The sequence below is a fragment of the Calonectris borealis genome, chromosome 1, assembly GCF_964195595.1.
Source record: "Calonectris borealis chromosome 1, bCalBor7.hap1.2, whole genome shotgun sequence".
NCBI classification, from domain to species: Eukaryota; Metazoa; Chordata; class Aves; order Procellariiformes; family Procellariidae; genus Calonectris; species Calonectris borealis.
The window spans coordinates 151,909,929-152,478,078 of NC_134312.1; the positions used below are offsets into that span (position 1 = coordinate 151,909,929).

The 568,150-nt window shown below is 43.3% G+C and overlaps 6 protein-coding genes across 8 annotated transcripts; 1 reads left to right on the top strand and 5 right to left on the bottom strand.

Moving 5' to 3' along the window:
- Positions 1–77,195: 77,195 nt before the first annotated feature.
- Positions 77,196–329,665, top strand: SH3RF3 (SH3 domain containing ring finger 3). Its single transcript, XM_075136349.1, has 10 exons — positions 77,196–77,626; positions 236,625–236,900; positions 243,883–243,978; positions 266,973–267,347; positions 280,240–280,340; positions 284,454–284,624; positions 287,959–288,209; positions 292,231–292,535; positions 315,098–315,435; positions 326,413–329,665. Exons 1-10 carry the CDS (start codon positions 77,231–77,233, stop codon positions 326,579–326,581), a joined length of 2,478 nt encoding a protein of 825 aa, XP_074992450.1. The 5' UTR covers positions 77,196–77,230; the 3' UTR covers positions 326,582–329,665.
- Positions 329,666–351,491: 21,826 nt separating this feature from the next.
- Positions 351,492–381,509, bottom strand: SEPTIN10 (septin 10). The gene is given in 15 exon segments (XM_075136452.1): positions 351,492–352,374; positions 353,599–353,789; positions 356,492–356,624; positions 364,841–365,009; positions 365,583–365,679; positions 367,240–367,401; positions 371,984–372,170; positions 373,675–373,870; positions 374,614–374,731; positions 380,996–381,052; positions 381,054–381,110; positions 381,112–381,185; positions 381,188–381,318; positions 381,320–381,350; positions 381,353–381,509. Coding segments are annotated over 15 exon segments (1,776 nt in total). The 3' UTR covers positions 351,492–352,358.
- A 52,490-nt stretch (positions 381,510–433,999) lies between these two features.
- Positions 434,000–446,294, bottom strand: CHAMP1 (chromosome alignment maintaining phosphoprotein 1). Its single transcript, XM_075136462.1, has 2 exons — positions 445,985–446,294; positions 434,000–437,716 (listed from the first exon to the last, which is right to left on the bottom strand). The coding sequence occupies exon 2, from the start codon at positions 437,653–437,655 to the stop codon at positions 434,785–434,787; it is 2,871 nt and encodes a 956-aa protein (XP_074992563.1). The 5' UTR covers positions 437,656–437,716; positions 445,985–446,294; the 3' UTR covers positions 434,000–434,784.
- Positions 446,295–464,849: 18,555 nt separating this feature from the next.
- On the bottom strand, positions 464,850–492,655 carry UPF3A (UPF3A regulator of nonsense mediated mRNA decay). Of its 2 annotated transcripts, none has more exons than XM_075136477.1 (10): positions 492,296–492,655; positions 490,129–490,235; positions 481,678–481,784; positions 479,561–479,659; positions 479,355–479,465; positions 475,788–475,843; positions 475,538–475,696; positions 473,636–473,796; positions 469,276–469,570; positions 464,850–466,335 (listed from the first exon to the last, which is right to left on the bottom strand). In XM_075136477.1, the coding sequence occupies exons 1-10, from the start codon at positions 492,647–492,649 to the stop codon at positions 466,162–466,164; spliced, it is 1,623 nt and encodes a 540-aa protein (XP_074992578.1). In that variant the 5' UTR covers positions 492,650–492,655; the 3' UTR covers positions 464,850–466,161. The 2 variants fall into 2 exon arrangements, with proteins under 2 accessions (XP_074992578.1, XP_074992570.1); XM_075136469.1 differs by having other exon boundaries at positions 481,666–481,784; positions 492,296–492,552.
- A 3,586-nt stretch (positions 492,656–496,241) lies between these two features.
- On the bottom strand, positions 496,242–520,572 carry CDC16 (cell division cycle 16). Of its 2 annotated transcripts, XM_075136491.1 has the most exons (18): positions 520,402–520,571; positions 518,158–518,212; positions 517,143–517,240; positions 516,590–516,628; positions 515,666–515,806; positions 513,586–513,745; positions 512,841–512,935; positions 512,048–512,181; positions 510,243–510,322; positions 508,602–508,651; positions 507,833–507,906; positions 505,387–505,512; positions 504,489–504,641; positions 503,817–503,880; positions 502,049–502,110; positions 499,768–499,903; positions 498,763–498,853; positions 496,242–497,642 (listed from the first exon to the last, which is right to left on the bottom strand). In XM_075136491.1, the coding sequence occupies exons 1-18, from the start codon at positions 520,447–520,449 to the stop codon at positions 497,377–497,379; spliced, it is 1,872 nt and encodes a 623-aa protein (XP_074992592.1). In that variant the 5' UTR covers positions 520,450–520,571; the 3' UTR covers positions 496,242–497,376. The 2 variants fall into 2 exon arrangements, with proteins under 2 accessions (XP_074992592.1, XP_074992600.1); XM_075136499.1 differs by lacking the exons at positions 502,049–502,110; positions 503,817–503,880; positions 504,489–504,641 and having other exon boundaries at positions 520,402–520,572.
- A 27,016-nt stretch (positions 520,573–547,588) lies between these two features.
- CFAP97D2 (CFAP97 domain containing 2) lies at positions 547,589–554,193 on the bottom strand. The gene is made up of 3 exons (XM_075138722.1): positions 554,078–554,193; positions 550,565–550,645; positions 547,589–548,132 (listed from the first exon to the last, which is right to left on the bottom strand). The coding sequence occupies exons 1-3, from the start codon at positions 554,168–554,170 to the stop codon at positions 548,010–548,012; spliced, it is 297 nt and encodes a 98-aa protein (XP_074994823.1). The 5' UTR covers positions 554,171–554,193; the 3' UTR covers positions 547,589–548,009.
- Between the last annotated feature and the right edge of the window lie 13,957 nt (positions 554,194–568,150).

Sequence of the window (568,150 nt, forward strand, 5' to 3'; positions counted from 1 at the left end):
TTAACACTTTGACCTTGCAAATACACCTTAAAAATTACCTCAGAGAGAGATGTAAAAGGTGTTAAAATGATACAACTGTCTTCCTTTTAGCTGAAACATCAAAAGGAAGTGAGAACAGCTCAAGCTACACATAAAACTTTAACTGCCCTGTGATCTGGCAACTCCGTCAGAAAAATAATTCATTGTTCGGGCACAGAAACAAGATTTTTCCCTGTGGGAGCTGCGTTGACAAGACGGTACATAAAAGAATCTTTAATTTGTTAATGGGGGCATCGCACGCTGAGGAGGTGGGGGCAATCAAGCCTAATGAAGAGCTATCTGTCTCTTACAGACTCGCTTATCTGGAAACTACATCTGGAAGTCCATATTCGAACCTGCTTTCTCACCTTACATAAAGACACGTGTTGGCTCTCGTGTAGACGGGCCATCAGCTTTCTGAAAAGGTTTTCAGGAAAAAAAAAAAAGGCTACGATGCAGGAAAAAAGCAAGAAAGAAGGAAAGGCTCTTTTCAACACGCTTTGCATGGCTGGCATGCATTCCTGCAGAAACGGGGGCTCTAACGAGGTGCGGGGAGCTGAGGGGACCATGCCCAGCCCCAGGGCACCCACAGCTGGCTGGCACCAAGCCAGCTGCCCCCCCGGCCCCCTTGCCACCGGCATGGCCCCAATTCGGCTTCCCTCTAGGCAGATGTTGGTCTTATCTGCCAGCAGCATCCCTCCAAAACCCAACCCTGCTGGGCCAGGGCTGCCGGAGGAGCACGGCGGTCCCCATCCCCACCCCAAAGTCCTCCCAGGGCACACGGCTCACGGGCAAACCTCCCTCCCTGCCAACCCATCAATCGGAGCCGCTTGGGGAAGTGAGCAGGGAGTGAGTATGGGACGGCTTTTTGGGCAGGAAAATGGTAATTCGTTGATCCCGCAACCTGCCATTGCAACGCATCCACTTCAGGGATGTTCCCGCTAGAAAGGCTGATATTTTGGTGGGGAAGTGATGCTGTAGGGAAAAGGCACTTATGACCTCCTGCCATGGAGGCTGTTGTGGTCGGTGCTGCTTTATACAAACAAGAAAATACTCATTAGGGCAAAAATGTGAGCAGGGACTTGTACCTCCCCCAGTCAAAAGGCTGCCCTGACCCTTAGGCTAAGTCACATGATCTCTTTTGTTTTCTATAATTAAAAAAAAAAATTAAAAAAAATCTGGGATTTGTTCTGACGCACAATTAAAAAAAATCAGAAACCTCCTATTTGTAATGGGGAAAAAAATCTTGAGTTTTTTGGCCGATCCCCATAAGGATTTTCCTCAGTGGGAGAGGCTTGCTTTCCATCTCTCTGAAAATAAAATTTTTCTAAGGTGATTTACATGAAGACTTCCCTGTTTTTTTCAGCCTCTCCTAATGTCTGCTGGGAAGTGCTACAACTGACATATTATTCCTTCTGGTTTGCTTGCTTACTTGTTTGTTTTAGGAGGGCTCGGGCTTTTCTTTTAAGAAACGCCGCGGTGGGAGCAGCGCGCTGGAGGCACGTCAGTGCTGCGCCCGTTCCCCCCTGGAGAGCTCCTGCTCCGCTGCCCAGGTGAGCTCGCCCCACTGCCAGCTCCCAGCTGCCGGAGGGCACCTGAGTTTTCCATGGAAATAGTTGCAAGATGGATCTTACATCACCACGAAAAATTGCAAATGAGCACGTTAGACTCCCCAGCCTAATAATTCTAAGGCGAGAATGAATGAGCAACAGTACAGTCATTCACTGGCTACCGGGTCGTCCCAGTGCCGCACCGGCTCTGTGCTTTCTCCATCACCTCTTCCTAAGAATTTTCCCCATCTGCCCCTACCTGAGGGAGAATAAACTTGGTTTTGGCATTTTGCTTCCAGGAGCGAGGTAAAATCGCTGGTAGGAAAACAACTCGTTTTAGATTCAGAAGCTCCTGAGTTCCTAAGACCAGTATTACTTTCCATTCGGAGAAGAAAATTAAAAGCTTATTAGGAAAATGCAAACCACCAAAGCAACGATGATGTTTTTCTACCATCTTTCCTTATTACTGGGCTTTATGCTTTCTAGATGACAGATAACCTAATAAGAACAGTCTGAGTCTTGGCTTGCGTTACTAAGGTCGATAAGGACTTGAGCTCACACTTTGCTTCTGTTTTGCAGGGTCTGATCCTGTGAGCTGCCAAGTACCATCAAATCTCACAGTATTTGGGAAGCGGAGGATTTTTAGCACCGTGCAGAGACTGACATCTTTTTAGCACAGTAATGGTTGATGGACAGGACAGAAGTGGAGAAATTTAGAAATACTTTACAGGAAGAAACTGAGGTGAAATCCTACAGTGACCACCAACAGAATTTACTGAAAATGTAAGTATAATAGAAATCCCATGATGACGGTTAATAAAAAATGTCTGCTCTTAGCTCTGCAGCACATTTGCATTTCTTAGCTAAAAGCCAGAAAATTATTAGAGAGGTCAACAGAGAGTTCTGTTTTTTCCACAGTTTACATGAAAACATCTGAACTACTGCATCCTACAGGCACAGTGAATAGCAGCTGGGGTGCTGCGGGAGGGGGCTGCAGCAGAGCACGGCGGTACCTTGGGAGGGTGAACCTCCCCTGAGCAGGTCGCTGTGTGGGGAGGGTGCCACTGGGAGGGTCCTGGCCACGAACTTTTACTCCTTGTACAAGTGCATTAAGCAACAGTGCAGCAGTTTCACTGTGTTTGGCAAATGTAATGAAGTCAGCATTAGGTGGTGGCCATTTATACTTTGGTACTTGATTTTAGAGACCCAGAAAAGCAAAGTCTTGTTTGTCAACAGGCCTCTGTCTTGCAGACAAAGGGATACATACGCTGCCAAAAAACATTAGTTTTTTTATTATTCTACTTTTTACATAACTCTGTTTGAAGGGGATTTATTATTTTTGTCAACTAAAGGCTGGCCGCATTTAAATTCAAAACTACATCCCAAGCTGCCCGGGCCACCATTGTTGGGAAGAGCAGGGAGAGGGAGCACGGGGAGGGGAAGCTCTCCGCTGGGAACAGGGGCCACACAGCGAGCGGGCGCCGTGCCGGGGGGTGCCCGAGGGGAGAGGCGGCTGGGGGGCACGGCACGGGGCACCCGCAGCACCAGCCAGGGCTTGCGGGCCCCTGTGCCCCGAGCAGGGGGATGCGGGGTGGTACATAGGAGCAGCCCCCCCATGTACCCTGTCCACCCTCCCATCTCATGGGCGTGGGTCCCCCCGGGGGGACAGCGAGGGGATGGGGTGTAGAGGCAGCTCCCGGTCCAATGCCAGGCGGAGGAACGTGCCCGAGCAACCAAATTCTCCATATCTGTGGGTAGTTGCGAGCTACGACCTGCTGGGGCTGTTATTTATGCCAACCACCACGGATACAGGCGAGCAGAGAAACAACCAACACCTTGGCTAATAGCAGCTGAAGTCACAGTCCACTATACGGACATGCCTATAGAAATTGCGTGTTTACAGGCACGCATGTGTACACAAACACGTCTATTTATACCCACGTGCCCTCAGAAAGGCTGACTGTCTCTCACATCTCTGTTCAGCCTGGATCTCCCGAATCTCAGACAATGTCCCGGTGGAGGGAGATCTCTGTGCTTAACGTGCCGCGTAGAGTTGCAATTAGAAAGCAGTTTGCCTCCGCTCCTAGGGAAGGAGGAAGAAATGGCTTTCTCTCTTGGAATACTTTCTCTTTCGAGTCGATAATCAGAAAATCTCTTCATAATTTCTCTGAGGCCCTCATTTTTTTTTTTAAATGAAGGTGTTTACATTCCTAATTAAGGAGCGCATTAAGCCTGGTGGTACCTTATCTGATAAACCTGTTACCAGGCTATGTCAAGCTGAGCCTTTCAAGGGAGCAAGCTAGTTTTAAAAACTGGTTATCCTCTGGGCTGGAAATGTGCAAGCCAAGAGCTCGCAATTACCTTGGATTAATTACAAAATACCAGAAATGTAATAATGTATTTAAAAATATAACACAGGTGCTAATGACCTTCTTTTTTTTCTAGCCCCCCCTCCCTTTTTCCCCCTCTGTGGGAGCTAACAGCCTGTCACTTCGCTCCCAGGTAACACCCCCCACACTCCACAGGTGTTAACCACCTTTTTCTCTCATGTGGTGGGATTGATTAGCATAGCAAGATTGATCCAAGAGTGATTGCTTCTACCTTGCAGTTAGCATGGCTTTTACTGCTGCTTTTTGAGCCTGCTGAAGGAACGAGGCCTGAGTTGCTTTTTTTTTCTAGGTCTATCAGCTAGTCTAATAAAAGACATCACTTCTCTTTCCATGCCTATTCCCTCACCACCACCACCATCGCGCACATCATGAGAACTTTGAGACATCACCACCAGCAGCGCTACACAAGATGTAAGCTTGTATGAGTGACCACTTGACCTCCTTCTCACAAAGTAGCAACCTCGCAGCTGCATCCTGGCCATTTCAACAGGGATATGGGCGTGCTCAGCCAACTCTGATTGCAACTTGCAGCCTAGGACACTTAAATAAGACTGGTTTTGAGAGACCAGGCAGGAGCCTTCAGTTCAGTAATTGCTCTTCTGACATAACCCATCTGTAGCAATCTGCTGGCTCATTTTTTACCTGTTGGACCTATCCCATGTTCCTTATATGTATTAGTGTCAAATGCTTTATTGAAGTCCAGAAAGCCCGTGGTAACTGCTCTATTTAGGAATTAAAGCTTCCTGTCAAGGATAACTTAGGAGTCTGGTATTACCTACCAAGGTCGTATTGTATTGCACATCTAAAGGAAGTCTCTATTTCTTCTACGATTTTACAGAAGACATAGGCACATTTCTTGTGCAAAAACCACTAACAAAACAACTGAAGCTATTGACCCCAAGTGTAGATGGGGAGGGGAGGATATCTTCAGGATTAGAGTATTACCAGCTGACAAAAAACAACCCCCCACTTGCAAGCCCCACGGTGGACTGCTGAAACCACACGAGGCAAGCAGCAAGGCAGGGCACGAGAAGGATGAACGGCTGTGGGTACCGCTGGCCCAAATCCTCTCTGCAGGAAGAGGTGTCTGATGGGGGAGAGGAGCTGATTTCACACGTTTGCGGAGGCTGAGTGGGAAGGGGAGCAGGTTGCTAGCACCCACCTTGAGAGAAGGGGCCAGCGGCGTCTAGGGGCTGCTCACGGTGGGTAGCTGAGCGAGTCTCCTGCCAGTTTGGCTGCCCCAGGGCTGGTGTATGGCTGCCTCCCGTGGGCGTTGCTGGTGTCTCAGCCTGGATGCTTGCAGACTGGGAACTGGGGTAACTGGAAATGATTGCACACACCGCTGGCTACCCTGCGTTGCCTGAGAGTCAGGCTTTGCCACCTGCTGACCTGACAGCAAACATCCCGGAAGGCACGGGCGAAGGGGGGAGTTCAGACTGGCAAACTAATGACCTGGAAGGCAAGCCTATAGGGTTTTCAGAAAAAAATATATATACAGAAAGGAAGCTATACTCCTTCTGCTTGTGCTATGCCAGACTCTGCTTTTCCCACGAGCACTACGAGGGTGTTCATGACTGCCTCCCCCAGTCATCTGGGGAGGGCTGCTGCCTACTTCTGACTTGAGTACCGCTAAGCCTAGCTTACATGTTCTCTTCGAATATACTGTATTTCACATTGGCTTTATATTTCTTTCCTCCCGTGCCTCCTCCATCAACTGGACATTTAGCTGATTCAGATGCCTTTTATGGTAGTACAACCCGACTATGCTGTGAGCAGAAAAAGATATTTTTATAGTCCATATGCACATCTATTGCCTCATCCCGTTCCAGTGACACAAGCACAAGAGAACGTGGAGATGTAGTTTCAGAAGCATTACCCTGTCCTGACACAGAGGTGATGTGACGGCAATGTGGCAGAGCACTGTGGCAAAAATGAAGAGGATAACACCAGAAGAGAATTGAAGCAATGGTGAACATCATGGTCTTATGGTCTTGATTTCTACCATCTAGGCGTTTAGTTGCATGCATTTTTAACGTTTATATTCATCTAAAGCTTCTTTTTGATAAAAGAGTCTTTGGACATGCCAAGAGTCTGACTGTAACTGTGAACCAAACCACAGGTTTTACAATATTCTGTGCTGCTGTAGGGAAAACTAAATGAGGATAGGAAAGGGACCTCTGGGAAGTAATAACAGTCCTAAGAAGTCTGGAAGACAAGGAGCCAGTGAGAGAAGGACATGCAGCAGTAAAAAACCATGTGATTTAAAGTTATCTCCAGAAACATTTCATATGATCAAATAAACATAATCTTTTCTGTTACAAACCAGAAGGTGACACATTTTCCTATCGGATGATGAGGGATGTTGCAATGAATAAATATAGCTCCTTCCAGCTGCTTTAATAGTTACGTGTAACATCTCATCAGCCTTGAGACATTTTGCATTTGGCTATTCTTTGAAAATGAGAACTTCCTATAGTTCCCCTTAGCAGCTCTGAAATGTGAAGTGTCATCCACAAGCAGCTGAAGACCTTCTGCTTCCTCTGACGGCAGTGCTTGCTGAGAACAGAGTTATTCTGGGACAGCGTTAGTTTGTACTGCAAATTTAAAATGGGATGTGAATTATCCTCTCCATAAAGCACCTTTGAATAGATTTAACACTGCCCCACCAATGGTTTATTTAATGTTTTGATTTAATATATGTCCCGTGAGTGTTTTCTTTACGCACCCTACAAGTGAAGGTTTGCAAAGCTCGATCTCCTAAACCAGATCCCGACTCCACTGGGGGGCAGTGCATTAGCACATATATTAATTCTGCACTCACCTTCCCCTTCTGAGAAAGCAAGTTTTCCCAGAGAAATATTTAGCTACCATGTGAGGTTCTGCTTAATGGAACAAATATGCATAGGCAGATATATACAACGAATATCTCTCCTATACGTGCTGTTAGATTACAGACTTGCTAGCTAAACAACCAACACTAACCTGAGAATGAAACCAAATCTGAGTACAAAGGTAGTTTAAAGATAAACTATTTATTGGCACCAGGATCAACAGATTCTAAATTAGCTACAAAGCTGCAGGGAATAATGACATGTGAAGTCAGTTTTTTGGTTTTGGTTTTTTTTTTGTTTTTTTTTTTTTAAATTCTTAGCCCCTCAGGAGATTTGGGATGGTTTGATGTTCATCTGGAGGTTTGTCAAAATTCTATAGAAACTTAATAGCCTGCCAACATGGGTGGTTGCTGCTTGGAGGCATTTCGACATGGCAAAGGTCCTGTCTGCACGCTGCAGACCTGTATCCGTCAAAGGCTGCTTGGAATGACATGAAAACAGGAGCCATGTGGTGTCAGAATGCCGTGTGCAGGATTGCAGGGGTAATGTATGCACATCCCTGCTCTCCCGGGGCAGCCAAGCTGTGGGAGGAATCCATTTGGCCTCTCAATTATGCTGAGCACCGCCTAAGCATTAAACCCCACAAGGTGCTACCACACCTATATACCAGGGTTTGGGTGGGACAGGGCTCACTGTTCTCTGGTTAGAAGAGAAATGAAGACCGGAGGGCAGCCGGAGAGGCGGGATGAAGCTGGGTGGAAGCAGGAACCAGGGCAAAAGTCTAGGCATGGAGCTGGAGGAGGCATGGAGGGCTAGCGTCCGGATCGGGAGCCCTGGGCTGGAGAAAGGGCACAGAGGGTGAGAACAGGAGTGGGGAACATGACATAACTGGAAGGCAGCAGAGCCAAGCACAGGCTGTGGCTGCCCTTTGGTGGGGTCCCACCTACTGGTCACTCCATGGCAAGTTGTAAGGACAGCTGCCTGGTGGGATCTGGGTTACATGACTCCAGAAAATGGCACAGGGCCTCCAGGGTTGGAGGCAATCACAATGTATGGAGCCTCCAGGGTTGGAAGCGATTGCAACACGAGGGAACGGCACGGGGGTTGCCGAGGCTTCAGGAAGCAGAACTGGAGCCATCCTGTGCCGAGTGGTGGGATGGGGAAAAGGATCAGCCTTAAACCATCCTTGTGATGAGGTTCAAGCTCCTACTTGAAGGCATGGGAGAAGACTGCTTGACAGAAAGCTGGGATGTCTGCCCCATGGCAGCACAGAGTGGGCTGCTCGCGCTTCCCCCGGCAAAGCTCTGCAGCGTCGTGCCAAGCGCCTTGGGATGGTGACAAGAATTAGAGCGAAGAATTAGTTGGTAGGACAAAACCTTGATTACACACCACCCTGAAGGAAGACATATAGGTATTCTGGCCTGAACCCAGGAGCTGGATAGCTGAGGGACACATACACACAGAGCAGCTACCGTATGTGAAACACAGGAATTGCACCACAGCAGAGAAAGGACTTGAGCAGGTTGTGCCCTCCGAAGTGAAGCCCTCACCCTGAGTGGTGCATAACTGCGTAAGTGAGAGGAGCCTGCGCTGGCAGACGGACCGGGGCTGCCCAGGACGTGTGCTTGGGGAGAGCGCTGTCTGCGTCCCATTCCCCGTGCTAGAGTAAATCCTCTCTCACCGGGGCCCTCATAGTGTTTTTGCAGATGCATGGCTGTACCCTCTGAGAGCAGACAGGTGCTTCTATGTTTCTTGTTTCAGGCTGTAGAGAAACGTAAAGTACATATTCGATACCTGTGTCAGGACTGTACCTGTGTCTGATGGCTTGAGCTAGTCCAGGTCACTGCTCTTTGCCTGTTTGAATGCATTTGAACAGGTTTCGGAGCAGAGCTGGGCAGAAGTGTTAGAGCTATTTAAGATCCCTCTAGGCTAGGAAGAGGCAGAACTTGCTGGAAGTTCATGCTGACTCATCAGTCCCTGGATTTTGGAGCTTGTGGAGGAGGAGGTTCTCACTGTGCTTTGTGGGTTTTGTTTTGTTTTGTTTTGCTTTGTTTTGGTTTTTTTCAGGGCTGGACATGTCATAGATGGCTTTGTCCGAGAGCCTTGCGGCCAAGATCACAGATTTACCTCACCACAGGTTGGTGGAGGACATCTGGACTTTATAAAGAAGAGACTTCTGAAGCAGGAGGAGGAGGCTGAGGAGGCACTCAAAGAAATGGCCTTTCTAGGTCCCACGCAGCTGATAAACTCTAGTATGGCCACAGGAGGATAAGGGGTAAAGTTGGATATGTCGGGCTTTGGACAGGGGAGATGGGCTGATGGGAAGCAGTGCAGTAGATCCCTGACAGAGGAGAGAAGGTACGTGTCTGGTTGGACGTATGTCACTCCACTCAGCTTGTGGCAGAAGAGAAGTGCAAGGCAGAAAGAAGAGCTGGCTAAAACTAAGATAATTCTAAGAAGATTAAAAATAATTTGGGGTAATTAATGGATAATTAATGTTTATCAGGATTATAAGAAAGAAGAAGAATAGCTTACAGCTGTAAATTCAAGTATCTTTTTTACTTTCTTAGCACTTAAGAACTCACTGTAATTGCAGCAATGAGAGGCTGAAGGCTCTCCTTGGATTAAACTTGCCTGCAGTTCAAATGATACTGCAAACACTTCTTCAGTTCACATGGATCTTTACTGGAAAACCTGGATCATAGATGCTTACCAGTTTGGATATTGCATCTCCATCTTACAGCCTTCATGCAGTTTATTACTAAACATGGAAAATAATTATTTCTCCCTGTATTTCATTTCTGTCGCATCTGACAGCTTTCTAGTTTGTGTCTATGTGCATGACATTTGTGGCCAAGTATTGTAACATAAAAATTCCTTTTGCAAGGCCAGCATGGATGTTTTTCCTATACTTCATCTCTTTATTTTTGAAGGAGTGATTCTGATGATGAGGTAACATTAATAGAATAAAGCTTATACTGAAACAAATCTCAGAACTACATTAAATTAGCCTAATTAAAACAAGATTCTTGCATCTTCTCAGCTGTACGTTCTTTAAAAGTCTATGTATCTTCAAGACACACCTAGTACCAAAACCACCAGACTATAAAGCCATTAGATTTTACAGAAAATTAAATAGACCTTTGCCAATTCAATCTATCAGTACAGTAAAATGCACCATCAGAAAAAAAATTGCAATTCTGAGGTCTGTGCTTATTATATACTTATCAGTTATCAAATAATTCAATCATCAAAAAAAAAAGGACTAGATGGGACCTCAAGAAGTTATCTAATCTACCCTTCTGTTTCACACTAATACAAAATCATTCTCTGCCACCCCAACAAACGTTTATCTAACTGGGTCTTGGGAACCTCCAGTGACAGAGATTACACAATTTTCCCTCATCTATTTACTCCAGTGCATTGCCCTTCTTGGTATTAGGTAGCTCCTCTTAATGTCTAATCTACATCTGTCTTCATCACTTGAAGCTGCTGCCATTTGTCTTATCCACCACGGATGTGAAGAACAGATTATTTCCTTCTGCTCGGCAGTAGTCTCCTAGGCATTTGAGTCTGACCTCATGTCTCAACCTGGTCATATTTTATGCAGAACAGTCCTAACTCATCCAGTCTTGCACCATTAAGCCACAATTTCTAGAGCACTGTCTTTTTGTGCTTCTACCTGGATTTTCTCCAGCTTGACCGCATCTTTCTTGAGGTGAATGTCTAAAACTGAACAGAACATTTTTATGAAGGCCTCGGCCATCCTGGATAGAGCATTTAATTGAAGAATTTATAAGCCCTTTTTCACATATCCCTGGATGAGGTTGTGGAGAGACTAAAGGTCCCACAGTCAGCTGGGGATCTACTAGACACCATAAAATCTCATCTATTAAGCTACTACATGTTTGAAGCTGGTAAGGTTTTTGACTTGCTCTTCTCCCTCCTTCCCCATAATCTGTGTTGGCATTTCTACCAAGATGTGAAAAAATATCTTGCATTTGTAAGACATATCTCAGTTTTGCAGTGTTGCTATTTGTGCACCAGCAAACGCATTCCTTTTGTGCCTAACAACTGCCCCGGGTTTTTCATTCAGCTGGAGTAAACTCTACCAAATTTGTTGTTTTGCCAGCGATGCCATAGCAACATATTCCCATTCTCCATGCTCCTTGCTTTTCCAGGTTGGTGAAGGGGATGTTGAGACTGCCATGGTAAGAGTGTTTTCATCTGGAGAACAAAAGCAATCTGCACCCTCAGAAAGCTGTCATCGTACCTCCTGCAGACTGCTGAGCCATGCCAGCTCAAATCTTTTCACTGTGATGCTGGATGAAAGCAATGACTCCAGCATCATGAGCTGCTATTTTGAGTTGGATGCTCAAGTTGCTGAAAAAGATTTTTCTGGCAGAACATCTTTGCAATATTTCTGCTACAAAAATCTGCTTTCATCCTCAAATTCTAACGTCTCTTTTTGAGGACTGAATGTATTACGGGCAAACACACTTGCGTGGTCAGGAGAGAAACCAGTTGTGAGGGCTGGCAAGAACAGTTCTGCTTCAAACAGAGCAAAAAAAATTCTCCCCTTTGTCCACCAACCTCTCTGAGTACCTTGTATGTCACTTGATGGCCAACCCTGAGCTCAAACTACTGGAGGATACCTTAATAGATAACACCTATTCTAATAAACCAACACAAAACTATAGACCTCAGCAAATATACATTGCAGATACTCAGTTGCTCTTTGATCAAACATGTTAAAATTCGGTTGTTAACTCCTTGGGTGGCCTGTAGAAAAACAGGACTCACTACTTGTGTATTTAACTGCTGTCCAGAAGCAGAAAAGCAAAGCAGAGCAATATGTAAAGTGTAGAGCCTAGGAGATGCTACAGTGAAGCATATGTCTTGTCTCTTTGGAGTACACCTGCAATGGCTTAGTGTTGCGTGTATTTTTTTCTGCATGGAAGACTGAAGGATGGCTTTTGCATGGAGACAGTGAACTTCTCAGAAGCTTTGTTTTGTGTAAAGCAGTGACTGCTCCTGAAGAGCCAGCTCCTCTGTACTTTGAAGACTAACAATTTAGAAGAAACATGGGAAGCTTCAATTTCATACAAACCCTAAAATTTTCCCATCATTAACACTACGTGACCCCTACTAAACAGAAAGTCAGGGCATTCAGAGAGTGAAATTTCCGCATTGCTACAGGTGGTGAAGTTTTAAAGGACCCCATCTTACAGGTTGCAGGAATATCAAGCCCCAAGGAGAAAAGAGCCCGATGATGAAAATATATGTTGTTAGCTTTTTACCTTTTTTTTTAGTCTTCTCAGAAGACAGTGCATTAAAAATAGACTGGAGTGCCTTTCAGGTGTATTACTGCTTGCTTGAGTTTGCCCTCAGACAAAGCAATTGCTGGAGTCAAGTGTCTGCTTTGAAAAGAGTCTAACAAACAGGTCAAAGCTCTACTTACACTATCACATGAGCAAGCCAGTGCTAACTGAACGCTTTTGGAGAAACAGAGGGTGGGGAAAGACTCTGTGTCTGATCTGTCAGCTATTCTCAATCCTAGCTGTCGAGATGGGACCACACCATTTTGAGTTTATCCTGAATAGAAAGCTGGTATGTACATCAAAGCCAGCTCTAGTCTGCTGGGCTCATGTGAAATGGAAGAAGCCTGCTCTTTGGATGGATCAGCTCACACAAAACTAGTTTGTACTGGTAATACCTCCTTCAGTACTTTTTGGAGAACCTTGAGATGCTGCTTAGAGTTAGTTAATGGGGTAACATCCCCCCCCGAACAGACAGATTGTGAGATCTATCTCCCAAATCAGCTTGATATATTTTAATTGGTTACGTTTTACGTTAAAAACCTGTGTGTGTTGCTTCTGCAGGGGAAACTGGAAAAAACCCTTATGTCCAGCAAAGTAATACCTCCACATCTGGTGTGTGAACTACGAAGGGACAGACCTTTACAGAAGTGGGGAGGGGAGAAGGGTGGCACAGATAGGGCGTGTGTGGCTTAGCAAGATAAACAGCCCGAATAGGACACGACACTAACGCTGGGTGCTCCAGCGCTCCCAGGCACCGTGAGGGCTGGGGAGGAGCTGGCGCTGCTGCCGGCGCACAGCACCCAGGCACCGCAGGAGGCAGGAGGCAAGGCAGGACACGCAGTAAACCCGACGCCTTAGAGCTGAGAAAGGTAAATCGAATAGCTGTTTGAAAAGCCAGAAGCAGAAACACATTGTTTACTTCTTAAAGCCTAAAATGTTATACAAATTGGAAATAGAATAGATGAGACTTTGTAGAATGACAAAGTTTGGGGTTTTTTTCCTTTTCTTTTATAAACAGCTTTGTTTGCTCCCTGGTGTCTGGCAGGACAGCCAGCCACTAACCTCTAGCCATTTCTTCTGCCTGCTGTAGAGTTGGGTGGGATGTTAGTGGTGATCTTGCCTTAAATTTTTTCTTAATCTAAATAAACATGTTTCTAGGATGCAGAACTCAGCTCCTTTTTTGCGGCAAGATCTCTTGACCATCCTGAAATCATGGCTGCTGCTTCTGGATTACTATGTCTCCTCACTTCCTTCTACCTTAACTACACTGTAGATTGCAAATCACACTGATTTTTCCCAATTGGCTATACCTAGAGGTATTGTTTTGCAGCCCTATAGGCATCTAATAATGATTGCTGCAGAGATCTTGCAAACTGGTGTGCGTGGTTTTTGGAGGCCAAAGGCATATATCGTAAGGTATTTTATGGTGCTAGAATCTACCTAGCCCAAATTTGTGGGAGGTATTATTTCTAAGCTAAAAATTTCAGGGGGGTGGGTATTCCTTATTGATCACAAATAAAATTTAAAGTAGTCTACCCATCCTCCAGGTTAAAATGTCTGCAGGTATCGATATGGAAATAACCCAGACACAGACGGTCCTGGATCACACAGGTGACTGCGGTGTTCACTGGATATAAATAACAAGGGACTATCCCCTCTTGAAGAAGCTGTTTTGGTAAATTCAAGTCTAAGCATGAAGCAAGCAAAACATAAATTTTAGGCCTTTCCTGTCAAACACGCTGTCTCGTTCCACTGGTTTGGAAAAGATCTTAGCTGTTGTTTCCCTTAGAACAATATGAAAGCCTTGGGGAAAATTAAATTGGTGAGAGATTCAGTATGTAAAATATACAGCGCAGAACACTGGAGGAATCGCAGTCTGGGCGTGAAGAATCACTCTTGTCACGAGTTGGCAGGATTTTTATCCCTCGTTTACACAAAATTGAATTTTAGGGATTGATCAGCGTGCCTCCTAGGTGAGCCGTTTACTGGCTGTGCGATGCTGTGCCAAACTGCCGATCCCCAAACTCCAGGTGTGAATGCGTTGAGAAAATCTAACGCAGAAGGATGTGTGCCTCTGTGAAGCAAGATGTTGTCAATTAGTTCATTGCTGGAAAATATCATCGAAGAATTTTTGGAAGAGGAAATGCCAAGTTTCTAGTTAAACTTGTTGAGTATCTCTGGCAAATTTGAATAAGAAACTTTCTCTGGAGAGACTATAAAAATAACTGTTCAAGCCAAGTAAACAATATATTCAATGTGACAACTTTTGTCATCATGTCAACTCTGATTTTCACAGATTATGATGAATGCAAGAGCAAGAAGCTAAAATAACACTAAAGGCTTGTAAACACGGGGGGAGTCTGGGAGAGGAACTGGAGTGGGGGAATGAACTAAAGCCATGAAGTTAAAGCACATTAAACCTGTAAGGCTTCTTCTGAACGTGGCTGCTAGAGCCTTCTCGGTCTGCTTACTTAACTAACTTAACATCCAGCATGAAAAAACCTGGAACAGCCTAAGAGTTACATCACCGTGCAGCTAAGAAAGCAGTCTGAGGGCCGCAAATGTAATTGTTCTCTCATGCTTCACATACTTGCCAATGATGTCCTGTGCTTAAGTCCTGCATGTTGGCAGCGCTTGCATCTGCAACTCTATCTGAGGTGTATGAATATGAAACTCACTGACTCTGCTGCAGCTGGAAAACAGGAGTCTCCTCTCATTGGGAAAGACAACATCTGTCCACAGATGTATTAGAAATTGCTCTACAGTGTCAGAAAGGACTAATACTACTTTTCTAACCTATAGGAGGCATAGGCAGACCTCAGATGCATATTCTTAGGTAGCTCAAACACAGCATGCCAGCCCCATTGTGCAGCGCTGCTCCTGTTCCTGTTCTTGGCCCCACATTAATGAAGGTTATCCATTAAGCCATCTTGCAGGGAAGGGAGGTTATCCCGAAGGCACGCTGCAATAACGGAGGCTGGAGCGTGGCCTGCACAGGTAAGTAGTCCAGCAGAATTTGTTTGTCATGTTGCACAGTAGGAGCATGCTTTAAAGGGAGGGGCTGAGACACAGAAGAATAATTCCCATGATAGACTGACTGCTGTAGATCGGTTTGGAAGCAGCAAATATGGGAAACATTTGCTCTTTTATGTAAACATGCTTATTTTTGTAAAGCCTTGGACCTTTCTCAGAAGGGTGAGCTCATGTGCAGCTGAGTAGACTTTAGTTATCTTCCTATGGATCAGTCTGACAAGTTGCCGAAGATGCTTCAAATAACTTAGAAAACCTATAACCATTCCTACACCCTGCCCGTGCACCTCAGTGGTCCACTGGAGACCTTATAGTCGGATAGAAGTTAAAGCAGCCCTCAGGGTACTTTAATATACGTTGGGGCTCAGCCAGGAGAGGTAAAGCCCAAGGCATATCTCAGCCTCTGTGCTGAGGCCAGCATTGCCACATGGGTGTATTTCTTCTGCTGTGCTCGCTCCATGGTGTGCCTGCAGTAGCTTCTGGTCACACCTCGCATGGTGCTTACCTGCCCTAAGTAAAACAGACTCAGTCAGCCCCGTCTTGTTTTCTAGGTAGGCTTTTTTCCCTGTCCTTTAGAGATTTTTCTGTTGTATTAGAGATCTAAAACCTGTCATCTCCCACTGTGTTTGTCGGGAGGCACTGAGGGACACGGCTGCGTCTCTGCATACAGTCCCACGCTCCCGGCGTGACGGCACCGCTTCCAGCTGGTGGGGTAGGGTGGCCACTGAGGTCCCTGCCTCCAGACCTCAGGGGGTAGAGACCACGGTCCCTAGACTAGGAGGGGCTGAGGCACCGGAGAGGACGCGGGTTGTCTGAACAACCCTGGTTCAAAGGAAGAACCTGGGATTCGGGGAAGAGCAAGACTGCTCCCTCCCCGAGGTGGAGCATCAGGCACAGCTGCGCAGGTGAAATCTCACTGAAGTCTGCGGTGAAGTTCTTAGTGATCCTGGCGGCATCTGGATTTGAGCCATGACACACAAAGAGCGCACTCAATATGGTAGTTGACAGAATTAATAAAAGAGGATCATGTAGATAAAAACAGTGTGTTTTTACTGCGCTCAAAGGAAGTAGTCGTATAATTTCCCTATCAAAACAATGCACCACAGACCTACCCTAACATAAACCCGTACTTAGCAGCCTCATCAGAAACCTTAAAATTCTCTTGAAAATAGCCAAATCCTAGCTCAGAGCCTGAAATGCAACACTCTCTATATTCCGAGTAATGGAATAGTCACTAGCACATTAACAATTAAGTAATAGTTCACGATTAGTGAAAATATGAAAACTGCTGTAGCCTTTGCTGTACCAAAGGGCTTATTTGTAGTTTGTTGCTTGCATCAAAATGACATGTTACAGAAAGATGAAGGGAGCCTGTCACAGCCCATTTGAAAAGTCACTTCTTCTAGACAAGGCTGTCTGCTTTCATCCCACTTTGCATTATCAGCTGAACTGCTGGCACCAGGTATTCAAGGAATTTCAGAGGGAAGGAGGAGAGCACAATATTTCCTTGTCACTGTGATAGATTTGACAGACCGTTTGGGCAATGCATCTAGCATCCTGTCACACAAATTGAAATCTTTGGAAAGTCAACAGACTTTAAGAACAATACTCAGCTTACTCCAGGACTGGGATATTAGGTTATGACTAGATCCTCTTTTGCTCATGAATCACTCACTTTCATCCTTTAAATGTGTTCAGAGAACTGGGGGTTGGGATAGTTCTGCAACAGTCTAGCTGGCTTGGTAATTAAAGTGCCCACATCCCGTCTTCTGTGTTGCCATATACCTGCATTTCAGGGAACAGGTTTTCTCTGCTAAAGATGGAGCTACTCCCCAGGCTGCTGTACTTCTCAGAGACAATTAATTGTGTTTGCAAAGGCTCTTGTATGTGTGGCGTGTGGTCAGCAGGCACAGCGTTAGGAGAGATCCTGGGCTTCACCAAAGGGGCAGGTTTGGCAGTTTGATGACTGGAGGCGAGACAAAGAGAAACACCGGCTGCCGTGCCAAGTGATGTGGGCACCCTTCCTTCAGGGTGCTGGCACCCAGCCAGAAACCCAGCAAGATCTTTGAAGTATCAAGCTGCTGACGATGCTATTTAAGATCGGTAAACAGGCATTTAAACTGTGGTTAGGGAAGGATCCTTGGTGCTTGGGAAAGGGAGTCTTATCAAGCTGGAGTTTGGGCAGCACAGGACCACAAAGGACCGCCTCGCTCCCTCCAGAGTGGCCATGCAACCAAAGCCCCACTGCTCCTTCTAGATTAAATACCTGAGCCACCTCCATGTTGCACAGTCCAGAGCCCATTTTTGTAACTACATTTCACCAGCTGATATTTTCCCGTAACACCTAAAACATTACCCCTCTGTTCACATGCTCCAAACTCACACGCTCCAAATGGAAATGGAAAGTATTGCTGAGCACAGTGCTATTTTCTACCCTGCGTCACGAAGCCAGTGGCATGCTGGTATGAACAAGCCTGGTCTTATGTACAATTTGTATATCCTTTTGTAAAATCCTTCCATGTGTTTTGGGATTGAAGTTATTATATGAACAAGACTGAAAATACACTCCTATCTATTGTCTTCCCTCCATTTTAATGACCTCTCACCATCCAGCTGCATGCTGTTTCTCAGTAGTACAGCACAATGTGTTGGACACGTACAGACTTTGGACTTCTGCACTTCAGTGACACCCTGAGTAAACTCATAGGACCCTCTAAACAGTACCCTGACTTTGAAAATATCCCAGGCAGACACATCCGTAAACAAGTAAAGGCACAGTCCTCAGTTCTGATGGATTAATTCTTCCTCTTTTCCACTGCCTATTCCCAAGGCAGAGCTTGCAAATGCTCCTAACCCTGTCATACTCAGCCCATTTTTATTTTCAAGTCGGAAAAGTGCGCACTCCCCAGCAAAGGCCATTTCCATGCCAACTCCAAGCTTTCAAACTTCATCCATCTTTCTGTCACTTTGCCCTAGGCAGCGATACTTTAGAGAGGGCAAAATGGCTTCTCACCTACTTGGAAACCTGAGAGCTCATTTTTCCCAATCTTTTCCTCATACAGTTTATCTTTCGGGGAGAGCTCAATTACGGACAACTTGTGGAAACCTTTTTCTTGGCCATTATTAGGATGTGTGCAAAGAGTCGTATTGCAGTATCTCACCTTAAAGTGGCTAGGTGTAGCTAACCATATTTCTAGGCTCCCATTAGGAACAAAGGAGACCTCTGACTTGTTTCAGGAACTTGTTCTCCTACACATACATGGAACAACATTATTTTCCCCTGGCTGTTTTGGAGGAGTACTGGATAGCACAGGGCTTGTTTGTTTGTTTGTTTGGCATACAGGATCAGGTTTTCTGCTGATTTCAAAGAAGGTACCCAAGCTTGCACGATTGAGCTTGCCAGGCTGTACCTGCTCAGGCCCTTTACCCTGTGCTGTGCAAAGATTCAAACCGGAGACTTTCCCAGATGTCAATGGCATTACAAGGAGGAAGCAGAAGATGAAGCACTGTGTCTAAGTGACTCCTTGATAAGAGGATTAATTTAAAACCGTACACTTTGCTCGTTTAACTTCTTTTTTTGTGAGGAAACATAAAATGCCACTGTAATTGTACTTTGGCCTGTGGGAATAATATCCCAGAAATAACATCTCTACTTAAACTCTAGTAGCTTAAGATCTCTGTGGGGCTGCTTCTTTCACTGCAAGACCTATAATTAGCCATCCATTATGGCATCGAGCAGTAATCCCGAGGAAGCCCATATTTCCCCCGAGCACTGTATCCCAAACGTGCCAGTGAGCAGGTAGGCAATACTCTGCGGTTCCCCCTCCTGCTCGACCCAGGCAGCGCAGGGGGTCGGAGACCCTCCCAGGGCACCTCGCAGAGCTCTTCGGCAGGGACACCCCGTGGGACACCTCGCCGCTCTCGGGTGTCTTGTACGGTGTCTCACACTGCGAACATCGGGATTGCTACACTCTAAGTTCTAAAGCTATGGTGGTGTGATTTGGGCCGCTTTCTGCTTTTTTTTTTGTTTTGGGGTGAGAAAAGAAAGTAGCTTTCCATTTAGGAAGGATGGGAAGCCACTAAGCCAAGCACTCCTTTCCTCTAGGAGGGGAAAATTTCCTCAGCCTTTGGAGGGAGCACGACTGCTTTGGGGATGGGGATGGCTCGCTGGTGCTGCTCCAGGTCTGGCAGCCTGTGCTAACGCTTTCCTGGCACGACCGGAGGGGATACTTCCAGGGAGCTTTACTGGTCAAACTGAAGACTGAGTTCAGATGGGGTGAAACGGCAGATAGGAAGAAGATCTGGCTAAAGGTCTTTCCCCATGGTTTTGGGAAAGATTTTAGCTTCCCTTAAAATAAATAAGCAATTCTCTCAGGTAAAGTACCATAAAGATATAAGCTGTTTCACTTAGCAAATCCTACATTTGAATTTGTATTTTCCAAAGCCTTTTCCCAGTTTTATTATCTAAAACTCTTTTCCAAATTAGAATTGAATTTATAAATGGTTTCAGTTGCTTGGAAACAGTGTTGGCAGGGTTTGCGTGTGTGTGTGAACAAATTACTGGCTGAAAACACTGCCCCTTTCTATGTGTAACCTTTATCAACATTAATGCAAACTCCTCTGCGAAAGTGGTTTGAGGACTTTGTGGTGGTGGACACGGGGCTGATGAGACTGGTCCTCATCTCGACACACTTAAGGTGGTGTACAGACGGTCCTCAAATGTGCCAGACTTCATGCCTCGTACAACTTCCTCTGAACTACTAGCCAGCCTAAAGTTATATTTAGAAAAGACATTGAATCCTTGGCGTGACAGCTCTGCTCTGCCTTCTGATGGCAATTACCAAGAACACGGGCTCTCCAAGGCTCAGTAGCATCAGGAATATTGTTTCAAGACAGCTTTTGTGTCATAGTCTCTGGCTTCGAGTGCAAGGTAAGGCAAACAATGTTTTTTGCAAACACTTCATTACAGATCAATGCCACCACACACTCAAATTTGCTTTTCCCGGATTCAGTGTAATGAGGGTTTCTATAAAGTACTAGAAATTTGGGGTCAAGGGCATGAAGGCATGCAGTAGGTGTAATTCTCTGCTAGACTTTTAAATGTGATTATTCCTCACAAGTAATATGTATGTTGATCCTCACCACCCTACTACCCTTTTAAGAGACAAATCTGTGACCTGCCTCAGACACAGATATACTTTAGCTTCACTTTGTCATGCATCTTCAATAAAGAAATGGATACAGAGAAAAGCAAGTTTTGACTAAAAGAAGAGGTCAAGTTTTTCTGAAGTTCCCAGTGATCTTCCTTTCCATGCTAGCACTGAGCTGAAGGTTTAGACAATGTTTTAGATTAAACCTCTAGTCACTGCAGTAGGCCAGGCCTGAAAAAAGCATTTTGTGTTACCGGTTAAGTGCAATTTCTTTATCTAGCAGTCGTAGTACATGTTGAAGTAAATCTCATATTACTTGTTCAGTAATGTCACAGGCCTGATCTTGTTCCAGGCTTCTTTGGAAACACAAGGGTAAGCTGCACAAGGCATAGGAAATATATAATAATAATTTAAAAAAAATGGAGTGACGTCACTTTTTGGATGTTCAATGTTTTTGGAGCTAGAACTCAAAAAAAACCCCTGCTTTGGTCTTGTCCCTCAGTAATTTTTTGACGTTCTGTTCTCACTATAATTTTCTTAAAAGTTTGTTAAGAGCTAATAATTGTTTCATATTCCTGATATTAAAGTATCTACGTAATTTTGAAACCCTGCTAGAGTGCTGTAAAGTGATCATATTTATGTTCAAGTTAGGAAACCACTATATGCAGTAGCAAGCATAAAAGTTGTGGTTACTTGGAGAGCCGGGAATCATCATGGGAAGCAAGAAAGGAGAAATTAATGATGTTCTTAGGGAAAAAGAAGTCATCTGATGACCAGCGAGCTGATCAGGAGCTTTCTGGAGTTGTTAGCTTATGGCTAAGCAATTATTCTAGTTGCTGGACTCAGCAAGGGCTCAACACAGCTGCCCACGCATAGGTGCCTGGTGTCATCTGAGATGTCCTATGGCACCCTGCCTGACTTCAGGGTGCCAGTCCAAAAGGCTGGAGGTCCTCTCCGGGCCCTGTGTCACACCTGCCAGCCCCACATTGACATCTCACTTAGCACATCTTAAATGGCAGTAGCCACACGTACGCGAGCAAATTAATACAGCTCTTCAGAAGGGTCTTTTACTCATTTAAAATCACAGGCAGGAAAAAAGCAACACTGAATGATCTCATCCTTAAGATCACATAAAAGCAAGATGCAGAGTGATTTTCTGACTTCAGGTTATGAGGGATGCCAGAGCAAGAAAGCAGATATAAATTTCCAGTGGCTGGTGCCCACACAATTATTTATTTCTACGTGAACTGAGGGTGAAAATACCATTTTTCTGACTTCATACTCTCATAGGTCACAGGAGAAAAGAATCACATCATGTGAAAAAGTGCCACACAGAGTCAAACTAGCTGTGTTTATACCTATAAACTGAACATATGTGTAGGGATTATATGGTATAATCAATAAAAGTCATCAAAGACATGCTTCCTCTGACTTTAAAGCAGGCCTGCATTTTGAGAGCAGGGTGAAAATCTGGGGCCTCACACAGTAGTTCTCTCGGGTAAAAGGGGACAGGCTGGAGAGGCAAAGACAAACCTGAAAACACCTCGTTTCCTTCCTTGAGCAAAAGGAGCCTGTTAAGTGTGAGCACGGTGACCGTGGCTTCTTAGACCTCTCCAACTCTTCCTGAAAACATCCTCATCAAAACTTTTTCATAACGATGGCTGCAATTAATGTGCAAGATGCACAGGGCAGAAAGAAGCTAAGGAGCAAAACTGCCATTGCATGGGTAACCTCAACTGTGCACTGACCAACTGGGGCTTTCTGACTGAAATCTACAGGTGGCTCCACGTTCTATCATTTCGTTTTGAATAAAAACTACAGTATGTTCACACTGTTCCTCACTCCCTTCTCAATAGTTAGAAATTAACACCCTTGACACCCTCTTAAAGCACACTGTTTGGCAACTATTTCCAGCATAGACAAACATTTGAGTTTAGTGTTAAATTTGCTGGGTGTTGTACAGTACACAAATAAAGACTGTCTCTTCCTCAAAGATCTTACAGTCTGAAAGATAAGAAGATGAAAGAGTGCTTGGGAAGATGAGTAACTGGGGGGACTGCAGGAGGGGTTCACCTCGGTTAAAATGTAGAAACCTCTCATCTCCTGGAAATCACTTAAAGAACATCCAGATTTTGATGCTGTGTATTTTTTGTGTATAACAGTTTTGCAATTAAGAAAAAACAGTGAAGCTGTTCACATTTGCTTGTGCTTGCTTGTGTTAGGACTAGGTAGCACGTTGCTGCTAATTCTCCCGACACCCCCAAGCCGGCGGCCGCTGTGGCACCCTGCTGCAGCCCGTCTCTGCGCAAAGCCAAACGCTCTCGCTCAAACCGCCCGTCCTGCTCTGAGGGAAACACTCGTGCATGAGCATCCTGACACCCCTTCCCTTCCCATAAACAACTTGTTGGGTTTTGACTTTGAGAGGCATTAGAGGGAGAGCTTTAGAGACCAGATGTCTCTTGTATATGGCAGAAAACTTTTCATTTAAATACAAGAAATTGTTAGACTTTCTTTGCTTGCATATACTTAGGAAAGTTATGAGTCACAAAGTAAACAGAAATAAATATGATGTAATCAGCATGTGCAACTTTCCATGATTCAGTTTGACAAACATTTCTCCAAACCGAACGTATCTATCTTCAGACTTCAAGCACGGGTTAAAGACAAGGACCCCCCGTCACAAGGGCACCAGACCGCTCTCTCCCTGGGAAGGAGTAGCTGGGGCGCAGGCTGCTGGGGCACAGCAGCAGGGTACTCGGCGCTGCCCTCCACCTCTTGCTCGTTTTTGCCTCCAAGTTTCTAGAAGCAGAGATAATTGTCACTGGAGACAGAGGGACTTGGCATCAGCCAGCACAAACTTTTCTAGAGTACAGACATGGTGTGGTGGACGTCCCCAGGTTGTAACTTCTTCTTTGTATGTCACCTCCCAGATGACACTTGCATCCCACAAAGAAAGGACAAAGATTAACTCCTCTTTCATTCTTAATGTGGTTTAGTACACATCAGATGGTGGCCATGTTGGTTTTGGGATCATAGCAGGATAGCTTGTTCCTCAAACAATGTTTGAGATCAGACTTATCCCAGATCACACAGATGACAGAGCTGACTTTGCCTTAGCAATGCCAGAACAGTTCTGATACTAATAAGAATGATGTAGCTGCAGCTTCTCTTTGCAAAGCGTTAGCAAAATGCCACATGTGTATGAAATGAGTGATCCCTGGCGTAATGAAGTCATGCGCCCGTTGTTTGTACGTAAAGGCAAAGCGTGCAGTCGTTTTGTGAATCCGAGTGACACACTTGGAGCCATCTGTGTTTTGATTTCAGGCCAGTGAAAACCAGAATTTCCTTTTACTAGAGTAGCTGAAAGGTTGGTGGAGAGCGAGGCAGCTAATGCCAAGGTAAAACTATGCATGTTTTTTGTCATATGTCTTCAAGTGATACATTCCAGAGTTTTTCTTTATTTAATCATCCAGAGATAAATAAGCTGCTACTTATTACAAACTAATTATTTTTTTAAGCAGCACAGCTAAAAGTTAATCTGTGCTACAGAATTCCTGGTGGCAAAGACATCCAGGATTTTTTACATGTAAAATCATGAAACTGCTGTGATGCTTTTGAAGTTTTAACACACACATGCATTTGCTTGAAAACTACTATGCAAGCAATAAACACTCTTGTTTGGGTCCGATCCTTCAAGGAGCAACACAGGTAGTTCTCCGCTTAACTTCATGGGCTCAGTCCTCGCAAGTCTGACCTAGCCGATAACATTTTTGAACAATGTGTTTATCTCTCAATGTAATTAAAAAAAAAAATCTGTGGTTTTAGTATCGATTAGTCTTCTCACCAAAAATTATGTTCACAGCTAGAGCACTAAAGAGTTGTGCGCAGGAAGAGGCTTAACAAAGACACTTTGAAGGGAAAAAACCCAACACAATGCCGCCTTCTTTTGCTTCTCTAATTGCTGCAGATGTTGCGTAGTCGCAACTATGAAAAGTTAAATATTATGTCTCTGTAACATTTTTGATCTTCATTAATTATAGCTCAGAAAAGCTTACAAAAAGCAGCCTGCCTCTTTAATACAAATAAGATTAATTGCATGGTTGTTCAGAAAATGAACCACCAGTAGTTACACAAAAAATGTTTGTCTTTAAGCAGTCCTTGGATGATTTTTTTTTAAAACTGTTACAGGAAGTGAAGAGGCTGCCAAATTACCATGCCCGTGAGCCCCACTCTCATTATCAGCCTAAACGAACGCACACACCCCGCCACTTTCATCCTCTTCCAGGTCCAAGAAAAAGAAAAAGGAGGCATAAAAAAAACCAACCCTTCCACACAAAGAGGTGTCTCTGAAGTCTGGAATGCACCCTGGCTGTTTGAAGACAAGATTTATACCTGACACCCTCCTTTAAGCTCATTGTCGAGACTCGCCTGCGTTCAAATCAACCGCAGACTGGCTGCTGCAGGTACTTCATCTTACAACGACCACATCATCTAAGATAAATGCACCAGGAATTGCTATCACTTTGAGGTGAAAAAAAAGAAAAAAATCAGAAAAAAAAAAAATCAATCCCCTGATGCAGGTAGTGGGTGGAGGGAAAAACAGACAGGCAAGGCGGCGTTCCTGGGGGTGCGCCCAGGAAAGGAGCCGGCGACGGCCAACAGTCTGCGGTACGGGGCGCAAGTATGAAATGGGTTTGGCCACCTCTGCGGGCACCTGTGTTTCGGCACAGCCTCCCCTCGCCTTCGGCAGCCAGGCTGCGGGACCAGGCGCGGGGCGGGATGCCTACGCCACCGCCTCTGCCAGGGAAGTGGTAGTATGCCGGCTGCCTGCGAAGGACTGGAAGGAGGTTTTTGACTTGACGGGAGATGACGAGAAGGACTGCGGCACCAGCTCATGCCATCCCCGTGGTTTCTGAGACAAGCCTGGTTTCCTCATTTTAGGCATACCCATCCTCTCCCCAAGCAAGCAGTGGTTAGACACTTTCGTTCAGCCTCTTAAATTCCCCTGGAAGAAAACCCTTGGTAGTAAGGACTTAATTTTACAGTGAACCCGTCTGATGGGAGGCCAAGCCATAGAGCACTGAGATATGTGAAGCGAACGATAGGAGGGAAAGAAGAGAGGGCTCAGGACAGTGTCAGGACGTAGAGAAACACAACTAAATATCCCAGAGCTCAGGCTGCTGAAAGCCTAGTATTAGCAGGTGTCGCACTAATTACCGAAGGCTTTGAAGTGACACGGGCAGAAAAGGTCTGTCATAAAGAGAGAATAACACCCGGCAATTTGCAAAGATATTTATTGTCTATATTGTCATATTGCTCAAAGGCCCAATAAAAGTTGGGGCGTAAGGATGCCATTCGTGATGCAGAACCAGTTAAGGAGCATTTTAGGGTGAAAACTGCCATGGCATTTGGAATAATGCTGTATTAATTCATGGCACTCAAAAACTTTTGTGAGGACATATTCTGAAATCACACTGATGATAGAGAAAAGAAGGCAGAAAAATGACAAATGTTATATAAAACTTAAAGTCAGAAAAACTTGCCCTTCTCAAGCATTTCATAATCCCTATCTTTGATCCCAGGACCAGAAAGCAATATGGGGTTAACAACAAAACGAAGGATGCTTAAGGGCTGTTCTAGCGTCACAGATTGGCCCTGCCAATGAGGAGGACCCATCAGCATGTTCTGGATTTAACTCAACAGAAAGCTCTAGATTTGGTTTTCTGATTCTCCTCTTTCAAGCAGTTCAGAGCCAGGCCTTTACGGGGCTTCCTCCAAAATTTCTGGGCTCTCAGGGATGTTTGGGATGTTGAGATCTGGGAAAAAGGAGCTGGTTTAATCCATTTCAGTTATGGAACACTTTCTATATTTAGGATTTTAAATTGTGTTTTATTAAGAATGCAAATTATGAGCATTTCTACGACTCCGGGTACTTGCATGTCCCAGCTAGCACATAAACCTCATGCCATTACAAACCTGAATAAAGCAGGTTAAGTTCAGAGCAGATTTAAAATAGGGCAAAACGGAGGGCGGGAAGAGAGCCTGTAAAACATGTTCAACATCTACCCACTAGGATAGGAGGAGAAACATCTACACTCAAGCTGAACTGAACTGACACCACTGCCTGTGAAGCTGCAGCATCAGTCTCAGCCTGGCCACAGGTATCCTGTTCTATTTTCACATTTGAAAGATTTACCATTTATACTTTTTTTTTCTGTGGGTTGTTTTGTGGTTTGTTTTTTTTTTTTCCTTGGGGGATGATGTCTTCTATCTGGTGCCAGCAGAAGGTTCTCAGAGAAATCACTTTCATCAACTTGTGACCAATGTATTGAAAAATGGAGCATGGCTCCACGGCAGCAATCATGCGAATCCGTTGCGGACACTTAGCCTGGAGCCTCCATAATTTCCGACACCGAGCATCTGAGGAAATAGCATTCAGTATTTCATTCTGACATTTCAGCTCTTGACAGCACGCTACAGAATGCTGCTTGAACCCAAAGTCAAATGCAATAAACAGAGCACAGCTTTAAAAAAAAAGAAGTGTAAGCAAGGCCAGTTCAGCTTGCCCTATCTCACAGGGAGCCGCAAAAGAGGGAAGCAGAAACACGTGGCTCTAGGCAGTCGCTCCATTGCTGCGTGCCTGTTAAAAATAACTCGCTTGCAATTTTCAAGAAAGTTACAGGCACTATCAGGGCCTTCCAGCCTAAGGAGAACACCAGCAATGAATTAGGCAGCAAATGCCCTGGATTCCCCAGCAATTCCTTCTCCAGCCCCCAGAGAGAAGCCACCTTCCTCCCCGTCCTCCAAACGTTTGCTATTTTTGTCCCCATTCAGTCCTTTGCCTCGTATTTATTTAGCTTCTCCCTCAACACATGCATTTTGTGGTACCGATGACCCCTTCTCTTTAACTCTGCATTTCCCCTCTCGCCGCCTTTCCTCACCCTGCTCCAGCTGGAGCAGTGCGTTGGCGGAAAGCAGCCGGTACCCCTTCACCCTGCCCGCACCCCGTGTTGTTCCTGCGGCCACTGCTCATGTCCCCGCTGCTCTTCATACACCTGGGAGCCCGAACAGGATTTGAGCATCCTTTCCTCCGACCCTCACGTGCGTTGCAATCCTGATCCTCTGCTCCACCTGCTCCCTTCCTGCAGCCGTTCTCCGTAGCCGTTCAACCCCTCCATAAACTGAAGGTGGCAAAGACACGCTGGGCATGCGCTGCCTCTCCATCAGAATAATCCCATCTGGAGCGAAATCTCACCTGCCTGGGGCCCATTGCCACCAGGGCAACGTGGCATCACACATCACCAGCCTCTGCCCACAGAGGGGTGGGTAATGTCAAGGTTGTCTTGCCAAGTGAAATGTAACAACACAGTCACGTCTATGAGTTGTGAGGGCTGTGAGAAGAGCCCCTTCCTGCCTCCTGGCATAACCACTCCTCTCCAAGAGTTGAGGACAGCCTGCCCGGTCCAGGCAGTCCCCTGGAGTCCCCCAGGCCCTGGTCTGGGGTAGCTCTTAGAAGATGGCTTAGCCCGACTAAATGTGTTGCCCTGTGTAAGCGGCGGAAAAATCACACTTGTAGCTGTAGCAATGTATTCTATAGCAAAACCCTATAACAGAAAATGATTTATTTCCATGACTGCTTGAAGTAAGTAAAGGGTTATAGAAACAGCACTTCTGGAAGATACAACTATTAAGTGCACAACAGCAACTGCGGAACTACATTTCTTTTACAGCTTGTCTAAAATGTCACACTGTGCAGAGACCTGGGGGCATGTTTTAGTGACGTGCTTTAAACAGTGAACAGTGAAAGATAATTCTTCTCCAAAGATAATTCCTTCTCCAAGCAGGAAACTTGTTTAACGGACAAAGCTTTCGATGGATAGCAAGTGCTTGTGTTCGTATGTGCGCTCAGGCTGCTTTCAGAGTCGGTTTTTGGCTGTCTTGGCTCTGCTTTCTAAGACATCTCCAACAACTCATGTATGCGCCTAAGTGCCAAATGTGTATACTGCATCTCAACTTCCACAGCAAGTGACAGTTAATTGAAGCCATGCATTACAGAGAGCTCATCCTTTCATGATAAATGATAGTATGGACAGATGAGTTATTTTTATGTTGTGCTTAATTACATCAAAGCTCAACCCACCAGCGTGCAAGGGTAGCATTTTTGTTTGTTACTAATAAGCTGTGTTTGTTACTTTTCTTCTGCACTATTGACATGTAGTGCAAAGTGACCCAAACCCACATACATTATATGTCAATTAAAACCGTTTCATTTTTGATGTCATCTCATGACATACTGGGTATACAAATCTGTTAAAAAAAAGGCGTAAGACCTCCCTGTCTCTTGGCACCTCATAGTTTAAGGCTTCAAGGAAACAATGACTGAGTTTGCCTGTTCACATGGAGCCAGTTCTGTACATTTTCCTTGCTCAGACCGTTACATATATAAAGATCCTCACCTGAATCCCTGAGGTCCTGTTTATCTCCCACACATTTATTCTTCTTGTAGGAAGAAGCCAAAGCTGGATACAGAGCTACAAAATGGCTCTCCCTAATTTATGTGCCTAATAAAACACAATTCTCCAAAAGGGAGTAACTTTAGTCTTCAAAACATAAAGCCCAGACTGTGCTGCTCCGGCTCGCGGAGCAGCATCAGCAGCTGCAATCAGTGGGCCTACTAAGAGAAAAGTGTATTAGTGCAGTTAGCAAAGTCTCCTAAATAAAAACCAAATAGTCTACGATAAAAATGGTTTTTTGAAGTCTTCCTGCAGGGTTCAGAAAACACTATAATTCCTGTAGATCATTTTTACTTCAAAGCCAGTCAAAAGCCTGGAAATGAAAACCTAAGACAACCACGTTTATACCACCTATTACCCCTTCACTGAAGTTTGCCCCTGCAACATCTTGCTCTTACATCTCAGCTGTGCTCTCTACTTGCCCTCTGAATAGCTGTTCTTGAACAAATTAAAAAGCATTGCTGCTCTTCTTAATAAGCACTAAAGGCTTGCATACAGGGTATGGTTAGCACATTTCAGAGGAGTATATGGTTTCCACAGATCAATTTATTAGTGGAGTAGTATGACACACTTTGAGTAAAACGGGACAACATCAAATACTCCCTCTGTTTAATTTGGAACAGGGAGCTGAACTTCCAACTCCTGTCTCTCAAGAGAGTGCCAAAACCACGGGGTTATTGGATATTTGCAGGAGGGCTGCCTTTTTTTTTATTTTTCACTGGGTGTATTTACCCCAATTTTAAGTGGATTCCAAAGCAAATGGTGCTTGTGTGGCCATGATGTAATTTCCCACTCACTCTCCCTGGCTTACCTGTGCACCCCCAGCCCCCCTCCCCAGCAGCCCTGCCCACTGGGCGGCGAGGGAGGAACCCAGTCCCCGGAGGTTTCATGATGCAGGTGGCCGGGCCAGGGCACCCGGTGTGCTCCAGCGCGGGAAGAGGCTGCCCTGTGAGCTGCCAACAAAAGCACATGGCAGCAAGGTCTTTGCAAACGTCCCAGTAGGGAGAGCTTCAGTAAGAGCTGGCAATCAGCCACAAGACACTGATCCATCGGAAATCAACCTTCATGCTGGTGCTCCTGGAGCTACCTGCCTCTTAGCCATGCCTCATTTAAACTATCCTGGACTAATCTCTAGCGCATTTTTCCTAAGAAAGCTCCCTGCTTTGGCAGGGAGCAGGCCAGATTCACAACAGGAGCAGTGCCATGATGGACTCAATGCCCTGTGGAAGCCACAAGAGGTGGCAGCATTCTAGCTACTCTAGCTACTGCTAGAGCCTGGGGAGAGTGAGACATCTCAGAATGGAGACCCTCAAAAGCCAGCAGATGTGCCTTGGCCAATGACCCTGGCAAGGCTTAGGAACATGGCAAGGCTTTGCTGTCCAGTCCTCCAGACTCTCCCCAAAATCCCGCCTACAGAACCCTTCCTACAGGCCACTTCTCTTTAGCAAAACACAGAGCTAGTGCTGCTCCATCTCTTTGCCCTTAATAACCCCTTCATCCATGGGGCGACGCAAGGCCAAACGCCTCCACCTGCCTGCAGAAAGCATCCTCCTTTGTTTGAACATCAGTTTGGAAATCTCCCCTCCGAGTGGCTGGGGGCAGGCTGGGCGGGCTCCACAGAGAGGGGACAGCCCCAAGCCCCCGACTGGGCAGCGCGGCTGCGGGGGCTCCCTCGCAGGGCTGTCCGGCTCCCTCCTGTTGATGCCTTTCTGCTTTGCATGAGATGTTTTTTTTCTCTTTTTCACTCAGACACATGACTCCTAAACCTAGCAATTGGGGGACCACCTGGGACAGGGTTTGGAAACTGGGTTTTAGTTCTTACTCTGACGAAAATTTAAATATCTTACATTGAGTATTCCCCAGAGCCCACATCTCCATATGCCTGGGTAAGTACCCTAGCCACCAGGCAGCAGCATTATTTTTCTCTTGCTCTCCAAATAGTCACTTATGCCTAGGAAAATGTAACAGTTAAAAAAAAGATGGATGGACAGACACCTCTTCCAGAACACACAAGAGCCCGGGCTGGGGGCACTGTGGTAGGAGAAACAGCTAAAGTCTGCCCAGGCTGAGGAGCACATCGAGTCCAGATCTCCCACCTGAGTTCCCTAAGCATGGGCTAAATGTAAGAGTGCGACCATTCTCATCGGCAGGACTTACGCGTGGCGTGTGGGTCTGTTCATCCAGCACAGCCCAGGCCAGGTAAAGCATGTCCAGAAGCACATGTTCAGGCATGCAAGGAACTCAGTGGATGCAAACGTGGGTGTTAAGGAATGTAGGTACCTCTGGGGTGAAGGGGCAGGTGAGCAAGGTTTCTTAGGATCTAGATCTGAATTTTAGACTTCAGCGTGTGAAGAGACAGGTCTGATAGGCACCCAAGTTCCTCCGTAGGATTAAGTCCATGAAGGTGATCTAACAGAAAGTATCTGCTTCTCACCTCAGAGCGCTCCTGAATCAAAGATTCTGAGAGTGTCGGCTATTCTACGCACTTTTCACACACGCATCTCTAATTGCTTTTCTGTGATTAAGGAAGTTTTTCATCTGTATATACGAAAAAAGGTGAAAACGCCAGATGAAAAATACTACAAAATTAAACAGAACTGTTTATGAATTTTCACCTGTTCTTCAAAAATGGACGTGTATATGCAGCTAAGCAAAGGTCTGTGTGCAACGCTTGTTAAATTAATCCAGCTAGCACCAGTAATGATAGGGAAAATACCACAGATCATAGCTTTGCTTACGTATGTATTTCTGGAGAATTTGAGCTGCTGGCACTGCCTTTGCACTTGGCTTTGCAAGGGGAAAAGCAGATGCCTTTCTTTTTCATTCATTTTGATTAAACTAGTACAGTTTTGGCAGCTTATGCAGCAATTGTACCATTTCTTTAAGTTTTTGTCCAGTTCATAGGCACAGGCAACAGCAAATAAAAGCATATCAGCAATTTGTTAAAAGAAATGGTGAAAACACGCACGACATCAGGACTGAGGGAGCATCTCAAGTCTTTCCAGCAAACTTGTTTTAAAAGGGATGAACAGAAAGTCCTGAAGGAACAAAACAAATCCAGACACTGCGCTTCCCTCTCATTTTCTTTGCTTCTGTGTTTTAGAATTCCAGAAGAAAAAGCCATGCATACATACAAAAAATTACTTACTTTAGGTCGTAAACACATATATCATTCCACCACTTTTTTCTTATTTTTGTCACATATTTTTTAAGAAATAACTTTACCGCTTCTTATGTGCATCTCTGAAATTCTTTAGGGATGCTTGTATAATTAGGAAGAACTTACTGAATTAATAAACCAGAGTACTTTGGAAAGGCATTAAAATAATGTAAGGGAGAGGCACACCCAAGGCTGTGCTGTGGGTGAGCAACGTGTGGAGCTGAGCTCGACTACAACGTTTTGCTGAAAGCAAGCATTCCCTTCCAAAGCAGACAGTGGCTCTACCAGCTGTAAGCCCATCACTTCGCAGTCGCAGACTCATACAGTGATGCCGTGTACAAAGCCTTTGAGCCGCTACAAACCACAAGAAGTTCAAAACCTGACTCATGTCTAGAACTTCGACTCGCTCGCTGTTACCGGCTTAGTCATTGCCAGCAGCCCTACATGCATCTGCTAATCCTGCGGTATCCTCAGCACCATTCCCTCCTGTGGGAAAGCCCTGGTTAGTCAGCCTCGCAGAAAGGTAGGGTATTGTGATATTTCTCTTACCATCGTGCTGCTTTGTTCTTCTTGCATTCCCATCTTAATGACGGCGCGAGCTGTTGGCCTTCCACACTTTCTTTGTGCCTATGTAAATTCAGTGTTTGATGCTGAAGAGGCGGAGAGATTTCTAAGTCAAGGGGCAGGTGTGAGTGAAAGGAGCAACCCAACAGCCAAACTATTTGAAAAAGAAACCTTTAATGTCTCATCAGCTCAGCACTTGAAAAAAAAGCCTTCATAACTTGCCTTGAAAACTGGAAAAACAGGGTGTCTAGCTATAATTTAAGACATTAATAACAAGAAGATATTGCCGTTCCCTGACATATTTTGACTTTTGCACAGTGAAATGCTATCTTAAAACTAGGTCTGATTATTAATACGTGAAACACTGTCGATGACAAAGAAATTACAGAAAGGTTGATTTGTTTCTCATTCGCTAGTCAAAATTTCAATATATTTGGAGAAAAGAGCCCAGGCTAAATTTTAAGAGCACACCTGAAAAAATTGTTCTTTCATTTTGTTGGACAGACATACTGATGAGTATTTTGGCATGATCGGAAATTTGAGCATACTTACAGTACTGTAACAACTTTACAGGACTGACCACGGTCTTCAGAGGTATTCGGTGGTTGCCATGAGCACCCCTAAAACCGCAGCCTTGAGATCGGACACCTCGATTAACAAGCTAAGTTTCAGCAAAAAGTGTTTTTCACCCGCAACTGATGAGTATGCACTCTTTCAGTACGGATGTCTCCTTTCCAGCACATAAAACACGACACAGCAAGATCAAATACACTTTGCCATAAGGGAACACAGGGCAATATGAGCCATCTGAATTCCCACAATTTATTTTTATTTCCCTGGTCCAGAAAAGACTTTCAAGCATGGAGTTAAAGTTTAAGAACTTGAGTATCTTACTCGACTTCTGTGGGACAACTTGCCTATTTGAAGTTGTGTGTGTGCTTATAAGCTCTGCCATGTAAGCCACGATACACAGAAAACAGTCATATACAGCCTCCCCTGCACAAGCATCTTTATATCGATCATGGAAATCTCAACAAGAAACCAAAAGTCAAAATTCCTATTGGGCTTCTTCCTTCTGCTGAAATAATCAACTTTTCTACACAGTTGCCTCATCTAGAAAAATTTTATGATGCTAGTAGATAGATGGGCAAATACAAGCATCCTGCTCCTTGCGCCTTCAAAGCTATCACGTAAAGATAACAGTGTTTTCTTTTAATCTTTTTTTCATTACTGAATATTATGCTTACAACAATCCTGCTTTGCTACAGATGGTTTCCTGTTGTTTCTGCCAAATGTGAAATAGCTATAAAACTTGAAAAGGTTTTGATGCTGTCACTGCATGAAAAATTGCATCTACGAGGGAAAATTAAATATGAGCCTTAGCCTTTAATTGCTTTAATCTTACTTAGTAAGTGAACTTTTTTACCCCCACCCCCAACTCAAAGCTTCCGATAACATAACCTGAAGGGAAAAATATAGCTATGTATTTTAGTCAGGTATAAAGCCTTCATTAACAAAAACAAAAAAGAGGAAGGGGAAGTAGGTAATGCTCATGTCCAGACCAACCAAACAGCCACCAACTCCAACTAACAAGAGCAGTGCCTTTGGCTCAGCTTCATAAAATATGTAAAGTCATTTCTGTTAGAAGACAGTGAAGTTCCTGTTTTCAGTGCTATAATAAGGAAATCTGTCATCTTAGCAGACAAATTACTAGAAAATGGCTTGCATACTCCCAAGGGGACAGAGCCTTTGCTCTTTGCGTGGGCAAACCTCGGTGAACTCAATGACAGCTTTACTTGAACGCAAACGGAGTGTTAAGAAGTACTTCAAAGAAAAGTTGAATTTTATACGTTTCTCATATGATGAGGAAAACTGCTGATGCTCTCTATAGGCATAGATTCAGTGTTGTGTGGGAGAAGGGCCAGAGAAAATGTATTTTACCAGCAAAGGCATGGGACAGGCACATGACTTACAAGTGGAGCATCAACAAACGAGTGAGCTACACAGGCTCTCAAACTTCTGTCAGTATTTGACTGGCACCACATCAACATACTCATTTTCTAGAAAAAACAGTGAGTACTTAACCACATTCTTCTACCAACAAGATAAGGCTGTGCTCACTGCCATGGATCTGCCCGTACAAACACCGAGGGTAGAGGCAAAGAGAGTAAATATTAGAAATCGCGCTGTCATTCTGAGTACATTTGTCTGTCTGTCGCCTTACATAGAAGGCCTGATATCTTAGGGCTCTGCAGCACAAGAAGCAAGTGCTCTGTATTACACTAGAGATTTGGCGAGCACCTTTTCTGCAGGAGGAAAGCATGTGATTGCAGTCTCGCCCAACCAAGACATCAGACCTCAACTTTCCAGCTACTCAGACCTCTATTGTTCATTCCTGGGGATGGAGCCAATATCCATTCGCTACAAGAAGAGACTCACTCTCAGTGGAAAGAGAAGCTGGTGGGATTTTTGTGTCTTTTAACCTGTGCTGTCTTTCCCTACTCTGGAGGCTGGAATTTAAAAGCTGAGGCAGAGGTGACATTGTGGGCACGAGTGAGTGGAAAATGTGTACACTCATCAAACTGCAACCAGATGTCTCATCTACATGTGGACGTGCCTCACCCATGTGCTGTACCCCCGAGGGCACCGTTCGCTACCTCCTCAGAGTGCTCCTGGTGTTTCCCCATGCAGAGATACTCGCACCAGAGATATCTGTTTGCTTGTTTAGTCTGACTTCCACCTAAGCTAAGTTAAAAGCAACCTTATACAAGCTGTGGGAGACCTGCACCGCATAGCTATGGACAAACCCCTGTAGTTCAGCCCAGCTGTGGCTCCTGGTTCATTGTAATAATCTCCAGGTTGGGGGGAGCAGGGCGCAGGGGCTGCTTGGGACATGTGTGGCTGACGTGCTGGACCTGCTGCCTTCTCTGAGTGACCCTGCACGGCGTCCGACTTTGACGTCTATGAAAACCAGTGGCTCCTTGCTTGGGCCAGGAAAGCATTCACGGACAAGAACCTTTTATTTCTCTTTTGTAGCATAGCCTTGTTCATCTGGACCTGGGACAAAAATCAGAAATGGGCATGCAGGTCCCATTTGAATAGCTGCTGACGTTACTGGAGAGTCTCCTGTTGACTTCACTGGGAGGTGGATCAAGCACCTGTATGTTTGTTTGTTTGTTTGTTTGTTTATTCATTTATCACCAGTTTTGTCATTTGGTCACCAGCTGAATTATTTGCACCTTTCACATCCAATTAAATACCACAAACTGCTAGCACAGGATTTTTCTCACAACCGGTTAGAAACCATGATAGAAAACACAACCCTGCCACATCAGAGACGTTCTTCATATACCGTACTGTATTTGCATCTAGGTTTCCTTGTTGCTAGCCAATGCCATCTGTTATCTGTTTTGGTCTGCTTATGAGAATTGGTAATTTTTGAAAATTGAGAGCAAGGAAAGAACAATGGTTTTTTCCTTTGTATTTTACATCCCAAAGAAACCAACTGGATCTACACATGCACACAAAAATATACCCCTCGAATTGGCAATATGTTAGCACATGCTTTTTCTGTATGGAAAATTTAAAGAGACAAGGCTCATCACGGGGAAGTATTTGCATGTAATGAAATAAATCTGCACCCCACAACGTTTGGATACTCGGTCCTGCTTTTGTCTCTCTTGGAGGGTGCTGACACTCAGACTTGGTGATGGATTAAACGGTGACAGCTGAGATAGTTACTGCCCTCAGCTGTGCACTCTGCCCCTCTCTTGGAAATTACTGCCCTCCTGCAGCCGGCTCAACTGAACGCTTCGTGAATCCAGTTTCAGACTGCCAGACTTCACGCCAGGCGTGGCTCACGCGAATCCGCCAGCCCGTAAACTCCCGCGGCTTGGAGGCGAGTCCGCGAGCCATTGAGCCATGCCTGCTGTGCAGGTGGGAAAGACTCAGAAAGGAAGGGGGTGGCCAGCTGAAGGTGGTGCTGCTTCGCTTGCCCCCCTGTCACGGGCCACTGGACGGGTGGCAGCCCACGGATCACTCTCTCCTATTTTTGGAAATACAAATGCGCCTGACTCGGGGGATACATTGTCACCAGCTACCCGCCGAGAAAAGAAATGGCAAAATCTCAAGCGACAAAAAGAGAACACATCCCCAGCCTTTTCTTGGGGTTTTTTGCAGGACTTTGTTGTTGTTGTTGTTGTTGTTGTTGATTGGATTTGTTCTTTTGCAACTGCCCTTCAGGGACAGTATCAAACTGTGCTCAGCACTGACTAAACTCTGTTCCTTTAAGGTCTACCACAAATATTTTGTTGACTCCAACAGCAGGAGAAACTTTACTTTAGGATGGTAATTTCAAACTCCTTCTTGTTACAACTGGTAAATTTAAGTCCTATGTTTGAGGATGCCGTCTGTTTCATAGTTCCTAACTATAGCAGGCTATAAACCAGCACCAGGTAGTTTAACAGATTCTGCCATTTTTAGCCTTTGATCTCGTCTGTTCCTCATATTTTTGCAGTCCCAGTTTTTCTATTGCAAGATGTGTGATCTGGATGCACAGGGCCTTTTTGTCTCCTTCTCTTCAGTAACAGAAGCCAATTTCTATAAAGCCTCAATTTATCAGCTATTAGTATATAGATCTCTTTCTCTCCCCAGTCCTTCTCCCAAGCAGTGGGGCGTGTATACAGTTGTGAGAGAAAAACGGAGCATGTCACAGGAATGCATCCTTCAAGCCTGGATAATTACAAATATCTAATCCTGAGCTATTAAAATGGTTCTTGCTTAAAAAGAAAAGAAATATCCTGACACTCAATCTGCAAATAATTGTATGCCGCTTAACTGGCACTTCAATAGTTTTTCTTTGTGATATATCCGAAGGAAGAGATGGATGCACTGTCAGAATTAAAAGCTCTCTCAGTGCTTGGCCATATGTTTCTGCTTTGGTCCCCAGCCTGTTACATTGCTGAACAGAGGATAAAGGCTGGTCTAACAGAGCTTCACATACAACACAGCCTCCAGGGGAGGTGGGGAAAAAAGTGAATCTTTCCAGGATTCCTTCTTACCAAAGAGCCGGCTTGGACTTGGATTCAGCCAAGTTTTGCAGCACCATGTCCTGGCCGTAAAGCGTAATGATCCAGAGGTGCATTAACACGATCTGCAGGGGATGTACATCCATCAGCATTTGCACAGCGGAGACAAAGACAGTGAGAAACTGGAGCTGATATATCTTTCTATGCCAGGCTCCAGTAGGGAAGCAAACATCTCACTGAAGATTGGTTGGGAAGGGTTGGATGTTGGAGATTTGCAGCTAGGTTGATCTTGGCCTTTAAGATCAAAAGGGTCTCAGGTCTATCGATATTTCAGGATGCCACAAGTGTAGTCAAGCTAAGCATTATAAACTCTTCTGTTTTTCCTCCCCACCTCCCCAGTGGCCATTGACCGTACCCAAGTAACATTCCCAAAACACAGTTTACCCCGCACATGTTTATTATCACAGCAGGCCCCTGGATAGTCGGTTCATCGAGACCCTGCTAGCCTCGTCTGCACAGCAAGTCACCAAGGGTCAGCTGAGACACCACCAACTGCCGGAGAGGTTTCTTGTGGGGCAGGGAATGAGGCCACATCAACCTCCTGAAAAAGCCTCTCTGCTATAAAACTGACACAGCTCTGGCAGGCCCTTCTGCCACATAAAATTTTACCAGCCCTCCCCTCCCAAAAAGGAAACAAGCAGAATTTAAGGCACCAAATCTGAAAAAAGCTCAGCTCTGCAGAACTGAGTCTGAAAAAGAATAAATGCCAGAAACTCTATGAAATCCACCAGGGACTTTGCTATTGATTTTGCACTGCAGATGGTCAGACATTATGGTAATGTGGTAATGTAAAACCTGTTGCTAGATTCATGGCGGGTGATTCAGCTCAAGCATTGTGGATTAACTTCACAGAATGCCACTTCTGACAGTTCAAAACCAGCACTCGCTAGTGTCGGATCAGGAGGATGTGGCCCTGACTCCGACTCCGCAGAGATTTGAAAATCCACTGGCAAAGCTTTAACTTCTTCAAAAGACAATAGCAGATAATGCTTTAAAATAGTCTTTGTTTATCTTTTATTCTTTTGTTTCTAATGGACTCCTTCTGAATTTGAAAATAACTTCCTCTCTACTTTTGTTCTGATTTCCCCGGTGGGAAGAAACTGAAAGATCTGAGCTACGTCAAGTCAGAAGAAATGCGTGCAGAGCTAACATGGTTCAGGAAGCAGTGTTTGATCACTAAATGTTGCCACAGAGCCAGCAAGAGCTGGGCACACCACCCTTGTGGGAGCTCTGCCATCGACTGCGTGGGCCCAGGATCTCAGTTTGTTTGTTATAGAATTGGATGAGTGATAAATCAAACAGAAGAACAACAAGTTACTTGGCCTCCAAATAATATTTGGATGTCCTAGTCTTCTGCTGTATGAAGCCACGTTCTTAGTTTTCTGGGGAAAGTATGGCCAAGCACTTTGTCCACACAATGACCATCGGCACAGGTCAATAATACTTGCCGAGGTGGACAGTCATAAATGTCACAATTCCATCCTTGTTCAGTAATACCTAATCCTTTACAGGGACTTACCTTTTCAGAATATACATGGCAAGAAAGTGTCTCTGCCCTAACGACGCCCTGGCCAGAACATTACTACATATTAGGAAGGAAGGGTTTTCCCCAACAAGAGCTGCTGCTCCAGGAACTGTTGGGTAAAAAGGGGCACCTGATATCTTATGGATGCATCATAAAACATATAATGGGTCTTGAGGGTCAGGAGGGCACCAGAAGGCAGCAAAGGCCTGGTTTGGAAAATAACCAGAGGGAGAAATGGGATACCTTTAACAGGAGTGAATGGAAAGGCTGATCTACCCCCAGCTCCTCACAAATGACTCACGCAGGGTATAGTCATGCTGGAACTTCTCGGGTTATTCTGCTATAGGCAGTAGCTCACGTTGCAATTTATCTACCCTTTAGCCAAGAAGAGAAGCAACATAGATACGATCTGAAACCCAGTTCCATCCTCGCATGGTTAAAGGAAACAACTCTGTTGAGGATATTAGAGGGGAATTCCTCCACTGATGACAACATGAGAAAAACATTATCTTAATATTAATCTTATCTTCAAAAGCTTATGCTGCTATTTTTTGAAAACTGAGACTTGGACTGTTTATCTAGCATGGCTATAGGGGTTCAATTAGAAACTGTAGACTCCGTCAAAATATTCCAGTCCTCCAAGAAATGTCACCCTTACATGTAAAGTTGAAATGTTTCACGTGAAGCCATTTTCAGAGTTATAAACACCTCTATGGTACAATTGCATTCAGTTCAAGATTTTCAGTGAGATGATTTCCATGGCACACAATTCAGTACGATCCCTTGAAAATGACCATCTCACGATCTGATGTGAAAAATCAAAACATCACATGTTTTCCATCTAGCTGCAATAGAGAAAAAAATGCCTATTTATGGCAGCAGTTTTCTGTAAAAGATATCTATCTACTCAAAAAAAAACCCTGCTGGCTTTTTCTGGGCACATTCTCATCTGAGCTCTTTGTTGCGGTCGGACTACATTTTCAAACAGCAACACGACTATGCTGTACCCTACCAACCAAAAGAGCTGGGCCAAGCTTTGGTAACAGTTTCACCCCTGCAGACATCTCCGGTGAAATTGGGCTCACAGGAGCTTACCTGAGGGTGAAATTGTTGCTACTGAGTGGTGTGGAGGCAAACTGGCTGCTGATGAATATATTATATCATCTCCTTCATTTGATTGTTCTTGTTTCATGTATTTCAAAATTAATTTCTTATCAGTGTTGCTCTTCGATAGAGGATGCCTAAACTTTCTTTTCTTTTCACTTTCTACATCTTAGACATTTCTGACAGAGAAGAACAAAGAACTGAGTAATCTTGATCATAGTAATGGGGTTTGACTCCATTTTGCACAATCACATCAATTTCCTTTTAAAATTTGCCCTCTCCCACAATTTTTTCTTATAGAGCTGCTAGAGATTTCCACCATCTGTCTAAAACATTTCAAGACCTCTCATTCGAAACTGCCATGTACAACATCATCTCCCGCCTCTGCTGTAGAGCAGTGGCAGCAGTAGCCATAGGCCTTGTCTATTCCAACGAACAGCAGCCATAGGTGTGAAAGCTTTCCTTGTAGCTAGAGGCATATAAGGAGGTTTTGGGTGGTACCCCAAGGAGGCGGTGATCACTAAGCTCCTTGGCACTGATGCACTAGATGAGGATCTCACCCGTCATCCCATGAGGGACAGATCCGAAGTGCTAGCCAGTGCCCCTTCACGTAATCTCTAAAGCTCCACTGGTTGCAAAAATGAAAACACTTTTTCTCTTAGGCATACAAGTGTCTAGCTGCACTTTTTCTAATCCACGGTATCAGTGCTGTAGCCATGGCAGCAGCAGCTAAAAACACCCAGCTCAGTACCAACGACGGTCTTTCATAGTTGTGCAAGGCTCACGCAGGCCACTTTACTGTTGGAGTGGGTTTTTCAGCCCTGGCTGAGCTCTCTACTCCCCCAGAGGTAGCTGAGCTAGGCATTTCAAAGCTACTCCGGAATTACATATGGCTACAGCATACCATGCTTGGAGCAGGTATGCGATGCCACTGCTGCCCAGGCGCTCCTCGGTGTGGGCGGCAGCCCGCTTTCCTCTCCGGACCTCACCCTTTTATAGCGAGATTATGGAAGCAGGGAAAATAAAAATCAGCATGCTACAAACATGTATTCACATGTATATGCAGTCAGCCACAACACTACCGATGCTGCGATATCTTACAGTGTTGGTCGTGATTTAAAAGTATAGTAACAGTCTAAAATGTACAGTTTGCAATGTTAACACAAAACCCAAAACAGCAGTTCCTCATCCTCTGGAGAAATATGTACTTCCACTCAAATAAAAAAACTCTCTGAATCCTCTAGAGTTTGTGAACTGGTCAGAACATCAGTACTTTTAATAATAAAAAAGTCTAAAACACATTCGATGTGAGGAAACTTTAGCTTTTAATCAAAGATGCTACCAGGAACTGTGGCTACTTTCTAGCATTCACAGAAAAAAGCAGTTCTTTAGCCCAATGCCAGGAGCAGAGAAACTCACTGAATGGTAGATCTGGTTCAAACGAAACCTAAAACCGACACGATTTCCAGCCACAGCCCTCAGTGACATCCCCACGACGGAGCGGCTCCCGTACCAGAGCCACGCCGGCTTTGGGGAGAGGCAGCAGACGTGCTCGACGCAAGCCTACCTTGCGCAGATGGGCTCACCACCGCCAAAGCCCGGAGAAGAGGTCCTCCGGCGGGTATAGGGCTCAGGGTAACCACTTGGCCGGGCTCTCACAGGTGCCGAGGCTCGGGCACAGCCAGCGCGCTCTCCTCTTCTCGCAGAACTTGTCATGAATGTCCCCAGCTCGGTCCCAAACGCACCAAAGCCCTCAGCTGCCGGTCCCCCGCTCCTTTTGCAGGCTCACAGGGGCTTCCCAACAACTTCTCCTTCCCCGCTTGCTCTCTGCTGGGGAAGTTTTGCAAAGCCGCGGGCGCCGGAGCGGGCTCCGCTCGCTGCGGAAACTCGCCTGCCCCACCTAGAGGTGCACCGCAGGATGAGGAGGAGCCCCGCATCCCTTTCCCGCTCCTGCCGAGTTGGGATTTTGCTGGTGAACAGGGGGAAGAGAAGGTTTTATCAGGTTTGGCTGGGAGAAGGGGAGCCAGACCCTGGGGCGCAGAGCAGGGGAACGCTTCTGGGAAGCTCCCGGGAGTAGAAGGGACGAGGGGGAAGTTTGGTGATTGAACTGGTTCAATTCAGCTAATGTTGGTATGTCAAAATCAAACTATTCTGCACAAATACCTTGATTTTGAGGGAATTTGGGGTGACTCCTCCGAAGCCCGCCTCACTTTCCTACCCTTCAGCAGCAGGTTTGGGGACCCCCCGGACTTCCCACAGGACTTCATCAGGCAGGACAGCATGGGAGACCCAAAGAATCACTGGGTCCCTGGGAGCTGTGGGCAGCCCAGGGCACACACAGCTCCCTGTTGCTTTTAGTCTCATTCCTTATTCTATTCCTTATTCTATTCCTTATTCTAAAGGAATAACTTTGATGTTTTTCAAATTGAAAATGTCATAGCTACCTTTCTGAACTACTGATTCTTTTCTTCCAAAGCAAAACAGAAGTATTCTTACCACTTTTGAGCTTTCTAAAGGTTGTAAATTCTGGCTGTCAACTAGCTCTGCTTGAGGGAATTGCCAGTATTTCTGCAAAGACAGTGCTCCTTAAAATCGGAAAATGTGAAATAACCTACTCAGATAGCATTATTTAACACTGAAGTGAAAATAACTGAAATGTGAAAAAAGCAACACACCTGCAAATGGCTTGAGTGTAACTAGAGCGGTTAACTCAGAGGTCAAAAGGAGGAACATATCAACATTACAACTATTTTTGTGAGCATCCAACATGTAGTATGAAAAGCTGACAGTGCCTGGTAGATCAGTGGAAAATATTTCTCAAAGGAGACCTTTCAGCCTTGTTGGGATACAAGATTCATAAAATCTGTATTCTGGTATATGCTGTTCTTGTAACTCCACAGCTGACCTGACAGTCACCAGACTGTTGGGCAAGTGTGAGCATTGAAAACAGGGATGCATTTGTTCTTATCTAACACATACCTAACTCCATGTTATGAATAAATATTAAATTGTAATCGGTCATTTTTTCATTTTATTACGAAGGATATTCAATTCAATCGTTCCAGTTGTCAAAGACTTACCCTGGGCTACACGGCAAGTTGCTTCCTTTCTTATCTGCAGAGAAGAAAAGGTTATGGCTGGTATCACAACAACAGAGACAAAACATGGCTAAGCCTGGCTGACCTTCCAAAGGGGCTTCTTCTCTTAGCAGCTGGTAAATCGTTCCTGAACTTAGTTCCTTGCTGAGATGAGGTTATATGAGCGACAAGGATGAAGGCGGTAATAGCTGAGCAGGGCAGGTTCACTGGTAATGCTAGAATAAACTAGGAATGAAGTTGCCTCCCTACAGCCCACAGGGTGCATCCATTCCTGAGAAGAGACAAAGGTGGCAGGACCACGAAAGACAGAAGAAAGTGTGGCGCAGAAGGCAGAAGGAGAACAATAGTTTTTTAGTCCCATTTCCTGTGGAAACAAGGCTCATGTGATGTTTGTGTTCCCTCCTAACAGCTTTTGAATCTACTGGCCAAAAAAGGCACGTCCTCAGAAGTCTCTAACGATAAGCAGCTGGCTAAAGACTGTCATCCCCAATTTGTTGCCCAGATTTGGAGAAAGCACAATGTGAACACACCTTATGAGAAAGCAACAAATCCACGCAGAGAGAGACCTCACACGTTCTCCAGCCACCCAAAAAGCATACATCTTCTTAGACCACACAAGTCAGTCAATCCACAGGACACAAATCGGTAGGAAATCAGGATTCGTTAGTTCCAGTATTTCTGGAGTGAGATGTTTTTCCAAGGATGGTTTATCATCATGGGTTGAGAGGCACTGGAGGATTTTATGTTTTATATCTTTAACCTAAATTAGGTTATTTTTCATTCTTCTGTTTCTCCCAGTCTTCTAAGCAGAAGGCAATCAAAAGCCACAACCAGAATGTGCTCTCAGCGGTTCAGCAGCCCTGCTGATCTCAGGGCATCCCAGGCCATGCCTAGGGTAAATTCGCAATGCAATACGGGTACCCAAGGTCCTGCCTCTGAGTGAACTCCTCGTGGTTTGGTCTTGAAGTCTACATCCTACCAGGGCTGACAGCTGCCCCACAGGAGCAGCTCGGCAGGGATGCTGAGTGTGTGGCCTTTGCAGTGGCAAAGAGCTGTGTGAAAAAAAGGAGCTCATCTTTTGCTGACCCAGTCACAGTGGAAAAGTAAGTATGAAAGAAAAAGAAGAGCTAACTTTGTCAAAGGGCCTCCAAAATGAGGGCCTTTTTTTAAGTTGTCACGTTGATGCCTGGCATCAGGTATCAGGCTGAAAGGATTAACTCCTCCTTTCAGCCCCTGTGACATCCACGTGTGTCCACCTACCCTCTCTGACACATCTGAAATTCCTACCCTGAGCACCCAGATGGAACAAGGGGACTCGCAAGCATCAGTGCCAAAATAAGTATATGCGGCCACAAGGAAGGAAAGGAGGGTTGCGTTATGATAACCTACGGCCTCAGCTATCTGGACTTGTGAGGCTTCTTACTGCTTACCTTTTCTATCAGGATGGAGGGCTCTGTGGCACATGGATATCTGTTGTCACGTAATCATTCTTCCACCCTACCTTCGGTCACGTCAGAAGCAGCACAAGGGCAGAGTATGTCACTGTAATATTCCTTAGGTTTATACAAAGGGACTCTCCCTTTTGCATTTTGCGTCCTCTCCCTTTTCTGCAGGGGCTGGTATTCCCTGGCCCCACGTGGTGCAGGACACTTGCATCCAGAGACGGTGACACAGGAGGAGAAGGAGAGAGGATTATGAGACACTTTGGTCCTTGGAGATCCTTTTTCCTTTTGTGGTAGAAAATCATCTGCTTCACACCTAAAGCTGAGCCATCTGAAGACCTCTTTTGTCTCCCACAAGTTCTGATGTTCATCTTCTTGCAAAACTAAGGGCTAAGAGAGAAAAATACTGTGAGAAGGAAAAGTAAAATAGTTGAACAGAACATCCTAGGAATGAAAAGGAAGCACTTCTGGGAGTATGCTTGATAAAGGGCCCCTTTCCCAGAGCTTACATTTATTTCCCAAAACACAGAATTGCAAGCACACACATGCAAAGGGCTTCCATCTTCCATCTACCTGCTTCAAAGGCTGGACTCACTGATGTTAAACTGATGACTACACGTGAGTGTGCTCATCCAGGGCCTCTAACCCTTTTCCTTTCCTTCATAATCCACTCAGTCCCCTCAGTCAGGTTTGTTGCAACACCTACCACCACCCTCAGCCCTTCTCCCCCAACACTTTCTGCCTCCATGTGGTTGGCAAATAGGTTCTGCCCTTCACTGGTTCTCTTCTGTCCATGAACCACAGTGCTCCCTTTCAGCTGCTGCATTTTTTTATTAGGTCTGAGAAAACACACATGGGTGCTGGTTTGACTAGTCTGAAAAAGGTTTCCTACAGCCAGAAAGGTTTGGTTTATTTCAAACGGTATCTCTCAGAGATTCTTCAAATTTTCCTGACTCTTCTCCAGTTGGCTCATTGCAAGCCCCCAGCATCACAGGTATCTGGGAACTGAAGCTGATTACCCTATGTAGCATTTGGAGAACTTCTTCCAAATCATTAGGCAGACTATTCCAGGCTAGCTCATTTAAATATTTTTCTAATTTTCAGAATTATTTCTTTCTACAAGGAAGGCAGCAAGCATCTGAAAATTTTGAAGCAATTAGCTTAGCTCAAACACCAACAGTAACCATGCTCTTGTGTTTGTGATAAATATTTGAAATAATTAACAACATATTTCTGTGCCTTCTAGAATGTATGTAATTAACAAATGTATTAATCATGACTCCTTTCCTAGAAGGAAGACCTCATGCCAGCTACTGTAGAAGTAGTTAAACCAAAACCAAGTGAAACCACTCTTTCCCTTGTTGCTAGAGAGAACACTTTATATGTTACATGATATTTTCTTCACAGTCTTTCAAAAACTCAGGCGGGCTTTGGAGAACACAGAAGGATGGATCCAAGGACAACCCTTTCTCAAATGTCCGAAAAGCCAAGGAGAGAGAGGAAGCTAGGAAAGAGTTAAGCTGAAGGGCCAGGAACAAATGGAGTACAGGACACTTGAGATCCACTGCTGTAGGAGCTTGTTTTAAAAGTACTCTTAAGAGGCCTCTTCCTGCATTACAAATGTCTATTGGAGTTTTGCTATTGATTTAATAAAAACATTGGATGCTAGGACAGTCAGTAGCTCAAGTTCTTTTGAGCTAGACTTCAGTTATAAGATTTTAGACCAGGGATCAATGGATATTTACTGTGTTACACTATATTTCAATCTGGATTTGTAGCTTCATTCTCCGCGGTATCTTTGTTTGCATCTATTGTTTTGCATTTTAATTTTTCACTTTTACATATGTGTTGTCCTTTTCTATGCATTGACATTCTGTACTTATTGTTGTAAAATTATTTGCTTTACCAAAGTCTTTCCATATAGTTTCATTTAGTTTTATTCCTTGATGCATATTCTCTAGACAAGACATTTGTCAAACAGTTGGTTTCTTTTTCTTACCATATTAATATTTCTAAAACTTTGTCACATTTTGTGAGGTTTTATTATTTGGGGAGGAGAGAGAATGATGGGTATTAAAGAACATTAATCTCTGATGCTTCTGGATTTGTTATTTGTTGTTCCAAACTTTCGAGTACTATGAGAGATTTCTTCCATCTTCATCTTTGATGTTCTTGCCTATCATCTTATTTAATTTCAGAATTTCTCTGCTGAAGTCATCCAACAGAGAAGATGCCAATGTCAGACAGTTTCTTTATCACCCTAAACCTTAGGGGAGCCCTTAGGATATGTATATAATCAATATAAGTTATGCATACTTACATACATGCTAATGTTCTGTCCAAAATCAAGAAGACAATGTGAACTGACCTTGTATTTTCTCCATCTTTTCAAAACAGTCCGATTTTATCACTGCATCTATTTTTGGTATCAAATTGTCAGGGACAATAACAGTTCTGAAAAATCTGACTACAAGTTCCTTAGTCACAGAAGAAAGGGAGCAATTTTGCCTATACTAATATTTAGCAAAGTCTTTCATTAGGAAACCTTAGCATAACGCAGATTTTTACTTAAGGATTTAAATTTTGGAGGAAGAAAAATTTGTAATTTGCTTTTTGCTACTATCCACACTGATCTGTCTGAGAGAGGTATGAGTCTCTGAATATTGCTATATGCATTTTCACAATGAAAATTCAATTCTCCAAACTTTCTTCCTGCAGTGAATGTGCTCCAACACTGTGGAAACTGGACAAACTTTTCTCCCTGGAATTATTTCTTGTTAGTGCTACTGGCATTGTAGTGCCGATCTGAAAGGAAGAGAAATCTTCCTCCTATGCTTTTAACGGCCTATCTCTGGTGCACAGGAAGAATACAAGAGCTAGGAAGAAACATGAATGTGAGTGGAGGGAGGAGAGAAAAGAAGGAAAGGAAGAGAGGAAGGCACGGGGCAATGGTTAGGTTGGAGGAAACAAAGAAGAGAAGGGGACAATGACAGGCTAGAAGGATGGGAGCATTAACATAAAAGGAGAAGAGAGTGATGAGAATTAGCAAGAACAACAAGATGAGGGAAAACTTGCGGAGGGAAAGAGGGAGAGAGAAAACTGGGAATGGCCGAAGGTCAATATAATATCAAAGGATGGGGGTGGGGTTTTTTTCAGTTTTTTTCTTTTGAGATTTGAAATTAAAATTTGCAAGCTTCTTCGGTCCATATTTATATCCATGGCTGGACACCTAGGTACCCACATTCATGCCTGTGAAGGGAAGGGGACACACGGTACGAGACCAGAATTAACGAGGCAAAGCCATAATTCGTGGTATGCCCACAGTGAAGGTTGCCTCTGCAACTTCCGTCCCCAGACACTGGACGTGTACCCACCCCAGCCAATGTACATTGAACAGGTAGCTCTTATAGCAGTCCTTTTTTTCTTCCTTATGCAATGTGCAAGCATGAACATTATTAATAACACAACAGCAAGCCCTGCTACACGTGTATTAACTTTCTTATGGATGTTGCCGATGTATTATGGATGTCTCTTGTAAAACACTCAGTATTCCAGAGCTTTACAAGCAATATTGATTGTATCTTCAACTTCTCTCTCAAACGGGTGGTGTTAGCCTGATTTAATAGAAAAGGGAGGGAGACAGAGGAGAAATGATGATCAAATATGCCCAATAATTTCAGATGTTTGATTTCAAATGCCTCAGAACTGATTTTTCAGGCTACATCACAGTATACAGAGGAGCTTGCAGTGACTTCAGGTGCAGCCAGCACAAGAGCTTATCGCTCTGTCAGGCCTGTATTGCGCATCTCGTGGGAAGCAGGATAATAAGGCAGGGAGCCCCTGAGACAAGGTTGTGTCAGAGGCAGAGTTTCCAGGACAGCATTCAGCTGCCTGGAGTGTGAAAATGCTCCTTCTCCTCCTGCATCCCTTTGCCTCTACTTTTGACAACTCCCACAATTAGGAGTTTCACTTGTTTAGACATTACAGCAGAGGAGGCAAAGTCTAGTAAAAAGCACAGTACAGTAGCATATAATTAAACAGAATACTTTAGTTTGCACTTGCAAAGTAATTTGAGTCACTCTTTAAAGTCAGTCCCAGATGCCTAATTCTACCTTATCTTGTGTAACCCCTGCCAGTCAGGCAAAGTTAGTCTCCAGCACTGTCACACTCCCCTGGTGACTTCCTATACTCAGCTTGCACGCAAAAAGAGTGTAAGATGCAAATTATTCGAAAACACTTTACTCCTGATTACCTCAGCAAAAGTCATAAGCTTTCCTGTCCAAACAGGTAACTGAAACCCTGCAGGACACCTGGGAGTCCAGAAGTTTCACACTTGATTGCCAGAGGACACACTTATCTGGTGTTTTTAAGTAGCACAAATCATGGATTTCTTATACCACTAGAATTTACGAGATCTGAACAGAAAGCCAAGAAGTAGTAGGCGTTGGAGGTGCCTGAATGATGAACCATCCTACCTGGCAGCCTCCACTTTCAATGGGTCAGGCTGCATCCCTCAGAAGTTGTCTGAAGCTTGATCTGACCACAGCAAGTCCTGCCACCTGGCAAGAGCAGTAGTCACCAGCATATTAAAGCATATATTTCACTGTTACACTTATGAGGAGCTACGTGAGGGAATTCTTTAGTTAACAGTTGTCCTCTTCAAATAGCTACAGGATACTGAGGTCATTTGGCCACCTAAAAAGTGAATTAACTTGCAAGAATTATTTGTAGATATTTCAAGCATGACCTGAGCCTGTAAATGCCTTGCTTTTGGCATAAACCAGGAGGATCTCAGCTTGGAGTTTGTTTTTCTCCGTTGTATGTAAGCGTTGAAGAAAACACTGGAGTAATGTGACTTGGAGGAATCGCTTAAAAGGGGTAACTGGAGCAGTGTTTTAAGCATTTGTTATCATTTTGATCGTCATAGAGTTTTTTGATATAAAATACATGATCATCACTTGCCTTTAATTTAGTAAAAATGTATAAACAGGGCTTTGACCTTATAAACATTTTAAAATGAGGTTTCTAAATTGGTGGTGATTTGAGCCATTGGTTCAAACCCAAAATCTAATTGAAATTTGGATCATAAAATTATGAGTAAAACTAACCACAATGGTGTCACAATTTGTCACTTAAATGGTGAAAAAGAATCAAAGAGGCTTAGGTCATAAGTCTGGCCAAAACAAGTTTCTAGGTCTAGTAGAATATCCCATTCCATTTACCACCCAACTGGTGTCCATGCTCTTTCTTCTGAGTGACAGGAGAGTTTAAATTCACATCCCTTAAAATCAATTACACTTTTATTACTCTTAATATATGTAATACGTCTTTAATCTAGGGAGCTTGTATTAAGAGGAAGTATTCAGGATGCTGAATAGCACATTTTTCAAAGTATTGCAATGAATTTCCATTTTGTTTATAACTTCTTCCTTGGCAGATTACTTGCCTTCATGAATGTAGATGGTTTGCAGATTTGATTAATATTTTAATAGGGTATTGTATCACCTGCAATGTATGACTGTGGTATATTACTAACCTTCAAAATACATAATAAATTCAAACTGTTAGCTGGTTAAAAAGACCAAACCCAGCCTTGCAATACTACTTCCATATGAGTGCAGATGATTTAAGGTTAGCAGGTAGTCAGGAGGCATGGGTGACACCACCATCTGCACCATCTACTACCCACTGACAGGCTGTTCTCCAAATACCCTTTTGTTTCCATTTTGAAGGCGAACTGTAAGGCCGTGTGCTTGCTCAGAAGTAGGATCCCAGTTCTGCTTATCCTGAAGCAGTTCATTACCTCTCTCAGACCAGAACCCACCTTCCCTACCTTGCCTTTAATTCCTACAACGTATCAACGGAGCTGCTTGGGATCCTCTCCCGAAAGGAATCCAAAGCTTTTTCCAAGATTATTTTAAAATGCTAATTCCTGGAAAAATATCCTCAGGATAAAAGGTGTAGGTAGGTGTGTGAGAGGCGTGTGTGTTTGTTTCCCTTTCCAGCATGGCTAACAACACAGTATTCAAAGTACTCCCTTGGTACGTAGGGCCTGAATTAAACTGGGGCCTTACACCAAGACCTCTTCCAAGCATTTTCACTGCTTGCTGGTTAAACGCTTTCATCATCTTTATTTTTTCTTTTAAACTAAAGGGTGGAGACAGAGAAAACTGGATTGAGGTGTTGGCAGCAGCCAAAGACTTTGTTTTAAACCGATGCATTTTTCTATGCTTTCTCCGGCCCATGGTCTTGATTGCTCTGGGCAGGACTCCTCAGTAACATTAGTGAGCATGTAAATAGTATCCGTGAAGTCAATGAGTTACTGTTGAAGCAACTGCTGGTCAACAACAGCAGAAAACATCTCTGTGCTGGCAGCCTGCACAGATGTCTTAAAATCTTGTGCCTGAAAAGAAAGATATGGGAGCCAGTCTGGCCCTCTGTCTGTATCTTGACTTGACTTTGAAAACACATTCACAAAATGTTAAACTTGGGAAGACAGAATGAAGGTCATGAGGTCATACCTGGTGCACATAGGCTGGGCTGATAGACCTCACTTGTGCCACTCACCTCAGCATCCACACTGACTGATTTACTTCATACCGACTTCTCACTATGTAAATACTGGCTAAACTCTTCCAAGGGTCTCCTTTGGACATTCTCTTTCTACAGCTTATGCAGGGTCTGAAATGCCTCCCTTCTTTTGATATCCTTCAAAGGTAGAAAGCGGTTCTCTTCTGTTAATGATCTGAAATTAAACTCTCTGGCTGCAATACACCCCTTTCTCTCTTTCCATCCATTCCCTTTGCAATGTTCCTGTGTCCTTTGCCTTCCCGTTACAATACTACCCAGATGTTTTACTCTGTTAATCACGAAGACCAATAGGTCAAATGAATTGTTTGCTGGCCAAATATTATGCAGGTCTACTCCAAAAGTCCACAGGATATCTGGACTTTATTTGTGGTACCTGTTGGACAAACAAAAATTAAGTTGCTTTCCTGATGTCTCTACCTATATTGCTATATTCACTTGAGGCTCAAGCCTGTATTTAAGCCCAAATTCCCCCGTTATCTTCGTGCTTTATATACTGGTCCATGTCATAATTCACATCTCGGGCAAGCCAGCTGCTCACCAGTCAGCCAAGTGCTCAGAGAAACAGGGAGGTAGAGGACATCAACAAATTGTACAGATACAAGAGGCTTAAGCCATGGCAAACCCACACCAGCACTTTGGCGTACCTAACAAAGACCTTACAGACAGCCGAAGAGGCTACGCAAAGAGCAGGGAGAGCAGCAGGAACAGAGGCAGTGGCCAGGACGTACTGCAGAGATGCCTCACCCTACACACCCACAGCAACAGCACAGCCTGGTCTGCAAAAACACAAACTTGTCTGTAAAATTATGAATAATTGAAGACTTGGTAAACTATTTGTTTCCTCCCCCCCTGCTAATACCACCGTTGCTTCTATAATGCATCCAGATGATCTTAATTTGTAATTTAGGAGAGACTTAATTACTGTAATTGTTAAGAAAAGTTAATTTAAATGCTTAGCAGAGTCAGTGACCCAACATGCTCTATGAACTGCTAAGGTTGGGCACAGAAGAATGTAATCTTAATGTACTGGATTTCTTTCCTTCAGGCAAATACAGAGCCAATTGTTCAAAGCTGCTTCTTAAATTGCACATACAACATCTGAGGAGACTTCTACCTACGTGTAAGAAATCTGATTTGCATGCACAAGTACATAATTTAATTTAAACCTATCCACGCATTATTTTCACACTAAGAGAGCATGCAAAATGATACCCAGGTAAACACTGCAGACAATTTTCTCTGCTTCTTTCACATGAATAAAAATACTAAATATTGTACCATAATTTTTCTGAGCTAGTCCTTCAGAGTACCCTGTGAAATGAGAACTCTGGGTTCTGCATCTACCTTTGCAGCTTGTGATCTGCTGGCTTGATGGAGGCTATACTTTCCTTGCAGCAGCGCTGTTAGGCTTAGTTAATGACGGGTGTATTTTGAGATTCTTGATGGAAAGCCATTCTAGGAATACTAGGAATATTACTCCTCTTTTAAATACAGTTACAAATCACTCCCAGCCTGTTCATTTTCTAAAAATCTTAGAAACATTGTTTGCTTTGGGGGTTTTGAGTCTTCCTGCACATTTTTCTACCCTCTTGCATTAGACTAAAGTAGGCATTTCCATCCCCTCCAGGGCACCACACTTCAAATTCTGTTCTCTAGGTAGGTAATAAGAATAAGAGTGCTCCGGCACTGGAAGCCCACACTCGGCAATTTCAGCAACCTTGCCAGTGATCAGGAAGCCTAGAAAATGGATGATTTGAATTCAGACTGGGCAAGGGGCAGGCATGTGAAGCAGATTAGGAAAAAAACCTGGTGAGGAAACATTGGAGACTGAGGAGGGAGAGGGAAACTGGCATTGGGAGCTGGGTAGCAAGACTGGGAATGGGAGCTGGGAAGAAAGATGGAGACTGGATGAGATTTTAGTGGAGGGGACATGGGGGGAAGACATCAGATGCAGGTACTCACTATAGTGAGAGGTGGTGGGGGACTGGGGAGGTGCATGGGTTTGGGAAGCAGTGCAGAGGGCTCTGCAGAGGTGAGGTCAAATAAATCATTCAGCTAATGACCACAGCCAGTGCCAAAAGAGGGAGAACTGAGGTGGCAATGGGAACCGAAATTCTGGCCCAGCATCACTAAATAGTTCACAGCAGAATGGGTTTTGCTGTGTAGGTTTTATCCACATAGTACTGGAGGCAAAAGTGGTATTCTGAGACATAAAAAAAAAAGAAGTCCTAGCTTATAATGCGAACGGTTTGAACTGCCCTTAACATCTCTACTTTATCAGAGTTATACTGTAGTACAACGAGCTGAAATGTAAACGGTCTGGATATAACTAGCAATGATTAATTAGTCATTTTCCTAGAAACGCCTCACCTAAGCAGCACCAGCTGTACTCCTATTAAACCCACAAAGAAATCTACACTTCATTACAAAAGCTGCCTTTTCCGTAAGGCTCCCTGAATTCCCCCCCCAAAAGCTCTAACCATCCTCCCCTCGCCTCACAGCGCAGATGCAGCAGGCACAGCTGCTCCGAGGTAATTCATGAACCGACAAGGATTGTCCAAGAAAATGCATTTGATGAAAGCAAGCCTGATCGAGACGGGCTGTCAGGGCTGCCATGGGCCTGGGTCAGGCCGCATAGCCATGCAGGTGCTCCTACACCCCGGGGCTGTGCCAAGCACTCGGAAGGGGGACAGCAGACCCTACCGTCCAGCAGTAAATCAGTTTCTGTGTGATAAGGTTTTGACTTGCAGGCATAGCCATCTTGAGCGGTAAGGAGACTTCTCCTGCCTGGGAAGTGGTTGACACCTGATGCTTCAGACATGGCTTAAAGAACTCAATATTATGGCATGAAATTTCCAAATACAAGGTATTTTCCTCAGTTTTCAGTGCATGTTTTCATTGACATCAGCTGGCCTCTTATCTTCAAACAGGCAGAAGGGACAGCTAGCATTATCCACGTTTCTCTCCGCTCACCGATGGGTCGGTCTTTTCAGCCTCTGCACATTCCTCCTCGTTCTCATCATCTCTTGGCCACTATTCCCACTACATTTTTTCAAGGTGAGGTTACCACAATCAGCAATTCTTAATTTATTCCCTTGCCACACAAAGGTATAGACTGATAAATGGACGGTCCTGGGTTAAATCCCTGACCCACATAGGCTGATGATTAAAATTGTCTCGGGACCTATCCCAGTGACCAAAACACCTGGGTCCTTCGGCAGGCGCTGGATCAAACTCTGCAGCTAAATAACCCCTCAGGAAAAAATTAACTTGCTAACACATAATGACATCTAGAGTCATTTTAGAGCTCACCATGCCCCCCTGCCTTCAGCTGCTATTTCACGAGGGAGCAGACCTCTCACAAGTCTTGTGTCTTATCTGCCAGCCCCATTCAGATGCCCCAGATATCGAGGGCATGTCAGATGGCAGTAAGAACCTGTGCTTAGACAAAATAACCCCACCACCAATCTCTCTCATTTTTTCCCTTGTGAACTTAATACGAATTTAAATATACATAAATCTTGTACACTTGCAATTTCACGGTGAGTGCTGGAGGCAAAATCTGGCCCACACATGCAATATTAAGTGACTGTGGCCCATCTGTATTTATAGAGAAGATGAAAACATCAGTCAGTGTGAACAGACTTTGTATCTAAAGGAATAGAGATATTTTACTGGTAAGTGGTTAAAAGTCAAGGTTCTGTGAAATACCTGCAAATTTGCAGTACTTTAAATTGGTCTTTTCATCATATGACATTAACTTCAGCTGTAAATGTGCTGGTCTGTTGGTAGATATGTTGCCCTTTTTTGCTTAGTGTGATTTATTTATTCACTCTCCAGAGTCTAATTATATCTTTGCTATTATATAATAGGTTTGAACTCTTTCCCTGTAGACATAACCTGCAAGATCTGGGGGCATAAAATTTAATCATCTTTGATAATTATATGATGGCACCCCTGAAAATTAAGTTAGAGCAGCTGCAAAACATGCGAAATAATGAGACTTACCCATATTATAGTCCTGATGAAATCTTGCAGAGACCTTACAATACACTTTATTGACCTTCTCTGGGGTACTATAATAATACATCCTATGTCAGATCTACATCAGTGTAATTGAATTTTAGAGAATTTCTGTGACGACTCAAAAATTGAATCTGCTCCCTAGTGCCTCTTCTTTCAATACAATCTAAATCCTTTTTTCATTTCCCCTTTTAATTAGGAAGGTGGGGAGACTAGGGAGAAGCGTTATCAGTCTTCCTTGGCTTAGAGCCCTTTGCTTATGCTAACATATTTCCCATCATAGACCAAATAGTGACGACATTTTGTGCAGGATGGGCTCAGGAAGTTTTCCACTATTTTACATAGGGGAAGCAAGAGACTGGCACCACCACACCCTTCATTTCAGCGTTCAAGCCCTAGCACTGCTCCACAGTATCCAATTGCCTGTCCTCAGTTGGACTCCTCTGTGCATTATGAACCTCATTCCAGCGTTGATGGTCATCCTCCCCACGCAATGGCCAGCTGAGTGGGGTGGGCTCACAAGACGATGGACCTGACTTCCACAGTGAGGACAACTCTTTCCTGGCATGGCTTAGCCCAGGTGCATCTTTATGTATTAACTTTAGACATACCTACTGCACTTGGAACATATCAAAGGTTTTGGGACAGCCTGTGATATACCTTCAGTTTTGGCCTCTATCCAAAGGCACGTCTCTACTTACTTCGAAAAAGGTAGTGGTGATGTTTGAACCTGGTGGCATTCTGCAAATGGTTGTTGTTGCAGCTCCCTCTCTCTTCATCCCAGGGTACTTATTCATATATTTTGTTAATGAGTACAGACACAAAAAAATCAAGAAGTAATGATACACTTTTTAGAAAGCCTGCTTCAGGAATCCAATTGACCAGAGTTACTGTACCATGAAAGATGCAGCCAAACCACTTTCTCTCTCCAAGATAATAATGGCTTTCAATAACAGCGAGCGAGAGAGTGCGCATTAAGTACATGATGTTTCCCCTGCTGGGACATCGAGTTAGATAGCTTTCTCTGGACGGTGCCGGGAGATCCCATCTTTCCTTGTGTCTCCAGCTGTGCTGGATTTCTCCTTACAACTGTACTAAAGAGAAAAAGTCTAAGTGTATTTATAAAACGTCTTTTCCTGATAGGAAGAAATTGTCTCAGTAGGGTATGGAGCAAATGTGTGTTACTCATTACCATCTCCTATGCAGCGAAATCTTTCGAAGGCACAACCTCTCCCTCCTTCTCTCTGTGTGAAATCCTCCTCAAGGGACATTGCCACCCCCAGGGATGTGGCATTTTCCAGCAGAGCACACGCTATTTACTTTCATTTTATTTACTAAGATCAATTTACTTCTGGTATCGAATACAACAGACCTATATTGAGTAAAGCACAAGGAGCGTGGTTTCTTAATGTGGTAGGGTATTAGGCCTTGACTTGCACTGTTGTGTCCTGGCGCGGTCGTTCCACAGGGTCTATTTTGTACCTACCCATGTCAAATCAATGTCCAGTGAATTCCCATACGTGCTCAGGAGCCGTCTGGCTGCAAGCGAGTCTGCTGCCTTATCTCTCCTCTCTCATGAACAGTGACAGAACTGTGTAATAAAACCTTAAAAACTGGATCTGCTTAAAATCATTCTGAACCATGCTTAGGTGAAACTAGAGAGTCCTCCTCTTGCTGCCTCTCAGAGTTTTTCCTTTCTTCTGGAACTGTCAAGACAAATAATAATACTACAATCTGTCACCTTAGGTAACTTTTTGACATGATAAAGAGCCACAATGATGATGTTGGGGGAAAAAACGATTTCTCAATACAAAAAAATCCTATCTTTGCACTCTTTTGGGCACTTCTGATCTTCTGTAGACTACTTTTGCCTCAGCCCTCCTCTTCCCTTTTTTGCCGTTAAAATGCAAAGCATAGATGCGTTTGTCACCTCTGTGTTTGAGGGAAAAGATCGTATAAACCTTCTGAGAACACAAGCTATTCTGTAGCTGAGCAAAGCACGGTTATGTCTAGGCCAGAGTGGGAAGCAGCAGCTAGCAAAGAAAACCAGAAAATTCATGGCAAGTTTATAGCAAACGCAGTAAATACAGGCCAAAAATGCACAGGGTGTGTCATTATAATTATAAACAATTTTTAAAAAAACTGTGTTTTCACTTCATTCCCATCCTGAACAGTTTGTGATATCTGTAAGTATGCTACAGATGTAGCTGTTGTAACTATAACTATATACACCATGCCAATCTGTAAGGCTTAAATAAATGTTCAGTGCATTCGATGAAATTGGGCACTTGGAGTATCTGATGGTTTTCCACACTGCAGAAGGCACATTTTTGCATGTTCCAGAAATGAAGTAAATATTTCATTTCATAAATACTTCAGTGAGTCTTACACTGAAGTTTGCCCACAGAAGAACTGGCTTTGCCTCTGGTGCTACAATGACTGATAAAGAACTTCAAATAAATAAATCGTTGATGAAGGTTGCATAATCAATCTTCAAACTAGAAATCAAATGAAATAACTATTTGTAAACCAGTTCGTTCTACCATCGTATCACAAGTAAAGCAGTAATTACAGCTCTATAATCTATTTTGATTTTCCTGGCCTTTTAACCAGGACAAATCAAGAGAAGTTAATGTGTTAGATACCAGGCTTCAGTAGTCTGACTTTTGGTTTTGGTTGGTTTGGTTTTAATCGGTCAGTTGATATTTTACAGAGGCTAAGGATTCTGGAGGTATAAAATATGCATTTTATGCACTTCAAGTATGCATTTTGTTAAGATGTAGACCTGAAAATGTAGTGGTTTTAGAAATTAAAAACTAGAGAATAAGGTGTTCATGTGGCGTAAGGCTTGTTTTAATACAAAGAAATACGACGGCAATGTTGAGTATGTGTCACGCATTGTGTTATGCCAAGCAGTGACAAATTCTGTGGCACCTGCACTGGATGACCTCTAGTAGCTCTCTGCCCTTACGCATCATGCACAAAGCTGCAGAATGGGCAGAGATGTGGGGCAGGAATAAGGGAAGACTTTTTCGTTGAACCACCTGTCCAAAACCCTGAGCTTGGTGCTTTTGGAGTTAGGAACTGATCCGGGAGGGAACGGTGTGCATACATGCCGTGGACGCTGTGCCATCCCTCCGAACCTTGTCTCCTGTCTTCTGCACTAGGGTCGAGCCAGCCGCCCTCTCCAGCATGACATGAGCTGTATGTCCCCTGCTGTCGTCAAGACACCCCCATGCACAAAAGGTGATAAGGAAGGTGAATTGTGGCTGGTGTTCAGATGCAGCTTCTTCCCCCACTGTTTAGGACATTTCCAGTGGCCCTCCAGCTGTTTTCTTTTACCAGAACACACCGTACTACTACAGCCCAGTAATGCTGTGTTGTTCCAGTTTCCTGGACTACATTTTTGTGAAAACTGGTTCTATCAGTGAGAAGATGGGCTGAAACTGCTCTACCAAATCCAATGCCCTGAGCGATGGGAAAGCTGAATCTTGGTCTAGCTCTCAATTCATAATTCAGGCCACCACCCTTATTAACCAAATAAAATAAAGAAAAAATGTATGCTGGGGGAAGGCAGCAGTTTTGTGTAACATCCTTCAATAATAAGGTGCAAGCTAGCTTCATGGCCTATCTAAACGTTTTCCATGGCCCCAAGGAGGGAATTCAGAGCTGCTATTGCAAAGTTCTGGGGTGGCAGCAGGACCGGCTGCACACATGGCCTGCCTGGGACACACCACGGTTCCGGGCCGTGCTGGAGCGCAAGATGTGGGCCCATACCACACGCCCGGTACTTGCTTGTGACCCCTTCTCAGTATGTCTTTTGAGAAGGAAATGGGTTCGTTGCCTTTTTTTTTATTTTAGTGCAAGAAATGGCCATGGAAACACACAAGTCATGTTCTTTAATAGCATTTAAGTTGTTTCTGTGACGCTTGACTAAAATACTACCTAATGACCTATTTCTGTAAATCTTGACTTTAGTAGATTCTGTGCAGGATGAAAAAATCTGTAGGATTAGGCCCTGAAAGTACATTTTCTCCAGGTTAACATTTTTTTGCTTTAATAAATAGCTGTATTACCTAGATTACTGCCTTTCAGCTCCTGCCTATGTAAAACCAGTCATAATAACGATTTTGCCTTTCATAATGATTTTCTCCCGAGCATGGTGTTATTAAAAGGCAGATGAAGTCCATTACAAGTCTCATTACATTTCCCGTAAAGCTCGCGTTATAGATCAGATACGGAGAGATAGATAGCAATACAATCTGCTAAGGGTAGCCTCAGTAAGGATTTGCTGGATCTGGCCCTCTCTGCCTGCACGGCAGCAGCCAGACACTAGAGTTGCCACTCAGAAGCACGTTCCTTCTGTGATTGGATTTTTTTTACCTTGCAATTTCTGCTCTTACAATGTTAATTGGAAAGGCATTCATTACAGGTAATAAGGTGTAATTAGTTCTCTTAATAAATCTTCATTGTCTCCCATAAATTTAGTAGATCCAAGTCTTCTGAAGCCATTAGTTTTTTAAAAAGAGATCAATGTGTTTATTAATTTGGTCTGTGTGAGCCTGTGAATGATAAAATAGGAAACTAGATGTACAAATTCTACATTCCTCAGATGACGTTGTGATTCTTCTCTTCTTGATGAATTCTGGGATTTTTAGAATAACAAGTAGGTATGAAAAGGAGAGTGGCAGGCTTTTAGGATCATATAATCATGATTTTCCTTTCCAAAAAATCCTAGAGTTTTTTTAAATAGAAAAGTACAGAAATTTCCAGAAATCTCTCATCAAGATTTTTTTTTTTTTAAACTTTATCAGTAACTTTCAATAATTAAGCTTTTTTATTACCTCATCCAACCATGGAAAGATTTCTTGTTAAATTAAATAATCTCCTGGTATGGATGTTAATTTAGTCTCCTTTACTAAATGAAATACCGAGCTATGAAAAAAAGATGGATCATAATTTGAATAGTAAAAAATGTATTAATGTCCCTAATTCTAGTTCAGGAGATACTAAAGTCAGAATGGATTACTGAAAGAAATAACTTTACAGGAAAAAAGACTTATTATAATTTAAATTGTGAAATATTCTTAATGTCACTAATTCCCCCTCAATCACTTTTTGTGTAACAAGCCATTTATCATTAGGGTCACTTTAGTCAGTTGTGGTGATAAATGGGTGCTGATTTAATGAATGGGTAAAGCAAGGTTTCTAGTATTGGGTGTAAGAACAACACTAAAACCTGTACATACACTTTCCTATTGAGTTCTGAGGAAAAAATGGTGTCCTTTTTCTTTTTTAGATGTTAGTTCCTTGAACACCTGTCAGTCTGAAGTCTCCTGACAAACACCGGTCTCTCATGCAAACTCAGGGACTCTTTTCGTCAGCAGCACACTCTCTGTCTGCACTTCTAGATGCTGTGTAATCCCACTGCAGGATATATTTTTATATATAAGGAATAATCTGAGCCCTGACTCCCACCTAAACAGAGATGGAACAGTTAATTATTTTCTATTGTTTGTGTCATATCAAGTGTGACAGGAATTTCTTTTTTTCTTTCTAAAAGCCAGGTGTGGAGAGGGCATCGCAGTTTCCGGGCTCCAGTCCCCGATGGCTGGCTGCAGGTTACCTCAGCCTAAAGCCTGTCACCCTCGTGAGGCTGCGGTCTCAGTAAGTGACAGACGCTAAACACATCTCTGAAATATGCGCGGACTGTTTCTCTTCTCTAAAAATAAAACGAAGGAGACCTGCACAAGTTCATTTCCCTGAAGTTCGGCATTTGAAGGAGCCCTCTGAGTCTGAAGGGAGAGGGGCTTGTCAAGGCTCGGTTCTTACGAGCAGTGAGAGCTTTTTTGAACTACTCAGAGCTCTCAGGTTTGTTCTTCATCAAAGAGCTCCACGTCCCTCCTAGCCACTTCTCGCAGCAAGAGCTGCAAAAAGAAAGGGAGAATTACTGGAGACAGAAGAGATCTGTGATACACCGATACCTGCAAGAGGAGCTGATGCTATTCTGCTGCTTCTTTGCACCATCCTTTCACCTAATATTATTCCCTTCTGGGTGTCCACTGATTATCTATAACTCCTTTCTATCATCTAAATGGATAATTTGTCACCAGCTGTTTCCTACACACGCACTCTTCTCTGAGGGGGTGAGACAGAGGGCACAGACAGGTGCTCTCGATGGCTTAACGCTCTCAGGTGAGTCGTTGGCAGGCGCACCTACATCAGCATTTTAACCCAGACCAGGAATGTAGTTTTGAAGTGGTGGTCCCGGTGGTCCCCACTCAACTGCAGTGTGGGTTGCGTCATGGCAAAGCCGCAGGGTGTGTGAATGGGGTTCCCTGAAGGAGACTAAATCCGATGTGTCTCAGCTGCACACCTAACATGCCCCCACGTGGTCCTGGGGATCAGACTAGCAGTTATCCCCCCTAAATTGTGTCGTGTCAATGACAGGTCCTCAGCACCAATGGTTTTGCTCTACAAATCCATGTATATTGAGTTTGTTACTTGCTAAGGCAGACATAGAGTGTCCAGTTCACACAGAGAGTTAAGGCAGTTTGTGATCTGGGGTCAGAAAGGTGTTATCCTGCTGGGCGGTTTGGCAGGGAGGGGCAGAGTGTGTCCCTCATTCACAGTACAAGCCATGATCTACCTTGAAGCTCCCATCAGATATCCTGTGACTGCGGGAACTGGAAATGTTCTCAATTTCTCCTAATTTTTCCTCTGCTGCATTAAAGGTATCATGATTGGTCTTTTCCTACAGGTCTCAAGCTTGCGGCAGGACATTTGTGTGTGGAAAGCATGGGAAATGGCCCTTTGATCGAAGCCTCTGTTGCAGTCAATGGGGACTGGATTCAGTGACCCAGCAGATCCCCTCCAGCCCTGTGCTCCTCCGCCTCCACCTGTACAAATGTCAGAGAGGAGCGGATGGAAACATCCTCGGAGTCAGGGATGTAGATCAAGAGCTAATGTCGATGCAGGGTGCTGGGCTCCCAATTCATTCGGTACCCTTTTTCACAAGCTTGTTCGTATGGTGGCCTTCAGTTACCTTAGAAAGCAGACACTGCCGACATAAACGCTTATTTGCTGGCATTGTAAGGAAGCTGGTCTTCAGGCGTAGGCTCTGTCCATCTCCCAAGTGCTCTGGGCATTGACAAGCTTGGAGCTTTGCAATTTCCAGAGCAATTTCCATGGATTTTATCTGAGAGTCTGTAAAAAATATCACTCTGACTCAGTGCTGCTGGGTTGCTACCCAAGGGAAAACGCCTGTCTTCAGCCTCACTGTTTTCACCAGCACCATATGATCTATCAGAAAGAGACTTTTTTTCCCCGGAAAAGATACTTCTAGAATTTAACTCCCCTGACTCAAAATGATGCCCAAAGCAACTAGCATTTGCTGGTGTTATGAAATGGCTTTTTCCCCCACACTTTTCAAATGTGGAAAAGAGAGTCCTGTCTCCATCAACTGTAATTACTTCATTTCTCTCTTCCTTCCACAAAAGCCTTATTTCCCCATCAAAGCACAGTTGTATTTTTACACAAAACACATCGCTGAATCTTAAGTGGCAACATAATGCAGCTAGAAACTTTCTAACATTTTCTGTAGTTACCTGACTTTGGAAAAAATGCACTAATTCACAAAAATGTATTTTTTCTATCTCTCCGAAGGATAGAAATTACAGTGCATTACAGATGTTCCTCAAACCACTTCCAGCTAGGAAGGTGCCAAACAGCTATGGGATGTCCCCATGAGCCCCTGGCAGTACCCAGCCATGCTCTGAGCACCCCCAGAGGTGCCCGGCTGGCTCAGGAGCCACCCATCCCACCCAGCTTGTCCCCATGTGCAGCCCTGCTCAGAGCCTGCTGGCTCTGGCTCTGACACCACTTGGATTGGGACATATCCAGCCTGGTAAGCTCAATCTCTCTTTGAAAACCAGTCTTGCAGCTCGGGAAACTGAGAAAGGGCCATTTCCAGCCACTTTCTGGTGACTGGCAATCCAGGGATATTTTTACACCTTCCAGGTTCTCCCACAGATTTTCCAGCGTGCATGCGTGGGTCTAGCCCTAAGATGCAGGTCTGTGGTGATGTTTTAGAAAAACTCTTGGTTTTCATCCAATAGCTGCATATTGCCTGTTCTGCAGTGGGTTACTCTCCAGTCTGACTATGAATCAGCTCCTCCCATCTAGAGCAGACCATCCCCTCCATTTACTTGTGTGGTAAACAGGTCTCTTAAATGCAGTGCAATGGCAGAACATTGTCCTCTTCTTTCTATTTGCCTTTTTTTCTAATAGTGCAAACCCACCCTTGTTTCCTTAGTATTTATCTAGGAAATATTCCTTTGTAAAACCTCCATCTATTTCCCTTGTATTCTCCACAGAGCTGAGGATATTATAAACTTTCCAAATTCTACCACTTCGTTATTTAGCTGGGTATTAACACAGAAACCACCGAAAATAAGACCAGATGAGGCCTTGGGAGGTGATCTAGTCCATCACTCTGCCTGAGGCAGGATGACCTGTACTTAGGTCGTTCCTGGCAGATATTTGTCTAACCTGTTCTTAGAGGAAACTTCTAGTCTCCCGGGGAACTTAGTCCTCACCATATGGGGGATTGCTAACAGGGATATAACCCTGCCTGTATATAGCCCTGCGGTGTGCTGGCAAATGCACTCATTTCCCTTTCCTGAGAGCAACCAGACCCTGAAACCCACGTGCACGTAAGACACCTAAGACATCACAGCTCTGTCACCTGCTGGTTTTTGCACTGGTGGTGGCATCGACATGCTGCATCTGAGCCCATTTGCCCCCCTCTTTGCACTGAGGCTTACTAATGAAAAATTGCTTTTGACAAAGTGATATCTCTAACCATGTCTCTGCCTGTTTTGTTTGGGCTGGGGAGAGAGATCCCACCTGGGCTGTGCTGTGCTCTTCTCCTCCCTGGCAGATGCTCCTCTCCTTTTGTCTGCCATTTAAAAATCTTGGCAAATTTTGCTTTGAGGATTCAAATAATAAAGCTGCTTCACTCTCTCCCTGTGATGGCAGTTCCTTTTTATGCAAGGTTTTAAAAAAACCTTCACTTCTCTTTTTGTATGGGGTGGTTTACCCTAAAACCTTGCTGATCTCTGAGAGCTCCTCTCAGCAAGTGACAGACAGCTCTTTCAAGCCTGCAAAAGCCTCCCACTTGTTTTCTGAGTCAGAATGCAGCTCATTCTGATAAAAAAAATACTGGAGTGAATATATAATGCTTTTTTCAGAATGCATTATTATCTTTACATAGATATTATGAAAACATAGAAATAAGCACTGAAAATGTGCTTTTCTCTCAACCACTGGTACACCAACCTCTTCACATGGCTCTGTAGCACTACCGAGGTGGAGGGGCCGGTGTGCACCAAACCTCCTTGCGGATGGTTTCTACAGATCAGCCTGTGGGTTGGTGCTGATGGAGCAGATGCTACCACAGGACAGCTACGATGGGTTATTTTTGGAGCACGCACTTGGGGTCTTAGTCTGGAGAGCAGTGGTAGATGACGGCAGTGGTAGATGAGGACGTGCAGGTAGTCTAAAGGGTTAAGGGTGCGTTTAGGAGGGCAATGGAGAAATAGCTGACAGCAGGCGTAAATGTGCGTGTGTTTGTGTGTGTGTTGTGGGGGAAGTCTGTCCCAGAGCCAGGCAGCTGCTTCTGCCAGTAGCAGGCAGGGTACCAGCTGCTCGCGGGGATACACAAGCACGCTGAATGATGGACCACCTCCTCCATAGCAGGGCAGTTATTCAAGTTACTGAGTACATGTTGCAAAATATCCCTCTTTTTCACTCTGTGGGGGAACTGGTTGCGTAGGTGTCCATGGCGTCTTTGGCAGGGGTATGCCTCCAAAGGAGTGTTAGACAGTGCTGCTTAAGCTGTTGATTTAGCCAAAGCAGATTGAACTGCTGCTGGCCTTAGTTCTCTTTGATTTTTCTTGGCATCCGATTCCTCTTAATATCTTTTCTCTGTTACATTTTTGCCACACAAGATGGTTTGAAAGCAGAACCGCAAATCTATGTTTCTGTGGAAGCAGAGACCAATGATTCCTCCAGATCTAAAGCTGCCAGCAATCTGAAAGGAAAACAGGTAAGAGAAAGACCCAAACTGAGCCCCAGTTGTCATAGAAAGCCCTCCCTGGAAGCGCTAGACCTCGGTCTTCCTTTGCCAGGAAGGAGTTCAGCTGTTTAGACCTCTTTTCCCAAGATAGGTGGAAGCTGCTTTGCCAGAGTCCACCAAAAGGGACAGGAGCTGACAGCACAGGTTTGTATCTCAGACACTTCCGAGGTATTGATGATAGCGTCAGATCACGCTGTTATTCAACACTTCTCCGCAGCTGAGGCTTCATGTTCAGGTGCCTGCATTGGGAAAAATGCCTCACTGGTCAACGCTTCAGAGATGTATACTGATTTCTGTGTAAACATAAAAAAGGCTGGAATAGCTGCATGCTTGAAGTGTCTCCTTTTCATCGTCCTTCTACAGGTTTGTGCCAGTAGCTCGTGAGATTTGTTTTAGCCACTGCCTACAGCCGCCAGACTCTGCAGTGGTGAAGGATGTGGTTGCCCCTTTGCGTCTTCCCTCATATGTCTGGAGACCATCAGCATCTTAATATGCATATATCTGGGCACCACATCTTGAAGAGTCGCAGTCTTTGACGGGAAACTGCCCTTCTCCTGTCTGTTAGAGAGCTGAGGGGACACCTTTATATTCCAAGCTCTGCATTTTAGCATATTATTACCATTTGTTAGCATATTGAAGTCAAAGTAAAAGCAGGAAGCAGTAAAGCTTTATCTCTTTTCCCAGCTCATTTTGTCAGAAATATTTATAGTATTTTGGCCCATAGCGTTAATATTACAGGGCTTGGCTGATCCATTTGCATAAACAGGCAGCACGAAGTGATTAAATCAGTCTCAGCCCCACTGTCACAGAGGCAAATATTACATTGCCTTTCCACTTTTTTGTTGCGTGACTTTGTAAAAAAGCATGTGATGGTGTTGCTCCTGAATAGCAACCTGACTTTTGACCAAAGCGTATAATCTTCCAGTTATATTTATTAAATGCTATTACTTGCATACCTACGGTAAACTAGTGTTTGGTTGCAAACACCCCTATTACATTCTGCATTAGCCCAGCAGAGGTGAGTTCCCAGCTAGATTTTTTTGAGAAAACAGTTTATGACACAATTTTGCTGGGGGAAAGAAGATCTTCCCTCAAATTTATTGTCTTCTTGCACCAGCATTTCCTCTGTGCGCAGATTTTTACAACACACAGTAGCACTGACAACATGCAAATGTGGTCTGGAAAGGCAATGTTGTAGAGTCTGTAATTTTATTGATTATGTTCAGTTTTAAATTATGGGGTGGAAAACCTAATGTGCAATACCCTGGACTATATAATTTATGCTTTGCAAATGAGGTATAAATGCTGCTCTGCTGGGCCACATCAACGTGTTTTGCAGAAGGGTGAATTATTGCAGAAGGGGTAAGAGAGTATGAACTGGCCTTCCAGTTATAAGCTATTATAATTTGGCTTCTCAGATGGGAAATGAAAAAGGGGAAAATTAAGACAGTAGAAAGAAACACTTTTTTTTTTTGCTAAATAGAAAGCTGGATACATAGTGAGCATTTCTGCGAATGAAAGAAAATGTGCTTTGATTATATTCAAGACCTGTTTGTGTTTTCTTTCTGTAAGTGATCTAGCAAATAAGTGCTCTGATTGTAATGCTCCTGAGGAAGGCAAATCCCAGAGAAGCGTATGAAGAGTGACTGCTGATTTGTGAAGAGGTACTCATACAGAAAACCCGTTATGAATGATCTCTCTTCTCTGTCCAGAAAACATGAATGCCTCCATATAAACATCACGTGTAAGAAAATCACCTGGAATGCTGGGCACTGAATACTTGATTAATTACTGTGTTACAGGCAATGCATTTTTTACATAATTTCTCCAGCAAATATTTCTGATTAAACAGAAACAGAATTTTTAAGGTTTTGCTATTAGTGCCTTTGTAAGCATAACGTACTGACATATAACACACACGCACACACACTTTCAAATGTATCCTGGATTGTTTAATGGTCAAAAATGTTAATATTTCAACTTGGAGAGTCACCTGAATCTTAACAGTGATATCTAAATGGGTATCAAAACTAATGGAAAGTTATAAAAATAGGCACAAGGCACATGAACAGCAGTGGAAGATTACATTGTCCGTTTTGCTGAATCCCACAAATCTCAGCGTCTTGTTGTGTTTTTTCTGTAGAAGCAAAAGCTAAAGATACAAAATCTGAAGTACTTCCTAATATAATTTCTCTATATAGAGATGGATGTGCACCCCTCCTATTTACTGAGGACAGAGATGATTTGGAGCTGCCGCCACAAAGCACCTCCTCCTCCAACAGCTTTCCATTAAGCAAGAAGCGGAGGCTGCTCCAAAACTTCACTTCAGGATTATCTTTGGCTCCTTGCCCTCTACAAAACGTGTAGGCAGCGTTTCACTACAGCTGAGGGTGATTTCCTATTCAGAGTTTAAGTGCAAATTAGGGGGGCTATTGATCCACAGGGACTTGCAATGCATCGGTCTCTACTAGGGAAAAACCTCCTCCTTTTATGTTATTGAGATGGTTCAAGGCGGCTGAATTAAGTATTTCCACGAGAGAAACTGTGCCCTTTCACCATGTGATTAATTTCCTCTTCTATTTTGACAGAGCTTCTTGACTTTTATAACCTCATATACAAAGGCAGGCAGCAACCACAACTTTCAGTTGACCTCAGCAAGAGCTGCTAAATGTTCAGCTTTTCTAAAAAAATCAGATAAGTAGAGCACAGTATGAGGAAGGTTCGTGTCTTGCCACCAAATTTTGCATGCAAAGGGAGGTATCAAGCTGGGTTATCATATTAGGCTGGCTTACCATATTTATTATTTCTGAGTAGATTGTTTACTTCTCTGCTTTAAAAAGCCAATCAGCCTGTTAAATTTTGTATATATCCAGAGAAGCTGATAATTAGTGAAATACAAGTAAATAAGTCATTTTCTACCAAGACTGCATTTAGAAAAAGTATTTCTTCAGAAAATTTGGCAAACTATAGAGAAGATTTTTTTTCTTTCTTTCCTTCTTTTCTCTCCTAGTTCCACCTGCTGTTTCTGAGTGGTATTGTTTTCCTTAGCTGCCTTCAATGTTAAATAATTCATATCTATGGTGCTAGATACTTATAGGGCTCTCCTCAAACCAGTTTTCTCCAAATATTTCAGACTGATGTTTTCAGCTCACAGTGCTAGAAAATACGAGTTAGTCTGTGGAAGTGCCTAACGCAGGGAACAAGACGTGTAAGATCAGCATGAAGAGGATCGGGGCAGCAGGTTCCTTGGGAAGGAGAATCGTGATGTGCACTGGAAACGTTGCAGCATTTCTTGAATCGGGTATTTCCAAGCCGATGGAAGACAGGATGCCATTTATGCTATTTTCTTTTATCTCTCATGCTGCATTAAATAACAAGACAGAACTCCTTCATATAGCGAATGTTGTCATTTCCACCTTTCTAATATTTGCCTATTGAAAATGCAGTGTTCATGTGCTGGAACTGTTATTACCAGGCACTTACAGAATACAAGTATTACAGAGCTTTTCTAGAGATGAGTCATTTCTGAATGTTAAAGATAAATATATATAGGAGAAAGATAAAAAGCATAGGAGGAAGCTAAATACCACATTTCCTATTCCTCTTTGCAGGCATTGGGGAAGTAATTATGCCAAATGACAGAGGGGAAGAGCTATAGCTGCGATGAGTGAAATTTTGAAAGCTCCTCTGTAGGGCATATTTCTCTATGTGCCTTTGGAGACCTGGCTGGCTCCTCCTCTTCTTCAACTTGACATTAAAGTCAAGAAACTGTTTGTGGTCACATCAAGTCAGTCATTAGAGGGGGAGAAGAAAATATTAAGTCATGCCTACTGTCCTTCCAAGAAATAAGTGCTGTACAAAACCTTTTAGCCCTGGATTGGAGGCTGGCTGATATTCTAGAAATCAAGTCCTTGCAAGGTGCCCAAATGCTGCTTATGAATGAAACGTCAAAAGATCTCTGCTATGTAACAGACCACGCTATAATCCTGGCAAGTGTGCCCTTATTAGAGCAGAACTTACCTCTTTATTTATTATTCATGAATACATAATAGTGTCTTCAGAAATATATTCTGCAGCAGGTAATCTAGCATGGGAAAGCAAAAAATGCATATGACTAATTATAAGAGACATTGTAAAGGTCCTGTAGCAGCGTACTTCCTTAGCACTGGCAAAGTACTGCATTATAGATTAAAACAACACAAACATATTACAGTTTGTATAGTGTTTCACTTTTATTGGATGTATGTTGCTAAGAAACAAAATTGAGACTTGTCTTTTGAACCTGAAGCCTCTTGGGAGCATGGTATTGCATATGTAGTAAATGTTTTTCACTTTAGGAAGGATTAAATGGTAGGCCAGGAGAAGCAGGGAGGGTTCATTAGTATTGCATGTTTTCCAATCTGCTGCCAATGAACCCAACTATTATGGTAGTAAAAGCTATGTAAGGAGCTTCAGCTTGTTCTGGGATGAAGTGTTGACAGCTGCTTGTTTGAATATTAATAAAGTCTATTGAGTTATTCCCTGCCTGTATTGTCTGTAGCTTGAAACTGTGAAGACTTCTCTGCGTATTGCATCTTTATATTTCTAAGTACATGCCTGTCTGCAAAGATGGTACCCATTTTGTTCCTAGAGATGGTAGGCCTCATTATAGAGAAAATTACAACCTTGTTCTCCATTAAACATTTATTTTGGCAGCATTGTTGGTTGCTGTTTTCCCTCTTTGGTTTAAAGAAGTCAATGCTGATTGAAAGAACACGTGTTCTCTCTTACATATGGTAATTAATCTTCATTCTTCCAAACTTTTACAAATAAAAGTCAAAGTTATTCCTGAACCGCATGCAAGAAAAGAAAAGTTAATTCTCCTTTTAAAAAAAAACCCAAACATTTTTTAAGTCAAAAGCGTCATACAGAAATGAAGAATTTTACAGTGCATAGTATTCTTTCATGTTTTAGCTGCAGATGGCTTGTTAACTTGATCATGCATCGATTAACTGATGGCGCAGCAGCAGTTTCTGCTGGCTGGGCATGCTGGTTAAAGTTTGAGGAAAACATTGATAACGCGATGGTTCAGAACAGCAGCGCCCGGCCCTGCTGGGGAGGGGAGACCTGGAGATTTCCCTTGCAGAGGTGAGAACCGGGCACCGCCACCGCCCCGGGGACGTGACCACAACTGCTGTGCCTATACAGTGCTGGGCAGATATGTGCAAGATGGGCCTCTGGAAAAAAAACAGGGCTCCAAGCAAATCAGTTTTCTTGGCTGGCTGCTGTAAGTTGAGTGATTGAGTAACCGTGACTAAAACTGGAATATTAAGCATCCCCAGCTGAACACAGTCCAGTCTCTATGAGGGCACACAAATCCAAGAAATTTGGATGTCAAGTGTAAGCTTACTGAGTCTTTAAAAACAACTGCAATGCAAGAAGATTAAACAGCTAATTTTAAACCTTTAAAAACCTCACGGTTAGAAATGTACAGATTAACCATAGCAACTCTTCTTATTCCCTGCGACAGATTTCTCTAAAACAACTGGACAGGCGTTTCATTAGTGGTAGGACAGTGATGAAATAGTTTGTCTTCTCACAGTTGTGACAAGAAAATCATAATGGAGGAATAACTACCGTGCCGTACCTGGGCCTCTGCTAGCCGGGTGGCCTTTCTGCAACCGTGCAGCTTTGCCAGCTGAGGCGTGTTCTCCCCGCTGCTGCAGTGTATCCGCAGTCTCGTCTCAGTGAAGTACCACAAGAAAAGACTTTGTCAGATATCCTCAAAGATGCTGTTAATTTTATATGTGAATTAGTGGGAAGAAATCAATGAACTGGAAAAAGTATTTTGATAAATGGGGTAAATGAATTAATCGCTAACAGAAGTATCTTTCTTTCAATTTTTAAGAAAAATATGTGTGGCCAAGTGAAGACAATGTAATCAAATTTATGATCTACAAAGAAGAGAAAAGAAATAGAATGTATTTTTATCATCTTACGGAAATGTAACTGACTCCTGGAGAGGGCAAGGAACTAATGGGTGTCACTAGGGTCATAGTCTTGACCTGAAAAAGTTCCTCAGGACTAGAATAATATTCCTCTTCAGCCTTTGATGCCATCAAGCTCATTTCCACAAAGATTAAAAGCTCCTTGCATCATTTATGCCAAATTGACTGCAAAGAAGGTAGTCTCATAAATGTTTGAAGCTATTTTTCAGCCCTTTCAAAGAAAATAAGTTATAGTAAAAATCTGGGGCTTTTTATAAAGCCCAAGATGCATCTTGAAAGCCATGCAAAAGGAATGTTGTCTAATCACACTGGAAGGGCAGTGCCTTGCCAGGAGGGCTAGACGTGTAGTGAGAGCTGCACAATAGACAACGCCTGGCTTGCCTCCATCCACATCTTTAAAAAACCCAAACTACAAGGAATGTGATAAAACTTGTCGAAAAACTGCAGTGGTTTGATAGGCTGCCGTACTGAGACTGGCAATGGATGGATGCCATGTATTCTCAGAGGAAGTGCCATTTTAATTCACAAGTTTATTGAAACAAAAGCACAATATAATGCAATCATTTTCCTAATGTATAGAGTTTTAACACTTACCTGTCATTTTTATGGTCAAAATTATTTGCATTTTTTTTTCAGGGTTATTTTTCATCTGGATGAATTTCATGCAGGCACACTGACTATCCAGGCAAGGTGCAAGGGAGGGAACAGAACAGCCCGGTGGGGCTGTTGGGGAAGATAAGGCAAGGCAGCCACAGAGCCTGCCTGAACATCTGCTGCCATTCCACCGCGCTGTTAAATACACATCTTTCTGACCTGTGGCCAACATGACCAGCATGCATGTAAGGAGATAGCAGAGGTATAAGGATGTCCTTCTTTCTTTCCTGATTTCAATGTTGTAGTTAAACACAAAGCCAGCAAAGATTTTCTTTTCAGTGTTAAAATAGTGTCAAGAGAAATTTAAGGAACATGTTCTCCTTAACCAGTCTTTTAAGTTGGCATTGAAAAAAATCCAGAGTCCACCTAAATGGATTTTTTCTGACTGTGTTGTATGGGAAATCTCGAACACACTCTCCAGACCTTGATGCAAGGGTAGGCTGTCACACAGACATTGCCAGAACAGGTATTGTAACAGCCAATGTACTTGGAGGGTGGTGGTCCTGCTGTAGCTTCCATACGGATTTTCAGCCACTGATTCTGTACAATCTGTCTTTTGACAGACAACAGAGAGGTTACCCTCTCCACATGTAAGAAAAGCCTTCCTGCAGAGCTATTGCTAGGCTTCTACAATGGAGGGGGATGTATATGTAGACAGGTAGATAGATCTTGATCAAAAAACTCACCTCCAGTCCAAGGAGCAGACAGAAGATCCCATCATCAAACTTGTCCATTTTGCAGAAGTATTACCATGGTCTGAAATCAGTTTGGTATTTTTTCCTAGCTTGCCAGATTGTTTAAGTCCAACAAAAGGAAGAAAAGACAGAGCTGACAAGTCCCCTTCCTTCCCTCTGCTTAGTATTAATATCATTCACTTCAGAAGTCCAAGAGTGCCTTAAGTTTTTGAATCTAAATGTAAATAAAGCAAGTAATGTAAGCATAACTGAATGATCATTTAAACCTATAGAGAAAATGCAATAGTAAAAATGGACTGCTGTGCATTCCACTGCAAGTTTAATTACATTGACTCATTCTAAAATAATAATGCCTACCATTCTTACAATGCTTTACAGGTTTGGGAACAATCATACAAATAAGAGCTTCTCGTTATTTAGTAGGCAAATGTTCCCTAGCTGTGCAAATTGAATAGTTATTGTGCTGTAGACCCTTACAAGCAGAGCAAGAATACAAGCAAGGATTGAGAATAGTTTCTATATAATCGAATCCCATTTGGTAGAAGACTGGAAAAGAGTTAGCCATTTTCAAGAGCAGCATGCAAATACATGAAGGCAAAGCTGAAAGTATAATGTCCATGTACAGCCCCCAGAAAATGCCTTTGAAACCGACATAGATACAGCTACAGACAGCAAAAACTGTCAGTCTCTCCCGTTCTGAACTGAATAGCAAGAAAGATCATGCAGGGAAAAGAACCGGGAAAGCAGAACAGACTTTTTTCATTTTTAATTGAGACACTAAGCAATACCTAGTACGTTCTTATAATTTAAGGACACCTACAAATGAAGTGTTGGAATGCTTCAATATCACTCCACTCTCCTGCGACAGTATTTTGCCTTTTTGAGTCCTTCTTTTTTTGTCTCCAGGTACTCTTCAAAGTTAATGCATCAAGAAGGATTTGTTTCATCCACCATGGGAGTGAAGTCGCTTCCACAGCAAACAGGAGTTGCTTATCAGCTGTCTCCTCAAACACGCTCACCAAGGGACGTGCGGCAAAATGTGCAGTTCCATCCCTGTGTGTAAAACAGCACCTCTGCTTAAGAACCATGTTAATCACATTACTTAATTAGTTCACAAATAATCACTTTATATTTATAATCTGAAGCTAGATGTTTTGGCAGCTGAGACAGGGAAATTAATAAAATCCACATTTCTTTAAAGTAAACTAAACCCTGTTACATCTTCTGTATCTCTTTCCATTCCTTTCTATGTGTTTTATCTCAGGCTTCTGAGCGTTTCATCTTTTTCCTATTTCCAAACTTAATAATCTGAGTATTTAGTTTCTTAATATTTAATGTAATATTTCCCATGGTCTCTTTGGCAAGAAGAGAAAGTATGTGTGATGATTTTTTTTTCTTTCATTTCCTTCAGGCCTGGCCTAACTCTCATTTAGGCCCAGGCACAGGGAAGCACACAAACACACGCTAAACTTTTAAGCATGAAAATGCTTCTTTGACACCAAAGGCTACTCAAACACTCAGGAGGTGTTTTTTCTAGTTGGAGCCCAACTCACAAGTCTCTCCCTCCTTTTCATAGAGGTGTGTTTTTACTTATCTCTAGTCCCTTGAGTAATTTCTTTATAAATCTTTCCCTCTTTTAATCCTTTCCTCCCTTCCTTTTTCCTCACCTCTTTTTCTTCTCCTTTTCCCTTCTCCCTATGCTTCTCAGGTTCCCCATTTCCTCCTCCCTCCCTTCTCCACAGTGGTTTGAGAGCTCCCTCCTCCCCCTTGCAGGGGTCTGCTGTAGCTTTGCCTCAGTTTTAGCTTCTGCTTCTCCTTGATGGCAACCAGCTCGTGTTCAAGAGGGTGCTTTACAGGTGGATTACAACAGACTCTGATTTTAAGTGTGTCAGTAATTTCTTCTGCTGAATAATAAATGGTTTGCACATCTGCACCTTTCTAAAGCTGTTCCAATGTCGAGGGACCCTCTCATCATCTTTGGATGCTGGTGCTCCAGAGTGTTTTTCCTGATTTGGGGATATATAACCAGGAAACTCTGGGAGACCTGGTGACAGGTTGGTTTGGCTGCAAGCCCTGGAGCAACCAGAAAGAAAGATGGATGAAAAGGGCCCTTCTAGTCACTGGAGGTACCCCGGATTTACACTGGTGTGTAACAGAGCACTTTTGGCTTATATGTTTTGACAGTGATATTTAAGTTTTCACCTTTGAAGGAAGGAATCTGAGGTGCTGAAACAATTTTGCATTTAGTTACAGATTTTTCAGTATTTCCCTCTCCCTGCTGTAGCAATGCCTTTTATCCTTAAAGGTTCTCCATTACTCCTTTTTCTTAAATTAACAGTTTTGCTCCAGAGAAAGCCCAAGTCCTTGCTACTGTATTTCACATTTCCCCAGGCACCAGTATTATTTACAGTTTAAAATTGTTGAGTTTGGAATTTCTTTCTGCAAGGACATAGGTTAGATTACTGGACATTACTCAGCAACAAATAATGACCTGAGCTCTGCAACAGGAGCTTTTCTTTAGCTTTACAGATACTCCTTCTCTTCTGGAGTAGCACAAGAGCAGCAAGAGATTCATGGCTTTTTGCACACTGAAATTTAGTAAATTTTACTATACAGCGTCTAGATTACCCTTATCATAACAGGGTCATCTTGCTATATACATCACAAGTTAACTGTAGGGTCATAAATCTGACAGAAAGATTTTGTGCAGCCTTCCTGACACAACTCTCACAAAAAGTCAATTTTAAAGGTGTCTCTTGAGAGAGGAATAGGAGGGCTTCTGCAAGCGCTTGAATTGCAATCCTAGAATCCAAAAGTGCTGTGTTACACCACAGGCACAGGTACAGAAGAAAGCTTGGGTTAGGTATTGGACGACAAATGAAAATTCTCTTTGGCAAAATTACACTGTATTTCAATAGTAGCTTCTGGCTTAAGCAGGCCCTTTAATCCTATGTTAGCTCAAATGTTAGCCAAAAAGGGATTTTTTCGAAAGAAACATTTATCTGAAGAATGGGGCTTCTCCTGCAGCTTCTCTAAGGGGAAGTGCTGTTCGTATTCCACAGGTGCAAGTGGCTGCATCTTGTTTTTTAAAATCTCCTGTGGTTAGTATACAACCTGGATCCGTAACTCCAAAATTCCGGGGTCTCGCTCCTTCCAGCTGTGCCTGAACACCGGTTCACACGGGACCCCGGGCACAGTCCTGCTGGGTACCGGGTGGAGACTGGACCGCACCGGAGCGGGCTGGAGCTCATGACACCCGGCAGGGAGAAGAGGCGCGGCGCTCGCTCTTATTTTCACCTTTCAATAACGATTGAAGTGTGATTATTTGGGGACGCACTGAAGCACCCGGGGCGGGGGGAGCGGCGATGCACCGGGCCCCCGCGCTGTGCCTCGCCGCGCCCGCCAGGGGGCGCCGTGCCGCCAGGGATGGCGGGGCGGGACGGCGGCGCGGACCCCGGCCCCGCTGCCGGCCCGCGGGGCAGGCGCCGCTCCCCCGAGGGGCAGGTTGTGCCCGCGGACCCCTTCCCGGCCGTCCGCCACCGCGACCCCCGCTCCCCTCGGGGCGCCCGGCCCGGCCCGGGCTGCAGGGGCTACCCCGTGCCCCCGCCCGGGTGTCCTCGGCTTCCCCGAGGGGGTCTCCTCCGCCTGCCCCCGGCAGCGTGCGTCCGCACGGCCCGTCCAGCAGCCTCCACCAGGAGGAGAAGGAGGAGGAGGAGGAGGAGGAGGAGGAGGGAGCCGCGGCGGAGGAAGGCGGGCGGCGAGCCCTGCTGGGTCGGGTTACAGGGAGCCATGGAGCGGCGGCGAGGCGGCGGGGCGGGCGGGGACCGCCCGAGGGGCGGCCGCCGTGCTGCGGGCGCCCCCCCGGGGCTCCCCGTCGCTCCCCGCCCCGCGCGGAGGCGCGGCGGGCGGCTCGCCGGGCCGCGCCGGGCCCCGCCGCAGCTGCTGAGCGGCGCCGCGCCGAGCCGCGCCAAGCCGCGCCGAGCCGCGCACGGGCGGCGGGAGGAGGCGCGGGGGCAGGCAGGTGCCCTCCTCCCGCACCGCTCCGCGCCGCTGGCATCGCCGCTGCGCCGCACGGCGGTGGGCAGCGCCGCCCAGGCAGCCCCCGAGGTCGCCGCGGCCCGCCGCCGGGGGCAGCCCCGCCGCCGCCTCCCCGCGCACCCCCGCCGCCCCGATGGCCCCCGCCGCCCCGCCACCGCCCCCCCCCCGCCGCCGCCGGCCGCGGCGGCCCTAGAGGCGTCGGGGCCCTGCGCTGCCCCGCGGAGGGGAGGCGGAGGCGGCGGCGGGGCGGGGGCGGAGGCGGAGGCGAGGGGGCGGCGGAGCGGCGGCGGAGCGGCGGCGGAGCGGGAGCCGGCGGCGGCGATGGACGAGTCGTCGCTGCTGGACCTGCTGGAGTGCTCCGTGTGCCTGGAGCGGCTGGACACCACGGCCAAGGTGCTGCCGTGCCAGCACACCTTCTGCCGCCGCTGCCTGGAGAGCATCGTCAGCTCCCGCCACGAGCTGCGCTGCCCCGAGTGCCGCATCCTGGTGGGCTGTGGCGTGGACGAGCTGCCCGCCAACATCCTCCTCGTCCGCCTCCTGGACGGCATCCGACAGCGGCCCCGCGCCGCCGGGGGCGCCAGCGGCAGCCCCAGCGCCGCCGCCCCCGCGTACCCCCAGCCCGCCGCCGCCCCCAGCGCCGTCGCCGCCGCCGCCGCCTCGGCCGCCGCCAGCCTGCGGGAGCTGGCGGCCGCCAGCCGCAGCGCCCTGCTGGGAAAGGTGGGTGCCGGGCCGGGGGCGGGAGGGCCGAAGGAGCGCGGTCGGGCGTGTGCGCGGCCCCGCGGGGCGCCGGGCGGTCGCGGTTTGCCGGCGGGACGTCCCGCGGGGCGGCGGAGGCTGTCTCCCGGCGTGGGCACCGCGGCGTGGGCCTCTCCCCGCGCTTGCGGCCGTCGGTTGCGGTTGCCCCCCGCGACGTAAAGATGGGAGCGAGTGGAGGGTCGGCCGGAGGTGTCCTCGAAATACTCCGGGCGGCCGCGGGCGGCGGGGGGGAGGAGGGGCCGCCCCGGGAGCCCCCGCGGGGGCTCGTACCGGCTGTCCGGCAGCTGCCGCACCGACGGGCCCCGGGGCAGCCCCCGGTGTGGCAGAGCTAGACGTGGCTCCCGGAGTTAAGAAACACACAGTGACTCGCAAGCGCTTTTATTCGGCGTGTCGGCCTCTGCCAGGTGTCTGTCAGGTGCAGGCAGGAGCCGGCTCCCCCTCCCGTGCTGCCTGCGGGGATAAGGCGCTGGAAATACTCGGCCGGTCCCGTACCCGGCGCCTTCATCTCACCCCCGAGTTTCCCCCTCCGCTCCCGGGGCGCTGCCTGGGCGGTTACAGCCACGCAGAGTCCTTCTGACAGCCAGGATTGAGCGGGGTTTGAAGCTGAAGTTTCCCCTCCCAAGGGAACGTAATTTCATTTTTATGTATAAGGTGTGTGATTTATTGAAGGAGAGTACTGCAACATATGCATTTATTTATTTTAAAACTGCAATCGAGTGCCCGATCTTGCTCCCTTTAAAATCAATGGCGAGGGCTTCATTGACTCAGAGGGGACACGATCAATTCCTCCCAGTGTTCTGTGTTATTATAGAATTCAATATGATAAAATTTACTATAGGACCTCTTTAGGAGAGTTTGGAATGGAGACGCTCTGAAGACTGTGAACTTCATCTTATTTCTAATGTCATATATATAGTGGATATATTTAATTGTCTTTGATCTTTCTGCTTGAAATCTGCTTGAGCTGTAGTTTACTGTACAGGCTTTTGATTTGGAAAGGTCAATGCAGAGATTCCTTGTGAAGTTGTATCGCTATAATAAATGTTTCAATTAATTCTTTTCTTTTTTTTTTCCCTGAGAAAAATGAATAGACCTGTACCGGTGTTTTGAAGTTTTGCCTACAGGAAATGATGGCAAATGCCATACATTGTTCCATAAAATTCAATTTTGGAGTCTGAAGTGAAATATGCTTGGCAATATTTCCGGAAGGGTAGATCCTTTATTACTGAGCTGTAGACCGCAGTGATCTTCAGGTATTTAATAATGATTTGTCAAATTTAAAGAAGAAAAAAAGGAATGGGATTCTGCCCTCTGCTTTTTTGCTTACTTGTTTTTCAACTAAACTTAGGGTGGCGGCTTTGTCATAGCAGACAACTGTCATCTTGAGTTTCAGCATTACAAAAAGGGAAGTTTGCATTCATTAGGTAGTTTAAAATAACATATCCTTACGGTTTGGTTTGATGTCCAGATAATAGTCTCTTACAGGAGGTAGGGTCTGCATAGAAGGCTTATTGCACCTGCAGGGTTCGTGTTGCGGAGGCAGGGTCTTGCACCCTGACCAAGCTTTTGTGACCATCCAGAGAGAAGACAATCTCTGGTTTTCATACCTTTACATCCTAGTCAAGCTAGGATGTTACAGGGGTGTGTGCATGTAAAGAAATGCTTGATGGGGAAGGTTACTTGAGGGTAATTTTATATCTTAATGCAAAATTTTAGAGAAGCTGAGTTTTCATTATTTTACCATAAATTGGCATTTTATAAGAAGTTACTTCCCTAGCCATTATTGCGGATATCATACAGTAAATAAAAACACATCACGTTCTATCGTTTTCTGACTTTGATTGAATAGGACTTCAGTGAGCATCTTCAGTTCTGTTGTCTGTTTCTGTGTGGGTTGTTACCCATCTGAATTTGATAGAAAGCAAAGTTACACATGACCTGAGAATCACATTTTGGCTTGTATGGTTAACAATTGCTTTTTTTTTCCCCTTGTGGGGCTGATGGGTGATTCTGGGGCAGTGGGTCTGCTGGGGCAGAGTGGGTCTGTGAAACTGTTTGCTTGGCCTTTTGACTGACCGCACAATTTTATCCTGGAAATCAATGCAATGTGCTTGATCCTTACAAGGTTCATTACAGCGAAAGAAAGTCTGAACTAATCTGCTTTTAAAAAAAAGCAGCAGGGGAGAATAATCCTCCTTGGAGCTGCTGATACAGCTGATTGCTGAGCTATCCTGGAGACAAGAGTACAGCACCTCTCTCTGTACTAAACAATAGATGGTACAAACCAGCCGAGAATTAGGCTTTTTGAGGCTGATACTGAAGTGCAGAATTGCATCCCTTTCAGTTTTACATTGGTCTTTGACAGCTTAGCTCCCTTGGAGAGAGCTGAAGTGATTCTTTATGATATATACATTTTTTTTAATTTCAGAAATTGCTGTAGATTTGCTGCCTGGGGCTTAAATGCAAATTACACTATTTTACTAATTAATACCTTTCATTTTAGGTAATGCGTTATATAAAATGGGACATACCATTATGGGCTTTTTTGGTTAGGAAGGAAAATGCTAATTGTGAAATGTAATGGCAGAGAGCCAAGGTCACTTCTATGAGGCTTCAGTCTTGCCCAGATCCTCGGACCAATATGTTAGAATCACACCAGGGATCTGTTTCTGTGAGAGTTTTAATTAACCTTAGAAGACAGAGCAGGGCCAACTTCCATGTTGCTGTTACGCCTGTGTTTTACTTCTACACCTTATACTTCGGGGAAGTCTTCTTTGCATAGACAGTATTTTCTAAAATCAACGAATGTTTTTTATCACTTTGGCAAAACTCAGGGGGGTTTGTATTTCTTTATCCGGTCTTTGGTCCTTCTTTTCCCATAGTTTATTGCAGACTCGGTCTATCCAGAGTGCTGAAACCCAGTGTGGGAGGGGCTGGGCTGGGGATGGACTAGCATTGGGGCTGCTCCTAAAGTTGTCCAAGACCATTCTTCGGAAACGCTTCTGAAATACTGTAGGTGTGTTAAGATATGTGGTATACATCTTCAGTATGAGAGGTCTGGAAGTGGTGTTTACCTACTAATATACGCTTGAAAAATATTTGGGATTCTATCGATATATAGTGGTATGTGACCTTTCGTAAGCCAGTTAGTCTCCCAATGCCTCTATTTCAGCCTGTAAAAAAACAATAGTCTGTTTCTAAATGGTATAGTGTATTTTGGGTCGTTCACATTAAAGATGCTATGTAAATGCAGAGTATGGTATTAGACATTATAAAAGGGTCCGACTGCTGAAAGAACACACTGGAAGAATGAGGGAGAGGAAATCCAGCAACTGTTAGAGTGGCCCCCCCAGGGGATAAAGCAGGAGGCTAAAAGTGGTTTATAATGGTAGGCGCATTACACACAAGGTTATAATTTATTGGCTCCTCTGTTTCCATTACCGCTGTCGAACCACTCGGGGAGTTTAGGTTCTGTCAAAGTGAATGGCTCCCTTAGATTGTTGAGGCATTATGGTAAATCTGCCTTCTTTACTGAGTGTGGGGTTTGGGGTTTGCTTCTTTTTTTTAACAATGATTGCAGTTTATCACTTAGAATTTTTTCAAGGGTTCTCAAGACCTAATAGCCAGCTAAATGCATGCAAGTCTTCAGTAATTTCCTCCCAAACCAGGCGTCTCCCACTCCAGGTGCAGGGCTTATTGCTTGCTTGCTTGCAATACAAACTGAGAACAACATTTGCATGAGAAAGAAACAACCTAGAAAAACAAAACATGTCTCTTGTTTTACCCAGAAGAGAGAACGTGGCTGAAGTGACAGATAGGCATGTGGTGCATTACCAGGCGGGGATATAGGTAACGGTAGAGAGTAAGAGATGCGCATAAGGAAAATGATGTGTCAGCGTGCTTGAGTGAAGTGACGGATGGGCTGCGCTCCCCTGTGTTGCACTGGATGCTTCTCCCATGTATCAGCTTTGCAGAGCTAATTCACTGTTTCAGGTGTAAGGCTGCCATTTGCTAGCCCAGGGGAAAGGTTACTACCCTGGGCTTCACAGGAGTTTTGTAAGCAGAGGGAGCAGCGCTAATTTGCTATCTAGGCTTTTCAGTTGCTCTGTTTATAGAAATTCTCCAGAAGAGACATTGAATCATTATTTTTTGTGAGAGTCCTGCCTCATCCTACGCTGGTTGCGGCGGATTGAACGTGGAGTAGACCTTGCAGTAATTTTCCGCTGCCGCCTTTCCTTCTTGTATACATTGTCCATCAGGTGGAGATCCCACCCTGGGTTACGCAAGAGGAAGCGGATGGAGCCTGGCGTTTATATGCATTTATATCTGTTACAAGCAGCAGTGGGTTGTGTAGGGGACACACTTTGTCTTGGGCAGAGGAGGCTCTCCAACTTGGCTTTTTAAGGGTCAGATTTGCACAGAGAGGAGTGCCATTCTTGTTAGCAGCGCACAGTATGCATAGGCCCACTATGTAAGGACTTACCTTACTTTTGTTCTTTCTCTCTGATTTGTTTGCTTCTGATGCTGTAGTTTGTATGGCCAGTGCCTGAGCTTTGTCGTAAAGCCATCCAAATAGGACTGATATTCCACGTGTCGGAGTCTCTGACCTTGTGGATTTTTTTTTTGACTGGCAGATGGCTAAAAAATGTGTTTCAATGCAGGAGATTTAACAATCATACTAAAGGGAATTGCGAAAAATATAGCCAGGAATATTTAAAAACCCAGCAATTAAAGCTGTCCTCACAGAAGTGAATGAGCATAGGAGAGGGGATTGCTGAGGGGCTGAGTCAGAAAAATGCATCATTCACTGAGCTCTTGCTTTTCAGAAAACCCATTTGCAGGTGTCATTTTCATGTCCATTATGTTTTCCAGAAATGGAGTATTTTTACCCATCTTTGGATGATGCTGTTAGCTTTTACTTGCAAGCTAGAAAAATGCATGATGGGCCTGATGCGACTAAAGGGTGCTGGTGTTGACACTGGACTTTTCCTTCTGGCCAGCAGTGGCTCAGTCACACCTGGAAGAGTCGTGGGGCCGTGGAGAGGACTTTGTGCCACTAGCCCCGGACCCTCCCTATTAGTTTGTGTCAGTGTGGCATGCGTCTATGGGACTCCTCTTGCTGTCAAATGTGAATGTTAAGTTTAGTCCCTGCACATCATCCCTCTGAATGATTCATGATGAACGCCGGTAACGCTTAGCGTGACAGCGTTCGGTGTTCGGTAGCTGGTTACTCAGAGATGGATAGACTTGCTTGACTGAGCTGTAAGATCCTGTGCACGTTTTGATTCTGGCAATTTTTGCCCACCTCCCCTAAATCTCTGCTGTTTGCTGTTTGAGAAGGTGGCACTGCTGTGTTTTTAAGGCTGAGAAGGAAGAGAGAGGATGGTTCTGTGCAGAACGCGACCATTGACCTCTGGCAAGCTTCATGAACTTTCTGAGCTTCACATTTCCCAGCTGAAAACCTGCCCCAGTAGCACTCACCCACCCTCATGTGCTTCGCAATCTTCAGAGGGAAGCGGCCCTGCAAATGCAGTGTTATTACTAGAGAGGCTGGGATTCGGGGAGATTAAAAAAGCTCCGATTCTATACACTGAGGCTACGACAGTTATTTTCTGCTGGGTTGACTGGGGTTTGGCAGAGATGCTGCACTTTGTTTGCGGGGAACGTCGGTGCAGGGATGCAGCAATGAGCGCTGTGTATGGGCTGTAAGAGTACACTGTATTCCTTGTTTCTAATCTTATCAGTTCATGTTCAGGCAGGCTCCTGGTGCTGGCCGGGCGCCCAACAGGTCAGGCCGGCGGAAGGCGCTGGCTGCTAACGCCGTGTGCCTGTACTTGCAGGTCGGGGGGAGGCTACGCGTGCTCTTTCTAGACAGGGCTGTGTCTGTGCGGTCAATAAGCTGCCACATAAAATGCTACAACAATTATTTTATTTATCCATGGAGGATTTTATGCTCTTGGAAGGTCTTTTCTTATGGTCTAGAGTTATTTTAGTTTGCTGTGTCATAATTTTAGGTTAATAATCCCATTACTGTTTCAACTTGAAAAGTTCTTCTTGAGTTTTGCACTGTTCTATTTAGAATTTCCTCTCCAATTTCACTATTTTGTTCAACATTATGTGCTGTCTCTGCTAAGAAGCACTGCTTAAATTTCAGATAAAAACCATAATTCCCTCTTGCACTTAAGTAACCCACCTGTAATATCCGTAACTATGGGATGCCACTTTCTTTTGGTCTGCTCTTCCTTAGAAGCCTTTCCTTAAGCTGCAAAAGGCCAGTTACAACTAATATTTCACTCTGATTAATGTCTTTAAGCATTGCAACATTGTAATTGCTGACCTCTACTCCACTGGATTCATTCAGTTTTCGGGGACTTGTTGACTTCGGCGGACCAAAACTGTTTGGGATGCACACGGTTTCAGCTTTCCAGCGCTCACTCATCACATATCGAGCTGAATTTTCGCAAGCATTTTCAATGCGGCCTTGTTAAAATCTGATGTTTTACAACAGGTTTTCCCAATCTGGCGTAAGCTGTCATGGGAAGAACCCAAGATTAGTTCTAATAGGACATGAGAGCCTGGACAAAGATAAACTACGGGATTTGAGAAAGCTGCATGACCTTGGCCTTGCCCCAGCTCCCACAGCAGCTGTGCTTCTGCAGCTGGGGAGGGAGCAGTGGGGAAACGCAGTGCCAGCTGAAAGCTACCTATTTATCCCTCCTCTTGCACCAAACCAAATTGCTCCTGGTTACAGAAGCTTCTTTGCGTGGAGCAGACTGGTACTTTGGCTGGAAAGTTACTGGCCTGACCATTATGCAAAAGAGAAAGTAAAAAAAAAAAGAACAAAAAAGGAGAGTGAAAAAAATCGGAAAAATTTCTTCCTAGTGCGTCGTGCAGATGGGCCTGGGAACAGGTTCTCCCCATTTACCAGCCCCAGATCCTCTTTCTTCTGCCAGTTCGGATTCCTCTGACAGCTTGAGCCGTGCCTTTTCCTGACAGTTCGGGGCGGCGGGGGGGTGCTGATGTGCTGGTTTTACTCGCTTGGCTCCGTTACCGTCTTCCTCAGCAGTAATGTTAAACTCGTTACCTCCTCTTTGCGGGAAGTTTTGCTTATGTTGCTAGAGCATTGCTGAAAAACCTTTAAAATTGTTTGAATAGCTTTAAAAAAAACCCACAGCGTGTGCCCAACGATTTAATCTAATTGTCCTTGCATGTAATTTGAACGGTTTTATTCAGTTAAAAGGAACAAACATTAATTTAACGATACATGTACATGAGATGCCTCTCAGTTCAGGGGAAGGACAGAAGGAGGGAATATTACTTTTGGTATTAAAAAGACATTTTGTTTTCAAAAGTCGAGAGAAAAATGTAAAACATCTGGAATTAAGAGCACTTTCTGCCCAGTCTTTTAAGCATAACTTCCATCGGCTCCACAGAACTTGCTGTGCGCTGGTCGCTGTTAGCCGGGGTCACCTGCGAACCCGGGCGATGGGCAGCCTAATGTCTGCCCAAAGGAGCTGACGGGGCTGCTCCCCTCCTCTGCCGGGGGTCACCGGGAGGGCCTGGTGTCTGGCGCCAGGCTCGCTCCTCCGCATCTGTAGGCCAGCTATCGAGGGGTTAAACAGTGAAAACCACGCTCGGGTTTGTCTCATAACTGGTTTCTGGCACTTTCAAAGCATGGGTTGGCCCCTGCCGAAGTTTGGCTTCTTGTCCCGTGGGAGCAGCTGGGATTTTTGGTGCGCCCGGTCTGTCTGTGTGTGGTTGACCCGAGGGCAGGGGTTTCTGAGGGGCGGGCGCCCTCGTGAAGACGGTGAAGCTGTTTCTGCAGCAGGTCTCTCTCTTGTCCCGTTTTGGAAACTGGAAGGCTTAGCAGTCAGGCTTGCGGCGCGGGGTGCCAGAGGAGGGAAGGCTGTGGGATTCGCCAAGGAAAAAAAGAGAGAGATGGAACTGTTTGCTTTCGCCATGGTAATCGCATAACATAACTTGACTCGAGGATGCTGAGGAATTTTCATCTGCTCTCAAAGAAGACGGGACAAAGGTGCAAAGCCCTTTCCTGCTCTGCGGCATTCAGCCACGTTTCGTTTTCAAGATACCTTAAGGATTTGTGGTAGTGCGGAATTTGTCCCTCGTGTTGGCTGTCAGCTAGAATATGATTTATCAGACAAGTGAAACTAATGCTGTATATGGTTAAGGAGCGCCTTTCTGTGCACAAAAATGGTGTTTATGGGAAGAGGTTGCTTCTTAGTCGATGCTTAGAGTGTCCTTCCACTGCTACAGCAGCAGGCATGAGAGTCTGATTACTCAGGCAAGTTAGCATTAATTTTTTTCCCAAGTTTTTAGCAGATCTGATCCAAACCTATATGAATCGGCCATTGCTCATTTTAGAATGGTCTGCTTGCATGAGATAACAAATCCCAGTTTTAGTTTAAAGAGAAAATATTTTAACAGAAGGCTGGCAAGATTGTTATCAAAATGCTAATGATCGTTTCTCCTACAGTCCCAGTTATTTTCAGAGGGAGGACTAGAATAGACACATCATCTGAATAATATTGATTTTAATATGTATTACTGTCTCATTAAGCTGTTAAAGTCTTTCCCCTTCTGGACAAAGGTTCATGAATTGCTGCAGTTGATGTATCATTAAAGTTGGTTTAGGTGCAGGATGGATAGAGGGAAAGAGAGATCTTAAATTTCGATGGTGCAGTTGTGTATGGACTGTGGGTAAAGATATTACGGTCCTAAGCAAAAAGAAAGGGACACTGCTGCGTTCGGTGTGCTGCTGCCTGATTGCCTTCCGAATGACAGCCAAGAAGTCAGCGAAATACAGGCCCGATCATATTTACTTTACTAAAAGATTGTTTCAGTAAATATTATTGAACATGCTTATTTGCAGATTAATTTCAGGCTAATTCCAATCAAAAACTCCTCTGTGAGTTACTATAAAAAGACATGATTTTATGAATTTACTTTTTAATTTCTAATTTCATTTTGAAACAGCTTTTAACAGGCTGCCTTCTTACGTGTTTTGAAATGCTTTTATTGCAGCTTGTATCAGGTTTGCTATATTGTCATCCCTATAAGCAAATCAATATGTTTTCATTTCCAATGATAGTAATAATTTATGAATTTTTAATTATTTTAACTCAGTAAAGTAGAAGGAAGATTTTGTTTTGATTGATTGTGTTTTGATTTACTTCAGTTAACATTTATTTATCTGTAAATATGACACACACACAGAAATACATCTATCTATGTGTGTGTGTAATAGATATATCCCTGAACGTATAGATTTTTGACAGAAAAACCTGTTCCCTGCATTCTTCTTGAGTCCGTATCCAATTCAGTAAATCGTGCAGCATTGTCACCGTGTGCTAGGCATGGGTGTATGTTGTGTCGTGGCGCAGTGGCTGGTCCTGCTGCATCCCTGGACGTGTGCCCGCGGTGACCCCCTGTGTCGGAGCATGCCTGCTCGAGGGACGATAGGTGTGCACGTACGCAGCCTCCTCTCGCACCCCGAAAATACACATCTGCGCTTGTCGTGTGAGGGAGGAGGGATGTCCAGCAAGAGGAGCAGGAGCCGGCTGGAGGGGAGGCGGGGGAATGGGTACCAGCCTGCTGCGAGGAGCCTGTCCCTTGAGGACGCTGAGGCCCCTCGTGACGGGCTCTCCTGGTCCTCGCTGCCAAGCCTCCTTGCGATTTTGTGCTAAAATGTCACAAGATAAGAGGCAGAAATAGCACAGGCTTTCCTGGGAGAAGCGTGAGCTGCAGCACATCGAGTGGGCAGGATTCATCAGCACTGGGGCTGCTGCTCCTCCCCAGCACTACGTGGGGAGGGCGCAGCGCTGTGAAGAGGCAGGCTTGGACAGCTTCGTGTTCAGTCCAGAGCATCTTGCGTTTCAGCCAAGAGTTTTCGTGTGAAGAGCCTCATTCTTTCGCATACTTCCTTTCTAAAACAAATCATAAAAAACCCCTTGGAGAATACAGTCATACATACACGTCATAAAATACAGTAAAATAATAGTTGACAACCATGAGATGAAATTTTTTTTGCTTATTCTCTTCTGCTGTGTAGGTAATCGTGGTGTTAGATTGTAGTGGAAAACATCTGTTTATTTCTATTTCACAGTCATGCAGCAACATAAAATCGAAACCAATCATACCTTTTTAATAATGAAAAATCAGTAAATTATTTTCTAAAAGGAAAGTATGGTACTTTTGATCTATATTGCAGAAAGGAAACTTTATTTTTTCCTAGCTTGAGTTTTAGCTGTTGTTTGATAAACACAGGACTTCCTTTTATATGCGGTCAGTCTCGCTTTTATCTGAGTACATATTTCCATGGTGGGGCTATGACTGTAGTCGTTACTGTTAAAAATAATTTAGCACACTTTAAAGACAGGGCTGTGTAGGGTTCAGCATCTGTAATAACATTGTTCAGCCAGGGAGAGGTCATTTTGTGCTTGTTAACAAACAAAAAATCAACAGCCAGAGTTGAATGGCCATCTCCCACTCATCCCAGGCCTCGAAAACAAGGAAGCAAGTAGCTAAGGGGAAGGTCGGTGTCTTCCTCCCTTTGTCTTGCCAGCAGCACACTGCAAGAGATGCAGAGGTGTAGAGAGCCACAGGGCTTTTGCTTTCCAGTTTCTCTGCTTCTGATGTTTGTTTTGTAAAGATTTTATACTGCTGAAATCTCTGTTGCTAAGAATTGGGTTTGCCTATTTTTTTTTTTTTAAGTACAAAATATAGCATCGAATTTGCTGCCTTCTGCAGTGTGTAGGGCTGAGAAGATGAACGCTGTCTGCCCCCAAGTGAGAGCGGGAAATGGGTTTGGTGCATCGAGTCACCGTGGTCCTCTGGGGGACGCGGGGGAGTTTGTGATGCTCTTTAATGCATCTCCTCTCCCAGATGTGTCGCCCGCCTTTAAAAAGTTACTAAAATTAAGAACTCCAGAAACAAACTGCTGTGTTAGTAGCGATAACAGAAGATCCAGGAAAGGATCTGTGTCATCGTCCCCTTCCTGCAACGCTCTGCTGCCGGTCGAAGACATCCAGCAGGCAGGAGAGGGCAGGAACAGCCCATCCAGGGGGTGGGCTATGGCTCTCCTGCCCCCCTTCCCTCTCCACGTGCATCCTCGCTCTCCAGCGGGCCAGGGCACCTGCCAGTATCGGGAGTAGAGGCACAGGCTCGGGTGGTCGTTGAATCGTTAACCTCCCAAATTAACACATTTGAATCCTTTCTAGCCTATACTGCAGAGCCTGGCTTTCAGGCTGGGCATCGTCACTCTTCTCTGTGCGGTGGGCACAGAGAGGGACCCAGAAGATGAGCTCCTTCCACAGAAGGAGCCAGAAGATGAGCTCTTCCACAGAGGGACCCAGAAGATGAGCTCCTTCCATGTGGATGATGAAATGCTTCACGAGTCACCGGTGATGCTAGTGGTCAGGGACCCTGGGAGAGGGGTGTGCTTGGCGGTAGCTAATGACGAGATGACTGTACCACATTTAGTCATACTGAAAGGCAGCACGGGGCCGTGCAGAAGACGGGAGAGGATCATTCTGGATGTTTGGTTTCCTGTGGGAGTATGGCTCGTGTGATAGCTTAATCTTAAAAATATGAGAAGGGTGTTTATGGAGAATTTGCCCTGACAGCGTTGTAGGTTGGAGTTTGTGAGTGTAGTTAAAAATAAGACTAATAAAATTTGGAGAGCACGTTGAACTCTCTTTTTTGAGTCTCTGTTCCCTCTGCTCCGAGCTCGGGAACCGCTGCCACACCAGGGGCATGGCCAACTGTTGCTGATGAGCGTCTTCCTCATTGCTACAGCTGAAATGGAGTCGGTGGGCTTGTGCCGTAGCACATTTGTCGTGGAATTAAAAATCCCTAGACTCGCCTTGCTTTGACCACTCTTCACGTAGGCCACCACCTGCTTAGGAAACAGTAGCAGCAGGAGCTGTCTCCTGCCCCTGAGCACGGGAGGAGGATTCAGGTGGTAACACTCAGGCAGTGCTGGGCAGTTTCTGCAGTAGGATGCTGCTCTGTCAGAGCCTTTCCTGTTTAATTTGGTCACTTGAGAATGAATTCCTCCGGTTATCAAAATTGTGATGAAAGTGGGGGTTTTTTAGTATCAGTCTGTTGTCTTGGATGGAAGAGAAGCGTATTTCAGTTAATCCTCCCCATAGCTATCAGAGGGAAACTTTGTGTTGGCACAGGGTTGGGGTTAAAAGAGTCTGAGCTCACATTTAAAATGAGAGATTGCGGGAAGCTGGATAGAGTGAGGTTCCTCAGCTGCTCTGATGCTTTTGATGAACATGTGCTTCCTTGACGAGTCAACTCATGACTTAAAGGTTTTGGATAGCGACGCTGACTCCCCAAACCAGTGATTCCTTTCCAATGCCGGTAAAATAAATAAAAGCCAAACACAGAGTAAAGACTATGGTCACCCTGAAGTTGTCTCATTAACCTGTAAACCCAGAGCGATCGGCAGCGAGCAGATAAAAACCAGAGTGAATCTCAAGCAAGATGGTAAAGGTTACTTTGCGTTTTTTGAAAGTAATCGTATGGGGAGATCCTGACCTTCGTAGTGTTCAGCATCCTAGTTGTTTAGTAGCTTTGTCTGAATGAAGTTCAAATAAACACTGTTTTGGTTTTTGTAGCTTTTTTCAGTAATTAATGAAGGAAAGTGAGTAATCTGCTACTTGGCAGTGCCGCTAGGCACGTTGTAAGAGAGCAAAAGTCTCTCTCTGCAGTAGAAAGGATGAATTGATTTCTTTTTTACTTCCATCTCCTCTTCCTCTTCAGTCCCGGTAGCTCCAAGAGACTGCAGATTTCGAAGCTAAGAGTGAAAGAGCTGTGATGCCCAAGCTGTTCCTAGGGGCATGTGAGAGCCTCGGGGGCCTCTTTAGGACTGTGACTCAGTTTTGGTAGGAGGTGTGAGAAATCACTACCGTAGTAAGTAGCAATATCGTAGCACCTCAGCAGAGCCATTTTTGAGAGCGTTGCTGGAAGGGAATAGTCTCCTTCCTAGGAAGAAAAACTCAAGGAACGTCATTCGAATAGCTTTGCTTCATTGACCTGGTGCAAATATTATTCAGGATAATGGTTTGCACTGATGGAGTTGCTGTATTACTTCACTTTAGGTCTGTCAGACGTTACTATTTTCTGCTCTGCATGCCATGAATAGATTTGCCTTTTCCCTCTGATTTCCTGTATTTACTTTCTTTGCATACACAAGAAGCAAAAGGAAACAATTTTGCCAGTAATGAAGGTCTCGCATGGAGGCCCTGTCCCCGCCCCCGTGCTGCCCGTGCTGCCCGGCCGTGGAGGGGTTTTGCTGGTTCTCCCTTGGGGCGTGGGGGGGACGCGTTGTGTTTTCACTCAGGCTTGATGGGAGTTGAGAGCTCAGGAAACCCCCATGGCCCATTCTGTGCCCCTGTGAGGTCCTATGCTGCCGGTCCCCCTTGCTGCTCTCAGCCACCTGGGCAGCAGCCGGTCAGCCGGCCCCATTGCCATTATCCCTGTGACCTCTTGACATTGTCTCTCTGCCCCATCGCCATCACCCCTTGGCCCCAGGAGCCCCTCCGCACGGGGTGGCAGACTGCCTGTGGTGCAGAGATGTTCCTGAGCAAACCCCAGACGCTCCCTACCCATTTTGCAAGTAAGCAGCATTGGAGCAGAGGTGGACCAAATTAATGGTCAATGTCCAGATGGAGACCAGTAACATGTGGTGTCCCTCAGGGGCCTGTATTGGGACTGGTACTGTTCAATATCTTTATTAATGACATAGGCAGTGGGATTGAGTGCACCCTCAGCACGTTTGCAGCTGACACCTCAAGCTGAGTGGTGCCGTTGATACGTTTGAGGGAAGGGATGCCATCCAGGGGGACAGGCTTGAGGAGTGGGCCCATGTGAACCTCATGAAGTTCAGCTAGGCCAAGTGCCAGGTTCGGCACCTGTATCAGTATAAACTGGGTTAAAAATGGACTGAGAGCAGCCCTGTGGAGAAGGACTTGAGGATACTGGTGGATGAAAAATTGGACATGAGCTGATAACGTGTGCTTGCAGCCCAGAAAGCCAACCGTATCTTGGGCTGCATCAAAAGAAGCATGGCCACCAGGTCAAGTGAGGTGATTCTGCCCTCTACTTTGCTCTTGTGAGACCCCACCTGGAGTATTGTGTCCAGCTCTGGGGGCCTCCATACAAGACAGATGTGGATCTGTTAGAGCAGGTCCAGAGGAGGGACATGAAATGGTCAGAGGGATGGAACACCTCTCCTATGAGGAAAGGCTGAGAGAACTGGGGTTCAGCCTGAAGAAGAGAAGGCTCCGGGGAGACCTTATTGCAGCCTTTCAGTACTTAAAGGGGGCTTATAAGAAAGGCAGAGATTTTTTTAGTGGGCTCTGTAGTGATAGGACGATGGGTAACAGTTTTAAACAGAAAGAGGGTGGATTTAGATGAGGTGTAAAGAAGAAATTCTGCCCAATGAGGGTGGTGAGACACTGGAACAGGTTGCCCAGAGAAGTTGTGGATGCCCCATCATTGGAAGTGTTCAAGGTCAGGTTGGACGGGGCTCTGAGCAACCTGATCTAGTGGAAGATGTCCCTGCTCACTACAGGAGGGTTGGACTAGATGATCTTTGAATGTCCCTTCCAACCCAAACCATTCTTGGATTCTGTGACTCTACGACCAGAGAATGGGCATAGAAAATGGGACGTGGCAGACACAGCTACAGACAGTGAAAAGTAAATATTGTAAAATGCATGTTTATGTGTTTTGGGAGGTTACAGGAATTCTGATCTCTACTGTTGATTCCTTAAACATCTTGATGCAGTGAAGATGCTATAAGGAAAATTGCATTTTCGTGCTGAAGGGTTTCTTTGGGTATAATGCTTCCAAATTGAATATAGAATTGAATAAATATGGAGTCATTCTTTTCTCTTTATTTCATCACAGCTTTGCTGGAAGAATTCTTTTGATTTGCAGAAGGGTTTATAGTGGAAAAATTGTTTGACGTCCATAGCAAGTATAGTCTCATCCTTAATGGATTGTTTAAATTTCCCAACAGGGATATTCTGTTTCGGAACAATAACAGTAAATTCTTGACCGTATGTTACAGTTTCCAGTTCTTTAATAAACAGAGGTATCTTTAGTTAATGTTTCTTAACTCCACAGAATACTTTATAGAAAACAGTAAATACCAGTGCTCCCTTTGTAGATGAGAAGTTAAAGCACGTCCAAAGTGACCCGCAACCAGCACGGCAGAGCCAGGGAGCGATCGCGTGCCTCCAGGCTCAAGCACTGTGCTGTTGCGGCACTTGATGCGCTCAAGCTCTTGTCGTCATCCTCGTGTTTGGAAGGAGCGTGACAGACATTTCACACCAGATTTTGTTGTGGTTAAAGAGCTTTGATGAGTTTCACCTCCTTTACTGTGTGCTACAGCTCCATTTGGCCTGTATCCAAGTTTAGTTACTTTAGTTACTGAAATTGTTTTCCTGTTCTATTTCCTAGTATTAAATTGCTGTAAAATTAACTGGAAAACTTCTATTATGTACCCTGTTTCTTTCTTTTGTCTTCACATTCTGGGTCTTTTTTGTTTGCATGTGTTTATTTTTCCTTTGCTTATTTTCTCTTTTATTGCATCTATGAAGCTTTTGTTCTCAATTTTCATGTCATTTGACATACGAGAGAAACCAAATAAAATATTTCACATTTCTGTTTCAAGTTAAAAACCGGTTTTTATGCTGAACAATAATTGTATTACAAGGAAGCCTGATGTGCCCTCAGTGCCATTAGAATATGTTGAATAAAAGGTAATTTAATGGAAACAGCGCAGTATTTGAAAGTTCACTGCATGAAAATTGGATTTTTGCCTTTTATTATTTACATTGCACCTTATTGATATTTAAGGCCACAGGGATTATCATCCTCCTAATGGCTTTATTTAATAAAGACTTTGCATTTCACAGCATAGGATCTAGTGTGGGCTTCAATCTGTTATCAGGATTTCAATTAGCTGGCTTTGGCTTCAGTTGCCCTATAAATCCTACAAATATATCTAAATAATTAATTGGCTTTCACTGGATGGTAGTGGCTACTTTTAAATACAGCTGCTATATACTTAGCTGCTAAATGACAAGACTGTGCTCATAACTTGCTTTTATTATTTTTTTTTTTTAAAGATGACATATGTCTATTAAGGTGCCTGGCTAGACCAGGACCAGCCTCCCAAGGTAAAAGACCTTGTAGAGGAACTTCAGTTACGGCAGCTGGGATGCAAGTGCACCTTGAATTTTAGGAGGAGAGGATAGGGACAGGTGGATGTCACGGATCAACGTATCCCCTAATTGGACTGAAGGACTTTGCGTCCTTTGATTGTGGTTATGTATATTGTGAATCAAGGGCTGGATCTAGCTGATTCCAGGGTGGAGGAGTGGTGATAAATATAGGAGACGGAATGAAATTGCTCTTACTTTTGGGTCTTCCCTTCACCTATGCAGAATCACGCACCCGTGGTAACTTTGTGGTCAAGGTTTTCTTTTGCAGTGACATTTCAATCTTCTTGCTAAGTACGCAAAACAAATAATGATGTAAACTTTTTGCTGCACCCTTTAGGGTATTGAGAGAGCCTGAGATTTTATTGTAAGCGAGCCTAATAAACAGTCAGGCTTGAAAAGATGTGCCTCAAAAATACAGACGTAGGGCCTAGCATTTTCTGTATTTCCTCTTGTAAATTCTCTCCCCTGCACACCAAAATATTGATACCCTGAAATAAGGAATCAGCCCCGCGCCAAGCTTTGGGATCAAAACCGATAACTTATGGGTACGAGCTCAGTGACAATCATGCAGTGTGAACATGCAGCCAGCCCAGGCACCCACTAAAAATGCCTCCCCTGCCCCAAAACAGAACAAAAATCAGCAGCAGCGAGCTGCAGGCAGCAGCGCAGGCAGCCGCGCAGGCATGCAGATGAACGGCCTCAGCGATTCACCTAAGAGCAGCAGGACGGCATACGACTTGGCAGCTGTGGAAAAGCGCTGTTGATCTGAGAGTCCCGGTCTTTTCCAAGTTATTCCTGCTGGCTTGCGTCCCGAGGAGGGAAGATTTGAGACCTTCAGGGACCCAGAAAGACCAGGACGCCAGTCAAATTTAAAATGCTTAAGTTGCAATACTTAGAGCTTTAAAAATATTTTTCGCCTATCAGTGCGTGATTAACTGACTGTATGAACTCGAAGGGAAACATAATATTTATTAAACATAGTTCACTTAGTCATTTTGGCATTTGATATGCAAAGATTATGCATTTTTCCCAGGAGTTATGTTAATAATTTCAGCATGATAACTTTAATTTTAAAAAGGGCTTTTCTTTGCTAAAGGGAGGGTTATCTGTGCATGTGTGCAAGGAAAACTTTAATTAAAATTTCTGTTCTCCATTGTTTCAGGAGTTTAAAATGCACTTTCTCCCCGTGAGACAAAAAGACTGCTTATATTTACAGGACTCAAAGGGTTAATGTGTGAAAGTGAACATTCAAGGTTATATTACTGACAGCTCCATTGTGTTGGCAAAGAAAAAAGATGAAGCACAGCCTTAATTTACTTCTCTTGCTAAATAGTACTCTGTTCTGTATTGTTAGAAGAAATCATTCCATATCTGGAGAAGATGGAAAACATGGAAATCATGATACTGCCTCTGCTGTCCTTAATATAATTTTTTTTTTTAACCATTTCTCCCCTGACCCTCCTGGAGGGCTTGAAAGAGAAACCAGTCTGTTTTTCTGAGGAAGGACTGAGGACTTGAAATGTGATCCTCCTTTTTGGTGCCTACTGCAGCAGATAAAATATGGGGGAGTTCTCCTTATGTTTGTCCAATATGGGAAACTGATGCTCTTAGATACATCTGCCATGGGAAGACAGGACGTGCTTAGAAAGTTCGCAAAATATTAACCATTTGGTACGTTTCATTTATCCATGGAGATTATTGCCAGTGTTAGAAAATTGATGAATAAGCTAGGGGGGAAAAAGGCAAGATAAGAGTTTGTGTCAAAGCTCCGTCTGTTTCCTGGAGGCTCCTACAAGTTTCTCTGAAAACTTGTTTATATGAAATAGAATGGAAAAGGAGAAACCCTAAAAAATATCCTTTTCTTTCCTCTAACAGATGTTGTTGTTTATAGGACAGTTTTAGTAAAAATATAACTTTGCTGTAAATCAGTACTTGTCCAGAGTAAACCCCACCCATGGCGTATGCAGTCCTTCAGAGAACCCAGAAGAAGGGACACCAAGGTAGTTTCTCTCGTTGAAACCTATGATTAAGGATGCTGTAATTATTTCTTGGGAGGTGTTCACTTGTCCCTGCACCGCCCTCTCCTGTTGAAATCTTCCCAGAAAAGTCAGGAGGGAATAAATCCCTATGCTGCTGCAGCTTTCTCAGGTTTCCTTTGGTGGTGCTCTTGATGAGTTGTCACCTATCCCTCTGAAAGGGTTGGGATTTGCCACCCAGCCACAGAAGTTCTGTGCTGGACCGGTAGCCCTTAAATATCACGTGCGTTAGCAATACAGGTCCAAAGGAGCCGCATCATCGGAAACTGCTCATCTGCTAACCACCATCTGGCAAAGCGGCTCCTGTAACAAGAAGGAAAGCAAATGAGGAAGAATGTAAATGTTTTTATTCAAGAGTTGTATTTTTCTTTGCAGATTGATAGCAAGTGGTCAGTCTGTTAAGAAGGAAATGTTGTTCTCACTTCAACTTACTGCCTCAGAGTGAAACGTTCATTTTGTTATTTTATTTCAATATAAGACATTGCTATTTTACCCTGAAAAATAACCACCGTTACTGATAGGAAATTGTTTGTCTGCTAAGACAAACAAATTCATCTGTAGCTAATATGAACGGTCTATTGCTCCTTCTGTACAAGGCACGCGAATCTCTCTCTTGGCTGCTTGTGATCAATCTGGTTTTCTAATATTTGCCAGTGGAAAGGCCCTGGCTCATTTCTTTCTTCTGAATCATATTTTGATTGTCTCATTTTCTACTGAAGTGATTAAAGCTGAGCTGGGCATACACAGACTATAACTTCAACACATAGCTTTGCTAAGCTGCAATGTATATTATTAAAATTTCTAAAATTATCTTCTACTATTGGGTTATTTAATGCCCTAAAGCCTTCAAAACAAGTTAAGAATAAATGATAGGGTAATCCACATTCAATACTTCTTATCAGGGGCATTTGTATGAAGGAACAGAAGGAGAAGGTTATGTGCCCCGGGTTTTCAGCCCAGCCAGGTTGTGTCCCGGGGGACCAGGACTCCTGGGTGCATTGAGGAACATGCACACTCGGTAGGATGGAAACAGCCAAAAGGGTCCTTGAACAGGGACCTGGAAAGAAGTACTGAAAAAGCATCAGAAAAGCGGCCAACCTGCCTCCTGGGCTGTGTAGGAGGATCTGGGTCTGAATAAGAAGAGTGCGTCCCTGTTCATTACTGGTAGATCACAGAATCACAGACTGGTTGAGGTTGGCAGGGAACTCTGGAGGACATCTGGTCCAACCCCCCTGCTCCAGCAGGGCCACCGGTTGCCCAGGAACATGAACAGAGGTATTGAACAACACATCGGTGCAACAGAGGCTGTGCCAGGTCATGGCAATGAAGACAACGGCTTCAGAAGTAAGCAATCCTTAAAACTCTTGCATTGTTAGGAGTTGCATCCCTCTTTGTTAATCTTTAAAGGATGATTTTGGCTAGTTTCTGGATTGAGTGTGCTCTTTAATGTTTATATCTGTGCTGTCGGCGACTGAAAGCAGAGCTGGGAAGTGCAACCATCGCTCCAGCCACTTAGTCTGTCTTTTCCTTCAGACTTTGGAAATTGTCACCTGTCCTGAAAATTTATAGCTTGTCTTTGCTTTGGGGCTACTGTGAGTTAATCTGAAGTATTTATGGCTATTATAGTTGTTCAACAAACAGGTTCAGCCAAATAAGAAGCCTTAACAGAGCAGATTAATAGCAGGGAGCCCTTTATTTAACTTGGCAGAGCTCATCGCGAGCCATCAAAGAAAGGAGTCGCTTTGTCAGTAGTATTGAATGGACGAATACGATAAGCAAAGAGGTCACAAAGTCTTACAGCCTAGTTTCCCTCAGATTGGGGAAGGACTTGCCAAACAGCTTTAGGACTCAAATATAGGTTTTTTATGTATTCAAAGCATATGAGGTTCTTAACTATTGTTCCCTTCGGTATTGGTGAGTTTTCGCAAAACGCAGAAAGGCAACAGGTCTTGAAGGAGCCCAGAAGTGACACGCAGCCCATCTGTTTTGCTGAACTGTTTCTCTAAATTAAATCCATTGCTTCCCAAGTAGAGTTGATAATAGGATGTTGAAAATAGAGTATTTCAGAAGCAATTTTGAAAGCAGTTCCCCGCGGCCCATTACAGATGCAGGTATTCTGATGATAATTCCCCACTCCCAAGTGAGGTACTCACTTAAGGCCCCAATTCAGCAGAGGCTTTAAATGCGTACTTGTGTTAATCTCGGTTACAGCAGTTTTGCCTGTGGTTAACTCTAGCAGCGTGTTCTCAATTAAACATGTGTCTGATGTGTCCTCTGCAGAAATAAAGGGCTGACTTGAGGTTAGAGATAATTTTCTCTGCGTAGCTACTGAACTGTGTTCGGGCTGTACCTGTCTGCATCTATTTAGCACGAGGCAACGCGGGTTGCGGTGGCTTGTGCCCTCCTACCAGGAATTGTTTAAGAACATGGCTGAAGTCTTCCACTTGACTAATTCATAAGAGAGGAGCTGAAGGAGTTGGGAAGAAGAAGGACTGTAAAATGTAATTTCAGGGTTAATGCTCTTTGTCAGCTATTGCAGGGGGATGAGCATTACAAGTGTCACAGGTGTCTTTAATTATATATGGCCTACTTCCTGAAATATTCATAAGAAATGGAGATATGAAGTGAAAGTTCTGGTTGGAAGGTATAAAGGTTATTCTTAAATATCAACACGGTGATTTCCCCTACCAGGTTCTCCATCTAGCAAAATTACTGGATTGCTGCGTTTATAGAAAAAAAAAAGCCAAAGCTGTTCTTTCACCCATGCGTCTTCTTTGCCTTGGTAAACCATCCCACAGTAACAATTGCTGTAGATGTGTCTTAAAGTCCTAAGTGCTGCAGGTGTGAAAAAACACTGGCTCCTGATGAGCAGCCGGGGAGCGGAGGCAGTGATTTATAGGACAACATAAGCGTTGCAGAATTCAGAAGCAAGTATACTCTTCAGTTTTAGGTTTGATGAGTCCTGTGAGCCCTGCAGGACCGGTAAGTCCCGTAAAGCATATGGTTAGAAAATTGTGCGAATTCCAGTCTGAAACAAATGTAAAAATAGAGGAACTGGTTTTAGCACTGTGTTTTTTACTGTCTGCACTTACGTTAGGATTGTGTTAGAAATAGGAACACTAAACTTTTACAGCTGGCAATAGGTGGAGGATGATGAACAGGAGGATTGTTCTGGACGTGCAGGGGAAAGACAAGGTGCAGACGGTGGGACTTAAATAGTCTGCTGTTTTAATAATGTAACTCATTTAGGTGCAGCCCAGCAGTAACCCCCCAAGGGCAGTCATCATTCATTTCTGCACACTTGAGGCTGTCACCGGCTCGGCGTGTGTCTTGGTCCCAACCCCTTACCCTGCTGCTATCATGTGGGGGCGGTGAAAGGGGAGGAAGGCTGGCGTTATCTTGGTGAACCAAACATCTGCAGCGTCATCCTAGTCCCCCCCTCTCTGGGGAGTGCCTTTCGCTGAATTTCATTTCTCATCTCCTGTGCAAGCAGGGAACAACCTCTCTGTGGTACAAGCCTGCACCGGACACCGGCCGTTCAGACATGTCAGCCCTTGCTTGAGCCGCTGCTGCCACGTCCCCTGCCCAGTTTGCAGGTTGCTAACGCGTCTCTCCGTGAGACTGGCTAAACCGTACACGACCCTGCGGTGCTTCCTCCCTCACTGCCCAGTTATGGCGTTCACTGCAGGTGCCCTTATTCACAGGCACGTTTAGCTGTGGTCATACATGCCTCTTGGCCTCCTCATATGGTGTTTCAAGCCAAGTCACGGTCATTTTCAGGAAAAGGTCCCAAACTTAAGTCTTGCTTTAACCAGATGACTTAGAAATTTGCTTGCGCGATGCCCAGCGCGTAGTAATCCTACCTAGTGGTTGCTGCCGTCTTGTCAGCGAGTGCTTTGGTGCACGTGGTGCGTTGGATGGTCTCACAGACTGCTCCTTCTTCCTCAGGGGAGACACTGACACCGCAACCCGTCAGGGCCCTGGTCACTTCTGGTGCCTCCTCCGAATTCACACGACCCTCTTCTCGCTCTTAAAAGTTGGGTAAGGCAGTAGAGTGCTCTCGGCCTCTGGTCCCCAACGCTGTATAGATAAATGGGACCATGTGGTCATCCCCTTCAGCCTCCTCTATGGGAGACAACTGTGCAAAAAAAAAAGGTCATTCTGGAAAGATCAACGAAGCACCTGCTTCCCCATGGCAGGATTCAGCAGAAGCTACACTTACCCGCATTTTTTTAATAAATGTAAGACCTAAACTCGAAGATAACAGAAAGAGCAGGAAGGGCCCTGCTGGTGTTTATAGATCCGTAGAATAGCACGGAAAAGTGTCGGTAAAATTCCTGGGATATCCTAGGAAATACAGTATATCCAGATATACAGGAAAGCATCTCTCCCAGCTGGGAATCCGTTTGACGTGAGCATGGGAACAAAGTACGTCAGCCCAACTTCCCAGGGTTTTTAGCGTCAGGGTGCGCTGCGCTGCACCTTGCCCGGCGCTCTCCCTCCAGCTGCGGGAATCCAGGCATTACAAAACCCATATTTTAAAATTGGCACTAGCTGGCATTTTGTGAGGAGCCTTCTTCCTTGACTTTGAAGAGCGGCCAGTTCCCAGCACTCCTCAGCACGTGACTAGGCAAATTGCTGCTTTCTTACACTTTTGCAGCCCATAGAGTTGGGTTGAGGTCAAATTGCTCAATCAGACCCCCGCTGCCCCTCTTTAGGTAGGTCTTTGCTGGCATGAAGAGCTCCAGAAGTTGCCTCGGGAGAAGAGCTATCCTGAACGCAGGTTCTGCCCGGCTGCATGGGGCGTAAACACTTGGTTGCAGCTCTTAATTAAAACCTGAACCGTGATGGGCCATGAGGAGGTTTTACTAGGCCTCTTGGGACTTTTTTTTTTTTTAATAATAAGGACAACGGAAAATAATTGCCAGTAGTCTGCATCAACAAAGCCTGGAGCTGATGATAGGGACAGGCTGTTGGATCTATAGTTTGTCCTTGATCACAGCAGTGCTCCAGGTGTCTGATAATGGAGAAGTCAACATACAAGGTGTTGTTTGACCAGCAAAACGTGAAAGAATGCTGGCAACTTATCCCAAATACCATTCCTCCGTCTACTCTGTGTGGCTGTAAGTATATATGTATGTATATATTGGGCCAATGTAGTTAAAATTTTGCAAAATATATGAACTTTCTGCCTTATCACGAAAGTGCTACCTGAAGGCTGGCTCTTTCATTTGTACAGATATATGCAGGAGGAAGGAGGCTGACTTTATTTTCAGGTAACAGGACTGCTCTGCTGCTGCTGGCACTATGTAATTTGACAGGGGACAGGGGTATTTTGGTTTTGTGACCATAGCTGTGCTTCGTAGAGCAGTTGGGATGAGTTGTGGAGCCAGAAAAGATCTGGATCCTTTTACGTGCTGGTTCGGTGATATGTGTGTAACATTATGTTGGTAAGTAAATCTCTCTTATGAAAAGCAAGCTTTAAAGGAAGAGGAAAGTCTTTCTGTTCACAGCCCCAGACCCGACAGCACTTTGGTTTTCATTATTATTTATATGCAGGCACCATTCTCTGTAAGAGATCCCAATTTCTGTCTCTCTCTTGCACCTGGCGATGCATTGCTCTGTCAGGAGGCTGTAGGATATGTGCGTTTTAAAAAAATTAAGTGATGTGTATTGAGCTCTTAAGATAAAAGCATCACAATTTATATTTTAGATGTGCCAAGCGAGGGCAAAGCACTAAAAAGAAGGAAGGAAGAAAAAATTACATCAGAGCTGAATAATTTTTATACTCGATTGTTTCATAGTAAAATGTAGTACAGCGAGTGTGCATAATTTACCTCTTCTTGTTGACTGCCTTTGCAGAACTGTATCTGAATCATTTCCTGTTAGTGAATAAAATCAAGAGGTTTTCAGGGTTGTTTAGTCTGGGCAACTGGGAGTTGGTGTAGCTAATGTGTTCCAGGAGGTTAACCACTGTGAACTCTCTTGTCTGAGCCATTTCCCCTTTTCGGGTGGTTTTCTACCCATACAGTTGCCTTTCAGGTAGCAAGTTATCAGCTGTCTCGCACGTAATGTGAAAGAGATCAATCTGTGGCAATGCGAAATCTCGAAAACACGTATCGCCTGTCTCTGCTATAGCCGGGGAGGGGGTAAAGGAGAGTGACTGTTCCACAGCAAGGATTTTTTTCTCCCAGGATAAAGACATTCATATTTTATGTGCAGGATTTTTTTAAAACCTCATTTTATATTCACATAAAATGACGTTAACAGGCAGGGTATTTATCTGTAATTCACATCTTTAACTAGGGGAAAGGTGTTTCCTCTGAGGCATTTTAATGGAAATTTTTATTTGCAGATAGAATCCAAAAACCATGAGGATTTTTAGGTGATGCTGACAACGGGGAGTAATTAATGCAGACTCCTCCTGACCTTTATGGTGCTATTGCTGTGGCAAACTGGCAGTGTGGGTTTACCCTACGGAGCCATCTGGAATGGGCGATTACACGGTTTGCAATTAGCTCCTGGTGTCAAGATCCTCAGGTCAGAGGGTTTCTTCAACATAGCGGTTTCTGTGGTACCGAGTCACTAATCGTGCATGGGTGCCTGCAGGCGATTGCTGCTGGCAGTGCTTTCTTCAGCGTTTAACCCGGGCGGTTTTGAACAGCAGTCCTTCTTGTACTTTTTTTATTAACTACATTTGTGAGCTTTTCATTGATTTCCCCCTTCCCCCCCGTTCTTTTTTTCTTTTAACAGTGGCTGATGTATTTGTAATTAATTATTTAGTGGGCATAGTATGACATAAAAGGGAATATTTTATAAACAATTATATTTTTCTCCTTTGTGTGGCTTTTCTCCCTGCTCTCTTGTGATCTCCCCACAGCTGATCTCATGCATGATGAAAGTGACCGCTAATGGGCTTCCACTTGTCTGCAGTTATAGGTGTGCTACATTTCAACCCCTGCACGGAGGATAAATTCTTAAGTTCCTTAATGGAAATTTGGAGAGTATTTTTCACATGTAACAGAAGCATGCTAATGGATGGCGAAAACCAATTCCATCCTTGGGTTTCAAATTAATCTGTATAAAAGCTCTGGGTTTAATTCAGTTCAGAATGTGCTCTTAATTCAGTAAAAGAGGAAGAATGGTGAATATGGTGAATACTGGAAATCTGATGGCCATTATATTAATTTTTAGAAAAGAAATGCATTCTTGTTTGTCATATTGTTCACATTAACAGGATGGCTACAAACCGTGGAACTCCATTGTAAATGATACTGTACGAACCATTTCGGTACACATTCCTGTTTAACTTAAAACGGTAATCAACACTGGAGACGCATTTTCAAAATGCTACATTAAAAAAAGCAGTATTTTTATGGTAGGGAGTTTCCATTAGGTTCATAGTAGACCCTGAATCTGAAGGTGAAAGTCTCTTAACAGATTTTTTTATATGTGTGTTTAACTAATACTCTACCAGGTCTTACTAGCCTGAGGGTCCAAAGAAGCACTGACTGAATAATTTTATTGCTAAATACACATTAGCAGTTTCTAAAAAGAGAGTTTCACTCTTCATGTATGTGAGTATAAGGTAGGAGTGCTCGAGGTAGCTTAACGAAAGTTAAAGAAAATATGCAGACACTGATCGGTTTGGGGTGTTTACAGAACAGATTCGGTTAGCTTCTGTACTAAGTTTTGCCCGACATAGCCAGAGAGGTCCTTGGACTCAAATAATATATTGTTTTTTAATGAGTGCTCTTTTAGAAAGTTATGAACTATTACTTTCACACGTGCACGTAGGTTTTACATGTGCCCAAGAGGCAAAAGAAACCTTGGGAAGTTGTGTGGCAAATGGCTGTCTCTCATCATTGCTCATCATTGTGGGCGATCTCAGCGGGTGGGTAGGATGTGAGCTGGCATCACGCCCTCCATCACACGGGGCTGCTGGCATACGTGTTCCTGGGACCCCAACCAGCTCTGTTTGCTTCCCCGCGACTAAGGGTGGGAATTGAAAATGGAGGCCTTCAGCTTCAAACGGAGACAGAATTTAACGTGGGAAGGGAGCAGGTTGTCCAAGGGGAAGGGAAGAGTGAGAAGAGACCTGGGGGAGCGGGGACCCCAAAGCTGCCTGGTGCAGCTGCCTTCTGTTGTTCCCCTTCTCCGAGTTCTGCTTAGGCTGGGAAAAATAAAAGATCAATAGCCTTGCTTCAGCTTTGAGAACCCTACCTGAACGTTTATTACTTATAGTTTCCTATAATACCTTCCGTTTTCTCTGGAAGATCTTCAGGCAGTAGTAAGGGAGATGCATCCTCACTCGAAATTGTGTTGTCTTCTGAGCTGTTTCTAAAAGTTGGCTTTAGCTGCCTCATTTGGGCTCTCAAAAGAAAAAACAAATAAAGAACATTTCAATTATGTGACGTATATTTCTGAGAAAAGATTAAAACTGGCCCATTTGAATGATGAAGAAATGCACCTAATGATAGTTCTCCAGAGCCATAACACAGTGTGTCTTCTGCTGGCTGTACTGCTGGCTCTGCTTACCTGCTTTCCAGCGTTTGCACCATACATGTGTACATTATCACTGCCATTTTTTCCATGTAACTTAGACCATAAACTCCTGAAAGCCAGCATCCTGGTTTTACCTGCAAAGTCCCCTGTTAGTAGGATATTCTGTAAAAAAGTGTTACTCGTAACAACGACCAGCTGTAGTGCAGTACTGAAGCTGAACAATTTTCCAGCTGTGCCAGGTCACTCACTTATCTCAGTTTCCCTGGCTGTGAAGTTAATGTTACTTTACTTTCTTCTCAAGAGGAGATTCTGTGAAGATTCCTTCATGTTTGCAGCTTTAGGCATAACACTTTTCTATGGTTTTGCTGCTCGTGGATTTGTCTATTGAGAAGTGAAGTACAGGAAAACTGGAAAAAAAGGTGGGCATAGTGTTCAAAATGAGCTTTCTCTGCAACAGTCTTTTTTTTTTTCTTTTTTCTCTAGGTAAATTTGCCTTTTAGAAATAGGCTCAAAAAGCAGGGAAACAGCAGGCATGAGGGATGTGTTTTTCCCTTTGTTTATGCTTTCCAGAAATCTGCAATAGAGTGGTTTTAGGAAGCAGTGAGGACTTCAGATCTTCACCTCTGTGGCCATGTGTATTGTCTACGGACTGCGCTGGATTCCCTGGGAATAGTTATGAATTCAGGTGTGAAGTTAGATATACCGCTGGAAATATGCAGACGGGCGTATGTACAGTCTCGAGGGGGATGGCCTGCCTGCTCTGTTTGCAGTGCACAGTGCACTTCAGCAGCCGGAGTTTGCAGCAAATTGATGACACTGTGGGTAAGGCTAATGGAATTGCCGTTGTACGAACACAACACGTGCTGCAGGTGCGCCTGGGGTTAAGGAATAAGGTGTTTTACAAGGACGCATCAACAGGATTACATTGGTAGACAGAAAACGTGATTTTTCAAATGCTAATTCTTAGGTTTTTAAGGGGAGATTTTATTCTTCCAGCGATGACATAGTGTTGAATTCCTACAGTCTGAAAAAGGATGGGAGAAGCGGGACGGTACTGAATACTAGCAAATCCTACACTTGGTTTTACAGCTTGTTCTCTAGCCCTCTTCGGTTTCTCTGATACTTTAACACAGCCCTTAATTTCTGGTACCTTTGGATCTGGGAATTGGTGGAGCTTGAATTAGAGCTTAAAAAGTGAACAATGTTTTTTTACTGTCTACTGTAACAGGCTAAACTCTCTAAACTCTCACCCCTCCAGTTAGTTATGAGTTCTCTGCGACTTGTACATGACAACGATGGGAGAATGGGAGATGACAAATGGTGAAACCCTTAGCACATATCAGTATTTATTTCTACTGAAAAGCAGAAGACAGGGCAGTTTTCTATTATTTAAATTTACTAAAATAATTGGCACTGTGACAGGTGACTGTTGGGGCATTACCTTCAGCATTTCCCAGGAGTTACACACACTCATCCACCTTGTTTGCGGGTCTTAGTACCTGGTTTTCCCAATTTAGTGATGGGAGCAGTGCTCCGTGGGGACTTGTGGGTATGCTGCAGTTATCTTACTGGAGCTAAATCCTCTTGTCGCCTAGGGAAAGCACATAATGTCGCTAACACTCAAGGAGCCCGGTGTGCTTAAATTAGCTGTGCAGGGGAGCTCAGTGCTCAGCACGTTACCAGGCTGTGGTCAGAAACAGCATGTTTCTGTGTATGTCTTCACAAACAGGTGTGCTGTTGGGTGCTGGGGCGCAGCAGTGTTTCGGGGTGCGATCTGACCGCAGCACACCTCTGCTCAGCTCCGTCATTCCCACGACCTTCTACGGTGGGAGTGGGCATGCCACGACGAGAGACACTCAGGAAAGGGGCTTCGGGTCCCTGGGACCTGGCCCTGGCGCCTCGGCACCAATGTCTGTCCCCTCCCGCCCAGGCAGTGACAGCAGCACTTGAGCCATGTATTAGAAATCACTACTTTTGACTACTTTGCAATGTTAAAAACCTTGGTTTCTGTTTGCTGTCCTACCAGATATGAAAGGACCATGGTGCGGTTTTGTCCTGCGTCATGGCCTTAGTTAATCCCGAGGTGCAGAATCAGCCCTTGTGAGGGTGTATTTCCATCTTATGTTTTCTTCAGCAGTAAGGTCCGTTGCAAAGGCTGCTGCCCTGGTTCCTTCCAGTCCCTTTGCCTCCTCTAACCACCTTTCAGCATGCTGAGGCAGCTTTGCAAGCCTCTGTAAACCGGATCAGTGACAAGGTCCTTTAAACATATTAAAAATAACTTGTAGATAATATTTGCTGCTGGAGAAAGAGTGTCCTTTGCCACCATACACTAATTTTCTGTGTCGTTCTCTTGGTTTGGCTGTGATTTTGTATGGACAATCCAATCTCTGCATTTATTCCAATGATCTGTAATGGACACTCCTTTTGCTCTTCTCAGCATGAAATGGAAGGAGAGACTGATGTTGCTGAGCCTCAATTTATGTAAATTTTTATAGCTTTAACAACAAAAAAAACATATATAAGTTGTCATTAGTCTCAATAGACATTTTAAACATAGAGGAGGTGAGGTGTATCAGCAAAGAGATGTGTGTGACCATTCTTTTTACTGACCAAGGTCAATGAAGCCATGGTTTTAATTCCAGGTCAAAGGTGCAGGAGGTTTTTTTTTTCATGTTGTCAGTGGAGATTTGTAGCCACTGTGCTGCCATATGTGAAAGTAACTCTCTGCTGTTGGCAGGTTGTATTTTATTTTGTTGACCATCTGGTCTGCTGCTGCTGCGGACCTCGCTTTGCGAAGGTTTAATTTAGTGTACATTGAGGTGCTCTCCGTTTCAAACTGTATTTTTGAAACTTGAAGGAGTAAGATATTAGATTCTTAATGAACGGTACATTCAAACCACTTCAGCAATTACGGACTGGGAATGGAGTGGCTGAGGGACGGCCGTGTTACCAGGAGCAAACACAGACAAGGTGTTAGCTTGGTCCTGGAAACTTGCATTGCTGACTTATGGAGCAGGTTGGCCAGGCTTTTGTGCGCTGCAGACTGGGTTAAATTCTAGAAGTTTACTCAAATGTTACTCATTACCTTGTAATGTTACATGAGGGTGGAAAATCCTTTGAGGGTTAGATGGAATTGTCCTGTGGTCTTGCAGGCTGCAAGAAGTATGGAAGAATGAAGTAAAGCAAATGAAATTTGATATAGTTTTTGTGTGTTTAATGTAGAAGGCATTTTTAGTGCAAGGTGAAGTATCACAGCATTCATCTTTTCAGAGGCAAAGATTTTGGTGTGGCATTCTTACAGAGAGCATAACGTTAATGCCAACAACATGTACATCTGCGAACGCATGTACCGTGATGCTCATTAAATACGCCTGAGGAATAGTGTGAAGACTTCTATTCAGAAGTAGAAGCATTTTTCCTCATGTTTTGTTTTCTCTGGAAGCCACAGTTGGGCTCAGTAGCGTAATGTGGTTATCAGTATCACTGTGCTGCCAGTACTAGAAATTAGCCTTGTGGTGTGCTTTAAATAGGACTTAATTCGAGTTTGAGGCAAGCTGTTTGTCTGTGTTTGCTTATGGTGAGAATGTTAAGGATGTTGCATGTTTTTGTTTTTAAATAAATCAAAGCAAATAAAAGGAAGAATTAAGTAAACAATTTATGTATCTTTGTGCTCAGAATTGGTATTATAAAGACTACTGTGATTTTAGAATAAAGCCAAATAGAAAGGAAATGTACGTTCAACTTTAGTTAAACTTATTTATCTTTTCCACGTAGAGTAGGCATTATTACAGAAGTACTTATCATGAAATTTAGGATACATTCAAGGCTCATTGAAATGCTTTTTCTTCAGATAGAATTAAAAAAAAAATACGCAGGAGCAGGGTCTAAATGCACTCGTCCGTCAAACAGCTCCTGTAGGCAGGCTGTTAGAAGTAATGAGAGTAGTTCTTACAAACAGCTTGGTCGTCTTCGGACTATTGAAAAAGCCTTAGCTTTTTGTACATAGTCTTTATTTCCTGATATCCCTTACGATGGGATGCATTCCTTCTCCTTGCTGCCCTTGACTTGTGTGCCCGGGGTTTGTCTCCCCAGCGCACGTCGTGCCAGCGCATTCACACTGGCCTGGCAGAGATTTCCATCGACAACCTCCCAGCTATGTCATGCCGAAGCTGCCTCGAGCAGACAGTTTATTTACCGGAAAGACATGGGGAACAGCTTGAGGTCCACGGTTGTGCCTACACCGCTGGGCGCGAGCAGCCGTGGAAAGGGGCCCGATGCCAACCTTGTCTCTCATCCGTGTTGCCGCTCCATGGGAGGGCACCGGTGGGAACAGGGCGGGTGGTGTGGGCGTAGCGTGGGGCTCCCTGCCTGGTTCAGCTGACTCCTCGTGTCTCGTCTGCCTTGAATTGGTACCGCAGGACTGAGTTTTCGCAGACAAAACAGCACGGGATCCTCCCCAGAAGGGCCCTCGTCTTTCTTGAGGCAAAGACAGATGGGATTTGTGATTATCCTGAGCACAAGCTAAATTGTGTTCAAACTGTCAGTGCAGAGAAATGTGAACCTGCGGCTCAGGTAAGTTGAGATGTTGTCATTGATACTAATGAAACAGCACAGCTCAGTGCTACATTAAACAAAACTGTCTTGAGATATTCACCAAATCCACTGATGTGGAAATGCGTGTTAAGAGAGACGTGCCTTGGAGGCTTGCGTGCTGCGGAGGCAAGGAATGCAGTAAGCAGCTTTTGAGAAATAAAATTGCCAACTCCCGTGCCGCTGTCCGAACTTTCTTATCGGGATGGTAGTACGCCGTGCTGGCACCTCAGCCATCCGCCTGTGGTGTCAACGGCAGCTCTGTCAGTGGAAACGAGGGGGAGTAAAACTGGAGTCCCGGCAAAAGCACAACAGAAATCGTGTTGTAAACTACTGCTGTCCTGGAAATAAATATGTAAAGCCATCCTTATGACAGTGCATCATATTATTTTGTCAGTGGAAGTTCACGGTACAGAATCATTTGTAGATGTTGGGTTGAGTCCCCGCTTACATAGCAAGGAGCTTCCTGTACGTACTGTACGTACATCTGCTCCTCCTGCCCTGTGTGACAGTTGTAGAGAGCTAAAATCACACCGCCATGAAACCCTCCAGGGAAGCATCCTCTGCCGTTGTATTTTGAGGCTCAGTAAATGTGGCTTTCCGTCAGCTCTGCTGGCTTAAGCCATTGTGATTCGATAATACACTTTTTGTAAGATTTCTTCAAATTTAATGGAGCATTTTCTTGCAAAAAGGAACACAGGTTGTGGTCCTGTGGTGGCTGCTTAAACTGCTGTCCACATTGAGGTGCTCCCCACCACCTTTCATGCTGCCGATCTCTTGGTGGGTTTACTTTGCCGTGATTTACAGAGACGCTGGCAGAGGGTGCCTGGAAAAACAAATTTCCAAAGGAGTTTGGCTGAGGCCTTCCTCCGGGCTGTGGGACTGCGAGCGCCAGCCTGTGAGAGTCACTGCTGTGCCGGTGACAGGAAAGAGAAAAACTTTCAGTGCCGGGGACTTCCCGCACCTCTGTTACAGGTGGTTCTGGTCTTCAGCTTTTCCATAGGCCACCCGTGAGGGGGAAAAGAAAAGAGCAAGCAGCCGTCATGTCTTCAACCAGAGGGCTATTAAAGACGCGCCGTTACGGTAACAAGCCCGACGTGATGTAGTAAAACAGGCGTCACGCTTCTCTTTCGCCTGTTACGCTTGTTCCTCAACTTCTGCTGCCTGTTCCCGTGGAGGCCGTGTCACGCTGCGTGGGAGGTGCCAAGGGGTCAGCTTTAGGCTCACCAGGTTAGAGCTCATCTTGACTCCTTTGCTATGTTATATATTTCATTCTATGGGGATCAACTTTTTTTTGTTTCATCTGCTGGCATTTTAGAGCCATTTGACAGGAATATTTGTGAGATAAATGTTCCTCTTGCAGATAAGGATAAATGTAGGTGTGTTATGGAAATAACTAATAGTGAACACTGTAAAACAGCGGGGAAGGAGTGAGGACAGATGGGTTTGTTTTTCCTCAGGGAATCTAAAATAAACTTGATTTGTCTTCTTTAAATCCTTACACTCAGTAGACAAAAAATATAGGAAGCGATGTTTACTCATGTAATAGAAATATCTTAAAAAACAGTTTACATCAGCTAAGGAAATTTGGCAGGTCAGGGATTTATTTATGTATGTATGTATGTAACTGGGTTTATGGGAGGGTTGATGCTTCACCGTACTCTCTCTGTAACATAATCTGGTTTATTTTCATAGATGAATCAAAAATCTGTATTTGGCATTCTGTGTGTTCTGCAAAGGACATTTCTCTCTCAATTTAGGTCAGAGATTTTCAAAGGCACGTACAGCAGCTAGGCATTTAATTTTCACTCACGTTAATAGAATTTGACCAGTTTCTTCTTTCTTGCTTTTTGACATCTTTCATTTCACAGTTTTTGTTTCAATTGCACCTGCCTGGTAAAAAGATGTAGGCAAAACAGGCACGTCTGCCAGCTCTACTGCTTCTTGTACTCTTGGTAGACTATTGCTTTACCCATTGATTACTGCTGTGCTTTTTTTTGGTTATCATCTGCCACATTTCTGGATGCCCAGCAAGTAGGGTGAGCAGTAGCTCGGACAGAACAGCTGGAAATCCAACAGCCCGGAGCGAACAGCCACTGGGCACTGGCTGCCGGTCTGATGGGCTCCGGTCACATCACGCTCACTGCATCTGCAGGGTGAATTGCTCCTGACCTGTGTGGTAAATCTGACATGTGCAGCGCATGGCAGAACTGCTGCGCGCATGTGGATGGGGTACACAGAATCCCAAAGACGTGGCTATGGTTTTGAATGTATGGTAGGACACAGACCAGGTATCGCCTAAATCTTCCTCTCTCTCTAGGATAATTTTTCTTATACACATGTAAGGATTCATATCTAAAATAGCCATAAAAGCCTACACTGCAGTTAAATGTTTCTTAGCCACCCTTCTCCTTAAAGTGTGCTACTTACAGAGCTACCAAGTTACTCGCTATGTTTTTCTTTTTTTTTTCGGCTATTTTAGTTTAAAAAAGAATTTCTGTAGTTGTCCAGATTTTGCTTAGCCATCATGTCTCTCAGTAGTCTGCTGTGGTGGTCAGCGCTATGCCTGACTTCGTTTGGACATGCAACATCTTCAGTTGTGGAGCACGTCCTGGGTAGGATGCGAGCGCCTAGCCCTAGGGCCACGGCAGATGTCTCAATTGCGTTTCAAACTCTTGGACTGAAATTGGTTCATTATTGCCAGTGTCCTTTTTAGACTGTTTAGAAATGAGCAGTAAAAGAGTAAATTGCTTGAAACTCCATTGCAGTGAGGGCAAGTGAATTTTTACAAACATTGATGTTAGTAATGCATTGTTTAATAATTAATAATTTTGATGCAGAAATAGACATTGCATGGCTGATTAAATACTTTTCAGGTGACGTGGCCAAGTCACACATCCTTTGGTTTGTTATGCTGCTCTGGTTTAAGACTGCCTCGCCTATTTCAAGTTTGCTGAGAACTACTGTATGGCAAAGGCCTCGACTTAATTGCTAGTTGCAAACGTGGCTTTATTAAATAACAAGGCATGCGCTTCCTTTATGTGACAAAACACTGTGAGTTACCCCAGTGATGTGTCGTTGTTATTAGCATGCTAATCATACATTAGCATATGGGAAAATACGGTGTATTTTCAGTGAGAACCAAAGCTTCCCGTCTAGCCAGATACTGTATCTGTGTATTTATGGTACAGTTTTTCAGTAGTTACTCTATAACAAGCATGTAAAAATCTCTCAGACCAAATTAGTAAATTAGTTCACTGCAAATATATCTGTGGTGCCTTCAAAAATAATACAAAGACAAGCCAAGAAGTCGACAGGAGCTGCTGTTTGCCCTTAAACACATTTAGAAAAAAGGAGAATAGATGCATTTAAAGGCTGACAAAAATTATGTTACGTATATACAGATACTTCCTGCAGTTAACATTGGGTCTTGCTACGAGCGTAAGGAGCAGCGTGCAGAGGAGCTGCACGGTTGCATCTTGCTGCCAACGGCCAAGCCCCCTCGCTGCAGGTTTGCTGCGTGGTTGGTCTCTGGCGGTTTCTGAGCTGAGCGGCACTGTCCAGCTCACAAGGGATTTGAGAGGAAATTCCTGTTCCTACCTACTGAAACCAGCTGGGTGTCTGTTAGCCTTTCTGTGAGGCCAATACGGCAGTAACCGGTCTCGCTCTGTTCTTCCGTAAGAGGGATTGGGACGACTCTTCGCCTGGGGCTGGACCTCCCGTCATCCCCACATCCTTCCCAGCATCGCCGCAAAGAGCCCGTCCCTGGAAGGCCAGCGCTTGCTTCGACTCACATCCACAAAACGGTGATACCCACCCCGGAGCCGGCCGCTGGGCATGGGCTGCCCTGCCTGCTGTCCTGCCTCGCCTGCCTGCTGTCCTGCCTGCTGCTGCGGGGACGCCCGGGCAGCTCTCCTGGTGTGGTCAAACTTGGAGAAACCTTTTTTGTTAACTCATCGCAGGGTCTGCTGGCTTCCTTTTCCTGCAGGTGAGGTGGAAATGGTACAAAAATAGCCCTGTCACATCATACCGCTATATTCCTGCTTCAAATTCAACACAAAATAAAGGGTTTGCAACGCAGAGGGCTATGGTTGCTTATGGAAATGTAGCTAACAAACAAAGCGGTAAACTGCATTTGCTTACAATATTGTTTAATATACAAAGGTTCAATTTTCTGTGTCCTTAGTCTGAAACTCGATAATAGGCTAAATCTTATTTGAACTGAACATGTTGTCTCCAGTTTATTTGTCCATTGAAGTTTACTGATAAATTGATGTTTCTGTAATGGCTTTAATGTAAGGAGTACTCTATAAATCAGTTTTAATAGAAACAAATACAATATTGATGCTAACTTTTTAAGAGCAAAACAATGGAACACAATTATCATGATTTATTAATAAACCAAAATAAACCAGGATCTTGTGTACTATCCAAGAAATTGCCTATTTTTTATTTAATCAGATGTAGTAAATATAATTTCATCATTTTTTTATAATAAGGTTTTGTATTTCTGAAATAGCTTTCCCCTTTGATATATTAATCAAACTAGCCAATTTAAGGATCGACTCTTACGTTGCATGTTTTATTTTGCTTTTCGTGCCCAAGTGTAGAAAATTACATCACTTTCCTAAGATACATTTGTGTCAGAAGTAGCAAGGTGGCTGGCTTGGAGCAGACTGTGCTGGGCAAGCGAAGGACCCGCCTGCCCATCAGGTCGGCAGGTCCCCCCTCAGTGCTGCCTCGGAGGTAAGGATTGCTCCCCAGTCGGAGCGAGCCCAGGGAAATAAAAAGGAGCAGGACTATGTAAAGGAGTGATGGAGACCCTGTAAGGCCCCATCCCTCTTCCTGACCTGGGGGGGGGGTTCAGCATCACCTTGTTTAACCACGTTTCTTATGCACATTGGAACCTCACATATATAATGTGCGTAATAGCTAAGCCCTAATAAAGGACCACATTCAGTCAATGGGTTTTATTTCTGTCACGTCAATGCTTGTTCTTCAGTTTCCAGCTCCACTATTCAGTTTTACAAATGTTCTGTAGTTACCACCTTGTTCTCTCAAAGCATCAGGAATTTTCTCATGATTCCTCATGTTACCCAAAGTGTCCTAAAAAGGCCTGTCCTCTCTCAGAAACAGGCGCGACTGTGAAAATCCCATCCACCTGCCTACGTGTGAGCACTTCCATGATAATCTTAAGTTGCTGTTTTCTGAAATAGCCCCTTTATGTTCCCATTAAAAAGCTGATAATAGCTTTTTGAGGAAGCCTGCATAACCAAAGAAAAAAATGTTTCATAATTTCCACCTCAACACAATGGCAGTTGAATAAAGCTATTTTCAACCTTTATGGAAGTTACTCGGGATTTCTATTTTGTAAATTCAAAAATCCCATTTGTCTTGACTGCATAGTTGCAACCAGCTGCTGAAGCCTGAAAGAAGAGATCACAGGGAAGACTGTGGAAGGGGAATGGGATCCTAAAGTTTCTGCCACTGTCATAAATGGATTAAGAAGGTAGTGCTTAAAAATCAGATGGCAAAACGTCCAAAGAAAGTAACCAGAGTAATCAACGGTGTCTGGAGCTGATGGCCCTTCCAGTTCCCACCAGCAGCTGTCTCAAATGGATGGTGGTGCTGTCAGGGATGCTGGAGTCGAAGTGAAGGAGGGGTGATGGATACAGCACGCTGGCATAACCCCCCTGCAAATATCCATAACCCCAGATCCTGCCGCGCACTGTCATCGCAGGTAGCTGAGCGGGGTGCAGGTTTAGGTTTCTAGGCTACTAAAATGCCTAGGAGAAACCAAAAAAAGCATAGGCAGGGATCCAATAGATATATGCATGTAGCAAGAGTGTAAATGCATTTCTGTCACTGTAAATTCCTTACAAATATTTTGTAAAGATCAATTATGGAAGATTTCACTTTTTTCAAATTGCTGCAGAAGGATACTCCTTAGTAACATTTACAGGCTTATCCACAGCTTTTTTGAAAGAGTAAAAAAAAAAACCCAAAACTAAATGTAGCAGCAAAACTTACTATTATTATTAAAAATTTTAGTTTCGACTAAAAAAAGCCAAAAAGGCCAAAACTATTTGCCAAAATTGACACAAACTCTTCTTCCTGACAATTTAGCCTAGCTGTATGTTCTAATAGTTTAAAAGACCATTTCAGGTTTGTTGCTCTTTATTTTAGATGAATGGAGAGTTTCCTAAAGCGAGAAGTCTTTTTTCCTCTGTCAACGTGCTTTTTTCATTCCTCTCAAAGCACAAAGTTACCCTGCCCCTCACATCCTCATGACTTCCACCTTGAGTGCTGCCTACGTTACTACTACTACACACTCTTGCTACTTTTTGTTTGAAGATGTGCTCTTCCGAGGATGCAGTCATCATCATCAACACAACCACACCACGTTAGTGCGTAAGGTTAGCACCATAGGTGAGCCCCTGTTGTTCTTCACAGCCTGCTTAAAGACCATCCAGTTGCAAGACAGTGCAATAGAAGTTGTTGAAAGAGCCTCACTCAGGCGTGCTTTGGTTTTTACATGTTGTACGCAGACTTCTTGGTTTTCAAGTTTCAGTCCAATGCAGACATTTTGCTGTTGTTTTTAAACAATATAATTTAATTGTAATAGTTGCCGACAGGGAGAGGAAATCTGGGCCTTTGATATTTGGGTGGTTGCAGCTTTTAATGCTGTGAGGAAAAACAAATGGTTTGTTTTCTTCAGGCACTCTGGAAGGGAGTTTGAAGATTTGGATACTGGGGAGGGGCATCTCCTTGCTTTTTTACCTCCATTTTCGGAGCAAAGTTCTTTAATTTTTTATTAGTGTAGGACTTCTCATTTCCAAACTCAGCAGCTCTTTAACAGTGCTTGGTTACCCCACGAGACCTACATTTCTGATTTACAGCTGTTTTTTCAGTGGCATTAATACATCAGCAGGGCTTAGCAAAGCTATCTGGCGAGGGCGAGACACTACCTTTGCACCTGCTGCTCTCCTATTACAAACAGTTTATGATGTCTGTTGTAGGTCCCTTGAAAACAAAAAGCTTTTGAGAAATGTTGAGATGTCTCTTCCTTTCTCTTCTGCCTCGCACACAAATCACCCATCGTAAGATAAAACTGGAGTCGGAGGAATCATAATTTAATCCCCTCTCGAGCTGGCAATCTGCTTCAGCAAGTCCTTCATACGTCTCATACAGGAGCCTACTGACCTTCTTCAAATGACACATTAAAAAACAATAGAGCCAGCAGCGATGCCTCTGGAGTTGCTGCAACTTTGAGGTCAATTAATTGTCGCTTAGGATGATGTATCTGAGCTTGCCGTTAGTTTCTCAGCCTGCAAGGGGCTCGGGGCAGGCGTGCTTGCCTTGGACAGGGCTTAAAGGCCTAGGTGTCCTTGACGCTGAAGCAAAGACGGAGGGCAGTATCACGCCATCAGCTGTATAAGCAGAGTTTCCCATTGATTTCAAGGACCTTTGTGCTTCTATCTTGACGGTGAAAGTCCTGTGCGAGAGCCTGGGCATGGAGCTGCTTGGGCAAGCAGTAGTCTGGTGCCCTGACCAGCTAGCCAGGTGACGGGCTGCCAGCCGTTAATTCAGGATCCTGTTGAAGACCAGGCAATTACCTGCTTTTTTCCTTAGCAAGTGTTCAGAAGCTCAGAAAGCAAATATCCAGGCCAGTCTGTCCAAGCTAGGTTGTTCTCAGGGATTTCATTATACTGGTGAATGCCTGAAGATGGTTGAAAAGCTCTTCTTGTAGACATAGGGTCATATATAAGTAAACTGTTTTTTTTTCCCCCCGCAAGAAAAAAAAAAGGTTTATTATCTTCCTAGAGCAAATGGGTGAACCTGCACTGTTTCATAGCTTATCTCCCTGTTTTGCCCCTGGGTCCTGTCCCCAGACAGATAGTGGCTGCCTCCTTCCGAAGGTACTGTTCTCCTTCCGAACCACCTTTCTGAGCAACCCAGCTGGCTTCCTCTGAGAAAAAAGCTAAGCGTGGCCTGGGGTCAGCCAGCCCCCAAGGCTGTTGCCTGCTGGCAGCTGAACACAGGGGGTCTGGCTCCCTCCTGCCTGCACTTGCCATCGCCTCTCCTCCCTGCGGCTCCCCGAGCCTGCCCTGCGCCTGGCTCCAGGCTGAGCCTCGCTGTCTTTCCTGGTAGATGCAGCGGGGGAAAATAGACATTACGGAGATTTCGGAGCCTTCTATGCAGGACTTGGATTTGGGACGATGGGATGCAGAATCCAGGCAGCTGTGTCTCCCAAACGTTTATCCATCTGACTACTGCTATGTAGAAGGGGCCTCCAAGAAGTTTTGGTTTTGCTTGTCTGTTTAATTTCTGGGCAATGCTGTGCCATTGATGCCCGAATAATAGCTCTGGCATAGTTTCAGTGACAACTTTGAGCTTTTCTTCAGAGGATATATTTAATTACAGCAACTTTTTAACTGCTGTATAATAATAATACTTCTAATATCTTAATAAAAATAAATACTTCTGTATAAAAATAATACTTCTAATATCTTAATATCACAGAATATATACATCAAAGATACAAGCCTAAGTTTTATGGGATACAGAAAAATGGAGAAGGATTTAGTAGCCATCTGCCTGCTGGAAGTAAATCAGTTATTTTTAACATTGTTTTGGAGTAGATGTTGAGTATGTAATACAGAAGAGGATCGCAATGGTGATTCATTGAAGTATGACTTACAGTAGACATTGCAGAAGAATTTACAGCTTGTTGTCCGCGGCTCTGCGGTGGTGGGTACTGCAGCCTGTGGCAGCCTGGGGAGGCTGTCGGGGACCAGCAGCAGCGGATCAGCCATCCCTCGGAGTTTCGTCTCCTTCTTGCTGCCTCCCCAGAGGCCAGCAGCTCAGGCAGCTCTCCCTGCCACGGAAATATGTCCAGGCTTTGCTTCAAAATGACCACTAACAGTTTGCCGTAGCGTGCTTGTCTCCCTTCTCGGCTGTGCTCTAGGAACATGTTCGGTTTCTGGGTGGATGAGGCAGCGGGTAGAGAGGGAAGGAGGAAGGAGCATTTGCAACAGCTCCTGCTGCTGCTACAGGCTTCAGCGATGGGTTAGCCTGTGGAGACCCAGAAAATGAGAGAATTTGTCTTCTGCTTCACTAGCTAGCGAGTGAGTGGCTCATGGTGGAGCTCTGCCAGATGCATCTATTTTTTTTCTGCCTCCGGAGGTGCTGGGGCTGCTCAGTTACACTCCTCGAGAAGGACTGGCTTCAAGACAACAGCCACCGGTCCCTTGTCACCACAGGGAAGGCTGCGACACCAGGGATGCTGCCCATCAGGCAGGAGGTCATGTTTGTATCCCACAGCCAACACCAGATAACAGTCTCTGGCTGTGACACTTGTTCAGGTCGCACATGGAACAAGTGATGGACGGCGATGCTGTCAATATTGATGCAAAATGATCTTTCGAGACATTTGGCAAGAGCTAAGTGCCATTCCTAAAGAGTGTATCAAAATAAAAGATGAGAAACCTTTTGTTTAAAAAAAAAAAAAGTGGTAAAGCAGAGCACTTGGAGTTCTCGGAAATACTTTGCAATGTAACACATATCAAATATTTATCAGATTATTTTCTAAATTCAAGTGGAAGTTGTGAATCCTTCTAATGATTCTGAAACTGCATATTTGTCAAATAAACACTCCATCCAAAAACTTCACTTGACCATATTGTTAGCACTGTAGTCTGTTTGCACTGCTAACAAAATCACCCCATTCACTAATCCCGACACTTGCCCGCTGCTGTTTCACAGTGTGGCAGCTCAGTTTGAGAGGGGAGCGTAAGTGCAGATAATTCAAGTTAAGTCTGCAGCAAAGACAGAGCTGCAGGAAACCAAAGCCAGGCTAGAGCTGTGCAAAAATTTACTGTCCTACTGGCTTGTTATTCTCCAGAAATACAGTTTTAGGGCATCTGAATCTGCTTGCTGAATCATTTTGGCTAAGTATAAAACAAAAGTCATAACTTTGCATTGTTTGAAATATTTCCTTTTGGCATTTTCAAAACAAAATCAAGTTAACTTCTTATTTTGAAAATGTCATTCCAAACTTCCAGTTGATTCAATAGAAGAATGTTTTAAGTGAAGCAAAGCTTTTCATCAAACCTCCAAAGAAATGGCTATAACTGGGAGACACCCATCCTTGGTCCCTGGTTGGCTTAGCCTCCTGAAGGGCGTGCGGCTCTTCACTGTACCCAGAAGACCAGGACAGACCTCTCTACATGGGGATGTGACCCAGGTGCTCAAGAGGAGGTGGTTTGAAGAGGTTCCACCACGAAAGGTGCCCTCAGGAGAAGCTGTGACTTAGAAGTGCCCTCCTTCCCCCAGAGCCAGGTCTGGCAGCCGGGAACTGTATCTGACCACGTCATCCAGCATTTTCCAGCTTTTTTTCCTGTATCGTAATGTAGCCCTGCGGCTGCTGTAGCATTCAAAGTGAGAAACAATCCAGCCCTGCCACCTGTCAGCCGCCCCAGCCCTGTCCCTGGGCACTCCTGCCTTTCCCGGGAAGCGGGATCTCTCTCTGGCTGTGATCATGTCCATTAATCACGGTTTTAGAAGCCCATCATCTTTCACTAATGTCATTCTTTCTGCAGATGCTTCTCCATGCTTTTCCACAGTGGTTTCAGCGAGGCCACAGCAAAGAGTCAGAAAACGTAGCTGTTCTCATTTGAAAATTTCCATTTTTGAGTAATAGGGCCTGCCGATCATTTTAAATGGAGCATTTAAAATTCAGATGCGAGCAGACACGATGTGGGCTTGCTTTTCTCATGCCACGCCACAGTGAAATTTTTGTAGTGTTCGCCCAAACATGATCGTAATTCAATGAAACAGATGGGAACTGTACCGAGTGCAGGAGTCTCTCCAGCTGGAGAAACTGCTGCCAGCCGGTCTCCCTTTGCCCTCAAGCTGCAAAGCAGGTACAAGTCCTCTTGCCACTACCCCTGTAGACCTTTGCATTGGAAGTAAGGGAATTTTCTAGGGAGCTTAACAATTCTTCCCCCAGTCTCTCTGTTAGGAATGATGGGAATACCATGGTAACAGCTTTCCCTTGCAAGAAGGAAGTAGTATTTTGATGGTGACTGCCATACAAGACGGAAACAAAACTGATCCAAATGCTGTGATTTCAAAATGAACTTACTAAATTACAGATTAATCTTCTCTGGGATATATTACATAGTTATCTCTCCTCCACATATTGTGTCCTTTTGTAGATTTTTATAAAAGGAATGAAAAAAACAGGATACATGGGAAAAATAAAACAGGAAAAAGAATAATAAACATAACAGTCGATAATTTGCCATCTACAGAAGGACAAGATTTAAGGATTCTGGAAAAGACACCAGAGGTTGATACAAAGAAATTAAGAACCACCCAACCTTGCTGTAATCCCTAGCTATTGTAAATCTCTTACAGTTTGAGAGAATAGATGACAAAGTCTCTTCACAGCTAAGAAAGGCTTATTTGAAAAAAAAAAAACAGACAAATCCCGGACATTGAAGGTTTTTAATTATTCTGGTACTGATTGAAAAAACAACTGAGAAAAAAATAAAAGGAGGTTTATTTTCTGTAGAAATAATACAGAACTCTTTTCTTACGTAATTTGAATAAAAATCCCGCAGAGGCTAGCGGAGACATCATTCGAGAAAGCAATATAGCTGTGGTTATTAATGGTTCCTCACCGTTCTGGCACAAACTTCTCATTCTTATTCAGGGTTACTGAGCTAGTTTACCAGCCTTAATTCTTCCCACACAGTTGTGGACGTAGGATTATCCACTTTGCACTTGGAAGTACCGAAGAGCGGAGACGCATTGACATTGGATTACGTGGTGACAGCTCTGGCAGTGTGTGAAGTCAGGCTCAGAAAGTTGTGTCATATTTTGTGACACATGAGTTCTCATCATAATGTATAAAAATGGAAGAGATACAGATGTTTTCATCCTCAAAATCTTTGCGAGTAAGGAAGTATTATTAACAGAATAGTTGTTTGGGGTTTTTTTTATTTTCACACCTAGGGAACGGAGGCACAGGCAGGCTTTCGCAAAACCTGGAAGTTGGCCTGCTGTGCTAACCAATGCATCCTCTGCGGAGAAAAGGGTTTTACAGTTGCTTTGTAGGAGTCAGTATTGTTAAAGGTTCAATGTGAGTGACAAAGGAATACTAGAAAAGGTCAAATAAGAAAGGCGATTCAGGCTGGAGTTGTTGCGGGACTCCCGATAAGCAGCAAGGAACAACCTAGAAGTACGAAAAAGGATGCTGGGAGTTACTAGCTGGAAAATGTACTTTGAAATACTACATGTCTGCCTCATTGGCAGACTACATGAAGAAGTCTTTTCTCTCCTGGACCCACTGGACTAACATAAAAGAAAGCCAGGGACCAACCCTTAGCCCTGAGGCCAAGTGCCATGGGTTGGTTTGCACCCACGTTGCTTATGGCGAGCTCCCTCCAGAGCAGACTAGTGCATCCACCCCACGTAGTACTTAACCCTGAATCTCCTCTGGGCCTCATATGGTGCTCCAGTAGCCCTGAGGTATAATTATTATTTTTAAATGTTTTTCTTTTCTATTCAGAGATTTTCACTGTCCATTGGAGGGGTCCTTTTATTTCGTGAAGCTGAAGATGCATGTTACATGACCTGGGGCATGGCATGAGGTCCGTAAGACCAAAATTGAGCATACAAAACCCATTGGGATAATGTTATAAAGCTGCATGGGGCGGAGGCAGCCATACCTGTTGTCTTCTTCATACTTTGGGGGAGTGCTCCCCAGAGTGAGTTATCCCCAGGAGGGTGCCGAGCCACTGGCTCAGGGAGAGCTGGCTGGAGCGAACCGAGCCGGAGCCAGACAGAGCAAATATTAAACGCTGTGGATGATCAAGGCTTTCATGACTGACCTCACTCTAGGTGTAGCCAGAAAAAGCGGGAATAAATAGTAATTAATTGAACATACACGATAAGGAAAGAACAGATGTCTTCATCAGTTAATTTGCTTTTGTATTCACAGAAGGGGCAAAGAAATGCTCCTCATCAGAGCAGCCATGCCAGCCCCTGCCTCGAGCCTCGGAGCGGAGCCCCAGCTAGTTCTGTAGGGGAAGAGTGGGGCTACCATCAGCCCAAGGCTTATTACAGCTCCCAGCTTGAGACTTGTGAAAACAGATGTGGGCACGTGCACCTTGGGTGCAAGGGGGCAGCATGGGGGTGCGGGTGGGAGGCACGGGTCAGCCCATACCCCCAACACGTGCCTCCACCACCCGGTCTCACCCGCAGCCCACACTTACATGTGCTTTGGGAAAGGGAACGGATAGAAAGCTGTCGTGTGCCCGACGGGAATTATCCTGGTGGGCTGCTTCCAGGCGGCATTGGAAAGCACCCCTGTGCTAGGGCAGGCGAGCGCTGGGGCCGGCACGGCCATCTTGCCTCTCTGCCCTCCCGCTTCCTCACAGCGCCCAAGTTAGTCTTTGAGGATGAAGAGGTTGAAAGATGCTAGAAATAAACTTTATGATGGAATGGCAGTTATTTGTGCACTTCTATGCAGCTCTCAAATTTATACTTGCTCCGGTTTTGTCTGGGTGCAGTGCAATGGGAAGGTACAACGTCCAATGATTTCCTTCCGTGTTATTCTCTTCACAAAGGGTGCTGTGGGCTTCATGGAAGAGCCAGCAGAAAAGCAAAAGCCAGAAGAAAAGCAAACCTACTACCTTAAGATTTTTTAAAAAATATGTTGATTTATAGGGATTAATAAATGATGATAAATGTTCTTAAAGCAGATTTCTAGTGGGCAGATGGTAGGAGACAGTTTTTGTCACTCAGAATGATACTGGTTAATTGAACACAAAAGATAAGGAAATAACAGATGCATTCATCAGTTAATTTTCTTTTCTATTCAAAGACAAGAAAAATAATAGTGACTTTAAGTAGGAGTTGTGTCTCTGGCACAATAGGAAAGGACTTACTCTGAAGACAGCAAGAATAGAAGGAGGTATTGGAGACGTCTGTAAGAGGATGACAGAAAGCAATAACCAGCTACGTCTGCTGAAGTTTTCCATTTTCGTTGTTCTATCACAGAGAATCAGATCTCTGTTGATGCAAGAGGATGAAATGTGTTTGTTAATTATGTTTGAATAAGATAACAAACTGTGATCTCAAAGCCATCTGTAAATGAAAAGCCAGGTGGCTGAGCAGCAGAATGAAGATTGCAAATAGAGGATCATAAAAATTTGGGGTGTAAGAACCACTTGTACGTCTGGTCTGTTTATGAAAAAAATGCAGTAAATGCTTTCTATATTTTTGGGCTTTACCTTAAGCATAATATCGCTGGGGATCCCCCTTCGCTCTTTGGCCCTTATTTGCATTGAGAAAAGTAAATCTTTTTGCAGGCTGTGCCATAAGTGAATTCTCCCTGAAGTGAGCCCTCTTTAGTAGAGCCAGGTATGTTATTTACCCTGATGTGATCTCTCATGCTTCACTGAAGCTGCCACTTGAGCCCCCTTTGTTTAACATTCCTGTCGTTCCCTCTGCGGCGTGGAGGCAGTTCGTGTCACATGTGCACAAGTGTGGAAGGAGATGAGACCTTCACACAATCAGTTGTGAGCTCACGAAAAAGGATGCTTCGTACTTTTCTGGTTTCTTCCTCTGACCTAGATTTTAGGCTCTATCCCCCTCCCCCTTTGGTTTTGGTTTGTTTTACTTATTCCTGGAAATGTGCTGCGATGATCTGTGTTAGAGAGGAATGCTTGTCCTTCCAAATCTGAAGTCAAAACTCATTTTCTGCACTGAGCGTGTTTTCTCAGTCTCTACCCTTCTCTCTGCTTAAAGGCAACAAAATGAACTAATTAACATGAGACTTTGCACACCGTAACTTTTCATAATACAGAATTAATTTTTTTCTGTAATGAGTGGGGGAATCACATAGAATGGGAAGAGGTACTTAAAGAAGTTAAAAAGATTTTGTTTTTCAGAAACACTTGTGTAATTTTTTTTATATGGGTATTAAGTACAGATTCACATAAAAAATCCAAAAATCTTGCCTCCAAATATTCCTAGTGGGCAGAAGTCATTTCCATATGCTTGCAGAACATGCACGCAATTGATACGTGTTTAAGGCATGAATATGTGAAGTATAAGAAAGCATCCAAAATAAGTGTGTACATGTTCCCTTTGTGAATACGATGTGCATACCTGTTAAAGAGCTCACCTTCAGTGAAGTATGTTACTGCAAACCTTTCCTCAGGGTTATTACTTTAACTGGTAAATGGGTAAAACTAAGTATAATAGGGTTGCAAGTTACTTAGAGTGGAATAAGGTAGAATTCGGTGTCATTTAATATAACTCCTTGGTTCTGTAAAACAAAAAATGTTCCTCTACAGCATTTCAACACATGCTTTGGAAAATATATCAGCCTTCATGAATGCTGAGAGGCAATGATGTCCAGACATAACTTGCAAGAATCTTGCTCTGTGTGTTGCAAGCATCTGCAAAGCTTATATTATTGCAGACTCAATGAGGAGCATTTAAGACTGTATATATATTCATGGTTATGTTAAATAAACTGTACTGGAAAGCAGCTTTTAAGAGTCAGCTCTGGAGTTTGATATGGAGAAGCTGTAGCTCTGTTGGGAACTCCAGATTGTTTCTAATAGAGCATTCACTATACTCTTAACCTCAGTAGGAGCTGGTACCACAGGATCATGTAAATAGCTTTAGCTCTGTGCCAAAAGCAAACGAAAAATTGGCGCTAATTACATCACCATGTGAAAGGGTTACAGGAAAAGTGTGAAGGTTTTTGATGGAGTAAAACCTGCAACTTTGAAGGGATTTGATTTTAGCCTCGTTTTGGAATTGTGGGCTTTCCACCATTTATCATGGTTTCTTGGAGTTATATAAGGTGTTTTTCTCTTCTGAAATGTATGAATGAATTGATCAACCTGAATTTCAGTTTAATTAAGCTTTCGCCTGTGACTTATTCTTTGATGCGTGTGAATGTATTCTGTATAACACCAGCTTTTTTTCCATGCTGATTTTGAAGTTCTTTTAAAAGTGAGATGGAGATGCTTCTAATTGAAGCATTGGCTCTGTATCTCTAAAGTATGGTGCCTCCTAATTATTTATTACTTCCCTCTAGAGAACTATCAAAGTGACACTGAAATTTCAGAATACATGCTTTATAAAAAATGTTGGAAAGCTATTTGCAAGAATTGTTAAGCAATCAGAGCCCTTTAAGATGATTTCTGAATTGGCCGTTGCAGTATATGAAGCGCACAATGAAGTTAAATTGTCATTATTAAAAATTAGCAAGTAAAAATGAGTCAGGAGCATCTATGTAGAGTGTTTCATTGCTGCAGACGCAGAATCTGAAATGCCTGTCGCATCTGCAGCTCATTATGACCTGAAATGGGAGAGCGCCTGGTACATCTGCAAGAACAATGTCTAGTGACTGCTGGGGCAAGTGGACATCGCTGGTGCAGGGTGCCACTAAGTCTTCATCATCGATGTCACGTTCCACATGGCCTCCTGACAGCTGGCACGAGAGGTCATCATCACCTTTGCAGCTCTTTGTGTTCATTTGCATTGGAAGCAGTGAGAAGCCTCATTCATTTGGAGGAGGGCATTTTCGCAGGTCGCCCACACGCTGCCTGTGGGACAAGGGTCTTGCTTTCCGTGCTTGTGGCCAGCGGCTCCGCGGCTGTCTGCTGCGGGGAGGCGCGGGCACGGGGCCACGTAGCTCCTAGCGTTGGAAGGGGTGGGTGCAGCCGGCCGGTGGGACCTCTCCCTGGGGCATCCTCCTGGTGTCGCAGCCGCGGCGGAGGTGGGAGCTTCCACCAAGATGGGTATCGCTCTTCAGCACATGCGGATGGAGGGGCTTGGGGGGATTCGAGTACTCAAACTCAGTGGAAAGTTCACAGGAGCAGAAAGAGGTACCTCTTTCTCATACAAACGTAGGTACCCCTCTCCTCCTGTTTTCAACTCTGAAACATGTAAAAATAAGGAAGATCTTGGTTTTAGTACGCACGAGTGTATTTTCCCCAGCCTTGTTTTCAGGAGTAGAAGAATCATTTTAACAAGCGCTTCCGACAAAAACCAAAGCAAACCGCTCGGTCGGTGTAAGCCGAACACCCGGCACGGGGCACTGAAGCCCCATCAGTTAAAGTTTGGCAAAGCCGTAAGCGACGGAAAGCGGGTGGGAGGCAGCTCTCCTCGGGGAGGGCTTGTGCCAGGCCCCATCCAGGCACCTCCTGCAGCCGAGGCAGTGCTTGCAAGCCACCTAGCGCTGCCGTGGAAGTTTCCACATACCCGGATCACAAAACTCAGACCTCACCTCTCTTCAGCGTGCCACGTGTGACAGGGCTGTCTACAGGACGTCGGTATTTGCTTCAACCTGTTGCTCGCCAGAGTAATTTAGGACTCAGCAGTACGGGTGGAGTCAAACTGAGCTCACCTCTGTTCATCTATGCGCATGTAAACAGGAAAATAATGGCTAAACGGAACAAAAAATTAACAACTTGGCTTAAGGGAGTTTGCCTGGGCGTGCGGAGGGGGGCGGAGGTGGAGGAGAGGAGGTGGGGGTTGTTTTGCAGGGATGGTGCCGGGCAGAAATCAGGCGGCCGTGTTTACAGCCGCTCACTTTTAGTGAGCACAATGCACGCAATTACCAAAGTAAGAGATGTCAGTGAACAAACGCATTTGGCAAACTATTTGTGCTTAATCTATGCTGATTTGTGAAATCTCCAGCGGTTTTCTTTGTCCCTTGGGAAAAAGGCGGGGGGGCAGAGGGGGGAGACTGTCCGGTTGCCATGGCGACAGAGCAGGGCTGAGGAGAGACAAGACTTATCATATTTTCATTTTTGATGCTCTATATTACCTACCTCTAAGGTAGGTAATTACATATGTAGTGATTTGCCGTGTGGCAGAGCAGCTTCTTTTCAGGATGGTGCATGTCACCCAACATTATGCCGAGCCCCTTTTAGAGCAGGGACACAAACGTATTGACATTTCGGTGCGAATATTGCTGGAGAAATTGCAGCAGCGGGAAGGAAAGAGGGCGTGACAGCAGCCCTGCTCTCCTTTAAGAAACAGAGTAAGATTCAATTAACAAGTTGCCCGTGGAAACCTGGATATAATTATAGCTCTATTATGCTGGCCGTGTTGTTTTCCCATAGAAAATAGAGTTTTTAATTAACTTGTGGATTTGGCACCGACACCTACGCACACCCTGTCAGGAACGAAGCCGGTGTTTCCCCGCTCGGGGCTGGCACTTTATAATAACTAAAGATGCCGGTAGCGCCCGCAGACATGCCCACGAGCAGGATGCTCTGGGCACGGCTCTTCCCCGGCCAGGGTGGAAGCGGGCGTAGCTCTTCCCTGTGCATGGTATTTTGCAGAAAAGAAAGCAAGATTAGACGTGTTTTCCTCTGTGGAAATGTTATTCTTCCTGGAGGGTACCTGAACGGCAGGTCAGCCGCAGGGGTGGAGGGAAGGCTGGGTGGGACAAGCCTGTGTTTCTGGGGGAGGAGTGAGGTGAAGGTGGCTCTCCTGAGGTTGTCCAGCCAGAGGCTGTCCCCTCCATGCAGTCCATGAGACACCGGGTGCATCCAACGGGAGCTGGGAGGAGTACAAAGTCTGGCCAACGTCCTGGATGGGAAAGAACTGATTCTGCATCATCGGAAGGGGGTAGTGAGGAAGGCTCTGCCAACTAGACCTTGCCAAGATACCCACATGTAAAGTCTGTTTGGGTTTTTCTTCCACCTCTTTGCCTGCCACCTTTCTCAAAGGCAACCCTGAATCCTTGAGGGAAATAATATTTCAGATGTGGCAAACATACTGCTTTTAAAATGCAAATGCGTTATAGATGCATACACCAGGCACTGCTGTTGCTTTTCTTCTGGCATCACTGCCTTGAGAGTAGTTCAGTTTTTGAGTGTAATGCAAAAACAGGAGGGGTTTTCCTACGGAAACACATTTCACTGAGTAGCTTCTTTCTAACAGTGACCTGTATGGGGTGCTCAGGGAACAAGTCTAAAATGGAGGACTTTTTACAGCAATCCTTCTCCGTGGCATGTTCTGCTAGCTGCTGGCAGCCAGCAGCTTGCGAGTTGCCCGAGCCAGGTGTCATGTGTAGTAATGGATTTCTTTCTGAGAAACTTTTTATAATCTCTTTCTGAACCCACATATATTTTTGGCCACTACCACATCCAATAGTATTCAGATTCACAATTATAATTATGTTTTCTGCAAAAAGATAATCCGTTGATTTATTTCAGGCCTGTTGACTGATAATTTTTCACTGAATGGACCCTAGTTCTTGTGCAATAAGCAACTGTGAATAGAGATTAGATAATCAACTTCTTACAACACGTGATTTTACCCAGCTCCTTCGTCATCTCTTTCTTTACACTGCCCGGTCTCAGTCTGTTCTGTGTCTTCTCGCATGGAAGGCTCTCCAAGCCCCAGCCCGTCCTCCTCCTCCTCAGCCCTTTTCGTGTTCCACCGTGCCCTGGTGCCCCCCCCCAGCTCAGTAAACTCTGAGTCGCCACATAGAAATTAATGGAACCATGCAATTATTTTGAATTTAGATTGCATTTTTAGGTCAAGTCAGAGAAAGCAGGTTTATCCACATATATGCAGTTTGAAACAGTGAGTTGAGAGTTAGTCAAAAGATAATAAATTATATTCTAAAAATAGTTGCTGAAATATTTCCTCAATTTTTTTTTGTGTGGCCGGTACACTACAAAAACGTGACAGTCATAGCAAGCCAATAGGTATAAAAACCTGATGGGTAACTTAGTATGTGTTGAATGTTTCTCTACCTGGAATGTGGTGTTTGCTTCATTTAAGATGTTCTCACCATGTTGAGTTGTTGGTGTTATCGTATCATCTCTCTGTGAAAGAGAGCTGTGACCACACAGACGGCCAGGAGGAGATCCTGTATCCTTGCAGACTCACAAACCGTTCAGGGTTTTTTTTTCCCTTTTTGTAATGATAATCAGAAAGAAAATAAATTGCAAAATTTGCACCGTGGTCGTTCTAGGCAGGCAAAATTTGTACTGAGGTTACGGGATTCCTTGAAACACTCACAAGCCTTGAGCCCTGAATGAGCAGCCAGGATGGTCTGAGGATGGAAATGGGCAGGTAGACTGGTCTAACCAACCTCCAACCTCCTGGTCTCAGAGCGAGTGGGTAATCAGCCCAGCTCAGGGATAAAATACAATAGGATGAACTAATGCAAATTTATTTTCCCTTCTTCAGAATATATCTGGCAGGAGTCTTTGCAAGGTGAACCTCAGCTGTACTGGACCATTGTGTTTGATCCCGGCAAAACTTTGAGATTTGCTATTTACAGACGAGGGTGTGCTCTTGGTGGCTCACAGATCAGCCGGAGAAGGAGCATACTGTGGAGTATTTTTACTGGGACTCCATGTGTGATCACAGGATGTCTCTGGGAGCGTGAAGTGGCAATTTCAGGTGTTACTTCTTCTGATTTCATGTTAATAGCGGGGCTGCCCTGAGAGATGCCCCACTTACACAGGAAAGCGGTCCTGGAAAAAAAAGTGGTGTGGTGTTTTTTTTTTTTTAATCTGGAAATAAAGAGGAAACTTCACGCTTTACAAGCAGCCAACAGCCTGTGGACCGCATTTTGCTGAACCACCTGGCGTGCTGAGTTTACGGTACTTTTAGCTGTGATCATTTTTGCTCTCGCAGAAGGCAGAGGTGCTGGCAGAGCCCCGAGGTGATTTGCGAGCAGTAGGGTTCGGGTGCCTGGCCTCAGCAGCTCCCCCGGTTTTTCTGAGCCTGCCAAGGTTCGCGAGAGTGATGGCAGCCTGCTGATGAAGCTCTGTTTTCTTAAGGCATGCCATAGCCCTGATGCTGTTTTGATGGGAACGGAGCATTGTGGTGAATGAAATGGCTGTGTGGCCAGGAGGAATGGGTAATTTTTTTATTCGCAGCATGCACAGAAATTTAAAAAAAACCCCAAACAACAAAAATGTTCCTGGTTCTGTTCACCACGTTGGGGTTAATGCAGTGAAACAAAGCAAAAATACAGAGCTTTTTCAGAAACTGTTTTCCACCTGATGGAAACACTCCAGTTATTTTAAGTCAAGGAAATCCTGTGTTTCCTCAGCAGCTGTTGCAGTAAAGATGACTGGTCATTTTGCATATATATTTATATTGCTGGAGGTTCTTTTTCATTTTATTACTGAATGGCCCTTTACAAATAACAGATCTTCATCTGGTTAAGTGGCTGGACATTTGACATAATGTTTCTTGAAATCTCACATGAAAAGATATTTGTGGGGGATGGACGTGACCACCATTACACGGGTAGGAAATTTCCTGAAGCACCAGAAATGATGACTAGAAATGGCAGCATATAGGCTGTAAGAGAGGTGCCTGGGATTACAGCCAGGTTTGATATTGGGCACATTTTGGTGTAAAAGACACAGAGACAATCTGAAAGTAGACCACACATCCTGACCCTAAAAGAAGGCGCTAAATGGGGCGATCACAAATACGGCAGTAATGGTACAAAACTGTATAAAGAAGAATCATAATTTTTGTCAGAATATAGAAAAGCGGGATAGGGCCTGGAAAACATAGGGGCAGTTCATATAAGGGAAATAATACGAAGGAAAAGAAAAAGTGAAGGAGGATAGGAGAAAAGAGAGTGAGAGCTGGAAGAAGTAGATAGCCTTGTGATTTTCCATTTAAAAGTTGCAAAATCCTTCCTCTCTCCTGGGTCTCTGGAGGGTGGGTGTACATGGCACCAGACCTGTCCTTGTCACACGGCAGGGGACGTTTGGCATGAGAGGCACAACACGCGTGCAATCCCATTCAGGGAGTAGAGGTGCTGCATCAAGCATCAGTGAAGAAACCGGTAGTCTGTTCTGGCTGTAAGGTCTTTTCTGTGTTTGCTCTGTAAATTCTGTTGGTTACAAAAGGAAGGGAGGAGCGGACCTTGTCTTTTGGGCGGTATCTCTTTTAAACCGGAATGGCATCGACAGAGTTTGTATACATTTTTTGCCATTAAAAAAGGCCATTAATTTTGAGCTTCCCTTGAGTTGGGACCTTTTGTTAAAGTTGAAACGCTTGATGCTCCAGTCCTTGCAGCCGGCGTGTTGTGGAGTTATGAACAAAACGTGTCCTTCCTCTGAACTTTTGTCTCTGGATAACTGAATTTCAGGACACATGTTTTATGCTTATTATTATATTTACCGTGGGCCCAATGATACCTTTTGGGCTGGCAGTGATTTTCAAAGTTTAACAGCATTATTATTATTTTGCTTTACGTATCTTGCTTGAGTAGTTTCTACCCTCCCAATTGACCCTTTTCCGAGAGCCTTGGAGACTTAGAAGGTGGCCTGCCACCTTTGTAATTCCACTTTAGGAACCAAAGAGGATCTACTAGTAAAGTACGTACTAATTATCTGAATAGCTGTGTGATTCATCCTGGCTGTCCTCATATGACATAACTACTTTTCTGTGGTTTTGGTTTTTTTATAGTGAACGACAAAAGGTCAAATTTTCCTGTGGTTCCTTGCATGAGGTTTCTGGCTCTCAGTTTGCAGTAGGCAGTGTCAGGCGTTACAACGATAAGGAGTAGGAAAGTTACTTAATTACTGTCATTTAATTTCAACTTGTCAGCTTTTTTGCTATTCATTCCCTGTTTAGCTGGTGTATTTTAATGAACCTCTATGATAGGATAAATGCCTTTTGGGTCATCGTGATACAAGGTGCATGAACCCTGCATGCAGTAAGGCATGGTATAATTATTTTTCAGTCCTGTTATGAGGTGCATTTTGTACCTTCAATTAGGATACAGAAAAAGTTGGATTACATCTGTGAGCAGGTGGAATTAGAGTTCCCAAGGCTGGTGTGTCCTCTGGGAAGCCACAGCAACAACTTACCAGGGAGAAGAGGGTTGGGGAAAAAGGGCCTTTCAGGAAACAGGAGAGATGAGCCCCAGCGAGCCTTTCTGCTGGGGGGGATTTTTCAAATGTGTAGTTTGCAATCACCATCCAGCAATTTAGACATAAAACTGAGTAAATTGGTTTGGTCCATTTTTTACCAAAAGCTGCAGCTCAAGGTAAAACAGAGCTACTGATCAGTTGGCTCAGAGTTTTCAGAACTGTTTATGTTGATATAAACTAAATAATACAAAAGATAAAAAGAAAAAAAAGGAAAGTAAATTGAATCAGTTTTTTATTCAAATGAAGCAATTCGGCACAGAATGGAAATTTTCTTTTCTTTTTTTCTTTTTGTTTTTTTTTCGGGGTGGGGGGGATGTCAGAAGAAGAAAAGTCAGTAAAGAAGTCAGTAAAGTTGTTTAGCTGTTTTTTAATTTTTTTCCCAATGTATTCCAGTCTTTCAGGAGAAGGCTACGTAATATGTCTACCTGGACACACAAATGTATACAAATATCTAGTACCTAAATATATCAGCCTAATTCCACTCTTGCATTCAGCATTTTTAAGGGAAAGGCTCATGATCTCATTCTTTCTGCCTGTCTTCCAACTTCTCTCTCTTGGTTGAAATAGCATTTCTCAAATCACACTAATGTCAAAATTGAAACGTTCTGTTGCTCATGCCTGCTACTGTCAGCTGATAAACATGAAATGCTCTTATATAAATCTAGCTTTAAGTAAATGTATATGAATTCCTGGAAAACACTGTACTGTAACAATGGAGTGCTGTAAAGTGCCATAAAAATTCTTCAGGACTGTGCAAACTAGAGTAGGGACATGGTGTTAGACTCAGGACAAAGTTGTCTGCACAGTATGTTATCAGAAGATATGGTAGTTTGCTGTGCAGAGCAGTACTTTATACGCATTTTTCTCAAAAATCTGGCTCAGTGTCAAAATAACTTCCCACTTTTTTGTAATAGGAGCTCAAACAGGTGTGGCGTAAGCCTGTGACAATCTCTCTGGGGCTTTCTCCTAGGAAAGGTTTTGCTTCCCAAAGGTTAACAGTTACACTGGGTGACTTTGGAGGTTCTTGTAATTCCTTATTTTGCTCAAGCGATGCTGGCAGTCAGGAGCCCGGCGACCTCCGGCGTGTTCTGGTTCTGAGCAACAACTGGCTGTGCTGCAGTGAGCAAGTTTTAAATATTTCATGTCGGCAATCAGCTGCTGAAAAACATGCTTCTATTTTCCATATCCCAAAAAGAAAGAGAAGTTGGTTTTCTGTCCTCGTTTTTGTTTTCCTTTCCACAGTTGTGGATTTGTGTTTTGTCCACAGGCCAAGTCTGTGTGGTTTTTGGCAGGCTGCTTGGACATTTTTCTACTGAGCTTTTATCACAGCATCTTAGTCTGGGTTATACATGAAATAATGCAGAAAGGCTCGATAAAAAGAAACCTGTACTACAGCCTTGCAGTCTTTAATTAACGCTGTGTGCGTGTGCATGTAAGTGATAGGCGATAGGCGAGCCGCAGATGCAGCGTGTTTCATTTTGATGCTGTGTTGCTTCTTTGCTCGGCGGTGACATTAATAAATTGATGCAGGCAAGCATTTTAGATTTCATTACTGCCTGAAACGCCTTTACTTTTTGGCTTGCCCCAATTCATTTATGAGGCATCATCATGCTCAAATTAGAAAGAGACTAAGCTGTACGCGGCTGCGGAGAATTATTGGATTATTCAATTACTGTGAATGGTGCTCAAGGAATATAAAATATTCAAGAAATATTCAAGGAAAAATCCCTAGGTAACCTAGCTACATAAAGATTACGTGTTCATGGATGGATATAGTCCAAATGTAAGGCCGGGGGGATGAGGGGAAGGGGCAGCTGCAGGGCTGTGAGCGTACAGTGTTGTGGCTGGCGTTACTTGGAGCCATTAACTCTCCCTTGGCCCCTCTAGTGAACTGCCAGCATGGTTTAGCAGGGAAGGGAAGGTGGTCTGTGAGGCTTTCCAGGCTGAGATGCCCCCAGCTTACAGGGGGTGCTGCCGGGTGCAGGGTGGCGTTCCCAGCCAGCCGGGGCCGGGGGCCAGGAAAAGTCTCTTCAGGCCGCACTGCCATCTTTGTCCCCTGCCAGCTCTGGGAGGGGGAAAACAAACGGCACGTGGCCGAGTCGGACACCTTCAGTGCTGCTTCTCTCTAGAAAATTAACCATTTTTTTAGTTCAATGACTTCAGGCAGGAGCTAGTCACGTTTTCCATGCCGAACCAAGCTCTAGGTTACCTGAAGCTGAATATCCAAATTATTTATATTACCAGGCCTGTATTGGCATCAAGCATGGGATTAGGCTGCTTTGTTCATGTGAAGGTTAGAGCCACTGGTTTTGAACCAAACATGGCTGTATTAGGATTATATCTCTGCTTGCACTTCCAACTTTGGCCATCTTTCTCCCAGGAAACCTGTGTTTGTTTTATTTTAACCATAGCTCCTTCACGGTGATAAACATTCCATGTTTATTTGGTGAAGAATTTTACATAACAGAGAATACTCTGGATGGTGAAAGTTTACCTTCTGTTGTCTCTGTTAGACCGTGCAGGAGGAGGTAAGTCAATCTACAACAAAATAACTATTACAGCAAACCAAAGCATGAATTCATTAATTTTAACGATAATGTTGCTGTTTTACTCCAAGCTTAAGTGAATATAAATGTAACTTATCGAAGAGACTCTGGCAAAAACCATCTGTGCAGGTTTTTCTAATCGCATCTGTCCTCAAACTAGCTGTGCATTTTAAGGAGAAGAAGAAGCAGCCGACCTACAGCTGACTCCCAGCAGCATTTCCCCTTGCAGCAGCAGCAGCAGCAGCAAGGGGCGGCCAGTAGCTCTCCCGTGGTTGTTTGAGATGGTGATAGCACGTCAGACCTTTTTCTTTTACCACGAACATGGCTTTCCATGTTTATTATCAGCGGGCGGCTTGGCAGGATGGTTAGGATTCGGTGCTTTGAGCAGAGAAATCGTAAGTGAGATGAGCTAATTCTTTACAAGGCTAGTTATCCCTTCGCTGTTATTTGCAGTACTGTCGTTAATAGGGCAACAGTACTCACTCCAAGAAGCTGAAAGAACGAAACAAAAACCCCATTGTCTCCGTAGCGATGAAGGTAATTAAAAGAGAACGGAGCTGAGAGGTTCCATATGATGTAAATCATTATCTTCAGGCTTTTCTTACACCTCAGACGTTTTTCCTCAAATGAAGTCGACAAGTATTTCTGCTCTGTAAATTTGGTTCACAACTCAGTGATGTTTTTTCGTTCATTGAGAGGCACAGAAGGTTCCTGTTACGGTCACTGATTTTCCAAGAAATCGTAATAATTTGCAGACATCTAGATTCATTTAGATGCACAGAAGGAAAAAGCCGATTTCATCTTGTTATGTTTTTGTTTAAAAAAAAAATGCACCAGATCCTTAGGGAAATCACCGGAAACAGTTGCATTTATAGATCCAAACATGTTATCCTTGGCCTTGCTTGAAATGCTCCAGTGGGATCTGTACATGAATATCTCCGAAGATAATCATATTGATGAAGCTAAAGTCATATGGAAAATTGGCTGGTGTAATTATTCATTAAAAATTGTTAAAGCTGCCGTGAGCATTGCATCCCAAGTCATTCTAGCAGCTGCAAGACAAAGCAGGAGACACTGTAGTTTTGAGAGGTACTGCCTAAATGGTGTTTATTTGACTGAGAATAACTAAGTCAAAGTTGTTGTCAGCATCTTCTGAAGGATCTTGAAGTGAGAGTACTCATATTTATTGTTACAATTATTCCTAAACTTGACCCAGATGGGCAGAGATCATTAAACACGTTTTTAATGTTGCCCCAACCCCCAGGTGCTTCAAAGCCAAGGTCAGGGGCCAGCCAGATAGCTGATTAGTTCATCTCCCGCCCTACTGCACAGCGCGGTGTATTAGAGCGGCACTAATGTTTGTGCTAAGATTAGTAGCAAGCCATTTTTAATCTTAACTTGCAGTTGGACACGTCTGACCTATAAAGGGTAAGGTGATGAGAAGTGATGTTAGATTTAGTGGCTTTCCTCTGCAAGAGTGGAGATTGTCAATTTTCTGGCATTTCAAAACTGTTTCTTCTCTACTGGGAGTGATGGCTGAAGGCAGCAACTAAAGTCTACGAAAATGCAAACTGACCTGCAAACATTTGTCAGCAACCGGGCAGTTCCCAGCCTTAGAAGCGAGCACATCAGAGGAGGTAGCCCACTGTCTCCAGGGCAAAGACGCGGCTCTCCCTGCTCGTGAGGATCAAGTCCATCAGGGTCGTTAAATCCTGATGTCAAATGTGACTTTTCAAACGTGATTTATTGAGTCTGCATGTCTGCGGAGAAACTTTCAAGAATGAGTTTTTTCTAGTTTTCTTTCATACCACTACTAATTTTTTTTTCAAATGATGACACAAAATAACATATTTGAAGCCAATGAGATCTTCTGATGAACATTTTCTTTCATCTTCTGTGTGTCCATATCTCCTGAGCTCCTGGATTTTGCATCTGAGATTCAAGCAAAAGTGCAGAAGGTGTGTTTTGACATGATTGATTAACAAAAGTCCTGCCTTTCCAAACTAATAATTATATTAGATACAATTTTTCATGTTCATTTTGCAAAACATTGCTATATAATCCTATTATCTTCCTTCTTTGCCAAAAAATCTCAACATGGAACGCATGATAAAATTTCACTATCGCTTATTTAATGGCATCACTTGAGAGTATGAGAGTGTTCCTCAGTGTGCTACTAGGACTGAGTAGTTTGTCAATAATATATATATCAACTCTTCAGCTCAGTCTCACAATAATCTTGATCTTGTAATGCTCCGATTTTGGGGTGGCTTCAAGCTTCAAGCTTGTGCAGATACACCTTCCACATCTATTCACAAGACTGCGCAAGCATCGTCAAGTGTTTGCTGCAGGAAGCCTGTCTAATTATCAGTGGCTCACACGGGGTCATCTACGAAAACGTGGTTTCCTGTCAAATATCTATTTCATTTTTGAAGCCTGTTTAGCCAGATTCCTAGCATGGCTCATACATGATACTGGTTCTCATGTGAAGATGCTGGCTGCAGGTAATCCCCTTCTGGGTAAGAAATTCCAGAGCATGCAGTGCAGGAAAGGTCAAACTCATTTGCAGGGAGTTGTGTTTAACTGTGCGATGCAGAAGTGAGCTTCATTACTTGTAATTAATCCTCAAGGTTCCTGAATGTCAGTTTACAGAGGCAGCCATGAAGGTAGTCCATGGAAGATAATTAATATTTGTTACTCCTGACTTTGAAAAGACTCTGGATAACAATGTTTTACTGGGAGAGCCTATGAGGAAATTCCCTGAATCATCAGTATTGTGGTCTCTGCCTTAAACTGTTCTGTTGTAATTACTGCCCTTCTACAACAGAAGGGTGTGGGGCGATATGGTGGAAGATGCATCCCAATATGCCGACACGTTGGCAGGTTTTCACAGTTTCGGAGAAAAAGTCCTTCAGAGAAAGGTTAATGCAGTTATCAGGCAGGTTAACGCTCGGCCATTCCCTGAGGAATGGGCTTTTCATCGACACGGGCAGGGGGGTTCCTCTATCGTATTTTTATCTCAACACTATTAGGCTGCTCAAAGAGATTGAATGAAATCTAAAAATACATACATTTTATTAACAGCACAAATTTCTCTTAGAAAATAGAGGCCAAATTCTACACAGTCATCGTTGTAAAGGTGGAACAGCTAATTGTAGCTGAAAGCAGAAGATATTCTCAATTCTCTGAATTTCACTTTGCGTTCAGATTCGGTTTTGGCTCCGTATTTGCATGGGGACCTCTGCATACAATCTTGCCATTCTTTATCTGTATTATAGTGTAGACTGGACTGAAAGTAGGTTAAAGAAAAGTGATTTTCTTGCTTTTCAGATCCAATATCAAACTGAAGACATAATCTTATTTTGTGTTTTGATGTTGATGTGAAGTGTTTTTCACTTATTTTATGTAAACACAACAGATATTGAAAATATTCACAAAAACTGCTTTTTGCGCAATTTTAGGGTCTCCGAACTGAGAGACTGTTTCATATCTCATAGAAAATTTGATCCTCCAGAGTCCAGCTCTTTCATTTCTTCCTTTCTGCTGTCTCCTGTAGGAGAAACAAATACACAAAAGGCTTCTTTGCATGCTAGAGACATTAGAAAATGTTTCTGGATTAATGCAGATACTCACTGGTTTGTAGCCAGTTCTTAAGATGCAGATTATTCTGGGTTTGAATCACAACTTTCTCTCTTTAGAGTGACTCTAAATTACTGTGGAAAAGGCTAAAAGGAGTTAGTGGGTTTTGGGAAAACACTTCTGTTAGTGAAAGGGCTTTTTGAATATGAAATAGCCTATTTGATATAATGCTGCTATTTTATATTGTATTGATTTATGAACTAGGGTCAAACTTCGTGGCTGTGAATTAGAAACTTAACTGCCTGAATTTTAGTGTGATCTTTCGGGCAAGTGTTCAGTGATCCAGTGAAAAAATTTAATCTTTTTTCTACTTCACTGGTTTGCCCATCATAAGCAATGTTATTAATTACAGACTCTAAAGTAGCAGCGCTCTGAATTTTGCGACCTAGTACTCACATTGTCTAAAGTGCTGCATTTGCCACCTTCATGGTACTAATTAGTATGTTTATAATGAGCCTCCACTCCAATGCTGTAATCCTCATCAGTCTACACACCTGACAGCAGCTTGCGTATCTCAGTGGCAAACACAAAGTCAGGGAGCTGTATTCTCTGCTATATGGAAATCGGTTATGAAAATCCACCTGTCCCTAATCTATCACTAATCTCGAGTTTATCACTACCCTTTCTTTATGGATAATACAAACATTATGGGTTACAAACATGAGAGAGTTTTTATGCAGAGGTTTTAAGAAGCAAGGAATAATAGTTTTGAGCAATCAAAGAAAGAAAGGGATAGATGTGGATTTTAGCATATGTATTCCTAAAAGCGAGCGAATGGTCTCCAGTTATTTTAAGAAGTAGCATAAATGGAAGGATTTAGTTTTCAAGGCATACTGTAGAGTTTGCTTTCAGAGTCGTACGTCAGGCATGGGTGGCAGAGGGTGCAGAGGTGTAATTTCTGCAGAGAAGTCATGCTTGTCAGCTTGCAGGAGTGTCTTGTTTGCCAAAGTGTCAATACAATTTGACACCTAAAACCTGGCAAACCGAAACATCGTGTTGTCACACAAGGGAGATGGTTGGAAAAGGTGCGTGGTGAAAAGTGACTGAAAAGCAAAGGAGAGAGAAGAAAAATGCTCGACGTGCAGTGTGCTGGGGTACTTCGTCCAGTGCTAACATTTGGGTTTTGGTGGCCCTCATTACATGATGGGTCGTCTTGCAATGAATTCAGCATCGTCCAAGCAAGGTAGAGCCGGTGTGGGCTGAGGGTTTGGGATGAAGAACCACAGCTGAACTTCTGGGGGCCCTCTCAGTGTTGCCACGTGCCGCCGGCTGTCCCCCGTGCCGTGGCAGCGTGCTGCTGGGCCCCCTGCCCCAGCCGGCCTTAGTCAGACCCACAGGGACGGCTCCTCTGGTCCCCCAGACTTCCTCCTCCCCTCCTGCCACCACTCTGGAGTTGGCTTTCACTGGTTTTGGGGCGGTGATGTAGAATATAAACTTCCCACCCAAACTTCTTCCATCTAAGGATTTAGAGGCATAGGACCTGAAACTTGTTCTGCCTCGGAGACTTAAACATTTCTATGCTCATCCTGCCAGACTGCTGCCAGGCAGGGGGTCCGGATCGCCCCGCTGCGTGTTGCCCTCGCTGCTTTTTCTCCCTTGCCTTTCCCCCTCCTGCCACCGCTGGGGTTCGCCCAGCTGCACGAGGGAGAGAAACCAAAGGGAAACGAATTGCATTTCATGTTGGGTGCGTTTTCAGCTGGGCTAGTTCCCTGCTCCAGCTCACTGCACAGCATCCAAATATTCATGCTGGCACGAGCAGGAAAGAGCAGCTGCAGGTGGCGAGGAGGGCCAGAGCATCCTCTTCAGCAGCGGCACTGGTTTACACTGGCTTTATGCACCTCCATCCCAGCATGTCAGCTCAAGCTACCGGGGGAGGTGGGTTTGTCATTAAGACGTTGCACTGAGAACTGGGGTGGCCGAGGCATGGCCACACAGCTCTGCCATGAAGGCTGCAGCTGCCCGCAGAAAGCTGGTGCCATCCTAGCTCACCTCGCTGAGCACTGCCAGAGATCACCTACCAGAGCCTTTCTTCAGAAATTTTTTGGAGCAATAGAAGGTGTAGATAAACTTTTATTCTCAAGGATTTTTCCAAGAAGCTCACTTGGGAGAAACTTCTCTGAATAAAAACCTGTCACTTTTCAAATTCTTTTTAGAATTCTCCAAATTCATAATACAAAGAAAATCTGTGATTTCCCCTAATAATAACTTCTATATATACTTAATGCTAGGTTATCATTCATGCTTTTATATTCTTATGCTGTGTGAATTACGCTTTACTATGTGTCACCTTTTATAAGAAATTCTACTTTTTCTTACATTTTTGTGAAATAATGCACAGAACTTTTTGAGTTTTATAGTTCCCTGGGGACTTCTTGAGTATTTAAAAGATGAGCTTGCTGTCAGCCTCCATACCTCTGCCTTTTTATTTGAAGAAAGCATTGGCATCTTAATGTGTACGCCCAGGTATAGGCATACATTCATACAAATTTCATACAAAGCTTATGCTAACGTATCTTGGGTATGTTACAGCAGTAACATTTTTCTAGGTAAATAATATGTAAATGGTATCGCTTGGAAAGCACAGACTTAATGGGGAGTTTCTTAATGAACAATTACGAGTTCTTAGGACTTGGTTATTATTCTTATTCCTGTCAAATGTGCGGGGTTTTTTGTTTCAGCATCGGGGATGCTATGCACATAGGTGGTGTGCCTAAAGTGTGTGCCTGGACCCAGCACTCCGAGATGCGGAGTCCCCCCTGAAGCACTTACCGGTTTTGACTAGGTGCTGGCCCCAGCGCTGATGAACGAGCTCCCTGGGCTCCCTGGGACAGTGGAGGGCTCGCTGCGATCCCACTGCCCGTTGGACCGGGGACGGGTTTACCTGGTGGCTGGTGGGGCAGGGAGCTGGGATGAGCTTGTGGAGTGATTTGGTGAACGGGGCTGGAGAGGAAGGGGGACCCCGAGGGGAAGATGCCCGCTGACCACCTCCCATTGCTTCAAATGGACGGTATCTCTTTGCAAGTCCTCCTACAATCTGTATGCGTGATATCTCCTCATGGGTTTGTGTACATACATATCTTAAGGCCAGACTAGCTTCACGGAAACTCTCTAACTTATTATTTCCTCGGGCGGCGGCGCATTAATGCGAAGTGCATGCATGGAAACGGGGAAGGCTCCCGACCTGCCTGATGCTTGGCAGTCAAGTTAAGCGAGCGTGAAGTCATTAACGCAGGACTGCGTTTGTTCGGACTCACGCTATAACTGCAAGCGCTTGCGGTGACCGTAACGTTAACGGATGTAAAGAGGTTGTTGCCTTGCAAGTGCTCGCTGGCGTGGCATTTTCGGACGCGTGCAGTGCTCCGTGCAGGCGGGGCCGGTCCAGCAGACCGGGGTGGTTGGTATCAGAAGCAGCAGAAATGGCCTCGCTCTCCCCGAGCTATTTTCCTGGAGGATCTCCTTCCCACCCACATCCACCCTGACGGTTTTTCACGAGGTCTGGCGGCTCTTTCCCGTGATCTGTTTCAGATGTATGCTGCTCTTTTTCATAGGTGAGTTTGAAGCTGACCCTTTGCTGGGAACCCACTTTTTTTATGTATTCAAAAATAATGTCACCAAAATAAAAAGTCTTCCTGAAGTTTTGTGTCGGCGCTTGCTCTAGGAGCAGCCTTGTTTGAACCAAATCGTACAAAGGGTTTTGCAAAGGTCTGAAGAATGAAAAGTACTTAGCGAATGTTTTCCTCATTTAAAAAAACTTTTTGGCTTGTCATTATTCTGTGACTTGGCCTGAAAACTCCCAATTTATTTGGCTCTGTTGGTCTTGGCTGCGGTGTGCGTCTTCTGCTAATCTTGGAGAGTTAATGGATTAAGCGCAGTTACTTATTAAAGCAGCTGTAGAGCGCTAACGTTGCAGAGAGCTCTGCAGCCACTGTGCCGGCCACAGCGCATGCCAGGGGCAAGGGGGGCCGGTGCCAGGGTTGCAGGGGCAGGTGTGGGGCATGGGGAGGCCACAGCAAGGCCAGCGAGGACCATTCCCCAGCATCCATCGCTGCTTCCGCCCCGTCACCTCCTTTTTCATTGTCGTTCCTCTGGTGACCGCCCCGCTCTGCTCCACGGCTTACCTTGCACCTGGAAAAGGGGGTTGCGTGCCCAAAAGTGTGCGTGCTTTTTTCCCAGAGGCGCTAGGAAAAAGTATTATGCCTTTCTACAAATCCTGCCTGTCCCATATCCTTAGATGGTCATAGTGCTACTACTCAAAAAAAAAAAAAAAGCACTTAATCCACCTGAAAGACTTGCGTTGAGATTTCCCAGCAGGGAGGGAGGGCTAGGGGCGGCAGGGCTCTGGGGGAGCAGCCGGGGAGTCCTCCCCACGCCTCGTTTATCCCTGCTGTACCCCTTCAAGGCCTTATTATAGGGTGCTTGTTTTTTCTTAGGAAATCGATCTTTCAGCGTGGTGGGTCAGTCAGCATTGCCTCTTCAGTGAAGCCTTGAAGAAGTTTGCTTGGGTTTTTTTTTAATTTTGAAGTCAGTTGTTTTCACATCTAACAGATACGTGCCCCCTGCATTGGTGCAGCCCCTCGTTTTTGTTCAAAACAGTAAAGCAAACAAGAAAGTCTTTTACCTGGGAAAAGGTCTTGGTATGTTAAATACGGCTTTTTAGTTGTGAATTCTGCTTTTAAGTCTGAATTTAGATTTGCCATTAGATACTTCTGTGTCTTTTCCCAGTAGGTTAAAGCACGCTTTATCACTGGGAACCTCTTTCCTCTCTAACTACATGAATGTTGCTAATGAGTCACCTCTGAGCTCTCTTGGGAAATAAGAAAGTCTTTCGGTATTGTTTCATTTCCTCAATCTCAGATAAATTTTGTAGCATTTTCTTGAATCCAGTCCTGTTTCAATCTGTCAGTATTTGCCCTTGACGGATGGGCGGCCGTCAGGACAGGGCACGGTGCTCCCACAGCAGCTTCACCTCTGCCGTAGATCCTCATCCCTTTTTTCCTTAGACTTTGCCAGTACGCCTGAGATTTTTCAGCTGGCTGCATGGGTTTAATGTCATCCAGAAGAGCCCTCCTTATCAGGCGACTCAAGACGACTTAAATAATTGACACATCCACAGTTGTGTTTATCCCCTTCCCTCCCATTTTTGCCCTTCTCCAGCTGTTACCAAAACTTGACTGGTGTTTTCTTTCACATCATTGATGAAGATACGGAGCAGTTTTGTGTCAAAAATCAGATCCCTCTAGGCCCCATTAAAAAAAGCTACCGTCGGATGATGAATCCCATTTATGATTGAGGGGTTTCATTCATGTGTGTGAACTTGCTGTCAGCTGCTTTTTAATCGATTCAGCATCGGCTGCATTGATTTTGTGTAAGTGCTTTTAAAAAAGTCAGGGTTGCTAGCTGCGCGTGTCTGGGTGCCGTACAGAGGTCTGTCCTGGGACTGTAGATGGCTTCAGCCCGTCCAACTCATGGTTCTGTCAGGAAACAGCAACAAGTTTGCTTGACCAGACCTGTTTTCTGTAAAACCATGTTGATTAGAGTTAATTATGCTATCATCTTTTCATTAAGAGTATAACTTGGACCGCTGTGCTTAGAAATTAAGGGGAATCTATTTCATTTGTTTTACATAATATTTAAGCCTGCTGTTTATAACATACAGGAAATACGATTTATTTGTTTCCCACAAGCTTCCATCCATAAATTCGGGAGTGTGTGGAATTATGAGCTGCAATTTTCTGGCCGAGTAAATTCCTGAGTGTCTGCCTTTTCTTTATTTCTCAATTCATGTCCTCCAAAAAAAAATGACATGACATATTATGGGTTTCGAAAGGGCGTTTGTGTGTGTTCTTTTCCCTTAGTTCTCTTCTGTCTTCTCTCTACTAGAGAGCTTGACAGACTGTTTTAGCATTACTGATTGCAGTAACACACCAACCAAAATTCATCCATGAAACACAACTATAGTGCTGATTTCAAAAGCTTTAACAAAAGGCGTCCCATCTGGAGCATCTAAAGCTCTCGCATGGTTTGTTTTAGAGTGTGAAAATTGAAACGCTCCATTCTGAGAACCCAGAAGTAAAATTGGTTTTGATGTATAATGTAGTCAACAGTTGTTTTCTAACACACTTGTTTTTTTCTTTTTTTTTTTTTTGTTAGCGTTATAATTCATAAACAATTGAGGATGCCATCCCATTTCTTATAAATTTCATTTTTTTTACCTTGCTTATGCTGTGTTAAACTTTGAATGAAAACAAAATTTACAGTGGTGATGATAAGCAGCTCTGGATTTGATACTGCTCCAGACTATTTTGTTTTATTGAGACATTTATTTTCCATTTCTTTGTCTAGTTACATGGTTACCAATGACATATTCTGTTTAACAGACTAGTAACGTGCATTTCTGTGGCACTTGCCATCCATTGATCTGGAAGTACTTTACTGACATTCCCTGCAGACAGAGGAGGCGTTGTTATCCTGATGCTAGCAAAGGTGAAAATTAGCTACAGAGAGGATAGGTATGTGACTTAGCAGCAGAGGAAGGTGGTTCATTACCCTTACTTTTACTTTACTGTCCAAGGCTGTGACCTAGCCAGAGCGCTACAGAAAGCCTTTGATTCGTGTGCGTAGGAGGAGAGCTGAAGAAATGAAACCGTCGCCAGCTAGCGGGTCCAGGGTTTCCAAAGACTTCAGTCTCATCAGGAAGTTGTTGTGCGTGGTCCGCTGACCTCATGGGGAGTCTTGCATGCCGAGAAGCTGCACAGTCCAGCTGTTAGATCAGACCTGAGACCCCTCCTCACTCATGCCTAGCGCTTCGGGGTTCTCCCACCAAGCAGCCCGAGGGCGTTGCTATCAGCATCTGCCGAAGATGAGAGGATGGGCGAGGAGGGTGTTGGGGAGTTGGCGAGAACAGAACCTCTTCTGTGCTATTAGACAACTTGCATCATTCTCATGTCAGCTAATTTTTTTTTATTATCTTTTTTTCGCACATCAAATATTTAAACAATTGAAATTTCTGTGGCTTTATTAAGTCCGCTGCCATGTATTTCAACCTGAAGGAGTAACTCTCTGGGCCAAAATGAATCAAGGAGATTGCTGCAGGCTGAAATGGTGCTTTAGTCGTTGTGTGGTGTGTTTTTGTGACTTGAGTTGACAGTAAAACGTGGTAAAAAGAACAATTTTGTATTTGATGTGTTCCAAGTTTGTATTCACGGAGTTTGAAGAACAGAGGATTTGACAAAGAAAGCTGTGGGCGCGTTAAGATGGCGGCTGCCCTTCTCTCCCCGAGTTTGCACGGACTGTTTTGGGAAACGGACTGCGCAGGCATGAGCACGCTGAGAGGGGCAGTCAGTGACATTTAGCAGAGAGGACTCTGACAGCTCAAATTCAGGTGACAGCAAAGAACCTGAATAATGAAGTGATTAAATATTTGCACATTTTTGTTGAACTTAGGGTAGCAAAGCGCTCCACCAGCCTGGGACATGAATGCTGTGATTTAGTCCTCTGAGAGCAGTGAAATCATAGAATCATAGAATCATAGAATCATAGAATCATACAGGTTGGAAAAGACCTCTAAGATCATCATGTCCAACCGTCAACCCAACACCACCATGCCCACTACACCATGTCCCTAAGGGCCTCATCTACACGTCTTTTAAATACGTCCAGGGATGGTGACTCCACCACTTCCCTGGGCAGCCTGTTCCAAGGCCTAACCACTCTTTCAGTAAAGAAATTTTTCCTAATGTCCAATCTAAACCGCCCTTGGCGCAACTTGAAGCCATTTCCTCTTGTCCTATCGCTAGTTACTTGGGAGAAGAGACCAACACCCACCTCGCTACAACCTCCTTTCAGGTAGTTGTAGAGCGCGATGAGGTCTCCCCTCAGCCTCCTCTTCTCCAGGCTAAACAACCCCAGTTCCCTCAGCCGCTCCTCATAAGACTTGTGCTCCAGGCCCTTCACCAGCTTCGTTGCCCTCCTCTGGACGCGCTCCAGCACCTCCATGTCTTTCTTGTAGTGAGGGGCCCAAAACTGAACACAGTATTCGAGGTGCGGCCTCACCAGTGCCGAGTACAGGGGCACGATCACCTCCCTATTCCTGCTGGCCACACTATTCCTAATACAGGCCAGGATGCCGTTGGCCTTCTTGGCCGCCTGAGCACACTGCCGGCTCATGTTCAGCCGGCTGTCAACCAGTACCCCCAGGTCCTTTTCCTCTGGGCAGCTTTCCAGCCACTCTTCCCCAAGCCTGTAGCGTTGCCTGGGGTTGTTGTGGCCGAAGTGCAGGACCCGGCACTTGGCCTTGTTGAATCTCATACAGTTGGCCTCAGCCCATCGATCCAGCCTGTCCAGGTCCCTCTGCAGAGCCTTCCTACCCTCCAGCAGATCAACACTCCCGCCCAACTTGGTGTCGTCTGCAAACTTACTGAGGGAGCACTCGATCCCCTCGTCCAGATCATTGATGAAGATATTGAACAGGACCGGCCCCAGTACTGAGCCCTGGGGAACACCGCTCGTGACCGGCCGCCAACTGGATTTAACTCCGTTGACCACAACTCTCTGGGCTCGGCCGTCCAGCCAGTTTTTTACCCAGCGAAGAGTGCACCTGTCTAGGCCGTGAGCCACCAGCTTCTCTAGGAGAATGCCATGGGAGACAGTGTCAAAGGCCTTACTGAAGTCCAAGTAGACCACATCCACTGCCTTTCCCTCATCCACTAGGCGGGTCACCTGGTCATAGAAGGAGATCAGGTTGGTCAAGCAGGACCTGCCTTCCATGAACCCGTGCTGGCTGGGCCTGATCCCCTGGTTGTCCCGGACATGACTCGTGAGCGCCCTCAAAACCAACCGCTCCATGATCTTCCCCGGCACCGAGGTCAGGCTGACCGGCCTGTAGTTCCCCGGATCCTCCTTCCGGCCCTTCTTGTAGATGGGAGTCACATTGGCGAGCCTCCAGTCGTCCGGGACCTCCCCAGTTAACCAGGACTGCTGGTAAATGATGGAGAGCGGCTCGGCAAGCTCCTCCGCCAGCTCCCTCAGAACCCTCGGGTGGATCCCATCCGGCCCCATAGACTGTGAGCCTGACGGCAATGTGATGCTTTGTGCCTGGGATGAAGCCTGGCTTTTGAGAAGTGCAAAACAACCTTACAGCTAATTTTTTGTGTGCTATACGCTTGCAATGAGTGAGTTTCCTTCAAAGCTTCTGGCTTAAGACAGGGGATTGGGGAGGATGTATTTGGGCAGCATGGCTTGTGCCAGGACTGATGAAGGTAAGCGACAGCGGGACACCGGCATTTTCCTACAGCCAGTGCTGCTGAGACTCAGTCTCTGTGCAAAGTTTTGCTTCTCTCCCTCTCATTCCTTAACATGACCCAGAAACAGAGGAATAGACCTGTGACGTGAGAAATATAGCTCTAGTATGAGTGGGAGGCACTCATTTCAGCTGTACAGAAGTATTTCTGCCAGCTCTACGTCTTTCCCCGCTGAACTCTACAGTTTTGTTTTGCTACGCACGTGGCTGTGTGCCTCGTCGCAAAGCCTTTCTGCCTGCAGAAGCCTCCTTCCTGGGGAGGCTTGCTGGAAGTGTTTTGTGGTACCTTAGGGACACCCTCGGTTTTCAACGAGGTAATACGCAGATAATGCACAGGCAATGAATGCGTAGGAAGATGGGAAGGATTTTCTCTGAGCAGGCAGTGCTGACTAGTTTTCTTGTCGAGATTCTTCTTTGCTACTGCAAATGAGGGAAACAGCAAGTGTGGTGACACTAGTTTCTGTATAGGTTATTTCCTCTTATTCTAAAATAAAGAGAACATGAGGTAGATTTGTGTCAACAGAAAATCCTCCTGAGCAGATTTCCTTTTTAAAACATTAAGAGCACAGTGAAAATATGATTCCCCTTAAAATCAAGTAACTAGTCCATTCCAGGCAGAATTTCAAGGTATTTCATCTTAGGCAATACTGATGGAGGTGTGCCCAAAGAAGAGATGAGTTGCAGTGTCATCTGCATTGCTGTTTGTCTCATGGACACCCTGAAGAGGAGATCATTTTTGTGTTAAGGATTGTTGCTCCCACTTACTAACACGGTGTTTTTCTAAGTGATTTCTGTGTTTTTCATGTTGTCTGCAAATATGGCAATGCTGTTAATACCAGCCTTGATGAAGGAAGAAGCTGATATTACTCATTTACACAGGGATGATTCTCTTCTCCTCCCCTCCCCTTCGCCAGAAGTAGAAGAGTATAAAGTACCACCTGGGAGAGTTTTAAATGCAAACTTTCACATTGTTTTAAAAGGTGGGAGATTTCAAAGTGATACCTTGTCATCTGTGGATATCAATGAATGGATAGCACTGCATATTTTCTAGCAGCTGGCATAGAAAAGAAACGGAGGGGAAGGAAGGTCAGCGATTAGAGAGGAATGCCTTGACCTCTGTTCCAGACTTAAGTGAAAAAATATGAGAAATACCCCCTAAACTGCCAAAACTACCTGTGGGTAAGTGGTGACTCTGGTAGTTAAGCTGTCATTCATGAAAACTGAGGAAAGGCAGAGGGATGGCTGTTTACTTTAAACATCTTGGGGAAAGAGAGGATTTCCATGACAACACAGAGTTCAGTGCTAGCACTGTATGATAACAAAAAAAAGTCTCTTTCAAGATACCTTGCTGAGTCTCCTGACTGAGCTCCTCTGTCACTTAAACATTTTAGTTTAGGATGTTGAGCAGGGCATGTATGGAAAGAGTTAGGAGGAAATGTTTGAACCGGTGGAAATGCACCACAGCATCAGTACCTTGCCTTTCTGGTTAACTGCTAGTACAGCAGGATCAAGAATTTTTGCCAGTGATGTACAATCTGATGTGGGCATGTCTGGTCCCAAATTTACCCCTCTGCAAAAGGCATTAAACACTTGCTTTACAGAGATGTGACATTTGCGTCCCACTATATTTAAGTTCTCAAATTACAGACACTCTGCAAAATGACCACGATTTTAAAAAGTTAGTAATTCCCAGCCATGCTTTTATAGCGGTTTTGAAGATATTACAGCCACGTATTTTGGGAAATAACGCTAAAATAGGCAAGGAAGTCAAAATCCACACAGTGCAAAGTACTCCGGTGCATATTGTCCATTCTGTGTTATCCCAGCCATCGGCTGTAAGGGAACGGTTATTTTATAGGAATAGTGGCGGTAGCCTGACCTGTGAAGTATAAATTCATTGTCCTCTGATAGAGATAATTAACAGAATGGGAAGTTTGGGGCATTTACATGTTTTGGAGGACTGGTAAGAATAAGCCAAGATATGGCTATTACTAATCAAGGCGAGAATGTTTTCCTACCAATGTTTTTGCGCGCTGTTGTTGTCAGCCCCCCGAGTGAAGGAGTTAGGGGGAGAGATCTATTATAGACCTTGATGAACATCTCTCATTCCCGCATTGATTACGGGAGAGATAGTGAGAACTGGAGATTTCAGACTTCGAAATGACTAATATGTGTGTGGGCAGACTTGCTGTACGTGCAGGGTACCTCGTTCCTTCCCAGCTATCCGAGGCTCTGTCTGTAGAAACCTTTTCCCTGCAGTTGCTCTCCCAATATTACCACTTCACATCAGTGCTAGCAAGATGGAGACATCTGGCTCAAATCCACCAGAGAGCTGCCCATTTGTAACACATTTAACCATCATCCAACCATTTCCATGTTTGGACGACTGTATAGTAAAAATGTTGTCCGTTGCCTATTTTTTGTCTGCCATTTGTTTTAGTCCCCTTTTTCTCAGGGAGAGGTTTCCTGGGGGGTGAAGGGTGATTTTACTTTCGCAGGCGCTTGCAGGGCCGTGCAGCCGCCCTCCTCCCTTTCTGCCTGTCGGGTGGCTGCTGCGTCTGACCCTGCACTCCGCTTTCTCCTCCTCCTCCTTTTTTTTCCTCCTCTTTCCTATCTGCTACTTTATTTTAATAGTCTGGTGTAACTAGCCAAGACCAGCAACGTGACTGTAATACAAAGACAAATTAGAAGCAGTGCTTTCATATTTCTGCTAGTCAAGTTTGCCAGGGCTCACTGAGACAGATAAGGCCGTATTAGCTCTCTTTAATGACATTTGCCAAATACTACTTTGCAAGAGAGAAACGTGCCCAAGGAGAAGCAGAAATTTCTTTTTTGGGCATTCTTTTTCCTTTTATGCTTTAACTTAAACGAATTTCAAAAACAACTTAAGGTCATCTACAACTCCTTATTTGTTCCCCAAAAGAAATGTAATATCCTTAAGGACCATTTGAACTGTGATATATAGATATATAGATATACGGATATATGGTTTCTCCTTTAAAAACAATGACATTAAAAGAAGATATTGAGCATTTTTTAACTTGTGCCTTTAACAGATCCTTATTATTTTATGTGACATTCATTTGTTAATGTATTAAAAGCTTTGTGTGTGTGTGTGTGCATTGCGTATTTTGTAGGAAAAAAGCAAGGAGAGCTTGATATAAAATCCCAAACTGCAATTAATAGCACACTTATTCATTCTTTAGTTCTCTGACCGAGAGCAAGCAATTCGGAAAAAAATGGTTTAAATCAACCCAAAGCAATTCTTTCTTGCCCAAAAAGAAAGGAAAAAACCCATGCATCTTGTTCCAGTGTTTTCTCTTTCTCTGTGTCACATTTCATGTTCAAGCTCTGCAATAAAAGCAAATGAGATAAAAGCCCAAGTTAGAAAACCAAAGAGGAAGGGTGAACCCATTGCCTTTTTACTCAGTTGCAGATAATTATACCACTAACCCGAGATGCGAGAAGCTCAATTCCCTCTACTGCCTGGGAGGACTTGAACCCATTTCCAGGAACAGTTCCTATAAATGTGAATGGGAGCAGCTGATCCCTGAATACCCTTTTTGCTTTGCCAACGGTGTTCCCACTTTGCACAGCTTACTTAAATATTCATTAAGTGAGGAAAAAAGCGAGCTCTCTGCAGTGGAGCCGGATGCAGAGCGGTGCCCAGGGAGCTGTGGTCCTCGGCTCATCAGCCCGCTGCTGAAGAGCCACCACTATTGCGTGAGGGCTTCAGCATCACCCAGACCCCGAACTGTCCCACTTTGGGGACCGGAGGTCATGCACTTCCCTGTGCCTGCAGACTTCTCCATTTCCTCTGAGATAGTTTGGGACCCATAATGCACGACGGCGTTATTACTGTGCAAGGATGCTGTAAGAGCGGTGGCTGCGTATTCCCCCGGCTTCCTGACCAGAGGGGCAGGTACGGGGCGGTTGCGTGCAGCAGGCTCGGCAGATGGAGGAGGCTGGCGTCGGCTCCCTGCCCAGGCTGGTGCTGCCTGGCCGTGGAGTCTTCAGCCAGGGGAATGGCAGGTCCCGACCAAGTCCCCGCTCGGGGGCACGAAGTTGGGTGTCACAGCTGAGAGACCCAGGCCTTGTACAGAAAGTGCATTTCCTTCTCTGCCCTTTTCCCACAGCATTTCAGGAATCTATACCTTTGCTTTCTTTGTTTTTATTAAATGTACCTGGACATCAAAGCATTCTGGAAACAGTGCTGTGAAAACCTGGGGGGGGGTTTGTCATTTTTCTTTAAGGCACCTTGAAACTTCATTTCCCGGTAAATTGCTACATGTGTCCCAACTCTAATTAACTGGTTAGTATTGCAACAGTGATCAAGGGCTTTAAAACACTCTGGATAGGAGAGATCTCCCCCAGCTTTATCAGCACATGATATCATCCAAGTTTAACCTTATCTTTGCACTGCTCTTAGTAACTGCTTGTCTGCTTTCCCCATAAATACCTTCCATCTATGCAGTCCCTTTTACTTGGGGGGGGAAAACCTGTGAAAGATAGCATCTCGTTACCTTATAAGTCCTGTATGGGAGTGAGCCCTGCAAATCACTGCTGCTGGCTCCTCCTTCTGGGAGGGTGGTCACTCTTGGCTCCCAGACCGCAACTCTATATAGGTACCTCGTTTCACCAGGCCATTATCCCCATCTCTCTCCATTTGCCTTCCGCTTTCCTCGACATGTTTAAATCTTGCTTCTTTCCCTGATTCTGTAGCTAAAAGGAACCCGATCCCTCCTTTGGAGTTCCAGATGTTATGCCAGTAAAAATATTTTGTAATATGTTTTCTTTAACATGTACTTAACACACCGAGTTAGTTCTTAGCTTTGCGTTTATCTGTGATTTGTAATCCTTCTGGAAAAAACAACGCTGCTAATCTCATTTATAGATAATATGAAAGTATATACAAAGTTCATAAGCATTTTACCTCATACAAATAAGCCAAAATAAAGTATTTACATGTAAATATTATGAGGATGTTTCTGTTTCTTCTAATACTATCAATTTTGTCTATACCTCCAGGTGTTTTGTACTCTGATTTGTCATCACTATCATGATGATGTTAAAAAAATAACTATCACAAAGTATTTTTAGGGAAAAAAATCAGTATTGTTTAAATACAGAACTTTTTCTTTCTGTTCCTTTGAAACTCACAGAAACAAAGACTCTGTACAAAAATTTAATTCACTGCAATCCAAACCGTATACAATCATATCTTTAAAAAAATTTGATAACAGAATCAAGCCAGATGAGTGAAAACTAAATGTATGAGTTCATAAAATAAGTTATTATCAGTTCTGTTAAGTAAATAAAAACATGTTAGTTTAACAGAGTCAGTCTTCTCTCAGTCAACTCCATTTAAAGTAAAATATATCGAAATCAGACATAAGATCTTCAGAAACTTGAAGTCAATTTATTCAAGTCAATGGAGCCACCTACAGATTTGACCCTGAATATCTGATAAGATATACAGCCCAAGTTTTCAAAAGTGTGTATAATAGATATCTGTGTGTAGTGCAAATCATGTTTTGTACTAAAATTTATTTACTGGAAGAGTGGATTTTTATAAATACAACTTTTAAGAAGATAATACCTACTCCTGTGCTGCTTCACCACTGTGCTGCTCACTTCTCAAAGCCTGCCTCTTACACAGCAGAAGACCTTTATGCTCAGTATTTGGTTTGGCAGTGAAGGGTGGCACTGAGACAAACCTGGAAGCGTCGTACCTGGAGTTTTGCTCACTAAGAAATGAGATAAGCCCTACTGCCTTCCTCACGACTTGGCTGCAGGTGGGACACGCTTTAAAAAAACCCCAAAAGTTAGTGTTTTCAGAGTTTTGTGGTCGTTCCCCCCCTCTTTGCCAGCAGTGTTGTGTCAGACCCATTTCAGAGGAGAAGTCTGATCTTGCATTTCAGTAATGGGCCGTTTTCTGAATTGAGCCCTTCGGTGATGCCTTCTGCTGGGAGCCTGGGTGCCAGGGAGCACCGCTGTGCTGGGGAGCGTCGCTGCACAGCTCGCAGAGGATGGGGAAGAGATGTTTTCTGGCCCATCTAATCACGAGGACCCTGTGCCGGGGCGTCATTGCGCTGATGTGTGCACGGATGCCAGAGCCCATGTTTGATGTAGCATCGGCAACCATGGAGAGGGTCAGGGCTTTGGTGTGGCCAGCCTGCTGGGGAGTGTTTGCTTGTAGTCAGCAAACAAAACATCCTCCGGAGAACTCGTCCCTGCCTGCCTCACCGCTTTCTTACCCACCAGCCTTGAAAATGAAGATGCCTTGGTGTAGATTTACCAGGATGAAAAGCTAGATGGTGCTTATTCACACAGCCCTGTGGGGATGAATGCACCCGTGAGAGACGGGGTGGCCTTTTTAATGATACTTAAATTGCTTCTCTTCATCTCTCGCTCGCTCTCTTTTGAATTGGAACAGGATTTAAGATTGGTGTGGGATGGAAGAGAAACAGGGCTGAAAAAACTTTGTAATAAAGCTATGTACAGCCATGTTGGTGCTGCTTTCCTGCGAGCTGCGTGCGGACGGGAAGGGAAATGTTACGGCTCAGCTGGGTTCCCAGGAGCCGTCCACTTTATGGGAAAGGGCCGCTGTAGATGTGTTACCTCTTGGTGTGCTGCCAACAGTTTAGCACTGGTCAACTGAAAACAGAGCATCTGTGAGAGAAGTGTGTTCCCCTGGCAGCTTCACTTGCCCTCACTTTTCCAATCAGATGCCTGACCTTGGTATATTTTTTCTTTTCAGCAAAGAATTACAAAGGACAAATTTTCATAGCTATTTTACCCCTAGGAACCTCATTATTTATTTATATGTATTCTATTTTTGTCCATCTAAAATCCAAACATGTTTTGTATAATTAAAAAAACCCCTCTCTATATATTTTATTTAAAAAGACAGTCCTCACTGTAGACTTCAGCATACCCACCCTCCAGCTCCCACCCAAACCTTCAGGAAAAGCTTGGGAGAACTGCTAAGTTCACAGTATAATCCAAACCTGATTCATCCCTTCTGTCTCTGGAGGAAGCCAAGCTGGAGAGTAAAATCCATAGCCCCTGACAGAAAATAGCACGTTGTATTTGTCAGCCAGCTCTAGTGCTCGAGACGATCACTTCAGTTGCAGAGGGGCAAAGTCAAGGGAGGAGCATTTGCACGGCGTGGAGATGAGCAGAGCGCAGACCCGATACTCTCCCTGGTACTATTCGCAGATGGCGTGAGTGCCGCTCCGTGCGGAGATTGCCATGATAATTCACTCTGGAGGTTAAAAAGCTGGGGACAGCTGTGGGGAGGTACATGTAGATGAAAGAAGCCTGCTTTCTGCAAATACAGATGTTAACAAATACCCTCTGAACAGTTGCTGCTCATTTTCGTGAGGAGTCTAGGGATCTGCGGAGACTCCTGCTTACCAGCAGTTGAAATCAGAGAGAAACTTACCCACCCGCCAACCCAGGCTGATCTCCTGCCCCTCGTCTCCCCAGACTGGCTCCTCTACCCTGTGCTAGAGGCAGTTTGAGCACATCGGAGCTTTGATGAATCCTAAATATGTAGTCAATACGCTAACTGTGCTCAGCAACCGGCAGTATGTTTTCATTAGAAGGAATTTTCTTAGCTGAAAGCGTGATGCTTTGACGGTACATCGCCTAATTGATTTCTCATTTTTAAAAGTAAAGCGTGCGGGCTATGTTCTTAATTCCTTCCCGCTTTGTATAAATACTGCCAGTTGTCAAAAAAAAAAAAAAAAGCATATAAAATGCTAAAATCTCGATTAGCATTTTTCACTTGCCCATCTCTAGTTGCGTAAACAGCGGAGAAGCTGAGGAGTGCAGAGCAGGGCTCGATGTGCCCAGCTCCTGGAGCACCTCGTCTCCGTTGTGCTTGCATTCCTCCCACTAAGCCCAAAGAGGGTTTCGCTCTTTAGTACAGCTTAGGCTTCTGTCCAATCAGTCCAGATTGGCAAATTTCAGTCCAGATGGTTATAATAGATATGGTCTCCTCTCTTTTAATCTTGACTAAAGAAGTTTTGACAAAGGCCTGTGAATTAAGTGGGCTACAAGTAGCAATGACTGCATGAATTTCACATTTTTGCCTAGTCCATCTGCCAGGCTGAAAAGAGGGAAGGCGGGCAAACCATTTCAGTATAAATTAGGGTGCCTGAATTGCACAAATTCAATTAGTTAACAGGCAGGACATTTCTCTGCTATTACTACTATTTAAAAAAAATTCTCTTTGGCAAAATGCACATTGCATAGTAAATCTTTTCTTTTCAGGCTTGCCATCCATTTGGAACCTTTGTCCCACATTTACATGGAAATTTTACTCCCCTTCAACACAAAGCTTTCCCTCTCAGTGTGCAGGCTGCATTAATTGTCAGTAATGTGGACAGAAATATATTCCATGGCATTATATCATCAAAATTGAATGGGATTAATCGCCTGTCCTGTTGTTATAAGAAGTTTGGCACCGTGTATTTTATCTGTCAGCAAGATGACTATTTATATTGTTTCTGGGTAACTGGCATAATAGCCTTAAGTATAATTGCTTATCTGAATGCACACAATTAAAGCTGTTTTCTGGGAGGACTTTGTGCTTGAAACCTACTTCGGTGGACACTTTCTTTGCCAGGATGGAGAGGACAGTGCAGCGTGCTTCACGTAATGCCGTAGCGCAGCTCTGCTTGCTGAATGTGACAGTTTTTCAGTGACAACAGCCTTTCATAGAATCATGGAATCATGGAATGCTTGGGGTTGGAAGGGACCTTTACAGGTCATCTAGTCCAACCCCCCTGCCGAGGCAGGGACATCTTCCACTAGATCAGGTTGCTCAGAGCTCCGTCCAACCTGACCTTGAATGTTTCCAGGGATGGGGCATCTACCACCTCTCTGGGCAACCTTCCTTGTATATATACCTGAATATACCTTCCTTTAGTTTAAAACCATTACCCCTTGTTCTGTCGCTACAGGCCCTACTAAAAAGTAGAAATAACAGGTTGTGCTTTCTTTTAAGCAGTGACAACACTGACGTGCCAGTCCTCCCTGCTTCCTCATGAGGAGCTGGCTTGCAGCCCTCTGAAGTCGGTGAAGTTCCCCCGGCTTTGAGCTGTGCCACAGGAGCCCAGATCCTTCCCTCCTTGCTGCCTCCTCTCCAGCACAAACCTCCGCAGCTGCTAGTCTCATCCCCAAACAGGTTTTTGCTCTTGGTTCCCATCAGCACTGCTGTTGACCTCCACTTTTCTCCTTATGCCATTTTATTTAACTTCTTTCATAGAGACGTAAGTGCTGATGGAAGACGAGAGCCCACAGGAGTAGATTTCACCCACGCAGGTGTCTCCTTCAGGCATGGTCTGTGTGTGGATCCTCCTCCATGGAGGCATTTTGAAGCCGAGTTTCAGCAGATGACTTCAACCTGCCTCTGCATGATGGGAAAAAAAATAGTAATACATTCTGGTATTTATGCATAGTTAAAAACATCATTAGTTCAAATGGGTATTAATAATAAGCTAGAAGTACTTCAGCTGCACGCTGATCATTAGGAGAATGAAAGTGGGGAAGCAATTTACATTCTTTATTCAGTAGTAGTATTGCAGCTGAAAGGCTGAAATGCCAAATAGATTTCACGTTGGAAGTCCATTTTCACACTTCATGAAAACTGAGGTCACACTAATAAAGACTGAAGTTGGATGTGCTGTAAATATGAAAAGTTTTCTGCAAGTCTTCAAAAAGCCATGTGTGTCCCAGTGTCCATACTGCAGCTTATTTGCCATAGTTGGGCTTTTCAACTAGAGAGTGCATTCATTGGACTGCTTAAAGGTTTTGAATCCCCTCCTATCAAGTGCTTTAAGAAAGTAACAACTTAAAAATATCTGCATCCAAAAGACTGTATTTTGACAGCCCTTTGGCTGAACTGTTGGTTTTGAATAGTTGGATCTCCTAATTTGACAAAATGTTAAGATTATCTAATAGAGATTATTTTCAGTTTTGAAGAGAAAAATATTGAGTCTTTGTTGTCTCTTTCATTCCTCAGTCACACTAAAAAATACGGAAATATCAGTATTAAATAGTCTTTTCAGATGTCACCCATTAATGTAGAGCTTTTTAAAATTAAATTGGAGATCAATAAGAAATTCAATTTTAAGGACATTTCTTGACCATATCGGTCTGTTTGAGCTAGTTGGTATCTTAATGGACTTTAATGCAGACATTTAAAAAAACTGAAACAAGAATAACTTGCTGAAGTAGTTGGTTATTTTTAACACACACATGTACTGTTTACAATTGTTTTTTATTGCTATGGGAATAGCAGACAACACTAACAACAACAAAAGATTAAAATTAAACATGTTTGTTAAGAAAGAAGGTTGTTGTGAAAATACAATTAGGAGATGGCAGGCTTTATATATTTCCTGTAGAGAAGTTCTTCTTAAGTCACTTAAAGCAGTTATTTCTCAGAATGTCATTTGTATATGATGTTATTATTTTTGTTGAATGCACACGATTATCTACCGAACCTTTTTTGAATTAAAGCTGATAAAAGTTCTAGAACATATAATTATTTGTTCTTGATACCACATGCTGCCTTTCACGCGTGATTTCTAATAGTAAGGTAGTCTTCAATATGTTTTAAAACCCGTGCTTGGAAAAGAGAGCGTGGATATGAAGGGGTGGGTTTTTGGAAGGATTTACGCACAAGCCAAGGTGTGTTCTCGGACCGTGACATCTCTGTGCTTGCAGGAGAGCCACCTCCGTTGACATAAATGCTGCCAGACGCGCGGGTTTGCAGGTCTGCCCATACACGAGTGGTCAGCCAGGCGAGGCGGCGCTGGGGCAGTGACTTGGGGATGCTCAGCTCTCTGGACCAGCGGCAACATCTGTATAAGCTAAATGCCTCCATTTTAGACAGTGCTCGCTGCCCTCCCCACCCCAAACCTGAGGGGCCCTTCAGGGGCAGACTGGCCACATCCACACCACATAGCCCTCAGACCCGAATCTCCTTTGAGCCCCATATGGTCTTTGGTGGTCCTAAGACACAGTTATTATTCCTTGTGCATCTTTTTAGTTCCAGGTCTCTGGGAGCATCGGGATGGTGTTTTGGTGAAATGGAGGACCTGTGTTTAATGCCTTGGGACTGTGGGAGGAGAGCACGTGTGGCGTTTGAAGACACTCACGACGACGTGCTGATATAACGTTAGAGGGGGAATGCTGTAAGGAGGACACAGCCAAATCTGGGGCAGTCTTCACCACGCCAGTCTTAGGGGGTGCAGCAACATATCCCAGGATCACATACAGAGATTGTCTTGAGGAGGCCAAAACAGAGCACGCAGTGGCCAAATAGCAAAGAGGGGGTGAGCCATCGGGAGCTGGCACTTGGCCCCGCTCCCTGGCCTGCTTTTATTTGAAAGTATAGCCAAGCGGTGCTGGATCACAGCAAAGTACAGAAGATCTGCTCACTGCAGAGTAGCATGAGAGTATAAGGAACAGAGGACGTTTGACATCTATATGTTCAGGTAGTGGAAAGGTTGGAGTAAATGTGTAGCAGGTTAAATTAATTTAGGTTTCTTTTATCCACATGTCTGGTCAAAATTGCTGAGCTAACTAGGCTCTGGTCAAAACGAAGCATCTCCAATCTAAGGAAGCCCATGGCTGACAGTTGGGCATCACTTTGGTCTTGTACTGCAAGTTGAATGTGTGGCTTAATGAAAAAGACTGAAAAATTTCCGTCAAAGGAATTTTTGTGAAAACATTGGGATTTTGGCCAAAACATTTATGTGGAAAGCATCTGCTTTCACAAGAAAATGATGACTTAAAAAAAATAAAGAAAACAAAGATAGAAATACCTGAAAATTGGAGCCTGTTGCTCCAAAGTGGGCCGGTGGTGCTGCAGAGCAGCAGTAGTTTGGGTGCTTCACGTCCCCAACCCCTCGGTGGGATATTCCCAGCAGGGTTGTATTTCCCAAAAGGTAGCACGGCTCTTTGCCATGATGTGCAGGATTACGCTTCTTTTAAGGATAGGCTAAGTTTCAGGATCAGGTGGTAGCAGCGGCGTGAGGTGTGTTTCGGTGCTCTCAGTCCACAAGGTCTAGTCAGCACACAAGTTTTAAAGATTTTAATTACCCGAGACGTACAGTCTGATAGCATAGCTCTCTAACGAGACTTGGCCCCAGTCTACCCTGGGACTTCTTGCCAGCATAACTTTGTTGAGCTGAGCTGTGATAAGGTATGATTTGTGGCTGGCAGGGCTTTGCCAGCCAGAGCTCCCGGCGCGGGCACGGCTACATTGCCAAACCTGCTGTTGGAGGAAGCTCGCCTGGCACGAGGGCAGCTTGGCCCCGGTGCCGACCACATCCCGGGGAGAAGCTCGTTAATTTGGTAGAGCGGTGCCTTCTGCGCCCAGCTTTCCACCCGCCACTGCGGAGAGCATGATCTGCCGTATTTAATTTATCACATCAAATCATGGGGTGCGGTTGCCTCCTTCATCATATTCCCTTCCAAGGCAGCTGTATTAGACATCACTGGCACCGGCCAGTGCAAGACCCAAAGATATCCGAGATGGAGGCAGGAACCTTAAAAACAACAACTTGGTTGCTGTAATTTGCAGTCTGATCATGCCTTTTTTGCTCAGCAGTACCCCTGACAGGTCCCATACACTGCGTACAGCTGGCCGTGTTGGTCCTGTGCCAAATGAGAATTTTCTGGTGTGAAAAGAATCCTCAGTTGTCTATTTTGAATCCTTTCTGAGCTTCCAGAATAGTACAAATCATGTTTAACTGGGCTGTAGAGCTAGCACTGAATACCTTGAAGCAAACCCATAAATCAGAAAGTGAAAACTGGGTGTTATTGTCCACAAAATACAAAATGGAATGTCTTATGTTCCCCAAATTACTCTTTTATTGAGCCATATTGCAATAATGATGACTATTTCTGAATGGGTGCTAACATATATTTTTTCCTCAGGCACATAATGGTCATGCTTCCCTATCTAATTCCCTCAGTGGAAGAGCAGAAGCAGGCGAGAGACTCTTCTCCTGCATCACTGTAAATCCAGGCAAACTTCATTTGCTGGAGCAGAATTAATCCACTCCGTACTCATGCCGGTTCAACTCTAGTCATGGTCTGGCCTCTTATCTATAATAAAGGCTGCTATGTAATAGCTTGGGAGAAGTAGAATAGAGGAACACAGATTCTTAATAATAGGGATTTTGCTTGACAGACAAAACCTCAAATCAGAAAAACATAAGGCTGACGAAAGGCTTTGCTCATGACTTTCTAAAACTGTCCCAGCACCTGTGCTGGGCAAAAAAGGGAAACTGGTTTGCAGGCACAGTTTTCCAGTGACAGAAGAAGTCCAGAGGCACTTCAACACTGCGTTTTGCTCTTCCATCATATTCTGGTAATGTCTCAGAGCAAAGGTGCCTATTTCCTAAACAGATAAAGCCGCGCTGCCAGCCACAGGGTTTGTAGCTTGGCAAGTCCCATCCTGGCTGCCAGCTGTCCTAATGAAACTAATTGGAGGTTCATCTGCAACGTGGAGAGTCCTGTGATCGGAGAGGTTTTGCCTTTGAATGTTGACTTTGAAGTGGCAAACTGCAGCAGGCTGGATTTAGATAGCTCTTAGGCTTTATTAAGTGCTTTTTGGTTGACTATATTGGGTGATCACTCCTGTCTTGTCCTTACTGTGCCATCCCGTATATGCCACCCTGGCACTGGAAGAAGTCCCTGCTTTACAAAAAGAAGGACATGCTGCCAGCCAGCCTTGCCAGAGCGGCCCCTCTCTTGCAGGCTGTATCGTCCAGGAGTCTGGGATACACCTGCTGATGGACTATAAAACGTAACAGCAGCAAGCCCAGGCATCCCTGAATTTAAATATTTTGGACACAAAATCAAAGGGCATTTACCAGTTGCTCGACGTTCGAAACTTGAGTCTCAGCCCAGCTGCACTGCAGCCCTGCCCTTGTTAAGCGCTTCACAAAGTGCTTCGTGATCCGTGTTGGAGCACCTGGACCCACGCCATCCAGGTGCTTTCTGGGATGTTCTGTAATCCATACAACCATCTGACCAAACTGGCTTAAATGTTGTATATCCCATCATTACCATTATACAGATCTGCAAGGGGAAAGCAGAACGTTTTCCTGCCGGCCCCCCAGTCTTGCATCAAACTTTTTTTAGGATTGCCTTGCAGCCAGACTGTCATGTTCTGCTTCTGAATAAAATAGAGAGGCGAGTACTGAGAGGCCCTGTTGTCCACCCTGGCCATGTCTAGAATGGCCAGTGGAGTCTTTGATTTTCCCAATTTGAAATCCCGTAGCTGGAAGAGTGTAGCCAGTCACTGGAAGACCTTACTGCAAATAGAGAGGGAGCTTCCCAGAAATGATGCTAAGGGAGCCGTCACAGAGAAAGGCAACAGTGTCTGGGCCCACCTGTTGGAAGGTGGAAAAAACATGCCACAGTCTGATGGATGAGATTAGAAAGACCTGACTTTTTGCCCTTTTTTAAGGTCTTCATTCCTTAATCTGTCTCTCCAGAGCTCCTTCAGTTGGCATCCCAGACTGTGCACTGCTAGATATTAAAACCCTTTGGGGATGTGTGGCGTGGAGTCCTGAAGGTCTCCGTCAGTGTTGGTTTGTGTGACAGGGTACAACATGCCTGCCTATAATGGCCATTGCTGGCTGATGCGGCCAGGCGGGTCCAGAGACCTGCCACTGATGTACTAGCGTGGTTAAAGGAGACAACATATTTGGCTATGCTGGGAGAATGATTAAGGGGATCGGAAGACCGCCTAGGATTATCGTGATCAGGAGATCTGTGTTGATTTGGACTCTCTCGCCCACTCCCCACGATCAACATGCTTTCCTCTTCAGGTGTCTTTCGTTGTCTCCTGCTCCAGCTCTCCCACATCTTTCCGTGGGGTATTGTATTCTCCTGGCCTGGACCATGAGCCTTGGTCTCCCAGGCTGCTGTGGGGGTCCTGTTTCCACACCGCAACGCTGGACTCACTTTGGCACAGCCAATATCACGTTTCATAGAAAACTGAACGGTTTGGACAGAACCGGTTTGGAAAATTGCCAGCAGGAGATTATGTTTGGGACCCTTCCCTCAGACCCTGGAGACCGATGCTCAGATGCCCGGGTTGAATTGGGCAAAGCAGGCAGCTATGCCTGGCTGTTCCTGTTCTGACTTAACACCCTAACTACTGAGCTGTTGTGGAAAACACCAAACCCCCCGGTTTTGCTGTAGAACAGGATGGGGGGGAAGGTAGATGCTGCCTGCTTTCACAAAGAGGCAGAGTTTTCCTAACAGCACGGCGCTGATCTTGCTGCAGGCCAGGGCAGGAACATTTGTTTCTGAGTTGGCTCCAGCACTCAGATCCCTGAAGATTTTAAACATCCCTAACTATGTCTAAACAAAATTTGCCTAAATATAATCATCCTGACTTCATCTATGCATGCAGCTTCAGTGGTGTGACTTTTCCCTTGGCTATGGCAGCAAAAACGTTACCTGCGTACTTGGACTGAGAAATGTTTGGAAATGTGTTGATCAACACGGAGTAGTTGAGACATCTGCAGTATTTTTCCCTTGTGAGTGTGTGTGTGCGCGCAGCACATTAGAGATCATGAAAATAACAAAATGAGAAAGTATCCAGAGGTGTCAAGCAATGGGTGACCATGTACATGAGCTGCTCATGACATGGATTTCCTTGCTGCAGTTCTTTCTCCCAATATATTTTCTGTGCTGAGTGGACAATGCTTCCAGCTGGTGACAGGAGGGCATTTTTTCATCAGAAACCAATATGCATTTAGTTTCAGGCCACCTTATGTTTTTACAAGATATAGTTTTTCTTTTCAGAAGACTATTTGAGAGTGAAATTGAATAAGGATGTTTTAATAGTACATGAAGTATGTGGGTGGCTTTGCTTGCTGTGTTTTAGGAGATGCTGCACCTTCAATTTAACAGACAATGCTACGCTTCAGTAGACCATTATATTACTCTGCTATTCCTAACACAGCAGTCATATCGAAATTGTATTGCTACATTATACAAGTATGGTTAATTAAACCCAGATATCAGCCCAAGCTCATACAATAGCCGTGTGTGGGTAAAGGAGAAGCAATGAGTTAGGAAAAAAAAATATTCTAGAGAAAAGGAAAACTAAAAAGAGAGGGAGGGAACAGGGACAGTTTGAGCCAGAGCACCGATGGCAGGGGAGCAATTGGATGGTGACCACCAGTGCTGCAGCCTGACCTGTGCTCTGCGCCCTGCAGCCGTGCTGAGTAATTAGGGGATCCAGTAAATTTTTGCAACATTATTACAGGAAAAGACATATCTTACCACATGGAATTAAAGAGGGGTAGTACAAATGAAGCATAACTGACAGTTTTTAAGATAGATTTTCAACAAAGGTTTACTTAATGTCTCTGAAGTGCTAGGCATAATAGGGCTGTGGGTTTAACATGTCTGGAGTAAAAAAAATGTATATCCTCTGCAACTATCCTTCCTTCCTGCTCCAGCTGGCTTTTAATGCGCTGTTGAAAACAACCAAGTACAAATAGTTGTGCTCGAAAGAAAAGTTGCTATTCAGACTGCGATTGTGTGGGACTACAAAAATTACTCGTTGGGTCTTTGATCATATTCCAGGGAGGCATAAGAAACTACAGCAATAGTATCTCTTGCTGTTGTTCACCCTCGAACATGTGAAGGACAAAGCAACGTGGGAATCCTCTGTGGACCTTTGCAGAAAACCAGAGTCCTGGTGTGTCGCTTAATGTGGAGTTGCCTGCTGTCAGTCCCTGCAATGTTATATTTGAGTTTTCTTTTTATTTGGCTCATTTAAGTCTAGTACCTGAGCTTCAGGGAATAGTTAGGGCTTTTAAGTGGTAGTTAAAAAAACCACTTTTCTTTGTACTCTTTTTATTGGTGCCTGTTGACCATAAACCTACAAGGGAGAGTTCACCCTGTCACCAGTCTGCCCTTTAATACCCCTTTCATAGCACGGCTTATTTCTATTGAAAATCAATCCAAAGAAATCCCAAAGGCACAGATGATTTCTGGGGAAAAAAGGCATTAGTATACTGAATGGCTTGATGAAAGGACTAACATTGGCTGAATTATAAAACCGAGTGAGCGTAGCTGTGATGCCAGCAGTTAGTATTAAAGTGCATTGATTCATGGCAAGCACTGCCAAATTAAACCTAGCTGTAGGTTGGTGGGCTTTCATTTACTGCAAAAGGCTTGTCATTGTTTACGTAAATATGGCATTAATCCTTGAACTTACATCTTTGGAGTATTAGTTTAACATAAGTTGAACTAATACACTGAAGAGGTGAGTTTAAGAACAAACGTGTTGATGCACAAACTGTGTGGTTGGCTCCAGAGTGGGTGCTGGGCATCGGCTGGGATCAGGTGTGGATCTGCAAGGCAGACGCTGTGGAAGTGGGAGCCGTCATGCCTAGCATGGCCTTGGCCGCGGGCCGTGCTGCTCCCTGTCCTCCCCCACGGGGCAGTGGCCTCTGTGGAGCCGAGTCCCAGCAGTCTAGGCTGAGGTCCCTCTTGGTAGGTCATGTTGTACAGGTGTGGCAAAGAAACTAGGAAGAAACTCATTTTTACGTAGGGAGGCTGTATTCTGGGACCTGGTTGCCTCAAAAGGAGACCATAAGATGGGCAGTTTTCAATGCCTGCCTTTGGGTTTTAGACAGTATTGCAAAAATGGGCAGTTAAAGAGCAGCTTCATCTGAATGGTCAAAACCTGTGCAAGACATTGCTAAGCATGTCGGGGAGACTCTCATAGGATAGTTTCACCTTTTATCAAAAACATTGCTGCCTTCAATTGACTGTTTTTTGTTTATTCATTAATTCCCTTAGAGAGAAGGACACATTAGCATACTTCTTCTCACTGGCTTTTTTCTTTTTCTTCTGTTGTGGTTCTTGGGAGTCATGTAAACCACTGGTTTAGATCTGATTTTTAATTATCTTTAAAACGTGAATATGGGACTATGTTCTTTTTCTTGTTCATGAAGTGCTCCCCACCAAATTGTTGGTGACATTAACCACTAAGAGATTAATCTCTTTTTCTTGTTAGTAATTGAAGATATTTTTACTAGGCAGAGTTTCAGAAATTCACTAGCAACACTGCTTGTTGCAAAGGCTTCTGGTTAAATTAAGAAACTTCACACACACACGATACTCCACAGTATATAAGCAAAATAAGGTTCTTCCACAATAATATTATCAACCTTTATTAAACAGAAATTCCAACCTTTACATGTACCAAATGCTGGGTTATTCAATACGTGTCTATATTTTGTCAAAGCAGGAACAATTTAAATGTAAGTTTTGTGATCAATCCTTTCTGGTTTTCTCAATTTCACCTAGAGTACGATAACCTCAGATGTAAATGTCCTGAATTCTGGGGTAAGTGCCTTATAGATAGAGCCTATAGTAACATGTCTCACACTCAGATCTCAACTTACCCAACAGTGACATTGTTCAAGTTCAGATCTGAATTTAATTTTCATTGTTTGGGGCACTCTCTAAAAATGATTTTTTTACATTGTTTATATTGGAGTAACATTTTTTATACTCTTCAGTTTCACTTTTTTCGCCCTTATTTCTTTTCTTTTCCTTTTCTCCAGGATCAAAAAAATTCAAAAGTATTTCTTTATATACCTGTCCAGTGTGCTTTTTGACTAGGCTATACTGATCGGTGAACTACTTGAAATCAAGCAGTCAGCAGTTCTGTCTTGCTCCCCACAAGTCCTGAAGTTGTTTTTATTCCCTCTGTGAAAATGGCTATGTCAGCAGAGAGTACAAAAAGAATCAAATTATATTTCATCTTATTACAAAACCACCTGGAAGTCAGTGGAAGCATCCCACTCCTCTTTGCCTTCCAGGTCTTTTGATCCACTTGAAAAGCCTCATCCACTGTCAGGAGGGCTTACCTCCCTGCTAACTCAGCACTACAAGAAAGTATATTTAAACGGAAGGTTAGTCTCGAAGATGCCCAACAGAGTTTTCCCCCCATGTTTCATGTTCTTCCCAATGCTCGATTTGGGTCTTCTAGGCACAACCCCAATATCGCCAACTCCAAGTATCGAGAATCCAAGAGGCAACCTCCTTTTCCCTTCCTCCTCTCTAGGAAAACCTGCAAGCTTTACTTTAATCACCGGGGCCAGCAAGCAACTAGTGTTTTAGGGAAAAGCTAAGATTTTCCTGTTATTTATTTCATCACTGGGTCTCAAAAAGTCCCCGCTATTGGGAGGATTGGTACCGCTGCTGTCTCTAACAGGCCACGTTGCTTGTGGGACTTAGGGGCCTGGGCTTGTTAACATCCCATCGCTGGCAGCCCATTAACTTCATCGGCAGAATGGCTGCAAGCAGCACCCGACCCAGTTCTTTCCGACTCCTTCCCGCCCAGCCTCTCTGGGACGCCTGCCTCCTGGGGCAACTGGGAATGGTGGGGGTGCAACACCGGGCGGGGGGTTTATGGGTTTATTCACGGGCCTTCAGGATCCACCCTGCTATGAAGACTCTCTTGCTCACGTAGGCAGAGGCACACAGACGCGCCCGTGCACATGAAGGCAGCCGCACTGTGACCGAACAACCCCCTTTCAGAGCTCTTGCTCGTCTCTTTAATATTTGATGGCTATTTGGCAGTCAGAAGAGAGGAGCCGAGCTTTTCGTTATGTAACTCCTATTAGAAGTTCGGGTTTGATAAAGCGTAAGTCGCTTTTCTCATTATGAGAAATAAAGTGCGTATCTCACTTCTTTGCATCCAAATGCTAGCCTTTGATGTCTGTACTTGGCCCTCACTGCAGCTAATATCTCTTGTGGCATGTACTTCATAGCCGTGTAAAATAACAGCGTGTTCTTCACCCTGCCGATTAAGGAGATGCCGAATGATGTCAAGTTGAGGTTGGAAGTGGTTTTCTGTTCTACGACCAGACACTGCAGTGCACTGGAAGCTTATTATTGCCTTTTCAGGATCTCCAAACCCAGTTGTAATGAGATTACTCCGTTCCCATTTCTTCTCCTGCCTCCATCGTAAACTTACACCTCCCTGCTTGCTTGCTCTTGCTGCAGCGCAACAGAGGGATTAAACGGAGTTCATCTTCCCTTTTTGTGCCTTGATGCTTTAGTGCGTTTCAAAATAAAATAAGATTGTGATAAATTGCACCCTGAAGAAACCAGAAGCTTAGAAGGAGGTTTTAAGTTTTAGGAAAAAATTTAAGTGTCCAAAGCAGCAGGCAAACAGAAGATAATTTGAAAGCTTGTAACTCCCTGCACTTCTGTGAAGCTGAGATTCTTTCCCGGACCCATCCGTCTCCCTCATCTGTGTTCTTAAAGAAAATCTCTGACAACTATTATGCTCTTTGTTACTACAACACTATATCCCGTACTTTAAGCTTTACAGGGTGGGAGAAATGCCTAGCGTGACCTTCAGTCTTGGGTATCCTTCTTTTTTTATCTTTTAGAAATACTTCCTCAAATACAGACTTTATTTTAGCTTTTTATTTCATGTGGTGTTGAAGCCAGTCCTGTGATTTAATGTATTTTTAAGTTGGTAGATTGAACTGCAGGTGATAAAGGCTCTACTTTATCCTGTAAACCAAACTGCCTTTATTAATCCCCCGGGCTTGTCAGGAGGCTCCAGACTTTTTTCTTCCTGCCTCCTAAAAGTGAGTTTTGTGTTTGAGAGAAGTAGCTAATTGATCGTGGAAAACGTCTGTTTGTCCGCTTGCCGGGTACAGCCCGGACGCGCCCGGGAGGAAGGGGCTCCTGGGGAGGAGAGGGCAACTCGGTCTCCCTCCCCATGCAGTGCTGGGTGGTTTCTGTGATGCGGCCGCCGGTCCTGCGTGAACTGAACTGAGACCATCCATTCATTTCCTATAGGCCACCGAGCAGCCATTATGTACGCTAATGGCTTTTAGTCATTACTGATGTGGACTGAAGTTGAACCCTTTATGGGCTCTGTGTCTGGGGATAATGGATAAGCGTGGCAACCAGTTTCCAGCGTACCCAATTTAAAGATTTTGCTATGTCAGCATGTGCTTGCTTTTTACAAATCTGCTCGGTTGAGCTTCTGTATACCAAAACCCACTTTTGTTTACGTCTCTGTGCAAAGCCATGAAAATATATAGTTTTGAATGACTATTATCAATATTACAAAGGACATAAAATGATGTGCACTAGGGGAAGTTTATTTCCTTGTTTGGACTTGGAGAAGGGCGTAATGTTGCAAAACAAAAAGGCAGTATTATTTTAAGGTGCAACTGTATTAGAGTATCAGATGTGCTTAATTTTAAGTTTCAATAAGCATTGAACTAATCAAAACTCAAATTAATTTGTTCATAATGAAAAACGCTTCTACAGCTTCTGTTTTCAGGTGCCAAATTCCAATTCCAAAATTCTGATTTTTAGAGGTTTCTTATTACCTGATCTTTGAAAATCAGCATTGAGATATCCTAAAACTGAGGCTTTTTAAAACTAGTTTTGAAACATGCCTGAATGTGCTTAAAAATGAAGTTATCTTTGGAGAGGGCAGGAGTAAATTTATCCCTCTCCCTGTTCTTTACAAAACAAAACTATATGTGAGATAATTAATTTCTAGTCTCTACAGCTAAGAAAGTTTTTCACAGCAGAAAGGCCATTTTTTTAAGAATATATCTCAATACTGTGCTTTTTGCTTATAGAAGAGGTGATTTTTATGACTTACAAACACACACAGAGGTCTTTGTGAAGTTAGGGTCGTACACAGGTGGGTTGTGATATGGGGTTTTGTGCCACCAATAATAAACCCATGCAACTTGCCAAGGGATGTAGTTGAAGCCATGTATTTAGCAACATTAAAAGAGGGTTTGGAAGTTTATGAGAAAGCTTGTGAGATCGATCCAGAATTTTTGCAATATCTGTCAAAACAGAAGATCTGCAGATCCAGTTGAACTATAAGCATCCTGAGACCTCAAGGAATGTAATACCAAACTAGTTATTACAAGAACTGAAGTTTTCCAAATTGTAGTAATATATTTTGCATATTTTGCAGAATATACTAGTATCGGGCATAAAAATCCTATAAATTAGCTACAGATTCCTATGCAGTGTCTAATACATTAGGTAGGATCTGCTCTATCAGTACTTTAAATACCTCCAGCATACGAAAAATAAAGCTTAAGCTGAAGGATGGAAGTGGCCTGTGGGTGCATATTCTGCGCTGCTCTCATGAGAACATTCATGGAATATAATGTGCGGTGGGTTATAAAAAACAGGTGATTGTCAGAAGACCGAAATTCTGGAAGAAATAAGAAAAATACAGATGTGGCAAAATCTTTTCATGAAAAACAAGTGATTGCTAATACACAAAGGCCATGAAGAGACTGCAGTGGTCAGGTCTTTGTAGCTCTTCCTTACCTGAAGAGGTAAGAAAGGAAAAGTTTGAAGCAAAGTGTTACAGGTTTTTTTAGAGAAACTGAAAATCTTGTCCATCCCTTCCAATTCCGTCTGGAGGTCTAATAAAAGATATTATCTCTCAATACAAACCTTGTCTTTCATGGAAAGATTTACATGCCTCTGTGACATGAAATCCATTAAGCAGATCTAATTAGACTTCTATGCCAGAATGTCCCCTGAATTAATGAAATACATTCCAGGCGAAAGGAAATCTCAGAGGAACACCTAAACGGGAACAATGCCCGATAAGTTATCTTTGGTTTCCTCCTTTCCCTCTGATAATGAAAATGTTCAGGCAGCCAGAATTAATAACACCGTGAATGGCAAATAATGAGTCCCAGAATGCTGGAAGTAAAAAGCAAGTTGGACTTGTGGCCCTTTGACAAAGTAACTGAAGGAGTCAAAATGAGCATCTCAACCAAAATGATTGAAGCCTAATGCCACCTGGTACATAAATATCATACCTCCTATTTGCATACAGCTTTCTTTTTAAATTAATTTTTGTTTTCAGTTTCTTAGTATTCAAGGTTATAACATGTCAAATGTAACTAATGTGGCAATTTAATCAGGAGTTGCATTGCGTCTCATTTAAGGCTGAGTTATTTCTCCATCTATGAGATACAGATAGATAGATAGATAGATAGATGTATAACTTTTCATAGATGTTGTCCTCCTATGCCGTATAGGAAATGAATGTCAAAGCAGACAATAAAACCAGACACCGCTTCCTCTTGCAATCACGAAAGGAGGGACAGGTAGGAGAAAAAGCAGGCAGCACTAGAGAGAGGAGAGTAGCCTGAAAGAGCCTCCAAAAATAGCGTGATGAGGAATAGAAGAGGCATGAGACAGCCTCCTCTCCCTTTCGTGCACACGCGAGCCCCTCCGCATTAGGGTCCCTGTGGCTGGGGACCTGCCACCCCATCCCGAGCCAGAACCTCCCTCTCCACACCTCGGTGGGTGCCCCTGGGGGGACGGGGCGGGGGCCGCCTTGCTTACTTTGGCCTGTCTATTCCACTGCAGTGGGCGGCTCTAGAGCTTGGGTTTGGACGTGCGAGCCCTGGGGAACCCAAAACGGGAGTCCCTGCTGCCCCGAGGGACTCATTGGCGTGGGTGACAGCATCCATGTAGATACGTGGATGGTCTGCGAGGCTGGCCTGCAGGTTACCAGTACCCACAGCTTTGCATCGCCCCACTCGGTCGGTCAGGCTCCCAGCTACGGCCAGTGCCACACTGTGTAAGATTGTGGACTTTGATTTGACATCTCCTGTTTTCAGTTTGACTTTCCTGCCCTCGGCGAGAGCGGAGTTTCTGCCAGATATTGTAACAACACACAACAAAATTTCTGTTGCCTTGATTATTTTTTAATTCCCGTGAAAAGAAGCTGCATCTGCTTTAGTATCAGCAAATAAGCTGCATATTTTAATGGCTTTATTCCTTCATAGTACTTGTCCTAGATAAGGCCTGGTTGCTCATTATTCTGGCCTTGGTCCTTCCTTCCTCATTCCTGCTGAAACATAGCCCCTAACGTAGCTTTACTCAGCACACAGAGAAGAAGCAGTGTCGGGCTTTCTAGCTCTTCCATTACTTTTGACTGACAGCTTAAATTAAAATCCTGTACTTTGCTGACTTTCATTAAAAAGCACGAACAATTAGTGTTTGGGTGGAGGAGAGGAGGAAAAAAATACCAGCCTCCAAACATGAACTTTCCAACGCTTTGAGCAAGAAGTTGTGACATACACGGCGTAAATAGCAGCATCGCCCCTTCTTCAAATCGGTAGCTGATGCAGCAGAGATTACACCACAGACAAAACTACGCTGTAGCATGCCAGTCGTTCCTGGTTTGCACTGCCTCTGGCAACCAGGAGTAAGATGTCTTTTGGATAAGCAAAATACTAAGCCTGGGGAATGTTAATCTTTAGGGATCCGTGCCATTTAATTTAATTTTATTATGGGAGGGAGGAGAGAGGGGAGAATAACATACTTTGCAGTTTTCTACATAAGTCTGTGCGTGAGTGCGTGCACGTGTATGTGTGTGTGTGCACATGCGCGTGTGCGTGTGTGTGTATGCACATGTGCGTGCACGAGTGTGTGTGTGCACATATGCATCTGGATGTGGGCTTTTTCTACACGGTTCTCAACCACATACGGTGCCGGCTTTGCCTGACCCTTCAGAAGCCTTCAGAAGCAGCTAGACACAAGATCTCGCAGCAGAAACTGTCCCTAGCCAAGGTCTGTTCTTTGAGAAAATTATTTTTCTGCCTAAAATATTCAAAAGGGGCAAAATTGCTTCATGCTATCAAAAATAATCTATAAAGCAAAATGCCTAGCATGCACTATTGGTTGCAATGTGCAAAGCTACATATACATTTCTGTTGTTAAACCAGGGGATTAATTTAGGCTTGGCATGTAATGAATCAAGGAGATTTATAAATAATTGCCTCGGAGATAAGTCACAGAAAATCTTACATCTGCTTCTTTGTTAGTGCTTCTGGAGTGTAGTCATTTTAGGAAAGACTAAAACTAGCTGATGTAGACATATTTCCTCTCTCTTTAAATGATCTTGTGCCGGGCAGTTGTTGGGTTGCTTCAGAGCAGCGCCTGCAGGAATTAGGATCTGCATGCACTCCTGTTGTCCGAGGGACATCCAGCCCCTACAATTCACAGTCGGAGTTTTCCCTGAATGACTGGGAACTGTGGATCTGGCTTTGAAGGGGAAGTCAGTCCCGACATTAGAGAATAATGCTTTCAACTTCTCCACCGGTCGCTCCCCTCCCCCAGCGCCGGAGAGCAGACATCCTCCAAGCCCGGCTCTTGAGCACAGTAAATGCACCTACTGCAAATTTTCAGTGTCCAATAAATATATTTTTCACATCTAACTGGGAGGCACAGGCTGGCCCCGCGGCTCGCCAGAGCGAAGGGAGTGAAGCTGGAGCAAAACCCCGGCTGGAGGGTGGAGAAGCGGCCGTAAATGCACCAAATTCTTTGTTCTCCCTCTGGGTGTGTTTTGACCTCTCTGCAGAGAGGCTCTCGTAAATCCCGAGCAGCAGCCTGAGAGCCGGGAGGGACCCGCTGACATGAAGCTTTTCTAAACCTGCCCTTTGGAGATGTAGGAAGGACAACAGTAAAACCACCAGAATAATAGAGCCTCCAGAAACTGCTAACGGTTTCAGCCCAGCCTCTGCTTCCAGATGAGCCTAAGCTGTTTTCCTTTCTATTTTTATTTAACTATTTTTTCTTGGTTCTCAGTGTTTCCAGAGATTACTTTGTCCTTTTTTCATAAGCCATCAATTCATGCTGTGATCTGAGACACTGAACGGAGGATCTGATGCCAAAATGCTAACAGATTTAAGGTATCAAGAGGCAAGTCGCAGGAAATAACTCATTTGTTCAGGCATTCAGAGCAAATATTTATAATTTTTTTCAGAAATAATTCCCACTTCCCAAAGCCAAAAAGCAAAAGGCAGCTTTTCGATGTATTGAGATTCGTATGGATAACTAAGAATAGGCTGGAGAACAGGAGAGGAAGAAGCAATCTGCTTTGAATTTGTACAAGTGCTACCTTAGAAATTAAGTAAAGTAGGATGCGTTATGTGCAGGAAAAAGGACTTGGATTATAAGGACTCCAGAAAAAAAACGAGGGCCTTTCCTGACTGGCTAGGTTTACCCTAAAGTGAATGAAATGTCAGAATCAGGAAATGGAAAGCTGAATACTTTGGAAATAGTCTTCATCATAGTTCTCTTAGGAAACACTGGTTACGAGGCCTAATCGAAAAATATTTGCTCTGCTGGAAAGGTGTGATGAGAAAGAGAAATGTTTAACTGAAAACTGGAAGTCAACATACTCTTTTTCTCCATAAAAAGTTGAAATTTCCATGAGGTTAAATCTAATTGCATGAACTGTATTCGATCAAAATAATTTGAAATAAGGTGTTCAAACTTCTGTTTTGATTGGTGCAATTACCTTTAATTAATGAAGTTAGATCTGATTTGCACAGATGCAAGTGAGAGCAGAACCACTCACATTCTGTCGTCTTAAACATATGCCACCAGAGCTGGGAAGGATGCATGAGCGACTGTTACATTGATCAGTATACAATCGGGAGTAAACTTCAAGCACTCTTACACAAAAATAGCAAAAAAGCAAACCTAAACAACTTACTTTTGTGCAACGTTGTTTATGGGCATTCTCAATTTGGAATAAAAGTGTGTGGAACTGAGAAAAGCTCAGTGAATTTATACTAAATCCAGCACACGGCTTATGCGCTATTTGTGAATGAACTGTGAGAACCAGATGTCGCAGAAAATGGACCCGTATCTCACACGTCTGCAGCTCCCATCCGCTCCCGCGGTGTCCAGCTATTGCTGACTGGTTTGAGCTGTGATCTGCTGGTGAGGTGCACCTCGCACAGAGGTCCCGGCGAGAGAGGGACCCACTGGCGGGGTGTGGGCTGTCCTTGGAGCCCTGTCGCTGGTGCACCCCAGCTCCTCTGGGCTCATGCGACCGGGCAAATACCCATTACACGGTCCCACGTAAGGGACACATAGAGACACATCAGCACAAAGGACTTGACACCATGAATGAAGGAAGCTGAGAGACCTGTACATCAGGTTAAGATACTGATTTATCTAGATCATCATAGGTCTATCTATTAACAGTCATATTTTACTGGAGGAGCGGTTTATTTTGGTTTAGCTGGATCCTGAAAAAAACCCAAATACCATCACAAAGCCACCGCTCTCCCTGATGATACTGCACCAAAATAAGCTGCTTCGAAATTGCCTTAAATTGGTCCTAAAAACAATTTGGAATAAATATGGTTAAATCAATGCAAGTATTGATGAAGCATTATTCTCTTATAGTTGACAGGATTTGGGCCAATTTCTCATGTATTTCCAGCCTGTCTTTCCTTAGCATTTCGGGATTAGCAAAGGGACACTCATTGCCAGGTGCAAAACAGGTAGATCCCATACCCACTCCTAACGGGCGCCAGGGGTCTTCTTGTGCAACTTGTGCTGAGGCACTTTAAATTCACCCTGCTGAATGCAAGCTTAGGATAAAACCTTAATGTGATTTTGAGTATTGCTGGAATGCACTTTTGGCACAGATTATGGTAGTTATTTTAGCAGTGCGGAGGGACGTAAAATGATAGTTTAGGGCAGAAAAATAATGAAGTTATAATACGCTGTTGAACCTGTTGGAGAAATAGAGGTAGGCAGGGTATGACTGTTTAAACTGAAATTTGGCCAGGCAACCAGAAGTTGAGTGGCATCTCTTTTGAGCAGAGGCAATGGTCGACATGTGGTTTGGTTCTCCGGGCAGAGCTGCATGGTGACCCCAGGAACAGGCAGCGGTGTGGGTTTGCTGCTGACTCAGAGGCAGAGGTCTGGGATCGCCAGCAATGCTTTGGGCAGCACCTTTGGTTTCATTTCAACATTTCATGTTCAAAGACTGCACCGCCTCAATGTGCTTATGTTCTCGGATGTGATACAGTCACGGTCTGATGTAGGATGGCTTCAGGCACTGAAAGCTGTAACTGCTTTGCCTGTGAAGTGGAAAGTATGTATAATGTACATGGTATCAGTGGCTAGTGTTTTATTCATTAAAGGCATCCTAGTTTTGTACCATTATGTCCTCAGCAGACCAGGCAGAACATATGCTTTGAATTGCAATCTGGAGATTTAGTATACATTTCAGAAGGTCTGATGTCATCTTCAACTGCACAGGGCATTAAAATATTTTACAATTGATGCACAGTATGAATAGCCGTGTGTATGAAAATAATTCATATCCTAATTTAGGGGCACTTGCACTCTACTCAGACTCTTAATTAAGGGTAGAATACAGTATGCACCAAGTGTCTGAGATTGTGAACTGGCAGAGATTTTGCTTGTCAAGTTACTGGTGCCGGAAAAACTTCATGGTGCTTCCCATTGCCTTCACAACTGGTTCTGCTGTCAGCGGCACTAGTCGAGTGGACAAGCATGCCTTTACAAAATCAGGCTCACATACATTAAGAAACCCAGTCTACCTGCGTCTCACTTTCCTAGCCTTTCTGCAAGCCTGAGTCTGCAATGTAAGCAGATAAAATAGAGATGGAAACAAAACAGAACACAAGTGAAATGTCCCTGCTTCCCAAAAATCCTGTTTGCTCTTTCTTACTGCTGCTAGCATTTCTATTTTGCCTATGATGACTGTAAAAACAAACAAATTGAACTGTTTGTGCTTTTCCTGTAAATTTTGGTGCAACTTTCCCTTTTGTGTTCCAACCATACCTGATCTCTTGAATCACAGATTATCTTTTTATTTAACCCTTTTTATTTTTTCCCCAAGCCTTGCTGGCCAGTATTTGTATAGCATGCCGTGAGACATACGTGCAGTTGTATTTTATATGATTTTTGAATATTTGAGCATTAAAGAAGGACTACTCTATACTTAAGTACTCTAAATATTATTATGATCAAATAGTAATGCCTGGTTCAGATCCCAGTCTTTTATGCCCCACCCGTGAAGCTGCTCCCTTGTGTAGTCCAGCCCATTTTGGTGGGACTAGTCCTCGTAGCAGAGCCAAACGCTGTTGCATGAGTGTGACGGTCTGATTCAGATGTTGCAAATCACCTTGTCACACCCCCACTGAGCCCCAAGGAGTATTGCTCCTGGGAGAACTCATGGCATGTTGGCTCTGTGCATCCAGGGAGGAGATTTCTGTGGACTGTTTCTCCAGGTGCTGTTGATTTCAGTTTGGGGAGAAAAGGGCTTGAAGCGGGAACTTTGTGTATCCTCGTGGTTACTTGTACTGACTGAAGCTGTCCCTTACTGCAATCCACCAACGCAACCAATCTTAAATGTTGCTCCCAACACCTGGGCATTTGAAGAAAACCTTTTCCTGACAGATCAGAAAGGTAAAAAAAAATTGCATCTGTTTACTTTTAGGATGTCTTTAAGGCAGAGTGCCTCAAGCAGTACAGCAGGCTGTGGGAGGTCTCCTCCATTGGTTTTCATTAACGTTACTTTGCTTGGTTAAAACTGCTGAGCGCTGTGTTCCACCTAAACTGAAATAAACTATCCTTAAAGCAAAATACATATTTCCAAACAGGAATTAGCACAAATTTTAAATGAAAGTTATGAAAATCTGTGTTAAATTTAAACGTTACAACTTGACCATGTAACATGATGTTAGCTTTGTAGATGAGGGACTTGCCTGCCTCTGTACTTGTATTTAGGAATATTCTTATTTCTTCTGGTTGTTATTTACAACTTCCCTGACTCCCTTCTCCCCTCCCCTCGCCTGCCAGTGCTCTTCTGGCTGCTCGCTGATGCTAGTGGCCTTTTCTCTCCCCACCCACTTATTCTAGTCCCCATTCCAGCTCTCAGTGGCTGAACAATGTCTCTTGGACATCATCTTTACATCCCCTCCTTAAAGGACAAAGTATAATTTTTACTTTTACGATCCTAAAAAAGTATAGAGCGATTTATGCGATGAACTTCTGCCAAACAATTGCTTTCAGAGCACCATTAGCGAGGGCCCCTGCTTTCAGCTTTTTAACATATGACCTCAGCACATCGAAATGGCCTTTTCAGACGTTGGAAAACTCAACAACATGTGAAAAGAAGTCAAAGTGAAAGCCCAGGAGTGTGTCATAACAACACTTAACAACTGGCCTCATTGCAGAGCTCCTCAGGAAAAGCACATTAAGACTGGAACACCACACATCCCCAACATTTTATATTCTTAGGTTACCGTAGTACTGAGGTGTTATTAATGCACCAAATCACTGGTTGTGTCTGAACAGGATCACAAGAGCTGCCTGTTAGAAAAATGTGCGACTGAAATGCTCTTCGGGAAGAAGCTGACCAGTCTATTTTGGGAAAATACTGTAATTCAAAGGAGGCGAACATTAACTGAGTATTTTCTCTGGTATTTGCTAGCTGCTGACCTTTGTGAGGGACCAGCCCACCTAACTCATGTCGCAGGGGCCCCCTTCGTATGGTCAAGGGAGAGGAATAAGCACTTTCCAGAAGGCAGTTTGATTTCAGGCTCTTTTCAAGAGAAACTCCATCCATCTGTCACTCTTCATTGCCTAAATATGGAGGCAAGGGTGTCTGTGCTTCTAATTTGGGGGCCTCAGGTAGGTTTCTGAAGTCAGGAGGGATGGCTCTAAGCCCATATGCATAACCGTACCTAGACCCCTCATGGCCTTTTCCCTTTTGACTGCTGAAGTTATACAAATTCAGACATATATTACAATGACATATCTATGCTAATCTATATAAATCTTCAGATAATAACCTAACTGAAGTGTCATTTATTCTCCAGCAATTCTAAATGAACTAGTCGTAGTCTCCCAGGGTGATACAGTTTGTGAAATGAGAATGGTTAAATACTGCCTAAAATATAGACAGGGACGTGGCAGTGGTTGTGCTAAGGAGAGCTCACCCAGGCGAGGCAGGAATTGCAAGCTGCTTTCTCAGCGAAGAGGCGGAAAGGCCTGTCCGGTCTTTTGCCAAAGCATCTGTATTTGTGCCTTTCTTTTATTCTTTGTTCAGTTGTCTCTATGGGACAGGACTCGCTGTTCTCCATGCAACCGGCAAGGCGAGGTTCTTGTGAGCTTCTTGAAAACATCTGCATGTTTGTGCAGCAAGGAACCAGTGGCTCTTTGGTCAGACCCGGAGTTTGGAGCTACTTTGGACTGACTTTTCTTGATAAGACATGAGATTTCCAGTATATGAATGCAAGCTAATCATCATAGCGAAGGAGAACATACATGATCTTAGAAGCTTGGATCCCGCCACCATGCAGCATTTGAGAGAAGCAGACTTGGACAACCCGATGCTGTTGAGATCCTAAGGGGAGAAATGTGTGAAAAAGAAAAAGGAAAAATTAGAAATTAAAGAAATGTGATCAGATGATGGGAGCAAACCAGAAGACATGCAACCTAGCCAGAAATATCAACCCTTTTTCAGATACCCACTGAAAAAATTATGGGAGAAACTTCCCCTTGCAGAGCAGAAGAGAGAGCCACTGGAGAGATATTTGAAGGGTTACAGCTTGTGGAGTGGGGAATCAGTCTGCTGCTACAAGGTTCTTCAGTCATCCTAAAATTCAACTATCACCGGCAAAGCTATGTTCAGGTGAATGAATAGAGAATTCAGCGAGAAATCTGTCAGTTCTCTCCCTAGCATAAAAACATGAAATGAAACTGTAAGGCTGGCAAGTTTCCACCAGTGGTTATCAACAATAGAGGAAATTATTTGGGCAAATGTAGAATTATGCAGATTATAGAAGACTTTAGGCAAGGACATAAAGAAAAGCCAGCATGATTTTCTTAGATATCATTTCAAGTGAGTGAGTGAAAAAATCCAGGGTTTGGACAATTGGCTGCGTTTCTGAGGTGAAACTGGAAGTTTAGGTTCTCTGGAAAATTATGTGTCACTTCCCACCCAGATTACAGAGCCCTGTACATACGAAGTGGGAGGAAAAGGAGCTAGTTTTCCCTCTTGGAAACTAGATAACGCATCAAGAGACGTATAAAACGAAAAACCAAAGAGGGAGCAGTAAAGAGTTCAAACTTAGATTTTTTTGCAAACAAATTGAGCCAATGTGATACAGAATGTCAGATAAAGCAATAATCTTAGTGCTTGGAAACTGTGTTAATAGTTCAGACAAGCCATAGGAACGCAACATTATCCTTGAAGTGAAGATGCAATTATGGTATAAATGCCATTTCTAAAAACTAATAGGTTGGTTCCTAACACTGAAATATTAAGATCATTGATTTTTAGCTTGCGTATGAAAGACAGAGAGGGCAAGAAGGGTGAGAAGGGAGTGGGGATAGTCTACACATCTGCATAAAGCCAGTGCTGCATGTTGTATGAATATGGGTAACTCAAAACTTTGGGATCTTGAAAGCATGTGGATCAATATTAATCAGCAGAGCCTCGGTAAAGAGTGTGGTGGTGGTGATCCTCAGATTGCTCACCACGTTAAACCAGAGAGCAAAATCTGTTAGGTGCTGCTTACATTTCTGTCTGTAATGGGTGGAAGGAAGAATGGCAGTGATGTAGGGCATCACAGTGGGAGATATGCTGCCTTATGAAGACAATGCTAACAGGTTATTAAAGTTTGAATAAAAGATGGATGAGAATATCTTACCTCAGGAAGTAACTGCCTTCTAAAATCTTCTTATAATGGATAAAGATGTTCTACCCCAGTGCCTGGTGAGGAACCTGTGATCACAGCCTGATTACATTCGATGCAGGCATACAGGTGTGTGGCATAAAAGAACAAGTAATGTATATGCTTTGTTCCTCAGAGGGGTCAATACACAAAGCTAAGGAAAACTAGTAGTAAAATTAACTGTGAGAAAATCTTTTGCTATAAAAACGCAAAGAAGACTTTTTAAAGGGGGATTTTATTGGGTGAGCAGATACAGATTCTCTTATGGAGTGGGACATGTCAGCTAAAAGCCCATCCTGTTTCAGAATTATGAGGAAGGCAGTAATTAGAAATGAAGAAGCAGTTTTATAGCAAAATGAAAAAAAGAGTAGGAGATGGTAATCAATATAAGTTAGAAGTTACGAAGTGTAGAAAATTGATGAGGGAAGCTAAAGACATCAGGGAAAAATCAATGGTTAGCAGAGCTGGGGACAGTAAAGATTATTTAAGTATGTTAGAAAGAAAAGATATCCTAGCAACAGTATAAGGCATTACTTGATGGAGATGGCAAAATTGTTAATGATGCAGAAGAGAGACATCATCAATAAACATTTCTGTTCTGTATTTTTTCTGGAAAAAACAGAGTTACGTGCATGAATCAGGTGACGATGGTAAAGTACTTTCCAGCTCAGTGGTGACAAAAGAGGACATTATGCATCTACTAGGTTAGGGCAGACTTACAGAACAATTTGTATGACTTGCTAAACTGGCCCATTCATTAGGAGGCATTAGGAATGCCTCCCAATACAAAGAAACTATATAAATGGAGGCAGTGAGCAGACGACTCCTCTTCGTATGTAGGTGGGGTTCTAGAACATTATGATATATTTTAGAGGCTCTAGGAGGTCATAGTTACTAAACTGCAAGAGATTCAGGAAAGGATTGACTTACAGACTCCATCCTCAATTCTTATGCTTGTTGTGTTTGTATCTTCTTGAAGGTCCTTTTGCATTGCAAGAGCAGTGGGAAGTGGACGTGCTGTGAGTGAGGACCAGACTTGAGAAGCACAGCCATTGACAGCCTTACCTTGGTTGAGTCATGCAGGTGGAGCTGGAAATGGACTTGACTCTGGGTACGGGGGAGGCACGCATGACCACATTAGTACAGTTAAGGGGCCAGATTATACTGAGAAGTTATGTAAGGAGCAAGATGGCATAAAGCTTTGAGATGGCATTTTCAGAAGCACTCAGCTTTTGTCTTCCTTTGCTCCCATTTGGTTTTTGTAGGAACAGCCATTTCAACAGTGAATATAATATATTTCATAATGCTTCCAGAAACCTGCTCAGTACCAATGCTCCTATGTTGAAAACACTTAGGGAGCTGAAACAGTGGTAACTCATTCAGAGATGAAAACTACTGTCAATAATCCCTTTTCAGTGGTAGATCCTTCCAACTTTCTGCTAATCATCTGTACTTCATCACAGAGCTATTGATATCATAGCACAAAAGGAAATTATCTCTCCTGGTCGTGAAGGTGGCAGAAAAACCGCAGCAGCTTTTGTTGTGTTTTGTATTAAATAATGTCAGGACAAAAAGAAAAACCTGTTATCGGCTGAGGTAATTTAACAGCTAGGAATATTTATAGTTTATGTCCCTCCCGGGGCTTCCCTGTTAGAATTATTATTTTGTGAGAAGAAAATTACTCATTAGCTGGGTCTCTTCGTAGCCTGCAGCAAATCATGCAGGGCCAGCATTAGCACCCCAGCTCCTCCTTCTCTCCGATACACCTTTGCAGCCACCGAGACCTTGTGGCTTTCTCTCCTGAACCTGTCTGTTCCCAGCAGCGCTGTATTTGGGAAGGATGTTGTATATTGCACATCTGCCCCTCGGGGCTTGCGCTGTTGCCAACCCCACCCTTTTGAATTCAGGTTGACTCTTGAACTCTTGAGTCAAGACACCATCACGGTAAGATTGGTTTTAAAGTCTTGCAATTTGATTTTTTTCTAATTGTCTTCTGGTTCAGAGGCATTAGGGTACAAGTGCATCATGTTTTGAAGCTCTACCATTCAGTGACAGCTTCTGGAAATTTATTTATATGAGTCTTCATCCATAATTAGTCTTTATTACGTTTAAAGTAGGCATTTAAAGTAAAGTGGTTACTTCAGGTAGCTCTCATTAACCTAAAACTCCACATTATAAATACATCTAGCTTGAATTGTTGGTGTTTTTTCCTTAACTTGGCTTTCTTTTTTGTTATTTTGCATTCTTCTCTTTGTAGGCATTTCTCATATAAATCCGTGTTCTACCAATACTCGGAAGGATTTTCTGAGCAAGATTCAATTGTAATGTCATTTACTTTACATGTGTATTGCTAAAGTAATTATGACAAGAACTGCCGCCTTTTACGTCTTCTACAATCAAGTGTATCTTACCGGTGAATGAGTAACTTTCAAATTGTACAGATGGGGGGGGCTGTAAGAGTATTTCACATATTGACATGTTATTTCAGTAATTCCCCTCCATACGCGATTTCTCTTTATGTATTTTCAAAGGATTTTACTTCCCTTCAAAGCGGGTATTGTCTTGACGAGTCTCAAGGTCTCAGAAACTGATAGAGTTTCACGTGGAGCTCTCTCATTTGTGCTTCACGCGGTGACAGTAATGAGGGCAGTCGTGAAATGCCAGTGTCGCAGCTGTGGGTGACTCTTAGGAGACACGGACGGGCTTGTGCCATTCCTTTGCACCAGCTACCAGTGCAAATGTACGGCACCTGCAGAGAAAATGGACATAGAGTTAATATCTGTGATCTGAAATACGACAAGCATTACCTGACGATTGACAAGTCAGAATGACTCTGCTTGTGCTCCTGCTAATTTCATGCCCATGCAATTACAGTTAGACACGAATTATAAATCATTTGGGGTGTTTTTCCTTTCTTTCATATTATATTGTGAACTCCACTAAAAGGTGATTTTATGGCTGGAATACGAACATGTGGAAAATTAACTGAGCTTGAGAAAGGCACTAAAGCTCTTCCAGTGCATTAATTATCTGGTAAGTGTATTTTAAAACTGGTAAATCACCCATATCACCGGCAGAGACAGAAGAGGGATTCAGACTAAATTAGGAACTAACATTTTAGATCTGATTCTTCCTTAGACGCTTGAGTAAGGAGAATAGTTTCTGTAATAATCATCGGAATTCGGATACCTGCCAGTTAGTCCTGAAAGAGATTGTTCTGATATCTGTAGCTCATCCTCTTTGACACACCACCCATAATGTATGTAAAGTGCAGAACAGAGAATGATTTGAGTTTTCTCAGCAAATTATACATCTGTTCAATAAAACAAAACCCTGCATTTTAGTGTACTTTCCTAAAACGAAATTCAAACATCATAAAAAATTTTTAGAACATGCCACATTTACATGACACAGGATATATGTTTACTAGTAGAAGACAGCACTTAGATGAGGTCCTTCCCTATGCCTACCTTTCACTTATTTTTCTTGCTTCATCTTACGGAGAAGTCATTGTAGTGGCTGGGTGACAGCGCAATTTCCTTGCAGAGCACCTGATCCGATGCAATACTAGTGCAGAATTCTGATTCTGCTCTGTATTAAAGTAAAAACACAGAAGAAGAAATAACAATTAGACACAAATAATCCATAACAATAGTACTGAAAATAGAGAAAAACAGTAAAATATATTTTATTGTGTAGTAATGTCCTTTTTATTGGAGTTTTCCACAAACTAAAATTCCTCTCTAAGTGATGTATTAGGAAGATTTTTATTTACAGAAGAACAGATTTGTTACTTGTCTTTGGCTCTAGAATAGCCATTTTCTCTGTGTTTCTGTTAGTAAATGGAAATGTGCCCAGATGCACTGTCAGTGAGAAAGTACTAGGTAATACATGCATTTTTTTGAATAACATGTACTGCAGTTGAGCTGGATGATACTGTTCTGCCTTGCCCCAAGGTTTAAATTACAAGAACCTCTAAAGGGAAACCAACAAGGGGAAAAACTCCAGCAGTAATCATAACTTACTAACAAAATTGTCCTTGGGGTGATAATGGAGAAAATGCTGATATCTGGGAATACAGCACCTCCTTGCCTGGTTCCGGATGGCCTGGTGGCGTTTCTTCTCCCCTGGCTTGACAAAGGGCTGGAAGAGATGCTAACCATCAGCAAACACTGAGGGGCTGCCACAGCTCGGGCACAGGGGTACCCGTGAGGGCTGCCGGGGGGGATGCAAGATGTTTTTGCTGTGTTCTGGTGTGCACAGGCAGGGCAGCGAGCAGGCAGGCTCGCCCACGCAGGCAGCAGCGGCGGCCGCACCCTTGGGAGAACGTGTTGCTGTGGGCAAGGACAAGTATTGTCTCTCTTGCTGCTTCTGCTCTGCTTCCCCGTGAAGGCAGCGGTGGTGAGGAAGTTGACTGAGATTTCTTGCTCAGGTTCTGGAAGGGGCGGAAAGACGGCTGGTCAGCAGACACGTGTTGGGAACATGGAGGGTGCAGGGGAGGCAAAGTGTCATTTAAGGACTGACAGAGTTCATTGCACGGCTTTTAAACACTTTGTGAAAGATGGCTAAGAAAAACAAGCAATGGCTGTGTGAACACCGGCTCCTTGGGTGGAAACCGGAGGCGAAGCACAGCCAGCTTGATAACTGCTCCTTGTGCTGAGTTTCCAGAGGGAACCACTACTGGGACTGAGAGGCATGTGGACTCAGATACACAGAAACAAATACAGTTTTCCTTGTCTGAGTGCTTCTGGTGTTCATGATGGAGCCAGGGACAGAAGGAAAAGGTCCCTGTGATCCCGGACCTCACAGCCCATGGTTTGATCCTGCAAGAGATCATGATTTCCGTGGTGATGCTCTCCTCTCTCTGGTGACCAGCGATAGGACACGAGGAAAGGGAATGAAGCTGCGTCAGGGGAAGTTCAGATTGGACATTAGGAAAAGGTTCTTCACTGAGAGGGTGGTCAGTCACTGCAACGGGCTCCCCAGGGCAGTGGTCGCTGCACCGAGCCTGTCAGAGTTCAAGGAGCGTCTGGGCGACGCTCTTAGTCATATGGTTTAGTTTTAGGTAGTCCTGCGAGGAGCAGGGAGTTGGACTCAATGATCCCTATGGGTCCCTTCCAACTCGAGATATTCTATGATTCTATGACTGGCCCAAGAAATGGGAGCTGCCTCTCCCGGAGGGCCTGGGGACGGTGCACAGGGCTGGCAGAGTACACTGCAGGTGCAGCCCGTGCTCCCTGGTTAAGGGGTATGGGAGGTTTGGGTTTGTGCTGGCTGCCAGGGTCAGACTCATTTTAAAATGGGACATCTACCCTGAGATACAGTGGGCAAATGCTCCCTAAAGCACTCTCTAGCGGTAGATACCTCCAAAGGTCCGTTCTCCTCCTTGTTTGAGACACCTCTCCCAGAGTAAGATTAATTATCTTGTTGAACTCCCTGTTTGTCTCCATTTCCTAGAGAGGCAGCCCCTACATTGCCATAAAAGCCAGATGCCTGCTTTTTAGGGGTGGATGAAATGCGTCTGGTCTTCGCAGTCTGAATGACGCTGAAAGGTCAGCATATGTGACGCTGCCTCAGCTGTTACAGCTGCGAAGTTGGGTGATTTTTAAGGGTTTGTTGAATCCCATTGTCACTCTTGAAATAATACCTAAAGGCTGAGTTCCTAGACCTAAGAGTAGGGGTTTCTAAGGAAGCTGTTATAAAGTGGAAGAAAACATAATTAACCCACTTCTGGGTATTTCTTTTGCTATTACACTGTTTTTTTGCTTATCAGTAAAAGGTATTTAAGATGCTGAGTAGACCTTCCCTGTATTAAAGCCATTTCATAGAATATCAGATGCTGGATATGAAAAAACCCACTGAACAGAGAATGGAGAACAACAGACCTTTCTGTTTACCAGTGTCACTGAGGAAAAAAAAGATGGTTTCATGTCAGACCAAGAGTGAATTAGATGAAGTTTTCAGTGAATTAAGGGCTAATAATCACTGCACCCCACAGCCTCCAAAATGCTTTGGGTTGAGTGAAACATTTTGTTTGACATGAAATGAAAGGTTTTATTTTGGTTTCAAACCAATTCAAATATTCTAAGAAATAATGGAAATTTGTATACGGAAGTAACTTCAAATGAGAAAATCAAAACCTTTCATTTTCAAAATGTCAAAATGAAGCCTCTCCATTTTTCACTGATTTCTTTTGTCTGAAGCTAACAATTCAGCAAATTTGATACAAATTCATGAAATATTTATGTGATGCTGAGTCTTCATTTTATTCCAACAAATGGCTTACAGTTCAAAACTATGCCCAGCTTAAGCATTGTATCATGCTGTCCAGCTAGCCCTTTAAGAACACTGGATTCTTCTCTCTTAGATATTCTCAAACCTGAATAGAGTCTGTGACAGACACTAATAAAAATGACAAATGTGTATCTTTCTCCATAAAAATATAGAGTTGCTGTTAAAATGTAGAGTAAGATATCTTAACTCCTTGTAAAAAAGACTTAAATTACAAAAATGGCTGATATAAATAGTTTAAATGATGGGATGCATGACATAAAACTTAATCCATTTACTGATAACTGAGTATTTTAAAAATCTGCTTGTGAGAGTATTTCTTCACAGCATTTTCTGCAGTGTTTCGCTGTGGATGTCCTTGGATTCGGTTCTGCTTTGCTAGAGTTCTTCTTCCACAGATTCACCAAAGGTGCTGGGTTAACCCTGAGCACATAAATTACAAATATATATGCACGACTTGCTGTTGATTTGCATGATTATTGCCGCGAAGATAGGCCTGGCATAAGGCAAGACAACAAGCTATTGATAAGGCCAGTTGAGGCAGGCTTGGGATGCTTTGGTCTTTCTGGACAGTGTCTTGATTTATGCTATAAATAATCCGGGGTGGGGTTTTATGTTGCGGCCTTTGTGTGGGAGCTAAATGGGATGACCTAACCTTTGAACCGATCTTTGTGCTCCGGTTCAGAGGGATGGCCCTGTGTTCAATGTCACAGCAAACGTGAAAGGGGCTCTAAGGGATAGCAAGAGCGATGCCCTTGCTGCTGTCAGTTTTCCATTGGGGAACCTTCTCACGTTTCTTTTTGCTGATAGGCTTCAACTTTTTTGTGAAGCATTTTCAGAAAATGATTGGGAGAACTTACACACATCCAAAATTTATAAACCGCAAAGAATATTTTCAGGAGGGGGGAGAAGAGGCACTGTTAATATAATACATGCTCGTTTTATTCATGTATGTGTACTCGCATACAGAAAGAGAAAAGATAATTTGTTCATAGCATAGGTGAAGTACTTAACTCTGTGGAAACTTTAGATTATGGTCGGAGGGCAGATTTAATACCTCATATGATTAAAGAAGTAGAATCTACAGGACGTCCGAGACAGCGTTAAAGTAATTGGAGCGCCTTTTCTCTTTGCTAAAATGATTACACAAGAAGGGGGTCTGTGCCAAATCCAATGTGTTCTTCATGAGTGTAATCCTGCTTGCTTTTGGGGAATGTTTGAATGGGTCCCTTTGTACGCATCGGCCAGGTCGTTTCTGTGTAGTGAGGAGTGAACCTCAGTGCGAAGCACGTGCTTCTGTGGTTTCTGTTAGATTGCATTGCAGACGTGGCTTTGTTTTTTTGTTTTACATTCAGGCTGGTTTAATACTCTGGGAATTCTGGCTTCACAATATTAAAAATGAGCACAATATAGGAAACAGCTGTGAGTCTCAATGCATATTGTTCTTGGGCTTTACAACAGGTGGCATCGAAATGCAGTCAGATTTCACTCATCCCGTAATTGCAGCGAGATAAAAGCAGGGCACAGAAGTAACTCCTCGCCGCTGGTGGAGAGGCTCAGGGTCGGGGGGAGGGATGGCATGGAAAGCAGATCTGAGGAGCAAAGCCCTCTGGGCCTGGCATGCTTCTCGGTCCTCCTATGGACTGATGAGACCTCTCAAATGTGGGTGCAAACAACAGCCTTTCCCGTTTCACACCTTGCTACTGAGTGCAAATTGAGTCGTATGTGAGGGTGGCTAAAATGAACTGTTAATAGTGTCTTAAACAGTCTTTGGGATCCATATCGTGATCTGCAAGACAGGCCTACAAATGCTCTCCTCATAATTGGAATTAAAACACATGCAGCTGGTAGTCTTCAAGGTTTCGTTTTGGTGGCTTGCTTTCTCTTTTTCCCCCAGAAATGTAAAGCTATCATCAGCTGGGGTAGCGGGTCATAGGTTTTCATTTTAATGGAGGAGGAGGGTGATAAAGACATGTTTTATTCACAGTCAGAGAATGTTTTCGTGCGGCGTGAATGGGGACTGGAGCTCATTTAGCCTTTCTCTGCAGCCTCTCAGAGCTGTGCTTTACAGAAGAACATGTTAGAATTTATGAAAGTTTCATTACTAGATTTGTCAGGCAACATCTGTCTGTTGCAAAGAAGACAAACCCGTTTAACTTTGGGAGATTAAAAGGCATTTCTCCTTACTCTTTGGTGTCAGACCTTTGTGTCTGCTGCCTGCCGAGGCAACGAACCCGGATCTCGCTTCTGCTGAAATTAGGTGTGGATTTCCTGCTGACTCTGGGGAAACAGGGATGAGGTCTCCTGCGTGGGGAAGTACGGCCCAATGCAAGTTCCCCGTGCAGAGCCCTCTACCATAGGAGTGCAGAACCCTCATTTTTGGCCTTTCTTGCCTTTTTTCCCACTACCAGAGAGATGCTACCTGCTGCAATAGTGTAAAAACTGCAGCAACTTGAGGTCCCAGTCCCAGTGGTAGGAGTCCTCTGCTTCCTTGGCTTTGGGGACACCTCACTATGACCCCAGAGTATCAGCATGTCAGCGTGACAAGAAAGCATGGGGTGGCACTAAGAGGTGCTGGGACAGCAAAGGGGTCCAAGGCTTAGCCCCAGTGCTCAAACCTTGGCTCTCAAAATCAACAGCAAAGTGTGCCCAACTGTCTGAGGGGTCGTTAGGATGCCCCAGAGAGCTGGAGGAACTCCAGCGGCTGATGAAATAGTTTCTGGAGGGTGGCACGGTAAAGGAAAACCTCACCAATTTTTACCTTCCTTAGAAAATAGTGTCTGTTAAAAATGGAACAAAATCTCGCCTTTGCTCAGCAGCTGACATTTTGCAATGAGGTCTTTAATTCTCTTGGGAGAAAAGAGGAAGTTTGCAAGAGGGCTTGTGGTGAGATATGCCTGTAAGTGAGGACTCTGGCAGAGTGCTGCGGCACCTTGAGCTCCTGAAGAAATTTAGGAGGCCATGCTCAACACGGGGGATATAAACACAGCTCCCAGTAATTCAGCTCCGGCTGTGTCCCCTCTAGAAGTGATGCTGCGTGAGGGGGACAAAACAGGAAGAAGGGACACACCAAAAGACTGAGGAGCAGGACAGAGGCACAAGTTTTCTCCCGTTTCCCGCATGTCTAGTTCCAGAGGTCTGAAAATTTCTGTCATGCTCTCCACATACTTACATCTCTCCTCTCTGTGAGATGTGTGGTGTAAGATCCACAGAGTATTTGGGGACCTCCCGCTAGAGACCTGTAGGCGCATAGGATTAGGTCCATATTAGATTTCTACACCATTTAGAAGATGGCATTTGATCTAAACGTTTTGCATTTAGCATCTGTCGAGGCTTTGCAGGGCGTGCTTCCCCTGCGGTGCAATGCTGTCTGCAGCAGCCATGCTCCGCATCTTCAGCCCACCAGCAAAACTGGGTCTGAGGACGCCTGCACACCAGCAAATCCTGTTTACTTCCTTCTAACACAAGCACTGGATTTGTACACTCGATCCGTCAGTTAAATTTGCGTGTGCAAATCAGGAGAACTCTAGGAATGTAGGATACAAGTGAGGGCAAGCTTCATTTTAAAACACGTAGGTTGTTTGTGGCTAGACCACTGGGGAAGCCTGTGGCTTGTCCACACTTAAGTCAGGCTTAAAATCACATTAGTTAAAACAAGTTAGCTAACACATTTGCAGATGGAAACACTTTTCCTATTCTGATGTGGCTAGAGGAAACAGTTTCATGTTTGCAGTAGTGAATAATGCCGTGCATTTATATGCTCATGTTACTTACTCTTAGAATAAGAGTGAGCACCTGGTAACTGGGTTATCACATCCTGTGAGGCACTGGCACTCATAACAGACCTCCCTGTCACGATAAACCGGTTGAAAACCAGCGCAACAAAACAAAACCAAAAAGAGAAAAAGGATTATGTTTTTAGTCCAACTAAATCCTTGAACAGGCTGATTGTGCTCATATGTACAAAAGAGACAGGACTGGAAAAAAGAAAGGGCGTCCGTCAGAAAGTCGGGGACCGTCTCCTTTGGCAGCAGCACAGATGTAGAGGGGCTTTCGGCAGGCATGGAACTGCCCAGGTGCAGGGCAGGGTCTGCCCAGTCAGCACCAGCCTCCGGGTCCTGGTCCCCCGCTCAAGCGGGGGGGCTGTCTCCAGGAGGGATGGCTGCATCCTCTGCAGCTGCCGTTTCTATGGTGTATTTTGAGATGGCTGTTTTCAACTCGGATCACTGGGGTGATGGGTGCAGCTCGGCAGTGCCACACAACCTGGAGGGTCAGCAAACGGAGGTCCGAGGGGGGAGCAGTGGTTGGGGGTCGGCAGAGTGAGCTTCTGCATCGAGTGCTGCCCCCAAAGGCACCATGTTCTGCAATGGAACTTATCCCTTGTTCTGTCTCGCTTTATAATAAACAGTATAGGCATTAGAGAAGTTATATTGTCTAAATTGAGAAATTACTAGTTTTCTCCAATCAATTAAGCAAAGCATGTGTTAAACGACCTGTCTGGGGGATTGTGTTGCCTTTTTTTAGCCTTTCTTTTTTAAAGGAGTTGGTGTATCTCAGCCACAAGAGAAAAAAATGGCCTAGAAATATAAAGCAAAAAAGTATTGGGAAGCTGGAAGCCAATAAGCATATATAAGAACTCTCACCAGTTTTAATTACCTCTGTGCAATAATGATGAGAAATTTAACAGAATGCATTTGGAGAAGCTTTCAAATTATACCAAGTGGCATCTAATCCTTAATACACTGACTATCCAGACACAGAGGCACCATTTTCTCAAGTCTGGTTTACACAGACAGTATTTTATATCAATATCTTCATGTGGTATGCAGAAAATCTTGCTTCCCAAAGAGCAGTGAGATCTATCTCGTTTATACCATTGCTTGCTTGCTTTTTGTGCTCAGTAATATACTTCATATGTTTTTTATTCCTCTTTTTTTCCCCTTCTCAACTGTTCGGTTTGTGTGTTGGTAGCAAATGATTCTTATTTTCAGGTTCTTTGAATATAAATCTGACATTTACACAGTTTATATGTGGGGAAACTGCTGCGGCTTCAGGAGGCTAAGAAGGTGTTAAAAAACAAGTACTGGAAATAAAAATGTATCTCATACCTACTCACACATACAACATTCATACCTCAAAAATTATACCAGTACACGCACAGAGCCAACATTTGGGTCAACTGCTTCCAGGCTGATGTCTGCTGGAGCAAAACTGGCTCGTAGTTGAGCAAGGCTTTGGCTACCCGTGTCTCCTCGGGGTCTGTGCTCCCTCCAGCCAGATTACTGGGATTACTGGGATTGCTGGGATTTAGCACGGGACTCAGAGAAGACCAAGCCCCGCTGTAACCAGGAAGGCTGGACGGGGTCCGTGGCGGTGCTGGGTGCTGCACTGCTGGTGGTGAGGCTCCTTGGCTGACGTAGGCAGCGGGGGTCCCAGGATCCTGCGAGTATTTTTAGCTGCAGTGCTTCTGGGGACTCAGCAGGGCACTGATAACCAGCTCTTCTGTTAGATTTAAATATAAGTTAAACCGAGCTGCCCCTGAAGGTACCATCTTAATTGCAGGCATAGGTCGTATGGCTGAACAGGCCGTGGTGACTTCTTCACCTATTACATGAGGCCGGCCCAGAAAACCTCCTTATAAACCATTCATAATTATTTTTTTTTATTTGTTAAAAATAGTTCACAGCATCTCCATAGCTCAGGGCAGTTGTGTGCCCATCTGTTCTGCCTGCTGTAAGTTGTTAGTTCTGGATTTGGCACTGTGGAAGAAAACTGGCATACGACACAGAGAAAGCAAGACCTACGTTGATTGACAGAATATTTTCTCAGTGGGAAAGTGCAGTGAACTCTGGCATAAAAAGGGATAATCCATAAGATATTTATCACCAGGAATCTAAATTATATTAGGAAGTATACAACCAAAGATCTGGTTTCTCTCTAGACGCCACGGGGTCTACACGTTCTTATGCTATCGTTTAAGATAGATTGTTGCTAGAGGAATGAATAAGAGAAAAAGTCTTTGTTGATAAATTCCCTAGGAATCCACTATAATGCTGTTTTGAGCCTTTGCGTGTGTTCCCAGGAGCATCACGTGTCATGTTACCCTTATGTGTAGTTGTGAAAATGTGGAATTTAATCACACTTTGTCCAAGATAATTTTTTTAGGCTGTTGTAACTGTACCCATGAACCTGTATGTGCTGGAAGATGCACGGTCCTTACTCAGAAGGAATTTTTTTTTCTTCTGATCCTTAGCTAGGGAAAAAAATGTAGCAGGTAAGGAGGGAAACCTTTGGGATGAAGAAGCAGATGGTCCAAAGCTATGAGGAAGTTTAATGACTTGGTGTTTTAGTGGGCTTCTGGAAGTTGTAATGCCTGTATGTGGAAAAACAGATGATGGTACTGAAAAAGTGACTGGTACTTGTGCATGCAAAGCTTGGGATATGGCATTTTTGCCTCCAAACTGTATCTTTGAATACATTGATTAACTTACTGTGGACTTACCAAGGGCATAAAGAAAATTATTTTGACTGGCAAACGGCAGTGTTACTGTTTGTGGCTCATGGAGAGCTCACTGGATTGCCATTAAATTGCACTGCAGCAAAATAACTTTCATAAGGCTGCAGGGGATTTTCTGAACCATCACAAAAAGTGGAAATGTGTAAACTAAAAATATCATGTCCATTTAATATCATTGAGAGGTCATACCCAGCAAGCGCACTCTGAGCTGACACAGATGGCACATTGCTCTCCTCTTGTCTTTGTAGATGGAGAAAAGAAGCTCTTTCAAACACCCATTGTCTCTCCTCCCCCCCGCCCCAGTGTTAATTTCTGCTGGAGTGTTTCATTGCCGTCACCGCGAGTACACTGGGAGCTCAGCACTACCAGTCCTGCTTAAAATGGAATGAAAAATAGCTTGTGAGGGGTTTGGAGAGCGGAGACAATCGGCCTCTGTCCTACGTGATAAACAAAAGGGACCCAAAGGGGAGGATGAGTAGAAAGCGACGATGCCCAGACTTGTCCTGGTCTTACCCTTTTTTGTGGTCAGCTGCTTCTGGTCACCCTTTGGGGGTTTTTGAACAGGGCTCTGGGATTTTATTTGGTGTTTTAGTTGACTGGTGGACCTTTATTTGCCTCTCGTGGACTTGGTCTTTCTCACACTGAATGCTCGTTGCTTGCCCTCTATCATAGAGCTCTCTGCTTGGCCACATCGTCCAGGCTGGCAAGATACCGAACTCGGTGTTCCACCTTCTGCGTGTCACCTTTCTCCTGGATCACCTCTGAACACTTCTTGTTCAAGATCTCCTGGTGCTCAGGAACTATCTCTACCTGCTCCTAGGCAGGGCACGGGGCTTTGCAGCACCGTTGGCATGGAGGGCTACCACCGAGAGCACCACAGCTCTCCAGATGGGCCGTTTGCCATGCCGATACCAGGCTGGCTTTGCCGCCCACTTTTGGGTTGCAGTGCCATGACACAGCTGAGCCAGCGCACTCATCTGGAAAACTCATCCAAAGCAAAGCCAATAGTTTTCCGCTGGATTGGGAGCTTGAATCAGTTCAGTACTAAGAGGTGTACAGAGGGAGCGAGGGTTAAAAACGAGGTAGAGCCGAGGAGGAGGAAAGAGACTGTGCCTGGCCGCAACAGTGAGACATGAGGTCACCTCATCTGCCTCCAAACAGTCAGGAAGGTGGCTGCCTGCTCCCTGGGGGTTTGTAGGTCTGGCATCTGCCTGTGCGACTGCTGTTGGTGCGATGTCTGTTTTCCTCAGGGAGTTCTGCACTTAGGCATCTCTGTAGCGATTTGCTTTTGGCATTGGGCAGTTCATAAATTTATCGGTCTTTAATCAGCGAGCCATGAAAGCTGAATGTCCTTGCTGATTATTTTTACCTGATCAGCAAACCTGGGTATCACTCACTACAGCCTTATTGATACACATGAATGGACTTGTTGTGCTTTGACTGACACCTTTCAGATGACCTCAGAGCATGATTTATTATGCATCCTTTTCCCTACTGTTGTCAGAGACAAGTACCAGGTATTTCGTAGGTAAATTAGAGAAACCTCTGCCCTAAGGAACATAACAGCCTAATGCCAAGAGCAGTAATATTCTGTTAGCAAAACGGTGGTGATGAGGTGGGATTCACTGCGTTGCAACGTGAGAGGGGAAGACCTGAAGCACGTGGATGCGTCCAGGCGCGAGGGCTGTTCCTAGCCCTGTTTCTGTTCCTGAAGCTGGCGGTTTGTCACCTTACACAAACTTACAAATAAATAAACTATTTGAACAGGAATTGGAGCATTTGTCCGAACAACTTTATAGAAAAGATTGCGGTTTTTTTCTTTCTGGGAAGGAGATTTGATCCTTCATTTGTTAATCTTGGCCTTTAGATGGAGGGGAAGGCGAACTCCTTCCTGAAGCTGATTACATGTGCAGTGGATACACACTCGTTACAGGAACAGTCGTGATAGGATTTTAAAATGTTTTATCTGACACGTGCATTACTCAGACGACTGTTCCTGCATGAATCCCTAATTGACAGAATATTAACTGGGGAAAACTTTTGTCTGTTTAGTTGGGAAATGGTTAAGCAGGTTTGTAGTTTTGATGGAAGATACTGCTTGACAGAAGACAGAAGGGGGGTTTCTGTCTTTGTAAGAACATTCCAGAGTTGACATTAGCTTAATTTATGAAGAAGGAGTCCTATAACATTAAGCATTTTTTCTCTGTAGGCACTAGAATTTGCAAAAAAGTATTTATGACCTCCTAATTACTGAAAGACTGTCATTCAGGCAATCAAAGTGAAAGTGGAAGGAGGTCTGGGTGTTAAGTCTTCTCTTGGCCTCACAGGATTTTTCTTGGGAATGGAAGACATTTGAGCAGGGTATGTAGGATGGAGAATGAGAAACCTGATGCGGTACGGGTGTATTGGCACGTAAGAGAAGACAAGGCACTTGCTGAAGTAGAGCGCTGCCGTGGAATAGCGATCCGTAATCATTAGTGGATTAGTGGGCAGAGACAGAGGGGACAAGCAGCAGCTCCTGTTACTCACCAGCTCCTCTCCAGCCTCCAGAGCTGGTTGTTTTGTGACGGCCCTTTTCTGACGGTCCTTCTGCCTCTCAGACATCGCCCTGCCGTCCCGGCTGCCTCGCCTGCTTGGTGAGGTTTCCTCGAGAGCCTCTTCAGCTTTCAGAAGCAGTTCCTGCCAGGCGGAGCAAACAGCCCGCTCAAAGCAGGCTTTCCCACCCTCGCCGCAGCCAGCATCGGTGGCAATCCTGGTTGGGGGGGGATTGTATTTTTTAAAAGGTCCAGGAATTAACTTCAGGGAGTGGAAATATCCATATTCATAAATAAAGCACTGGCCTGAATTTGTGCCCAAGTTTAATCAGAACCAAAACCGTATTTCTAAAATGAAATGCCTTTTCAGCAGAGGGGGAAATACCATAATGTCCCAGTATTCACTTACTCATGACATTCTAGCTCAGCTTTGTATACTGAAAAAATTCGAAGTGTTTGACATAGGCTTAAATAAACATTTACCCTTTTGGTGCTCCATCCAAGTAGAGCCCAAGGCAATACTTGAGACTTACCCATTCATAACTGTGAGAAGAATGTGGGACCTTCCCTCAGAGTCATTCCAGCTTGGTCAGCTGGGATTTGTAGTGCTGGGAAGAAAAAAGGGCATTTTTTCAGCTTGCTGTCAGTTTTTTCTCTCCCAAAATTTTTTTTCCATTTTGGCTTTCTTTTTTTCTTATTAATTTTCAGGTTTTTTAAGTTTAGTAATGTGAAAGCCAAACTAAAGCCTCAGCTAGTCATGGGCCTGTACAGGAGCTTCTCTGTCACAGCCCTAAGCGCAGCTTGGTCCCGCCGATTCAAAATTCCTGAAGTATGAGGAGTTCAGCTTGAGCTACGTGCGTGTATATGCGCAAGTCATATTTTGCCAAGAGGAAGGGAATTTTCCCTCACTGCTGTATAGCTGAGTTTCTCAGGCTAAACCTCTGTAATTTATAAATTAGAAATCTTGGAGAGCTGGAGGAGTAGAGAGTGCTGGGCGTACAGTGTGCTCCGGGGAAAACAGCATTGCTTTATCGTGAGCTTTTGCTGCATGATTAGAGAACAAAGCTGGGGAAAGAGGCTTGTTTATGGTTGCACGGAGTAACAGAGTTATCAAGGAACATTGTATTACCTACTCAGAAAATATTGCTGTGGATATTTGGGTTCCCTCATAACATTTGTTGATGCTTTCATACTTTAATACGGTTGTGATTCATTTCTGGAAACAGTTCCTTCGTGTTTCTCACAGCGGCGCTAATTTCTTTACCTAATGTTTCAAGGCAGCTCCCCCATTTATTTTGAGGGTAGGTTTTTACCTTCTTAAAATACCTACTTGCATGCATATTTGTGCAGAGAGTGCTTCACCTATTTCTATTCTGAAAGGATCAGATCCCTATTCCTTGCAGATTTTTAAAGGCCTTTGCTTATGCTAAGAAGTTTGAAAACATAAAGGACTGGAGTCAACTTCATTAACAGACATAAATACAGGCATGGTCTGTCTGTGAACCTTAGAATAGAGAATGGTTAGAGAAAATGAACTGTTGGAGTATAGACTTCCCTTGGGTAAAAAACTGTGTTTTAAACATAAAACAACATGCTAACATCTTGAAAGTGAGCAAATAAAATCCAGTTCACCTCACATAGCTCCTACAATATACAAATAAATTGCCTGTGCATCAGTATTAGAAGCAGAACAGAAAAAGCATTATCTTTATTTTAAAGAATTACTAAAGAGACCTTAAACACTGTATTATAAAGCATAGTGTTTGTTTCAGAAATCGGATGGTATTTAGAATCCTTCAGAATGAATACAATATATTTTTACATTGAAAAAAGAGGTGCAGAGGCCTTATATTTATTTTTACTGACATAGCGGACCAGATGAGTTTGATTTTCAGCCTTGTGAAGTCAACGGTTTCCACTCTTACTTCAGTTTTAACTGTGGAAAAGGCAGACTAAATTTCTTGTCTTCTACTCACTGTATTTGCTTCTCAGGTTGTGATGCTTCACTACTAGGTGCCCCTAGGTTTAGTAAAAGAAGATGCTTTTCCATGTTGGATTATTTTTTCCCTCAGCATATCATGGAGAGCGGTGCTGTCTCAGCTAATAAGCAGATAGCTCCAGGAGCAGCCAAACTAACAATGCCTGCTTTCCAATGCATGCATGTCTCTCTTGGTTGATTGACTTTTAACTGAATTATGCTGCAGCTGCAATGTGTGTTCATCCCTTAGTAGGCACCAGAGAATCCACTTCTCAGCCAAAGTTTTTCTCCCACGAGGATGCTCTGTTGTTTAGTAACACACGGTTCAACTGAAGCTTTTCTTCTGTCCAAGAACTCAAAAAGACTCCTGCTCTCTTTCCCTTCCCCTTTCCGGCTCCTCTCGCCGGTGCGGATTCACCACCGTCTCCTCTGCATGACCATCACGATGCCTTTGAACGCTCTGCTCTGTGCTGCCTCAGGTTTGGCTGAAAGTGCCCAGCAGGCTAAAAGTCACCAGGGCAGCTGAAGAGGCAGGCACGCTGTAGCATCACATAATCCTTAGAAAACCAGGCTAAAAACTGAGGAAAACAATTCAGAAGTACTGGGAATGGTTCATGTTTGGATTTTTCTTCCAGAGAGTGGATGCTTAAGGGGACTCAAGCACGCTTTGCCAACCTGTCGGAGGACCCCATGACAGCAGGAAGATGATCAGGTCCATGTCCTTGAACTGCTCAATTCAAGGCAGATGCTCACCCCTGCAGCTCTTGCAGGACTGTGCCTTGAGCACCAGCACGGTTGCTCTCAGCCATTAGTCCTGAAGGTGTTTTGTTATGAAGTACTAAATATACTCACCAGAGCAGAAAAAGAGTCTTCGTCCTGCCTGTGGTAGAGCTGGGAAAAGAGCAATGTGGATTCCTGCTCCAGTGAGCGTGTGCTTTATAGAAAGTGGAACTGTTCCAATAAATGAGCAAATAAATAAATAGCATCCACCCTCTGTGTGCTACACAGCTATCCAGAGAGAAGAGATGTGAACTTGGCTCATCTGCTTCTCAAATGCATGTTCTGCTCTGGAGAGATTTAACTCTGGCTCTTTTCATTCTGTAAATGATGCCCGAATCCCCTTCTGAACATGGCCTTTTGCTTAAGAATGCCCCAAATAAAGTTAAACTACGTATTTGACCCTAAAATGGTATATGTATTTGCTGGAAATTCTCCACAGCCTCACTTTCAGAGAAGAATGTATTTTTTATGCACATATATGTGGGCAAGCCAAAAGTTATTAGCTCCTTGGTTGTGGTGAGTTTTCTTCTTTTTAAAATCCTTTTGGACCAAGTTCTTACACAGGTGTTTTATACCATTTCAGGACACATTTTCCCTGGTGTTTTGAGAAGAAAGAAATTTTTAAATGTTAGCATTAATGGCATTCTAGTTTTATAATGGTGTATGGTTAATACATTGCTGAACCTGCCCTGAATTTCAGAGGTCTTTTGCACAGGACTGCAGAATAAGTGAAATAGGCACTTCCTTCAGGAAAAAAGAAATAGTTGAACGCCTAGTGTTGCAGCAAATGTATAGTTACTATGCATGTACGTTATCAACTGCGGTCCTACTTTTTTTGTGACAGTTCCTAACAATCCAGTTGATTTTCAGCTAGCTTGTTTGAACGACTGCTGAATTCAGAAAGGGGTTTTTAAAAGTGTGCATTGCTCTGGCAGAACTGCTTCTAACCTATAAACTGGAATAATACCTTTGAGATCAGCAAGCTGCTTTGGATTTACAGTCAGGTAACTGAGATAAAAGTCTGGCCCAAATATTCAGTCCCCCAGGACTTTCCAAACCAGATAGCAACCACGCACTGAACTACTTTAGGAAGTGGGAAGCCATGGAACGTAGTTAAGGTTTTGAACTAAGGAGTGTATGAGCACTGTATATCTTCTTTTAGAACTCCTTTGCCTTTTTTGGTCTGCTGCTGTTTCACTTACTGTCTTTACATGCTCGGGTATTAGTGAATGAGACTGCGAGGGCAATTGTTTAAACCTTGGTTTGCTGACCAAAGACTGTAGGACAAAATGACACTTTATAAATGCCAATAAATTCAGAATTTTTTTAGACTGACATGATGGAATTGCTGTTAGGAGGGCTGCTAGCTCTTTTAATTATGTATTTTAAAGAAAGCATTTTAAATGACCAGTACCTCATAATTTCTCCCTCTAGTGTATAATTTAAATAATATAAAGGAATTAAATTCCTCCAAGGTTACAGACAGACAAGGACTTGAAATATTGCCTGGAGATAGGTTGGGCTTTCCTATTAATGGGACTCATTTTTATGCAGGGAATTGCCACATTCAGATAGACACCCTTTCACTTTAATATTCCTTTTTGTTCTTCAGTCTCTGAGTGACAAGATCCTAAAAGAGCAGTGTGTGGCAGGTGATTAAAAAGGACAAATATTCCAGACGGTGTCCTGAATTACCTCCTGAGCTGCACTGATGATTGCCTGAGCCCTCTCTGGGGCTGCAGAGATGATTCAATAAGCTCTAATTGAAACAAATATGTGAGAAAGAAAAATACGTTTTGTTGATTATCTGTACTCGGAGCTATATCCAAAACCTGGTTTCCTCTGGGTGTTTCTCTACGTATGTGCTCAGCTGATGGTGACTTAGTGGAGGCGTTTCCTCACGCTGTTAGGAATTAGCAGGCGCAGGTAGGCAGAGCGAGCGGCTGGCAGCGGAGAGGACGCATTAAGACACATTCATCTAACGTGTTTCATTATCTAGATCACGTTTTGAATGGCCATTACAAAGTAATTCTGTATTGTCTGTGCATTATGTATAACAAAGAATGGTTACTAGCGTGATTCGTTAAGCAGCAACTAAATTTATTCCTTTGTGAAAGCAGTTAAGAACACTTTTTGGTAAAACATTTCTCCTAAAAATGTGGAAGAAATCTGAAGGGACGAGAAAGAGATCTGTACAAGAAGGGTTTATGTTGTTTTCATCCATTGCGTGTTTTCCTCTCAGTTTTTCCTTGCTCAAAAAATAATAGTCCGCTTTTGCAGTGACCCCACAAATTTCAGTGGGATCACTCCTGGAGCAAAGTGTTATGGTGAACAACACCTGGCAGTTGAAAACAGGAATTCAGAGGCTCCAGCATGAAGCTTTCAGGTCTGTTATGTCCATACTCCATCCTGTTTTCCTACCACAGAAGGCATCAGGGAGCTGACCTGTTGTGTATGTGGGGGCATATTGGCCGGTTTTGACCACTGAGAAAATCTGTGCTTAAAAGCAAAACTCACAGGAGATGAGAACAGTCATTTTTCAGAGGGTGCAAGGCCTATGCCTCAATCACTGCTGGTTTCTGAAAGCTGATGTGGGCTCCTATATCCCACATTGGAGCTATTCGGATTAGTAGGTCTGCAAGACGCTAACTGTGTTATGAGAAAGAGCCATAAACTTGTTTTGGCTCAAAACTCAAAGTCAACCTTGATATTGCTGCTTGTTTCTCTGCATCGTACATGTATACAATCCCTTGGGTTGGGATTTCCCAAGGGATTTCCAGGGGGATGCAGTAAATGGCGCTCTCATGTTAGCGCTGACCCAGCCGGCACGTTCAGGTGGCACAGCATGCCCTGGTAGGGATGTTTCGCCTGCAGGAGGACAGCCACGTTTGGATGGTGCCATACTGAGGCTTTATAGGCTTTTACCCCGACTTTGATGGGAAAATGCTTTAACACGCAGACGTAACAGTAATTTTATCTAGGCACTTAAATTAAAAAGGCACATGTACCCTGAAGCCTTTTGCAAATATTTGAGGCACCTTGGATATAATTTGAAAATTCCCCCATCAAAAGTGGCACTCAAGATAATTGAAGTGCGGGAGTGACCTTTGTAATAACTCAACGAACTAGACAAATAGAAAGCTAAAACTCCTGTCTTGCCAGCAACTTACCTCTCTCCACAAATAAGCTATTCGTAAAACGCTACAGAGAGGGTAAATTGTGTGGCACATATTTCATTTCCTCTGTCTTCAGTATATCTTACCAGATGCCCTGTAGCTTCAAATAGATGCATTTTTTTCAGATTAAGCACTTCCTAAAAGTAATGGTCCTTGATAGCAAAACTGGAGAATGATTTGCTGCTTGATTAGAGACCAAGTCCATGAAAATAACCCTTTTGATTGATGTACTGTATTACAGTGAGTGATCCTTCCCTGCCTGGTCTTTGCATGACTTGATTTGGCAAACAGCACTGCCTGAGGATGAACTATGACAGTCCAACGAATGGCACATCCAGTAGAATAAATCATAGCCCAAAAGCATGAGTTCAGCTAAAACACCTAGCTGACTAGTTCTGGTATTTTCTATCTTTCTTACATTGCCTTTACTTTAATTATCTTGCCTGCAAACTGCTTTTATTTTGTAATGAGTTGTAAGTAGGAAATGTTGATATAGTCGCTCTTGGGTTATGTAAGTCCTCGCTTTCAGAGTTGGGAGATTTCTGGTTTCTTCCAGGCTTTCAGTATATTGCCGTTTCTGGTGGCATTCAAATTAAATGGGGCGTTTGGCCCTTGAGAATTCAAAATATGGGCAATTTAAGTAAATCACTTTATTAAACTCTGACTCTCTTTGAACTTAAGATGTGTGCACTTCAAAGGGTCAGGCTGGATGTACATCTAGTAGTTTAGCAACCTACGCAATATACTTAAAGCTGCCAAAGTCAGCTGGAAATACTGTGAGATCGAGCTTTCTTTTATGCAATTTCCATAATTTCCCTTTTTTACCTTGCAGGAAGCTAAAACAATGTCTGCACTGGGGGAAAGGGGAAGGAAATCTTTCTTCCAATATCTCTGAAACTCAGCATGAGTTCAGATCTACCTTGAATCTAGAAGTGGCTGAAGGAGTCTTTATTTTTCCTAACCTTTCTGAAGCGTCCTTATTTAGACCTTTCAAGTTTCTGGCTCTCAATAAATCCTAGTGAACTTGCTGAAAGCCAGGCCTGCAAGACTTGCAAGCACCAGTCCAAGCCAAGGTTCTCGGCATCTCTAGACTTCTTCCAGCAGAGCCAGGACTTGGCAGCGGCCAGTTGTTAGATACTGATTGAAACAGATAAGTCTCTGTGAAAAAAAGAAAAAAAACCCCTCTGCTTCAGTTGGTAAATGCTGAGATGGAACATTTTCCTTTTGGGGATGAGAAGGATTTAATCTTTTGTGGGCTGGAGCAATCTGACGCAAATCCATTCCATGTTTCCCATACACTAAATGCACTTTCTTCCCTCTCCACCCCAACCAAACAGCTTTGCTCAGCTCCATTAAACAATTCTGTATAAATTGCCGTATTCACTTGATTCTCATTTATCTCAGCTGGACTTTTTAATCGGGCCATATTTTTGGAAGGACGCAGGGCTTCTCAAAAGCACTGGTCGCCTGGATTGAATGATTCCGTGGCCACTGTCTGGTGAGCAGGATTGTGAATTAATTTTCATGCTGTCGGCACACAATGTGTTTGATAACCTAACCTGTGACAATTTCAGAAGCCTAATAAATGGTGCTTCAGTTTTATTTACTGATATTTAACTCAAATATGAATGGAATCTGACCATGGAAATATTAAATTAGCTCTATCGTGCCCTTCTCTGTCAGAAGGAGGTGAATTATGAACAATAAATAAGTGCTGAATGAAAGACTCTCAGAGCACTTGGCACTCTGTCTGGGTTATTAGAAATGAAGCAATTCCACTTCATCTGTCCTGTCCAGGTTCTCCAGGTTCCTGAGACCCCATTAAAGGAAAATTGGTCTTCAGCGTGTTGGAATGAATGACACACAAAACAGGATAGTGTTAAAAAACAGTCGCTGAATTTTTAAAGCTCAAGCAGATAAATATACGTTATGTAAAAGATGTAGATAAAACTAAGATACAATATTGGCAAAACTGGAAGACATAGATTCTAAATGAAGTGGAACAGCCTTGTTGTTGGGGGACAACTGGACAGGAGGAGGAACGGCTGGTAAAAAAGCACTGCTTTGAGTGGACTGGAGTTAATAGGAGGATGCGATGCTCTCAAGCAGCTGAAGGACAAGCAAGGAAGAGGGCTGTGGATTCGTTCGTTCGGGGTCTTTGCGCAGAGGGGCTACTATGCAGGAGGGGATGGAGAAGCACATGGGAAAAGGATGTGAAGTTTGGACTGGGCAGACTTTATTACAGCACTTCTGTGGGCTAAGCGTGAGGTGCTGCAGGAATAGCTCTCCTCCCCACCTTGCAATAGCTCTGCCTCCTACTGCAGGAAAAATCAGCTGGGATTGGGCCTTCCCCTGAAGTGACCAAATCCCCATGGATCTCCAAAAAGGCTCAGGTTCCTCATCTCCATTTCTCAAAGGCGGTCAGATGAGCGCTTGTTTGATCTGCTCTGGTTCTGCTGCTCCCACCCATCTCTACACCACATGGCACCGGGGTAATTATAGCTTTTCATGGGGTAGCATAAACGGTGAGGAAAGAGTGCTGAAAGAGTGTTGCACATGTTACTTGGGGTGTCGGGGTGGCAGAATGAGTGCCGGCGGGGAAAAGGTTGGACTCGCTATGGGGTGACCCCAGCTTATTCGGGAGGGTCTCTCTCATTGATGGGGCACTGCTGCTCCTTGGGCTGGAGGCTCACGTGCACCTCTTTCACGTTGGTCTAAATCTACTGGTCCTGTTTCACCTAGGTCCAGTACAAGTTAACAGACTTTAAAGAGTATGCGTTTTGTGAATGACAAGTACTAGCATACAACGGACCCATACTGCCTCTTTTTAAGCTGACTGGTGCAAGTACAGCAGCATGAACCTGAGGGAAGGAAGAGTTGCGGCAGCCTCCTTCAGCTGCACGACGAGGGTAGGAGGTTGCAGTAGGGTTGGGGAGAGGTGTTACTTTGTTCTGTCAGGTTTTCTGGGGCAGAAGTAAATACCCCACATCTTCTTTGTCTGGTTGCTGTGCATTTGTCTGCATGGGTATTATCATTTGGACCAGGAGTGTGCGTTTGAAGTGTCTCATCCAAGCATCCTACTCACCTGTGCTTTGGCTCTGTCACAGGGTGGTCCTGGAGCACCCAAACTTGATTCTTTTCAGAGGAAACTGAGTGGGAAGATGCAGTCCAGCACACCTCATGCACCCCAGTGGTAATGGGCATTTAGTTCGTGGCCACGGACTGGAGCCTTGTCCGAGGTAAAGCTCACAAAGCATCTACAGTGCGTTCCTTAGGTCCTCAGCACCAGCTCTTCCACTCTGCCAATCCTCTTCTATGGCTCCACGCCACCCGCTGATGTAGGCAGAGCCTTTCTCTTCCGAAGTATCCCAGTGAACTTTGTGAGCATGCGGTGGAGTTGGCTGAGTCTTGCTTTTCTTCAGGATGAAAGTTAGTCCCTTCCAGCTTCTTGGAACGTCAGGGAATGACAAGCCCAGGAATGGGAATGTTGATCTGCATTTTTAAAAACCCTTTGGATTTTTTATTGATTTTTTTTAATCCCCCAAATATATGCATGTAGCATCTCAGACTACAAAGTGGAAGTGATGGGTACATAGCCTTTGCCTGTTCCTTTTCAAAAGCCTGTTACTTAATTCTTCTTAAAATAAAAATAGAAGTGGTAAATTTTACACTAGCTGACAGAGATTATTTTTTTTCTGTCCAAGTCAAGTCAAGAACATAAATGTTAATTGCATTCATGTATATTTCCCCGCTACGACATCAAGTGAGGGCGGAATAAGAAGGACTTGTCTGGCATAAAGAGAATTTTCAGCCCGTGATTAACATAAATCAGGAATTCAAATCTGGGTGGCTCCCAAGTGAACCAATTAAAACATCGCAGAGCCCTGACTCACTCTGTCTTTCAGAACTTGGAGGGAGGCTCTCCTGACTTCCAAGTGGAAATTCAAAAACCCCAATGTGGTTGTATGGGTTAAGGCACAGCTTTTAGGAGAAGACTGAGCAAGAAAGATTAGCTTTTTTGGCCAGCTGATGAGCTAATTCTTGCCATCCTTACCCTGAGCTGCACCTCACTTACTCAGTAAAGCTCCCTTCAAATGCATTGGCCTACTTCCATGAATGAGGACAGCCGAGTCAACCCTGCTGTGATTAGCAGGTTGCCAGCTCTTCCTCTTTGCCGGGGGTGCCCAGCACTCTGAAGGTGTATTTATTGTTTTGATCTTCCCGACCTCTCTCTAACTTCTGTGATATCATTCAAAACTTATGTTGGAAATTCATCCCATACAAAACACCAGCTTTCTAGGCCAACCCTCATTCAACAGGAAAATTAAACAGAGTGTACTCTCAAAAAAGTATTTTAAATTCAACTGTGATGGAAATGGATCAGTGTGAAGGTCATCACCTTAAGGAGATTTTTATGAGGTTAAACCTCAAATTGGTTGAAAATATGTAGTAAATGTTTCCTTGAAGTAGAAAGATCTATTGCAGCGTGAATGAAAACAACATTTAAAGACCTTGAGTCAGATTTCAAAATTAGGACAAGTGTAAGTGTTTGCTGTAAGTGTTTGCTGTATCCCAAAATTAATGCTGTGTGGAAGTAGGAAATAACTTTGAAACTGAAACAGAGCCAAGGCTGGCTTTGGAGTAATTTTATTCCACAGTTAGCCACATATCTCCCAGTTACTGAAAAACAAATGTGGCTTGCTTACCTCCTTTTACGTTACAGGGTAGATGACCACCAAGAGGAACCCAGGAAATATTTCCAAAGCTGGAAGCACTAAATGATGTGGAAATAATTACTCAAGTAAAAAGAAGGCTTGGATTGCTTTCAAAATATTAACATAATCTTTCTCAAAACCACAGCAACAACCAAAAAAAACAAGAACGAGGAAAATTTGGATCCTTCATACCAACAGACAGCCAAAACCCTCAAAGCACATTGGCTACCCTGAAAGCATATTTGTTCAGCTTTCAGCAGACAATTAGCAGGAATGAGACTTAACAGGGCAAAGATCCTCCAAGTAGGATCTGCCAGGAGAGGTTGGAATTTGATGTTAAGTTGGAATAAAAGGAAGTATGCTTGGTTCAATATGTTATGTGTTTTTGAACCATTCAAAAGTTCCTATTTCTAGATATCTTGAAATATTTCAGATTTTGAATCCTAAAACATTTGCTATTCTTTTAATATGGCTCATGAGAACAAGTCAGGTGGATAAAGAGGAGAAGTTGATTTCATGAGAGTGAAATGAGGTTTTATGCACAAGTGTATTCTGTAGATTAAATTTTGGAGTGGATGCGATAACTCCATCTTTTTGGTTTAGACCTGTGATGTTATTTTCAGAAAAACAAGATAATTTTATTCCCTGGGAAAATGGCTCTTCTTTACTATCATCTTCGACTGGCACAAACAATGTTTCCAGGAAGGGAACAAGGACTTCTGTTTTTTCCCTTGTCTGCAGAGCACTCCTTCATTCAGTTATTACTTGCATTTTCTTCTGCTGCCTTCGTGTATCTGTGATTTTTCCTTCCAGCTGCTCGTGGGATGTGCTGTGCCCCTGGCAGTGCAGGACTGGTGGGACGGGGGACCGCTCGCCGCAGCCGGAGCGGGAGCTGGCCCGCTCTCGTCCTTGGTCCCATCCTGCCCTTTCAACTGCATGTAGTGGTGGCAAAGGACATGAGGGATGTGACTCACCAACCCCATTCTCCATAGAGAAGTAGCAATTAATAATACTTACTGATGGCTGTTTTATTTATAAATGCCTTCAGTGCATCAGGTTAAATGTTAAAATTAATTTTAGAAGAGGAAAGAGACTGGACAAATTGGTAGTTTAAAGAGTTGCTGGTGAGGGTATTGCTTGATGTAGTCATCTTAACTATTTTTCAGCCAGCCTTATGTAATTTGGAGTTTATAAAGGGGTTATGGCAGTTTCATGATGTTGTTCTCCACTCTGTCTGTGTACCGACTTCTTAGTTTGTTCTTGCTTGTATCTCGTAGCTCTTCCTTTTCGGTGGTGATAAGCACTGCAGTTAGCCCAACGCTGTTGCCAGTGCTGTTAAAAAGAGCCGCAGCCTCTCCATGCTGTCTGCGGCATCTCGCAAGCCCCCGGCTGGGCGCCAGCACGTCCCCTCATGTGGCCTCTTCTGAGAGCCCTTGCAAGAGACATTTCCAACCAGAAGGTCACAACGCGTGTCCATAGTACTTCCCAGAAGGGGGTTTGACCATGTTCATGGGTGAGCCTTCATGCCTGAATTCTTGTGAGTGGTACAGGCAAGCTGCTTTCTTCTCAGAGCAAGGAGATGTGAAATTGTCAGTTTTATCATCCCAACAGAGCCAGCTGCCTAACAGATATGGGTAATGTGAAGTAGAAATGAGAAGACCAAGGTAAACAAACATAAAGGAGCAAAGAAATGTGTTTCCTATCTAAAAATGTAGAGCATGCTATGGATAATACAGCTAGGAAAGGTCTGTCACAAGATTCATAGTCCCTGGGCATATTTCATTCATGTGAATGGTGCTTACACAGCAGATAATTTGAGCTGTTTTTACCTTCACAGCACTGCCAGAGAAATATTTTCATCCCCTGAAATGGGTCTTAAACAATAGCGTGATCATATTGCATGCACAGGGCGCTCTGCTCCGGTGTCTGCAGCGTTTCTTGGGTTTCTTCCTTGCATACATATTTGTTATCACAGCAGACGACAGAGCCTGTAATGTAATAGGTACATGGCCCCGTTCCACGTACAGCCAGATTTTTTGAATTTGGATATTTTTCCACTTCACCTTCCTGGTGATAAAACAACCACAGATTAATAGTAAAACAGGGCACTTAGAACTTGGAAGCAGAAGCCGGATAACTTTTCTTCACTTGGTAGGAAAACTCCTTTTACTTTCAAGGAAACCCAGAGCCAAGCTTGACAATTTTAGGCCATTTGTATAGCACGAAGAGGCTGGTGGTGCTCACCTGAAAAGCACCGCTGATAGGAGGTGTTGATCTGTAAACCACAAACCTTGCCCTCAATGTTCCCTTTGTGAAGCGATGAAGCCCTGCAAATGCTGGTATCAAGTACTCCTTCCATCCACCAGAAATTAATAGCAGTTTTTGCTTGCAGCTGCTGTACTATATGTGTTTCTTTAAAAAAAAAAAAGTTAGATCAAAGGGCATGTCTAAAATTTAAATTCATGTTACTTCAAAAACAGATTACAGAAGTGCCCCAGTTATCATTATCTTTTGTCTTGCAATATGCTTGCTTTTGGATCTATTCTAAACCTCTCTTCCCACATAAGGCCTCTCTTCCCCCACCTTCTTTTGCCATTTAATTTATTAAATCATCAATGTAAATGTGCCATGTAAATTGAAATATGCAGGAGTGTCATATATGGTGAGAAGTGATGGGGATTAGCACGTGAGAAGGAAATTCCTTAACTAAATACTTGCCTCTCTGATTCTGTCCGGTTGTGGTCTGTTTTGAAAAATCAGATTATGCTTTTTCTTTCACTGAAGAGAATCTTTTGGACTGGAAATGAAAATTGTTTTCTTCATGGGATGAGGCTTGTTAACAGTTATAAATAGTAAACAGCAATATTTATCTCCCAGACGATTGTAATTTATTGATTAGAGCATCAGATGAGTAGCTGGGTTTTTTTAAGTATTTCTGTTAAACAAATAAATTTGTACAACGAATACATGCACTGTGAGATAATTTGTTTTTCAGCAAAGTATGCCTTCTCTTTTTGAGATAGGAAAAGCACCTGGTGGGCTTTCACCACTAAAGTTTTACGTAGACGAGCTTTATGTACTCACATCCCTGAAGGTGTGAGTTAAAACCTTCCTGATTTGTAAAAATACATCTTTATTTAAAAAAAAAAAACCCACCACATTTGCAACACCAGACATGATTAAAGGGGGAATTTGCCACCGGCTTCTGCTTGTCCCTGTTGGGGAGGAATGGCCGACGGACGTACCTGCGTCGAGGCCTCCAGTGGATTTTCCTCTCCACCGGAGCGGGGCCGGGAGGCTTCGCTGGCCTCCGGGAGCTGGGTCTTTTAGAAAGTCGAAAACCTGGAGACTCCTGATGGATTTATGAGACTCGGGGCTAGCAGGGGGGGAGCGTTCACGTGAGTAATAGTTTGCACGATCAATCTCCTCATTTATTAATCTTTTCAGATGTTTCTGAGCACAATGCACCTTGTACAAATCTGTTTCTAAGGGGATAAGGAGGCATGGGCACTTGGCATGTGGTCGAATCACATCATGTCAGCAAGCTATTACCCTTCCTTGAGGTTTCAGCTGATGCCTTAACCCCAGGGCTGGGAGGGCTGGGAGCAGGCGGGGAGGGCCAGGGGGGCTCCGCCAGCCCCCATTAGCTCTTTAGCCCCAGACCCTGGCCACAGCCAGTCCTGTGGCCGTGCCCTGGGGAGCCGAGAGCAGCAAATTGTCTTAAGCACTCACTTCGGTGACCAGCCAGTTGTGAAAGATGAAGTAAAATAGTCCTTCTTCCTTGGGCCGACAATTTAGGGAAACAATGGGTGGCTCAAAAGGAGTTTTCCTATGTGCACATTCCCTGTGTCCTATGTGCGCACTCCCTTTTAAATAAAACCTGTGCTCAGTGGCACACCCATGGTTCATAAACGAAAGCTAGCGGTGAAGATTTATGGCCAAATTTTACAAACATTATTTAAAAAAATGATTGCTCGGTATTATATACATAGAACTCTGAAAAGGAAATGTATTTTTATTAAAGTTTGGATTTTGAAAGAGGGAGATACTGCCAATAATTTTTTAAAAGTCTGATTTATAAATGAAGTGCTAATGAATGATTCCACAAATGGTGCTTCATATAGTAAAGCATGGAGGCAGATTTTCACTGCTGCTGGTACAAGAATAAATCTGAGTGAGTAAATCTGCTGCGCGTTGCCAATTTTTATCATTCTTGGATGTGGAAATATAATCTTGTGCAATATTTAAAGAATGTAAAAACTCTGCACAAGGGGGCGAGTGCCTCACTGGCAGCGAAAGACGTTACTGGCACAGACCAGGAGGAGAGTGTGTTTGCGAGCTTGGTGCTTTCCCAGTTGTAGGAGCATCCTTGACAGTACCAATCCCTTAGTCCAAGGCAAAGTCTCCCAGGGCGTGCAATGGTCTACACCCTGCTGCTGGAGAACCTCACCGGCACCCTGGATTAGCAGTGCGTAGGAAAATTGTGCTTATTCCCTTTTCTGCCCTATGGAAGAGCTGCTGTTTGCACAAGTGCATATCCTTCTGGCTTGGCTCCCAGGAGGAGCGGGAGCTACCCGGCCTCGGAGGTAGCAGGTTCGGGCAGCGCTGCCGATGTCTGCCACAGGGGAGCTGGCGCCGGAGAACTGCACCTTTCTGACGCACAGAGGGGCCGGCGGGTATCTCCTATTAATGCCAATTAGAGCTACACAGCGCTTGTTGAGCGAGTGGTTTATTTCCATTGGTTAGGTTGTTAGCTTAATGAGATTAGACAAGATCTAATGAAAGAAGACAAGTATGTAACGTGTTTGTAGTAGTTAAACTGCTCTGCACTGGGATTTTCCGGGACCGCAGCATGGCACGCTCTGATAGCCTGTTCACCGTCACATCGTCCCGTTCCCACAGCTGCCTCCCTGGAAAGCTGTCATATTGTCAGCACTGGTATTCTCCCTTTACCGAGCTGGCAACGGGTTGTCAGTCTGATTTAACTGGCCATCCTACATGTACATGATCAAATGATGGCATCCTTTTAATAAACGGTGAACAGTGCAGCTTGTGATTGATTCCTGACAAATTGGCCAGCATCGCCCCCCTATCAAACCTATCAAACCTAGCTGCCTCCTGGGCTGCCTAGCTGCCTCTCTTCTTAGCTAGAGAAGGGCTAGCAGCAAACTGATCTGCCCATCAAGCAGATAACGATGGGAAAAATCCAATGAAAACCTGTGCGGCTAAGGATGGTAGAAATGCTAGCTGGGTGGGAGAGGCAAAAGCCTGCAGCTGAGATGAGGGTCAGTCAGGTAGCCCGAGAAACAGCAAAGACCTCCTGGATAGCTGAGCGTTGGTGGCCACATTGTGGAGAACGAGAACAAAAAACGGCTCATCTTCGTCATCTCCGACACGCTTTTTGGATTGGTTTCTTCGGACATTCAAAAAAGAGGGAAGGTGAAGCTGTAACGGTAGAGGTTGGGAATAATTTGGCAGCCACCAGAAATCTGCAGCAGGTTACCCTGAGTTACTGCATTTTTAGGGAGCACCTCTAAAACTTGGTGTCAAAGGCCCTCCTGGCATATCACTAGATGTCAATAGAATTCATAAGAAATTAAAACTAAATGCAGGAAGGGAGTTTTAAGATCATTATGTATTTATTTTTTCAGGAGTGAAAATCATTATTGTGTTGGGCCAGCCAAAGAATTATACTTCTTTTGCACCTTTATGAAAAGAGACTGGGGAATTGATAGGTGCCCCATGTGCTTAAAATCCCCTCAGGGAGCTACATTAAAATAGAGACAAGATACTGCAGGAAGATAGTGTCTTTTCTGCCTTGCCAAGGGGTCAGTACAGCTTAATTAAGCAGAGTTTCTCATTTCTCAAACCACGGAGTATCCAGCTGTCTCATGCCCTCCCCTCCGCAGATGTCATATGCGTCATGTACACAGAATTTATGTCATTTGCCGTCCCATTGAGTGCCTCCATCCTTTTTCTGGGTGATAGGCAATTGTTATTTGCTGCTTCATTTTAACCAGTCATTCCCATTAGCACTAATAACAGTGGGCTGGGGGGAGCTTTCATTTTGCACAGACCTTGTGCTGACCTTCCTCAGTGAATTTCCCCATCGAGGAAAGACTCCTTGCAGGAGATGTCATACTACTGTAAGGACGTATGTTGAGGAAGGAGGAACAGGATGTGAATCATCTTGGAATTCGCGCTGTACAAAATCTTTTATTCTTCTTCCTTTCAATGTGCAATCCTTTTCTTTTTTTCCAGTGGTATTTTTGCCGGAATACTTTTTGCAGAGCAGAAGACTGGAACTCTTCAAAGCCGCAGTGCCAAGCATCTCCTCTCCCTCCTATTTCAAAATAAATCATTCTCCTGGTGGTAATGAGTAATACAGAAAAATGCAGGCAGCGAGGATTTTGCCAGGGAGAGAGAGATTTGCAGTGCTGTGCTTTGGCTTCTATGCAAAGTTCTATTTAATGACACTGCCACAGAAGGAGTATTATATTATCTGTCCCACTGCTCAAGCCTTCAGTCTCGGCATTGTATAAGCACACTACTTTTTTACATTTATAAGCAGCAAGCGATTCCAGAGAAATTCCTGTTCCAGCTACAAAAACTCAACAGACCCCAACTGTGTCATTACCTCACCGCGTTGGGGCAAGTCCTGCTCCTGCAGCTGCAGAGGGCCTCTGCCAGCGGCCCCGGGAGGCTCCCGCTGCCCTCCCCGGCAGCGTGCACCCATTGCCACCGCAGCAGACCTGGCCCCGGCCCCGCGCGGCACACAGCCGGCGGGGCGAGAGGGGGCTGCTCTTCCCTCTCGCGGCGAAATCAGGATCGGGGGGGCGGCAGCAGGGCTGCGGCTGCTCTTCAGCATCTCTCAAAGCCCCAGAGGGAAGAGGAGCCACGTGCCGTGGGGGCATGGCTGGTCCTTGCCTCTCGGAGGGCGCAGAGGGAACCTGGACCCATTAAGCTGGCACTACAGATGCAGCGATGCAACCCGCGTGCACTCCCGTGGCGTTGCTGCAGCGGCTGGATCCTACCCAAAGCAGTCTGCGGATCCCTAATGTTTATTTTTTTTCCTGCTAAATTCTTCCTGGTTTTGGAGGGAAAGTTAGGAGATTGCTTTTTCTGTTTGTTTAGCTAGGGTGTTTTTGACGTTCAGAGATAGATAGTATAAATGGGGGTTTGCCTTTGAACTTTGTAGTCTAGGAAGTAGTTGTTTCAACAAAATGAATTTTACCTTGCCGCCTGAATAAAACGTTTCTGAAGATTTCCGTCTCCCAGGAGTTGCGTGAAAATGCCAGCTTTCATTTGGATAGAATATGTTGAATTAATAACATTTGTAATTAATCCGTACAGCCTCACCTAGGTAGAGGGACCCTATGCCTGTCCCACCAGTATGCCTTGACCTCGGCCTGAGGGGCAAATGAGACCATTTAGCTGCGTTCCCATCAGTTCTCCCTGGTGAGATAACCAAGCTACGCCGTGCTTTACTTCCATGGTGTGGAACTGTGTCTGCTGGGAGCGCAAGGAGAGCCCATCGGCCGGGTCCCTCTCTTGGCACAGCCGTTCATTCGCAAAGGTCGGCATAAACTTGGGCTGAGCTGCGGCCAGGAGCGGGGATGGAAGCGCCCGTATCCCGTTACCAACCTCCTGAGCTGCTTAATCCCTTCAGCTGAAAGCTGACCTGCAGCAGATGCCGTTTCAGCAGTTTCCAAGAGTCAGAGATGTCCAGGCGTGGTATATTCAACGTACAGGGCCAGTTTCTCAGCTGGTGTGAGTTGCCCCAGCTCTACCGACACCACCAGCATTACACTGATTCATGCCATAAATAGGATCAGGCCATAATTTTTTTAATTTGCCACGGCTCATGTTTCGCATGACACGGAGGCAGATTTTTGAGTCAAGAAGCCTTTTGTTAACATATTCCTGAATATCTCAGTATCTGATGTGCCAAAAGTAAAATGGCTCTTGACTCTCATTTCCTCTGGGCTGCCTTTTCACCAGCGGCTTAGGCTTGATTTACACCTCCGTCAGTGGATAATGAGGCCCGTCTGCCTGGGGATGTCAGGGCATCATTACTTTTGGAGGCAGTTGCCACTGTTGTTGGTCAAGCATCTATTGACCACTGGACGCTGTGGCGAGTGACGTACTTTTCTTGGGGACACTTGTCTGAGCCTCTGGCACGCTGTAGGATGCTTTCTGCAGCACCTTACTGCCAGTGCCCAGGAGAAGACGCTGGCCTGGATGGCCTCCCAGCCCCCCATCTCAGATGCACATTCATATTTCTCCTGTCTTTATCTTGTTGGGTGTTTTAGCAGGAGGTGAATGCCCTTTAATGCTCTAAGATATGAAGATGCCATCCTTAAAAGAGAGTCTGGCAGGAGGAAAGACAGCTTCATGCATGAGTAAAATGGTATTTATATTAATGGTCTTCCAATTAGCAAAAAGCAATCAAAGTTTTACTTGATTTTTACAAGCCTTCATTTGGGGTTCAGGGCTCATTCTCACTGCACGAGACCTAGAAAACGTGGTTTGCTTTGACATTTCAGCAGCGTTTTCTGGCACGTCTAGGATTTATGGTTGGTTTGATGAAGTTGAAGCTGGCACAGCTTTTCCGCGGGTGGAGCATTTGAGCAGACAGGTTTATACAACTCTGAAGAACTGCATCAGACTGGAGCAGAACTTGATTTAAAGATAATCTGGGGAAGGTGGAGTGTTATGAGGGAAGAGAGAAAAATACCTATAAAATAAATTCAAGCGCTAGATTAGATGCCTTCCTCGCTTTGCTGCTTGTTCACACTCTCAGAGTCTCTGGCATCCCCTAAATAGAAGGCAGGCGCTCTAAATCGAAGCAAATGTTTTCTCTGTCGTTTCTGACACGACTCAATGTTTCTGTAGGTGGGCTGGCAAATCAGGTAGGCTGTAACCGTCTTCTCACCCGTGGTGCTGTAGTCGAAGTTACTGCTATAGTGGTGGCTGCCTGTGCTTCAGAGGCATGGCACTGCCGAACGACGAGGGCGGCGGGGGGTGTCCTGCCCGGCTGCCGTGAGCTTGCTGCGTGAGATGAAACATCACGCTCGCATCCACCTTCCCTTGACGGCTCAGATGTTGTCACTGTCCAGGCCTTCAGCGAAAACTGGAACAGCGCCGTAACAGTATTTCCAATGTAAACGGGAGCTCTTTAATTGTTGGCTGTGTGTCCCAGCTCAGGGTGAACATAAGCTTACTGGCGTTTGTTTATGAGTAACATCACACTCTACCATGGCTTCTCTTCAATGAAGTTTTATTCATACACTTTCTTGGTTGTGGCAGGGAGAGTTTTCTGGTTTTCTGTGATTCACAGCAAGTGAACTTTATCTTTTTATTCATAAAATTCCCAAGTGATCAGACATAAATGCCTCATTCCTGCCACTATCCTCCCCAAGAGGCTTGTGTGCCAAAAAAAGACTTGGAGTTGGCTGACAAGTCATTTCCTGATTTGCAGCCATTCCAGATTTACTCAGCTACCAGCCACCCCCTCGATGAGCATCGTTCCTGTTGGAATGGGAGCAGGCTTACTCCTGTTTTTTTTCTCCTCTGCTATGGCTTTAAGCCTGCCAGGTGCTGAACCTTAATTATTGCAGAAGCTATCAGTGAATTCTGACTTTTGTCATACAACTGGGCAATGATGTGACATCTGGATCTCTTACATGCTGGAAGTGTTAACCCCTTTTGAACCTTAATCTGTAGCAGATGGCTATGACCCATGAATAAGGTTTATTTCTACTCCAGTATATCAAGGAAAGGATCCAGAATGCTTTCTTTCCCTTATCTAAAAGATGTAGACACCGAAGTCCCAGAAAGTGATGAAGAACACCTTTGTTCCTCAAGTATCTAAATCTCCTTATGCATCTCAGTGCTTGGCCCCGAAGTTTCCAAGGTCCATAGGAGCAGGAGAATGCAGACAGCCCTGCTAGCCTGGGCTCTGGGTACCTAGCACCAACGCATGTGCCACTTAATGCAGAGACAAGGCAAAGTCTGCCTTTCTCTTCCCAAATCCTGGGATGGCCCTGCTCCTTAGATGTGTTCAGAGCTCACAGATCTATTATATAGAGACCCAGGGGAAGGAGGTTGCCAGACTTGTTAAAAATAGCGTAGCGATTATATACCCATAGGTATCATCCTGGAAAGACCCAATCTGCTCTCCTGGAGGTTGTGCCACCAGTCTAGAGGACATCTATAAAAGCTTGCGCATGCCTCCTGTTGAAGCTGGGGCACAGTCAGCTAGACTAGGGTCAAAAGATGATCACCTGGAAGTAGCCTTAGGATAAATGACTACTTTTGCCACATTGGTTGCAGAAGCAATCTGCCCATTTTAAGGAAACTCAAGCCTGAAATGCTTAGCCAAAGTTATATAGCAATATTACTGGTTCTTGCAGTGGCCAACATCCTGTTATGTGGAGTTTTGTGATCATGCAAGAGTTTCAGTTCTCATTTTGTTTAAATGAAACTTTGTGTTTGCAGAGAAAAGCCTTAAGATGCTGTCGTGGTTTAACCCCAGCTGGCAACTAAGCAACATGAAGCCGCTCGCTCACTCCCCCCCGGTGGGATGGGGGAGAGAATCGGAAGGCTAAAAGTGAGAAAACTCGTGGGCTGAGATAAAGACACTTTAATAGGTAAAGCAAAAGCTGCGCACGCAAGCAAAGCAAAACAAGGAATTCATTCACCCCTTCCCATCGGCAGGCAGGTGTTCAGCCATCTCCAGGAAAGCAGGGCTCCATCACACGTAACGGTTACTTGGGAAGACAAACGCCATCACTCTGAAACGTCCCCCACTTCCTTCTTCTTCCTCCAGCTTCATACGTGAGCATGACATCATATGGTATGGGATGCCCCTTTGGTCAGTTGGGGTCAACTGTCCCAGATGTGTCCCCTCCCAACTTCTTGTGCACCCCCAGCCTCCTCGCTGGTGGGGTGGGGTGAGAAGCAGAAAAGGCCTTGGCTCTGTGTAAGCATTGCTCAGCAATAAGGAAAACATCCCTGTGTTATCAACCCTGTTTCCAGCACAAATCCAAAACAGAGCCCCATATTAGCTACTATGAAGAAAATTAACTCTACCCCAGCCAAAACCAGCACAGATGCAAACCCTGAAGAGCTGCCTGCCAATAGGCAAACAAAAATAACTATTATGTAATTATTTTTTAAATCCCAATATTTTTTTTCATACACACAATATTTTATTGTGTTTTATTACTGCTTGGGTGCAGCAAGTGTTGAAACAAGGATGCATAGCTGATTAAAGTAACCTTGAATTATGTGCTGAGTTCGATAGTAGGGACATAGGTCCTGTTTCTTTATGTATCTGCAGATCCAAATTGTACCTGCACTGCTGTGAACTGGCCTGTGTCGGTACAGACACTAAAACAGACATGCTGAAAACCCTGCACAGTTCTCCTGATCTCCAGCAGAATTGCACAAAGGAGGAGTTTGGTGTAGTGATGTGAGGGAGGCTGCATTGTGTCAGTCATTTGAGCAATTGGCCCCTAGTCTTATCCTTAGCACATACTTAACACATCTTGCCAAATTATGCGGTTGCTTAGTAATGTGAACAAATATCCCCTGGAGATTCAATAACCAAACTCATTATCACTTGTCATGTAGGCCAGGAACTGAATCCAGATCTCCAGGAGTGAATGGCTGGTGTGTTAACCTAGTCTCCTACTGCTAAAATAGCAGAATGAATATGTGCAAAGTCAGCTCCATGCAGTGGGTAAAAATATGCCCTCAGTAAAAACACAGAGAAGCTCTATTAAAAATTATTCTCATTACATAGATTCCATTATCTGAAATAAGAAGGGGGGAAATTAGCATTTGTTAATGTTTTGAAGAGAGACATAAATTAAGACTGATTTTTTAAAAATTACTTACTTTTTATCTTGCAAACTAAGCAATATAGTTGTTTTAAGTGTTGCAGCGGAAGAGGCTGTTGTGTGTGTCATCTGCTGCAGTTCAGGAGGCCCCTAAATCCCTTTGAAAACAGGATCTCGTTCCAGTGTCACTTGTGGATGCTGTGAGGTGGGTCTACAGCACTCACCACGGCGCTGTGCAGAGGTACCTGAGCTTGCTCTGGGCAGGCTAGTTTACCGCAATATAGCCACACCAGCGGGGCTCATTGCAACGGTGCCGACACCTCCCCAGGATCCAAGCTCGTATCCCGGTCAGAAACGTGCTGTGCTGCAGGGACATACCAGCTCCTCGGGGCCTAGCTAGACGGCACTGCGCTGGGCACACCATAAATCCGTGACCGGAAATTTTTGCGAAGTACTCTACTTTGTCTCCCGCTCATCAGCAGGTTCCTTCTGGTTCATCAGGAAAATGCAGAGAGTCAGCCAGTTTGCTTAACAATGATTTTGGCAGTGAATCCAATATTTGTAGATCTACGTACTGAATACATATGCTGTTGGCTATAAAGATACCACATTTTTCACTCATAAGCAATCCCAGCTGCATATATGTTTTTTGGACTTTTTAAAAAATTTTATTCTGGAGTAAATTTCAGACCAGCTGTTCAGCGTACAAATGCAAGTTGGTTTAATTCATGTAGATAATGTATGCATATCAGACATGGAGGGTGTGTGCGCTCTCATAATGATGGGAGTTCAGAGGAGATGCGGAGATTGATAATTCGCCTGAACAAGGTCAATACTGGCAAACATGGAAGGGAACATCTTAAGCTGCTGTTGCCCTTTCATGTAATATCTGCTCAAGGGTAAAATGGGCTTGATCTCCCTTAAGCAGCATTTCCTGTCACTTCCTCTGGACATCATTAACACAGATTAATTGTTTTCTAGAATTCAGTCTACAGGATCTTTCCACTGTTATCAGCACTTTTCAACTTCTACTGAAATTACCTTGTCTGAAAGCAAGTTTGCAAAGTTTCTTGCAATTTTTGTGTTAAAATAGCCAACAACTGTTATAATGGAGACCACATTGAGGGATAACATCTTCTCAGTGCAATGTTTTGGAACTGAGTTTGGTTTTTTCTCCCTTTTTGTTCTATTGAAAAATTTGTATTTTACAACTATTGAACACATAATTTCTTATTTCCTACCTGTGCGAGAAGACATTGATCTAGTAGCCACAGGATCTCACTAGCTGAACAGTCCTCCTATCTATCTGGGGACTTCTACAGTTATCAGGTTCTTGCATGTTTAGTGCTCTAGAAGTAGGAATCACTAGGTATTATTTGCTACACTGGTATGCCCAAAGGGATTTTAAAGCTACTGTCCCACTGCGTCATGCTAACGTTGCCTTTAACTCATGCTGCAGCTTTTGCAGGCTGCAGGGTTGGCATTCTTGCAAGGATTGGGCATTGGCCACATCCAGAGCCAGGACACAGGTCAGGGGCTCAGAGTCGTACCAAGTGTCCGCTTGGCATGTCCTGGCCATGTGCTCCAGCTTGCATCAGTCTTTAGATTTGTGGTCAGAAAGAAGCTTTCTCCTCCACTCAGGTTGCAAAGTACTTTGGTGATCTGTTGCTTAATCTTTCTTGGTATCTCATGTGGTGTGCAAGCCCTCTTACTAAGCTTTGCTGAACTCCCTTCCTTCATCAGGAGCAGGACACTGGCAATGCTTCTGCTCTCTCCTACTCTCTTCATTTACCACGTGAGAGTTATAGCTTCTGGTCATTCCTACTTGGTGTTAAGTTCATGAGAGAGCTTTGAGAGGTGCTTTGTTGCCCGTGGTGAACTGGAGCATGTAGAAAAAATGTCTGAGAACCTGAGGACTACATATCTATTGCAATGTTTCTTGTTGATTGCAGAGGACTAGAATCAGCGGTCATGTGAGAGTCCAGTGGTCTCAAAGGGGTCTCTGTCCATCATTTCTTGACTTTCTCATCCTTGCCCAGATTCTGCATTTGCTCATACTTGCTTTGTTGCAGCCTGCACCACTAGGCAATTACAGCTGAGTTATTGTTGTGCTGTAATGGACTTACGCATAATTTCTGAGCACAGACATATTCTTTCAAGTTCTGACTCCATAGAAACATTCAAACCAAGATGTGGACAATTCCTTAGTTGAGGTTCTGGCAGGCAGGGGGGATGAAGTGGTGAAAAGAAAGCCCTGGCATCATATGGAAATTAAATTCCCTTCCTTTGAAATGCAGCACAGTAATTCCCATCTGCTCAAGTAAGGGATCCAGCGCTGATTCTCAGACTTGGAGCTATCACTTACTGTCATACTGAAGCTGTGGTTTGAGGGTAGGGCTGAGCCTATAGAGCCCCTCTGAGGGCTGCTGCTGAAAAAGGAGGTTCTGGTTCCCATCTGAGCCCTGCCCTTGTGCAGGACATTGTGCTCATCTCGCAGTCCGAGGAGTCAGCTCGGGGAGCTAAACCCACAGACGCATTAACCAGCAGAGACTGCCTGAAGATGGGCTCACCCGTATCATAAAGCCACACCCTTGGCAGCTCTTTCTCAAGCTCTTTCCTCTAGGTCCCATTGCTGAGAGAGTCAAGGGGGTTGCAGCTTTCTCCAACAGCTTCACAAAGGGGGGGACGTCTCAGAGAGAGCCCCCTTGTCCACATTGCCCCAATGACTTGCTGCTATTTCACAAAATGTACTTGCAAACCTTTAGTCTTCAGAGATACCTTGAGATCACATGACATATGTAACTATGAATAGCTTTTTGGAGGTGGTATGATGGAATAATTAAGCATAATGAGCAGGGAAACAAAGCTTAATTGGGTTTGATGTCATGGAAATACAGGATGTAATCTTTTTCAGGGTACGTTTATACTTTTTCCGAGCAATACTTAACTCTATACTTCACCCCAGAAGCTCAACGTTGTCATGCCTCTTTTGCAGGTATCTCGCTCCAGTACCAGAGTCCACTGTCCTGAAATGGTCACCTAAGCGTATCACACAGTGAAAAGAGTTAGGGCAGGCTGGGATCCCGAAGTGTTAGCCTGCTGAAGGAGGGGAGAGGTGAAGCCAGCGTGCTGAATTAGCTGCTAGGAAAGTGTTGAGGATGGGAGTATGTCTGTCTTCTGCCCCTCTCAGGGGCCGAAGTCTCTTCTTCCTTTTGAGAGATATGCCCTAATCCTTTCTTGAAGTTAAGTGTCTAAAATCTGTCTTTGAAAAGCAAAGTGCTCTTCAGTTTTATAACATGGCCGGCAGAGAAGCCAGTGCTCCTATTTTATGCAATATCCCAGTGATTATAGCTTTAGCCCAGGGTAGAGGCACAGGAGTTCAAAGGAAGGGATTCAAGTTTTGAAGGGATTCAAAGCCATTCAGAAGATGAATAAGTAATAAAAATGCATACACCAGCACTATTCAGCTTTGTTGTTAAGTCTTTTTCTGTTGCTAATATGCAGTGTATCTAATTGTAAGCCATTTCTTTATCATCAGTGAAAACTATTTCAGTAAAAACAGTTTATTCCACCAAGTTAGACAGTTGCCTTCTTAAACCTGAAAAAGAAATGCCCAGGCATCCCATTATTATTGGTTTGAATTATTTATAGCATCTAGCATTTTACAAGACATTCAAAAAGCAAATGCATCCCATATTTTAAATATTACTATGTGATAAAAGATGCACGCAATGCAGTATGGGATTGCTATCATAGCATTTCCCCTAGTGTCACTTGCCACGGAACTTGACTGTGCTGCTACAACAGTGACAATCAGGAATACTGTCATTACGGTCAGTGGGGGAGCTCTTGATTTATTACATTCATGTAAGCAAAGTCAGAAGCAGGCCTTGGAAAACGTTAAGGTCATTGCATCTAGCGAGGTGTAGCTGCCGTTTTCAAAATTGCTGTACGGCTTTGCAAGATAGTGTTTATGAGCTAGCTTTATATGAATAGCAAATATATGTGAAATATTTTTCCCTTTGAGGTTTACAGCCCCATATTTTCTTACAGGAGTATTAGCTTTGTTGTGCAGCTTTGTTGATGTCGGATGCAGGTGCTGATGATGCAGATGTGTAACTAACGGGGGCAAGATTTCAGTGCTGGTTGCTTCCCCCGGCCATTTAGGTCCTGAGATTTCTGACAGTAAAGCTCAGCAACGTCTCAAAAATTGTGCCTGAAGTCAGGCAGTTTTGCCCAGGAATCAAGTACTTCCCACCGAGACACAGAGAGACCAGATGGCTGGGAGAGAGACAGCGGGTAGGGAAGGGTAGGAGTAGTGCTGAGACTCACCTACCCGCGCCCTTTCCTCCAAAACCTCTGAGCATCAGCTGCCCCCGGATGAAGCCATCTCCAGCTACGCCTGGACCACAAGGGGAAGGGAGGGGGTGCAAGTGGCGTTGAGCATGCCAGGCTGCTCCCACGTGCCCTGTCTGACCCATGCCAACAGGTTGGTGAGCACCAAGGCCGTATCCTACGGCATGGCGCGTGCAGGGCTGTGGCTCCCAAAAAATTTGCAGCTAAGCATGTCTGCGGCTTTGACCGTGCTCTGTGGAAACCCATCCATGGATGACAGAGGAATATGTCAAATATGTCAATAATACGTCAGGGTATGATTGAAAGCGTAACAAGTCCTTTGATGCTCTTCACCTTGGAGAAGAGTCAATCCTCAAAACAAGTGAGCTGGCTGTAGCGGCAGAGACCCAGACAGCAGGGCTGCTGCTTCATCACTCATATACATCGTTGCAGATTATGCTGGGTTTTTTCTAGCTGTTTGGTTTTTTTCCTTGTACTTCATTAGCACCAGTGCTGAACATTGGGTACTACATGCCCCAGGACAGCCAGAAATTCACACACTTCGGTCATTAATATCAATGTCTATGTCAGAGGGCTAGTTACATCTCAAGCCTTTTTTCTTCCTTTCCTAAAGACATTTTTCACCCAGATCAACAACTAGTGATTATCCAGTCTAAATCAGGATCCTATTACGTGAGATAGAGGAGATTCTTTTGACTACTGCTGAAATGTATGTAATAATAATAGCCATAGAGAGGAGTGAAATGTAGCACAAGCATCCTTTGTGTGGCTCTTTAATTAGAAACCATGCAGAGTTCGAAATCCGAGGTGCTTCCAAACGTGTGTAGCGTTCATTTTAATCATTCCTCAGAGTGCAGGAGGAAGCATCAATTAAATTCAGTGTGAGAGAAACTCCTGGGAGTGGGTGCAGGAAATGAATTTTTTTAGGAGGAGGAGGAGGATGATGATGAGGAGGAGGATGAGGAGGATGATGATGATGATGCGCAGGGACAGCACTTTGAAAGCATTAACCTGAAAAGGCACCAAGGAGCCCCATAGTATGTCAGCAAGCAGCCAAAGCACCAAAAGATCCTTAAGGCATAACTTTGACCCATATTCTGTAGATAATCAACTTCCCTCTCCCCGAAGGGGCTTCGGGAAATGACATAAAAGCGTGATTTGCATTATGAAGCCTTGTATCTGCCTTGATGTTTTCCTTGTCTGCTCCAACTACCGTTGCTTCCTAACATCAAAACGCGCCGAGGTTTGCTCCAGCCAGGGGAGAAGCTGAACTGCTCCTAATGGGAGCCTGGCGCGATGGTGGGGGGGACCTTTCCCACCGCGGAGGAGACGAGGACTCGCGGCATCGGAGCACGAGATGCTCTTTGACCTCCTCGGTACGGCGAGGCTGCGGGAGGCGCGGGGCAGCCCTCTCCTCCGACCGCCCGGCACTCCTCAAAGCCTGATTAAAGCCCTTCTGGCAGTCAGCTGGCTAACGTGCGGGAAGGGGCCAGTCTGTCCTGTCAGCGGGACAGAGGCTTGGAAGTGATTCCTAATCGTCTTTGTGAAGAGAGTGCGTGTCAGTAAATGGTAGCTAGTGAGTCGTTTCGGGGCGAGGGACCCGGATGGGAGGGCAAAGCGGAGGCAGGGTGCGGGGAGGCAGGGAGAGGGCAGGCATCCCAAAAAAGAAGGTCCTCTTTTGGGGAGAGTAACAACCACAGTGGCACTTTTGATAAAAAGAGCTGAAACTCTGTGATTTAAAAAACATGGATTATTCATTTTTAATGGATACCAGATATTTTAATATTACTAATCGCAGCAAATGGGGGGAAAATAATCTCTCTAAATTCCTGGCGAGTAGGTTGGCGCCTTCATTTCTTCAGACTTCACGAGCCTGGAGAGCCCCAATGTGCTCTCACTTGAGAAGGTCCCCGACAGCGAAGGGACGAGGAGGCTGCTCACACGGCGCAGATGTGGATGAGCTAACTCCTCTCACGCTGACATTTTGAGCCAAGAATATTTCAACGTTAGCATCTCCTAATGCAGTTTCATCTTGCTGGCTATAAAGCTTGTCCCAGTGCAAAAGAAACCTCTGCGATTTTCATGTAACTATGAGAAAAGAGCCATAGCCGTTTTTGTGTAACAGGATTTGTGTGGGCTGTTGGTAAGGGCACACTGCTGATAAATAAGGTTCAGTTGTAAATATTCTCTAGTGACATGGGAATTTATCCACCTATTGAAGTTTACAACTGAGCTACCAAGGAAACATGTTCTTTAGCTCCACTGTGTATGCAGCCCATGGTGCATTTATCAAACGCCCTGTCAGTTCAGGGAAGGCACGGTTCAGGTAATATAGTATTTATGAAACTGATAATACCACCTCAGAAAGTTCTCATAGAGTACGGTTTTTAAAGCTGCCTTAGGAAAACTTTGGACAAAGGGAAACCAGAGGAATATAATTTCAGTTTTATAGTGCAGGGCTCTGCGCTGTGGTCACATGCAGTGAGGAAGACACACAGAAAGAGGCACTTCCTAGGCACCGCACTTATCATAAAGCATACAGTAAAAGCAGTGTAAGCAAATCAAACGCTACCTTTTGCAGAAGTGTCAGGGTTTAAATAGGAGGTTTGGATCCTCTCCTTCATCAGAAATAAGAATAAGAATTAAGGCTGCCTTCTCATCATTCACCCATCTCAATTTACAAGCCTCCCTGCTACCATCACTGTTAGGCAGGCAGGCTCTTAGCATGGGCACTTTTTCATCCCATTTCCATATCAGGTGGTCTTCATCATCATTTGTCTTCTACTGCCTCTCCCATACTCCCTGGAAACCCTGGAAGTGGCTCTGCTTGCTCCCCTGTAAAACCATCCCTGTTTCACCCTTCAAACCTTGCAATACTCTGACACCCTCAGAGACTCCTCAGCTCCTCAGCAAATGCAGGTTTCCATATGAAGGAATGATCCCAGCATGGTCCTTGAGCAATCCTGTGTGGCCTCAGAAAGATAAATAAAAAAATTCCTTCATTTTAGAATTTTTCTGGGTTGTTTTGTTTGGGTGCTGGATCCTGTGAGCTGAGGCTGCCAAAGTGGCTTTTGTTGTTTCAGCCGCTGATTTTCTTGATTCTCGGTGATTGAAATGATGGGAGAAGCTTTTGCGCAACCTTTAAGTTAACGTTTGCATGAAGGGAGGGAGGAAGAGAGGAGAAAGATTTTCCTGGTGTGCATTTATTTATGTTAAAAAAAAAAAAGAAGTCTCTTCTCCACCCGTAGCAATCCCGGCAAGATTTGCCGGAGTGGGGCTCCCTCTGTTGAGCTCCGGGAGCTTCGCCAGATGGTAAATACAGCTGCACGCTCCATTTTGGGGGCAATTTAATCTCCAGGCCCTTCCTTACCCCTCGCCCCTCCCTGCGATCCACCTGAGAGAGAAAAAAATTGCCATGGAAAAGTCCCGGCAAAGCAGGGTCTGGGAGTGGGACCTCCGAGCTGTGACCTGCCTGGGGTCTGCCAGGAGGAAACCCAGCTCCGATGAGTTGTAGCAGAACTGGACCATAAAGTCCTTTCTGGGGCGGAGGTGGGAGAGGGTTTCTGCTAGGGAAACGCTTGAGTCACAAGGCAAGGAGCCAAGAAGAAAGATGTGGAAAGGCTGGAAAGCAAACCAAAGGTATCGGGCTGGGGGGCAGAGTTACAAAGGCACCACTGGAAAATGTAAGCTGTCCCGTGCGTTGTCAGCTTCCATCGGGAAAGATCAAGTGAAGCAGTTACAGCAGAGATTCACGCTACGGGCTTCCATGCAATACTTTTTAGTATTTTCCCCAAAATGGGTTTTTTTTTGGCCGTGACCTACAGCGTAAAGAATTGTGTAAAATTCCAGGGCTATAAATGCTACCATTGTGGAGGTGAAGGAGCCTGAAAAAACATAAGATTCTCAAAATTGCGCAGCGGGCTGACTTTTAACTCATTTCTTTTACCAAAAAATGAGCGAGGGCTGGGTTCTGGCAGGCGGCTGGGAAAACCAGGTCGTGGTCCTGACCAAAGCAGTGTCGTCTGGGGAGTAATCAGTGAGAGATTTCATGTTTATTTAAAGGATTTAAGACACACTTTGAATGGAGAACACAAGGCAACGTTAAATATATAACTGCCATAGTGCCCTGAATATAAGGTTTTGTTTTGTGTTTCTCCGTAGCCTCGAGGGAGCTCCTGTTTGGTTTATAGCGTGTCTCTCTATTCGTGGGTCTGGCAGGCTAAATGTAGCAGACTTCACCTACTTTCCTCCTTGAACTGCTCAAGTGAGCACATTGCAACCACTTAGGTTGCAGCAGCAGATGGTTTTTTCTGTTATTTGTTTTCTTCTGTGTTAACCCACCGCCAGCCTCTGAAGCCCGCACTCAGGACGCGCTCGGTGGCCCTTGCCTTTGCAAGGCAGTCAGTGGAGGCATATTTAGTCTGGTGGTTTCTCGTGAAGCCACATTGCATACTTGGGTGAGAAGTCAACCGTATCCTGGGCTGCATCAAAAGCAGCGTGGCCAGCAGGTCGAGGGAGGTGATTCTGTCCCTCTGCTCTGCTCTGGTGAGACCCCACCTGCAGTGCTGCGTCCAGCTCTGGGGCCTCAGCACAGGAAAGACATGGACCTGTTGGAGCGGGTCCAGAGGAGGGCCACGAAAATGATCAGGGGGGTGGAACACTTCTGCTGTGAAGAAAAGCTGAGAGAGCTGGGGTTATTCAGCCTGGAGAAGTCTTCGGGGAGACCTTATTGTGGCCTTTCAGTACTTAAAGGGGGCTTATAAGAAAGATGGGGACAAACTTTTTAGCAGGGCCTGTTGTGACAGGACAAGGGGGGAATGGTTTTAAACTAAAAGAGGGTAGATTTAGACTAGGTATAAGGAAGAAATTTTTTATGATGAGGGTGGTGAAACACTGGCACAGGTTGCCCAGAGGGGCGGTAGATGCCCCATCCCTGGAAGCATTCAAGGTCAGGCTGGACAGGGCTCTGAGCAACCTGATCTAGTGGAAGATGTCCCTGCCCATGGCAGGGGGGTTGGACTAGATGACCTTTAAAGGTCCCTTCCAACCCAAACCATTCTGTGATTCTATGATTCTGTGATTCTAAGTCCTCTCAGCTATTAGTTGGGACATTTCAATCAGCTTCTGCTCTGAAATGTCTGTGTGCAGCAGCCAGTCCTTTTACGGGGACGTCTGCACAGGATTATAAGGGTAAAATTTAGTGACTGTTTTCTGCCTGAAAGGACAGATTCTCAGAGCATACCTAGGCTTTGTAAAGGCTGTGGCCAGCACATGAGAGATCACTAAGTATTTTCCTTGGTAGAGGCTGCCAGCCATTCAGCTTTGTTTCAGAGTTTACTTGTAAGGTAAAACTCTGTTGTGTGTAGGAATTTTCTATACATCCACGCCTCTTCATCAAGATTAACTGGATTAAAGTGGTTTAACTGAAACCAGAATTTGACCTACAATGCCAGCAGTGTGTTGACAGTATCACTTATTAAAGAGCACAGAGTCTGGAAGGTTTCGGGTTTTGCAGAACATGAGGGACTTTGTGCTGACACAGTTAAACAGCTGGCTGCTCTTACCCACCGATTCTCTGGGCAGCGATAGCTGCGATTTCACTGCTAGAAATCCAACCTGACCCTGAAAATCACGCGTTGTTCAATAGCAGTGCATGCAGTTTGAGAATACTTTGCTTTAAACAACATGTTACTAGGAAAAAGAGATCTTTGAATGTGTAAATATTGATGGATACTGAGTGACGGGCTGAAGCAGTGTGAGATGTGCAGAAGGTGTGAAGCTATTTTAGCTGCGATTACGAAATCGGATGAGCTCAACATCGGACGTTCTTGCATTCAAGTTTTTAAACTTCCTAAGAGAAACGGTGTTGCCCTGTAAAACTGAGCTCTTACTCTGCTAAAGCGGAGGATCCCAAACATACCTATGTGGCAAGCTGTGCAGCAGAAAGCCTGCTGTTTCTTTCTCAGTTGTGCTGCAGGCATCGACTGCATTTGCCAAGGGAAAGTTTAAAACATTTTTTAATCTTGGAGTGTACAAAGAGGGACCTTATAAGGTAAAATGGAAGTTGGGCCTGTGTGCCATATAAACTACAAAATAACCTTGGGAGATGCAGTTCTCTTTAAAGAGCCATGTATTCCATTCACCCATTGCTGAAGAAGATTTAAAACATCCTTCACTGTTCTGGAGTGATGAACGTCGTTGTTCCTTGTTCTTTGGGGAGTAACGCCGATGTGCTAGAATGAAGCTGTACCTGCTCGCATTCCTTTGGTCTCGTTCTGCTGAGCGTTTCCCGTGGTATCTTCATGCTAACTGCAAAAGACACTTCTGGAAATGGCAGATAGGCTCCTAAGCTGTTTGGGCACTTCCTCTCCGTGTATAAAGATCACCTCTTGGGAACGCCTGTAGTGTTCCCAAGACCTCCTAGCACCTCAAAACAGTTTCAGAGAAGCATTTCTCCTCCTACTCCAGGTAGGAGCTGTGCATAGCTCAAGTGCATACTGCCGGCATGTGTCCTCCAAGGACTGCAGCCCTCCGCAGCACCATCAGCCAGGACCAGGGCCTAACCGTTATGTCCAAGTCCTTAGTTAAATAAAACAGTGGAGCTTTAGTTAAGAAGTATTATTTTTATTGTGATTAATTACTACTTATATGGTACTATAAGTAAGCGTGACACTTTCCAGGGTATGTAAAAGATTATGTTCAGTTTTCATTCTTCATGGTGCCGTTTCTATTGTCGGCTTAACTACTTTTATTCTCAAAGTTGATTTTAAAGAGGTCGTACCTGCAAACTGTGATTTTTCAGGCTCTTACTGATGGTTCACACAGAGCTGACTAATAGTGTGTTGCTGGTTTTTGTCTTTGCTTCTTTGTGCAAAATTAGATTCTCTTTGATTAATTTTCCTATTATTAGCTTTCTGTGAAAGCAAATGCTGCAGTGTCACTGTTGTGATCTGTCAAGCCAGATGACCCGGGGGCAATAGTTCTTCTGAATGGCTGTATGTAAGACAAACCATCTTACATGGAAGACAAACCACTTTTTAAGAGTTTTTGCTGTGAGATGTAATGATGATTTATGATCTGTCATCCTGAAAGTTCCTCTTGAGGACAGAAGCCACTACAAACTCTGCAGATCACAGATCTTCTGGTGGTATATGTTTGTTACACCTGCACTGCCTAAAGTCTGCCCCAGCCCCTTGTTTCTTCAGCTCACTGCTTGTACAAGTGCTCTCTCTTGCTTCCTAGGGCTGACTAAGAAGAGAGGTGTTTTAAGCACCGCTATTGATTTAAGTGAAATGTGTTGCTCTTGAAAGATGTTAAACCGAGAGCGACTGTAGCGGGTTGGAGGGCGAGGAGCAAGGGGGGAGTGCACAGCCCCTGCTGCCCTTCAGGCCGTGGCCCTTGCCAAGCCTGGCAGACAAAGCTGTCATTGCCACCGCCACCGAGTTGCTCCTTGGGCTTACCACTGACTACTCTGAACGCCAGACTGCCTTCCACTTTTCCATCCCAAAGGGATCCAAGCAGGCGTTTCACGTTCATGGTTTAACTCGCTCCCCGCTGATTTGAATGGGTGCCAAGATCGGGGTGCTAGTAACGGGAAGCACCCCGTCTCCTCCTCAGCAGTCCTGCTGATGGATGCTCCGCCACACAACCCCTGTCCTCGCCAGCGCAGCTGCTGTGATTGCTGCAAAGCTGTTATGGATGGGAGGAGAACATGCTGAAGTGCCGCCCAGCCTGCTCATTGGAAGGCGTAAATGCAGTCCCATGCGTTGCCACCGAATCTTTGCTTGCGTAGACTGGGAGATTTGTGTGATGCTACAAAGTAATGAGGCAAAAAATTAACAGTATGTGTTTTAATTATTATTTATGCTCTATAGTAATGGTTTGTGTTTAATTATAGTTTACCACTGAGATGTGCATACTTTTCATTACTTTTTCCTTTCTGTGTCTTTTCCTCTTTATTGACTTTTGATTTGCTTTGGATGTTTACATGTGGTGGTACTTCATGAAGGAGATAAATGTGTATTCATTCATTCAGAGGAGCAAACTCTGCAGATATGTATTTGGAGGGTGGGGGATATGGAGGTGTTGGAGAAATTTGAAGAACTGCAACAAGCAGCATGCCAATGTGTTTTGCTAAAATGGCTTAAGTAAAAGTCTAAAAAAATAAATTACTCTCCCTAGTAGTGCTCTTATCAGGCTGTTCCGGCAGCGTGTTCCGAGGCTGTTTGGCTTCTTCCATTCCTGCTTCACCTCTAGCTCTGACTATGAGCAAGACCCATGAAGTGGAAGGAAGGAGGAGTTAAACACTGTTGGGAAAGCTTTTGTTCATCCCCTGAAAGAGGGGTCAGGTGAGGGTGCTGCCCAACGGGGCGGGCAGCATCACACCTGCCTCTCACGGGGAATCCCTGCGTGCAGGGAAAGCCCTTGCAGCAAAGAGGCTGAGGTTTCCCTTCTTTGCATGGCTTGAGCTGCACAAGGCAAGAGTGTGGGCAAGGGAAGTTACCCTTCAGCATTAATGTGGCTTTCACACGGCAGAAAAACAATCATCTCCTTTCTTCTGCTCTGCTGTTGCAGAGAGGAGTTGTAGCTAGAGCCTCAAGAGGTTTCTTGGGTTTCAGAAATCTGAACACAAACTTGGTTTGAGCGAAGGGTTGTGTCATAGCATTTCTGTCTGGGTTTAGTAGCGGGAGGCCTTGCCCCTGTGTATTTTATTCTTGAGTTCTTATATAATGCAATGTACTGATATCAAGGAACGGCCTCGGACTTTCCTCCTGTGTGTTTCTGAGCCAGCAAATCTGGCCAGCCTCTCTGATGATTTTGCACGTGCGGCTTTGATGCTGTCTTCGGTGTACACCCTCCCTAGTTGTACACAGGCAAAGAAACTGAAGGCACACTCATCTTAGGCATCCAGGCTCTGTTTGCTCTCTCAAGAAAAACTGATTGCATGGGGAAGCTTTTCTTTTCACTTCCCAGATAGTGTGAAGCAGGAAAAGCATGTTTTGTAGGCACCCGCACTGCACTTCGGGCAAGCATCAGACCTTTTTCGAAGTGGTGACCTCCTTCATTAAGTATCGCATGCAGAAGCTGGCAGGCTTCGACCCATGTTGGAGCTTGCGTTGCTTTCGACCATATTGGGAAAATGTCTCTTTTCCGTAACTTTTGAAAACCTAAAACATACTCTACCTGTACAGCTCACACTCTACAAAGCTTTCGACTGGGAGAATTTATTGCAAACAAGCATGTTTGGTTTTTTTCCCTCTCCTTTTGTTCTTCAGGATACATGATGAAAAATTCTCCAGCGTTGCCACTTAATTGCTTCATGGCTGTTGTTTGTCAATTTGCCAGCAGGTTTTTCCTTAACTGCTGCCATTTGACACTGCTGAAACACAAATGCAGAATGATTGAATTGCCAACATATCATTAAGTCTTCTGCAAGGGGAGGGTTTCAGCATATTAACGCTTCAGGCTTTTACGTCAGTATTGATTGCTGAAATAGAAAAGAAATCTTTGGCAGTATTCAGCATCGTGCCAACGCACATTTACTGGCAGGAAAAAGAAGCTGGCCGTTGCCGTTGACTGTGACTTCATCCCTTCCTTCCTTCCTTCCTTTCTTTCTTACATTCTTTATTTCTATACACGCCCACACAGAGTTTTGAAATTTAATACACATCATAGCCGAATTCCAGTTAACCTAACAATAAATCAACAGGGCAAATCAATTTCTTGATACAGTCAGATGCGGAGGCCATTTAATTTTGCGGCCGCCTGCATTATGCCTGACCAGATTTCATGGCAGCTGGGGAGGGGGGTGATGGCGGGCAGAGCAGGAACGCAGGTCAAGAGCTGACTTGGAGGGAGGTAGCGGGGTGGTGGTCTCCGCCGTGCTCCTCATGGGGCAGCCAGGCTGCTCCCGTGTCGGTCCCCGGATGCCGGGGAGGCCGCAGCGGAGCCGGGCACTGTGGGGAGAGGAGCAGCACTGGGTGCTGCTGGGGCCAGGCTGGGAAAGGGGAGTTTCCCTCCTGGGCCATAGTGTAGCAGGAGACCCCGAGATGGGAGCGCGGCTGGGAAGGGGCTTCGGCTAAGGAGCAGGGGAAGAAGAGGATGGTGGGGGGGAGCGCGGCGGGTCGGTGGTGTCCACCGGCTGTTGCTGCAGTGTTGCCCAGGCGCGGGAGCGGCAGAGGAGGGGTAAGGAGGGGTTGGCTCTGCTAAAGGTGTAAGCGCTCCTGTAGTTGCTGGAGGAACATCTCTATGTGCTTATCACTGCCCTCCACCAAAACCGTTGCCTGCCTCTGCTTTTCTTTAGTCTGATCCCTTATATGACACTTTGCAGGCTGTTTTAGATTAGAAGATTTTGTAAGAGGGACCACCTGGGCATGCTGAAGATGACGATGTCTGAAAGGCCATTGCATGGAAGAAAGAGCTGAGGGGAAATAGGACAGGGGATGGGACAGAGATTTTGAACAGAAAATGGGAAGGGCATGCTCCCTGGCAGGGCTTGGGGGGATTTGCCCGTGCGTCAGAGGTCAGTCCTGGCAGATACCCTTCCCTTTGAATTGGGGGAGTCCAGTGAAGAAAAGGAGGATGATTAGGCCAGAATTGCACTGCACAAAGATTTGGCAAAGAGGGAAATAATCATAGGATCACAGGAAGATTTCTAAGAATCACCTAACGGTTGGTGGGGAGTGATATTACAACTAGCAAACAGCAGCAGGGATCATTTTTCATCTATTTCTGAAATATGCTTAATGCTCCCTCCTTTCAGATGTAGTTAAAAGGAGCTTTCTGAATCTGAATTGCTTCTCACTTATGGATTAACCAAAAATAGGAACAATAATGGGAAACTTCCCAAGATCTGCTTCTTAGGCACCAGGATTCATTAATATAATCTGACCACTGAAAGTCCACTGAAAGCTGGACCTTTTGGCCGGAAAATATAAGCAAGGAAGCTTCAAGAGTTTATTTGGGGTTTTTTTTGGTAATTGTGGTATTGAATTTCTCTCTTTGGTTGATTGGAGCAGACACTTAGAGCTTTAGAATGGGAAAAGCAGCTTTATTTGAAAAGGGTTAGAGGACTCCGCTATTTCTTTACCTCTGCCTGGGCCACAGTAAATGCAAGCTTTTCCTGGGATGCTTAAATCAAAATGGGTACTTCTGGCCTTACGGAAAGGCTGGGAAATTTCTCAATTACAGCAATTTTTCAGTAGGAGGGTGTGTTTTCTACTAAATGACATGTTCATTTTAAAAAATGTCTCCACAGATTTTTTAGTTGAAAAGCTGTAGCTGATAATTGAAACATTTTATTTTGGAAGCACCTTCCCACTGGCAGTTGTAGTTTAATTACCTTATGCGCAGATCTTCTCTCTGTAGGACAGTCCCCAGATGACATGGTCCATAACTAAGTCCATGAAAGAGAATAGGAATGCAAGCACCTAAACTGCAAATTCCCTGGGGTGCCACATTAGCGTCTCCAAATAAAACAATGCCAGATTTCAAATTAAAATTTTTGTCTTGCAGTTTGTTTGTTTTGCTTAAAAGTCTGCATTTTCATCAGGTTAAGGTATAAACAAGCACCTGAATCATCTTCTAGCCAGCTCAATTAGTAATAAAAGCCCAGCATGTGTTTCGTAAGAATTTCATTGATGATGTGTGAGATTGAATAAAACCCAGTTTCTTTTTCTGTAGCTCTGGGGACTGTTCACTTTTAACACTGTAAATTGAGGCTTGGGAAGAGAAAGGGGTTGAAAAGTAAAGAAAGTGATCTGACCTTGAATTGCTACAAAGATCTTGGGAATAGGAAGGCCCTGTCTAGGCTAAGTGATACGGAGGAGGATGCTTGCCAGGCGTGTGCCTGGATCAGCAGTGGTTCAGTGCACACCTGGCAGAAGTCTTACTCGGTGTTTGATAAATTGTCTTCTCCCAGCATGAGCTAAAGTAATGAATCTTTAATTTCTAAATTACTACAAGGCTCCTTAGTCTTTCAGCTTAATATTTTTTTTCTAGTTTCAAATAGGTAATGCAATCTGTGCCTTACCTAAGGAGTCTGATGGTTTCGTAGGCTTAATCTTTAAAATGCTGGGGAGGGGGGCAAAGCTGTGGTGTCAAGGGAGATAACCATCCTGGCAGAGAGAAAAATATCAGTAGGATGCTGCCACTGATTTGGCAGAGACTGTTTGATGTATGCTTTGTTAGCTGGCTGTTCTTTTCTGGTTTTATGCTTTATTTGTTACGTTTGAAGGTGCTTCCAAAATACTGGTCTTTAACTGGGTACCTTCATTCAGATACAGCAAAATCCAAAAGAATACAGAGAAAAAAGAGGAACTGTAAATTGGTAATGAGAAAACCAAGAGCTGGGGACACATCTGAATGAAATTAAATCCCCGTCCAGACAACACGGATAGTGCTCTGTAGAGCTGTTGCCTGTTTGACTGCCTCCTGCACTGTGTGGCGTAGGCAAGAAGATCTGTTGCACATGCTTTCCAAGACCTGCACAGCTACTAAAGCCCTTCCTAATAAAATGAGTAAGTTAACGCCTGTGTGTGAAGTTGCACTCGGAAACTTACTTTTTGAACAGCGTGGTATCTGCCTGCCGCAGCGACCATCTGGCGCCCAGCGGCAGCCGGAGGAGGCTGCGCTGGCAGGCAGCTTCTCCTCCTTCTGCTGAAAGATGCAGGTGTAAGAGCACAAAACCTGCCCTACCGGAGCGGGTCCATTTAATGCGCCCCTCGGGATCGAAAAATGCCTCTGCGTGTTGCTTTAACAAATACCATAAAAAGTCATCCCAGCATCTCATTTTCTGGCGGGGGTGGGGAAATGGAGTGTTTCTGTTGGGCCACTCCACCTTCTCCCTGCGGAAAGCATCCGAGTGCTATTCTTATGCACAGGAATATCATCCAGAAGTACAGGCGTAAGAAACATCTGGGGGAATACCAGGGTATTTTATTAAACATACCTTTACTTTTTCATTGGCCCTATAGGACACCTCATTGACAGCCGGTGTACAGAGCAGGGAACAGACTACTCGTAGGAATATATATATGCAACAGAAAACCGAGTCATTTTTATAAACACGTATCTGAAAAAAAGACTCTTATGAAAGGCTGACTTCAGGGGGGTCATCCTTTAACATCCCCTGTGATATGTGCTGCTACATATTTGCGCTGAGGCTTGCAAGCTAGCTCTTAGCTCAAGCTAAATGAAATAAAAAATGGCATAGGATAATACAGCGATGCACCTTTTCTCCCCCAGCATGGGTTAAAGAGCTATTATAGGGCCAAACCCTATAGGCAGCTGCGTCCAACACACTCCCAGCTCTGTGTGATTCAGCAAGGAGGGGAGCGAGTATCCAGGGAGGGCAAGGGCAAGGGCTGCATAAAACCATACTTCCACCAAAAAATCGTCCGAGCAGTCACAGCCTGTGTGAGACAATCTTGCCCTGGGCCAAAGTGAACTCTGGGAAGAATTTTTCACAATCAAGTAGTTCCTGTCAAATAGGTTTCTCTTTTCTGTCACACCAAACTAATCACTCTTTAGGCTTTTTTTCTCTTGTGCTGTGATTTTTTTAAAGTTTGTTTCTTTCTTTTAATAAGAGTGAAAGCCTCAGCTGTTTTTAGTTCTAAAACAAAGATTTGAGACATTCTGCCTATTCTGCTTTTCCGCAGGGACATTAATTCATAAGCAACAAAGAATATTATAACTGTTTACAGTAGCCCTCAGTGAGCAGCATGAGACTTGGGGATTTTGAAAGAATTAAGAGTATTTGGTTACAGAATCAAAAGCTAAACTAAAAGCTTCAAACTCAAAAATGTTTGGAGTTGCTCAAACAAACACAATGAAAAATTTTCAACTTGCCAACTTTTAGAACCATGTGAATCTTCAAGCTTGTTTTGGTTTTTTATCTTCTAAGCCTCAGAAACCAAAGCAACCCTGAAGATCAAAATGTCTGATATTTTACCTACAGACATGTCAAGTTTTACTTGTTTAAACACATAGTCCTGCTTACATAGGATATTTTGCAAATTGACAGATGCTGCTTGATGGTGTAAGAGCTACCGCGGGTTTCAGCTGAGCTTCAGGAGAACTGCACTGCCTCCTCTGATGTAACACACTTACCTTCTCAGTCTTACCGTCACGCGCATCCTAGTTTTCCTGTAAGATCCAGGGTATAGCGTTATGTAGCCGTCACCTGCAGTCATTGGGGTAATTTGGTCACAGATCATGAGTTTGCTTCTAGCTGAAAGTGACTTTAAAAAGGAAATTGGTTCTGGCTTGGGTTTACTTAAAAGTGTTGCATATTTTGTTTCCCCAGAGTGTTTCTCAGCTTCCCTATGGCAAAGCCCTCTACACATATGAGGGAAAAGAGCCCGGCGACCTCAAGTTTAACAAGGGGGACATCATCATACTGCGGCGGAAGGTGGACGAGAACTGGTACCACGGGGAGCTCAATGGGAACCATGGCTTCTTCCCCGCCAGCTACATCCAGTGTATCAAGCCCCTCCCGCAAGCTCCACCTCAGGGCAAAGCACTTTACGACTTTGAAATAAAGGATAAAGATCAAGACAAGGATTGCCTGACCTTCACCAAGGTAAGGGAATAGTTTCTTTTAAAAAAAAAAAAAGTTTAGAAAGCTGCTTCTGTAGGGACCGATGGGACGCGTAGGGTGCTGGCAGCCAAGCCTGCAGCACGGTGGTGCTGGGACCGGTAGGACATCTGCCTAGCCTCCTCGGGCAACTCTGCTCAGGGACCCCCTGCACTCTCTTTGTTTCTTTCAACTGGTTTCTTGTATGAGAAAATTAAAGCCCTTGAGCGCAGGCAGCCTAGGGGGTTCAGGCTGACGGGGCTGAATTTCCTTTATTAAGTGGGGCATCGCCTCATGTAATGTGCTGAAGGACATTGACTTCTCCCAACTTGTAAATCCTCCTCCCTGCAGAGGCAGAGTCTCCTCGGTGGCCCTGCAATGTCCCGCACACCAGCCGTGCTGCAGGACCGGGTGGGCGTAAAGCCTCCCCTCGGGGCAAGCCCCGTGTTCGCATCTTTGGGAAATTGCTCCTGTCCTGTCTAAAGGAGAAGCCAGTGAGATAGCTCGTGCCATGAACAGCAAGGTTGGTATAAAGCCAGTGAAACTCCACAAGCAGAACTGGCTGAAACTTTCTGAGAACATTTTTCTGTCTAAAAAGCATACATTTCATCTGCATTGAAATGTTCTGCGAGAACGACTCAATTTCAGAAAAAATCTAATAAAAATGCGTCTTTTAATGTTCCCGATTGAATCAGATGTTCCAGTGTTTTAAAATGCCATTCAGCTTCAAAATGTATATTGCATCATACCATATACCAATTAGCAGTTGAAATACACTATCATCATATAGCACAGTATTTCCTATTTTAAGAACATAAAGACATTAAGAAGCAAACATTTTTAAAAAGTCTTTGTTTTCTTAAAACCAAAATGTTTAATAAATTCCATTTGGAATGAGAGAAAACTGAGATATTGTAATTTCCTTTGGATTTAAAATGTCACGTTTTCCCTTTCTCCCCCACCTCCCCACCTGCTTTCTGTCTCTCCCTCCCCTCCCTAGCCATTTGTGTTGACCTTAGATGGGCTTCATGGATATCAAGAAACCCCCAGTAAAATAAAGCATATCCCCTAATGTTAATTTATGGCACTGAATGCCATTGAGAACCTGTTCATTGTCATCTTCTGTTTTATTTCAGCTGTCTGTGGTTGTTATAGTATCACATAAAGTAATAACAGTTATGCTGGAAATGAATATGAAATAGATGATAAAAATATCCTTCACCAGGATTTTACTGACCTCCTCTTTTGAGGCTACTTATTATAGCTGAATGAATTATTTGCAGCATATAATTTTCTTGCCGAATGTAACATCTTTGTCACTCGTGCAACGTTTTGCAGCAGAACGCAATTTCCTGGAATGTATGCTTTCTCATATTTATTTAACAAAAGATTTGTAAGCACTTCTGCTCTATAGCAAGTGAAGTGTTTGATTGCAAACACTGCAAACCCTGCTACTACCCAGCCTCCCCGGAGCTATGAATCTCTGCGAGAAAGTGGGCTGCTTAGTGAGAAGTAGCAGCTATGCACTTACAGAAAGTTAGCCAGGAGTTACCTTTGAGATCCTATCAGTAAATATATATTTGCTGCTGCATTGTTTTCCTCGCTACTTGCCCAGAGGTACAAAGGTGGCTTCTCTGAGAAGCAATGTTCCTCGTCCGCTTAAGGTATTCCTTGCTTGCTCAATCTAAGAAGCTTAATAGGTATGGCAGGCAGTGGTGGTCTTTTTTGTTAGAGCAGCTCCTTTCCTAGACCCTTTGTATTTGATATATTTGGTGCCACATATTAGTATACCTCCCTTACAATAACTGTCTTTGTATGCTGATAGTTCTCATTTTCTTGGCTGTCCAATGTCATTCTCACATGGAGCATTTCTTTCTGCTGTATAGCTCTACTCTCAGTCCCTCAATTTTCCTTTTTTTTCGCCCCTCATGTTACTGTCTGCATCCTTTTATCCCTGATGACTGTGTTTTCCCCAAGGGGATTTGGTTTCTCTTCTACCGCTATTTTCTTCTTTAGCTCCTTCCACTACACGCACTGTCACCTTGTAACTGGTTTTGTGTCTTGCCTATTGTTCTCCCTGACAGTGAGCAATCTATTTTTCATCTCGGGACTTTACTGTCATATTTTCATCAGTTTTCTCAATGCTAATTTTAGCTGTCACCTGTGCTGATGAAGGTTCCTGTTTAGCCCAGATTTTAGATCATCTGCTGATGCAGTCAGTTCCTCTGCACAGTCATGAGCACTGCGTTGCTGTCGATGTGATTTGTCACTCAGAGCAATATTCATCATTGGAATGTCTCAGTCTGCGTCTGAAGATGTTGGACCTGATCTCAATTTCATTTATGCTGTTGTTCTTTCCTCAGGTAGAGGGGTTGCATCAGCATACTGTTTATACACACTAGTATAACCTGTTTGTGTCCTGCAACTCATTTAACGCTACCAGACACTTGTAATTGGATTTTACTTATAAACATATAATAAAGAAGAGTTTTCCTCTGAAGAGAAACTACAGGAAGAGAACTCAAACACAGGGATCTTCTGTATCATTATGTTTTGTTGCTCTTTTGCTGGACTGTGCTTCTTCCCTGCCCCTTTGTTACAATGCAGTCAGAATATCTGTCAGTGCAGTAGAAGAAAACAAAGGAAGGATATTTGGGTTTTCCTCTCACTAGTTTTTTTCAAAATTAAAATGTCCTGTTGTTCCAGAGGTGGATTGCAAGGAAATGAAGTCTGCTTTACGCTGATCTTCATGAACAGTGCTGCAGAGGGCTTCTGCCATTTACCCATTTTCACCTCCTGTAGACACAACACTCTCCAGATAAAAGGCCAAAGATAAATCAAATATAATAATTTTGTATGTGTAACTATAAGGGACAGAGAAACCTTTGTCTTGAGTATCCAGTGCAACAAACAAAGCTCCAACCTGTCATTCTCTTACACCGTGCGGACCGCTCCCCCTAACTCCTCCTCCCACGGTAGCCGTATGTACAGGCATCGGGGCCCACCACTGCTCCCTCCTCTGCAGTGGCTACAAGAAGACGAAACATCCCAGATCTGCAACTTAACATATTTTTCCTCAGTGTTTGGGAGCAATCAGCCAAATCAGTCAGTTAGCAGTTGTTTTGCTCTCTGTAACGATGGGTTCCAGACTTGTGTCGGCTTTGCACCAGCTTAACTCCAGCAGCTTCAGAAGCGTTACTCCTGATGTTCACTGGCATGGTTGCAATCAGTGTGTGGCCTACAGAGTCTCATTGTATGCCCTTGGGATATACTCATTTAACTCAGCTTTCTGATATCTCCTTATGTGAGACCCCAATACAAGCCTGGGCTCCTGTTTTAAAAAATAACCCATCCTCCCTTGGGCTACACGCTCTCTAGTACAAGCCATGCACAAGAGGACTCTGCTCTCAGCTATAGCAGTGCAAATCTGGAGTAATTGCATTATTGTCTGTTTGTGTAGTTACTCCAGCATTAGACTGAGTCCAAATTCAGCCTACAGTTTTGTTTTGGTGTTGGACCACCCTTTGCATGCATGAGTTCACGAGGCCCTTTGAAGGCTGAGTCCCAGTGGTAGATGAGTTTCAAACCTGTCAGGGTAGCATCAACTGCTTCCCATGCTTTATTGCTCATCACATTTTTAATAACATCAACTATTTTCTTCATTTTCCAATACTTTCGTTCCCAGCCCACAGCGGTGTTTAACGAGTGTTGTGCCAATCTTGGAGCCATCACATCCAATACTGGTTCCTGGCTGCAGCGGATGCCCCCAGCCCTTAGCACTCAATTCCAGCGGCATTTGCTGTGCACGGAGAGACCGTCCCGGCGGTAGCCGGCGATTGGGATTCTCATACCAGCTGGCAAACGTCATCAGCAGGCGCCCCAAGCACCGCGTGGTGCCATCCTGCCATCGCTGAGACCTCCCCAGTGCTCTAGGTGGAGTCATTATCTCTGCAGAATAGCAGGCGCATCTGCTTTGTATTGCTTCGTTAATGGCCGTTAATGACTAAAGTGAAAATCAGGCTGTGAATCATGACTGTTCTTGGACACAATTTTGTGCTGTTTTCTCAGCAAAAGGGTTAATTTCTCCGTCAATCAGATTGCTTTTTAAGTTATTATCTTTGACGTCCTTTCTGATGATGGTTATACATTGGAACTGCAGGTCCCACGTGCCTGTCACAAGGCTGCCCGGCCCTGATGAATAGAGAGAGACTTGAGCAAGTAGGAGAGAGCACATAATTAGAGACTTTAGCAACAGGCATAAAAAGAGCATGAGGTATCTTTGTCAAACTACACTGGATACCACTGGCTTTTGAAATGAGATTTGAGGCTTGGATTCCTTTATGCTGCCTGGAAATCAATTTAGTACATGTGAAATAGAGAAGTTCAGAAAGTTGAAGTGGTATGCCAAGAGATCTGTGGCTCTTTACTATTCATGATCCTTTTGGGAACCTTTCTAGGAATTTATAAGTAGCACAGCTATCCAACTAATTTAAGGTACTAAAATAGTTCATGTTGAAGCTTTCACCAGCCCAGTGTATAGAATGATGTCCTGGGCTGCAAATTCAAATAAACTTTCTATTAACAAGGAATTTCAAAAGACGTTTCAGGATTTGCTGTAATTCCTGGAGATTTTCAACACGCTTCTGAAAACTAATTCTGTAATGGAAAGCATTCTCAAGGATTTGCACTTTGCTCTCCCGAAAAGATACACATTTTGAATGTCAGCATATCTCGGGATGTGCAGCTATCTGATTTTCTCATATATGACCACATTTGGCAGCCAGACTTGGCAGAGCCAAACTAAGATCGGTGTGTGGAAATGCTTCCAGATTTCATAGGTCTGTAGAAAGTAAAGTTAAGAAGGGATCTTCAAAGGTCACTTGTTCCCTGCTGCATCCTTGAGCAGGATCAACTCAGGATAAACCTTTCCTGCCAGGTGCCTGTCCAGCCTGTTCCAGGGTTGGAGATTGCACGGTGCCTCTAACAAAATCTAGTCAAGAGCTTCTGGGGTGTTACAGTTTAAAAGTTTTTTCTTAATTTCTTATCTTATGTGTGTATATATATACAAATATAGTTACACATATGTATGCACATACACACGTAAGATTATATAGGGATACATAAACATATAGTGAAAGTGTAGACCCATCACGCTTTGGGTTTTTAAAAAGTCTTTTAAGAAAATAGCTGAACAAACATAGAAAGCAGGAACACTCATAGCAGGTTCTGGAAGCAATGCAGTCTTTTATTTTCCTCATTTACCCCCTTTACCTAGATTCCAAATTTATGATAATCGGTCTTTTGTAAGAGCATGTGGAAACTTTGCAGAGACTTATTACTGTCAGCTCTTTACACAGATCAAAAATGGTCCGTGCAGACAGGGCTTTGGAAGGGAATGCTATCTGTTTCTTCAGGAAATTAAATGCACAAATTCTTTTCGCATCCTTCCAGCTGTAATAAATAGCTGAAGGACTCAGTCTGTGGCTGTTTCTCTGAGCTTTCCCCTAATGGATCATTCAGATGAATAATTCAAAGGAAACATTTAAACTATTTCAAAGCGCACGTGTTCAAAATGCATATGTTCAAAAACTGCAAAGTACATCGCATCACATCACATCACATCACTGTTCTGATCATTTTCTATCAACTTAAATCCACGGTCTGAACATCCTGCATCAGGAATTTGTGGGGTTTTTTTCAATGTGAGAAGTATCTGCAAAAAACCAACTCCCCTCACCTGACCGGTTAACATGGATAGCTTGCTACATGGAGAGTGGTAGACCATATGTAGCTCTTATTTTCCTAGAGTGAGTGATGAAAATAAAGTGAGAGCGGCAGGGAACTCTGTCTCAGCTTTCTGGAGGAAGATGTTTTCTTCTTTTTTACAAATTTCTGCACAGGAACAGAGGAAGATTGGATGCCATGAGAGAATGAGTGGCATTTCAGCAAACTGCACCTCACAGCTTCTCTCAGCCCACTCCTCTCCTCTGGCTGTAGGAGATCTGAGCACGCAGGCCATGCCCTGGAGAGAGGGCTGCCTTCCGCAGCCTTTGTAGCCAGCGGTGCTGGCTCAAAGCCGGGTTTAGTACGACAACCCCAGCAGACAGACGTGGTAGCAGAAATCCATTGACAAGCTGGGAAAACTCAGGGTTTGGTTCTAGTCACCTAGACCTAGACCTCCTGGCATGTTCTAGGTTTTAACTCTATCAAGAGAAACTTGGAGCAGTATGAATCTTATTTGCACTTTGCTTGATCACCTGTTTTATAATCACAAAAAAGTTCATCATCAGCTGAAATTTTTGTAAGATCCCTTAGATTAAATATAATATTAAAATGCCATTGGTTTTAGAAAATGAACTTGTATCTAAACTGAAGCGATCCAACAGTTGGATGCAACTTGGTTTATATTATGTTATCCTTGGCTTTTTACCTGCTTGGCACTTTTACCTTCTAATATTTATTTCAAAAAGGAAGACAGACATTCAGTGCATCAGCAGTGGTTGCTGAGCACCTCATGCTATACCTTATGCTGGAAGTGTCCAGGACTTCCCGTGCTCTACTGGTGCTTCCCTTTGACTTGTCTTCTGGAGCAGCCAGGCGCCACAATGGGCTCTCGGATACACAGGGACAGGTTCATGCGAGAGAGTTTTCGCCTTTGGGTTGGAGGTGACCTCCCGGGTCAAATGTTCTCCCTGTCCCTGCGATGAAGGAGTTACCTATTCCCACCCGCTGTGCCCAGGCCTTTGGAGCTGCTGGCAGCCGGCATGGGCTGCACCCCTCTGCAGGGTGCTTCAGTGCACTTTGGAGGGATACCTGGGGTGGGATGCTGGGCCAGGGATGCTGCTGGCCCAGGATTCAGGGAACATTTTTGCCTGGCTTATGGCCTCCTCTGTGTACTCTCTCCCTAAGCTGTCAGGTGGGCAATTAAAAACTGGCATCTTTCTACTGAAAAAATCTGATTATGTATTTTGTGTACCTCTGTTTTTAGGATGAAATTTTGACGGTCATCAGGAGGGTAGATGACAACTGGGCAGAAGGAATGCTGGGTGACAAGATTGGCATTTTCCCTATCCTCTATGTTGAGGTAAGTTCGTAACAGGTGGTGGTGAGTGCTGGTCTTGATGTCTCATGGGTTTTCTTGTGTCTATAAGGGCAGGAATACCTTGAAAATTCTTAAATGAGAAGGACAAATTATACCAGAATAATTGAAAAGGGAATTTTTTGGTTGCTGTCCCCAAAGACACTGTGAGGATACACTCGATTCAATTTAAAGTGGCCAGCAAAATGTATGCCCTGAACTACTGTTGAAGGCTTCCCGTGTAGCATTTCTGGTGTAATCTCCACAATACGTAGGGAAAATAGGGGAGGATGATTGCAGTCAGGGATCTTGCACACTCCAGAGGAGGTGCTGCTTGCAGGTGAGGAGCAGCGGTGCAGGCTCAGCCATGCCCTGAAAGCACAGGCCTTCGGAGAGGTGCTGCGGGTGTCCCCTGCCCCAGCAGGAGCTCGGGCAGCTCCACCCATGTGCCCAAGATCCCTCATTCCCTGTGCAATGGACCCATCCTTGTCCTGAGCACTTTCCTGCGGTCATTTCCACGGGAGGCTTATTTCAGAGTAAACACTGAGACTTCACATCCTCCAAGCAGACCCGTTGTGCCACCTCTTCCCACTGCTGCGCCCTCCTGCTGGTGCCTGTCCAGCTGGACGCCGCTCGGGAGAAGAGCTGCAGCAAGCAATGGTGGCCTGTGGTGGCCCCACTGGAGATGCTCTGTTCTCCGAGTGCCAGGAAATGCCTTCGGGAAGTTTTCCTCCTTCACGGGTGAACCAGGGGTGCAAGGAACGGATGGGCACCACACATGTATGTATTTTTTCGAGGTGCTGCCACTGTGCACCCGGTACTGGGACCCGGTCTCGCCCTGACTCTGCTCCCAGGCGTGGGCTGGTGCTGCTCTCCGGAGGGAAGCGTCTCTTGTGCCCACAGCGGAGCCCGCCCTACTGTGTGTGGCTCTGATGCCTGCCTCGGAAATTACTTCTCCAGATTTCTTAGTTAATGATTTGAGACAAAATAGAGATAATTAGTGCCTGACTACCTAATTATTAGCTCTGACAATGACCAATTTGGAATAAACCATCATTAATATACATTGCGTTCCCACAGTTGACAAGAACAATAATACTAAAACCAGAATGTGTAGGAGCCATTATTGGGAAACCAGCTGCCTCGCATAAGTTAATGACTAGTTTTCCTCTATTCTGAACACGTAAGACATTTTCAGTTTGTTGTGATTAAATGAGAAAGCTGTGTTTCTCCTAGATTTCATCTTTTTTCCCTTCTCTTTCTTGTCCCGGGGGAGTGCGATGTTACTGTCCTGAACTTTGCTGCAGAAAGAGTGAATTGGGGACCTCTGCGCAGCCAGCCACCGCTGTGCCCCACCACCTTTCCCCAGCTGTAGTTTCACCTGCCGGCTGTAAGAGCTTGCACTGCCTACGCACTGTACAGCATCCTGATCCATCTCCCGCCCCTGAGTATCTGTTCTCCTTAATTACTGCTCTCATAGGGCAAAGGGCTCGAAGTCTCAGAGGAACAGCCCGTTGGGAACACGTGCAATGTTGTCTCACTGAAGTTCTCCAAGCGCTAGCACGTCCTGGGTGGCCACGGAGGAGCAAGAGGTAGCGCTGTGCAGAGTCAGAACAGCAATGCTGGAAGTTTTTAAACAGATGAAGACAGCCAGGCAGCCAGCACCAGGGGAGAAGGCGGCACATAGGAATGTGTGTGTGCATATACATTCAGACACAGACACACATGTATATAAAATAAATACAACTATATACACTTATGCGTATAGTTGTATATATATGCACACACATGTTTTATCTGTATAAATTTGAAATCTGGAGGCTTGAATGGCCTTTTCAAATGAGATAGTTGGGCATAATACTTGTGCCGTGGTTTGTAAAGCCAAAGGGAAATGATCCTCCAGACAGAAACGTCAACCACCTATTTCATCCGCGTCCTGGTGGCTGGAGGCCTTGTTCTGAATATGAGATGAGCTTATGCAACTATTGGAGTTATACAATTATGTCGCTGTTGCCAGCTTCAGATGTTACTTTACATTAAAAATTAAGAGGAATCAGCAGGCCAAATCCCAAAGAAGTTTTGAAAACCTCAATGCCAATGTTTATAAAATAAATCCATTAAACAAGTAGTACTTGAATCTAAAAACGCTCCTTGAGTCTGTCCAAGTCCATTAAGTGGTTTTCAAAATCTTGGCAAAATGTGCAGAATAAGCAAAGCTTAACTCTACGGTAGCCTTCACTTGTGTGAGCCGATGGCTGAAGTGCGTGGGATTTCACGTGGCATCTGAAGCTGTGCACTCTGGATGGAGCGAATTCCAGCCCGGAGCCCATCTCTAAGGGCAGGCTCTCATGTCCCCAGCTGCTCCCACGGCCCAAGCAAGAGCTCTTACGCTTGCTACAGCAGCCAGAGCTTTAGAAAACAAGCTGCTCACTTCAAGGATCTTAGAGCTGAGCATCCCAGAGCTACAAACAGGGGATATAATCCTTGTTGTGGCCTCCCTTCGGTGAGACTTCGTCCTGGCAATGTTCTGCCATACCCCTCACACGGGTGCTTGCAAGGAAGGCTTTTGCAAGTACTCTGTTACAAAGCGTTGCATGCATAAGCCGCAGCAGGGTGGGAAGGAGGGGTGTACCGCAGCCCCGCTGGGCGGGCAGCAGGTTCCTCATGAGGACCCCACTGGCCTGCCAGCACTTGGGCCCATGTAAAAGCCTGCGGTGTCTCCCTAGGCTCCTTCATCTCCTTTCCACCCTGTGTTTACTAAATTTGAGAATGGTCCATTTCTGTAAAGGATTCTGTGCCTGGGAGGGCAACTTTTAGAGAGAGACTGTGGTGTCACAAAGCAGTGGCACAAAAAACTAGCTGGAGACATCAAAATATATCTGCTCCCTGCAGTGTTTTAGAAGGTCTGTATCTCAGCAGTACGTGTGGTTGTCCGTATAGCCATATAAGTGTAACGTGGCATGGATTTTATGCTTTATTCCCTACAAGTGTCCAGCAAGGGTGCTTGCATGCCTGCTGTGCCTGACAGCTCTCTGCGGAGAGGCTTTTTTCTGCGTCTGTAGCGTCGTCTCTGTCCCAACCTCAGAGAACCGGCAATCATATAAGGAATAAATATTTGCAGCTCACAATGGTGACTTTTACAGAATGAGTCATACACAATATGTTCTGTCAGGGAGAGTTTGCACTTTTTTTTCTTATTTTGTTGCTGTCCTTCGTCTCCAGTAGAAGTCATTTGGGCTGAAAATTTATGTTTTAATTTGTCTACAGAAAAACACAACATAATCAAATTGATTCTCAAGGTGCCTTCTGTCCTGAAATAAACATCTTATTAATAATCCGTATGGTTTGAAGTCATATTCTTGCTGGGAGGAGTTTTGGACCTGCAAGGAATTCAAAGTCCTAACTAAATTTATTTGATTTTACTGTCTTCAAGCTAGCTTCATAATTCTTAATAACTGCTGTTATTATCTCAGTTTGGAAGTTTTAAGTGTTGTGCTGCTATGTGTAAAATTGAGAATAATGAAGAATAAAGTGTGTCCTAATAGATTTAAGTGTCTGGGAATTAAATTTGAGGGCAATGGTGTGCCGAGTATTTGAAGGGACACATCCTGCTCAGATGGGCAGGAACTGGAAATTCAAAAAGCTGAGCTGTTAGACCAAAGTTTCTGACTGCAGCCCCCAGTGCAAAGAAGTATTGACCGAGATCAAGAAGCCTTACGAGTCAGTGGTAGAGCAAGGCAATTATGTTGAGCGCTGCTGTGACTGTAATACCAGCAAATTACAATTGATGAAGTACCAGCCCATTGTTATAATGTTTTATGGCAGCAAGGGCACCGAAAGCTGTGATTAAGTAACGTTAGGAGTTTTTAAATTCTTTTTACAGAGCAGTGAAGCAGGGTAATGGGGATCTTCTTCTGTTCTTCACAGTCAAAAAGAGAAAAAGGTGGAAAGGAGGTCTAGGAGAAAGACGGAGAAGGAGGAGGAGAGAGCTGATGGTTTCAGTGTCCTGCAGCACAGATCCACAAGACTCCCCAGAGACCCAGGGGAAAAGAATTCTTGCAAGTCAGTGTTTAAAAAGAGTTCAGCCAGAACAAAACAAACAAAAAAAATAAAATCCAAAGCCAAACACATTTCTTAAAGAAAACAATGATTTTTCATTCCAAAATTAGCTTTGCAGAGCAGAGCACCACATTATCGATTTGGTGCTGTACTACTGGATCTACCAATCATCCTAAAACAGCTGAACCCATACAGGGGAACCTGCGCACATTTACCAGGATCCCAGCTGTGGTCATTGAATAGTGTCAAGGAGACCCTTCTACCCAGCTGAATTTGCCCTTAACTGTAGAACTGTGTGCTTTGCTGAGGGTAACCTTTAGTCAGCCTGCAGGTGAATGCAAATGGTTGAGAGCTTAGTGCGTCTGTGTGTCTGTGCGTCTGTGCGTCTGTGTGTCAGTTAATCTGATGACTTGGCTGGTTGCAGGAGGAGATGCAGGGAACCACTCTGAAGAGAGCAAAGTCTTTCTCATAGCCCAGCCTATAGACCTGCTTGACTTTGGGATTCTTCAGCATTTTCCTGGCGATGTGGCCCCCGGTCTGGCATTCAGTCTGGATGGCAGATTTTGTATTTTTTTGTCTCTATATGCAGATTCCCATCTTAGCCATTTCCAAATATCCTGGTATCCCCAGTGGCAGTCATCACAGTTATATTCTTGAAAACTCAGATGTATGCATGTGTGTATTTCTAGCTCTAATAGATGTTTTGACCATTTTCAGCAACATCAACAAATAATTGTTGCCCTGTCCACTTCTTGTCTATGTTTTCTCTCTCCTCAATCTGTTTGGTTCCTCACTTCAGCTGCAGGACAGATGGGTCCCTAAGGGACTCTCATAATGAATTCAACCTTGATGCCTGACCCATTATTTATATACGTGTGGTCTCTGTGGCAGCGTACTCTGCACCTTTCGGAGTATCCTTTATGAAATCCTTCCAAAAAAAAGGAGCATTAGACAGGCATTAGATAGTAACATTTGTTTGGTGCCCTTTCCAAAAAGAACATACAATCTCTGTTTTTAAGGACTGTCAAAACAGTTCATTTTAACCTTGCTAGTATCATTTAATGCTAATAAAAATGGAGGCTTTTGAAAGGTGGGTAGAAGGAAACTAATGTAGATGGTTTTAGAAAAGCTGACTTACTAAATCTCAAAGGAGCAAATTCATCCCAGTGGTAAGTAGGTGTAACACTAATGAGTTAAGAATTATACCCATTAACATCAGAATTGATTTTTTTCTGTTCTCTCTCCTTTTGTGTGTCAGATGAAAATGGAATAAGAACCTTGTAAAGCTGACAATAATGTAAGTTCTAAGAGGTGTTCAGCTAATTTCTGTTGAAAAGCTTTATTGATAGGCATTTTCAAATTTTGTAATTACATTGTTTTAAGACTTTCATTCCTGCACCTTCATAGTTTCTAAAAAGTTGGTCCTACTTGTTTTCCTCTTGTAGAATATGGTAGAATATTCCAAGATACTTTTTGGTATCAGATTTCTACATGAATAGAGCACAAAATGCAGTTCCCATGTTTCACATTCAAATTAAAACATGCAGAGGTTGTTTTGTAGGCTGCAAGAGGGACCTCAGTAAGAATCTATACACCTACTACTACTTTCACATGAATCCACGAATAAAACTTTCTGATTTAAAGTATTGTCACACACATACAAAGTAAAATAATTTAAAGAACTTTGAATAACTATGATGCCCGTCAGGAAAACTAAGGTTATTAGCACTCAGAAGGGAGAAGAAGATTAAACATACAATATATAAGAGTATGTAATAATATATATATAATGTATATACATATTGTTTTTAATCTCTGGCCCATCTTTTCTGCTAACAGCTCAATTTCTTCTTTTCCCTTTTGCTTACATAAATAAAGAACCTTTTGCTCTTTGTTTTAATTTCCTACGTGAAATGTAAATTAGCATGACTTTGGGGGAAAAAAAAAATTTTTTTCACTTTTGAGTAATCTCTTTTAAATTTTCTGTTAATTTCTAGCATCCTTCATGAGATGATCATTCATGCAGATTCTGTAAGACTTTCCTCCATCTTCAGGATACAAAATTGAGCTGCGTTGCCACCTTTTGACTTAAATGCCAAGTTTCCCCTATGTTAGATTAGCCAAGCTCCTCAGCTCCGTAGACCTTTTCTAATCACTCACTCCCCTCGGGCTGTGTCTAGACAAGTCAATGCAGGATTGCTTTCTGGTTTCTGCATCGGGGAGCACGTTCCTCCAAAGATCATCTTGGGTGGGTGCCACAGAGGGGAAGCCTGCATACAGGGGTAGGTAGGAGTGCTGTCACGTTTGAGTCATCCTCCAGCCCAGACAGTCATGAGACCTGTGGTGAGCTGCGGTGAGAGCCAGCATGTAAATTTAGAGATAGCCATAGGTTGTGAAAATTTGCCTTTTGGCAATTGACAGTTTTAGTTACAGGTCTTCTCTTGCTTGTCCTCCTGCCTACTTTCACACGAATGAACTCATAATTAAGTTATTCAGATTTATATGTTATGACCAATCTTTCTATTAATCAAAACCACATCTAAACTGTTATCACCTCTTATTGTTTCAGGGACTGTTGAACGGGAAATTGGCCAGCTGTCATATTCAGGAATATCTTCCCCGCGCGCCCTCCATTATGAGTAACATCTGAATTTCCTAGATTTTATTTGTAAAAATAACTCTCTAGGGTTATTTATAGAAGCTTTCCAGTCCAGCCAACTTAAGCACACAACCTTGGCAAATAAGCCCATTTCATGGGTCTTTCAAAAGCATATATATAATTTTCCTATCTGTATGGGGCATTTTTGAAGCGCTGCCTCCTGGGTGCCAAAAATTGAAGTGCAGGTTAGGTACCTAAGTAAGGTGGACTGACTTTTGCTCTTGATCTGATAAGACGACTTTGATCTCTAGCCACAGTCCACTCAAGGACTTCCAGCAATTCCCCTGCAAAATCCTGTTTGTCGTCCTTCCTGGTGCAAACTGACTGGGGACTCACCTGCTGCGTTTTGCATGTGCTGCCCCTTCCCCAGGCTATCGGCACTACCATCAGCCTTCCCTTTACCACCAACTCTCCTGAACTATGCTTGTGCTGGAATACGTTTTCCAGTCCTGGGTGCAATTCTGTCTTGTTTCTGTTATTTTTATGCTGACTTTTGGTTTCTGCCTCAAAGTTGATGTTCTCCGTTTATGGTACTGGGGTTGCTTTTGTTACAAAACAAGCACTAGTGATGGCCCCGCAACTTCCCTGGACAGAGAGAACAAAATGTCTTCACAAACTGTTGCATTTTACTTGATATTTTCCTTCATTTTAGTGTTTCCTTTCTCTTTACTGTCCTTTCGTCCTTTTTTCCACTCTCTCTTTTAAACTTCTAAATTTGCAGATGGGTGGTGAGTGAGGAGACACCTGCTGATGTGCTGTCCTAGTGGCGAGTCACACCAAGAAGCAGCAGCAGCAACAGGACAGCGGTTCTCCCCCAGTAGCGCTTTTGAACTGGGAAATACTCTTTCAAATCCTTTGCGAGACCTTGCAGGTCTCTAGGTACAGTTCATCTGACCAACAGGAGATAGATCTCTACATCTGAGCTAATTGTCTGGATTCCCCCTTACCATCGAGAGAGACAACCAGGTGCTTGTAGGGAGAGAAATAGGCATTGCTGCTTAATGGAGACATCTAAAACATGTCAGATGAGCTTACTTGTAGTAAAGCCTGTTTCTCTTCATCGATTAGGAGGGGAAGGCAGGGCTGCCAGCTCCAGCCTAAGGGAGGGGGAACTACTCCTCATCTTCTGTGGTTGCTCAGGCTGTGAGTCTGTGCTCCGCATGGTGTGAAAGGGAAAGGCCCACAATGTAGATTGCACATAAAACCTGCCATTTCACCAGCAAAGAGTATCTATGTTCATCAGTTCTGTGATGCTATAGGCAATATTTATCAATTTCCAAAAGTACGTGTCTGTCATATACCTATCGATGTTTGTTCTGATTGCGGTAGGGAACCTTAAAACTTCTGTGTCTTTCAGAAGCAAAAAGGTGTCCTGAATGAATAAGCTTTTGGCAACGCTTAGACACACATACAGCAAATCTTGGGGAGGCTTAGGTACATTCTTTACTACCCATTACTTCCTTATTTTGCTCCTGGGATAGCTGAGGCCTGCCATGGGTGTTGAGAAAGTCTCTTCCACAAAAAAAAAAAAAAGGTAGATGTTCATGTGGTTCTGCAGTGTTTCAAGTGGAAAGATACCTCAGGCAAAGTATCAGTCCCTTTGGCCTTGTATCTACTCAGAAGGACCAACTAAATAGATAGCACATTACTTAAGGTTAGCTTTTGCCTGTGCGATTGACAACAACCAGTTTGGACTTCCCAGTGGTGCTCATCAACCTCATAGCACACAACCATTGGAATGAAATGTTTCAGCAACGGTGCAGGCTTCCGAGGGCTAGAAATTAGCATTCCCCATTGAGCGTACCCGCTATGCCAGGGCCCTTGGGGCAGCTCTAGAGCGCATCATCAGTAATCCGCTTTCTCTAGAAGAGGCACGAGAACAGGGCTTTTGTCTTTTCCAGCCATTGATCACCTCTGACAGCTTCTAAAGATTGCACTGCTGAATTCCTGGGATCTTTTTCCTTTTGAAAAGAAAGTATCTTTCAGTCTCGCTTACCTAGAGCTAATGCATGAATGTATATTAAGAAGCTATATGTCAACAGATACACGATTTGTCTAGCAGTTAATTAAAAAGAAAATCCTAGAGGATTTCTTTATTTCTCACACAGGCATTCTTCATTTCGTTTCCTAGTGTCCTTGTTAGTGTATGTTGCACATCTTAATTAGCTTCCTTCTTGGGGAGCTTTCCTGGTGCCATGAAACTCTGAGAGTGGAGATCTTCAATCCAAATGTAGCCACAGAGGGAGGGTGCGAGGGTTTTCAGAGATGCCCCTGGCAAACTGGTTGTCTTCTCTGCCCCTTTGCTGGTGGCCACAGCCCTCTGAGCAGAGGCCAAAACGTTTCCATGTGTCAGCCACAGCACTGGTGCTGGGAGTGACAAAGACAAGTGAGTCCAGTATTAAAATCCCAGCCTGTGAAAGGACCTGGAGGAGGTGGAAGCGCACGTTATCCTTTGCTGTGCCTGTGGTGGGTGAGGTGACCTCCATCAGAGGGACAGGATGGACAGCTGATGTCAGTGACACTGTAAATGATTTGCCAGGGGGTGCCTGTTAGAGCTCCCTCTGGTCTCTCTTTTCAGAAGATAGCATGTTACATAAATATTATTCTGCCATGATGAAGAGTCACAAAATGTGGTTAAGCTTGATCCTTTAAGCTTTCAAAGAGTAGTAGTTTCAAGAATAATGGTTTCCTGATAGGATGAAGCTATAAACTGTTTTTACCGCTTTCCTTACTTCTTATTGAGGTAGCTCCTGGAATGGTCGAACTGTCTTTATTCTCAGCACAAAGAGACCCGGGAGTGCATGTGTGTGCTGAACGCATGCTTCAAACAACAAAAATAACATGTGAAGTTGATTTTTAGCCTAAAAACGTCATTAGCTATGCCAAAACCAGATGTTTGAGTTAAGTCTCAAATCCCCTAACATTTTGTTAGGTGTTAGAGCTGAACATTGAGAAAACCAAGTTCAAAAGACTAGAGAGGAATCAGTACAAGCACATTAAAAACAAAAATCAGAAACAGGGGGAGATAGTGGAATTAATTTGGGGATCTCCATCTTTTCCAGATTTTCTCTAGAACACACAGGATTCTTGAAGGCTCACCCCTTTGTGTTTAGTCTATCCTGTAGAAGACATTACATACAAGTCCTTGTTTTTGCTTACTTTGTTCCTTTACAAAGTAGACCAGCCTTTGTTTATTTTATGTTCTGCTGCGCCATTTTTGGGTGTGATACTGGTGTTATTTTAATCTGACAAAAGCAAGGGCTGCTGTCAAAGGGATTGTCCTGCTTTTGCTTTGTCGGTGACAACACTTTCCTTCTGCCTTCCTTGTTCCAGGACTACCAGACACGTGGCTGCATGCTGAGATGGATCAGGGAACTCACCCTGTTGGAAGCCACTCATTTAAGTTGTCATTGCTTTTTTGCTTTCCAGTCGTATCTGTTCCATCACACCGTTTACTGCACAGCCACATGAACATCCATACTGATACAGGGCAGAAAGTGGAAAGAAGGGAAAGGAGGGCATGTGGCATCTCACGCTCACTGCAGGAAAACATGACCCGGGCAGCAGCCCTCTCCCACAGATACTCTGCAGGCGATCCTCTGAGCTCTAAGCCATCACATCAAAATGGTGAGGTGAGGAACATGGGGCTTTGTGCAAGCAACCTCCTCTACCTCCTGGTTGTCCCTCAATTTATCTAATTATTTTATTAAGTTATAATTTTATGACAAAGCAACACTAGGTACTCCATAAACGACGTTAATAATATTAGCCTTGGTTTAAGTAAGGCTGGAGGGTATGTCCTGCTCTAAATCTGACTTTGAAGTCTTCTGATCTGTTTAGACACAATTGAATCAAATTGACAGGAAATTTCATGAGAGAGGTTTCCATAATAGAATTTTTCCATAACAGAATTTTTCTGGAAACCTTGGGAGAAAGCAGGAGAGGCGCCAGAGCATTCAGGCAGTGGTGGACTCATGCTGGAGATATTCTCCTCTTGCCCTGTGGCTAAGGGGAGGGCACCGAGGGAAGAGGCAGCTCTGCCTTGTGTTACTGTTTCTTGAGAAGAAAGCAACCCTACAGAAGGAGGGAGAGCACTCCTGGTTCAAGCCCTGCCCACTTTGCTGTTGGTGGGGAAAGTAAAGCTCAGTGCATGTTTCTTGATGGTCATCTCCCGATCCCTTTTCTCTGATCTGCTTCTACATCAGCAGCAGAGTAAGGAATTTACAGGCATGTTTTCCTCTTGTGTCCTTTTGCTTTTCTTTCCCTAGCCCAGGAGGAAGGACCGTGTGTCTTCCCTTTGAGGGCAGAAATAATGGCCTCAACATCTTCTCTGCTTGCTCCAGTCTAGTACTTAGGGAGGCATGCTCATTCCCGACCAAAGCCTTTTCCTTCCATAGGTGCATTGCTCAGGAGAGAGAGGTGTGGTTGTATTGATTTGGCAGCCTGTTTTTCCTCTCACTCAATGTATGAAGTATTGGGGTGGAAGGAGGGCTATAGAGATGCACCACCTAGAGGTGGTACAACCTAGGTTTTGTCATACGGAGGGCCCTGATGGCACAAGAGCACTCCTGAGGGCTGCATTTAAGGCCATAGCAAAGGCAGCTCCACACCACTCCAGCAACACATCTGTCTGCTTTTGCATAGAGCAACTTTCACTCAACACATACCTGAGGTTTTGGTGCAGTACACGGTCAGAGTTGTGTGTGTTACTGTTCCCCTTTGGTCATTGGTTAAAGAGGGATCAATATGCGCTCATGGCAAGTAATAAAGACATTGTCGATGGGAATCACATCCTGGCTCCGTTCATCCATCTGGCTGTCAGTCCTACCTAGTCTTTGGCCAGCCTCATTGCTGAGCGTTCACAAAGATCAAACTCTCATCAACTCGTACCCTGATTATGGCTACATCCTTTCTGCATCCTTAACAAAAGCAGACCTGCCTCATTCATGACCATCCGGCGTGCTCTTTGGCTGCCACTTCTTTCTTTCTCTCTGAAGCCCTTTTCTATCCTGTAGATAGAAAAGTTTGCCCTTACTTGCAAACCTGTGATTACTCGTTTCTCTCTCTACCTATCATCTTTTATTTACTACTGAAAGATCAATCTCTGTCTTTGATCAGTCAGCAATGCCAATCACTTTGTCAGTTGTTGCAAATTCTCATTTTCTTCCATAGTGCTCTGTTCTTCACTGTTGTGACGAATGCTTCAAAAATATCCGGACAACTGCATCAGCATTGCTCCTCCAGACTCCTCTCTAAAATTGTTCTTGGCTCTGATGCCTACAGAAGATTTATGGTGTGCAAAATCCTCCATCTTGCTGATAAGACTGTCTTATTGTATGTTTTGTCTATACCTACATATCACCTCTTGTCCTCGTCTTTAAGTCGTGCTTTCTTTGGGCCGAGAGCTGTCTTCTTGCTCTAAGTTTACGTAATACTTCTCACAATGGAGTTCTGATCCGTGGTGGGAGTTCTTCAGCATTTAATGGCAAAAATAATAAAAACATTATTAACAAATGTCTCTGTGTAACTGCATCGCATCGTGTGGTCACAGTTTGCAAAAATTCAGTTTCCTCGGGACAACTTCTCTCTGCCTAGAGAATGCAGGGGCAACCCAGGGCAGTCCATTTTCAGAAAGGAATGTGTTAGGAAAATATTTGAGCTTGAGTAATTCCACAAACAGGAAAAAAAACCCTAGTGTTCTGCACTTTCAGAAAGATTTCCTACTGTGCAGATTTTTTGCTAGCCCATTAATTTTGCCATCTCGGAACTCAAACAGCATGGCCTAGAGCAGTGGTTTTCCAGATTCCTTCCAATTGTAGCATACTAACATAAACAGCATTTGCATATGGATGTCATAAAAGTGACTAATGCCGGCAGTCATCATACTTTATTGCAGTAATGTGACACATGTGCCTGAGCATCCTAAGAGATCTGCTCAAAGCTCATCGGCGCTGAAGAAATGGCACACCTCTTGTCTAGCAGTGACACCCACAGCAGAGTGGGCTTTGACAGAATCCAGAGCATGAATCCAGCTTTAGATGAGTATATGAGAGGGAAGGGTACTAGCTGCTTCCCTGCATGACTTAACAGTGCTGGGTACGTGTCCTTTACCCTAAACCAGAAATCAAACTCAGGAAGTTGAACAAATAGCAATTTCTAGTTTGATAGCCAGAAAGTTCAATGAACTCCTTGACTGCAGCTGTTGGCAAGTCAATGGAGAGACATCTGACTCTGACCTGGGCCTTGTACCCAATCCTATTTTAACACCTCAGATCTCCAGAGAAGGCTGCAAATGGTTCCTCTAGGCAAGGGGCAGAAAGTTATGCCGTGAGTGCGAGGCCGAATGCTGCCATTTTCTGTCAAGAAATTGCGGAGTCGAGGGAATTTGTCACAGTTCGGCCTTGTCAGATTTTTCTTCCACAAGATGAGGGGGGAGGGTTGTGAAGCCAATTACATCATCATATAGCACAGAAAACACGTTTTCACGTCTTACAGACTGGCTTTCAGAGCCTTCAGTTACTGGTCAGGCTTCCTACACTACTGAGAGGTGCATGATTATACCATGCGCAACAGCCACTGCTTCCTAATGCCGTCCCAGTCTGTTGTCCACCTTCTAACAAATATGACAGAAGTATAAAGGTCTCCAAGGTAAGGCAACCTCACGTAAAAATTGTTTAAAAATAACTGGCCACTGAATAGAGTGAAGAAGGATGCAAAGCAGCGCTCCCACTGAGGGAAAAGAGAGCTGTGCCGTTGTACCAGGCATCAGCACATCTGTGTGGGCAGGGGGCACTTTAAATGCGCAGGTAATTTCAAGCAGGGTTTACACCGTAATAGCCACAGGATAGGGCAACCACGAGACACAGACTCAGGCTGGCAAGTTATGTCTCTCTCAGAACAACTCCTTTTCTTTCGTCCATGCACAGGTAAGAAGGCCTGTCTCCCTGTCACACAGACGATCCGTGTATCCTGGTGTGCTGCTGCCCATCCCAAACACGGGTAGTTCATCTCCCGTTTCAGAGAAACATCTCGGAACTGTCCCTCTAGGGAGTCATCAGGCGCTTGGGTGAAACAGCAGCACATCACCTCCTGACCCATATTTTCACCCCGACTGGCAAATAGTGAACCCAAAACCCGGACACAGCTCTCTGATGACACAGCAGCTTTCATGACGGGTGGCTGACATCCTTTGATGTTGGCTGCTCCCAGTGAAACACGCAGTGTGACCCCAGAGCTGGTGCTGCAACTCTCCACCACAACCAGCAACCTTGCTTTGTAGCCAGTTGTAGAAGGAGCTCCATGCACACAGTATCTAACTATACAGCCCCACAGGATGTTATTCTTTTGCAAATACCCCGTACCACATCCAGCAATCCTTTTCTGTCTTGTATCTGGGAAGTAGGAGCCAGAAGTGTTTGTAGTCAAAAATGTCTCTTTCCTATATATAGTACACACAGGGCAAAGGCTGTTTATCACAACCCGTTAGTGCTAATGTCTGCCTGAAGTGTGTATACCTTGGTTCCTTTTACAAGCAGTTGAACCAAAACATTTTCTTGGCATTTGCTTTCATTCTTCATTTCACTGCTTTATCAGAGATAGAGACAGCAGTACATTTATTTGTGTGCGATTCCTCACAGGTAATCTTCAGTTGCAGCACATAAAACTTAATTTTCCCCAATTGCATGAGATTTCTTATTCTACACAAAGTTGTAAATCACTGCAACAAAGACTCCTTGCTTGCTCAGTCTAGGCAAAGCTTTGCAGTACTTGAAAAATTACTTGGCTTTCCCATGTGCTCCTTGTGCTGTGATTCCAAGAGCTTCCAAGAACTTCACAGGTTTATCCGACTTCATGCTTTCTGCAAATAACATTGATGTTGTGAGGTGCATGTAGGCCTTTTCTTCATTGTCCACCAGAACACTTTTGTTATCAAATTCAGATAGGACTTCAGCAAATACGTATATTTTGTTTCTTTCATCCCTATCCTTTATCACATTAAGTTGGAAGCAAGTGTTTTTCTTAAAAAAAGGAAGGTATTTGACTTGTCAATTTTCAGTTAATTCAAAATTTTGTGGGTATTGTTGATGACCCAAGAAAATGATAGCACCAGGAGCCCTGTGGAACGTTAAGGAAGGAGGTAGAATGTTGCCAGAAAACTGAACATGAAAACTTGGCTCTTTTTAAGGCACATAGGCTCTGCAGGTATTGCTTAGAGATCACTTTTGATGCATACAGCTCTGCTCCAGGAACTGCAGTATCTTTCCTAGCCCATGGTGAAGTTTTGATGTACAGCTGGCTCAAAGTGAAAGTTTCAGCAAGTGAAGGGGTTTCTAGATTTCAGCACAAAACTACTTCAGAGGGCTTCCCTTCCTTGCAGTAACTGGCAGCAACGGTGAAGGACTCATACACCTGCCAGACACCAGCGAGGCATAAGGACTATATCTGAACTGCTTCTGAAAGCCTCCTGAGTCCGTCTTGGTCTCCTGCCCAGCGTAAGGCTGCTCACACTTCTCCTGTCAGCACCAGCATCTTCTGTCATTGTGCAGGTGGGCATCTGGACTCAGAGAGAGTCACGAAAGTTTTCCATTTAACAAGATCAAGAGTGAGGGAGACTCAGCATAGCCAGAAAGCTGGTGGCTTTCTACTAGGAAAGGGGCAGTGTTGTTTTGGGTCTCCCGTGGCTGTTCCTCAATGCAGGGACTTTGAGCCAGGAGCCCAGGAACCGAGCTCCCAAACCACTGTAGCCTTGGTCATTTCGGGATCTTAGCTGAGAAACATCATCTGAGAAATGGTTTCCTGATGGACGTCTTGTCAAAACCAGCATGTTCCTAGGAAGTACTTCAGTTCCGATGAGTTTCATTTTTTGATGAAAAAAATAGAAAAAAAAAAGCTCCAACAGGGACTCTTCTGGTACTGAAATTAGTGCCAGATGGGCACCAGTCCTTCCACCGTTGAAGGCAGCTGGAGTTTTGCCACTGACTTCAAAGGAATTAGGATCAATCCCATGAATTCATGACTGCACTTTTTATTTAGCTTTCTGAATAATTTATAAGTAAAAATAGGCTGGATTCTCCCACTCTTTCTGATGTTGAGTAAAGCTGTATTTGGTTACATTTCTTGCTTTCAAAGGAACTTTGGTGCAGTCATGAGCATCTCATTATGAAAAAGGGTGTCCTCAGAGGACAGCTAGGAAGAAGAGAGGAGGAAATCCTCAGGCACATTGAAGATGCACAACAGATCTGAGATTCAGAGATGACAGATCAGAGTAAGATAGTCCTCATGCTTGGAGCTGAAGGCTAGATAGCTAGAATTGTTTCAGGGAGTGGAGAGGGATGCAGAAAGCATACTTCTTTTTTGTGAGTCAATCTATTTTTAATGCCATTGCATTTAGTTTTATTTTCTTTTTTCTCAGCAATTTGGACATTGGTTTCCATAAGGTTACTCGCTGCGCTTTGCTCCCAAGCAGACTTTGCAGCAGACTGCACATTTTTCTGGGATTCACCAAGCCATGTGTTTGTTCTCCATCACTGCAAACCATTTTCTGTCTTAAAACTGTTTGGAAAAAAGGGAAAGAAAAAAAAATTCCCAGTTCACCACCCAAGGCTTAGTGTTTACTTCTGCTCCATGCATCATTTATTTTCATTCTGCAAGATCATGATGACACGCTCGTCCAAGCACATGCTGTTCTAATATGCTACATTCCTTCAGCCTCTCAGTGCGTTAGAAGTGACATCGCTGCTAAATGAGAAAGATCTTGTAAGACAGGGAAATAGATTGCTAAGTACCACTGCCTTTCAGGGAATCATGCTGTAGACAAAAACGATTGGCTTGCTTTTTCTGGACTATACATAATTGTGTGACCCTTATTAGGAAGGCTATCTGCGTATGGTTTTAGGGAGTTCCTTCCTTGAGAACGTGTTAACCTATGACTGGAGGAACAGGACACTTGAAGTTTGAGATGTGTCCTAGCAAAATATTTCTGCAGCTATCACTCCATGTGAATGTGTTCAAGCATATACTGCACTTCTCGTATTTTCTGGGTGCATGGAATGACTCTGCTCTGAATCACAGTGTGGGGTTTCAGAAATCTATCTTCCATGATGGATAAACCACTTGCAGAAAATCTGTTCCATATTTGCTTGTCTCTCCCTGGCAATAAATTAGAGAAGGCAATAGTGGATTGTTAGAGATTAACATAAAAACATAAGTAATGCTTTGTTTTAGCTATAATTTTTTTCTCTTAAGCTGTGCCTTACTAATGATTCTTCATTAGAAGATGGTGCCTAAATGAATAACTGAGATAGGATTTTGAGCTTCTGTCCAATGAATTTAAACTGTCCATGGAGAACTTGGGAGGCTTTCTCTAAACATTTTTAAATCTGAATTTACAAAACATATAAAAGATGAAAATTATAGATGCATTCAATATGACTTGGTTGAAGAACCTTTGGCACAACTTTGTCTGCTAATATCCCTGGAACTGCTGTGCATCCACTGTACTAACTTACCCAATGAACATTTAAGGTATTAGATAAAGTATTATGTACTTTCTCCTAACGCCCATTTGAGTCAAAGGGTGTTTTTGCTGCTTGGCTACAGTAGAAGAAAAGTTGTATCCTACATTTGCCAGTAGCGATAACAGTAAGGAAAAGCTGCTTTAGCTTTCTGAAATGCTGCTTTTGGGGGATGAAAATGCTTTCACAGATGCAGTCCTCTCAGGGACCTAGCAGAGACAGGAGACTCTTGTATAGTTATGCCCTTACTTAATAACCTCACTATACTTCAGAACATAAATTATAATACTAGAAAAACTAATTTAATGAGGTCATAAGAACTTAATATTTCCTGAAAGTAACTACTCTGAAGTGAAAATGCAGTAATAAATTCAGACTGTTTATTTTAATCACAAAATCAGCTATGGAACTGCCAAAGTTTCTGCAAGGCATAAAATAGGGATATGCATGATCTTCTCAATATTTATGAATTGTAAAGTATAAAAATTAGCAATCCCTAAGTGAAAATATTTTTAGTCTTTCAGGGGAACATTGTGAAGAAGTTTTATTAATAATTTTAATTTTCCTTTTTGCTCTGGTCAATGGTTCCTTTCTAAAACCTTGAGCATGATATTTTTTTCTTACCAATTTGTTCTTTTTCATGAGGTATGTATTGATTTGTGGGGTTTTGCAACTTTTCGCTTTTAAAAGGGGCCTGAAATAACATATTTCTGATCTTATACCTGTATTTGAACAGCACCATCCTTTAGCTAATACTTTCCATAAAGACAGGAAAAAAGCTAACGTAGCAAATGAAGCATTGTTTTCCTGAAAGTCTTAATAAACTGTACTTTCTGGTTCAAATTGGCTCCAGTTTAACAAAATACTTAAGCACGTGTGGAACACTGAGAATTTAAGCAATCCTTCCTTATTCAGAAAAGAATGGCATTTTAGTCCCATTAGTGACACTTTGATCTGTGCGGAGTATCAACTATACACTGAAGTATGTTGCTAAACCAGAAACAGAGCGAGGTCCTCTCTTTAGTAGGTCAGGTATCAGTCAGGAATGAATCCATTACCCAGACCAAAATGACTAGAAAGCTAAGAGTATTCAACAGCAGAATAAGACTTACTGTCATCCATCTTACAGAAGACAGCACCGTCAGTGAACTGCAAGAGCCCAGGAGCTGCTGTGGTGACCACTGTGTATCAAGGTGTCCCTTGGAGGTCTAAACTGGGCTAGAACAATTTTGCCACTATCATGGATTAGTAAATGCACTAGCGTATTTGTCAGGGGAGATGCAATAAAGGTTAATTATTTAAATCTGACCTAAATTTCCCATGCTTCTATCTTGTTCCATAATAATAAGTTCCATAGTAATAATTTGTTATTTGGACTAAAACTAGAATTAATTGTGACCCACACTGGCCAAGAAGTAGCTTTTTCCTCACTCTTCATCCTAGCTGGGGTGTGTAAGTAGGTGCATAACTGCCCATTGAAAATATAGCTCATTAAATCACGTTGGGATATAAAGGGCATATTTAGTCTCATGTGGGGATAGCCAGTACAGATGACAGGTTCTCTCCTGTATCGCCTCATCCTTAACAGAGAAATATGTTCAAACTATTTACAGGTAGTCCCTTTTAAACATACAAGTATCAGGAACTCGGGTGAACTGGGGTGTGTGGGGGGGTGTCTGTGAGTGTGTGCAAGCATGTGCAATAGAGAGAGAGAGAAAGTCACCATAATGCATTCTGCAGAAAAAATTAGGTTTATCTAGAGACTAATAAAATAATAATTTTGGCAGTGGAGAAGTCCTGAGTGAGCTAGCTTAATGTTTGTACCTTTGTCACCCATATGGTAAAGTCTCAAGCAGAATATCTAAAATAGTCATATCTAAAAGCCAGAAGAAGAAAAAAACCCTCTCCCTTAGTTCATATTGCATGGGCTGGCTGGCTGGAGGCCAAAGTCATGACAGCTTGCATTGTGGCAGGGAGAGTAGCGTGGCTCCCTGATCAAGGTCAGCAAATTTTTAATGAACGGAGCTTGATTACTGCTCCCTTTGTGGGAAAAGGTTGTTTGGAGGTGAACAAGGCTCTGTGCACAGAAGTATTCCACACACGCCCTCCTTCACTCTCAAAACCAGACAAAGTGAAGCTGTCTCCAGCACGGTTCCTCGCAGCTGGGGAATGCCTTCCTGAGAAACAGGCACAGTAGCTCTATGAACTGAGGCTGGTGCATCCTCATCTCCGCCTACAGCACCCACAGTCAATAGTCACTGAGGCCCTGTGAACAGTTTTACTGCACTGTTTCATCCCATCTCTTGCATGGTAGCGTCCCTTGGCTATTATAAGGCTTGCCCTCGCAAGGTTTTGCATTCCCAGACCCAGGATTGCAGGGCTGCTGGGAATGTTTGACTGGTTTGGCATTCAAATCCAAGCCTTATCCCTCTAAATCATAGATCAAGTTTTCTAGGACATCCGATTATTACAGAATGGATTTGGAGTAAAATGAGTCCCACTGCAATCTCAAAGGCATTTTACGATTTGGGATTAGCAGGACCAGCATTTCAAACACAGGTTCTTTTTAGATGAGGGATCGAAAATGAGCGAGAAAGCTGAGTTCTGGTTTAAGGGGTTGTCGTAAGAGCTACAGCCTTCCAGAGATGTCAAATTCCTGAGACTGACTGCGGGTCAGAACTTTCCATTAAGCTTCTCCTCTGGAAGCAGATCTGCCTGAAGATCAGATGACAGACACCAGAAAACAATGGCTTGTTTATATACTGAGAGTTTAGAATAAGAAATTTGCAAACATGTTTATGTTTTAAAAAGGCTTTCTAAAAGTTCGTTGTGAAGAGGCAGCACCATTTACTGTTACAAAGTAGTAAGCAGAACCTTTTCTCTAGTATTCATAGCCTATTTGGGAAGTACTTTCCAGCATCCGTGGGCAAAGCTGTTTAAAAACAGTTCCCTACAAAAATAAAGTGATGAAGCTATAAAGCATTTTTTATCTTGGCAGACCAAAATAATTTTTTTCCCACTATTTCAGGAAGAGTCTGACATTCCCAAAAGTTCATTAGCTTGACTGTTTTGGGGAAGGGTTTTCTTTTTGCCTTTAATCTTCTACTGATATCGAGAATGACTTTGTTTCTATCAATACAGGGCTATTTTTTATCACTCCATGTTTAGATGCTAGCTCTCTTATTGACCTTTTTAACTAGGTTTTGCTTTGAAAAAAAGTAATGGATTTAGTTGTTTTAAAAAGAACAGTTTAGGTGTGATTCCAGCCAGTGGGATTTATAGTCTAATTCTTACAAGAGGAACCAGAGTTTTGATATTAAGAGCTGGCGCACTTCATTATCCATATGGAGCATTGTTGTAAAATCAGAAAGGCCTAATTTTTTTTTTTTAACTCTATATTTTCTTATGTCAAAGAGTTAAAATATATTCTTCTCCTGCTTGCTGTTGACTAGCAAAGTATTTCCTCACCTTCTGCTGTAGAAAAGAATCATGCATATTTGACATCTTTCTCTTTTTCTCCTTAATATTTCAAATAATTCAGCTAGACTATCTCCATCAATAGGGTAAGTGGAGCTGTAACACCTACTTAAGGGAGGGGAGCCATCTGGTTTCCTTGCAACTTGGAGCCTGCTGGCAAATATTAGGTTGTACCAATTTAGAGCATGATGAAGTGGGAAATAATGGACATTCTTGAAGAATCTGAAATGGGATCAGCTGTTATCGGCAAAAATTGGCAGGTGCAGTGCACTATGCTGGCTGTAAGCATCGTCTCAAGTTGAAGAGTGCAGCTGGGAAAATGGCCTGCTAATTGAATGGTTGCAGGACTCCCAGCAGCTCTGACAATAGTGGAGCATCATTAATTGGAGGCTCTTGGTTGACTTGGTGGAAGCTGTCACAGAATGAAGGATCCTGCAAGTTGATGTTTACTTTCTAGGTGTTAGTGGATTTATCGTCTGTTGCTCAGAATAAGTCCTCATGGAAGTGCTCAGAAGTGCTTTCAAACTTAGGAGGACTGGCATAAGGCTGGCAATATCTATTTCTTATTTATATTTACAGCAGGGTGACAGTGGTTGGGAGTCAAAAAAGCTACTCAATTACACATTTGTTTAATTGCACACTTCTATTGTTATCTTTCCCATCCCTCTCTTTTTCCCTTTTATTATCACTTGTATTAGGTTTCTAAATTAGGCTCCAATTGGAGCAGCAACTATTTTTTTTTTATTTAGAGCCTGAGAAGACCTTGTCCTCGACTGAGCTTCTTGGATGCTGCTGTAATTCCTACAGTGGTTATAGAAACAAAAATAGCCTGGTTTTGGTCCAGAATAGTATTACATTTACCTCTGATTTATGTGGGTCTCAGAATAGCAATATATGCAAAAGCACGTGTGCATTAGCCATGGCTCCCTTTTTCATATGTTGTTTTTATTCATTAAATGCAAACATATCGTGATGCATCCTAGTTTAATATAATGGTCTGCTGGCAAAATGTGGCATTTTCCCTCAGCTGTTAGCACCCCTCAAGGGAAGATCTATTGGCAATGAGAGCTGTGCAGAAAGCACTGCTGACTTCAGAGTGCACTTCATGTATCATCAGTGACTAAAAGCTCTCCAGCTATGTAAGGCGTAGCTTTCCTGTATGACTTATGGTGGCTAGGAGGTAAGAGACTTCAGCGACAGGGTTGTCCCACCCAGCTTGCCTTTGGCATTTATAGGCAGGAGGTCATCTGTGAGTGTGGACCGAATGAGGAAGAGTGGGCTGAAAACTGGCCTGAACGTCCTGGTGCTCTGCTGTCTCCATGGGCTGTAGGCCAAGTTTTAAACCCTTCGGGAGGACTGGTGAGACCAATTTTTCAAGTTGGACCCTGAGCAAGTCTTCCAGTGGCTATCATGCTCCTCCTCGGTTGAAGTGATACAGCTGGAAAAAATGCCTTCAGTTTGCATCTGCGTTTGGATAACCTGTGTCGGGTGGGAGGCAGGGAGATGAAATTGGAAGGATTTGGAAGCTGTACCCCTGGATCGAAACCCTGTGTGGCAAACGTCAAGCATAGGCCTACAGTGAACCTGGGAATAGCGAGGCATTGATGGAGAGGGTCCTGCCTTCTTCTCCCAACTCTGCCTCTGCTATTTTCTGGAACGCCATTTTTTACATGGCGTAGCTTGATGTGCACCAATTTGTGGTGCCTGGTTCTAGCCTAACTCTCCTGGATGCTTATTCTGCCTCTCTCTCGATTTTCCTGGCATTAAGAAGTGGATGAAAGTAACTCACCCAACTTCAGAAAATTAAATAAATTGGGCATCACCCTGGAGCTGGACAGTAACACTTGGCTTGGGGCAGGTTTTGGGAAACAAAATGTGCTAGTGTGCCTCCCGGGGACCTGCCTGGCTGACTGAGAGGTGGCGGACAGATGATGACACCAGGCTGGTTTTGGGACCTGTCCCAAGCACCCCCTTTGCCAGGGCAGATCCTCCCTGCAGCAAGCCCTGCCGGTGCGCAGGCATGCACAGCACCCCAGGCCCCGCTCCACCCCAGGGGGCAGCCGCCACATTTCGGTGCTCAGCTGCCACATTTCGGTGCTCAGCGTGATCCCCTTGCTGGGGATGCGGCTGGGGCTGGGGTAGGCCACCAGGAAAGGATCATGGTGCTTCGGGGAGGAAGACCCAGGCAGATGGGGCAGGTGCCATCAGCAAGCTGTGATGGGCTGTTAACGCCCCTCCTTCTTTTCTTTTTTTTAATCTTTTTTTATCTTTCCCTTTTCCTCCGCACACAGCTGAATGAATCCGCCAAGCAGCTCATCGAGATGGACAAGACGTGCTCGGCCGCCGCATCCGGCTGCGACGTGCCGCTGCCGACGGAGACGGCGGCAGTGGCAGCGGCAGCGGCAGCGGCGGCGGGTCTGGCGCCGTGCTCCACCCTGGCCGGCGCCGGGGTGGCCGGGGCTGCCCAGCGGCAGGTGGAGGGCAAGAAGAACGCCAAGAAGCGCCACTCCTTCACCGCCCTCAGCATGACGCACAAGTCCTCCCAGGCCTCCAGCAACCGGCACTCCATGGAGATCAGCGCCCCTGTCCTCATCAGCTCCAGCGACCCGCGGGCGGCCGCCAGGATCGGGGACCTGACCCACCTCTCCTCCAGCGCCCCGGCCCAGGTAAGGGGGAGTGGAGGCGGGTTTTGGGCACCCTCGGTGGACAGCACATCGTTGCCTTACCCCTTTCAAAATGGCTGACCCTCGCACGAAGCGGTTGCACGGTGCTGTTGTCCCGATGTGATGGTACTTGGCATCTGTCATTCCCATCCTTGTGTTAATCAGTGGGCAGGCGTGAGGAGCCAGAGGATAAAGCCAAATTTGATTCACAATAATGCAACGTGTTTAAAAAAAAAAGTAACCCTACAATTTGTTTGAAATAATCGAACTTGCATCACTTTCTGTTGTAGAAGGGAATAATTTTGAGTGATCCTGTTACCCTGAATGTATCTGCTACCCTGCAGGGTAGGAATGTCAGTATGAAATTCACACATTGGGTATAAAAAAGATTTTTGGAGTAATGATTTCCCTAAAGATCACTGGAGGATGAGCAAATGTGCTGTACTTTGACAAGTGTTGTACCCAGCAAGTAGTTGCTGTTCAAAAACACCCAAGGAGGTTTTAAACCATCAGATGTGCTGAGGGCGCAGTCCCCAGACCTTCCCCCTCTTAAAGGAGGGGGCAGAGGAGCAGCCTCCTGGACATCCCCACAGGTTCCAAAAGGAGATTCCGAGCAGCTGCTTCTGGAGGCCTGGCAGAAACTCACCAGGAACGCACTGAAACCCCTTGCAAATGCCTGCTGTTTCTGTGGATAAGGGAATCCAAGCGGTAATTTGCAGTTTGAAGGCGTAGAAGAGAATGGAGAATAATAATAGTCCCAAATCTCTTCTGCCTCAGCCTTTCTGCTCAGTCATCTACACACTTGGTGTGCAGATTAGCAGCCACGGGTTCCCACTACAGACCAGCTCCCCGTGGTCTGCGCTGCTTGCTAGCACCGAGGTAACCTCAGCGTGTCAGGGTCTTCCCACCCATCTTTTCTCTGCTGAAAAAAAACGCCCTTGCCCTTTTCCTCTCTCTGGCCGTGTCTTCCTGCCCCTCGCATCCGTGTCCCCATATGGGGACAAACGTGAATCACTTCCTGCCCCTGTGATGGCCCAGAGCGGGAAGCGATCCGTGTTACAGCCACTGCCCACACTGGTGTGCGTGTAGATGGCTGGGAGAGGGCAGCGCGGGAAGGGGGACAAGCAGCAAACTGCAGGGACTGCCTTGGGCAGGAATGCCTGTTTATGTCCTTTTGCAGCGCTGGTGGGTCTCCCCTGTGGTGCTGGCGTGGTGCCCCAGACCGTGGAGTCACTCTCAATGGCTGTGCCGTGCTGCCACCCATGACATAAGCCGCCAGGACCCTGCAGCGCAGGTTTGCAAGGACACCGAGGAAGGCAGGGTGCCTGCCTGCATGCCAGCGTGTGCCACAGGGCTAGCCAAAACGGCGTGCCGAGGGGTCGCTGCCCCAGCAGAAGAGCACTCTCTGCTCCTGCCTCAGCTGCTCGCCTCCCTGTGCTGCCCATCCACATGTAGGAGCCGGAGAGGCAGCTTGGTCCAACAGTAATTTAGCTCATTTTCTTCCACATGCCTTTTCTAGGCAGGGTGTCTGTGCTGTAAGGTCTTCCCCCTCCTTTCAGCCCTCAGCAGGAGGGTGAAGGTGAGGATACGGCCCCCGCACAAAGCAGCACGTGCGCCAAGATGTACTGGGACATCTGTGAAGCAGCACAAGCACTAGACATGAGTGAGGGTCCCAAGCTTGTCAAGTAAATGACACCCAGGTTTTTGGCACTCAGAATGACACATTTGGACTTTACAGAGATGTGACAGACTGTGGCTTTTCTGTTCTTATGCTAGTCAAGGGAAAAACCATGCATACCCTTTGCTAGAGTCATGTGAAGACTCATTCTAAGCTTGTAAACCACAAAAATGAGACCATGAAGCAGAAAGTGCCTTTACTATTCTCCCTCATTTTAACAGAACTGGTGTGCAAAACCCTCTCATTTTGCAGACCATTATGGCATTTGGGCACAAGTGGTAGGGGACAGAGGGCCCTGTGTTCTCTGTAACAAGTTACGGTTACCAAAATCCAGCCCGAAGGAAGGTTGGTTGGGTTGGGTCCTTCGCAGCAGATAGGAAGACATGTAATTGGTGTCATGGTCAGAAGCACAGCTAGGGCTGGGGTATAATGAAGCCACTCCAGTATGCCCATCGTGGGAACAGGTTTGGGAAGTGGTTTTTCTGCCTGAGGGTATAGAGCAGGTTTGCAGACAAGGCAGCTGAGCACATGCCTCCTTCACTGCTCGCCAAAACTGTCTTGGCCAGGATCCAGGGAGGGGAAAAAGAGTCTTTGTGGTTCTGATCAACCTTAGTGAAAAGAGGTTTCCCTTTGGCAAAAAGGGTTATTGCCGCCCAAGGACCCAGTCACCCTAAGTGTGGCATTTGCATGTTTTTGGGGGCCTTACTATTTGCTTTCTGGTTTGACGGATTTAAATATTTCCTTTGCAAACTTTGCATCCATCTTGAGAAAAAAAAGTGGAGCTGACGTTCTCACTATATTCTCTTCACTGTAGGAGCAGCCTTCAGAAAAATGCCTCGCTGTTGTAAGAGTAGCAATAAAATCACAAGAGCTACCAACATGAATTCCCCTCCTTTCAGCCTTCTTAGTTAGGTCTGCAAAGAGTCCAGAATTTGCCTCTTACAAAATGTTCGTTAAAATTGTGCAGCTATATTTATATATCTATTAATCCCATAATAATAGGGGTTACATTTTAATTAAAAATGTCAGAAATTCAGTTTCTTCTCTGCCATCTGTTAAGACCTGACATGGCTCTGAAACAATTAATGATGCTGCAGCCTTAGACAGAAAATCAGTTCAGCATTTTTCTTTTATTCACGTGGCTGAACGCCAGCCAAAGTAGCATAAACAAAGGGCCCCTGAGCTCTTACATCAAGGCTTTTGGGGCAGTGAGAATCTTGTCTTCAGATTGTTTTGTTCTAAAATGTGTTTGCCATTTTTAAGGTAAACGACCTGTATGTCTTGTTAGGGGTTTGACATCTTGACAACCTGTAAACTGACTCTACTGCTGCTTCAGAAGAGCTCAGGGGCATTGCTGAGAGCACGGGCAGGTTGGTAGGAAGGCTACCTACCTGTCTGTGTAGCTGCCAAACTTACTGGTAAGCTCTGCTGCAGGAATATGTCTCACCTTTTCTTTCCTCGCTTGAAGAGGAACCGCTCTGCCCTGCAAGTCATCATCACAGCCCTTGAGTGCTTCTCTCTGTAACCATCTCAAGCCCCTGCTAGTTTGCAGCAGCAAAGTCAGCCAAAGCATATTTCTTACAGGGGAAACAACAAATTTACAGTTTCAGTGCTGACTATCTAGCAAATTTATGCCTTTCCTTTCACCATTAGAATCCAAATTTGGTTTATTGTGTCTTTATATCATGTCCTTGAAATTTCCAGGCACTTTATCATTGTTTATTTAACAATGAGATCTCCTCATAAAAAGAAATAAAGGAATTTTGTTCAGTTTAGTAGGCATGAGCTTCTCTGGTACATATCAGGATTGGTATTTAGCTTGCAGGGGGGTTTCTAACTTTTTAAAAAGCTTGACAGAGTTTTCCTATAGCCTGTCCTTTGAACAGGAAGAATTCAATGACAGAAGTTCTTGAACGGCATCCAGTCCCCTACCTCAGGCAACTGACTGGTGCCCAGCGAAAGAGTCTTCTTAAAACAAGCATCCATTTTCCTTGTAGACCTGAGGCGCGCACATCTGGCGCACCTGCTTTTTCTCTGCTGATATGAGAGGAAACAGAGACATCGAAGGCTTCTTACTGTAGGAACTTAAAATTTAGGTGAAAATTTTAGATGTTTCAGTAAATGTGGAATATATTCCACCCCTTAGAAGTGATTTCATGCATAGTACTGTATTCCTGTGGCTTTTGTCAATTTTTGTGAATTGAAAGCAGACTTTCATGCCGAGCTGACATGGTTTTTGTTTTTATGAGTTGTTAGACTATTGTAAGCCTCCTGCTTCTCCAGGAGGGCACAGATTTATGCATATTGAGCACTGACATGCAGACCAGAGTATGAAATCACATGTTTTGAAAGCACTTCTGCATATCATTAATTTAATAATTGAAGATTACAGGCCTTCCATAACATGTTCGTTGTTCTTTAAGCAGAACCAACTCAGCTGTTTCTCAAAAGCCAAGATGCATTTTGAAATGAGTGATGGTCTCAAAAACATCTTCATTGACTGCAAACCTAGGGATGCTCAAAAGTAGAAGAATCAACTTCAAGCCACCTCAGCTGGACAAAATAGTGACTGGAAAACCACAATAGCCAGGATACAAAGCATTTCTTTTCAGAGGGGCAATGCTGGGATCTTCATTTTGCTTGCAGCCAAATTTACTTCTTGTATGCTTGTTGTTGCATGCTGAGTATCACTCATTAAACGCAAGATCTCCATCTAAAAGGTAATAGTCCAGAATGTCCTATCATGCTGGCAAAATGGATTTTTATTGAAGGTGTAAGTAGTGCTGCAGACCTGTGATGGAGCTGAAGCTGAATTAGGTTACAGGTGCAGAGGACAGTTCGTAACTGCGACTCCCTGGGGAGCGGGGAAAGTCTCCCTGGACAGTAATTGTGCCTAGACCTCAGATGGCTTGTCTTGCTTCCATTTTCATCCCTTATGAATTATTCTTCCCTGCTATTTGGAAAGGTCATAGGTCAGTACTGCTCCAAATCCCCTGGTTTTTGACAGAAAATGCATCTCATGAATAATGAAGTGTGGCTTTGTGCACACCAGGAGAACAGGAGATCCTGAGAAAGGATCCTCTCCGCAGAAGGAACTTCTATGTGTATTTTGAACAACTCATCAACATGCACAAGAAGTCTATTTGTATCTGCGAGTGTTAGTACAGGCTCCTAACCAGAGGCCACGTGTTCAGGAAAAGCTGAGAACGATGTCTTGCACGCTCCCAGTCCCAAAGAGTGGCAGTATTTGAAATGAAAAATGTTCCTTGAAGTGTCTTGCTATATAAATCATTTGGAAGTGTGACTCCTTATCAGTTATTTAGAAGTGCTGAATTTTAGCTGAGAAAATGGAATAGCAGAACTCTGGTTGAGCCTTGGCTGATAACCTAAATGTGCTGACCATGAGAAGCATACAGATTATACATAAAATCCAGAGACTAAAAATGAACCTTGAATTTTCAAGTGCACAACAGGCTCTGAGAAAAGAAGAGAAATGCAGGTATTTTTCTGCTTTGGCCTGGAGTCCAAATTCTATCCAACCTGCTCTGCTGCTGGCTGTGAATGACAACTGTCTGGACATCCATTAATGAGAGTGAGACAGCTGAAACCAAGAGCAGCTATCTCAGGAGGCTGCACCGGTCAAAATGGCAAAAGAGAAGTAATATTAGTCTGACCTGTGTTTCTGTCATTTAGATCAAAATATGTCATGAAAACAGCATAAGAGACTTTGCTGAAGTCTAACCTGAACTACTCCATGGTCTTTGTACATTCCCAGTTCTACTCTAAAATATTTAGAATGGGTTCCAAACATTGCCTATTCATTGTACTCTATTTTAAATAACTTTATAAAGAGCTCTTATTGGGGGTTTTGTAGGTGGGAAGGAGTTAAGTTTTTTTAAGCAGAGAGTTTTGGGCAGGCATGTAAGCTGCATTTTTTTTGGCTACCAATAGGTCTTTGAATATACTCTGTGCCTATTGGGATATATTACATTATTTGTCAAAACTGTTGCAAATGAGACACATGAGCTGACTCAATCTATTGACTGATTACATAAGCTATCGAGAATCCAGGTCAAAGCAAAATCGCCTTCCAGAAACTACCAGTTTAGAGACAGTGTCTTCCCTTTATCCTATAATTTGCCTCATCACAAATACATTTTGAAAGATTTTTCAAGAACCACAAAACCTAATTTTTTACAGGATCTAGGAAGAGAAGGTTATGCTTTAGAAGGGTTATTTAACTGTGCATGAAATCTCGTTGCCTGTAAAACAAAAACAAAATATTTTTTTCCAGATGCTCCTCAGGGTAGTAACCCAAAAACATTTTGCCACTGAAACCATTTTTGCACAGGGCTAATCCTGAGGCTTTACGCTACCTGCCAGTCAACTACTGATTTGGAAGCCTCAAGAGCAAGCAAGGCACTCTCTTGGTATTTACACTATACCACAAAATCCTGTCCATCTGGCACACACTATGTGTACATGCATAACATTTTAGCAGAAATTACTACAGTGTATTTTCCCTTTTTTGTTTGTTTGAGTTTTGTGTTTGTTTACCACTACTATCTCCCTGGAGGGAGACTTCCTACAGGAGGCATTGCACAGGGTCCCGATGCGTTTGTTGTGCAGTTATCAAAAGGATAATTATGAACATGTTATTAAACTAACATCTTTTAGAGGTCAAGCTTTCACTTTAAGCTTTCCTGTCCCTCTGCTTTTGATTTTTCATGTTCTTTGGTCCCAGAATTGCAGGAATCTATTCACTATAAAACCATTTAAAACCTCATGGTGGAGAGCTAGACACTGGTGCTCAGTGCTGAGAGGGTTAGTCTGAAAGAGAAACAAGGCTGAATGAAATATAGTTCTCATGATGCTCATCCAAATGATGCTTAATTAGTCCTCATTTGGGGGAACTGAGAAGCTGCAAACCAGAATAATCAGTGCTTTTATGGATGGTAATGTCAGATGAACATTTGGAAGACGATGACAAAAAATATTTAGGGTTTTTTTTCCACCAACTTGCAGCCATCCTTAGATTGCAGGATAGTGGAAATGGAAGCTCAGAAAATACATTTACGTGTCTTCTCCAGCTCTCTGCGTAGCTCCATGAGCTATTCACAGAAGACATGGTCTAGAGTTTTTGGCCTACTATGAGCCAAAAAATAATCAGGCCAACATGGTGCTAGAACAGGCTGGCATAATATTCTGCCTCACCTTCATCCACAGCCGCAGATACTTACAGGTTGTAAGAACACCTCAGTAAATGCTAAATCATAAAAATTTAGCTCCAGTTTTTGCAGGAAGGAACTGGGTGTTTATGCAGCTATTTATGCAGCTGCAGCTGTTATCGTGCACATTTGTTTGTTTGTTACACACATACCATTATGGAAGAAAATATCTTACTCTAGAATTGGTAAGTCCGTTTCAGCTCCCACTTTGGTAATTAGCATTTGATGAGGCTACTTGATCTTGCGTGTAACACTTTTCATCAATACTTGGTGGCACTACCATGCATTAAGTGCTAATACATTATTTCTAGGAACATTAAGGCCTGGAGTGATTGCCACAGTCATTGTTTTATGGAGTCAGTGAATTAGAGAAATGAGTCACAGGAATCTTAAAGACCATTAGCCTATTTTTGTGATATTTCCAGAGGATGGTATGTCAACCTATGTGAGTTGAATGTTTGAGTGTTTTTCTCTTATTTTTAAGTCATATTAAAGAGAAATTTAAAGTAAGCTGTAAATATGCATTCAAGACATTAAAAGAAATTTTCCTGTGAATTAATGAATGTGATAAGTGCCCTGTGGTGAGACAGTGCTGGATTTGCTTTGAAGTCAAAATAGGGATTTCTGGTTGGTGATTTTTTAGATGATAAGAACATCCATCTGATTGCAGCAGCAATTATTTTTCTGTGAAGGCTGCTGCAACCTGCAATATCATTGTACTCTGTTCCTAGTTTTATCACTGTCTTCATGACTTCTACTCCCCTCTAAGATTGAGTCCCATGCTTTTGCAAGGCACTTCACTAATCCCTACAGGCACCACGTCTTTTCAAATTAAACCACAAACGTGGCCTTAAAGTACTGGTGAAAATCTGAAGTAAATCTACAAGGGAGAGAAAAAAGATAGTTTATACTGGAAGTCCAGACTACTGCTTCTTATGCTTCCATAGAGGTGTGGATGGGAAGAGAGAAAGGGAACGAATTCAAGATGAAGTTTCAGCCCAGAGGAGTGGTTATTACCTTTAATTTCCTGGTCTCTGTGGGCTTGTCAGTAATGTTTTGCCAGGCTGGTTGCTTTTAAATATATGTCAGAGCTGACACAAGAGGCAGCAACATCTCAGCAGTGTATTATTTACCCAGGAGTATATGCTATAAACTGTAATATAAATATATCATTACATATACATTAAAGTGGAATTTGTTTTGATGCTCCTGTAGTTCTCTTGCAAACAATACTTATCAGCTGGAGGAGGAATGAGATGCATCTGAGCTTAGACATGTTGCGGTGACTTCTGAGGAAGTCGGACTGTTTATTGTCACCAGGAAACGCTGACCCTCAGGCTGGACAGTCGTCTGCAAAGTTCGTTTTTGTCAGCTAGCTTCGGCTCTCTTCATTTTGTATGACACCTCGATGGTGCCTGGTGGTGTGACTTAAGCATCTAAAAATGATGTTGGAAATGCTGTGTGGGGACCGAGAGCAGAGACCTTGTGCTCCACTGCTGTTTTGCTCCAGAGAACCATGCTGCCGCTAGGTTTAGGACTAGATCAAGTTTAGCCAAGCCCCAAGATACCTTGGTGCAGAGCCTTTCTTCATTCTTGGCCCTCGCGTAAAGTGCCCTTGTAACAGCCAACATGGAGATTGGGAGAAGGAAACAGACAATTTTTAAGGAGGACTCAAGGCATGAGTTACGAGTTTCTATAAGGCATTAGCTGGAGTTGGGGGAAGGGGGGTATGTTTCAGTGGTCATAAGTGGTCTGTTGTGTTTACAGACAAAGTCCTTTTATATTATTTTCCAGCCCATGGGTGCATAATCACCCTTTACTACAGAGTAGCTGGTGGTAAAAACAAGCAGCACAGCATGAGCTGGGAGTGAGATATCTGTCACACAGCATTGTTGTGCCCGTGTGTATAGTCCGGGAGTTTTACTCAAGATTTAGCCTTCCGCAGTACAGATGACGTTGCTGTGCTGCTAATGGGCACAAAGAAGCAGGAATTAGTGCAGAGGTATCTGGAGGTGGTCTTCAGCATGCCTTCGTGCAGCCGCTTTTCCCTGCCGGCTGGCAGCTGGGGCTGTATTGTCCCTCAGAAGAAAAGAGCTGTTGCTGTTGAGCCGAAAGCATCGGCAGTGGTAAGTGGTATTCGGAGGATGTCAGATTGGAGTGGGAGCATGAAGAAGTCAGATTTGGCTGTTTAGTGGCCTAAGTAAATGGGATGAGAGTTGGCAGTGTCTAGTTCAGAAAACTGCACACCACCGTGAGAGTAAACGGCCTCTTAATCAGGAGGTGTGTTACAGTGTGATTACCCAGCAGGTCATGTCTGGAAACTCAATGGCCAAATGTTTAAAGGCATTAGAGGCTCATAAGGATACAGAGGGGCACCAAATGGCATTTTCAGAAGTGCTTCTTGTTACTTAGATTGCAATAAAATCCGTGGGAATCAGCCAGTGAAGTACTTAATGCCTCCCTGAGAAAACTCTGCAAGGTGCCTGTTTTTATTAATAGGTGTCCACGTGCCTCTTAAAAACCTCGCTGTCAGAGATGTCCCCTCCCGGGTAAGGCTTAGCAATGGTGAGTAGCAGAGGTGGAAGAAGGATTAAGATGCAAACACTGCAGTGTTTGGGCCCTCCCTGTATAATGCCTGTGTGTGGCTGTTTTTGCGTGCCTGGTGCCACAGAAAGGTGGATCACGCAGGGATGTGCCATCAGAAAGGACGGATGTGGCACACAGACCTCCCAAAAGGTATCAAAGCAGCGAACAAAAAAATCAGAGCATCGTCTCGGATTCCCATTCCCCTGAGCAGATGAAGAGGAAAGGAGGACATGTGTACTACCTTGTTCCTTGGATCACAATAATAAAAGTACAACCTGGCTCCAGGGCTAAATAAAGAAGGAAAACAAACTACGCCGTGCTACCAGCTGTGATGGAGAAAGGCCTGCTGTGTTCTCCGGGAGTATTATTAGTGTTACCAGTAGCTGGGGAGACCCACATAAAATTGTAGGAATGGAAGGTGGAAAGGTAAACTTCCAACAAAGTTAATCAAAAGTATGCAGAAATAGAAGATTATTCTTTCACAAAATTCAGTCTTTTCAAAATCGTACTGCAAATATTATCTTGCAAAATAATCTAGCAATATTGTATCTTATAATATCAGGTAATTAGTAATACGTAAGAGAGAGAACAGGCCCTTGAAAGAGAAAGCTTAGAAAGCCTTCACCAACTGTGTCAGGGACTGTAGTTTAAATGCAAAGCTAGTGAACATTCAGATGCATAGTGGCAATCAGGCACCCACCGAGAGAATTCATCAAGGAGCACAGAGGCGGATGAAGCTGCAGAGCAGAATACTTGTGTGAAAGTAAATGCCAAGATGTGAACAGAGGAGCTGAATTCCATGCAGTGGAAGGCCAGCGGGTCCTGTGGAGTAAAACCTGATGATGAAAAGTGGGGTCATAGGCAGACTGGCAAGTACACCATCGTGTCAAAGCCTGCAGGGGAGAGCAGCTAAAGAAAAACTGGAGCACAGTCAGGAAGCAGGCACCAATTTAGAGTTTGGATGCATGTGATACTAGGCTGTGCAAAGTGGCAAAAATGAACCGTTTGTAGGGACCAGGCTGGCACCAGATGCAGCAGTATTACAGTAACAGGCCATAGGCAAGAAACTGAATGTCAGGTGCATAGAGAACATACAGGACTATGGAGAGTTCTTTGGGATTATTCAAGGGAAGAAAGCAACACTGTCATCTAGCAACACTGAATGACAATTACATGATGTCTTAATCCCTAGGACTGTATGTTAGCACAAACATAATAGCGCATAGAAAGTACTTGGGCTCATGCTTCCAGTAATATAGAAGACACAGAAGCCACCACTGTCAGTGCGAACAGGAAAATAAATGATGCTTAGACAGCTACGTTGCTCTCCGGACTTGAGCTCATCTCTCTGCAGAGTCAGGGTGGTTTAGCCCAGGGTGCCTGCAGTGGGCACTCCTGGCTGGGATAGCAGCACCTCTGCAAACTCTGCCTTCGCTGAGCTGTGCGGAGAGAGGATCGTAGGAGCTAAGGAGGGGGTAGCACGTGTCTTACACTGCTGTGATCTTCACTGCTTTTATGGTTGCACCCTGAGGCTGTTCAGTCAGCTCTGGTTTTTCATGAGGTAAAAACAAAGTGTTTTGTCCTACCAGAAAAGGGTGGGGACTGATCTGTTTTCAGTGTTTTTTGGAGGCAGTTTCTCTAGCTCAGAGCAGGCATACACTAGTGGCACAACATGAAGTTTGAACCAGCCAATTTCTCACTTACATCTTGGGTGAGGCAGTTGCCAGGTCTCTCTGCCCAGCATCTTCCTCAATCCCTAACCCCATTAACCAGCTCAAAATAACAAATGAGGGATCATTCTCCAACTATACCTACATTTTTGGGTGGGTTGAGGGTTTTTCTGTAAGTTGATATTATCTCACTGATGTGACAGGCAGGATTAATAAAGCCTTAGTCACAGAACCAGAAAGAACGCTTACTTTTACACATAAGACTAAGAGCTGCCTGGAACCTTCCTTGTTTGAGCAAGCAGCCAGAAAGTGAGGGGAAATAATGAGAAAAAGGAGATGTACTTGTCACTACAACTTCATGATTAAGTGTAGATGTTGGTGAGAGAGGAGACAGCTTGCTGCTTGTTGCCAAAAGCTATGGAATCAGAGAGCAGTGTCTTCATATTTTGCTGTATGATTTCCCAATGACACTGTGTTATTATACGGCAAAGCAATACAGATTAGCAATGCAATATCAAGACATGACACTGTAATAATTATGTGGGCTTCTTTGGAATGAGATGACCTTGAAATCCATTAATTAAGTAGCAATATGTGTCTTGGTTTAATTCAGTGTCATTTGCAAGTGTAAAAAAATGTCCCTATGTTTCTGTTCCCAAAACAAATCAATATTTACTGTTTGTTAGATACCATTTGGAAACAGAAAAGCTGCACTGGAGGTCTGTGAACTGCTCAGAATCTTTGCTGTATGTAACAGGCTCTGTCTGAACCTGCAATTTCTGCACAAACTTTGGATCCTACTTTGTAGAGGCATTCTGCATATGGATGTGCATGCAGCATTTGGTTTGACTTTAAAAAGTCCTTTGCTCAAGTAAACCATTACAAGTCCCATCAGCCCAGCTCTGCCCTGTCTTTACAGCAAAGATCTGTTGCTACAGGCCTTCGCATTACTTCAGGAGAAGTTTCCAGTCAGGATTCATTTTTGACATAGATGAATGGGGACTTTGGTGAGACAACTCGAAAGAGTTTGCCCTACATACTTTTGCTGAGCATTAAGCTTTGAAAAATGAACGATTACATTTAGAATTGCCTTTCAACATTAATAGCTGGAAAAGATCTGCCCCGTTCTCTATATGAGAGTGGGGATTTATTTGCTGCGGTAGAAGTGGAGTGGATTCCTACTTTCTCCATTCAGAGGTACGCCTGTTTTGGGTTGTGTTGATACCTTTTTCTTAAGGAGAAGAATATTCCTGATGATAAAAATAGTATACAGAGCTGAGACTGCCTTTTGGAAATTGAATAGTATCTTCTTCTCCATAGATCCATGACTATTAACCAAAAGAGTACAAGTTAAAAAACAAGCTTTCGAGGGGAAAAGGTTACCTTTACCAAAGAAGGTACTATTGCAGAAATGTACATGTTGAGCTGATTTTACAAAGCAGTCAAACAGTTTTGCATTCTAAAACTTTTAAGATCTGCATGCAAGGTACAACTAAATTCCTCTGACAGGTACACGGAAATGCTGTTAATAACCGAATATCCCTTGTGTCAGAAATTTATTTTTGGAATGTGTAAGGTTAAAAGATGTCTTTTTTAATGCAGTATCATGAAGTTAGAAAGACTGGAAATTGATAAAAGGTGTGATCTTTTGCTCTGTGCCTTCACCCCATGCCATTTTAGGAAACTGTGGGCTTCATCTTAATCCTTGTATGTTCTTCTTTGTGTATTTTCAGGATTCGTCTTCGATTGGAACAGCCACAGTGGCTGGTCCCAGGACAAGTGCAATAACTGGAGATCAGGGAACACCACCGAAGGTCCAGCTCCCCCTCAATATGTAAGCAGCTCATCTCAGTCACTGCATAGTCTTTGTTTCCAATCGTGTGCGCATGTGTGCGTGTGTTTGAAATCTGAAAGCCTGAATCTCGGCTCAAGAGCGTTCTGAGAAGAGAGAGATTGCAATTTCATACATGACCCAGCCTCTACTGAAATTGAAAAATGAGTAGAGAAAGGCAAGACTTCCCCCTTTCTCTGTGAGCCCTTTTAGACTCCTGGTATATTTATTACAGCTGTACGAATCACTGTGAAGCAAATGAAATGCCTCTCAGCTAGAGAAAATCTTCTTCCTTCATTTAAAGCTCTTAAAAAGGCGTAGTCCCATGCAATCAAACACCTGATACATTCATCATTAACCAGAAAAAATTACCCAATTGCATTTTTTCAGTGCCATAAACAAAGGCAACAAATGAACTTCATATCATGGGCATATGGGCTTATTGAATAGTGCGTGGAATAACAGAAGGTTGACTAGATACAGAACAAAAAGAATAGACTTCATTATAATAAATCTCTTCTAGCCTGGTTGGTTTATCTGGTGCCTGCCTAGTTATAGTACTGAACTCTTTCCTCTCATCACATATACCTTGTGAAAGCAGTAGAACTATATAGACACACACACATATGCACAACCAGTATTTTAGGGTTTTATGATATAGCTAAAACAAGGTCTGAATTCACAAATAAAATCCTGAAATAACATAGCAAATCTGCTTTAAAGAGAATAGGGGAGTTGGAATAGAACCAAAACAAATTTGTTCTTGGCTACTAAGGTGAGAACTTCATACCTGAGCAGTACTACACATCACTGACTGCCCCACAGAGAGGTCTTGTCATCACCCTGTGGTTACCCTGTGCAGCCTGTGTGGCACATAGTGGGGCACAAATTTATTTCAAACATTGCCTAGACTAGGAAGCAGTAACTGGCAGTATTTCCAGTATTTAGTTGCTGAATCAGGACATTTTCCAGCTCTCCGGCAATGCCCCTGCCTCTGTGCCTCAGCCAGCCTCCCTTTCTCCCTCCCATGCTTCTCCTGTTGTCTCCCTCGTGAAGCAGCCTCGTAATCTGGTCTGTCATTTTGCATTTGCAAGACAAGTTCCAGTCAAAGAGGAAGTGTTATCTGAAAGCTGTAGCAGAACTGGGGAGGTACAACCCTAGACAGAGCCTTGGGGCTTCTGCGTTATAAGTACAGTCATAGGCAGCTTCCCGAGGCCAAGAACATGAGCTACCTTCTTGCTTAGCCCTTTTTTTAGGGAACTTTTTATAAAGATTTTGGCTTTCTCTAGGTCCTGCGCCCTAACCCTTAGCCTCACTGTTTTACGTAGCCCAGAATAACTTGCTATTACGTTTTGCAATATTTCAGATAGATTGTTCACCAGCAGTGAACGCCAGTGTGTTAAAACACACTTTCTTCTCAGTTGTAGAGAGTTTGCTGGTGAAGTTTCACACCTAAAATCTAGAGAACGGTGAAATGTGACCAAGTCCAAAGGCTTTGGCTTAAGGCAAAATCAGCCTCAGCAAATGGGACCACTAGCCCTCATCCCCTGCCAGAGGAAAAGCCCAGAAATGCTTTCTGGGGAGGGAAGCTGCCTGCACTCAAATTGTTTTCAGCCATATATGACAGCAGGCATCCTGCCAGCTCTTCCACAGCCCTCTCTCTGTCAGCACATGGGGTGTACGCCTGTCCCCATGGAGCAGGCATGCCAGCCACGGCTAGGCAGCAGACAAAGCTGGGCCTGTCGCTGGGTTTGGAGAAGACCCTGCCTCCTTGCAGACCAACAGAAGAAACCCCAAGGGGTGTTCATCCTCACTGCCTCATGTAGGTGGTGGGATCGCTGGTCCATGAAGAAAGTGCTGATCACCTCCGTTGTCCCAGGGTCACATACAAGTTTTCATCAGTTTAGCAATACAGAGATTGGTCAGTTTTGGCATGGAGTCCAGGCTGGGCTGTTGTACACCTTCTTTTAGTCTCTGCAAGGATTTTGATACTCTCTTCGGAGGATGTTCACGCTCATTGTGGTATTGGTTATTCAGGCTTACTGGAGGCTGAGTTGGGGGAATTGGCAGGGAGGAACAGAAAGAAACTAGTAGGAGAGCAGGAGATAGCTGAAAGGGAAAGAAGCCTATGAGCCACTTAGGGTAATTTTCCTTCTACCTTCTTCCAGCATCTCAACCTGTAAATTACATTATTACATGTCATACGTTACATATCTAAAATGCTCTGTCCTTGACCCCTTGCTTTACCCATACCTTCTGAATATGAGCCCAGTGTAAGCAGCAACTTAAAAAGAGGTAGTCAAAGCCACACTTTCTGCTCCCTCAAGTGCGTGCAGTCTTAGCACTTTCCGTTATGTCCTAGCAGAGCACTGTGCTGAAGGATTAGCGCTGAAGCGTGCAACCTTATTTCATGTCAGGGTGATGCATTTTAATGTTCTTCAGTTCCTACGTATCCTCATGTTTTCCATCAGGTGAACAGCTACAGACCTGCTCAGGACCACCTGATTATATAAGCCAAACAAAGGACGTGCAGGATGGTTTCTCCCATCTGTTGACTAATGAAATACAGTTTCTGATTAGGTCTTTGTACCCCATCCACGTGGTAGACAGAGCCAGGCACATCAGCCTAAGGATGCCCCAAGGAGCTGTTACCAAATATTTCATATTCTACTCATTACCGCTGTTTATTTACTGCCTTCAGAATAAAAATAAGGAAATCTACTGGTACCATAAAGGAGTAGAACCAGGAAAACTAACAGGATTTATTCCTCAATTATATTTCCTGGAGAGCAGAAGTAAAAAGCCATGTATCATTTTTATTGGCTGCATGTCTACAATCACAATGGTTATAGTTTTCATTATTTCTCTGGTTCACTGCTATAAGGTGGGCAGCAAGCCTTTTCTCACCTACCTCCGAGCCTAAGAGCATTCTGCTGCACTTTGTAGTGTAAAAGCACTTTCCGTAAGTGTTTCCCAATTTGCCCTGATCTCTCTGCACTGTCTGTAAGGCACAAAGCAAAAAAAAAACTCAAGAAGGCACAACCTTAACCAAGAATTACCAGAAATCCCTTTTTGCATTTGTAGAAAGGCAACAGTACCAAAATAAAAATGGTATTTACAAAGAAAGTGTTGTTCTGTTTGTGCATTCTTGCTATCCTATCCCGACTTTCCATTATTCCCCAAAGTGCAAGCAATCATTCTTAATTTTCAACAAGGATCTCTCTAAACAGAGAGAATACCTTTAGGGACTTTAAGTTGTAGTCATTTCACAATACTAGACATATCCCTGAAGTAGTAATGGAAGAACAAAAGAGAGATAAAAAGAAAGATTCTTAACAAAGAGAATAAATAAAAGCTGTAATTAAATAAATAAAAAGTTCTACATATTGAGTCCTGGATTAAATATTTATTAGAATACTTGCAGACAAAACATCCAAAGCCAAATTCTACCACTTTGCTTACTTGAGCAAAAATCTGCTTGCAGAATTTGGCCCTCTGTCAGTTTTTGGTTTACCCACATAATACAAGAATTACCATACTGGATCAGAACAGCTCGATGTGTTGTTTCTAAAACAGGCCAGCATAAAAAGCACCAAGAAAGCTGCAAGAAAAGCTGCCTTAAACTTTTATAAAGTAGCCTACCCATAAGAAAAGTTTTTTCTGAAAATCCATAGTAGAGGCAGCTCCAACCCTGAAGCGTATGAATATATACTTCATCCAGATGTTAGGCTTTGAAAAGCCTTCCCAGTGAAGTCCTGGTTACTCTGGCTGTCTCTGTAATTGCCTTGTCCTTCTGAAACTGCTGCTAAATTCTTAACCTCAGTGCTGCTTTGTGGCAGTGTTTTGCTTTGGTTGTGCCCGGGGCAAGATGTCCTATTAATTTCTAAATTACCTCCTGACTTTAATCTGATTAGTTATTCCTGTATTTTCTCAGCACCCACTTGATCTTGTTTCTGCCGTTCCTTGTTTGGTGTGCTGTAATGATGTCCCTTTTTAACCCCCATTTCTGAGCAGTGTTTCTACTCACTTTCTGCTCTGCGGGGCTGGAGTCAAAGCAGGACAGGTGGTGGTTGACGTCAGCTGTGTGCTTTCTTTTTGTGTGGCCTCTCCCCGCAGCTACCTAGCCCTGTACGCCTACAAGCCTCAGAAGAACGACGAGCTGGAGCTCCGCAAAGGTGAGATGTACCGGGTCATCGAGAAGTGCCAGGATGGCTGGTTCAAGGGGACATCTCTGAGGAGTGGGATGTCTGGCGTCTTCCCAGGCAACTACGTGACGCCTGTTTCAAGGTGAGGACCACTGGCCAAGGTGGATATGCCTGAGCTGGGGCTGAGAGGGATTCTGCTTCTGGAAGATGCTGAAAACAACGTAGCTCTGCTTTTACATCACATTCCCCTTCCAGATATTTTCTGGTGGCATTGCAGACCTGGGTAATGAAACTTGCTGGTTGAAGCATTGGAGTTATCCATGTTCTCAGAAGACTTCACTAGTTGTGTTAGATGATGGCATTTACAACCTCTGACTTTACGAAGTCAGATCAGCCCAGGTTTTACTATTGTAAAGAATCTGTTGGCTAATGATTTTTTTACTGTTATAAAACTCCTGGACATGTAATGGGGATAAACAAAATAAGAAACGCTTGTGTCTTGCTTTTCAGTAGCTCCTCACATAGATTTTGTTTTTCTTAAATCAAAGGTCTTGAATTGTTTGGACTAATGTTTGAACCATTAAAATTCAGAAGTGGTAGGAGAGTTCAGTAAATCGTGTGATTTTAGCTGCCTCTGTCTCAGTTGCAGAAGAGGAGAAGAGGAAAGAATAGCATGTTTGGGGAGGAATGCCATTTGTCAGAGTTCGTATTGGACAACACCAAATCAAAGGGTGTTTCTGATCTAAAGCCCACTCTGAAATAGTCTCAAAGCTGAGGAGAAAGTTCATCAGTGTGTCCTAGACTGTTTTGCTTCATGTGCTCCTTGCAGGTGAATGTTGCCATGTGTATGCCCATATCTCCTTTAGAGCAACCGTAGGTTTGCAAATCAAACTCACTCCTTCTCGTATGCTCTCAGGCTCTCCTCCCACATGCACACAGTCTCCACCATCTTTCACTTGTCTCCAGAGAAAGGCACCTCACAACACAAACAGTGTTGATCTTGAAAAATTGAGTCAGGTTTTTTCCATCTTCAGTTTATGTCAAGTTTGTAATATGTGGACTGAGCAAGACCGAAAGTTAAGAGCAGATTAGAAGACCATAACTAAGCCTGCTGACAGTCCTAATATTGCATTTCAGTCAAAAAAAAACATTAATTCATGGGGTCTTCACTGTTCATCAACCTAAATGTATTTACCTGGTTTTATAGAGCCCCTTGGCTGCCTTCACTCCTTGCCTCTTCAGCTCTTAATTAGTAAAGAAGTTTGTGCTGAAGTGTTGGTGATCTGAATCAGCAAGACTTTATTAAATGCAGCATGTCACAGCTAGAACAAGACAGAGAGAAGTGCTAAAGGGCAAAAGTGCTTTCCACAAAACCCGAAAGCAGCTTTATGATTATATTTATGATCCTGTGAGCTAATTAAGTTCCTGTGTAAATCACCCTCAGTGAGAACAGCAAGAAAAATGATAGCAACAAAATCTCCTATTTGCTGCACTTTCAACTTACTTTGTTCCCCTTTGACAGCAAAGCAGAGGATAAGATTCATGCATGTTTTTCTGCCACTCCCTACAAAACCCAAGAAAAAGAAGTTGTCCATGAATTTAATAACACTGAACTAGATTTATAAGCTGCCAAAGTACATGTGTGAGCAGAGCACAGTGGAAAAACGACAAGACCCTTTAGAAGGACAGACAGGCACAGGGCAGCAGAGAAAATTCGCCACATCCAACATCTATCCAGCTCTGTGGGAGTCACAGATAGTTTCTGTACCTGTCGGTGTGCGTGTTTGCCTGAACACAGCTTTCAGTGGACTATTAGGTGTGCTTTTCTGGCAAACTCAATCTAGCGCAGATGGCCAAGCCAGCTCCAGCTGAACCTTGCTGCTACCCTGCCAGCTCTTCACAGCAGATGACAGACAGTCAAATTTCCATCTGGTGGGATTCCCAGCTTTTCCCTACCTGGAAGCTGATGAAAAAAAATTTGAAGAAAAAAAAAATCAGATTCATTTAGCAAAATGTAATCCAGGCAAACCTTGAACAATGAGATGAGTCAAGTCAATGACATCACAGTGTTGGTTTTTCTCCTGTGATTTTGGGGGAAGGGGGGATTGGGCAGAGGGGATGGCTATCTTTTGCACTTTTGGACCATATCTTCCAGCCTGTGTTTTGGTCCCTTTCTATCAGAATTTGACTCTTTTGGCTCTTCCCCTTTCCACTCTTTTCTTAGGGTTGCTTCTTCTGTCTTTTTGTCCTCTGATTTGGGCCAGATTGTTCAGCATATTCATTCTTTCTGCTCTTTCCTCTCTGTGTTCCCACACAACAATTTTGGGGCCCCAGAAGTTCTCCCAGTCCCACCCCCCATAGGCTGGTCTTGTACCCTTTCTGTTATCCTCTCCTCCCTTGTTAACCCTCTGCACTGTCTCATTTCCATTTCCTCCACCATACTTTGTTCTGCATTATATCCCCTCTGCTGTCCTTTCCTGGAGGAGGACCTTGGCATATGGAGCAGCCCAGGAGAGGAGAACAGCACAAAACGATCCCTCTGTTTCATGGCATCTAGTGCTGGGGAAGGAAATTGCTCAGGAACCTGACTGAGAAACTCAGAGAAAGAGCTGCTGAGCGGCAGCTGAGTTTGTCCATTGGTGTCCTTCTGTCCTCCCCAGTGTCCTGCTGCCCTGGTCAGAGAGTTTCTAGCTCAGTGGTAAGAGGACTAAGACCTGCTCTAAGCTGAACTCATTGCATAGAAGAAAGAGCCTTGTGCCTTCCCTCTGAGGTCTCCCCAGCCACTCAGATGAAATACAAACTATGTGTACACTTTAAGTGAGCAGTGAAAGAGGGGCCGATTATTGTTTGGATTTCCTTTTCAGTAAGGTTAACTGCATTCCCTTCCTTTTTGCGTGTCCTTAGCAAGTCTAAACTGGGGCTGGTTACATCGGCAGCGTAAGTGTTCAGTCAAGCCAAGCCCTGCCAAGTCTGCTGCTTTTCAGTCCCATTCAACAGCCACACACAGATTTGGTGTTATCCATCTTTTTTTCTCCCTGTGGGGCTGTATGCAGGTTTGGTCCTAAGAAAAGATCTCTGAATCTGTTTTAATTATCACTCCATTAGTGCCTGTAAAATAGGCTCTGGCACACAAAATGACATTTGGGAGATATCCATTTCTTCTGAATTTAGATTTGTGATTTTATTAGAAACTATTCAGACAGAAATGTAGCTTAAGAAAAAAAGTGATGAGAAAAATGATCTTTTTCCGTTTTTACCCTGCACTTCTTCCCATAGGATAAAGGGGTGAAAATGTCCTCCAGCATGCTTACGACTGTGTCTTATAAAGATAAACATGTATCTATATCTCAGTTTTACTTTAACACCTGAGAGGGTATCATGTTGAACCCCCTAGGTAACTGGGGGTGCTTATCAGCATTGTGGCTGGGTATCGGGCTCTCTGCAGCTTGCTTACGCTGTGCCTTGTCCCCATGCAGGGTGCCAGTGGGAGCTGGGCAGCCCAGGAACAGCGGAGCCGGGGGAGCTCCGGCAACGAAAGGAGCCCCAGGAGCCATCCATCCCATCGGGGCCAGTCACACCAATGCCGCCACAGCTGTCAGACCGGTTGTTCCTATCACTGCGCCTCAGACGCATCCCCAGCTACAGGCAGCCTCTCCGCAGCTGAATAACTGCTTGAGGTATTCAGCTCAGCAGCCAGCCAGCCAGACCCGCAACGCCATGCAGATGGGTACGTGCATGCCCGCCGGTGCCTCTTGCCCTGCGTCGGCAGGATTGATGTTGTACCCCGCGAGCGCAAGCCTCTTGAATCTGCCCGTCCCCACAGCTTGCTTTCTCGTTTTAGTCACAGCTCAGTCAATGTGGAATAGAGTATGTTTTATTTGCTTGTAATATTTATGGGCTTCTATTGATCTCTGGGAACCACGTTGTATTTATCAGATTGTTCTGTTGCTACAGCTGAAATAGATTATAGTGTTTACAAATATTTATACAATTTATCTGAGTGAAAGCAAGCACCCTGCATACTGAGGAGATTAACAATTCTGAGTCCGGTTGGCCTGCTGATGAAAAAATACTGCCCTTATCGCAGGGCAAGTAATACACGACTTAAAATTAAGAAGCATTTCATTGGGCTTCAGGGATGAAAGGTATTTATTAGGCAGAACGGGACCCAGTGTTAGTGATAAAGCAAAAGATCTGAAAAATACTGCCACCTTTTTGAAATGAGAATAAGAGCTTCTCGCACCAGGGGGCCTCTGTTCTTTCTAGGTTCCCTTTCTGATGTACAGCACAATTTTCTAGAGTACAATTTATTCCCCTTTCCCTGACGTTAAACAGCTCTGATGTTGAATAAAGTAAAAGTAAATCCTGTGGTGGAACTTTATAGCGAAATGTAAAACATTTTGTTTCTGATATTTTATAGGGATGTGAGCCATTGTGTTTGCAAATGCACATCAGTAAGGATTGTGACTGCTGAAAACAGGTCTTATATACAAGACAGAGCAGGCACAAATGAGAAATACGCTGTGGTGTAAGTCACGGATTCATACCTTTTGAAGCCAGAAGGCACCATTATGACAGTCTAATCTCACCTCCTACACAGTCGAGACCAAAAGGAAGAAAACATAATCAAATACGTGTGAATCTGAATCTCGAACAGTGCAGACTTCTCTGCTCAACAAACAGTGGCAGGACTTCACACGGCATCCCTATCACGCTGGGGAATAATCGATTTATCCTCTTTTTGTCTAGTTCAGAAAGTGCTGCTTTCCCCTCAAGTCACACCCTTCCAAAAGTCCTTCTGCTCCCACAATGCAAAGGCAGGAATGTCCCCTCCTGGGCAAGGCTCTCAGGAAGCATTCGGGCGCTCCTGGTGCCTCCTGTGCCCATGCCAACAGGCAGATGGAGTCCCCTGAAACTGAGGGGGATCATTTTGACAGATCATTTTGCCCCATGCACTTGGCATGCCCCACACCTTCCTTCCATGGTGCTGCTGTGCTACACCTCCAGCAGCTGCCCTGATTTAAGATTGCTCCTCCAGATCACTCTGACATCTTAAAATGCCAAGGTGTTGGCAGGCAGGGTGATCCAGGGATCACAGAGCTGCTCCAAAACCTCCTAAGCAGGGAGTTTTCCAGCCCTTCCAGAAGGTTCATGAGATTGTTGTTTTAATTAAATAAACCTTTGCCAGGATAAATAAAGGAAACTTTTTAATGATTATCAGTATTTTTCTCCATAATGGTTGTCCTCACCAGTATCCTGTGGACCAGAGCCCCTTAAAAGGTCCCTTTAATCCTGCAGGACAGGGCAATGCACACTGACTTTTGGAAAAGCTTTCCAAGAGAGGCAAGCTGGCACACTATTCAAATCACGTTTCTGTTGGCTTGCAATATACATGAGTAACAAATCAATTTTGCACAAGGCCACTAATGTAGGAATACACCCAAAATGAAATATGAGTGGTACAGAACAAAAATAGCCTTCAGTGAGCATTGCTAATTAATAGCATGTTTGATGCAGCAGAGTCCAGATCCAGAGATCCCAGAGCAAAGGCATACATTGTAGCAGCAAGCAGATGAAATTACAGAATAAAATGTGAGAGCTCTGCTCAGAGTTGATTTTTCTCAGGCCATTTGTTTTACTGTTTTTCATGTTTTCTGTTTCCTTTGTGTCTGGAAACACTGAATCCTATATGAAAGAAGAAATGTACCTAATATGATTATCAAATTAGACTTCTACATCCAGGTACACGCATTGAAATTCCATTATTGTGCTTTTCCTCTAAATTGCTCCCTACAAGCAGTAGTTCAAAACCTTGACCCTGCAAGCTTAACCATCCCAAAAAATTAGATTTCTGGCAGCAGTGGTTGCTCATCACACAGGTTCCAAATGGGAAAATCAGAAGGAGGGAATCACTTCAAGATAACCGGTGGTGCCCTGTCTGGCTCTCTGGAAGGGAATTGCACTTTCCAATATATGTTCTTGGTAAGCCAGGGAGAGGGAAATGGTAACTAATAGTAAGAATAGTCTTGAAGGCGTCTGTATTAACAACTTCTAGGCCCTTCCTCATGCCACATGGTAAAATCACATCTAGTTCAAGATTGTTTAATGTTAGTTTGGTTGATTTGCTATGAGCAACATTACTAAAGAGATGTTATAGAGTCAAGGAGTTACCATGAGAGAGAATCATGTAAACTTTGGAGGTGCTAATCTGATGATCACTGGCCCATCATGTTCAGTATCACTTTGGATAATAGGGCATAAGGCTGGGGGATGAAATTCCCTCCTGGCAGGAGTGCTCAGCTGGTGTAGTGAGTATGATTAATGGCACTCCTTATCATTTCAATCCCTGGTAATGGGTGCCACTGTTAACCACAGAAATAGAAAATAGTGGTGTGAGTTGTTCTAGCATTGTTGTTTAATTATAGATTGAGTGAACTCCAGCTGGTCCTGCATAAAAATGTATCCTTTGGATGAATTTGTAAGAAAACCACAGATCAGAGTGGGTCAGAAATTTTCCAGAAAAAAGCTTCTTGGTCAAAAAAAAGCCGATTTGTTAGACTCAACGCTTTTTGTCAGCAATGGACGTAGTTCAACCAGACTCCAGCCATGAAGCCGTCCTGGCTCAAGTTGCAAAGGGAATAGACAGTTGCCCAGAGCTGTTCTCTGCAGAGAACAGCGCAGTGACCGGATCCGATGTTTTCACATCCCAGGTGAATGCCCTGACCAGAATAGAGGCTATTGTGTGGTGGGTGAGTAGACTGTGCTCGGAAAAATGTTCAAAGGTTCGAATTTTGCACTGAGGCAGAACTAAACCAGATTATGAAACCTTGAAAACATTTGTGAAATGGGCATTTTCCAGCCAGTCCTACTATTGAATCATTTAAGTGAGGGAATGTCTGAGTATGTACATACTTGAAGTGGAGCTGTATGTAAGTTACACTTAAGCAATCAACCAACCTGGAAGTCAAAGGCAACATCGTTGTGGAAATGCACCTGGAGCCTTGCCACACTTTTTGCAACACGAAGCGTGCAACAGGCTCCCGAATCCCTGGAGAGCTGACCTCGGCAGTGTGTCGCGGTCACCATTAAACAGACGAGCACTAACTCCTGGTTCCTAGCGCTTGCAGGCAGGGTTTGCTCAGTAGGGGCAGCAAGACTAAAAGGCACTGTGTAGTCCCTTAGGGACTTGGCTGGCAGAGACAAGGCTGAGCTCAGAAATCCTCTGGTGGATTTCTGCTTAATTTATCTTGTGCAGCACAGTGATGTGCTGTTGATCATTTTGTTAGGGCTGAAACAAGAGACCTTCCTTTGTAACTGCTGGCTGCGAGGTCAGCGTGGATCATCTGGGCTAACCCTTTAGGTCCCGTATTGCGTTGCTCCAAAAGCTATTAGGTTAGGAAGGCGTCCTGGAGGTTCAGAAAACAACTCAGCTGGAACAAGATAAGGTATTTTAAAAACACAGTAGGCTTTCTATTTATTTCCAGGCATGGGCAGGGATGGTCAGGCCATTCCCCAGTCGCATCACTAGGGAGGACCAGCCATTTTAATGACTGCCGACAGGCCTTTCGCAGCCAGGAGGGGGATTTCTAGGATTTAGCCGAAAACACTTGCAGGCTGAGATATCCTGGGTTAAGGCTAAGAGCTTAGCTCTCCGTCGGGCCCTGACACCTCCTGGCAGCGATGGCCACTGAAGGGCCAGGTCTGGCAGTGCATGGGGGGCTTAACCGCGCTCTGTCCTCCCTCTGCAGCTCATCCCCCGGTGCCAGCCCCGGAGCGGCCCACCGCCACGGTCTCGCCCCTGCGGACACCCAGCTCGCCCTCCCGTCTGCCAGCGGCAGCCATCCGGCCTCACCCCGCCGTCTCCCCGCAGCACGGCCACCAGCCGCCCGCCCCGGGGGCCCGGCCCCTCATCCCCCTCACCTCCGCCGCCGCCGCCATCACCCCACCCAACGTCAGCGCGGCCCACCTCAACGGCGAGGCGGGCGGCGGGCCTCTGGGTGGCCTTGTCACCCCTGGCCCCGCCAGCAAGGCTGAGGAGAGGAAGAATGAGAAGGTAAGGGCCGCCGCGCCCCCGCTGTGCCCCCCGCTCCCGCCACCTCTGCCTCCCATGGGGCTGTCAAGGAGGGACCCTGCGGCCGCCCATCACCGGCCAGCTTGGGCATCTTCGTCTCACATTATTTTCACGCTTCATCCTTTCCCCGCCACTATCCCCAACGCTGCTCTCGCATTACCGGCTCGTGGGTGGGAAACGAGGCTGAGCCACTGATGGGCTGAATTTGTGTGTTTCTTCCAACGATCGGCGCCCGGATCTGCAAATTTGCAGTGGTGCAGAAAGGTGTTGTAGCGGGCTCTTGGTCACTGAAACCGGACGGCCAAGTCAGAAGCCGTCTGCCTTGCTGCGCGGAAGAAGCTGATGGTGGTACCAGCCCTGGGGCAGGTGCCACCGGCACAGTAAAACACTGGCTCCTGAGTGGCAGGAGCTGTTTTATTGCTCCAGAAACATCTGTTTCTTGCAGAAACTTTCATTTCAGTGGTGGCACAGCCAGATGGGGAGAAGGGAATTAAATACGGCTCATTGGGACGTAGGTACCATGTGCTGTAGGTTCAATCTCCTAAGAGCCAGCAGCAGGACCGCTAGCTGAGTGCCCGTCCCTTGTGCACCTTGCTAAGGAAAGACAGCGTGGAGAGCTGCTTTAAGCGCCCGGCCTTTTAGGTTCTTGACAAATATTTTGCTTTCACCAAACATTTACATTGTGTTAGCAGTTCCCATTTATCAATGCTGAGGTTTATCTCCATACTGCCTAGCAGAGCCCACCGATACAAACTGCCTGCTGGAAGCAAGATCCTGGTTTACATCTGAAGAGGAGGATGAGATGAGGGCCTGTTTTTCCTTTGGACCTGCAAAAATCCTTTCTATACATTCCCTGAGCTTTTCCGTGGTGACAGGCACATATGGGGTAAATTTACTTTGTACATGGTAATGCTGAGGTTGCAGGTCTCAGGTGTGGTCAGGGTCACAGATAACCCCTAGTTTCACAAGATGAGGAATATAAGTTTTAAAATCCTTTCCTTAATCCTGTCTTGAATTTTCTCTGAGTGCCTTTTGGTGAAAGAAAGAATTTCTGCCCTGGATGTGGGATTTAGGTACTTGTTTACAAAGAATGACTTCCAAGTGTGCTCCAAGGACTGCATGCTCTGCAAGCAGAACAATACCTGCTGCTTCTGCAAGCCCAAGTATTTGGTAGGAGGTGGTAGAGCTGCACAATACTTTAGAGCTTTGTGTACTGGCTTATTTAATGCTTCCTAAAACATATCATGCTATTTTATAGGTCCATATATTTTAATTCATGTGGGACTGCACACTGAAATTTCCTAGGCAAAATTATATCTAGTCCCTTCCTAAGATACTGGTTAACTTTTCCCAGGCTGTTACAGCTTTAAGTTACTGAATTTGGATGCAGGGAAGTAAAGTTATGGGGTTTTTGAGCTCCATGGATGAAGGGGAGAAGCAAATAATATACTAGATCATTGCAATGAGCATTGCCAAAGACCAGTTCAGTACCTGGGAACTATCAGAGAGAAGTGACAATAAAAATTTTCATCTCTGACTGGATTGGGTGGTGCATAACTGCCCTGTGTTGAACAATATATTCCTGAATCTCCTCCATATCGTATTTCACTTCCATTTTAGAAAGATCTAAGTTAACGATGCTTCCTTTCCTTTTAGAAGTAGTGACTGATGTTTGGCCAGTTAAGTTGTCTTCCTGTTATTTGCATAAACCCAAATATTTCTTTGAAGCAGTTGAGAGCTTGGATAATGCCAGACTAAAAGACGTATAACTATTCAGAAAGGAATCTGTGAGTCAGAACTGGAGCCATATCTGGAACCACACTTGATATTTCAAAAGTGAAGGCTGGTTGGGGAGGTTTTTGGGTAAATAGGGAACAGTCATAACACTCAGAAGGAATATCTGTGGAGAGAGGCAATATCTGTTATCAATACACCTGATAGGAAAAACCAGACAAGTCTAAGGGGCAAAAAACAGAAGCAGGGACATAACTAACAAACTGCCAAATAAGCAAAGATCGGAAGCAATTTATGTGAGTTCAGTTTCATTATATTAATCAGTCACGTACTTTGAGATGAAGGGAATAGAGGGGATGTTAGTAAAAGGAGTGGTAATAAGGTCTTCAGCTCTACTGAACACAGGATGCAAGAAATGCACAGGTAATTATCTCCTGAGAAACTGAGATTAGCAAGTTGTATCTGAGGTAAATTATAATGTGCCATAAAATTAGCAGTGTTGTTGGAATCAACAATTTTTGGTGTCCCATCAAATCATTAATTTTAATCCCAGCTTAGTGTTTCCAGTTTCTTTTGTAGGATTCCCTTGAGGATGAGGGCTGAAAGATGAGAGGGAGAATAGCTGTTTTGGGAAACATTCTCTTCTTATGTTTTTTTTTTCACACACTGATTGTCAGTGTGAGTTCACTACGGTACAGAGGGCACATGGTACATAGGAAGAAGTAGTTTGCATTTGGGGATGGACATGTTGACAATCCACTGGTTTTCACGGTTCTGTTGTAGAAGATGTTTCTTTTGAGGGCTGTGGAGATAAACTGCAATTTTTGCATTTATCACTCTGATATATTGGTTCTTGGGAAATTTTCTTCAGATGATAAGTTGAGCAAGGTTGGTTGGCTGCTTGAAGGCTGGGCTGGGAGATAGTGGGAAAAAGTATTTTAAGATATGATCTTCTACCAATTTATGTTTTATGATTTCCCACCTAGATTCCACTCAAGGATACCAAATGTGATATCAAGGGGCAGCTGCTGTAGTAAGTCTGTATATCCTATTTGGGTTGCTTGTTCCAAGACGGAATTGTCTTCACCTTGGGAACAGCCTTGCTGAGTGTACTGGTGAGGTCATCACTGTTAATGCTTTCCTCTGTGCAAATGTTTATATGCCAGTATCACGGGTTCCTGTTGGAGTGCAGCAGTCAGATACAGGCACACCCCAAGATTTCTGTAAAATCAAGGGATTCCATTTCTAATTTTTAATCTTGTTTACTTGTGATTTAAAGGCAAGTGGCAGAAATAATGCTAAGGATTATGATTTTCAGCTCAGCAGGAATGGTTTTCTTGCTCATCTTCTATTAACATAGCAAATAAATCCTTAGGTCTATTTTTTGACATCTCTAGTTCTCTACTTCAGCTTATTTCTTGAAGGTCTTGATCCAGACTTCCAAACCTGCAGGTGAACCTTGGCACCTACATTCATTTAGGCACCCTAGAAATAGTGTCTTACTGTCATACTCCTGCTGACTTAATCAGGAGGTAAAATATGGCCTCCACGCCAGTCTTCACTTGTCGGTATACACCTACCCCCGGAGGATCCTATCTGCAACTGGGCTTGTGCTCCGCTTCTCAGCTCCTTGACCAGCCTCCTCTCCACTTAGGGAACAGTTTCAAAGCTGCTCTCCTTTGCCAGCTGCTGGTGGTAGCTGATGAAAGACTGAGCAATAGGTAGTGCTTAAGTCCACTGTGCAACAGTGCTTGAAAAGTGCTCAGGCAGCCGAGCAGGCTTAGAACTAGAGCACTTGAAAATGAAAGCTGTTTCAGTGCTATACAGATGCAGTACAAAGCAGCAGGAAAGGCAGCTCACAGAGAGGTAGCGCAGACACTACAGGAATAACAAGTTGGGGACTGAATAAAGGGAAGGGAGCTCGGCAGAAGTCAAAGAGGTAACGGTGGTCAGGGCAGCATAGGAGAGAGAAGAGCATTAGCAGCTGCTGAGAGATACAGCAGCAGGCACCGGAGAAGGGGTGCCAGTGGGGAGGGTGGAGGTGAAGGGTGTTGTGTAAAGCCCATGGGGAGGGGTCCTGAAACAGGAAAGTTGGAATACAGGGGCTGAAAATTATCTGAAGGCGGCAGTTGAACAGAGCAAGGTGTAAAGGAGACTCTTTCTTCTTTTCCTCAAATATTTCCCCCTTGAGGTCAATTTTTCTTCTTTTCCAAGAAGGAGGTTTCCTTCCCCAGAAGGATAATCATAATTCTCCACCAAAGTCACTCTATTCCAGGTTAGGAACAGGAGTGTCCCAAAGACATCACAGGAACAGGAGGGAGGTAAAACAGAGAGCAAATGGGGAACACTCCGTTTCCTTTAAGGGTGGGGGGTGGTATCAGGGGTCCTTTGAGCTCTCGCTTCATCATTTGCTAATAATATCTGCATGTGTAACCATCTGAAACTCAGAGAATTCAATCCCAGTTCCCAAATCTTCTGAACATCTGAAAGAAAGGGATGGAGATCCCAGCTTTGGAACAGAAGAAAAACCCTGTGTTTTGGGGGCTTTTTTAAATGGGGACCCTGCTTTTTCAGTCATGATAAGCACTGCCCAAGTTCAACTGGTGGATTACAGCTGAGAGCTTGTAATTATGGCATGACTACTTCTTTGACCTCGGTCAATTTTTGCTATAATAGTTTCTGCTGTACATAATCTGGGCTGATGCTTAATACCTCTGATAAAACCACTTGTTTGAATGAATTAATGCATTTCTCATTAAATGTGCTCCTCATTACGTTAATCAAATCAAGCAAATCATGCTGGGTGGTTTGACCACTGTAATTAAACTTTCTTTAAAATCCACTCATTTGGCTTTTGATGAGGATTTTGATTAAACTCTTCCAAAATGCCTGGCCCAGTATCTGCTAAAGAGGAAAATAAGAGCTTGCACTAGCGAGCAAGCCGTTAATTCATCATGGAGTTACACTAATTCCTTACTGTTTTACCTAGCCAGAGTATATAGAAATATTTGGGAATTGGCAATGTAAAATTAAATGTTTCTTACAAGCGTGCTGAGAGAACAAATCTGTTTGCAGCTTTAAATTTAGTAACTGTGTCCCTGGAATATATAGAGGATCTGGATAAACAAGTCACAACAAATGGGAAAATACACTGGGCCGTTGTTTACTGATGTTAAGATAACAAGAGACACATCTTCAGAAAATAACTTTGAACATGCACCAACAGTCTTGCCTGTGAAGATTGAACCAGTAAACATCTGTCTGTTCTCACCAGTGTCACTCACTTTCTCAAATATCAGTCCTTCTGCTCAAAATAGCTGCATTCCTCAAATGATACAGTATGTTTGGCATGATCCTGGTGTAAGGACTACATTACAAAATAGAACAAGCCAAGGTCTGTTTTCTGGCCCTGCAACTGTCCCTGCATGACTTGCATCCACACTTTTAAGCTTTCTTTTCTGCCCAAAATAGGGTGACTGCATCCAGACTGCTCATTGACAACAGTCCTGGTACGTGGTGTGGCCCAAACCATGCCCATACGTTGTCCTGGGAGAGTGCTAGTTGATATAAGCCAAACCCACAATGGTTAATGGATGCAGACCAGGGTTTGATGCTAAATCCTGGCCTTGTTTTCTATGCCAGTATAGACAGGACCATAGAGACTTCACTCTCCACCGCTCCCCCTTTGTGTCAGTGCCTTCCTCTGCCTTCCCCTAATTTGCAGCCCAGTGCCCAGTCCCACCAGGCAACATCCCTCAGTGCAGACCTGCCACCTGCACGCTTAGTCGCCCACCCTGGCTTTACAAAGGCTTGGAGACTAGATCAAAGGCCGTTTGAAAATTCAGCTTTGTAAACTCTGAAAAGCTCTTTGACCTTAATTCCCATTACAGCTGTCTGTTTAAGCTATCAGTTGGTAGAACTGAAACTGCCTGAAGGACCTGATCCTACACGGTAGTGCACCTTCAGTTTTCACTTACGAAGTGTTAGTCTCTGCATTGCAACTTCTTCTCTTATTAACTTGTCCCTGAGTGAAAAGGGTTTGTTACCGCTTCATATCCACTAAAGAAATTTCATTCTTTATCCAGGAAGTGGAAGATCAGTCTCAAAAGTGAAGTGTTGAACACTTGCAAGGACTTTGTAGATATAAAATGACATGACAAAAATAGTGGTCACCCTGGGACGAGTAAAGGAAAATAAGGACAGAGTTGATGAAAGTAGATTTTTCAGATACAAAGTCAATATGACTGGCCCTGAATTTTTGAAAGAGGAATTCAGTCTTCCTAGCAGATATGAAATGATTTAGTATTTTTCACTTTGTAACTGATTCACCTAAGAAAGACCCCTAAGTTGTACAGGTATGAAATGGAGTGATAACAACTAAGTGACTAAATGAAAGCAGCGCAAGACATAAGAATGAACAAATTGCACAAGAGCAGAAGAGCCTGGTTTGAATTCTTAGAGTAAGTGTACCACAATATAGAAAGCATTAAAAGGAAGCAACATTGAAATAGTAATGTAAAGGTTTGCATCAAAAAGATAAAGAATGAGTTCTGTGACACTAATTTGCTTGGGTACAGTGTAAGACATCTGAATTGATCCCGGAGCCACCAACACCAACATTTCACTGAACATTTTCAGAGTCAGATTTGACTTTTCAGTTTGACATGTATTCTGGTTTGTTCCTCAGTAAGGATGCTTTAATCTGGAATATTTTAGTTCAGTTCTTTCAAGACTTGGGCACAGAATACATACTGTTAATCCATTTCCTCTGAACAAAGGCGAGGGGGCTGTCTTCGTCACAAGTGAGCCACTGCTTCCCATGCTCCAGAAAGCGAATCTTGGCTCTGTGACCAGCAAGTGATTCACCAGAAACTTGGCCAGGGAGTGGAAAACTCTTTTTCTGGTCATGTGAATTCAGGCCACAAAGTTCTGTTTTAGGGCAGAGAACTCGTGCTTAAAACGTCTCCAGCACCTTCTCCTTCATCGTTAGAGTTCAATTTGAAAGGACAAAAACCTGGCAACTCACTGATGAATATTTTAAGGCTGGCAAATAACCCAGCCAAAAGCATGAGCCCCAGCTGTCAAAACATAGAAAACTTCAGCTTTACAATAAAACAGATTTCTGTTATTTCTGACTGGCTAGGATTCTTTCGCTTAGATCAAGGGCAATAAGCCATTGATCAAAATTTCTTTTTCTTCTTCGCATTTTTGATGTTAGGAAATGCTTTCAAACTCCCCACAGATATTTCAAGCGTTGACTTTGCTGCCAAGCAGTCTCCAAAAGCTATTCCTCTTCTTCTCCTCTCCCCCCGCCTCTGCTTATCTGCCTCATAGTGCTGTCACAGGATTTCTCAAGTGTCCACAGTGGATTTCTCTAACGCCATTTCGAGTGGTTCTGTGCTGCATTCTGCGGCTGTAAGGAGAAGCGGATCCAGGGAAGTGGGGATGGAGAATGCTTTACCTTCAAGAGGAGATTCAGTTTATCATCTACTAACTGGAGACGAAGCTGTTTGGATGCCAAGGCACAGCATTCTGCTGGCACCTGTAGAGACCTAATTTTATAACACAAAGGACCCACGGGCTTTTACTAAATCCTTAGCACTGCTTGGGGAAGAAAGTAGAACTGACAAATGAAAGAGCATGCAAAGGAGCGCTGGAAGCAGAAGGCTGGAGGCGTGTGTATGCACGAGTGCATGTGCGTGTCTCTGTGTGAGCATCCCGGCACTGGCGTTCCCATGGCATTCCCCTGCCGGCAGAAGGAATCACACAGGACCAGATGGCTGGATGGGGCCAGGCTGTGGGAGGGGATAGCAAACATCTCCTTGGATTAGTCGGGTGAAATGTAAGCACTCTTGTGATATCGATGGGAGACATTGACACATTCCAGCTGTTAAGGGATCATAGGGCCAGTCCCCACCCTCGACCGCACAACTCTGCAGCTGAGCATCCCATCACAGCTTCTGCCCTGCCCTGCCCTGTTCCTGAAGAACATGGTTTGATCCCTCATTCCCTCCTAACACCAAGCTCCCAATTCCCATGCACAGGTAAAAAAACCAGAGTGCAAATGCTGTGCCTATCCCTGTCCTCCACTTTCTGCCTTGGAGCAATAACACACAGAGCTGGCATGGGGCTGCCACTGGCCCACCACTCCCAGAAAGGAAGACATGCAGGATGAAACTATTCCAGCAGAAAAAGCTGGATCCAGTAAGAAGCTGGATGCCTTGAGAACAACTTGCAATGTGTCAGAGTTGGTGGCATCTTGGCCTCCCACATGTCCAGGACACATTTGCTTTCCTCAGTGGTTTTCCAACTATGAATTCACAAGCTAGTATGTCTTAAACCACCAAGAGGCTACAGAGATTGTTCACTGAGACACAAGTATCTCAAGAGTCAATGCACTTTGCTGTGAAAATTGGCTATAATCAACTTTTCAGTCTCCACGTTCTTTTTTCAGTCACACAGGTACTGATATTTTTCCTTGCTTTTCTCCATAGTTACACATAATAGGTGGGTCAAAATATCTAGTGTCAATGCAGAAATACTTCAGTAAGCTCTGTTAGAAGAATTACATAAACTAAATGAAATTGCAGTTTCTGTCAAACATCAGTACTATAGGAACAGCACGTTATAACAGAGAACAGATATCTGCGGCATGTTTTTGCTTTTATCATGTAACTCGAGGGCATAACCAAGTTATAGCAAAGGGATATTTATCTTATTTTGTACATTTTTGTTTATTTTTCATTTTGCAGTAGCAGCAGAAAGATTCCAAGCTCTCAGCTTTTATTTTGCCAAATGGTAAAGCCACTTTAAAGTCAGTCTGGGTTGTTATATTTTTGACTGAATGTCTCAAGCATCTAGTAATTCCCTTCAGACCAAGTCAAGACATGGAGTCAGTGCTCGTCTCCGAAGGACTGAAAAAAATGCTCTTATTATGCTCTCTGGAGAAAAGATCAGTCTCAGGAATTCAGAAAGTACACCATGCAAAAGTTGCTTTTCAGACACTACTTCTGCAGGCTGCCTGTAATCAATTAATATAGGGTGTCAAACAGTCAACCTTTTAAAAAACAATTCATTATATAGGCAGAACTCAACCTGTTGCTTTCTTTTTTGCATATATTTTGTTTGGTTCATATTCACTGATATGTTTCTGTAAGTTAAGACTACAGAAGCTAAAATATTAACCTTCACTCACAGCTCACTGTGTTCAGCACGCTAGCAGCAGACTGGCATTGGCTTCATCAACACATGCCTCAGGGAGAGAAGAAGTAATTTAATGTGAGTCCATGGCGAACTTATTTTGCAGTAAAGTAGATTTCCTGTACTGTCGTTTTTAGTCCCAATTCATGATCAGTTCAAAACTCGTATATTTTAAAATGGAACTAGCTGGCTTTTTTGATGACTTCAGAGATCTCTATTCCCTCCTGTACAACATCATGTTATTCTTCATATCTTAAGTTTTGAGACAGAAGGCGGGGAGAGGTCGGACACGCAGATCCTATCAACATGATGGTGCCTGCTGTGGCAAGGGAAATACATAAACTAGGCTTTGCTCAGGACATAAAAGAGGGAACTGATTTTCCAACTTTTAAATTTTTTCTGGACAGGTTTTATGTCTAAGCCATTTACTCTTGGTTGGCAGGCTTTGATGCAACCTGGCCGAGAGATACAGCTGACCAGCAGGGAATGTGGCACAAAGAAGGTAGGAAGGATGGTGGCCCTGCAGGCCTGGGATGGGTTTCCATTCACCAGCCATGAGAAAGTCAGATGTATGCTGACTGCCCACCACACGTTTGTCTAACTTTTCTCAAAATCATTTAATTAAGATCATTCCACAACTTCCGTGAGCAATCTATTCCTGTCCTTTCATATCCCTAGGGCCAGAAAGTTCCCTATTATCCCTCCTAAATCTTCAATGGTTACAAAAGAATCTTGGCTTCTTCATGTCCTGCTCCAGATGAACAACTGATCAGCTTTCTCCTGACAGCCTTCCACATATTAGAGAACTAATAATGTGTTCAGTCCTCAAGAATTCTCTTCTTTCAGCTTCACTGAGCCCAGTTCCTAGCCTTCCTTCACAGGTAATGCTTTCTAGGCCTCTGATTATATTTTCAGCTCTCCTCTGGGCAGTCTTCAGCTTGCTGGGGTCTTAAAGAGCAGTGCCCTAGAGTGGAGTTTTGCTGAGACCTTGTTAGTGCTAATTGGGATGGAATAAGCACTTTCCATGGCTTATGTACAAGATGTTTGTTAATATGTTTCCAAATGAAGTTCACCTTTTTTTGCAGCAGATCTTGACTCATGCCCAGTTTGTGATCCAGTGTATCATCATCTCCCATGTCCCTTTCTGCAGAGCTGCTGGCTGGCCAGTCACTCCTCATTTTGCATCTGTGTATTTGATTTCTCCTTCCTAAGAGTAGCATGTCATGCTTGTCTTTGCATATTTCACCATGGTGATTTGGGATCATTTCTCCATTTTAGAGAACAAACAACAAAATTGTTCTTACCCTGTTTATCCTTCTGTTGTGGGTTAACCCTGGCAGGCAGCTCAGCCTCACACAGCCGCTCGCTCACTCCCCCACCCAGTGGGAAGGGGGAGAGAATCAGAAGGGTAAAAGTGAGAAAACTCGTGGATTGAGATAAAGACACTTTAATAGGTAAAGCAAAAGCTGCGCGCACAAGCAAAGCAAAACAAGGAATGCATTCACTGCTTCCCATCGGCAGGCAGGTGTTCAGCCACCTTCAGGAAAGCAGGGCTCCATCACACACAACGGTTACTTGGGAAGACAAACGCCATCACTCTGAACGCCCCTCCTTCCTCCTTCTTCCCCAGCTTTATATGCTGAGCATGACGTCATAGGGTGTGGGATATCCCTTTGGTCAGTTGGGGTCAGCTGTCCCAGCTGTGTCCCTTCCCAACTTCTTGTGCACCCCCAGCCTACTCACTGGTGGGGTGGGGTGAGAAACAGAAAAGGCCTTGACGCTGTGCAAGCACTGCTCAGCAATAACTAAAAAGGGGTGTGTTATCACCCTTGTGTGGTCACAAATCCAAAATATAGCATCATTCGAGCAACTACGAAGAAAATTAACTCCATTCCAGCGAAAACCCAGCTTCCAACTGCTTGCAGACTTAATCAGCTCAGTGTCCACTGCTGGTTTTAGAATTGCACTCTCTAGCTCAACTACCAAGTCATTAACGAAAAGATTGACTAGCACTGGGACTGAGACAAGACCTGTTGGTACCTACTTGAAATGTCCTCTTGGTTTGATAGAAAATCATTAACTGGAAAACATTGCAAAGCAACTGGTAGCATCTGGTTCTTGCATGTATGCTGCTGAGTTAAAAAGAGGGAGAGCACAAGACTGGAAGGAACCCCTCGAACACACACATTTCTGTCCTAGCAGGAAGAAGCTGGAAGAACAAACTTGTGCAAGATATTCATCATATTGCCTGCTCTGCTATGGGAAGATTGTCAGATACAGCAAAGTAATCATAGTACACAAGCTTGAATAGGAGTCTTGATTGCTTAACTAATGGACTACTAATTCTGTTATCTTCATAGGCAGAGACATTCCAATCAACCTTGATCAAATTGAAGATAAGATGATTCTAAGTCAATGTTTACCCACACTGTTTTGCTAAAATGAAAATAAGAAAGGCTGTCAGTCTTTCTGTACAGACCATCAGTTGATCAAACACTGTGGTCACGGGGAAATCTTCTTGTCCTGTTATCTGACTTGTGTAAAGGGGTTTTCATCTTCATCTATGGTAGGCAGGCTCGGAGATGGACTATTATTACAAAGCTGTCATTTCTGCTCCAGTGCAGTAGTGATTTTTACCTTTATATAGTTTCCATCATTTTTAGATATAAAGTGTATGTGACCAACATCTTCACAGAGGCATTTTGAGCTTGTGTGTTACAATTGACTATTTCTTGCTGTTAGTTGGCAGGATTCACCTTTGATTTCAGGTCACACTGGCCTCTTCTGCATCAGTCAACTAGCTGGCAGAGCAAAGAGGAAAACTCTGTACATGTGTTGTTGTTGCTGATTATTTCTGCAGTAGTCACATGTGAAAACACCAACCAGACGTCACTGCCTCATTGCAGTGGCACGCTCCAGACAAGCAAAAAATGAGCCCCAGAGACCTTTTGGGGCTACAGATGTGAATATGTGTGTAACCCATGTGAGATGCCACTCACTGGCTGTGCCACTGAAAGTATCCTACTACCAACTTTGACGTAAAGCATGTCTTTGTGTATCTTGGGTTACTCAAATCAGCTTACGCCTGACATTTGAGCTAACGTGTTTTGTCTCACAAATGGAGAATATTGGCTTAGGTGGCACATGTGACAGGTGCTAATTAGTTAAATCAGTGCAACTCAATTGCATTTAATTATATGGTCATACCTGCAGGTCATGTGTCAGGGAAGAAAAAGTGGATAAAACAGACAAAGGAAGGGAATATAGAATGGAGGGATAGGATTGCAATGTAAAACCAGGCTTAGCGCAAAAGGAAAAATAGCCACGGTGCTATTGACTCCCCTTCCCTACTTATGCCCTAGTTGTTCCTTTTGGTTAGCTGTATTTTTCATTGATGATCCTTCTTGCTTAGCTCTTTAATTTAAGAAAAGAGAATTTTGTACTCTGAAGGACCTGGCTTTAGCATAAGGGTATTGGGAATTTTTTAGCAAATAGTCTTTGATGGCTCTGTTTTTATTTTTTAAGTAACAAAAAGGCAAAACTAGGAATAAAGATTAAATCAAATTTTTGCTGAAGAGAGAATGCTCTTATTACAAATGCTGCCAGGGTTTGAGCAGCTTCTATCAAGGCTTTTGCTATTGCAAAACTTACTAGTAATTACTACCCAAGTGTTGTGACATTTGGAAAGCCATAGTGCCTTGGTCACTTTATCAAAGAAATTGTCATTTACATGCCTGGGCACTCCTCTGACACTGACAGCCACTTACTTTGCAATCCTTTAAAACGATTCTGGGATTCTTTCTTCATTTTTTAAGGAGCATATGTGATCAATTTGTCCCTATAAGAGAAAAGGACTTCAGCCACCTCAGTGTGTCCCAGGAGTAATTCACAGGGCATTGCTTGGAAACGTAGTAGGACTGAAAATGTCTGTAGCACAGCTGACGGGGGAGGTTGCAGAAACCTCAGCTACTTTGCATGCAAAGCTTATGTGCCATAATAATTGATCACACCTCAGTGCACCGGACAGCTCTGTCCCTGTGCTCGCTGCCGGGTGCAGCGAGGCCTGCGATGCCCATGGATACAGAGCACCTGGGGCTCCAGGCACTCCCATGGGCGCTGGGAGGCTGAGCTTCCCCTTACTCCCAGAAAAGAAGCCATTGGCTTGAGCACGTTGGTATATCTCTTCTTGATGCTAATAAAGTATCACTTGCCTTGTTTGAGACACGCTTTCATGAGGGCAGGAGGGAGCAGGGGCAAGACCTGGTATTTTTTTGTACATGAAATACCTTAGGAACTATTTCTTGGATGCTCAGATTTGATGCTGTGGGAGCTGCCGAAACTGGAGGGCAGCCTTCAGAGAGAGCGAAATTTTCATGCTCATGGTTTTCATGGTGTCAAGGACTTGCTTCTACAACGTCAGACCATTTGAGAACCGTCAGGGCCCCTCTTGTTCCCACCCCTCATGCAGTCAGGCTGCCCCAGTGGCAGTGCAAAGCCCAGCTCATTTTCAGAAATAAGTTGCCTGAGCAAGAGGAGCTTCTGCTTTCGTCGCCTCTAGGCCACAGTCTGTGCGGGTGTGATATGTTCTGTCAGTCTCAGCTGACTCCTCAGTCTCTAGCTAAATGCATCTTTTATGAACTGATGAATTGTTTGTAGAAATTATTTCACTGTAATGTGTTCCAGTGTTTAGTACACGCAAATCCTGTCAATTTTTCATTGTCCACAGACAGCCCTTTTCCTCTTCCATGGGGAATTGATTTTGAGAGAAGAATATACCTCCTGTGATGCCTCAATTTTCCACAAGCAATCTTCCCTCTAAGTGCAGGCCAGCCCAATACCGTCTAGTTTGTTGGAAGTGCTGAAATTACAGCCTGAGGTGGCACAGCTGCTGGAACAATATCAACCAAGCGGGAATAGATACATCAGCGACAAGGGACAGGATGACCTCCACTAATCCAAACCTTTTACCCACATGTTTCTGCTTTCCATAAAAATACAAGTCTCACTTGCTTGTCATTTAATAAGATTACAAAGCAAGCCCAAGCAATTTTAACTGTTTGCTTCTGAAATGAAATCCATCCCTTGTGAATGGGGAGAGCCAGAGCTAACTACGTGTAAGATTAGAGTATGTCAAAGCACATCCTGACTTCTGTCATTGATTCTCTTTCATTCAGGTGTTCAATGAGTGAGCTTGCTCTGGCTTTCTGCAACATGTAAGTGTTGCTCCCGGAGCTCCCCAGGACCAATAAATCTTTTTCACTTCCTTATGAGAGACAAGGAGCAGCAAGCTAACCAGTCAGTCTAAACCATCTTATTTAAAACCACTGATTTTAAGCAGTTTGTCTAACAGTTAATATATTCTCATTTCAGAATCCTGTGCTGTCAGTGAAGCTGTGATAGATTCTCCTCTAGTTTGAATAAACGAACCTAAAGTTTCAGAAGGATGCTCATGCTCTGTCCAGCTGTTTTCCTTAAATTCTCTAGAAAGTACAGTTGGTCTACCACAGTTGCCTAAATCATCTAGTCATATTGATTTATATTAAAGGTTTAACATTTGTTTAGGGTAGGTCTTCAAGACACGGTGTAGCATTATGTAGGAGCTCTTGGTATGTACGAACGCAGTGCAGGAAGGTTAGGAAGCAAGCTGGGCTCTGGGAAGCAACAGGGCCTTGTGAGCCCCATCACCAGTACTTTTATGGCTCCCTGGTGCAGAGTGAGCGCTGCAGCCCTTGATCTATGATGTTCTGCACAGCAGAGATGGAACTGAGGAATCCAAATAGCAGTTGCAGGGCTGTGAAAGTGCTCTGGGGTTCCAGTTCCCAACCTTTTGTGTCTCTTCCTTGGCTGACACCGCATCCTGCCAGCTGCCTTTTGCCCTCTCTCAGACCCCTGCAGCTGAGGAAGTCTCTGAACAGCTGATTTCCCAAAGCTGGGAGGGCACAGGAGAGGGCTCGTTCCTGGCTTTGTCCTGTTTCCTATGCTCTTGCCCAAATAGCTAATTTTTTTATCGTAGCAATAATTCTTACTGTTTTTATGATCTCTTTGTAGCGAGGTGGAGTCATCCTGTGTATGCTGTAAGTGCTGTTTCATTTACCTGTTGGGACTTCCTGAAACAGAGGTTGGATCCATACTATTATTTTAATAGCCCTTGCTAGATCCGTTCTCTATTAATTCGTCTAATCCCCTTTAAACCTGTTCCTACTTTTGGCTTCCATAATACTGTGTGCAGTAAGTCTCCATTTAATTATGTGTGTGTGAAAAATTCCTATTTTTTAGTTTCAACCATTTGCCTGATAATCTCATTAGGTTCCCCCTAATTCCTGTATTGTGGGAAATAACCGATCTGTTCCCAAGTTACCTTCCCTGTGCAGGCAGGGATTTCATAGCTACTATCATATTTCCTGTCAGTTGTCTGCTTTCCAAGCAGGCATCTCCAATGTACAGGAGTTGTTCAACACCTCTCATGGTCCTCGCTGCCCTTCTCTCTGCTGTTCATAGTTCTGCAATATCCTATTCCAGCTGCGGTGGCCAGAACAGGACACAGCGTTCAGGAAGGCAGGCATGGCAGGGCTTCCCGCGGCGCTGTTTTCTGCAGATGGTTATGTTTTTTACCTCTTTCTCTAGACCTTTCCTAACAATTCCCAGTCTTCTCTTTTGCCTTTTTGACACTGCTCAGCATCAGGCTTTAGGAGTGACTCCCTTTCTGTATGAAAATAGGCAGTTTAGAGTCAATAGTAACATGGGAATACTTGGGATTTGTATCCCCAGAGCGCACACTGCGTTCACTTTTTGGCCAGTTTCACAACGGGCATTAACTTTTGCTGAGTATTACCTTTAAGGCTCTTGCTTTGTACTGGAATTCATAATTCCCATATAATGTGGGGGTAGAATCAAGTGCCTAGAAAATGGAATTCACAAAATCTGACAAGCAGAACAGGTGTCTAAGCCAGCAGGAAATACTGGTAAGGGAAGGGTGGCTTGGATCTTGTTTTTTCACTCTGAGGAAGTTACCTGCTTCCACTTGGGATTCACGGCATGTGCCCAGCTCTGCAGGGTGCCAAGGTTTCCTTCCAGAAATAAAGGATGAGGATTTCTTATACAACTGAGCAGGAACTCTTGTTCATGCTTGGGCATCCCACACTTGAAGCACTTGCATGAAACTCCTTGATTGAGTTTTCTCACCTCTCCGAGATGGGAGCCCACATTCCCCAGGGGAAGCATCTCTGTATAGACTGTGCAGAGGGCAGAGAGTGGAGCAGAGAAGGGGAGATCTCAATGCTTTGTGCTGAAGTTCCCTTACTTCTTGTAGGATAATCAAACATCCAGTGGATTGTTGAGTGAAGAAGGGAGCTGAATGTCAAATGTGTACAAGGATATCATGCCTACTCCCTTCTTTTGTGTCCCCAAAGAAGTTTCTCACACTTCAAAGGAATAGATGGACTAAAATCAGGACTAAACCACATTCATCTGGCTTAGTTCTAGAGATAGTGGCTGCTTGGAAATAAGTGGAAATGTTGCCATGGGCTTCATGAGAACCATGGTTTCATCACCTTCTTTGGTGTTGTCCTTGCATTTCACTTTATCAGTACACAATTTTGACTTACTTCATCACAGCAGTAGTTTTCAATTCCCTGGTGCTCTGTTTCAGCTGTTCCCGCTAAAAAATATCACTGAAAACTGTATTGGGGCATTGTATAAGTTGCGTGTCTTAACAACTTTCCATTCTTTTTGTAACCATCACCTATTCCCTATATACCAGACTAGGAAAAGCAATGAAATACAAAACTATCCATCCATCAGCTTCTCCCTCCATCGAATACAGAAAAAAGACAATATCAGTGTACCAGATCATCTGTCCTTCATTCACCATTAGTCATGCTAGTGTTCCTTTTACCTTCTGCCTGTTATGAATTCAGCAGCCTCCAGGAAGCTCACTGATAGCTGACACTCTGTTTCCTCTTCATGCTTTTTTTCCCTTTGAGCTAGCCTTTAACTTTGTTTCAGTGTTTGAAAGATCTAATACCATCTAAATTGAATATTCAAATATATTTTTAGATTCCCTCTTTATCTCTTCCAGCAGTCTCTATAGCCTTGCATCTGCCCCAGTTCAACAAAAGCATATGATGAAGTGCCTATGTGCTTTGCTGTATTGGGACCTGAACACTAATTTCTTCTTCTCAGTTTTGTTTTCAAAACATTTTAAATTCCCAAGCAGGTCTAGCTGCAAGACATTTTACTTATTTTCTCCTGGCTTTAATACTAGTTATCTTCAAATTAGTGATCATAAGTCTACTATGCTTGTGCATGTATGTATGCATGTTACTATCACTGGGATTTAAAAACTAATGATATTATGATCCTAAAATCCTTTTTGTTCCTTGGTATGTAACTTGTATATTGAAATTATAATAACAGACTTCTGACCAGAAGCAGTTGTCTCCATTAAAAACTAAATCTTTGGCAAGTATTTCCATACAATATATGGTACAAAACTAGTCTTTCCCTAATATCAGAAGTAATTGTGTAGTAAGTAATTATTGTTGTCTTGTTCAGTATGTCATCTCTGCCTCATGAGAAATAGTGACAAACTGCAAATGATAAATACATATCCAAAGACATCCCAGACCTGAAGCTTTCCTTTGAGATGATGCTGGTTTGGTTTTTGTGCTTTTTAAATAATTAACAAAATCTCAAGTCAAATAATTTTACAGATTTTAAAAACCCAAATAGCTTTTTTCCTAAAAGACATAATCCAAAATACCACCTACTCTTTCAATGCAAGCATCAATCACCAGTAGCCAAGCTGGAATCAGAATTAAGATGCATTTACAGACACTAACTTAAATTTACTGAAACAAGTACTGACCAAGCTAAGCAAGCAATAAAAGTGGTGGTTTGGGGATACTGACTGGTAGATGAGTTCCTCATTTGTTCTGTAGGGCTCAGGGCAGCATTTAAACAGTTTTGTTTCTCTTTTCTTCATTTTTAAATGAAACCTTTTTTCTCCCTCTGGCTCTCTTGTCTATTGGTGTAACTGATGTTGCATGAGAAATTACCTCATTTCAATGGCTGGAGCCAGTTTTTCTATCAGCTGCAGTAAGGTTTCCTCATTTATTTAACGAGCCTGGATAGGGAGGAAATTAAGTATTAGGAGCTGCAGATGAAGAAAACTAAAACAGAATTTTCTGTTTATTAGGATGGTTAAAAAAAAAAAAAAAAAAAAAGACATCTGTATTAATATAGCCAGTACATATAATTGGTATTTGGATTATGGCGTGATTATTACTTTGCAGACAGGGGACTCCGTTATCACTCAGTCATCAACGAAGTAGCTGCATTCTGTGCTCATCTCATCTCTGAAGCTGAAAGAAGAGCTAGTTATTATCTTCAAGTGGGGTTATTAATGAGGGAAAAAATCATCCCCAATTACTGTGAAGCAAAATATTTCAACATTTACATATCTGAGACTTCAATTTTGATCTAGTCCTTTATGAGTTCTTAAGCTCAGAGTGTATTCACTTTTCCAAACGTTCCCACAGCGACATATCAAGGGGAACCTGCACCTGTCCAAGTGCTGGCTTCCCCAGGTGTATGCTTCAGGGTCACAGAAATGCTGCATGTCCCATCCTTGTGTGGCCAGACACTGATTTCCACTGAGATTCCTTCGTGTTACACCATAGGATTGGAGTGTCAAGCGTAGGCTTCACTAGAGAAGTAAGAAATTCTGACCTGCCTATATTGTCTGTGTTCACAGTCTTTTTTTTCTTAACTAGAAACAGCCTGGAATTTATGTGAAAGAGCTAATTTCATTCTCTTGCCTTTTTTTTGAACAAGGTATTGATCCTTGTGAAATTAATGGTTTGGAAGTTTTGACTCTGAATCTCCTAGGATAAAACCTGAGCAACACAAAGGTGATGATTTAAATTCAATTAAACTTGTGGGCACTAACCAGGAGATGGGAGAAGTGCTGTCCGTACTGTGAATCCATCCATCAACACAGATGCGAAGGTCTGACCTTGGCAGGTTCAGGAGGTAGGGACGTCAAACACAGTTTGCAGTCAATTGGAAACGTAGCTACTAGACAAAGAAAACTCAATAATTACACAGCTGTTTCAGTAGATTACAGATTTCCTAGAAAACAACAAAATAGCCATCTGTGAATGGAAAAAGTAAACCATCTTTTTTTTTCATTCAAAAACTTAATTCCTGAAAGTCATCAGATATGTCCTCTGTAAACTTATTATCTCTTTTCAAAACCCACAGAGTCTGTAACCAATCGGTATAGATTTGTCTACAGCATTTATGCCCATTAATGCCTCGTAGATTTACAGTGAAGCTACTGAAGAAAGGACTGTCTTGGACAGCCATATAAATATTAAATTAATTTCTTGTGAAGGATGGCTGCTATTACACTAAATATTAAATGAATTCATAATACTTGGACATTTGCAATAAATCACTACTGGGACTGCATACTAACATCCCATTCCAAATCTTTTCTTTTTTTTAATATTAAAGCCATGGAAAAAGACCAGTTGCTCTCAAAGAAATGTACAGCTTTGTAACACTGGAGTCATTAACGGATTCCCACGGCACAAGGAGGAGTTTTAACTTAGTTCCATTTTACAGATGGGGGGAGGAGGCATGAAGGGGTTTAGGTTGAATTGCTGATCACAGGAGGTTCGAACCCAATCTGTTTCTCATGAGAGACATCACAGTAAATTATCAGCTCCTGGCAGTCCTTGTTTTGCTTGAAGTGCTGTGAGCAGCATCGGCAGAGGATCTGGCAATGTGATACCAGAAGGCTGAGAGCACTTGCCAGATTCAAAGGGAGAAAGAGCTGGATGTAAAGGCTAATCTCCAGGCACCCGAAGTGGTTTAGTATCAGTTCACCTCTAAATATCTTGCCCAAGGCCACGATGGGAAGGATGGGACTCCTCAGGTTTTGACTAGCAGGACTAGGCTTAGCAATTGAAGTAAATCATCTTCTCTCTTTAGAGAACACAGGTCTCAGTCTCAAAAGTTTAGTGAAATGCTCAGTGGACTAAGAAGGGCTGAAAATCAATTCTTTGTTTTCCCTTTTGTTAAAGTAGAACAAAGGGTACATTAGCAAGTTCATTATAGCTCTCTGTTATCTGAGGGATAGTAGCTCGAGCGTAGAAATTTATGCCAGGGCTAACGGTGTAGCGTGGAAGCCGTTCTTGTAAACAAAATTGAATAACTGTCAGACTCATCTCTTTTTTAATGTGCAGATGGGTGTGACTATATGCATCTCCTTCTTTCCAAAGATTTTTGCTTCTATGCCTTAAATAGCCTAAGTCACACAAGGTTTTTCTAATGAAAATTTGCCAAGATATTTGAATTAGAAGCAAAAATTAGAAAAGCTGCTACCACATAGGAATATTAATTGTTCATTATACAGGGCTTTAGTTCACATAGTTACTTTGCATGTGCAAAGCTACCAATTACAGAGGCTCAAAGTGCTCACTGCTGCACAATCACCATTTCTCCAGGGCCCCACAATGGCTATTGTATTCTGTCACTGACCTTTAGACACCTTCAAATGCATATTGACACAGTAGGCTGGGATCATTAGAGCTATTGTTTCAGTGCGCCACAGGGAAAGGAGACTTTTGCAATTTTGTCAAGAGCTTTAAAATTTGATATAATGATGACAGCAGCGATATTTCTTAATTAGAGAGTGAGAGAAACACTGAAGTATTTTTCTGGTGCTTCAGGTGAATTCCAGCATGCACATCTACCACAGTTCCCACAATGGTCCTCTCCCATCGGGGAAAGAAGACGTTTATCAGGGGCTTTTCTATTGTTTCCAGGGGAATTTATTTAGTATTTTTGACCTGATGGTGCCATATGGCCAGCCTCCCTTAGCTTCCATGGATTCTGCCTGGATGAACATCTTGGCAGGATGGATCCTTTCATCCTGTAAGTGACAAACACCCTTTTAAACAGAGCATATAGTTGGAACCGGTGGTATGCAGGAGACTGGGATCTGGAAGCGTAATTCAAACTCTGCTCCTCAAAAATCAGTGGACATTGGCTCTGTGGTAGCAATTATGCTTCATTTTAGCTCTCCTGTGTCTTAACATCTAAGGTATTTCTGTTTTCTTACCAGTCTGTGCCAGCTAAAGAGTGCAAACAAGAACTTTGGGAACAGAGATATCAGATACTCCAAGTACATTTACTGTAGTAAATCCAAGTATCTTCTAAAAGTTTATATTTATTTTATTGTAGCCCTCCTATTTTTTAAAGCTGCTTTGAGAAATTACTTCAGCAGTCAGTACATAAAAGAGCATCATTTTAAACCTTGCATGGGACATTTTGTCTACAGAGACTAAATAAATTACTGGCTTGTATTTCCAAAGAGTGTACCTGCTTGAAGACAGAGAGGTAGTTTCTGTTCCGTAAGTATTGCAGTTGCTGGGTTCGTTTTTATCCCCTGGGATCCTATTATAGAACAAATTATCAACTATAACTAAACTTCACAGCCCTGAGTCTTTGAAGATAGTCTTGGGTAATGGCTTGCACTTCTGAAGAGGAAGAAATCTAACAGACTTTTTGCAAAACTTCTTGTGTCATTAAAAAAATGGAAAATTTACTGCACAGCATTGCTGGTTGCAACTCCAGCCTAGCGCTGTGCCAGTTTCTGGACACAATACCTCTACCCAAAAAACTTTCTAGCTGAAGGACATAATATTGGGTATCTGTGTGTGCTTGAGGTAAATGTGCAGCAGGATTTCTCACACTGCTATAAAACCCACAAGGTCGGATGTGTTTCTTCAGTAATGCAGGCTGAACTTTTTTTTTCACATTAATTGAAAGGGTGATTCAGAAACCCTTGTAGAACTTTGAAACCTCCCATGCACTGCCACTGCAATTGTCAATTGTGAATCAAGGTAATACCTCTACCTTAACACATCAGGAGAAGTGACCCACTTCTGGGAGAGAGACGCGAATAGGTACAGCTGTGTGATGCAGGACATGAAGGGGAGCGTGCGCTGGAAAGAGCTATTAAACCACTGTCTTGTGCCTCTATTCTCCCTATGGTAAATCCGCATCAGGTGATAAACGAGGCAGTAATGATGAGCGCTTCTCTTGCAATGGGCTGGGATCTGAAATCTCTCCTCAGACCCCTGTGCTTCCCAGCAGAGGTTTTTAGCCATAGGGCTTGATTTGTTACTTTTGGGGAGTTTCTGTATTGAGGGACAGGATTCTCCTGGAAGAGAGAGGGCAGCACTTCGATTGCCGCCTTCTCTGCATGGGAAGTTTGTACCTTTGTTGTCCCACTGTAACTGCACTATTTCTTTCAAAAGGCACATGATCACTGCCTGGGTGGATTTGAAATTTGAAAATGGAGGTAATCTTTGCAGTATGTTAGGTTCTCACTCTGCTGAACAAGTGGAAGCCCTGTTGGATGGGGAGGGATTTTCATAGGATCTTTATTATTGAAAGCTCAAGTTCTACCTGGATCCACCTCTAGTCATGGCAGTTTTGGGAGATTTCCTACCACACACATTGAGATTTTCAGAAAGAAAAACAAAGGGAGTTGGTATGTCTGCTCACTGCCCGTATTTTGTTTGGTCCCTTTGCAGAAGGAGAAGAAGAGCGGGCTGCTGAAACTTCTAGCAGGAGCATCAACAAAAAAGAAGTCACGCTCCCCACCATCCGTGTCCCCCACGCACGACCCCCAGGCAGCCATCGAAGGAGTCCTGCAAGGGGCAGTGGGACCTGAGCTCTCCTCCCTCTCCAGCCACGGCAGGGCCGGCTCATGCCCTATCGAGAGTGAAATGCAGGGAGCCATGGGGCTGGAGCCTCTGCACAGGAAAACAGGCTCCTTGGATTTGAATTTTTCCATCCCTTCTCCTGCCAGGCAGCCCCTCTCTTCCATGGCAGCTATTCGGCCAGAGCCCAAGCCTTTGCCCAGGGAAAGGTAAGCTGTATATCTCCTGAGGTTGCCTGCATCCTCAGGGAGCATTTGGAGGAGGGCTGCAAGTTTAACTTGCTTGAGGGTTGTTGCAGTTTGGCTGCGCTGTGGATTGCCTGCAGGTGGCTCAGTGTCTTTTAGGAAGACAGAGCTTACATGCATCTGCCCGTTGAAAATCATTTGACACACAGTGCAGGTTTAATGTTCATTGATTAAAAAAGCGGTGAACAGCACCTGTCCATGACACTGTACATCCCTAATGTCTAAATATGGAGGACAGCAGTGCTTTCTCAGCCCAAATGGTGTAAATACTGTTGGCAAAGGCCACTTTTTAAGTGGGATCCCTATGTTTTCATAAATTTATGGAGTTGCCATGTGGCGCTTCCGGCTTGGGGGCAACAGGGTGATGTGTTTGCTCATCAAGGCCCTTTCTGGCCTGTTCTGCAATACCAAAGACTGTTTCAAATTCTCCTTGTTTAGGATACTTACAGGTAGTGCCACCTTCAGTGACCAGTTACCAAAAATGTAGCTCATTTCTAGAGAGGAATGTATCAGCAATTCTGGAGTTCATTTCAGCAACCTGCTGTGCACCTTGGTACCTTAGAGTAACTGACCTTGCAAATCTGAAAAGAGTAGAGTAGGAACACCAAAATACAAAAGCAGATGGAGAGAGAGATAAGTAACTAGAAACAGGGGTGCAGAAAAGAGCTAGGTCTCCACGTGCAGAGCCGTATTGCCTTCAGGTAAATATTTTCTACAAGACTGTAGTTTGAGGACTGGGAAGGGAACAGATAATACACTGATACGATGCTATTGAAATGCTTTCCACTGAAAAAGTGATTGATGAGAACATGAGAACTCTTCTCCCAAGTAACTAGTGATAGGATGAGAGGAAATGGCCTCAAGTTTTACCAAGGGAGGTTTAGATTGGACATTAGGAAAAATTTCTTTACTGAAAGAGTGGTCAAGCCTCGGAACAGGCTGCCCAGGGAAGTGGTGGAGTCACCATCCCTGGAAGTATTTAAAAGACGTGTAGATGAGGCACTTAGGGACATGGTTTAGTGGGCAAGGTGGTGTTGGGTTGATGGTTGGACTCGATGATCTTAGAGGTCTTTTCCAACCTTAATGATTCTATGATTCTATGTTTTTTACAAAAGCATTGAAGAGTTTGCAAAAAGCAGTCTAGGGAATTCTCTGGAGTTGATATTTAAAACAATTTTGGAACAATAGTAAAGTTCCAGAAGTTTGAAAGAAACCATTTTTGTCTGAGTGTATGAAAGAGGCTGACCCTGAATCCAGCTGGGGTCACGGAGCAGATGATATAGGGCATAACAAGGGATACTACAGGACAGTTCATACCTTACACAGTGTTTTACTGATTGCAGATTGAAATTTGGTTGGGAAGGTAAACAATGACACTATAACATATTTAAACTTCTCTAAGGCATCTGGTTTGTTACCATAAAATGTCTTGCTGAGTAAACTGTACACAACCAACACAGCAGATACTAAGTGGATTGAAAACTGATTCACTGGCATCAAATCTAACTCTAAATCAGAAATCAGTAGAAAATGGTTGTGTATATATGTAACGTAGCCCAACAACAGTTGGGTCTTGGACCTGCACTGTCCAACATAAAGTCTTTGCTATTGCAGAATGGAGGACAGAAGTCAGAGGTAGGTGATGAAGAGGGCAGACCCCTTGGTACAGAGCTAATTCTATGCATTGGTAAGGAGAACACAAAGTAGCAGTATATTTGAGAAGAGCCAAATCTGAGGCAAACTGGAGTGACCTCAGAGAAGCATCATAAGAATGATGGAAGATTTAAAACAATACACTTGTAGTGAGTGATACCGGGAGCTCTGGTACACCTAGTAAAGAACAGGCTTAGGAATGGCTGGGTAACAGTCTGTAAGAGACTGCAAACAGGATAGCCATGGGAATATTTTTACTCTAGATTGGGCATTTTGTCTAAAAGAGATGCTGTTGTTCAAGTGCAGCTATTAGCTTTGAAGCAGAAATAAATACAGGCAAGTCCTTCAGCATTGTAATGAAGGCAGTGAGAGCAGACTATCACAGTAGTCTCTTGTCCTTAAAAACCATGAAAAAGCAATTTAGTAAAAGGAGTGAAAAACCAATCCCTATTTAGGCACAGTTAATTTGGTCTACATCAGTTTAGATTAATGCTATAAGAAAAGCTAAACCAATATAAACCAGATTTAGCACCAGTGTAACTAAATCAGTGGAATGCTGCACCTTTAGTTAAATGTAGCCATGAAAAGAAGCTGGGAAGAACATCCCGTGACATCTCCAGAGCTGGCTATTGAGGTGCTGCTCTCAAAGCTTTACTGTAGAGAAGTCCAAACACATTATTTAATATGCCAGGGCTAGTCCCATATCCTACAAATTTCTCAGTTCACCTCAGCATGGTCTGGATAGTGAAACATTTAACTGATTACAAGTGGCAGAATAGAACCAGAGGGACAAGGGTTAGCTGCGTCTGCTCAGCCATGCTGGAATCAGGAGTAAATAGATTTAGACTGCTAAAACTGAGTAAATACTCCAATTGCAGTATATGGTGGTAAGGAACTTACTCTGATTTTAAGCATTTTAATTCCTGAGTCTTAAATCCGAAAATAAGCTATAATTGAAGTAACCCTAATTATACACAGCAGGCAAGATTCTCTAATTGATTTATGAATTAACTTCCATATCATTGGTGTATCTGCATTTCTTAACTGATCATATGGGTTTTTTCATGCCCATAATGGGAAATATTAATTACCTTCATGCACTAGGAAGGATAATGCTTAGTCCTGGAATAATCTGAGCAGATACATTAAACACTTGTCTCCTAGAAATTCATCCCACATCCATCTGTGCTCATTAAATCATCAAATTGCTCAGAAGTACCAAATTATATTTTTTTTAAAACAAATTACGGTTTTCAAACCACTTGTTCTTTTCACATCTGGCAATGGAGGAACTCGCATTCAACGTCACTCAGCTCCATATTTTGCTTGTTTGCATTTTGGTACATTTCATCCGCACAGTAGGAGCAATTCTCTGAGAAAGAAAAGGGAGGAGAGGGAAAAAAAGGTTAGATAAACAGATTCAGATGCTGGATGAAATTTTAAAAAGCTGCAAAGCATTTCAGTGCACTTAGCTGTACTTGGCTTTCTGTCTCCCAACGCCCATCTGTGCGCATAGAGACAGAGCACTGAAAGGTTGGAAGAAGTAGCACATTCCTTAATATTTACGGCATTCGAAATGAGGCTCATGCAGGCAGCAGAGCACCGCTACTTCTCCCATAGAGGCTGGCTTGCAACTCCAGCGCTCGCCACATCCAGGCTACTGATCAAACCCGAGCGGTCATGCCACTAGCCATATCGGAGGTGCATTAAAAGGCTCTGATTGCTCGCAGCTCGATGCTCACGATTTAAGGGAAGAATTGCCTATTCCGCTGCCTGACAGCGCAGCCCTTCGTGGGAGTTGCAGGCAGTCAGACAGGAAGGTGAAATGAGCTTCACCCTCTCGGAGATGCTGCTAATGTTTATGCTCTCGTTCATTTTTTGTGCATGGGGAGACTGAGGAAAACAATTATTTTATCTTATCCTACTTGATATTCGAAAACCTGGTTATGGATGGCTGGATTAGAAAGAAAATTGCTCCTAGCTCTCCCATCATTTAGCCTTGATATTTAACTGGTTTGCTGGGATAGTTAGTGCCCATCTCTGCCTTCTGGGTGTAGTTTCCCACTACTGGTTTATAAAACCACCTTCCTTCAGCTGCTCTCTGCCATAAAGCATCCAGCAGTCCGAGCAACAGAGCGGAGAAATTTCCCAGGTGGTGTCCTTGTCACTTCGTGTTGTCACAAGTTGTCACTTGATTAACTGTCAAGTGACTGCCCCATCAGGCTGCGTGTGCCCCACATGCTCTTTTCCACCTGCTGCTCTGTCCAGTTTCTGCTGGTGCAAGAAACAGAACCAGTACAGGGATGTGCTGTGGTGAGGCAGAGCCTGGGCCACAGACTTGCCCACGCTGTCGGTTCACGTGGGAGAGGGGTGTGCTGTCTGCCTCGCAGCGCCAAAGCAAAATACTTTCCTTGCCACCCCCTTCAAGAAAATATGACTGTACATTAAGCAAAACAGGAGAGCTGAGCGTGCATGTGTGTGTGCATGAGTCATGTCCCCCTCGCTGCCTGGCACTGTTCCCAGATGCAAACCTGAGTAAAACATGTCACGCGTTGTTGACTCTTTCATAGTAACTGGCACTAATTCTGCCATGTTATATTCTGATAAAGCAGTTGTATCCAGACTTACTGTCACGACTGGCATATCTGTGCTGTGTTTCTATGGTTTTCGTGGAGCCTTCAAGCAAGTTGTAACCACAACAGTGCTGCAGAATAAGATGGGAGCAGTGAGTTTCACCTTTAAAATAGACCCCTCCATGTTTCCATGTATCCTTTCTACAAATCACTGCCACATTAGAAATGGAGCTTCCAATTCAAGGAAGCATTCAAGCATGTGCTTAACGCCCATTGATTTCAATTTTGCTGTGCACGTATATCTTCTTTGCCAAAAAGGAAAGCAAAGGAAGGGGTTTTTCTTTCCTGGAAAATGATACTAGAGAAATGTCCCTGGGAGTAAGTTCTGACTGAACAGTGACATGTATGCACATGGTTAAGTGCTTCTCTGACTACGGGTACCTGCCTTAGGACTGAGAGACTAGAATTAACCATCTCAGAAATTGAATCCTGCAATATTTCCAGCAGAAGGGTAAAAGATCCAGCTGAGATTTGTTCTTCTAAGGCTGCTGATTCAGACACTATAATATGGTGAAGTGGGTTCTGGCTTGTAGTGTGTGCAGAGGCACTTTGCAGGTCTCTGCAGTCTGCCAGTAAAAGGATGGAGAAATAGAGCTCCACCAATAAGCAAGAGCAGTGGTTAACCGGATTAGATGCCTCATTTTCACCAATTATCTATCCCCCACAAAACTAACTGTGTACCCCTAACACACAAGGGACCTGTTGAAGTTACAGGACTGGACTCCTGAAACCTGTCCTGAGTGCGTGATACTTTGACAAACAGAAACCTCCATTAAGCATCCGAACTCAAGCACTCTAAATGGGACCGGATTAGAGGTTAGCCCTGCAGACCTAATTTGCCTCTGTACGTGTTTTCTTAAGTTTCTCTAGCTCCATCAGTGTCCTGGATGCACGTATTTACTCATTGAGCAGACACTCAGTACTCTGGGGTTTTTTTCCTCAATGTCCAGGCCTGAGCCCAGCCCTTAATTACTGATCAGTTCTGATCAATACTGTTCAATGCCTGTCTGTGCACGCTGACAGAGAGCCTGCATGAGTAATTCAGACTAGACAACTGACTCCTACGCAGCTAGGGTGCATGAGATGAGTCTCACTCTGTGGAAAGTGTGGCACGAGGCTTTGCAGCTGGAGGAGTCAGAGAACCCACTTATCCCACACCTGCACTACTCTGAATTTCACTGTGGTCACTTACTTAGACGTCCTCCAACCTCTGCAAAAGATGGGGTGGCTTTGGCAGCCACACATCTCTTCCATGTCAGAGCCTTGACTCACATCCAGAGCAGGACATCTTGTGCGCTAAATGAGGCAGGCATCCTATGGGAAAAATAGTATGCAATCATGTAATGAAAGATTATATTGCACACACATAAAAATGAAGTCATGGGCAATTTTAGTTGCCTGTTTCTTCATCTCAGATTCATGGGTGTGAAACATTCCTGTTCTGTTAAGGTAGTGGATGTCTTTATGCATCTACATACATGACATTTTTAGTCAGTTTGCTTTTTTAAAGGAAGCAAAACCAGAACTTCCATCATGTAACATCCATTTGAGGTTCGGAGTCTTAGCTGCACCTTGCAGATGTCAGCAGCGGTAGCAAAGTGAGAGCTGGGTGGGAGAGGTGTTTCTTTTGACTGCAAGGATGAGTGCTGTGAAGACATGGGACAGTGGGATTCCTAGGTGTTTGCTGACAGCAGAGGGACAGGGATGATGGACCCATTCCCAGCTCTCAGTGAGTTAATTGCTGCCAGGGTCCCTGTCCCACCCTCAGCCCCAGTGCCAGCCTCTATCCATGCAGTCTCCTGCCCCACGGTATGTCATGTCCCAGCCCCAGTCTCCTTCCCACCAAGGCTCTTTGCTCTCCCAGACTCAGCTCAGCACAGCTGCCCCCCTCAGCAGCCATATCCACATCTTCTGTCAGGGCTTCCAGTTTTCATCATGGTCCCACTTCTCCCTTGGCTTCCAGTTTTTCTCCCATCAGCCTCCCTCTCCCTCCACCCCCTCCCTCGCCTTATCCCGCTCTCCAGCTCCCTGAGGTTTCCCTGCTCAGGCAAAACCCGTCCCCCATCCTTGCTGATACTACTCGCAGCCTCTCCTCATGTATTTTCTCTTGGGCACTGAAGACCCTCCCCAGGCCACTGCCCATCCCAGACAGTCCCCTCTGGGGATGAAGTGCCCACCCAAGGGTGCCACAGCAGCCAGCAGTGGGGAAGTCCAACATCAAGTCTGTGCCCTGAGAGAAAAAGATAAGAGGAGCCCGTTGCTGGGAAAGGAAGAGAAATGCAACCTCTGAGGTGCCACAGAGCTAGGACATCTTGGAACATGAATCAGCAAAGATTTTGCCTTTAGTGCTCATACGAGCCTTTACTAAGCATGTGCCATTTTGAGGTGGTTTGAATGCTTTTAACCTGGCCAAGAGCAGGTGATTTTCTGAAGGAACACCATCCTTGACAGACCAGTGGGGCCACAGGACAGGTCTTTGCTCCCAAATATGGGGACCTGAGAGCAGTTTGTGGAAGCCCTCACCTGGGTCCTGCTGGTGCTGCAAAAACCCTCACGTTATTCCTGGAGGTGATGAGACCATTTGGGCTGAATGTGGGACCCTCAGCCCGACACAGTCAACTGCTGTGGAGAGTTTGGGCCAAAATGGTTAACGTTTGGCAGAATTACAACTATCCGAAAGTACAATTTACAACACAAAATACCAAACATTGTTAATAATAGGCAGAGGTGGTTGCCACACTTGTCATCACAATTGTTACCCAGCTAATTAGCATTTTTAAAAGTTGGTGATTTAGAGGTGTAATGTGACACAGACAAAATTGAGATCGCTCTGAGATCCATCTAAAATACTAGGAAGCAGTTTGGTGTAAGAAAACCTGCAGTTTTGTAGTAGCTTCTCAAAGAGGGGACAAAAAGGGAAATGAAAAGGGGGGATATAAATAGAAGTATAGAGGACTGCCTTTTTGGGAGTGAGGGAGGATGTCTGGGAGGGGAAAGACAAAAAAGTGTGCCAAAAAAGTATGGCTGATGTATGTATTTGCAATTCAGTTCCAGAGGATAAACTAGGCTGAGATGCCGCCTGGAGGCCCGGAGGGGCGGCACGGCAGCGGCCTGCGGGCGGGCACCCCTGTGCCGGCAGCCCTCACCGTGCTGCTGCCCGCTGCAACCCTCCCTGGGCTGCCGCTCCCAGGCCCCACTTCAAAAGCTTCTCAAGGGAAAAAGCATATCATCTTTTTCCATCTCTCATGGAGGATTTCTTAACTGATTTGCAAGGTCTTTCATATCTAAGATTTCGTTATTCTATCGAAAACACTTTGGTGCTATCCTATGAAGTACCGTAGTTAACTGAATTTAAACCATAGCATTTGGGGTTTCCTTAAATGGGAAAAAGTACTTCATTTGGTAATGCAGCGATTGAGATCTGTTTTTCTAAATCTCTAAGGAGATGCTGTGTAGAACCCCTTTTGTGACGATGGGCACATTCCTGTTGAGCGTGGTCACCTCCCTCCTCATGTGAACCATTTAGGGACTAGCAGCTCCTCACTCCTAGGATGTAATCTGGCTTTAAAAGGATGGCTCTGTGCTTAAGGTATGACATGAGGTGTCGGCAATCCCAGCTGGGTCTTTGGGGCAACCCTGCTCAAGACACCACCTTTTTCTTTGTTTCTGTTTCCTGATCTGCCAAAAGGGCCCGCGAGTACCTCTGCACCACCCGGCTGCTGTTGAGGTCCGACCCTCTTCTTTCTCAAAGCCCCTTGAGATCCTGGTGCAGAGCTCCAGTGCTCTGTGATTGTGCATAGGGTTGTGAGATCTGAAACTTGGCATCATCTTAGATACAATTGTTCCACTCTGATAATTTAATTAATCAACAGTGCAGCAGAGTGTTTGAAATAATGTGTGCATTCATTTGCATAATGGCTGTAATTGGCAAAGCTTCATAATATAAGTGTAGCAGTTCCACAGATGACAGTGTGATAGACCATAGTCCTGCAGCCAGCCAGCAGCACACATTTCAACCTCTGTTATTTGCTTTTCCACAGAGGAAGGAAGTGACAACTAGATTTATTGACCAAGGGACAGAGAAGACCAGCAGATTTTTGATGGCACTTGAACACATATATTTTCTACATGTCTCTGTTGCTGTTGCTGCTCTTATCAAGATAAAATGGCCATAGTCAGGTTTTACAGCAGAATCTCCACTCCAAATGGAGTTAAATGTTTTTCCAAGTAACGGGATGTTTGGCTGTGGAGATGTCCAAACACAGAGCCAAAGCTGGTATTTTCACTGTCATGTCAAAGTGGAGTCCATAGCCAGTAGGTACCGGAGCAACGTCTGCAAAGAAAATAGCGACTGCCACTGGAAAGCCCCTTGCTTTGGTGCCATCTCACTGCGAATGGCCTCAGGGAGTGGTCCAGAGCCTCCAGGGCATGTTGAAGTTAGTCCTCAAGGACAGGATATTATTTAAAATAAATACTCGCCTTGTAACAAATGTGACTGAGGCATCAGTGGCCATGCGGTGGTTGTGGAAATATTAATCCTCAGGAGATGGGCTTTAGGTAATCAATTGGCATCTTTTAGCTATCTTACTGTATTCATTACTTTGCAATTAGCAAGACAGTTATTGACTGTTAACCAAATGCCAGATGACTGCGAAAGTACATGTGCTGAAGAAAAAAAACAGTGCAGCAGAAATACATTCCCTGCTCTGCACACAAGTGCATTGATATAAAAGGGCCCAGTTTGTGCGCTCAGGAGGACGCCTGCTGATAAGCCTGAGTGCAGAATAGCCGTATCAGGATCAGACCCGTCATTACTTCACTGAAATGAAGTGACACTTGAAAACTAAGTTCCCAGAGAGCTGTGTGAATGGTTCAGAACAGGGGCTCCCTGTTGGTTTGGAGAGTGCTTCAAAAGTCATTTGATACCTCTCCATTTTAGCTTCCCTTCCAGGTTTGAGGGACCCAATGTACATTCTCAAGAAACATAATAAGAAGAAAAATGTGAACTGCTTTAGCTAACCTCTGCTGATATCACAGGCAGTAGGTGGGAGCACTGCAAACCCCATTTTTCATCATCAGTAGACATGGGAAGAGCTATGGATGTCATCTATCTGGACTTCTGTAAGGTCTTTAACACAGTTCCCCACAACATCCTTCCCTCTAAATTGGAGAGATATGGATTTGATGGATGGACTGTTTGGTGGATAAGGGATTGGTTGGATGGTCGCATCCAGAGGGTAGTGGTCAATGGCTCAATGGCTGCATGGAGATCAGTGACGAGTGGTGTCCCTCAGGGGTCCGTACTGGGACCAGTACTGTTTAATGTCTTCATCAATGACATAGGCAGTGGGATCGAGTGCAGCCTCAGCAAGTTTGCAGATGACACCAAGCTGAGTGGTGCGGTCGACACGCCTGAGGGACGGGATATCCAGAGGGACCTGGACAAGCTCGAGAAGTGGGCCCGTGTGAACCTCATGAGGTTCAACAAGGCCAAGTGCAGGGTCCTGCACCTGGGTCAGGGCAACCCCCGGTATCAATACGGGCTGGGGGATGAAGGGATTGAGAGCAGCCCTGCTGAGAAGGACTTGGGGATACTGGTGGATGAAAAGCTGGACATGAGCCAGCAATGTGCGCTCACAGCCCAGAAGGCCAATCATGTCCTGGACTGCATCAAAAGAAGCGTGGCCAGCAGGTTGAGGGCAGTGATTCTGTCCCTCTGCTCTTGTGAGACTCCCACCTGGAGTACTGCATCCAGCTCTGGAGCCCTCAGCACAGGAAAGACATGGACCTGTTGGAGCAGGTCCAGAGGAGGGCCACAAAAATGATCAGGGGGATGGAACGCCTCTCCTATGAAGAAAGGCTGAGAGAGTTGGGGTTGTTCAGCCTGGAGAAGAGAAGGCTCCAGGGACACCTTAATGTGGCCTTTCAGTACTTAAAGGGGACTTATAAGAAAGATGGGGACAGACTTTTTAGTAGGGCCTGGTACATTCAGGCTAGCTATAAGGAAGAAATTTTTTACAATGGGGGTGGTGAAACAGTGGAACAGGTTGCCCAGAGAGGTGGTAGATGCCCCATCCCAGGAAACATTCAAGGTCAGGTTGGACGGGGCTCTGAGCAACCTGATCTACTTGAAGATGTCCCTGCCCACAGCAGGAGGGTTGGACTAGATGAGCTTTAAAGGTCCCTTCCAACGCAAACCATTCTATGATTCTATGATTCTATGATTTTTGGATGGAGCAGATGCAGCGCCGGATGTGTTACAGCAGAGGCAGATGCAGCGCCGGGAGAAAGCGGCTGAGTCCCTAGTGCAGGCTTGGCACATGACCAGGAGCAGGGGCCACCACGAGTAGTCCAGCCATTTGACAATACCTTCCTGCTTTCATGGTCTGGCTCTGGAGCACGTCCTGGTCAAGTATCCAATCAAGCTGGCCAGAAATCTCCCTGTCATACTGAGTTGTAGTAGAAAATGTAGCTGTATCAGATACGACTGCAAAAATGTAACTTATTGATGCAAAAATGCAAAACTGTAACTTATTGATGTTTCCAAAAGTATTTTTCCCCGAGATTTCTGATTCTGCTTCTGGTGCCTGGCTGCTCCCATCAGGCGCAGGCTCGACTGCTGGCTGACCAGGTCTTTGCGTTTTTGTCTCCAAAGGTACCGCGTCGTGGTCCCGTACCCACCGCAGAGTGAGGCCGAGATCGAACTGAAGGAAGGTGACATTGTGTTTGTGCACAAGAAACGGGAGGACGGCTGGTACAAAGGGACATTGCAGAGGAACGGCAGGACGGGCCTCTTCCCCGGGAGCTTTGTCGAGAGCTTCTGAGGACGGCTCGCCGCTCTCTCAACTGGAGGAGCTTTCAGGGGAAACTGCATAGCACAAGAAGAGACAGCAAAGGGAAACTGGACTGATAACCACTGCCATTTTTATTTCCAAAGACTCCCCCCAGGCCCTTCAGTCTACAGCTCGGGAGACGCAGTGCCCCGCTGCGCTCCTGAGACCGCGTGCGGTGCATACAGTGGTATGTTGAAGTAGTGCCTTCCACCTGGAATCACAGACTGAAAGGACGCCCATCTGGACTGTACGTAACCTAAACTCCGGCTGTTAACCCTTTGTGTAAATTATAGAGAAGATATCTTTAAAAAAAATTAAGAGGAAAGTTGTTATATTGCTGTAACTTATTTGTCAGAGCTGCAGTGTTCTTATTACTGGCCTATGCAAGATGGATTTGAGAGTTCAAGAAGGTGTGCTAGAAGCTCTTAAACTGGGATTTTGTTTTTCCCGAGGGAAAGAGAGGGAGGGGAGGGTGGAGAAAACCCCAGCTAAAGATTGGTGCATCGTCGTGCAAGAAAGAATGAGGAGTCCAAAACGTTAATGTCATGCTTTCTATATACCTCAAAGATATGCTGCGCAAGTTTGTCAGTGAGTGTGTTAGTGCTCAGAGTCCCATACCACCCGGTGTCCTGGCGCTGCTGCCGGGGAGGTGCTGGAGGAAGTACGGCTCCACCATTAAACTGTGGTTATTTGAGCAGAATCCCTTTTGCCTGTCTTCTGCCCTTATTATATGCAGCATGGATTTTTGTCCTTCAGTATCACTTTCCATTGCTTTTTTGTATGACGTACCTTTTTACTGTAAGAATTGCTCTACTTTATATATATTCCTACTAGATCAGACATTTCCTCTTTTTCATACATCTGGTGCTATTTTTTTTAATTGTTAAAGATTTGGTTTGGTTAAACAGAGAGGCTGCAACAAGATTTGCATTCAACATACAAAATTAGAAACGTATCTGAAGATCGAGATCAGACTGCTTGTTCGTGCTTCATAGAGGAAAAGAGAAAAAGCCGCTTGGTCACTGATAAACGTACCTGGGGGAGCGTGCCGGTGTAACACGCACGCGCTTGCTCTCTCCTACGTATTTAGAGTGGCTGAAGACCCACGCTGAAGCACAGCGTTCTGTCTCGAGAGTCATAATTACTTCAGAATTGGAAGTAATTCCCAGAGGAGTTGTTTTAATTGACTTTTTCATGGCAATAAGAAGAACACTGCAGGTTCTAGCACATGCAGGGACCGTGGAGTTTTCCTCTGTCATTGCATCACGGAGACGAGAGCTGATCTGCAACGGCTGTAATTAGCATTATCGAAATGTGATTTCTTACTGTAGAAATACACAGTTCTGGAGACTGTTCGATTTCTTAACGTGGTCAAGCTACAATACAAACCATATCAGGCAATATAAGCTTCCGTCTACCAGGGACTTAAAGGTGCAATAAATGTAAAGCGAGTTTAGCCAGTTATTCATATGAAGCAGAATGAGAAAAAAAATTCCATAATGCAATTGTGAGAGTATTTAAAAAGACATCAGCTCTTGAGGAACGAAACGCGATGAAAGGCTTTTCGTAGCTGTATCCGTACCTTGCCTTTGCCAGCGGCTGGCTGTTTGCCAAAGCCCACATGTGGTGGTTGTTTAAAAGCGTGTCGGAGGCACTGCAACCTGGAGATGATCTTATTAAAAGGAAGAGGCCCAGTGGGTGAACATCATTACTGCGTTACCAGTGTTTCATATGCGAAGGTGTAAGTTTTGTTTTCATTCAAGCCGTGTATACTAGTACCTATCAAAACCCATGTAAGTGAGCGTTCCTATTTAAGTTCAGCTCCGTGACTTTGTTCTCTGTAAAATAAGTTTCTTCTTGCTGTCACATGTAACAAACCAATTCCAGAAACACAGTCCATGGCCAAGTATAGCACCTTCAAACAGGGAGGCATCATTTTCAGGGTATTTCTTTTTATACTTAACGTTGCCACATTTGTTCATATTCCAGATAGTAATGAGTCAGCCACTAAAAGTTTAGTTACTGTTGAGAGGAAATTGCCTTTTTATAACCAATAAGAGACTGAAGAAACGTCTTCTGGAAAGACTTGCTTGAGACTAGAGCCATATCTGTCCGCTTATTTGGTTCAGATCAGAACTGGTATCACTGCACCTCCAACAGTAAACTGCACAGTTAGCGAGTCAGCAACACCAAAACGCGTGTTATCGATTCCAATAAAAATTCTGGGTTAGATCTGTCAGAGATGAGGAGATTTTTTCTGACAACTTACAGTGGTTAAAGCTCTCTTAAAATTCTGTTCCATGGGTGTATTTACTACGCTCAGAAAAAAGAAACATATGACAGCTTGCTTGCTGCCTATTGTGTTTAGCCGGATCGAAAATGGTTCCAGATTTCCACCTTTTCATGCTTGACTCTAACAGGACAAAAGTTGATGTGTGAGAAGATCAAGGGAAACACGCAGGTGTCGTGTCATGAAATCAGTGCTTTAAAATATATTTTGCAGGGAGGATGATGGTTTTTTTAATGGACAACAACCCCTCCGGTCATACCTCCTGCAAGGAAAAATATTTGGGGGGGAGGAGAGGTGTTTCTATTTTGATAACAGCTGTTTCTGGCCCCCTGTTTATTGCTTATCATCACAGTTTGGGTTACTGAGTAATCTTCTTGGACAAATCACTTCCATGCCAGGAGCACAAGCGCAGAACTTAATACAGCTCAGTGATACAAAAACGTGACCCAGTGCCATTTGGAAAGTCCTGGACTGAGAGAGGTTCGACTCGTACTGTGGTCTAATTTTTACCTGTCATACCAGGGCAAGGGGGAGGAGGGGGTATCTGCATCTCCTACAAAAAGAAAAGACTCCTTCTGGCGGCCTCAGTTTGTAAAATGCCAGGTTTGCTCTTCTAGAAATGGGTTCAAGTAATTGAACAATTCCTTTGAACTTTGCACAGCTCAGAAAATGTTTTTGTTATACATGAATGTTAACGTGATTTAGGAAATGTTGGCGGATATGAGTACAAATGAACTACAATGACTGTGTTTCTGATTCTTTAAATAAAATAAACATTAAGGCAACTTGACTGAGCTTTCTCTCTCTATTAGATGGCAAACTGAACTAACAATCTAAGTGGCTCTGAGGTTCACAAGGAAAACAGGGAAGACCCCGCTGCAAACCCTGCTCCTTTTGAGCTGACCCTATATCTCCTTTGCTTTCCGCAGTAATTCCCATATAAATAAAGGCCAGTTAAAGGTAAGAGATACCTGAGCAAAAGTTAGAATCTCCTTCTGGATCTTCTTTTGGCAGATCTGGGATTCTTCAAAATCTTAAGAAGTTAACACTTAGCTTACATGTGGAGAAAAGGTGTCTAGGTGCAGAGAAAGAGAGCCTGTCCCCCTCGGACGAGGGACTAAGGTGGTGAGGGCAAGGCTATGGCAGAGCGGCCGGGAGGGGATGCAGCAGCAGAAGCATTTGCAAGGAAAAGAGCAGCCGCTAATCCTGCTAGCGGGCTTCAGGGGTGCTCGGAGGTCGCCTGGTGGCTTGAGCAGGTTTGTGGGCAGAGGAAGACCCCTTCCTCCTGCCCCTGGCTGGGGCACAGTGCCAGCAGGGTCCACATGTCCTCCAGTCTACGTACAGCCAAGGAACCAAGAGAGAGGGAAGGAGCAGGTTGTACCCTGGGCATCCGAACGCCCCCCTAGCCAAGGCGAGGGGCATAAGCCCATTTTTGCACGTGGCCTGAGCTTCCCGTGCAGCAGCACGGTGCAGAGCGCCTGGAGGGGGGCTGTGCACGGGGTCTGGATGTGCTTGCCTTGGTTGGGCTGGGTGATGCCTTTGAGGAAGAGGCACCCGCAGGTGGTGATTCATTGCCCCGGTCGGGAGCGCGTAGGGCAGGGAGGAGCCAGGCTCAGCTAGCTCACCAGGGCGTCTTTGTCATGGGCTTGCTCAAGGCAGCCACCCCTCCAGCGAGGTGACACGAGTCTCTCTTTGCCTCAGCTGGATCCTGAGTCAAAATTCTGAAACGTGGGAACTGCAAGAATTTGAACGTGGGCAGGCAAAGCCTCTCCTGCTGCTCGGCCTCGCCAGCTGCCCTGCCTGACAAGCAGTGTGGTACAAAATGCCGCACGGAGGAGCCTGCCAGTTATTTCCAAGCTGGTCTGGAGTGCCGATCCCCTCCATGCTTCACCGGGTCCTGCTCCTCTGGCATCTCTCCGGCCAACGCTGCCAGCACATGCCGCACGCTTTGCCCAGCTTTCGCACCGCACGCCGCCCTTTGCTCCTGCTCCAGCGCCTGTCAGGAATCCCAGTCATGTTTCGAAAGAAAAATAATCATGGTAAAATTGTTACATGGCTTGACTATTCCTAAACGCTCATGGAGAGCAGAACCACCTGGACAACATCTGCAGGGCTTTCCTGCGGCCAAAAGCTCTTCCTGACATTAGCAGCTCCTTATAACATGGTGAACCTGGCAGCTACACAGCTTGGCTAGTCAGTGCCAAACCAAATAAATGAGCTGTACTCGCAGGGAAGCCAAGAGGTGATACAGTCTGGAGAAGACCCTGTCCTCGCGTCCCAGCCTTTCATGTAGCAAAAATAACTTTCCAAGCGGTCACAGATGTATTTCCAATCACTGGGCTGCGGGTGTCTCCCCTCCCATCAGAAAACAACTTGATTTTTCTCAGCCACCGAGCAGCACCACCTGCCCCACACTGCCGCAGAGGGGCCACGAGCCAGGCCACCAAGGGGCTTGCACCAGGGGGGTCCTTTTGCCCCCCAACCCTCCCAGCAGCACGCTGCAGCAGACAGCCGGCGTGTCCCCTCCGTGTTCGTAGGTACAGCTCAGTTGCAGGTGAGCCCATCCCCACTTGGCTGTCTTCATTACTCCCACCCCGTGGAGGCCCCCGCAGCCCCAGGGAAAGACAGCCAGCATCCCACCGGCTTGGCAAGGGAGTGACTGGAAGGTGTTTCCAACACAAACGGCTCTTTCGCACCAGCCGAGACGAGACACGATGTTTTTGCAAAGGCAAAAGAAAGAGTCTTGCATGCAGGATTACGAGCTTTGCAACCTCCTGCGTGCACACCTACCTGCGTGTGCGGAAAAACCCACGAGCCGGGAGGGCAGCCGGGGAGCGGGGCCGCCCCGGTGGTACCGGCCCGCCCCTCTCAGACAGGGCATTGGAAAGGGGGGGGCTGGCTTTTTAGTTAGGGGTGAACGTCCTCGGGGAAATGCTGTGCCCAGGGAAACCCCGGGCTCGGTCAGTGCTGTCAGCTGCGCAGCTGGGGAAGGTGCCGGCTGCAGCAAAAGATGGGGGTGAACGACGGGGAGCTGCCTTCGGCAGTGAGGTTGCGGTCACCCATGGCCTCCCCGTGGGGAGCGCAGCCGTGATGGGGAGCACCGCTAAGTGATGGGGCAGAGGAAAAATGAGGCCATTAAGACAGGAGGGAAGGGAGGAGTGCCTTCAACTTACTGTCAGAGAAGGAAAACATACTAAATTTGCTTTTGCCAGCTGCACAAGAGTTTGGTAAAGCTGACGCCAGGCATGTCGGTGCATGCAACCCCCTGGCAGGCCCCAGGAGTGCAGTTTTGGGGTGTGCATGGCAGCAGTGGAGGACAGTCCCATTGCCAGGAGGGCATGTGCTCTGCATCCCACCCGGCCAAGCAGGATCACAACGAGCACTTGGGGGCCAGGGTCTCTGAGGAGCGTGCAAGCACAGCCCAGGGGACTACGGGGACAGGGCTTTGTGTGACAGCACATCTCCACCTGCTAAGCGAACACGCACCATACCAGCCTCGAGGAAACCCACTGGGGCTCTGGCTCTGGCTCCGCCACTGCATCAGGTTGGGAGTCGAAGCCCAACACGTCCCCACCGCTGTTCCTGACCCCAGTATGAGGACCCTGCCCCACACCACCGCTGCCTCCGCGAAGTGCTCGGGGCTGACTCTCGTGATGCTGCACAGCCGAGGGGTCCTTTCCTTTCTCCCCAGCGATAGCAGAAAGGCCTTCACTTGCTCTTCCTCATGGGTATGTCGAATTTGCCCTGCAGCTGCCCGCTGGAAAATAAGCCTAGCAGATAGGGGGGCAATTTGTTAAGGTTTTCCCCTTCCCCTCCCCATATAATTGCCTGGGATCTGCATTAATGGAAACATAAATTGACTGCCACGCTGCTAAATGACAGTCAGGTTTTGTTTGATAGAGCTGGGAAGTATCTTATCCTGAACATTGGCACCGAACAATCTAAATGCAAATTGCAAAATGTTTGGGGGTAAGGAGGCTGTTTATCTTCTGATGAGGTTATAAGATAATGCAGAGAGGGGCGAGAATTGCCTTTCAGTTCCTAAAGGCTATCAAAATGTGTGACGGTTAAACCGTGGGGCCAGTGTTTACATATTATTTTAATGGACCAGACTCAGTTATTCGGAGTGGGTTTTCTTTTGACAAATCACTTTTTTAAACAAAATGTAGCGCAGCAGCATTTCAGCCATATTTCAGCAATTCTCAGGCACCCGGGTTAGCGTGGAAAATGACAGAGCAGCCACCATTTTAATCCTGTTATGTCTATTGCTCCCAGCTTGTTCTGCTCTGATGAAACACATTGCAGTGGCTCGAAAAGGCAGAAAAACACTTGCTGCACTCCCGGCCTATTTCTCTTGTTAGATTAGCAAGTTCATACACGGCAGCACTGCCCAGGTACCTCCAACGCTCTTACACAGTAACAGTTACAGGACACATCTGAAAAATGAAATACAACCATCGCCATCGGCTTCCCGAGAGGCTACCACGCGCTGGTTGTCCCAGGTTGGATGTGCAGCAGCTTTTGTGCCGGTTGGTTGGTTGGTTGTAAAAAAAGTTACCGCAAAAGACTTCAAACCTGCTCGGCACATCGCTCTGGCACGTTACTCGGCGCTACGGTGCCGAGCCCTGGGGTGAGCGCTGGCGGGTGCCTCCGGCGCGGTGGGTACCGGGGCACCGCACCGTGCCGGCAGCGCGCCGGGGCTGGCGTCCGCAGCAGCTGGCCGTGCGGGCGTGAGATCTGCGCTGGCGTTTATACCCTCTGGCATTTTCCACAGGGCAGGCGAGAGTTTTCTTTAGTCTTGTCCTGGAGGGAAGAGGTGTCTGCGGCACCTCGGGGGTTTCAACAACCCGAAGCTTTCAGCAACTCACAGAATTGGTCTCCCTGAAGTTTTTCCACTGAAAGTTTGTAATCTAATCTTCTCGGAGCTTGATTTAGGCTTCTGCCTTTGTCCATAAATTAAGAATGGTTTTGAGTTTACTCCAACAGTTTTGCTCATCTAGGAGGCAGAGGAAGGAAAGGATTAATGTGTTATTTTTATTTTAAGTTTTAAATATGTTTCGTGCACAAAAATGTGCAGGAATGTCTACAAGGCAGGAAAAAAACAATAGATCTGTAAAAGTGACACAAGTTGTGTGTGTATAAATTGTCAGGCCCTCAGACCACTTGGTGTAGAATAGCCAAATAACTCACCCAAATCTACAATTAAAAGGACGTTTGAAAGTAAGTGAACACACCAGGGGCGGCCATGGTGATTTGGACTTTTAGGAAGGGAAATCAGTGCGTGGAGACCGTAGCCCCACCCAGGAGGGCTCTGCCCGCTGTTGAGAGGGCAGCCAGGATTTCGGTTTCAGCCACCAGCTCTGCTCCTGTGACTGAGACCTTTAGGGACCGGCCAGGGCATCCCTCGAAAGGGACTCATCGCACCATGGGAGAAGAAGGACTAAGGACAGTTTTGCAAATTTAGCCAATTAATGAGCGCCTGTTTCATTTACTGTTAGAAAATACAGCAGGTGTTTTTCAAAAGGCTCTGATGACACGCTAACCTGCAGCTTTTGTGAGCGGGCAAGTTGGGGAAAGCCGGCGGTTATTGCAGCGGCGAGCTGCACCCGTCAGTGCAGGTGACTGCACAAGTTAAACACGACGGACCTTGCCTTCACTACTGTGATAAATATATATATACACACACATAAAACGCACACACACATATATATATGCGCAAATATATTTATACATATCACCATCGCTACTTTAGTACCAGCCCCTAAAAGAGCCAGGCATTCTTGCTGAGCTCTTACGGTGCTGCAGCGCTGCGTGCCATTTTGATTGATGCTATTTAAGCCGGCCCCGGGCTACCTGTGCTTGTGATAGAGGGGGTTGCGTTGCAAGAGTTTCAGACATCAGCTGTAAAGCAACACCAGGGACTTGAAAGAAGCCACCCTCAGGTCTGAGCTGTGGATGACTCCCTTGTCTGAAGGGCAGGGCCCTTCTGGCAGCTTCTGGATTTCCTCTGATGACCTCCCACCAGTCTGGAGAGTCATTTAAGAAATGATCCAATGCCCAAACTTTCTATGAAGTTCTTCTTCCTTCAACTCTCCAGTCCTCATAGAAGAGCTCTTCATTAAATAGGGCAGCGTTCATTCAGATTTAAAGGCCGAAAAATGTATTCTTGGGCATTTCGCACGGCTTAATATGAAGAGCCATTGCAACATTGCATCTCCATCCATTTACCCTGAGCAGAGGACAGTAAAGTGCTCTGGAAACACATACCCAATTAATGCTAAATTTTGCCCAAGACAATTTGTTAAAAGCACTGCTTCACTTTGTCTAAATAAACATTCATTAGCTGAGAGAGAGAGAGAGAGCACAAGAAAGCAAGGGAGGGTAACTGGGGCGGGGAGGGTCAGGTCGCCAGTTGCTGCTCCAGCGGGCATTCGGCTATTTACACGAAGCAGAGAGAGTTGGCGAGTGCCCGAGGCACCTTCCAGCCTCCGCGTCCCCCGTCCCGGGGGTCGGCCACTGCGGTGGGAGGGGGGCCAGCAACTCAGGAGGTTGTCCCAAGGACGTGGAGAACCTCATCACCGCCTCAATATTGGCTGGTGCCTGAAGCGATGCCACCTATAGACATTGCTGGATACTTGAGCGGCTGGTGGGGCAGCATCGCCCACCACCCCTGCAGCCCTGGCAGGCAACGCCTGAGGTTCAGCATGAGCAGGAAGGGCCGGAGCAGCCCGTAACACTTCGGCCCAGCTCCAGGAGTGCTCGGATGGGGCTCATCTATCAATAACGTGGCCTTTTCCCTCCCACCCCCTCTCTGTGCCTACCCAGGCAATAGCGGAGTGCGATGCAGGTCAGCGTTTGAGACCCCCCCGGGCAGTGCTGGGTCAGACGCCTGCTGACGCCCATGAGCCCAGACGCAGCCGGCAGGTAGGGCTCGGCTCTTGCTGGAGACTTACTGGTACTGAACCAGGTGATCTCGGGGGGTGGCTCAGTCCAAAATTAGGACAGCTAAATGTAGATGTCCAAGCTCCCCCTGGGCCGTGGGGTGGGGTGCAGGTGAGGGCCACCCCCGGGGTGGCCGTAGCTCGAGGAGGAGCTACCCAGGTCACCCCATTTTCTCACCAACTACTTCAGGTTCACGCAGATGCAGAGCAACTTCTACCACACAGAAAAGGCTGTTCTTTTCAGCAAAGCAAATTGCACTCTGGAACCCCCCCGGTGCAGCATCCTGCTGATTTCAGCACTGGTGAGGCTTGCAACGGTGCAAGTTTGTCCCGCAGCCCTGCTGCCCGTGGCCAGAGATGCCGGGCGCTGCATCCCCCCCTGCTCGGCACAGCCCTGGCGGGATGCAAGGATGCAACCTCGGTGGGTGACCGGGGGACGAGGGAGCTGCTGGCCCACCCTCGCTGGGGCACAGCCACAGCTCGGAAAGGGATACCCACCCAGTACCTCATTAGTCATAAACCACTCTTGCTAAATGGTTACAAAGTGATTTATTTTGGCATTAGCCTTATCTTGCTTTCTAAAGCTGACTTAGTTTCTAAACTATATTAGTTTTTGCACTTTCATTAATCTCCTTGGCTTGATAGACTAAATTAACCTTTTTGAGGGCAGATGAATTTTCTTTCTTTAACTTTTTCATGGTCAAACAAATTCAGGGGATTTTTTTTTTCCTGCCAAATTTTCCTTTGCTAAAATAGTGGAAGCATACGCGTGCGCATCCCTGTAATCCGAGCATCAGGGAATTTTTCTTCCTGAGCTCTCGGCTAATTTTTGTACTGAAGCCTTCCTACCACATCCCAGATGTTAATAAAATTGGAAATGAGCTGCACTGAGAACGCAAGCGTGAGAGAGAGAGAGAGAAAAAAACCTGATGGGGGACTGTCCCTCATATCAATAAAATCTGTCGCATTTCTCCAGGCGGTGTGTGAAATATAGCGGGCACATAATCCACCTGGCAGTAAAAGGCTGCCACACGACTCCCCGGCACCCGGGGAGCTATCATTTTCAATTAGGAAAAAAAGCCTTTGGCAAGTGACAGTGACGGCAGAAGAACTGAATGCTGTTAAGGCAAAATTTAGTTTCATTACGGCTCGATGCAGATTAGAGTTTTTTCTTTGTTTTCGCACCGCGTCCTTCTGTCATCGTACAGGAGGCAACGTGGCAGCGCGGGCTCTTCTAATGGCTCCAGCACAACGGTAACTGAACCGAGGAGACCCTAAAATAATGTTTTTAAGAGGAGTGCAGCACAAAAGACCTTTGTAGCAAGTCCAAAACTACCATCCTCACTAAGCAGAGTGCTGTAATTTAAAAATTAATCTGTTTCTGGGGTGCTGGATAGCAATGCCAGTAATCACCTGCGGATGTAAAAACTGTCTGTTTTCTATTTAGATGGGTTTCAGGCTTGATTTTAGCCCCTTTAAGCCATCGCCTTTCCGTGGGCCAAACTGTGATAATATGAATTTAAAAATCCACCCCTGGTGCCGGCTCGTTTCCCTCTACTGACAACACCAAGCGCTCACATGAGGCGGTAGCGAAGTGAAGGAAGGCACGGTGCCAGGTCTGCCTCTGACTTAATAAAATTACAGCAAATCCAATATATTACTCAGAACACATCTCTTTAATGTCTGAGTTAAATCTCCATCGTATCCTAATAAGTGTAACTCAGTTTTTACCTCAGGTTTTCAGAAGTTAATCTGCTACAATATTGACTTGCTTTTATTGAAGTATTTCTTATATCTTTAACCAAATACATTTTGCAACCTAGTTCTGGATAGGTCATTTTTTTAAAGTGTGTCAAATGTATTTCTTCTCCTCCTTCTTTTTTCCTTTTCTCAAATGTTTATAAGGTGTTTTCAACCCAGGGAGAGAGATGAGAGCTCAGATCAGGCCCCCGCTGCCATGCCCGGCCCCGGCACCACCCCGACGCTGCCGAGGCCACCCCGACGCTTTTGCCTCTCCGTGGGTTTGCCCCGGGCTGGGCAGGAGCCGGGGCACGCAGGGGGAAGCGGGTCGGCCGCAGGGCTGGCGGGGGCCGTTCCAGCATCCAGGGGATGCTCAGCAAGAGCGCAGCTCCTGCCCGAGGGCGACGGGGCTGCCACAGCCAACGCACCAGCTACCGCAAGACCACGAGCCCAGATGGCAAAGCTGAACGGGAGGAAGGAAAAAGCCAATGGTGCAGAAGCAGGACACACCAGGAACCCCCCAGCAGATGAAGAATAACCACGGGCTTATTTAGCGATGCAGACCTTTGGTGGGGCTGTGAGTCTGGCTGGCGGAGGGGTGTCCTCTGCGCTGCCCCACTGCCGGCACTTTGCCTTCTGCAGTCTGCGATGAGGGCTAACATCACCTGCGTCCAGACCTTTTGTCCCTCCTCACCTGCATAACCGGAGAACCAAACCACTGCTGTGGCGGGTCTCCAGGAGCATTTCTGCTTTCCCCCTCACTGCAGCATCTTGGGGCTGGGGTCCTTCACAAACAGAGGTTGGACCCAGCAATCCACACAGCCGCCAAGACTTGGGGGTTATTTCATCTCCTTTCACTGTGGCTGCTCTTGGCCAAGCTGCTCATGGCCAGCAGTACCGAGTCCTTCCTTAAACCTCTTGAGACACCCCCAGCCAGCAACAGAAAGGCTGCAGCAAAGCTATGAGCAGGGCGGGGAAGAGGAAGGAAAAGAGAAGCAAATGGCAGAGCGGAGCAAAAATCCCAGGCAGAGCAAGTGGAAATGGGTGGCCCCAGTGGTATGTGGCAGGACTCCCCCATCCCTCCCTTGGGATGGTCATCAATACGTCTGCCTGACCACGTTGGCGGTGAAATCCCCCTGACGCTAACACCCAGGGGAGCAGAGGCGTAATGCAGATGTTTGATGCTCAGCTCTTCGAGCTCCCAGGAGAGCTCCCAGTCAACCCCAGCCCACTTCTGTCCTCCATCCCTTGTGGCCACAAAACTAAACATCTGCTCTCCATCCCTCTAACGCCATGGGACCTGTGAAGCCATACAGACACAAAGCAGACAAGCCCGTCCATCGGCAACAAGTGCAAAAGAGCTCCTGGCTGCTAATACATTTATCCAGCCCTTGTGGAAATATAAGGGTAGAACAACACTAAATGAACCCTTTTCCTGCTCTAATCTGCCATTTGGGGAATTATCATACTTTATGCATCCAGCAAGATGTGCTTTACTTCTGGAGTAAAGAGCCTCAGCACAGATGTGTATGCACAGACTCACCCATGCAATTGTCCACAGCCCTGGCTCGATTTTTGTGCAAGCCTAAAGTGAGTCCTAGTCCTGAGACAGTAGTTACCATGCCTATCCCATGTCTTACAAAATGACAAAATTTGAGTCTTTGATAGCTGCTCATATTAGGCCCAGAAAGGTTATTTTCCAGCACTCCCAGCCACAGGGAAATACCGTCCTTGTCTCAGAGCTGAACGTGGACAGGCAGAGATCCCAGGGCCCGTGCGGGTGCCAGGGAAGAGCAGGCAAGCAAGGGTTCAAGTCCCAAGTTCAGGACCACTGGGTCTCCCCTCTCTCCCCAAACTACAGCTCCTTCCACTTTTACATTTTAAACACAGGGGCTTCCTGATAAGTGTCCCTGACCAGGTTGCTCCATGCCACTAAATAAATACGCTGCCATACTGCTAGTACATAACCTCTAAGCACCGGTGAAAGGCTAAAAGCTCTCTCTGGTACCAACAGCTCCAGTGGAGTTGTCCCCCCATCGCATCAGGCTTCCAGGCTCAGTCAGGAAGTGTTGGAGATCCCCGCACTCCTCGCTGGTCCATCAGGGCTAATCTGGCTTTTAACACCAGTGACACACCGACGGGTCCAGCCTGAATGGCCACCCGGTCGCTTGCAGCGGAGCTGGTTGTGCCGTGCTCATCGGCAGGAGCAGAAGGCATGACCTCACACCCTTGGCTGTGAGGCAAGGCACCCCACTGACTTGTCACTGCTTCATCTCTTCAGGGCGTACAGCAGAAGAGCAGTCTAGTCAGGAGCACGTGTCCTGGCAGATATCCGAATTGATGTCAAGCTGATGTCTTCTTATTAGTCTTTATAGAAAATAGCATGCTGCATTTGGAACCAATATGGAGCTGGGAGGTGTTACAATCACAAGTGAGGACTGAGAAGTAATACAACAGGACCTGAAAAGTTTATAAATCCTGTACAGACAAAGAATAACTGTGAAGTTTAATCTGGAGAAGGTGCAAGCCAATATACCTGGGAAAAATAATCAAACCCACAGGCATTTCATGAAGGAGGCACTCAGAAAGCAAGGGCTAAAATAAATCTGCAAGCAAGAGATGAGGAATGAGTGTGTGCATGTGTGAAAGTGAGAGAGCAAACAGGAGCCTGGAAGAGCACAGCTTTTCTCAGCGGGAATTACACAGCACTAAAGCACAGGGTCATATTGCAGCTTTAAGGACATTGAGATCCGTATTTAATTTCCGCGCAGCCGATGCTGCAATAGCATTACCTGGGGGGGAAGGACGCAGAACTCCCTCCCCGCTCCCGGGCAAGTCCCCCTGCTTTGCTAAGAGCCCCGGGAGGCCGGCGGCTGCCCCCAAGTTCAGGCCCCGGGGCAGGGGGGTACGGGCAGCTCCATCGCAGCCAGGTGCCCCCGGGCAGATGCCCCCAGCACTGCAGAGGTTCCTCACTCCTGCTGCCTCCCTTTGGGTGCCGCGGCACTCGGCCCCGCGCTGCAGAGGCGACAGACTGTGCAACAGTGCACAAGAAAGTGGTGATTTGAAAAATCAAAGAGCAAACCCTCCCGAGCAGCGCTCAACAAGCTCTTATGTTCAAATCTTTTGCAAAAGGATGACAAACGTTACTTATTGTCCATGCTACATTTGCACTACACGAATCAAAAGCTTGCAGTTAACCAGTTTTGTCCCCGCACTGCAATCCCAGGGAAAAGTCGCATCCCTCCAGGGTAAATCGTACGTACGGCTGCCCGTCCCGCTGCCAGCAACTCGCTGGCAGGCTGCAGACACTAAGGCAAGGGGATCAGACCCCGTGACCCACAAATGAAATCATGGAGAGGGACAGAAAGAAAAAGCAAGCTGGGTATCAGCCCCGAATGGGAACCAGCAGGCATGGAGATGGAGTTGTAGATTATTTTGCCTCTTTGCCAAAAGGCTCGATTTTCATCCCCAAATGATTTGAAAATTAGCCCCACGGTAGTAGCCCCTCCCCTGCTACCACCAGCTGAGCAGTTGGGTCATTTACCTGAATGGCAAATGCTAGTGACAGTCCTCACCTCTTCCCGAGCGAAGACGGACCTGCCCCATCAGGCTCTGAGGACGATCCTCCAGCCACCAAGCGAGGCTGAGGCTCAGCCATCCTCCTGCCCACGCGCCGGAGTCAGACCACTTGGTATGAGCAGTGTCCCTTGCTGCCTAGCCCGGCTGTAGGGACTGTTATTCGGATGCTGTCCATCCCAGAGCATCATTGGGATGCCCGGGGCATTAGCACAGGAGCCCAGAATAAATCCTCTTCAGCAGCTTGAAGGATGAACCTCACATGGCAGATGAGTATTGAGACCACACTGACCCACTCGCGCCTGAGAACAAAATGTTTCATTGTGCCCAGAGGAGGAATTTCTGCAGAACGAAATGAAATTACATGTTTTATTTCATTGGGTTTTGTTCAGAAAGGAGAAGAAAAGGCTTTCTCTTCAGGAACTGTAGGAAACTGTCATTTAAGAGCCAGGACTCGAGTACTCCCTTTGCCTTTGACAGAAGGAGAAAATACTCTTCCTGCCACTGCTGACTTTCAGCCGGTGAAGGAGTTGTTTCTTCTACTGTCTCTACCATTTGCTGCAACGTGACTGCTCCCATCCTAGTCCCTTCCTTAAGAGGACCAGGCGTCACCCCCTCCAACCCTACAAGAAGTCAAGTCAGATATCCAAGATGGGATTTCTTTCTTCTAAAAAGGGTTTTTTCTGTTGTCTTACCCAGTTATATCTGCACCTGTAATCTCTACTTCGAAATACTTCCAAACCTGGCCTGAGACACCGCTACGGAGCATCACATAAGGAGGCAGCGAGCATCCGCACGGTGCCTGATGGAGCCAAGGGGCCTTTCAGCTCCAGTGTCAACGCACCAGGGCAGGGACATCAGCTGTGCAGTTTTTACTTTGAAGGATGTTTTTGGAATGTAAACCACTGAGTATATTACCAAAGAGCATTCTTTTGGACTTAGGTAATGCACATTTTCAGCTTTAAGGCTAAGAATCTTCACCAGAAGATTTAGTGAGTAAGAGGCTAACATGAAGGAGGAAGGATATGCTGTTATGTCTAGAATTAAAAGAAAATAAAATGTGCACAGTGAGAAAATACACTGTTAAACTGGTCTAAATCAAAAGAATCTCTCACATATTTGACAACTAAGACAAGACAGAAAAATCTCAAGATTTCTTTTCAACATCTAAGCTTTAAAATATACTGTATGAAACTCCCCACCTTAGGAAGAGCAAGATTTTCACTACTACCATGCCGTGCCCCCCCCGTAGCTCTCCTCGCTGCCCCCCGGGTTACTCAGGCCGAAGACCTCGTCCCTCCTCCCCGCCATCCAGCCCTGCACATCTCACGCTGCTCAATCCCTCCTGCCACTGCACTCTCACGGACTTCCAGCAGCCCGAGGATTTTCCATCCTGGCTGCTTCTGAGGAGTAAAATTCTGACGATCCTTTAATTTTGGCTTTATAAAGTGGGGCTTTCACAGCTTTCCTTTGCCTGGGGGTTTGTTTTTATGCTTAAACATAATTTTTGGCTTGCAGCAGGACACAGCTCCAGGAGCTACAGCCTCTCCAGCATGGTTATTTAGCACCCCTCACTGGCAGCCTCCATAAACTAGACTAAAATGGGCTTTAAAATACAGAGGGAAGAAATAAACAAAAAATGTACCAAATATAAGATCCAGAGAAACCCAGACTGACAGCAACCGCAATATACCTTTCCTTCCTAATTTTCACAAAATTACATTTCCAAGACAATTGTAATATTCTTTAAAAACAGTCTTTCCTGCAAACAGATCTGGTGTTTCAAAAAACAGAAGTCCCTGGTCTCACATCTATTTTTTTCTGACCATCTACATCAAAACGTTTTATTTGAAGAGTGTTTTTAATAACTTTAAGTCATTAACTGGGTTTCAGCTATTGAAGGTGAGCAGATTAAGGATGACACCAGAAATACGCACCCAGAGGACACCTCAATCTGTGTTCTTCTTACATTTGGCATAGTTACAAGATTAAGGATAATTTTGTAGTCTTTCTGTTTAAAACTTGACTGAATACTGGCTGGGGTAAAATTAATTTATTTGCAAGCACACGGATCTGTAAATTCCTCTGCAGAGTTTTGGATGGGCTGCTTGCCATTTTTAGTACTTTTCAACTTCAATTCATACAAACAGGAAATATTTTTTTTCCAACCAGTCAAACTCACCGATGCGCCCGCAGCCTCCCAGGCTGCGCAATGCAGGTCCCAAAAACTGAAGTTAACACTTCTGCATGGAGGTTTTATCTTTCTGTTAGAGGGCAGGGAGTTTACTGCTTCAGTTACGATGTCCCCAGATACGACATTTATATTACTGTATTTTATACAAATTTTAAAGCTGTAAATCATTCTTAAAAAGCACATAGGATTGTATGGGGCTTTTTAAACTCCTTATCCAGGCAAATTTCCAAACATGGCTTTTAGCAATGAGCATACGAGGCTGTAATTCCTTTATTTGCATACTTATAGCGACAGCAACCTCAGTCAACTGTTTGCAGCGATCATTAATTCACAGCTCGCAATGCAGTATCTTTACTTATTGATCCAATAAGCTCTGCCAATATACAAACTCCATTATATCATCCAGTAAAACTCTCGAGGATCGCTCCTGACCTCGCAGGCAAAGTACCGTGTATTCAAAACATATTACTGGCATGTAAACCCTTACTGGGGAAATCTGCTGTTCCATCTACCATAATTACATTTCACTTACCAGGAATATTATCAGCAGTGCCCTCAGGCTATTATGATCTCTAGTTTCTGTGATCATATTTTCAATGACTGGATTCATAAACTGAGCCGTTTCCAGCCCCGCCAGAATGTTAGGATAGTACTTCCTTGGACATCAGGATAAACACCATGCAGTCTTTTGATTAGGCTCTTCCTCTCTTCTTCAAAAATTACTGAAACAGAGCATTGGTGTTGCTGGTAATCTTTAAAATCCAGCTCTCTGAACTGCAGCATCCCAAACAGTCTATGTACATCTCAAGTTTGTCCTAAAGTTTTTTCCAGGTAGAGAATCCAGGCTAGACACAGATGTGCCCGGCACAGATTACGAGGGAGATGAAGGGGTTTTGGGCCATTCCTCCCCGCCCTGCCTGCCCAGGCGGGGCCCTGGGGTAGCCGTGCCACTGTCGCAGGATGCCGTCAGTCAGATGGCTTGTTGGTCTCCTCTTCAGCCACCTAAATACAAATGAAGTCTTTGTCTGCGTGCTCAAGTGGAAAGCCGTTTGTGCCTAGATACTGTCCATTTGGTTAGAAACTGGCTCAGCCTCCACCAAAGCCGGACCAGCGAGGTCAGGGATGAGCCTGAGCTCAGGCCAAGGCAGGAGGCTTCAAAGGGCTCCCTGGCAAGCGCCAGCCCCCAGGGCCGGAGTGCTGCCTTCCCAGAAAGGGAAGTTTGGGATGGAGTTTGTTAAAAGTTGGGTTTTTTCTTCTTTTTTTGCCCCCCCGATGACTCCAGAGCCTCCCAGCAGTCTCACGTAAACACCTGCCCTCCCAAAGAGCATTGTCCCTCAGCAACCTGCCTCATAGGAAACTACGGGAAATACATTCACCAATAATTTCAGTGTGTGAAGAGTTTTAAACCCAGCCCTTCGCTCTGCCTGACTTGGAGCAGGGATTTGAAATGAGCTTTCTCACCTTTCAGACAATGATCTTGTCCACCAGGCTAGGGAATTGTTAAGGTAGGTCTTCCTCTTCTCCTGTTGAAATAGCTTTATTTAGTACAAACAACTGCATCCATACTGGAGCAATGAGTAAAATCTGACATGAACTTAAACTTGCTCATTTTTTTCTTTCAGGATCAATGCATACATTACTATCTAAATAAAGATGAAAAATGTCAGCAAGATGGACTGACAGCTCAGGATAAATTACGTATCAGCGGGAAGTCTCTCCTCTGATGAGGATACACTCACAGACACTTCAGGTCCACACCATGGACCATGTTGCTTCAGGAACCCCAGTATAGTTTTGGTGACAATAAACATGTACATGAGTACCTGTCTAAAACCTAAGTGACGGAGGAATCTAGAAGCAATAGCATAAGGCATTTAAATTCTGGATTTAGGAAGACAAAGGTCTCACGCAAACCTAACCCAAAGTAGTCAGAATTCAGATTGCATCATCCTCCTCCCTATGTAGATCACCCTCCACAAAAGCTCCTCTGTTTTAATTAATCAGACAAAACAACAGCAGGTTTGAGAACTATGTACAAGTTTGGGGAGCACAGACCTGTGCTTAGTACCAGCAAAGGATGTCAGCCCAAATACCTAGTCCATCACAGATGTCCTGTGTGACTGTAACTACATATTAAAAGCTATGATGGATTTACTTCCATGGCTCATTTTCACTGAGCAAATAAAAAAAATCTAATCATGCTTAAAAATCTGAGCCCTACCCACTGTAGGGGGGGCCCTACCCACCCTCATTTTCCAACGGTAAATGCAAGCAGTATCTTCCAACTTCTTAATATATTTTGTGAAACTAAACACATTGAAGATTGAGGAGCAGTCAGAAGATACTCTAACTTGCCTAAGAGATTTTTTTCCTTGAGAGGCTAACATAAGCAAAAAAACTTCTGTAGCTTTGGAGACAAAACACACACGCCAAGCTCAAACTCCAACAGGATAGACAATGAAATTTTTTCTCACATATAGTTATTTGCATTGTGCATTTGCAGGTTTTAAATTATTAGGGGTGTAGAATGATTTGACCTTGGGGCAAAGCTTGGATGTCATTCATCTACTGTGAACACAGTCATAAAACAGCACCGGTAGTTTGTATTGCTCTGCACAATCCGTCAGTATTGCCTGCTGTGTTTCTAGATGGCAGCTAGTAAGAATTTTTCACTGGAGCTTGCAAGTCCAATGAGCCTTTAACAGCGTGACGGGAGGCTAACAAACGTTAGAGGCAAGGTTGCGAGAGAGTTCTGCCTGTCTCACCTCCCTGGCTGCTGGCACGCCGCGTCAGACAGCTCAGCTGGTTCTACCAAAATGCGCTGGGGTGGTCGCGTTTCCCCAGGAGGCTGAAAGGACCAAGTATCTTCACGCTGCCAGCGCGAGGGAGAATGGAACTCCATCTCTGGCATTCCCAAAACTAAGCAAATAACCATCATCCCCACGAAACAGCTGTAAGTAGAAGCCATGAAAAATCTAGTCCAAAAGGGCTACGCAAAGACCAGCACCCTCTTATCCTCTTTCTAAACATGCTAATTATTTTTTCTTCCCTCCTGATGACTTCCAGGGTCTCTGCCTTTTCTAAGCTTTGGGTGAAGGAGTTAACGTCTTCCTGAGGAGGAAGGACTGTCTCCACGTTTCCACCCTGTGAGGACAGAGGAGTAAAATCTTACGGGTGCCGAGAGCTCCGCCTGCTCAGTGGGAAGGATCAGCCCCTCCAAAAATATGCAGATTAATGGGGTAGTAAAGATTTCCGACTCCCAGCACAAGGGAATGGAGAAACTGCGGGCAGGCATCAAGAGCAAGTGTTAAGCACTAAAATAGTCTCTTGAATTGATCAGGGATCGCACAGCCTGGGGACCGCTCTTAGCTAACTGTGGCACTTGTTGTGAGTGATCTATATATTCATATACACATATCTAGACAGGTAGGAGTGAGAAACGTCTCTCTGTGTATGTACATTTATAAAAAATGTATGGATTTGTATATATAACTAGGAACATATCCAAATCCTACACACTTAGATATGAAAATCAGAAAAGGCAAATTTGTGCTGGAAGACAGAATTTAATTCTGAAACCATTACTTTGGTGGGTTCCTTGTTCCTTCCTTATGAAAATTACACTAATAAACTGCGATACATAAAAGTGCCAAGAGAGATGATTACTTATGGATCGCAAGTACAGGTACCCCCAAAATAAAGACATAGTTAAAGATCTGATCCCAAAAGACGTTTGTGCAGCTCCATAATACTCTTTTTCAGAAAGTTTAAGGCTCACAGGATGATCACCCAGAAACCACCCCGATGCATCTCAATAGTATTTCCCAAAAACAAAAAAAGCTATTTTCACACACATTTCTGGGCAGTCTTTTAAAAAGATTTTGGATCAGAACGAGATGCAATTGTATTCTTATGTTTTCAAATTATAAAGACCAATTTCAGCATTTTAATGCCCTAGAAGATATAATCAACCACATGAACTCAGAGCTCTAATTGCACTTACTTTTATACTGTTTTCTGTGCTTACAGCTTTGTTTCTACAGAAAATAGGTTAATATTCTCTTCTATGAAAAAAAAATTGCTCATGCTAAATGAGTTACAGAATTACAGAATTCTGCTGGTGTTGGAAGGGGTCTCTGGAGATCACCTACTCCAACCCCCCTGACAAAAGCAGGTTCGACTGGAGGGGGTTGCTCAGGGCCAGTGACACAGCTGCTCAGTGCCACAGTCCTGTCCCCAAAGCGAAAGCCATGTTCTTCGAGCGCACCCTAGTGAAAATCCTGTTGAAGCATTTTTTTCCTGGTTTAAAATCCTGCAAGGATCTATATCTAGCTATCAGTGTTTTGCTGCCTTGATGCTAGGGTGTGGATTTTAAAAAATATATTTAGTAAAGAAAACAAGGAGAGGTAGATGCCTCAGTACCTTATAAAATCCAGTTAGGTAATTTATCTGTCTATGAATTATGCTAAATTACTTTTTGCAGTGGTAACACTGAACGTGAATTACACAAGTCTTCATAAAGGTCTTGAAAAATTAGTCATTTTTCTTTTGAGTATTTTCCTTTCTATATAGAGATGATGTTGTTGCTGTTATGGAAGACACTCGTGTTTCCGTAAGTTAAAATCATAGAGTCATAGAATATCTCAAGTTGGAAGGGACTCATAAGGATCATCGAGCCAAGCTCCTTGCTCCTCGCAGGACTACTTAAAACTAAACCATACGACTAAGAGCACCATCCAGACGCTCCTTGAACTCTAACAGGCTCGGTGCACCGACCACCGCCCTGGGGAGCCTGTTCCAGTGACCAACCACCCTCTCAGTGAAGAACCTTTTCCTAATGTCCAATCTGAACTTCCCCTGACGCAACTTCATTCCATTTCCTCATGTCCTACTGCTGGTCACCAGAGAGAGGAGATCCGCATCTCCCCCCTTGAGGAAGGTGTGGACTGCGATGAGGTCAGCCCTCAGCCTTCTCTTCTCCAACCTGAACAAACCAAGTGACCTCAGCCGCTCCTCGTAAGTCTGGCCCTCGAGACCCTTCACCACCTTGGTCGCCCTCCTCTGGACACACTCTTAGTAGTTTGATGTCCTTCTTATATTGAGCTGCCCAAAACTGCACACAGTACTCGAGGTGGGGCTGCACCAGTGCCGTGTAGAGTGGGACAATCACCTCTCTCGACTGGCCAGCTATGCTGTGCTTGATGCACCCCAGGACACGGTTGGCCCTTTTGGCTGCCAGGACACGCTGTTGACTCATATTCAACTTGCCGTGAACCCAAACCCCCAGAACTCTTTCTATGGGGCTGGTCTCCAGCCTCTCATCCCCCAGTTTGTACGTCTGTCCAGGATTACCCCATCCCAGGTGCCGAGTCTGGCACTTGCTCTTGTTAAATTTCATATTGTTGGTGATTGCCCAGTTCTCTAGTCTATCCAGATGTCTCTGTAAGGCCTCTCTACCTTCGAGGGAGTCCACAGCTTCTCCTAATTGAGAAATTTAGCTAAGCAGGACTTTTCCCTCGTGAAGCCGTGCTGGCTATGACCAACGACTGCATTGTCTCTCAAGTGTTTTTCAGTAACTCCCAGAAAAACCTGCTCCGTAATTTTACCAGGCACTGAAGTGAGACTGACAGGCCTGTAATTACCAAGGTCTTCCTTCTTACCCTTCTTGAAAACTGGGACCACATTTACCAGCTTCCACTCGACTGGGACTTCTCCAGACTCCCAAGATGGTTGAGAAATAGCGGAGAGAGGTCCCGCGATAACACCGGCCAGCTCTTTCAGTCCCCTGGGATGAATCCCCTTGGGCCCCATAGATTTATGCCCACCCAGCTGGGGCAGCAAGTCTGGAACAAGTTCAGAGTTGGCTGGGAGTTCACCATTCCCCCAGTCAGGGTCTCCCAGCACAGGGCTCCGGGGGTCCCAGGGCCCATCGTCGGTGTTAAAGACAGAGGCGAAGAAGGCATTAAACGTCTCTGCTTTTCTATGTCCCTATTTGTGAGGTAACCAACCTCATCAAGCAACGGCCCAACGTTATCTCTGATCCTCCTTTTGCTGTTAACGTATTTTAAAAAGCCCTGTTTGTTGTCCTTCACAGTGCTGGCCAGTGTGAACTCTAATCGAGCTTTGGCCGCACGAATTTTCTCCCTATGGTGGCGAACAGCATCTCTGTAGTCTTCCCGTGTTGCCTGTCCTTGCTTCCAATGTCCCTACAGGCTTAATTTTTGAAGTCCAGTATATTCTTTACCTAATTTCACAATGCAAATTTAAGTATGTTTCTGTCATCAAGTACGTAGGCAATGCTATACTGTTAGCAGTAGGAGATTAAGATAAAACCACTAACGCATCCTGGCTGTGTCTTCTCGTGGTAAAGTAAGTTTAAAGACATAGTTAAGAATAAAAATACAAAATACCTATGGAAAGTATCCTAAGGAAAGGATCTTAAAAGGTAAAGGCTTCAGACTTGTAAAGGCCATAAATAATCTTCTGCCACTTGCAGAAGGTACCACAAAAATAAGGAGACCTTAATAAATGGACTTGAAACCATTTCATCTGCAGGATAAACCTCTCCGACACGTTCAATTAAAAAGGACACAGCTAGGATAAACTACAGTGAGGCATATACATTTTTATTTACTACCACTATTAATTCTCTACTTTCAGGAGATATTGTTAGCTGTTCGTTTATAATTCTTTGAACTGCATTTGACTGTCAGGCTGTGATGTGCACTTGTGCACTTATCTGATATCTCGTCTTTAGGCGAACTTAAACAAAACAGCTATGGAATTTCCTATACTTACAGATGACTCTCCACTGCTTAAATGAATGAGGAAGAAAAGAAAAACCCACCAGCTCTCTCATTTTGTGCTAAGTCATTTTGTAACAAACTCCCTTTAAATGTCACCTGTTCCAAAGACCTGCACGGGTGCCTACACCAGTTTTGTTTTGCTGCCGAGTCCTGCAGGGCCAACACGTGCAACTGAACATAAACCAATTCTGACCAAGATGCGCGGTACCCGTACTGTACTGTTCATGGTTCCCAGCTGTCAAAGCACAGCACATCCTCTAATACTGGCCAGGCAGAGAGTTCTCTAGCTCAAACGGTACTTAACCATCTCAGGCTTTGTCCTCAGCAAAGTGGCCACACTATAGACAGCTAAATCTGTCTTTTGATGCAGTTTTGTAACGCTCATGAAGAGCTGTGCTTGAGCTAACTAACATCAGCAGCTGGGATAACCCACACGGGGATAAGTGAGTGCTGACAGTACACATCACTCAACTGTAATTACATTCTGCTCAAGATCACTTGATAACACTTCCAAATCTACTGCTCAGTTCAAAAAACAGATTTTTTTTTTTCATTTGGCTGTTACCTCCTTCAAGGAGGGCGTATTCCTTGTTTCTAATCAAGCAGAAGCAAATGGCCCAGTCAATGGTACAAAGCCAAACAAAAAATACAGTCTTCCATCAAGCTACATTTTGCTCAGGAAGGAGCAATCAGACAGCAATCACAGGGCCTGGCCCTGGCCCATTTTCTTCTCTTGAAAGAGGCATCAGTTATATGTTGGCTGGGCGTGCGGGCTAAATGGGTGTCTCCTCTTATCCCCTCCCTCCTATGTCACAGCCCGTGGAGCTGACTGAATGAGCAGTTTGACCCTTTCCTGGTCAATGAAGGGTTTATGTATCTTAGCACATGTTCCTTCCCATTGCTACCGAATTGAAGGAAAACAATCTGATATGACAGGCATCACTGGGTGAGTAAAACAGAAGCGAGGTCGGTCATGGCACAAGCTCCCCAGGGCGGTGGTCACGGCACCGAGCCTGTCAGAGTTCAAGGAGCGTCTGGGCGACGCTCTTAGTCACAAAGTTTAGTTTTAGGTAGTCCTGCGAGGAGCAGGCAGCTGGACTCGATGATCCTTATGGGTCCCTTCCAACTTGAGATATTCTACGATTCTATGATAAGTACAGCGATATATGACAAGTGTATCACAAGTCATATGGCCTTTCTGGTACAGTATGCACAAATCACCTATTTTTTCCAATCAATAAATGACTTAAGACATTTAAAACAGATGCAAAACATTTCTATTTTTCAGATTAATTTGAAATCTTACCCCTTGTTTTTAATAACATGGGAGGGAGAGGAAGCAGAACAACAGAAACATTTAAGCAAAACCAATGTATTTTATTTCTATCAATACAGATGATTTTATTTCATCTTTACAAAGTCGCATGAAAGAACTTCAGAGAACTGCACCTCTTATAATTTCCCATTAGTTATCATGGCTACTGAAAATATAAAAAACATTTTAAACTTGTTTTAACCTGAAGCTCTCGTAGTTAATAGTTTTTGTAAAGTTCAGCCTCTGCTGTAACTGAACACCACAGTCACGAGCATCAAAAAGTTATAGGTACTTTCCATATTAAGTTAGTAATGTCAGATAAACTACCATGCAACAGTACAGCACTGCAAAAATATCTCAATAAATTTAGATTGGAAAGATCATATCTGAAATTTAGGACGGGGCTTGTACATAAAAGCCTATAAACAAAAAGCTGTCAGCGAGATCAGTAAATGGTTGAATTATGTCAACAGTTGTATTAAATAATATTTAGTAGATTAATATACCATACCATATGAAAATAACTCTTTAGAAAGGTTATAGTTGATATATTCACTGAATACTTTTGTACTACAGCATTCATATTATGAATGGAACTGTTTCTAGCAGGGACATTTTCTTTGGTACAATGCATTTAAAATGAAAGCAAGTTGGCCACACACATGTAAGGCAAGTGCGTATCAAGGCAGAATCATAACAGAAAGCCCGTGATGGCAATGTCAGTAATTGCCACACTGTATGTGTACAGATCATACTTAAAAATTCTTCTTTTGCAGCATGCAGCAACAAGAGAGATTTTCCAAATCCTTCAGTAAGAAACTGCAACTCCTACACCTCCAAAAGCACACTGTGAAATCATTGCTTCCTCAAAAGAAATGATCAATATTGTTTCTTCTATCAGCAGTATTATGTAAAGCTGGAACTGAAAAACAAAAGCAAGCATTATAAACCATAACATACTCTGAGGAAATAAAGCTAAAACAGAGAAAACAAATCTAAAAATTTTCTGAAGTTGAGAGTTACTCGTAATAGTGCAGATTAATGACTTCTGTTACCAAGAATTCCACTTTCATGTATAATTCCAAAAAAAGGAGCCTAGGAAAAGGAATTCGGTAACATTACTTGAAATGCAACAAATTTTGGCAAAAACACAAGCAGGCTTCTAGCAGAGACACCAAAAATGTCAAAGCTGTCTTGATGATATTTGTGGAAATATGTGCACCCATCTAGCTTCTAGAGTTTTTCATAATCTAGCAGTTATGAATAATTTCTGTACCAAAAAATCTGCTTTCGATTGCAGTAAGACATTAAACTACAAAATGTTATCTGCAGTAAAGTTATAACCTATCAGGAAAGAAAATTAATAAGCTAATTGACTTCTCCTGGGTTTGGAGGAAAAAAAATTTAATTCAATTTAATTCAATGTTTATATACGAACATTTAATTCAATGTTTATACATGAAGAAGTTGGGCATGTTATTTTGGAGACTACTTTTGAATACATTTCTGAAATGTCACAATTTATTCGAGCTTTGCTTTTGGGAGTGGAGAAGGAAAGAAGTGGGTGGGAGGGAAGAAAGTGAAATGTTTATCAGGTCATATTCCGCACTCGGTGTAATTTTACAGCCAATTTTATCAATCTCTCCTCTCAAAAATCTGTCCTAGGAAGACACATCTAGTATTATTGGACAGCAGCAGTCAGACTGCTTCATAAAACTAACATATCCTACATTCAAAACCTGAGTGCTGCAATCAAATACTATTTCTGGAATCCCCTGGGTGAATTTCTCTCCCTCTCTAACTTCTCCCTCTCCCTCTCGCTCTGTTCGTGAACATTCACAGTTTCTTCATCTCTGACATCAAAGCACAGGAGTTCAAGCCGAAAACCTTGGTTCCTTTAATGGGAAAAAAAAAAAGAAAAAAAAAGAAAGAATGCTCATAGAACATACAGTAATTACTCTAAAAGTAAATTTTAGAGCCAGTGATCCAAGCATGAGGTTATTTTACACACTTCTGTCTTCTTATCACGTAACAGAATAGGAGCATGTTTGTATCTTTTCTAAAAGATTACTAAAATGTGCATTATCAAAGTGATATGTGAAGAATTTTTTTATTGCTGCCTCTGATGACTAGCATCAGCACTTACTTTTTGCGGTCCTTGTCTCTCTTCAAGCTAACAACAGGGGTAGAGACAGATGCTTGTGACTGGAGTAATTCAGCATTAGCTTTCTTCTCAATAAACATAGCTATTTCATCTTCTAGAACTTTTTTCTTTTTCTCTAATTTCAGTTTCACTTCTTGATGCATTAACATACGATGTTCAAATTTAGTCTGCACCTGTTTAAAGAAAGCACAAAAAAATATATTTCCAACTAGTAACACAAGGTGGAGATATCACAATACAAAAACCCCCTGCAACTAAACAGCAAAACCTACCTCAACTTGCAGTTCTTTCCCAAAACTGGTAAGACAAAAACAGCAATCCAGAAAAATAATCATTCATATCAGATTGTTCTTATGGAAGCCAGGCTACTGCACACAAAGTACAGGTGGAAACCATGGAAGGCACTAAGTGAATATTAGATTTCCTACTAGATTTTACTATATCTTTATTACATCAAAAATAAGGAGGCCTTTAGAGAGGAAACAATTACCACAGAAGGATTAAATCAGGCTCTCTCAAGTAGAATCTGCTTCCCTAAAACCAAGTGGGCAAGGAATCATACATACTTTAGTTACACAGGTATGTATTTTCATAAATATATATGAATTAATATGTATATTAATTACATTTACATATTAATATGTTCACACACAATTAGTCTGGTTGGGGGAGTTACTTGTGGGCTGCCAGAAGTTAACTGCTTTTCCGCAGTAATTGTTCTTTGATTGTTCTTTTGACATATTAATGGATTTTACTCTCCAGATGCATTTTGAGCAGTTTAAACCTACTGTGAAGTTGTGCATGATAACCAAAGGGTACTTCACTCCATCCTTCCTCGTCTTCCATCTCCCCACACATAAACCCTCCTAGAATCCTGCTTCTGTACCCATCTGTATCGGTGTAACTCAATCTGAGTGCAGCTATACTGGTATCGAAATCAGAGATTTATTTCCATCTTTTGCAAAGGAGGAACTAAGAAGTAACTAAGATTATAAATATAACAGTATGCCTGTTTTACACAATAGAGCTGTCAGATTTTATAAATGTGTGTGTATGTATGTATGTATATTATTCATTTATTTATTTCATTGCAACAGTTAACCAGTTGCATTGCAAAAACAGGTATACCAATAAAAACATTCAGGGTAGAAACAGTAAGGTCCTAAGTGACTGGATGTCTCAGGAGTGGTAATGCTGCACATTGCACTGACAAGTTTCCTCTAAATGAAGGATGTGAAAGCAATCTTAAGCACAACAGAAATTCCTGTTTTTCTTTAGTTTTCAGATACACATACACACTTCTCAGAGAACGAGCAGCAAGAGTATATGGCAAATGTTCTTTAGGAGTGACTGCATGATCACTTTCCCACATCAGGAACTGGGAAAACTTAATATCCATAATTCAATTGCAATATGCAGAGCTCACAAACCTCTATAAGGCGTAGAAGGAAAACATCAAGGGGTACCACAGATACCGTCTAAGACCTAGCTGAACCTACTTTGAACATGGCCAAGTATTCTTCCAATTGGATAGCCTCAACCTGAGAAGGATTGAACCTGATTTTTTTCTCCACAAGTAGCACGGGGGACTTAACAGATTTAGAAAAAAAATGTACTAAGCCGCCTTCTTATTTAAAACATGCATCTGAACACCTCACAAAAACTGCTACATCTTTGCTGGGAGACTGAGGTACAGAAAAGAACATTAATAATACACGCAGGTTTCCAATTTCAATTAAATCAGTGTTTGAGTACAAATACATATGACCATGATAGAGTCTGGCAGAAAGTAGATGAGAAGATCCTGTTTTGCCAGTCCAGCTTGACAGGACTAAATCTTCAACAACATATTCAAGAAATGTTCTACATCTCCAAATATCTTAAGGCAGCTGGGAACAGATGAGATTTCAAAACCAAAACAAAACAAAACAACAAAAACACCCCACACACACTTTCAAACCTTTCAACATGAGGGTTGAGCTTATATTTAGTAACTGAACCTGGAGGTCATACAAACATACATGCTGCACTCTCTTGGGCTGAAAAACAACGCATGGTTTTTTTTCCTGAAATCTTAGTTTTTACAGCGCAACCTATGCATGAAAAGCACCTACTGTGCTGCTGTGGCATACTGATGTTTCTCAGCATACTGCTAAAGAAGACGAAGAAACATGCAACCGTTATATTCATCTCTTTACTTTACCATATCATCTCCTACACTATTGACTTGTCCCAGCTATCCACCAAAGCCTTTAGGCCATAAGCTCCCTCCTTCCAAAAAAAGACAGCCATTTATAGAATCATGTAAGTTGGAAAAGACCTTTAGGATCATTGAGTCCAACCGTTAACCTAGCACTGCCAAGTCCACCACTAAACTATGTCCCTAAGCACCACATCTACGTGTCTTAAATACCTTCAGGGATGGCGACTCAATCACTTCCCTGGGAACCTGTTCCAATACCCAACAACCCGTTCAGTGAAGAAATATTTCCTGATATCCAATCTAAACCTCCCTTGGCACAACTTGGGGCCGTTTCCTCTTGTCCTATCGCTTGCTACTTAGGAGAAGAGACCGACACCCACCTCACTACAACCTCCTTTCAGGTAGTTGTAGAGCGCGATGAGGTCTCCCCTCAGCCTCCTTTTCTCCAGACTAAACAACCCCAGCCCCCTCAGTTGCTCCTCATAAGACTTGTCCTCTTGTTTGCTTGTGTCTAATCAATCTGCTAATCCAATCAATCTGTGTAATCAATCTGCTTTTGATTTTAAGCATTACTGCCCTCAAAGTACTAGGAAATTATAAATATCAACTAGCTGTGATTTTGCTAAGAACTTAACTCAAGCAAACAAACTCAAGACAGACAGGCATGCTTACCTGTTGCTCTGCTTCTTTCAATATTGCTTCTTTCTCCTTCACTCTCTGCACAAACTGTTGTCTCATCTCCTCCTCTTTTCTTTGCAGTTCAAGGTAGAACTCATGCCTCTTTGCCTCATAGGCTTCCTGTAGACTGAAGTCCAAAAATGTAAGCAAGTCTCCAGTACGCTGCTTTATTCAATGTGGAAAACCAACAATCTGGAACATTATTTAAACAATTAATATTCATCTGAAATACCAATTTCTACACCTCACCACATAAAAATTCATAAACAAACCTAAACAGAAGCAAGCATCTTACCTTCCTAAATTTTTATTTAAGTAAACAACCTTGAGTAGAATTATTTATGCTAACAGCTCCTGGGCAATTTACATTTCAAAGTAAATAAGCATTTTAGAAATCTCATGTTCTAAAAGACTTGAGTTATAACTTTCCACCTCCAACACGCAGAGCCTTTTTCTTTAAGTTACTTATTAATAAGACACCAAAATTGCCAGAAAAATCCCCAAAAATTTCCGCATTGTGAAACCTCAGTCTTAAAATGGGACATTACAAAAACAATGCATCTGGAGCATTAACACAACTAACAAACTGATTATTCCTATATGAAAAAGGAAGGAAAATAACAGGACCTTCAAAATACGCAGCATTCTCTTTATGTAATGTCAAAATTTAAATACGGCAGAGTTACATTAATATAGAAGAAATACAATTTCCTAGGTACTTCAACATCCAAAAAATAGGGCTACTTCCCAACATGCATCAACCAAAATCTCAAGACTACTTTTTTCCTGAATCCTCTCTCCCAGAAGCTAATATACGGCACACATACCACACTTATATTTGAAATTATATAGGTGGTGTAAATTAGTTCAGATCATTGAGCAAGCATCTGGCAACAGAACAAAACAGCAAGTAATGAAAACATTTCTTTACTTTTAAATCTATGCCTCCCTTCCTCTTTTTTTTAAAAAAGTTACTCTGCTAATTTCAGTACACAAGACAATTTTTTTCCTCCAAACAACAGGTACTTGAAATTAAGAAACTTCTTTCATATCAAAGCATATCATAGCAAATTAAAAGATGCTGGTAATTTACTCATATACTACTAGAGGTTTGACGTTTTCGGGGTGTATACTACCACTGCTATCACCGCAGTGCTGGCAGGAAAAGTTCTGCTTTTCAGGGAAAAAGGAATGGAGCTTGCACACATATGTATCTCGTACACCAAAGAGCACACGACCTTTGAAAAGCATACGTGCTTAACGACACAAGTTCTTCCAACAAAACATTTACCACAATCTTCTCCAAGTCACAAGATTCCAGAGAGGCAGAATTGGTGGATCAGAGCTGTGCTAATGGTTATTACAAAAACAGTACGATCTGTCCAGTATTCTGTAGGACAGAGGGCTTATGAACGGATCAAAACACGGATAATGTTCTAGCTCTTTATTCTGGAGCTATTCTCTTACACCATTCATCTCTTCTAACACTTCCTGAGTGGTGACTAGTCAGCCTTTCTCAGCTATCGTGAGTTACTGTCCTTTGCCAGGTATCTCATGCCTTCCACTCTGATGTAAAATAAATATATATGTATACCAAATATTTAAATTTGCTTTATATTTTTAATACACATACACACTTTTGTACCAGTTTTTAAGTTTCATCTTTTACTGTTTCTATTAAAACAGTTTATAAATTAAGAGACTTACAAAAAAGGACATCTAAAAACTTAATGATTTAGAGCAACAGTAAACTTAAACAGCTCTCTTCTATATTTAAATTTACGATGACTGGGCAGTTTCTCAATTCTGAAGTTTCTTATTTGTATTCCAAATATAATCTAAGGAGAGAGAAGAATCGTCTTGAAATTGCACATGCAGACTTAATGTTTGTAAGATCTCAAGGTCAGAGCACTTTTCCTATTCTATCTTATTTGAGCAATACATTGCCACAAAACAAATTTGGAAGAACAACCTTTGTGGGTTTGGGTTTTTTTTATCAGCTGTGAAATAACTTAGGTCATCCTGAAATTGTATCTACCATGTGAAACGAGGGCATGGTTTTCACACAGCATATTAATTCACACTATCTTTAACTTTAGACAGCATATGTAATAACAATAAAGCTACAGCACAGGTTTTTCAAGTGCTAGCAATCTCCCTATACACACTTTTGGGCCCTGTGTCAGTTCTGCTAGCTAACACGCTGCCTTTGGGTGCAATAAAGCCGCTAGAGCAAACGCTAGACTCAGCTAACATGCTGCAATGGCACCTTCATTGGTGGACGTCTCTAGTGTCAACCTAAGCTAGTTTATCAGGTAAAAGCAATTTTATCTTGAAATTAGTAAAAGATTAACTTTGAAGACACTGGATTTACTACGTAATCAAATTACATGTGTAAAGAAGAGGAGAAATAAAAGTGTATTTTTTAAATCCCCCTCCCCCTGGACTGAATTGTTCTGGAAATCACAAAGATAAAATCAAAACAACTTTCCTCTTCTGTGTTTGGCATATCAGCACCATAATGATCTAAACAGTCTTTGGTTTTAGGAGGTTTGAGGAGGAGGGGAAAATAGTTCACCAGATCTTAAGCCAATCGTTTCAACATTACTGCATCCATTGCTCACAGTAAAACACTTTTCCATTTACCTGAAGACTGGTTTCACTGCTTCTCATATAGCACATTATGAAAATCAAATTCACAGGTTCTCTCATTCTTCTGGCTTGGACCCCTAGAATTTTATACTCTGTACAAAACCACTTGCAAAATTAGTATGTTAAAAATAATTACTTAAATAATGTATTCTTACTGAGGTTTTGGAGGAAGGGAAGGGATTGTGAAGAAAGTCTACACCTTACTAATCCATTACATACCTCATAACAGCACTATTACCTACCTTTCTACAGAAGCATAGCTGTGACATACACTTTTTCTATCTGCATAAGACTTAGAACATGGAAGCCTAAATATAAAGATGCAAATCAAATGTTATGTTCATAAATAAAGACTCTGATTGAAGTGAATTCAACTCTCAGTGGAACACAATGTTTGTGTGCTTTGAACAACACAGATATTTACACAATATTTTAGTTTGTTCATTTATATTTAAAAAAGCTTTCAAATTTGAAAACTACTCTTGTAACTTTTTGCATAACATTTGACTATCAATTAAGGTATATCAGAAAAATTTAAAAAATTAAAAGTTAACCAGTGACAGGTATTTTTAGCATGGTCCCTCGACTCAGTGAACTACCTAAGTTGATATTAAGCAACACTAAGGACATGGTAGATCTAAATAACTATCATTTTCCCAGTGAAGGCATGAAAAACACATATTTTGGATGCGGTTCAGTCTTACCATAAGGAAGTTAAAATATTTAGCCCAAATGCAAAGGTGTGCAGTTGGTCAGATGAACTCCATTTCCAAATGACTTCTTAAGAAAGAAGTCTAGTAGCCTTTCAGATATTAGGTTTCCTTTCTTAGAAAAGACTACTAGAATCATATCAACCTTCCTCTACGTGTGAACTTACATTGCTGAATCCTTCCTGGTTTTATCTTATCATCCTCAAAATAGGCTGAAAAATAAACATGTTTTTGTTCGAGAACTGAAAGGTCTGAATATCCCAGTTTCAGGAAGGAATAAAGCATGGAATATATGATTGCTCACATAGAAACTGAGAAACTGAGATGTTTATGTTAGAATTATGTTTAACTGCAATTATGATGAAGAACAAATTGTAATTATGAGCACAGAAAAACAAGTAAACCAGAGAATGATTAACATCAGAGAATCCAAATATGCAAGCATACAGCCTGAGTATCAATCCTTTTTTCAACAGACCTTTGCCTATTAGTTTTCTTCTTCCAAAACACGAATGTCCCCTTAAGCAACAACATAGCTTAGATTGGAAAATGGACTTCCAAAATGTCCAACTTCAAAACAGTAGTAATCCTCTCCTCTCTTGCAAACATCTAAGCTTACTAGGTGTGTATATATTTAGAATTTTGTTTGGCTGGAAGCATCTTCCTGTCTAGATTTCTGTTTTCAACCATGCCCAATTTTTCCATTTGGGACATCTCAGCAATTATCTCTTGCTGAGATTGACCCAAAACTAGGAATTCATGTTCCTAATGAACATAATTGGACCATCAAAAAGGCAGGACTAGACCATCCACACAAAAAAGGTCTATCTTTACTTTTCAACAACAAAGAAATGCAAATCCCAATTTTAAGTATTAAAAAATGATAATAAAAGCTCTTCCTGGATTTTACATCCAAGAGATACTGCATAAAATGCATAAACCATCCCCCCAAATACTCTGCTATCCATTGACTTCATTACATAAATTTTGCTGTAACAGGTTTTCCAAGCCCGTTCCTGATTGGCTGCTTTTCATGGCTTGGAAATCAAATTATACCTATATGACTAAGTTTAGCCTTAGATATATTCCATTTATTCCCTGAAGCACCATATGGTGGATTCTTCATTTTTGAAGTGGTTTACCACATGTTATATTTTAATCTGATATGGTACATACGTGACTGTTATTCCCATGACCTTTTGGAACGATACCCTACTATAAGACTGAACTCTTCTTTTCATAAAAAAGTTTTGTATATTGTTTTTGCAAGGTATTTAAAGGAGATTAAGTAAGTTCCCAATTACCCATAATTTAAGTTATGCTAATTATTGTTATCCAACTTAAATAAATAATGATTTGATAAAATGCCAATATAAACCAGGTGTCCTGAGAGGAGCAGAATTAATTCTGTTAAACCAAATTCCTATGCATGAATTCATCTTCTATTCTCTCAATGATTGTAATACCCAAAGTCCTGCCTACATCCTTACACCTTTTTAACTATACAATTAGTGTTCCTCCATACTTCCTAAATATTCTTTACTTATTGTGAGTACTCGCGTGGATCTTTCACATGGAGTAGCCTTAGCTACTTCCAAATCACCCATGACCTTCTCATCCTACTGCAGTACTGCCAAGCTCCCAAGAGTTTCAAAAGACAGTACTTCATCCAGAGGTAATGATTTACTGACAACAAAAGCACATTGGCTGGCCAACAACTAGTAGGAGCAGAGGTCTTCTGCTTTTCCTGCAGTGAGAACACTAACCATGTTGCAGGTTAGTGTTCTAACCCCAGGAAGCATCCAACCCTTTACTGAAGTTTGAAAGTTCGTAAGTTATCAGGGAGAGTAATAGACTGATCATGTAAACTCCATTTTCCCTGGAAATCTGGTTAATGAAAAAGTTAATTCTTAGAATGCAATTGCAAATAAACAAATTAAAAAGTTATTATGACACAAATTCACAAAAAATACAGCATTAGGGAACAGGTATTTTTAAAAGTGTACACAAGACAGTCACTTCAGACTACTACTATCTTTATTTTCCCTCCTTACACCCAGTAATAAAGATGCAAATATATTTTTCTGTTGTGTGCTGAAACCATCTCTTTCCATAAAAAAATAAAGCTTGCCAACATGCTTTTTCACGTGTAAGAGCGAAAGCCTTTACAGATGTCTGCCCACAACCTATCTCACAAGGTAGCTCAAAATCCAAGAATTACTGGTTTTGCTTTGCAGTGGCGTACAATTTTGGATGAATAAACTACTGTTGTACTTCTAAATCCAAAAAAGTGGTACAGAAACTTCACAGGCAGCTTCTTCACGACATGCCAAAAGTCAGGGCATGTTAGCTACTCAAGTGTCAATGTTCAAACGCTACAAACCCCAGTGCAGTAAAGTCAGCCAATTATTCAAGTCCAGCAGAAATTTTCTAAATTTACATAAAATAACCCAATTCAGATTACCAAATTTAGTATGTAGACAGCTACATCACAGGCACAAAATACGACTTCTCAACATGCATTTTGATCATTACTTACACAAATAGCATGAAATTTTAATCATCAGTCATATACTGCTATGCAATATTAACTATACTTTAAAACTACAGCTCTTACAATCCATGTGTATATATTGTAAATATCTTTAAGGACAAAAAGGATGACGATTTAATAATACATTTTTTGCCTAGAAGAACAGGATAGTCCCTATCCTGAAAGATATTTAAATTTACAAGTCAGCAAAATTGGAAGCACCGAAATTCCTCTATGGAAAGAGATGTTTTCTATCACACTGCTGAGCATGACACTTTTTATCGTTTCCTCAGTAGCTTCATGAAACACCGTATGGGTAAGGCTACAATAGTCTGCTAATTACACTACATACAGATCCTCTAAATTCTCTTCCTTTTTTATGGTATCATAAAACCTCTCTCCCAAAAAACCAAATGCTTCCTCTTTCAGACCTCAGCGTCATTCACTATGCCACATAACTGAGAGACAAGCACACATCCTAGATCCAGTCCCACTTTTTTCTTCCTGTCGCAGTAAATCCAGGGAAAAGTTAATCTTTCTAGATTCTTATGGAATCTACTCTCATTCTTCCAAAACAATGACGTTTTCAATAGATGCGATTTACCAAAACAATAGTGTATTGTCTTGCCACAAAGCTCTCAATAAACTGACATTTAGTGGGCCATACATAAAAAGTACACACCAGGAGGAACTTAGTTTTTCTGTATCTCCACGAAGCAATCCATTTCTAAACCAACTTCTGAAGCGTAAAATACTATGACACTCTGATACAAACCTGCCACTTTATATCATTAGTAAAATGTAAACTGTTTAGGGGTTTTACAAAGACAATTCTTGTCTCTGTGGAAGAATTTGTGGAAGAAAACAGTTCTGTGGATGATCATTTTTATAATTTAACTCTTATCTTGAGATGGCTCTACATTGTGAAATTCAAGTTCAGAAAAGCCAAAGGTACTACAGTCAATATTGCCATGAACAAATCTCTACAAAAACCTTTCCCTAGACAAAGATAACAAGATATCAGCTGTTAGTGTATGTTCTTAAACTTAAACCCAACAAAAAGTCTATGGTCAGTTTCAGTTGGTTTTAAACCTCATTCACCTTTGGTTCTCTATTTATGAAAAGGATTTATTTCTTTCTTGTTAAGTCAAGAGACCACTGTGATTCATGGTCAGCTCAAGATCATCTAAATGAACGAATCTTTAAATGTGCCTTGACATTAAGACTTCAGAAAGAAGTGCCCACATCCAGCATCTTCCTTGGCCACATTAATCTTATTTAATTATTATTGTTTGAACAATATATAAATTAGACCTAGTCAAAGTGAAAGAAATGCTGCTCCATCAACACTCTATGAGTTACAGTAACTGCAACTGCCTTAGAACTTCTGTGCAAAGTACAGGTGAAAGCAAAGAATTTAAGCCACTAAAAACAACTATTTGGAGGGAAGCCATTTAAGGCATTTATTTTTTACCACAACAGAATGGGTAAAGACATTTACCCACTAAGTAAATCACTAAGTAAAACAAGAAGTAAACAAACCAGTTGGTTCAAAGCACTAGAAACTGTTTTTAATGCAAAGTCATATTTTGTTTTCATGTCTGGTTTAATTCAGTATTTCCCACCATGACTATGCAATAATAGCACTTTGCTAAACCATGAAGGCTTGAACAACTCCTGAGCATCAGGCCTTCCTCATCTGGATTCTAACCACTTACAAAATACAGTCCCATGCATAAAATGACCAAAGGAAGTTGGGAGAGGGAAAGGGAGACAACAGAATTGGAAATAAAAGATTAAACAAACTGGATATCGAAATTGTAAATACCTCCTGCAGAAAGCAGCTTTACTACATGAAACAACCGAGTGTCTCTAACCCTCAGCTTAATTTTCCTTTGGAATCCTCTATTAACTTCCTACAGTCTAGCAAGAGATTTCTTGACCTGAAAAGGCTAGACATTTGTTATTATGGCAGATAATATGGGAAGCCAACAGTGTAACCAATGATTTTGTAAAAGTTTTTGCTTCCGTTCCTTCTGAACTTTGAGTCCAACCAAACCATTGTTCAGAATCACATTATCAAGAAAGTAAAACAGCATGCTAATATATAATGAAAATAATTTAAAAGGCATAAAGTGCATATACCTGAAGAAAACTGGCATTCTCCATGACAAAAATTAAAATCCCCAGGTTTATTCTAAAAGACAAAGACTTCAGAAATACAACTAGCTTGTGTGCCTTTAAAAGCAATGCTCATATAATCCCATATTCTTCTCCATGAAGATAACTGAATGAACAGCTACATACTCACTCTGATTAAAAAAAATTCAATTCTTTCCCTCTTAGAAAACCTATTCTGTGTATGAACCCTGCTCTGTATTGGGATGATACAGTCAAACGTGAAGTGAACAGATGCTGAAAGCAAGTGCTGCACATGAAATCCTTTACCTGACTGGTTTGTTCTCAGGGCCAATGTCTCTGAAGCCCATCTCTTCCAGTCGGCAGCGTCTGTACAACTCATAATGTCGTGCATGAGTCTGCTCTCTTAAGTCTTCCATATTTGTGCAAATAAGCATCTCGCGAAGCTTTACAAAGTCACAGTGGTTCTCATTTTCCACTAATCAGTTAAAAGAGGAAGATTTTATTATTATGAACAAGTAGCAAATTGTCAAAATATATTTTAAACAGTGTTGAGATTCATTTATTTTGTTTACTAATTATACTTCCAGGAAAAGGTATCTCATTTTTTATTATACCTCTTATACTTCCTTATAATTTCTAATATACACATTGAAGCACTAAATCTAAGTACTGGTGAACATGTTCCAACACGTCCTGATTTCCTGTTCGAGTTGAACAACGATAAATTTCTCTCTTTTTTTCCCTCTTCTTTACTGACTATCATAACACTTTGAAATTTGTTAGTGCTAGAGGCACTGCCACCATACTAACCTACCCAAATATTACATACACCATCTCATAGCTTGATTGCAGGGATGCATCAGTATTGATGAAACTACCAGTTAGTGCACACCTCAAGCATTAACTGCTATACTCCTTAAACTGTTGAGCCAAAATACAATCCATATGGCATCAGTGGATAATACCAGCCCCTTTTCGTATTGGTGAGTTTTATACTTCAACAACAACAACAAAAATCTCATAAAAATACCTTTGAGAATTCATTTACCTTGTACAATGCCCCAAGGGTACTGACGAGCTCTCACCATTTTGTTTCCAATTTTCACCTTTTCAGTACTTCCTACTACGGCAAATGGCAAATGCTCCTGTAAGAGTCACACCAATACAGTCTTACCTCTCCACATTCCTATGCCAGAACTGAAAAGCAAACTCTTCAGAAATAAATTAGGGGGAAAAAGCACCATTTCAGGAAAAGCCAACAGCAGTTTCAAACCAAAAACCACTTTGAAGAGATCGGTAGCTAGTCAAACTACTGATACAAAAGTCAAGCTACAATAACAAAACCGGGAGGAGCGGTTCATAGACTAGATGAGTGTGCTGCCAATTCAGAGGAACCTCGACAGGCTGGAGAAATGGGCCAACAGGAATCTCATGAAGTTCAAATGAGAGCAATGCCAAGTCCTGCACGTCAGGAGGAATAACCCCATGATCCAGCACATGCTGGGGGCCGACTGTCTGGAAAGGCACTTCGCAGAAAAAGATGGGGGCTTCCTAGTGGACAAGAGGTTGGACCTAATTCAGCAGGTTTGTCCCAGTGGCAAAGGCGGCCGACTACATCCTGAGCTGCATTAAGAAGAGTATCAGCAGTAAATAGAAAGCCGCTCTAGAACACATCCATCTGATCTGCATTCAGCCAGAGTTCGTATCTCCAGTAACAGTCATGAGACGATCACAGGTTTGAACCTGAGGTATGGTTATTGCTGTGGGCCCGGCCAAATGGCCAGAAATACAGTCTGGGTACTGACTGTCTGCATGCCGACCCACAACAACTGACCAAATAAAAAGAAAATATCATTAACTGGAAAATAATTCACTAACAGAGCATGAAAGGGCTAAGTACCAGACCACCACCTTTCCCCACAGCAGAAGGACCTGTTACTGAAGGGCAGCCTGCACACCCTCACTCCCTGGCACAAGTGACAGAGGTTGGGACTGCAGAGCCATGCACTCCAGCATGCCGGCTCCTCCTCCCTATTTTCAAACCCAGTACCTGCATCTACAAACATATGCATATGAACAGCAAATACAGACAGAGCGCTCAAAGCAAAGACGTTTAGCTTCACAAGCTTAGTTGAAGTTGGCAGATACTCCTGGGAGCATCTGAAAGGACAGTAGTAAAAAAGCCAGAATTACATCTGACTTTTTAATCCCCAGAGAAAATTTGTCCTAATTTCAAATGAAAGTACTAAGTAAAAGGAAAAAGCAGATGGAAGACTTGCTATCATAAAGACCAGAGAAAATTGGAGAAACGAGGCACATGAATATCTTCCCTAACAGATGTAAGGTAGTATTTGCTCACAAAAAGAGCAAAGCCAATCTGTCCATCTATGTTAGTAATTACGTATTAATTATGTAGAAATTAGAAAAAGTATTTATGAGTGAGAACCTCTTTTCCGTTGCTGAGCCAGAAAAGAAAAAGCCTCCTAAAACAAGTGGTATCAGCAGCAGAGGGACAGGAAGATTTGCAAGTAGGAAAAAAAAAAACCCAAACATACGAGTTTTTTAAGGAGAGAGAAAAATAAATAAACAAACTTGTTACATACAAACCTATAAGCCTCGAGATAATGGTGAAAGAACAGGCATGAATTGGCATTAGAGAGTGATGCTTTAGTACTGAAATATCAATGTTTTTATCATTTACTTACATTCATGATGGTATTAATATTAGAAACGGTTTCATCATCAGTTGGAAACTGGTATATCTGGATGCCATTACTAACTAATTCACTCATGATTTTGTTCTTGAACTTCTGTAGTTCGGTTTTAGAAATGCTGTCTGCTTTGCCTATAATTGGTATAATGTTCACCTATTAATGATACAAATTATATGAAATGTGTAAGACTTCAATTTTGAGGTGACATCTTTTATAAATTAAATTGTTTGGTGATAAGCTCTTTAAAACTTCCCCCGCAGTCCAAACTTTTCCAACAATTGATATCAAAGCTTCACAAACCATGAAAAATACATTCACTAGCATCACTTAACAAAATAACAACGGATTATTTAATATACTCCCTTAAAATTAATTGATTCTGAGAAAAGAACAAGGAAGGAGGTCTCATACAGTGAAGTACTCAAAAGAATAGCAGCACCTACTTATCAACTAAATGACATTAAGTATTTATCTCTCTGCTAAAAAAATAGATTGTTTTAGTTTATTGCACCAGGGGACATGGTTCAGGTGTTAAATGAAAGTTGACAGTTTAAATACATAAAGAAAAGGAAGCTGGCTACCAAACCCTGCCTACTCCTGAGCCTCTTCCTTGCGTTCCTTTCAGCTACAACATCATCTTTTTCACCTCACCACTGCAGCAAAGATTTCCTTAAGTATCTGCTGCGAGCAGAGGAATGACTAAGACTGAAGAATCTTGCTTACCAGTCTTTACACTAATTATTCAGAACTCAAAATTCAGTTCTACTAAGCTAAACTACCCTATTTGCTGAAATAGTTATGACAGTAACTTAGGAAGTTAGTAGATGCCAATTTTTTCTTAAAAGTACTATCACCACTCCCAAAATACGCATTTTTCAGAACTAGATACAAAGAATTAATGTCAATGTCCAAATATTTTGGAAGAACAATACAAATAATTCTTCCAGATTTCAGAAGAGGAGAGTTTTACAGAGTTCCTCGATCATAGATGCAAAAAACAAGGAGAAAAAAAAAGAAAAAACCCTGCACACATTCTTTTCATTCTCCTAAATATTCTGTCTGAATGGAAATGTCTAAGCATGGAATCTCAAGAATGGATTCAAAATGGATGTTTTTGAAATAAGTCTTCTGTCTTAAGCAAAATGTCCAAATGAAAAAAAAGCATGCCAACTCCAAAGTATGACTTCTAAGATTACCTGATGATAGTCCTTAATTGTGTAGCATACACAACTTAAGCACGTATAGGGTAAAATACCTAAAATCAAATAAAATGCTAGAATATTTTTTTTTATAACTGAGTTAATTTAGGATTGTATAAACAATCTATTACAGTTAGGAGTAATTCACAGTTTCAATCAAATTAGCTGAGGGACATCAATTTAGGTTTTCTATCATACAGCTTTAAGAATGGATGCAACACAGAGTCCTCAGAATTAAATTAACCTTTCCTCAGTCTTTTCAACATGAAGTTTTTCAAGCTCTCATTAATTAGGAGAGAATTTCTTAGATAATGAATAGCAGAGAAAGACTACTGAGGAGACCAGTAACAAAAGAAAAGCAAAATAGCCAGAAACTGTGATCACAGCTATCAACATTGATGTTAAATCACAACCATTGTATTAAAATTTAAAAGCAATGCTATTCTGGCTTTAGATAAGCAATTAAAAAAAAAGTTATCTTTGCTTAATCTGTTAAACAAAATTAACTTCTGCTTGCAGCATCTAAGGTTTACTTGAAAACTAGTATCTCAGTACTTTCATCCAAGAACAACATTAATTGAAAGCACACATTCGTACTAACATGAGACTTAAATTGTATTGATTTGGACCACATGTAGATGTGCCCCAAGTCCCACTGCTCCCTCCCATGCCTACTACTCGCTCGGAAACCAACAGGCTCCCTTCCAGCCTCTTCCCCAGCTACAACTCCCAACAACTACAAACTGAATTTTGCTATAAAGCTATAGGCCATTAATACAGAATCACTTTAACCCCACATAACAAGTTTACAATTGCAATAAAACCAACAGTCCTGCCTTTCCCCTTGCCTGCAGCTGCTCATTGCCAGGTAGAACTAAAATCTGTGCAGCTGTCCGAGGAAACACTACTTTTCAGCTTGATCAGTTCCCTAACCAAGCAAAAATCTTTAGCTTTCAATCTAAATCAGTTCCCTCATCCAGGGAACTGGCTGCCCAAAACACTTAAACATGCACAATGGGAAGAAGCAGCTGAGACCACCTCATTCGATAGCAATGCAAATGACCATATAAAGTCAGCAGGATAAACTTTATCCATGCATACTACTTCTCTGTTTGCTAGCACCAAATTCAGCTCTCTGATCACCCTCTGCCTGAAACACAGTGTCACTTCCCCCTCCTCCCCCAATTTGAAAACATGCTATTTCTCTAAACTAAGATTTTTCATATAACACCTTACATTAATATCAAAACATCTGTTGCCCCTTTATGCTACAGAGAAGGAAGAAAAATACATGTACTTGAAATTATTACTGGTTGATATCTTGCAGGCTGATTTAAATGTATCTCTATGAAGCAATACAAAAATTTCCAAAGATTTTTTTCGAAGGGGAAAAAAAAAAAACTAAACTCAAACCTTGCAAGGTACACTCATGTCACTTCCTGACTTAACAGTAATCTGTATATAATTCTGCAAGAATTACTCAATAATGCAGATGTATTAGTTGAATAATCACCAGTTCCCAGGAAGAAACCATGCAGAAGATTCCCTTAATCTGTGAATGAAACCTGGCCAGTCTGTAGTGATTCAGTCCTAAGCAAAACTACAGGACTTTCCAATGTCTAAAAGCTAGAGGCCAAATTCTTAGCTAGTCATCCAATTTATAAGCAGTACAGAAAAATTAATTGCCCATGTCTGTTTTTTTCTCCCAGGATTACAGAGTATAGGATGACCCTATCCTATTCCAAGAATCCTCTTTACCTCTGAGCTGTGTAATCTGGTCTTGTTTTGCACCAAGCAGACCGTAACAAAAGCATAACAGTGCACGCTGTGGTGGATTTAGGAAGAAACTGAAGATAACTTTTGACATAGATTTATACACTCAATGTATGCATGCTGCTGTACCACCTTCTCTTTATGGAATCCTGTACTCAGCGAACGCGCCCAGGGACTTCCACATCCTGGGAAGGATTTCTGAATTGCCACTAGGAGAAAATGCAGTACTAAAAGCAACACAAGCATGTTCCACAATGAGATGGAAACCAAACTGCAGTTGAAGTATATACCTTTTTCTTTGTGTATACTTATATTTCTGTAGTAAGATCAGAAAGTAGAATCCATTGCAAAGGGATAAAACAACAAAGTTACATGCCGTTCACCACCTCTCTCAGCCAAAGCAGAACCAAAAATATTTAGAGTAGGTGGCTAGAAGCTAAAATCCCCCAAGCAGAATTACTTTCGTTTTATCCTGATGGAAAAATATTTCCTCAGGATGCTGGGACTCATGGATCTATTTCCTTTCCTTTTGGAAGAAACACTGTTTTAAAGGAGTTCAGTAAAGAGAGGACACAACCTAGAAACTAAGTATTTTTGTGGTTTAACACAACCTCCAACTTCAAAACTCTAGAGTAGAACAATACGCTCCATCAAACTGTCCCATTTTCTAGTATCACAGCTCTTTAGCTATCAGTGCGTATTACAGAGTAGTTTCACAAACATTTTATCTGGCATAAACCAACATCATAGCAGAAAGAAGTGACGCTGCTCTCCCCTACCTTTGTCCCACCATACCTCCCCCCAACTTGCTCTGTGCTATTGAGAAAGTTCAAAATGCAAAATATATATGCAAACAAAATTACAAAAATACCAAATGTGCTCATCAATCACAAATGTGGAATAGACAGCTGATTTGATCCTTCGTATCTTGAAGAAACATCTCATGAACAAGAAAATGCAGAAAGAAAATTTAGCAGGACAGGCTCTAGTAAAGCACAAAGAAAGGGCTAGAGGAACCGAAAATGCATTTCAGTTTTCAAATTTCTCAAAATTTCAACACATTAAACACAAATGATGTAAGGTTTCTTAAAATGGGTTAAACACTTAGCTTCATCCAGTTCACACAGCCCCATTACAGGAGAAAAGTTAAGAATTTAGAAAGTGCAAGTAATCACACTAGAAACTGCTATTTTAAAGCTTTCAAAACAAATCAAGATGTGATGTTTAAAACACTAATGCAGCCTATCTTGGAAAAAGCCATGCTGGCAGGGTGTTCTGTTCATGGCACTTGCCTCTTCAGTTTTCTATAATGAAGATCTTCACAACGCTGCAAAGCTTTTTATATTCCAACTTTCCATCAGTCCCAAAACTTGATAGTGAACTAGAAACAAGCTTAATTAGAAATACTACAGCACTCATGGAGGATACCCTATCCAATCACAATAAGATGTTAACAGTTTGTTAAAAGTAAAGTTGGTGCGGTTCTAATTTTTTTCACTTTTTTTTTTAAACCTTGTTGTGCCTCTTTTTTCAACGTTCTTGCCCGATGTCTCTCTCTCTCTCTTTGATTTGTGAATGAACAGATGATGAACTGCAAGCTACTTGCAGAACCAATTTATTCTGAACTTAAGGTATACCAGTACCAAAAAACATCCCAAAACCAAACACACAGATATAGAACTGAAAGGTGGTAGAGGATCTAAAAGCTGCAAGATGCTTCAGAAAACAAGACAAATTCTTAGAACTCTATTTCAAAGTCTTACCTTGCTGTCTAGGCTTTTCATGGTTAACAAATCTAGGGGTTTTAGGGAATGGCCTGTAGGTGAAATGAAATAGAGGCAGACATGGATGCGAGTATCATGGTAGCTAAATAAAGAACGTTTAATTTTCAGTTCTTCCTGGAGATAGGCTTCAAATTGTGCATCTATATAATCCACTATTGGCTGATAGCTGCAAGAAATAAAATTTAACAACCAGAGATTAGCTACTCCTAAACAGAGCCAGACTAAGAAAGGAATTCCTCTTGTATTGGTTTGTGGATTTTTGCTTTACATGTCAAAAGGCTGCTCAAGTATCTACCCAGTACAGCAGAAAATTAAAGGTACAGAGTAATCTTAATTTCTGAAAGGCTACTCAAAAAAGAATTGTGCATCTAATACAGATAAAACATCTCCTAGCTACTATTAGTGAAAAAAGCTACATAAAGTTAGTTATGATTATAACCGATCTTCCCAAGTGATGTTTTATAAATTTTTGCAATCAAGCTGTGCAACTGCAGAACTCTTAGATACAAGGAAGATACAAGAAACTTTTAGATACAATACAAGAAAAGAAAGAACATGCAATTACCAGTACCAAGAAATAGGACCTCCTTTATCTTCTGAAGATGAAGTACTGTACATGAGAGAGCTCTTAAACAATAGACAAAAATTGAAAAGGAGGAACGTAAGAGAAGAATGTAAATCTGATTTGTAGTAAGTACAGTTTAAGTATATCCTACTCAAAACCAGGTTATAATCTGCTTTCTAAAAGAAAGTGTTGCTACATGTACAAGCAGCGTGCCCTTATATTTCTGCTGCTACACAAAGTTTATAAACCAGATCAAATGCTATCAAAATTCAGAAGTAGTTGTTACACACAAAATTAAAAGAAGAACTAAAAGGCAGGTCCTATACCACACATCAAAATCTCTAATATCTATACTAGTATCTGCTTGCATCTCATTCATCCAAGTCACTAGCAGTAGCTATTTTCCAGTCACATCATATGCCATAGCTTTCATGATAATCTTAACGTGACTCTCTAACCTTCATTTATAATTACCATCATTTAGACACGCATATAGCGCAAAGGATTGCTAAAATTCTTTACAATTAAGATGAAAGAAACAAAACCTGCTGAGAGACAGTTCAATATTTTAAAATCTTCATTCATAAAAGCAGAGACTCAAAAAAAGATCTGAAAAACACTAGTGTGGTACCTCTACACCTTCTGATTAAGCTGTCCAACATAAAAAACAAAGGCCTTCAGTAAGCCACATGACGTTCCTTCCAGTTTAAGGTCTTCAATATGTTCCAATCAAATTGTTAAAAACCCTATAGATCTAATCTATATAGTCTACAGTACCTTATAACCTGTTTGGTTGTTTAAAACGTCTCCTGTTGACCTTCCTGCTTTCCTCCACCACAAAAGAAACTCTAGTTACCATTGCACATTTCATTTACATACATTTATAAAAGATTATATCATAAAAAAAGGGGCAGAGTTCATCTGATTTCTCAAATCATTTCCTAGACGAGAAGAAAAACATGTTTACTTTGGTACACAGAGAAAACAATTAACCAAATATTTGGAACATATATAAGACAAATATTTACTACAAAGCCCAAAGAAAAATCAACTTGCAATTGAAGACCAAAACTTCTGCATACCATAGCAACAAGAAGGCACTTACCTGTCTTCTTTGTTTATCTGGTCACCAAATCCCATCGTATTTACAATGGTCAGCTTCAAAAGAACATTACTTTCCTGGAGTTCATAAGTCTGGGCTCTGAGTTGTACACTTGGCAGAAAATGCGTTGATACAGGGTCATCAAAATTGGTATTAAACAAACTGTTTATCAAGGTTGATTTCCCACTTCCAGTTTCCCCTAAAGTTCAACAGAAGGGTTGGGGAAGACACTTTGCACATCAAATAAATACCTATTAAGCATAGAAAGTGTTACCACAGCAACTTGACAAATTTACACAAAAACTTGTCAGATGATTTATTCCAGCAAAATGGTTGCCTGCATTCCTTTTTCATAATGAGCACTAAGTATCTTTTAGTTAATTTTTTCATCCTACAGATAAGAGTGAGTTACCTGCTAATGAGTAATAAGCAGAACAGTCTCTTGACACTTTGGTTTCTTTAAAAGTGTGAACTAATTTCCTAGAGATTTTTAAAAGCTATGTAACTAGCTGTGAAACCATGGGGTTCTATACAGGGTTTTTATGAATAAGGGTAAAAATACTAGCACAAACATTTGATAAGTATAGAAATACTTCAGTAGCACCACCTTGGAATTGTAGGATTTTTTGATCTGAAGCTTTACAGTAAAAATAGAGTGCAGCCCAGTTTACTCAAAAGAATCCAAGAAGTTGCCCATAAATCAATAAATGCATGGCATCCATTTTCAACATTTTTGGTCTTCATATTGTTTATGAAAATGCTATATATAAAAATAAAGGATGGATACAAATAAGCAAAGTTGGGGGAAGGGGTGGAATTATAGTTCATGCTTAACATTAAAGAAAGAGTTGAATACTGCAACTGGATTTAAATTTCAGTCACTTCTTAAGGACTTCTTACGGGTATACTACTGAAGCCTTAAACCATCCAGATACTACTCACCAATGCAAAGAATATTGAAGCAGAAGCCCTGCTTGATGGATTTTTTAACCAGTTGATCAGGTAAACTACCAAAACCAACATGCCCGGACAAGGATAAGGTTCGATAGCCATCATTTTGCTACAGAAAAATAATTTTAAAAGATGTTAGTGAAGTCAGTTGCAAAGCAATTAGCAATGGCAACAAAGAAACTCTACGAGTAAGCGAGACCTCATTCCTTATGATTTACATGAAACCAAGAAAAGCAAAAGTCTGAAAAAAGATCTGTCAAATCAACTTTATTCCATGATCTGAGAAACCATTCAAATTTACTTTACAGAACTATTTGCAGGCTGAAAGTGAAGTCCACGTTTTGCAAAAAAAAAAAACAAAAAACCATGAAAAATGAACAAAATAAAGCAGACAAGTACAACTGAAAATGTAAACTGAAAACTGTAGACAGAAAATAGATCACAGTTGGTTTGCTCTTAGAAATGAAGAAAAAAAAATTAAAACCAATTTAATAGGCAGAATTCAAAATAGAGACCATAATCACAGGAAGGTGTATGTTATCAATCAGAACTCATTCTGAGTAGCTGGAATTGAAATTGTTATTTATGGAAAATCATACATTATCTACACACCAGAACTCTAAGAGATAATATTATATATATGATTAGAAATGTCTACAGGTGCACATTCTTTTTCAAACGTCAGCTAGCAATCTAGCATCATGACATCAAGGCAATGAGCATACTAAAAATGCATAAGATTAAAAGGAAATATCTTGGTTCATACAAATGAACTGTATTTTCAAACAAACATTCCATATCAAAAGTGTAAACAGTGACAGGTCCCTGCTATTCTTTCTCTTATGTTTGCAATCCACATGCCATTACTGGTTCCTGGGAACATGTATATAGCTAATGGTAGGAAAATTTTTATTTAACACTTACAAGCCCATAAAAGTGCCACCTTTTATAACAGGTATGCATAGCAAGTTTCAGAATTCTGGTAGCTAAAAGGATATGGACATTCTTCACAGCACCCTCTGGCCTGAGTTTACTTGATTATGGTACACATGAGGAGATTTCTGGTAGCGTACACATGCAAAAAAAAAAACCCAACACTACATTAATAGCAAAATTTTAAAAGCTAGAGACAGAAAAATGCAGAATCTGTTTCTATTTAAAAAACATATTTACTTTTTTTAGGGATTTTAGCTGCTATTAAACTGCTCAGACAATTGTCCTAAGACACAACAGAGTCTTCAGGAATCAGCTTCATGCAAAATGCTGCTCTTAATTTAGACTACAAAACTTTCAAGAAATATTGTGCAGATCAACTTGAGACAGTCTCAGTCATGCTGATTTAGAAGCCGACGTTCTTGCATGTTTATACTTCTGTTCTCCATGCAACAAACCTTACAGGACTGAGAGCTACTGTTCTCATTTGGAGACTCGCCTCCCTCCACCCTCTTTACGGAAGAATCACTTTGTGAACCTGTGCCATCTGACATCAGTTGCAGCATTCTCTTAAGTTCTCTTGTAGGCAATAGCCTACATTTTTCCTCCTGAAATTTTCCAAGGGCATCACATGTCTCTCCCTCAATGCCAGCACCTCATACAGCTTCACTCCGCTATGGTCTAACAAATATGCAGAGAAATTAAATCCACAAAACTGACCACGTGATGCCTGCATTCTTACTACTTTTCAAAGAAATAATACGTCATCCACTTGAAAAACAAGTTACTACTGTATCACCAGGTTAGAAAAATGGTGACAGCTCAAAACTTAAGAACTGTAAATCATGCTGAAAGCAATTAAGTCACCATACTAGCCAGTCTTTTCAAATTAGTATCCGTTGGAGGGAGCAGCTAAATTATGCTTGAAGACAACATCTCATCCAGTTTTATTCAGTGAATAACTCAAAGCTTGTAATCTGAATGCTACGAGAGCTGTAACATATCCGTAAATACTTCCTGTTTCTCACTGCTTTCTCAGAAACCATACTCTCATCAAAACAGCACACAATATAGATTGCTTGAGATGGTCCAAATAACATCTCACTCTTTCCCTCCCCTCCTTTTTAAAGGGTTGGTAGCATAGCTTTCACAGAACTGCATCTGGGTTTCTGCAAATTCAGTTAATCAGTTATATTGGTTTATATAAAGTCTTCTTGACCATTAAAAACAGCGTGCACAGAAAAATCACTGCCTGAGACAAAAGTAACATTTTTAAATTGTTTTTTTTCTTTCAGAAACAAACAGAAAAATTAGTTATCTTTTAAATTTGCCACCTATTTCAGGCTAAAACTGCACAACACTGGGCCATTCCACAGCAAAAGCTGGGTCTCAGACTACATGCATCTTTCTGCATAAGTCTCTTGCAGAACCAGATTTGCAATCCAGGCAAATAACCAGCTTGCCACTCGGCTTGTAAAGATGACTGGAATTTGCCCTCCAAAGCTTGAAGAAAAAAAGTAATGGACATTCGTGTGCACAGGCAGGAGGCGAGGGTCCTGCCAGGCCCAGGCGGCTACGCAGGCTGCGCACAGGCCCTCGGAAGGATGCCTGGGCATCAGCCACGAGGGTGGATGACAACACGTTAACGTGCCCACGGATACTCCAAACACAACTCTTTCACAGTCCTGAGTTTTCCACTATCATAAACAGATGGGGACATTCATTAAACCAAAATATCTATTTTAATCTTCCAATAACAAATTGCATTACTCTCTTACAGTCAATTACTTTCCTAATAACCAAAGTTACATTTAATCCAGTAAATATCAATGCTGCTATTGTCTCCTAACACATGAGGTAAGTCGGAAACTAAAGAGATTTTGGAAGTGAGTAGAAAAATACTTTCCATTTTTGGGAAGTCAAAATCTAAAATTTAGATGTGTGGTGTAGGCATGCATACCATTGACATCTCTCGAGGCCGATACATGCGTGAGAGAGAGACAGAGAACAGATGGGATGAGCAGAGGGAACAGAAAGGAAACCTTGGTGAAAAAACATAGAAGAGAACAGAAAATATAGGAGGATGAGGTAGGAAAAATACAAAGAAAGAAAAGTCCATGATGATGCAGAGTAAGAAAGGAGATACATTAAAAATTACATGGATTTAATACATCAGTCTATTCTATAAAATAAAAAGCAACACACAGGAGTCAAGTATGGAACAAAACATTCCCCAAAAAAAGTGTGTAGGGAAAAAAAAGTATCAGCCAAAAGACAATTCAATGAAAACTCAGTTGACAATTTCGCTCACAGTTATCATGCAATTTATTCAGTATGGCAGAAACAGTAGACAACTTTTAGGGATTGGTCCAAACATCAGAAGCCCAGGATTCTTCCCTCATCTCTTTCAAATGACTTCTTACATGGCATTCTGGTGCACCAACTATTTTCCTTTTCTAGCCCACTTCAACACACAATAAAGCTGAAGTTGCCTTAAACCATAAGTCGCCACAAGTTTTCCTTCATACATGTATATATGGAGAGACCTTAGAAAGAAACTTTAAAAAAAAAAAAAGGTGACATTTTTGCCCTATGTTTCTGTCTGAAGAAATCTGAGGCAGGACAGAATCTTCCTGAATGCCTTGAAATCACCCGGGACGGGCAGAGGAAAAAGTGACAGCCTTGTATGTAGAGAACAGGGGGCACAATGTGCAGGTTGCTTCTGAAGACAACTTCTGGACTGTATTTTGAGGTATTTAGGAACAAAAAAAACAAGCAGAGACACTTTGCTAGTTTTCCAGTTGCGATGAGGTGATTTCACAGACAGCAGCGTATTCATTTGTAAATGCCACTAAGGACCTCTCTTCACCAACAGGCGTTTAAGTAACTTGACAATCTAGCACCTGTAGTACCTGTTACTCCGTTGTTGCCTATGGACAGATGGGGCAAGAGGCAGCAGGTGGGGAATCAAGACTTGACGACAGAAAAGAAACCAGTTCCTCACAGTCATGTGCCGGGCAAAGGATGATGACTACAGTGCTGGTTCAGATGGGACTGACCAGCTACTGCTACACAGAAGCAGACAGCATTCGGTTTTGGGGTCCGCGCAGAAAGGCCTCTCTTGACCTGTGTGTTTTCAAGGAAGGAAAAACAAAGAAAGAAGCTAAAAACTGGCGCCGCGCTCTGAGATGACCTTGACACGGAAAAATACTCACACTGGTATCGGTACTGATATCAGAACCACAGTCACTTTTGGAAGATCTGCACCTCTTTGGTTGTGCTGGCTCAGCTGTGCCTGTTGCAGCTTTAGCACTGTGCTTCCTGAAGAGCAGCAAGTCAGTCGTCTTCACCCTTGACCACATCAGCCCCTGTTGTTGATGTTCCTTGTCCGAATGAGAAAGCAATGCTGGTCTTGGATGTGAGAATGGCGGCTGCTATTGGAAAGCCTCTTTGACTGCAACAAGGAATTTTTTTCTTCCTTCTTTTTAATTAATCAATGATGAGCACTGTATGCTGTTGTATGGGGGCAATGGCTGCCAGAACTTTCCCAGAAGTCAAATTTTCAAAAATCAGAAGTACTAAATACTTGCACCTCAGACTTTGTGCAGTCTGACTGTAAACAGATTTATAGAAGAAGGTCAGACTGCATTCTGAGAGTGATTTTACATTTCTTTTGCAAAGCAACTGAAAACAAAATCTTTCCCAGGACGTAGTAAGAAACACTTTTACAATTATACAGCATGTGTTAAACTAGGAAATATTATTTGATGTCAATATAAATATATTTTATATCATTACATTTACATCATTTACATTTATAAATCTAATACAAAATCACCCTCCTCCATTACAGAACTATGTTATACCTCTGTTTTTACAGTATTCTCTGTAAAGCTTTCCACGTACATGCTTCTCTCTCTTCCCCTACCAAATCTATCCGCTTAGCGGACCCTCAATCCCTCTCTCCCTCTGCTGATTTAGTGCCTCTCTCCACACTCTTCACGCAAACATTAATCAGCAAAATTATTTTGTATTGTTTCTCGTACTTCGGTTCTTTTCTTTCCACATTTTTCCGGTCTCCTGTGAGAGCCAGGTTGTGAAGTACTCACTCTCCACCTCACTATATACACATATTATGTATGAAGAGAGAAAGCTTATATAAAGTTAAGGCATTGCACTACATTATACAGTGACTCCAAGGGATTTGTAGAGGTCTGAAAGAGACTGTGTGTGAAATGGAGTTCTCTGGGTGGGAGCCCCAACAGAAAGCAAGCTATGCTCAACAGTCAAGTTGTGAGCGAGCGGGGGAACATGAATGAAGCCCTTTCACTGTCGGTCAGAGGTTGGCCGGGATGTGGTCGAGCCCTGTGATGGCTCTGACAATGGTCCCACAAATAACTCTTTCAGCACCCGAACGCAAAGCAGCCCTTCCTCCTTCTCGTGCGCCCGCTCCCATGCGGTTCCCTCCAGTGTCCCATCGAGAAGCAGAGCAAGACACTGCCCCGGATGACAATCACTCCAAGAAAAGAAAATCTCAAGAGAGTAACCGTTGTTTTCCATTTTTTCAGTTCACAGGGCAGCTCCACACACAGCTCCACCGGCGTAACGGAGGTGTAATAGCACGGTGGCAGGAATGAGCCAAGAATCACCATAGGCATGTACTTTGTCTACCTTCCCACTACCAGAAAATGCAAAAGCAGCTAACTACACAGCCAGGGTGGAGGGTTTTTCCCCATATTCCTCCCAATCCAATGTTGTTTCTAGAACCCTTCTGTGCTTTGCACTGCTGAGATGTAAAACACGGCAGAAAACTCAAGTAATAAATGAATCACTTTATTCCACGTTCAAAAAGGGAACCAATGCTCCAGCACTAATGTGCGGATGGCTTCAACGTCTTCAAAGCATAAAGCTGACAGCTTTGCCATTATGCATAAGAAAAGTATTTCTTCAATAGCCAAGATTCAACTTATTACTTGAAACATGCGATAGGCCATGGGAGCTCCAAGAAGGGCGACACCTGAAAACGAGATCCTTTAACAACCAGTTTTTCAAAAGTCTGGCAACTTCGGGAAGTAAACGGCATGCGGAGGCTTTATTTGGCCCGCTAACCTGGGCCCCCCACGCTCTCCTGGGCCCCGCACTGAGGCAGCCTTCACCACCCCGCCCCGCCGGCGGCTCCAGGGGAACCCCGGCCCCCCTCAGCAGTACCGAGGGCCGCTCGGTACACGGGGCGCTGCCACCTCTCCACAGGCAGCCTAGCCGCCGCCCTCCTTCCCCTTCTGGGGCCGCTGCCGCCGGACCCGTCCCCTGAGCCGCGCCGGGGTGACACCTACTACGGGCACCTCCGGCGCAGGGGCTGTCCGCCACCCACCGCGGCGGTTAACGGTCGGCGAAGCTCCCCGCCCGCCCTCCCGCCCCCCGCACCGCGGAGGGGACTTACCGGCTGCCGACCGGCATGGGAGGCGGCCATAGCCCCGGCGGGCGAGGCAGGCAGGGAGGGAGGGAAACGCGCGGGCGGAGCTGCCGCCGAGGGGAGAGGGCGCGCACCCTCCCGCCAGCCGTGACGGGGCGCTCCCGGCCGCCGGGCAGAGGCAGCCCCACGGGCGGGCGGGGCCGCGGCGGCCGCACGCCGGGGGGAGGAGCGGGGGGGCTCTGTAGCCACCCCGCGGCCGCTGAGGCGGGCGCTCGTGGCGCGGGGCGGCCGCGCGGGCCCCTCCCGGCCGGAGGGTGGCGCGGCGCCGCCGCGGCAGTGATTGCCGGGGCATGCCGCCGCCGGGAGGAGGGGCTCGGGCAGCAGCGGCTCCGCCGCGCCCGCATCAGCAGGCGGAGCGGCGGCACGAAGCGATGGGGTAGGGGCGGTGATGGCGGAACCGGCGGAGCTGCGGCAGGAGTCGGTGGTGCGGTTCCTGGCGGCGCGGGGCGGGCGGGCGCGCAACGCGGAGCTGCTGGAACATTTCCGGGAGTGGCTCAGCCCCCCGGAGCCCGGCCGCCGCGCCGCCGCCCGCCACCGCTTCAAGGAGCTGGTCAACGCCGTGGCCACCGTGCGCCAGGAGCCCGGCACTGGCGTCAAGTACGTGCACCTCCGCCGCCGGTACTGCGCCCCGGAGCCCCCCGCCGGCGCCCTGACCGCTGGGAGGGAGGAGGAGGCGGCGGCGGTGGTGGGGGACAGCGCGGAGCGGCCGAGCCCGCCGCCCTCCCCACGGGCGGGCGCCGAGGAGGCGCCGCCGGCGGGCGAAGATGCCGACAGCCGCCCTCAGCCCGCGGGGCGGCGGGGTGAGCCGCCCCGGCCGAACCCGGCGGCGGGCGGAGGCCAGCGGAAGGGCTCCCGGCGGGGGCCGCTGCCCGGGCGCGGCGGAGGCGGCGAGGAGGCTACGGTAGCCGCGGGCCCGGGGCGGCCTTCGCCAGCGGAGGAGGCGGGGGCGGCGGAGAGCGCCCCCGGGACGGTGGCGCAGGGGGGCGGCCGCAGGAGCCTGCGGGAGGCGGCGCGGGGCGGCTCGCCCCAGCTGAAGCGCGGCGGCCTCCCCGGGGGGACCCGCGGCCGCGGCGGCGGCGACTCGGACAGCGCCTCGGTGGCCTCGTCCTCCGCCGAGGAGGAGGGGAGCACCACCGGCGCCGTGGCGCTGGACCCCCTGGAGCACGCCTGGATGCTGTCGGCCTCGGACGGGCGGTGGGAGAGCTTGGAGGGGCTGCTGAGCTGTGAGCCGGCGCTGCTCTGCAAGCGGGACTTCATCACCGGCTTCACGGTGCTGCACTGGGCCGCCAAGCACGGGCGGCAGGAGCTGCTGGCCACGCTGGTCAACTTTGCCCAGCGGCACCAGCTGCCTGTGGACATCAACGCCCGCACCAGCGGCGGGCACACCGCGCTGCACATAGCCGCCATGCACGGCCACGCCGAAGTGGTGAAGCTGCTGGTAGGAGCCTACGATGCCGACGTGGACATCCGTGACTACAGCGGGCGCAAGGCTGCGCAGTACCTGCACCAGGGCACCTCGGGGGACATGCGGAGCCTTGTGGGGGCCCTGGAGGAGGAGGAGGAGGAAGGGGCTGCCGGCAATGGGAGCGGGCGCTGGAGGCTCTCCAAGGTGTTGCCCTCCAACCTCATGAGCTACCGGCTCTCCCACCACCACCACCATCACAGCACTGGGGAGGAAGCTGAGGGCACCGAAGGGGCAGCAGTGCCAGGCAAGGGCAAGGAGATGACCAGGAAAGCCTCCGGCAGCGGGCGGATGAAGCCTCGGCTTAATAAGATCCGCTTCAGGACTCAGATCATCCACAACACGCCCTCCTTTCGCGGTGACACTGAGGAAGAAGAGCACGAGGAGAAGTCCCTGAAAGCGTCATTCAAGCTCAGGCCAAAGTCCAATGTTTTTGGATAAGGCCAGGGAGCAGGAGGTCTGGGAGGTGGGCGCATGGACCAAAGTGCCCTAGGGTGTAACGTGGCGGGTGAGGCAGGTACAAATGGGTGTTCATCTAGACTCCAGGAAGATGGGTCCCGAGTGTCTTGCTTTAACTCAGTTCGGTGGGGTCAGTGAGCCCAGTGGGTCATCAGGCTCTGGTGGCTTACAACTCCCGAGAGCAGCTGCTTCAGCTCAGCCCTCGGTGCTGAAATGAGAGGCAGCGCGTGCGTTGAGAAATATGGGGTGTTTAAAAGCTGTGCTCCTTTCTCTCTAAAGGCAGGCTCTGAGATCGGACACCTGTGTTAGTGAATCTACTAGGATTAGCGAGTTGAGTGGGGGAAAGAAGAGTGCAAATGCTCTACTCTTATATTATCAACTGGTACTATAAACTACTTACAAACAACTTTCTATGTCAAAAGAACACCTCAGTAATATGCAAGTATACTTTAAGTTTCTCTTTAACAGCAATACCACCTGGCACAGTGTGAAGTTGGGTACCCAAAATGAGACGGTAGATGATGTTTTCCTGTCAGAATCCAAGCTTCAATCCAGCAAAGACTTGAGCCTGTGTTGACTTTATGCATTGAAAATTGCCTGATTTGACATAGTAAATATATTAAAAAAAAAAAAAAAAATCCATTGCACTGCAAACAATGAATAAAGTTAACCATGTGTGGAAGTCTCTGCTGTCTGAGGTACTACTGAGCTTGCTTATCGCTTTTGGAATACTAATACAAGATAATGGAAGCAAAGAGTCTTTTTATATATTTGGTATCTTATGTTTTGTCTTACGCAAAGCAATTTTATTTTAATCACTGTGAATTCTCAAGTGCCAGACCTAGCGCAGCTCCAGTTATTAAGTCTGGTCAATTCTTGTTAATGTTGTTTGTGTAATTCACTGCATTTAAAATCAGAAAATTGTGTTGTATGTGCTACCTGTGAAAGTTGTTCTCTTTTCTAAAAGAGCACAGATACCATTGCATGAAATCTTCATGAAACTCTAATATGGTCCTGTAATGTAATAGCTACAGGTCTGTGTTCACTAGTAACTTGTGTGCCAATCCCTTCAACTGATATTGTGTAGAAACAAGAAAAAAAAAAAAAAAAAAAAGGGGGGGGGGTGGTGAATTCACACACAAGGTGAATAACCAGAACTCTGAAATTCTATCCCTGTTTATCATCCTGAGTGAAAGCAGTAGAACATATTCTAGTTAAGTGACGGCAATGGTGTTTAAGTTCTTTTAAACCTGTATTTCTAGAGAAGTGATAACCAAGGCTTTGAACTGTTGTTCAACAACCTAGTAACAATCTTAATCTGATTGACGAGCCTAGCCATCTGCTAAAGCTTTCAGAAACCTTGAATCTTGTTTCTCTGCTTTAAAGGTAGCAATTCCAGTGAAATCTAGGAGGCAGATTTGTATCCAGACTCGGCTTTCCTTTAAGAATGAGGTATTGAGCTGACCCTGGATCCTGAACGCTGCTCAAGGTAGAAGGTCATCTGTGCTTAGAAGTTGAGGTACGGCCAATTTCAATGCAACATTTGTCAAAGCATGTTTCGAGTTGGCTTCCTCAGAATGTATGTCCATGTCTGGCCGGTAACTAACCAAAAGTGATAGGCTTTGACATGTTAAAATCCAAATTTGAGACACTGATTAAATGCATGCCACAAGCTCTAGAACACCTCACAGGGAAACTGCTGCTGGGAGTTATGCAGTTTCAGGGAAACAACTCTCTGCAGCTGTTGCTGGTGGCTTACATTTCTTGTAGCGACAGAGGAAGGGAGTGCTGGCGATTCATTGGTTTCAGACTTCCTGTGTGGATAAATTACCAATTTCTGCACTTTGTGTCAAAACCCAATAAATGATAGTATTTGCATAGGCATGCAAGCAACACTTAACTATTCCTGGGAAAAGTTACATGAAAAAAAAATGGAATCTCTGCATAGGTGCTGGTCATTACTTTTGTGCAAAAAGACTAGAAATTATACAGAGGTTCAGCTTTAGTTTATAATTTGTAAGCTATATTATCATAGATTTCATGTGCCTTCATTTTGGGGTGGTTGCCACAAATGTGATATGATGGATCTTGCAAAGCACTTTGTCTTTACGTCTGTGGGACAGGACCAGAAATTTTCCCTCAGCCCTTCCCGTTTAAGCTGTAAACTTGTACAAAAATGGGATGTCTCGGGGCGGGGGGGAATAATCATATGAATTATACTGTAGAACTAATTGTTTTGTAACAAAGAAGAGAATTAAATGCCTAAGTCTCAAACTTCCTTCACTCTGGAAGATAAATAGCTTTTTGACTTCTGCAGAAAGGAAGTTCTCTGACTGAACACGTGCAACATGAGCCCTCTTCAGCATGGCCACTCTGAAATCAGCACATATTCCATGAAACTACTTATGTCCAAACCTTATTAAAGTAATTTTCTGCTTTGAGAGTTTATAGTTCTTTCATATGAGGTGTTGGGTGAAGTTTTTATCTCTTCACATGCAAAGAATTGCACAAAAATACTGAGTCTTAGATAGCTGTTGGAGTCTGGGGAAATAATTTGACAGTTTCAATGCTTTGGGATTTGGAATACAGCACACTTTGAATTTTAAAAGACTAACTGGAACAAAGTTTTATCTTGCATAATACAGTAGAACTTTGGTAATTACTAAGGGAACGTGAAAAACGGTAAAAAGGTGCCTCATTTATAACTCATTATTTGAAGTATCAAAGTGAAACTGTTGGTCCGCTCATACTATTTAGCTGTCAATTAATGAAATTTCACCATAACGGTCCAAAGGTCTTTGCAAGGTGGGGTGCAACAGAGCAAACATCTCTGTTGGTGTTTGAGATGTATTGACGAATGGCTAGATAACCACTGGTGTCTGTCTGCGCTGTGGGACTAAAGCACTTTGATGTTGCATTATGACTTGTCACATTCCACATGGTTACTTTTTATAACATGAGCTAAAACTTAAGTTTTGTTTGGAGATAGGAAAGGCTTGATGCCCTGTTTCAGAATATTTACAGTCTAAAGGTACTCTTGAATCAAATATTTTGTATACATTGCCTAGAAAGATGTGAATTTGAAATAAAGTTGTATGGTACAGAAAACTGGAGCACTTACTGGTGTCCTTTTAATGGTACGCTTGAAGTTACTGAATGTGTTTGTTCACTTCTTATGATGGTGTGTAAGGCAGCAAGACTGTAATGTAAACATTTGATACCTTTTATTGTATCTTATGCTTGAAATTTTAGAGGCCTGGAAGCCTGTCAGTTTTTATTAATACAACTTTTATGGGTGTCTTTCTGAATGGTTATGAGTTAAGAATCTGTAAGCTTTAGTTTTATTGAAATAAAAAGAGCCCATGAATTGTTTATGCTTGAATTGACTTCTGTATGCTACATACTTAGGTGCTACTTGCATGTTGACTGTTAGAATGATGTGCCATTTTGTCTTTTTATTTCTTTTATCATGAAGATATCTGATATTGTGTAACACTCGAAGAGTAAGACATGGGAGAAATACAGTTGAGTTGTTTGCAAGACTAACATTTTTCTTTGGCAGTTACTCTCTAATAGCTCGTGTCAAAGTAAATGAAGACACAACAATTTTTTTTGTAGAGAAGTATGTCTAAATAAGGGCCTGGGAGAGTGGCGTTGCTTAACTTAAAATAGCGTCTTGACCTTATTTCTATGCAGCTAAATATCTCTGACTCTGGGAAGACTAATACTAATTTTGGTCACTATGTAAAGGTCAATACCTAATTAAAAAAGGTTTAGGATTAAGGCTTTTTGTAATGTGTCTTAACTACAGCTGGCAGCTTCTCTAAAGGGAAGTTTCTTTTCATTACCAAGTTAGACTGTGGGATTTGGTACATCTAAACATGCTTTGAAGCTGTTGCCCTACTAAAATATATGTTAAAACTAGTAAACCTCATGCTGCCAGTAACTCCTCTGAGAGACATTCAGATTTGTGCTTAGACAGAAAAAAGGCTTGGGTGTTATCGTGCTGGTGGATCAGGATACATGCAGCTCCAAACCAAGCAACCCCAAATCAGTAGTCTGGGGACACGAGTGAGAGGAGGAGGGAGGGGGAAGTGTTCTTGGAAGCTTAGGGGAGAGTGGGGGCATGCGGGAAGCAGCTGAGGCTATGGGGGAGGCAAAGGACTCTCTAGGAGAGGAGTCTACGTAAGCGTTGCTGATCATGCAATGGCTTGACTAGTTGTTTAGAAAATTGTATCTAAACATACATGCTTTCTCCTGCAGGATAACAATTGAGAGAGATGACTTGCTGAGAGCTCAAATGTAAATTAATGTCTGATGTTAAGTATTTTAGTTGGTCCTCTTACCAACGTTTCTTAGTGTAGCTAGCACTGTTTGCAAAAGCACAAACAACTCTTGTGTTGAGCGTAGCTACAGCTGTTGCAGGAGAGTCCTGCTATGTCACATTGGTCCCACTTAACTTTAGGCTTCTCACTGGGAGAGAAGCCCTTCAGCATTGCATTGCTAACTTATTTTTCCATTGGCTGGAAAGGAGGGTTAAAAGGGACCACAGTCCTGACTTAGTATGCCTTCAGTTATATGGAATGCATATGGACCAGAAGACATTAGATTAAACTTTGGAGACTTCATCCCGAAAAAAGTAGTTTAGTTTAGTTTTCTTGTTGGAGTTGAAGAACACAAAAAAAAGGTACATACTGTCATTTTTTCGTGTCCTCAACTGGGTGTGGGGAGAAGGAAGACGTCTGAGATTAATATTAGGGTTTGGGAGGGGTACTAGCCTTCCAGTTTATGTTAAATTGAAGAGTTTGGCAGGAAAAGAATGGAACACATGATTTTGAATTTCCAATTTTGTTACAACGAAACATCTTGTCTTCTCATTTTGCAGCTGTTCCAGAATTTATCTAGTATCATTTTTCAGTTTAGCCAAAATTAGTACTGATGTGTTCTAATATGCACACATTATTGGAAAAACTGAGTGAAGCCACCAAGTTTTGTTTGTTTGTTTTTAATAAAACTGTGTTACAGGTGTGGTATTTCATCTTCTGTGGTAAAACCTGAAGCAACCCTGTTTCTTCAGGTTCTGAGATTTTTACCCTCATTTTAGTTGAAACAGTGGGCATTTCCTCAGTATTTTCCCCCTGAAGCTGAAGGCCTTTCACTTTTGCTAGCTGGCTGTTGAGCTCTATGAGTTATTTCACGTTGCAGTTCCTTAGGGTGCCTGAGAAACTGCTAGTGGAATGGGCATAAATAACGGATACCTCTTTTTGAAGCTGGGTGAGGTAGTTGGTTTTTCTGATGGTGTGGGTTTTTTTGCTTTTAAAAAAGAGATAAAGGATGTCCGCAGTATTTGTTGGGGCACAGAAATCCCTTGGGACAATTCATACTAAGGAGGTGCTGTCCCTGTTACTACTTAAATACAGAAAGACAAAATTAACTGTGCAGGCTATAAAGATATCTTCTGTTCACTGGACATACACTTGCATGACATAAAGCTTCAAAGTACCAGAAAACATGTTTGTAACACTTGAATATATAAGGACATTTATATTTGCTATTTCTTTTCCTTGTTACCTATCACATAGTATCTTACTATAGGTATATCTTACGGCAGTAACTCTGTGACAATTTGGGAGAGTATAATTAAAGGGATGCAGCAAGGTCCTGCTGGTTCAACTGCCTCCTACAGCAGGACTGTTAGCTACCAACCTCACACTTGTCTTCTGCTTCTTGAAACTTCCCCTTCTGTCGCAGATGGGCTGGGTGGAATAGGCTGCAGGTGTCGTAGCTGCCACCCCGTGCAGTCTGCAGCTGCGCAGTGTGGGCTGTAAATCTGAAGCCTTTTGACGCTGCTGGCAGTACTTCCCTTGATGGGGACGGAAGCAGAGATGCTACAACATTTCATCTGCCTGTGACATTTATACAGGCATTACGCTTTCACATGTGAATAAATGGCATGAACTGAACTATGGATGAAACTGGAGCGCTTAGGAGACTTTTACGTTTAAGTGGTGCCAAGTACCTCATACAGCAGATTTGACTAATTAGAGTATGTTATTAATCTTTAGCCACTGATAGAAATCAGTTGGATCAACACTGAACAGCTGCTACAGGAAACTATGGCAGAGGGGTTGCTGCAAAGTTATTGTATCTGTTCTTAAGTTATATCATTTGTTAAGGATGTTTTTTCATTGCATAGGTGTTGCAAAATGAGTTAGTTGCATTGCAGAATCCCAAGAAGTATATCTTTTAAGGGCTGTATAGTAGGTCACTGATAGCTGTCAGGGTGATAGGAAGTATTAGGCTTTTGGGTTTTAACCTGAAATTTTCTCACCTTCTAAAGTTTGCTTCAAGTTCCTGCAGCAATCTCAACTTTCTTCTAGCAAAATTTTTGTTTCTGAGATGACTAAAGCCAGCCTCAGAAGAGACCATTGGAAAAAAAAAAAAAAAGAGGAGTCCAACTGAAAACACAGATGCTCTTGCCCATAAAGGCCCAGAGTCTTCCATATTTTAAAACAAAACCATTCCTTAAATTCATTATAAACATGCAAAACAGCAAAAAACAGGTAACTCGTGTTTGATCCGGAAGATGTGCACCTTCAGTAACGGCATCACTCCACAGTGCCCACATCTGTGAAGTGCTGGGCAGTTCTCGAACTTGTGTGTATGCAAGACAAATGTGGTAGTGGCCTTTCTCCAGTGTCTACATTTGTGGGGCTTAAACAAGATGAGAACCCAAACCTTTTCCCTGGTCTGGAATAAATTCGTCGGAAGTAATGTTTGCGAACGGGCAAGTTCAGATAACCAGCGGCTTCTGCTGCGTGTACTGAGCTACTGTGCTTCTTTCTCTCCGATATACCAGTTGTACAGAATAGCAGTTGTTATTTTTTACATTGTAGCAAAGTTTAACCTCTCAGAACAGATAAAAACACAGAGAATTCTAAATTAAAACGGGATTCCTTCTAGACTGGAACACCCTGGGTGAAAACAAAGCAACTGGTTTTCCACAGGTAGCAGAGACCTGCTATGAAAATGTCTTGCTGATGGTGCTTGGGAAAGTGCAGAGCTCTCAGGAGTGTGATGCTGTTCATCTTCATTCATCCCTTCTGCACCTACCCCCTTCTCTCCTGGCTACTTCCCCCACTCTCCCCTTTTTTTTCTATTTTTTAGTAGCTTGAATTGCACAAATATTGATTAATAGATCTATAAAGCTCAGAAAATGGGGATGCTTTAAATAAAGAGATCTCTTTAACAGGAATTAAATGGGAAAACTAAACATAAGCTTTCCTCTTCTACTTTAAACTTCAAGAGTGGGAAGAACAAAAATTGTGTTGATGATAAAGGTCTCCACATATAGCATTCTAATTATAACATAGACAAGAAAACTTAATGTTGGTGGGCAAATGTAGAAAAAGACCATGCCTTCTCCTCAATGATTTCAGTATTGTGTACCTTAAAGGCAGCACTGTGAATAATAGACTGCTTTGTAGAAGAAACATTAAGCATAGTTCAAAGGATTTCCATTGATTATTCCATTAGCCATGTGAAAACATCTTTTATGATGGGTCCTAAATGGGAGTTCTGGCTAACCTGAATGCCCACCTTATCCTCCTTTGCAGATGAGTCCCTTTTGATCCCCACGTAGATGAATCCAAATTCTGGAAAACTTTGCCTCACATCTCATTAGAAGTAGAAGACTATAACTTTACAGATGACTAATAATTTTGAAAGTTCACTTCCCTACACACCCTTCAAACTGAATGCCTGATGTAAAAAGAAGGGGAAAAAAAAAGTAACCCACCTCAAACATGCCAACACACACAGTGACTAAGCAGTACAGGGCAATAGCTTCTTTTTTTAAAACACTGAATGATTTTAGTGTTCCCCATTCCACCCTAGCGCTCTTCAAGGGTCCTTTTCCAGTGCCTAGTTTAATCCCACTGACCTCTATAGAAAGCACCTGTTGCTTTAGTGGGTTGGTAATGAAGAACTACCTACTCAGAGAATATTGCTTTTTTCCCCAGTGGTCTTTTTAGAAAGGAATTATTACCATAAGCTACAGAGTTGTTGTTGCCAGGATGACTTTCTATGGTCCTTTACGGCCTCGTGAAGGTTTTGCCTTGAATGAAACAACAGGGAAGTGATACTGAGGAAGTGGAATTTGACTGATTGGGAGTGGAGGAAATGTATGAGGCTGTCAAAACTTCTGCTGATGACATTGCTACTGGCTGTAGGTTGGTATTGCTAAATCACAGTCGGTATCCCATAATATCAGGTGTTGTCCAAATCCGAGAAAGAATGTAGCTCCTCACCCACTGTCCCTAGAGTCTTTGTAGCCTGCTCAAACAGTGGCAGCCAAGCAGGGATCACATATGCAAAATAGATCAAATGTATATATACACATACAAAAAAGAAAAGGCATACCACTTTTGGCTAGATGTTTTCCTACTTTTCCCTCACACCTCACTGTGACTCTTCTGGGAGCCAGTCAAAGCATCTAAAAATCTTCTAGAACATTTGGCGTTCATGAAATTTCAAATAGCATTAAAGGGATATCGTTACCCTAAATCTTCAAACCTACATTCTTAAAACCTAGTTTAAACAACACAATTGAATTCAGGCTAAACTGATTCAATATTCCTAGGAAGGAACTGAAGCCCAACCTAGTCGATGAATGTATGTGAAAATCAGTGTGTGACTGCAAGACTGGCTACAAGGCTTTAGCAGACAACTTGCATTTAGATCCTGGGCTTGATACCTAGCTACCGTAATGATGAGTGCTACAAAAAATCTTACACTTTGTGTGTTTCTACGCTAATGTTCACCAAACAATTGCAGAAAAAAATTTCTGTATTAAAAAATTGACATTTGAAATTTAGTCTAATTTTGCAGTGTGATTTTAACTATACACCAGTTAAAAATCTCACTAAGCCTGCTGTTCCCTATAATCTGCTTTTTGATTTGGGGAATGTGAGAAAAAAAAAGGCAATTGTTGTTATAGGATCCTCGGGTTCCTATGTTTCATTGTAACAGCAGTGTTACCCTACCCATGCAGAGCATCTCTAGATTCTCTACAGACACTTACTAAATTGCTTCCAATCCCCATATAAGAATGGGAAATACTGCTGTATTATAAGCCTGAGGAAGTAAGAGGCACACAAATACTGTATGAGTTGTCCAAGTTAACACAGGAAGGCTATGAATAAGTAGGAAATATAACGTACTGTACCTGAAAGAAAATCTGTTCAACAAAATTCTCATTAAATATTCAATCCTACAGTCTTAAATATGGAATTTATGTGGGATTCAAATATTTGCTAATTTTAGAGGTTTTGACTAATGTCTTTAAATAGTCGCAGTTTCTTCTCTCCCATGAAGGATAACTTTGCATTTGCTAGTTGTCTCCCTTCTTTGTTTTCTCCGCCCTGTGGCTTACAATGACAATGTGGCAATTCATGAATGAGTGGGTGACATTAAAGGTCTATTTGTGTTTGCTGGCTAAATCCTGCATCTAACAGAAGGCTTTTATTAGTTCTGTTGTTAGAATAATTGTTTCTTTAATGACACAGTGACGCTATATCTGATTGTGCACAGAAGCAGAAAAGACAGCTGATGGAATTACAGTGCAAATTACAAATTGCAGTCTCACAGAGAGATAATAATAAAATTTTAGGGTTTTTTTTTCCTGAAAATTGCTCTGTATTACACTAATTTATGTACATTGCTTCTACTTCACTCCAGAGCTAATATTAACTAGAACTTCCTTATGATTAACCTTAGCCACATTTTCTTCATGTCAAGTGCAGGAATATATTTGGTGCTGGCATGCGTTTGCCAACTCGTATTTTATCAGCAGCAGTATTAGCATCTTGATTGAGCAGGATCTACAGGACTAATACAGTCATCAAGAAGTTAAATGACTATATCGGTTACTCTTTTTAATCTTTTTATAGTCAAAGGAGGGAAGGGGGGCTTTCTGAGCATAAGTACTTTTAAGCCAACATAAATTTTTATGGTAATTACTCAACAGAGAGCCAGAGTTCTCCATCATTTGCACACCACAAACCATGTCGCAGCAAATTATGGCATAGCAGACCAGTTGTTAGTCCACAGATTACAGAATAACTTTAAGGAAGTACTCAATCCAACTTTTATTTCTTTCATTATGTTCTGATAATTGCAAATTGAGCCAGACAAAACTTCAAAAGAGCCATATTAACATACAAGCCCTGTACCACTGTGTGAATAACCAGCTGCCGCTCCATGGACTGCCACAGAATACTCCATGTCTCAAAGCTCAAGATCTGCTACTCCAGGATAAAAAGTACCTTCCTTGATTTGGAAACACTAAAATACTCAAAAAGAAAGTTCGATATTTTGGCCATCAGCAAAGCTCTGAAGTAGCAAACCAGCACCTGGAGGTGGCTTTATGCACAATTCTTGACCCCATACTGTGGTTTGATGTTATACCTATGCAGGCCCACCTGGGCTTCCACAGAAAAGGCACTGATTCCCCCTACTCTGTCCCCATCCTGCTCCCAAATATATGCACTCACAGTCTCTTACACAGGACTGACCAGTTGTGCAGGGTGAGGCCCTTTAGCCTGCTAACCCAACTGAAAGCTAAGCTGCCACTGCTTTTGAAATGAATTCTGGTCTGGCTGAGGACTTTGGGGCTTGGGGAGTTCAGTTCCACCTCAGGGTCAAGGGCAGCCAAACAGGGATTTTAGGAAAGCACCTTTTGACTTGAACAGTGGGAAATATTTAGGAAGCAAAAGCCACAAAGGGACTTGGTTCTTATTTGTTTTCTCAAAAGGTATTGGGAAGATCACACGTGACGATATGGAGTCTATTCTTTGAGGTGGAGTAACAGGGCGATGGATCTTGTACTAGCTGAACTAAAGTAATTTTCTGTTTCTGATTGTGCAATCGTTCTCATCGGATCTTTTTTCAAATCTATTCCTTTTTCCTCTTTTCCTAGGAATTCTACAGGTGTGTTTCCTCACCTCATGTTACAGTGTAACCGGTTAGGCACTCTATACAAATAGGTATTGGTGTTCACACTGGGGAGCTTCCAGGGGCAGAGGAATATAACGCTTTGCAGCACAGAAGACTGGTCATCTGCAGCATTCTTTGCAAACTATTCAGCAGTCATTAACGGGAAAGAAAAAAGAAAAGGAACATCGATCGAAAAACAGATGACTAAGCAAAAACCTAACACCTTCCTAGTTTTTACTCTGAGTGTTACATCAAGCTCCAGTTCTCCCAAGCTTGGATTGTCAAAGAATGGGAACTGAAGTTCAGAACCCATCGAGCTAACCTCTGCTCATACAAGATTTAAAAGAAACTGGTCAGAAAGCAAGCAGTGAAAATTTAAGTTGAACTAACCAAGTCCTCCTTACCAAATTTTTGTGGTTTTGACAAAAAAAAAAAAAGAAACCAGAAGTAGTCAAAAGTTTAAGACAACAATAAAAGAACTAAGTAAAGGTATATAAAAGCTCCCTTTTAAACTATTTGGATAAACTCTAGCACAACTGGCTCCTGCTTTACCAGAATACGAATAATAACAATAACCTTCAGTCAGAGCTCCTTATCCTGCCAAGGTTTCTACGTTCTTGTAGCCCCTAAATGCTGGTTTGAATTTAAGAACTTGATTTTTTTTTTTTAACATCACCATGGAAAGCATTCCATTCTTCAGCACTTTTGTATGTGTTAACAGCTTTTCTGTATTTGTTTTCTTCTGTTCTTTTCTAACGAATTTGGTATTTAAAAAGGGTCAGAGCTGGAGCTAATACTGCTCAAGAAGACTCTGTCATCTGCAATTAAATAATTTATATCAAAATTTTCCAAGCTGGACATAGGGATTTCCTCATGCTATTTAGTGAAAGACACGTGGCTAAATCTCCTTCACCGTTCTAAACGTCCCAAATTAATCTTTTCTACAGAATCTAGACCTCCCATATACATGTGCAGTTTTAAGCTGTTCTCTTTACCAGCTTTGCTTAGACTCCAGAAAGTCCCTTCCCATGCAAATACCTCAGTGTTTCAGTTATACTGCAGTTTAGCAGCAGTGACTGTCAAGTTGGGACACCAGCACAAGAGGCAGTAACGGCAACTGGCGTTGTGGTGTTTTAAGGAATAGGCTGCATACCGATACCAACTCGAAAAGAGCAACACTTACGCAGAAAAAAATGCATTATGTCAGCAGCAACCCATACTAACATGGTTGCATCTGAATAAGACTTTCAACTGTCTTCGTATTATTTCTCTATCTTTTTGAACTTTCGGGGAAGGGACAAACCCTTGGGTATTTGAGGCTGGTTTGTTGACATGATGAGAAACAGTGACACTGTAAATTCACAGGAACTGGGAGGGGAGAAAAAAGGCAAACTTTGAGTAATTCTCAGTCCAAAGGCATAGCTTTCTTTAACATTGTTTAGAGTATGCCTGCCAACTACTCAAGGTCTACGCTTCTTACTGTAAGGGGTACATACTCTGTGCCCCCAAACAAACTGTTTTTCCCTCTATACTCAGAAGCTCTACCTGGAGAAAAAGACGATGCAGCATTATGAATCCTGCAGAAAAATTATGGACTTTCATAGCCAGGGAACAGACTCTTTTGAGTTACACAACTATACAGCACGGTTCATGTACCTTAGCTCCCAGGTGCTGCAACATGACAGAGCTCTGCCAACCTACATGCTCCTTGCCACTGAACGAGGAGGTACCAGTCCTCTGCCAGCCCCCCTCACACCAGGTGAAAGCCCTCAACCTCTTCCGAGCACTGGCTCTAGTGCTTATCTGATGGAATGAAGCGCCAATTGAAATTGCTGTGCTGACCAAAAATAACCCTGCCAAAAAAAAAAAAGGTGAGCAGTTCCTGCCAGGTGAGAATTGGCTCACCAATTCTAGTCTGAGAGACAGAGATGGTTCAAGAGAAGGGATGAAGCTCTGTGGCTGCAAGCAGGGCTGGGAGGACTAGATTAGGACCAATGGAAAATGGCTGGACTGCCCCTTCTGGCAGCGGCAAACTGCTAGTAATCCTCAGACGTAGTGTGCAGGTACACCTCAATGTTTACACACGCTCTTGGTGCATCCTAAACACCATGTAATATAGTTTAGTTTAAACCTCTTTTACTGTCATTCCCAGGCTAATGGCAGTTATTTTCTTTGTGGTTTCCAGAGTTCCCTTAATGCCAGAATTCACATAGACCTTTTTTGCAAGTACAATTTCTGTGCCTTAAATTTGTATCTTATTTATGCTAATGCATTTTCCATCTAGCCCAGCTTTTCCTGCCTGTTAGGACTTCTGTCTTCTGCTTCCCAAGACAAGTGAAGCATCGCCTCTCCTGAGACCAGCAAATGCTTCCAATGCAGTACTCGGCAAATAGCAACTCACAAAAGAGTGACCTGATGAAAAAATTATTGTGTAACTGAACATGTAAATGAAGGGGTTGGTCCCTTAAGTGTGCTCAGAGAGTTATAAGCACAAGGAGACCAGCCAAATCAGAACAAAATGGAATGAAGACATCCTAACCACTTAAATATGCTTGCTTGTAAATGACAATGGAGCCTCGCTAGCCAGAACCTGCTGTACCAGAAGACTAGTTTAGCTGAATACTAGCCTCCTACTGCGTGGAGTGATTGCCACCAGAAGGATTTCTGTGCTGTGTTTTAAAGTTATTGTTTCTTTGCTTTGTCCTATGCCAAAATACTTTTTTTTTTTTTTTAATCCACAGAGTACATAGTATATCTGGAAAGCAAGCAAACACCACATTGCAGTAATATGCCCTTTCAAATAATGACATACTGCCAAAACACTCCGATTGGAAAGTTTCCACTGAATTATATATGAAGATGAGGCTTTATCCTTCCTGGTTCGTTTACACCATACACAGCTTATGGTCACACTTTCCATCACATTAGTACAAAGGTGCCTCTGCAGATGGATTCTTCTTTCCAGAAATAAGCATTTCCACATCAAGATGGTTAATCCACTACAAGGCAGTACAGTTCATGTGCAGATAAGGTTTTAGATCTCAGAAAGCCAGCCCTTAAGAGTAGGAATTTCTCATACATTTTTGGCAGAAATGTTTTTTCCCTCCTCTGTATTAGCTGTTTGATAATGGTCTTGCAAAGACAGCAAATATGACTTTCAGGAACCTCAAGAAGGAGAAGCAAGCTGATGCATGGATTGAAAATCAAGCACGAAGTGGTCTAAAAATTTGGGGTGAAATTGAACGGTGAGCATCAGAGCTGCACCTGGGCTGCAATATCAAGGCAGTAGTCACGTTTTCCTAGCAGAATCACTCAGGGCATGGACTCGAGACCCTCAGTCCCTCTGCTCTTAGTGGAGAGAGGCTGGTGCTTCAAGGGCTGATCCAGAGGGGGGGGGTCCTGCCTTCTGGCATTTGCCCTCTGGCGTTTGCCCTGAATCAGGGCTGTATCTCAGGTACCACTCACTAACAAGGAGGGGGGGTCACAAAAATCAGTCTTCTAATGGCTAAAGTGTTCCTTAAATCTGTAGATACAGGAAATCTAAATCTAAATCTAAATTCTTACTGTCAGTAAGAATTTCTGCTTACTTTAACATCCATATGGAGGTCTCTCCCTCACCAGATTAAAGTCGTTTCAGAACAAGAGGTTTTGATTTTCTTCCATTGGCTCAAGACGCCTCCATCTGTGCACAGTGTAGGCTGGGAGCCCCAGGCAGATTCATTTTCTCTAAGAGTCCTGCCAGCAAACCAAGGCTGGGGCCCCGCAGGACCCTCACCAGAGGAGATGGGCAGCAGGGCCTGCAAATCCTGTCTCCTTATGGCTATTTGTGTCCTCCTCCTGCTCTCTCTTCTTCCCTCCTGGAAAGCAACTTACATGTACAAATGTGGGAATTATTTCTCGGAGAAGCTTCAGTAATGCTGTGACATTTTGTGAATTGGTGCTGGGTTTTAATTGTCTATTCAGAAAAAAAAAATCTTTTTGAAGAAAATTACTCGTTTCACTTCTCCTTTTTTCAAAATGAAATGCATTTCTTTTCAGGTTTCTCTTTTGGTATTTCCTTGAAATTTACTTCCTAGTAAGTTAAATATGAATGACAATGCTCAAAGTGGAAAGAATAATGCATTTTAGGTCAAACCAAATATTTCATTTATCCTGAAATTATTTTTCTCAAACCTTTTGATTTCACCAGCCATTTCCGAAAGGTTTCTCTTTCGATGCAACTCAAAATTATTTTTTCCTTTCATTTTCTTCTGAACTATCTGTGATTCAAAATATCCATTATCTTCACTATCCTACTTCCAGGTAACTTGAATAACCAGGACCTGCTTTCAGAGAAGATTTTTTCATTACTGGTAATTTTATGCAGAGATTCTTAACTTTCTGATAAAAGAAATGGGAATAGTTGAGATCCTTCATCTCAATAATGAGCTGAATGCCAGCAGGCAGAAGATACTGCTTGTGATAAGTTCTATAGAAAGGATGGTTCCAGCATGTTATCTAAAGCTGAGCCAGAAAGTAAAAGGACATGAGAGGAGATGAGGCGTCTTTAGAAATGCATTCATTTCAGAGCCGGCTTCAAAGCATTTTCACTGTCAGTTAAAGAGTACTGAGAATTTGTTGTCCAGAAATCCCCAGGAGATGAATTTTAGACATTCAAACTCATGGTATTCCATGTGGATATAGTGTTTTGCTTATTTAAATTTTTCCATGAACTCCGTTCTTGTCACTGTGCAAGTCTGACAGTCCAGGACAAACCCCTCTAGCTATTTAAAAAATCTGGTAATCAAGGACAACACCAATATCTTCCTCACACGGTTCCCTTCTCTCATAAATTTCCTTCCTATAGACCCCACCTCGAGCACACTACCCCAGGAGCTGGCTGTGTTCTCTGCTACTCTAAGGGGCCATTATTGTGTGCACAGGAGCATGTGGAACATAAACTTTGAATGTCAGTGTGTATACTGTAGGCACTGGGGCTCCTTGCTTGAGAGGACGGGCACAGCACTCTTATTCTGGAATACAGCACACTTTAAAAAAAAAAAAAATTATGAGAAAGGCAATGGTAAAAAAAATCATTTTGCCAGTACCCATTACACCTAAATATCTAACGTGAAAGAATTAAAAAGGGATTGTTTTCTGAAAGAATTTTACATCTGGAAGTGATTTTGAAAGCCAGCACATATGCCACAAACTTAAAAAGAAGCTAAAAAAAAGTAGACAGATGGTCAGTCACCAAATTAGATGCAATCAGAATATGGAAAGATAATTTATCATGTTCCCTCTTCTCAGCTTTTCATGTAGATACTGGAGTTGGCAGTTAATGTTAATCTGCTCTGATGAGTGCTTACAATAGAGCTGGAGCTCTGAACACTGCCAGACCCAGCAGAACTTGCAGTTTTCTGCAGGCTTAGTCCTATCAGCCACTGAGGTGCTGAGTGTTTTGGACTCACTTGGTTGTTTGCATTCCCCTCCCTGTGCCCATGATTTCACAGTGCAGTAAATCCAGCATTAGGGCTCCTAGCTCAAAATTGCTGCATCCACACAATCTACAGTGCTGACTTACGCTAAACTTTTGCTGCCAAGTCAAGTTTTCACAGCTAATTTGTTGTACTGGCAGGGTTGGGGTTTTTTTATAGAAGATCTAGTATCATCTGTTTGCGCCACTCGAGCTTTATTCTGGATGACCTGTCATCTCCTACAGCCAGCCTAGAGGCAGCGCAAATCCTGTGTCATACTCTTCCTGACCCCGTGGGGCTGGGACCGCGTGCCCTTGCCTGATCCACATTATCTTTGGCCTGGAATGTTCAACACCAGATTACAACACCATGTTTTCCGCTGTACGTGTATACCTCAAGACTGAGTGCCTTTCAGTAACAAATGAGCTGTTCTGGTTTTTCATTTCACTTCCCCGGAAGGTTTTGGAGCAAACCAGTTCATCCCAACAGCACAGGGGAAGGAATGCAGTAACCAAAGCAGGATGTGGGGCTACTGTAACTGGAGCTGGGGAAAGCCTCCCTTTCTATTTCCGCTCCCCTTGGCCTTATTTTCATATCTCTGCTGTCCTAAATTGCCACATAATTTCACCCAAGTCAGAAGCCCAGTGAAACCCACCTTGCAGTGGCTTCTACAGCCTGCCCTGGCTGAACTGCCCTGCCTCGCTGAAGGATGGAGCCGGGGCTGAGGCCTGCCGTGCTGCCAGGCTTTGGCAGCTGTATGCGAGCCATGAGCAATAAGGGTCCAGTTAGGAAAGACAACCTACCAGCTCCAACAGCTCCTTGTTTCCAAAGGAGAGAGACCTGCCCCTTGTTTTCCCAATCCCTGCCCTTCCCTAACATACAATCCCTTCCATGCTGGCTATCTGACCCTTTAGTGAACGGACCCAGTTCCCTGCTACAGACCCAGCAGTGATTCACTTTTTCTTTGTACAGTTAGTTTTCTGCTATCTTAACGAAGAAACTTGGCTCAGAGAAGGGTCAGAGAAGCACCAGCATCCAGCCAAACAACATGGCAGTAGCGAATACTTGAGAGAGTGGGAAAGAAGGGAGCGGTGGGACTGGCACAGCAGCACCTTCCTCAACAGATGTAGCCTGTGCTGTCTAACCACACTTTTGCCGTGCTCCACCAGCAATACTATTTCCTAACATCACTATGTCAGAAATACCAGGGGCTCTCACGCTATGAAGTAAATGTGGGCTAAGAAACCTTAAGCCAGGATGTAACTCTGGATCTGTGAAAGGCGAGAGAAACACAAGTTTGTGATCATTTGTCTGTGCCTGTCCCCGTCCCGCGACCTGTGCCACTGGCAAAGGAACCATGTTAATGTTTAACTAGCATGTTTTTCCAAGCGGCAGGATAGAAATTTTCAATGCACTGTAACTGCTCAAGACATTACTTCTCTCTGCCCGTGGGGCCCTCCGATAGGAGCCCGTTATGGTCCCTATTGCTCTGTCTGACCCAGGTCCGAAGCTGTCTATCTCACTGGAAATCCAGGAAGGACAGATTTCGTCCTGCCATGTTATGACACCTCACTACTTCATTTCCTTCTCAGTGAGATTTAAGCTTAAGTTAGAGATTTCTTAATTTCCATGGCAATGCAAGAGCCCGTGCTCTAGATCTACAGCCACGCGCTGGGAGACGGGTTTTTGTGAGATTATTTCTGGCTCTTCAGTTTCCACAAATGAGCTGGAGAATCTGGCAGCCACTTTGATACACCAGCAAAGAGGAAAATAACACAACTGCCCTTCAAAACGACAATAAGCCCTTACAGCACTGCCAAGTTTTCCAGAGGTGCTTCGACAGAATTTTATCCCTCTTTAGAGCACCCTCAGCTTGGCCTGAACACAGGGGCTGGTGCTGGTGAGGGGGCGGGCAAGGCCTCCAGGGTCGCCATGGCAGGCCGGGCCGGACCCGCAGGCCTCGGCTGCCGGGCTGCTGCGGGGGCTGGGTTTTGGCTGGCCATGGGGCCCACAGGCTCCTTCGCCGACGCCCCGCCAGCACCAAGGGCCGGCTGCTGCAGACTGACCCCCTGCCCATCTGTGGGCTTGCTTTGCATGAAAATGGGTCCCCCTTCCCCTGCCCCTTTCCCTCTGCAAGGAAGCTGGCTTGAGGGGGCAGTTGCCCTCCTCCCTCAAAACTGCAGTTGAGGAAGTATCTATCTATCTCCCCCAAACTTTCCTCCGAGGGTTAGTTAATATTTTACTCCCATTTTAGCAAACTTTCGGTAGATCCCTGCCTTCTTTCCTGCAAAACTGCCCTGAGAGAGCCAGGCGTTTTCCTCTTCAGTTACAGGCATGCCAATGCCCTACAATTTCTGGTGCCAGGTGAACGTACACCTCACAGCCATGGTGTGTACACCTCACAGCCATGAAATGACAAAGGCGATTAGTGCAGACATTAAGAAAGACCAAAGCACTCCTCCTTGAGCTTATTTCAGAGGGTGCCTGCCCCAGTGCGGAGTTACCTCCACTGAAGTGGGCCATACCCCATGCAACCAGGCAGGCCTTGGGGCTCCCTGTGTATTGAGTTTGTGTGGCAAGGTTTTGGTAGCAAGGGGCTACAGGGGTGGCTTCCGCGGGAAGCTGCCAGAAGTTTCCCCTATGTCCGATGGAGCCAACGCCAGCCAGCTCCAAGATGGACCTGCTGCTGGCCAAGGCCAAGCCCATCAGCGACAGTGGTAGTGCCTCTGGGATAACGTATTTGAGATGGGGAAAAAAAACCTGCGCAACTGTAGCAGAAAAGAGGAGTGAGAATATGTGAGAGAAGCAGCCCCGCAGACACCAAGGTCAGTGAGGAAGGAGGGCAGGAGGTGCTCCAGGCGCCAGAGAAGAGATTCCCCTGCAGCCTGTGGTGAAGACCATGGTGAGGCAGGCTGTCCCCCTGCAGCCCATGGAGGTCCACGGTGGAGCAGATACCCACCTGCAGCCCGTGGAGGAGCCCACGCTGGAGCAGATGGATGCACCTGAAGGAGGCTGTGACCCCGTGGGAAGCCCGCGCTGGAGCAGGCTCCTGGCAGGACCTGTGGACTTGTGGAGAGAGGACCCCACGCTGGAGCAGGTTTGCTGGCAGGACTTGTGACCCCATGGGGGACCCACGCCGGAACAGTCTGTTCCTGAAGGACTGCACCCCATAGAAGATGCTGGAGTAGTTTGTGAATAACTGTCTCCCTTGGGAGCGACCCCACGCTGGAGCAGGGGAAGAGTGTGAGGAATCTTCCCCTTGCAGAAGAAGGAGTGGCAGAGACAACGTGTGATGAAGTGACCGCAACCCCCATTCCGCATCCCCCTGCGCCGCTCGGGGAGAGGAGGTAGAGAAAATCGGGAATGAAGTACCTGGAAAGAAGGGAGGAGTGGGGGGAAGATGTTTTGCGATTTGTAATTGGTAACAAATTAAATTAATTTTTCCCAAGTCGAGTCTGTTTCGCCCATGATGGTAATTGCTGAGTGATCTCTCCCTGTCCTTATCTCGACCCCCGAGCCTTTCATTATATTTTCTCTCCACTGTCCAGCTGAGGAGGGGGAGTGATAGAGCAGCTTTGGTGGGTACCTGGCATCTAGCCAGGGTCAACCCACCACACCCTGTAGCTCCTTTCATCTACAGGTAACAATGGGATGGAGCTCAGCCCAAAGGAAAGACACCCCCATTCCCCATGTCAGGTATATACCATTCTAGACAACTTCAGAAAACCTTGCTAATAATTTGATATCTAAATGTCGCATCAAATTTTTTATTTCTACTGCGATATGAGCCTCAGAAGATAACCGTTCGCATTCCTGGTGCTGCAGGACACAACTTTCCAGTAGATACTACCTACTCCAGCCCAGCCTCCTGCTGATGGGCCAGGGACCTTTGCTAGCACACCTTCTCCTAGTCATGTAACAAGGTGGCTCCTAGCTTGGCAAATTGTTTTTGAAGCTGTCAAAAGAGAACTAAGAATGCTTATCAAACCTGCTTCCTACTTGGAGCAAGGCACACAGTTCAATTTACTTGAGTATTGTTCTCCCCAAGATACTGCACGCTCTGTGAAGCCTCCTCTAGATAAAAATAGACTGAAAAGATAGGAAATGCTTGGAGCGGTCCTAATCATCAGGATGAAAGCCAGGAGAAACAGATTGTCCCCTATCTACTATTAACATAATTAAGGAGAAGTTTGACTCGGATCAGCTTTGGTTCCAGTTCCCCCCACCTGGCAAATCTCATAGCTAGATCTCCTTTTTTTCAGGGATCTCATTGCAGAGCAGCTGGGACACTTCAATCCTGTGCCAAGAATACAGATATTGGCATCAGCACTTCTGCTAGAGTAGCAAACACAAGTTTATGGATCTTAACAGTGCTGCCTAATCAATTTGAGTAGTGAAGACCTAAAATTTAGAGATAGGCTTGATACCTCTGCCACTTTCTCTTGTCCTGCTATCAAGCTTTAGTGCCATGTATTGGCCTTATCTCTAGTTTTTTCCCCATCCTATACTGAGATTGCAAAATTAAATTATAAAAGTCTGGCACTTTGTTGCTTTATGCAAGGACTTGATATCAGCCTTCTAGCCCAATCGATCTTTTTTGTCAAAGCAGGAGAACCAAAAGAAAGGAAAGAGTAACGGCTGGTAACAGGTACCAAGCATCTCTGCTAAATACCCCCAGATTTGCAGAAGAGGATTATGCTACCCTGAGCCGTGTAGAGAACAGCGCTGCATGAGCATATACCAGTTCCTACAGGCCTGTGTGCCACTCTTTTACTCATCCATTCCCAGCACTTTATATGGGTGAATTTTGGTGCACATGAAAGCAGCTACCTTGGCCAATTCAGTGTTTGCAAAACATGTTGGCATCGTCACAAGAAGGGCACCTGGGAAGGGCTACGAACAGCTTAGCCAGCTTTATGTCAACACAGGAGGGCCACAGAAAAGGCTGTGTTGCTTTTACTACACATCTTGCACAGACACGTTCACACAGCAAACATGGCAAGAAGGATGGATCACCCCTTGAAAGAGTTCCCCACAACTGAAACATTACAGCCAGTCAACAGAGCTGCGTCAAGGGGCTCTGCCACCTCAGCTTCACGTTCACAAATATTTTAACTTAGGTCTGGGGCTGGCCCTTTACACCCACAGCCAGGGTGAGATGGGGAAAACACTGCAGAAAGTTGTGGACTTTTTAAATCAGAAAACTCGAAGCCCTCTGCACAGGTGTACTCTAATCAAATAGTTAGCTTTTAGGTTACATTGACATTGTTTATCTGAGGGATTAGATGCACCAAGGATGGTGAATCCCAGGAAGGCTCTGGTGAGATAAAGGAATGAAACAAAAGACATTATTCAACCTCTGTAGAGAGTTAACTGGGCATGGCCTTGGGGGAAGAAATATGGTAAGTTGGCCAAATAAGGGAGTACCAAGATAAGCACTAAGACAACAGAAAAAGAAACAACTACTTGAACTACGGGTGAACTATCCTAACTAGCACGGTAAAAAACCCACCCACGGGCAGGAAAGCCCCCTACCCAAAAAAGTCCCTTCCCCACTGAATATGCACAGTAAAAAGAAAGGACACTGTGACTTTAAGTGAAGATGAGGCATTGCAAGAACCAACAGAAGTAAGGGTGACTAAGTGTAAATGTAAAAAGTACTGATAACTGTTGCTTGGAATGTATAAAATGCTTACCGTGTGCTAACTGAGCTGTGCTAGCTCTGTGGAGTTACCACCTAGCACCCATCTCTGCGCAGACACGAAATAAATATCTCGGCTCTGCGTGTGAGACTGGCTTATTGCACACCAGGTAACGAACCCCGCTTGAGGGACAACACAGGGGCTTTAAACACAGCCAACCAAAACACAGCCAGAAAAAAATCCAGCTCCTGTCAGTGCTTGTCCCACAGAGGTGATACCTCCTGTTTTGATCCAACTTCAGCTGCCATCTGCCACTTTTCCTCCTCAACCCTCTTCTCCGCCTGGAGCCATCTGAGCAGACAGCCCCCCGGGCCAGCACAGCTGGGCAGGGGGGAGGACGTGCGAGGAGCTCCAGACTTTGCTGCTGGAAGCTTTTCCACCTGCCCAAAAGTGCTCCGAGCCATCATCTGCTCCAGGCTGAACAAAAAGGGAATTACAACTGAAACAGCTACCCAAGGATACGGCTAAATGTGACTGTGGCGCCTTTTGCCTGTTTGGCTGGCTGACTCCTTGTGACAGGTCCACGGCACAAACCCAAACCTGACTCAGAGCTGCTCCAAGGAAGACTGGGACTTTGTTAGTCTGTGAAAAGGAAAGACCAGTTGGGCCCTGGAAGTTTTGCAAATGGGTAGCTGGCCTCTGAAACAGAGATGGGAACCCCTCACCTTGCTGTCGAACAGGGCGGAGGGGGGGGGGATGTGAGAAGGTGATTGCCTTTATCCCTCCCCTTGGGCACACAGCAAAGTGAAAAGTCATCTAATCACCTGCAGAAGTTTTAGTAAAACAACATATGATAAAAATTTAAAAGCTTGCTGCTTTCTACTGAGAAGACTGTCTTCTGGGGCTGCAGCTGCCTGACTCCAAGGAAAAGGTGTGTGGTTGGTACTGACACTGATTGCTCTCCTGTTTACTGCAGAGAAGAGGCGGTTGCCATCCCACAAAGGGAAACTGAAATCTTAATGCTGTCAATAAGAAATCGGAGGAAGGAATTATTTTACCACACATGATGAGTAGTAAAATGAGAAGGAAGTTGCCACCTTCATCTCTGAATCCCAGCTTTATTGCTAATGCTAAGCAGACCGGCATGCAGGCGTTTCTGGCCAATGACTGAGTCACTTCAGAAGTCACAGATTTGCTGGTACATGCCCATAGCAAACATCCACGATCTGATGGTGACTACTGGCCCATGTATCAAACAGTAGGTGAGGACCTACTTAATCCAGTTGTGTCATACTAAGATTGCTAGCTAATTAAAAATGAAAGCTTAACCCCAGATCTGCAGTGATAATGTCAGATGAGGATATTGTTGGCATTAGATTGCTTTGCTCTCAGCATCCCATCCCTTCCAGATGGGAATTATTTGTACTTGGATATGTGCAAAGTCTTTAATTAGCGTGCTCAGAGATTAATAGATGAAAAGATCTACACAGGGCAAAAATAGTAACTATTATTATTCCTACGGTGATCTTTTCTAACTGTTTAAAAATCGGTATAAAATGCTAAATATGGGTACTTATTACTTCCTTTGTTTAACTCTTTATTATTTTAATTCTTTGCAATTTTTTTTTTTTTTTTTACTTCTTTTGCTTTAGCTCCTCAATATCCTCATCATGAGCTAGACCCTGTTGGGCTAAGTGATACACAGAAAAGGAGGAGATAGTCACTGCCCCAGACCTTTACAGTTCGATTGCAGTACAAGAGATGAGAAAGAGAGAGACCAAGCGCTGAGACAAAACTAGTCACTGCAATTTGCAGTAGCGTCATTGGCCCACTGTGCCTGCTGGTGGGTATCTGCGAGGCTAGGTGGCATAGCAAGGAAGGATTTTAAGGAGGGGTTGTAAGGAGGACCAGGAGGTCACTTCGATAATGCCTGTGGAGAATGGCTTTCTCGGTGAAAGGGGAAAAGTCTCAGTGCTCCTCTTCAAGGTGCTTCATGAGCAGGGCCACTCAGGCAGGGGCTACAGCCACCCTGGCTTGTTTATCACATTCGTTGCTGCTGCAGAGGGTCACATCTGCAATGCAGAAGAGACACACGTCTTGTGAAATGCTGTTTAGCTACCCTTTGCATAGAAAACAATCATAGAAACTGAGAGGTGTTTTTTCCAGTGTTCCTCAACATTTTTAGTCAAAGGATCACAGAAGATCATTTGTACAGCAGTGCCACAAAGATTTGCATTTACAACCACAAAAAAGGGCCAAAGTCTGAGGGTTTGGCTCTTACTGCTACTTCTTTTTGTTGTTGTTCGCTGATCTAGGCGAGTAGCTGCATGGACGATTGTTACAAATATTATTGTGCAGCCTTTTCCTGGATCACCTTCTCACGTTTCACGGAGCTGATCACAGGTGGGGGAATGCTGATTTTACCTATCCTTGTGCCTGGAAGCGGGGTCAACTGTACTTCAAATACTGGTTTAGAGGTTACCCAGATATGAGCCTGAGCAGCTAGCAGCCAGCCTGGCTACTGACGACAGTGACAGAGCAAGGAGATGGTGAAGAGTGGGAAGATGATGAGTTCTGACTAACTCTGCTTAATCGAACTACAGCTAGACACCTCCACAAGCAAGTGGCATGGCAACAGGCCGAGACAGAAGTCTTTGCAGAAACAACAAGTTTTTCACACAGAAAGGTGTTTACGCAGTGATTGTTCAAACCGATTCCCATTCATGGTAGTTTTCCGTTCCGTGTAATTGTGCAGCAGAGAACTACATCTCAAGTTATTTACTGCTTTGTATTAAAAAGAATAGGATTAAGGTTACAGAAGTTAGGCGGTACTATTTCAAAACAAGTCACTACCAGTGCAAAAAGGAAGTATAATGAAACATGTTAGAGGCTTCATATGTTTTCTTAACAGATCGATGCATTTTTGCCCACATTTTCTGTGTGAAGAAAATGGTGAGACATCACCACTTTTTTATTTTGGTAATTTTTACATTGTGTATGTCCTAAATTGAAAACACTAATTGCTTCTAAAGAACTTTGTATTCTTTCCATAGTACATCCTGTGACTCAGATACAGAAAATCTGTTGCTAAACCCTGCTGCCTATGCTACCTGCCAGTATACTGGAAATGAGTAACCCTTAGAAGTAGAACAAATGTCCTTAAAGAGGAAAAAGGCCCCTCCTTTCCTAAGAATGGAAAGTTTGATAAAGAACAAACATTATTTAACAGACTTAGCTTATTCATAAGAAAAGAAAAAAAGGACGTCCCAAGAGTGAGGCCGCACCTCGAATATTGTGTTCAGTTTTGGGCCCCTCACTACGAGAAGGACATTGAGGTGCTGGAGCGTGTCCAGAGGAGGGCAACGAAGCTGGTGAAGGGCCTGGAGCACAAGTCTTATGAGGAGCAGCTGAGGGAACTGGGACTGTTTAGCCTGGAGAAGAGGAGGCTGAGGGGAGACCTCATCGTGCTCTACAACTACCCGAAAGGAGGTTGTAGCGAGGTGGGTGTTGGTCTCTTCTCCCAAGTAACTGGCGATAGGACGAGAGGAAATGGCCTCAAGTTGCACCAAGGGAGGTTTAGATTGGACATTAGGAGAAATTTCTTTACTGAAAGAGTGGTCAGGCCTTGGAATAGGCTGCCCAGGGAAGCGGTTGAGTCACCATCCCTGGAGGTATTTAAAAGACGTGTAGATGAGTGCTTAGGGACATGGTTTAGTGGGCATGGTGGTGTTGGGTTGACGGTTGGACTCGATGATCTTTTCCAACCTTAATGATTCTATGATTCTGTGATTCTAAGAGAAATACAACTAATACTAAGGACATTGGCTTCTTGAAAGTCAGGCTAGCATGCCAGACCGCTTTGGCACTAGACAAATGCCCTGCTTGTGAAGCTGATGTAAGGTAAGGAACTCCCACAACATTTCAAAGCTACAATACTACTCATATATTAATATGACTAACCAGACACAAAGAGAAAATATTTCTCTCCCTTTTTAAGACATTTGTACTTTTTAGAGATTCCAGCACTGACAAAGGCAAAAATGTACCACTTTCAGTGAAAATGAAGACCTTTGACGAGAAGTAACAGACATCTTCCCCTTTGCTGGAGAGCACAGCTGATGGTTGTCTTCCTAAGCATGGGTCTTCCTTGTAGGCACATACAGCTATGATGCCATTATCAAAGGCATTTTAATCTTTAGCTTTTAATTGCTTTTAAATAACCCTGTTTGTTTTAGTGTAACAGCATCCTCCCAACCAGCTGTTAGGCCAAGTGCCTGTTTTGCCTACCTGTCTCACCCTGTATAGTCAACTCTGTCCCTTAAAGTCCATGTCTCTTGTCAGCTCCGCACCTCTTAGTTTCTCATCCTTGTCTGTGTCCTCAGCACAGTCTAAATGAATGTAGTAAATGCTGCAGGAAAATAGGATGTGTAGCAGGTCATTACTGGATAAAAAAGCACTCAGGATTTTTTTGGTGGGACAAGAATTACAACCAAACCCCGCTTCCCCTATATTGTACACGTGGTTAATATCAAAGGACTTAGAATAACATGTTAAACATTTTGTTTGCTTGTGTATAACACATATCAGTCACCTTCAGGCATGTTTCTGGAGCAGATTGGGCTGCAATGCCAATGCATGAGGGAAGACACCCTTTGGAGGGAAAGGGAGCCTTTCAGCAAAGTGAATGAAGACAGATAAAGCAGGACTGAGAATTCAAATGCACAGCTGATCAGCCTGCTCGGTGGTAGGTAAAGAGGCTGGGAGGTGAGGAGCTTGGCAGGTGCCTGGGCTAGCCGGTACTGAAGATCAAAGCGCAGTATTTCCCTTCATGCAGGTCAGCATAAGGCCTTGCCATCTGGCCCTGAACTACTGACAAACAGTTGAGCCATGTTTTAATGTGGACTTAACTGGCATGCTGCTACTAGGGCTGTATTTCATATTTATGTAACCATAAAACTGTATTTCTTGCTGGAATGAATGCTAACCCTCACTGGCTGAACAAAACAGACTTTTTTCTTCCTGAGGGAAACTCCCAGCACTTTTCCTCACACTGAGTTTAATCCTTAAGATTGGCATACCTCCTGGGAGAGGAGTCGTGAAGTACATGATACATTTGAGCAGTGCTTCACCTCTTTAGGGAATGTGCTTGCAGGGACAGACAGGCCCAGTGAAGCCACCTAGAAGAGGCTATTCTTTGGAAGAAAAGCTAATGACATATTGCAGTGGTAAGGAACAGTGTTGCAGACGTGTAATATAAAATATGGTGCATCCTGCAAAAATAACTCTGAGTCCCTGAAATAACTCAGAGCACCAGGCTGTACTGCCAGTAATTCATGCACCCATCACATTTGCTAACAGGCAGATGACAGGCCCTGAAACTGCAAACATACAGAGTCTTTCATCAGTCATAACGCTATAAGCATGGACAGGTTACATGTGGGTGACAGCGAATGATGCTGGGGGGGTGGAATCAAATGAAAATGCAGAGATGCTTCAAAACATAAATCTCCTTTCACATTTTCAGAGAAATACAAGGTTTATTTCTGAATATAGAGGGGTGGATGCATCTTGCTCAACTACAGCGTTCTAAGAGCTCGATGATCCGATCCAAAAATGGTTGCTTAGGCTTCCTGTACAGAGGTGGGTGTCTGAAACAAGACAGATGAAACGTCTTCCGGAGATGCCTACAGGCGGCTGTTGTTCCCTGACCACGGAAGGAGTCCAGGCCCTGGGCTGGGAGGACGCAGCTAGCGTTCAGATGGCCACAGTTGGACCGGGGATCGCGCAAAGAACAATTAATTGTTGTGGCGTGTGCAGTGCTCAGAGCAGAGCACCATGACCCAGCTTCTCTTCTTTTAGGCAAATAGTCCTGTGACTGCAAGAAATTCATCAAGAGCTCTCCCGTCTCCAGGAGCAGGATGTGGTGGGAGCTGGGTATTACTGCTCCAGAGAGAGACCGGCGTCCAGCTAATCCCCCGGTGAGGTGGCAGCTCCCAGCTGCCGTCGAGTTCGAGAAACACACATTTCGACACACACGCTTTGAGCGGCTGACCCAACCACAAACATCTCCTGCTCTGGGAGATAGACGGAGGGCAGGCTTCTTGGGGCAGCACAGGGCAAACCTTCATCTGTGGAAAACAGATGGGAGAGACACCACGTGAAAAAGACTCATACGGGAACGGTGCTTTCCTTCATGTCTCTGCTGTCAGCCCGGGCTTTTCTGCTCTCCCAGTGCTAGTTGATGTGGAATGAATCACTACAGCAGTTTGATGAAGCAGCAAGCCGTGAACACATTTTCTTGTGTTATCTAATGGTGATACACTGAGGATGTGGTTAATTAGGGAATCATCCTCACCCTGGCAGACTTTCTCAAATGGAAATGGATTTTGAGGTTTGCTGACTGCTAGGGTGAAGCTGCTGAGTTGATAGCCGCAGAAGCATTTAAATGTACGTACTCCCCTGCAGGTCACCTGTTATGCAGCAATAGCCACAAATATGTAAAAAATGTAAAAACCGCAAAAGATAAAAAAAATTCAACCCTTTTTTTTTTTTTTCCTTTGTGAGGGTTTGGAGACTCTGTACTGTTAACTCCTCTGAGACCATAATGAAGCCACGGATACTCATGTCAAAGAGCTGTGGATGGAGGATGAAAATAATTTGCTGCCAAAGGTGGCAACAAACCCACATGCCATCTGAGTGTAAGCCATTTTTGTAAGCATATGCAGCTATGGCTGTACCCTTGTTTCTGACTCTGGAAGAGTATTTTCTCCCTGTTCATCTTTGCAGGAAGGGGATTTTTGTGTGTGTTTGTTTTGCTTTTTCCAGTGCATTTGGAGCTCTAGATCACAAATGTATTTGTATGGGGAAAAAAGGGAACACAATTTAAAGAAACACAACTAAACCGAATTATTGTAGCTATGGTTGATAGCTCTGGCCAGAAAAATACCTTGGTTTCAATTGTTTATAACTTTGAACAGATGGTCTGAAATTTTCCATTCTCTGACTTCAGTTTGATTTAATCAGGGGCTTTGGGCATGGGGGAAGGGTGTTTCTTTTCATGTCAGCTGTGGGAGACCAGGCACTACAGAATAACACCAAGGGACAAAGTTGTTTTTTATGTTAAAAAATATGTAAAGGTTGCAATGTCACCATCCTCGGGAGGAAGGAATTGCAGTTTGGCATGAAATGTGCTTTTTCCTATTTCCAGGTTACAAATGTCTGAAAAAATATATGTTGCATATGCTCAGCAAAGACATGCTAGCAACTTTTACCTTTATTTTCAGGAAACATGGTCCAACTTAGAGCTGAGTAGGCCCTTCTCTATAAATGCAGTTCCTTCACTCTCTTGACCATCCTGGGTACAGGCAGAGGAACCGAGACTAGGAAGCCTTTCTCTTCTGTGTTTTCAGTCCTAGAAAGAATTTGCGAAAGAACCCTTCCCACCAGGCTTGCCTTGGGTTACCGGCTTTGATTTGAGAAAGTGCCAAATAATGCCAAATGCTCCCAAATGGGTCCGTAACATCTCAAATAGGACATCCAAAATAATTAACACACACAACATGGACACTTCTGACACGGGTCTTAGTTCCTGTGGAGATGATGCCACCCTCACGGCTTGCATAAGCCATCAAATGGTTGTTAATGTAAGCCATGTAGAAAGTCTTCTGAGAAAATAATTTTCTTTTCTGAACAAGACTTGAGGGATGTTCAACAAACAGGGCTTGAGACCCTATAAGGAAAAAACCAAATTATTGCATAGCTGACAGCGAGTGTTACCCATGCAGGGGCTGTCTGCTTCACTTGCACTGAAAGGGAGTCCTGCAGAAAAAAGCATTATGTGTAAGACACATTTGCCATCCAGCTCTGATTATATTTTCCTCCTTCACCAAACCACCCTGGTCAGAGACAGACAAGTTTGACCCCTGGCATGTTACCCTGCACAGCTAGACTGGTATGTTTGCCACTCAGAAAGAAAAAGAATCAGGGAAAAAAGGGAACTCAGATGGATTTTGGCCCAATATCCAAAATATTGGACTGGGAAGTCATGATAAAACTTTCAAAGGGCCGGAGTACCATTGGCTTTGGTAGTTTTAGGTTAAGGCCTTAGGGAGTGTCAACCTCATTTACAACGCTGCTCTGGTGTGATCCCTTACCTGTTTCTGCCTTCTCTGCAGCAGGAGCTGGCATGACTGTCCCAGTGGTGACCCCGGGAGTGCTGCTTAAAAGAGAACTCACCCTCTGACATACCCCTGGCTAACAGCAGTGGCAAATCCCCGCTGATTCGAGTGCCTACCACTGCAGCAGGGAAGGAACCTAAATTTATGAGTGAAGAGATAAAAGCGCTTGTCCCAACAAAAAAAAAAAACACATTAAAGCAACAACACTAGCTATTTAGTAATAATTGTGCTGGAATGGCTGGAACGCAACACAAAGATCTATCTAAAATCTACCAGGGAGTTGCATTGTAAAAGAAAGTTGTCAATATAATGTGGTTGAAATAAGAGTAAATACATCGCCTCCTTTACCTCCATAATAAATGTTTCTGATGGCATGTAATACATTTTTGTTAAGAGATAGTTGTGCCTCATTTTTTTAATATCCAATCAATAAGAAAGCTTTCTGTTTTATTAATGAACTTTAATTCCAGCAAGTTTGTTGTGTGAGTAAACACACAAGAAGAAGAGGACAGGATCCAGAAAAATACGCATCATTTACACGGCCAGGGGAGCACATGTCTCCCCCCAGGTAAGCTGGTATATCATTCTACCTGAATTTTCATTCTCTGTGGCCATCAGCTCACGTAAGTGCCAGTCTGTCTGGGGAAGCATGGAGCCCTCTCAGGAATATGAGCTTTCCTGAAGCTCAGGAAAAAATCACCACTTTACCACTGTTTTCAACAGTGCCTGTGCAGAAACGAATACGAGAAAATGGTCTCATTCACCTCCCGGTACTGCAACTTCTGAACGCCCCGAAGCAGCGATAGGCTGTTTGCTTCTCTTCTGTATACGGCTGCAAAGACTGAAGCATCTTTAACTTGTCTTTGTTTTTTTGAAACTGCCCGTGGCGCTTGTGGCAATGGACTGGAATGATTGCAGAGATGTGCAGAAGAACCAGCTCCTTGGCCGAAAGCCAGCCAACTTGCGTCCTCTCCGGTTACTGGATCGCAAGTATCAGGGAAATGATGTAGTTCCTAAGAACTGCTGAAGTCAACAGCTGAAACCTGTTGTTTGTCGGGTTTTAAAATATTTCCCTCCAGGCCACAGGCAAAAGTTGCCAAGATAGACTGAAGCGCATTTTAAGAGAACAGCAGGTTGGGTACTAAAAGCCCAGCTCCGCAGGTGGAAGAGGCCCTCCGTGCGGCGTGGCAGCAAGGGGGAAGAGCAGGAAGGGAAGGAAACGCTGGCCTCGGTGCAGGCGTTCCTGCCAGAGTATGATGGGCAGGAGCAAAAACTCTATCACCAGGGCAGAAGTCGTTCTGCACCAAAGCCGAAGAAAGAAGGGACAGGTTTCCAATTTCTTTCTATGCATAGCCAAAATCTCTCAGGAACTCTTTCAAGATTTCATCCCCAAATCTGTGAAATATGATCACTGGTGATTTCATGGGATTTCCAGCATTGACAGGGAAAATGACACCAAAAAGTTCTTTGGAAAGTCGGTGCTATTAAACCAGGATTTAAACTCAAGGCAGACAAGTAATTCAAATGCAAACACTGTCTCCTTGGCTAACCCTTTTCAGAAATCTTTTCTTAGTATGAGATAAAAATGCATGTTAAATCCTCTCCTGTTTAGAGCAAAGCCATTTTAGAAGCTGTTATTGTATAGACTACATCCAAACAGCACTTAAAATATGGCAGAAGCTTTATTATGCATCTGTTAGCTTAATTTAACATCAAAGTGAAACGACACTCAAGGGTGACAGAGCAGCCAGTGTTGTTTCTAGTCACAGGAGGAAGCTTCCTCATCTGCAGAAACTGAAGTTCTCTCTCCTCTTTCTTGAGCACGATCATCTGTGGGCAAACCAGGGCCTGGAGAGTCACCATTAAAATCAGATGGCAGCTTGGTTCCTATCCTCACTGCAAATCACATCAAACCTTGACGCCTCACTTTTCTTGCCAACAGCACTTTAGGGTGGTCGGACAAACCCATGTGGGTTCATTGATTACCAGTCAAGGAAAAAATTCTGTAATCAGTTAGTCCAAACTCCTACAAAACATAACTCTAGGAGTGTCCTGAAAGAGTTTCAATTTGAGTCAAAGTTACTCCTTCAAACAAGAATTCATGCAGGGAGTCTTTTGGCTTAATGCTGTGTATGTTTGGAAAGAGGTGAGATTTTTTAACCATAACAGCTTGCTATGAGACACAAAAACAGGTTGAAGGAAGACTTGCTTTTAAATATGTCACTGGCAATAAAAGCATTCACATCTGTTCCAGTAAATTTAGCATCCAAAATAAAGCTTTAATGCTACCTCTATTTTTTTTCATGCTGAACTCACATGATCTCTATTTTGAATGAAAGAAAAGAGAAAACACTTTGAGAAACTAACTTTCAATGTTAATGTGCTTTAATTTTTAACTGAGACCTACCCTCTCCTCTCCTCTCCCCAGTATGTTTTTACCACTCTCATTAGAGTGGAATGAGAATGCCTTCTAACCATGCATTAAATGATGCCTCTAGGAGCTGTCATACCTGGTTTCCTCTCTTCCCTTATCGTCTCCCCAGGGCAAGATGGGTATCTATCTGCAATGTTTTGGTAGAGGTTTTTTTTAGATATACATGCTGTTCTGTGTTTATATTAGATTAGACAGATTGAAGAAGTACACTTGATACTTACAGTGGATGACAACACATTTGTGTAATTCCAAATGTCATCTTAGTTGTTTGCTCTATTTATTTCAACACTCGTTTTTCACATTTTTTGTGGCTTTAAACCTCTTGCCCCTAACACAAGCTGCTTCATACTTCTTTTCCAGAGTCCTGTATGAACTATTATTGTAATGATATATTAAAAAATTGCTTGCCCTCTGCAGTGCATTCCTGTCCCAATCACAAGTCAGTGTCCCCCTTGCAATTGTGGGTGGGTTTTTTTGTTGAAAGTTACTTTTTAACATACGTTATTTCTCTGACCTGGCTTATACTACCCATAAGCAAACAGTTGCATCAGCACAACCTAGAGGGACAGGGTGAGCAGCTGGGCTGGGGGATGAAGTGGGAAATTCTTCAGCTGCTTTCATTGCCAAAGCAAACACATTGTGTACCTACACCATCGGCACATGGTGACCAGGCTTTAAAAAAAAAAAGAAAAAAGGAACAAACAAAACCCCCACGATACAGGAGATGCGTCATACGCAGCAGAGCATGTGGTAGAGGACAACTACCCTGAATCTGGTCCTGCGATGAGGCTTCTGCATGATGAGCCCCTTGCAGGAGCTTCTGTGTCAGCAGAACATTTGCTGCGCTGGGGTATGTGGCAAAGAGCATGTTTCCCGCACCTGGTCATTTGGTGTGAGGTGACACGGAAGGGGGACGTTCCCTGTGTTGTGTTGTTCCCTATAACCAGTTGTAGGCTCTGAGTCCAGGCCCCTAATTCCCAGATCTGAAAGGAGGCAGGGGGAAAAATCTCACGTTCTCAGTGAACAGCATGATGCCCGATTTCTTGTCCCATGAGCTTTTTCTAAAATCTCACACATGTAGTGTCAGAAAAAATGTCTTGGGAACACTGGCACAGTGGTGGACATTGTGGAACCGTCTCAGCCAGACCAGGACAGCCGGTCCGTGTACTCCAGTGCAGCTCTTCTAGCATGGACTGCTTGTTACACCGACTTTATTCCGACGAGCTGTGCTGATATAAGCACTTTAACAAGAGCGCAGTTTCACCCGTGCTTGGGGGCTGCACTGCTTTGACTTAATCTTGTCTAATTGCACTGATGCAAAAACCATGTACAGGCGAGCCTCAAATCCCAGTGACTTGTTTTTGACTCACGGCCATGCTGAGAAAAAGGCAAGACTGTGCTTGTTTAGTCAGCAGATGAAAGTTGTCATACTAGAAATACCATTATGGCAAGATTAGCAGTGTGTGGAACTTGTAATAATTAGTTACCATACCAGCACATAAATAAAAAGACAAATTGCTGACAAAAAGCTTTTATATATTTGTTGTAAATAAAAGTAAAGATGATGGGTGTTTTCAAAACAAGGAGGAGGTATGACAGTTTTTGTTTGACCTATGACACATCCCTTGGGATGAACATTTTTTTCCTCGGGAGGATTGTGATAAAATTCCCATGGTGGGTCACTCTGGCTGTTTTATTAGAATTTAGCCAAACATCTGCAGGTTATCAAACTTCAATGTATACAGATTAAATCAGTTCTGGAAAAAGTATCAGCGCTCTCCTGCAAAGCATTAGAAAGGAGGCGTTCTTTATGAGCTTGGCAAAAAAGCACGAAGCATTGAATAAATTCTTGTAATTTAGGGAAGGGGCGTGTGTGTTATTTTTGTCTAAAAATTTTTTTAAAAGTGAATCTGAAGAACAACAAATGCTCTTGGTAAGCGGCACCAGGACAATCCTAGCTCCTGCTCAGGGCGGGTATTCAGCAGCCGGTGGGCACGGAGGGTACTTTGTCGCACACACTGGGGTTTTTCCCCGCTGCTGGAGTGTGAGCTGCCCAGGGCAGTGTGTTTGAAGCACGCAGCCCTGTCCCTCGTGGCTTGCGGCCGGCCCCGGAGCACGGCCCCGTGCACCGGCGCTGGCCTGCAGAGCATCTGCTCCTCTCTCCCGCTGACAAACTCCATTTTAGCTTCCAGCCAAAGGACACCAGAGAGGCCGTATTTTCTCCTTTGTTGTTCCTGCATAAATATTTCCTAAACCAGTATCTTGAAAAGTATTTCAGCCTCAACTGGCTGATTTGGCAGACATCCTGGGAGGTGTACATACACGAGGACACGTTTAGGGGCAGGGAGTGGAATCAAGACACAGCTGGTAAGCAATGTATACTCCCCCTCATGGCAAAAGTATGGCACATAACACCACTTTCACCAGGACCAGAAAATCTGATGGCAAACGGGAACTTCAGTATCATGACCACACACGTGCCACTCTTACAGCTAACTACACTGCCCATGGAAAGTCTCAGAAGGGACGGGCCCTTCGTCATAACCTGTGCCGGGGCCCAACGCATTGCGCGTGCGTGCGGCAGGTCTGCTTTGCGTGGGCAATCCTCTATAGCCTGAAGACTGCAATCAGTGAGACGGCCTTTCTGCAAACTTGCATACGAGTTTCCAAATGACACACCCCAGAAAGACTATATCTGTCATGTCTCCACAAGATTTACAGATGTTTCCTACATGGCCATAGCCTTCAAAGGTAGAGTCCCTGCATTCCCAAAGGCACACAGGGCTGTACACAACCACAAATCGTATTGGGGGGTGGGGGGTGGATCAGCTATTTTAAAAGTAAACAGGCGCCAGAATTACCTTCAATGAAACTGTATGTTTGAAGAGTTTGAGCACCATGTGTTAAATGCGGCTGGTACGAATATTGTTTTGTAAAGACACTACTTTTTATGAGTTTGCCATTATCCAGTCTGGCTGTAAGGAGTTAAATCAGAGGTGAGTTATTGGATGGAAAAAAAAAATGGGAAAGGCAATGATGGCAAGGCAAGGCGGAGTTCAGCTAACACCAGGAGTCCATTGCGAAACAGCAGGGATGCTGTGAGCTGGGGAATGCCCTGGTGAATCCCCGGCCGGTGCGAACCCAGATCTGGAACTAGGGCAAAAGAGGAGACCCAAACCTGAAAGGTGCTGGCCTGCCAAAGAAGCCAGGTGGAGGGTGTGTGTGGGGTGTGTGTGTGTGTGTGTGTAAGGGGAATTGTCAACACCACCTGGTGTTGACTCCCTGGGAGAAACACCCATAATAAAGGGTGACTCTGAACTCAAGAATGAGAGCAACCGAACCAAAAGTATCTTGCCAAAGCTGAATAGGAGAGACTAAAATTAATGGGGAAATGTATGCATGGGCTTCACTCCATTCATCCCCTCTTCTGCACTCCATGTCCCTTCAGATGAATAAACATGCTTTATTTCCATAAATCTGTGTTTGGATCACTTTGGCTGGCAATCATCTCCCCTCCTTCCTTACACATTCGGGTCGGGTCTTGGCTGGACGCCTGCGTCCCCTTTGCAGCCAGGGGAGGGAGGGCAGGGTTCCGGGGAGGGGGCAGCCCCCCATCCCCAAGGCCTGCCCCAAGAGCGCCCGAGCCGTCCCCTGGTAGCACCCACCACTTCCCACCGGCCGATGGAGGAACCTGGAGAACAGGCTCAGGCCAGACAACTAAAGCTAAAGGAGATGTCATCTGCTCTCGGCATCAGCCAGGCTCCCCGAAGACAGAGGCTGCCGGGTGCCCAGAAGAGCTGGGCCTGTTGGATTAACACCCCTGGCAAGGGGGTGGGGAGGAGAGGCAGGAAAATTGCCTCAAACGCACGGATCTGCGGAGCGGGGCCCTCAAAGAGAAGCACCTGTGAAGAGTGCACACACCTTCTTCTAGGGCCTCGGCTGCTTTTAGGAGAAATAAGTGACTGTTTCGAAATACACATTAAACCATAAGCCAGTAAATATGTTTTTTTTTCCTACCAGAGTTTTTTAATGTGGTTTTGTATATACAAATAAATGCTACCTGAACCCTGTGTAAGTTTGGTGTTGCCCACAGTGAAGTGGTTAAATTCATGCTCGTCATCATTGTTTAAATGTGTACGCCACCATAATCAAATACATAAAATTATTCACGCTAACTTAGATTGGTGTATCAAGAAAGCACCACAGTTTCCAAGCACAGATTAGACAGGCAGATGTGTTTAAAATAAAAATATATTGCAATGTGAGGTAGGGGGAGTGTACAATAGAATAATAAAACCAAGTAATATAAAGAAATGCAAGATTTATGATTCTTAAAAGATTGTCAAGATTCTTCCTTGACAAAATCAATGATGTAATCAAATTGCTCACTGGTAATGGTTCCTTTCCTTGGGCCCAGCTCAGCTGCACCCGGAACGGGACCCGGGTACGTGTGCGCCGCAGCATGAACGAACAGAGAAGGTGTTTTGAACTTCTCCTCCATAGAGATCCACATTCCTGAGAACCGGTTTATCGTGAGGACCCACCGATGTGCCAGCCTGACGGCTCCAGCCCACATCTCTCACATACTCCATTCACGCCTCGTATGCCACCGGTGACTCAGGGCGGGTGGCAGAGACAATACTGTCAACCTCAACTGCTAATGTTAGAAATCATGTCCCACCAAAACCAATCTGAAAATACAAGGTCTTTATGAATTCAGCTCGCCTGCAGGGTTTTGAACTCCTTATGCATCACATATGACAGCAGAAACAATAACTCTAACTGAATTGCTGAAGCACAGCCACAGTGACATTTAAGAACCGCCAAACACATTAACGATTGCCTTTGGAGACCAGCGATTTCACCCTGTGCTCCACCCAAGAAACTGGAACAGCACTGTTTGCAGTCATGATTGTTCTTAGCTAGGTTGCCATGGAACAAAGCCTGGCTAATCCCAATGGACAATCTCTCTTTCTAATCTTATTTCCTAATTCTTTATCACTCCCATTACGTTAGTATTTATCCAAGATGTAAGAGCAGCAAGATTTTCAAGGAGTCATCATTTCACTATGTTGAGTGGTAGCAGTACGGTCCTCTCAGTAAGAATAATAAAGGATGTTTTTGTTTCTCTTTGAAGCAGGCAGAGCGAAGAATTTTTCCTTCCAGAAGCAGATTAAATCTCCATTGAATTTTCCTTGAATTCACAGGATTCAGTACACATGAATTCATATGTTCCTTTGAGCTTGGAAATTACAAACATTCAGTCAGTGATACCTTCTCATTTGCCAGCCAAATGAATGTTTCAGAGGATGTAATATAGTAAGACAGATGGGCTGTTAAAAGAAGATATTGGGTTTTGTTTTCCTGATGCCAGCTTCACAGCCAGCTTGCTTCTATCACCAAGCACTAGACTGACCTCTTCTATTTACCAGTAGCGATACATAACATTAATTTCAAATACCCCACAACCCTCCTGGAGACTGGTATTTGGGCTAGTATCCCCCAGCGAATGCAGGCAGCCCAGCAGCACAGCAGGGGCCTGCGATAAATGGCCCCATGCTGCAAACAAGTTCATGGGGTAAAAGCTCATGCTATGTCCAGTCCTCAGTTCCTCCAGGCGGTGTTACACAAGTGTATTGCAAGACTCTCAGGATAGCAATCTCATATATCATGACATAGCTCTTAAGAGCAAGGTGTGTGCACATACATGCGTATGTGTGTGTAAGTACCGTGGGGAGAGGTCTATTCTTCACAGGTTTCTTGATAATTAATATTGCAGGAATTAAATCCTGGTCAGGTAGTGGGAAGGAGATACTGGGGAAAAGAATGCCATTCATGTTTGCAATTTGCCTCATACAGAAACACATACACAAAGACCTCCTTGAATAAATCCCTGGAAAAAATCATGCAAGCTCCCTGCACACAGAGCTAAGCTTGCAGTGATTAAAGCCACAGCAATATTTCCTTTAAAAGGAAGAGGACCATAAGGTCACTGCAGACACCACCACTCTGTTGTCTGCTAGGGATTATGGGGAACAACATAATGTAATTTTAAAGTACCTCCTCACTGGAATAAATTTCAGAAAGATATTAAAACCAGCACTGACAATAGAGGTATTCAAAGCGAACGAGTGTTTTGATGAAACAGATGGTAACCGTAATTAACTTTGGCATTTTCTCCCATAAACCACATAGTTTTAACTCAATTAGCTGGCCTTTTTATTTTTTTAATTAAACAAACCCACTTGCATCTAATCAGCAACCAGTCTATATCCAAACAGTAAAATAGCCAGTTTTAAGAAATCTGGATAGGATACAGCCCAGGCCAACAGCCATCAAAGGCTCTGGCAGCCCCAGCACAGGCAGCCCCGGCAGCAGCCCGGCCGGGGAGGCGCGGGTCTGCAGCACCGAGCTGCCCTCGCACCCTGGGAGCGCTCCCCTATGCTGGGATCATATCTGTTTGTTTACATTAAGTGTAAAGAATGCATCCTGCAGCTGCTGCAAAACAATGTAAACTATGCTGTGCAAGCCAGCAGCAGTGCTTTAATTTTCTATGTAATTTAGCAGCAAAACTGGAATCTTCACTTCAGCTATTTGGACATAAACGTGCCGACATAAATCAGAGTAGATAAATTATTCCAATTCTGTTGTAAATGCATAGGTATTTGAATCCTTCCTTGCTGCTTCAAAAACACAGTGGAGGCTGTTCCAGCGGTCCCGCCTAAGATCATTTATCACACTTATTTTGTCAGTTTGTGTTGCAGCAGGACATCATTTCTCAAAAGTAGCATTTGCTTCCAAGTGATGTGACCATCTTTGGTGATTGTTTTCAATACAATTAAAACGTCCCTACAGCTTTACCTGGGTTTCTTTAGTGGGAAGTTAAATTTCAAAGGATTTCTCACTGACAGGTTCGAAAGTCTTCTGACTTCTTTCTCCTGATGTTTTGTGCACCGCGTTAGTGTGGATGTGTACTAGAGAAGCCTGAAAGTGAGGGAATGAAGGATTTCTGATTGTTTTTTACTGTAAATGAAGCAGGAAGGTTTCAGATTCCCATGGCCAAGGCAGTACATTTGTGTTTCCCCCCACTTTCAACAACATTAGAACCACGTCAAGGCCAAGCTGGTCATTTGGTTTATCCAGTTTCATCACTGCCTGGAGTAATGAGTGCAGTGGGAAAAAATGCTGGAGCTGGCCCAGACCACAGCGAGTCTACGTAAAATAATGAAGGACAGAAGTTTCAGGGCTTGTTTGTATTTTATATTTGTAAACAGCTTTTGCCTCAGTAAGTCAAGTAGTGCACGGTCTCATTCAGGCAAAATCCCTGAGGATTTCAAGGGGAAATTTGACTGCAGATGAGCAGGCTGCATCCGAAGGCAGCGTCTCGGAGCACAGTCGCTGTCTTGCTGCCCATCAATAGCCAAGAAAGCGCTGTCAATGCTGGAGGTGGAAACATCCTAAACCAGGGTAAGTCAGGCCGGCAGTACCACCGCGTTGCAGGCAGATTTCCTATGGCAGTGCCAGCCACGCCTGGATTCGTATTTTCAGGTTCCCTTGGAGGCTGCACCCTCTCTGCTCAGGCGTGGGGAAGCTTAACCTGGGTCTAAATTTGGCTTCCCACGTGCATCTTTTCCATCTCACCGGTTCCCTCCGGTGCATTTCTGTGTGACCGTGGATCACTCACCACCCTCCCCTGTGCGAGCATTGGGCAAGAAGCTGTGCCGGGGTCTTCTGCAAAAGCAGCGGGGGCAAATGCTGTACAAGCAGGACTTGTGGGGAGTGCTCGTGGCCCTGCTTTACCTTCTCAGCTTCTGGCCATCAACAGGTCTGAGATTTTAAACCCTCTCGTCAGCCAGAGGCTGCATCTCTGTTGTGTGCACCAGCCGCTGTGGACTGTACTTAAATCCTCTTTGCACGTACCGAGCTTATCCCCAGCACGGGTCCCCTGCACAGCCGGCTGGCGTTAGGTGGTCTCGAGTACAGCCAGGCTCTTTGATACCACCACGGGAAGGGCAGGCTTCCTCTGCAATTCCCTTAGCGGTTTTTCTTATCGAGATAAGAGATAGTAGTGACCTAGGGAACAGAAGAGTGATTGTTTTGGGGGGATTACATAAATATTTTAAACATCCTTGCGAATAATGCATGTGCTATGGGAATGGGATGACTGCACAGCAGGGAGGGGTGTAAAAGAAAATAAACAAGTGCTTTAAAACAGAGGACTCTGGATACAGTGGTGAGGAAATCAGTCCTCGTAGGACTAAAACTAATTCACCATAATAAGGAGAAAAGCCCAGAGCCATTTCTGAACCTATCGTTGATGTATTTTTATTCCATATGTGTATTTAACATGTTCGAAAACTACGCCTTAAAGCTGATCCACTAATAAATTGCTCTGTAGCTCCCTCTAATGGATAACTTTACCAAAACCGGATTCAGGGGAGCCGCGAGCAAATAACGAGATAAAACTGCCCTTGGTGTAACATAAAATCAAGATCTTTGTGGCGGAATAGTTGTCGTGTGCACAAAACCACAATACTGTTATCATTCCCCATCCATCTGCCGTTTTATTTTTACCTCGGTAGATATTACAGCTCTTCTTAAAAGAGCTTAAAGGAATAGTGAACGAAGTCAAGAGGCAAAGGGCCCCACGGCCCCGGTGGGGTGGAAGAAGTGCAGAAGGCAGGCAGGCTGCAGGCTCTGCATCCCGCATCCCGCATCCCACGGGAGGCTGAACCGCCCGGGCACGGGCTGCGCCCAGACACACGAGCCCCGCGTGGGGCACACCACCATCTAGGGAGCCTAACCATGCTTTATAATCCTTTCGTTAGCATAAGAGCAAAGCATTAGCTCTAGCAAGGTTTGCAGTCTGGGAGGCGGCTGGCACCTTCCCTACTGCCTGCCAGGCTTCCCTGCGCAACGTCACGCAGCCGGTGCTTCTGTGAGCAGGCTGATGAACTCAACTCCCAGCCAAATTTCTTTGCAGCTACAGCAGAGGTACTTGCCTACCCAAGAAATGTGTTGCTGAACCCAGAGCAAATTAAAAGAATCTTATAATAGGGGGACTAAAAAATGAATGATGCGATATAGTAATGCACAAACAGCAATGTCAGAGTATAGGATCATTTTAAATGGGCTTGCATCCACACTGAATTAGAGTTAAACAATTCATTAGAAAAATCTGCATATTACAATTCAAAGAGGAGCCAGAATTCCTCTTGTATAGATTAAAATGTACACCAAAGCTTGCAACACCAGGGCGTGGATTTTCATGATAATCTTTTCTAACACTTTGCACCCCTACGGTTGCAGCTAGCACCACTGAGATTAGCACAATCAAATGGGGTAAAGTCTGTTCAATTGCCAGTTCTGAAAATTGTTTTAGCCCTGAGATCCTCAGGAAGTCGGACATGAGAAAAAGCTGTAACAAAACAATCATCTCTTACATCTGAACAAGCAACACTAGTAAAAAAGCCACATTTAATTTGCATGCATTTCTGTCCAATGCACCTTTATCTCATATGCACACCAGGAACATTTCATTTGTTTAAGGGTTTATTTGTGTCAACCCCAACCTGCAGTTAGCCACAACAATTTTTTTTTTTTTTAGGAGAAGGTAATATTCCATATTGTCAATTATTTCTAATGCTGACTTTGAAACCAAGACGCTGTTTTAGAAGCAGAGGAAGAGTAATAATGGACAGTAGGCCAGGTACAGAGCAGAACAGCATCTGAAAACAAGAAGAAAACAGTATTCCATGGTTCTAATGTTGGGTTTAATCCCCATAGAAATAATGAATTTATGCAGGGAAATATTTGAACTTTAAGGAATAGCATTTAACATTCTCATGCACATTGATTTGCCTCATCGAGATGTAGAAAGCATTTCATTTAACAGGGAGGCCCGTAGCTCGGCTGATACACCGCCCAGACCGCGCAGCGGCAGAGTCTTGAAGGAACCTGAGGTGACATGTGGTGAAGGACTCATTCAGACAGGAATATTTTTGTCCACATAGGCTACACATGGGTGTGTGCATGCTCTTTTGCTGCGAAATATGTAATTACCACCTACCATTCAGCCCTACCAGACTTTTTCTGCCCCTTCTGGATGTTAACACCTCATCTGCACCACAGTGGGATGCTTCATTTAACCACAAACCCAGGCAGTTTGTGGTTTAAAAAAAATTATTTACAGTAAAGGCTTTTTTACAGACTAGCTTCTGTTTTAGAAATCACACAGGTAAACAGTTCAACAAAAAGAAGTTAGGGAACCGTGCGTGGTCAAAGGGAGTCAGGCAGCTGAAAGCAGTAACCCCTTAAACCAAAGCCGCAGCAGAGATGTCATTGCATTGTCTCTTTAGTGCACATATGGTCTTCGTGTAAAACCTTCTGTCCCATCTGTGAGGCCGTAGTACCAATATGTGTGTTGCTGACATGCTGAGACATCATTTCAACTGCAGAGCTGATTTCCTCTAAACTCTTCCTTTGGTCATTATCGGCTTCCTTGTTCTCCATAACAAAACAGCACAGGGTGTCACCGGGCCAACTCAGGTCTGTAGCGACTGCGTTGCTGAGCCTTTATAATGTTACGTATTTGGAAACTCTGCAGAAGGAGGGAGAACTGAAGGAGCTTTAAGATTTCTTCTATGTACATCCCCCTGCATTTCTTTAATTTTCCAAAAGAATCTGTCCTCAGAGTCAGCATAAGTATTAATGTTTATAGAATGTCAGTGACAAGTGAGGTATCCATTTTCAACATCTGTTTTTATCATTTTTATCAGAACTATAAAGATTAAATATTTGTCAGGACCAGGGAAATTCTGGACCATTCTTCTGAACTTTCTTGAAGATAGGTGCAACATTTGCTTTTCCCCAGTGACTGGGGACCTCCCCCAAACTCCATGAAAGATGAAATACCACAGCCTTGCAAGGACATCAGCCAAGTCTCACAGCACCCTGGGATGCTGCCTGTAGGGTACAGGCATACAATCCCATGGACTTGTATGAGTTGAGTTCTCTCAAGTAACTCCTGACTCAACCCTCTCTGCTGGTAGTTCTTCCACTCCTTCAACCCTTTTACTAATCACAGGGGCCTGGGAGACCTTGTTGGTGAAGACCAAGAGAAAGGCAGCACTGGGTACCTCATCTTCTGTGTGTCTGCAGTCACTAATCCACCCACTCCACTCAGTAACAGTCCCACATTTTCCTTGTTCAGACTTTTTCTACTAATGTGGCAGTAGCAGCTCTTCTTATTGCCCTTGTAAGTGTCAACGCTATGTAAACTTTGGCTTTCCTGACATCAACCCAACACATCTGGGCAATAAGCTTTCCTCAGCTCCTTTACCCTTCAGAGTTGCCTCCCATGTGATCCCACCTACCAGTTCCCCGAATAATTCAAAGTCTGGTCTCTTGAAGTCTATGGTCTGTACTCTGTCTGCTACTTTCCCCCTCAGGATACTGCACCCCACTATTTCATGGTCACTACAGCCAAGTCTACCACTGATTATCAGATTTCCAACCACTTCTTCTTTGTCGGTGAACAGCAGACCGAGCTGTGCATCACCCCAATGGCCCATCCAGTACCTGTACCAGGACACCCACCAGAAACCTCCTAGACTGGTTGGGTCTTGCCACGCTCCCTTTCCATCAAATGTCAGGGGGATCAAGTCCCGCACAAGAACCAGGATCTGTGATAGAGACTTTCTCAAGTCGTTTAAAGAAAACTTCGTCTGCTTTTTCACTCTGATCAGGAGGTCTGCAACAAATTCTTACCATGGTGTCACCCTAACTGACATCTCTGATCCTGACTCACATGCTCTCAAACCAGCCTGTTGTACATCCTATAGAAGTACCATGCATCCAAGCTGCTCCTTCACCTGTAGGGCAACAGCATCCCCCCTTCATCTTCCCTCCCTGTCTTTTCTGTACAGCCTGTAGTTGTCCATCACAGCAATTTAGTCGTGTGAGCTGTCCCACCACGTCTCAGTTATTCCAACAGTGTCACTCTGTGACCACACACAGCTCTAGTTCCTCCAGCTTGTTGGCCAAGCTGCAAGCATTTGTGCATACACACACACTTGAGGTGTAGGCCTCCTTTCACCATTTTATTCTTTCTGAGGTGTCTCCTGATCCCATGACCTCCACATCCTTTATTTTCCACTCCTTTCCCATGTTTTCTTCACTTAATCACAGGTTGCCATCTCCCTCCCCCATCGTTCTTAGTTTAAAACTCTCATCAGCTTTAACAGCCTGTTGGCAAAGATGCTGCTCTTCCCCCACGTTGCCAGGTGGATCCCATTTCTCCCCAACAGCCCTCAGTCCTCACACAGGGTCCCCGAGTCATAATAGCCAAATTCCTCCTCCATCTCTCCCTAGGAGTCCTTGATCCTCAAACAGGGTTCCACAATCATAGAAGTCAAATCCAGTTTGAGTTTAGTGCTGACCCACACGATCTGTCCATGCCTCTGCGAGCCTTTGCCCTTCACTGGCAGAAACAAGACCATGACCTGGGCCCCCTTTTCTGTTATCTGTTATTTTTGAAAGCTACTTTTTTGTTATCAACTTACTTAGTTCCTAATCTTTACTGTTTTACAGAAGAAAAGATATGTAGGACCTATGCTTAAGGAGTTACCAGAACGCTTTTGCGTCTGTGAACATTTGACTATTCCCAACTACAAGTACACAGCACGCATGCTGTAACTGATAAACTCCGTCTTCTACAAAGTCAAGATGACAGGTACCTGTGACAGGTGGTTTTATTCTTAATACAAGCATTTCGTTTTCCCCATTAGATTTAAAGGATTTATGTTTCTTTTTACTTTGAAAAGGCAGGAGGCTTCATTTAGGTTTGGAAATGACCTACAAGTAGTTGCTTTTCCTCAATATGCTTCAAGTTCTACAACTGTGCATGGAGGGAAAATAAGGCATGAAGTTAAATGCTGAGTAGACAAAGAGAACAACTGTTTTAAAATTTTCTCTTGCAGCACTGGAGAAAGCCACTGGGAATCAATGCCTGCTTCTCCACCGATTTCGCTTAAACTCTGGAGTTTGAGGTTTTGGCTTTCAGACGGTTGTGCACTTTGAAGAGTCAATATTAGTATAAGCATCTGAGACAGGGAATCAAAAAATCTCTTTCTGATACCTATACAAACCTGCTGCAGTCAAGGATTGCCAAGGTACAATGGGAGCTACCCCGCAGCTTCAGCAGAACAGCAAGTCTCAGCCGCTACGCCAAGGCTCCAAGCTCAGCTAATGAACACTAAGCACACATACGTAATTTATCCATTTTGTCCGGGGTTATCACCTGTGGCTTTGGCACTCTTTCACGAGGCATAAGAAGAACCTTGCCTGGAGCATTCAGTAAGATACAGACTAAAAAGGCAGAGAGGCGGTGAAAGAAAAGAGCAACCCAGCAGACAACTGGCAGGCAAGAGGCAGACATGAGAAAATAATACAACTGCGTTGTCAGGACATCCCTGCTGAGCAACTCAGCCAGCACGTCTGTGATTCAGGGTGCAGTTTCAGAGTTACCATAAGCCCATCTGAGCTCACTGTGCCTTCTGCCCTTGGCCCTCTACTTTGAGAAGAAATGTCCCCCTCACACTCACGTCCATTGCATCACCACTTGCAGCTGCAAGATCGACAGACTAACTCCACCACACAAGGAAAAAACAGCAAGTTTCCAGCAGAATCTGTAGGCCGATCCGCGTCACCACAGGGCTGTGTGACAGCAAAGTGGACAGAGGAAAAATGGGGAGAACGCACTGCCAGGGCGAGGGAGAGGCCAGGACTATCCAGAGAAAGGCTGCGGTTATATTGCCCTGAGCTGATCATGAAATGATGAGGTCAGTTCTTTAAGCAGTGGAGATGGCAACCTTCTGGGGGGAGGGGGAGGGAGGAGGGAGAAAAAAAGAAAAAAAAAGAAAATAGACCTAATATTTTGATTGTACAGCTCAGAAGAAATAGCTGGTCAAGTATCTCAGACAATAAAAATAAGCAAAAATTACTTTGATTTGGCTTCTACTAAATGAACTAAAATTTAGTACTTCTTTTAGAGGCTCTTTCTCAGAATAGGGGATTGTGAAGTACACACAATTCTTATTTTAAAACATTACTATTGAATCCTAAATGGTCTTCAGGTTTTGATAAACAACATTTCTTCCCACAATTAATTTGGTCATTAATACAAGAACAACCAGTACCATTAACATTATGTAAATGTTCACGTTCTAGTGGTTACATTCCACATGAATTCTTTGACCTAGAGCTTAAGCAACATACTGATACCCCTGGACAGATACTTAGATACTCTTAGATATGCTGAAAGAAGATAAAATATTTATTACTGAAAGTAATAATTCTTGCAAGAATCTCTTCCCAAATATCAGACAAAATGAAGTTGTAATCTGTGACAGAAAAGACCTTTGCTGAAAAACACCTCTGAGTTCTCTACAGAAGACTACTTTTAATTTGATTGAACGCTTGTGAACATGCCCTTTAAAAACATGACTGGACATTCCATAAAATTATTAACCCTTTTTTGCAATAAAAAGCTGAAAAACAACATCCTCTAGTGTTTCTTTATTCTCACTTTCCATTTTGTACTTTCCATCAAGCATACGCAGAAGAGATTCCTTTCCAAGGACAGGGATCGTATAAAAGGAACTGCCGTTTTCAGTGACATCTTGCCTAAAAGTTCATACAGAAGCATTTTCTCAATCATACATATAATCTATTAAAGTAACATTCTTTAAAAAAGCAGAGAATCTTAAAGTTGATTATTGTGAGTGTTATACCCAAGTATGTATCGAGGATATACTGCCAAGTCAGGAAATGATTTCACTATGCTGACTTTCATTAATATGTATTAGTTGTCATTGCAAGAAATAATGCTAATACTTGGGCAGTAGAGAAAACTAATCTTCACAGACTTCTGTGCTGTCATGAGTAAATTACTTCTATTGGCTTTTAATTAACTTCACTCTTTCTACACTGAACTGCAGCCATAGGACATACAAAGTAATAAGCCACAGAATGCATTCAGGTTATTTATATATACACAGAAGGCAGTTAACTCCTTCTCAAGTCCCTGAAGTTTTACAAAATAACATTGAAAAATTAAATATTTTATATGTAATTTTTCAGTGTTAATTATACATAGGATGCTCGTGTTTGTGATCTTTAGAAATAAATGATCAACTTCCATGTGGCAACCCTGGCTGGGTAATGCCATTAGTTAAAAAGCAATTTTTTTACTTGTCTTTTGTCCAAGAAATCCCTTAGAAACGTTTTTTTGTTGTTGTTTTGGTTTTGGGTTAGGTTTTTTTTTTAAAAAAAATACATGTTAAACTGATTCATGTAAAGGTACAGGAAAGAAAATGCAAAGTATTATACATACACTGTGAAAGGCTCATATACATTCCGTATTTTAAAAGTATATAATCATGCTTTTGAAGTCTATTATAAAGCATATACAGAAAGGTTAGAATTCAGGTGGAACCTTATACTTTCATCTATTTGCTTTTCAGTTCCATATTCACTTTCCTAAATTTTGCATTCTCAAAGTTTTAAATTGATTATCTAGCAACCTTCCTCATTCCCCATGGAAAGTAAGCAACAAAGATGTTCTTATATTCAGAAACGCAATTATTTGACCAAAACTTACTTAAATGAAAGTTTCTTCAGAACAGATTGTAACAGCAGTATGGAAGGAAACAGTTCAACTTCTTCCTTTCTCTTCTCCTTTTAAAAATACTAAATGTGAGCATAGCAGTGGTTGTGGTGACCTCAGTGCACTCATGTTAGTAAGATATGAGTGAGCTGTTCTACATCACCAAACAGTAAAAAAAACCTCCGAAGTACAAAACTAGGAATCCATAGGCAAATCTTCAATAATTATATTTTCTTCAAGATTTTCTGCTTCTAAATTTAGAGATTAAGCAAGCATTATACTAATATACAAAGAGAAGGAAAGGGATTTTAAGTATATACAACCTGCTATATCCAATTCCAAAATTATTCTTAAGCATGATAAAAAAAAACTAAGGATATTTACAAAAATCCATAAAAACTCCAAGTTTAATTTTACTCATCTCTATTACTTAAATGTGATCTCTTTCCAGCCCCACTGTAACTGGCGCCCTACACTTTCTCTACACTCTCATACACTGGTTCCAAATGGGCTTCTCTTCTTTTATCTACCAAGGTAATTACTTCATAGCTGTATGCATCACCTATGAACTCCTGTAGAGTTCTCTCCCTGTAGAGACTGTATTTGGAATTTGTCTACCACATTTCTCAGCAGAGGCTATAAATAGACTTTTGGAGGGAAAAAAAAAAAGAAAAAAGAAGTAGAGTTGTCGCCTTTACATCTAAGGTATATAATTACATTTTTCTCAGGCAGGAGCAGCCCACAGGGTTCAGAGAGGGAAGGAACTGCAGGTATCTGAAATACCTGTCCTGTAAGTAAACTTTCTTCGTGTTTGCCCCAGTTACTATCTCCTGACCTGATCATGTTGTTTCCCAACCAAACCACCTCCAAAGGAAAACTGAAGCTAGAACTACACAGCACTGACCGCAAGGGTCAGTGCTAAAGAACAGGAATGAGTAAGACGGTAGCATGCAACACTGAGGGCTTTGATAAAATGCCCCAGTGACCCAATACGCAGTACAACTTCTGGAAACTGCAGACCTCTGTATTTGCTTCGTACTCTAACGTATGAAATGAAATTAGTAACAATTTCAACTGAAGTTATTTCACAGGGTATCCAAAGACTAAATTATAGCATTAGGCATATTTCAAGCAAATTCTTTCACTGGTAAATCTTGGAAGTACTTCACTTGCATTGCTTTCTTATGTCAAAAAAGAATGATCACCATTTGTACTCGAGTATTCATCCTTCTCCTCAGCATCTGTAATAGGTCACGTGAAAGGGAAACAATAAATCCCCCATCTGATCTGTCTATTGGTGTCCTACAGCTCCTTAGAGAAATTAGTTAAATCAGTTCAGATTCCAGCAGATCCTCCTACACATCTTAAGGATCTCAAACTAGCATTGTGTAAGGGAATGGTGAAAGAATACTCAGTCTTGACAAAAAAATACACACTAGAAATGTCCTTCAACTTCCACGAGGCTTTTATAAAATTCTGTACTAAGAGAAACTGGGAAGTGTCCATCATATCTGGATTTAAAGAGATTCAATGGCCTAACATCAAGGAACTTGCAAGGTTCATTTCCAAAAGCGATGAAGTACACTTTGACAGCTGTACATCAAGATTAAAGAATCAAGTAGTCAGTCAGCAAAAAAATATGTAGAGAAACAGCATCAAGTCTTGATGATGGATTCCCAGAAATCAAAGAAGTTAACTGGTACACAGCAGTGAGAAACAAGTATCTGTCAGTAGCGAGACATCAAACTGTAAAGGTGACACCACTTCCAATTCAAACAAATCTTTCCTTGATTTCTTCCTTTTATTCAAATAGCGTAAGGCATCTTTTTAACCAAATGACGTACCAAGAGTGATGAAATTATAGCAGAGGAGAAAAGCAGCTTTTATACGAAGTAAGACTACACTAGCAGAGCCTTAATCATCAAGTGCTTTCCTTTAGATTTATCTAAAGTCACTCCTTGGAAAAAAAAATATTGTAGAACTCTAGTCTGGACCTCATGAAAGGAATCAAAGGGCACTGGACTTAGAGGCATACAGTGGGTTTGGTCCTGCGTGAGAGGACCCTGCAAGAAAGCTTGCTCTTAATAGGCAGCATTGAGAAGTCACCTAAGTGTAGAGCTTTAAACGCTTTTTCTCTTCCTTCCAGAAATCCTCTTGAAACACACAAGAATGTCAGACACAGGCTTCAGTGAAAACAATCTGAAGCCCTTAGGTAGCTTACACCTGGAGATTTTTTATTATTATTAATTTTACACTATCACCTTCATATTCTAAGCCAATATTTACAACAGCTTAAGTCTAGGCATAATTTAGCCTGAGGAGAATGAGACGTTCCTTGTGCTACCTCCACTTAACATCTATACTCCTGCTGAATTATAAAGTACTTATGGTTTTTGAACAGTTAATATGCAAATAGCACAAAAGCAAGCATGCTAAATAACAGTGCACAAATTCCTGTTTTCCGTGTTTTCCCTCATTTGCATCAGACGTGTTTTTCTGAAGCAGACGGGAAATTTAGACTAACCTTGCTTTCATAGGCTGATAACCGGAATGTTGAAGTATTCAGAGCAGAACTCCAGGATAGTTTTGCATCTCCTGTTGCCAAAGATACTTAAAAGACAATATGTTGAACATGAAAGGTTTTGTTCTTGATTTGGAAAAAAAGAAAAATGGCCAATGCCAGGTTGGATTTCTTTTTATTGTTAAAAGATTAAAGCATAACATTTCACCAAATACAAGAAATTTAGGGGTTTTCTGACATTACAAACATGTGAATCATCAAGAGAAAGCGTCAAGCTATACATAGTCTGACGTTAATCCATCAATTTAATGTATATTAGTACATGCTTAAAACATGGCCAAAATACAGAATCACAAAATAAGTACCTTGATGCTTCTAAATCTGAGACAAGTAAGTCAGAGAATTGAGTGCAATAAATTTCCAACAAATGACTATACACTCAATTACAACCTCAGGGCACAGTTATTCCAGAAGGATTGGTAGTTTCTCATGCCTGGCTCATTCACATTCAGTGTGGTGAGAATTTTAATATTGAGAATTTGATAAAAACATTTTGAAAAATACAACATTTAACAAATGTGAAAAAACAAGTTCAGTCTTCACAGGAATATATGGATTGCTTGCCACTCCAGTCCTTAATTGCCTGTATGTTTACAAATCTTTACAAAACTAATTTGTATCCATTTTGGTTTCAAAAACATAGTACATCTGAAAAATAAAATATGACTCTACTGATGGGTAATACAAAGACATGAACACGTATTTAAAATCACTTTCAAAAGTAAATCATTTCAGTAATACAGCTATAAGACAAGTTAAACATAGTACAATAAACCATGCATCTTCTGACTTGTCAGATCAGCTAAACTACTCGGTTAACATACAGCAACACTTTTGAACACTTCTGTAAATTCAGCTTTTCTAGCACAAGGGAAAAAACAGATTAAATTTGTTCTTCAAGTGGTTCAAGGCTGTCCAAGTGTTTTTTAGGTGTATCCTCACTATGACGGCTTTGGCAATGGGTTAAATGTTTCTTAAAGCCTCGCGGAAAATTTGATTCAAAATTACAACGTGGACACTTCAACAAACTTTGACCATGAGCAGCGACATGGTTTTTAAGAAGAGACTCCAAGAGAAAAGCTTTGCCACATATTTTACATTTGTATGGGCTTTGAACATTATGCTTGTTAACTAAATGGTGCAAAACGGCACCTTTTTTCATTGCACGACAGCAACAAATTTTGCAATAATACTTTCCCTTGCCACGCTTCATATATTTTGCTATTTCTTCCTCAGAGATGAAAGCCTCTTTCTCTTCCGTAAACTGCAGCACACACTGTGGCTGCATGGGAGTAGTTGCATCTATTTTGCTCTCTTTGCTGTAATCAGATGACTCCATATCATATTGCTCTTGGTCACTGTTGGATTCTTGCTCCTTTATCTCCATTGAGTCCATCTCTGTTTTTCCACACTCACTGCTATTTAGTTCAGAATCTGAGTTCTCCTGGTTTTCCTTCTTGGGCTTCTTTTTTGGGCATGAATATAACACATCTTCTGGTGATTCTTTGGCTAATATTGATTGTTCATCCTGTGAGAATAAGTCATCCAGTGGTTTCTGATCATCTAAACTGTGAGAGAGAAAGTCACTCTCACCAGACTCACTAGGTGTCTGGGGCTCAGAGGAAAAACCTGGAGCAGACTTGTGAGGCTCGGAAAACAGGATGTTCTTCTGGATTTCAGAAGATACAGTAGTTTCAGCATGTCTCTGGATATCAGAGGATAAAGCAGCAGCAGGTTTCTGCATCTCAGAAAATACAGCATGCTTTTGAACATCAGGGGAAACAGATGATTTCAGGGAGTCGGTAAAAAGAGCTTGTTTGGGGGTCTCGGGAGAAAGAGAAGGAGTAGGTTTCTGGGACTCAGTAAAGAGGCCATGTTTCTGAATTTCAGGAGAAGCAGATTTCTGAGACTCTGGAAAGCAAGTAGTCTCCTGAACTTCAGAGGAAATGGGAGCAAGTTTCTGGGCTTCAGAAAATAGGGCATGCTTCTGGACTTCAGAAGAAACAAGAGCTGATTTCTGGGCTTCAGAACATAGGGCATGTTTTTGGCCTTCAGTAGAAACAGCAGAAGTAGACACCTGATTCTGGGGCTCAGAAAAGACACCACGTTTCTGGACATCAGTAGAAACAGCAGGATTAGATTTACGAGACTCTGGGAACAGAGCTCTTTTCCGAGGTTCAGGGAAATGAGCCCGTTTCTGAACCTCAGAGGAAGCAGCAGAGGTGGATTTCTGAGTTTCAGAAAAAAACATAGATTTCCGGGACTCAGAGAGTTTCCAAGATTCAGGAGATACTGAAGCACCCGGCTTACGGACCTCAGGAAAGAAAGAAGGCTTCCAAGAGTCAGAGGAAACGGTGTGACTAGACTTTCGAAGCTCAGGAGAAACAGGGGGAGAATGCTTCCACGTGTCAGGGGACAGAACAGGTTTCCAGCCTTCAGGGTAAACAGATGAGATGGGTTTCCATGGCTCAGAAGAAACAAGAGTAGACTTCTGGGATTCAGAAAAGGACGTAGATTTCCACGAGTCAGAAACAAGCCTCCTAGGCTCTGGCGACACAACGGGGCCAGGCCTTCGGGACTCAGGGGCAGACCTCCGGGATTCTACGGACACCGACATGGCAGGCTTTGGAGCCCAGGGAGAAACTGTGGAAGACTTCTGCACCTCATGAGACGCAGATCTCCAGGGCTCAGGGGAAACAGTCGGACCAGGTCTCCATGATTCTGGTGAAACTGCAGGAGCAGGCCTCCGGGTTTCAGGAGAAGAAGCAGAAGCAGGCCTACGCATTTGAGAAGGATGCCTCCGGGGCTCCGGAGACCCAGCTGGGGCATACCTTCGTGGTTCAGGGGATACTGCTGGCGTAGGTTTCTTTGGCTCTGGCGACACTGCTGGGGAGTATCTGCGGGGCTCTGGAGACACAGCGGGAGAATGGCGACGGGGCTCTGGTGATACAGCGGGAGAATGCCGACGGGGCTCTGGAGACATTGCTGGGGAATGCCGACGGGGCTCTGGAGACACAGCCGGGGAATGCCGACGGGGCTCTGGAGACACAGCCGGGGCTGGCTTCTGTGGGTCAGGGGACACAGCAGGAGATGGCTTCTGTAGGTCAGGGGACACAGCAGGAGATGGCTTCTGTGGGTCAGGGGACATAGCAGGAGACGGCTTCTCTGAGTGCGGGGATACAGCTGAGGCTAACTTCTCTGGATCTGGAGATGTGGCCTGGGCTGACTTTTCTGGATCTGGGGACGTGGCCTGGGCTGACTTCTCTGGCTCTGAGGAAGTCACCTGAGCCGACTTCTGGGGCTCTGGGGACACTGACGATTTCTGAAGCTTGGGGGAAACAACAGGTTCAGATTTGGGGAGTTCAGGAGAAAGGGCAGGTTTCCGTGACTCAGGGGAAAGGGTAGGTTTCTGTGGCTCCAATGTGACACCTTTTTTGGAAGAATCTGAATCTCCTTCTACCTGTTCTTTCCGCTCCTCATTCCACTTCTCAGGTGCTGCATGTTGTGCTGTGATGTGATAATAAACGTTGCAATACATCTTGCTGGTAAAGAAACATTTGTGGCAGTGAAACAGTTTTGCACTTTTTTGATAAAATATAAGTTTACCCAAACCAGCAGCATCCATTTCATCACAATACTCTGGGTGTATGGTACCCATATGAATTTGTATGTTTTCATAGTCCGTTCCTCTGAAGCTGCAGTGATCACACTCTAAGCGCTCTGTGGTTTTACGTAGTATCTGCAACATGTCCATTTTTTTATGGTCAGTAACAGTTTTCACAGCACTGCACCTTTTAAAGAGCAAGCTTCAGTTCCTGCAATAAAGGAAAAAACATCTGTATAGTTAGCTGTCAATGTCAATTTCAACTCTTTGTCATTCCTAAATAACCACATGTGCTTTTTTCCCCGTCCATTTTAGAAAGCGTATCTTATAGAATCATAGAATCATTAAGGTTGGAAAAGACCTCTAAGATCATCGAGTCCAACCGTCAGCCCAACACCACCATGCCCACTACACCATGTCCCTGAGCGCCTCATCTACACGTCTTTTAAATACTTCCAGGGATGGTGACTCAACCACTTCCCTGGGCAGCCTGTTCCAAGGCCTGACCACTCTTTGAGTAAAGAAATTTCTCCTAATGTCCAATCTAAACCTCCCTTGGCGCAACTTGAGGCCATTTCCTCTCGTCCTAGATGACTTCTGCATAAGTATTAACTACTTCATAAGAAATCCAAATATAGGTCTCTCCAACTTCTGCAAATCATTTTACATTAGTTGAACTTGAAAAACAAAGCTTATATTTAATACACCTTCCTATCTATGTAAAAAAATCTGAAAGTAAATGATAAAAAAAGAACCCAGCTGAAGAAGAGCTAGTTTATGTTTCATTCGATAAATGTGACTTGCTTTCTCAGTTATCTTTTCTTCCCAGATTTGAAGTATTTTTATTTACATTACACATGTAAACTGAAAGCAAAAAGTACTTTGAAACAGTGCCACTGAGATAAAGCCATTTCAAAACTGCATCTTCATCATAATATTTCAAAACAAATTAGCTGTTTTTGACAAAAAAAATTTCAAGAAGAAAACAGCAGCCTAAAGCCAAGGCTCTGTTTTCATCTGTTAAACACTGTTTTCCTTTCACAAATTACATGAAAAACAAAAGCTGCTGCTCATAAAGACTTTATCCATTATGAAAAGAATTTTTTTCCATTCCATTATTTCATCTGCTGCCCTAATAACAACAAAAATACTACTTAAAAAAAACAGCAGTGGCTTTTTTTCCAGTTGGTGTAGTTGACAGCCCTCTGTATTCAAAACATTGTTTGCCCCACCCCAAAAAGATGGAAATTTCTCAAAATTACTGTTTTTGTAAGACCTTAAAAAACAAACAAAAAACCTAAAACAAAACAAAAAAACCACAACACAGAAATGCAGCATCTGAAATGCAAATAATTTTTAATGATTTGGCTAGATTCCACTATTTCCAACAGAATTTACCCAGATTAACTACTACAATAAGCAGAAAACCAATTCTAACCATATTCTGTAAGTCATTTTCACGTAAACGTGGGAGGTATCTCTATGGTGAAAAGGAATATTTGGACATTTATGTGGAATGCACAGGCTTTTTTCTTGTAGATTCAAATTAAATAGATGTTACATGATTATCATGCTAAGCTATCAACCTAATTTTGGGGGTCTTGTAAGACACACTGTTTCAAAATACACAAAGTTTTTGTGTCATTTTAACATTAATTTTCCTGTCTAAATATACATTAGACTAACAACTAATCTAAAAATATGCATCCAAAGCAAATTTTCTTAATTTATTCCTAAAGCATTTTTACCCTGGTTTCTTATGGAAATGAGGCTTACACAAACACACTGCCCTACAGTCAATGCCAATCAAATTGGACAAAGCAATCCAGTCTCATTTTAAATTTCTACAAGTTTCATGAAAATCAGGAACTGAGTAGAGAAGGAAAGAAATGTCTCCACTGAGGCTAAGGCGGAATATTTCACTTAAAAGTTACTGGCTTTGTTTAGCCTGTAATCAGTACATAAATGGCCAGTATGCAATAGTCTTAAAACCTGCAAGAACAAGCAGTGTCTGATTCAGCTTGTAATTAGGGAAAAAGAGAAGCAATTAAAAATACTACAGCAGTGAGCTGCTTTGGATTTGGGGCAGGGACAGAAGGAAAGTAAATTAGCAGTGCTGCTAAAGGATGACATGGATATAGAAAAAAGAACAGGAAAGAGGGATTGGCTGAGGAGCAGAGGGCACAAATCCCTCAGAAATAAAAGTTCACTAGCTCAGCTGCTTATGGACCAACTTCTTTGCATGCACTATGCATATGCACTTCGCATTAAGTCACAGGACTACGCAGATTTCCAATCGGGAAGCATGGTGGGACCACGGACAGAGCTTGAAGAGGAATCCTGCTTCACATCTATGAGACAAATGAACAGCATCCGACAACAGGCTAGCTACACATGAGAAGTAATTGCACTGCTCTACAAATACGGAAATGGAAGGCCCTTTTGGGTTTAAATTGCGGTTTCCCAGCACTATTAGCAGCCATGCAAAAGACAGCCCAAAACGTAGTCCACACCGCATTCGGTGTTGACCACAAAACACTTCCCAACACCTTGTAACAAACTTTATATTCCTGTAAAAGACCAAAACAAAACACAAATATAATAGTAGTGCTCAGTGGTCTGTATCTCTGCAATAGCAAACAACTTGTCAATTAAAAAACCCCAAAGCAAGCCATGTCTTAACACGCCAAAAGACCTAAAAGTCTTCAGGAATTAGGGTTTATTTTTTGGTTGGGGGATTTGGGGCGATGGGAGGAAAGGAAGATTTCCATTTTAAAGCCAAAAATTCTGAATTTATCACACGAGCTAGAGAAGAAGAATTTTTTTTAACCAAATCACAGAAGAACATAATGAGGACAATAAGGACATACTGCACTAATCCCATTTTCAGAACTGAAAGGGAATTTGCCACTTCCAAACTTGGTGGTAATCCTGCATTGTCCATTTTCTTTTCTCTAGAAAACCAAAAAAGGCTTTTCCAATCTGAATTTGTCATAGCTTACAACAAAGTTTACCAGACAATCTCTTCTACCCTCTTCATAATTTCCCTCCTCTTTACACATCACCTAACTGTTGCCCTTTCTGGAGTTTTCTGTTATTCACTCCTCTCAACTACACTTCACCCCACCTCCCATCCTCTCCTTTTATTCAGTCCTATCTTAAGTTGCAATGGAAATTTCCGTTTTCTTTCCAAATACAACAGTGAGAAAAGGTCCCTGGCTTCCTCCCACAAATTGTCCAAGTTGTTGCTAAGCTTTTTTGACCAGGCTATTCTGGAACTGGACAAGTTACAGGCACTTCCTCATTTTCATCTCCAGACATTTAAAGGTTGACATTCAAGCCTTTGGCACAAGAAATAACATGAAAGAGTTGGTGGTACTTTCTCTCACACTGCCATCACTCACCATTTTTAATTTTATAACTTCAGTACACTGCAGCTGGCAGTCACTGAAGAAACTGCCTCTTCTGCTGTAATCTCTACTTAATTGAGGCATACGGAGCAAGACAACTCTTTGGTATTGGCAGCACTTTAGGCCATGACTCTATGAAAGAGTAAATCGAGTTTTAGAATAGTGATTGTGAGACCAGTAACAACCTTGAACAGGGCTGAGTCACTATTAACTCATGCTGTCAATTCCAAGTTGTTGAAACACTTCTGAAGGAGTAAACTCCAAAATGTGCTGGTTCACTTAGCACATATCTGAATAGCCAGTCTGTAAGATTTTCCTGTCAATCCCTCCTAATCCCTTCTCACTTTGAGCTCAAATGCCACTGTCCCTACATAGCTCTGATCATTGCCCTCCTCTATACTCAGGTTTGTCACACAGATAACTGTCTGCTTCACATTTCTCTTTGCCGTCAACTCCTGCATCAGAATTTGTTTTGCGCTGGATCCTGCCTTGCCTAGTTGGGTGAAAGTTTGAGGAACAGCATGTCACTGTTTTCTAAACAGTCCCATGCCAGCAGAGCCAGCCAGGCTAGAAACCATATGCTCAATAACCAGGTCCCCATGGCTTTGGACCGGCATGAATGGTGATGTTATCTGTGCTCAGCGGCACCTTTTTGGCAACACTAAAAAAGACGGACCACGCTCCCTCTGCGTAAATGCTTTATTACAGACATCAAAAGGACCTAGCTCTGCACTGCTCCAACTCAAACCCATGAAAAGGGTAAGGAAAATAACTGGTGCTATCGAACTGGCAGGGTGCCCCATGTGCACTGCAGAGAACTTGACCAAATACTAAAACCAAACATAGTTCTGGTTGTCTAAAACCCTTTGAGGGAAAGTATGAATTTCAGGATGAAGATCAAGTTGTCATGAGAGACAGGTCCCCCATGAAACACAGCAGAAGGGAGATGGCCACTAGTGTATCTCTCAAGCCTGCTGAAGACTCCTAGGAGAGGCAAACAAGCTGCCACCCATCCAAGTACAGGTTGGGTGTGCAGGCCCAGGCCACTTTGTTTTGTTAAACACTCTGTCAGGCCCTACCTGTTTTGTAAAAAGGACAGTTCAGCATTGCCCCTGCTAAAACTCACAGTTACAGGATGTGCCATGCCACATGCTATAGCTGAGGCTGTGCTGCATGCCGCTTCAAGACTACAAAGCACACCACACCACATTGCTTAATCACTACTTCTGCATCCCCTCCTACTTTTCTCACTTTTCATGGCTGCAATACTGAGAAAACAAATACAGATACAGCCAAACCAAACCAATTATCTATCCTGAGAACACATTACAATTGAAGTAGAAGCCTGAAGCTCAACATTTACCCTTGTTCCTGTGTCCACACCCTGTCTCCATTTCAAGACAAAATACTAAGATTCAACCACGATTCTGGAGTTTGCAATACTAAACTTTAGCTTAGGGCAGCCAAGGCTCGTTTAGAGTCTTCCTGAGACATGAAGATTTCCACTGAAATCTACCTGAATGGGTAAGTGCTTCTGTCTACAAGCTCACTATATCCACAGATATCAGGCACAGCAACAGCATCAGCACCAACTCAGCTCTTAGCTTGACTAAAGGTTTTTGCTGACCTGAAGTGCCATAGATCAATGTCCATCACTCAGGTTAAAAGCTGCTTGATGAGACCCAGAGATCTCAGCAGTGGGACCACCAGTCTCTATTTCATCAGCCACCTCTCCCCATCCCCCTTCTTTCATGCATGTCTAGAACCTACATACAAAGGTTCCTACCACCAGCTCTCTTCTCTCTCCACAGAGATGCTGAAGATCTTTACACCAGTTCCTACCCCCTACACTGTAGCTCTGGCCATAATGTCCTCCACCACAGGAAGAACAGAAAAACAGCAGGAGGAAAAGATCGGTAATGAGGACCCATATCTACCTGAGAAAAGAACAACCATCACTACTTTTCTTGCTCAGTTCTCAGCATCCAAGAGGCCAAAGTCATGATTTAGCAGAAAGAAGTAGTACCCGAGAAGTCAGAGGCAATGAGATAACTGCAAATTCTGAAGTTGGCTATGTATATTGCAGGGCAACTACACGGTGCAGTCAAACAGCATCAGCAATCTCTGTTGAGCTCATGTTAGACTAAGCAATAAGACTGGCCTAAGCCAATGCACAGAGCAGACAGACCTTCTGTTATCTTTCCGGCCACTTCAGAGCCAGTTCCTGGATTTGGCATCCCATCACCCATGAGGATCCCCCTAAGGATTAAGCCATACTTCCTTACAGCCTCTCAAAAACCTCTCAGTAGTAGAAAAGAAATGTGCAGGAGACACTGTGTATAAGAAAGAATCCACCCAGGGGATGGCACTACACTGACTCTGGAAGCTAACAAGGTGTCTCTATTTCTCAACCCCATTCCAATTTCATAGCTACACATCTACGAATCATTTCAGGTTACTTTTAATAAACACATTCTACATCACATGTTGCAAGATTTAATATATCCCTGCATTTTTCCTCTACAGAGGATAGCCTGTGACTATCATGAGGCAGTGCCAGAGGGAAACAACGAAGGGCTCAAAGCTAAAGATCTAGACTGCCTGTGAGCACAGAAAATTACAGGTTGCTTTTAATATGACACATAGAATTTCAGAACACAGCAACAAGTAGTGTTCTGATGCTGTCACATCATTCTTCAAAATCAGACTGTCTTGGTTCTCACTGGCAGAAGGATCTATATCTCTTTTCCTCTTGATAAAGAATCAAGCCTGGTGAGACACAAGCAGATAATGAGGACACGCAACACACATGAATGATGCCATCACAGTTGGGAAAGCCCTCAAAAAGAAAGCCCTCTATTTTCTGTGATTCCCTACAACAACATCAGATTCCCTATATCAGTCACCGCATGGGAAGGATGGCTGTTCATTTTCATCAGTCTTGGAAGTTTCTTGCAGGCAAACATTTCAGCCATATCCTCTATCGGTGAAGAGGGTCGACGGTGAAGTTTGCTCCCAGCACAAGAAAGCTGGATACAGCTGCATCATTGCCTCTACTAGCAGGAGCAGATCGAGACTATTGCTTGTTTAAGGAAAAAGAAAAAAGACATGTTCTTGCAGCGCCAAAAAGTAAATGGCAATCTGGTGGCAACATGATGCTTCTTTTGAAGCTACATCCCTGTGTTGTGACTGACAAAAGAAGCAGAAGTTTAGCTCCCAGAGGAAGCTGCACACAAACATCCCCACAGTGCAGCAGAGCAGGCACTTCACAACCCAAACGGCAGGCGAGGGGGTCACTTCCAACGCACCGTGAACAAGACAGGCAGTGCTATGCCCCTGCTAATCCAGCAGTGTCCGCAGGAATCTGACCACATCCTCACAGCCAAACTCCCGGCTACCAGACCATCTATACAGGCTACGTTCCATCAGCAACGATCGCTGACCCACGTCTTTAAAATTACACACCTACAAAAGGCACAAACCTGACCTGACCAGCCACTGAAACGGTGAGATACGCTATGAGAACACGTGAGACACCAGATCCAGGCAGGAAATGGCTGTATTATGCGGTCCCATGTTTCCAGGAACGGTTCAGGTCAGAGGAAAGTTGCAAAGTGACAATACTTGATGCACATGCAGATGACTTAAGAAACACGAGGGGGACAGAACTGCAGCTATTTTGCAAGATCTCCAGCTTTGCTAAGAGAATGACAAGTCTACACACCAACATTAGTTCTTAACACAAGATCTAACAACAGTCTAAACTGCAGAGTAATATCAATGTATCTATGACAGATTCGGGATAGGAAAAAATAATTCCATTTACTTTTGATAGGGCTTTCTAACTCTAAATTCACTATTCCACATTGATAGCTTCCAAAAATGGCCCCAGAAACCTTATTTCTGCAGTGCTGAACCTGAGCTAACAAAGTGCCACTGGACTCACCAGAGCACACAATCTAGTCAGGAACTGTGAATTAAGGTTGTGAATCATGGTGACATCAGGCAAAGAATTCCATTTACATTATCCTGAAAGCAAATGCGGTTCAAGAGGAGCTTGCGGAAGAGAAAAATGAAATCCAAAGTCTCTACATTCCTAACAGAAATGACTCGGTACAAGTCAAGCTCCCAGTTATCCCTCTTACTTCTAACAGTGCTGAATTGTTACAACTACTGCAACTCCCCTCTGCACAGCCAAGCATCAAATCCTCCTAACACCTGCACCAGCTACTACGGGCTACTGCTGCCCCAGCCCACCTCTAGGCTCCTAAAAGTGAGTGCCGTTAACGCAAACGAGCCTCCTTCGGTTCAGAAGTCAGCTCTAAAATGCCAGCTCTAATAGTCGACTCGTTTCATCCATCCCTAAGGATGTAAGGATGCAACCCTGTGACATGTTTTCAGCTTTCGATTTGCATCTGCCTCATTGATCTCACGGGCCACGCAGTCCCTCCTCCCAGTTATTTCTGTCACCAGCGAAGAGGACAGTCCGGTCGGGGACAGGTCCCGTGCAAAACTCTCTTTCCCGAGGCGTCTCGCAGCGTTTCGCTGTGAGGAAAGCAGCACTCGCAGCCTGCTCCACCTGCTCCCCGCTCTGCCGGCCACGGCTTTAACTTTCTTTCGGGGAGGGGGTGCCTGTGGACTAGGCTTTCCCAGGGCGGCCAGCTTCGCCTCCGCCCGGCCCCCCCGGGGCCGCTCCCCCCGGGGCAGAGGCCCACGCTGCCCGCCCATTCATTCCCGCACCGCCGGGCGGTCTCCCCGCCGCCTCCCCTCTCCCTCCCCATGCGCGCCGCCGCCACTTACGCCCCGCCGGTTTTGTTCCCCCGCGCCGGCACCAACCGCCGTCCGCCTGCGCGACACCCCATCACCACCACCACCACCACCCCCCCCATAAACGGCCGCCCGCTCCCCCGGCGCGACGCCGCGGCGGGGGCTGGACAAGGGGAAGGCGCAGGCCCGGTGCCCAGGGGGAGGGGAGCGGGCCGAGCCCCGGCCGGCCGCTCTGTGCGCGCGCCGGTGGCGGGAGCGGGAGGGAGGGGGGCGGTGAGCGGGACCCCCCCGCCCGCACTCACCGTTGAGGCACCTCCAGGGCGGCGGCGGGGCGCCGGGCCGGGGGGGAGGGGCTGGGCGCACCCCCGCCAATGGCGGTGACGGCAGCAGGCCGGGCCGGCAGCGCTCGCGGGCTCGGGCCGCGCGAGGGGCGGGGAGGAGGAGGAGGAGGAGGAGGAGGAGGGGGAGGGCGAGGAGGAGGAGGGGGAGGGCGAGGAGGGGAGGGGGGAGGGGAAAGGGGGGGGGCTCCGGGAGGAGGCGCGCGGCCGAATAGCGGCCGCTTTATCGCTCCCCCGGGGCCCGCCCGCCTCCCAACCGGAAGCGCCGGCTCTGGGCGCAGCCCCGCCCCCGCCCCGCCCTCCCCTGCCGGTGGGCGGGAGCCCGTCGGGTGAGCAGTGGGCGGGCCTGGTCACGTGCGGCTGCTGTGGCGGAGCAGGGGGGGGGCGCGGCGCGGCGCCCACTCTCCGCCCCCCCCCCGACCAGCTCCGTCATGCGGCGCCCTCCGCGCCCCGCCCAGCCGGCAGGGGGCGCTGCTACGCCGGAGGGGCTCGCCCCGGCGGCAGCGCCGGACGGCTCGCGCTGCGGGGGGGGCCGCCCGCGCCCGCCCGGCGCCGCGGCCGTAGGGGGGGGGGAGGGAGGGGCTGCGGGGCGGCCAGGCGCCGGCGGGGGCCGCTGTCCGCCGCCGTGGCGGCTTCCCCTGCCCGGCGGCTCCGTTGCGGCCCAGCCGGTTTCTGCTGCCCCGCACCGTTAGGCCCCGCGGCGCCGAGCGGGCGGTCCGCGGCCCGGCGGCGGCTTGGCGGTGCTCCGCCGCCACAGCCCCCGCGGAGGGATCGGGCCCGGCCGTTGCGGGGGAAGGGAAGGTGTAACACCGCCCCGGCGGTGCGGGAGCACGCTCGACCCGCCTCCGGGCCTCCTCCCCGCCGCGGCTCCCGGCAGGCGACCCCGGGCCGCGCTTCGCGGTGTGGGCGAGCCCCCGGCAGGCACGGCCGTGCGGTGCGTGCCGCTGGGCGGCTGGCGTGAGGGGTTAGCGCCGGCTGCGCCCGCGAGAACGAATAGCTGGGGAGAGGCGGCTGGGGCGGGCGCGGTTGCTTCCCCGCGGGAGGGCGGCTCGGGAAGGTGCTCGCTCCCTCACGGTTACGTGGCCTGAGCGGTGAAGTCGCCCTGGGCACCGTACACCAAAGCTTTGTGTCTTCACCACACTGAACAGGGGTCCCAGGGAGTGGGAAACGGCGTGGTGAGGCAAAGCAGAAGAAACAGCTTTCTCCAGGTGTGACTTCCACAACTGTTCACCTGAATGGCATCCTGGGGTAAGGTTCAGCTGTAGCTTAAGATACCTTATCAGGGTGCTTACATGTGCTTTTTGTCTAGTTTGGAGAAAAGGAGGCTGAGCGGGGACCTCATTGCTCTCTATAGCTTCCTGAGGAGGGGAAGAGGAGAGGGAGGTGCTGAGCTCTTCTCCCTGGGATCCAGAGATAGGAAGCATGGGAATGGCTCAAAGCTGCGTCAGGGGAGTTTCAGACTGGACATTAGGAAGCATTTCTTTACCGACAGGGTGGTCAAGCACTGGAACAGGCTTTCTGGAGAGGTGGTCAATGCCCAAGCCTGGCAGTGTTTAAGAGGCAATTAGACAATGCTTTAACTTTTGGTCAGCCCTGAATTGGTCAGGCAGTTGGACTAGATGATCGTTTTTCATCCCTTCCAGCTGAAAATACTCTATTTCTATTCTATTCTATTCTTCCTCCCTCCTCCTTTCCCTTGCCTCCCAAGGACAAACCCAGGGCTGTTACTCTTCTTTCAGGCCATGGCAGAAACCAACCCTCCACCCAAAGACCACCCCTATTAGCCGTCCCATCTCTGAGCCACAGCTAACGTCCATGAGGCCACACAGCAAGAAGGATTGTTGTTCCAACTGAAATAGAATATTCTATTCTATTCCATTCCATTCCATTCTTCTTCCTCCCTCCTCCTTTCCCTAGCAGTACATGCTGAGGAAATCTCTGGGGACGTTTCTTCCCAACACTGCACTAGCAGAAGGGGTTGAATGGGGAACCATGTCCCAGCCTAGGCATTGGCTCTGTCACTTTGGGGGAAGGAGGCATGTACCTTCTGGTGGGGGTGAGAGCTGTGGGTTGTCTCGAGGTAATTTGACCATCTGAACAAATTTGCAAAAAGCGTGCGTGAAGTGCAGTTTTTGAAAGTCTTCGGTGTTCATCTGGTTTAGCTGGGTTTCCACAGGATGGCAAAACCCCACGTCTCTGACACTAGCGAGGCTCAAAGCTCAAGCCCTCAGTCTGAAGCAGGATGTGCTCCTCAACTAAATGGTTGCAACTCTTTTGGAGGTGAGCAATACCCGCTCATTGCCCCGTGGCTTTTTTTTTTTCTCCTCATACTTATTTTTGGAAATGCCTGAACTCTTTCCCTTGGAATAAAGCAAAAGAGCCTGAGAACAACAGTACTCCCTCAGGGCGAAGGTCCATCTGGGCCAATACTCCAAAGTGCCTCCAAAGTGGCCAACCATCAATGTCTAAAGGAGGGCATATGAGCAGTGCAGGTCTCCTTCTGCCAGGGTCCTGGGGGTGCTCCTAGGCCTCAGTGGCTGGGACCGGCCTCCCCTGGGACCCCCACCCACGCTGTCTCCTGCCAAGGGCCTGGGGGACGTGGTGTCTCAGCTCAGCCTGGGGCCTTCAGTCCCTGCCTGAGCAATGTTGGAGGTGTGCCTGTCTCTGCCCTGTCTCCTCGATGGGCCTGGGGCCTGCACTGCAGAGAGCTGCTCTCCTGGGTGGAGCCCTCAGGCCTAGGTCAGAGCTTCTCATGTGTAACTCTAAGCATAACTATTCTATTCCGTTCCCTGCGCTTCCCATGAGTCAAGTAATGACGAGACTGTTATTTGCCTGAAATGCCAGGGGGGTTTCAGCTCCAAAAACACTTTGAAGGACACATATCACAAAGGTTACAAGTGGAAACAGGATTTTATTTTATGTTACTTTATTTGTTGTTATTTTATGTTGTTATTTTATGTTATTTTGGGGGTTTTTATGTTGTTATGTCATTTTATGTTATTTTATTTTTCTGAACCTGTTTCAGAGCCGATGCTCACAAGCATTAACACAACATGCATGTGTAGCCAGGAGCAGGCTGATGCATCCTTTAGTTTAGCTTGAAAAAACATCCCTTGCAGCCTGGCAAGGGTAAGTGACAGAGCTACACAAAGTAGCAGCAGGAGTACATGCCAAGCAGTCCCTCTTTCCTGGAGAGAACGTGAAGAATGAGCATTGGAACTGACCACGCACAAAAGAAGAAGAAGCCACGTGTGGTACCGTGGGGTGTTTTCCAAAGTAGGACACATATCGATGACAAGCACACTTTTTGCCTTCCAAAACTTGCTCCACCGCTGTGCTGCTTGGCCAGGGGTGCGTGAAAAGCGCTCTCGTGCCTGCCTGGCGCTTGTACTGCAGGCAGGGAAAAGTGGCAGCCCCTGATGGTGCAGCAAGCCTGGAGCCCTTCCAAGCACAGGAGGTTTTGCACAAGCCAAAACCCCTGGGGAAATGGAGCCAAGGGAAGAGCAGAGCTCACTCCCGCTCCAAACTTGCAATGGGCGAGAGAGCCAGAGAGAGCCAGGGCACAAGGAGCACCCTGGAGGTGCAAGAGCAGGAGGCAAGAACCTTGCCAAACTGGCCCCGAGGAGCCCTGGCAAGGGGCTGTGCTCAGTGCTACAGAGGACAAGCAGCAGCCCCCGGGGGCAGCCTGGGGGCCTGCCCTGGGAGTCTAGAGATCTGGTCCTCCCCCCAGATGCGGGGCACGAGGGCCACCTTCGTGGAGAAGGAGCAGCAGGCACCTAGCCAAAATGGCCCAAAGGGAGGGAGAGGAGCCCTGCTCAATGCTGCAGAGGAAGGCAAAAAAACCCCAGAGACACTTGCTAGCCCACCGTGGGGGGAAAAAGCCTTCCTCCCCCCAGCTGCATGCACGAGAGGCCATCTTCGTGGTGCATGAGCAGCAGGCAGTAACTGAGCCAAAACGGAGCAGAAGAGCCCTGACAAGTTGTCATGCTCAATGCTGCGGAGGAAGGCAAAAAACCCCCGGGGACCAGTGCCAATCTGCCCCGGTGGAAAATTCCCTCCTGACCCCAGCGCTGGCGATCGGCTAGTCCCTGAGCATGTGAGCAAGACTCGCCTCCTCCTCCCGCAGGCTGGTCATGCCTCCCAGGAGATGCCCAAGCCCTATTCTCCCTCAACCTGGAGCCACCTCAGGGGTTTCCGAGAGTGGCCAAAGGCCCCCAGCCCCATCGACCGTGGGGGCAAGAATCCTTCCCGCACTTGGCAGGACACCAGTGGGTGCTCCCACTGCACTGGGACCCATTGTGATATGTCTGCATCCCATTTCTTAATGGCTGCTGCCCCTGGTTCCGCAGGGGGTGAGGATGGCAAGCTCTGCAGGGCTCCTCCAAAAGGGATTCCCTTGGTCTTGCCATTGAAAGACCAGCTGAAAAGGATTTCCCTCTATCAGATGAGCACTGAACGTGACCCTGCCGGGAGCCGGGCTTGCAGCAGAGAACCTCCGGCAGCCTCATCCAGCCTCCAGTCTTCCTCCCTCAGCCTCCTCCAAGTAATTCCACTGGCTCCTCAAGGAGTTCCTCTCACATGTCTTCGGGCTGCCCCCGCACCAGCTCCGTCCCGATGGCCGAGCCGGGCAGGCTGGCAGCAGGAGACGGGAGGATGCCCCCGTTTATCCTGCCCCGGGGCACTGTGACTGCCGCATTGCCAGGCGGTGGCACTGTGACATGGGGGTGAGGAGGCCCTCCATGCGCAGCCCCGCCCGCGCCTCTCTGCCCAGCATTCTTTGGAGGAGGACCTTTGGGGTGCTGGCCCCGAGGCAGTCCCTGTGCCCAGGGGGCCCAGGGGGCTGTCCCTGCCCTTGGTGGCCATGCACTGGGCACAGCTACTGGGCATCCCTGACACCTCCTCTGCCACACGCTTCCCAAGGACAAACCTAGTGCTGTTACTCTTCTCTCAGGCCATGGCAGAAACCAACCCTCCACCCAGAGACCACCCCTATTAGCCGTCCCCTCTCTGAGCCACAGGTAACGTCAGTGAGGCCACGCAGCAAGAAGGATTGTTGTTCCAACTGAAATAGTCTAGTCTAGTCTAGTCTGTGTCTAAGCTGCTTTGATTGTCCAGGGAGCTACTCAACTGACTGAATGCATGTACCAACTCCAGGGTGAGCTACATAGCTCCTAGGCTTTACTGACCATACTGGTGATGGGCTTGGTTCAGTTGCCTAAATATAAAGAGTGAGTGCTCTTTGAAGTGCCCCAGGTTTTCTGAGACATCTGCACAGGACAAGTGAGTGTGACACAGAGGACCTACTCCTCCTGGAATGGTCACTGGAGGCCAGGCAGCAACCCCAGAGCAATTCAGGTGTCTCCAGGTAGTTCTGGTTAGCTGAATGCATCAAACCGAGATCTCTGTTGACTACAACAAGAACTTGCATACTTTGCTCCAGATAGACACCTTTATAAAGGCATTGAAATAAGGATGTATTGATTTGGAGCTGACTCCTTTTCCTTCTGTAGGCTAAAGGTGTAACATTAGGGTAAACTGATGTACACTTTAGAGCAGAAAAAGGCTTTTTTCCTAAATTAACTTACTTCATGTTGCATGACTTTCTTTTAAAATACCAGCACGTCTTTATGGTCTTTCTGTGGTCCAACATCTTCCAAGAGATCTCTTTCTGCATTATATTAAGCTATTGTATAAAATCATAAACCTCTTCCTAAATTATAAATGGTTGTTTCCCATCAATCCCTATTAGCCATTTTCAGCAACACTTGAAAAGATTGTGTTTAATCCAGGAAAGTAGTTGTGGATCCTTTGTTAATACCATACACTTTTCAGGCCATCAGGTAAATGTTATTTAACACCAGTGCTGGACTGTGCTGGGCTACGCTGGATCAGTTCATGGGGCTTGTTCAGTTTTTCTGTTTTCTGCTACAGTCAGTACGATGCTAGGAAAGGTCCTTCCGTGTCAAACTTTCTTTCATTTGTCGTGGGATTACTAAAGCAGAGCTGGACTAAGCTCGATGTTGGGCCCTCTCGAAGCTTGGCCAAGACATCTTTCTCCTTTATATGATTTGTGTAGCTGTGTTTAGTTCTGCCTGTTCCAAGACCTCCAGATTATTTATTTGGCTGACATTTTAATATAAATATTTAGTTCAGGCAGCTACAAATAAAACTCCTGTTAGATAGTCTTATATCTCTCCTGTGACTCCCAGCAAGAATTTGTTTAGTTTGGTGCTGTTATAGATTCAATTTGTCATTAATGCTGTTATTGTTAGACTTACATATTCTTAAAAATAGCACTTCCCCAGCCTATTCACCCCTATACCACATTACTGTACCAGGTAAGGTAAGAGACGCTGTCCAGAAAATTAAATTTATGACCAGTTCTCCGTGGTTCTGAAACAATGCCATTTTTGATGCCTTTGTTTTTTATCTCCTGACTATTAGACCTTTGTTTAGTACTTCTGAATAAATAATTGGTCTTTTGCTAAATATTTTTGGCCAGTGTATCTCGGATGCAGATTTCATCAGCAAAGCTCAGATCTCCAGGCTTAAGCTGTAATTTGAAGAATTGACTGGAGGTTCATAGCAGGAAAAAAATTGGTAATGGCACTGAACAGCATGACAGAAATGCAGACACTTCTTGAGCTATAGGAGGAACAGCAGGCCAGTTAACTCCTGACTGGAGAGAACAGTATGTTTAGCATCTCTAAAGGTTCTGGGTGGTTTTTACACAGGTTCTGTAAATTTGTAATATTTCTGCTAATACTGTTGAAGTCCTTCTGAAAGTTAACAAAACCTAGGGCAGGGTGTAGGTGCTTTTCATTGATTCATTCAACAGTCTCACATACTACAAAAATATTAACATTTCAAAAGAAACTCCACAGAACTGCAGTTGTTACTGTCACAACTCATTTCCCTTTTCTTTAATAACTTTTTGATGGTTCCTTTCCTCCATTATTCTTACATTCTCTTTTTGCAGAAACTTGTCATAAGAAAAGCACAATAGTGGCAAATAGTGAATGGTTACAGGAAAGTAAATTAACGGAGTAAGTATATTGTGAAACTTAACCCAAAACACTGCACTACCCTCCACTAGCTTGTAGCACAGAGTCAAAAATACCATCTTTGCAAGAAATTTCAGGACTGTTTTCTAGTTCTTAGCATAACTTGTTTTGAGCTATGTTGAACTGATTTTGTCATGCCTTTTGTAAATGCAATTGTAGAGTTCTGGTAACACTGATATCTGTACATAGGCTTCCATGTAGGCAACATATACGGAAAAATTAGAAAAAAAAAAAAAGGAGAAACATATTGCCAGAACCACATAATATTCTCTCAAGAGCTTCTAAAAAAGACTGAAATGGCTGAAATGTAAACTGGATGTTATGACCTTTGACTTTAAGCTGATTCTGGAATCAGGAAAAATGTCAGGGCCATAATCTGACACCAATTCTTAAAAAGAATTTTGCTGGGATCTAGAGATTTCAGACCAGTAGATCTGATGTGGACATCTACCATGCAGCTTAAAAAAACCCCAAATCTATAACAGAATAAAAATATGGGCATATGCAGGATATCAGGAAGGAGTCAACGTGTCTTTTGCAAGAGGAAGATCAGTAGACATCTTTTGAAGATACAAAAAGTGAGCAAGATGGATTGGGTTAGTCCACTTAGATTTACAACTGATATTCAATAAGGTGTCTCACCAAAGGCTTGTAAAGAAGCTAAGTCATTATGAGACAATAAGGAAGGTCTCACAAGGGTACAAAAACTGGTTTCAAGAGGAGTAAATGGCCATTTTTCTGAAATGGAGGGGGATCTGCGCTAGCGTTGTATTCCTAACCGATTTGGAACAGGAGACGGGGTGGTGAGGTGACAAAGTCTGCCAATGACATTACATTATTCAGGGCAATAGGAATGAAAGTCAGTTTGAAAAGCTGCAGTAGGCTATCACGATACTGAATGATAAAATCACAGAAGTCATCCAAATGTAGGTAGGAATAAAACATACAGTCCTAACCTTAACACTGTATTATAACCAGCTTTGAGGTATTGATCTTATTTAGGAAAAAATAACTTGGGATTTTAGTAGGTAATTCTATGAAGATGTCACCTGACTGTTCGCTGTCAATAAGCAAGTTGGATGTGAGGACATTTTAGGAAAAGGAGCTGACTGTGACATGGAGCAACTGGTGTGAGAGGACACGATAATTGCTTCCACTGAAAGAAAAAGGGGGTGTCAAACGAAACTAGCAGGAGAAAAGTTGGATGAAAGAGAAGAGGGTGGCTCTTCCCACGCAGCATCTAAGAAACCCACGGGACCCCTTGCCACAAGATATTTCAATTGCTGAGGTTTCTTTGGATACGAAAAGTGATTGTTAACTCACGCAAAAAAAGGTATCAAGGGCTATTAAACACAAATATACTACCTTGTTTCAGTCAGTCTCTGAAATAGAAATTGCTGTAATCTGGGAGGACAACCTGTGTGCTTGTCCGGCTCAGCCCCAGCCATCTGATGTCTCTTGTCAGAGAGGAGGTCAGATGCACTTTCCATCTGATCTCGTATTGCCATGTTCTCCCCTTACTTGCTAAAGCGCTAGTAATCACCACCTTCTAGTGCTTGTTTATCAAAAATAAATTCACACCAGCCTGGCACACAACCTACATGGCTCATCCTTCATATGGTGAGGATGGAAAATAGTCTGAAACACTGTCTATCTGCTCTCTGTGGCATTTGACCTGTTAGAGAGGAAGGAAAGGGGAACCTGAGGTCTTTGCTGGCCTACCTTACGTCCTCCAGCATGGGGCAGCAGGTGGGGCCATGTGGAAGGAAGGGAAGGGCAGCACAGAGTTGTCTGGGGTCTCTCGGGAGCCTCTGCCTCCTAGGAGAGATGAGGCTCGGGGCTTCAATGGGTCTCAGGCCTTTTGTGTATGGCTCACGTGGGCCAGGGAGTCACGTACTGCGGCATCTCCTAATGCACATTGGCCAACTCTGCCTGGGGAGAGAGCTCAGCGCAGGACAATGCAATAAAAGAAACAGAAAGGAAAGAGGGCTTGATAGCATCCGTACAGCCGAACTAACGGGGTGTGCTCGGTGAAGCCGAGGTCCATGTTTAGTTCCTTCATTTTTGTTTTGCTTCCCTTTACTGAAATGACTGATGTTAGGGAGGCAAGTTCTTTTGGGGATTCAGGTTATCCTGAGAGAAAGTGCTGAACCCTTTAAACTAGGCTGCTGTGTCTTTGCAAAGCGTTTAGCTGACACCGGCTAATAGGGTAGGTCTTGTCTCAAAAATAATGGATGATAATGAAAGCAATGTTTTATTTGACATCTGATTTTATAGCACTGAAGTGAGAAAACTGTCAAGACCAATACATTTTGGAGAAAGCTTAAACTGAAAATTCAAACCAATATCTGACCCAGATTAATTCAGCAAGTGCAGGACTTTCACAATAATGCATATTCCCCATTTCTTATTTTTTCACCCAAACTGATAGTCAGGGAAGGAAAGTTACATCCCATTACTGATTTCTCATAGCTCATTCACTGACGTGTGTGTGAACCTAACCTTCCTAGGACTACTTAGAAAAATGTTGGCTTCTTTCTGTAGTCACCTGGCTATTTAATGTTGCTACATAAACCTGCTTGGCCTGCTGGCCATGCTCCTGATCGCTGTTTTTGCAAATGACCAGTTCTTTTAGTACAGGGACAAATTAGTTTCAGCGGAGTTATGCTCGTTTACAGTAGCTGAGAATCTCTCCCTCGCTGTAAACCTCTAAGGGCAAAAGTAATACTTAAGAGAAGTAGTAGACTTTTTGTCCTTTGAATTAACATTGCTGAACTATAGCTAAGTGTAAAAATTACTCTTCTGAGAATGAGAGTTCTTGTGAATTCTCAGTCGGCTCTGGAAAGCATATTTAATATAAATGTTCAGAAACTTGTCTTTATGAAAGGTTTCCAACTAGAGATTGGATTTGCCTCCAGATACTATAAACCATGCTGAGATCTGTGCAGAACCATCTTTGGCCTTGGAAATGAGTGATGTGGAACTCACAGTTTCGTATTGACCTCTTGAAAACATCTTTAAATAATAATGTTTTCTAATGGTAAAATTCAAGGAAGTTATTTGTCACATGGAGTTTCGTACTATGCCTTCTGTAAAGAAAATACTGCGAAAATAGTTTCAGCCATCCCCATGAGCATTTGGCTCAGAATAAGTTTCCATAATTAACAACACATCATTCTTAATATGAGCAATTGTATTTTTGTCACATTTTCGGCTACGTTACAGAAAATTTAGAAAAATGAGCTACAACAAAGACAAAAAGTGAATGCGTGAAAACTCCTGTGAATTCGGAAACACCCGTTTAAAACTTCTCATGCGGAACGTCTCACTTGTGGTTTTTGGAGCAAGCTTTTTTTGCCTCCTAAGTTTCCTTTGTATGTTCCCGGCAGCAGTCCACCTGTAGGAGGGATCCCTGTCGGTGCCCAGCCCGCGCGAGCAGCGAACCTCACCCCTGCCGGGAGCGGCAGGTCGGCGGGGAGGCAGCACCCGGCCGGCCGGGAGCTCGGTCGTCCTCCAGCATCCTCCATCCACAGCCGGGCAGTGAGCTCTGAGTGAAGGAGACTGGACCGGCCTTTTCTGGCTGCTCCCCTCAGCTCAGACCCGTAGGATCCCCGCAGTAGATTCACCGCCCCTTCCTTTTTATTGATTGTTAGAAGCGGAGTTGATTGAAGGGTGACCCCTTTCCCAAGAGCATTCTCTGGGCAGAGCTCTCTACCTGCGGAGCAGGCACTGACCAAGCCCTGCAAACCAGCGGCTTGGTGAGAGCAGGCGTAAGTTCACCCGGCCGGAGGATCGAGGCCTTAGTCCTCTGTGTAAAAATCAGATCATGTTGTCAAATCAAGAGGCAGCCCTGTTCTTCCTTTGTCTCCCATCCCCCACCTTCAGCATCCCGATGTCACTCTGGAGGATTTCATCTCCTCTGACCCTCAGCAACTAGAGAAATTTGACAGAAACACAAGCCGCCCCTGCGATGTAAAATAAAAGACTTTTGTGGAAATCCTTTCTCTTTCTCTTCAGTAGAGCATTTCGAGCAGTCGTGATGCCGGTGCTAACCAGCAGCCTGGCCAGGGTAGCCATCGAGCCGTATTAGCCCGGCGGCCACTGTAGGGTAACTGCAAAGCCAGCCGGGGAATATCAGTGTTACCTGGAGATCATAGCTGTGGCTGTGGCTCTAGCCATAGGCTTTCTGAAAGCACTGTGCACCTGCAAAAGCCTTTGGCAGTTAAACCTTCCTGTTGGGCAGGCTGGCACAGGCGCCTGGACACCGTCAGTGTGACAAGACCGGGGAGCAGGCTGAGCTGAAGCACCGGGTCCGTGGAAGCAGTCTTGGCAGAGGGGAGTTAGTTTTGCTGCTTACAGGTTCGGAGGAACGAGGACCATGGTGTCCCTTCTGCAGGAGACGCTTCACGAGCTCCAGTGCCAGTCTCCTTCCCCCAGCAAAGACTTCCACTGCTTCACCGTCACCAGCGCAGAGGTAGGGAGGCAGGATGAGTCCGGACGCGGGCGTCTTCCGAGCGTTCACTGATGCTGACACCAGCAAGGTAAAAAAAATTTATTGCACTCCTGCGCTTCTGGAAAGGAAAATCTCTGTTGGTGCCGAAAATGCGCACCCTGGAGAGCTGTCAAACAGCCTATAGTGATGCCAAAAGATGTTTTGAAAAGTGACATAATTTAAATCCTTTAATTCATATTGAATGCTCTTTCCTGCCTGCTGAGCAAGATTCTGATGGTAAACTTTTTTCTCCAGAGAAAGCACAAATTTACATTTCTTTTTCAAGCATGAAGTTCTACGACACTTCCGTTCTGCTGGCGTTTGGAAGTCCTTTGAGGGTTTTGTTTGAACCATAGTATATCATAGAACAATACACACACAAAAAAATCTCGGTAGCTAAACACACATCATCAAGAAATGAAATAGCAGTAATTTGCTTTCTTTTCTAAAAGTCTTATGGCACAAGGATATTTTTAGAAGCACCTCAGACACAAGAGCTTCATTCCTCTTCTTAAAAGGAGCTAAATAATTTTTTAAAAGGGATATTACCCACCTTAAAAAAATCACTTCATATTTTAAATGTGTTTGATACAGGAATTGCCAACATTTGCCATCTGAGGGTCCCAGGCTTACCCTTTGCTGAAAAAAAGAAGTCCCTCAAAACCGCTTTTGATTTCCCTCTCAAATAGAGCTGCTTATAAACTTCAACTACCTTTTTTAAAAAAGCTGGTACCTGTCTCCCTGACCAGCCGTAGTGTCAGGTAACATTTAGCAGTGATCTCTCACACCTCACAAGCTGCTTTTATAGAAGCAGTATTTTTTCAGCAGTTATGGCTAAGTTTTCAAGAAAATCAATCCTGTCCACGTAGTGAAAGTGTGGTGAAAGTGTAGCGATCGACCATGATTCTTGGTTGATCAAGGATTTTTTTGTTCGTTCCACCTCTAGATGCCGCAGGAGAAAGCTAGCACCGCAGGCTGGGTGCCTACCTGTTCCTCCGTGGAGTCATGTCCCAGGCTGATCTCCTGTTGAATATAGGACGTATATTCCTTGTTCCCGTGCCAGGAATGTCCTTTAGGTCAAACCCACCCCCCTTGTTCCCTGGTTTCAACCATCTCCTGTGTGATGTGTTCTTGGGGAGCAGGAGCTTGCTCAGTCTTCCCTCCCTCTTTGTCCTGATCCAGCTTGAAAGCATCTTTCCTGAGCAGGGGCACGCAGCTTTTCGGGAGTCCCAGGGGAGGTCTGAGGAGGGCGTGCTGGGCAGGCGTAGGTTTCCCCTGGGTCTCTGGAACATGCCCTGCCTGACAACTCAAGGACGGTGACTTTCACAGAACCACGTCCTAGCATGGATTGTGGTTTTCCCACGACTGACTTAAAAACAGCTGGTCATTTCCATCCAAATCTTCCGTTAAGAGCACTCCTGCTACTCGTCCCCAAGCGTGGCACTTGCATTTTGCACTATCACATTTTATCCTGTTTTTATTACTCCAGATACCACTAGCTGACTCCTGCCTCGGTCATTCATGGAAATAGTGTGTGAAGTCAACCCAAAGCCAGCTAATAACCTGTCTCCACTGTGGCTCTCATTTCATCCTGAGTCTTTTGTCTTTCTATGGTTTGCCGGCCCTTTCACCTAGCTCAGAGTTCTTGAATTAATTTCCAGCTTCTATAGTTCACCTAATAATTTCCATTTAGCATGCAATTAAACACTTCATTAAATTCCAGACAAATCCCATTTACCACATTTCTTCTTGGCCAAACTAAGTTACCTTCTATTCTTTTTTCACGCTGTTGATTTCTGCAGGTGATCTGGAGTACTTGGAGGGTTTCCTTTCAACCTAGTCAAGAGAAGGTTTTCCCAAAGGAGGTGAAGAAACTCCATACTGAACTTTTGCTGCATCAGCAGTTACAGAGCAAGTATTACACTAGCAAACAGAGAATACATAAAGTCTCAGCCCTAGTGAATAAGACTTTTTTGCACTGTATGGTTAAACTTTTTTTCTAACTTAATAAGAATTTTTTTCTCTACATCTAGGGATTTAATTTGATTTCTGAAATCATGCCAAAATGTCATGAGTCTCCCCCCTTTCAGTTAATATTATTGTGAGAGATGCTTGCATATAGTTTGCAGTTCTAGATTATCTTTTTTGCATAAGCAAAATGTAAAAAATTATCATATTCACCTGTGAAGTTTCTCTCTGAAAATGTCAACAGTTTGAAGGCATCGAGTATAATCACACAAGACAGCTATTTTATTTCATTTCATTCTTTCTTTTAGGCCTCTAAATTACTTTCTGGAATTGCCTTTTTGTTCTTATTACGCGGTAATGACTGCAATGAATAAAGCAATGAACCTGTTACCTAACACTGCAGCTATGGAGAAATCACAAATGATTGGAAGTATGTCTTAATTGAATGCGTTTCTACCCTATGTCACATATTTCCAAGTGTTTTCTTCTTAGGTATCTGATCTTTAAATAAGGAACTTAAAAGTTTTCAATACGCAATCGGCTTTCATGTTTGTATGGGAGGATAGCGTTATGAATTAAGGAAACAACACAGAGTCTATTCAGCTGTGGAAGTGTTTCCATTTTTCATTTGACATCCCTAAGCTAATCACATTTATTATTCCCTTTTTAATTGTTTTGGATTTTGCCCTGTGTGGAGGGCTGAACTACCTCTCTCAGGTATTTCATTTATTTCAATGGAGTGTCTTGAGTTGTAACTTGTCAGGGGAGGGGAGGCAGGACACCCAACTCCAAACTAACCAAGGTTGCTGCCAGTGGAGCCAGTCCCCTCTCCTTGGTAGCAGCCGCAGGAGCGGCGCAGAGCCGGCCGCTCTGCAGGGGAAGGGGAGCTGGGAGCTGGGAGCCCGGGTGGGCAGGGGCCCTGTCCTCACCAGCGGGTCTGCAGTGGACCAGGAGGTCCGAGGTCAAGCCAGGAAATGGGGTGGGTGGCGCGGGGTGCGGGAGGTGCACGGCCAGGCACGGCCGCCCTGTGTCAGAGCTGACCTTGAGCACAGCCAAACCCCTCGGAGCAGGCAGGGAGGAGGCTGCAGAGCCTTTTGGTACACCCGGGGCCCTGACAGATCCTCTCTCCCTCAGTAGCATCTTCACCTCCCTTTTCTGTTCTCTTCTGCTCTGTGACAGAGAAGTACTTTGAACGGCAATGCCCTCCTCTCCCTTTATGCCACTGAAAAACGGTTGAGGTAGCTGCAGACCCTCTTCACTGCTTGAAGGCTGTCGTCGGTCTGCCTGATCCATGCGTGTGGGGGCTGCAGGGTCCCCAGCAGGACCAGGCTGGTAGGTGCTCTCCACTCCGCCTCTGTGTCAGTGCTTCAGACAAGTTTTGAATCACGACCATCCCCAACCTCTCTGCAGTTGAAGGTGCAGCCAGCATCCGGCCCGTCGTCAGCTCATCCTTCCTCTTTCTCATCAACATACACAGTAACGGCCCCATCTGTTGTCTCCTCTTGAGTCCCAGCCTCTCCCAACCTCTTTCCTCCTAACACCAAAGTATTGACACATTCCTAGCCCAGTTTTATTGCATTCATGATCACGTTTTAAAATAATGAGGTTACGTGAGGATTATTTTGCGTTTATTCTTTGTCTTTTTCTTTTCTGGTATCACAGAGCGGGTGAGGAACGTCTTTGGCAACCACACGCTGGAGTACACAGTTAATTTATGGCAGGGGCATTACAATTTCCTCGTCCGAATGCCCGAGAATGTAATTATACACATACACATTTCTAGATGCTGATGACCTTCAACAGCTGTGAGAAACCTGCAAGAAGTTCCAGCAGGTAATGTCAGATATCGGTGCTCGTATTTAAGTTCACTGTTAAGAAACAATGTGAGGCGGAATTTCACTTCAGTGTCATTCAGTAGAACCATCCGCATTTCTGCGGTAACCAGAGATGGAAAGCAGCACAAAACAGAGACCTGGGCACAGATTGGTAGAAACAGGCCAGGTCTTTCATGCTGTGGATAATCTAAACCCTCTTTCTGGCCAGCTGGATCCTTCTAGCGTAACTTTCTGTTCACAAGAGCTGGCAACTGAGATCCTGATTGAAAAAAAAAATCCTGCAAGTTTGTGCAGAATATTCATATTTGACTTTAGAATATATAAACATTTTTAAAGAACAAAAAAAAGACCTTCCCATTTCTGCATCTTTTTGTATCTCCTGCCTTCTGAACATGCTGGGAGGCAATTATGGATCCTGCATGGACCATGAGTCAATACGCCATTTTTGCACCAGCATCTAAAACCCCTCTGAAGTTAGTTTTTACCCTTTTGGAGAGTATTTATTTTTTTCTAGTCAAAGCTGCTAGTCGGAATTGGGCATTCACAATTGCAGTCTGATGTTTTCTGTGTTTGTGTCAGTTTGAATCAAAATACTGTAATATTTCTATTTGTAACAGTAATGAGCCTCTGGCAGTATTTACATAGCTGTACATGAGATATGCAAATGGAACATGTTCAGGAGATCAGAATGTGGCCTAATGAAATATAAACCACAAAATATATCCGGAAAATATTTATTTTTTAGTTACACAGCAGTGAAGAGGTTTGGGAGAGAGTTAAAGTGTTAAGAGAGAAACCAGCTCTCGGTAAGAAGAAGATGACATTTTCAGCCTTCAAGAACTTCAGTGAGAAGCCCAAGCAGATGCAGAGAAGACAGAGTGCATTCTCTTAATGCACTTGGAAATTATCAGGTAAGACTCAATAGGTTTCCCATTTGTTTCACATATTCTTTCTTTCAAAGGAAACAGTTATAAATAAATAATAATAACTTGAGAATTTTAAGTTTCTCCTCTCATCATTTAAGACTTAAACAGCACCACCAACTCGCAAGTCACACTTCCCCCTGATTTTTAAAATTCTATATTACATCAGAGTTGGGGGGAAGTACTAAATTTTTTTTCCTTTTTAAGCGTGTTTTATTTTGATGTTCAATATAATTTTGTGCAGTCCGTGGTTGTTGTCCTGTTTGGGCCGATTGGGACTAACGCTGCAAATAGAGGCTAGCAGAGAAACTGCCTGCAGCACGAGGAGCAGTGTGGGCTTACCATGGCTGGGGAGATGAGCTACTGACCTCCAAAGACTCTCTGAAAACAACTTATAGACATTGATTTTAAATGAAAAGCAGCAGCAGAATGTGTTTAAATATTGAATGTGAAGTTGTCAGTACAATGTTTTGGAGTTGAATAAGCTTCTCTTTAAAGCTGCGACAGGCATGAATGCGGGTTTTTTTACTTGAATATTTACGTTCCGCATCAGTTTTCCATAACACAATAGCTCATGACAGGCTGGAGCCCAATTCCAGTTTGACAGACAGAGCGATTTCCATATTGCTAAACGTTGATGACCTCAGGACGCAATAAGAAACAGGGCAACAGAAATTCAGTGAAGCTATCAAGTCGGTGAAGATTTTTATTAAATGTAGAGCATTATATTTTAAAAACAAGAAGACGTATGGCACCAAAGTCAGCTGCCATCTAACCAGACACAATTCCCATTCCGCAGGGATGCTGTATCTACTTTCAGCAAAGCTGAATTTGCAAAACAAAGTTACTATTGTGCCAACAAAGCTCTCACGCCACGCTGAGTTGGCACAAAGACAGGCTGCGAGCCTGCATTGATTTGGTGTCATCGGGAGAAGCGTAGAAGAACGCGTGAGCACGGAGCAGGTGGCAGCTCCTCCCGCCTGGCCGCCCCGGCGAGGGGAGCAGGCTCAGGCCCTGCTGCATCCCCGTGCAGGAGAGATTGGGGCACGGACTTGGAAGTGCGTTCTGCTTCTTTAGCCATCATATTTTGCAGCATTACCATGAGGTACACGCTGGCTTCCAGCAGGCAGTGCCCCCTGAACCCCGGTCAGGTGAGGGGTGCAGCCTTCCCTACAGATAGGGCTGTACAAGCCCCCATCCCAAACCTGATCCCTGCTCCCACAGGCACGTGCCGTCCTGCTGGCACTGCCCGAGATGGCCACCAGCACAGAGAGGGGGAGCTCAGCAGGGGCGTTTCTCTGCTGGCAGGAGGCATTTCTCATCTCCTCGGGGTCACACTTCAGCGGAGAGCCTGCGGGCAGCGCTCCCTCGCGCCCGGGGCTGCCTCGCTGCTCCCGTCTCTCCTCAGCTTGTCCTGGCAGGCGCTGCATGGCTACAGAAATGCTCGGATCCTGCTGGTGGTGGCCGGTACCTTCCGCTGGCCCCCTCAGGTGTGGGAGGAACGATGCTGGTACCTGCTGAAGAAGAGAGGTTGTCCCAAGAGTTCCTTGAGTGGCGCAGCCAAGCCGTCAGGCAGCGGGGGCTCCTCGGGACACGGCTCGGGATGCAGCCGTGGTGCAGACTCTCCACATCCAAATCCGAATGTCCCGAATACTCCTTCCATGTGAATACAGAAGTCAAAGGCCAGGCTCTCTGCCCCCCTGCGCAGGAGGCTGCTTTCACAGGAAAGCAAAAATAAGTGAACAAACGGGCTGCAGGAATCCCGGTCAGTGAGGGCATGGCAGCCTGACCTGACGGACATGGATGTTTAAACCCTGAGAGTTTTTACTGAGCCGGGGTTTGACGTCCAGTCTCTGGTAGCTAAAAGAGATGGAAAATAAGAAGCCCCCAAATGGAAAAATACTGCTAAATAAACTGTGTTTAGTTAAATTACCTTTATATAATGCTATCAAGAGGTACTCCTAACCACCATCGGGTGATGGTGGGGGAGCCTGAAAAGCCGCCGTTGGCCAAAAGATACCAAGCTCGAGTTTGTGAGCAGGCGCAAGATCCCTGCTCTTCTGGGTCCTGCGGGTCCCTCTCACAGGAGAGACCCCTCCTCCAGCCTCCCCTGGGCATCCAAACGGGTGGGAAATACTCGCTTTTGAGCAGACCCTCATCTGGTGAAGATCTCGGCCCTACCCAGCTCTACTGCAGAACTTTCCTGGCAAGTCTCCTTCTCCTCAGCCCAAGCCGGGCTCTTTCACTGCGGGGAAAGCCTGCCCCGTGCTAACGCTACCTGACCCAGCCAGGGCGCCAAGAGAAAATCCTTTCTCTGCAGTCAGGATAAACTTGGAAAACAAGATAAACTTTAGATGGAGCTAAACCCAAATGATTCTCTAACAGCAGTTTTACTTAAGCTTGAAGTAATTTTAGTCGGCAGCTCACTTATGTAGCTTGATATTAACAAATGTATTTTTATCTACTTCTGAGAGTACCAAGTAGCATAGCATCTTCCTTAATTTTTCTAGAGTAATAGATGAAAAAATTGCAGATCACATCTCAAAATCATAGTCAAAATCTTTTTGCTTTTATTCTATTTAATGCTTAGTATCTGGGAAAATACAATAAATAATTTTTCAGTCTGGAACAATTAGATGTTATGCTTAATCATAAAATGTTCAAAGAGGATGTAAAAATAAATTAGTATCTTACTATCTAACTTCAGTGACAAAGCAGGTCTCAGCTTCAGACAACTGAGAGATTTTCAGCCATGAAAGACAAATGAACATATCCTGCCCTTCTGTAAACACGCAGCTATCATTGAAACCAACGGAAAAGTGAGAGAGAGAGAGAGACACACACATATATATGTGCCTGCATCAGAGGGCAGAATTTGGCCTAGATCTTACAAAACAGTATTTTGCAGTTGACATTCATGTGTGTTTATTTTTTTAACAAATAGAACTGCAGAACGTTCATGTATCATACATTTTCCAAATCCTGCAACTGCAACTTATATGAAACATTAGCATATAAAAAGTCATCACTGTACAACCACTTTTTTTTTAAAAGTCAGTGTCAAAAACATAAAAACCAGCTGATTTATTAAAACCAGATATATTGTTTAAGTGCTGAGGTTTGCGTTAGCTTTCTTCTGTTTTAAGCACAAGAATCTATTAAAACAAAAAAGGCAGAAGTGGCTCAGAAAATGACAAACTCTCTAACAACATACTTGTAGCTTTAATAACACTTATCTGACGCTATAGTTAATTGAAAAACAATGTAAACACAATGAGGTACAGATACCAACGGACATTGCTCACAACTGTGCAAACTGTGGGCCGCCTCCTGCAAACTCTACCGGCTCCAGAGCTTCCTCCCAGGGCCGGTCCCACTGAGCCCGACTGCAACCCCCCGCAGCAGCCCCCGACGCTGCCATTTGCAGGAAGGGGTCCTGTGACCCTCACGTCATGCACCAAATACGTTTAAAGTGCCTCAGGTTTCAAACTGATGCAAATCATTTCTTTAGACTTGAAAAGGTGAAATAGCTTCTGAAAAGTCTTATATAAATACTCCTTCAAAACTATTAGAGGTTTTCTATTTCAAGGTAAATCTCGTAAAATATTGAACTGCGTTTAAATTAGGCAAATAGTATTTGCTCTGCTTTTTGTAAAAAAGCAACTATATTCCTTTGCTGTCAGATACTTTATACGTCTCCAGTCACTCTTCCCTTTATTTTATAGAAAGTAAGAGGCAGAGCTATTATAATTTTGTTGGTGCAATCGCCTGTGGAGTTCTGAAACAGCCCTATGGATTTTTTGTGATGACACTGAATCTTAAGTTCATCCCTTTTCACAAGTCTTTTCTCCAGTTTGTTTTATTCTGCTTCTTCGCTCTTCTCAGAACCACCTCCAGCTGAATTATCTGCCTCATACTTTTTATCAAGAGCATCTTCAAAGGATTTCCCACTGCAGTCATAGGTTTTACTTGTAGATCCCGTATATGTTCGAATGCGAGCTCCTGGCTGGTATAACTGCATGGCTGGGCGATCCTAGAAGGAAGAAGATGTGGTTAACGCTCTGAGAAACCTGTGGGGGATACATACGTGGGATTTTAAAGTGATGGATGTTTGTGAAGAAAGTAGATTTTGTGTTAAATCACTTCACATTTCATAAGACCCGGGAAAAAAATGGAGTGTAATGAAAATTGACTGAGTATTTAATACCTGTCTTGTTTATAACACTATTCTTGGGAGCCAAGCATTCTGAATAAATGAAGAAAGCTGTAAAAATTAAAGATCCTATGATACGTTAGATGTAAACAAGGAGAAATACTGCAGACAATTATCAAACACGGTATTAGAGGTAAAACTCTGAAATATGTTGCTACCTTTACTAACATCAACTGGGAAGAACAATAGCCTGTGCACTTGCAACTCTGCAGATAAATGACAAATATTAAATATGAGCATAAAAAAGTAAGACAAACCAGACAACAGTTTCGCAGGTAACAGCTAGAAAATTACAATCAACTGAACTTGACCAATTGATATGTGTGCACTGCTACTTCAAGTCATGAATCATTACCACAATTTAAACATGGAATGCACATTTTCATTATACATATCAGAATAAAATTGCAGTTATTGCTTTGCTTCATCATGCCTTCCATACGGAGTACGAGAGCAGGGGAATTCACCCACTGATAATAAACAAAGTAAGTACAATTTCAACATGCACAGGCTTTGTGAGTGACCCAATCATACACATGCTGATTTGATCACTGGAAAATGGAAGGAGCCAATTTACAAGGAAAAGACACCTCAAACTTGCAAATGGTGATGTTCCATAGCTCTTGAGAGTGCTTTTTATTCTTGAAATTTCAATGATAAAACATACCGCTCAGAAACTCTGCTTAAGAAGTCTTTTCCTAGCAAGAGTATTTTACTCTCACAAATACCAGTTTTTAATGTTATGAAGCAACCCTTTCACCAAAACCTGAGCTTTTTGACCAAAGTCTTGTGTTAAGTTTAGCAAACTTAAGACAGTGGCAGAGCACTGAAATTGTCCTACATCAAACTATATTAATTTTCAATTGCATTCATAATTTGAAGTCATTCTGGTCTTTTGTTCTTTCATTCTTTTTTCTTATTCCCAATATGCATTTTCCCTTTTTCTTTCTTTTTCCCTCACCTTTGTCTTTTTTGCTCCACTTTTCTCTCTATCTCTTTAGACCAGATATCAAGATTCACTATTGGGCCATACAACCAGGTGTTGTTGTAACCATTCTAGTTAGTGCATTGTAGTGTGGTATGAAATGCGTAACATACATCTTTCTACATCACAAATAGCTGCATAAAACTAGATCCTCTGACAAGCAATGCCCCTTCGAAAGTTTATGATAAAGGGTCCAAACGATTTTTCATATCACAGGCTCTATACCTCGCAGTTTGCATGAAAGCTAGCACAACTGTTACTTACACCAGAAATCTCCCATTTTCTAATTAATTCTTACAAACTTCAGAAAGCAGCTCTATCTCTGCCTAAAAACTTGTGTTGGACTTTTTAATTCTACATGTAAGTTGGAAAGCTCATCCCCTAACTCTTATCCACGTGATAAATACCCTAAGGAAAAAAGTCACCACTGCAAAAAACTACTGATATTGCTTATTTTGTTTAGGGAACAAATCTAGCACTTCAAGTGTGGACTAATCCAGAGACTCAGCAAGCTATCAGAAGTGCGATGAGGAGAAATAAAAAGGAGGCGGCTTCTTACGGCTTGACAAAAGGCCCCCAAAACCCACCATCCAGTTCCAAGGTTGCAGATATTTCACCAGATTTCAGGAGCAGCGCGGCAAGCAGGAGGAAAATTGCTTTTCCCATCTTCCTGCTTCTGAACTAGCCATTTTTCTGACTGTTCCACAGCTTGAGCCGCTGGTGTATGTGGAAAGTGGCTAATGTGTATATGCAGATAAATCTCCCCCATACAGCCCAGCTGACCTTTGCGTAAACAAAAAGCGGGGCACACCAGGCTTTCTGTGTTTGCACACGGTGACTTACTGGACACGCAGAGCGAGTCCACCTGGACTTGCTCTATGCACACTCCAGACAGACTCACTCTGCACGTGAGCAGTTTACTCCTTGTCAGCCTTAGCCCACACCACACATCAGTCACTTGGTTTGAAAGAAGAGTTTCACGTGCAGAATAGATTTCTACACAAAACAGTGTTTCAGTCATCTTTTGTGGAAAATCTAGGATCAGAAGGCAGAGAGAATGAGGGTGACAAGGACAGCCACCTCCTGAAAAGACCCTGGCACATCCATGAAATCAGGCAGTCTGAGAAAAATGATGCCCATGTCTCTGGGAGACAAACAAGGGACGGCTCTTCTACACACCCTGCCACAGGCCCCGCTTGCACTGCTTTTGCACCTGCTCTTTCCCTGACAATGACCATGAGGATAATTTGTCCTCACCAGCCTTTTTGTACTGGCGGGTATACAACACTGAAGAATTTGCACATTCACAGCCTCTAAATACAGTGGTCTCTGAATTAGCTATTTATTTAAGTCCTTATATTTCCTCTACTGAGGATAATATAATTACTTTATGAGCTGGGCAATGGAAGTACATTTTTTAAAAGACTAGTATGCCACAGTGTTTAAATTTCACTACAGGTCAGAAGTATAACAATTTTTAATACACTCATAAAATACAAGGCTTCCAAGAATAGCGTTCTAAAAATGCTAGGGTTGAAAGGAAGACAGGAAGTCTTCTATATATTGTAAATATGAACGAGCAGAGACCTGTGACCTTAACTTATTTTAACTGCTGTTGTCTTCTCATAACAATAAAAAGAAGTCTGGGTTTTACTGAAAATTTAAAGAATTGCTTTCTTTGAAAAAGCATCTTTACGCTGAGTTTGCAAAAGTAAAACCTGTGATCTTGAAGCATATTTAACTAATGAAAGATTATCCTAAATGAATAAAAGAACCTTATTTCTTATGCGCTCCTTTTTGGATGCCATGTCATCACACTTGTCCTCTTTACCCAGTTTGTCTACTGCCTCCACAGTGAAGCTGTAGTTGTAGTTCCCTTTCTTTCCTCTGTCTTGGCTGTATCCTTTCCCCCACTTCAGCTCTTCTTCATTCCTTCTCACAAACTTGTCAAATTCATAGTGAGCTCTATGCTTTCTGCCATCATCCAATCGATACCTTTGCCGTTCAGGTTCTTTCTCTCGAAATCTTCTCTCCAAATCTCTTTGCTCTTTGTCACTATCATTTTGTGACCTATGAGTATGTATAAAAAGAGAGAAAATCCAAGCAATTAACAGTAAAAAAAAGCTGCTGAAGGAAACAATACAAAACCTGCCTTTGACTTCAACAGTATTTAGATCAATTGTATGGCAAAGCTGTTTTTTGGTCCTTAAAAAGGGCTTATGCGCAACTTTTCTGAATGTCTCATCCATGTATGTCCAGCCCTCGACCATGCATTTAGTTCAAAATAGCAGACAAAGCTTTGCAAGCAAAATCTGACTTCTGTGACTGTTGTGGAAGGCCTGTTCTTCAACTTTTATCCCTCTTTGCAATCCCATAAATAGCTCCCCAATGCTCTTCACATAAACACATGCTGCATGATTAGGCCTGTTCTTGAAGTGACTCACGTATATAAGTATTCCCTTGAATGGGCCCTAAAGGGAATGGGCCCAAAGGAATTATGCAGGTATCATGTATCAATTTGTAAAGTTTTATGACTCTATTTAACGAAAATTATTTACTGACATTGCAACTTGCAGAAGGCATTTGTAAAAATGAATACTTATGTTCTAGACTTTTGTTTATTATGTCTCCAAGTAATTTAGCCTACCTTTGCATATTTTATTTAGGCGAAAGACCATTACCTTACCACAACATACTACTTAATTTCTGCTATGCTGCAATGGGTTTGTATTATAAAGACTATTAGTTTGCAACATTTTGCTGCCTGTCTGATACAATTCTCAGCTCTCTCATTCACTTCATTGTTCCTGTTCAGCAAGCGGGTGCTTCTCTCATACAGCCAAACTGCAAATAATGAAGAAAGATTACAGAAGAGACTGAACTTTAAAAGGAACAAATACAGGCAGTTTCTTTTTATATATTACATATGTCTAAATACTTAAAATTGAAACAAGAAAGTTGCTTCTGACAGTCTGCTTACACTTTGGGAATCAGCAGACAAAATTGGAGAGGATGGAGATTTTCTAATGGTGTAGTGATCAAATAGCGATATGCTTCTCACTTAGAATGGTTTAATATCAATGAAAGTGTATCTTTCTATATCACTTTTTTTTTAAAATAACCGAACTGTGAAAATTGTCAGCCTCTGCCATGAACTTGGGCATTGGCAGGGCTGCCAAGACACGGGCCCCATCTCAGGAAGAACTGGAGGTCAGCAACAAAACCTAAACGACAGGTAAGTTATTCAGCATTTCGCAAGATTGTGCTCCTGTCAGCATAACACATTCACCAAGTAGAAGCAACGTCCCAGCTGTCACCGACAGTTGAATCAATCACAATTACAGATACACAATACTGTACTTGTAGCATATATACATATATATAAAATGCCATGTTAGCTCTCAAGGGGTATGTGGCTGTAAGTTTTTTTGTTTCACATTTAATATGCTATTCTAGACACTAACTTCAAGTTCTAGCAAGGCTCAGAGAATGACCTTCCAGAAAGCCCGGAAGACACATCTCCATTTGTTGCTGTAGCATTGCCTGGTACCTGTCTCTTCCCCTGCCTGTTACTGTGGGTGAGGAAGGAATGGATGTGCCTGGAGGCAGGCTGGTGACAGGGATACAAACTCCCGTTCAAGAGTGGTTGAAGTAGCTTTCTAAAATTCAGTCACAGCGAACAGGCAGGCAAGAGTGGAAATGGTGGGGTAAGCGATTAAGGTAGAAGAGAAAGTTACACAGCTAGAGAAAGAGAAAGCAGAAATGAATGGAAGTAAAGGGAATGGAAGCATACTTCTGTTTGGTATCGTTTCAAATCCGTCTGTGACCATGTACACTCATGGACCTACTGAGATTTTAATTTGTGGTAGAAAGCTACTGCTACTGAGCCTTTGAACATGGTTTCAAACAAGGCAATTCAGTCTCCTGCATGTAGAGTTGGAAGTTACAGTTTATTACTGATTTCTGAGTCAGTGACAAAGTAGTTACAACTTTAATTCTCGATCCAGCTGAATAGCTCACAGATTGCTACCTAATCACACCCACTAATAATCATGATGAAATGAGCACTTGGAAAGACAAGGTAACATTTACTGTACGTGCGCAGCCCAAAGGATTGTTTTATACCTGGGAAATCTACATTAATGCCTTATTAAACTTACAGGATCAATAGTAAAAATGTTACATGGCACCACCAAAAGCTTAATACATAAAAAGCCTTATTAGCAAACAACTGACTTGCCCCTGCAAGTGTTTCTGTTGATCCTGTTCTGTTTCCTTTGTTGAAGAACATCAATGAAAGAGTTGCTGAATATTTCCAATTTCCATTAGAGAATAGGAAATGGAAGTTGTCAGCATCTTTCAGGACATACTCAACACATCGAAAACCCTGAGCCCATGTTTGAAGTCCTTAGTCAGAGACAAAAAAAGATGGATATTATTGGTGAACCATTTCTTCATCTACCAAATTCAGTGGTTATTTTCCAGTGTTCAAAGTATCTCTATTTTTCTATTTGCCACTAGAAGAACATTTGCAGCTCCTGCATACTTTTCATAAAAATCAAGAACCAAAGTGGACAAAGGTAAAATTTAAACTACTCAGAATAGGCAGGCAGCCTGCAAGGCTCCTAGAGCACAATCCCAAACTTCCTCTAATACTGTGTATATAGTTGTGCTGGTTTTGGCTGGGGTAGAGTTAATTTTCTTCGTAGTAGCTAGTATGGGGCTTTGTTTTGGATTTGTGCCGGAAACAGGGTTGATAACACAGGGATGTTTTCCTTATTGCTGAGCAGTGCTTGCACAGAGCCAAGGCCTTTTCTGCTCCTCACCCCACCCCGCCAGTGAGTGGGCTGGGGGTGCACAAGAAGTTGGGAGGGGACACAGCTGGGACATCCCCAACTGACCAAAGGGATCTCCCATACCGTATGACGTCATGCTCAGCATGTAAAGCTGGGGGGAAAGCTGGCTGGGGTGTCGCTGCTCGGGGACAGGCTGGGCATCGGTCAGTGGGCAGTGAGCAATTGTTTTCATTTGCATCACTTATCTTTCTTGGGTTTTATTTCTCTCTCTTTTTGTTATTTTCCTTTTCATTACAATTTATTACTATTACTATTATTATGTTTTATTTTATTTTACTTTATTTTATTTCAATTATTAAACTGCCTCTATCTCAACCCACGAGTTTTCTCACTTTTACTCTTCCGATTCTCTCCCCCATCCCACTGCGGGGAGACTGCGCAAGCGGCTGTGTGGTGCTTAGTTGCCGGCTGGGGTTAAACCACAACAATAATACCTTAGGTAAATTATTTAAATGCTCAAGCTTGTCCTTATGTACAAGCTGCATATATACATGACATCTCAGATTCAGGTCTTTCATTTTGCACTGTACTTTTAAGAGCTTGGCTGAAAAACTCTACTGAATAACAAAGTATTGTTTACCTCAGCAGCATATTATTCTTAGTATCTTACATATCTTATGGGTGAATCCTGCTTGCGATGGGACACACGTGCCAAAGGACAAGAGAGAGAACCAGCTGCTGAAAACATCTGTAAGACATTTCCAGGCTACAGTAGTTATAGAACTGTGCTATACCTCTTGTTCCTACGATTACATATGCAACACAAAAGGCAGCGGGAGACAGAGACAGCCTTCCGCACGTACCTATCATAGGGCTGTCATTCACATCTTAACTATTCTGCCATTGTCCCATTTATCAAACACATTTATCTGTTTATTGCAGCAAAAATGAAGAAAATGTGATGGAAGAGTAAGGCATCTGAGGCAATTTAGTCTTTGACATCAGTAATGGAAGGAGGGCCTTACCTGAGCTCTTGATGGGGAGCAGGTGAAATAACAATGAAACTCCGAATGACTTTTCACGCAGAAATCCTTCCCATCTGGGATTTCAAAACATTTCACAAATAACAAATTGCATCCACTAATACTGCCATCAGGTCAGTAAGCTGCTACTAAACACCTTTTACAAAAATGACAGTGAGAGATTTCTTCACACACAGAATGAAATCAGTTCCTTGCTGACAAAACACCCAGCCAACACACCACTTATATCACGTCTAAGCCTTCAAATGAAAACATTTAGGATCTAATTTGGAGCCTAGAAGATAAACATTACTTACTTTTCCTTAAGTTCTTTTAGTGAACCCTCCAATGATTTGGATTTTATACTCCCAGATCCAGATGATTTATCCCATTTGTTTTCTTCAATGTCAGCGTCGTCACCTTTTTCTTTGTGCTTTTCACTGGCCAGCTCATCTCCTTTTTCAGGCTTCTTAAGAAGCTAAGAAATATTTGTTTATATTAGGATGTAAAATTATTCTCCTCTGTTGTAACAGACATTTTAACAATGTATTAAATATATCAAAAACCTATTAAGTTCGAAGATATTTAAATGCTAGGAATGTATTTTACGAAGTATAAAATTTAAAGTTATTTAAAGAGGGCAGTTTGCTTTTGCTAAGGAGTGACAATCATTAACAGGCGTTCAACTGCACACTTTTAAATATGCTGAGAATACTGGAGAAAGCACTTACCTACTCTTCTCTTCTAAGTTTTATATATAAAGATATTATTATGGCTCAATGTTATTGCCAATAAAATAAAAAGCAGAACCTCTAAGACAAAAGGAGCAAGATTAATATTTCACTCCATGAAATATTATATATAAAATGTGTTACACATGAACTACTTGGGACAGACTGGCATATAGAAGTAGGTGCTTAGTATAAATACCCTGACAGAAAAACAGACTGAGGAAAAAATTATGATGTTAGCAGAAAAGATCACATTGCATTTTCACCTTGGAGATTAAGATTTCCAAGAAGTCTGTTCCTTTCACAACAAATAACCCACAGGGGGTGGAGCAGTGGAATTACAGGAATAATCTTTATAGAAGGACCAACTGCCTCAAACTATTTCTCTAACATTTCAAGAATAAGCAGAATATCTCATCAGTCTTTTCATTCCACCAGTTTTTCTGAAATGAGCACAGGTTATTCTTCTCCAATATTTAAAAGTTCTATAATGTTTCTCTCAGGTAGTATTTTCCTTTTCTTTAGGAGACAGAACTAGCTTTCAAGGTCACATGGCCACAGATGTGTCATAAATACTGCGGTCATTTGGACAACCATGTTTGGGTAATACATTTTAAAGAATAACTCCTTTTTTTTCTGAAGTTCTAGTATGTTTTTCTTTATGCCTAAATAGAAAAATCTGTAATTCAGCTTCAGAACTGACTATTTTTTACATCCAGGTGAAGGCAACTGTTGTCTAGGAAGAAAAGGAAGAGGGAAGAAGTATGCAGCTCTGTGCCTTCTCCCCATTACAAGATCTGGAGTGAGTCTGTGTGCCCTCGCGTTAAGCTACAGACTTATACCAATATTCCTCTTCAAAACAGCCTATAAAACCTTTCCAATACCACAAAATTTAGTTCAGATGAATAGTTTTTAACTATGTCACCTTATACAAATAAGGTTTTAAATGCCCAGTCATAACAGCACAAAACACACCCGCCTAAGTGAAGTCATTAAAGGCACATCTATTCAGATTGTTATAAGGCAGCACAGCCTGAAATTAGCAAGACTTTGTTATAACTTGGTTAAAGCATACTATTAAAATAAATCACTTCTAAGCATAAACACAAAAAAATCTCCGCACATATGGCTAGATGAAGACTTACATGACAGAAAGTGTTAAAGCCATATTTGTAATAATCTTCCAACATGTTAGCACAGAACAATTTAGTTCTGTCAAGTTATGTCAGCCTAGAATATGGCAGTGTTGTATAAAGATACCTGAGTTACCTGCCATAACTGCATCAGGACATCATTGTACCTAAGGTAATTCGTCACACTTTTCAACAACTACTTAGTCAAAGCCCTACATTACTTCCCCTTCCAGTCAAAACTGGTTTGGTATCTCCACACTGTACTTTAGTACATTGCATAAACAGTGTAAGTGAGATAGCAAAGGAACTTCTGAATAACTTCAACAGAAAAATAAGGTTTTTTGCATTAAGGTACCTTGATCCTTATTTCTTTTTCAGAAATCTTCTTTTGCTTCTCCACTTCTTTTCTTTTACGTCTTTCTTCTTCTCTGCGCTTCCTTTTCTCTTCCTCCCGCAGACGTTTCTTCTCCAGTTCCCTCCGCCTTCGTTCTTCTCTTTTCTCTTCTCGTATTCTCTGAAGAGTTCAAAATTATTAATTGTAAATTGTCCAACGGAAAATCATGTGAAACATAAATGTTGAACTTCAGGCAAAAGTCTGAACGTACCTGCTTTTCTAATTTTCTATTTTTAATATATTCCAAAAGGGGTGTTGTTCTTCTAGCTAAAACACAAAAAATTTGCGATATAGTGTTCAACTCCTAAATATGTACTCATTTCTTTACTTCAGTACTAACCCTTTTTCTAGCTTTATCTGCAAGGGAGCTAAATAATTAATAAACCTATTTATTTTATATATTTTTGAAGGCATTTCCATCATTCCATTTTAGAAAACACTTTGTTGGTTTTTTGCTGTTAGGGTTAGAAGCAACTGAGAAACGTTGTATGATTATTTAATGTTTAATTAAAAATCGTATCTTTTCAGTTCAGAGAATGGCTTTTTTCTCTTGCTCATCAAACAGTTATTTACCAAAAGGAAAGAAATCTGTTCAGAATCTATTCCTACATTTTAATTTTGTACATCAAAACCTAGCTATACTGCTGTTCATACACAGCCCACATTACTGTAATCTCACATAGCACTTTTCAATCCCAAATTTCAAAGTACATCACGAGGGAAACATTTTCATTCTCATAAAACATTTCCATTTAACTACCATTTAGCATTCACCTCTCCATGGGAAAACGGGATGAGTAAGAGATAAGTGGTTTGTCCCAGGTTACACAGCAAAGTATCCGCAGATTCAGTAAAACTCTGGCTTCCCAAATAACAAATAAAATGTCTCATCTACTGGATCACACAGCCATTGTTATGTTACAGAGCTGTCTGCACACTCTGAAATCTAGCCTAAGCCACCTGGCTGAACCACCCCCAAATTCTACAAAAACTTGGAGAACATCATCAAATTCTATATCATGTATAGCGTTCATGACTGTCAGTACTGAATTCAAACTTGAATTCATGTACTTCTAGCTGGGAGTATTTACAACAAATTTTAATCTTAGATATCCCAGGATGGAGTTACAGAAAATGTTTACTACAGAAATTGCTCTACAGTTATTTATAGGACTCTTCCCCAAACCAGAAGAAAATTTCACCATTGGAATGCATGACAGGGTTTGGAAGGGGAAAAAAAAAAAAGGAAGAAATAAAAAGTTTTCTTCAAATTTGAAATGGCATAGCCAAAATCTAGACACAATTCATATCCCAAAACATTTAAATGTTTTTGCCTTGAAAGTGTGAATATCCTGTGGGCAACCCATTTGTTAATGATAAAACCTTGTTACACACTTATGAACAGGAAGGCTTGATAAGATTCAGTATTTATTTTTAGCAAATATCACTGGTCAAAAACAACAACCAAAGAAGATTGTTGATTTGAGATCTTCCTCCCTCTATCCCTAGATTCCCCATGCTACCCTCCAACCCTCTCTCCCACCTGCCCATAATTTTTGACAAATTTTAGGTCCCCAGCACCCTCCCTACCAGTCTCTCAGATCTGCAGCTCTGCCTCTTTCTCCTGCTCCCGTAAGTTCCCCTGTCTGAGCAGCGTTTGCCTCTGGGCACTTTTACATGCTGAAAGTGATCACAAATTGTAACTGGAAGGTCTGGGAAAGGATAAGCTGCACTGGGAGTCCAGAAATTGACCCTAGTCATGACTAAGGCTGTGATGCAAGAGGTTTAATCAGAAATTATAACTTGAAGTTCAAGGGAGAGAGGTAATGTGATGAGTACTATCAAAAGAGGAGGGAAAAAAAGAATGTTTATCAAACCTGAATCTTACTCATCTTATTTATGGGCCTTACTGCAAATAAAAATCTGAGAGGTTTTTCTTAAGATGTTTAAGAAATTTTAAAAGAAAATAAACTACAAAATTAAGACCTGTGTCAGCAATAACTTTTATATTTTATCTTGCTCTCGATAAACAAGCCAGAAGAATGAGCTTACCTTCATCTTGTTACAGAGAAAATCTGTTTTATATCTCTCTGTCACATTGAAACTGATGAGCTAACGCATCTGACGTGATGCATAAAACATGTTGGTTTGCGGTAACACTACCTGGAGAAATGCTGAGAATATGAGGCCCAATTCTGCCAACAAAGTCCTGGGCACGTCTTTCATTGACTTCAGTAGGAGTAACACCTTTGAAATTGTACATGCAACTAAACCCTTACATAATTTTGCTATCCACTGAAGTAATCTTTGTTTTTATATTGATAGCAATGGTCACAGTTTTGAAGAGCAGAAAAAATAAAGCAATTCATTTGATTTCCTGTGATTTAACAGAAACAAAACATTAAAACTCCTAACGTAAAGCTGCCTTTAGCCAATATTGTTACTCAGATATCTCAACTCTCAAGACTAATCATTTTCATTGCTAGAATATTTTTAAGTTAATAAATCTTTCTTGAAATTGTAAACTTTTTGTAAATTGTAAACTTCTTAGAAAATTTTGACTGTTTTTACTCTGCTGTTAAATACTAGGGAAGACTTGGGGTAAACAAAAAATGTTGGGGAACTTCCCTATCTAGAAAAGCAACAAACAAGTTTTATTGATAGCAGAATTATCTAAATGTCCATACTTCTAACATTTCCATTTCCTCTAAATTGTTTAAGTTCCAAATCTCTCCAGTCAACTATTAATTTATGCATATGAAGAATAATTAATGCCACTACTGAAATGCTTGTCACAGGCAGGGACAAACAGACAAACAGCAGTAACAAGTGATAGGACAAGAGGAAACAGCGTCAAGTTGTGCCAGGGAAGGTTTAGATTAGATATTAGGAAAAATTTCTTCATCAAAAGGGTTGTCAGGCATTGGAATAGGCTGCCCAGGGAAGTGGTTGAGTCACCATCCCTGGAGATATTTAAAAGACCTGTAGATGTGGCACTTAGGAACATGGTTTAGTGGTGGACTTGGCAGTGCTAGGTTTATGGTTGGACTCAATCTTAAAGGTCTTTTCCAACCTAAATCCTATGATTCTATGATTCTATTCTATGATTCTAATCAAAAGCGGTGGCTACTTTTACATTGTAAAGAAATAATAGCAAAGGTCGATTTTTTTTCCCCACTCGACTATCACACCTAAGGAAAGAGTAAGCGTTCTGCATATTGTCACTTGGAGATACAGCACATCAATATTCCATGTCATCCTGAAAGCTGCGTGCTGGCACTGAAGATCTCAGTGTTGATCTACTAAAGATTCCCCCCGAGACTGTGAAAGTCATGCTGCATGCATACAGAAAACAAGGTGTTGCCTTACTTTCAAAGCTTTTGCAGAATCTTGACCGTGAGAACAAAGAGAGATCATTTCATGTTTCTCAATAGAAGTAACTAATATCAGGGATCAATTGTTAAGTATTGAGCTATTTTATCTTTTTAAAAAAAATCTTCCATCTTTTAATATATCTGTAAGTATTCAGAAGTATTTAGGACCTACTTCTGAAGCCACTGTGCATGCAAAACTCCAGTGAAGTCAAGTGATTCCATGCATAAAGACTTAAGAGAATAGGTGGGGCATTCCCTGTCACTACTTGGCTAGATAACAAAAATTTAACTGCGATAATCTCAATCTCTGTTAGACTGAATAGGTCAGCTCTTACAGATAATATAAAGATACAAAAATAAGATATTTAATATTCTCAATAATAAGAAAAATCAAGAAAACAGACCAATGAGTTCCCTTGTTTTGGCCTCAATCTCTCCCAAAAGAATCTCAGGATTGGCACAGATTTTCTCTTCATCAGCACAGTAACTCTCTAAAAATTTCCTATATTCTGGATCTGTGAAGAAAAATTTTTGAATTATGTTAATACTTTGCAATGCATGACAGAAATGGAATCTGTTTTCCACTGTGATGCCAAGAAAATATGTTTACCGTCTTCAATGCTCCCGGCTTTGGCATCTTTCTTCTTCAGCTTCTTTTTTGAAATCTTCTGGAATGGAGCAAATTCAACCACTGCAGGATACTCCAAACCTTAAAAGAGATCAATGCTTAATTTTTTGAGGGGGGAGAAACATTCCTTACATTGAAGTAAGATTCTCAAAACTCTTGAAACTTGTGTTGGGCAGTCTTACTTTAAATCAAAGGTGAATGTTTCTACAATCCCATCCTAAACTTCTAATAAAAAATTACATGTAGCAGGGTATTTTAGATTCAAAACAAAATTCACTGATATTTTAATTATATACATAAATATTAAATATTTTTTGGACATGCTAACAAAGACTGTCAAAATGAAGATGACTACTGTTGCACAATAAAATTCTTGCATCATCGGTTATAATTCCCTTTTAATTCTTCACAGATACCCATTGATTAGAAAAAATTACATAAAATCTCAGCCTGACAAGTGATAAGTGCTACTGGGAAATTAATCTGAAACAACTGATTTACTTCTGTAAAGTTTTGTTGCTAAAAAGCTTAAAAAATAAGTAAATGCTGGGTAATATGCAATCATAAAACATACTACCTTCTTTCAGAACCAAAACTGTAAAACTCAGCATGTAGAATTGTTTGAAACTTCTTTTTTTTGTTTATGATGGACTATGCAACTTCTTGCCTGTGTTTACTGGCAAGGATTCTCTGTTTTGAATTCTGCCTTAAATACTGGATTCTTCTTTGAACTGGAGTCAGAACTGTGTGTAGCTTTTGAATTTTGCCTGGTTTCCACTTGTAGCAGGTTCAAGATTGGACTCAAGTCCACTGAAAACTTGACTTAAATCTGCTAGAACATTTGTCAACCTTATCGAACCTGGTAATCCTTGTTTTAATTTTAGCCTCATAAATGCAATGCCGCCATAAGCCTCACCAGAGGGCACCTTCGATCAAAACTTGTGCTCTTTATTTGCACAAACAATCATGCCAAACTGGCCAGCTGTGTCCAAGCTCAGTTTTGCAACGTACAGAATACCCTAGCTTCAGTCCAGCATAACACTGAAGAACATGCTTAATTTAGACAAAGTGAAGTCTTGCAGAATCCTAAAAAGAGTTTCTTTCTAGTTTTTCATCTAAAACACCCAGAATTTGAAATCTGGGAATCACACACTGTGAGGAATGTGTTGTTCTCCATCTCTAGGAAAATCCATCCAAATCTGATTAAGCTAGAAGCCCATTAAATATCTCAGGTAGGAGATGCTGAAGAGGAATTTCTTCGTTTGACAGACAGCTTCTTCAGAGATCAACTCTCTAGGTAAGAGTGGAGAGGAAGGACTACTTTTCGCAGGACCTCCGCAACATCGAGTGTACAGAATAGACAATGTCTATGCAAGAAACGCACAAACTATGTCTGTTTTATACAACCCATGCAATTTTTTACAGAAGGTATGAGTGAATGAGGCAAGGAACTGCTAAAGGGAAGGCATCATTTCTTGGCTATGGCAGTTTCATGCTACTGTAGGAGACCTGCATTTATCCACACCTACATTACAGAGCTTTTCTTTACCGTTGGGCAAACTTGTGCAGACTGAACATTTTAAAGATGGCGACCAATTTTGTTGCTCTTGTTCTTGGAACTCAACTCAAGATGTCTGCAAATGCTCTGAAAAGTCAAGCTGCATACATCTCAAAGTGGGCAACCAAAATGATGACGTCAAGTTTTCGTCTTGCTTTTTCAAAATGGGAATAAGCAGCACAACTTTATCTCACAGAAACACACTGAAGATGTACCAATTCATGCTTGCAATGTGTTCAGTTACTGTTGTGATGAATTGTGAAGCTTGCATAAGATAATTACCTTAATAGGATCTTGATAGTGTATTGCTTAAAGTACAAGAATGCAGATAAAGCATGCACACCACATAGACAAGCAAGACTGCATGGACAAATACATTTTGCACTTCATTTTTTTTTAAGTGCTAGATTTTAATATATTTTTATGTAATTAACTGTATATTGAGAAAACAACCTGGCATAATTAGCAAAAAGGAAATAAATTAATGTTCTAAAATGGTATATGTATACATAGACATTTAATATCTTACAAATAGTCCAACCTTTATTATCAATGAAGACATAGCCATCAAAGCGATCTCTAAAAAGAAGGATGTCCTCAGGATTTCTAAAGTTAATGTATGCTCTTGAGTAGAGATGAGGATAAAGGCTGCAACAAGAAACAATTTTATTTTCCGTTATTTACTATTCTGTTCAGGACTAGGAAAATAGCAAAGCTAGAAGGATCACCCTGCAATTCTCATCTTCTTTGAGAAATGGCTAAACGTGCATGTCAATTAGATATACATATCTAATTATATATATGACAAAAAGTAACTGAACAACTGAGTTCCTGGATACAACTGTGAAATTTATTCTGAACTGAGACAAATATTTCTAGTTTGTTTTGTTTCCCTAAATTGCAGAGCATACGCTTCCATTGTGCAGGATCAAAGCTTAAGTCTAATATTTCATGATTTAAGAGATATGAATAACAGCAGTGCTTTCAGGGAACTTCTTGGGCATGCTAAGAAAGTCTTCTGTCACTGAAACAGGAGAAGATAAGTTAAAAGCTCCCAGTGAAAGGGCAGTTGCCAAGCTGTCACTGCAGTTAAAGAGATTTCCACCTTTAAGAAAGATTAAATAATCTAGTAATTGGCAAGACAATCCACTGAGTTATATACAAATAAATAAACTCCATCTGACACACATGCGTATGAATATATACGCAATGTCTAGTTGTGAAGAACAATTACTGTGAAAATCCAAACATTTCTAGCAAAAGAAAGAACAGGTACTTACCTAAAATAATTCTGATTCTTCAAGAATTTATTGGCATAGATCCCACTCCAAGGGTAAATGTTTAATGTGCCAGATAAAAACCTCAGGGTTGGCACACCAACCACAATGAAACTGAGGTAATTTAATGAATTACCACCCATCAGCTAAGTTACTGTGAGTCATTTAAACCCCTGAAACTGTGATATGAAACAGTTTGGCTTAAACTGCCTTCAATGATGGCTATGTATTACGCCAAGTTTTGGAACATATCTGAACACAAGCCCTTAACTTTAAAATACCTATGTTCATAATACTATTGCCACACACGGCCTGTCTTCAGACAAACTCACCACCAGCAGCAGGAGACAATAAACACACACAGCTGCAACCATATTTCAATCCCATAGCTATTTCAGAATCGGATTTCACAATGAGTGAGAAAGAGCAAAAATATGGGTTGGATCACAGGATCCACACACGTGGCAGCTCAAAGCAACACAGTTACTACAAACCAAGTAATTTTTTCTTTTTCAAATGTGCATCCATATGGATTCCACTTTGGGTGTTAGAAGGTGACCATAAAGAGCAATACTGTCAATAACTAACTAATGATTTTGTAAACCCACCAAATTTGTGTTTGATATTGTAGCCAGGAGAAATGTTTAACAAAAAACTAGACTTTTTTTCATTTAGATGTTTTGCAAATACCAGCTCTGGAGTGTTTCTACAGCATGCAGAGGATAAACCTTCTAATTCTAAGGAAGAGCTATTTCATATATACTTACTACATTTTGATATTCTAAGATGGTAATAGCATTGAGTGAACTGTAAGCAGGCAACCACAAAAATGCCTGCTAGGTCATGGCTAGGGCTATGCTGCTGACACAAAGCAGTGCTGAAAGATGCTACAGGCATGGCATGCTCCCTCATCTGCCACAGCCTACTCAGACGCCACACAGCTATGCACCGCTTGCAAGCAACCTCTAAACGGCTTGACCAAATGAGCATGGTGGCATGTGGCTTCTGTTTTGTCATGGGGTTCTGCAAACCCTGCAGAGTCCTCTCTGATCAGATTTGCAAACCTCCAGTCTGCACGCAAGGTATCTCGAGGGTGGCTGTGGAGTCACCAAGATGCAAAGCAGATGAAACAAGCCAGCTTCCTTCTCATCGGTTAAAGCAAAAAAAAAAGACAAAATATAACTCTTTTCATAATTACATACAGTTAAAAAAAAAAATCTTTTAAAAAGGCTATGTCTATGTCAAGGAGGAAATTTTATTGTGGCAATCTGTAGCTGTGCTGGAAGAAATGTCTCTCTGCTGTCTAACAGCTGGAGCAGTGAAGAAGTCTCTGATAACTGGTGGCTCCCAGGAAGAACTAAACTTCCTTCTCTGTCATGTTAACATGACTATTCTTACATTTCATGTTCTTTGATGTTTAAATTAAATGAGGCCCGATATTAGAGATTGATACAATCATCCACTTGAAGTGCTGAAGATTCACAAGACAAAAACAGGAGTCTTGAGGAAGCATTATTTTTCAGCCCAGTTATTATTATCCGAGATTGAGAAACTGAGCTTCAGTTCCTCGTCTAAACAACTATTTCAGTGTTTTATCCATCTTCAGTTTTTGTAAAATACTAAAACTTTAGGTAGGTCAAAGACTGGGACTCAGACAAGTGTCCCAACCACTACATTATTGTGGCACTTCTTCTCTGTCTCAGTGCACAGCAAACAGCTTCATCATATAGTTGGATTTTGTTTTTTTCTGCAGTAACTTAGAACCTTATGGTTGGGCACATAACTATCGTGAAACAGAACTGAAAATACAAAGTTATTCCTTCCTTGTTTCCTTTAGCTTGTGTATCAATGCCATCTGTTTCATCTGCTTTGGCAACACAATCTTTTCCTGGTACACAACACAATATTTTTCTAACATTTTCAGCTTAGGCTTATCAGAGTGAGTATCTTTCAAAAGAAACATTTGGTATGGTTATTAAGCATTTATTAGTAAGAAAAAAATTAGTCTGAAATGTATGAACGGGACTCTGGAAAGCAGAGATTTAGAATTTGCCTTGCAAATAAGGGGTCCAATGTTGTTGCTACACATTAACATCTTCAAGAACTTCATTCACATCAGCAGAAACATACAAAAATATAAAAGCATGCTTGTGCACAGTAGGATATTGATGTGCACAGTAGCACAATAAAATAGGATTGTCAGTCCATTATTGTTGCTATGTATCAGGGTAGAAGGTTGTAGAAACGTGGCTACAACAATGCTTAGCAATTACGGGTTCCTTCTCAGATGGAGCCACTTCTACAAATCAAGAGTTCTCATACAAGAAACATACAAGCAAGTTAGATGTCACAGTGCTTAGTGTATAAAAGCCTGATCGCCAAGTGTTTCAGACCCCCGTCTTAGGCTTTTTACCCAGCAAAGTGTGCAGTGTGCCTAAAAAGAATGCATAAAATTCACTTTCTAAATGGGAAGCTAACTAAATGTAGCAAATTGCAAATGCTTAGCACTGGCCTGCATATAAAATACTGTCTCTTATTCTGGGTTTCAGACACCTGACTTCCACCTGCAGCTCCCACACCTCCGCCCACCCTGGATTCCCTTTTCACCTAGCCGCTGAAAACCCACCAGCATGACACTGCAGCAAAGAATGCAGGGGGCTTCACAGGGCCACAGGGACTCTGTGGCTAATACCCTCTCCTAGGAAGAAACAGTCCTGCTCTACTTTTGTGCTTTATATTCAGCAGTTATTGCATAAAATACAGCTTTTGCTCTTCAGGATTTTGCCAGCTAAGTCCTACAGAGGGGCCGCTGGACTCTGTGTGCTTCCTCTTTTTTTCAAGTATCTACCACCATAGATTTCATTTGGGATTTGAAATTCAGTTTTGAGGTTGCATGGTTAGTTTTATAATCAGACAGCTGGTTGTATTTTGCCATATGTTTGCTGTTTATAATGCTGCTTTCCATCCATATCATGTTTTGGACAGACACACTGCACATGATGTTGGCATCTCTCAGATATCACTTAAGAGTAATCTCTATGGAAACAACCCAGATGAGTCTGACTATACACATTTCTTCAGTACAACACACAGTTTCTTTGTTTTCTTCTGTGCATTCAAGAGTATTCAATTTTTTAGGTTATGTGTATTTCTATAATACTTAGTCTATCACCTCTTTAAACCCTTACTTTTATAGCAATTTTAGTAACACATTCTAATTACTACTTCTACAAAGTATCTTTTAACACAATTGTGTAAAAAGATTGGAAGACAGAACGCAATTTTAAATAGTTATCTACAATATAAACAGCTATATGTAAAGTATAAAAACAGCCACATCTTAGTAAAAATAATTACCAACTTATCAGTCATGGTGTGTTTATATATATATATAAAAACATATATACGTACATGTATATAAATTTAAATATATAGATCTCTACATCTAAATTTTGGAATGTTAAATAAACTCCTCCATCCATTCATGTATTACGTAACAATTTCTGATCAAACGGATAACTCATCACCTACGTTGCCATGTCAAGCTAAAATCCTCTTGTCTCTCAGTTTCTGTGGTCGTCCACATAGTGGATGGAATTGGCATAATTTTCAATTAACTGAGCCTTCCCTTTCTACAGATACAAATGAGCACAATTTGCCCGGCAGCAGAGAAGCAGGAACACTATGCAGCTGTGATGACAGACTGTCACTCATTCCATCCAGAACATAGTAGTGGCAGTTCCCTTGAAGCTCTAAAGGTGCTGCCCCTTCAGAGCTGCCGTTCCCGGGTGCATATCGCTATCCTACAGTGTTAATGCTATTTGCCTACAATAATCCTGAGCAAATTTGGGAAGGAGTTACGAAGGGAAAAGGAGGACTGCTGTTTGCAAGAAGCTTTGTCACTGTCTGTGATATATGGCATGGCATCGACTACTTGACTGGCTTCCACATAAGCAAAGCTCCTTTTCAGATCTCTTTACTTTTGTAACCTCACAACACTATTAACGAGTCCTAGCACTCAGCATTCAGTGCCAGTCCCGAAGGATGACCCAAATCCTGCAGGGCCAGAGCTCAAATTTTAGAAGACTCAGAAATATTTACATGCAGACAAAAAAGAGTATCTGGAAAAAATACTTAATATTTGGAGTCTGAGAACAAGATAGACTGTCAGGAAGTCAGTCTTTATTATCAGCTATAGATAGTGTGTCCATCCAACAAACATCCCTAATGGCTGTAGACTCAGTCACAGAAACAGTGTTTTGTTTGTATTTTTATGTCAATGTACAAGAGAGAATAAATGTAATGCAGATGAATCAGATGAGTCTGAAAAAATGAACGAAACACAATGCAACAGTCACTTTTTGAAATTATTTTACTGAAATGGATGTAACTGAAAAAGTGTTACACAGTAATGATATTACTTAATCCAATGAAATTTTAAAAAGTTTTATAGCTTGCCTATAATAAGACATTGTAAACGTAAAGATAACCTTTAGACTGCAAAAAAAGAGAAACTGGAGTTGATACGCATATATTATTTGTTTTGTCCTCTAGGGTGAGATGACCTTGGAAATAAAAATGTAGAAACAGCTATAGCTAGACCTCTCTAGTCCTCTTTCCGACTGCAAATAGTAGAGGATGCTTAAAGGAAGTTTATTAAAAAGGGGAAACTACACACTGACAGTGCACCTAGTATATAACTTCGCTACTTGCAGCCTAGTGACTTCATAATACAGAACTTGTATCCTTGTGTTTAATAGGTTTTCACAGATAAGTATCTGTCTAAATAAGTACTTGCCTAACTGCTCCTGAACCATTTTCAACCTCCATCATTTCTGGCATCAGTTTCTGTCACGAAGTTCTACAGTTTAGCAGACTGTTGTGTGAAAAAAAAAGTCTGTACTCCACAGAATTCTGAGTGAGCTCTTAGAAACTTCTGTTATCTAGAGTTACACAGGATGCGGTTAAACTGAGATCTTACAGCTCTTAAGGCAAATTTGTCTGCTTCTGCATCAAAACATTTGTATGCCCATTTCTCCTTCCAACTACAGATCCTCTTCACTGAGTAGTTTCTCCAAATCTTTCTCTTGTTAGGTAACATGAAATTTGCTTTTAATCTTCCCATGTTTTTATTATCACTAGATTCTCTGGATTGGTTGCCACTGTGCACACAGTACAGGATCTAGCAAAAAGCTAATCAGTGAAAGACAGAGGGCACTGCAGAGAGAACATGCCCACCTTGTCCTGTAGCTCTTCCTGTTAGCTGGAATGGCGTGAAGACACATCCACAGAGAGTTTTCTGAAATTCTGTGAACTGTCGATAACATGACAGATTACTGCAACACAATGCTTTATACTCAGAAAAGAGTTCTCCACTGGATAAGAGGAGACCAAGACTCACTGTATTAATCTTGTCTCTAACTTACAATTTCTGAAAGTTTACTGTATATTCTAGTGTATGAACATGTAAAGAGTTAAATCATGAACAGATGTACACAGGTATGTGTCAGTATTCAAACAAAGGGGGCAAAGGGGGAAAGTCAAAAAACAAATAATCAGTCAAGCCAATACTCTGCAGAACTGTAGCTAAACGCCCATTTAAACTGAAGTTGCAGCCATACAAACCGTGTATAGATAAAGCCATTCTGAAAAAATACATCTTTTGTGTGAAAGCAAAATTTTTAAGAAGAAAAATGAAGCAAAAAAAAAAAGCTAATATGAAACAGTTCATGCTGAAAAATTCAAACTTATATGAAAACACTTTTTTCTAGAGAGTTTAAATTTGTGAAGGCAGAAGAGAACATGAATCCAAAATTCAGGAGGAAGAGAACATTTTTCTCCCAGATCATTATTTTATTACAGGGCTTATACACAGGACTCAAGGAAACTGACAATCCAAGTAACAAATATCAGAGATCTTATTGTTCAAAAAAAAAGTTTAAAAACGTTTATTCTTTGCTTGCTGCATCTTGCAGTCTAGTAACAAAACAATATAAGAAATACAGATTTATTTTCTTCACACTTTTTATTTTTAATCACCAAGATCTGCTCTTCAAGGCAAACGGATTTTTAAAGTGTTTTAAGCATGTCCTCATCCCTCTACCAGAATGAGCTACTGTGTCATATATGCTATCTAACAAACTTTTTATATATACACATATGTTCTTTCCCTAGCTATATAGAAGTACATAACAAATAACACAGCATGAAAGAAAAGACACAATATCTTTCATCAGTAACCTGACACAGATGCAATTAATGAGTGGACAGCAAGTTTTTTGAGTACTCCAAATTTCAACACATAAAAGTAGAGAGAAAAATGAAACTTTATATGTACAACTGTTGTCAGTGCCTTCTCTTTTCTAAGATGGCTGACTCCCTAAATTCTTATGCCAACAATTGTTCCGGAAAATTAAAATTATAATTTTTTAACTGTTTCCTGGCATTTGTGCAGCTAAACACACTGAGGACAGACACACTCTTCTTCAGAGAATTTTTGGTTTGCCTTTGATATTTTCCCCTTACCAAATGAACAGCTGGGACAGAAGCCTTAAAGAGACCCATTTGGAAATAGAGATGATGAGGTTCAGAAGAGAAATGTAAGTAACTACAAAGACTTTCAATCAGATTAAATACTCCTCTTTCTTAACTTCACATCCTTTGTGGTTCTACCAGAAAAACTGAAGCACCTACTATTTAGTTGCCGCACATATGTGTAACTACCTAGGTCAGGCCATAAATTTTCACTAAATAGACATTTGTTCCTTTCCAATTGTGGAATTGCCTCTGAGAGAACCTATATAGTCAGAGTTAACCATCTAATAACACAGTGGTGGCAAGAAGTGGCAGCATCCTTTCAAATAAAATCAGCCCAGGAACCAGACCATTCCAAGTGTAATTTGCCACAATTCCCTACGAAGGAAAGGCTATCTGCTCTGGGTGGGGTCACCCCTAACTTTAAAAGTTGGTCAGCAATAAACATCCAGGATCTCTCTGTAGTCAATTGAAAGAATCCAGTGCCTGTGGAGGATGATTTACTGCACAGTAAGATAGGCTGAGATGGGCAAGATGGATCTTATACTTTAGTTTTTCAGAACACATGCAGATGTAGCATACAGGGAATTTTTTTTTATTTTAATGCTTAAGTTCCTTTACTCCTGGAAATTGTTTTGTTTGAAAGGGAATCATATTTTACCACTGTGATACTGAGTAAATTATACAAATATACTAGCAATTCTGATTTATTTCAAAGCAACCACTATTTCTTTTTTTTTTTAGTTTTGAATGAGACAAAAATTAATAAAACTGGATTATTTGAAAAATGGTATGAAATAAATACAAAAAACACATAAGCAAACAAAGAAACTAAGCTCAAATGACACTCATGAAAAAACGTCTGTGATATTTGCCCTAGGTTGACTCTTTTTCACAGCCGATAAAACAGTCTGCTGCATTTTACCAATGAAGGTTAAAAGAAACATCACGGTTTCAAACCAAATTATGCCCTCTTCATATACAAAAATTTTCTGTTTTAAAATCACCAGTGTAAAAGGGCAGGAATGCATTGTCTCTGCATATGTATCCAGCTTTTCAGAAATATTTTAAGAAACGTAACAAAACTAACAGAAAGGGAAAAAAAATGTGATTTGGTATGTCCAAAATACCTTAATTAGGTTTTAAGCACCTGAAAACCTACACAAACAGCTTATCCTCACCTGGGATCAGCAGTACAAAACTCAAAATAATCGTGGGCTGGTAGAGGATGTAGCTGTTCCTCCAGTTGCTCCTTAGTTAGACAAGGAGGAAGCCGTCGAATAACTACCTGCATATATAAAAGAAAATGGAGGTTTATCTTTGATGTAAATACTGTAGAAAGAGACTAAACAAATCATATTACTCCTCTTTAAAAGCTCTTCCTCACATCAGGAACTTCAGTTGGAGCATTAGCCTCCTAGTGATTTATCTTCTTGGACTTGCTGACAGATGAAACAATTTCCATATCTCAGTTTCTGCTAACACTGTAAAATTGTAGGGTAAGTGAAATATTCTGATGAAGAACCATTGCAATTTAGCCAATAACAAAAGATTTTAACAGATGACCAAAAAAACAGATATTGACTACACAAAATTTTTACAGTATCTCTTTTTAAAATGATTTAAACTAACTTTTAAGTCTTTTATTACAACAGTATCTTAATGTATTAGGTTTATGTGCCCAGGTGCTGGTGGCAGGGGCTCCAAGGCAGCCTCTGTGAGGGGAGACAGCCAGTTCCAGCCAGCTCCAGCGGACCCACTACGGGGCACAGCTCAGCCCCTCAGCCACAATGGCGGCACCTCTGGGAAAAGGTATTTAAGAAAGGGCAGAAAAGGCTGCACAGCACCATGTAAGACAGAGGAGAGAAGGGAAAAAAGTGCAAGAAACAGCCCTGCAGACACCAAGGTGAGAGAAGAAGGAGGGGAGGAGGTGTTCCAGGTGCTGGAGCAGAGATTCCGGTGGAGGAGAGTGGAGACCATGGTGAGGCAGGCTGTCCCCCTGCAGCCCATGGAGGACCACGGTGGAGCAGATATCCATCCAGCCCATGGGGGGGGGCCCATGCCACAGCTGGTGGAGGTACCCTGAAGGGAGCTGCAGCCTGTGGAAAGCCCACGCAGGAGCAGGTTTTCTGGCAGGACCTGCAGCCTGTGGAGAGGAGCCCACGCTGGAGCAGGTTTATCCTGAAGGACGGACTGCAGCCCATGAAGAAGACCCATGGAGCATGTGGGAAGGACCCCTGCTGCAGCAGTTTGTGAAGAACTGTACCCTATGGCAGGGACCCCACGCTGGAGCAGGGGAGGAGCGTGAGGAGGAAGGAGCAGCAGAGAGGAGCTGTTATGTCCTGTGCGCAACTCCCATTCCCCACCCTCCTGCACTGCTTGGGGGCAGGGGAGGTGGAGCCTGGGAAGGAAGGGGGAACGGTGGGAAGGTGTTTTAGTTTTAATCTTTGTTTCCCACCATTCTACTCTAATTTTTTTAATTAGCAATACAATAAATTAATTTTCTCCGAGTTGCATCTGTTTCGCCTATGATGGCAATTTGTAAGTGATCTCCCTGTCTTCATCTCGACCAACAAGTTTTTTATCTTATTTTCTCCCTCTGTCCTGCTGAGGAAGGAGCGAGAAAGCGGCTGGCTAGGGGTCTGGCAGCCACCCAAAGTCGACCCACCACACTCAGGTAAACTGGCCAATAATAAAGGCCAGAAACCTTTGGGACAGAATGATGCCAGCACACAAAACAGTAAAATGGCCACCAAGCTTCAGACAATCTACTTCCATTTTTTGCCAATACCTGAATTTAATTTGACTTAAGTTAGTGATTTTCAGTGCTTCAGTTTTCCAATTTAGAAAATGGGAATAAATCAAATCTCACAGTACTCTATGTAAGCATTCTTTGAAAAGTGCTCGAATAAAGCCAGGGAGAGAGAAGTGCTCTTGTCCTTCCAGGAGCTGCTTTGCCACAGCAATAGCCCGTCTTGACTTCTGAAGAACGAAAGGTGAAAAGGCATGCAAATTTGCAGTGCTGCTGCTGGGGATCTCAAAATACTTAAGTGAATAAACACCCTCATTCTGCAGGTGAAGAAACATCCGTTTGAGCACCAGAGCCTCCTGACATTAGACTGTGGAATAGGGCCTACCTGCGCCATGCTCCTCACTCCAAACTTCCTCTGATCCTCAGACATCTCCCACCAGAGCTGGCGCTCCTTCCCGCGGCCCCGGCCCTCCCATGCGCCTCCCCGCTCCGCCTCGCCCCCCTCACCGCCCCAGGGGCGAGCCCCGCTGCCGTCCCCCGCCCCACGCGTGCCCCTCCCGCCCCTCCCACCCGCAGCTGCGCCCGCGCCCCCTCACTTTGCTCAGAGCCGTTTTTTTCTCCTCTCGCTGTTTACCCGGCGCCGGGTGAAGCGGCGGCGGCGGCGGCGGGGAAGGTGGCGGCGCCGGGTTTGGCGGAGCGTCCGGGTCGCGGCGCGGCGACTCCCGCCGCAGCGGGATGTCCATGGGCCACTTCTCGCGGCCGCCGCCCCGCATCAACCCCGGCCCGGCCTCCCGCTCCGACCGCATGGAGCCCCCGCCGCCGCCGCCGCCGCCGCCGCCGCCCGCAGCGAGGCGGAAACCTCGCGAGAACTGGCCGCTGGTCTGGCGGAATCTCGCGAGAGTTCGCTGGGGGGGGGGGGGAGTGGGGCGAGCGGGGCTCCCCCGCCCCATCCCGTCAGCGGTCGAGGCTGTGGGGAGGCGTTGCTGCCGCCATCCCGTCCCCATCCCCATTCCCCCTGAGCGCGGGGAGAGACAGTCAGGAACCCCAGAGGGCCCCCACTGTGCTGGCGGGCAGGGGAGGACAGAGAAATTTGTCCATTTCCCTCTGGTGGTCCCGACGTAGACCCACGGATGCCTGGTAGCCCTGTCTAAGGCCTGCCTCTGCCATGGCCTTGCCTGTGCCTCGTACAGCAGGATGGTCACAGCCACCTCGGAGATGTGTCACCCAGAGTCTCAGGATGATGGGCAGGGCCTGAAAGCTAGCCATGTCCTGGGGAGAAAACAGGGTGGGCCAAGGAACTCTGAAATGTGTTATTCCTCTTCAAACCTTCTAGGCAATAGTACCTGGGAACAAACTGTTGGAGCCATTTGCAGCAGAAATATCTTGTGGGTTTTCAAACCTATTCTGAAAACCTTTAAGGCAACAGCCAGGTCACCCCACTCTGGGACAAGACTGATCCTTGCAAGAGATCAGGTTATGTGACAGAGTGAGGATGTCTCTTCTGCGGACATGTGGATAAGCTACCCCACCTGATGAAGTCCCAGACCCTTGTACCCAGTGGCCAAAGCCAACTGAAGCAATGACTTGAAGCAAAAGACAAAAACCTGAGGTCAAGTCAGACAAAAACTAATAACCAGAAACCTCATGAGGACAAGGACAATACGCAATTTAACTACAGCCAGGGTGAAAATCAGAATGTCAGAATAACCCAGAAAGGCACCAAGCACTGTCGAGGAAGCAGAGTCCAGGCAAGAGCAGGAGTGGAGCAGGACAAGTGCTGGGAAGTGCAGAAGACTAGGGCACAGCAGGAGCTGCTGGTGCAAAGACAAGGATTTGGACAGAACAAGAGCAGATCAAAAGATTGAACAGAAGAGAAAGGAGGAGAGAGAAACTTTCCCTGAAGTCCTGTGTGAGAGACGCACGCCATCAACCAGCTCACAAGCTTTAACCTAATTGTAGCTGCCTAAAGGCTTGGGAGCCAAGTCATATCAAGAATTCCTCTGACATCCAGGAAAAGTCATTCACAATCTAGGACACTTCGCATGCGTTTCTTTCTAGGTAACTGTTAATGCCAATAAATGAAAGCCAACAACAGCCAGCCAAAAAACCTCCAGCAGGTACCTGTCAAGGCGCAGTGTCACGATATGCTGCCTTTATAGCAATACCTGTTCTTGCTGTTCCATCCCCTTCTTCCCACTCTGCCCCACTGATGACACTAACACAGCAGCGGTTTGCTGTCTTTGAACCTGAGAACTGATCAGATAGAGAAAAGATTTTTAAATGCTCGACCAGTTCCCTGATTCGATTCACAACATAACCACAAACATTGGTATTACCACAACTGAGGAAGTAGCACAGGGGTAAGTAGATTCCTATGGGCAGGGCAGGAATACTATAAACCAGTATTGTCATCAGAGCCGACATACCATCAGGTCATAACTGGAGAGTGCAGGAAGAAATATCAACTTTTACGAATTTTTTAAACTATTTTGTCAATGAAAATAGTAGTAACATAGAAAAAAGGAAACAACCCGAAGCTTATATCCATGCCCGACATTAGACAAAAGGCCTGATTTGCTAGAAGACTTTTTTGCCAGCTTCCATGTAGAAATTGCCACAATGTCTTACTAGAAAACTAGATTTACCTATGCTGGATTAAAAAAAATAGATAATGTTATAGAGAAGAAGGAGTGCAGCTCTTTGAGAATCTGTGGGCAATAGCCTTCTGACTGCTCTGTGTTCAGCAACAAGCCTCTGCTGTCATTTTATCCATGAGATGGTCATCTTGGTTACAATCATTCAGGATACATAAGCACAGATGTAAAAATAACTACCAAAAGTTCCTTTAAAAGATGAGACTTGCCTAACACAGTAGCTGTTGAGACACACTCCTTATAGAGTCTTAACTGGTCAGAGTCTTCTAGTGCGCCCAGGAAAACTCTCCAGTTTACCTCAAACATAAGAACTCGCCTGAATCACACACAAACTACCAGATACCAAAAGAAAAGAAAACCCTCTGTATGAACTTTTTAGCCAGCCACACTGAAGGGAAGAGACCCGATGCTGGCCAGGAGGTGCGTACGCTTCCCACGATTCATTTTTCCCACATTCTGCTTGGATAAAGACTTTTCCACTTAAGACTCATGGCTCATCCCATGTTTTTCAGGAGAACGTGCAACTTTGGGTGAAGTGCTTTAGAAGAGGAAGTAAAACATTTCCGTTCACCTTACTTTCTAACATCTAAGAAAATGTGGAATTGGTATTGAATTCTGCACTGGACACATACTCCAATCCATAGGTTCTAATATATGGAATGGTAAGTTGGGCATCTGTAATTCCCTCTGTGGAGCCACAGAACAATTCCCGCTGTCACTGGGACAGAACCAGACTTCTCTACAATACTGTGTTGGTGTTCATAGGAAAACAAGGAGATCTCCTGGACCCAACCAGATTTCAACAGCGAAAGTGTGTGCAATTGCTGCTAAAACACGTACTGCTCCCCTAGCTTTTCCTCACTCAATACGCTTGAATTTTAAAGTGCAGGTGTGTCTAGAACTTGAATTCATGTTCAGTACTGCACAGATGTGGAAAACAGCCAATACCCCGGATTCAAACTATGTATGTGGCCTGTGTTGATGCAATGAAGTCTCCCTGATCCAGATGGGGATTCACGAAAGCACTATCAGAAAAAGAGCCAAAGAATGAAGACATAATCAGTCACAGCTGCTCTGTCGAGCAGCACAGCAAGCAAATAAGGTGGCAAAACAGAGGAAAAAAGAAAATTAGCATTCTGATTCACTAGCAGGTATCTTAGATTGACTAATGAGAATCCTCAGATAAATGAAGGCCTTCCCACCTATCAATTTCTTTGAAGTAGTGGTCTCTACTAAGTGTATAGTCCTTAGGATTCAGCACCTGGCCATTGAGAACTCAATGAGCCATGAGACAGATGTAGTGGGATGAGTAGTAGTAGTTTATATTTTCCAGTTTATGCAAAACTCTATACAAAATTTAAAAAAAAAAAAAAAATCACTCAAAAGTTTACAGTATCAGCCTATCCTTTGATATCCATTCGTCAGCAAAATTAAAAGTAAACATTGTCTGTCTTAAAATTAAAAGGACCATTAGTCAAGAAAGATAGACTGCTAGAAAGCAGAAGTGACAAAAGTTTTCAATATAGGTACTTGGATTCAGCCCTTGTCTCCTCTTAGTTACATAAAGTGCCAAAAAAAGGTATAGGAAATATTTCATGAATTGCACTAATATGTCAGGTTTTTTTATACCTTGCCCCAATAAAGTGGATGAAAATGGTATCACAATAACCAAACATACACATTTTATGCTAAAAGTATGTTGAAAATACATGTTTAAGTGTTAACACAAATGTGCTAGATACAGTGTAGAAATTACATTTTAGACCAATGATTTTATTTTGCTGACTAAAACAAAAATAATTTTTGTATTTCATGAAAAAAATCTTTGTCTACAGAAAAACTGCTAGTTCTTGAGTTCTGAAGTACTTCACACTGAAGTCTGGACTGCTAAACTTCAGGAAATTTATTCTAACATTAAAAGCCAAAGCTTAGCTGGAAGTCACAGAAGAAAATATTATGACAGCTTGTAGCATTAAGTTTTTAATTTTAAGCCCCACACAGTGACATATGTGGAAAAGGCAGGAAGAGAAGGGAAGGGAAAAATTTACACAAAATACGTTCAACATTCATGCTAAGAAGGCAAACAGATCTGTCCTGTTTAGTGGATGGACAAATCACTGCTTCTGTTTCAGAGGCATATGCTTTACTTCTTCATTTTTCAGTGAACCAATGATATTTAAAAATACCACACTTCAGAGACTTGTAAAAACTGTGTATGTGTATTATTCAGTTAATCCTTTGCATTGACAAAACAACTATGTGTAAAGAGAATGATTGTGGTTCCTACAGTAGTAGGCTGTGGCTTACAACTTTATTGTAACGCTAATTGCAGGTGAGACTGATTTATCTTAATGTTTATGCCATTCAAGTTTGTTGTCTAGTCAGCTTACCAAAAACAGTTCTTAAATGATCTTTCAGTAATACAATACAGAATAATGATAAAGAACTGAAATGAATAACTAGGAGAAAGTATAACAAAGTAACATACTTAGTCATAAATTTAATGTATGCCAAATTAGAGTCAAATGATGGAAAACCATTGAAATTGCTCCTTAAAGGAATACATATTTATAAAGTAGTAAGTATAAAACTTCATGGATTTTTTTGATCTATTTACTAAGAAAGCATTCCTCACAGACAGGATGAAAACTCAGAAGCCACAATACTACTATATTAGACTGGCTATTCAATTTAACAACATTGTTAACGGTTCCATGTTAAGTACTATTTTTAATCCTTCACAGTCTTACTGATGGCAGACACATGGATCAGTAAACAGTTTTAAAAAAAAAAGTGAATTTATTTTTTACTTCATCATGTATGATTAATTTTGTAGAAATAGTCCGTCACGTATACTTTTTAATCATCCTTAAGGCAAGCATTATTTCTCCGGTGTTAAGTACAGAGTAGTAGTTTGAATTCATATAAAAATAGCAAATTCTTGAAAGTATAACACCATAACAAAAATGCTAAAACAAACATATTACACTTAGACAAAATGAGCTCTCTACCAGCATTTATGGTCACGTACTATGGTCTGACATTGACGTTTCTAACATCATATCGCTTTCATTCATTTCAATCTCAAATGTTTCTTCCAAAGGACGACTGGTATCTGTACTTTTTCTTTGATGTGACGTCTCTAATGTTACTATGCCACTTTCATCCAGAGTTTGTCTTTCTATGTCGAATTCTCTGAAATCCCAGGGAGGTGAAATTATGTTCTTTAATGTCTTCATTGTGTGTACATCAAAGTCATAACATCTTAATTTGTCTTTGATCTCTGTTCCTAGGAAAACAGTGAAACCATTAATTTACTCCAAGTGAACACTCCCAAAAATGTATCTCAAAGAAACTATCATCCAGAAACTACTATGATTCTCTGCTTTCAGACCGACAGGGAGCTGTCGCTGCTTAATGACTGAAGTTGAATAGTTGTTCTGAAAAAATACAGCAGCCTCCTTTCCAAAAAAAGCACAATATAAGTAGTACAACTCAGATTCAAAAGTCTGTTATTAGAAGTAATTGCAAATTCCCTTCCCAATTCGCTAAGAGGCTTTTTTTGTTGTTTAAGTTACACACAGCATGGTTTGCATAAATGCGTATCACACAGCTGCATGGTTCTTCCAGATGCGTTAACTGACTACATATGGAGCAAGACAATATTAAGAAGAAACATCTGCTTCAATTGTGCGAAAAATCTGCAGGAAAAGCAATAGAGCACACAGATGGCTTTTACTGGCTTCAGCCTCATTAACGTGCTTGACGGGACATCAACTGTGTTCATTATAGATAAATCAGTAAGTTCAATGAAGCAGAAATATGTCGCTAAAAAGTTTTTTTGGGGGGCAGAAAGCTTTCATAGAATATTTCAAACTGTGGCAATATAATGTATTACTGTTATGAAGCACTTTTTTTTACCATATGTAAAGCTCTATTTTTGGAGGCAAAAGGATTTATCCTGTCTCCACAGAGCAGAGTTTTGACATGGTGAAAATGCCTTCCCCGTATCTCTCTACAGCAACAGTAGCTGAAATCAAGTCCTCTGATTTTCTAACTCCATATTTCTATTTTTTTCTTCCCCATTCCCTTTGGTTTCTAAGCTGTCACAAACCAAAATTTTCTATAAAAGGAACCATCACCACCTCCAAAGGCAAAGTGTTTCCTTTCTTTCTACTGGTAAGAATTTACTGTCACGATGCTTACAAAAAACAGTGGTCATGTCATCTGCAATTGCTGGTAAGTTCTGACTCAGCCATTTAAAAAAAAAACAACAAAAAACCTAACAAAAACATACGCTACTTTCTAAGTTAACTAGGTAACGGTAGACAGTCTTTCTTGATGTAAGAATAAGACTCCTCTCAAAGGACTCTCGATGACTTTAAGAGTCACGTAAGCGAAAGTCTTACCAATGTAGGCTTCAGAATCACCAATATACATTTCTATGCAATGTCCCAGCATCGTGACTGAAAATGTGTCATCCCTCCTAAGACCAAGGGCCTATTAAAAAGAAACAGTAAAAAGTATTCAGTAGCAAATAAAACCATTTACATCTTAAGTCCACAATGGGTCTGAGTTTGTTGTTTTGTTGCTCAACAATGCTATCAGAGTATAGTCTTCACTGTAAAAGCAAAACATTGCACAACCAAAATAATACTGCTGTATGAACTGGCTGAAGTAGTAAGCAAGCAAAGCACAAAAACAAAACCAGAAAAGGATAGGTATACAGACAGAGAATCATTCACAAATCATGAAGTACAACATACTACTAAAATAATGATTATAAAACCTATGAGGAAGTTAATTTTGTATAGCTAAGCTACAATCTATAATGAAATAGATTGAGACACGCTTAAAGTAATTACAACTAAATGTATGTAATACAAGCTTCTAGGTAAATAGAACTGCAGCTAAATTCAAGCCCATCAACTTGAATGCTGAAAACTCAACTGAGGAAAATTCACTGTTACTCTAGGAAAACGTGAAATCACCAAAACTGTCCTGCAATAATAATATACAAGTATCATATAATAAAGATAAATTTGAGAGAAGAGAAAATAGCATATCTTTAAATATTGCCCTTACTGTAAAATTTCTACTTCAAGGCATAGGTTGGGAGTATTTTAAATCATTTCAGCTGCATGGAAGTTTATGTACATAAAATGTGTATGACAATTATGAAATCCAATTAATTTATAACAAAGAAGGATTCAGCTACTAAGTTTCACAATGTGGCCATTTTTTACCAAATCAATAGAAAACTTAGGAAGACCTAAAAAAATTTTAAGATTATAAAATAAACACTCATTTGGAGGCTGGATAAAATGCTGGTTCTCTGTTCTAAAACCAAAACAGAATGAAACAGTAAATAACAGAATCTGTGACTAGCACTTAAATTTAAGGCAGTTACATACCGTATGAAAATAATCGATTGCGCTTTCAAAATTGCCCATTAGACTATGTATGTAGCCAATGGCAGAGTAAGTAGAAGCATTTTGAGGAATTAGTACTAGAGCCTGGCGATGGTATTCCAGTGCTTCATCATATTTCCTGTTAGGGTTAAAAACAGAAGATCTATTAGTAAGTAAGCTTCAGGATGAAAGGTGTTTTTATAGTATTGTATCAGTATTTTGCTTAGTTCAGTAGCATGCAGTCCTGCAAGAACTTAAAAATTATTGCTTCATAGTCTGAACATAATCAAATGCACAAAAGACTCATGGATATTGACAATTTTCTTCCTCAATGTAATTGAGAAATCGTTGTTCCCCTTATGTAGCACAACAGCTGCCTACAGCTAGGCCCCATTTGGAGATGATCTTAGCAACTCGATACGGTAGATTGCTTTAGATGTTTAATGCTGTTCATTGTAACATTAGCTTGCTTTCTGCAGCTTTTATTTTCCTCCCCAGGGGAATGAAGGAGCAATACGAGACGAATATCACTCATTGTTCAAAGTGAGAAAAGCTCTCTAGGCAGAAATTTCAAAACCCTTAAGTGCTACATACACTGGTACTTTTGTCACTTCCATTTTGCTACCGTCTCTATCAGCAAAGAGGATTTATACATATCCATAATGTCTTTCAAATACAAGCCACCCTTTCTTTGAAAAATTATCCATTAATTAGACTGCTTATTGCATTTGTTACTTTATAACACAAGGGTTAAATGTACATTATGGCATTACTCTGAAAAATTAAATTGTCACATTTTACATCCTAGTACCAAGTTGTTAAAAATAAAGATAGCAATTGTCTATTCAGAAGAAATTTTAATGTCTATAGTTATAATGAAATTACACAAACAGCAACACATGAAGTTGTTAGAAGGCATTAAGTAACAATTGAGGCAGAAAAATTATGCAACTGTTTGCTTGCTGCACAAAACTTTCACACGATTTGAATTTTATTTTCACTCATAGTATTTACCTGTCCAATTAACTACTACTGTATTTTAATTTGCTGCTTTCAAATTTCAACCACATAATGCTAGTGAGTAGACATATATCCAGGAAGTTTTTTCATAATAGCAATATCATATATTACAAACACTAGTAAATTAGTTATTACAGAATTTTGTAAGTTGTCAAAGCATATGTCAAAGCTGCCTAAATTCTCAACTTGATTTGCTTGAAAGACGGTTTACAAGGATGTAGAAATACATTAGGTTGGCTTTCTGAACCTGAACAAATAATACAATACAAGTTGTCCTAAGTGTGATGTAAGCAGTTACTAACTTACTGCAGAAATACAAAAAAAAAAAAAAAAAAAAGGAATTATGACTGAAACAAGTATTTGAAAAAAAACCTGCAATTATACTCATGAATAGATTCCAGAAGCAGTGCCTTTTGTTTGATCTTGGCAGAAGGGGTAACTATTATACATCTGTATTTCATAATGAAAATGAAGACTAATTTGCAATTCAAGCACAACGCAATTACTACCAAAGCCAAAGCAGAAGTACAACTTATATCTACCATAATCACATTCTCATTAGCAGCTTTGAAACAAAAATTACAGTATACACCAACTGGACAATTAAAACCATGACACTAAAAAAAAAAAAGATATGGTATTGATTAAACAAAAGAAAACATTGGTTAAAATCAGATTAAAGTAATTAATGAGAAAACAATTCTCTATATTAAAACTGTTAAAGCTTGCATATGTAATTTGCACTTTCTTTTTTCTCTTCCTAGAGCGGAAATATGAAATGAAATATGAAATAGTTTCGTTCTCAAAAACCATAAAGTAATACTTTATTGCTGTGTTAATGTCACTGAATATTTCACTTCAATTAAAAAAGCACTGATCCAAGCAATTAATCGGCACAAAACCACCTTTATGTTAATTAAATCAGTGGACATATTCAAGAATGTCAGGAATGGGATAGTAGCCAGTTAGAATTCATACCCATACAAGGATCTAAAAGCCTACAACCAAATTTTTATCTAATAAGAATCAATAGTTAAGGAAAGACTTTTACATTAAGTACTTTAACTGGCATGGAGTAAACTGGATATAGGGGGCGATCAATGTATTTACGTTCACAAGCTGATTTAGGGAATCTTGTTCTTACAAGATGCTTCTACACTGTTCTCATGTGGTACATAATCTTGATATAAATGCGAAGTAAGCTTAGAGAAAACACATTTGTGTAGTTTTCCAGAAAAATGTAGCTCCAGTGCTCTCTGCTTACTTGAGTTTTCTGCAGACATGTCCTAAGTTGTTCAATAAAGGCTCCCACTTATCAACCGTTACCTGCAAAATAATGCAACAATTCACATAACTGCAGCTTCCCAGATTGTAACTGAATTACGTCTACTTTAAAAAAAACAACATAAAATGAACAAGGCAATTCATTCATGACAAAGAAAAATATCACAAGCACTTTCAATTCTTTTCAAAACACATATTTAAGCTCAAAACATTTATTCAATAACTCATTTTTCTATTTTTTCCATTCCCCAAACACTCAGATGCAAACCAAACAAAACTTGTTTTCTACTTAACTAAAAATCACATCAAGTCTTTCAACTTAGGAGCACCGAAAACTCCCCAAATCAGGTGTTTGTATTATTTTACAATCATAAATACTGAAGGTCTTTTTACCGTCTTCTCCATAGTCTAACTTCATCTGCTTTAAACAAATTAGCTCATCTATGAGGCACACAAAAGACAATCTGAGCCAACAAAAGCCTTAAAACACTTTTTGCTAAAATTAAAAATCATTTGGAATTGATTGCATTATGAATTTGCAATTTATAACAATGTAAGAGTGTCTCTGTATCTCTAGTTATTTTAGGTGTTTTGCACTCTAATTCTAAATTTCCAATTGTATGTTTATAGATATGTTGATACATAGTACTTCTCAATAAACAAGAAAAATGCCACACATAAAAGAATATAGGCATATGCATAAATTTAAGCCTGATCTACAAAGTTTGTAGCGTTCACATAACAACAATACAGCTTTAACTAAAACAGAACAACCGTATTTATAATATTGGTGAGCATATAAATTAGTATCTGTGCAGTTTGTTTTAGTAACTGTGTGCCTCGTCCACATGAAGATTATAGTTTTTTCAGCGCTTTCCACTTTATAGAAGGCTTATTGTGCTCCAGAAGCAACTTCATTATCTTGATAGGAGATGCTTTGTTAACAGTTATAGTAGCATGAGGTGGTGTCCTTTAACTAAATTTAAGCTAAAAATTGAAAAAAACTATCTTAAAATTCACAAGAAGCCTGTCACAATGTGGTACTGCTTTCATTAAGGCATCTTAAGTTACTCTGGTACCATATGTTTCTTTAGACAAGATGACAACACACTTAATAAAATAAACGGTACTACCAATAGGTACAAACTCATTTGTGCATTCCAGTGTTTGAGGAATCAGGGTTGTAATAGTTGATTTTTGATTCACAAAAGTGCCTGAATTACGAGCACATTTCCCGACAAACTTTTTGCCAGTGATAATTTTGATTACTTTCAGGAAGTTAGTTAAGCATCCCTGGGCCCATTCCCACACAGTGGCTCTATCTGGTAGAAAGAAAACAAATCCATACCTACAGGATTATGTCCAAACAAAAGAAGTAAGTCATTCAAGAAATGGCTTAATGTGGCAGAAACCATCTTCACACATGTACCCAGTTCCACCCTCAGGTCAAGAGCCATTGGTCTACTAAGACCCAGGACTGAGAATGAGATCTGGATTCCACTCTCCAGCCAACACTTATTTATTTTCAATTTCGTATAGAAACACACTTTTCGCCTTTTCCTGTAGCACTGAAGATAATGTGTGATGATTCTTATCTAAAAACCCAACATACTCAATTACAGGTAGATGGCCCAAGTGGTTTTTTTCCTTCTATCCTAAAATAAGCACAGTATACTTTATCACAAGATATTACAGAATTTCTTGGAGTTTTACAAATTTATGATCGTGCATGTTATTAGGAAAAATACCTCATTTCCAATAGCTTTGATTTTTTCCAGTGCATCAAGAAACCACTTTTCTGCAGTTTTCCAGCTAAGAATTGAGGGAGTGGGGTGAAAGAAAAGTAAATTAGTGAAGAGTTTTCATTAGTAGTATGAGAAAACAGTATTACAAGGAACAATTCTTTGACATTATGTTGTCATATGAGTGAAATTAGATGTAAAAAACCATAATTTACGTTTGGCTGTATTTTGCGTGTGCTCCTAAGAGCTAACAAAACAAAGTTAAAAAATCAGAAGCAAACCAAGAATATTCACTAAATAGTTCTTATATCTGTTAGGTTTTTTCCAGAATATATTTGGAACCTCCTCAGCTGACAAAATGTTTTGCTGTACAATATTTCATAGTATGTGTGCACTTGTGTGTGCAGACAGATGCCTTTTCAAAGCATGCGACCACCCAATGACCTGCATACACAAAATAATAATCTCTGCATGTTCCTCAAGCATTAAATGCTTTCCTCGTTCAATCTTAAACAATGAAGAACAATGTAGAAAGCAAGGGTTTAGGGTAAACACCATCTAAACTATAACCAAAATAAACTATAGTTCAATGTAAGTACTTTAGTAGATATATTGGCACATTACACTTCAGAATAATCCATGTTTAAGATTGTATTTAATCCTATTTTGCAAGCTTACTCTCCATTTTGAAATGCAACCACTCCAACTTCATGCATAACAAAAGGATCTTCAGGTGCAATGCTTAAAGCTTGGCTGAAAAACCTTTCAGCTAACTTTGAGTTGTTGGTCAAACCATATTCCAGTCCAATATAGAGCATCGGCAAATGACACCTGAAAAAAACAAACAAACCAAACCACAAAAAACCAAACATGCACTTTTCAGGAATGGCGTCACAAACCATAAAGAGATGCCAACTGTGTTTGCATATGTTTATGTACATCCAAGTAAAAGCTGATTTAAATAGACTATTGACCTAAGGGGCAGTTTAAAAGACTTTACATCTTTGTTAGTTATTGACAAGAATTTGAACTCCAATACATAATTGTCACTTGCTCTGGAATTACATGTTTTTTCTCAGTGCTTAAGCTAGTTCTGAGGAGTTTTTTTCCTGATTTCCTTCATACATTTCATTTACAAATGGAATATGGAAGAAGTAATAATTAACGGGATTACATTTACCAATAACTACAATCAAATACAATAGTTTTATATGCAATATGACATATGATTAGTCCACTACTCATTTTACAACCTTCTCCACAGCATGAAACAACTGTTCAAGATATTACTATACAGCAGTTTATGACCTGGTATGACAAACATGATTCACAAATTTCAGAGAACTTTCAGGTAGAACATAAATTACCTAAATATAAATCTTGACTTTAGAACTTAACAGTAATCACAAATAATGCAGTTAAATGCAGATGACAAAATTATTTGGGTTTTTTCTCCTTTGTTCTCTACCAGATAATGTTGCAAATGAATTCCTACTGTTTAAAGGGATATAGGTCAATATTCTACACTATTTATGGATTAATTTTAATTTTTCTGAATATGACATTTTTGACATACCCTTTCATGAGCTGTGCAGCTGTGAAATATGCAGCCATTGCTTGGTCATGCTCACTCTCAACTGCAAATGAATGTCCATATGCTATCCATGCAGGTCCATAGGTTCTCTCAAGTGTAGTAGCTTTGCTAAAAACAAGAGCAAGTCACAAGCAAACACATCTGAAGTTAAACTTCATCTAATTCAGATGACTATTTACATAGCAATACTATGCCACATAGTTAGGTATCTATTAAGATAATCTTCTCTTAATGACCAGTGGTAAACAAAAGTTAATTTTAAAAGGTCAACAAACTACCTAGCAGTTAAAGTATCACACATTTTCAAGAATTCATTGTATTATTTCTGTTGCTGTTCATGGACAGCAGGAATTATTTGATATTACTGAACATAAACAATGATATAATAGGTGAATTGGGCAAAATACAGAAAACATCAGTAGTGACTCATAATGTATTACAAAATTCTAGCTATACATTTCAAATAAATATATTCTAGCAAATATAAGTTTCACAAGCAGGATATGAAAATACCAAATGAACACTTAGGTTGAACTGTGTATTGAAATTTTGCCATATAATTGTACTAGCCTTAATGAAGACAAGAGTATTTGTCACATCGCAGACAGCTGCCGTGCATCAGAGAAGTATACAAAATGTCACTCAAGTCCTGAGCTGAAGACTGCAACCTGAGCATCAAGACTGCAACCTGGAGTCTTTACAGAAAGACGGACTTGACAGGAACATTAGAAAGCTCTGTAGGTTATTTTCTCAGTCTGAGGGCAAGGGCATTCATAACTAAAGAGCTCATAACAGATATGCCCAATCTTTTCTTAAAAGCTTCTGACATGGAGATCCTACATGTTCCACAAGTAATCTATTCTATTGCTTAACTAGCCTTAAACACTTCATTTTTTCCTAACTTTTAATCTAAACTTTGTTTGCCACAGTTAAACTCATTATTTCTCATCACAGATACTAGAGAACAGTTTGTTCTCTGTCTCCTGGAACAAAACTTTACATATTTGAACATTTGCATCTTCCCACCCTACACCCTAGACAGCTTCAATCACTTCAAAAGCTTTCCTCATTGGCCACCTTCTCCAGAATGCTTATTTACTGCCTTCTCTTGAATTCAATTCAAATGCGTCACATCCATCTTGAGTTCTCCACACATGTTGACTTGTTATTGTTATAAAAGATGGATTATGTTTTATCACAAATGTTGTTTTCCTAATTGGTGCAGAGATGAGGTAAGCCCTTTTGCAAGTTCTGAAGGATCTGAAGACAGCTCCTTCTGGAGCAGCCAGAATGATACTTCCCTTGCATGCTACCAGGCACTGCCCAGCTGTGCCTTCTACCCTGTTCAGCATGCTCCAGCATGATGTCCTGTGACTCCAAAACAATGATATGGGAGCTTGTGTTTTTATCCATAGCATCTCCAGATCTTTTTCTAAAAACTACTGCCTAGCGCACAGTTGTCTCTAGCCTTGTAGTTGTAGGCTATCATTCTTATCCAGAAAATGTGGGCATCTTGTTACTATTTCACTTTTACCAGACCTTTTTTCCTCTTTGCCAGAACTACCCTGAATTCTGATGTGTTTTTTTTTTTTTCTCCCTAACACATCTATAGACCCTTCCTGGTAGGGATGGTTGCAGATGTAATAAAGATGTTCTTTATTTCATCGCCAAAACCACCTATGTCACTCAGGACAGCTTCTTGAAGAATTTCACGCTGGTACTTGTCAGGAATTTAAATTGTTTACTCATAATACCAGGCATTTAAACAGTCTAAATTACTAACCCATCTTTACATATATTGCCTATAAAGGTCTCAAGAAGAAAAATGAAAGCCTTACAGTTGATTTAAGGCTTCTCAGTTTAAGCTTACAGCACCAAAACAAATGCCCTACTTCACAGCAAAGTCCCGCTCCCCAGTGCTGATAATCAACGCACATACAGAAGACCTACAGGAAAGAGCATTGAAGTGACTGACCAACCTAAAAAGTCCAAGGCTGCTTGTGCAAAGAAAGAACTAAACAGCCAAACGCCAGTGTTTTCTATCTAACTATTCCCTTCAAGATATGAAACCTGAACCTGGGGAGAATGCCCGAGTGTCCTTAAGCTAAGAACTGAGGCTTGATTGCCTAGCTGTGGTTAGCTTGCCAGCATGAGCAAATGCAGGGATTACACCTGCCCACAACAGGAAGATGACTGACAAAAGAGATTCCACATAAGCCTGGTATGTCATTTTTAAAGTATCTAGAAGGTTGAGGTCTAAATTGCTATACCAAAAAAAGGGTGTCAACAAAAGGAATATTTTAGTAGTAACCCGTTTACCGAGGCTTCTGTTTACTTTATGAACTTACAAATAATCGTGAACATTAAATATTTATTTAGCAAGTGAGTAACAGATTCACTAAGGAAAACCGGAAAAAAAAAATTTTACCTGAGATATCTTCTGGCATGTTCATTTTTGTGGCCAACCATGAGATAGTAACAACCTACTGCAAACCATGACACCTACACATTAAAATCAAAATAGAATATTATTAGATATATCATGCTGATTTTAGTGAAACGTTACCATAGGTGATGCAAAACAGAAGAACAGATTATAATTAGAGAAGTTAGGAACATTTTCACTGAAATCACAGTCAGCTTTTCAAATTACTTGATATTACAAACAAGCTAGAACTGCTGGCATGTACGTCTCTAACTGTGTTTGTTCAGCCTCATGAAGAGAGTGCTAAGTGGAAAGCTTATTGCTGTCTTCAGTTATCTAATGGTAGGGAATACAGAAGACAGAGCCAGACTCTTCTCAGAGGTGCAGTGATAGGATGGGAGGTTATGGGTACAAGTTGCAACATGGGAGATTCAGACTGAGTAAAAGGAAAACAATTTTCACGATGAAGGTGATCAAACATTGGAAAATGTTGCCCAGAGAGGCATAGACGTTTATTACTGTAGCATTTGTTTTAAATTATTGTTCAAAGTGAATACTTCACATTGAATATATTTTACAGGTACTTTGTTTTTAAAAAAGAACCTCTGTAAAGGGAATGACAATACATAGAAAATAAAAACAGCGAACCATTTTTACTAGCTCCATCCAGAAACAGATTTTGAATCCTGTTGTTCAAACTATTACATTACAACTTTTATGTGTTTTTCACCTAGAAGAAACTACCTGGTAATGAAGGCTTAGAACAACTTACAGGATTATTTGGGTACAAGTCCACCAGTTTGTGAGAAAGATAGAAAAGCTCTATATAGTGGGGAAAAACAAGAAAAGAAAATTAAAATGTGCTAAAACATTAAGATGTTTCAAGCCCTTTAGTTTTCTATACAAAATATCCAGAACATCTAATGTTATTAATGCACAAGTGAATAAAAATGTTTTCTGTTTAGTGGTAATGCTTCAAACTGCCTCAAAATAGATTCAGTTTTGCAATTAACTAAAAAACCCCCAACCCCTAAGTCTTCACAGCACATAAATAAGCAGCTATACATTCCACCCCTTAAGAATTCCGCAACGTCTTAGGTCATTAGCATACATTAAAATAAATGCCTGCAGTATTACACTTGAATGTATCTTGTCCAGGTAAAACACTATTGAACTTCCTACATCTAAAAGGTATAACATACTGGCTAAATCAATTTCAAAGTAGAGTCCTGTGCATTAATATGTTGAAAATAGGGCAAAAGCAAGTAAATTATTATATTATTTAGAATAATTCTAAGTCATTACTTTTCTAATAAAAATAATAATTCTGGTTATTAGAATAACTTACTACAGATTTTGTAATAACAGCAGAAGTTATCACATACAGGATAACAATTCTATTGCCTATGCAATTTCAAAACAAATAACATTACAGTACATAAAATTTCTATTTCTTCAGAGTACAGTGCTCTTAAATTGATGAGTTCATCCTGGAGTACTTTGCATCAATTCTTGGCTTCAGAAAAATCAGATATGAAAACTGGCTTACAAAATACCAACTTATTTACAAAATGCTTCTTAAGGCAGACTTAGAAGAAAAATCAGAGTACTGCCCTCATTTTCAGATGTAGTTAACTGGTAAGTAACTGAAAAGTACATTTACTAAACATTGAGAAGTACTAGTACACCTAATGACCTATTTGCATACATACAATGCACCATCCTTTGAGAGACTGCAAATCATATGAGCTCCTTATTCTATTTTCCAATTGGTTTTAAAGACATTCAAGCTCCTCACTTGATTTGGATGTTTATATGCAGTCTGAAATGAGAAAAAGCCATCCCAGCTGCAAGTAAGCTATTCTTGTAATTCCAACAAAGGTGCTGCATGATTATTAACTTGTTTGAACTAAAAAGAGGCCTCCACAACAGCAAAGGCAAGGAGAGTCTAGAATTTTTTCTAATGTGGAAAAAGCACATCCACCTAAGCATACACACTGCTGAAGAGCTCCTTCTAGTTTAAATTAATATATTTTATTTTGTTGTTGCGCAGAAAAAGTACACCTAGATACTCTAGGAAGATCACCTCAAAACAGAAATCAAACAACAGAAATGAAGCAGCGTAGCTCCCTAACTTTCTGGCTACATAGCCCAGTGGTTAAAAGATAGTGACACTCATGATCATGAACGAATAAAGACTCTTTGCACAACTACTCCCTCCCCGCCACTGTCGGCCCTGAAACTCTCTTCTTTTCCAGTTACCACTGTTTTCTTGAAACTGCAGGTAGGAGGAAAAAGATTTGTCATTTTTTAAACAGTATATAAGGGGGTTTTTCTTGGCATCCTTAATTCTTTTTTAAAATTGAAGCTTTACAATCTTCTTTTAACTCATAGTAAATGTTGTATTTCTTACCATTTGCTTTATTAAGCTCCACAAGTGTCCCTATATGCACAGGTAAACAATTTGCATGGAAAGGATCTTTTTCCATCACTCTAAAAAACAAAACAAAACAAAAAAACCCTCCAATGTACATTTCAAAAATTTGAATGTGTTACAAGCAAGCTGCTTTTATAGTGTGTAATGTTCCAGTTAATTACCACTTGAGGCACTAGAAAACTATTTGTGACTAGAAGGTAACTATTGACAGCATAATAAAGGCTATCTTAAGACCAGAAAAATAACTATTAATTTAGCTTAACAGAAGAGGATAACAGAAAATTCTGGCAAGCTGAATACAATTAGAAAAACAGAATACAACGCGCATTTGTTTGCAGTTCACTTCAAATTTAACCAGCGAACAGCAAGCAACAACATTTCTGTTCATCTTTTCCATACATTTGACAGCAACTTTCAAGCAATAGTCCTTAAATTTCTGAGCTTAACACTAAGCAGTATGCCTTACGAAACATAGTTAGCTCAGTTTTAAATTTTTATTTTCTATGGCATTTAGAAATGGAAGATAGTCAACAGACTGAATGCAGGACATAGCTTGTAGGCATGTGCCCTTTTTGTAAACGTTGGCATTTGGTAAACTAAGCAGAGAAAAAAAAGGATGTCTTGAAATCTATTCACAGAATCTCTTAAATCAGAAGTACAACATTATGACTCCATTCTCTGAAAAGTACATCTTGAAATAGTTAAAGTTTAGTTGACATTTTTAAATAGTTCAAAGCATTTCAAATGAAAAGTATAAAAGAACATATAAACAAGCATATGAAATGCTCTCTTGAAGGGAGTCTAAAACTTTAAAGTTATATGGACTTCTCAGACTTTCATTTCCAAGCTCTAGCATCTGTGATAATCTGCTCCTTAGGAGACGTTTACTTCTACTACGTTCTGCTAGACAAGATGTGGCAATTAAGTTTCAGAAACAAAGATGAAATAGTATAATTTTATTGACTTAATTGGAGTAATTTATTTCAACAGGATCGTGATTTTACTCAGATGTTTAAATTCACCCTAACTGTCAGCATTCTCTACAGCCTGCCCAAAAATCTTGCCTGTACTGGGCCCATGGGATATTCTACATAGTGATGGCTTGCTTCAGCGAAGAAAAAGCTGTGCTATTTAAAAAAAAAAAAAAAAAAAAAAGGGAAACAAAACCCATTCTATTCTATACTACTAATATTCTGAGACTATGCAATACATACACAAAAATACACTTTTCTTAAAAAGGTAGTTGTCGGGCCAGCAGAAAAAAATAGCTCCACAACCATGTGTTCAGATTTACAGTAGTTGAGAAGCAATCCATGTTGTTGTTCTGACCCATCTGACAACCGATCAGCAGTGTATTCCTGGGCTATGTAACAACTGAGACACAATACTTTGCACATCAAAATTAACATAACTTTTAATCAGCCAGAGAAGTCATACATCCTAACTAACCAACTGATTCAAACCTGTTCATTCTGAACGCCAAACAAGTAGTAAGTAGAGAACACACAAAACTGAAGGTACCAGAGTAAGGAAGAGGATGGATGAAGGGAAGTGCAGCACAGGGCTGATTAACTGGAGTTTTGCTTTGGATACTTCCGCTACATATCATAAAAATAATGTGTCTTGCCAGACACAAACTACGCATTTTAAATACCTGAAACTTTGCATCAAATTGTTATGTATATCAATCCATTGAACAATGATATTCGCTGTAGGTCCAGGCATTATTATTATACTACACCACACGAGAAAAAACCCTCAAAGTTCCTTCGTATACTTACACCGAAGTAAGCTTGTAACACATTTTGAAATCACAGTTATAATAATGTCTTTCAGCTAAGGATACTACCACATCCAGGTTTTCCTGAAGACCATCTACTGATTCAGGAATCACTGTTTCACTGGGTTTATTATACTGAAAGACAAAAGAAACAACATGTGAAACAAGAACTAATCTAAAATCAGATGGCATAAGTATTAATGGTTTTAGTTCTAAAAGAATATTTGAGAAGCATTAAGCTTATTTAAATTCTTACGTTTTAAACTGAAAGTCCATAAAACACGTATTTGGTAAAACGGTTCTTTGTAATGTACTTAAAAGCTCATTTAGAACATGAAAGATGCTTGCCAGTGTCAATATCTTAAGTGTAGGCTGTAGAAATGAATACTGAGCAATATATAGTTGGCTTTCAGAGTGCTCACATTATCTTTGGAAAAAATACTCTGGAATAATGTTGTTATATCCTAGTATTTTCAGGTAACTGACATTTTGCCTACATTATTAACATTCTTTTTCCCCATCTAGAAGTTTCTCAAGAAATAAAGTTAAAAAAAAAAAAAAAAAAATCAGTATTTCAAGTTGTCATGACACCAGAAAATAAGTTTTACACAAAACTATTTTACTACCCCCATAAAGTGATATCTACCGCATCATAAATTTTAAAATAACCAAAACTACAAAGCCCTTATTTATTCCAATATTCATAATTCCAATAAATGGAACCAAGAAAATTTACACCTGAAGTCAAGACTTTCAATCAATTCTCTAGCTTTTTGGTCAGTTTTGGGGTTTACCTTTTTCAATTTATTCTCAAATAAAAAGTGAAGCAATTCTTGTTCTTCTTCTGTACATTGTCTACTAAGAGGTAGAGATTCAAGAAGTTCTTTTTCTATGTGAATTAAAAAAAATTGAAGTGGTCATATTACAGAAGAAATAGCAAGATCCAACATTTTAAGAACTTAGAGATGCAAAGAATTTTATGATGCTCATCCTGAAACTATAAGGAAGATAACAGTACAGATACACTAAAACACATAATAATATTAATTATGGAAATTAATGATTGAATTCTTAGTTTTTCCTTCTACACTCTTAAATAAAATTTAATAAAGATGATGTAACACACCACTATTTTTATTTACTCTACACGTCAAATTTCATCACTCAGAATGCTATATTACCAATGCTTACTATAAGTAAACAAACACCAGTAGGTTTTCATGGATTTGAAGCCTGTGAAGTTGAGAACACAGGAAAAACATTGTTTAGGCTGGGCAAAGAGCGTGGGCACTTCTGGAGCTAGCAAACAGAGCAGCTAGGTTACTTTATTTCTTTTAGTTCTTAGCACTGCAAGACTGAAAAATAAAGTTCAAATGTAAATTTGAGCAGATTATAATTTTCACTCATTTCATACATTTTCTATTCTTAACATTTTAAAGTCTGTTACTTGTAGTACTGCTTTAATTTTTATCCAGGAAAAAGGCATACTGAGAAAGCAGCTAAATTTTACTTGTATTTGAGAAATACTACTATCCAGACCTTCTTGTGCCGTCAGCATATGGTGCGATGTTAAAAGATCAAATGCTTCAAAGCAGTAAACATCAAGCTTCAAGGCCTCTTTGTAGCTGTATGTTGCTAGGGTTCTATTATCCAATGCATCATAGATCTTCCCTCGCAAAAGGCATATAGAGCTCTTGATCTGGTGGAAAAGCAGGGCTGGAGGTCAAAGACTGAATCAATGTTTGCAATTTGGTTTTGAGCACAAATCAAATGGGCTCCCTGAAAAGTAAAAAGCATTTCATGTATGATGGAACCTGGTTTTCTAGTGCCATCTTTAAATAAAATATTGTCTCTACTAGCTTAAAAAAATCAAATGAATGCTCTGTCAGGTTATCCACTGCCAAATGAACACATGCTTGAAACAAGTAGAGGGAGGATAGAGTTTATCTTTTCTACTACCAGCATTCAGCTCTCTGATACTGAGTTGTAAGCTATTTATACTAAATTCCCTTCATAGTCAACACAGGGAAATCGTCACTTCCAAAGGCAATTAACTTCCTTGCTGACTATTAAACCACATATTTCACGCAAGACAAGAATGACCGCAGCAGAGACGAAAAAGGCCAAATCAATGGACTCAACTACTTTAAGGAGAAAAATATAGCCTTCTTTCAACCCAAAACATAGATGTTTCAGAAATGAAAGTAGTGAAAGATCATTATTACCATAGTTAAAGTTGTGCTAAAAGGTCTAATAACTAACATGTTCTTTCAAAACTCCATAGATGGGTGTTCAATTCAGTCAGAAGGCAACAGAAGTATCAGCAAGTTACTTGGAGAAAGTTAACACATTACGCATCTATACCATCAGACTAACCAGACAGACCAACTCTCTCTCACACACTAGAAACAGTATAGCTGCATTAACAACTAATAAACCCCAGGGAGGCTGCTAAAGTGGTAATATTGTTACCAGCTCAGACACCAGTCATTCTTACTCTGGAACTAGTGTTTGTGCAAACTAATCAAATTAAGTTTGAAAAAGCTACATTCCCAGACAGGAGTTTGATTTAAAATTTTTTGTAGCAGTACCCACTTCAGGAGTTCTTTCCTTTGCCAAACCAAACTCATCCTCACCTTAGTGAGCTACATTATCACAAGCACTTGTGAAGGTAAGGACTGACGGCAGTCTCATTTTTTGGCTGGGTTATTTTTCAGTCAAAATAGTTTCTCTACTTAGTTCAATAATCAGCCACCCAAACACTTGGGCCAGAGTACCAGGAAACAAGGAGCAAGAACAAACAGCCAAAGCTGAGGACATCTTCCTTTGCTTGCAGTGGTAGCTTAAATGTTCCCATTAAGGTGCACTGCAGTAACTCAGTCTAATCCACTTCTCCCTTAAGCCCATTAATACCAGCACTCAAAATCAGTTCACATCGATGATTTAACCCATTTTGCTACTTCAGTCTTACAGGGAAAATGCCATCAGTCAGTCACCTTCACTGTAGTTTCAGCTAATAAACTTCAATTCGGAACTCCGAAAGAAAAGACTCTTCACAGACTCTTCAGCCTACATGTGGTACCGATCCCTTTTAACTGTGTGCCTAGACAGAATTTTTTCACTGAGCTTCAAAAAATTCACCTTCATGTCACATAATTTGCAAGTGTGATCAAAAAATGGCCCACTGAGAACAACACTTGAGTGATTAAGGAAATATTTCATTAAAAATATCTGGAGGAGAAGAAAACTTGCTTTGTTATCTCAGAACCTGCAGCCCAATTGAAAGAAGTGTTAGTTTACATTATCAAGACTGAAATTGCGGCATAGAGCTAAAAGACTCTAAAAACCAATGCTAGATCATAAAGTGTCTGCAAATAATTTATAGGAAGTTACTGAAAAGCACTCTTTATTTTTGCAAACCAAGTTATTTTTCATACAGGCAAGCTAACATATGACTTCTGACTAAAATGAGAACAATTCAGCATTTTTGAAAATTACGTTATCCAAAAAAGAAAGCTTAAACACAGAGTTTCAGATTCATACAGCTGTAAAATCACTTTCTGACTTCACACATTTGCTCCTCAGTTATAAAAATATTTGTTTAAAAAATGTCACTTACAGAGGATTGTGACATCTCCCAGTCTGTGGTAGAGTCTTTCAATCCACTTTCATCCTTCAAGTACTTTTCAAAAAGTCTTTTGTTGATTGGCTCTTCCATATCAAGAATATCCAGGGCCTGTTGATGTTCTTTTGCAGCATACTGGCCAAACATGTGCATGTAAAAAACAAGGTTGGGATTTGAAACATCTGTACATAAAGCACCAATAAACACAGTGTCACATTTCAAATGCACAGATTGTAACAACCAGTGCTTATCAGCAGGTTTTCGTGCATATTCTTATTTGGACATATGTCATTTTACAATTGCAGCCAACTATTTTACTAGTCATCTATAATATCAAAAAAATTATAAAATTAACACCTACAGAAAAATCTATTATTCAGCATTAGAAGCATACCTGCTTCTGTGATTGCATAATAGTTAATACAGGTTTTAATAAAATACAATGATCTTATTCTATAAGCAGCACATTATTCTATTTCAAATTTCTATATTTAATCTACAATTGATTCAATTTTCCTGTGAAAGCACTGCATTTTACTATTTATGTATCACATTTTATATAGAAGTATAAAGCTGCTAACTATATTTATACTCCGGTCAGACTACAACCAACCAATTAAAAATGTAAACATGAAGACATGAAACAAAAATGGTTCACATTCTTTCCCCACAAAATATTAGAGGAGTATTTTCACTCCTGGAAAAAAAGGTTGGTTGGATTTCTTCAGAATAGTACCACAATGGATACTCCAATGACCAATACTGAAGGTTAAAGAATGAAATCAACTGTCACAAAATTTGAACCTGTTATTCCAATGAGCATACACATTTACATTGCCTGTCAGGTACCAATCTTCCCAAGATGCATCTTTTATTTAGTTTGGTTTGTTTCCAACAGAGGTTAAAATGTGTACTCACATGACATCTAGCTGCAAGGTAGCGACATGCTTCATATAACTGAAAGGGAAGTTTCATACGTGTTAGTTATAAAGAGAGAGCACGTTTACTTACACTGCCAGACTCCATTTTGCTCTCTCCTTTTTCAGTTGTATGGCTTCTTTATCCCTTTCACCTCCAAAAATCTTTCTTGACCAAAATGACTAAGTCTGTAACACTTTCTCTACTATTAAACTCTCAAAGGACACTTGCTTCACTTTCGTCTTCACCACTTATTACCAGAGTTGAAGGACAATTTAAACAACTACACCTGAAGTGACACTCCACCTTCCCATACCTGCTGCAGTTACATCCTTGGACCCCTTCTCTTTCTGTGACCCTATCTGGGGACAAGAGTTTCAATCTGGCCGATTGAACACAGGGCTATACTTGGTTCAGATAAACTACATCATGCAGGTTTTTTAATTGCTTTTCCCATAAACCTTATCCTCTGATGGTGAAAAAGTCACTGTGGTTAGCAGCAGAGGTTTAAAAGTGGAATAACAGTAGCAAGTCTTTGACTAAAGTGACTTACCTTATCCAACTTACGCGATCGAAGGGCATGTGCTGCCCTATGATACTGAGCTGTTAGGTAAAGACATTGGGCCAACCAGTAGATATCTTGTGGTTCCTCTAAAATAGAATAATGAATTATAAACCATTAATTTATAACATATCTTTAAACACTTTCATACAGAATATTCACTTTTGCTTCACTAGAAAAGTACTTTTCACCTATTCTAGCATTCTATTGAGTTACAAAGTTTTGTGTGTTTTTTTTATATATATATAATTTCTAACATCTATCAGTGAGAGATTACAATGAAAAGATAATCAGATTTTAGCTTTAAAGACATCAGATAATGCACTGGACAGTGAACATAAAAGAATCTCATACTTCGAGGTGTGTCATGAGAAGAAGACAACAGTGATACAGATCTAAAAAAAAAAATAGCAGTTGTAGGTTGCCCTGCCCTTGAGTAGGAAAAAAACAACCCGGAATTGTCTCTCAAAAAAGATCAGTGGGAACCTAACAACAGTGAAAGTGAAAGCATTAGACTTCTGCAGCTTGAAGTTACAATTGCAGAAGCACAGCTTAGTACTCTCCTACTTTATTGGCAACCAAGGCTTTTGTGGGATCAAGCCCCTAGAATCATTTTAAGAAGTGTAAATAGACCACGGCTGTAGGCAGATATAGGCTACCAGCACCAACTCGCTCTGTAAACCTGCATTCTACTTGTCACCCAGAGCAACAGTGAATCCTGCAGGAAACCACCGACGTCTCTCGTAACTCGCTCTTTCTTTTGTCTTTTAAGGAAGGCAAACCTTAAGGTTTGGCCAAACATTAATTTTAACACAAAGTAAAAAAGGGAAGGAAGATTGGCCCTGCTCTCTTTAGAAAAATGGCATTCCAGAGATCACAGAAAAGCACTTACACCAAACTCAAAACTTCAACATTTAGCCAAACAGCTTTAAGAAAACAACAAAACCAAAACAGAACACTATCAGAAAGAAGTTAATCAAAAACAATGTAAAAAGCAACTACTCACCATGAGACAGTGAAGCTACTTTGTCTGCCCAAAACAGGGCACTTTGATACTGCTGCTGTAAAAGCATGATAGAAATAATTAGTATTTATTTGGGGTTAGCTTTCTTGGATTATTTTGAAATATATTGCGCATAATTCACATTTAATATCGTATGCATGTAGGCTCTAATGAACGGCGATTCACATTTGAGATCTTTATAAGTTCAAAAAACAGTTTAAAAGGGCCAGTACTCTAATTTCTAAAAGATATCAAAAAGTAATTCGAGGTGGGGTTGTTCATTTATTTTAAATAAAATGCAGGTATCTTTGACCAAAAGGTATATGCTACATAAGTATGGCAATAGGTCACTAGTTGATTTGCTATCACTGAAAAATTAGCAAGAATCCCCTCCTTCCAGTTAAAATAAATGCTACATTTTGGAAGAAAAAAAATACTATATAAAAAAAGGACATATAAATTACTTCAGAAAACTTCAGCAGCACCATCCCTGATTAAGAAATTTTCATTCTCCAGTCAAGATGCTTTAACCTCACACAAACCACAGTCCCTATGTGAATTTCCCCTTATCCTTGGATACACAGTTTAACTGTTAAGCCTGCAGTTCGGGAGAAGCAGATGAAATGGAGAAGACTGGTGGCAACTAGAGATCTGATGGAAGCAGAGTTTGCAGGTATATCCCATTAACTCAGCTAAGGTTGCCATCAGATTTGGGGTGCTAGGCAAAACCTAGAATTGGCTGGGATTATTCTCCGAGAAGATCAGCAAGAGCTACTGTTTTTCCTTTTTATCCTTCTCCATGCTATCAGGCATAATATGCCCCAGGATCTGCTGGACATTTAGCAGATATCCCGCCATCGCAAGGACTTGCAACACTAGAAAAGCCTTGATCACTTTTGCTCTTTCCCGTAACATTACAGTTGTGGAGTTTGTTTACAATCTTAGAGATTGTTCTATGCTTTCGGAGAAGTTTGGCAGACTTTTCCGAAATGCACACTATGGTATTCTACCCTCACAAAGCACTACACTCCATGAACTAAGTGGTCTCTTCTATTCCGTGTTCCCACATTCCCTACTTGATGGGGATTAAGAATGCCCAGCAAATATGCCAAGAGAATAGTTTGGTTTCAATCTGCACTCCAAGGAAAAAAAGAAAAAACAAACACACAAAAAACCCCAACAAAAAAATAAAACCAAAACTCCACATATGTAATAGCTGTCTACAAGAACTGAAGTTTAAATAACTCTCTCAACACCACAAAAGAAAGGCATAATCCAGGCCTACAGGGCACTACACGACTTTTGTTGAGCAGTTCTACAGTACTATAATCTGACTATATTACACAAAGAAGCAGCCCCATGTTCCTCTTGATGCCCCTTCTTCAGAACTGCACAAGTGTCTATACAGCTGCATGGCAAAACAGCTTGGTGAACCAGTTTAACTCAGATGAGTACAACAAAACAAAACAATAAAATCCACCAAATTAATTTAGGTCCCCAATCAATCTTTCGGTCAGACTTGCTGGCCACACACACAAATGTCTGTGCTAACTGAAGGGATGGGTTTCTCTCAGTAGCGATGCCAGTATGAAGTCTTTGAGCTAGAAATAGAGCAGAACAGTTTCATGCTATACTTAATCTAATTTATTAATGCATTTTTCCTGTTGTGTGTGGGGTTTTTTTGTTTGCCCTGCAGCAACATAATTGCTGAATCCATCAACAAATGAAAACAAGCCTGCCCTTTTAATAGCAGTCTGCAGCGTCGCAGGTTAGTACGATGGGCATCTTATAATCACCAGGTAAGCGTGGCCCAACTTGCACAACCCGTGAGGGAGGAATCCTCCAAATACGCCTTGGCTACACAGCAGCCCTACCGCTCCCTCAGCGGGCTTTCCTCCTCCTCCTCCTCCTCCTCCGCACGAAGAAGGAAGCACGACCCCCCCCGACCCCGTCACGCTACCAGGAGGCCACAGCCCCAGCTCCCAGCGGAGCCCGCACAGGCGGCGCTTCCGGGCCACGCACTCCTCTCCCACCCCCGCTCCCTCCCCTTCGAGGCGAAACCGGGCACTATTTCGAAATTAACTCCCCCTCCCCGGCCACAGAGGCTGCTGCCCCCACTCCCCGAGCCTCCCTCCCCGCGGGAGCCGGACCGAGGGGGGGCTTTCCCTCGGTGAAAGCCCGCGGGCCAACCGCCCCTTCCCCAGCAAACCCCACCCCGCACCAACGGTCTCTTCCCCCGCGCCTCACCTGGTCGATGTACTGCCGCACCCGCTTCCTCAGCCGCTCCAGGTTCATCCTCCCGCCCGGTCTGTGGGTGAAGCTAAGGGGAGGCGGCCCAGGCGCCAAGCCGGCAGCGCTGGCCTCTCCGCCGCCCGCCCGGCGAGGCGCCCTGCCCGGCGGTGCCCCGCTCAAACCCGCCCCCTGTCCTTCCTTCCCTCCCTCCCTCCCGGAAACAGCACCCCGAGCGCATCGTTCCGGGAGCGCTGTGGGCCGCCGGGGGAGGGGAAGCCCCACTGCGCGGGCTGGTGTGCCCCCCACCCCCCCAATAAATTTCTTCTGAGACTTTTCTCCGCAGTCCACCCCTATCCCCTAATAAATTTATTCTGGGGCTTTTCTCCCCGGTTTTGAGGCGGAGGTTTTTCTCTGTGAGGGCCGTTATAGAGACCTGTTGCCCTCGCAACTCCCCTTCGGGTACTGCGGCCTTGAGGGGAAAGTATTTCCTTCAGACTTTGCAGTGACGGCAGGCGGCTGTCAGCAGGTTTCCTACAAGTCCTTCATCGTCCAGTCATTTTCGGTATCACACAGATTAGGGAATCATTATCCACTAGGACACTGCTGAAAAAGGTCAGCTTTTACTGCTGAAAACGTGAACCATTAAAATGCCTGATTTGTAATAATTCAGATGCTGGCCGATACATCTTGGCGCGGATATGCCTGGTACAAGAAGAGCAATCATCTGTATGTGCTCTGACAGAGAGGGAAAACCCGTGTCAGAGTTACAGTGCGGAGGCGGCCACAAAGATGGCAGCTGGTCACAAGCAAAAAATATTCATTTGAGAAAAACAGGATCTATGTGCCCTCTCTTGATCTATTTGCAGTAGCTGCACTTTGATGTAAAACTGTTTGACTTCAGTGGTTTCCACCTGTTATTAATTAGGTTGGATTTTCACCTCACACTATGTCACCCTTTGGGACTGTTTCTTCTCTGGCGTTGTTGAGCGTGTGTGCTGCAGATGGCAGATACCCATTTTATCCCTGCAGTAAAACACAGATATATTTTGCTTTTTTTACTCAACTGCATTTGTAGGTCTGCTACTTTTTCACGTTTCGGTAACTGAGATCTTGAGAAAAGCAAAATCCTTGTTCATCTTTCCATCAGCTCGTGTAATGAAGGGACAAATCCTTTTGTTAGTGGTTTCTTTGGATCCAACAAGCGTTATCATTATGTTCATCTTTCCTGAAGACACCTTCAGGTGTCTAAATAGCTTCTATGGCCGCCTGACCATACTGTGGCAGAAGAGAGGATGCAATCAAGCTTCTGTACCTTCAGCTCTGACCTGTGGCTTGTCATTGGTTCTACCACTCCAGTCGCTGTATTTGTTGGTTTAAAATGTCTTTGAAATTAGTACGGTTAACAGCATATGTATTTGTCGGTTTGTGGATCTTTCTATGTACAATAAAAGATGTTTGAGTGAGATTTTAATACTATTTAGAAACTGCTGAGTGGTGGAGCCCACAATTTGCTCAGAAGTGGCACATTTCCCCCTTAGACTAGGTGTAATGGTAACTCACCAGAGCTCGGTGGCTTCTATTCAGCGTGAGCTATCAGGGCAGCAAACTGCAGCAATTCAGAGAAGAAAAAGATGGATTTAAATATCTCAGTAGAGGACTGAGTTCGAAACATTATCAAATGCAGAACAAAAAAAAAACCCCAACAATTAGGAGTTGGTGCTAACCTCTAAGATGAAAGTCTTGGCTGGGGAAGAAAAAAAAGATGCACAGGAAGTGTGGGGGTTGGAGGAGAAGAAAACGCTCTTGTTGAGGATGGGCGACCGTTAAGAGCAGCCATAGTCACAGGGACCTGGTCTGAAGCATAGAGAGGACTTATGATCTGCAGGACCTTGGAGGGGTCCAAGGAACGCTCTACGAAGGTGAGGAAACTGAGGCATGGAAATGCATAGAGTATGTTATTACTGTGTTAGCATCTATATAGTTCTTGCGTTGTCAAAGCAGAATACATCATCTCAGGTTGCTCTGTAATGTCTGTGCGTTATGTGCTGCTTTCTCATGTTCTCCTGAAAAGTTAGCTCACCTGAGCAAGCCATTTCTGGGGCTGGAGCTCAGAGAAATGGTTGCTTGAGCTATGCTGGGAGGCTATGGCAGTGCTGCTCCAGTGGCTCTGCTCAGGTGGGCTCCAGACCCGTTTCTGCAACGGGAAGCTGCTCTGACCTCACTGCTCATGAAGTGGCTGGTTGTGGAAGTAGAAGGACTTCAAAGAGAGCATCCTTATGGATAGACTTAAAGTTTTGCTCCTTCACTGGGAGTGATGTAGGCGTGTGGGCAAATAGGTAGGGCTGACACATGGTGCTGTGAACAGCAAGATCTTTGTGAACTGGTGGCTGAGGATTAAAAATTATTTCAGGTGTGAACAGGAGAAAAATTGAATATTAAATAGTTTCAAATAATACATAAGTTTCTCTTTCAAATTCAAAACTAGTAACCAGCAAAACTACTCTAATGGTTAAGTGGTGTTGATATACCTACCGCTTTGCTAATAGTACTTATAAGAGTTGTGAACGTATAGAGAGTCAGTTAAACTGCTTTACAAATTTGCACTCTAGTATCTTAAATCTTGAAAGGAAGGGGAGGGCTCCACAGTCATATTAAAACTTTCTCACGTTGTCAAAGTTTCTATATTTTTATCTGCATTGAGAACCTTCTTTCTTTTTTTGTTCTAAAAATACCTGTAGGTACTATATGCTGGTGCTAGCACATAGCTTCCTCCTGCTGCTTTTAAATTACTGTTTCCAAGTCAGTTTGAGGCTTGCACACGTAAACTTGATCCAGTTAGAGTGGGTATGTTCACTTTGAATTTGTACGTGAAAAAAAGTTTTCTTTGAAATCGGAAAAGCGTCCTTTTTCTAGCTTGAGTATTGTAACTGAAGTGAGGCCTCCAAAACAGAGGCATGTGTTGAGGGGAGAAAGGTTCCTCAAAATGCCCAAGCAGCAGGTGTTGATCTTTCTGGGAAGGTTTCAGGGATGACCCCTAACTCAGCTGTTTTGTCCAGATAAGTGGAAAATGAGAGTGACCGTCTGCTGCCCTTCTTTTGAAGCTTTTCCTCTTGTGATCCCTGCAACCCCAAACCCACATGGACTCCTGTTTCCAACCCTGAGGATAACTACTGCAGACCTGCCAGGGTGCAACCCTTGGCAATGCCCGCTTTACAAAGGCAGAATACCTGAATTGCTCTGGCGGTGTGACTCCTCTCTGCTGTCTATAGAATTGCTAAGCTTTGGGGTAGGGAGGTGGAAAAAGGTGTTATTTTGACTTTTTTGAATGGGTCTAAAAAAAGTGAACCTGGAAATGGAATCAACTTGATCAAGTCAGGAGGTGGAGAGGATGGGGAGTGAAGCAGTTGGCTTTGTCATGTTTCCCAACAGCATTCTTCAATTATCTTACAGAATTCTTCCTTTTTCATATAGAATTAGTATCATCTCTTCTACTTCAGGCTCGGTAGCATGACATTGCTTTCTGGATCCAATCTTCTATTATTTGATTGCCCACCATGAACTGCCTAAGCTGTCAAGAAAGCAATCTACAATTAAACTGTCTTTAATTTTTCTCTCTCGTATTTTAGCTTGGCTTACACAACTGCACTGTAAATCAGTCCTGCCTCTTCCACAACATCTTCTATCCTGTTAGCCACTGTCAAGCAAGTTTGACAGGTAAACGGAGGTCTCCAATAGCAAAGTTAGTTCCTGCAAGTTTTGTGAAAGTCAGTGGCAAGATTACAGAGACCTGGATGAGTGCCCCTTTCCTCCCCAGCTTGAACTAAATAGTTATCATCTGCTCCATTTGGTCTGCCAGGAGTCCAGTGAGGGTGTGTATGGCTCAGGATCACAACTGGAGGATGTGACACGAGGCTTGTAGGACATGGGAGGACAGGGACCAAAGATATAGCGGAAGAAAGGAAGCTGGGGCTTGGCAAATCATTTGTGGAGGTGCGTGGCTCAGTCCATAGGAAATCAGCCTTTGTTGGGCCTGCTGCTTGTAGAACACTTTTCTTCCTGTGGTTATCTAGGTGATACAAACCTACTGCTAGGTTTTTTTTTCCCCTCTAAAATAAAAAATCTTGATATTTATATTTGTTCTCTGCAGCAGGTTTTGATTCATTGCAGTGATGATGAGTGTGTCCCATTGATTGTATCAGAATAACCAAGATCACATTTGGCTTCAGTTTTTCCAAGAGTTCAATTTTAGAAGAGTGGCCTGTTTCGAGCTGATTTCTCTCTTTCATACATGCATTATGGCTCTCGGAGGTGCCAAGAATGAGCTTAAGGATGTTTAATCCTTCTTGCGTAGAAGCCAACAAAGAGAAACCTGTTTTAAGGAAATGAAGAAAATACAATTTTCTTTCACTTCTTCATGCTGCTCACAATAAAATATAAAGCCTTCAGGATAAATTTTAACATGAGGAAATAAATAAATATTTGCACCACAAAAGGCAACTTTTATTACAAAGCTATGCCACTGACTACAATTAGGCTCCTCTTTATGTAAGTTCAAAGAAATTGTATGAGTATGTGTAGAAGACTTAGCCCTAAAAGTTATTTTCTGCTTCATTAAGATTTTCTTTTCAATATTATATCCCTTAAATTTCTCTTGAGAAGCACCTGAATCGGTTATGTTGGCCAGTATGCAAAGTAATATGCCTTCTCTCTTGCGCTGTCTATGTAGCCATAGTCCAAAAATAGCAAAGGTGATGAGCCAGGCTAGATGTACTGGGAGGCAGATGAGATGCTCTTTGCTTGCTTTGCCATCAGTCTAGATTTTGCCATTTTCCTGGAAGTTTCCATTGTCAGTGGAGCAAAAACAATAATTCAGCTGACCAAGCCTTGATGTCTGTATTAGAGGGAGCTGACTGGCTCTATGGACTCCGTTGGTTGTGTTAATTAGATTTCTACTGACTGGAATGAGACTTTAAACACCTATCTCATAGTTACCCAAATGTATGTGTCTTAATATTGAATGAAGTCTACCCTAGGACCTCGATTCATTTCTCCACATGGAGGAGTGTAGTGAAATTTGAGTATTATCTGAGTTGCTGTAGGGTATCTGTGACATCCTTATGGGACTAGTCTGCTGAAGAGCCTTGCCCTCCTGGTCTGGCGTTGGGAGGCTGGATAGATTCACAGCAATATCTAAATTGACACTAGATGCCCATGTTTAGAGAGATGAATCCTGTCCTGTGTGTCTACATGTGCGCTGGGTATCTAGGTTCCCAAAATAGTCCGTGGAGTCCTTGTAGTGGGACTTAGCAGCCCGACCTTTTTAAAATATCTTCTCCCTCTACCCCTCCATTATCCAGAACTGAAAGATGTAGAGGGGTAGCTCAGGTGTGTATGTTTTCATGCTCAGGGCTGCAGCAGAGCAATCTGGAAACAAAAAATTATTTTGCATGCCGTTACGGTAGCTCTTACAGTTCGACACAGCACAGGTATGGGAGCAGAAAGCAGTCAGGTAGTTGGATGCAGAGAGAACAGAGGAAACAGACCAGAACATGCTTGTGAACCATAAGTAATGCAACATATACGTGCTCCAATATTTTAAGAACTTTGGGGCTTGGGGCATAGTTTTGACCAGTCTGACATTTCATTTGAAGTAAAAATACTGATGTTTACTTGAAATGTACATGCTGTGTATTATAGGAATGTGTCTGCTTGGTTAAGAGTTTCCTCTCTAGACTTTGGGACAGTGAAATAGTGAGTAATGTGAAAACTTTATCTGTTGACTATGAGACCTAGCACATATTGCACGGACTGTAGCTTGAGCAGCTGTACAGCTTGTACTCATCTCCCTTAACTGAGAAGAGGACTGCTCACCGCTGCAGTTCATCACCAGCATGGACAAGAAAATCCATGACGTGTTTTCTGGTTAGCTAACATGAAATCCCGTTTGTTGGCATTTCTTCTTGAAGAAATATGGACTTTGATTATTCTGTTACTAAGATGCAATGTTTGAAACAATCATATACAGAAAACAGCTTTTACTTTTCTCAGGTTGCTGTACCAGACAGGTGCAGCCTTCTTACACTCAGATGTTATGCCTTGGCACTTGTATCCTTCAGCTCCTTAAAGAAATGGAATTAATGGTTGCATAAGATGCAACGCATGAGAAACAGAAAATAGCTAAAATGAACGTAAGAATGTATGCTTCAACTTTGGTTTCCTTGAAAAGCAGTTCTGGAGCATCTCTGGAACGAGTTTTCATTGCGGTCTTTTTCCCCTCCCCATGTTTATTGTTGTCATTATCATTACCCTCTGAAGGTTGTCTTTTAGCTCCTATCATTGCTGTTGCTCTGAAGCTTATAGGTTTTTAAAGACGTGATGATAACAGTATATGCAGATTCTATTTTCTTACACGATTTTGTTATTCTGCTGAAATGGATAAGAATTTCATTTCAGAGGATGAAAACACTACTTTTGACTAATCATCAACTCTACTGTGATGCTAAACTTAATCCCTTGAATCTCTTGCCAGGACTAGTTTTTATTTATTTATTTAGCTTCCAAAATAAAAAACTGCTTTAATCACTTTGCAGTCCTTATACTGAACCTTGCGTACTGAACCATGCATCAGCATGCATGTCAGAGAAGCACTTCACCATTTCATGGAAACTTTTTAGCAAAAAAAAAAAAAACAATCAAAGACCATGTTCCCACGACAAGTAGACAAAAACTCACGTTATCTAAATATTAGATAGATCGCAACAACCATTCTTGCAGGTGCGTTTGGCATTTTGCATAATCACATTTGCATTTTGACAGATTTGTGCTCATGGTGTGAATCCCCTCTTCATTTTGCATCCCTAGACACTTGTGTTGTGTAGGAGTGAGAATTGAGCGTGCTTTTTTTTGTGACTGACTATTGAGTCTGTGATTTGTTCAGGGAGGCCCTATGCACTCCCATTTTAAGATAGCACTGGCTACTGCAGAAGTTCCTAACCTGATGTTCCAAACTGGTTTTGGTTTTTTTTTTTTAGTGCCAACTTGCAGATTTAAAAATGCTCTGATGTGACAAATAGTTATGCACATCTCTGCGTCTTATAAGTAAATAAATATTGGGGTCACTGGTGCCCAGTGACAGGACCAGAGGCAATGGGCACAACCTGAAACACAGGAGGGTCTGTCTGAACATCAGGGAACACTTTTTCACTGTGAGGAAGACCCAGCACTGGCACAGGTTGCCCGGAGAGGTTGTGGAATTTGCATCTCTGGAGAGATTCAAAAGCTGTCCGTACATGGTCCTGGGCATCCGACTCTCAGTGGCCCTGCTTGAGCAGGAGGGTTGGACCAGATGACCTCCAGAGGTGCCTGCCAACCTCAACCGGTCTGTGATCCTGTGAAACACTATGTTCGGTCAAAGACCCTAATTCTCACTGAGGCTAAACAAGATCACGTCTTTCTCACACAAGAGTCAGAGACACTTTTGACGCAGGAGAAGCTGTTTGTCTCGACTTTCTGTATCAAGGATATTAGTTTTGAGAGCAGAAACTGATGGTCCTCAGAATGTGGATGGGGAAGGAAGCCCAGTGAATCTGAAGAACTCTTTACAGTTGACTATGATACATTGTTTGATATATAAAAGCCCTTTTCAGGAGGAGGAGAAGCCTAATGAAACATTAACTAAATCTGCCAGTAAAGATTACATAAGTGAAATAGATGGCTGGAGGGATGCTGGCTTATGTTTAAAAATAGAGAGAGTTAGTGAAAGGAGATTTCATTGCAAACTAATTTCTTCAGCTCCAATTTGCAGTGCCTGGCCTGTGCTAGTACATGGGAATAAAAACCATGATACTTTTAGCAGATGTAAGTAGTCTGTAAGAATAGAAATACCTTATTTCTGTTTTGCTCCCTGACGAAAGAGGAGTTCCATAGCACACTTTTAGCCAGTTGAAGATTAACTGTTGAAATGGCAAGACTTTGGTTTAAAAGCTGCTCTCCTGCCCTCTAGTGTTGCTGTACAAGTCTCGAATCAGCTGGTGGGTTTGTGTGTATGTTTGTGTGAATTTCTGCTGTCTTTTGGAAAACTGAAAACTTACAAATTGATCCTTAGTCTAAGTGGAAGATGACACTGGAAGATTAAGAGGCCTTTTGAGCTTTCAATAGTTGCCTGCAGAGTTAAAACACTTTTCTTTTTCATAACCGTTATTGCATATTCTCTCTCTCTCTTTTTTTTTTTTTGGTGTTTTTTGTTTTAAAGCAGGATGGCATTTGTAGTATATTTGCCACTGTAGGTCTAATAAATGTGTGAAGATATGCATTAGGTAGTGATTTTTAAAAAAATGTTTCATATCATTAATTCTTCTATTGATCCAAATTGCTATATAAGTACCAAAGTAAAATACAGAATAGAATAGGTCTATCTTTAAAACTTCTATACAGAAGTATAAAAAATAATTTTCGTGTTCTGATGCAAAAATAACTGTGAGTGTGTTATTTATCCATAATAACTAAGCTTGCCATTGGAGCATGAAGGGAAACTTGGGAACCTGACTGATGGCAACAACAGTAATAGGAGAAATTGTAGAGCACTTCTGAGTGAAGAACAGTAACTGAAAAAAGCCTTCTGTTATAGCTGCTAGCTGAGACTATCTGATGAAAATGCAAGAACCAATAATGAAATTTTTTTCCTGTTGAAGCTAACGAGCCAAGATTTCACATCAGTGCTCTAAGGATGAAATTACTTCTCTTTCCCTGGCAAATTAGCTCCAGCTTGGCTTGTTGGTTTGCCCATTTTATTTTTTTATTGCACTTTTTTTTAAACACTCCTTTTAGAAGTTTTATCTTCTGTTTTTAGGGTGTGACTTAGGTTTTAATGTATCTATCATCTCACCTCCTTTTCTTCAAATAAAGAATCAATAAGAATGAGAACTATATATTTTTAATGGATGAAATAAAAAAATGTGTACTCAAGTTCAGCACAGTGAACTCGAACTGGGCTGACAAAGACAGTACAGATACAAGCATTGGTGTCTGTGAAGTGTGGCCTCATCCATTTGCCCTGGAGTCAATAGTCATGGCAATGCTCCACCCTTTAAAAGTTCAGGCTCTTAGTTAGCCTCTTGTTTTGATGTGTTTTTATTGTTTTAGTTAGTTAGTTAGGGTTTGCTGATGGAAATATCCTGGTTAAGTTCAAGTCAAACTAGTCACTGTGCATGAGGTTATGGCTCCATATGGTTTCATCTGGGTTTGCAAAAGTAGTTGTATTGATTGAAGACTTGCACCCATTCCGTCTTTAATGTTTCTCATGGATCACAAAAATGTTGTGATAAAGCTTCTAGCTTTATATCTTCTAGCTTCTAGCTTTATATCTTCTCTAGCTTTATTTTTCTATGTAAGTATGTTTACTCATGCAGCTGTTATGCATGGATCTGGAGTTTCTCTTCTACTTGATTTCCAGATTCCCCTCTCCTTGCCTTTTACTCTCCCGCTCCAGTCTTTAGACATGGCTCAGTCTCTCCCTTGGCTCTCATGGTCCTACATGGCTCTCATCAGAAATAGCTAGCCAGCATTTAATAGCCTTTGAAATCCCCAAACGTAGACCGCCACTATTGCCAAAATAGATATTATGCCATGACATTTTTCACTGTGTAAATAATGTCAATATCTGAATAATAGGACCAAATATTAACCACATTTGTAACAATCGGCCTGACTGCAAAAAGAAGAGAATTCCACAGTGAGACGTTGTTAAAATAAAATGTCATCAATAAATTTGTCCTCTAGATCGCCATAATATGTGCCAATGGAAGTTTTTGCGGATGTTTTTTTCCTGGTTTTTATTTTTTATAAACCGTAAAATTATGCTCCTGTTCTCAGCCAGACATTGGAAACTAGATCTTTACAATACCAAGGCTAAAGAGAAATGGCTAACCAAGACCGAGGAACACCGTGTTGCGCTCTCAGTTGGATTTTTGTGGACACTTGCGAGGTTGAGCATTGATACTGTCCTGCAGTATACAGGCAGGTTCATTTTAGTCTACTTTATTTGGTGTTCTCACCTAACTCCCAACAAAAAGCAAAGATGCTAGAGAACAACACTAGGGGTCACTGTAAAACGTGATAACAATGAGTTTTCGGGCAGTTTATTTGCAAACGGCCTGTATTCCTCACATCGATATATTGACCATTCCAAGTCTTGGCCGTATTTTATTTCTCTGTCTATTTTATTTCAGCTGGAAGTGAGATAAACAAAACCAAGATTTAACTGCGGGGGGGAGGGGGAGGTCAAGGCGGAATCTATCTTCTGATTTGTGAGCCATCTTTACAAGGCATAACTTCTGTTTTGCAGGCTTCCATGATCATTTGTCACAGCATGCAATGACCTTAAAAGTAGTTTTAGTCTTTTTGTGACGAGCAAACTGAGATAAATGCCCTGTCTCAGTCTAGATTCATGGAACCAAACAGCAACCACTCCACAGTACCTGAAGTGCCACAGAGTCACATTAGTCAGCAGGAGCTGAGGATGCCTCTTGCAGAACCGGTACCTTTAGCTCCTGTTCAGCATGGCTAAGCAAACAGAGCCATATTCCTTGGGTATTTTATTTTTTAACAGCAATTAATGAATCCTTCACAACCATTTTAAGTTTTAAAATAATCGCCTCTTGATTTTTAGATTAATGAGAGATGAGAGTTGCATCAGCCTCAAGTCTTTGTCCTGAGTTGCATGGGAAATCAGAAAACTTCCTATAGCCTTTGTTATTTTCATCTTGTTCAGCGTGTGAAGCTGCAGACACTGGCTCGTACTGTGAGGGCACACCTCTTTGAGTTATATGTCTTTCCTCAGCAATATCATATTATGCGATCAAGATGTACTGCTCGGGAAGGCTGCAACCCTAGAAAGCATCTCTTCCAGCATGGGCCCTTTTGGCTTGTATGTTGGGGGGAAGGGAGGGAAGAGACCTAGTGGGAGGCACAGCCTTTGCTGCTTTACAGTGCAACCACCCCTCTTCTGCTCCAGTACCACTGGTCTGGAGCAGGCAAGTTGCTGGTGCACTATGATAAATTGAGACAGAGGTCAGAAGAATGAGTTTTATGCATGAGTCTTGACAGGTCTGCTTGCAAAGTGCAAGAATATGTGCTTGCTGCACGTGTCAGACAAGTGGCTCCTAAGCACCGTTTTCCTCCTGTCTGTTCTGTTCGTGTTCAGCGCTGAGGAGGATGAAAGAATGGCACCGTGTATAAATGCTGATATGGGAAGCTTCCAGTAGCCCATGCATTTTGCAACCCTGAGTGCTGAACAGCTGACTGTTTTTTTTCCCGATTTTAGAGATCTTTAAACTGAAAATTAAATAAACAGGGTGGGGTGGCGGGGAGGAGCCCTGCCCCAAAGTGTGTGCAATCTGTGATTGCTGCTATGAGGAAACATAAAACTGGCAAACTAGTTAGAGCAAGGCTTTGCTATGATGCATCTATTTAGTTTGGTGGTCAAGGTTGTGAGGCCACACAGTTAACATCATCTGTCTGTCAGCTTGGATGTATTAGTTTTTTAAAAGCTACATCCAATCAATGCAAATATTTTAGGGAATGTTTTAGGCATCAGTGGGCAGAACTGTAATCGTTTGGGCATTAGACTGGAAACAAGATGCAGGCAATCACAGCTTCAAGCACGTCCACAAATGTCTGCAGAGCAAAAACCTAGTTTTGATGGACAGTTTATACAACCCTTAACTCATCTGTGCTCAGAATTTTATGTGGTAACACTGTGAATGAGTTACCTTCGGACAGGAAAAAAACAACACTGTAGAGAGAAATAAATATGACAAGGAGGAGCGGGAAATACACTGAGCTCTCACCATGGATAGGAAGGAGATGGAAGAGTTGCCCAGGGACCTTCTAGAGTGAACGGAGATATGTGTAATGAATTTGGTCCTAGAAATACTGCTGGTCTGTAATCCCTTAGCAATTTAATTCACTGCGCTCACAGAAGCTGAGAATACTTTTTCACTGCTTTTAGAAAACAGAAAAGTAACATTATTGTACCTGTGATGAGTGGCTGCCTTTACTGCAGGAATGATTTAGCTTGTTTTATTAGCATCTATCTATGAGCTGGTGAAGAAAATGTCAGCATACTTCACTACTCATATTGATTACAAAAGAGCTTGTACCACAGGCGAAATTTTTCCTGGGCTAAGAATAAGTACCATGTTCTTCTACAACATATTCTTTCAAAGCAAGTCTCATAAGCATTGTGTTAACACTCTTTTAAAATTGCTTCATTTCATTTCTTTTCTGCCTGTGGTATTTCTCAATTTATCCTAGCTCCCAACACTTGCAAGGAGATATGAGATATGCACGTGTGTATACATACCTGCTTATTCGTTTCTACCAAAATCAATAAAAAAGAGAAGTCGGAGAGACATTGAGCTGCGTTCCTCAGTATATTAACCTAGATCATCTTACCTGTCCTTCAAAGGCCAAAGATACACATCCTGTCCTGATCTTCTGGGTTGCACGCTGCGACAGTTAGATAAATTTCACAGAAAAGTAACAAATTCCATAGAACAATCTGCCTTCCTAATACACGCCTCACCAAAAAATATGGCAGGAACTGGAATGCTGCTCGTCGAGTTCAGGCTTAATATTTCATTTGTTCCCATTTGGTTCCTTAGTAGATTCTATGCTTGCCTCGGGCAATAGCAACATGTTTCTTCGTGATGAAATGTGATCAGTTATTTGGATGCTAGCTGTAAGAATGTAAGTGGCATTTCTGTTGGTTTGGCATGAGTCTTAAGAGGTACTTTTTTTCTAACTGCTGGCTTGATTGTTCTAGCCTCTAGATCAATGTACTCTTTTGGTAGCACAGCAAACCGCTGCATGTTACTGTTATATGTTTTATGATTTTTGCTAACTGACTCACCTTTGGCACACGTTCTGCCTCCCATTGGTTCTGGCAAAGTCAACACCTGTTGACTTCTTGATTGGACGTCATTCAACTGACCTCATGGTGCGTACAAATCTTCATATCTACCTGGACCTTGATCAAAACCTGCTTGGAGATCTTAGAGATCCAGAAGGTTATGGCTGGAGGGAGGGCCTGTGCAGGTGAGAGGCGACTTACAGAGAGGTCCCAGGTTCTGTCTCTCATCACCAACTTTCTCTAGTTTATCGGACTTCATTTTTCAGTTGATGCAGGGGATTGAATTGTGCTTGCAAATGGCCAGTAAGGAATTCCCCTGGAGGAGGAAAGCTCCCAGCTGCCATAGAGCCAGCTTCTGCATGCTGTTCTGTTTCCACTCCGCCTGCCCGGCAGCGGCTGATAGGAGAGGACTGAGGCTGAGAAAAGGGGATCTCACTGAGCTTTATGTGGCTCATTGGACCAAACTGTAAGTTACTCCCTGCTGCACTGGGATTATCACAATCTGACCCAAAGGTCTGGGAGGCAGGACCTGCTCGGAGATGGTCCATTTTCTTGTGTTCATTGTTAGGAGGGACACCCTGACCCACAGCACCTCTGGCAGCATTTTTTACAGGCAGCGTAACTTACTTGGACACCCAGGACGCAGACCTGGCTAACAGCCTTGCTTATGTTTCTGTTCAACAGTGCAGTAGGAACTTGCTGACACTTAACAGCACTTGTGATGTTGATTGTGGATGGGCATTAGGCCTCGTGCATGTTCAGGGTACGCCAGGCTTACTGCTCAAGGAGATACACTTGCTCTGAGTAAGCATGGTAACTCCGAGGATCCAAAATGTGTCATTTACCACGGATGACTAGAGTCTGATGTGCCTGGGATGGTTTCGTTGTACATACAGAGCAGGGTTGCTCTGCACAAGAATCACAGGTAATAGTCACTGCATGTGTGCAGTTGTGGTAGTTTAATCCCCGAAGCAGCAGGGTGAGAGATGAAAGAAGTAGAGTTGGTAGCCCTGTCTAAACACAAGACCGTGCACATGGGGCAGCTTTCTCTATCTTCCTGTCCGATCTCTCAAATCTAAACAGCCTGTGCTCTCTTCTGAATGAACTCAGTCCAGTGTCTGGGCTTTCAGTCTTAACGGACTCAACTAAGTTGAATTGTTTGGCCTTACGGAAACCAAGGATTTGAAAACCACTTGCTAGAACTTCACACGTTCACCACAGTCAAATTAACACGGTCACTCTCTGCAAGCGAGTCACAAGTAGCTGGGCTTTAAAAGAGCTATGCATTTCACTTCTGTGGGATAAAAATTCCTCATCTGGAGCCTAGAAAGAACATCCTTCTGCGGTGTAATGAGAAAACTGTCTTTTCCTCCATTATTCAAGAGACTTGCTCAACACATGTTCCAAGAGACATGTGGAAAGATCTGCAAAGATCTTGGTCACTTTTGTGGACAATATGACTATATTTAGTAATTTCCCAGTCTTTCTAAGGCCATTAAAATACCTTTTCCAACTTGTGAACTGTATATTGCTTTCATCTGTGCAAATAAGTTTATGTCATCAGTTGCATAATTGAGCCAAATTGTATTTAAAGTTAAACAGAAAGGCTTATTGGGGGGAGGCAGCTTTAAAAGTACCAGTGAACTCAGGTAAAATAGAAGAATCCAAGTGTTTTACTGGACTTATCAAAAGAGCTTTTTTAGTGAGAGAGAGATACATTTATGTTGACTGGACTACGCGTGGTTTAAGGGAAAAAGTTTCCTCTTAAAGGTTTAACCCAAAATATGCTCGGGAGCCGTGATCTGGATGAAGCCTTCTCCAGACCACTGAGGTTGAAGAATAAATTCTAGACCTGAAAAGGCAGGGCATGACATGCACTCAGAGGTGTGGACTCCCCACGAGGTTTTGTTTGGATAAATTAAAATGCAGTACTTGCCCCCTCTAATTGTTAATCACACCTGTGCCAATATGTTTGCTTAAGTTTATTTCGCGCAGCTGCTGCAAGCCGGTGCCAGATGGCAACCTAGCTCTTCCAGCATGAAAAAAAGAACTGAAAGAACCAGGAAGGTCTCGGATCTCCATGTAAGGCCCTGATCCTGCAGGCAGTTTTATGTATGAAGGGCTTGTAAAGTCAAGTCCTTTGCATGCTTTAACCTAATACAATTAGCCTACCCTTTGATTTTAGTGGCTTGAGCTGTTTACCATTACAAATGCGGTCAGATGAACAACATTTTTAAAATGGAGGCAAACATCTTAATTCAAATTTGATTACCATTATTAGACAGTCAACAAAAGAAGGCTTGATTTTTTTGGTTTGCTTTCTGTTTGAAAATGCTGGGTGCCTTTGAAAACAGGGTATTTTATTTGGGCACCTAATTTAAACTTCCAAATCCAAGACATTTTTTTTTTCCCACAACTTCAGGTGGGTTTGGCATGTAGGCCATGTATCTTGTAGTGAGAATGTTCATTGCATGGAACATGCAGACCAAATACGTTGAAGTCTAATGTCTACCTCTGGTATTGGAGGTAACTGTCCTGGTTCCGGCTGGGACAGGGTTAACTTTCTTCCCAGTAGCTTGGGGGGTGTGCTGTGTTTTGGGTTCGGTGTGAAAGGAGCGTTGATGGCCCATTGATGCTTTGGCTGTTGCTGGGTGGTGCTTGCACCGGGGAGGGGGAGCACAGCCGGGGTGGTGGACCCAGCTGGCCAATGGGGTATTCTATACCATGTGACATCATGCTCAGTATAAAAACCGGGTGTGTGTGGGGGCTTGCCCCCTCCCATTCGTGACACGCAGTTGGAGAGCAGTTGCATTGTGCATCGTCTGCTTTGCATAGTCTGTTATTGTTGTTGTTGTTCTCATTGTTATTATTATTGTTCTACTTAGTTTTATTTCAATTATTAAACTGTTTTTATCTCAACCCGGGAGTTTTCCTACTTGTGCCCTCCCGATTCTCTCCCCCATCCCACCGGGGGGTGGGGTGTGTGTGGGGGGTGAGCAAGCGGCTGCGTGGGGTTTATTTGCTGGCTGGGGTTAAACCACGACAGTAACATAGCATGCAAAATATTATTCTTCTTATAAGAAGAACAAATTACAAGCGAGATTTTTAAAAAGTGTATATATTTACAAACTCAGTAGCAGAAGTTGTTTATCATTCTGAGAAATGATAAACATCAAAATAAAATTGTATTGACCATGTAATAATTAGTTGCATTAGGATAATATGTTATATGATGGAAAAAATGTGCAAGTGTGCATCTATGCCAGCCTTGGTCCTTTTCTCAGAAAGGTCAGAGGATAAAAGTATTGTGCCCTGTCAGGCAGCCAGCACCATTTTACAGTTATCGGTTGCACTCAGCATAGAGGAAATGGGCTCTTGCCTTCACTCACAAAATCAAAGCCTGAAACGAGTTTTGCAAACATTCAGATCGGATCTCTAATGTACTTGAAATCAGTCTTGATTCGAGTCCGGACTAGCTCTACGCACTTGCACCCATTTGCTGGAATTTTGTTTATCTGATGTTTTCCAACAAAGGTGGATATGAATCTTTTTTTTTTACCCTATCTGAAGATTTGCAAACTTTTACAGGTTTTCATGGCTAGCATTATAATGCGATCTGTGTTTTATACTTCTTTTAGCTGATACTGTCAAGGGTTTGCAAATACTGCTTTGATTTTTCACAGCTGAGGTAAGGCTCACTTCAGGTGATGTTCTAACATAATCCAATTGACAGAGAGCTGCCTCCATGTGTATCCGCACCAACAATTAATTTGAACCAGTCAAGTGGTCTGTATCCTTATTGCGTGTCTGCCAACCTATGTATCTTCTCATGTTGTTTAATCTATCAATCGGTCACTTTTTGTCTAGCCTAGGGTAGAGCTGAGATGTTGAAATGCATTAGCTAATGGCTGCTAATATGTTCTAGAAGTGTGATATAGGATGTATGAGTACTGCAAAACACTTAAGAAGTCTAAGCTTTAACTCAAATCAGTTAATCAAAGCTAACTAACTCAGGGTAAAACAGCAGCAAAGATGAAGTAATTTGAACTTCACGCAAGAAGCTTGCTTTCAAGGCTGTACGAACATGCTTAGCAAAAAGGAGATCAAACTGCTGCAAAAGACAGAAAGTAGAAAAGCTGCAGGAACTCTGACTAGTGGGTAACCAGTATTTCCTGATGGTTTATACCCTCTTTGCTTGTCTTTCATAGTGAGTTTTCACAGGTGTTTATGTAAGCGTATCCAAGCTACAGCTGCACCCCCTTTGCTGTGTAGAGGTCCCCAGCAGCTGGCCCAAAATCCAAGTTGTGTTGTGCTCAGGAAGAATCAAGCTATGCTTGGTTAAGACCCCATTTTCTTGCACTATAACCTGTTAGTATGTATCTGTGCTAAGCTTCAAGCTAAGGAGTCTAGAAGTGAAATGAAGCTTGTCCTATGTAGACTGTTAGAAGAGCTCAGGCAGGTTTGCTTTGCACGCTTCTGTTGCATGGAAGCATGGCAGAGATGGGGAGACCAAATTAAACCAATTATCAATAATATGCTGTTCAGCAAATGCTTCTGTTTCTGGCGGTGTTAGCAAAGTGGCAGGAGCAATTCAAAGGCCACAGTCCCCGGAACAAAGCGCTGGCAGCTCACAAATGATGCAGCAAGCGGCCCCATGAAAGACAACTGGAGGGGGCGGGGAAGGCAGAGGTGAGAAGTGATTGTCTGTCTCCTGATAATGGGACCAATTTTCAGTGCAGCTATGCCAGCTGAGCTCCAGGGAGGCACCAGGGAATCCAGCTCAATGGGCTTTAATTTGTGCGTATGTGTATAGATTATATATGACAGGCACAATTCTACATGCTTTCCAAATCACGGCACTGTACTTAAACCCTAATACATAGATAATGCAGATGTGAGATAATCAAAGCAATCTTTGTTATACGGAAAACTGAAACTCTTGAGGGCAGAGTTTAGTCAATGAATTATTGGAACTAAAATTCCAGCCTTACTGTACTGTACTGTAATACTGATTGTATTACTAGGTACCATATTTAATTCATGAAGAAAACTACGAGTTTTAGAATTGAAATGAGACTCAAATGAGACTAGCAACTCAATGCTAGTTGATGCAGAATGTAAAATTAATTTTCTGTTGGTCGTGGGCATCAAAGAAATAGGTAAGAAAGAGCAAAAAATCTTTCTCATCTGTTTCTGGATTCTTTTTATCAGATTCTTAAAGGTCTCAAAAATGTTACAGGAAAACACTGCAGAAAGGTAGCTGTAATTCACTTTACAAGTTGCATCTCTGTTTTTACCGAAGTAAGTTTTTCTTCTATTCCTTTAACAATGTATGTAAATGTCAAGTTTCTGTAGGCTGAAGAAAGACTTCAGCGTTATTTAAATATCTATTTATAAGAAAATTATTACTTCCCTATGGTTTTGGTAATATTACCTCCTTTTTGTTCTTTTTTTTCAGATAGGTGAATTACTAGGAGGTGGTAATATACCACTTTTACATACATGTATAATGGCAGTAATCATTACCCTTGTTCTTGAGCTTGTATGTTTTCCTACAGCTTTGTTAAGATTTGCTTTAATTAAAAAATAAAGAATCTGCTGATTCAAAAGAAAATGCCACAGTGAAATAAATCTGTGTTATATTTGGCTAATAAGGAAACAGAGGACGGTGCCGGATGTGGAGGTGACCAGGATGTTCCATTCCAGCTTTCCTTCCTCATTTAACTTTTCTTTGGCTGCTCCAGCTAGAAACGATGCATGAGGGCTGGAACAACAGCAGGCATGGAGGTTTTTCATTACCTGCCCCTCTGACACAGTAGCACAGCAACCACCATACCTCCATCTTCCTTCCTTCCTGTAGGCTCCTTCTTTCCCACCGTGGGGATATTCTTTCTCCTGATGTCTCGTATTTTCCCCTATGTATAGTTTTATAGATACTGTTTGCAAAGTCCCAGTTGAAGTTAGCTTGTAAATTGGAGAGCTGTAACGGTACTTCAGGATGACAAATTACGCAGTGTCTTCCTGTAGCTCAACAAACTCTAGTGCTTCCACACATTGTGGTTCATATGTTTGTTCAGACTCTGGCTTTTCATCTGTAGAAAAGCAAAAGAATAACTGGACCTCATGTTGGCAAGGAAGTGACATCCACACATGATATTTTGAGCACCAACCTCTCACTGACTTGTGAACCTGGACCTCGAACTCTGTGGTTATCTGTGTACAGACTTAAGTAAATGTGCTTGAATTTGCAGAAGTAGCTGGGGACAGCTAAATTTATATTATATTTAAAAGTAGAGTTCAAATTCTTCTTATACCTGAGCTGCTTTGCTTGGCGATCTAGTTGGTTCGTCCTGAAATGTAAATTGATCTTTAAGAAGTATGTATGAATGGTGAGTTTGGAGTCAGATGCGAATATGACCTTCTGACTAATGTGACAGTAGCCCTTATGCCAGAGTTCCTTGGATCTATGGTGGAGGTGGCATTTCCGTGCTTCACAGTAGGGTGTATGGAGGGATAAATGCATTTTAGTTCTGAAGGGACAAATCAACAGTGTAAACCACAGACTTAAACAAACCACCATGCTCTTCTCTAGTTGTCGCTGCATGGCACTGCTGCTTTCTTTGCACTTCTTTTGTGCTGATTTAGTTTTTAAACACATACAAGTTAAGTGTGTTAATACACATACTACGTTCCTTCTAAGTAAACCCTACCTTTTATTTTAGAAACACATTTAAAACATAGAGCAATTAAGCTGACTTCAGTGAGGTTAGCAAGGAGAGTCAACCGTGAGTGTTGGGAAGGAACAAAGATCCTCACTGTTACGGTTTTATTACAACTTTTGCAGTATATCCCTTTTTTTTCTTTTTTCCTTTTTTAATTCAAATTCCTACTGGGGCATCAAGTGAAAACCCTTCAAAAGAAGGTTTCTTAACTTCATAAGAGCAAAGGAAAACTTGAAAATATAAACCCTGTGTGTTCTGTAACTACAAAACAAATAAGAAGATTCACAATTCAGATTTCAGTTTCACAACTTTTAATGCAATAATACAAGTGCAACATTTTTTGAAGGCCTGATTTATTTATTTAATTTTTTAAACTGCAGGCAATATGGTTTCAACTCATTATTCTTGCTTAAACTCAGGGCCTGGAAATCCAGGTGAATAGTTTTCTCCTGAAATCATAAAAACTCCATGTTAAAAAAAGAAACAACCCAATAATTCAGGAATATTTAAGTAATATTCCTTTTATTGTGGTAAATATAAAGAAATAATACAATTAATACACTCATACCTGGTGTTTACCCAGTAGAAAGGGGGGTGGTGGTGAATACCAGATTAGTCATTTCTAACTTAGACAAACCCTGATTGTGTCTATATTCATAATTTTTCCATGGTAACCAACATGGATTATTGAGTTGCGACTGTTTTACTGGGCTCCATGTGTTTCTACTGACCCTTAAGAGAGCTATTTTGGTGTTAAATACTGCCAGGCAGTGAGTAACCATTTTTCCACTTTACCGAAGGAATATGTGGCTTTACTTCTTCCTTGCATCAGCTATGGCCTTAATCTTAAATTCACCTTCAGTGAACTGATTCAACTCATTGACCCACTGGAAAACTATTCTCCTTTCTAAAAAAAAAGAAGAAAAGAAGTTTTTCTTTGAGACTTTTGTCCTGGAGCTGACCTTGCTCAGGGTTTAAAGAGCACAAGTACTGGTGTAAGACAAAGAGAATTGAAGAGGGGCGCAAGGAGAGGGGTAAAAGGGGGAGAGTGACCTCTTGCTTTCCATGACAGTGAGCTGATTGTTAAGCTCAGCCCAGCCATCTTTAAAACTTCATCGTGAGTTTTCTTTTGACATGGTTTCTTAATGTAAGGTTATTATATCCAGAGCAACTGCAGTAAAGATAAGGCTGCTAGCCTGGATTTACAATAGTGAAAATGGAAGCAGAATTTGACCCTCAGATTAACATTTCCTGTAACTCTTAACCCTATTTTTTATAGTGGTACTTTAGTTCTCTTTTGTTTCAAGTATTTCGCTTGTAATCATACCAGTGTTTCAGCGGTTGCCAGCGATTTGAAGAGAGTAACATTTCTACTTAATTATAAGGCAAGTGGCATTCGGTCAAACATTTTAGGTTATCATCATCCCAATCTGAAGCTTTTAAAGAAGAAAAGGAAACAGGAATTTTGTTTGGTTCAATGATATAACTTGCTAAGGATAGCTGGCCCCTTACAGAGTGCCCTGATGATCCAACCTGGAACCACGTGAAGCGAGGGACTTCAGCGGTGTTTGATTTCAGCCATAAGGGCACAGGACATTTTCATTAAAAAATCCAACTGCTGTTAAAGCCAAGCTGGCATCTTCCTTCTGATAGTGAGGGAAGTTTTGGTTCATTAAATTGCTGTCTTTTTGACTCTTGTTTAAAGGGTGTATGACCTTTCTTTTAGAAACGAGCTACTGTTGGAGGGAACAGTTGATGTGTGCTTGCCCGATGTGATTGCTGTAACAAAGGTGCACAACAAAGGCTGAGTTTGTCTGAACTGGCACTCTCCCGTCATGGCTGGTGGCTTGAGATGACCTCCAACCAGCCGTGGAGCCCTGTGGCTGACCACTGCATGGGGGTCACCCCCTCTACGCTGCATCTGGGTATACTCAATGCACTCTAGGACGTGTGTTACCACAGCATATCGGGCCAGTCCCACTATTGCTTTGGGAATCCTTTCTCTTTCTTGACCCAGGCGCTTAGATATGGTGAAGATTTTCTCTTTAGCATGGTGGGTTTGGGGATCCTGCCCTGGGAAGCTGTGAATTTTCTGAAGCCAGGAGTTTGCAGTTGTATGGCAGAGTCACTGAAGTACTGGAGGGTTTGTGGTTATGGTAGCTGTTATTTCTACTCTCAGTTCAGTGCTATAAAGATATAGTCTTGTATTACGGAGTTTCTGTGCTTCAGAAAATAAGTTTTCATCATTAACACTTCAAACATTATTCACTGAACCATATGAGAATGGAGAAATGAGAAAGGAGAAAATGTCTTAGAAAGCATTTCCAAATGCCAGGAAGTAAATAGTTATTCCTGGGGCATCTGTTTGGAAAGTTGGCAGCCTCCGAAATGATTACAGATTAAATTCTACTTCAGATAAAGCAAGAGCTAATATTGGTTCGATGCTTGGTTTTGATTGATACCTCTTCTGAGAGAACTGATGCTACTTTGCATGGCTAAGCTAAGATCACTTTGTGATTTTAATGCAGATTTTCCATCGAAGAAGTGAAATTAAAAAATAAGTAATACAGAATATGTGTTTCAGAACAGAAGTGACTGTCCCCTGAACTGTAGATCAATGATGGTCTAAAAGAGTGGTGGATTGCAACATGCAGAGAGCCGATGGGTCACGTGGTGCTGTTTCTCCTTGTTTCGAGCTGCTAAATCCCATTAAAAGGGAAGCTAGAAACAAATTTTGTGTATTTTCAGTATTTTCGCTCTGTGAATGCGATTGCTGTGACTGACACAACAATTGCATAAAATCATGAGTAAAGAAGGAAGTGTCACTGTGCTGGGAGGGCGTTGGTCCACCAAGCGCTCTCCCTCGTTTGTAGCAAGTGGCTCAGAGGCTTCAGAGAACCTTTCTAAACCCCTCACTCTGAAGTATTTACTGTCAGCCAACTGGGTCCTCACTGGGGAGACCTTGGATACTGAGATGAAAACTGTCATGTGGGAACAAAGCCCAAATCTCAATCAGATCAATTAGTTATGCTACAGTTGCTCACTTACAGTCCTTTTCCCAGTTAGGCTCCTCTTTGCTAGCTGTTACAACTCAAATAAGTTGTAACTCAAAGGAGTTTTGGTGGTAATTATAAGGAAAATGGCTTTTATGCCATTTTGCTTTATGCTTTTTTCATTGTACTGAAGACATGGTGTCCTTAATATCTACACTCTTACAGAATACTTAAACCCCTAGTATCCTAAACTGTATGAGTCCTTCCACCTGATTCTCCTAGGCACCCCAGCTCATTCTGGAGTTCTGCTTATAATTTTTGCTGAGTTTAGCTGTGCAGTTGAAAAGGTTACCACCCTCACAAGTCCAGTCTTTTCTGATGCTGGAAGTTATCATCCGCATAGGAACAGTGGTATTTTAATTTAAACTACAGAAATCAAAGTATGCTGATGCAGAGGGTCACAGTCACAAAATGGGCTCGCAACCCCTTGTTCTGCTGGTCCACCATGCCAGGAAAGGAGTGACTTCCAGAACAAGGGCAAAGCAGAAGACTGAGGACAGTAAAATTTCCAAATGCCGTCCAAGACGTTATCCAAGAGGGAGTAAGAACCCTTTGCTACTTCCTAAATTGCTTTCACAGGAGACTACTGGAATAACGCTATTTCTGGAACTCTGTCTTGTTCTAGTTGTTCTTTCCCTTTCCATGGTGGACATGACCTCTTTCTTTTTCCTTCATCTTACTTTTCACACCTTCTTGTTTCAGTTGCTTTTCTCTTTTTCTGTCTTGTTTAGATGTTTGGTTTTTAAATTGTTCTTCCTGCCAGAAAAGAGAAATCAATATAAATATATGTAAAATAAAGAACCTGTCACTGTCTTGATTTCCTAACCTTCTATGATTTATTTTCAGGATTATTCCCTTGGCACCAAAGCTCAGTTAGCAAAGAAAGGTGACAAGTGCTTGCTGGTGATATTACTGCTGTCCCCTTCCAGAACAAAGGAAGGGGATTCTTCCTTTCTTTCATTCATTTGAACTGCCTGAGCCACCAGAGTCAGAGCAATTTCCATCGGTCAGGCCAGTGGGTAGGCTGGTTCAGATATATTGTTTCTCCAGTTGGGATCAGTAAAGAATGTCCTTATATAAAAAAAGATTCTCACTTTCTCCTGCTGTTATAGCATACCAGTGACCAGTAAAAAGCTTTAAATTGCAACAGAGGGAGAGCAGAAGAATGCTTGATGAAAAGAAGCATGACTTGTCATTTATTAAAGGTTGACCATGGACTGCTGTCAGGTGAACTGTAAAAGCATAGAGGGATCGATCACCCAGTAGCACAAGTTATTGCAGATCTTGCCAAATACTTCCACTGATCCTATTTTCAGCTGTAACTTTACAGGATTTCCTCTGTTCACTTGAAGAAGTCTGCGGCAGGTATCCACATCAGTTTTGCTTATTTGTCTTTTAAATGTTCTTTAAAATGGCTCATCTATTTCTGAAATAGAGGCTGAAGAAGTGTTTTCTAGTGACTGCTTCTTACAGATGTTCTAGTACCTATTAATTACAGAGCACAAACTTAACAGTTGATGTGGGGAAGGTTGCAGGATATGTTTACTTCACCATAATTTTGGTACTTTCTGACTATGAAGCACCTGGCTTTACAATGTTACTATTTTTAATATAGTTCTTTGGTTTGTAATGATACCTCCACAGCAATTAAAGCTGCCTAATATTTTCCACTGTAGAAGACTTTCTTTAGTTGCATGTTTCTTTGTCAAGTCTTAACTGTTTGGGTTGAAGCTTTCTATACTTGCTTTCTGCCTCAGACTCTGAATAGTTTTGGGAAGCTTTAGTAAAAATTATATAGCTGTGTTCAAGAATTGTCTCCAAACAGAAGTTGGGGAGAGGTTGTTTCTTGTTTGCAGTGCCACAATTTTTATTGCTTTTGCTTTTGAGTGCTCTGCCTTTCCTGAGCAAATCCTCTGGAATTAGAACTGGGACCAAAGATTTGGCAAAAGGATAGTCCTGGGATAAAAGAAATACCACGTACTGTCCTCCAAAGACTCGGACAGATTTGGATGAACTACATCTTTGAAAATCTTTTTACATATGTTCAGAAACTACAGGCTTCAAAAAGATTTATTTCACTGGCCTCAGGCTGGAGGTAATGGGTAAGGTAGTGAATATAGTGAATATATATATATAGTGAATATGAGCCACACCCATATATATTGAATCGGACTCGCATGACAGAGGACATACCTCCCAAATCAAGACGCACGACCATGGAGGCCCAGCAGTCCAAGGTGACAGGGAGGATGGGTAAAGGCAGAGCTGATGCCAACTCCCTGCCTGGTGGCAGTGCTGCAGCCTCCCTCTGGTTTGTTTGGGAGGAAAGTTGGGAGCTTGTGAGTTAGTGGGCTCAAAGCCAGGGAGTTTGGACATGGAAAGATTGAAGACAGTCAATTTTCTTTCTCTGGGAAAACTTGCTAATACCTTATATAGCTGTTTTGTTGTTTTCTTTACCTCTGTTACTAATGAAAATAGGAAGCTGGTTACTTTGCACAGAATGGCCTGTGTAGGTTTTGAAGCCCTCAATGCATACGCCCATTTGGTCACCTTAAATGTTGCTGCAGTGTTTGGCTGTTTCTTTCAGGGAACTGGTAAGCCACTGCTTCTTCTTTTTATAATTATTTTAAAAGTTATTTCTGAGAGCGCCATCTCTCTGTGGTGCACAGTCTGATTGTAGAAACTACAGCACTTACAAATCACCTAATAAAGTCTGAAGAGCACTCTGGGATTCATTTGATAAGAGTGGCTATATAAATGAAAGGCTGTTAATTGTGTGGCTGGCTGCCACGTGCAGTTAATCCCCAGCGCAAAAGTGCAGCAAAATGCGCTTTGTGAGCAGTTCCGATCCAGAAATAACCGGGAAGGAAAGAACAGAAGCTCAGGGCTACCTTTCGGCTCTGTGATTTACACCGCCCACGAGGATATCTCGCAACATTGGCCATGTATTTTTCAGCTCGTTGCCAATCCTCATGCCATCGCTGAACTTGATACTGAGGCTGGGACTTCGTAATTCTATCCAGAATGGCGCGGTTCTCCTGGTTCACTCTCCGCAGCTCCTGCTTTCGTTTTTCTCCATTTAAACTAGAGGAGAAAACCATATAAGCAGAATCAAACTTTTCCGCGCTTGTTTGTGTTCCCGCACCTGGGAACCCAGAATGTGAAATAGCTGTCAATCTTGTGTCAGGGGAAAATTCGCCTAAGGTTTTATACCTCTCCTACAGGGACTTGCTCCTCCTTGATCTGCATTAACTGGCCCTTGCAACCCAATCCTTTTGTCCTTCTTAAGAGGATAATCTTTGTTTACTATCTTCCAAACGCAGCCCTGCCTATATGGGGGTTTCGTGCATTTTACAAGAGGAAAAATGCTAGTTTTATCTTGGATTAATGCCAACCCTCCAGTCTTGAAATTGCTGTAGTGTGGTACTGTAGGTGAGGGCATGGACGGTGTCTGAGTTTCAGTTACTTTGGTTTATATGTTTATTTTGTGTACAAACCAGATGCACCGAGTTGGGAAGCATGAAGGTAACAGAGATAAGTGTACTGCCTCAAATGCCTTGGAAACTTTCTGAGATTTCTTAGACTGTAATTTCCCAGGCAGCTGAGCTGATCTCGTAGCAGTCTCCTGCCACCAGAAAAGGGAAGGACTTGCTCTTTTCCTTCCCCTGTTCATCTCCCCACTGCTCCCAGCTGTGTGGTCTTCTCTACGCCTTGCACCAGCCCTGGAATTCATCACTTCGTAGGAAGTGGCAGAAAAACTACCCAGGTTTGTTTGTTTTTGTCGAATTAGTTTTCTGCTGCTGAATCAAGTTTAATAACTTAATGGAGAGGTTTGATGAAAACCAGGGTTGATCCAAAGAAAACAACAAGAGTTTGCCACTTGAATCAGGAAGGGGGAGAGGGAATGAAAAAGGGGAGGATGCTCTGCTCCTTCCATATCTTGTGGAATCACACCTTCAGCAGCGGAGTTAACTGACGCTTGTTGATACCTGCACTGATCTGGGTGTTATTCACCAGTGACAAGCCATAAGTGTTATGATGTGGATTTGCATGATGTGGACATGGCCAACTGTTTCAGATAATTTCTGCCTTCCCAAGGAACTGTGCAAATGTCAGAATATTCGTGACGGTGACGTGTAGTGAGTTCTACCTATGTCACTTGCACCTGAGCTGCATTTTGCTGACTGGAGACACTTTAGGGCCCAATGAGCAGTCAGTCTGTCATGAAGTAGTCTGTAAATGAATCACAGGAGGTAACAACCGCCACCTGAGTTATACAAACCATTCTCTTCACTTCAAAAGCCTGTCCCTGCTGTTGACTGGTTTTCTGTGCCCTATTCGGGGTGTGAATTTCCTCCTGAATCAGAAATATGTAAGGTGGTTCTCTCTAGTGATAAATCCTCAAGGCATATTTTGCTTAGTCTCCTTTGAGCAGTAAATTATATTTTGATTTCTGCCTGCTTCCTGCTCCACTTTTCTTTTTAATTTTAATTCTATTTTTTGCTCTGTTTTTATTTCATCTCTAAGCTTTGGATCTCCCTCTTTCCGGTAGTGTCTGTAGGAACAACTGGCAAAGTCAGCAGCAATGACTCACTTAGCAGGAACAACAGCTTTGCTGAGACATAATAGGTTTGCTTCATTTATTTCCCTTAAAGTAGGGCAATGTTCTCTCTCTCTCTCCCCACCCACCCCCCTTTTTTTCATTCCCTCAGTTATTAAACTGAAAAACTAATTTAAAGCCATCTTCTCTCCAACAGAGGGTAGGAGGAAAATGAGCCGGCATTGGATTTCATGTGACAGGGCAAGCAAATGGCTTTCTGAAGTGTTGATTATACCTTAGGCTGCCTTTTAAAATGTCCTCACAGAGCAGTTTATCCTTAGCTATGTTTGTCACTGGGAAGGTAACTTGATAACTACATAGAAATAGTGCTGCTGATATTACCTTTTGGCCTTATAGTCATTTTTGTTGTCGATTTGTCCCTTTGTTCTCATGATACAGGACATCTTCTCCAGCAGCAAACAGTTGTCTCTTTCGATGATGGAAAGTCGGTCTTCCTCCAACTTTGTGTACAGAAAGGATAAAGAAACGCTTCTGTTTTTACAAGGCCATAGCAAGCAGCAGTGATATACCATGGATACCTAACAGGGTGTTCAAAATTCCTGTCCCCTTGTCTACACAGAGTGTGACAGACGCTGATCAGGTAAAGCTCTGTGCTAATGTTGAGACAACCCTTTGTTTCACCATTTTAAAGGTGACGCAATGAGAGAAAGCCCTTTGCAATGCTGTGAATTTGACCCGGAAACACTTTCCTGCAACCACAGCAGCAGCCTGCGTGATTAGCAAATGCATTTCATCAGTATAAGCAGAATTTCTATAAATATTTGTCAATGTATTTTCCAGGGTCATCGTTATCATTTGTGTATCTAGCAGCCTTCATAGACTCTCATCAAAATCTAGGATGTTGTGATGGGCACTAACAAAACACATGATGGGGCTCATCCAGACTCCTCTGAAGTCCATGGGATTCTTTCCGTTACCTTCGAAAAGGTGGGCTTTGGATCAAATGGTAATTTTTCCATTGACTTCAGTGAGATTTGGATTAGGTCCAGTTGCAGGCCATTTTTGTCCTGGAGGGGTTGCAGGCTAGTGTAAGAAGAGAAGCAACAACTGGGTGTAACGAACAAATGGAGAGAGATGTATGAGGCAGTATAAGCTAGTTCTGTTCATCGTTAGCATGATTTTAAGCCTCTTTAAATTTGATTTTAAAATGGAAGACACTAATAATCTCAATCTCTGAAGTTAACTGTGTCAAAAGTGGAATGAAAATGGAAAGAGTCCGGTGGAGGAGGGAGAATCCCTTTAAATATCCTGGGGCATTGTCTAATTTGTAAAAAATGTTACCATATTGTTTTTCAAAGAACACCAATCCATGCTAAAAGTGTGTTTGTGGGAATTGGGAAGGAATGGGGGAGAAGCAAAGAGAAAAACTTATTTTCAAGGTTATCTGAGTCCCAAGAATGCCTTCTCCAGCAGGGCAGAATTGGAGGTAACCAGAGAGAGGCTGGATGGAGGAGAGCGGGGAAAGCAGACTTTTCATAGCTGGACTTCAATATCTTGTTCTCAAAAGCCTCTCAGAACAGAATCACTGAAGAAATACTCTTGTTTTGAGCATACTAGATCACTCTTCTCCTTTCTCCCTTTTTTTTCCCCATATTTGATTCTAGGCACCTCCAAAGACGTTGCATGTCCTGTATACAATGAATAGAAATCATGCTCATCCAGCTCTGATAGTTTTGGGTGGCTAATGTTAAAGTAGCAAGTTACTGTAGGGAATCTAGTGCATCTGCCTTGTTTGCTGGGGTTTATAACCAAAGCGGGTCAGATGCTGGTCACACTGTAGTATAAAGGTACCTAAAACCGGTGCATTAAGTAATCCCATCAGGCTCTGAATAACCTTGAGGAGAATGATTGTAAAGAAGAACTAGTTAATAGAGGATTGCAACATTAGAGGTTTGGGGTTTTTTTCTTTATTTCTGTAGCAGTTTGGAAAGGAGGAAGATGAGAAAGAGACTAGGACCACAGTCTCACTTCCATGTATTAGGACCTGTAGTTCAAAGGAACATGCCTTTGTGTGGGGGGGTCATGCAGTGCTTCATTTTCGAAGGAACTTTATCAGTGTTATTTTTACAGTAATAGGAAAGAATCAACAACGGCAAATGAATCCACGTCCTAATATAGCATATGATTTTATGCATGGGGGAGAAAGGAATTGTTTTGCTAGTGAAATGATTTTAAGGTGCCTGGGGATTATTATGTCGCACAGTGAGATGATAAATAATTTTAAGGAAATTAATTCTGAAGTCCTTACATGGGCTATGCTCCCATTGCCTGAGGGGCACTGTGTTGGAAATTAAGTCTTTGACAAGGTTTAGCTGCACGTATTTTCTACTGTGCTCACGTTTGGGCTTTTTTAATTGTTGTTGTTTCCTTTTAGTGAGCGGAGTTAATTAGGTAACAATTTATTTTCCACTCTCATCTTTTAATAAAAATTTGCCTCTTGGGAGCAGTAAGATTTTGAAGGATAACTGCCAGTCAAGGCTACCCATTGTTATTTCTTGTGCTTTGAATATGTTAACATCCTATTATTCAGTTCATTGCTCTGTGTGTATCTTGATGATTGTGCTATTCTTGTTATTTGCGATGTTTTTTTCATGGTTGTGCAGAAGCACCTTTTAGGAGGCTATTTGAACACTTTAGCACTTGTTAATCTGAAGCGCTCTGATTTCATCAATAATCATAAAGACAAAATAAGTTATTTAATGCGGCTGGGAGTGTGGTATCCATGATCCTGATAGTCCTGTCACAACAATCACTGCACCGAGGAAAAAAAAAAGGCCCTGAAATTGTGACCATCTGGTAGTCTCTTTGTTGTCAGTGAGAGGAGACGTGAAGGTAAGCATGCTAGTGCTCAGTGAAATAACCAATACCATACCTTCAGCTTCCCTAACTTCAGAAGAAGGTGGCCATATGTTGCAGGGGCACTTGTGTCCACTAATGGTTTTGCTGCCTGGATCTGCAACAGAAATGAAATGTTTATCCATTTTTATGGGAAATACCCTTGCATATCGTTACGGGAAATCTTTTCATTCTCGTGCTCTGTTTTGTTAGCCGGCAGTAACACTATTAAACATATGATTCATTATATCAGCAAAGCCAGACTTGCCCAGAAGAAGAGTAGTGGGAAATGAAAATGTTAAAGGCAGTTGTTTGAAAGTCTGCTGGAGATGCGAAGTGGTCTTTATGTTGGAGAAATGTAAAAATACATACAATCCGGTTACAGTGGTGTTGATGTTATGATACAGGAAAGACTGTCTAAGAGAAGGCAGGCAGTTTTTATTAGGCATCCAGGCAGAAATAAAAAGGCTTGTGTAAGAAAGCCCTAGGTACTCCTAAGCTGTGCCAGGTCTTCCAAAAGGGTGCACATTTAGGATGCTGCCAGAAAGAGGTAAGCAATACTGGAAAAGGACTTCTTGTGTTGAAAGTATGCCAGGGCCTCTTCTTATTAGCACTTAAGAATGATCATCAAAAGCAAATTGTGGATCTAATTATTCTAGTGGAGTTGGTAGTTCAGTAGCACAATAATATTCATCTCCATCCTGACCTAAATAGCCATGCAATATATGAGGAAGAAGAATAATCTGTGAGATGTCTTGGACTGAAGAAGCCCCATGGAAGAAAAGCTGGTAACGGGGAGTGGAGTGAGACAGGATTTAGAGGGGAGACCACTCTCTCTCAGACTGGGGTCCTGCAGGGGGTGAGACCGGATTGGTTAAAACAACAATACCACGATTTTTGTCATGAAATACATGTGATAAACATTCTCCCTCTGTCATACCTCATACTTGAACCGTTCCATCTCAGGCACAGTCAGTGATATAGAAAGAAGAGGGAAATACTTGCTATTTAAAAAAAGAGGCCCCTAAGTAAGTAGCAGGCACAGCACCAACGCAAACCCCACGCAGCAGGGCATGGGGGACCAAAGCACCGCCTGAGTACAGCAGAAGTCTTCCATGTCTCTTTCTGTAGCAGCTTTGTGTTGAGCCGAGGACCAAGCTTGAATCCCTGATGGCAGACCTGTCATACGTGCTACCAGGACAGGTTCCTTGCTTTTATAACAGGGCGAATAATTTAGAGCGTTGACTGGGACAATGTTTAGCAGTTTCTAGCTTCGTCTGAAATTCACTTGAACCGCTTGGTTTCTCGTGAAAACATTCAGCTGCTTTTCTGTGACAGTCATCTCTGAGGAGGTGGGATCCCAGAAGGGGGTTACTGCTCTCAACTCCACCTGATTTCAGGGGGAGATGAGAGCGCTCGTTTTAGTCCTTTCTGGATCCCATCATGTTAAGTAGCTGATATTTACTGGATAGCAGAACTAAACTTGGTAAATCTCTGAGGGTTTTGGTGGTTTTGGCTTCTGCTGCTGCTATCTCCTCTGCTTCTTCAGGTGCTTTAAATTCTCATGCTATTAAGTTACTTTAAAAATAACTTTAAGAAGACATGCAATTTGTAAAAGAGAGTTGTTATTGTATCAGTCAGTAGAAATCACTGGTGTGAAGAATAAAATGTGATATTTATGCAAACTCTGATTTTAATTTATAGATATGCAAACTGTTTCAAACTTGAACAACAAAAGGTGGGTTTAGAAACAACATTTCTCCATGGAATTCATTTTCTGAAAAGCGTTATGATTAATTTCTCTTCTGTCCTTATATGCACAACTGTAAAGGGTAAAACCTGGTATTTTTTAAGCCCACTCTAATCTCTATTGTGGCACTTTCCAGAGCCATGGTGGTTTTGGAGCCATTTTATATTTAATTCTATGCAGAACGTTGCAGAAAGGAGATGTAACTCTGGTGTTTTTCCCCTGTTCCTTTCTTCCATAAAGAAAATAACAAAATTATTCAGACTGGAAGTATTTGCTCTTGTGTACATAGAAACATGCTGGCATATTTTTGTACCCTTGCATCATGGAGAAGATTATAACTTATCCATAACCATTGCCATATTTTTAGTGATCTTTTCCAAGAGATGTACCTTTTCTGGGTTTTTTGTATGTTACTTTTTTTCTTCCTTGCTCCCTATTTTTCCCCTTTCTCTCTTGCTCTGTTTTTTGGTGGTGTTTTTTTCTTTTTTTTGTGAGCTCCTTCAATGCAAAGCCTGCATATCACCAAGCAGAGGCCCTTACATTTTCTCAGAGCGATCCCTGTCTCTCTTGGCGGAGCAAAAGCCTCTGCCACGTGTGGGCTGTGTCATTCAGGACAACCTGCCGAATTGCCCTGCTGCCTTCAGTTACCCCAGCCCGCAGGCTCCGCTGCTCCGGTAGCTGGCGTTCACCGCAGCAAGCCTGAACTTATGCCAGTGGAAGGCACGGTGAAATTTCCGGGCAACTAGCGTGGGAATTTAGGAGCGCGCCAGCATGACAACACAGGGACACTTGAAAAGGCCGCTCTTTGGTCACCGGAGACCTTGTTAGTCATTGCTTCATCCTGGTGTGAACCCTGTAATAAGGAACAAAATTCTGTACCTTCTAAGCCATCCTTTGCCCAACATGATAGTTACTCTTTCTCTTTGCTTGCACTCAGAAATTAACATTCGTGTTTAATCCAAGAGCAGAGGAGTCGTGGGAAATGTTTTGTTCTCTATAAATACATTTCTTCACTATATATCACGATGATATCTAACCTCTATTCTTGGCCTCTTAATGCCTTAACGCATGTATGAGGCGCTCTGTGCGCTGAACAAAGGAGAGTTCTGTATGCACAGCGGATGCCGAGAGTATTTCAGCTACACTAATGTCAGTTCCCTGCGTTAAAAGAGACACTGTTTAAATAGCCATGCTTATATACAGTAGCAAGCCTCTTGAGGTTAATTCACACAGAAGGAAATTTATTTATTTATTGAAATATTGTCAATCTGGTTAGAAAAATATGTCAAATTCAATTCTCTACCTCATCTTTAACTTTTTTCCACCTGCAAGTCAAATTATGGGAACAATAGAAGGAAGGAAGGAAGGAAGATATTTTTATACAGTTAATGAAACAGACCCGGTCTGGAAATCATGAAGAACTATTTCTTCGTATTACAGCTAATTATATTGTGATACAATCTTCCTAAGGTAGCAATACAGTTGAATCATCGCTGATGGTATTCACTACTTACAGATTTTCAAGAGGGAGCAGTCCTGCATTATTACTGGTTTGGAGCAGATGACTGACCAAACCTTTTTCACTTCTAAATTTGGTGAACATCATTATGATAACTCTAAACGGATACAAAAGCTATACCTATATTTGCTGGATATTCTTAAAATGTGTCTCCTGCACCTTACTGCAGATCAGTAGCTTTCATAACAGCATTAAGAATGAGTAGAGAGATGCTGTAGCCTTTTTGAGTAAGATTATTCTTTCATGAAGGCCTCTGCTCTTTATCAAACAGTTGTACCTACCCTTTTCTTGTGTTCTTCATACTTTGCTTTGTCCCATTTTAGCTGAAGATATTTGTTGCCACATGGTAAAATTGGCTGGTAGGCTCGATGCATCTTGCACAAAATAAAGCATCTCTGAATCTGAGCTTTTTTTTAAAAAAAAGTATGAGTAATACCAGTCTGAGCCTTTCCTAAAGCAAAGCCCTGGAGACTTGTGGTATGTTTGTAGCCGGTCACGTGGGGGTTGTCATGGCATCGCTGCTCAGAAAAAGAATGAATAGCTGGTGGTAGCATTTCAAACAATATATTTAATGAATAGCAAACAAGAACTGAATGTTATAGCAAAGCATTCCACGGAGTATTTTATTCATCTGTAAAATAGATTACCAATTATACTTCACTAGCTAGACCTACCTCCCGCTGATGAAGGAAAGACAGTGGTGTAAGCTATTAATAATGCTTCGCACACTACCGTAAATATGCAAAGGACTATATAATGGGCTATATTTACTGAGCCTTGAATTGAACTGCACGCCTCAGTAATGCTCCGAGCAAACTCACAGTGGGAGGTGTCATCCTTTGTACTGCAATAAGTTGTTTAAAACATTTTTTTTCATTGATAAGTATGCACTTTTCAAAAGCCAACAAATGTGTTCATAGCGAAATAGTTCTCTTTTTTAATAGCCTTTCCACCTTTCTTTATCTGCATGTCATCTCATTGCTAATGAGTTACGGAAAGCTCAAACAGATGTGCATAGGCCAGTTATTTACCAAGTTGACCACTGGTTCTCACGCAGGGCCATCTTGGCTTTTGTTCTTTGTAGGCTACGTTTGGCAGGGAGATGAACGGGCAAAGATGTTTTCTCAGGCCCACCTGAAAAAGGAAAAGGTGCTTCTGCTCATTCAAGCTCAGCTTGGCCTCCTCCAAAGCTGGGCTTGAGCTGACACAGTTCATTTGACGTTTCTGCCCTTGTGGTGCAGAGCACCCTGAAGCTGGGTCCAGCAGGCTGCTGAAGGACTTTGCTTTTGGCTCATGCATTTTCTTGATAAGGCCCGTAGTTCCTAAGGAGAAGACTTGAATTGCAACTTGAAGCTGTCATTGGAACAGGCTGCCCAGGGAAGTGGTTGAGTCACCATCCCTGGAAGTATTTAAAAGACGTGTAGATGAGGCGCTTAGGGACATGGTTTAGTGGGTATGGTGGTGTTGGGTTGACGGTTGGACTTGATGATCTTAGAGGTCTTTTCCAACCTTAATCATTCTATGATTCTATGATTTTAAAACAGGTAGGATAACGCATATTATATAAAAGCACTGGGGCATTGGGAAGTAAGGAGGGAACCTATGGCTGACAGTACCAAAATTTGCTAACCAGAATGGGTCTGTGCAAGGATGAACCAGGGGATATTCCATTTTAGCACAAGGCTGTTCATGCACGTTGTTCTTATACAGCATCTCATGTGGGTGCAGGGGAAGAGCAACACATGTATCACACAACTACCCAACACAGAATCAGGGCCAGTGCTCTCTTGAATCTGTTTCTTGATTAACTCTTACATTTCAGTAGCAAAGTAAGGTTGGATATAGGGGTTTGTTATTTTTATTGCAGTTGATGTGAAATGGTGCTTAAACAACAGAAGCAGACATAAAATTAAAACCTTGATACATACTCATTTTGAGCTGTAAAGCATACACCCTTATTTTCAGACAAAGGATGGACGGAATTGAAGAGTAGGTTTTTCCAGCTGCTTGGGTTCTTATTATTTTCCTGTTAATATAACAGGAAGATGTGGAGAGTGTCAGTAAAAATAATACAGAGTACAGAGTTGAAATGCATTTCTTCAAATATATGTAAAATCTAACTGTGCACACAATACAATTATATTTTGCTCTTGAACAAGTAGAAATACTTAGACCCTCATTTGCTTGGCAAGGTCTTGGCCTCAGTCTTTTAAATGCTACATGTGTAATGACCTGTTATGGACAGATCCGAAAGGAATCTTTTAATTGATTTTGATGAAGCCCTTAAAATATAAGGAAAACTTAGCCTCTTACATTGATGGAACCATGGCCCGCCAAGAAATTGAAATCACTTGGCATAATTTCCCAGCTGCTTCTCAATTGCAGTTTGTGACAGAAGGAAGTGGCTTTAAACTTCCTCTGTCATTGCCTGTGCTCCCTCTACCCTCAAAAGATGTGGACCGTATATGCATTCATTCTAAATTTGGGTTTGGGTGGGTTTTTTGGTGGTGGTGGGTTTTGTTTTGTTCTGGGGTAAGGAAAGCAAAGCTCAACAGTTTCAAAATTGACTGTCTTAATGTCGAACTACCTGAGGTCCAGCAGGTCCTTTTGTCAGAAGATGGTGCTGGAAGACAGGAACAGCAGGTCCTACCTCTTTCTAATTTCACAGTCTAAACTTACAGCTGCAACAGGGGTTCTTTAGAGTAGCGTTTTAACCCCGGTTTAACCCCAGCCGGCAACTAAACACCACGCAGCCACTCACTCACTCCCCCTGGTGGGATGGGGGAAAGAATCGGAAGGGTAAAAATGAGAAAACTCGTGGGTTGAGATAAAGACAGTTTAATAGAGAAAGCAAAAGCCGCGCACGCAAGCAAAGCAAAACAAGGAATTCGTTCACTCCTTCCCATCGGCAGGCAGGTGTTCAGCCATCTCCAGGAAAGCAGGGCTCCGTCACGCGTAACGGTTACTTGGGAAGACAAATGCCATCACTCTGAACGTCCCCCCTTCCTTCTCCTTCCCCCAGCTTTATGTGCTGAGCATGACCTCATATGGTATGGAATATCCCTTTGGTGAGCTGGGGTCAGCTGTCCCGGCTGTGTCCCCTCCCAGCTTCTTGTGCACCCCCAGCCCGCTCGCTGGTGGGGTGGGGTGAGGAGCAGAAAAGGCCTAGGCTCTGTGTAAGCACTGCTCAGCAGTAACTATATCAACACTCTTTCCAGCACAAATCCAAAACAGAGCCCCGTACTAGCTGCTATGAAGAAAATTAACTCTACCCCAGCCTAAACCAGCACACATTTCAGTGCTTAGCGAAAGCAGATTCGTGAAGTATCCTTAACAAACCAGAGGACTGGACCTACTACCTCTACAAGATAAAACAGATATTTATGAAACACTTATTCTGTAGGTTATACAATTTTATGAAGTGACAGCCATGGGAATTTCCATGTTGTGTGCAGAAGGACTTGCATATAATTTCTTGATAGCAAAAGCTACTTGCTGAAGAAGAACAGATGAGAAATAAGTAGATAATGAATGTAAGAAGATTTTTGCAAAAAAATGCATTTTCCAGTATATATCAAGACATGTATACATTCAGCTTTCACACAAAGCAGAGAGTGTTTTCTGCAGTATAAAAGCAAGGTGACAATGCCAGTCTACTTTTTGAATGTAGCAATCTTGGAGTGTGCTGAGCTTCTTTTCTGAGATCTCAGCACCCTACGGCTCTCATATGTTTCTGGGTTTGGTTTTTAATCTCTTTTTTCTTTTGGTCTGATTTTTGAGCAAACCTGTTCACATAATACATGACTGTAAGTTCTGCAGTTGGTATTGCTGCTAGGAATTTGAATCTTGAGTTACTTCCCCCTGCAACTGTGTTGCAAGGTTAGTGAGTTGCTGCCCTTTCCTCTCTTACCATCTCAGCCAGAAGGAGAGCTCGGGCTGGCTCAGGAGCTACCTGCTACAGCAGCTGCTTATGCTTATGGCCCAATTACAGAATAAGTTAAAGAAGATGTTTCTTCTCCTGCTGCACTCCCAATATAGATCATGTTTTTGGAGGTACTGTTGCTCACTGTGACCAGAAGTGCCTTTTCCACCATTTGCTTTTGCTATGAACTTTGTATATACAGTAAGAAACTGTAAGAGGCAGAGTGTACATTTGCTAAAGCTTTAAAGGTTTTCTGTATGTGTGAAGAGGAAAATAAGTCCTTATTTTTTTGCTGACAGCTTTCCTGGTTATTTTAAAGTCAAGGCAATTCCTCACTTTATTCTATGAAGTGTTTGACCGACTTCGCGCACATACATAGATTGAACTGCAGGATTGGAGTAATTTGTTGGTGTGCTTGAGGATCAGGCCCAGTCTCCTTTCATTCATTGCTTGTCCCTGGATGGGCATTTGGAGATGCTGAGAGAAGCCAGGTTTTTTTTTGGTTGGTTCAGTATGTTACATGATAGGATCCAATGCTGTGACTTTGACCCTGCGAGCACACACCCTTATCATGTAACTCACAAGCAAACCACCCGACTGAAGAGTCCATCAGTAGTCAGGGGGATAAAAAAAGCAACTGGAAAACCTGCTGGAGTGAGTGGGACCTGCTCCGTCTGTGCACGCAGCATACCTAGCCGCTTCCATCTAAGGGCTGCCTGCAGCCACGCAGAGTGTGTCTTCGTGCGTATGTGTGCGGCAGAGCACGCCCTTCCCAGTGTGGCACGAGCGCTTGCTGCGCTGAGTGGTGCAAAGGGAAGGGGACGTGAGGGCTATGGCTCCCACTGCAATACAAAAGCAGATTTACCAGATGCTTCCTTTAGACTTGACCCTTTCTGGAAGCTTTGAGCAGGAATTATTTTTTGGCTGGGAGAAAAAAAAGGTTGTTTCCCACTTATTGTCTGAGAAATTGAGAGAAGGGAAAGGGGGTGGGAAAAGAGGAAGAGGAAGGGAAAAACATTGCCATAATTATATGCAGTTTTATTTATATATACATATGTTTATGTCTACATACACAGTTTTAAATCTTTCAGACAATGTTTGGTAAGATCCAGGATTCCCTTGATCTACAGCAAAAATGCCAAGTAGACTAGTGCTGATAACTGATTTTCCTCAGTGGTTTTAATGTGGGAGGAGGGCACGAGGGAGAGGAGAGGACTGTCGGCTGACTGACTGAGCTTCCGCGTCGAGGTCAGTTTGCTTGTGCAGTAGTCCTGAGCTTTCTGAGGAAGGCTGGTCTTACGGTGCGGGTGCTATGGAGCACGCACGCAGAGATGAGGCCAGGGCCCCGTCCCCCACCTTTGCCTGAGGAGGGGAGCGCTTTCTGGGTAACCCCAGAAGGTCCCGGAGAAGGTAACTGGGAGCAGGCTGTTGCTGCTGAAAAGCTGGTCTGTAGCCAGAGGCCAGCACGTCCTGGGACAGAGGGCCGGGTGAATTGGCCCGGCAGGCCCATCCACTCCAAGGCGAGCATCTGCATTCAGCCATGTGCCCTGTCTGCAGAGGGAACTTAACCTTTTCCTGAATACAAATGTCACTGTAGCGATGAGAAGTTTTCTGGTGTGGGCAAGCTGGAAGTGTTGCTGATTCTTTGTCTGGCAGTTTTTTAATTTGTGGGTCTCTCCTTTGCATCAAACCCTTGTCAGGCTTTACAAGATCAAACCTCAGCCTACTTGTCAGCACGAGGCATAGCTAAATTTGCGGCTGGAATGAGGGCAACTTGCCAGTGCGGGCAAGGCCCACGTTGCTGGAAGAGAGGTGGTAGCCTCCTACGAGCAGCCCAGAGGAGAAAACTTGGAGGGGCCTGAAGCATAGCAACCTCCTAAGAAGCAGCAAAAGCTTTCGGCTAAAAGCAGATGCCAACAGAAACATTGTTTCGTGTATTTGTAGGTGGGTGCACGGTGGTGCACACGTGTTACGGGAATGGGCTGTGATTAGCATTCCCTGTGTGAATGCTGAAGACTGCAGCAGGACGTAGGCGCCTCTGCCCAGCGGTGCGCACCTCGGGCAGACCTGGCCCCTCCACTCCACAGGAGGCACGTGATAGCAGATGCCAGTGTTAATTCTTGTTGCTTAGTGGTTTAGGTTTGTTATAGTGCTTTCAGGGCTTATATTACTTCTTACTGCTATAAACATCCAATTGCTTTATAATGGCTAAAACAAGTTAAGGGAGAAAATGAGGAATTATTAGTTATAATTTCATTAGGTCCTTGGATATGTGTTCTTTTTTTCTCTTTCTTTCTCCACTCCATCCCACAGACCTGGATAACCTTCAAAAACCACTTGTATCCCCATCTTCATTTTTGATTCTCCTTCTTTGACCTGAGAAATAATTGAAAAGTACCCAGAGAAAGGCACTGTGTTTCCCTGAATGCAAGCACTGTCTAAACATGAACCCTGGGCTCTTCTTCTAAACCTATTGGGCACATAGAAATCAGCTGCTTAAGGGCCTGGGTATGATTTTTGGGAAAAAAAAAGCTCTGAAACTCTAATCTAGTTGTACCTGGCTCTCTCTCCCCACTGGCCTGGGGAGACCTCCCAATTGCAAAATGTCACCAATACAATTAGTCTTGTCATCGGCCAGTCAGATGCAATAAGCCAGCACACTGACAAGAACTGCTAGTCTTACCTGTGTGTCCTGCTGCTATTCAGCCTGTTCCACACAAGCGGGAGAGCAAAGCGAGTCTTGCAGTCCTGCCTTCGGATTTAGCCTCTGGCTTACTTGGATTACTTACTCTGGTTTGCTGGCAGAGAGGCAGCACGTTACAAGGTTCTGGCACTCTGAGGAATACCTCATCCAAACCCTCTCTCTGCCCTTTTTTTTTTTTTGGAGTGAGAGCAGATGTCTTGGACAGGCACGTTTTGTTCTTCTTAAGGGTTTTATTGGGCTCCATAAAGCCAGAATGGTCAGTCTCTTCAAATGAGGCTCAAAGACAATGCTAGACTATATTGGGTAGAGGAAGAAATCCTTTGCGAAGATGGTGCAGGGGGACCTGCAATTGTGCCATTTCCAGCAGAGTGACAAGAGCGCTATGCCAGCTTGAGATGGGATTAGCTGGGTGCATTGGTTTCAGATTATATATCTTGCCTTCTGGTCAGACACAGGCAGATAACATTATTCTCAATAGCAAATTAAATTTCTGTTTGTTTAAACAATGTCATGTTATGGCTTCTCTCTGAATGCACATAAATACCCCCATATGCAAATTAAACTTTCCCACTGGGTGCAAGACGAATAAGCTCCTGGGTACAGGGAGCATATTTTGCTCTTTGACATTTGTGCTTGTTCGATGAGTGACCAGACCTTCCATCTGTGGAACTTAGCTGAGATATCACAGCTATTTCCAGCAGGTGGCAGATGATAATCATGCTAGTAACCAAATCTGGGTACAAATGATGTGTTTTCCAGACTGTTTATTCAGATATTGACTTAAATATACACACTATATAGTGGCTATAAATGTGTTTCCACCAGCAATAAAATAAGATTGCATAATTGGAGCCGATTAGTAGTTACCCATGATAATATGTAATTAAATACTTGGGAATCAAGTGTGGTATGATTTTTTTTAACTCAGCTTTGATTTTTTTATCTCCCAGATCAGAGAAATTGCTTCTATTCCAAAAACCTCCAAATAACCAGCTGGCTAATTGTATTTCATGGTATAAGATTATCTTTGCTCATGTACTGTGATGGGAGAGAGCTCCTCCATGCAGTCATGCCTGGATAATTAGCCGATGCTTTAAAGAATTACATGCTAAAAACATGGTGCTGAATTGCGCCACATTGCCTTTTTTGGGTAGCACCTCGCCGGCAGTGTCGCTCTGCCTGAGTGGTACTACTGACTGAGAGAGGAGTTTTTTCAGATTAGCAGTCCCTAATGAGGACCGGATTTTGCTACTTTTGCTCTCGTTAGTAGTTACTCACACATATGAGTAATCCTAGTGGGTTCAATGGGAGCTATTCACCATGCAGGGAGAGGGTAGCATTTGCAAGCTGACCCACCAGTGTTGCCTTCAATGGGGTTTTTGAGCAAATGGAAGACCACAGGATCTAACCCATAGTAAACACGTGACTACATGGAAAAGTCTATTCAAGGTTTATAGCTGCATGTGGGATAGCTGTGTCACTCACGGCGCCGGCTGTGGGTGAATTATGCAAAGCTTCCCAAAGTCAATGTAAACTTTATAGCATCTGTCATATATAGCTTGCTTATACCACAAAACTGGGACATATCTGGGAGACAGAGAAGTGTTTGGTTTATGGGTGGTTTTGGGAGATGTTGGTAGTATAATCCCAGTGGCTTCCCTCTGGGGACTGTACAATCCCCTGAGGTGGATATGAGGGAGAAGATGGGGTAAGAGCTCTCCTTGCAGTCCCCTCAGAAGAGATACTACTGGTGCTGCTAAATTGAGGGGGGCTGAAGCTTTGCCTTGGAGTTGGAGAGTAAGGATGGAGTCCTGTGTTGTCAAATTAGTTCTCATAAAGAACAGAGAAGACTGCAGATGAGCTGGTGACATAAAAGCAAAGAAGATATGAAAGTGATGATTATGGCTGCCAATATGCAATGACTTGTGAAATATGGGTGTTTATATGCCTGCTTGCATAACCACATATTTGTAAACAGCAGTACCCAGTATTTTAAAAAAAAGTAGAAAGTCCCATTGCTGCTCAGTTTTTCTTTCTCAAGATCATTTGCTGTTTTCACTTAGTTACAGCAGTTCCACAGAAGGCTAATGTGGGAGAGATGAGAATGGATGCATACTTATTAAACTGCAGTAAAATTCACCACATTTCATTCTTGTACATAATCACTGGGTTTTTTTTTTTTTGTCTGTAAGATCTTAATGCCGTTTTATTACATTATAATCTTTTATGGAGGGATAAAGGGATTTGTTCCTTAATAGGAAACCAAAGTTTATAGGCTCAAGTAAAGCAGATATGACCCAGAACACAATGCTTCTATGAGTTTAACCAGAAGGTGTTTCATGTTGCTAAACTTCATTGGAATCCTGAACATTCTGCGCTTGCTGCTGAAATTTTAACATAGTTACATTTTTTAGGAGGACACTAGACTGACAGATTTTTAGAAGTGATGAACAAGAATTAAAGGAGCAAAGTGCTCTTTAAAAAAAAAAAAGATTAAAAAAACATACAACATGAAAATTAGTTGTATTGTCTCAGCTATTGTAACAACCAGTTCTCACTGGCCCCTTTTTCCTGTAATTAAAGCCATTTTTCTTTTCCCCCTTCTGGCCTCTTCCTGGCCCAGTGTTCCAGCAACAACCAGCAAAAATCTGAGATTTTTTAAAAAGGCAAGTAGTAAGAACAACAGGTAGACATGCTTTTCTTCCTGTACTGAGGGGTCACAGTGGAGATCTTTGCTTTAAGCGTAGTAACCGCAGTGCAATCCCCAGTTTTCCTGCTTCTGATGCACAGATCTATTTTTATCCTGTGTGTGAGTGCCCCATGCATGTATATACTGGTACACACACCCCCCCGGTTCAGTAACAGTCATCTCAGTAGTGTCCACTCCTTCCCATGTTTCTCCTTCAATTAAATTTTGTCACTTTTGTAATTTTGTGAAATCTGTGCTTTGTTGTCACTGTTGCTGACATTTTGCTAATGAAAACTTTCTTCTTGTCATCGTTCTCTTCCTTTCCTTCTTTCATTTAGTATAATGGCCAAAGTGTTTCTCTGCCAGACTAATCATACAAGCGATTTCATTACTGTTTCTTCATTCCTCTGTAGCTATGTCAGATGCAAACTTAGCCCTTGGAGACACAGGTAATCACAGACTCATTCTTAATTTCCTACTTACATAGGTTCATTATATTTCTGCCATACTTCACAATGCATGGAGACTGGGGGAAGGACTGCAGCCCTTTCCTGACCAGTTGGTTGGTTCTAGGACTTCAGGAGCAAAAAAACCCCGACTACTTTTACTATCTTACTGTGAAAGGTATCACTGCAATTTACCACTCAGTCAGGGAGTAAGATTCAGAGGCACTACTAAAGACATCTTTGCCTCCCCACTCACTTTGCCAGACATAAATGTTTATTGGGTCACCCTAGTCAGAGTCGTCATACCATGCAGCATCTCTATATGGATAGTAGCTGCCTTTAGGCCTGCTGTAGATATTACTAGTTGAAACTACCTATGTCTTCCTAAAATTCAATCATAGTATCTTGCTCAGTCATCACATCATAGTCTTGCTTTGTGTTACAGTGATACTTCATTAGGTTTGTCTTAAATATGTTGTTCCTTCACATAAATATAGGTAGCAGCTTTGTGGTACCCAGGGGACTGTAGGTTTGTATTTTGTTAGTTTCTTGCATAATGCAAAAGATGATTAGAAAGCTTCTTATATTCTGTTTCCTCCCGAGAGAAAGCTATCATGTAGATCAAGAGAGGAAATGATTTCCTTGCTTGGCACAAATGAGTCACAGAAAATGACCTTCTTTGTAGTCTAATTTAGACCCAAGAATCCTCTGAAGAGCTGATAATATAAACCCATATGGCTTGGATGAAGAAAAGTTGGAAAAGATATTGTCATTTACAGACTCATCCACATCTTAAAAAGCAGCATTTCACTTCGCCTAGATTTTTTGATCAGACTGCTAGCAGCTGCAAACCTCATGTTGCCTGCACATGTTATCTGTAATACGCACACACACATGTGATATGCTGCTGCTGAGGTTTCATTTCAACAATGGAGATATTGAAAAAAGCAATGCACATTCTTTGGCCGTTTCTTGTAATGCGTTTAACATCTTTAAAAATACATATTCATGTGAGTTTTGAAACATTGCTTTCATTTACATTGTTGGACTGTGTGGCACGTAGATTTGGAGACAGATGTTTATTACAGAAAAAGCAAAACGCTTTTAGCCTTCCGTCAAGAAAACAAGAGACAACAGAAAATAAACTAGCACAGTGATACATGAAAGCACTGTCAAAGAGCTTCAGCAGAAAAGGGCTGGTGGGAAACCAGAAAAGTAGCTGGACAGCACAGAGAGCCACAAGTAACAATTTGTAGATTCTCATGTGAGGAAGCTTGATTTATTCCACGGTGAAGAGTGTAAGAAGGTACCAGCTTTTTTTTTTTCTTTCTTCCCTTGCTGTACAGTTTTTTTTATTACTAGGGGGTTGTTTTGCTGTTTTGTTTTTAACGTTGGTCTGTTCTGATTGTTGCTAATTGATTCTGTAGGCATCTTGGTAGTTTCTTTTATGCTTAACTGTAGACGCTGGTGATACTTCACTACGTTTTAAAGGAAAGGCTGGGTTTATGGTTGAATTTTGCCACAGCCTTCCTGAACATATCCATGCTCTTGGTAAAGCTAGGCCATCCTGGAAAACAGCCTGGCAGCTGTGGGTAAACACGCACTCCTAAAGCTGCCCAGCATGCCACTGTGCCTCAGTGACACCTTTGGATTGGGATCCTTTCTGCTCAGGTTGCTTATGATCCTGGCAAAGCATTTCAGAGTGTCATGGCTTATGGGCCTCTTGTTTTTCATAATATACAAATGGGAGTCATGACAGTTGTGGGTTTTTTTTTAACCAGCAAATGTGGTACACCACACACCCTCATGAGCACCAATACTAGCACAGAGAGAGGTTGCAAGCAACACCTGAGGTTGGGATGTGAGGGGCAACCATCACCTTAGATAACACAGTGAATTTATGCTGGGTCAAATGAAATTAGATTTAAGAGTGGTGGATTCTAACTCCAAAGTTGGGTGCGCAAAGGGGTGGGGAATTTATGTATACCCTGGTTTTGTGAACGTATAATAACTGGGTTATAAGTAGATATCTTGTTTTGTTTCCTGGACATAAGGGAGAGAGAAGTGCCATGACTGTCTGAAAAGAACATAACTGCAAATTAGGAAGGACAGTCTGTTGAGCATCTGCTCAGAGTAACTCTTACAGCAGCAAGTGCTGGGAAGGGAATTGATAAATTGATTTTTTTTTTAATGACTGTTTTGGGGTCAACTTTCTGCAGATGAGAAAAGCTTCAGACGGGGAAATGAGGTCAACTGAAGTCTTTATGCACCAAAGGCAAACAGAGAGAAGTAAAATATTTTCTCTGAGATGTCTATAATATTTAGAGCATGGAAGCAGGTTTCTCCCTGATGCTGTTGGGGAAGATTTATCAGTTCCCAGTATCAGCCTGTAGAAGAAATTTCTTTGGTTACTGAATCAGCACAAGTACAAAGATAATATGTTTTTAAAAAGATCTATAAGCTCAATTTGTCAGCCTGTTCGGGGTAGATCCCGACAATAGGATCCATTTTCCTTTGCTTATAGCTAAACTTCATCGACTTGCTTATAGCTGAAAGTCCTTGTTTCTGCCTGTGTACAGCATTGTGTATAACAGTTGTTTGCCATTCTTCTTCAGTGAGATGACTCAGTGGGCCTGTATTTATTTTGTGCAAATATGTTCAAGGTGTGTATATGTGTGGCGAAGGAGCAAAAGCAACAGCCTTGTATATTCCTTTTTATCTGTGAGCATGTACGGAGTGTTAAAACAGACCTGTACAACATGCATACTCCAAAACTGTTTGTCACATGCAGCATCTGAGAGGCAACAACAGGTTGGCCAGTCTGAGTCAATATGTCCTTAAAATGCGAGCTATCTGATCAGCATTCTTGTAGCTTCTGTTCAGGCTGTTGCTTGTGTTGCCTCTTGTCCAGCTGGAAGGTGAGACAAAAATAGGGGAGTCAAAAGTATTGTGACAGGTGAAATGGGGGCTATGGTAAAGAAAATGCTAAAGGTTATTAGGACAGGGAGCACTGAAGGTGTCATGGGGGATGCAAAGGACCAGCAGGCAGAGGAGTGGAAGTATTGCAGTGAGCGGGGAGCGTTGTGGAGAAGAGACGACATGTGGTAGGTGGAATGGGGATAATACAACAAGGTTACAGAGGACACTGGACATATGGCAGCGAGGAGGAGGGAATTACGGCATGGATGTTGGTAAATGGAAGCCTGTGCTTTACAAAATCCCTTCAGAGTCTTGTGCTATAAAAGTATTTTTATCAAATTACATGTATCACTTGGCTATGCAGACAAGGAGAACACAGTAAGTCAGGCAGCTCCTTAAGATAACTCACTGCTTGCTTCCTTTTCTGGCTGTGAGCTTGCCAATTTCCTTCAGAGTTAGCCCAATACCTGTGTTGGAAAACGCAGATGCCCCCGGCTTTCCTACAAGCTGACTTCCACTGCCATTGTAGCTCCTTCCCAAGTTTTCATTTGCTTATATATTTCAATATCTCACTTTTTTTTTTTAATAAAGGGAATTCATTATGTGTTGTACCTGCCATGATTCAAGCAACGACGGGCTGCCCAACCGTACTCTTCTAGCTTGCGGAGACAACTTCTTGCCTACAGACTTCATACCGCATGTGACTGACTTAGGATTTGCCTTCTGATTTCTTGCTGTCCTTTAATAGTTTGGCTCTTTCTATACTAGTTTCTTAATATATGTATAGATTGTCCTTACTCTGTTTGCCTTTCTCTCACTTCTGAAATTCATAGCTAGAGTGGGAAAGCATTTGATGGTGTTTTTTTTTCCCTCTTTTTTTTTTCTTCCTTTTCGCTGCAGGCTTGAGAAAGGGCATTTTGTTGTGCTTCTCGGACATGCTGGACTGTGATGTACCTGGGCTGTTCTGCATAGGGATGTTCTAAGCCTCCTCAGCAGGATTGATTGTCTGCACGAAAGGTAATTTGACTTTTTTACTTTTTGAAAGAATATAATCTATAGACCTCTATTGAACTTTGTGCTCTGCTTTTGCCAGACCTTTAGGGAAGGAATATTTCAATTACTGACTTTACAAGACCCAAAGTTTGGCACTGAATACTGACACAGGTCCTGTTTCTTACTGTTTAATGTGTAATCGTACAAGTCTGAAATCTGAATTCCCAGCTCTTCTGTGCAATCAGGTAGAGCAAGCTTTGCGGCTGATCAAATGGAGCCAGGAGACAGACTGGCCTGCTCCCAACGCCCAAACGGGTTTGTTTATTTAATACGGGCCTTCTTTTCCCCACTAATGAATGGGTTTCAACCTGGGGGCATCGCAAGTGCCCTTTCTTTATGGCTCTGTGGGAAAGAGGACTTGAACTCCCTCCCTCCCTTTCGCCATGATGCGCAGGCCCCGAGGCCGGGGCCAACGGCTGCTCCTCGACGGTTGGTCCGGGCCGGCATTGGAGACGGGCCACAGAGTTAGTCAGCCTTCCCCCTCCCGCCGCTACCCCTTCGGGAATCCCGGCGGGGCGGGGGGCTGCCGCGGCCGGGAGGGACGGAGCCGCCCCTCACGCCCGCCGCCTCCCCCTCACGGCGCGGCAGGGCACGGCGGCAGGACGGGGGCGAGGGCCGCAG

Excerpts from the sequence above, each read along its gene's own strand:
- SH3RF3 (XM_075136349.1), top strand. The coding sequence starts at position 77,231 with ATGGACGAGTCGTCGCTGCTGGACCTGCTGGAGTGCTCCGTGTGCCTG. Across the intron at positions 77,627-236,624 it reads GCAGCGCCCTGCTGGGAAAG|AGTGTTTCTCAGCTTCCCTA; the intron begins GTGGGTGCCGGG and ends TTGTTTCCCCAG. Across the intron at positions 284,625-287,958 it reads TACGTGACGCCTGTTTCAAG|GGTGCCAGTGGGAGCTGGGC; the intron begins GTGAGGACCACT and ends GTCCCCATGCAG.
- CFAP97D2 (XM_075138722.1), bottom strand. The coding sequence starts at position 554,170 with ATGCATCGAGCCTACCAGCCAATTTTACCATGTGGCAACAAATATCTT. Across the intron at positions 550,646-554,077 it reads ATGAAGAACACAAGAAAAGG|ATCCAGGCAGCAAAACCATT; the intron begins GTAGGTACAACT and ends TTTCTGTTGCAG. Across the intron at positions 548,133-550,564 it reads TGAAGTTAGGGAAGCTGAAG|TTGGAGGAAGACCGACTTTC; the intron begins GTATGGTATTGG and ends CTGTACACAAAG.
- UPF3A (XM_075136477.1), bottom strand. The coding sequence starts at position 492,649 with ATGGGGCGGGGGAGCCCCGCTCGCCCCACTCCCCCCCCCCCCCAGCGA. Across the intron at positions 475,844-479,354 it reads CAAAACAAGGGAACTCATTG|CTAGAAGAACAACACCCCTT; the intron begins GTCTGTTTTCTT and ends TTTGTGTTTTAG. Across the intron at positions 466,336-469,275 it reads AGGAGCGCATAAGAAATAAG|GATCGCCCAGCCATGCAGTT; the intron begins GTTCTTTTATTC and ends TCTTCCTTCTAG.
- CDC16 (XM_075136491.1), bottom strand. The coding sequence starts at position 520,449 with ATGAACCTGGAGCGGCTGAGGAAGCGGGTGCGGCAGTACATCGACCAG. Across the intron at positions 513,746-515,665 it reads GGGAGATGTCACAATCCTCT|ATCAAGAGCTCTATATGCCT; the intron begins GTAAGTGACATT and ends CTTTTCCACCAG. Across the intron at positions 502,111-503,816 it reads TCAAAGCTATTGGAAATGAG|GTAACGGTTGATAAGTGGGA; the intron begins GTATTTTTCCTA and ends ATTATTTTGCAG.
- CHAMP1 (XM_075136462.1), bottom strand. The coding sequence starts at position 437,655 with ATGGACATGTTGCAGATACTACGTAAAACCACAGAGCGCTTAGAGTGT.